This window comes from Mauremys reevesii, linkage group 7, assembly GCF_016161935.1.
Source record: "Mauremys reevesii isolate NIE-2019 linkage group 7, ASM1616193v1, whole genome shotgun sequence".
NCBI classification, from domain to species: Eukaryota; Metazoa; Chordata; order Testudines; family Geoemydidae; genus Mauremys; species Mauremys reevesii.
In genome coordinates, this window is record NC_052629.1 from 124,206,529 (window position 1) to 124,650,303 (window position 443,775).

At 44.5% G+C, this 443,775-nt stretch overlaps 9 protein-coding genes and 3 long non-coding RNA genes across 35 annotated transcripts; 7 read left to right on the forward strand and 5 right to left on the reverse strand.

Moving 5' to 3' along the window:
- Positions 1 to 623: 623 nt before the first annotated feature.
- On the forward strand, positions 624 to 25,850 carry FAM3D (FAM3 metabolism regulating signaling molecule D). Of its 5 annotated transcripts, none has more exons than XM_039546164.1 (11): positions 624 to 768; positions 1,440 to 1,579; positions 9,211 to 9,280; positions 10,781 to 10,888; positions 11,612 to 11,632; positions 12,677 to 12,800; positions 13,274 to 13,332; positions 17,848 to 17,898; positions 20,533 to 20,617; positions 22,597 to 22,723; positions 23,981 to 25,850. In XM_039546164.1, exons 3-11 carry the CDS (start codon positions 9,268 to 9,270, stop codon positions 24,068 to 24,070), a joined length of 678 nt encoding a protein of 225 aa, XP_039402098.1. In that variant the 5' UTR covers positions 624 to 768; positions 1,440 to 1,579; positions 9,211 to 9,267; the 3' UTR covers positions 24,071 to 25,850. The 5 variants fall into 5 exon arrangements, with proteins under 5 accessions (XP_039402098.1, XP_039402100.1, XP_039402103.1 ...); XM_039546166.1 differs by having other exon boundaries at positions 9,214 to 9,280; XM_039546169.1 differs by lacking the exon at positions 1,440 to 1,579.
- A 36,359-nt stretch (positions 25,851 to 62,209) lies between these two features.
- FAM107A (family with sequence similarity 107 member A) lies at positions 62,210 to 89,984 on the forward strand. Its single transcript, XM_039482802.1, has 4 exons — positions 62,210 to 62,537; positions 83,071 to 83,245; positions 86,660 to 86,816; positions 87,899 to 89,984. The coding sequence occupies exons 1-4, from the start codon at positions 62,459 to 62,461 to the stop codon at positions 88,004 to 88,006; spliced, it is 519 nt and encodes a 172-aa protein (XP_039338736.1). The 5' UTR covers positions 62,210 to 62,458; the 3' UTR covers positions 88,007 to 89,984.
- A 28,690-nt stretch (positions 89,985 to 118,674) lies between these two features.
- ACOX2 (acyl-CoA oxidase 2) lies at positions 118,675 to 151,779 on the forward strand. 5 transcript variants are annotated; one of them, XM_039480978.1, is made up of 16 exons: positions 118,680 to 118,931; positions 122,734 to 122,775; positions 123,614 to 123,791; positions 125,817 to 125,979; positions 128,226 to 128,377; positions 129,280 to 129,387; positions 132,494 to 132,613; positions 133,183 to 133,298; positions 134,127 to 134,299; positions 135,716 to 135,878; positions 136,949 to 137,139; positions 138,851 to 139,012; positions 140,074 to 140,179; positions 144,128 to 144,345; positions 148,113 to 148,245; positions 150,891 to 151,779. In XM_039480978.1, the coding sequence occupies exons 1-16, from the start codon at positions 118,896 to 118,898 to the stop codon at positions 150,951 to 150,953; spliced, it is 2,124 nt and encodes a 707-aa protein (XP_039336912.1). In that variant the 5' UTR covers positions 118,680 to 118,895; the 3' UTR covers positions 150,954 to 151,779. The 5 variants fall into 5 exon arrangements, with proteins under 5 accessions (XP_039336916.1, XP_039336912.1, XP_039336913.1 ...); XM_039480979.1 differs by lacking the exon at positions 122,734 to 122,775 and having other exon boundaries at positions 118,681 to 118,931; positions 150,891 to 151,778; XM_039480980.1 differs by lacking the exons at positions 118,680 to 118,931; positions 122,734 to 122,775 and adding an exon at positions 118,969 to 119,462 and having other exon boundaries at positions 150,891 to 151,778.
- Positions 151,780 to 152,924: 1,145 nt separating this feature from the next.
- KCTD6 (potassium channel tetramerization domain containing 6) lies at positions 152,925 to 165,949 on the reverse strand. 2 transcript variants are annotated; one of them, XM_039480983.1, is made up of 3 exons: positions 165,857 to 165,949; positions 155,496 to 155,604; positions 152,925 to 154,328 (listed from the first exon to the last, which is right to left on the reverse strand). In XM_039480983.1, the coding sequence occupies exons 2-3, from the start codon at positions 155,520 to 155,522 to the stop codon at positions 153,642 to 153,644; spliced, it is 714 nt and encodes a 237-aa protein (XP_039336917.1). In that variant the 5' UTR covers positions 155,523 to 155,604; positions 165,857 to 165,949; the 3' UTR covers positions 152,925 to 153,641. The 2 variants fall into 2 exon arrangements, with proteins under 2 accessions (XP_039336917.1, XP_039336919.1); XM_039480985.1 differs by having other exon boundaries at positions 155,496 to 155,594; positions 165,857 to 165,933.
- Positions 165,950 to 169,024: 3,075 nt separating this feature from the next.
- Positions 169,025 to 175,219, forward strand: PDHB (pyruvate dehydrogenase E1 subunit beta). Of its 2 annotated transcripts, XM_039483061.1 has the most exons (10): positions 169,025 to 169,181; positions 169,260 to 169,325; positions 169,709 to 169,816; positions 169,902 to 169,964; positions 170,064 to 170,099; positions 170,244 to 170,529; positions 172,076 to 172,186; positions 172,962 to 173,053; positions 174,148 to 174,289; positions 174,840 to 175,219. In XM_039483061.1, the coding sequence occupies exons 1-10, from the start codon at positions 169,128 to 169,130 to the stop codon at positions 174,983 to 174,985; spliced, it is 1,104 nt and encodes a 367-aa protein (XP_039338995.1). In that variant the 5' UTR covers positions 169,025 to 169,127; the 3' UTR covers positions 174,986 to 175,219. The 2 variants fall into 2 exon arrangements, with proteins under 2 accessions (XP_039338995.1, XP_039338994.1); XM_039483060.1 differs by having other exon boundaries at positions 169,113 to 169,325.
- A 1,896-nt stretch (positions 175,220 to 177,115) lies between these two features.
- On the reverse strand, positions 177,116 to 228,787 carry PXK (PX domain containing serine/threonine kinase like). Of its 3 annotated transcripts, none has more exons than XM_039483059.1 (18): positions 228,589 to 228,787; positions 219,655 to 219,705; positions 217,766 to 217,813; positions 210,260 to 210,446; positions 206,177 to 206,254; positions 205,660 to 205,733; positions 205,138 to 205,212; positions 202,496 to 202,600; positions 202,169 to 202,270; positions 199,999 to 200,160; positions 195,635 to 195,752; positions 195,107 to 195,185; positions 192,703 to 192,751; positions 191,617 to 191,694; positions 190,532 to 190,618; positions 189,699 to 189,768; positions 188,671 to 188,730; positions 177,116 to 178,357 (listed from the first exon to the last, which is right to left on the reverse strand). In XM_039483059.1, exons 1-18 carry the CDS (start codon positions 228,688 to 228,690, stop codon positions 178,158 to 178,160), a joined length of 1,725 nt encoding a protein of 574 aa, XP_039338993.1. In that variant the 5' UTR covers positions 228,691 to 228,787; the 3' UTR covers positions 177,116 to 178,157. The 3 variants fall into 3 exon arrangements, with proteins under 3 accessions (XP_039338993.1, XP_039338992.1, XP_039338991.1); XM_039483058.1 differs by having other exon boundaries at positions 188,671 to 188,733; positions 228,589 to 228,785; XM_039483057.1 differs by lacking the exon at positions 228,589 to 228,787 and adding an exon at positions 226,957 to 227,040.
- LOC120369561 lies at positions 228,763 to 236,060 on the forward strand. The gene is made up of 5 exons (XR_005583240.1): positions 228,763 to 228,913; positions 230,582 to 230,706; positions 232,417 to 232,558; positions 235,232 to 235,407; positions 235,509 to 236,060. It is a non-coding gene; the product is annotated as an uncharacterized LOC120369561 (long non-coding RNA).
- Positions 236,061 to 238,123: 2,063 nt separating this feature from the next.
- On the reverse strand, positions 238,124 to 239,536 carry HTD2 (hydroxyacyl-thioester dehydratase type 2). Its single transcript, XM_039546734.1, has one exon. It carries the CDS (start codon positions 239,503 to 239,505, stop codon positions 238,990 to 238,992), a length of 516 nt encoding a protein of 171 aa, XP_039402668.1. The 5' UTR covers positions 239,506 to 239,536; the 3' UTR covers positions 238,124 to 238,989.
- On the reverse strand, positions 239,474 to 246,994 carry RPP14 (ribonuclease P/MRP subunit p14). Its single transcript, XM_039546735.1, has 5 exons — positions 246,621 to 246,994; positions 246,436 to 246,520; positions 244,943 to 245,019; positions 240,389 to 240,467; positions 239,474 to 239,609 (listed from the first exon to the last, which is right to left on the reverse strand). Exons 1-5 carry the CDS (start codon positions 246,716 to 246,718, stop codon positions 239,553 to 239,555), a joined length of 396 nt encoding a protein of 131 aa, XP_039402669.1. The 5' UTR covers positions 246,719 to 246,994; the 3' UTR covers positions 239,474 to 239,552.
- Positions 246,995 to 267,615: 20,621 nt separating this feature from the next.
- PRKAR2A (protein kinase cAMP-dependent type II regulatory subunit alpha) lies at positions 267,616 to 399,061 on the reverse strand. Of its 4 annotated transcripts, XM_039546730.1 has the most exons (13): positions 398,295 to 399,061; positions 353,702 to 353,794; positions 347,713 to 347,748; positions 333,921 to 334,007; positions 317,888 to 317,940; positions 314,885 to 314,968; positions 305,374 to 305,480; positions 291,333 to 291,486; positions 282,856 to 282,957; positions 276,033 to 276,107; positions 274,009 to 274,074; positions 272,343 to 272,481; positions 267,616 to 271,631 (listed from the first exon to the last, which is right to left on the reverse strand). In XM_039546730.1, exons 1-13 carry the CDS (start codon positions 398,548 to 398,550, stop codon positions 271,498 to 271,500), a joined length of 1,386 nt encoding a protein of 461 aa, XP_039402664.1. In that variant the 5' UTR covers positions 398,551 to 399,061; the 3' UTR covers positions 267,616 to 271,497. The 4 variants fall into 4 exon arrangements, with proteins under 4 accessions (XP_039402664.1, XP_039402666.1, XP_039402665.1 ...); XM_039546732.1 differs by lacking the exon at positions 353,702 to 353,794 and having other exon boundaries at positions 398,295 to 399,054; XM_039546731.1 differs by lacking the exon at positions 333,921 to 334,007 and having other exon boundaries at positions 398,295 to 399,054.
- On the forward strand, positions 326,480 to 349,562 carry LOC120409163. 8 transcript variants are annotated; one of them, XR_005601166.1, is made up of 6 exons: positions 326,480 to 326,634; positions 329,073 to 329,112; positions 331,443 to 331,544; positions 334,339 to 334,555; positions 346,486 to 346,530; positions 348,778 to 349,562. It is a non-coding gene; the product is annotated as an uncharacterized LOC120409163 (long non-coding RNA). The 8 variants fall into 8 exon arrangements; XR_005601164.1 differs by having other exon boundaries at positions 334,372 to 334,555; XR_005601167.1 differs by lacking the exon at positions 346,486 to 346,530 and having other exon boundaries at positions 334,372 to 334,555; positions 348,775 to 349,562.
- A 1,246-nt stretch (positions 399,062 to 400,307) lies between the features above and the next one.
- On the forward strand, positions 400,308 to 440,325 carry LOC120409164. Of its 2 annotated transcripts, none has more exons than XR_005601172.1 (4): positions 400,308 to 401,113; positions 402,430 to 402,683; positions 404,222 to 404,308; positions 439,057 to 440,325. It is a non-coding gene; the product is annotated as an uncharacterized LOC120409164 (long non-coding RNA). The 2 variants fall into 2 exon arrangements; XR_005601171.1 differs by lacking the exon at positions 439,057 to 440,325 and adding an exon at positions 405,831 to 406,013.
- Positions 440,326 to 443,775: the final 3,450 nt, after the last annotated feature.

A 443,775-nucleotide genomic window follows, 5' to 3' on the forward strand; every position in this document is an offset into this window, starting at 1 on the left:
GGCCAAGCTCAGGGGGTGGACAATGGTGTAAATTAGATCACCCCCTCACACTAACTGAGCCCCCGCGTGAACAGTGGTTCAACTACATTATAAAGTCACTGAGCGTCTTGCAGAGAAAATGTTGCTTTATTTCTCTGCCATAATTTGGGGCCTGACCCTGCAAAGTTTTACTTAGGCAAGTAGCCCAATGACCTCAGTAGTAGTAATTATGTACCGGCAGGTACGTGCTCATATCTCTCATCTGTTGCAATTGCTATGTGAACTACTTTAAAACTGAGCAGTAAAGAGGCACGTGAGATTCTGGGATAGGTCCTGCATCTTCCTGGGTTTATATGTTGAGAAAGAAATGGGCTGGAGGCCAGCCAAGTATGAATAAAAGGCCAAAAGGGGGAAATGAACTAAACAAAGAAATTAGCCACATTTGAGCAAGATCATTATGACTGATCCCTTCATGTGCACACACATATTTTTGTCAATGCAAAGCTGAGCTTCCATGCGAATAACCACACAGACTTCCTTGTTCTTGTGGTTTGTTCTGAACCGCTGAGCTGTGTGTAGTTGATTTAACATTTACTAGACCAGCAGCACAATGCACACGGAAGGTGTTTGTGGTGATTCACAGAGGGGCTGGGCTGTACCATGGACTCAGCCCAGTGGATCACTAGACTTACAAGCCTTAGTCAGAAGGTGTCCTGTCCTCTCTCTGACAATACCCCGTTTGGAACGCAGCCTTCAGAGAGTGGAGAGACCTGCCGGACGGTTTCCCTGGTATGTACATTTGACTTCAGTCCACAGAAGAGCTCTGATACCTTTGTGTTGCCGGGGCCTGGAAAGGGGGGTATTTTTTAAGTATAACTAAAATAATAGATTTTTGTCCTTTATTTTGGTTACCATTGTAGATGTTTTTTACAATTAAATCTGGCTCAAGCAAGGGTGATTTCAGTAGCTGGGTGTAGAATAAAACACAGCTAGCAGCAACCATTTGGGGCAGCATATTTATTTATTATCCCTTCTTATAACACGGGGAAGTTGAGAGAGAAATCGGATTAGCCGGTGTACTTTCTACAGTCTATAACCTGGGGACAGGTTTCCTTCTTTCTACTCCTCTCTGTTCTTACCCTTCTTTAGTTCTATGTATCTGCTTTTCCAAAGGAAAATTTTCCAGCCAGGGTTACTTGTACAACACTGTTTATGGCAAAAGTTAGTTTTAAAGCCCTGAGCGGTTTCAGTTTCTGCGTGTCCATTGACTAACTGGAGATAGAACCTGTTGTCTGATATGTGTTCTGTGCCAAACGTCTTTATCATTTACTGATATCAGACTATCGCTAGAAGTATTTCTGAAAGAAACAGGACTTTTTTAGTACCAGCGCCAAATGCTGCGGCTAGTAGTCTAAGGACCAGTTGTTATTGATGAGTATCGATCGGTTGCTTTTTGATAGCACCTGAAGAGCTCGTTCTCGGGTCAGGACCCCCCAGAACAGCATGCTGCTCCACGTGTAACAGGCAGCTTACAATCTCAGCACATGACAAGGAAACAGGCAAAGAGAAGCAGCCAACTGGAGAAGTCGAAGAAGACAAGGTACCCATGTAATGATCAGGTTTAGTGCAGATCATGTTTAGCGCTCACAGGCTGGATAATAATGAACTCTTCACTGCCTTACAAGCGAAATCTTTTAATATTCTTGTTCAAAAAACCCAGAGCTGAGCTGACCATAGCTGTAAATAAAGCAAATAGATCTGTAAACTGTAGATCAGTGCAAGGCTTCAGCGCAGACTCTTTAATGCTGATATGACTCCGATGTGCCGAAGGGGAGGCTTTGGGTCCAACGTAGCCACACATTTTATTAACTTCTTTAGCTGATTTTGAATTCATCCCCGGTGCATGCAGTTCTCAACGGGGACGTTATTAAAAACGAGGACTGCGAACGTCGGCTGTTGGGTTTGGTTCTCCTCCGCACCGGTGCACAGCAGGGCCAGGTTTGCAGGAACATCTGGGAGCCAGTTCCAGCTCCTGGTTAGCCCTGCTGAGAGTTAGGGCTCCTTGTGCCATTGACTCTGGGTCCTTAGTGGAACAAAGAATGCGTCCGTACTTACCCAGTGGGGGATTCTACCCGGGGAAGCAGTGACTGTGAAAAAGGTTTGGGGATAAGCAGCTGAACATGAGTCCATTTGCAATGCAGGGGCCAAATGGCTAGGTGATCCCTGGATGCATAAACACAGGACTCTTCAATAGGAGTAGAGAGGTTATTGTACCTCGGTATTTGGCACTGTTGGACTTCTCTGTCCAGTTCTGGTGTCCGCAACTGATGTTGAGAAATTGGGCAGGGTCCAAAGAAGAGCCATGAGAATGATGAACGGATTAGAAAACCTGCCTTATAATGATAGACACAAGGAGCTCAGTCTATTTAGTGAAGAGAAAGTTAAGAGGTGACTTATCACAGTCTATAAGTATCTACAACGGGCTCTTCAGGCTTGCAGAGAAAGGTCTCGCGTGATCCCAGGGCCAGAAGTTGAAGCTAGAGAAATTCAGACTGGAAATAAGGTGGACATTGTTAACAGTGACTGGAACAATTTCCCAAGAGTCGTGGTGGATTCTCCATCACTGGCAAAGTTTCAATCAGGACTGGGAATGTTTCAAACAGGTCAGCTCTAGGGCTTATGGGGGGAGGTCTCTGGCCTGTGCGATGCAGGAGGTCTGACGAGATGCTCACAGTGGTCCCTCCTGGTCTGGGAATCGATGAATCTCTGGACTCAGCACAGTGGAGCATAAACGTAGCACAGTCACCCTCTGACACACCCCTCCCCACGCATCCTCACTCCCTCCCATGGCCCTTATACAATAGGGGAGGAGAGCAGGTTGCAAAGACGCTGCTCTCTGGCTGGCCTGAGCCTGGAGGCCACAGGCAACCGGGCATGAATGAGAGGACCTCTGAGACTGCTCTAACTGATGCCAGGGAGGGGAAGGTCCCCGCACAACCCCCAGCAGTCTGGCCCTGCATCGTTGTAACCACCACCCTGTGGACTGCTGCTCTTTACTCGCAGTCTTCATGGCCATTCTAGACCATGCAGCTGTCCAGAGCGACCCTGGACCCTCGGCTGCCTGTCACATTGCTCCAAGTGCTCAGTGCGGTCACAGCAGCAGTGTAACTCATGGCCCAGACAAAGGGCAGGGTTATTAAGGTGTGAGAGCTGCCTGCAGTGTGCCGACACTGTGCGTCAGACTCCTTTATCTCACTGTTTGCCTTGGCTTCCTACCTCTTCATTTCCTCCTCTCGGCGTCCGGTTTGTTTTCTCAGCCTGCAGAAATTGGTGGCTGTGCTGAGGAATTGCAGTAGAACAGGTTCTTCCAGTTGACCTGCCTCTTGCTTTATGCCCAAGCCCGATAAACTTAGGGCAGATCTTGGGGGGTGGGCGCAGGGTGCCATGGGAACACAACAGCTGCCAGATTGGATCAGAGCCAAGGATCACCTGGGCCAGTAGCTGGTCTCTGATGGTGGCCAGCACTAACTGCTTCACAGGAGAAACCTGCTGCCAGGGAAAATTCCCTCCCAAGCCCCAGTAATTAGTGGCTGGCTTATGCCTGGGGGGTCAGGTTTCATGTCTGAGCCCTGACGCAGGAGGGTGTGTTAGCACGTACCATTCTAATTCTGGGTATTCTTAGTATCCATAGAACTGTCCAGTCCTTTTGTGACTCCCGCTGAGCTCTGGGCCAGTGCCAGAGGGACTGATGTAGCTTTAATTTACCTCCAGGCCCCGCTGCAGGGCTTGATGAAACTCACTGTGAGGCTGAGTTCGTGGTGGTTTGGGTATTGGCTCCATGATGGGCACTGAAACTGGACAAAGGCTGAAAATCAAGGATAAGAAGACAATAGGCCACATTCTCAGCCGCTGGGAATTGTGTAGCTCCAGCTGAAGTCAGTGGAAGTCAAGATCTAGCCCAGTGCATTGAGCTGGGGATAGTTGTCTAGTGGGACAGGGCAGATCTTCTGTTGAGTCCTGTCACCTGCAGGCGATCCTGCTAGGCCCTGCCTGCCGACCCCTTCTTCACGGAACCAGCTGACCAGTCACATCAGGGTAGGGAGGAACAGCAGGAAGGAGGAACTGGACCCAGCGCAGAGAGAACACAGCAGACTTGGTGGTATTGGAAGCCATGGCCGGTGCCCCATTTCCTCAATGGCCGCATCACCACCATAGGGAACAGTGGGTCCCAGATGCATTGTCCAACGTGAGTCTCCCTGTGAGCAGTTCTCCAGCACAGCGGGCACTAGGATGAGCAGGGTTCTAAGCCAGGTGAGACGGGGCATCCAAGCCCATCCAGGCGAGTTCCTGGGAAGAGGCGTATTTAGAATAGCTCTGGTTAACAGGGCTGCCCCACAGCAGGAGGGGTTCCTGCCACATTCGGGCCCCAAATTCACCAGAGGCACCTGCTTCTTCTGGGCCACGTTAGTACCCATGCCCTGCTCTAAAGGGGCAGGAATTCCCTCACTCACCAGCCTCACCCTTCAGGACCAGCTCCACTGTGCTGTGTGCAGGGACGGAGCCAGGCCATCATCGGTGTGGCATTGACCCTGGTGGCCTCTGAGCCTTCACCCTTGCCGCCTCCAGGAGCCTTCACACTGCCTGTCCCTTACTCCAGGCAAGCCACAGAGAGTACAGTGGGCCACCCTTGTTTGGCTTCCAGACCCTTCCCCAGCTCTGGGCCAGATGCTCAGCTGGGGCGGGCGGGCACTGCTCCACTGACTTCAGCTAGAGCTGTGCTGCTTTACACCAGCTGTGAATCTAGTGCTTGGCTCCAGCCTTGGCCTTCAACCCTCACACTGTTCACTGAGTAACTATTTACCTACCACAGCTGTAAATTTTTCAAATGACTCACACCTAGTAAGCCTTTGGCCAAACATTTTATGAGCTGAACAATATATATGTATATAAAAGCCATCTGGCAGGTAGCATTTGCATATGGACTAGCCCAGCTAATCACAGTAGCCCCTACTCTTATCACAGGTAGAAATACATTTGTTCCCTGTCATTCGGTTCCGTTTTGCTGTACAAATGTCAGCGTTTAACCTCCTCGGCGTTCTACAACTCAAAAGACCCTGGGATTGATTGGGCCAGGATGTCTCCTTAGAGACCCATTTGTCAGCCAGGGTTTTCCACACTTCTGCCAAGCAAGATTGCATCCCCCCTCTTTGGCTTGCAACAAGGAAAAAGGTTTAAACTGACCACCCTGAACATCCTCCCCGAGAACAGTGATGCTGATGCTGGAGGGGAGGCTGCTGGGGAAGATGCTACCTCCTCTTACATACACAGTTAAGGCATGAACACAGGCTCACTCATCTGCCTGCTTCTCTGAACTGCCAGGTATTTCTGAAGTGAAAAACAAATACATTTTGCAAACACTCTGAGCAGAACAATGATCGTTTCAAAGGAAATTGCATCTATCTGTTCAGCTACAAGGCCCTGTGTCGGATCCTCAGCAGGGGGAAGTTGGCACGGCTGCATTAAAATCAATGGAGCATTGCTGATTTGCACCAGTTGAGGAACTGGCCTAATTTTTTCCAAAGCTGCACAGTGAACGTGAGAGACAATTCAGGATTTGGGTGTGTCTTTTGTCTGTGCTACTTTTCTTTTGATTTCTTTGAAGGGAAAATCCTTGTCTTCCATGTTTCAGTCAGCTCAGTAGCTAGAAATGTCTATTGCCATGAGCGTGGGTGTGAGCATGTATCTAAAACCGGGTTGCTGAGCTGAGGTCATCAGCCTGCCAGGAGAGAGAGAAAAGTGCAGCAGTGAAATGAAAAGGAAAAAAGAGAGAGCGGTGTTTTCCTTGGGAAACTAACCTGAGATTTTCTCCACTATTGAGAGGAGAATGTGAACATTCATAAACTGGAAAGTGCCGACGCTCTGAACCCCTCTCGAAGAATATGCGCATTTCATGACATTTCTCTCCTAAGGACTGACTGCTGCAAACAATATCTTGGAACGAGCCAAGATCTAACAGGTATTTTCCTTTAACGTCAGTGTCTGACCAGAGTCCTGTAAAGGAGGAAAAGTGTTGCCTGGATAATGTTTATTGAGAAATCGATTTGTTCTGGGAAAGGTTTTTTATTGCTTAGCCAAACAATCTGTACATTTCACACACACCCCCACTGTCTTCCACAGCTTCTTCCTTTCTACTGGCTAGTTGCTTCTTCTTCCATTGCATTTCAGTGGATCGTCCAAAATCAATCCATACAATTGAAAGGGAACATCGTAGAAATAGTGGGATGAAATGGTCCCTGGGATACTGCAGTGAAGTGCCGGGGGTTTCACCAGGGGCAGATTCGATCCAGTGAGTTTCATTTGGGGATACATCAGAGACAAATGGCACAAACAAGTAAACGATTTGCTGAAAGATGTATATTTATTGGCTGATATGCCGTTTGTCTCTCTGCATGCCCTGCAGCACAATCCACGGGAGTATAGCTGGTGTGCGGGACAGCAGCTGGCCAAAGGGAGGAGGCAATTGGTTCCCTACATTATTTTCCTGGGAGTGGTTCTTTTCCTGTTAAGGTGGGATTTGGGGCCAGTTAGAATGGGGTTGTGTTGGGAGTGAAGCTGCTGCCAGTGCAAAGGGGAAATGCGGGGGGAAAAAGCCACCTTGGAAACACTCCTGCCCCTGGCCAAACTCCTAATTCGTTTGAAGATGGAGCTTGATGATTTTATGAAGAAGATGATAGGACAGGGTTGCCTGTGACAGCAGGGAATTGAACTTGGTGGCCCAAAAGGTCCCTTCCATCCTACATCCTTATATTTTCTGCACCTCCCTTTCCTGGTTTCTTTCATGGCTAAGGATATTGGTGTGAAAACAAGCACATGGATTTTCAAGGCTCCATCCCCTGTTTTATGTTAGTGGTGCCAGCAGCATCCTGGCTTCTGGCAATACTCACAGCAGGGAGAGGAAAACTCCACAGGATCCCCTCACGGAGATCCCCTTCCCCCACATTGTCCCAGAAAAGGCTGCATGGCCCCAAATCTGGCAGTGCCCTGGGAGGGTGGAGCCATCTCCCCGCAACCCCATCTGACTCCCTGGCTTCCTGCTCCTCCTCGTAGACACAGAGTTCTGGTGACTCAGTCGTGGCCTTACGCTCGGGGCTGGGCAGGGTGGGAGCCCCGAGCTCAGAAAGGCTGAGGGTGGAGGAAGCACGTGCTGTGTTCCCAGACACGTCTGGGGGAAGAGCGAGGAGACTGAAAGAGGCGTAGGCCCTGCAGAGCAGGTCTGACCATTCATGGTGCCCGTAGCAGTCTCCAGGCCTATGCGCTATTCCTGGGACACTCGACCAGTCGCGTTCTCCTGCGCTGTGCACGCTGGTGCCACAGGAAGGCAGAGGCTGTATGTCTCCTCCTTTCTCCTGCCTTTGCCCCAGGCACAGCAGGGGGAGGTGCAGCAGCTACAGCATGAGGATGTGCTTGCCAGGGACCTCATTTGGCTGGCTGATAAATAGCCTCTGCCCCGCCGGGCCTGAGACTGCCGTGCCGGGGCTGTGAGGAGGGGAGCACTCTGAGTCCACTGGCTCCCTCGGCAAAGAGCTGCAGAAAGCTGGGCCAAGTGCCAGAGCAATGGACTGAGTCTCCAAGACAGAAGAGAAGGAGCTGGACAGCTCGGGCTGACGCTTCTGCCCCATCACCCCCTTTCCTTCTTCCGGGCCTGGCCGTGGCTGGCAGCTGCGGTGCGGGCCTGGTTCTGATCTCGTGCGCCAGTTTATCGCCACTGGCAGACCGAGCAGGGGGGCTCCCACGAACGGAGCCATTCTGGAGAGGGGCCGCTCTGGCTGCCTGTACTGGTAACTCCCCGCCACATGTGGTGGTTGCCACGGAGACCCTTGGGGCTGTGCGTTGGCAAGTACCCTACGCTTCGCCGAAAGGGCTGGAGCCAGCCAGCTCCTGGGTGCGTTTGGAATCCGTGCGGCTCCCGGTGAAAAGCAGGACTACGCGTGAGGCCTTGGAGCTCGAGATCGCGGATAATTCGCTGGGTGAAAGTGCGCAGGCGTTAATAGCGGTGCGGAAGACAGGCTGAGACGTTTGTTTCAGGCTTTCAGCAATCTGACCAAACTGCCAGCCTTTATTTGCTTGTTACTGTTTTCAGTTATTCAAATATTGTGGTTTCTTTGACGGTATTGATTTGTGACAATAAATTTTCCCTAACATGTCAAGGCCAAATCTTGCCATGTCCCCACTGGTGGTTAGCACCAGGGCCAGCTCCAGGCACGTGCTTGGGGCGGCACCTTGGGGTGGGGCGGCGCTCGGTTGGTTTTTTTGGTTCAGCCGGGCGGTGCTGGAGGGTTTTTTTTATTTGTTTCAGCCGGGTGGCACTCGGGGGGAGGGGCTGATCAGTGGCACTCGGGGGGGCAGGGGCTTGGGCGGCGCGGTGCTTGAGGGGATGGGGGCTTGGGCGGTGTGGCACTTGGGGGTGGGGGTTTGGGCGGCATGGTGCTCGGGAGGGGGCGGGAGGCTTTGGCGGGGTGGGGACCTTGGGCAGCATGGCGCTTGGGGGGTGGGGGCTTGGGGGGTGCAGCATGGCGCTCGGGGGGGCTTGGGCGGGCGGCATGGAGCTCGGAGGGGGTTCAGCAGCGTGGCGTTCGCAGGAGGGTATTACAGCAGGGGCGGCGCTCTTTTTTTATTTTTTTGCTTTGTGCGGCAAAAAAGTTAGAGCCAGCCCTGGTTAGCACTCCTTAGGATTAGAAATGCACTTTGCATTATCCAGCTATGAAATGCAACAAAACTGTGATTTGAAATATTCTGTAATAAAGAATGTGCTATACAATTTTCAAGTAATTTTAAAACTCATTATTCTTATTATAATCATCAACATATAGAAAAAAATGGATCCATTTTGAAGTAGAACATAAAACATTACTGGCGGGTTCAAAGAATAAGTGGCAAGTAGCCAAGGGTGGTCTTAAAAATGAAGTAAGTTTAAAACAGTGGAAGCTGGTCTCATGTAATTGAGCCTAAAAATTCTGAAAATTATAAAAATGACTTGTAATAGCACTACAAAAGCCATCACAGCTGAATCAAGTCTGTGTGTAAATATATATAATGGGATGCTTCTTTGGTGTGACATCTTGTTGCAAAAATACTCTAGTAGTGTTACCGTAGCAATTAAGATCTTTAATCTAACACTCATCTATTACTTCTGGAGGACAGTTACATTTTAACATATTTTTTCTGTTTCAGCAGGTTGACCTGTGATCTTTGATTAGAGCCCAGTTTCCACTGTCCCTGAGCGCTACAATGAGGTTGACCGGTAAGAGGCGAGAGGATATTTGTCTTTTATAATGATTATAAAGAATGGTCTTTGTTCCTATTCACTGGGCCTGTTTCTCGTTCGAATGAAGATCTCTAAATTACCGTATTCAGCCGGAATGGGCTAAAAGGATCTCCATGTCAATAAGTGTGCAGCCCTGTTTTTACTAACTTTTATCCAGTTCAGCCTATTGTCCTTTTTCCAATGAAATCCCTCCAGACTGGGGAAGAGGTGACTGTGGAGAGGTTCTTGGTTCCAGAAGCACCATTCACATGCAGTATAAATGTTTTCTTCAATCATGTTTCCAAGGCAGAGAAAGAGCATTGTGCTCCACTAACCGTTGCTTTAAAACCAAACCCCAATCAGATTTATATGAATAGCTGTTCAGTGAGTTGGGGGGGTCAGGAGCCTCCCAGCTCTGGGAACTCAAGCTGGGCTTGGATTTACATGGCTTTCGAACGCCTCGGGTTTACTCTAAGACAGAGAAGAACATGAGTGATGCTTTGCAGTTATGTAACATCTTTCGCCCACGGACCTCAAAGCACTATAGAAACATGCATTCATAGAGCCAAAGACTTTTAAGGCCAGAAGAGACATTCTGATGATCTAGATTGACCTCCTGCATAGCACAGACCAGCAGCTCCTCCCAGTGCATCAAACCCAGCCCCAGTAACTTGGGCTAAGCCCCATGCGGTGCATATTATTTGTATGTAAGAATGGGGAAACTGAGGCACAGGGAGCCCAAGCGGCTTGCCCAGAGTCGCACAGTGAGCCAGTGCAGAACGTGACTCCCAGTCTCGTGCGCTCACCACTCGATCTCTTGCTACATGCAGGCCCCATTAAGCAAACCCACTTTGCTAGCGAGGGCCGTGCCCCGAGCTCTGAACACCCCTGAGCTTGGGAGAGGGTTGGGCCCATAGCTAAGTGGAACCCACATATCATGACATTGCTGTTGCCAGAGCACCCCACCTTTACAGCCCCCCCATCCTTTCACCTCAGGGGGGATGAGCAGAACTCCCTTCCCTGCCTTCCTGCCCCTCCGCCGTAGGGGATCTGGCAGTATCTGCTCTTCTCCCCACGCAGCTTCAGGGGTATTGCTTGTCTCTTCTCTTGCCTTCTCCCTCTGCGGCTGCATTGGGGCTGGCTGGTGAAGGCGGCTTGGCGCTGTGCTCTAGGGCCGGGGACGGAGGGCAGGCACAGCCAAACGTGGGTGCTGCTGGCCTGCCTAACACCCAGTGCTGGTAAGTGCTTGCGGCCCGGCCCCACGTGGGTGGATGTCTGCACCAGTGCAGCCACATCGAAGGGGGGCGAGGGTCTGCCCCGTGGCTCTGACTGCAGGGCGGGCTCTCGGGAAGCTAAAGAAAGAGAGTCACATTTTACTTCTCCTAAGGTCAGAGCAGAATTCCCCGGCCAGCGGCGGGAAATGAGCTCCCCCTGGCTGAGCTGCTCCCCTCTCCAGAGCACTGTGACATACGCGCTATTCTCTGCCTCCCATTGCAGGGCTGATCCGGATCGCGGCCGTGCTGTTCTCTCTGGGCACCGCCTGGCTCTTTGTACAGACGTACTTGAACACCGGCTGGAAGGCCGTCAGTCTGCGGAGCTGGCTGGGTAAGGCGATTTCCCAGGACAGCTGGGGCCAGTCTGGAAGACGTCCGAGGCTTCCATAGGTGGCTCCATGGGATGTGTAATTTGTAGCCGTCATGGTCCTGCCTCTGGCTGGACAGAGTATTCTGCCCCCGTCCCCTCCACGGAGCCCATTTACTTGGGGCGCATGAATTGCATTGTAAGATCTCGCCTCCATCTCTGCACTGGGTCTGCGTGGACGGCAGGCTCTCCGTTCTGCTTGCCCACCTAGATCACCTGCACCGAGTCCTCCAACTCTGCGTCATTTAATGCCCACGGTGGGGCCGTGGGGCCATGGGCCATGGGTGTGGCACGTAGGGTACATCCGCCCAGCAGAAAAAGACCTGTCACAGCAAGTCTCAGAGCCTGGGGCTTGCGGGGCTGGCACTGCAGGGCTATAAAGAGCAGTGTAGACACTCCGGCTTGGGGCACAGATGTTGGCTCCTGCCCTCACTGGCTCTGCGCCCAGGGCACCCGGTCAGTTATTCCGTGATTAATCATCTTTTCTCATTTACACTCATGGACGTATTTCTATGAAGTGGGTCTCCCCAGCCGGCCGCGTTAATCCCAAACTCTGGGTTGGGCTTTGTTTAGCCAGACACCTGCCTTCCTCCTCCAGTCGCTTCCTTTGCTGCCCAGTCTCTCTTTCAGCTCGGCAAAGGGGCGGGGGGGTTCAGAGGTGTGATGCTGCTGTTTGTGTCTCCCCAGGTTCTGACTCCAACCTGCCCAGTGAGTATACGAGTGCGCCGTTCTCATGTCACCCGTGTCACATCGGAGCCGCGCGGAGCTCTGAGAAGTGCTGGCAGAACGAGGGAGCAAAGCGGGGCTCGGTTTACAAGGCAAGGGGTGAAATCCTGCCCCGCTGAAGTGCCTGGGAGTTCCACTGTGACTCCAGTGGGGCCAGGAGTTCATCCCTGGGGCCTGACTTGTTGCCAAAGGTTCACACCGAGGCCCCAGTTCCGCCCCCATTATTGATGTCAAGTGGCCTCCTCCTAGGCGAGCCGTCCCAAGCACGCTAACCGAAGTGCTGGGCTGGACGCGGGAATCCCTGGGCGAGGTTCTCTGGCCCATGCGATGCCGGAAGTTAGACTAGAGATGCTCAGAATGGTCCCGGGTGCTGCTGCATGACAGCTCATGACAATCGCAGTGATAACAACAGCCGCCCCTCGACGGACATGCTGTGTCTGTGACTCGCCTGCCTGTTGAGACAGCCGCTAAGTCGGGGGGGAAGCAAATCCCTTCTGGACGCTGCCCTCTGCTAACGATTACAAACGATTCACTCGGAACAAGCATCACACAAGCCTGCGCCAGGCCCTGCCTGATTCACCCCCTCCGGATACACCAATCCCACGTTAAACCTTCGAACAGACTCAGCTAAACGAGCCTTTTCCTCAGCACCCTCCATTTCACTGGTACTGGAGCTTATCCCAGCCCGTCTCTTTCCTTAGAGATGCTGCAGTTATTCCAGACACCCTTTTCTGCCCAAAATAGTTGTGTGCCAATATCAGAACAATAAACTCGAGAGGTGCCCTGCCAAGGGGATGCCCCCATCCTACAACTGTGCAAGGATGAAGTTCACCCAGTGCCCCAAACATTGAACTCTCTGCTCAGGTTAGATGCAAACGCCCTCTGATGTCTAGAGAAACTGAGTCAGTCCCCTCAGGCTTTGGCCCATGTATTGAAAACCCGCACCAGATTACCTGTGTTAAGCAATGTCCAATGGCTGCCTGTGCAAGGCAGTACAATTCACAGTCTGCTCTTCATTCCCTTCAGAGACCCAGCCCCTGCGAAACAAGTGTGGTAATAAACGAAGTTGTCCTGAAAGCACTTTTGCATTTAAAGTCTCGAGTGGAGCAGCCAATGTTGTTGGGCCTTTTATGTGCTTTGAAAATACGATGTAAGTACTGAAGTAGCACCCCAAAAGGCCATATTACACTGCAGGTAGGAGGGACTCTTGGGAGAGGACTTGGGGGGTGGGCTGAGCAGCGTTGAGGGAGGAACCTTAGCAGCAGCCAAACCTGGGGAGAGGGATTCAGCCGCTCTTTGTTACGTTGTTAATGTCTTTGCTTGATAAAAGCAGACTCAGGCAAGGGACAAATTTGGACCCTACGCAGTATGTGGGCTGTGCTTGGGAACCAGCGGGGAAAAGCGCCTGCTCACACAACAGGGGAAGAAAAAACTGCTGGGTAACAATGGTGATGGGCATAGGCAGAAATGAGGTTGAAAATCCTTTGAAAATAGGCCTCCCTGCTGCAATGTTCATGACTATTGCAGCTGGCCTAAAACGAACCCTGCAGACGCCCTTTTCGAACAGCTGTGCTTTCAAATGTCCCTTTGAACTGACATTGATTTTCTGTGCTTTATTTCCAGTATCATGAGTGGTGTGAAGAATAATGTTGGCAGAGGGTTAAACATCGCGCTAGTAAACGGTGAGTTCTCAGAGTGGGACTCATTCTCCCTTGTACACAGGGTGCCTTGTCCCGCACTGACTGCAGTGGGAATATCACCTACAGCAGGGCTGCAAGCTCTGGCCATTTTGATGCATTTGAGCAGCTACTTATCAAGGAAATGATTGTATCAGTGAGCTCAGTAACGACTCCTTGGGCCCTAGGGTTATAGCTAGTTACCTGTTTAATTAACTAATGCTTGCCCAGCAAATCCAGGGCCAGATCCCAGCTAGCGGAGGTCAGCCCAGGTCCAATGACTTCAGCTCATCCCAGCTGAAGATCTGGCTCTTGCACTGCAGAGCGTTGAGTAACACTCTCTTGGGCCCACTTGGGAAGTCCTTAGTCAGGCAAACTCCTGTTGAGTTTTCATCTAGTCTTGCTGGGGCAGGGACCTTATTGGCTGCTGACCAAAAACATATTGATTCCTGGAGTGAGCCTCCCGGGTCACTTCACTTTTCTTTGTACTCTCCCTCTTAGTCCCAGCACCCCCCGCTGAGTTTCCCAGAGTGGGCAAAATCACTGGCCCGATGTCAAATTTGGCACGAGCCCCAGAAACACAGACCCACCCTGCTGGCTGGGCGCTGAACAGAGCCAACTCCCTCGTCCTGCCAGTCTCCAGAAAGATACGCTAGCAAGAGAAACCGGCGGGGAGAGTCAGAGCTCAGTGGGTGTCAACACAGCTCAGAGTTTAACTAACAACCCCCCCAAAAAGCACAGAGCTTTAACGCGGGGAGGAAAGCAGGCTACGCAAGCAGCGCCCTGGCAGAGTTAATGGAAGGCAGTCAGGTATCAGTAGGTTTGCCCTGAGTCTCTCCTACTGCTGGACATAACACGGCAGCCCTTTAGTAGGAACCCATTTAGCAGGAGCTGGGGCATAAGCCACTGGGGCAGACAATAAAAGGCACCGTAGCTTTGTCTCTGCACTAACTGTCTGTCCTTAACCCGAGAACTGAATTCTCTGGTCAGCATTTCCGGGAAAGGGCCCAGCTCCGGCATGAAGGAGCTGCCATCCCCCCCAATGGGAGCTCAGCTCGGCAACTTGAAGTCAATCTGACAAAAGGCCGATTATCGGAGAACATCTCAGGTAGAAAGAGAGACCCCAGGGGCACCACTGTTACTCTGCCAGGGTGGTTCTGTTGCAATCAATGGAGTTGTGCTGGCAGGAGATGAGGGTAATGCAGCAGTGAAAGGGGCCCAGGGTGAACGTAGGTGTATCCAATTGCAGGATCAGGATCCTGAGCGATGCATTTAGCTCCATGTGCCATTAATCTTAATTTCCATTGCTCCCACAAAACTCATGCTAATGAAATGGAATTCCACAGTAACTGAGCAAACATTAATGATAGATGCCGGCTTCCATTGGTTTTGCTGGTAAAGGCAGCTTTCCATGCCATGGGAGTGAACATAATGAACATAATTTGGTGGGAAAGAGTCAACATGGTTTTAGTAAAGGGAAATCATGCCTCACCAATCTACTAGAATTCTTTGAGGGGGGTCAATAAGCATGTGGACAAGGGGGATCCAGTGGATATAGTGTACTTAGATTTTCAGAAAGCCTTTGACCAGGTCCCTCACCAAAGGCTCTTAAGCAAAGTAAGCGGCCATGGGGTAAAAGGGAAGGTCCTCTCATGAATTGGTAACTGGTTAAAAGATAGGAAACAAAGGGTAGGAATAAATGGTCAATTTTCAGAATAGAGAGAGGTAAATAGTGGTGTCCCCCAGGGGTCGCTACTGGACCCAGTCCTATTCAACATATTCATAAATGATCTGGAGAAAGGGGTAAACAGTGAGGTGGCAAAATTTGCAGATGATACAAAACTACTCAAGATAGTTAAGTCCCAGGCAGATTGCGAAGAGCTACAAAAGGATCTCTCAAAACTGAGTGACTGGGCTACAAAATGGCAGATGAAATTCAGTGCTGATAAATGCAAAGTAATGCACATTGGAAAACACCCCAACTATACATATACAATGATGGGATCTAAATTAGCTGTTACCACTCAAGAAAGAGATCTTGGCGTCCTTGTGAATAGTTCTCTGGAAAGATCCATTCAATGTGCAACGGCGTCAAAAAAGCAAACAGAATGTTGGGAATCATTAAGGAAGGGCAAGATAATAAGACAGAAAATATCATGTTGCCGCTATATAAATCCATGGTACGCCCACATCGTGAATACTGTGTGCAGATGTGGTCGCCCCATCTCAAAAAAGATATACTGGAATTAGAAAACGTTCAGATAAGGGCAACAAAAATTATTAAGGGTATGGAACAGCTTCCATATGAGGAGAGATTAATAAGACTGGGACTTTTCAGCTTGGAAAAGAGACGACTAAGGGAGAATATGACAGAGATCTATAATATCATGACTGGTGTGGAGAAAGGAAATAAGGAAGTGTTATTTACTCCTTCTGCTAACACAAGAACTAGGGGTCACCAAATGAAATTAATAAGCAGCTGGTTTAAAACAAACAAAAGGAAATATTTCTTCACATAACCCACAGTCAACCTGTGGAACTCCTTGCCAGAGGATGTTGTGAAGGCCAAGACTATAACAGTGTTCAAAAAAAGAGCTAGATAAATTCATGGAGGGTAGGTCCATCAATGGCTATTAGCCAGGATGGGCAGGGATGGTGTCACTGGCCTCTGTTTGCCGGAAGCTGGGAATGGGCAACAGGGGATGGATCACTTGATGATTCCCTGATCTGTTCACTCCCTCTGGGGCACCTGGCATTGGTCACAGTCAGCAGACAGGATACTGGGCTAGATGGACCTTTGGTCTGACCCAGTCTGGCCGTTCTTATGTTCTTAAGGAAAGACCGTCTCCAGTACAGCCTCTATGTGGCTGCAGGCAGCTCACAACCGCCCCCCTTGTTCTGGTGGCTAGGCTGGGAGTTCAATGGGGCCAGAGGCAAGCAGGGCAAGGCATGGCCGCCGGCAGGAGACAGCGAGGTGGGGAGAGCTGGTCGGTTGTCTCAGCCCCAGCACAGGTCAGTAGGACAGAGTTACGTTACACTGTGAGGTTCGGGGCACTGGGTAGCATTCTGCTGTGCTGGAAACCAGTGCGGATTGTGTCTGAGGGAGCAGCAGGACTGACCTGCCATGGGGACCCCACACGGGATCCTGGCTAACACGTCTGACAGGCTGGCCTGGGATGCCAGGGGAGTTCCTGGGAGAGTGACAATTGCACCAGCCTTTGCCAGCCCACAGCCTGCCCTTCTTCCTCTCCTCCTCCCCCCCCCCCAGCCATGTGGATGGAGATGTGAGCTTATGGCCCTCCCCTCTCCCTCCCCCGCTGGGGAGGCTGGGGGTGCTGCTGGTGCACACCTGCTCCAGAGCATCTCGTCTCCACACAGACTGTGTCCAGCCCCCTGCTGAATCAGAAGTGGGGCAAGGAGACGCCCGGGCCCTTCCCAGGCAGAGAGATCTGTAGGGGCGTGATCTAGCAGTGAATGCACATTGCAATCAGCATGGGATGGGTATTACCAGTGATAGCACTGCCTGCCCCTGCATGTCAGACCTCGGCACTGCAATGCACTGAGCATTAGCCTGTCCAAGAGCCTTCAGCTCCCACCTGGTCTAGCTTGTTCCTGCCCGACTGGGAGAGTGGCCAGCTGTGTGATAAAGAAGGAGATGGAGACAGCACGGCTGCTCCTGAGCCTGGCTACAGACACCACAGATGGTCAAAATCTGCCCACACGTCCACCTAGCCCCACAGATGTCAGGAGGTCGCATGGGTGTCAGAGCAGAAGTGGGTTCAGTGAGGAGGCCAAGGGTTTAACGTAGGGGGTTGGTCTTAGGGAACCTTGCATTCCTCCAACGTACTCTGCTCTTTTTAGAATGAGAACCTTCCGTGTCATTTATTAGCGGCATCTCTGCAGATTGATGGACTCTGCAGGGTGTGAACTTTGCACTTAATAATTCCTAGGAATAGCTCAAGCAGGCCTGGGACAATCCACACTGAGCTTTTCACAACAGAATTGTGTGAGATCAGCACCCCCCTCTTTCCTTCTGCGGCTCTCATCTCTCTCCTTGGCAGCTCGGACCATCTCCCTCGGATCGGAGGGTTCTGCCATTGCCTGATTTAATGTTTTCATTCCACATTATGGTCCCAATCCTGCAATCGGCTCCACCAGCTCGGACCATTCTGGAGCCCCATTGAGCCTCCTCTGCTGGCGGCGCAAGGATCTGTTCTAGTTGGTCCCTTTTGCTGGACTGGGACCTAAAATGAACTGATGGCCATTCAGCCTGGTGTCACTTATTTTAGCAGCTCTGCTCACGCACCAGCGCTAGATCCTTTCCCGACTACTAGATGGTTGTGCTAATCCCATCGCTCCAGTCGTAGGCAGCGTGTCCTTTACAAAGTGCAGGATTGCGTCAAGGAGCAATTCTGCACAGATTCCACTGGATACATGAGCTGAACAGGACTAAACAATGCATTTCTGTCACAAAGCTTACATTATAGAAAGTAATTGCTCTGTTTCATTTGCCACCTTTAGGAACAAATGGCCAGATCATGAAAACAGACGTCTTCGACATGTATTCTGGAGGTAGGGCTTTGCTTTCACTAAACACTCAGTCTCTACCAGTGCTTCACATTTATAGTAAAATCCAGAGCATTGCAAGTAGGATTGATAACTAGCTCCTTCTCCTTCTCCTCTGTTTACTCACTAGTAAAATGAAGTGGACCTAAGCAGTGCCGCCAACTCTTGCTATTTCTATTTGGTGTTTTCCTTAAAGCCCCTACTCCTGGAATCATGTTATTATGTGAGACTCTCAGGTTTTATTTATTTTTTTAAAAAGGACATTTCTGGCCCTCATGGCTGTGGAGAAAAGCTTGAAAATGTGCCCCCAGATGTCTTGATAGACAAAGCACATAAAAAGATCCAAATTTATTATTTTTAAAGCCTTATGATTATTAAACCAAAGAGACCTGAGTCATGGTTTTTGAACACTAGGGTTTGGCAATCTTGTTTATGTCGCTTGTTTTCGTCCCCTCCTATCACAGAGTAAATTACAGAGTCAGTGTATAGATGCTAAGTAGCTTTCTGCATTAATCACATCTGTCTAAAAGCATGTTTTTAAAAAGAGTCTCTATCTTCCTATAGAAATCCCCCTCGCTCTGCTCACATGAATTATTCTGCTAGTTTTAATGGGATGACTCTTGTGAGTGAACGGGACAGTACTGGGCCCACGTTTTGTGTCGTGTAGACACTACAGTGCCCAGATGCCAGCCCTTCTGAAACACGTATCTAGCAGCTGGCCAGTCACAGAGTGTAGCGTACGTGTTGTTAGCTCTGTAAGAAAGCTCATCCGCAGGTTGTATGCTGAACTCCCAAAGGATCTGTTCTCTGTCAGGAACATCATTGCTCAGTGTCTTCCAGCCAGAGACCCCAACCTACAGTCTGATGGGGAGAAATCACTTAACTGTCGCCGCACTATTTGCTTTCAAACATGGTTAATCCACCTGTCAGTATCCGAGAGGCCAAATTCTGCATGCAGGTACACCGCCACTACCCTATTGCAGCCAGCAGAGGGCAGGCCTGGGCACTGCGGGGCCAGACCCTCAGCTGGTGTCAATCAGCATGTTAACAACAGTGGAGATGCACCAGCTTACACCAGCTGAGGATGTGGCCCGAGATGTTTAATTTTAAACCGATGTGGAAATAACAGAGGGACCCGTCACTTAGGGCTTGTTTCTGGCCTTCGGCACAGGATGACTATCGCTCTCAGGGGGGACGGGCTCGGCGTCCTGGACGGCTGGGTGCTCAGCAGTGTACAGGATTAGACCCGCTCTGCTCAAGAGCTATTTATGCCCTCCTGCCCTACTGGGGCTGTGCGCCGGCAGCACTTTTGCTGTGCAGGAGTCCATAGGCACTGTCCGTAAAGACGCTGCGGTTTTCAGCTAGGTCCCTAGACAGAGCCTTACACAGAGGAGGTACCAATCATGGCTGCAATGGAGTCACAGGGTGCTAGCTAATCTCACCAACTTTATGTAGCTAACTAGGGTCTCAGACATGCAATTGGATCAGACCATTGCACTTCAGTGTATCCAATTGCAGGATCAGGATCCTGAGCGATGCGTTTAGTTCCATGTGCCATTAATCTGAATTTCCATTGCTCCCACCAGACTCATGCGAGTGCAATGGAATTCCACAGTCCCTGAGTAAACATTAACCCTAGATGCCGGCTTCCATCGGTTCTGCTGGCAAAGACGGCTTCCATGCCATGGCAGTGGGAGCAAATAGCTCTGCAACATGGCGCAAAGGGCCCAGTCCTGCAAAGTGCAAGGGACCTCCTGCAAATTGCTGAGTGTCTTCGACCCCATTGAAGATAAAAGGTGCTGAGGGGGCGTTTGGCACCTGCTCCGATCCTACCCCAGAATGTGGAGAAATTAATTTTCAGCTGGTTTTCCCCAAGGCAGAACATTCTGTGCGCAGTCGTTGTGTGTCTGAGGCCCAGTCATTAACTCAGTCCATGGAACAGCCCAGGGGGCATGAGGGAGCAGGGGAATTGTCTTTGATCCTAAGGAGTTTAGCCCAATGGCTTTTAGCTGATTGATCAGCAAGGAGGTATTTCATTAATTAGCCGAAATGATGCTGTGTGATGAACTTTGATTTCAACCAGGTTGGATCAGAAAACTATAAATAATACTTGACGGAAATGGGCTGATTTGGCTCACAAGGGAAACCCAAAGGAGAATAATTGAAAAGGAAATTATTAGTGGAATTCAGATGCCATCTTTCAAAAACCGTAGCCTTTCCATACGGTCAGGGCCTCAGTGCTGAGTAGCTAGTCAAACAACGTAGGGTTCGTTGCGGTGAGATCTTTGTGCAATATTTTTCTAACATAAAGCATGATTAAATGAAACCAGTACGCATGTTATGCCGGGCAAGTGTAATTGTGTGAAAGTGACATTGCTGAAACAGGTCTGCTCTCTTAACGTCAATGTGCTGCAAATTCAGTCTGACTTGGAAAATGCTGTTGTACCCTATGGGTGACATTCTCCTCTGCAATTCACGCTGAGGGTTCTCCCAGGACCGTAGGGGTCAGAGTGCTTATGCTGGGCCTCTGCCAGGGGTGAATTTCACCCTATCCCTGTAAAATATCTGTTGGGAACTGGCTGTGGCTGGGTACCAGGTCTTTTAGCAGAACGTCTCTGTGGATTCTCTTTTCTCTGCCAGACACCAAGCTGTTACTGGACTTCCTGAAAGCAATCCAAAGTGGCACTATAGTGATAGTCGCCTCCTATGATGACCCAGCGACAAAGTAAGTACAATGCGAAGAGGGGACGTTGGATTCCCAAGGGCCCGTCCTTCACCCACAGTGTCAATGGCAAATCTCTCCTTCGGTTCCGGGGGAGCAGGGTCAGACCCCAGATCCATGCATTGCAATCAGAACTGGATTAGGGTCATGTGCTCTACAGGGAGCTACCCCTTCAGACCATTCAGAAGCATCAGACGATGCAGAATGCAGCTGTCTGCTTGCCAGTCACCATGTGTCAGGCGGAGAACACATTACGCCAGGGGTCGGCAACCTACGGCACGCGTGCCAAAGGTGGCACGCGAGCTGATTTTTGTTGGCACGTGGAGCGGGCTGAGCCGCTCAGCCCACCGCCACTCTGGGGTTCCCGCTGCTGGCCCCTGGCCAGCCGGGGTCCCCGCAGCAGCCCCACTCCCCTCGCTTCCAGTTGGAGTTCCAGCCCAGGCCCCCTGCCAGACAGGGTCCAGACCTCCGGCCCTGCTCAGCCCTACCAGCCACCAGCTCCACTCACCTCAGCTGCCAATCTGGGGTTCCAGCTGGTTAACAACTGATCACTCAGAAGCCTGTGTGCAGCTTAAAGTATCCAAATAAGTGCCACCAGACACTAGAAAACTCAGCAAGGAAAAGCAAGGGCAAGGATCACACTAGACTAATAAGATCTGCATTTTAATTTAATTTTAAATAAAGCTTCTGAAAGATTTTGAAAACCCTGTTTACTTTACATATAACAGTAGTTTGGTTATATATTATAGACGTATAGAGAGACCTTCTAAAAAACGTTAACATGTATTACCAGCACGCAAAGCCTTAAATTAGAGTGTATACATGAAGACTCGGCACAGCACTGCTGAAAGGTTGCCGACTGCTGCATTACACTATGTGTCAGGCGGAGAACACATTACACCATGTGTCAGGCGGAGAACACATTACGCCATGTGTCAGGCGGAGAACACATTACGCCATGTGTCAGGCGGAGAACACATTACACCATGTATCAGGCGGAGAACACATTACGCCATGTGTCAGGCGGAGAACACATTAGGCCATGTGTCAGGCAGAGAACACATTACACCATGTGTCAGGCGGAGAACACATTAGGCCATGTGTCAGGCAGAGAACACATTACACCATGTGTCAGGCGGAGAACACATTAGGCCATGTGTCAGGCAGAGAACACATTACACCATGTGTCAGGCGGAGAACACATTAGGCCATGTGTCAGGCGGAGAACACATTACGCCATGTGTCAGGCGGAGAACACATTACGCCATGTGTCAGGCAGAGAACACATTACGCCATGTGTCAGGCGGAGAACACATTAGGCCATGTGTCAGGCAGAGAACACATTACACCATGTGTCAGGCGGAGAACACATTAGGCCATGTGTCAGGCGGAGAACACATTAGGCCATGTGTCAGGCGGAGAACACATTACGCCATGTGTCAGGCGGAGAACACATTAGGCCATGTGTCAGGCGGAGAACACATTACGCCATGTGTCAGGCGGAGAACACATTAGGCCATGTGTCAGGCGGAGAACACATTACGCCATGTGTCAGGCGGAGAACACATTACGCCATGTGTCAGGCGGAGAACACATTACGCCAATGCTCAGGAAGCTGCACTGATTGTCCCAGGAAGTCCCCCAGGAGCTACGGACAGTCACAAACCTCCCCACCTTGTGCCCCAAGTGCAAGACACATTTCTTTGACCTGCCGGCTATAACAAACATATAACAGGTGTATTACCCAATTATTATAAAAATGATAACAATATGGTTTTAAAAACTCCAACCCCAGCACTCCCCTGCACACACGTCCCCCCGGAGGAGAAGATGAAGGAACAAGTAGGTGACAGATGTTGGCCATGTTGTGTAATGCCCAACGGGAAGGCTCCGCACTACGCACCGATCTCGAACGGCAGTGCGGGCGTCCCTTGGAGGATGCGGGAGCTGCGATCCAGCAATCCTGTTTCCCTTTTTCTTAGGCTGAACGATGAAGCCCGGACGTTATTCACCGACCTGGGAAGCAGCCATGCGAGCAATCTGGCCTTCCGAGACAACTGGATTTTCATAGGCGCAAAAGGGCTCAAGGATAAAAGCCCCTATGAACAGGTATTTTCCCCTCTCCCCCAAGAGGAAGCCTGTGGCCTTGGTCAGTATTCTGGCCACTTCTGCCTGAGCTGCTGCCATCCAGGCTGTCCTGTCTCCTGCTGGTATTCGTCTGACTTGGACAAATTCTTTCAAAAAAAAAAAAAAAACCTGGCAAGTGCCTGGCTCCGGATGTAGCTCAGTGAGAACGTGTGGCACACACGGGAGCGTGCACCAGGGCCACCCAGAGGATTCGGGGGCCTGGGGTCTTTGGCGGCGGGGGGCCCTCGCCACCAAATTGCCGCCAAAGACCCAGCACTTCAGAGGCGGGTCCCGGGGCAGAAGGACCCCCCGCCGCCGAATTGCCACCGAAGACCCGGAGCAGAAGAAGCTTCGGGGGCCCAGGCCCTGCGAGAGCTTTCTGGGGCCCCCAGGGCGAGTGAAGGACCCTGCTCCAGGGTCCCCGAAAAACTCTCATGGGGGCCCCTGTGGGGCCCGGGGCCTGGGGCAAATTGCCCCTCTTGCCCCCCCTCCCCCCGGACGGCCCTGGCGTGCACTCCCTTCCCTTGCACTGCTGCACAGCTGCATGGAACTGGAGGAACCTGCCAGGCCTTGCATGCAAACGGACAAATCAAACGTCCCCTTCTGCTGCCCAATTCCTGTGTCCCACACTGAGACAATGCACAGGGCTGAACTCCAGCGCGGCTCTGTTCACACACGTGCACTGGAGGAGCCAGGACCTTAGGGAAAGTGTGACGCAAAATGCTTCTATCCTAATTCCAGCTGTATCCAAAGCCACAGATTGGGAAGCCACTGCACAGGCCTTCCAGTGACCAGAGCTGTGACTGTCTCCTCTGTATTCCCCTCTCCACGCCGCTGTGTGCTGCTCCCGCACATACAGTCTGCACAGGCGGACGGGAGCCTGGAGCCACTGCTGCTCCTTCCAGCACACACTGGTGCTGCTTTCGCATGTGTGGGCAAAAATGTATACAGTCAGAACTGGGTTGATAATTCTGTAATGGAATAATCTTTATACCCTAAGTGGTCCACTAAAGGACAACAGCCTGCTACCGCTACTAGCTACTGGAGCTTCTCCTTTAGCTCAAGTGGTAGAGCTCTGTGCTGCAGGGCTGAACATCCATGTTCCAAGCCGTGCTGACAATGCATGCAGGGGAGATGACATTATACCCCCATTATACTGATTATCTGTCAACTTGTAAATCTGACGTTCCCTTCTGCCATGCCAACCCCTGGCTTTATTTCTTTTTTCCCCCTCCAAAGCACTTAAAAAATGAAGCGGCAAAAAACAAATATGATGGCTGGCCTGAAGTTCTGGAAATGGAGGGCTGCGTCCCAAAGAAGATGGATTAGCAGAAGTCAGAACAACGCCCTTATTTAACAATGTATTCCTGTTTGGCTGGAAGAAGCCATTTCCAGCTGAATCCGGCATATGAACTGATCCCGGCTCCATGACAGCACAAAGCAACTGGCTGTTTTCAATTCACCAGCCAACTTATAACGGTGCCTGAACACTGCTTTAAGAACCTGTAGGCTATGGTATACGACACGGGCTATGAAGTCATAGCAAATGTCTAATCTTTCAGTATGATGTTCTATTATATTAATAAGGCACATGTTGAGGTGAAGGCAGTAATGTCAATATCAGGCATTTAATTTTCCTGTCTGTCTCAAAACAATAAGTGCACAACACCACCAGGGAAGAAATTGCTTCAGCTTCTGCTTCTTGAGTTGTTAAAAGTGATTTTAACAGTTTAAATCCTCCCACGTTGTTTCCAAGAAAAGAGATCAGAGACCAGGGGGCTTTTCAGCCTTGCTGACAAAGGCAGAACAAAATCTAGTGGCTGGAAGTCGAAGTTAGATCAATTCAACCTTGAAATAAGATGCCATTTCATAGCAAGGAGGGGGATTAAACATTGAAACAATTTGCTGGGGAGGCGGTGCGCTCGCTGTCACTTGGAGTCTTTGAGACAAGTTTTGATATCTTTTTTAAGTATACACTTTAACCCAGCTTCTAGGAGAAATTCTAAAGCCTTTGTGGGTGGGGAGCTGGATGTCATGGTGACCTTGGAATGTGGGAATCCTATGACTCCCCCTGTTCGTTCCCTTCCTTCATGGGCCACAGGGAGGCCAGGAAGCTCTGCACTGCCCTCAACGTGCTCGTAACACTTGCAGTTCTGCATTATGAGAATAACTGTAATCAAATCTCATGCTTCAGGGCTACAGCCAGTCACCTGCAGCGGTCAGGAAGGGATCTTTGTGCCCAGTGAACAGTTGTTATATGTGCTGTAATATACCGTATATACGGCTTACTGTATTTTTCACTCCATGCATCCGATGAAATGGGTTATAGCCCACAAAAGCTTATGCCCAAATACATTTGTTAGTCTCTAAGGTGCCACAGGGATTCCTCGTTGTTTATGTTCAAATAGTTTTCTCAGGGCATGACGATGCCTTCCAGTCCTGTCACTCAGATCCCAGTCAGTGCGCGCGCTTGCACACCAGTGGGTGTTTCTGCAGAGAAGGTGAAGGAGCCATCATCCAGACAGCAGAATTCCCAGGGAAGTCAAGGGGCCAGTGATGACGTCAATGGCCCGTTGATTCCAATGGGACAGTTAGCACTATGTGCAAAGTTACCTTCATGTGCACGTCTTTGCAAGACCCAGGGCCTCAGACTGAAAGGTCTTTGTGGCAGGCAGGGGTCACCTTTTCCTCTGTGGACAGCATCCAGCACAGCGCGGGCCCGGAATTGGTGTCTCACAGGGAACATCGGCCTTGGGACAAAGGACCCCAGGGTTCACTGGAGCGCCTCTCCCCCCTCCCCCTGCCCCACAGGAAGGCTGGGGAAGTTGCTGTGTGTGACGGTTTTTGCTGGTGTGCTCTGGGTTTGATTCCCGCCTGCCGGAGAGGCTTTAGTGTGTGTCACTGGGGTTGTACCTGCTCTGGTGTCCCAGCAGCTCGCAGGGCTAGAGAGTGGGGAGCCCAGAGAGCCCAGAATGATTGACACGGAGGGGGTTGCTCGTCTACGTCACACACGCCGGGATGCAGGTTTCTTGCTTTCAGACATTTATCAGAAATAAATTGTCTATTTTATACGGGGGCTCTGGTTCTGGGAATATCAAAGAGCTGAACGATGGGGAGTTTGGGATTTTTTTGAGTCTCTAATAAAATTTCTAAGCAATGATGCTGCCCAGCTCATTTCTGGGGAGAGTCTCGCTGGGGAGCTGCAGGGGCAGATCGGGCAGTGCAAGGGCAGATGAACTGTAAGTGGGATAAAAGCACAGTAAAAATAACCTCGTTTTCTCATTTCAAATGACCGCAGCTGAGCTTGCAGAGTCCCCTGAGAATAAAGCCCTAAAGGTCCTTGTGGCATGTGCAGGGAACAGGTCAGCTGACCACCTGGCTGGGTCCTCAGCGTGATCACTTCCTCCCAGGGATGCTAACACCTCTCAGCACAGGAGCCCCCGGTGACGGTCCCAGGGACCTTTACAGCATGTGCAATGAGAGCTGACGGGCCAGGGAGGCAGAGGGGTCTAGTGGTTAAAGTCAGGGCTCTGTGCGCCGCTCTGCTGCTAACGTGCTGTGGAATCTGACTTCTAAGCGTGGGAAGCTACTTTTCCCTTCTGCCTCATCGAACAAAGCGGCGCTGCTGGGAAGGAAGAGCCTGAGCGTTTAAAACCACCCAAAACCGTTTCTTTACACAGCTCTGGAACTCACTGCCACCGGAGCTCCCTGAGCCAAACAGGGCTGGAAGGAGGAGAAGGGAGCCACTCCTGGCCCCTGGGGAAAGCTAGTCCTAACTCTGCAATGCCAGACCGCCAGGAGGAGAGCACCACTCTGCTGGGACAGAAAGCGTAGGGTTGCCTTTCAGAAGCTGGCAACCCCATATGGGCACCAGTTTGGGATCAAGAAGCCCATGGGGGTTTGCGTTGTATAGCATGCCTTGGCCATCCATGGCCAGAGGGGGGGTTCTGTGCAGGGATCTTCCCAGGTCTGCATGAAAAGGGGGAAGACATTGTGCTGTCAGGGACTGGACACCATACTAGATGATCCACTGGACTGAGCTCGTATTGAACTTCCTATGAGAAATCTGAGCAGGGCAGGGACTGGGCCATTCACCAAAATGAGCAGAGCAGAAGAGAGAGAAATCAGGATTGGATGTTTCTCTGAGCTATACTCAGCCAGAAGTTAGGAGCTTGATGCAGGAATTACTGGGTGGAATCATGTTGTATGGAAGGTCAGATCATAACAATCCCTTGTTATGCTTCATGCTTCTTTATGGCTGGAGCCACCAGACACCTGCAAAGAGCACATGTGGGGGTTGAACTCCATGGGCTGTGGGCGGCACAAGGATTGTTTCACTCAGTTCTCTTCTGGGCTGCAGAGTTTCTTGCCTACTCATACGTGTAAGCAAGAGCCAGCATGCAGCCTGGGATGTGAGTGACGGGGAGAACTTTGCCATTACAGATGCTGGACCCCATGGGTTTGATGCTCCTCTCACAGCAGTGGAAATCAAAGCGACTCCACGGAAGCAAAGTTCCAGTGGCGTTACAGGGGAAAAGCCAGTGGTTTTAAAAAAAGGAGGCGGGAGAGAATCCGGCACTGTTACCCTTCACTGAGAGACACACCTGTGAAATGAAGTTCTGAACAAGTGATAAACGTATTTAACAAGTTGTGATTCTAGGTTCGAACCAGTAGGTGGAAACCTTCCCGCAGGAGAGCTGGGAACACGGGCTGGATGTTTAAGATCTGTACTAGAAAATCAAAGCCTGCTGTCCCAGCACCCTAGTGATTATTCAGCTTGTGCTCTAGAGTCTCACTAGCCATCTGATGCTGACTACCCTTCACCAGGGCCCCCACTACGAGAGATTTCATGTAGCTACGTGACGCCCTGTGTTTGCATGGCAGAGCTGTACAGAATTTGGTAACATGTTGCCTCTATACAAATCCATGCTGTGCCCAGGCCTCAAATACTGTGTGCAGGTATAGTTGCCCCATCTCAAAAAAGATCTATTGGAACTGGAAAAGATTCAGAAAAGGGCAACAAAGATGATTAGGGGGATGGAACAGCTTCCGTATGAGGAGAGATTAATAATGCTGGGACTTTTCAGCTTGGAAAAGAGACGACTAAGGGAGAATATGACAGAGATCTATAAAATCATGACTGGTGTGGAGAAAGGAAATAAGGAAGTGTTATTTACTCCTTCTGCTAACACAAGAACTAGGGGTCACCAAATGAAATGAATAGGCAGCAGGTTTAAAACAAACAAAAGGAAGTATTTCTTCACACAACCCACAGTCAACCTGTGGAACTCCTTGCCAGAGGATGTTGTGAAGGCCAAGACTATAGCAAGGTTCAAAAAAGAACTAGATACTTTCATGGAGGTAACCATGCTCTGAAGTGTCCCCAGCCTCTGCCAGAATCTGGGAATGGGCGACAGGGGATGGATCACTTGATGATTCCCTGCTCTGTTCATTCCCTCTGGGGCACCTGGCACTGGCCACTGTCAGCAGACAGGACACTGGCTGTTCTTATGGCTGCAGGAAGGGAAAGGCTGGTCTAGCAGCTAAGAGAAGATAGTTGAGCGGGACCCATGAGAAGTGGGGTCTACCCCTGGCTCTGCCATATGTTCTTGTGAGAAATTGGGCAAGTCACTTAAACCAGCATTTTCACAGGTGGCCACTAGCTGTGTGTTCCTCATTGCCCAGTGAGAGACACCTGGGCTCTAATTGCCAGGAACGCTGAGCACTCAGATGTGTAACTGATGTCAGTAAGAGAGGGAAAAAATCAGGCTCCCTGTGGGCTTTTCGGAGCCTTCAGGGGAAGGACCTGCAGCATTTCTACAGCCTGGCGTGTGCGTTCCTGCAGGCTGCTCTGCCGCGTTTCTGGGCTCATGCACTCTGAGGAGCTGGATCACATAGAATTAAGGCAATTTGGTTACATTACAGAGAGGCTCTTTCTGTTGCCGGGAAAAGAGGCCTAAGCCAAGCTAAAGACTAAAGGTCCACAGATCAATGCAAACTACCTAATCCACTGCTGAATAACCTAGCGCAGCGGGTGCATGCCTGAGCCTGGGCCTTCGGCCTCCACTTCGAACCCTAGATCCTCTAACCTGAAAAACAACTAGGAAAAGGAAGCTGCAGTTTCTTTTCTTAAATACAAATAAAAGCAAAATTCCCCTTAATAACTTTCAAAGGTTATTGCAAAAAGCAGAGAGAGACTCATGAAAATATTTAAACTGTCAGGTGCCTGCCTGGCGTTTACCCTCGTACCAAGAGCCTTCTGTGCTTTTACACTACGTTTCATGACGTCTCATGTCTCACAAATAGGTCCTCAACTGTGCTGTAAAAACACTGTTGTTAAAGCCAAGTGCTCATGCACACCCCCCGGTCAGCACTGAGAAACACTGTCCGTAGAACCACTGCCGGAGCTTTTCAGCTAACGCGCGCCTCGGGCCTTGCCAGCGTCCATATGCCAGCTGGTTTGCTTCCCCTCAGAAAGCAGGGATCCCGCGCTAGGGCAGATTCAATTCCCCTGCCATCCACCCGGGGGCTGGGCTGGTTGGATGGGAAGGGTTTTCAAGGCGCACTCGTGTTCCAGGCACTGTGCGGAGACTCTACTTTTGATTCTGCGATTGAGCAGTTAGTAAGGCAGGTCAAAAAACTGGAGCTTTAAAGTCAGGCTCCTAAATCCATATTTCGGCAGCTTGATGAGCAGGCCGATTTTCAGCAGTGCTGCGGGCAGAGCAGCTCCCCCGGGAGGCACTGGACTCTAGTGATCACCCAGCACTTTGTAAAATCTACCCATTTCTTGAGGTGCCTACTCGTGGCCTTAGGAGCCTCACTCTAGTCACTGTTTTTACAAAAACGTTTGGCTGTGGTAGCTGCAAAAGGGGTGGGGGGTGCCCCATGGTCTCCCGTCACTAGCGGTTTGAATGGATTCTTTATGGCTGAGATCTTCCCTGGTGAGTTTATTAAAGATCATTGACAAGGCTCCTGAGTGGAACTGACCCTCCCCAGCTCACACTGACTTTAACAAAAACAGGGTGTTCAGCACCCCACCGGATTGGCCCTGGGGGCTGATTGAGCCGGGCAGAACTCCAGTGCAGCCGGAGCAGGCGTGGAGAACAAGGCCTTTACACGGTGCAGTTCGGCGGTGGTACCCACTGGGGCTAAGCCGCACACACAGTTCACGTTATGTAACATCTTTGTTTAAGATGCTTGTTTGTGAGCAGCCGCAAGAACTTGCCGAAGTTGAAGTGCTGCCTGCTTGGGATTGCAGACGCCGAGTGCAGGAGCCGCAGCCTAGCCGCTGAATAATAAGCCTGCATTCTTTCTCTGAGAAGTGGGGAAATGGGCTTATTTTTCAAGGCGTCTCCGCCAAGCCATCATGAAGTGCAAGACAAATGGCTAGAGAGGATGGCACAAATCCACTAGCAAACAAGCACCTCCTAGTGCTGGGCCCAGCCGAGCCCAGCAGGTCGAATTCTTTCACAGATCAGCTCTGCATTCGGTGACATCTTGGTCTGTCAAGTACAATTACGATAATCTTCCGCAGCCTTTCAGAATAAGGATCCCCAGCTTAGAAGCCAGGCAGCTACTGGATGAAAGCTGCCTTTGTGCCCGGGCAGCCCCCGTGTGCAAGTCGGACATTAGGTATCCAAAAGTGAGTTCTTTACGTGGCGGGAGAAGAAGTCAAAGGAAAACTTCGATGCTCATCTCCTTTAAGAGCCTGCTGATTTTTGCCTGCGTTGTTCTGTGGAATAAACTGGAGCTGTCAGAGAGCCAGGAGCCGTGTGTTTGCACATTCCCTAGTGTTTAATGCAGCCCATGCCTCTCCACAGATTGTGTGGACAACACCACAGAACGACACAGAGCCTGCGACTCCCCGCAAGCCAAGAGGACAATTTGGAGGGACTGCCGGAGATTTGGGGGAGGCTTCCTGGACACTGAACTTGTACTATGGGAGCTGCTCACGGGAAAAAGGTAATGGGATGCCTTTATTCTTTGATGCTTAAGCGTTGGTGGCTTTGAAGAGATGACACTTGTCTGCTCACAGGTAGCTCTGATTAACCCCTTGTGCACCTCCCAGTCCTTTCAGGAGTTCAGTGGTGGATTAGAGGCCAGGAGCGGCTGGTGTGGACACAGGTGTCAAACGCTGTCAGCTGGATGAAGTAATTCGAGCTGATCAGATTGATAAATTGGCCTTCCTTTAGGGAGCCCTCTAGAGCCAATGAGGAGCGTGGGGTGGGGCCGAACAGTGATATGCCTGGAAGCTGGAGAGCTGCGCGCCTGCACACACACACACACACACACACACACACACACACACACAGAGAGCTTAGTTTTTGCAGTCACTGCCAATGACAATGGTCACTCACATAGCTGATGTTTTTAATCTTGTCGGGCAAGGTCAGCAGAGTTTTACCGACTTAGCTTGTGACAGTTCTGAGCGACGTTAAAAGCAGAGCAGCATTTTGCTTTCTGGCGCATTGGGGAGATGTGTAGAGCGGGTGTGCAGGTCTGTACATTGCATTCTCTGTAGATCATCTACAGCATGATTCCAGGGGTCCCTCAGCAAGCCAGTGCCAGAAGTGAAGGAGACCTCTTGGGACTGTTCTACTTGCTAAACTCAGCAGCCTGGCGTCTTGCGTCACGAGTAGCTGCTCACTGCATTGTTTTTTCACTCGATTAGTGTAACTGAAGTGCGAAGTTATTCCCCTGCAGTAACAAGCACTCCTCTCTGGCCTGTTTGGCACGCCTGCCTTCACATTGCTGATCAGAAATGACCCTCCACCTTGAGAAAACATGTCAGAGGCTACAGCTGAGCAAATATTCATCGCAAAGCATTTCTTTAATGTAGCCTCTTGTCTGTTCAAGAATCACCTGCAAGCAGCTCAGAATTTCCCTGAATGTATTCACTAGGCAAAAGCATGACTGGTTCTCAGAAATATTTCTTGCCCTGTCAATTGTTCACAGCTCACTCACCACCAAGTATGCAAGGCCGGATTCCTCCGTCAGTGAAAGTCAGCGGAGGGCTCTCCCTCCACTCATCCGCCAGGAGGACTCGCTTGTTTTCCTCTCTTTCTCTTCTCCCATTAACTCCCCTTCCCATTAAGGGCACATTCAGCATCAAATGCCATTGGCAGAGAATAGAGGCAGCAGCAATTACAGATTCATAGATTCCAAGGCCAGGAGGGACCATTGTGAGCATCTAGCCTGACTCCCCGTATAACACCGGCCAGAGACCTGCCACCAGAACAATCCCTGCAGCGGAGCTTTTCGAAAAACATCCCAGCTCGATTTCAAAACTGTCAGTGATGGAGAATCCACCACACCCCTCGGGAAATTGTGCCAATGGTTCATGACCTTCACTGTCGAAAAATTACGCCTTATTTCCAGGCTGAATTTGTCTAGCTTCAGCTTCCAACCATTGGATCTGGCTAGACCTCCCTCTGCTAGACTGAATAGGGGGAGGGATAGCTCAGTGGTTTGAGCACTGGCATGCTAAACCCAGGGTTGTGAGTTCAATCCTTGAGGAGGCCACTTAAGGATCTGGGGCAAAAATGGGTCCTGCTAGTGAAGGCAGGGGCTGGACTCAATGACCTTCCAAGGTCCCTTCCAGTTCTAGGAGACTGGTATATCTCCAATTAATAATAAAATAAAGAGCCCCTTATTAAATATTTTATCCCTGCACAGGCACTTATAGACTGTGAGCAAGTCACCCCTTAACCTTCTCTTTCTTCAGTTACATAGATGGAGCTCAGTGAGTCTCTCACTATAAGGCAAATTTTCTAACCCTCTCCTCATTCTCATGGCTTTTCTCTGACCCCTCTCCGATTTATCAGCATCCTTCTTGAATTGTGGGCCCCAGAACTGGACACGGGATTCCAGCAGCCGTCACACCCATGCCAAACACAGAGGCAAAATAACCTCTCTGCTCCTACTCAAGATTCCCCTGTTTATTCATCCCAGGATCACATTAGCCCTTTTGGCCTCAGCATCATACCCACAGGTCATGGTCAGCTGATTATCCAGCACGATCCCCAGATCTGTTTCAGAGCTTTCCCCGGTAGAGTCCCCCATCGTGTAAGTACGGCCGACATTCTTTGTTCCCAGATGTTCACATTTAGCTGTATTAGAACACACATTGCCTGCTTGCACCCTGTTTACCAAGCGAGCTAGATCACTCTGAATCAGTGACCTGTCCTCTGCATTATTTACCACTCCCTCCATTTTTGTGTCATCTGCAGACTTCCATAAATTAGCCTTTTCCTAACCTACCCAGACCTGTGACACAGAGTATTGCTGCGTTCGAGCTGCCCAGTGGAACGTCCTGTGTTAGCTCTGACTGAGGGGAGGCCTGGGGCTGGGAGTGGCAGGAGGGGATAGCCACGCTGACCATGATACCATCGGAGCCTCTACGTCCATGCTCAGAGCAGCTAGTCCCGCCTGCTGCTCAGCCCCCGTGGCTGTAATTCTAGCTCCATCAGGGATGTCCCCTAGAGTGGGAGTTTGCACCTGGCTTGAATGATGAGGTACCCGAAGGCTGCGGGATGGAGGGCTGAATTTGTACCAAAGTAGCCCTGAGACGCGCTTCGATGCCTTCTAAGTTACACCAAGCCGTGCGCTAGGAGCTGAGCGGGGACAAGGTAACTGCGTTTTTTAATTTAACGATAAAACCCCCCTCATGAGTGCTGCCATGGAGCCAGTCCCCCCCAGTCGCCTCCAGAACCCCTGCCCTGTGGCTGGTGAATGCACTGTAGCTCCCACAAAAGACACGTGTTTCCAGTACAGCAGGCTTGGCTCCGACACGCTTCTGAAAGATGCTGCTCTGGAGATGACTTGACTTGGGTGGGTACAAACAAGGTCAGAGATTTCACTTGCATTTCAACAAACACAACGTTGCCTGGTTAGACAAAAGAATGTGGCCCTGGATTGCGGCCGTTAAGCAGGAAGAGCCGTTAAAGACTAATGACTTGTGGGTCCATTTTTTATTGTCTAGAATGAATCTGATGGTGGTGGGAGGGAAAGCCCCTTTTCTCCTGTTTCCTAGGTACGGTTAGGTTGTGCATAAACGGCGCGATCCTCTCTTTCCTCCAGCACTGAGTTACCGTCTATCTGCCTGAGCAGAAGCTGGCTCGGCTGAGGGGCTGGAATCAGGGGTTCCCGAATGCCGACCTCCTTCCTCTGGCGTCCTCGCAGGCATTTACAAACTCCCTGCGTGTGTCCAGATAAAGTTTCACCTGATGCATAAAAGTGAAGCAGCAAGAGCCGGATTTAACGCGGCTGCCGCAATGTCTAGTGAATAGCTCGGCCCAGGAAACAGAGGAGCAGAGGACAAGGGAGAGGCCTAGGCAGCTGTCGGAGGCCTGGCCCAGGGCCGGCATAGCAGCCCCTGTGTGACATGCCTCTCTGCAGACAGTATCGGGGCCATGGCCAGGATATAGCTACGCCCCACTGACAGCCCTTTGTGAGTCCTGCCAGCCAGCCCCAGTTGTTTGCTTTGTGGAGAAGTTTGGCCCTGGTTATGTAGGTAGGACTTTCATCCATCCCTGCAGTATCTGAGCCCCGCGCCCCGGCTGCCGGATTCAGCCTCCCAGCCGTCCTGTGAGGCAGGGACTCCAGCAGCCCCATCTTGTAGCTGGGGAAACTGTGCCAGAGAGGAGAAGTGACTTGCTCAGGGACACACAGGGTGTCTGTGGCAGAGGTGGGAATTGGGATTCTGGCTTGAGTCTCAGTCCAGTCTCTTAACCACCTCACCCTCCTCTCCGGCTCTGATTTACCCCGCTGGACCGGCCCTGTGCACAGGGCCCTCGTAAACAGGACTGTGTACTCCTCGCTGCAGCCACGGACTCGGTGCTCCTTGTCTCAGACCAGGAGACCCAGGGGATCTGTGACACTGGGGGTGGGTGGAAGTGTACCACACCAAGCGGTTAGCAGTGTTTGTGGACCCTAAGGAAAGGCCTCTGTCGCCACACACGGAAGGCAAAGGGGGGACTAGGCCCAGCACAAGCAGCGAGCTGATCGCCTGTGAGAGTCAGGGAGGAATTTTCCATCCTGCACGTTGGTGCTGTGTGGGAGGAGCATTACTGCCCGGCGAAGCGTTAGCACTGGTCCCTCTGGACCAGCTGGCTCTGCTCTGCCCCTGTGTGAGCTCCTCCGCCCCTAGCTGTACCTGCCGGTCCTGGCCAGGTTGTGCTAACAGACACTGCGCGGCGGCCTTCACAGGCGTCATTAAGAGCTGCATTAAACACGCTGCTCCAGAGGGCTGGGTTCCCTCCGCCAGGCCCTGGAAAGCTCCGTTGTAAAGAGCAGGAGCTGCACAAGGAAGTGCGCGAGGAGCCACACGCACACCACACCCAAGCTAGGGCTGAAGTCAGGAACTGTCCCGGCTTCACACCTGTCAGATATAGAACAGAACAGCAGCGCCGAGGGATTAAAATAAGTGGATTGTGATGTACAGGACATCAGCAGAACAATAGGGCTTAGCAAAGAGCGCCGGCATATCCGCAGGGAGCTTGCAGGGCGTTAGCTGCCAGCCCTAGCTCAGGGATCCGACAAAATTCCCCCTTCTAGGGCTGCAGCCGCTTCACCATCGCGGCCTTACGTGGGGATCCGCTGCACGGATCCACACCAGCACTAGCAACTGCAAGATCGGGGCTGAACCAGGACAAGAGGCAGCAGGAGGCGCAGAACACGGCCGAGGGCAGGAAGGGGGAGATCAGGGTGAAAAGGCCTCAGGGCCAGGTGCTCTGCCAGTGCTTTGCGAAGCACAGGCTCCGCAGTCATCAGTAAGCTAGAGGGGAGTAAAGGCAATGGGGGGTTATTAGATTTAGAGCAGATCAACAACCTAAGCTAATCTAGCTCACCAGCCCTCCTGGGAGTGACTCCAGAGACTGATGTGCAGTTCGGAGGAGAGACTGCAGGAAGAGCCGTGGGATGGACGTGGAATTGCTCTTTCGTGTCTTTGCTGTTGTGCCCGGGATTTCCTCGCACCTCTTGCTCACCAGCACGTTTAACACATTAGCAATGCTGGCCCCAAGCTTCGGCTGGCAGAGCCGGCCACCTTCTCAGTGACGGTTCTGGCCACACACATTCTCCGGAATGTCAGGTTTCCACAACACTGCAAAGACATACCCTGGTGTCGGCTCCTCTTCAGTTCCCCTTCCCTTGCAGCCGGGAGGGCGGCTTGTGGATATGAACGACTGAAGGTAGCAGTCCAATGGTTTAGGAAGAAGGCTTCAGACAATGACCGGGGGGGTGCGGAAGCAGATGAAGCATGCTGCACCAGCCTGATGAGCTGTTTTAAATTCTCCCTGTGCAGAGGTTTAGTTATAGGCACGAGGAAGGGGCTGGCGTCTCTGGGAACTGGAGCCTGAAGATAGGCCATAGGTCAAGAGTGTTAAACTGGAAACAGCAGCTGGAACTGAAAACTCCGCCGAAGCCGTGGTCCTCTCCTACTTGGCCTGTCAGGATTTCAAGTCTGTCACCTGCAGCGCCCTCCAGTGGCAGAACAGGCATGCTGGCCTCAAATTCCCTCCTTCAGAGTTCCCATGAACTTCACACAGGCTTTCTTGCCTCAATAATTCCCTCCTTTGGGACAGTTTATTACCAAACATAGTTCAAATATTCCATAACAAAAGCCCTAGACTAGGTCCACTTCTCCATAGTCGCCAATGTATATAGTCCTTAATACTTCGCATTGTCTAGTCCACTGACCTAGCACGTACCATGTGCCCGCGTCTTCCACCATACCCGGATTCTTGTTGGACCTTTCAGCAAGACAGCACCCAGCCCGCACAGCTAGACTGTAACCCTGCCCTTCCCAGCAGGAACCCCCAGATCCTCTCTGCTGGGAGTTCTGCCTCATCAGGGGAGCACCCATATCAGCCCCCTTTTCCAGCTCCCAGCACCCAGCTGCCACTGGGTAAGCCCCTCCACTGCTCACACACTCCCAGAACATCGGACATTCCCGCACTTCCGGGAACGGCATGGGCCTGAACCTGCCAGCATGACCTCACATGCCTGGCATGTGCAAGGTCCTGCCATATGGGGGACACCATTTTCTAGAGTGCCCTGGCCCCACCAGCCTGAGCTGCATGAAGCGGGCGAGGTTAGGTGAGAGGGATGGAGTGAGGCCCTCTTCAGAATGGTGCCACCCATCCGATACTGGATAAAACCACCTCTGGTTTTCTCCTACGACTGGACAGCGGACAAACCAGCCAGAGAGAGGCCAGGCTGGTATCAGGAGAGATGAGTGGCCTCCCTATCCACTGCCCCTTGCCTTCTGCCTTCTCTAGCCCTTTGCTCTGGCTCTCCAACTTGGATGCCAGGAGGCAACTCCCTCAGCTGCTCTCCTGCCTTCAGCCCTCTCATCTTCTGCCTTCCACCAGGAACCACCTACAGCTTCCTTCAGGGTTTGGTCCTGCTTTGAGCAGGGGGTTGGACTAGATGACCTCCTGAGGTCCCTTCCAACCCTGAGATTCTATGATTCTATGACCTCCTGCAATCTCCCAATCTCTGGCCTCCCAGGCAGCTCTCACTGCCCCTTCCTGACCAGCTCTTCTCTTTAGAGCCCAAGTGCCTTCTTTTAAGGCCAAATGGGGGTCAGCTGACCCATCACAGGTGCGTTGGCCTCTTCTCTTGCCACCACGTGAAACATGACAACACATTTAAGGATGCTACATAAAAATAAAATGTACCACACAGATGTTCCCAGGATCACTAGAATGCTCTGTACTCGGCTGTATTTCTGCCAATTTCCTGTATCCCCCGACTCTGACATTTCTGTATTACTTTTCTGACTGCTGCTGATCATCGAGCTATTTAAATACACACAAGAGCTTTCCACTCTTGTAATCAACTCATTCTGTCAGTTCCACTTATCCACAGATGATGACACAGTCCAGTGATGGTGACATCAGCCACTGGTATGGGAAACCGGTTGTCACCAGGCCCCAAGTCCGTTGGAAGTGAAAGCAAAGTAGCAGGTAACCTTTTTGTACTGAGTGATAGCCTGTAATCTCTGGAGAGATGTGCTACTCCCGATTTAGTGTAACTACTGTTACAGCAGTAAAAGTATAATACCATACGCTATGCCAGCCGTAGTATGACTGTACCTCTGTTCAACCTTATACTCCACCCATTTCAATTGACATGGTACGTCAGGCTATTGGTGAGATCATACTGCAGCTCTACAGAAGTTAAAGAAAGTTGCTCTTTTCTATTTAAGAAGCTTTGGATAAGAGTGAGTTCTTCCTACTAATTTCTTCAGAGTTTTACCTACCTTCCCCTCCCACGTACAAAGGAAGCTCCCCAAGAAATGAAACTGTGGCTTGAGTTTCCCTGCAGCTCCCATCCACGCAAACACAAGATAGATAAAAGATAAAATAAAGACAAGATAAAGTAGACCTGTTGTTTCAAAATGACCCTGCTTCCTGCAGTTTCAAATAAAATATGGTTAGTCATACATTCGTTGCAAGTACGATAATTTCATCAAACCAGATGATTCATGCTGCAAAGGTGACGAATGCTACAAAAGTCAATATTCCACTTGTAAAATACAAGCTACATCCTGGAATAAAATCCCTAGAAGGGAATGGGCTAATATTGCTTATACTGTACCTCACCTCTAACAGGAGGAGAACGGTGCATTGATACATGACAGGCCCTTTGCCCTTTTCATTGGCTTTGGTGCCGGAATAAAGTAAAGCCATTGGCTATATATTCATAAGAGGTGTCTCTTTCAGAGCTAGTCATTTTGTCCATTGTAAGGTTGTCCCAGATTATACGCATCTACCTGTTGATTCTGCCACTGGCACAGCAAGGGTAGCAAGTAAAGAACTAAGTAGAAGTTGTGTTTCTTTTGCTTCTTCTTCCTCCAGTTTTCAGCATAGCAGGAGGCTGTGATGCCATTTTTATCAATGTCACCAGACAGCTGAACAGGTGAATTCTCTTCCAAGCCTCACATGTGGGTCAGCATCTGAACACAAGCACAACCTCAAGCATTGTAGCCCAACCAACCCTAAAACGAAGGCGTCATTTTCTGAAGGGCATATTGTTAATGAGCATCAGTTAATGAGCATCTGTTTGCCACAGACTGGACATTGGGTCACAGCAGCACCTGGTATAATTCCATTTGTTCCAGTGGAGTTTACAGCAGGAAAGAGTCTGACCCTTTCTCGTGAATGGTGCCGGCTGTGAAAAGGCAAGAAGCTGGCACAGAGCAGAGCTCTTAAATGCTAAGAGGAAGTTTAAAGGGAAAATCTATGTTACTAAATGGAAAATTCATATTGACCAAAAGCCGCTTCTCTCCCTTGGAGCTTTCGGAAACTCTTGTCCTGGCCATTAGAATGCTGGGCCCTTCTTTTGGAAAGAGACGCGCAGAGTAAAGGCAAACAAGAGCAGCAGTGTTTGTGGCTGGCAGGACAGAGAAGAGCTTTATCAGGCGAGCCAGAAACGGGCTAGTTCGCTGACTACAAGGCAAAGAGCAAGGGAGAAAGAACTCCGATTTCCGGGGGATTAACACGTAATGCCAGCCAGCCGCGCCGAGAGCCTGATCATGATTCCACCAGAGCTATAGATCCTGGAACTTCCATCTAACGGGGCTGGGGGCCCAGATGTGATTACTCAGAGACTGCTCTGTTCATTCTCCAGCTCAGTTCCCATTTCCGTCCTTCTAAAGCTCATTAGCCTCCTCCGGCATCAGCTGGAAAGCAACAACCGGTAACAAAAAGAGCCTCAGGAATCAAACGGGAAAATGGAACAGAATGGGCCCGATCCTCAGCAGCTATAAATCAGGGTCGTTCCATTTAACTCAATGGAGCTTGTGCAAATTTGCAGCAGCTGAGGATATGCCCCAAATGTAATTATGTTACACACACAACTATCCCCAAGTTAGTTAATAATCCTAATTAAACTGGAACCGCCAATTCTGAAAGGCAGAGCAAAACTGACTGGCTGGAAGCTGATGTCTGTGCTCCAAGGAAGGGATGTCGGGGAAGGCAGGAGCATCTGCATGGGAGGAGGATAGAGCAAGGGGGAAAGAGCATTTGCTTAGATTCAGAGACCCCATGGCCAGAAGGGACCATTGTGATCATGTAGTCTGACCTCCTGCAGTGCACAGGTCAGAGACGGCCCCCAGTAACCCCTAGAGCAGATCTAGGAAAACAGCCCATCTGGATTTCAAAATGGTGAAATCACCACCCCTGAGCAATTGTTCCAGTGGTTAATGACCCTCACTGTTACAAACCAACACCTTATTTTCAGTGTGACTTTGTCTAGCTTCAACTTCCAGCCATTGGATCCAGTTAGACCTTTCACTGCTAGACTGAAGAGCTCATTAATTAAATATTTGTTCCCTGTGATCCCTTCTAGGCTGTGATCAAATCACCCCTTAACATTCTCTTTGTTAAACTACATAGATTGAGCTCCGTGAGTCTATCACCATAAGGCAGGTTTTCTAATCCTTTAATCATTCTCGTAGCTCTTCTCTGAGCCCTCTCCAACTTATCAGCATCCTTCTTGAACTGTGGGCACCAGAACTGGACACAGGATTCCAGTAGCAGGCACGCCACTGCCAAATACAGGAGTGAAATAACCTCTCTGCTCCTACTTGAGATTCCCCTCTCTATGTATCCAACGTTTGCATTAACCCTTTCGGCCACAGCATTGCACTGTGAGCTGATTATCCACCATGACTCCCAAATCTCTGTCAAAGTCGCTGCTTCCCAGGACAGAGTCCCCCATCCTGTAAGTGTGACCTACATTCTTTGTTCCTAGATGGATACATTTACATTTAGCCATATTAAAATGCATATTGTTGCTTGTACCCAGTTTGCCAAGAGCTCCAGAACACTCTGTACCAAGTGACCTGTCCTCTGCATTATTTATCACTCTCCCAATTTGTGTGTCATCTGCAAACTTTATCAGTGATGGTTTTATGTTTTCTTCCCGGTCATTGATAAAAAATGTGAAATAGCGTAGGGCTAAGAACAGCTTCCCACAGGCCTCCATTAGAAACACGGCTGCTCAGTGGTGACTCCCTGTTTTAACGCTGGTGGTGGCCGAAAATGCTGGTTGTGGGGGAGAGACACTGTAAGTCTATGAACAATTGCCCTCCGTGTGCTTTTCAAAGGCTGCTTACAGGCTGTATTGACGTTAAAGAATTCTACTCTTAGGGCCGGAAAAGCGCACAGGTGTGAGATGCTGTATGGCTGATGGAGGTGTGGTGTGGTGTGAAGGCTGGGTGCCCCCAGGCATTGCCGGGGACGCTGACATCCAGGCCAGAGTTCTCAGCAAGGACCCACACTTTTGGATTGTCCCTAGCTCTCTTTTATAGCTATTGTGCAAAACCCAGTGTGGACGTTGCCGACTCTACGAGTTCCTCTCAGCACAGGAACACGCCCACCCTGCTAGAACGGCGGCGGCCTTCGCATGGCAATCTGGGCATGACACACCCCCTTTAGCAATGGGACCATCGATGGTAAGGCCCAAAAGGCAGAGCAAGTGGGGCTGGTGGTCACTAAACACTACCAGGGGTTTCATGGCACTGGCGTTTTGAGAGCAGATCCAAAAATCCGCTGTGGCTGTGGGAGCAGGAGAGCGAGTGGGGGTTTCCCTTGCGTTGTCCATAATAAACGTGTCTGTTCAGGAGTCAGAAGAGTTTCGCTAGAACGACTGGCCTGGCCGGGGCTGAGGCGACACCTGTTTGTGTCTCCCAGCACTGGTGAGCTTGCTGAGGAGCGGGTGGCTCTGACGCAAAGGTTAGTGCGCACACTCTCTCCACGCAGTGCTGGTAGGGTGGGGGGGACTATGGCATGTGGCAAGGTTGGCGTGAGCTGGGGGATGAATCCAGTGGCTGTTTGTGGTCTGAATGTCCACACAGCTCTGTCCACAGGAATCCCTGCGGCCTGGTTCATGATGCCACATCCCCTCCCTTCTCCTCTTCCTCCTCTGGCCTCTTTCTGACCCCGGCAGCCTCTCCAAGCTGGGGTGTAGCCAAAGCTCTCTCCGGAGGAGCATGCCTTTCTTACAGCACTGGAGCCCGGCAGAGGGACAATTTCCTTCCCAAAGGCTTTCCCGCCTCATTTTATGCTTATCCCTATGGCTCATAAGATAGATAAAGAAAAGGCCACCCGGGTCAGACCCAAAGGTCCATCCCCAGTATCATCTCTGTACCGACAGTGGCCAATGCCAGGTGCCCCTGAGGTGAACGGGACACCATTCGACTCCATCCTGGCAAACCTGCTGCCTATTAATTTCATTTGGTGACCCCTAGTTCTTGTATTATGGGAATAAGTAAATAACTTTTCCTTATCCACTTTCTCAACATCACTCATGATTTTATATACCCCCCCCTCCTTCTCCTCTTCTCTTTTCCAAACTGAAGAGCCTCTTCTTTCTTTCCTCTCCTCTCATGGGACCCTCTAAAAACCCCTAATAATTTAGTTTGCTTTTCTGAACCTTCTCTAGTGCTAAAATATTTTTTTTTTGAGGAGGAGACCACATCATCTGTACATATTGATGATGAGTGCATGGTACCATATATATATAAGCAATAATATATTCTGTGTCTTATTCTCTATCCCATCCCTTTTAATGATTCCCAACATCCTGTTTGCTTTTTGACCTGCACACACACTGCGTGGACATCTTCAGAGAACTATCAACTATACCTCCAAGATTTTTTTCTTTTTCGTTGTAGCTAAATTAGCCCCCCATCATGTATGTATATATAGTTGGTTATTTTTCCAATGTGCATTACTTTACATTTATCCACATTAAATTTCATTTGTTTGTTTGTTGCCCAATCACTTAGTTTTGTAGAGATTTTTTGAAGTTTTCACAATCTGCTTGGTCTCTTAACTATCTTGAGTAGTTTGGTGTCTCTGCAAACTGCCACACCCACTGTTTACCCTTTTCTCCAGATCATTTATGAATAAATTGAATAGGATTGGTCCTAGGACTGACCTGGGGGGAACCACACTAGTTACCCTCTCCATTCTGAGAATTACCATTTTATTCCTACCCTTTGTGGACCTTTCCTATTATCCATGACAGCTAATTACGTAAGAGCCCTTTGGTGAGACCTTGTCAAAGGCTTACCGATCCCCTTGTCCACATGTTTGTTGACCCCTTCAAAGAACTCTAATAGATTAGTAAGACACGATTTCCCTTTACAGAAACCATGTTGATTATTGCTCAAGAGTTTATGTTTTTCTATGTGTCTGACAATTTTATTCTTTACTATTGTTTCAACTAATTTGCCGGTACCGACGTTAGACTTACCGGTCTGTAATGCCAGGATCACCCCTAGAGTCACTGGGTACGGTTGATTTAAAGGACAGGTTACAAACCTTGGTTAATAGTTCCAACTTCACATTTGAGTTCTTTCAGAACTTGACAGTTCCTCAGATTTGTCACCTCATTTCAGTCACAGTCAGCTAGGCACCACATTTGTGCCTTTGCACCGAAGACCCAAAGGCGTAGGCAGTACCCTGGCTTTGCAGATCTAACAGGTTGGATAATAGCAACCATGGTTTGCAGTGGCCAAAAGCTATGGTGGGAAGGGGTTCCCCAGCCTTGCCTTCCCTCCAGGCCCTCATCTGCAGCTTGCTCCCTCCCTTTGGCTGCCATCAGCAGCAGTACGTCAGCCAAAGGGATCAGTGCAGAGCGACAGGAGGGGCTCTCTGCCCAGGGGAGCTCTTTGTGGTACTTCAGCCCTGACAGGCAGCAAAACAGGCCAGTTCGGAGCTATATCCCGAACCACGGAGCTAGTGGGTTAGCCCCACACCCTGGGGTTTTGTGCCAGCTGCAGTGTCGACTGCCCTGCTAAGATGTACAGTCTGACACATTGGGACCTTCTGCCTTTTGTAATTAAAGATGTGCCCGAGCCAAGCCCTGTAGCCACAGCCCAGCAAATGTTGACATTCAGACTCCGAAACCAGAGCCGCACCCAAATGCCTGGCTGCTCCAGATCAGCTAGACCAAAACTCTATTCGGAACAACCCTGAATTTGGGGGGTGGGTGTCAAAATCTGGGCTTGACCAATGAGTCTTGGGCCCTTTGCTATTTTCCAGTTTTCTTGTGGGAACCGAGAGATTTGAACCTTGTTAGCAGGAGAAAAAAGAAAAGCAGCTCAGTGGTTTGTGAAACAAAGAAAGCCCAAGTGTAATTAAAGAGCCCAGCTTGCTGACAGGCCTCGAAGTCTGGGCTTTCTCTGCAGCCGCAGCTGAGGAAGGAGAACAAACTCATGTCACTCCGACATGCCCACAGAAAATGCCCTGACGTACAGCTGAACGCACTGGGCAGGAAGCAAGAGAGAGCTGCTGTCTTCCAGCCCTAAGAGACCATTTCAACAGAACTAAAGGGATTGAATTCTGCTGACACTTTGGCCAAATGCCACCTGCGGTGTTTGGGAGGCTGCAGAAAGCATTTCTAGACAGATCACTGGCCCAAGGAACAGAGGTCCTTTTAGGACTTTTTTGCACAATTATGCACACACATGTGCATGCACACGCACATGCACACGCACACATACACACACACTCATTCTAACTGATCTAGTTCTTTCAAGCAGACAATCCCAAATGTATTATTGCTGGGTGAAATTCACGCAGCAGGGTAAGGCACCAGGAGGGAGTCTGACATGCAAACAGAGCTGCTACAATTCCACTGTATAGCGCAGGAGCTGTGAGCGAGGGGAAATTTGGTGTGCACAAGAGCTGAGCTCAGCATCGCTGCCTCAGAAACCATTTACTTCCCCAGTGTGGAGTCAACAAAAAACAGAGCCGCTGAAAAATCTGGGTATTTTCTTTTGCTTTTTCTCCTAAAACGGTTTCCTTTGGGACTGACAACGCCCCGTAAAAGCTCAGCTAGGGAGCAGCCTGGTCTGCGGAGTAGGAGAGGCAGGTGGAGTCCTTAGTGGGAAAGTGACCAGAGCGATCACTGCCCAAGGAAAGCACCAGCTGACAGATCTGTGCCAGCTCGCTGACGACCAAATCAAAACTGCTTCAAGTCTTTGCTGGGCTGCTGCTGCGGCTTTGTTCCTTGGGGTTTGCATTTGGATTGAGCCACTCACATGTCAAGGAAAATTCAGGAAGTAGCAAAATAAGAAGAATCATTTGTGTGTTTGTGGGGCCTGTCAGCCCCACCGGATCCTTGAGCTCTTACTGCTGTGATCTCTCCATAGCCAACTACTGCTATGCAGCCACCTCTGGGGTGGGACTGTGGCTGTCCAGTGAACAATTTGCTCAGCTTCTACTGTATGGAAGTCTGGCCAGGGGAAATGTTGGCCAAGGATGCTGGGGCAAGCCGCTAAGCTAGCAATAAAAACACTGACACAAAGTTCACAAACAATCTCTAGTGCGTCTCCTCTGCTGAAAGCTGGGAGTGGACGACATGCGATGGCTCACTCGGCGATTGCCTGTTCTGTTCATTCCCTCTGGGGCACCTGGCATTGGCCACTGTCGGCAGACAGGATACTGGGCTAGATGGACCTTTGGTCTGACCCAGTATGGCCATTCTTATGTTCTTCTCCATGTTTTCCAGTGACTTTCTATCTATCACTTTTGCAACGTTAGTTCTACACGTACCGAGTCATGTAGGAGCTGCAGTGAGCATACTTCATTCTAAAATCAGTGTTAGCCAAACATGGGACTAGAGAGAGAGAGACTCGAGAGGGGCCTGGGTCGTGAAGCTCAGACAGTCGGCAGTAGCTAAACTTGCCCAAAGCCCAGATGATTCAGCTCCAGGTTTTTGATTTTCTCTGATTATAGAGAGATGGGCCAGCCACAAAGACAGACCTGCCACAGCCTTCAATTGTCCTTTGTAAAAGAGCAGCAGAGAATTATTCAGCATTAATGTCTCAGCGAGGAAAGCTTCCTTGACATCTAAAAATGTCTCCTTCAGTACAGGTGATGCTAAAACCCACTGGGCCCATTAAATTCCAGTGTAGATCATGATTCATTATTTTATGGCAACCACAAGTGTGCTAGGTGCTGCACAGAAAACATTCAGCGGGAGGTCCCTGCCCACAGACCGTACGGCCTGTAGGAGTGGCTTGCCAGGTGAGGGAGGGGCGTGTCACACACCAGGAAGGGGAGGGGCATGGGAGGACACGCCCACATGGCTGCCCATCTAGGAGCCATACGTCTTGGTAGTTCAGACATGAGAAGGTTTTTGTTTGTGCCCACATCAGTGCCTGGCCCGAGGAGCTGGGTTGGGCACTGAGCGGACGTGTGAGTGCCAGGGGAGAGGAACCCAGGCCACAATCCCATGCCGTACTCCTAGCTGGACAGGGTCCAGCTATGAAATCCTGCTCCCTCCATCTACACAGCACAGCCAGCTGGCGCCTGCTGCCTGGGGACCCAGCCCGGCCACGCCCACCTGGGGGCTGAGACAGGATCAGCCAGGAAGTGTCTGTCTGCACAATTCGCTCGAGCCGCGTTCCCCGCCGCAGGAAAACACAAGAGGGTGCAACATGCTGCTGCAGCCTGGGACGGCTCCCAGCAGCCGCTCGAGGGCTAAGCTACGCCAGCAGCAGAGCGCCAGCTCGCAGCCCGTTGGACAGGGTGGCGAGACGCGTGCAGGGAGGGCTGGGAAAGCAAAGCCGTTCAAGGCCTGGTACTTTGGGGCAGCTCTATGCCTCAGCCGGGACAGCAGTACCCCCGCCCCGCACCAGGCCTGACTCCTTGTAGGACGTGGCAGCGCAAGCCAACAGCAATGCACAGAAATCGCATCCAGGAGCCCTAGGGTCCCTGTGACAATCCTCCATTCGGTGTAAATCAGACCAGCTCCATGGGCTTCACTGGAGCTACACCAATTTACATCAGCTGAGGATCTGGCCCTCGGTTCCTCGCTGGTCCTTGCATGTTGAGCGAGTGCATATGGCAGAGATTCGTCTCCACCTTCCCGGGCTGCATGAGCCACACACACACACACACACACACACACACACACACACACACACACACACACACACACACACACACACACACACACACACACACACACACACACACACACACACACACACACACACACACACACACACTCTTTCAGTCTGAATAGCTCTTCCGGGGAGTTGCCCTCGGGATCCCGCTGCCATTTTTGCCCTTTCTTTACGCCTGCCGCCTGTGACATGCCCACCCCCGGAAAGCCCAGGCAGCACTCGAGCAGTGACGCTGACCAGCCCTGCTCTCCATTTCTAACGGCTGCAGGAACCAGGGGGCGACCCTGATTCCTTTTGCCAGGTGCGACGGTAAGTGGGTGTGTTTGCCTAGGGCACGCTTTGTCCCGGCTTGTAAAGAACTTTCCCCATTTTCATTCCCAGGCCAGTGGTGATGTGTCCAAGTCCTAGGCTGAAACCCCAACAACCCAGACGCTGGGGTTGGAAGCCAGACATCTAGGCCTGGATACAAATTCTGCGGTTACCACCTCTCCCTAATGGGCTGAACCAGAACCCAAAATCTGAACAGAGCCAACTTTGCGATTGGCCCAAACACAGGCCGGCTTTTTCTGCTAGGACCCAGCTCCTGTAGGCCTGAGGCAGTGAGGTCAAGTGGGAAGGGGGCCGTAGTGGGCATCAGGAGAGCTGGGTTCTGTTGGCAGCTCTGTCCTCTGACCATGAGCAAGTCAGGTAACGTTTAGCATCCTACTTCCCCTATCTGTAAAATAGAGATAGTGGGTGAGATTACCATGAACACCAGCTGCATGTCAGAGCCAGGTATTGTTACTCGTGAAGTTCCTGTGTGATGAGTGTTGCTTGTTTGGCCCCGTAGTGTTCCTTACCGTGTTCTCCTCCGCGTGACAGCAATTCAGCCTCGAATCTCTCTGGGCCCCCTTTCTATCTGCCATCAAGGTAAACGCTCAACACCCCTCGCAGTAGCCAGGAATATCATTTGCATCCTTCATTCAATGTCTCTGGTGCACCGCACAGAGTACACGAACTCGGGAGAGCAAGGAGCCTTGAATGGCCCGGCATTTCCATGGCTGGTACGAAACACTAATAGTGGTTAACAAGGTTCTGCTGAATGGTGTGAATGTAGCCAGCTGAGGGCAGTGCAAGAATTTGGCAGTGTGGGTGTGCACGTCACACACAGTGCACCACAAGGGGCTAGATGAAAAGTGACCCATTGCAGGTGAGGATTTGGCTACGGCCTAGAGCCAACAGAGGGGCCTCCGGCATAGTGAACTGCATGGCATAATGCCTGCTTTGTTTTGTGTTAGGTGGCACCCAGCCAAGACTTTCCTTGTGGGCTTTGTGTTGGAGTGTCAGATGTGACAGTCAGTGCTAATGCTTCCCCAATTGTCCTTGCACACTGATTGGCTGGGCTGGGGTAGTGTTTTACGCTGGGTCCGGCTATTCATTGCTTTGGTTAATTTGCAGGAAGCCTGCTGTTCAGACATTACGCTTGATCTCACTGGGCTCTGTAGTGTTTGTTTTTAGACTCAATACGCAGCATTGAGATTGGACATTTATTGGGGCCGAGTCTAGCTCCCATTGAATTCACTAGTGGGTTTTTCCACTTGGATTGAGCCCTGAGGCTGTCAGCTTCCCTTCTCTATCTTTGCAGTTGTACTTTGCCGGGGCAGTCGGCAAAATGGGCCTGATTCATCAGTGTTTTAAAGCTTGTGGCCCTCTCCATAAAACCATTGTTATTTCCTTAGTGCAGCACTTGCAGCCAGAGCAGTGCAAAGAGTAAAATCCAAATGAACCAGAGAGACAGGAGACCCTGCTTGGAACAGATCCCAGCCTAGAGACATAAGTGGGTACAGTTCAGATGGTCCCCGGGTTATGCAAGACCCGACTTATGCAAATCCACACTTATGGAAAAAGTTCTGTAAGCTAGAAATAGGAGGGGGGTTTTGTTTTGTTTTTTTTGCATAATGGTCGGAGATACGTTTCCGACTTACGCAAAATTTGAGTTACGCAAGGCATTCCGGAAGAGAACGCTTGTGTAAGTCAGGGAGCATCTGTACTGCAAAGAACACACACAGCAACTGGACTGGAGCTAAGCTGAATTAAATCCATACCCGCTGTCCACTACAACAGCATCATAATATGACAGTGGGCCAATCAGTCCAACAACACATCCTTTGCATAATGCAGAGACAATTCGCTAACGCACTAAGTCAAGGAAACGTGCTTTGCTTTTTTTTTATGTTGATGCATTTATTGTCCCTGAAAGTGAAGCATCACACTGGTTAGAAGCAGGTATCCTGCTTCCCCAGTGCATGTCCATCCTGACCTGCAACACTCTCTTCCAGCTGCTTGGACCTCTCTGGTGCAGTGGCAGCCGACTGCTCTGTGCAGAGCTGGTTTCCGGTGCTGGGATGTGAATGAGAGTCCGTGGGGAATGGGATGAGGTCGCCAAATCTGCTTCCATTTCAGACCTAATCCGAACTGAACCCCGGCCTCCCTCCAGAAATGAAAAGCTCACGCGGTGAGGCCACAGAAACCCTTAGGGAGGGAGGGAGGAAAGTGTGGTGCTTTTAATTCCTTCTAAGGTTGATGGACAAGTCTCCCGTCAATAGCTCAGTACAGGCAGCACTCACTAAGGACTTGCGCAGTGTCCTGCCACCCTGATCAAGGAGTAACTTGTACTCAATCCAGACTTTGGCCATGAATGAATAGGGTGGCTTCATGGTGTGATGGCCATGCCTGTCCTGTGAGCAATGAGCATGACCTCTTGGTATTTCAGGTCGGTGTGGGTATTTGCGTTAAAGGCCACAAGGGAAAAAAACCAAAGGGTGCTTGATTTCTGAATAAAATAACACGAAGTGCTATTTCAAGCTCTGGCAACGTTCTACTTGAATAGCTAGTAAAGTGGCCACCTGTCTGATTGTCTCTGAGCGCAGGCTGTGAGCTGCAGTAATGTGATAATAGTACAGTAACGAGATCTCGTGACTGTGTAAACTTGCCATTTTTCACTACAGTTGTTGACAAGTCATTAGGTCACTGTTCATTTTCCTGAGCTCAGCCAGAAATTAAATCTCACGGAAGTCCTATAACCCTGAGCCTACCTTTAGCCCCGGTGGAATAGGACAGATTTTTAAAGGTCGGAAGATCAGTGATGAAATGTTACACCAATAATTTGCTATACTGGAAAGCACTTTGCAATATGATAGTGAAATCTACTATGTTATGGGCAGGGAATAGAGGTAATATTATCTTTGTGCTTTGCTTAAAAAAACTAATCAGATGCTGTACAAAGCCAGCTATGCATATGAGTGCCAGCCAATGGGAACTGGCATAACACAGCAATGCTTCTGGTGTATTGAAACCAAAGCGAGATCAGGTAAACAAAATGAAACAACCCGGCTCTGTGCTCAGAGAACAGTGTGTGTATTTCCCATTAACTGGTTCCTTATGTACATTAAAGGATTCCCATTACTATAGAAACACAATATTCTGTCCTCCATGGGTTAATGCTCTTTTCTGGAAATAAAGAGGAGGCGCTATCCGAGAGGGAGGTGTTAGAAGAAGAGGTGTGGTGGCAAACTGGTCATTAAAAAAAGCATTAAGCCACTAAGCCCACATGGTCCATCCAAGAGTTCTGAAGGAACTTGAGTATTAGCCGGTGAGCTGCTGACGAAGATGTGCAATCGCTCATTAAAAACAGCTACTGTTCCACAGGACTGGATGGTAGCAAATGTTGAGCCTATATTTTAAAAAAGTCTTGAGGGTAGTCTGGAGAATTACACGGCAGTAAACCATACATCAGTACCTGGCAAACTGGTTGAAACAATGGTTAAAAATAGAATTATGAAACACCTGGAGATCATGATCTGACAGCGTCTATCCAGCCTGGTTTCTGTGAAGGAAAATCATGTCTCACTAATCCTTTAGAAGTCTTTGAATGTGTCAATGTAGTAATAGTTAAAGGAGAACAGGCTGACATTATTTAGACTGCCAATATGCCTTTTACAAGATCCCTCACAAAAGACCATAAAAGAAGCTAGGTCATCATGGGGTGAGAGCAGGGGCGGCTCTAGTAATTTCGCCGCCCCAAGCAGGGCAGCACGCTGCGGGGGGCGCTCTGGCGGTCGGTGGTCCCGCGGCTCCAGTGGACCTCCTGCAGACGTGCCTGCGGAGGGTCCGCTGGTCCCGCAGCTCCGGGAGGTTCACCGGAGCCACGGGACCAGTGGACCCTCCGCAGGCACACCTGCGGCAGGTCCACCGGAGCCGCGGACTTCCGGACCCTCCGCAGGCATGCCTGCGGGAGGTCCACCAGAGCCGCCTGCCGCCCTCCCGGCGACAGGCACAGCGCCCCCCACGGCATGCTGCCCCAAGCACGCGCTTGGCGCGCTGGGTCTGGAGCCGGCCCTAGGTGAGAGGCAAAGCATTGTCAGCTGCTAGGGGACTGAAACAGAGTGGCTTGCCCCTGGGCTGGAGAGCCTGGGGCTAAGCCAGCCCTGATTACAGGATGAGTCCACCTGAGGGGAATCAGGTATTTCAAATACAAAAGGCACCTGGAAGCTGCAGGAAGCAGGTTTGGTTGAGATGGCCAGAGGCAGGATCCTTGCCAATAAGCAGGGGAAAAGACCATGTGGATCCTGGAGCTGCGGAAAGATTGTGTGTTTGCCTCGGGACTTCTTTGAGTTCTGTTTTGCACAATTATGTTGCCAGATTGCTGATGAGTGAATTAAATCATCTGGGGCTGAGAAGGCAACTGGAACCATTGTGAGTTCTTAAAGGGGCCCTCGTGAAAGGGAAACAGAGGCAGGTGTCTGGCACGACAGAAACAAAAAGCAAAGAGTGGGATTCAATGGCAGCACAATTTGCAGATGACACAAAGACATGCAGGGTGCTCAGGACCAGAGAGGACTGTCAGGAACATCAGAGAGACCTGAACAAGCCAGGAGAATGGTCAACATCATGATAGATGAAGCTCATTGTCAACACATGCAAAGTAATGCACATTGGAAGAAAAAAAATTAATCTGCTTGTACCTCTCACAGGGTTCCACATTAACTGTATCACCCCAGGGAAGAGACCTGGTGATCACTGGGGACAGCTCAGTGCAGACCTCTGCTACACAATATTATGGAACATAAGGAACGATAGGGAGACTAATATGGAAAATAGTTTATGCCCTTGCACAGATCAGTAGGCAGCCTCGCTGGGATACTGTGTGCAGTACTGGTCAGCCCATCTGCCACAGGACATTGCCGACCTGGAGGGGGGTCAGAGAAGGGTGACCAGAATGAGCAAGAGAGTGGAAAAACTCCTCTGAAGAAAGAGTGAAAAGGTTGGAAATATTTACCTTAGAAAAGTATATAAAATACTGGCTGATGCAGTATTGACGTAGATCAGGAGTTTCTTTTCTCCTGGTCTCAGACCATAAGAACTAAGAGACATTTAATTGAATTAAAAGGTGACAAATTCAAAACCGATAGAAGGAAATACTTTTTCACACAATGCATAATTAGACGGTGGAACTCACTGCCACAGGAAGTCATTGAGGCCAAGAACATAGCAAGATTCCAAAAGAACCTAGAGATCTATGTGGATGTCAAGAATATCTGGAGTTATAATTAATGACAAGGCCTAAAATCATAGAATCATAGAATCCCAGGGTTGGAAGGGACCTCAGGATGTATCTAGTTCAACCGCCTGCTCAAAGCAGGACCAACACCAACTAAATCATCCCAGCCAGGGCTTTGTCAAGCCCGGCCTTAATAACCTCTAAGGAAGGAGATTCCACCACCTCCTTAGGTAACCTAGCTGCTGAAGCACCTGCCGTGCTCGCCTCCGAGTCGCAGGACAGTTGGCACACTACTGGCACCCAAGGGGTTTGGTGTACTGAGCAACCCCCCCCAAGAAATACTTCACTCACCATCAAAGGTCTGATTGCAGAGGGCTTTGGACCAGGAGAGGGAGCATAATAGACAAACTATTCAGAATTAAGATGTGAGAGCAGAGCAGCAGCTTCAGGTAACGTCTAAGAGCACCCAGCCACATGGTCTCATACAAGGCAACGGGAGCCAGCAATGGGAGGACGTCTCCGGTTTAAACTAACCAATGTTCACCTCGGATTTGGCTGGTGTGCTTCTAAGTCTCATACGATATGGTTTCACCAGATGGAATTGCTGTGTCTCTTGGATGTGCCTGTGGCTGATGTGTTGTTTCAAGGCATCAGACCTCCCTTTAAGGGTTATTTTTTAAGCACTAACATTGTTTTCATTAATCAATGTGTTCGTTCACTGACCATCCGTGTAAACAGTCTCTGTGTCAACTTACGGGAATGAATTACCTTTTTTCCGATCTCACTTACATTAGAATATCTTGAGCAAACTCCAGTCAAGTTAATGGAGTTATACTGGTATAAACCATGTGTGTGTGAGTTCAGAACCAGGCTGTAAATGTTCTTTCACTTGGTGACATTTTATACACCTTAATATTTCTTAGTTACCATGAGCTGCTTGCAGCAATTCCCCTCCTAGCTCATTTACTCAGATTTTGACTGGCAACATAATACTATGACTATAATGCTATAGGATAAGGGCTTTGATATGGACCTAAATCCATCTGATACCATACTTATAAAAGAGCAATTAAATGTGCATTATTGCTACTTGGATTGTGCCTGTGTTGACAGCTGGCTTATCTAGCAACTTTAATCAACACACGAACACAAGTAAAGATTCCCGAGAGGATTAATTTTGCTGAAAGCTAGCGTTATGTTAGACAGGTGTAGGACAAGTATCACTTGTTTGAAATGTTGTATAGGCGGGCTGGGTAGGGGCTTTGGCAGAGACGTGGGGTCCCTGGAGCAGACTCTCGCTCACCGGGTTAGAGATGGAAATTAACAAGTAGGAGGAAGAGGAAGAAGAAGAAAAGCTAATTGATGCTTGCTCTTACCAGCCAGTTCATGGAGGTCCCCTGGCTTTGGCTTCACCCAGTTTATGGTGAAGTTCCCCAGTCACAACTGTTCAGCACTGAAGTATCTCAGGAAATACAGTGGTTCAGGGGGAAAAGGGGGAAATCCTTGGGAGCTGGCTCCATGTGAGAGCAGGATCCAAACACACAGGAGCAGAGCTGGTACTGTATATGCTGACTATGAAACAAAACCATATCAATAAAAGAGCAAATTCCTGCTAGGAGATCACTTGAGCCAGTCTTTATCAAATAAGTTGTTTTCCCAGTTTTCTCTGCAACACGCAGTGCAGCAGCCTAGCAGAGGATATTCACTACCAGGAATATAGCCGGCCTACTGTGGTGTAATGATGGAGCACCACTTCTGGAAGTAACAAATGAAATTCCATGTCCTAGGGGAGGGCATTCGCGTTTTCAATAAATACACGTTATTATATTTTAACTAACTTTAAAAGGAGAGAACAACTCCAGGGTGTAAGCTAGGAAGGGGAGCTTAAAATGGAAGGCTCAGCGCATGTAAACTGAGGTCACTGGAGCTACGCCAGTCTATGCGAGCTGAGGCCCTGCCATGTAAACTGTAAGTGTGTGCTTGATGCCCCCTTCCACAGCCGTTGTGTTTGAGAACCTCTCTCCACCGATGGGGAAATTTTCTGGCCGGATTCATGCCTGGTGGATTTTTTCGTCTCCTGTGGATGTAGGGAGCTCGAGGGAATTCAGCCATCCTTGGAGCAGCTTCTTAGAACGGACTAGGAAGGCTAGTGACTCCTTATGCTCCTGCGCATGATGACTCCAGGCTGGTTGAGGTTCACTGGTTAGATCTCACACCTGAAGGCATGTGTGATGCTGACAGTGCTTCACCTGAAATGTCACAGCAAGCAGGCAGCTGCAAACTGACAAGAATATAGGGCTCTGCCTGGAAGATGCTAAGAGCCCTTAGATCCCATTTACTTCAATCAGGATTAAGAGCACTCAGCACTGTGCAGGAGGTGCTCAGAACGTCACAGAATGAGGCCCTCAGTCCCTTTCATTTAATCTGTTAAGCATATCATGGCCTTCCTGCCTCTGGATTAGCTAGTTCTGAACCTAACAAAGAAAACTCTTCCCATCGGGTTTTCCGTTTTGGGCCGTTTCCCTTTCTCTTGGTGTTCTCCTCCTGACACATTGCTGTTTTCCTCTGACATCATATCCCTGTAGGAAAGCAGCCATGATAAGGTTAACTAGGTAACCCAGGGTATTATGGGAAGGAGCCAGGTTCCAGCCAGTCCCTTGCTTCCTGTTTAGGCAGTGGTACTTTCCCCCCAACTCTGGAGAGATGCAGTGAAATAAAGCAGCAAGTTCCCAGCCTGCAGTGCTGTGAGTTGACTTAGTTTCGTTGCACTGAGCAGGCTCTGCAGAACTTCCGTGATTTAACTGTCTAATTCTCCTAAAGACTCAGAAACCAGAAAGCAAAAATCTCAGCAGAATTCAGCTATTGTTATGTCACAGTTATACAGCTCTACACAATAAGTAATGCATGTCCCAGCGAGAGTCCTTCCAGTAAAGACTCTGCAGCCTGACCTGTCTCGCACGGTTGCAGTTACTGACCTTATTAATGTGTGGCAACTCATTCCCTTGTCTTTCTCTCGCTAAAGAAAAGAAAGCAAAAGAAGTGGGTCTCCAAATCTGCAACCTGGCTTTAGGGGACTGCTCCCCGGAGTTACACACTGGAGCAAGCTGACACTTGTCTGCCTAAGGGCTTGTCCACCCCACAGAGCCTTGGCCCGAACAGCTGCGCAAGCAGAGCCCCCTACTGCAGATGCAGCGTAAGCCACACCACCGCCCGGAATGACACTCGCCGAGCTGACAGACGCGCTTGTCTCCCGGCACAGCTGCATCTAGAATGCGGTTTTGCCGGCATAGATACATCCGCGAGCGATTAGCGTGGTCGTGTAGACCAGCCCTGCAGGGTTTGCCTTGTGTTCTGTCAGGCGGCTTGCAGAGAAGAACAAGCCACGTAGGCAACGTCACCCACCCCAGCAGGGCTGCACCTCACCTGCAGAATATGGGCCGTGGAAGGTGCTCTGCTGCCTGAGCGTGAGGGGCTGCCACACAGTCGTGCAAGAAGATTCTGCTCCTCTTGTGTGCGGTGGAGCCGGGATGGGGCCAGGCCAAGGCCACAGGGTCTGTGATTATAACCCCCTGAGGGAAGGGGTGCACAGGGGCTGGCTTGATTCATGCCACGCTTGGGCTTAGTGTTGTACAAAGAGGGAAGAACAATAAACCATCATTCCAGCCCTGAAGGCAAAACAGCAGCAGTAAGAGACTGTCTCCCCCTGTACCCTACCCGCAGGGTGCGGATAAGCACCATACCCCCAATCCATGCGTATTGCTCCACCCAAAGCCTGTCATAAGCATAACGGGAACGTGTACTCCTGGTGTTAACCCATTGAAGCCAGTGGGTCTGGGCCTCCACTCCCCACCTTTTTACACCAATGTAGCTCCCTTCAATAGAGTGACTCCTGATTCACGCGAGGGTAGAAGAGAGATTTGTAGTCAAGGTTTGTATTCATCACGATCCCCCTGCCCCAACCCGCTGGAGGACTGAAAATCATGTGTCAGGACATGTTTTCCAAACAGTATAATAATCAGTCATGGTTTATTTCCCCTGGAGCAGCGTGGCATTGAGACTTTGTTACCGGGTGAGTCATGGGTGTCTTGGCATCGCCTGTCACACTGTTGCCCTCAGGCCAGGAAGTCGGATAGTGGTCACAGGTCAATTACATTTTAACAAAATAATACGTTTCCCCACCGTCTTTTATTAACCTTGACAAGATTCTGCTCTAGCTGCTTCTGGCAGGGATTTACCCAGGAGCGTCGCCAGTTTCTAGAAATGGCTGAAGCACATTTCTCAACCCATCGCCGCAATGTTTTCTCCGGGTCTATGATTTGATTTGAAAAGCAAATTCCTGTCCGTTCCCACAGCACCTGTCCATAGGCCCCACTGGGTCAGGCAGAGGCACCCATTCCCCACTTCCACCCATCTGGAGCAGAAGAAGATCGACTTGTGGGTAATTAACTGCATCCTGAGGGTTAGAAAGAAGCCACTGAGGAAAGCTGCAGACCTTGTAGTGACTCAAGCGGAACTCACCCGTATTGTTGGCACTATTCTTTCTCTGTCTTTGGTGGGGGAGGCAGTAATCTAAGGGAGATCTAGGCCCCCCTACTGAGCAAATGACTTCACTAGGCCCTTGACTTTGATACTGCTGACCAAGCCCCAGATCCTCAGCTGGTGAAAATCAGCGTAAGGCCTTGGACGTCCGTGGCGCTACACTGATTTATGCCTGGTGAGGATCTGTCTCCTGTTGTTTATCTGTTGAGGAGAGGAAATGTTTGACAGGTTTTGGAAGATGATCTTCCAGCATGTGGAGTGAAATCCAGGCTCAATTAAAGTCAAAGGCAAAATTACATTGACTTCAACAGGGTCACGATTTCACCTGTGGACTCTGAAAGACACAACTGTGCACAACATTGCCTCCACCGTCCTGCAATCTGTTTTCAGTGGGCTGAGTTTCAAATGAGCTTTAGTAAAGACACGTAAGGGCTAGAAGGCAAAGTCTTTTCACAGTGACCTGAGCCGTTCCCAGTTTAGTTTGGAGCTTGCATACACGGTGATGGTTCACTACTGTCACAGCCTGGATGAATAATAAATATATCCGGCCAGTCGGCTCATGCCCTTGCATGCACATGGGGAAGGATAGTTTCATGCCATACAGAGCTTTGGAAAACTGAGGGTCTGGCCTTGCTGATGACCTGTCTAATTCCTGTATTGATTATTTAGTTAGGTAGTTTTAAATAGCAATGAACAACTGCCACCAAAAAAGCTCTAGGTGCCCTAGCAATTAATTAGACAAATGACAACCACCCGGCAGCAACAAAGAATCCAATAATGAGTTAACTCCGCCAACTAATAAATCAACGCAGCAAATGGCCTCTGTAACTCCCACACCTAGGAACAGCCCCTATCCCTTCCCCCACGCCCCTGTCAAATTAATGGCTTTTGAGGGTTAATATTCATCATTTATTTTATAATAGTTCCTCATCTACTCCATAGGTGCAGTATTCAGTGCACTGACTGAGTCTCTGAAAACGTATTTAAGTAAAACCTAAGGCCAGATCCTCAGGAGGAGTGAGTCCGCTTGGTTCCCCAGAGGTCAGCTCACTGGGCGGGAAGACTGGTCCTGTGTTTAAAGAACTGGTCTAGGATACAGGAGATCTGCGTCAATCACTCAGTTTATGGCTCTGCGACAGACATCCCTGTGTATGCTGCAGTTCACCAGCTGTAAAAACAGAGATAAGAATCCTTTCTCCCACCCCACCCCCTGCCCCAGACTGTCTTGTCTATTAGTTGTAAGATCTCTGGGGGCAGGAATTGTCTGTACAGCACCTAGCACCATGCGGGCCCAATCTCAGTGGGGACATCTAGGCACAGCCATACCCCAAACAGTAAGTGATCATTCTCCTTTCAGCCTGAGAACGGCCCAGCTTCTCGTTGAGACACTTGTTTTCATTTTCCCATGAGTCACTCTGAAATTACAAGAGCCGAACAGCTCAGGGTCACAACATTAATTACAAAATCGCTACAGTAGGAAAAACAACATAAGGAACATGTCCTACTAGCTGCCTGCTTAGGACTATGGATAGAAGAAGTAAGAAAAATAACCAATAGTGCTGATAACATACTGGATGAGTTGTCATCAGATTTCATTGTCTCAGGGTATCAAGTAGAGGAATTTCAGCTTCGCCAGGAATATTGGGCGAATTTGCAAACCATGAAACGCATTGTCCGAAGGAGCCGCTCCAGATAAGTATCACCTAGCAACCAGCTGCACTGGCACAGTAACCTTCAGGGAGCCGTGGAGAAATACAAAGGCTTTTTGTTAGCCCCGAAAACTTAAGAGCACAGGTTGAAATTGTTTACTAATTTAGATGCCAAAATGAATCGTAGCTCAAGTAACTCTTAGGAAAGCAGGTTTGATGTGAAACTCCAAGGCCCTCTTTGGCTTCACTGAAGTTCTTTACTCTCAGAAAGACTCCTCCATCACAGTACAGAGCCTGTGCACCCCTACACAGGTACAGAAGAGAGTAATCAGGCTGCACAGCAGGGAGGAGTTTGAGAGTGGGAGCCTTACACATGGGCATGGGAGGCTGTGAGAGTGTATCAGACACAGAGCAGCATTTCAAGAGTTTTGAGCATTTCATTTCTTCTATTTTTAACCAGTTATCTAATGTTATCTGATGCTGAGCTGATACAGGCTTCCTCATGGGCCCACATCTCCCCTAGCAATAAGGCACTTGGAGCTGAAGGCAAGTTTAAATCCTGCTCTGTTCCCCTTAACATGGCCCCCGTGAACTTGCTGATGCAGAGATGCCCAAAAGCCACTCGCTAGTTCAAGAGCAATATGGAGAGAGCTGCCCCAATCCCTTCTTGGACAGAAAGCTAGTTGTGTGCATTAGGACCCTGAGTGTGGCCAGGGTAAAGGGACTGATAGGAGACTCCAAGAGAAACGTGAAGGCCCATTCTGAGGGCAAAGAATTCCATTTGGGCCGTCACTCTGTATGCAGTTTAACCAGAGAGCCAGAGATTTCTGTAAATAACCCTGAGCAAAGTGCTGCTGTATCATGGAGGTGACTAGCCTGAGGACAGCAACCTATGGCACGGGTGCCGAAGGCGGCACGCAAGCTGATTCTCAGTGGCACTCACACTGCCCGGGTCCTGGCCACCGGTCCTGGGGGCTCTGCATTTTAATTTAATTTTAAATGAAATTTCTTAAACATTTAAAAAAACCTTATTTACTTTACATATAACAATAGTTTAGTTAGATATTATAGACTTATAGAAAGAGACCTTCTAAAACGTTAAAATGTATGACTGGCACGCGGAACCTTACATCAGAGACTCGGCACAGCACTGCTGAAAGGCTGCCGGCCCCTGGCTTAGGAGAAAACTCATGCCCCTGCCCTCTGGGGCCCTACTGTCTTCAAAGTCCATTGACAAGTCCATTGCCAGACTCTTTCCACTGATGATGAATTGAGGGCCTAGGCCAGTGAAGCTAAGGCATACGGCAGAGGTGATGAATTGGACTCTAGGGTGGCTAATGGAGGTGATAGCTCCTTGCTACGTTAGTCTTCCTCCTTCCTAATGCCTGGGTTGGCTGAGAAGATGGCCAAGTCCCTCTCCGTCTCTGCTGGGGGGAGCAGCCTGAGGTGAGAGAGTGTGAGGTGCAAGCTGTGAGTGTGAGGTACTGGCGCTCGTCGCGTGCGTGAGGTGGCTCAGACTGACGCGATGGAGACAGGCCCCTCGAGCACACAGAAAGGTCACCTCTCGCATTTCTCTCTCTTCTCTTTCACAGAAAGAATATTCTCTTCAGCCCACGTTTCCTAACGGAAGTGGGAAGCATGTTGTCAACGGCTCAGGTGAGTGTCTGGGGTGAGCCACACCGGGGTGGGAATGGCACGTTCTGCTCAGCCAAGCAACGGGGTGCTTCCAACCACAAACAGGGCAACGTCCATTGTTCTGCACAATTGGTGTTCCTGGGGCTACCCCCCCCCCCCCGCTAGCAAACACTGCCAGGCTGGGGGGCCAGTGGAGGGAACTCAGAACGTGGGTTCCAGCCAGCCACAATCCTGGTCCTCACTCAGGCAGGAGGAGTGTTACTGAAACACAATATTTAATATAGGAACATCTGACTGGTTCTGTGCAGCAGCAGAAGTGGGGGAGAGGGTGCAGGAAACCCTCTCCTCTGCAGAGGAACCTGCCACAGCCTCAGTAGGGAGCCCAAGGAATATGCCAGTCTAATGCCATCGGTGCAGCTAGACTGTGGCCTGGTTCCCAGGGCCCATGGTCTTGTTCCTTATCTGCGCTAGCCAGTGTAGTTGAGTGGGTGAGGCAGGGCGTGTGCATGACACCTTGTAAAAGGTAGCAGAGCTCCCCCCGAATCCCTGGAGGAATTCGGGTTGAGCCAGCCAGCCCAGCCCTGAGAACCGCAGCTACAGCACGGCCCCTCTGCCGCTCCCCGTCCCGAGCAGGCTGCCGCGTCAGCTCGATCGTTAGTAAGTCAAGATTACAGCCAGCAGGAAATCCACATGCAGCTTCCCATTAGGCGCCCACACTGCCAGGGTCACACAGGGCAGCCAACAAAATGGCTGCCCACAGCAGGGTAACTCTGCCTGGCTCCCCTGTTTCGTTCCAGGTGGTAAAATCCCCTAAAGATGACAGCTCTGCTGCGATTGAAACACAGCGATCGTAGGGCGCCAGAGAGGAGCTCGGAGGGACAGCTGGGTGGGTTGTCTTGCAGAGGGCTAGCAGAGGGGCCCTCTCACCCCCCACAGCCTGAACTGTCATCCAAACCCCAAAAGGAACCCTTCTCAGGGCGGAAAGTTTCTCGCCCCCCACATCCCTCTCACCGATACGTGTTTGTGGCCCCTGCTGATACTGAGTCCAAAATCCCACTAAATCGTGGAGCTTGGGATATAGTGCCCCCCCCATGAATCTGCTGAAGAGGGTGAGGCCCTTTGGGGGATGGGGAGATGCCCCCTAAGAGCCCAGAGATGCGGGCACCAATGCAAGTTCCTTGCTGATAAGCAGTTTATCCAAACCTCCTCCTTCCCCACCCTCACAGTCCCACCCGTGGCAGCCTCAGTCCACCCCCCCCCCCACTCGTCATGCTACTCTCCCCTTCCTCCCTTCCCTTCTCTTCCCCCTCCATGATCCTGTTCCCTTCCTGTTCTGTACCCCCATGCTCCTGTGAACTCATCCCCTCGTGCCCTTGCCCCGCCCCCTCTCTGTTAACAGGCTGCATGCCTGGTATGACCCTGATCCTTTTGTCTGTGTGATACACTCATGTGGAGCATGTGAACATGCGTGTCTGGGCTAAGCGACCACACAGCCTCCTATTTTCTCCCAGTTCAGAGAGTTTTTATTTCCTGCAAGTTGGAGGAGCTTGTGGTTTAGGTGCCAACGGTCCCGGGTTCGATCCCTGCTCATAATCATGGGGTCGGTACCTCTATGTTGCTGCGGATTGTGACACTTGTACCTTTTTGTCTTGTAGACTGTAAGCTTGCAGGGGCAGGGACTGCCTTTTCCTACAGACTCACAATCTAGCACGATTTGGGCACCACCAGAGTAGGAGCAATAATCACTCGAACAGTAACACCGTTGCCCCAGATTCATGTTGCAGTGGATTATCCCGGGTGGTGGGGAGTGTGGGCCCATCTTTGGACAGTCTGGCTGTCTCTGTCTGCGTGTGCAATGCAGCTTTCAGGGCAGGAATCGCTGCTGGAACCTGGGCAGTGATTCTGACGCCTCTGTCAGCTCTGGGGGTTGCTGTGAATGTTCTTGCCTAAATGGTTGTTCCAATCATCTGTCACACGTGAAGCTGTTTTCCTCCCAAGGAAAGAATCAACTTGTTCCTGAGCATTGAGCTAGCACTTGCTTTGGGAAGAATGTCCCCCAAGCGGAGCAATTACCAGCAAATAAGTCATTTCTGAGTGGAGCTGCCACACTAGTGCAGAGGAGTTAATAATGCTCCCCTAAGGTGTGGGCGGCTCCCCTCACACAACAGTAATGTAATATCACAGGAGCCGAGCGGGATGGTTTTGTTAGTGCAGAATGTGCTTGTCAGCAGGGGAGGGCAGCAGCTATGCAGCAAGCGCAGATCACGTGACTGTTTATTCTCACTCCCTCTGAAAAGATCTTACAGAAGTGAGAGAGTTTAGCAGTACAGAGCCAAAAAGTCATGCACACTTAGACCTGCACAGCACTGAGGAGAAGCTAACTCAGACTACACAATCCTGAGAAGCTCAGAGACCTGGCTCTCATGTCTCAGAGCGTGGAGGACCAGGTGAGGATACCACCTGGAGCTACTGGACTGTACAGAGCAATGCTGGTCAAATCAGGTAAGCACAGGTGTCTCTGGCAAAAGTCTCCCAGGTGCCCTCCCAGGCAGAACCAGAAATTTGATGAACTTGAAATTTCCATTTGACCTTCTGCCTGCTCTTCCCCTGCGTTGGATTTGACAATAGCAAAGGTGAAGTATTTTATGAACCCTCCTGGATCTGTGCTGTCTCTGAGTTTCCCTAATAGGGATACTCTGCAGCACATCTGTGTTTATTTAAGGGACTATTTTACAGCTCGTTTTAAGTCCTGTAACTCTTTTGAGATCTCTTTCCTTTAAACCTTCTGTAGTTCATAGGCTTCTTCTGCCTCTCCGAACGGACCCATAGGCTGCTGGGTATACTGTGAGCAACCCTGTGCTGTAATTCAAATGTTCTGTTTGGAAGGGAATTATGCTGGAAAAATGTGTGCTAATGAAATCTCTGCTGTTTAACTTGGGAGATTTTTCTCTGTGTTCTCTTAAATATCTTTGGGCTACCTAAAAACGTTTTCTGGTGATTGGGACAATGGGATCTTTTTATCATGAGTATGCCAAAAGCAGAGAGCAAATATGTGATGATATATTAGTAGTGAATGTCGGATTTCTAGGCATCTGTCACTTCTTAACAAAAATAACTAAGCTGGCAGTAATTAGCAATATGTACGTTAGAGAGAGAATTCTTCTATGCCCATGAAAAATTTCAATAGTAATGACACAAAACCCTGCAGTCACATTATAGTTTTGACCACTGCCATAGAATACCATGGCATGTTTTTATAAGTGTGGAGCGAAAGGCATTTCACTGAGACAGCTTGTTAATTGTTAATCAAGGCAGGAATCCAAGAACTGTTATGTGCATTTAACTGTCACAATCTGAGAAATTTTAAACTCAATTGTTAACTAATTTACCAGATTTCACCTGCTGCCACCACAGCAGGGATTTGGCTGCCAGGATAACTTTATAAGCAGTTTCAAGCTTAGCTGAAACACAGTCAAATTTGCATGAATTGTAAACACCTTATAACTTGGTTTGTTGAAAAATAAGCCACTGTTTGTTTCACTTGGAAGATTTGGTGAGTCCCTGTTCTGTTCATTCCCTCTGGGACACCTGGCATTAGACACTGTCAGCAGCCAGGACACTGGGCTAAATGGACCTTTGGTTTGACCCAGTGTGGCCATTCTTATGTTCTTGAGAAATTAGCTAGTGAGCAGGATTGGAGCAGTCCCAGATGTCACGTCCAACCCTTTTGGATTTGAACACCTTTTGAAGGTATCTATACTGGCAGCTTATGTTCTCAGTAGACAATGCTAGCAGCTGGTTCTCAGTAGGCACTGGACCATGCTAAGTTACACCGGTGTAAATCTAGAGGGACTCCATTACTTTTGAGTTTCTTTGAACTTAATATGCAACAGTGTAGATGACAGCAGAATTTGTCCCCATATTTTCAAGAATGGCACTAAGAGTTGGGAGGGGTGGGTACATGGGAATATTAGTGAGTACCAGCACCTAGATGCCATGAGAGAGCGTGTTACTCCTTGCACAGCTGTTTGGGGACGTAGCACTGGTGTAAATCCAGAGTAATGCCACTGACTATTTACAGATCCAAAATGGCAGGCTGCAGGAGGGGCTGGATGGCTCAGGAGCTTGGTAATGTGCTGTAGAGTCTTTGCCCTTCACAACAGGTTGCTGGATCAATCTAGCTTAGATCAGTGGTAACCCAAAGATGTTACCAGCTGAGAGCTGTTGACCTACATGGAAGTGAAGGGTGTGGTGTCCTGCCCGTGGATGGGCACCCACCTCCCAAAGCTGACACTTCTGGAGACCCTCCGGAAAGCTCACGCTAATGCTGTCTGTGCTGCACTTGCTCTGTGGGTGAACAGAGATCTCCATTCCCCAGTGGTACCCTTCACCAGCACGAAATTCATAGAACATTATATCAGGTTAGAGAGATTTGGCAGAGCGCGGTACAAAATATGTTGCAGGAAACAGGCCTGCACTGGCACCAGGGAAGGACTAGGCAACCCAGCCCTCTTTTCAGTCTCTAATTTATGAATACATCGCCGTGGGGCCACCATGTCAGAGCTAATAAGTAAGACAGGGAAGCCACCAGCCCTGTGCTGAGCGGGACACTCTGAAATGTGCCCTGTATGTTCTTTATCCCTGAACCCGGCATCAGGTACACAGTTCAAAATCCAGGTGACAATAGGTACTGTGGCCGCTGTATAAAAACGTGAGCAGATACTGCTGTCAAGGTTTCTTTGCTTTCCCCCAGCAACAGTTTGTACCACAAAAGGCCATTTTCTTCCACCCTTATTCATGGTGAGAAGAACCTTATTCTGCGAGCAGTCCCTAGAGAGATTGCCTTTGCCAAGAGATGAGCTTAATAAACTAGTGGAGAACAGTTTCTTTCCACACCCAGAGTGACATATCGCACAGAGATTCACGCACTGCACCTGGTCTGAAATCACATGGATCTTAACTGTAAAAAAAACCAACCTTTCCTTCCCATAAAAACCAACTTATTGCATTAGTAATGCCATCCGTGTTTTCTTTCTCCTCCTGACATTGTGCCCTTTGTTCTTTGTTTTGTCCCTGAATTTTAGTCTTGATCAAGACTTAGAGAACCTGCAATGTGTGCATTTGCCGCTCTCATTCAGAGAGTTAGGAATCATTTCCCAGGGTGATCACATCAGGTTACAGTTCCCTATTGCATTATAATGACCAGAATTAGGCTTGGTTAATTATTTAAAACTATAGATTAAACATGGACAAAGGATTTTTGCCTTCCTTTTGGAGCATGCCCTGTTGCTCCTCAGAGATGTGACTGCCCAACCCAAGGGTGAGTGATGAGGAGGGGAATGTCTGCCAGGTCTGTAGTTATACCCTGGTACCCCTGCCTGGCATGCAGACATGCACAGCAAATTCCAGAAGCTGCCTAAGCACTAAGAACCCAGACAGTTCAGAAAATCATAATGATGATGCCAATGATGCTCTGACAGTTATGATAATTAGCATCTGCCAATCATAGGGCTTTCTGTTAGTCTAATTGCAATGTCCATCACCACGGCAGACACTAAGCTAATATAAGGTATCACTACAAAAGTTTTTTTTTCTCCTGCTGATAATAGCCGACCTTAATCGATTAGTATCATTATAGCTGGCATGGCAACACCCATTTGTACATGTTCTCTGTGTATATATATCTTCCTACTGTATTTTCCACTGCATGCATCTGATGAAGTGGGTTTTAGCCCATGAAAGTTTATGCCCAAATAAATTAGTCTCTTAGGTGCCATAAGCTAATGTAAGGGAATCAAGTTGTTTTGTCCCCAAAATGATCTTTGTTAATAAAGAGACTCAACATGGTTACTGCTCTGAATCATGTACTGTAGCTTTTGATCCTTTAAAAGCATCTGTCTAAGGGATTTCTAAACACCACTGAATCGCTGGTAGATTCTAGGATACATTCACTTTTGATCATATAAACAAGACAGCTCTGCATTGGGCTCTTTTCTTAATCTACTGAACAAAACTTTCCAAATCAGTTCATTTTCCTGGGGTTCGGAGAATTCAAGAGGATCAGGCCAGGTCAGCATTCAAAATGCTTCTGATTTGGAAGCTAGGTTCTTATTAATTTCATGCAAGACACATATTCCCACTGGCTAAAGAATACTAGCTGTGCTGCTCATAACTGTGACAAAACAGGGACCAGTATGTGGCGGCTTTATTGGTCTGTGTCTTCAGAGTAATGTCCAGGAGGAACTGTGTCTGGAGCAAGTAGATTGTGTCTCTCTGGTCAGGATCCTTTCGCAAATCTAACTCTGCTCTGTAAACATGTAAGGGCAGATCCTGGCATAGCATCACTGACTTCAGAGGAGCTGTGACAATTTCCTCTGTAGAACTGCCCAAAGACCTTACTATGGGAATTATAAAGCAAGGAGAACTCTAGCAAACAGAAACTCATGACAGATTAACGTTTCCTTTGTGTTTGTGGAACAAAAGTCAAAACAAATATCTGTCCCTTTCCCACAGCATCAGATTATACCAAAGTCATTGTGCGTGTCAGCAATGTTGGGAAACAGAACAACCGATCTCTGGATTCCCTTGATATGGTTGGAAACGTTACCTAAGGCTGCTCCAGAGATCTGAGACATGTGACCGTTACTTGTGCAGTGTGGGTCAAAGGGACTGTAGAAGGATTCAAAACTCCCTTGACTTCTCCAGTGTAACCTCAGGCTAAAAGCATAACAAAGAGGCTCCTGTTGATTTGTTACTGTAGCTTTTATGTCTTTGTATGACTTTCAGTACGGGATGTTGGGATACAGAACAGCCTGCACCTCAATATGTCCAATCTTCTCCCTTTTCAGTAAAGTAGCAAAAGAATCATCTAAATAACTGCAGGGTTATGATATAAATTCCCAAGAGGCAAGAAATTCAAACTGAAGGATAATCATAGAATCGTAGAGTCATAGAACTGGAAGGGACCTCGAGAAGTCATCTAGTCCAGTCCCCTGCCCTCATGGCAGGACTAAGTATTATCTAGACCATCCCTGACAGATGTTTGTCTAACCTGCTCCTAAAAATCTCCAAGGATAGAGATTCCACAACCTCCCTAGGCCATTTATTCCAGTGCTTAACCACCCTGACAGTTAGGAAGTTTTTCCTAATGTCCAACCTAAACTCCCTTGCTGCAATTTAAGCCCATTGCTTCTTGTCCTATCCTCAGAGGTTAAGAAGAACAATTTTTCTCCCTTCTTCTTGTAACAACCTTTTATGTACTTGGAAACTGCTATCATGTCCCCTCTCAGTCTTCTCTTTTCCAGACTAAACAAGCCCAATTTTTTCAATCTTCCCTCATAGGTCATGTTTTCTAGACCTTTAATCATTTTTGTTGCTCTTCTCTGGACTTTCTCCAATTTGTCCACATCTTTCTTGAAATGCGGTGCCCAGAACTGGACACAATACTCCAGCTGAGGTCTAATCAGCGCAGAGTAGAGCGGAAGAATTACTCCTCATGTCTTGCTTACAATTCATTTGCCTTAATTCATTCTTTAGGACATGCATATGGCATAATATATAGTGTCATCGCACCACATCTCGCACCATATATAGAGCCAGACTCAAAGTCCACTGCAGTCAGTGGAAATTCCCCCATTGATTACAATCACCTTCAGATCAGATCCAGAGATTGCCTTCCCGCACTGATCTGAGACCCCCTGCAAATTGCCTCAGTGGACTAGTGCCAGTTGCGTTGTCAAGGACCTGCAGGAAGCAGAAGTTCTGGGTCTTGCTGTTTGAAATGCACACAGTAAAACTTCTGGAAAATACGTCTTTTCTTCAGAAAATGTGCAGGGTTTTTAAAGTTCCTAATTCATCACAAAGGCTCTCTTGAAACTATAGTCTTATGCTTTGTCCTGGCATCTCCCTGGGAACCTTTATGTTATACAGTGATAAGGTGGAACTTCTAGCACTTAGTGTGTGGATTTTGAGATATCAGGTGGCTCCTTCAGTCAACAGGGACTCTTTCCATTAAGATTTAGGGATTTGTAATAGGTGGATACTGAAATACGAGCCTGTAACAGGGCCCTTGTGGTCCATGGTATTGTCAATGTGGATGCCATTTATTTTTATGTGATACTGAAGGCGCTCTAGGTTCATGCCTTAAATTTCCTTGTGGAATTCGGACTGACCAGCTGCAAGTGAGCATTTGCTGTTCCCATCCCCTGTTCCCATTCCCCCTTTAGCAAAACATGATCCCAATTCCCCCATCCCCTGTTCCCATTTCCCCCACCCCTTTCTGATTGACTGCAGACTCTATAGTAAAACCTGAGTTTTGCTTAGCTAGACCTTAACCAATCACTTTACTGAAATGTAACTAACCAACCCTAACATACTGTAACATGGTTATTTAACCAATTATATCCCACCACCTTCATTGGTTTACACCCAACAAAATTAATTAGACAGCAGACAGAAACAATCACAGAACCAGACAGAGACCATGCAAATAAACATACAAAACAATACAGAAGTGAGGATTTCACAACTATATCTATACAGACATAAGAGTTTTCCAGCTGTGTCTATTGATAAGTGAGTTCTTGCAGACAGGATGCTATCAAACTAAGTTTCCTTTTGCATCTTCTAGGCTCTTCTCTTTCTCTGGAGGTGATAGAATATCAGGACAGGATTGTATTCCTAACAGCCCAATAGCACCTTATTTCAATGGGACTAGTTTGGAATGTGAGGATGTGACCATACACTTCCCAGCTTATGGCTGCCTAACTACATCTTAGCTGACGGCCTTAGCCTGTCACAGTAAGAGAAGGCCATTCCACAGACAGTGATCTTTGATTCTTTCTTTTATACCTCTGTAACTAGCTAAGTGATAAGAATACACCTACATTCTTAAAGTATAAGCCTTTGCAGACAGGCCTGAATATCTATATCCTAACAGTGACATACCAAACCGGGTCCCTTCTGAAACGTGACCTTCTTCCTCCATCTCCACGCGTTGTAGTGCACCTTTGACTTCAGTGTTCAGGTCAGGTGTGTGCTTTGCTAAATTGGGGCCTCTGGAGGTGCAACTGTCAAATTCCAGCCTCCAGCACAAACGGTACAGCTATAGGTATATCACTAAGTTCTGATTCTTGTTTAAGCCGGGGTGAATTTTGGCAGCCAGGTTATAGACTCCTTAAAATCAGGGAGCACTGCTGACACAGCTGATGCAGCCCTAACTGTGGCAATGTGAATGATGACCTTGTTCCATTTCACCCAAATGCACAGTGTCATTTCTGTGGCACAGACATTTGCTGGGTGGTGCCCAGTCAAGGCCTGCCAGCACTACTGCAAACTGTGGTACTAGCTTGAAAGAAAGAGCTTCATTTGAGCAGCTCGCCAGGTTAGCCAGCGTCAGCCCTTTGGTGTATGAATACAGACTTAGCTGAGATTTCCCAAACTCTTTCCACGCTCTGGCCATGTTAGAGCCAGATTTCCACGGGTTGGGGAACTGTACATTTGTAGCCGTTTGGCAAAGCATCACACTTCAAACATCTTTGGGAGCAGAAGGCATTCAGAATGCTGCAGAATTTTCCATCCACCCAGTGAATTTTAAATGGCCTTTGCCAGATCCTTTTTTCCCTCTATGCAACAAAGGAGACTGAACTTCTAAATGAATTAGCAAGTGCAATGGTATCACAGTACAAGAAAAGGCCAAGTCGGCTATTTCTAATTGTAACGAAGGTGGGTTTTTTAAAGCTAACAGCAAGTTCTTTGTGTGTCTTTGAATATAGCCTTAAATATCTGCTTCATACTTAATTTCCTCCCTGCCTTAACCTATCTGTTATTCAAAAGATATTAAAGCTGTTGCTATTTTTTTAAACATCTCTCCCAGATCCCATCAAAAATTGCTCCATACAGATGTTTTTTTAATATAATTTCTGCAGGATGCAGCATTTGGGGGTTTGGGTTTTTTTGTTTGGTTGGTTGGCTGGTTTTTTTTAAGTTTAGCAGATCCAGAGTTATAAAAGGAGTTGGCTTGGGCACTGGAACCTTGGTGCAAGTTTGAGTTGCCATGGAGACCTGTTGTGTTTAATATTTGTGCTTTGGCAGATAAAACGCTGATTGAGTTTAGAACACCACTGTGATGGCAAATTCTTGAAAATGACGATAAACTCATCAGTGCTGCAGCTGAGCATATTGAATGCATAATATAGGTTATTTCATAGTGTCAGAGCAACAACAAAATCATTCCAACTAGCTGTGAAAAGCCACATTGCAATACAGTATACTGAGTTGTGGCTTTTAGATGACTCATGCAATGCATATTCTCCCACTACACTATAAAAGTGTTGATACTACACCAACCCAGTTCAGTAGCCACCATCACTCATTTGCTATTTTGCCATTACTGTACTGAGATTTGTTCTTTTTTATTACAATAAAATACAGATAGGATATGCAAATAAGCAATGGGTTACTTCCTAGAGCTGTATTCATAGATCACCATTCAGGAAAACACTCTCTTCAGCCAGTGATTTTAAGAGCCCTGAACAGCCACATTTATACCTAAGCTTCTGGAATCTTGGTCAAGTTTTGACTTTCTGGCCAATCTCCAGCAGGAACAGGGTTTCCTAGGATTATGGAAATTAATGCTCCCTCCATGTGCGTCCTGACCCCAACCCCAGAATCATGCTTCAGGCCTCTAGTTTTGCACTGGTGCCCTATGTCCCAATCACCTATAAACAGAGAGAAAGAGAAGGAGGAGGAGGAAAAGCGTTTTATTGATATAATTTGGCCTGAAGCAATCACATAACATATAGAAGTATGAACTAATGAACTACAACGCACATTCAGTCCTCCCTGAAAATCCAGCAGCAGTATTTCAAGAACCTGTAAGAGGGATAATAGACGTTTGTTTGCTTCCCTTGACTATTGTCTATACCAAGTATACATGTCTACAGCAGCACCCCCTGTAGTTAAGCTAGGACTATTGTATTTAACAGATACCACCTGTTGTAGATATTTTCTAACTTTCATCTAAGCCCCCTTTTTCAGTTGTTCCTAGTTTATTTTAAAAACTTCTTTTGGGGCTGAAATTTTCCATGCTTGGTCTCTGCTCAAAGGTGAACTTTTTTGGAAAGATTGAGTGAAATCATTTTGCAATTATTCAGTCATGAACAAAAACCTTTTCTTCAGATGTTCTAGCCAGAAAATTAGTACTCAGATAACTCAACCATCGGAAACTAGGAATTGCAAACTTGGCTTGTTTTGTAGATCTCACTGAAGCTTAAAAATCAAAGTGCTCTGAAGAGGAAAAGCTCAATAGCGTTAAAGTTATACCTTTCAAAAGTCAGCACTTTTTACATGTGTGCATTAGAATTTTTCCACACATTTTTATGAAAACATAGAAATTATTTATAATGGTATATTTCCAGGTTAAGGGGGCATTTGTTAAGGTCATCCCAGTTAAGGTTGCATTAGTCAAGGATGCCCCAGTTGGCAACACTAATCATTGAAACATCTGTGAAATTATTTTGTTCAAATAGTGATTGATATTTAAGTGTCAATGAGATCAACCAAACCAGCTAACTTTGACATTTCTAGCTTCAGCCCTTTTTAAATTTTCTAAGTTGGAATAAAAGCAGCAGACTAGCGGACACCCAGTTAATGGAATCCACTCGTTAGCGAAGCCAGCAGAGCTTGTGAGCGTCGCTGGTTGAGAGTTCTATATCAACAATATTGCAAGGTTGGCCAAGAAAGGATTTCTAAAGGGCTGCTGACTTCGGAAGGCCTCAGTGAAGGATAGTGCTGCTTCAGCCACAAAGCCCAAGAGCCTGTGGAGCTCATAAACACTGCCAGGGAATTGTTGGCCTATTATGTGTATTATGATAAGCAAGATGAGGGGAGGGGCTATTGTTCTATTTGTCAAACACAGAGCGAGAGGCAGTCTCTGCCCTGGAGAGCAACAATCAAAATAGAGAAGCCAAAGAAAGGGTGGAGGGAAGGGACCTACCATACAAGTAGAGTGAACAATGGGACAGCTTGTAAATCCTGTGCAGAGTGGGGGAAGGTTGTGCATGGGTTGGTTTCCTGTTTTCCTTTTTGGGGGGGTTGTTCAGAGGGAAGAGGATTATAGCTACGGGGAGGGGGCAATGTTAAAGGGGAATTGAGAAGGGAAGCACAAGTCAGGCGGAGTGATGCTGGCGAGGAGAGACTGTCAGGGAGGGAGCAGGCAGCCAAGCAGCAAAAGGGAAAGAATTTCAGAGTAAAATCTATAAAAAGCAGTTAGGCGCCGAGTCCTCAGGTCTCCCCAGTACAGCTCTGGTCCGGGAGTGCTGGGGCAGAGCCTCAGCCCAGAAATAAAGCTTCTGAAGCTTAATAGCCCTGGGTTTCTTTCTTTCTTTGCTTTTGTTTTTAGTAATTCCCCCCCCCCAATCCCTTTTGTCTTTAGAAACCTGCTGGACCCAGCCTCAAGCTGTAACCAGCCATGGCACCTGTCCACTGAGTGATGACTTTCACTTCCCTTTAGAGGGGAGCTAAGCCACTTAACATTCCTTGAGCTTATTCTCATGCACCCAGACCGGTAGACAAGGCAGCTAGAGCCCTTTAATAACAGCACCCCAAGTCTCTGCCAGCTATGGGGATATATGGTCCTGTGGTCATGGTGCAAGGCCATAAAATGATCCATTTTTCCAAGATGGGGCATTTCCAGAGTGAATCCTTTCTAGTTAGAGATAAGTAGAAGGACCCCAAATATATTCTCTGTGACGTGTATCTCCTGTCTCGTAGGGAAATGACATCAGTGTGACCCAAAGAGCAGAAGCAAATGAGATACAGGGATGGGCTTCACAGCTCGATTCACCCTCTGAGTTTGGGTTTCCACCCCAGTCCAGAAAATATAACTTAGCCCTGAAAGAGAGTGATGCTCGTGTCTGCGAGACCAGCCCCCAGGGGAAGAGAGAGCATCATGGCACTCCAGAAGCCATCACTCCTGCCTGGATAGTATTCAGAATAAGAACATAAGAATGGTCATACTGGGTCACACCAATGGTCCATCTAGCCCAGTATCCTGTTTTATGTTCTTATAGGCAGTAGGTTTAAAACAAACAAAAGGAATTATTTTTTCACACAACACACAGTCAGCCTGTGGAACTCTTTGTCAGAGGATGTTGTGAAGGCCAAGACTATAACAGAGTTAAAAAAAGAAATAGATAAGTTCATGGAGGACAGGTCCATTTATGGCTATTAGCCAGGATGGGCAGGGATGTGTCCCTAGCCTCTGTTTGCCAGAAGCTGGGAATGGGCGACAGGGGATGGATCACTGGATGATTCCCTGTTCTGTTCATTCCCTCTGGGGCACCTGGCATTAGCCACTGTTGGAGGACAGGATACTGGGCTAGATGGACCTTTGGTCTGACCCAATATGGTCGTTCTTATGTTCTTATGGTTATGTTCTTATGTTCTGTCTTCCGACAGTGGCGAATTCCAGGTGCTTCATGGGGAGTGTACAGAACAGGGCAGTTGGAATGATCCACTCTGTCTTCCTCTCCTGGCAGTCAGAGATTTAGGGTCAGCCTGAGCATAGGGTTGAATCCTTGACCAGCTTGGCTAATAGCCATTGATGGACCTATCCCCCATTAACTTATCTAGTTCTTTTTTTAACCCAGTTATACTTTGGCCATCACAACATCCCCTGGCAATAAGTTCCACAGGTTGACTGTGGGCTGTGTCAAAAAGTACTTCCTCTTGTTTGTATTAAACCTGATACCTATTAATTTCATTGGGTGACCCCTGTTTTTCGTATTGTGGGAAAGGTTAAATAACACGTCTCTATTCACTTTTCCACTCCATTCATGATTTCATAGACCGCTATCATATACTCCCCTAGCAGTCCAAGCTAAACAGCCCTAATCTTTTTAGTTTCTGCTCGTACATAAGCCATTCCATACCCTGGATCATCTTTGCTGCCCTTCTCTGAACCTTTTCCGGTTCTGTTATATCCTTTTCGAGATGGGACAACCAGAACAGGACATGGTATTCAAAGTTTGGTGCACCATGGATTTATATGGAGGCAATATGATATTTTCTGTCTTATTTTCTATCCTTTTCTTAATGGTTCCCAACATTCTGTTTGCTTTTTTGACGCCGCTGCACATGGAGTGGATGTTTCCAGAGAACCATCATCCACAATGACTCCAAAATCTCTTCCTTGAATGGTAACAGCTCATTTGGAACTCAGAATTTAAATCCCAGAATGGGACTGATAGAGGACGCTTAGATCCCTCCTCAGTCAGAGGGAGAGCCAGGTTCATATGGGGCCTGGCAGGAGGAGAGGATGAAAACAGAAGATTGGGAAGGTCTCCACAAAACTGCCTTCATTCCAAGCAGCGCTGCCATTGAGGAGTTGTAGTGAGGATCATTCCATCCAACTGTAGGTTTCTTCTTTTCTAAATCTAGTGTTTGAAAGCACATTCAGTGCCCCCAGCAAAAGGTGATTGACAGTGTGTTCCATAGCACACATCAGGCTGGGACTGAAAACAGCCTACGCTGGGAATGGCTTGGCTATTAAAGTGTGTCTGGAAGCCCTGGCTGAAAACAGACACACGCACGCAGAGCAGCAGGAAGAGCCTGGGCCTTTGCTTCTTTGCCCAGGCCAGGTGGGGGCCTCCCGCACTTTGGTGACCCTTGCAAACATGCAGTTCTGTCTCCAGAACACCGGGCCTCTGACGGGCCCCGAAACAGCCAGAAACAATTATCCACTGATGCTGTAATGTCAGTCAGAGACAGCAGCCTGGGGGGACTGCACGGCTGAAAGACCTCAGTCTGTGGTGGGTGCAGGGATATTAATTCAGTATAGATCTTGGCAATTAGATAGAGACCTGACATTGTAGCTACGTCTTGCTTCATGGGTCTCAAAGGCAGCGTCTATCAAACTAACAAGTATGCATGCAAGTCTGGGGAGCTACAATTTTCCTGATGTGGCAGAGTTTCAGAGGATGCATTTGCAGTTATCTAACACTCCAGAGAAGCCATGCTTTTCAAACACCAGCTAGTGCTTTTCCAAAGCATTCTACCCATCCATGTTGTAAGGGGAGGCAATCAGTGCTCCACATTGGGCTGGCCAGAATGGTCATTAACCCCCTCCTGTAAAATGCAGAGGTGGACCAAAAAGGAGACTAGCTTTGGGTCCTCAAGTCTGGTGGGGATTTTAGCTCTGGACAGGGCTGACTCTACCATTTTTGCTGCCCCAAGCAAAAAAAAAAAATCCGCCCAGACTGTGCCGCCCCAAGAATGGCCGGAATGCCACCCCTTCCTCCGCTGGGGCCTGGAGCCGGCCCTGGCTCTGGATTGCATTGTAACAACCCATGTCTGGGGCAGTACTTGGGCTCAGATAAAAGGTTCTGGTTTGGGCCCCTTGCTAATAAAATATGTGTAAAACTCGATAGGAATGAAAACCTAGATCTATACAAACAGACAAGATAAGGAGGGAGAAATGTCACCTAAGCTCCTCCCCTAAGTAGAAGAAAAGTCTGTGTCCTGTAACGTCTGGCCAGGCTGGGTATTCAGGGTCACACACAGGGTGACCAGACAGCAAATGTGAAACATTGGGATGGGGGTGGGGGGTAATAGGAGCCTATATAAGAAAAAGACCCAAAAATTGTGACTGTCCCTTTAAAATCAGGACATCTTGTCTCCCTAGTCACACACGACGGTGCAAATACTAGATATCTGTATATTGCTCATTAAGCAGATCTTCCCCGTTGCTTTTGAAACAGGTGATGTGATAAAGGCTCACTGTTTTTTTCTTGAACGAGGCATCCTGCGTGCTAGACACAGAACAAAACCTAAGCGAAGCAAGAAGTTGCTATAGAAACTTCCTTTATATTGATACCAGAGTAAATATTTGCTTAAAAGTTACCTAACTTGTTGGCATGCCTGTTTCAAGTTCTGCAGTGACTTTGACTGTCGTCTGAAATGCAAAATTTAAGGCAAGATTCTCCTTTAAGATCTGCTCAGCAGTGAGACCTGCTCAGGTCAGGCTGCAGAATATGCAGCGGCGGCTCCAGGCACCAGCGCTCCAAGCGCGTGCCTGGAGCGGCAAGCCATGGGGGGGGCACCCTGGCGGTCCCTGAGAGGGCGGCAGTCAGGCAGCCTTCAGCGGCTTGCCGGTCCCACGGATTCGGTGGCAATTCGTCAGCGGGTATGCCGAAGCCGCAGGACCAGCGGACCTCCCACAGGCAAGCCGCCAAATCCACGGGACCGGGAACCTCCCGCAGGCAAGCCGCCAAAGGCAGCCTGACTGCCATGCTTGGGGCGGCAAAAAAGCTAGAGGCGCCCCTGAGACTAGGCACTCTGTGCCGCTGAGAAGAGAATTTCTCCCTTACTCTTTGGGCCTAGGCATTACCTTGGACCAGTAAACATTTAACAAAGGGACCTCCTCCTTTCGCCACTCCTATCCCTAGGTGTGTTAACCCTGTTCCTTTAGAAGGAAATGGCTTTCCCCCTCTTATTCCCCACTTCCTCTTCAGTTTGAGGTCTTGGTTCCCATTTCACCCCAATTTCTCCCCTGTTTGACTTGCACGCTGCCGAGATACGCAGTGTAACAGCAGGAGGTGAGCCCGTGAATCTGCTGCAGAGAAAGCTGGCGTAGCCATTTCCTGGCATCCAGGGCTTTAGAAATCTCACGGTGCCTGACTCTAGAGCTTGATTATGCCCAGCTGGACTCTGCATTGGTATGAATGGAAACATTAGGGGCCCAGTCCCGCACCGGGGTAGGTCCGCACAGCTCCATGTTTGATGGGGCTTTGCAGATTAAACCAGCTGATGATTTGGGCCTAAACCAGGGCTGGTTTATGTGCTGCAAAACCAAAACTGGTGGTGGCTGGGAACCTGGCCCCCTGCTACCCAAACCTCACCCCACCGGGTAGGGCATGGCTGGAAGGGTTTGGGTTTGGCCCATTTCTAACTTACATGGTCAATGGTCATTTAGCCATCGAGGCAAGCAGGCGTAGGGCCCCGTATCTGCCATGCAGCCGCTCTCCCTGTACGTCTCATGGAGACAGCCCCAAGAGCCCCACGCCACTCTCTGGTCTGTCTGGCTCAGGTAGATGCACCGGCCACTTGACCGGCTCTGGGAGCTCTCCAGGCAGGCGGCCAATCCACCCCAGGGCTTTCCAGCCACAATACTCTGTTCCTTTCTCTGGAAAAACAAAGTGAAGGCAGCTCCTCTCAAGGACTGAAATGTTACATGAGGCTTCTCAGGCTAATAACAAAGGCTGTGCCTTCTCCCTCAGAGCCGCATGAATGCCAGGTGTCTCTGTGCCTCCAGTTTCACCCCGGAATACAAAAGGGAACTGCCACTCAGGCAGAAAGGCGAGAGAATTACGACAAGGCCAGGAAATGCAGGTGTCAGGTTGTCATCTGGGTTCGAAGCCTTTTGCTTTGGTCTTCTCTCTTGTGTTCTTTCCAAGCTAGACAGGAGGAGCACTTTCTATAGTGGCCGTCCAAGTCTGTTTGTAAATGATTCTGAGATTGGGTCCCATGAAAAACTTCCGTCCTCTGCTTGTCTGGCATAAAGACAAGGAGCTTCAGTCTGAGGTACGGACAAGGCACCCAGAGCTCCCCCCTGCTGCTCCATCAGCAGGCTTCAGCCTGACCTGTGGGAGCCCCTGTACCCAGGAGAGGCCGGTCAGGCTCCAGGGCTATCCTGTCTTCACCTCTCTCTGAAGCTGCCCTCTGGGGTGCCAAGTGGTACAGTGGCTTCTCTGAGTCTCCTGCCTGCTAGGAAATGGACTGAGGCCTCCACTCCTTTCACAGCTCTGCGTGGGTGGGGAGAAAACTGCCACACACGGAGCCCAAACCAAGCGCCCTCCAATGTCCATGGCCTGTCCCAGATCTACGCCCTCTGGCCTTTTTCCCCCTGAAAAGTGCCTTCCCTAGAAAGCCTCAAACATCTAGCCAGGAGGAAAGGGAACGTATGTGAACAGCAGCCAATGGCCTGTGCAGATGCTGGTATGGTACCAACTTTCTAATCGCAGAAAACCAAACACACTGGCCCCGCCCCTGCCCTGAGGCCCCACCCCCACTCACTACATCCCCCCTCCCTCAGTGGCTCGCTCTCCCCCACCCTCACTCACTTTCACTGGGCTGGGGCAGGGGCTTGGGGTACGGGAGGGGGTGAGGACTCTAACTGGGGGTGCCGGCTCTGAGGTGGGGCTGGGGATGAGGGATTTGGGGTGCAGGCGGGGGCTCCAGGCAGGGGGTGGGGGCTGAGGGATTTGGGGTGCAGGAGGGGGCTCCAGCCTGGGGGTGGGGGCTGAGGGATTTGGGGTGCAGGAGGGCTCCAGCCTGGGGTGGGGGCTGAGGGATTTGGGGTGCAGGAGGGCTCCAGCCTGGGGTGGGGGCTGAGGGGTTTGGGGTGCAGGAGGGGCTCCGGGCTGGGGGTGGGGCTGAGGGATTTGGGGTGCAGGAGGGCTCCAGCCTGGGGTGGTGGCTGAGGATTTGGGGTGCAGGAGGGCTCCAGGCTGGGGTGGGGCTGAGGAATTTGGGGTGCAGGAGGGGGCTCTGGGCTGGGGTGGGGCTGAGGGTTTTGGGGTGCCGGTGGGGGCTCCAGCCTGGGGGTGGGGGCTGAGGGTTTTGGGGGGCTGGTGGGGGCTCCAGCCTGGGGGTGGTGGCTGAGGGATTTGGGGTGCAGGAGGATCAGGACTCTAACTGAGGGTGCAGGCTCCGGGCTGGGGTGGGGGCTGAGGGATTTGGGGTGCAGGAGGGGTCAAGACTCTAACTGAGGTGCAGGCTCCGGGCTGGGGTGGGGGCTGAGGATTTGGGGTGCGGGAGGGTGAGGACTCTAACTGGGGTGCAGGCTCTGGGGTGGGGCTGGGGATGAGGGGTTTGGGATGCAGGAGGGGCTCCAGCCTGGGGTGGGGGCTGAGGGATTTGGGGTACAGGAGGAGGCTGCAGCCTGGGGGTGGGGGCTGAGGGATTTGGGGTGCAGGAGGGGGCTCCAGCCTGGGGGTGGGGGCTGAGGGATTTGGGGTACAGGAGGAGGCTGCAGCCTGGGGTGGGGCTGAGGGATTTGGGGTGCAGGAGGGCTCCAGCCTGGGGTGGGGCTGAGGGATTTGGGGTGCAGGAGGGCTCCAGCCTGGGGTGGGGCTGAGCGGTTTGGGGTGCAGGAGGGCTCCGGGCTGGGGTGGGGCTGCGGGATTTGGGGTCCAGGAGGTGGCTCCAGCCTGGGGGTGGGGGCTGAGGGATTTGGGGTGCAGGAGGGGGCTCCAGCCTGGGGGTGGGGCTGAGGAATTTGGGGTGCAGGAGGGGCTCTGGGCTGGGGTGGGGCTGAGGGTTTGGGGTGCAGGAGGGGCTCCAGCCTGGGGTGGGGGCTGAGGATTTGGGGTGCAGGAAGGGCTCCAGCCTGGGGGTGGTGGCTGAGGGATTTGGGGTGCAGGAGGGGATCAGGACTCTAACTGAGGGTGCAGGCTCCGGGCTGGGGGTGGGGGCTGAGGGATTTGGGGTGCAGGAGGGGGTCAGGACTCTAACTGAGGGTGCAGGCTCCGGGCTGGGGGTGGGGCTGAGGGATTTGGGGTGCGGGAGGGGTGAGGACTCTAACTGGGGTGCAGGCTCTGGGGTGGGGCTGGGGCTGAGGGATTTGGGGTACAGGAGGAGGCTGCAGCCTGGGGTGGGGCTGAGGGATTTGGGGTGCAGGAGGGGCTCCAGCCTGGGGTGGGGGCTGAGGGATTTGGGGTACAGGAGGCTGCAGCCTGGGGTGGGGCTGAGGGATTTGGGGTGCAGGAGGGCTCCAGCCTGGGGTGGGGGCTGAGGATTTGGGGTGCAGGAGGGGCTCCAGCCTGGGGGTGGGGGCTGAGCGGTTTGGGGTGCAGGAGGGGGCTCCGGGCTGGGGGGTGGGGGCTGAGGGATTTGGGGTGCAGGAGGGCTCCAGCCTGGGGTGGTGGCTGAGGGATTTGGGGTGCAGGAGGGGCTCCAGGCTGGGGGTGGGGCTGAGGAATTTGGAGTGCAGGAGGGGCTCTGGGCTGGGGGGCGGGGGCTGAGGGATTTGGGGTGCTGGAGGGGGCTCCAGCCTGGGGGTGGGGGCTGAGGGATTTGGGGTGCGGGAGGGCTCCAGCCTGGGGTGGGGCTGAGGGATTTGGGGTGCAGGAGGGGGCTCTGGGCTGGGGGGCGGGGGCTGAGGGATTTGGGGTGCAGGAGGGGGTTCTGGGTTTGGTGGGGCTCGGGGTTGGGCAGGTTTACCTCAGGCAGCTCCTGGTCAGTGGCACAGCGGGGCTAAGGCAGGCTCATGGCCTGTCCTGACTCTGCGCTGCACCCCGGAAGCTGCTCTCGCCCGCAGGCACCGCCCCCCCACCTCCCACTGGCTGCAGTTACAAGGGACCAGATCCCACTGACATATGACTGAACCTTGCAAAAACAGGCCCAGTGCTGCAGAGAGGGAGCTTGGGTTACAACACAAACCCTCTACATGATGAGACTAAGCGGGCGAATAGCCTTATGGCTTTGATATTAGTTACCTGCAGGCCTGAAAACATTGGCTGAGCTCCACTAGAGGCATTTCAGGTCATTTGGCCATAGGGTGCCCGGCTGGTAGAGTGCAATGGAAGAGATGCCTGGGTCCTGAACCCACAGGTAAGCCCTGAGTCGTGTTTTAGGGAACACGGGCACTTTTCTTTCTATTCTCCACCCTGAACTGTCAGGCAAAGGACGCATGAAGATTTACATAAGAATGGCCAGACTGAGTCAGACTAAAGGTCCATCTAGCCCAGTGTCCTGTCGTCTGTCCGGGAGGCTCCACCAGTGGCCTAGGTAGGAGTGGAAATTTGGGTGGGCCCTGACTTTCGGGTGGAGAGGCAATGATGGCCTGTGCTAGCTCACACCCTGTTCCTAGCCCCGGTTCACAACTCTTGGGGTTTTGGTATTTTCTCCCCTAGCTTTCTTGTCCTTCCCCTTGTTTCCTCTGGAAAAGGGAAGAAACAAAACAAATTAAACCCAAAAGTAGCCTGACCAATCCCCCGCACCCCCACTTCTGCAAATCACTGGGCTCCACTGATTTTCACCAGCTGAGGATCTGGCCCTAGAAGTATATGAATCAGCCAGGCATCTGTCACTGAACGGCTGCACCCAGCCATCTTTCACATCTGCCAATAGTAATGTATGATTCTAATGGAAAATAATTTGGTATAAGAAATCATTGGCCCAGGATTCCAGCAGCCTTTAAATGTGTACTGAACTTTTCACCCCAATTACGCTGATGTAATGGGTTGTGATTTGTTTTTCTTCATTCCCAGAGTGCTGAGGCTCTAGCCACATTAACATGCAATGGGAAACTGTTCAGAACTGAGTCATTTTCCTCAGCACTATTTGTTCTTACACTATTTTATTTGCTAGCAACCCACTTTAAGTGTGGTGAACACTTACTGACTGTGGAAGAAGCGCCCTAGCCGGCCTTGTTCCATTGATTGTGCTTTCAAATGGATTTTATAGCTGTTCCCCGGACCCAAATGTAAAAGAGAGACAGTTCCTGATGTGGTGCTGCCTGCATGCACCTGCTTCCTGAGGTTACGCTGCACTGATTTGTAAATATCCAAACTGTACAGGCATGTGGTTGTGAGTGAGTGATTAAGAGTGAATTCCTCTGTACAGGCCACTTCAGTCCCTGCATGCATGCAGCCTTTATGCAGCCTGGCACAACCGTCGTCAGCCTGGCTGTGCACCGCACTAAAAGACACTTGAAAGTTCGCGTACTTAATCTCTCAGTCTGTGGTTTTGGTCATTTTGTATAAATTTTAAAGAAAAAAACAGCATTACTGAACCTTGGACAACATCAGCAGGCTTGTTTGACATCCAAAATACTGTCAATTACAACATCACAAGCACATGTTTTGACATATTAACGTGTGCAAAAGTGTTATATGTGTGAACTGTAATATTGACGCTGTGGGGCACAGGGTTGGATACAAAGCAGTAGACCAATAGGAGATCACTGAAAGTTGAAGATTTCATACAATTTGTCACCATTTCTTTGGAGCAGTTTATGGAGTCATGTCCTGTCGTCATGGGGCCACCTGGATCTGAGCACGTTAGGGTCTGGATGCACTAGCAGTAATGTGCAAAGCACCTGCACCACACGGGAGTATCTGGGCCAGTGTTTGTCTTTTGTTTCATTATGACCTATTCATTGTCATAAACTATTACAGCATAGTGACTTTCATTAATCAATCAAGTATCAGTGGGTTAGCTGTGTTAGTCTGGATCTGTAAAAAGCAACAGAGAGTCCTGTGGCACCTTATAGACTAACAGACGTATTGGAGCATGAGCTTTCGTGGGTGAATACCCACTTCGTCAGACGCATATCAAAATAGATTTCCATTCCATACGGCTAAATGCAGTGCCTTGCATCATGTCATGTGTCTGACGAAGTGGGTATTCACCCACGAAAGCTCATGCTCCAATACGTCTGTTAGTCTATAAGGTGCCACAGGACTCTTTGTTGCATTAATCAATCAATTATCATTAAATGCTGTAGCCAGTGAACTGAGTGGCTGCCACTGTTTAACAAGTGGACTAATTCATTTGTATAAAATTCACACTATCATGGGGATTTTCCAAATAGCATGTTTTTTTGCATGGGTACATATATGCACACCCATGCACACCCACACATACCAAGCCACACGCGTGCCCACACACACACACACACACACTTAGATTATAGTATCAGAGGGGTAGCCGTGTTAGTCTGGATCTGTAAAAGCAGCAGAGAGTCCTGTGGCACCTTAAAGACTAACAGAAGTTTTGGAGCTACTCTTTGCTACTTAGATTATAAACTCTTTGGGGAAGGGACCCTCTTTTTGTTGTGTTTATACAGCACCAAGCGTCCTGGCCCTTCACTGGGGGCTACCGGGGGCTACTAAAACGCACATACATCAACTAAAACACACACACACACACACACACACGATGGGGTGGGGTGAAAGGAAAGTGTACCTGTTGGATTTTGACCTCAAATTCAATGTGTTCCTGTCGATACTGAGCCTTCTCTTTTCTCTTCCAGCGTCTATGTATTCAGAAATACAGAGGGAGCGACCTGAGGTTAGGAATTTCATGTCTCACCCAGACTACATAGATGGAAACCCGGATCTCATCAAACCTAAGAAGCTCCTAAATCCTGTAAAAGCCTCGAAAAGCCACCAAGAGCTCCACAGAGAGCTGCTTATGAACCACAAAAGGTGAGGCAAAGACGCAAACGCCTCTTTAGCTGCCTTTGCATGGGCTGGACGAGAGAGACTGGTTTCTGGTGTCACATCAGCTCAGGAGTGAATCCTCAGAAAGCCGCAGGCTGGGTTTTTGTGGTAAAGCCCTTTACTGTTATGCGCAAATAGCAAAAGGTGTGAAATAGGCTACGGTGGGAGGCAGCGTCTCTCTGCTATGCTATGACCCAGATTGTAAACGAATCGCTCGGTCATTCGGAAAAACTAGGGAGTTCCTAAACGCCGGGCCTGCTTTTCAGAGCTGCAGAGCGCGAACCAGCCACTCCAACGGAAGGCAGTGGGAGCTGCAGGTGCTAAGCACCTCTGAGAATCAGATCGCTCCGCTAGCCGAACCCTTCGAGTCTTGTCTTGTGTCCCACAAACATCTCCCCCTCCTGTCTTACTCCCCCTGCCCACCAGGCAATGCCATGATTTACAGCCCTTCTTGCTCTTGGAGTGTTTGGTGTGGATTTTGTGCTGGGGAGCAGTGCTGCTTTGAGAGCCCTGGAAGGTGGCCTGCTCTGTTTATTGACAGCACAGATCATATCAGTGCAAGATCCTGCACACTGGGAAAATGCTGACACCTGGTTCCCTACAAGCAGACTGCTGCTAGGTTAAAGCCTGAGCTAGCATTCATGGGCCTGATTCTCCAGTGTGTTACTTCAGTTTAACCATGTTGTAACCGATGGAGTTACAGCAGCGTAGAGCTGGAATGTGGCAATAGAGAATCAGGCCCAACAGTGCATCAGCCCTCCTGCACTAACATCGAACGTGATGATTTCAAAAGCAGCTGGGTAAAAGCACGTTCGCTACAGAGCCCTTTGAGCAAGGAGCGAATTCTACTGATTGTCAGTGGGATGTTTCCTAACCGTCTGAACTGTTTGCAAATCTGACGTAATCAAATAATAATAATATCCATTTGCTCGGCTAGTTATAAACAGCAGCGAGACTGATTGAAAGTGACGGCAGTAATCATAAGAGACAAATCAAGGTATTTAATCAGCTAACGATCAAGCCCTTCGAAAGCAAATTGGCGTCATTGATATTGACACAACCTGGACAGGGACTTGACTCTGACATTACAGGTGATAGTGTGGACTTGGACAGGTCACCAGCGCACACCGCGCTGGGAGCAGAGCAGAGAATGCACTTCGTTAAGCTAAACTTTTCACAGATCAATGCAAAGGTGAGCTGCAATTTGATGGTAGAGCTCTGGGCCTGCTGCCTTATGTTACTTCCACTTAGCCCACTAGATGTCACCAGAATGCAGCCTATACGACCACGAGCTCGCTCACTCTTTTGAGAACCTCAGACATCTTTTCTTTAAACTCCAATTAGGTTTCTCAAAACTTCAGTTGTCCCCCTTCCCGCCCTGCCACTGCTCCACCCACACCAGGTCTTGTGGAGTCTAAGGCCACGTCTACACTACCCGCCAGATCGGTGGGTAGTAATCGATCTATCGGGGATCAATTTATCACGTCTCGTCTAGACACGATAAATCGATCCCCAAATCGACGCCCGTACTCCACCTTGGCAGGAGGAGTAAGCGGAGTCAACGGGGGCGCCGTGGCAGTCGACTTGCTGCCATGAGGACGGCCAGGTAAGTCGAACTAAGATACTTCGACTTCAGCTACGCGAATAGTGTAGCTGAAGTTGTGTATCTTAGATCGACCCTCCCCCCCCAGTGTAGACCAGCCCTAAGAACTGAAAAGGGACCAAGAAAATCCTTGTTCCAGAAGAATGCATGACACCCTGTGTCTTACAAAATGTGCCTCAGACCTGCAGTTTAATAGGTACACAATGCATTAACACACAGGTGAAAGCTCTGGACATGTCTCATTTCCAGTGAGCCCATCAGGTCGCCTACCTCGGCTGCTCGGACCCGCACTGCTGTATTATCCCAAGGATGAAACTGCCTCAGTTATTGACAGAAACGTCTGCGTTCAGCAGAAGGGGCCTTTTATTTTGGCCAAAAGGCCCATACGCATCACTATGTTAGCTCCATCTCTAAAATCAGCAGAGCCATAAAGCGAGTGGCAGAGCAGCTAGACAGACACAGCGAGGAAAGAAACTGCAGGGCTAATTGCTGTCACTCACTCCCCCTGCTGGTAAAAACGAAAAAACTCAGGCACTTAAACAGCCCATAACGTTACACATGATTACGGCTACGTTTTAGTCACAGGTATTTTTCGTAAAAGTCATGGACAGGTCACAGGCAGTAAACAAAAATTCACGGCCCGTGACCTGTCCATGACTTGGACTATATACTCCTGACTAAATCTTGGGGGTTCTAAGGCAGGGGGCGGCCTGGGGGTGCCACCGGTGCTCTGGGGCAGGGAGTGGCTTGGGAGCACTATGGATGATCTAGGGGGGGACCGGGGACACCTCAGATGCTCTGGGGGGGCAGCGCTTGGCCCAGGACCCCTGCGGGTGCTGGGGGGGATGGGCGGCGGTGCCCGGCCCAGGACCCCCACAGGTGCTGGGGAGAGGGGGGGCCGCTGCTGCTGGGATGGGGGGGCACAGTGGCAGAGACCTCCGCTTGTGCTGCTGGGGGACGAAGGGGGCGGTGGCCCGAGACTGCCTCAGCAGCAGCCGGTGCAGCTGGCCCAGGGGCTGCCTGAGATATTTGGACAGGCCTGGAGCCAGCTGCACTGGCCACCACAGAAATCACGGAGGTCCCAGAAAGTCACAGAATCCGTAACCTTCATGACAGACTCACAGCCTTACACATGATCCTGTTTTAGAATTAGCTACAAATGAATGAGAAAGGACACTCCAGCCTGTCCCACTTCCCCCAACTCATATAACTTGACGGTGGCAATGGACCAGGGGCACCAGGTCTGGCGAGCGTTCTATGCCCAGGACTCCCAGCCACTCACTGTAAACAGCATACATTTCCCAGCATGCCCTGCACTCCAGTATGCACCGCTGCATGTTACACGTCCCCTATTAATGCATTAATGGGTTAACAGCAGATACAAATCCCAGCCAATAAACTTCATTAACCTATAGCTAAAGTGTAAAATCTTCATTATGTCATTTGAACATTGCTTGGGTTTTGCATGTAGTTTCGGGGAGTGGATAAGCTCCACCCCAGGAATAAGTGAGTTTCCATTTTATTTACCGTGATGTAGTTCAATTTTGGCACCAGGCCTTGCATCACTATTCAGCTGGGTGAGGAAGGGCCATTTAGAACCTCATCCAACGCCCACTGAAACGGTTGGGAGTCTCTCAATGGGCTTTGGCTCAGGTCTTTAATGTTCCTATTTGGATCTGAAGACTGGGCCCCAGCTCTCTGAACCAGCAGGCTCTGCACACATCGAACGGCAGTGAGATTCTGGGCTGAAGGCAGAAAGGGCTCCAGCTCAGAGATATTCTGCGTTCTGTTCACAGAGGCTTGAGCGTGGAGAGCAAGCCAGAGCTCCAGCGAGTGCTTGAGCACCGACGGCGAAATCAGCTGCTCAGGCAGAAAAAGGAAGAAGAAGAGGCAAAGAAATTGCAGTCTCCATTTGAACAAGAGCTCCTGAAGCGACAGCAGAGGCTGGATCAGGTAGAAACTGAATTTTAAATCATTCCCATTGTTATATGAAGTGCCCCACACAAGGGCTGGAAGGTGCTTAAAATGGAGCCAAGTCCAAAGAGAGGGTTTGCTGAGCCCTGGCCTTAGTCCTACCCCGAGTGCGAGGTGGTGCTGTGGAGCTACAGTGGCTGAGTAGTGGCCCTCCAAAGCATCCTGTCCCCAGTGGGCAGCCTCTGGCCAAACACCCCCCCAGAGACTGCTGGAAATTGTTGACATCACATTTTTTCACCAGAAAATGCCAATCACTCAAAACCCAAACCTTCCCCGGGAAAGTATTGGGATGGGCAAAGCTTTTGCTGGGAAGGTTTCTCGGGTCCAGGATGGAATTTCTGGCCAAACTCAGAGAGAGGGAGACCCACCCAGGAATATCCAGTAATCCAGCGGTTAGGTTATTACCTAGGCCATGTGGAGCCAGGTTCCGGTCCTTGCTCTGCCTGATGCAGCCTCTCACATCCCAGGTGCAGGCCCTAACCACTGGGGTATTGGCTAGGCTCTGTCTCTCTCACTCTCAATTTCTGGGTGTAAAACTTTGAAAAGTCTCAGTCTGTTCTGCTGTAGAACGAAACCTAATGGCAACACTGTGACATTTGTCACAAAACAGTATGTTTGTTTGCCAGCCAGGCCTGCTCTGCAGCGTTCCATACACCTGTGCCTGGCAGGAACCGGGTCCTCCCTTCAGACCTGCTGCCAGCCCGGGCGACTGAGTGAAATTCATTCTGATTTTGCTGTCTAGCTTCTCAAACTACATACAATTGAAATCTTCAGCTGCTCCAGATCTAATAACTAAATTAAAATAATAGTTTATAATTATCCATTGTTTATTTATGTAGGGACAGATGTGCTACCCTTACTCACATTAAGTAGGACCTTACTCTGTAAATAGCTCCACTGAAACCAACAGGACTAATAGCAGAACAAGATGCTACTCAGTGTGAGTAAGAGCTACAGAATCCGGCCAATAGTAATTAAGTATGAAACCTGCAGCAGTGTAGTGAATGGATTGCACTTCTGTTCTCTAGCATACAAATAACATTCACTGTTCTTTCATCTAGCTGGAGAGAGGACAAGAGAAGCATGAAGAACATGCACCAGAATTTATTAAAGTAAAAGAGAACTTAAGAAGAACATCAACGCTAACCGGGGAAGAGAAAGTAGTGTAGCATCTGCCAAACCTAAATGGAGGAACATGTCAAGCTGGCGCTAATACCTACACACTGACATCGTTGTATGTGGTGGACATTTACAGCCATGTCCTTGGGGCTACTTACTGTTACTAATGCTTGCTCCAGTAGAAATGCATAAAAGGCCTTTCCCGTCCAGGACAGGGTATTTAAATGGTAACGCTGCGGTATTTACCAGTAGAAGTACACACATGAGGAGATGTGAGGCAGATGATGTCATTCTCCCCTCAACTTGGGGGTTCATGCTAACATCCATCCCTATTAACTCTTGGTTAACCCCTTGAGATACAGCATATGCTCAAGACAGAGGCATTTATGGAGTGACAGCTCTCCAACAGGTTTGGGAGACCCTCCTAAGTAATCATACCAGATGCTCTCAGACCGTGTGGCTGCTGATACTGAACTCTACAAGACAGCAGCTGTAGCTTGGGAGGGCTTCCTAGAAACCTGCAGGTGACACCTTAAAGGGATGATCCTGCATATTGCTGGGAATGGCCTCGGTGACGCGCAGGGGCCAGCTGGGAGAGCCTTAGAGAAGCTATGTGTCCTCGCAGTACTCCCCTGTTTAGCTACTGTGAGAAACTCAAGTCCTGTATCTGCATGTTACTGAGTCAGCCTTGCCAAACAGGATGGGACAGCTCTTTCCTGGTGTCGATCCTGCACTTACACTGAAAATCTGGTAACGAACTAGGATGTAGCTACATAGCAGGTAGCACATTGGGCTGCACCACAGAGGCCACCCGGGGTTTAAGGCTAATGTTAGACACTTAAACCAAAGACTGGGAGTTCTGAGCATTAGTGGTAACCAAACTGCACCCTGCGCAGCCAGCCGGTCCCTTTGGACCAGAGACGCTCAGACCGAGAGAGTCAGAGCAGCAGACTCATTGACTCTTCTCTCCAGATTGTTGGGCTTTGGGTCCCCGCCCACCTGCTAGGCACCTGTTATTTTAACAGCTCTGAAAAGCGCGTTCCTGGTGCATTGCTTGAGAGCTGGTGTAGGCAGGGTGGGGGTCAGTATAAAGCCCCTCAGACCTAGCAGCTGCTCGACTTAGTGCTACAGCATAGCCGGGACCTGCACCAGTTTTTGTGACTGAGGAGCAGATGTGGATCACTGCACAATACTTGGTCATGCTCTATTGTTAGCCTTCTCCCCTGGAGGCCTGCTAAGGGCGGGCGGCCACGCTCATTTGCCATGAATGCAGAGTGTCTTCTAGTGTTCATGGTGGCAGAGGCCAGCGTGTGTAGCCATGGAAGGTGGCGCCTTTGCTGTCAGAACTCCTGCACTCCTAACAAACTTCAGGTCCCCCCATGCCTGAACTTTGGGGACATTCCGATCTGGAGCAAAATTCTCTGGCTCGGGCCCATCTTGGCTTCTTACCGTTAAAATGTAAGAGTAAAATAACCTGTTGGCTGCCTTTGGATGCCGACTGTCTGATTGCAGCAGTCAGCAGATATGGCCTGTGACAAAGGCATCAGATGATTAAACAATATCCACTGTGTGAGCCTCAGCAGATTCACATGCAAAGTCAATGAGCTCTGGGGATTCATCACATCTTTCTTAAAAAGTTAAAGCAGCCCCACAAACACATTGTCTGGTCTCCCCACGCTCTGTTAGTTCAAGAGACTGTTGCTTATTCTGGCAGCAAGTGTTTGTTTCCAAAATCTGTTGCCTCTGGTCAGCATAGAGCCAATTCAATAGCTACTCCATCCTGTCTGCTAAATGCAGCTTTTCAGTTAGCTTGTTGGGCAATCAGTGTGTTCTGGTTTTTTAAAGAGAAATTTCTCACCAACACAAAAGGGGAGCAGTTGGGACCATTTTACACATGGCTGTGAAGAACACTGTGTTACACCTGCTAAGTAGCATCAACTTAACTAACATTGAGTCCTGTGGCACCTTATAGACTAACAGACGTATTGGAGCATGAGCTTTCGGGGGTGAATACCCACTTCGTCAGATGCAGGTAGGTGCAGTACATGCATCTGACGAAGTGGGTATTCACCCCCGAAAGCTCATGCTCCAATACATCTGTTAGTCTATAAGGTGCCACAGGACTCTTTGTTGCTTTTTACAGATGCAGACTAACACTGCTACCCCTCTGATACTTAACTAACATTGTTATTAGCCAAACCTAACTGAGCCGGGTTTCTGATGGCTACATTGCTTTCCTCCCAGGGGTTACAGCACTGGTTAAGGTGTCTCAATTAAATATGGCCAAGAAATGAAACAAACTAACATCACTCCTCTAAGGGTGAAATTCACCCCAGTGCAGACAGCCTGCACCAGTTACGCTCCAGGCTAATCACTCACCATAAGCAGAGCACAGGACCATATGTCAGCTCCCTGCACTGCAGTGAATTCCACCAAAAAGAGCTAAGCGCTTGCATAAAGGAAAACCTGCAGTACTGGCAACAACCGAGTCCTTTTAATCCATAGCATGAAAAAAATCTAGCCAGGCCTGGCTAAGCTGAGGGCCAAGATCAACATGGGCGCATCTATAACTCCCTGTCAGTGGCTCGTGTTGGCTGAGGCGTGTGGTGTGTCACATTTTGACCAGGTTATGGGTGACAGTAAAGCATGAAAGCACCCTGGGATTCATTGAGGCTGTAGGGCGGGAAAAGGTTGGGTGTATTCTAAAGGAAGGGCGAGTTCTGACTCGGGGTAAGTTCCCCAGTGACGCCAGAAGAAATGTGCCTGCCCGTGGAGAGATAAGGCCCAAACTCCAGCCGAGCCGAACAGCACAGTGAGTACAACCACACAAGGGAGACCCCACATGCCCCTGTGCACTGTGCAATGAGGCTCCATCGCATCACGCTCCGTGGGGGAGACTGGGCGAGGCGGCGGGATGGCCAGCAGGTCCACACACTGCCCAGAGCCACCGATCTCGCCACAATCCATGAGAGCCCAACTGCTAGAGTAACACTCGCGGAGCAGTTGCCTGGTTCCATACGGTGGAAGAGGGTTCCCGCCTCTCTAGTCCCTGCATTGGTCCCCCAACACAGGATGGGAGAGAGGCAGATGTTCACCCTGAGCAAGGACTGCAGGCTCTGGCTCTAAGGGGTTGTACATTTGAAATGATGCTGTGAGTATTTACGGGTTTACTGGCAGGTTGTAAAGTGCATCATTTTCAAACACAAATATCCTCACCTGTGTTACCTGGCAACCGGTTAAGGTGTTAAAACCGATGCTCCTTTCACCACAGATACCGTTTGTAGTTCACCCGCCACTCTGCTCGGCCTTGAAAAACGTGGGAGACAAGTTTCTAGTCAGGTTCCGGCCCTGACCCTGGCGTCGGGCCGCACTGTTCGGGTTGTAAACACTGCGGGGAACGTTTAAATCCAAAGAAATTAAAAACAGTTGTCACTGAATTAAAAAATACTGATCAGTGACGACAGTTCTAGCATTATTACGTTACTAGGTTTTGTAAAACCTTTTTTTTTTCCTTCTTTTAAATAAAAACCTAAATGATGGGACTAAACTTCCTGTTAGTAGCCCTTTCAAATGCTTCCGTAAATAACTGTGATTTACCCAAATGATGCACATTCCCAATACTACTGAAAAGACAACCTTCTGCATTGCGTATGCTAGCTAATGCTCTACACAGTATACATACTGTATGTGTGTATGTATATGCACTTATATATTATGCAGTTTTATTCAAATTAACTGTTGTTGCTCACATTATTTAATGCACACATTTCTGAAGAAAGATGATCAGCAAATAAATCAAGTGATGATTGTATATTTTGTTCTTTTCCACAAGGAACTGAAAAAGCTCCATGGATGAAGGCAGACACCAGCCAAATAAAATGATTTCAAATTAAATCACTGAAGTCCGACAGTTGATTGGTCCATTAGTGCTGCAGTGTCAGGCTCTTCAAGAAATGTTTTCCTCTCCATGGGCCCAGTCTTGCATTCCTTGCTCACCCAGAACTCACACTGAATTTGCTGAAAGTAACTATGCAGGAGTAGGCCCCATATCTGTAAGGCCTTCCTTACCCACCCTCTAAAAAAATAAAGGTTTCTGATTTCAAATTTCCAAACTGCAAAGTCTAGGCCCAATCCTTTAAAACAACCAGGTGAGGAACTGTAGCAAAGCGATTCTACTGGTAAGGGTCTCAAGTGGCTGTGACGCTTTGGGGTTCACCCAGGCCAGGAAGGGGTGGTGTCACCTCCTGCTCTGTAGCCCTGGGTGCTTCTGTGCTGTGCAGCGTTGGTTCAGAGCTCTGATGCGAGCAGGTTGCGCACAGCACAATGCCCTGCCCCTGGCTTCCACCAGCCTGTGTATGCCTGGCAGGGTGACCCCACCAGCCCCTCTAGCCCTGACAGAGTGGGGGTAATAGGTGCCTAAGTCTCCGCAAAGTCTCCGCAAAGCTGTCTTCTCTGCAGGGCTCAGCCCCCGGCCCTGCAGCATTCACAAACATTGTCACGTTTGCTGCTCCTCTAAAGAGCCAGCACCAGCCTCTGAGCTTGGCTGGGGTTTGTACTCTCCAGTTTGAAGCGCTGCACCGAGCTGGCTGTGTAATAGAACAAGATGAGGTTTAGTAACACAGACCAGCGATTGAAGAGACACGAGGTAGGAGGAATTGGGATACAATGGCTACAAACAAACAAAACTAAAATACTCTTCTAAGAAAGACTAAAGCCTAACGTCACAAACCAGTCGCTTGCACACAGTAGATTCCTCCCCACAGGTAGGGTGACCAGATGTCCCATTTTTAAAGGGACAGTCCCATTTTGGGGGACTTTTTCTTAGATAGGCACCTATTACCCCCACTCTGTGCCATTTTTTTCACAGTTGCTATCTGGTCACCCTCCCCACAAGTGTTCTTCTGGCATGGCTGGCCACTCCTTAGCCAGGATGCGACACACACAGCACAAAGCACTGGGCTTCTTCGTCTCCTCGGGCCATGGATGCCAAAACGGCTTTTTCTCTCTGCAGAGAGCCTCAAAGTTTTCTCTTTGTTGTCCAAGTCAGGCAGCGCTCCTGCGGCTCAGCTTGCTATGGCCACCAGGTTGCTGACACCAAGTTAATTGGAGCAGTCTCCCGCCGCCATGCTGGCTAAGTGGCTATCGCCCCCACTCACTGTTTGCTGCCCTGCCTGTCGTCACACTTCCATTATCTCTCATGGGAGACACATCCAAGTAGGCTGGGCCATATTCCTTTGTCTAGGGCAGGATGACTTAAGCTCTACCTGCCAAACACGTCTGAAGAGCATCTTTCCAGCATATATTTATAATGTTTCACATATCACCCATACATATGCCACGGAAGCGTGTTGCCACTTTGCATACAACACCCTCCATGACACCTTTTAGCCACAGACGATGACAACAGCGTGTTGGACTACACCAAGCTAGTCAGGCCCACTGACACACACTGCTACATGCCAGGGAGCCCCCTGGCCTTCCAGCACCGGGGTGTTCCTAGGGGTCACAGCTGCCCCTTCATACAAGTCCAGGGAGACAGGCCATTGAGACTGATTTCACTGGGCTGGGCCATAGTCACTGAGTATCTTTATGTGCAGGTTGTCTAGAGCATCCATAATGTAAAGGACATGCTGTTGCAGCTGATAACCCCCAGTCACTGCCGAGCTCTGTTCCCAGCGGAGATGGGCAGGAAACAGATTTCCTATCCCATGAAAACGTTCAAGACTTTGACATTGGCTCCCGGTCTGCACTGGGACAAACCCTGAGATCTTCCAAAGTTTTCCATGGAAATTGAGAGAGGAGAGACCCACCCCAGGACAGCCAGTAGCTGCGAGGGAGCGAGGAACGATCTAGGATGGGGAAAACCAGGTTCCAGTCCCTAGTGTGAATCAAGCAGATAAGAGACTTTGGCCTGGGTCTTCTTTAGCCCCAGCCCTCACTCCCTAGTCTCTCCCCCGCCTTCTTCCTCCTCTCTCCCAAAACTCATCCTGGACCCGAGAAACCTTCCCAAGGAGAGTGTCAGCGAAACCGACCCATTCCCGGGAAGTTTCGCTTTCGACGAATCAGCGTTTTCCAACGAAAAGACGTTTAATGGAGAAAGTCTCAACCAGCTCTAATTACCAGCATGCTAATTCCAGAGAAGAGGCGCTCTCGTGGCAGAAAAGGCTAGCGTGGCCCCTGTGCAGGAGAAGGCCGGGTGCTCTGACTGCAGCCTGTCAATGCAATCAGTCACGTCATTACCGGCACTGTTCCCTGGTATTCCTGGAAACCCTGGGGGAGTGACAGCAGAAGCCTCACTCTGCTGCGCTCACTGTGTGATAACCCAGGCAATGCCATCCAGCTCAGATAACTCATACAACAAAGAGCCCTCCCATGGCGCTGTACCATACCCAACGGGGGCAGACGCCACATTCGCTTGGCGTCTAATACTAACAATTGACATGGAAAACGAAGTGAAAGCACCTCCACCTGTTCATTTCAGAGAAGGAGGAGCAAGACCCCTCCACGGCTGGCATTTGTTTTCAGAGGAAATAGGTTTTCCCGTCTGGGCACATTTCCCATTTTCTGTGCGTGCATCTGGATGCACGATATAAATAAACCAACATGCACACAAGATCCCAGGCCTTTGGCCAGAGACAGCCACATCCCAAAATCACATAGGCTGAGTTTTCACCGTCACCGTCAGCTGTTAACAGATAGTGGCTTATCGCTGACTAGCTGAACATGGACATCAGGGTCCAATTTCCTCTCTACAGAGAATAATTAACATTTTATCACCAACTGCTTTTGCCTTTCTTTCCATTCCATAAGATGCACACGTTTATAGACCAATAACTAGTACAAGTTACTCCTCTAACCTGGTCAGGCTGCAATGTGAATTACCACAGTGAGCAGCAGAAGCCTCGCATAGCCTGGGTTGGATGCCTGCATATGAGTGTTAGCAAGAACAGGTCTCGTTCTTAGCTCCAGCATGGGACTGAGATCTTGCTTTGGATTAAAGTAACTGGACAAAGTCTGTGACAGAGAAACATAAGGGGAAGGTGCGGAAATAAGAGCTGTGGCAAGACGAAAAAACTTTTACTGTGAAGCCATTTTGCTTTGGATGCTGCAAACAAATATTTAAGGAGTCTATTGAAAAGAGTTAATTTAGAAGGAAAAATTGGCTAAAACAATAGATAATAATTCTTTGCCCTTCTAGGGCCTCATGTACTGCAGTTAAGTCCTTACATTAATTAATTATCAGCGGGGTAGCCATGTTAGTCTGGATCTGTAAAAAGCGACAAAGAGTCCCGTGGCACCTATAGACTAACAGACGTATTGGAGCATGAGCTTTCGTGGGTGAATACCCACTTCGTCAGATGCATGTAGTGGAAATTTCAGAGGCAGGTATAAATATGCAGGCAAGAATCAGTCTGGAGATAACGAGGTTAGTTCAATCAGGGACGGTGAAGCCCTCTTCTAGCAGTTGAGGTGTGAACACCAAGGGAGGAGAAACAGCTTTTGTAGTTGGCTAGCCATTCACAGTCTTTGTTTAATCCTGAGCTGATGGTGTCTAATTTGCAGATGAACTGAAGCTCAGAGGTTTCTCTTTGGAGTCTGGTCCTGAAGTTTTTTTGCTGCAGGATGGCCACCTTAAGATCTGCTATTGTGTGGCCAGGGAGGCTGAAGTGTTCTCCTACAGGTTTTTGTATATTGCCATTCCTAATATCTGATTTGTGTCCATTTATCCTTTTCCGTAGAGACTGTCCAGTTTGGCCGATGTACATAGCAGAGGGGCATTGCTGGCATATGATGGCGTATATTACATTGGTGGACGTGCAGGAAAATGAACCGGTGATGGTGTGGCTGATCTGGTTAGGTCCTGTGATGGTGTCGCTGGTGTAGATATGTGGGCAGAGTTGGCATCGAGGTTTGTTGCATGGATTGGCTCCTGAGTTAGAGTTACTATGGTGCAGTGTGTGGTTGCTGGTGAGAATATGCTTAAGGGTGGCAGGTTGTCTGTGGGCGAGGACTGGCCTGCCACCCAAGGCCTGTGAAAGTGTGGGATCATTGTCCAGGATGGGTTGTAGATCACTGATGATGCGTTGGAGAGGTTTTAGCTGAGGACTGTAGGTGATGGCCAGTGGAGTTCTGTTGGTTTCTTTCTTGGTCTTGTCTTGCATCAGAAGGCTTCTGGGTACATGTCTGACAACCCGCCAACCTTAAGCATATTCTCACCAGGTGGGGAAACTGAGGAACAGAGCAGTTGAGTGAGGAATACTGAAACCTGGGGATGTGCTGAGCTCCTCTGAAAAACCGCTCTTGGGCGTGTGTATAAACTGTGTGTATAAACTGGGATTACATAGACAGCCCCCTTTGTGCCCTGGTAAAATGCAATTATACCTGTGCACCAATAATGAAATGACTAACATGCTGCATCCTATTGGCAGGATGGAAATAAACCACCCACAAAGCTTCACTGACATTCTGCGTTTCTACAATGTGTTCTATTGTAAAGCGCTACACAGTGGGGTTGTAGCCGGGTAGGTCCCAGGATATTAGAGACAAGAAGGGTGAGGTAACAGCTTCTGAAGTTGGTCCAATAAAAAAAATTGGACTTCACCCACCTTGTCTCTCTCTTGTAAAGCAGCACATGGGATTTTAGGATTTTACAGATGTTCCTCTACATTAGACCCCTCTGAGCTCCAATTGTCTATTAGTCACATCCATCAAAAACACATTGGTTTAGTTCTATGAAACTGCTACGTTAAGAGAGAAGGTCTGGATCTGTGTTCAGCTTGAGGTCATTATCAGTCCCACGTTAAACAGATGGCAAACGTTCTGTAGCAACCACAATAAAGCATTCTGTGGTGTAAACAGCAGCAGCTAATGCCCAAACGAGAAACGGTAACGCTGGGACACTGCAATCCAGTACAAAGCGAACTGATCGAATTCCGTGAGCCAGAAAGCGTGAGTCACCCGCTGCTCAATGTGTGGCGTGCATCCTCCTCTCTGCCCCATCCACAAAGCTTGTCAGTCTGTTACAGGGCTTCTCTAGACAGACTGTCTCTTCAGCCCAAGTTGCAAAGACTCATGCTTGTACCTGTGGAGGTCACTGATTAATCCTTGGTGCTGGCCATAATGCCAGCACTCACGTTCGCACTACTGAGGGCATCCAAAACATGTGGAAGGAAGAGCTCTCTCGTCCCCCAACCTTCATAGCAAACAGGAATCTCCCAGCATATGGAAGTCCATTGGCATAATGGAAGGTTTGGAAAAAATGCAAAATCCCAGCTCCTCCCTTCTGGCACGAGAGGAATTATTAAAGGTAAAATACGAGGAATTGTTCCATTTGGCCCACGCTCCTTAAGAGAGAGGTCACAAGACGGCTGTTTAGAGCAAGCTTACCTTTGACTTTCCAAACTGGTCACTGCATTAATTGTTGGCCTCTTGCAATGGCTGTAGCAAGATGGCTGCAGCTGACACAGACAGCAAGGACAAAAAGACATAGGCCTATTTGCGCTGTCGACTGTAGTTACAAATTCCAACCAGGTTTGGAATTGCTGTTATAAGGCTCTTGGCCTGATTTGTAGAGCTCCTTAGAACAAGGGACCAAGGTATTTCTCAGAACTTCACCTTTGTTCTCTTGCTCCCCTGAGGTGGATTTCCTAGAATCGTTAGTACTGATACGTGTCATTTTAGATGGTCTCTCTTTTTAACCCTCATGACCTTACTTTGTGGAGCTCATAAATTGTTGAAATGAGTAATATTCTCTCCCTGCTTAAGCCCATACTTATGGTGCACTCGTTTTCACTCACCGCCAAGTAATTTGGTAACTGTGAACAAAGAGATTTTTTTTCATTGTGCTGTGAAATGGGACGTTCTACCGCAGCTTAAGCTTTCCCCTTTCTGCAGCATGAACACGTTGAACATTAAACTACCTTGCAAACGGTGCCCCTAACAGAGATGGCTTGAACTGAGAGCTCAGTGCTGCAATGTGCTGAGTGCCCTCCACGGCCTTATAAATCTTAATGCCTACACGACACAGAGAAAATTAAACAAAATAGTTAAACCTACAGTGAATGCTTTTGTGCATTGTTCTGACCTGAGCTGGATGAAATGCAACGAAACCCAAAACTCTCCTGGCTTTAGATTTTGCAGCTGAGCCTCATCCCAGATACGGTGAAGAAATTCACTAAGACTACGGCTACACTACAGCTTAAGTCAACCCAGGGGCAGTGCTTAATTTGTGCCAGGGCTTGCCAGGACTGGGCCCTGGCACCTCTCGTCTCAGCAGTTCATAGCCCTGGCATCTCTTTCATTACAAATTAAGCACTGCACACGGGGTGAATTAGCCACCGCCCTGAGCGACATAATTTATGCCAATTTAAGCGCCGGTGTGGACAGCACTATGTCAGCAGGAGAGCATCTCCCACCTACATAGCTACCGCCGCTCGCAGGGGCTGGAGTCATTAAGCCGGTGGGAGCAGCTGTACCGCTGGAAGCTCTGTGGCATAGCCACAGCCCAGGATTCACGCACCTTCTCAGTGACCCTACGGCTGATCTTTGATCACACAGAGAGAGCATGTGAAGCTCATGGTTTTAACATGAAACTAGTAGAAATTCTGAGTGGACCAAAATGTTTGTATGAACTCTGTAAGCCACAGGTGTTGAGTTTCACACAGCTCTAGTTCTAATACTACGCAATCTATTCTCAAGGGTTCTGTTGACTCGAGCATTAAAACAAATCCATGAACTCTATGTCTGGAATTATGCTCCATACCACGGCAATATAGAATTTCCCATTATGAGAGTGACGAGGACAGAACTACTTGAGCTGTAGGAAGGTCACTGTTAGCAATAGCGAATATATTACACCCACTGCTGAGCCCTTCTGATTCCAGCTAACAGAAAGCAGTAGAACAAATGCACGTTTAACAGCCAGCTCTTTGTTGAATATACATAGGGCTTTCAGTAAAGTGAAAAGACATCTCTGAGTGAGAACTTGAGATCCTAGCTGCATTAAACCCTATTGAACTCAGTCTCATCTGTCATCAGAAGACACTTGCCTCCTGAAAGGCATTTTTAATAAGTGGAGTGAAACCTGAAATCACAGGCTTACTGCCAGTCATGGCTTGCCTTCCTCTGAAGATGCTGGAGGGTGTGTCTTACGGCAGGTAGAGTATTATAAGGGCCTTAAAGTTCGAGGGGAAGAAAGGACACACATTTGAGAATAAGGAGAAATGAAGTTAGTATTTGTTATCTCCTTATTTGCAACATTACTTACTCTCTTTGGTGCAACAGATTCAGGTAAGAAGTTTCTTTTGGAACTTTTCCTTGGAATGTCTTAGCTAGGACAATTCAAGTGCAGCTCGACTCTTGAAAAGTGACTATGTAAAAATGATCAATTTCTTGCTCAATAGATCTAGTCCTTGAGTGTTTTCCTAGTCATAATTACTTATAGATTTAATGCTTCTTAGCCATGCAGATAAGAGAGAGTGCTGGATTCTTTTCGCTTTTTTTGTGCATCATCAACAGAAGTGTTCACTAAGGTTTGAACTATAGAGTCATTCAGTTTATAATATTCTGAACAGGATGGGCATTCTGAGCTATGTATACAGACTAGGGTGAGGAATTTATGTATTGGCATATATAGAAAACTGTGCTCAGAATTTGTGCTTGAACATTCAACTCCGTGGAACTCCCTCCTCAATCAGAGGAGCAAGAGATTGTGGTGCACAGCCCAGGAAAAGACAAACGGTGGGCCTTTGAAACAGTCGGAAAGCTCAGACAGCATTTCCCCACCCTGAATAACCATGAGTCACCATGCTAGAGACAAAAAGAAAAGAAAAAAATCTCTTTTTAAAAAGGAGTTTTGAGGCTGACATCAAACTGAGGGGCAGTCACTTGGTGGGTACTGTCTGTGAAATGCTGGAGCCCCTCCATGGGCGGAGGGGTGGGGGGGCACAGTGGGAACTTGTCCAATGGCAATAGATAACGTGTATTAGAAGAGGGAATTTATCTAATAGAGAAGTGGGACCCCTGACATTGCACCTTTCTGTTGATTTTCTAGGTCCCTTGGCTGTGTGGCGTTCCCTTGCTAGTTCCTCTCTGACTCAGTGATTTTTTCCTATTAAATAAACTTTTTCTTTATTTTGCCCCCAGGCCGGTCTCTGTTGTGCAGGCTGTGTGGAGTGTGTGTGCCAAGTGACCGGATATCTGGGGAGCTGGTTTGATTCTCCTGGGGGTGATGAACCAGAGGGGAGAAACCCAAGTGTCTGGCAGTTCAGAGCTCAGGAAGGGCAGATTTGGGGAGACGCGGGACCAGAAGGGCTGTTGGGGTCACTGGAGTACCTCATGCGGGTGGGCTGGTTACCGGTGGGAGGGCTTTGAGCCATCACAGCCAGCATTGAGGCTCCGCAAGATGACAGAGCGGGCACGGCTAGAACCCCTTACTGGGCTGGGTGATCCCCAAAACATCACAATTGCTTTTCCCATTGGTGCAGACAGAGAGGTATAGAAGTCTTTGCGTTTACTGTCCCCCCGCAGACCAATCGCACCTTCATCGCTTTCCACATGTACTGAACTCAGCTGTTTGGAATGAAAATGGAAGCTACATGCTTAATGTCGCCAGACATTGTGCACCAAATGTGTCTTGGCACCTTTATGGCAGGCCTGCAGTTAGATAGGTATCAGCAACCCCGTTACAGTATTTATGGTGTGTTGTTTCCGTAGGATATACGTACACTGCACACATCACAACAGCCACCAGCGCTTTCTGGGAAGGTGCAGCAGCATTCCTAGTGTTGGCCAAGCTGCAGAAAAGCCAGTAACCAGATAGAGCAGATTGCTGGAAGGAAGCTGTCTGCTAGACATATGTCATCTTTAAAAAAATATTCTTCAGGATCTTATAGTTAGAGTGAAAGCAAACTCAAGGCAAGCACAATAGTAGTGTGCTGTTATACCTGAGAATAAACTTGCTCTCACCTTCAGCAGTGGGTGCTACATTGGAAGCAGAAAGCAATGGTAGGCATCACTTTTAAGCATGATAAGCACTCTGAACATCATGTTATGAACGTTATTTTAAACTGTTGATACAACAGTTTCAAATGGTTTTTCAATGGGATCTTGACCCCCTGTAGCTGTAGGCTGATGGGTCTTTGTAGTAAACAGGAGATTCCCTGCATGATGCTGCATGCTCCTAACTTCTCTGACTCTCCATTAACGTGCTACAATGATTTGTCCCTTTGTAGCCTTCTTGAAGAAATCAGATGCTCTTGAGTTCTTGGGCAAAATCCGCAAGCGCCGTGATGTGGACGGAGGCTGTGCTGGTGGGAGATGCACCTTTGAAGAAGACAATGATGTTTTTGATGATAGAAGCTTTGGGGTTAGTAGATGGCATGCTGCATGGGATGGCTTGAATCATAGAATCATAGAACTTAAGATCAGAAGGGACCATTATGATCATCTAGTCTGACCTCCCGCAAGATGCAGGCCACAAAAGCTGACCCACCCACTCCTGAAATAATTCTCTCCCTTGACTCAGCTGTTGAAGTCCCCAAATCCTGATTTAAAGACTTCAAGTAGCAGATAATCCTCCAGCAAGCGACCCCTGCCCCATGCTGCGGAGGAAGGCGAAAAACCTCCAGGGCCACTGCCAATCTACCCTGGAGGAAAATTCCTTCCCGACCCCAAATATGGCGATCAGCTGAACCCCGAGCATGCGGGCAAGACTCTCCAGCCAGACACTCAGGAAAAAGACTTTCAATATCCCAACATTGACCCTCGGTACTAATTACCAGTGGTCGCACGTTATTGACCTATTGACTAAATCACGTTATCCTATCAAACCATTCCCTCCATAAACTTATCAAGCTTAATCTTAAAGCCAGAGAGGTCCTTCGCCCCCACTGTTTCCCTCGGTAGGCTGTTCCAGAATTTCACTCCCCTGATGGTTAGAAACCTTCATCTAATTTCAAGCCTAAACTTCCCGACTGCCAATTTATATCCATTTGTTCTCGTGTCCACATTAGTACTGAGCTGAAATAATTCCTCTCCCTCCCTGGTATTTATCCCTCTGATATATTTAAAGAGAGCAATCATATCTCCTCTCAACCTTCTTTTGGTTAAGGAAAACAAACCGAGCTCCTCAAGTCTCCTTTCATACGACAGGCTTTCCATTCCTCGGATCATTCTAGTGGCCCTTCTTTGTACCCGTTCAGTTTGAATTCATCCTTCTTAAACAAGGGAGACCAAAACTGCACACAGTACTCCAAATGAGATCTCACCAACGCCTTGTATAACGGGACTAGCACCTCCTTATCTCTACTAGAAATACCTCGCCTAATGCATCCCAAGACCGCATTAGCTTTTTTAACGGCCACATCACATTGCCGACTCATAGTCATCCCGCGATCAACCAGGACTCCGAGGTCCTTCTCCTATTCCGTTACTTCCAGCTGGTGCGTCCCCAGCTTATAACTAAAATTCCTGTTAGTCATCCCTAAATGCATAACCTTACACTTCTCACTATTGAACGTCATCCTATTACTAATACTCCAGTTTACAAGGTCATCTAAATCTCCCTGGAGGATATCCCGATCCTTCTCCGAATTGGCAATACCTCCCAACTTCGTGTCATCCGCAAACTTTATCAGCCCACTCCTACTTTTGGTTCCAAGGTCAGTGATAAATAGAGTGAATAAGATCGGACCCAAAACCGAACCTTGAGGAACTCCACTGGTAACCTCCCTCCAACCCGACAGATCACCTTTCAATACGACCCGCTGCAGTCTCCCCTTTAACCAGTTCCTTATCTTCCGCCTTTAGATCCCTAAATATGTTAGTCCAATCCACTTCCCTAACTAGTCGCCTTAATTTAGTAAAGTTAGCCCTTTTGAAATCGTAAACCTTAGTCTCAGATGCAATTTTGTTTATCCTTCCATTTATTTTGAACCGAATTAGCTCATGATCACTCGAGCCAAGGTTGTCCCCTACAACCATTTCCTCAACAAGGTCCTCACTACTCACCAAAACCAAATCTAAAATGGCATCCCCCCTCATCGGTTCAGCTACTACTTGATGAAGGAATTCATCAGCTATCACATCTAGGAAAAGCTGAGCCCTATTATTATTACTAGCATTTGTTCCCCAATCTATATCCGGGAAGTTAAAGTCTCCCATGATCATACAGTTCCTATTAGTATTTACCTCCTTAAAAACATTAAAGAGTTCTCTATCCATATCCAGGCTAGATCCCGGCGGTCTATAGCACACCCCAATCACTATCCCAGGGGAGGCTCTAGTAGTTTTCTTCCCTAATGTGACCATTGCCCAAACAGACTCCGTATTATCCATTCCATTACTAGTTATTTCATTACAGTTTACCTCATTATTGACATACAATGCTACTCCCCAACCTTTACCTTTGTTTCGGTCTTTCCTAAACAGCACATACCCTTCCATACCTGTACTCAGTCATGGCTACCGTTCCACCACGTTTCGGTTATTCCTACAATATCCGGTTTCAATTCTCGGACCAGGAGCTCCAATTCCTCCATTTTGTTACCTAGGCTTCTCGCATTGGTGAACAAACATCCTAATTTTTGCTGTTTGGCTTCTCTCACCTTTGTTACCCAATTTGGTAGGGACACAGTACCACCAGTATGACCTATTGGTCTAGTATTCATCCCCCCCCTCTTCCTTATGTCCAAACCCCTCCCTCTGGCTATATCCGTTCTTATCCTGTTGTCCTCCCTCTCAATGTTTAAATTTGGCGTGGAGAGTGCCTGGACATCTCCCAACCGTCTCCCCCCAATACCTAGTTTAGAGCTCTTTTGATCAGATGAGCCAGCCTCCCTCCTAGAAGTCTATTTCCTTCCCTACTCAGGTGGAGCCCATCCCATGAGAACAGTTCTCTGTCCCCGAAAGCCTCCCAGTGCCCATACATCCCAAAGCCCTCCTTATAGCACCATTCCCTGAGCCAACTATTTATCATCACAATCCTGTCACCCCTTTGTCGCCCTTCCTTAGGGACAGGTAGAATCCCACTGAAGATCACCTGAGCCTCAATTTCCTTGAGCGTCTTACCCAGCCTGGCATAGTCTCCCTTGATTCTCTCCAGCGAGAATCTAGCCGTGTCATTCGTTCCTACATGAAGGATGATCAACGGGTTCTTACCTGCTCCTTTTCGGATCCTTTTCAACTGCAGGTCCACTTCCCATATTTTAGCGCCCGGTAGACAGCACACCCTTCTGTTCTCTGGATCGGCCCTGGTCACAGGCCTGTCCAACCTTCTCAGTATGGAATCCCTAATCACGTAGATCTGCCTTTGCCTGGTGACAGTGCGATCTGCTAACCTATCCCCCGTTCCCCCTGGTTGCAAGTTCCTTCCATTCCTATCATCCCTTGTAGTCCCCTTTAAGCCATCCTGCATCCTCCTGGGGCCCAAAGTTGGTGCTGTCTCCATCGACTCCTCCCCTCTTTCTATCGGATTAGCCGCTATTCTCTTCTTCCTTGCCCTCCCACCGTCAGCTACCACCTGCTGTACCCCTTCCTCATTCTCCAAACCTTCAAACCTGTTCCTTAGCTCTATTTCTCCTTCACTGGCTCTCCTTTTCCTCGGCCTGCTTCTCACGGACACATGCTTCCACTGCCCATGTTCCCCATCCAGCATTCCCCCCTCACAGGCCTTAGCCCCTGCTTCCCCCTGTACCTCTGAGCATTCCCCTTCAGCCACAGCTTGCCTTTGCTCCATCAGCTGCTCAAGCCCCCTTCTAATCTCTACCAGGGTTTCTACCTGCATCGCTAGACCTAGGATCTTTTCTTCCATCAGCTCTATTAGGCGGCACTTCATGCATACATACCTCTGTTCCGGTGCCCCCACTAGGACCATGTACATACCGCAGCTGCTGCATGCAATCATCCTCATTGTATCCGCTGCTGCTTGGCTCATGGCTGCTGTTGTCTCTGCCTCTATCAGCCTTCTCACCTGGGGAACACAGCACACACAGCACCACGCCCCCTGCCCCTTCCGACTCCCCCTGTAAACTCCCACTCAAACTCCCCTCTTAGCAGCCCTGTTTGCCGGCTCCTGTGCCGCTGCCTGGCTGGGCGGCCGCTTTTATAGGCCCCTCCTCAGCCTAGCTCCGCCCCCTACTCAGGGCTCGGCTGCCCACTCAGCAGTCTGCCCCGACGGGCCTCTACAGATAGATACAAGCACTACAAAGACAGATGCAAATACAAATACCTGCTCCTCCAATGGGAACTCCCACTCAAACTCCCCTGTTAGCAGCCCTGTTCGCCGGCTCCCATGCCGCTGCTCGCATAGTAATATGGGACTACTTCATTTGTTCCACGAAGGGTCACTATGGTCCTTCATTTGCCTTAATTCATGTCGGGCTAGAAAAATGTCATCATAGAAATGGCGGGCTGGAAGAGACCTCAAGAGAACATCTAGTCCAGCCCTCTGTGCTGAGGCAGGACCAAGTAGACCTAGACCATCCCTGACAGTTGTTTGTCCAGCCTGTTTTTTTGCTGTGCAGACACACCCTAGGACGAGTTTAGATTTAGACCTTGTATCATCCTGGTACATTGCATAATCTGCAGTGATGAAATTCACCCTTGTGCAGAGGGTCTGCACAAAGATATAGGCAAAACATGAGCCTCCAGGGTGACAGCAGTGTTCAAGTCCTTGTACGAGCTCTCTAAGCTTCACCGGTGAATGATGTTCTTGCTCTGCTCCAATGATCACCACTGCACCACACTCCGATTGGGATTCAATAGCACTAACAAGGGAAAGGCACAACATGTTATTTCTATTGGAGCAAAGTGCCTAGTTTATGAGGAAGGACAAGTGATGTGGCAACCGACCCCTTGGAAAAATATTTTTTGGGGAAAAGCAACCAAAGCAATGCAAAGTCGGCTAGATTTTTGTTTGTTTGCCCAGTGTCACCCAGGTTGACATATGTACTAGAGCAACCTAAAAAAAGTCTCTCTTTTTGTCTCCCAAGGAAGAGTTCTTGAATTTTTATCTCTTTAGGAGTTTGTTACAGCGCCTTCGCTACTCTGGGAAATATCAGGTATCTAGTTATTTATACCTAGATCTACATTTTAAAGAATGAAATAGGTTATTTTGCATTTCTTCTACCAAGTCTGACCTATTAACTTATGTAGGCAGTGACGCTGTGGCATGTTGGTCCCAGGCTATCAGCGACACGAAGTGGGTGAAGTGATATCTTCTATTGGAGCAACTTCTGCTGGTGAGAGAGACGAGCTTTCGAGCCACACAGAGCTCTTCTTCAGCTCAGAAGCTTGTCTCTCTCGCCAACAGCAGTTGGCCCAATAAAAGCTATTACCTCCCCCATCTTGTCACTCTATTAACTATCAGCCATTTTCCTGGTTTTGAGGCCAAAATAGACCATCCATAATGGTCATCTACTCTGATCTCCTGCATAGCACTGGCTGTAAAATTTCATCCAACAATTCCTGTATCGAGCCCAGTGACTCGTATTTGAACCACAGTCCTCAGTGCCAGTTTTCCAGGCTGATATTCAAATTAATTAAAGTCCCCAGTTCAGATCATCCCCAATAATGTATTTATTTGCATTCTTCTACAGCCCCCATTTCCAGGCCATTTGGGTATCACACATTCAACTGACAAATGGACCAACTCATCTTCAGCCCAATGTTTGACCCAGGCCCTAACTAGGACTAGTATTTACATTGTGATAGAACCAAGAGGCCCCCGTCAGGCCGTGAGGTCTTATTGTGATAGGTGTGGTACTGAGAGAAAGGAAGACAGAGATCACACCCCTAAGAGCCTACAATGTAGAGATAAACACCAGAAGGGATGCAACCAACAGGCAGAAGGATGGGGTGAGGGTGGGAACGTCATATTAATCCCAGGACTTCTTGTCTTTACTGTATTTGTTTTATATCTCTTACAAGAACTGAAGAGTCAAGGGGACTGTGGGGCAGTCAGGGCTGCGGCAGGGGAGAGGGAGGAATTATGGGAGGAAATGGAAATGGAAGAGCAAAGACGAGAAGGGTGGTGGGAAACAGGAATGAATAGTGAGGTTGGGCAGTTGAATGGCTGCGGTGTGAGAGGGGCAGGGCGAAGCCATTCCTGGGGATGCAGCAGGTGAGGGGTGGGGAAAGGCGGCATTGCTAATTTTCTTTCTTCCCTGCTCAACACTTTCAGACTCAGTTCCACCGAGTGACAGAGTCTCCACCGGAGCCCGCCATGACACCGCAGGTACTTTGCTGTTTGGCAGGCTGTATGGCTCGCTGGATTGCTTTGTCAGAAGTAATATAATCTGTGTACCTAAGGCAAAGTTAGCAAGTTTTAAGGGTGATCATCTCTCTCTCTCATTAATTACAATCTCCAGCAAACACCAGAACATGAGACGTGTCAACAGTACTGCTTACGATCGCCGCCTCTGGTGGGCTCTATTTCTTTGCTTCTCTATCACCCCACTCCAGCCCCAGCCCACTTCTTTGTCTTGTCCACCTGTTACATCTTGTCTTTAAGACGGTAAACGCTTTCAGGGTGGGGACAGACATTTATACCCTTATACAATGCCTAGCACTATAAAGCCCACCCTGGTTGTGGCTTTAAGATCTTACTGCAGTGTAATTAGGCTTGGAAGGACCTAGTACAATACCCAGCTCCTGCAGACAGGTCAGATACACAGCCTTACCACAAAGAATAAATGTAACTCTGCTCAGGTTAACTCTCTGGCCAAATATATTACTAGTCAAGTGCAAAGTGAAGGTCTGACTCTTCAAAGCCTGTAGGTTTCCATTCATTTCATTAATTTGCAGGAGCCTTCACCATCATCTGTTCCACCTGAAACTCATCTCTTTGATTGATGCCCAGCTGGAGCGAGTGGATGGATTCACTGGTGAATGCCCAGTTGTGGTCAGAAGAAACCCAAGGAACATTCAGTCATCGCTCTTCCACAAATAGAAGAAAAAGTAGCAGAAATTGGCTACTTGGAAGTTGTCTTGTCTGTATTAACTCTGATTAATAAAAGCATGCAACTAACGATGAAACGCATCCCTCCCTGACTCAGATAATACAGACAAAAAGACATCAGGCTCCTCCCTCCTCCCAGACCCCCAGCTACTTGCATTCTAGCTACATATGTATAAACACAAGTTAAACCTGGTAAATGCATTTCTGGGTAACTATCAGTGGTGATGTACAAAACAAGTAAGACAGAACCTAGACCTAAAGGTTCAGAAACAATAAAACTGAATATTGATTAGAATTTAAACACCCTTTATTTCAGAACTAAAGATAAAAGTGCAACGTGAGGAACAGCTGTTTAAAGATACCACAAATTACCATTTATTTACTTTGCTTTTAAGACTCTGTATTTTAATGTAAAATATTTTGCTTTGCTCTGTATTTAAAAAATAACAACAGTGTTTTCTTACATATACTGGAGTCCTAGAGTTACATTGGTCAGAAATAATAAGGCTGTTAAAGAAAATATATTATTTCCAAGCTACTAAAAAGCACGGTAAAACTCTGAGCAGAAAGCAGCGTCCAGCCTGGTTTATAGATTAAGATGCTTGCGCACTGCATAAACCAGCCAGAATCAAACTTAAAAGAAATAAAACGGTTGTGTCTAATGTGGACACACAATAGCAGGCAGATCTGGTTAACATGGCTCCCTGCTCTAAACGCAGTGATGGCCATAAGTACATTTTAAAGGTGAGAAACATCCTGTCTAAATACACCTGGGTGGAAGCCCTAAAGGATAGGGCCGAGAAAGAGGTGATGAGGACATTTAAAACTATTTTCAATCAAGTCAAAAATTACAGATGGACTGTGGAAAAGAATTTGTAAACACAAATACTGTTTTGTTATCAATAATGAAGTTCAAACATGGGGGTCATAGAGAGGTTTAACAGCACTTTAAAATGAAAGATGTGGAAGTACTTTACATCCCGCAGCACCTATTGATGCAGCGACATGATGCAGGCTTTTATACAGAAGTTACCACAGAACCATCAGCAGGCGACCGATCAATGTTAACAATTCTAACGCGCTGGCTGTGTGGAAAACGGCCTAGGCGGGCAGTTTTAAAATAAAGTTAACACAATCTCTTTTTAAAATCACGTATGTACCTAAATCAAAAAGGGCATCAGTTAATGGGGGAGTTCTATGTACTGCTGTTGTGCTGCGTTCACATCTGCGGCAACAACAATGAATTTATCACTATCACGCATGGCAAACTGCATTATGTTCCTGAGAGTAAACAGCACATCAGAACCATCACTATGGAAATAAAGACAGACCTGAATAAAAACGTTTCATTTCATTCAGAAAGGTGAACATTAAGGCCTGGTCTACACTGGGGTGGGAGTGGGGGGGGCGCGATCTAAAATACGCAACTTCAGCTACGAGAATAGCATAGCTGAAGTCAACGTATCTTAGATCGACTTAGAATCAGTTACTTCACGTCCTTGCGGCGCGGGATCAACGGCCGCCGCTCCCCCATCAACTTTGCTTCCGCCTCTCGCACTGCTGGAGTTCCGGAGTCGACAGCAGAGCAATCGGGGATCAATTTATCTGCATCGACACTAGATGTGATAAATCGATCTCTGATAGATTGATCGCTACCCGCCGATCCAGCCGGTAGTGTAGACGTACCCTTAATGTCATCTGCCCTTTGGGAAAGTTGAAGGATGGTGACTCTAAAAATTTACGGGGACCCCTTTTTGTTTAAGAACTACTAAATGGCCCAGGCTGGTTATGCCCTACCAGGATAATCGGGGATTACCTGTTCTGTAGGGGGCTGAGTTAGACTGGATATTCCACAGTCTTTTTAGAAAACCGGGCTGATTTTGAGAAGGGAGCTAGAAATTATTAAGCCTCCCATGAAAATGGCTGTGAAACATATAACCAAAGATGTAGTGACCCACGTACCTAGTGCCATTATGCACAACAAAGGCACGTACATGCAACAGGAAGGCTCTGGTATAGTAGTGATTAGGGAAAAAAGAACAGTATCATGCCGTCCATTTACAGGTGCTCCCTCCCATGCCCTTTAAAATGAAAGCTGCCTGAAGCCATCGCAGACAAATGTGAAAGCCATCCGAGGAAGAGGACCGTAGATCACGGTGAAGGGGATATAGACTCCCTGGGGGGCCACGAGCAGGTTTCAGGGGGGCCGCCAAGCAGGGCAGCATTAGACTCGCTGGAACCCAGGGTAGAAAGCTGAAGCCCCACCACCTGGGGCTGAAGCTGAAGCCTGAGCAATGTAGCCCCCTGGGGGCCCCAGGCAATTGCCCTGCTTGCTACCCCCTAACGCCGGCCCAGTTGTGGTGGCACAGAAGGGCTGTGGAGTTTTTCTAGCGTGTTGGGGGGGGCTTAGAAAGTAAAAGCTTGAGAACCCCTGTTTTAAAACACAACACGGCTTTCATTCCTGGCGGTCCTGAAGAATGTGCTGAATCCCAGCTGGATTTATTTCAAATAGCCCCATATCTAACCAGTATTGAGAATCGCTTTTCTGGTGAGGTGCCACTTGGCTGCTTTAAGGGTGAATGCCCCTCAAGAATGTTTTGTTTCAGGACACAGGGATCATTACTTAGACTTCAGCAGCACTTTGCAGTGTATGCACTGCAAGACAGCGAAAGAAGACGGTTCCGACATTGATGACAATGCCAGGATCACCCCATTTTCACCCTTTTTACCAGCTGGCTGTCACTCTGGGTGACTGACTTATCAGCCAGACAACAACGCTTACCCTTACAAAGCCTTTATAGAATTGATTTTAAACTACCACAATGAAATCTTCTCTACGCAGGTGTCCCCCAGAGGGGTGCAGGATGACACAGAGGGAACTCACGAGAACACCACCTGGCTGCTGTGGGTAGCAGGGGTTTTACATGCAATTTCATTTTTCAAGAAAAAATGCTGCTGAACGGTGTGGATGTGAAAATTAAACTCACATGTAGCAAAGACACTTTTTGCCTCATGAGTGGGAATGCCAGTCAGAATTATAAAGTGCATATTTAATGCTGCGACTCTCTTTCTGAATCATCTGAAAGCGGCTCCGAGGGTCCTTTTGGGATGGGCAAGGTCCCCTGGGAGAATAACATGATGGGGAAAGGAGTTGAGGAAAGCTGGCTGCATTTTAAAGAATCCTTATTGAGGTTGCAGGAACAAACCATCTCGAGGTGTAGGAAGAATAGTAAATATGGCAGGTGACCAGCTTGACTTAACAGTGAAATCCTTGCTCGTCTTAAACACAAAAAAACAGCTTACGAGAAGTGGAAGATTGGACAAATAACCAGGGAGGAGTATAAAAGTATTGCTCAGGCATGCAGGAGTGAAATTAGGAAGGCCAAATCACACTTGGAGTTGCAGCTAGCCGGAGATGTTAGGAGTAACAAGAAGGGTTTCTTCAGGTATGTTAGCAACAAGAAGAAAGTCAAGGAAAGTGTGGGCCCCTTGCTGAATGAGGGAGGGAACCTAGTGACAGAGGATGTGGAGAAAGCTAGTGTACTCAATGCTTTTTTTGCCTCTGTCTTCACAGACAAGGTCAGCTCCCAGACAGCTGCACTCTGCAGCACGGTATGGGGAGGAGGTGACCAGCTCTCTGTGGAGAAAGAAGTAGTTCGGGACTATTTAGAAAAGCTGAACGAGCACAAGTCCATGGGGCCGGATGCACTGCATCCGAGGGTGCTAAAGGAGTTGGCCGATGAGATTGCAGAGCCATTGGCCATTATCTTTGAAAAATCATGGCGATCGGGGGAGGTCCCGGACGACTGGAAAAAAGCTAATGTAGTGCCCATCTTTAAAAAAGGGAAGAAGGAAGATCCAGGGAACTACAGGCCAGTCAGTCTCACCTCAGTCCCTGGAAAAATCATGAAGCAGGTCCTCAAGGAATCAATTCTGAACCACTTAAAGGAGGGGAAAGTGATCAGGAACAGTCAGCATGGATTCACCAAGGGCAAGTCATGCCTGACTAACTTAAATTGCCTTCTATGATGAGATAACCGGCTCTGTGGATGAGGGGAAAGCAGTGGATGTCCTATTTCTGGACTTTAGCAAAGCTTTTGATACAGTCTCCCACAGTATTCTTGCCAGCAAGTTAAAGAAGTCTGGGCTGGATGAATGGACAGTAAGGTGGATAGAAAACTGGCTAGATGGTCGGGCTCAACGGGTAGTGATCAATGGTTCCATGTCTACTTGGCAGCCAGTATCAAGTGGAGTGCCCCAAGGGTTGGTGCTGGGGCCGGTTTTGTTCAATATCTTCATTAACGATCTAGAGGATGGTGTGGACTGCACCCTTAGCAAGTTTGCAGATGACACTAAACTGGGAGGAGTGGTTGATACGCTGGAGGGTAGGGATAGGATACAGAGGGACCTAGACAAATTAGAGGATTGGGCCAAAAGAAATCTGATGAGGTTCAACAAGGACAAGTGCAGAGTCCTGCACTTAGGACGGAAGAATCCCATGCACTGCTACAGACTAGGGACCGAATGGCTGGGGAGCAGTTCTGCAGAAAAGGACCTAGGGGTTACAGTGGACGAAAAGCTGAACATGAGTCAACAGTGTGCCCTTGTTGCCAAGAAGGCTAATGGCATTTTGGGCTGTATAGGTAGGGGCATTTCCAGCAGATCGAGGGATGTGATCATTCCCCTCTATTCAGTACCGGTGAGGCCTCATTTGGATACTGTGTCCAGTTTTGGGCCCCACACTACAAGAAGGATGTGGATAAATTGGAGAGAGTCCAGCAGAGGGCAACTAAAATGATTAGGGGGCTGGAGCACATGACTTACGAGGAGAGGCTGAGGGAACTGGGCTTGTTTAGCCTGCAGAAGAGAAGAATGAGGGGGGATTTGATAGCTGCTTTCAACTACCTGAAAGGGGGTTCCAAAGAGGATGGATCTAGACTGTTCTCAGTGGTGGCAGATGACAGAACAAGGAGTAATGGTCTCAAGTTGCAGAGGGGGAGGTTTAGGCTGGACATTAGGAAACACTTTTTCACTAGGAGGGTGGTGAAGAACTGGAATGGGTTCCCTAGGGAGGTGGTGGAATCTCCTTCCTTAGAGGTTTTTAAGGTCAGGCTTGACAAAGCCCTGGCTGGGATGATTTAGTTGGGTTTGGTCCTGCTTGAGCAGGGGGTTGGACTAGATGACCTCCTGAGGTCCCTTCCAACCCTAAGATTCTATGACATGCAGAGGCTCTAATCACAGCCAACGCAAAGCGCCCTGTAGACTGGTTGGGGATGAAAGTGTTTAATATTCCAGCCAGCAGTCACATCAGTAACCAGGAAAATCTCGTTCTGGGGCAGTCACCCAAGCAGCTCGTTATTGGATTTGCAGATATTTATGTCTTCGGTGGATATTATGCTAAAAACCCTTTCAACTTTAACCATTACAATGCTGCCACAAAAATTGTTGCTCTTTTCAGCCTCCACTTACAGACAGTTTGTAGTGTGGCTATCACTTAACCATGGCCTGGTTACCCCCAAAAACAGCTGTTCTTGGTCAATTTTTCTAAAGCCGCAGTTCTCTTTGCTTTTTTGAAGCTGGTTCCCAAGAGCTTTCTTCTTCTGGCTGTTGCTGGGTATCTTGGTAGATAGCATATGATGCCTCTGCTAAACGACACACATAAAACCCAGTTTTAGGATCCAGTAACAAATATTTTTAAAAGTTTTAAACAAAATCCTAGATTTTTAATGAAAAATTATTGATGACAATAGATTTCTGGATGAGGGATTTGAACTTCTGCAGAGACACAAGCTACAGGGTCTTAAGCAAAGTGTATTAACCACTCTTGCTCTAATCATGTTAGGATACAGCTTGGCAAATTACTGTACAAATGTTTCTTCAGTATGTAAATGCATAGCAGAACTGTCAAAACTAACCCCTTCTTTACACTAAAAGGGATGATAAGCATCTTTGAAAAACTTTACCTATGCTCTGTCATGTTTATTTCCAATTACTTTTGAGTGAGACCAAAATCTTCTGGTTGTGTATGGAAGGCGGGGGGAAGAGCAGGGATTCTGCACGGTTTATCTCTCCTGAAAACTGCTCTCTGATTACTTAACCAAACAGCCAAGTTATCAGTGTTTCACATTTCACAAACCTCCACATATATAATGTCAAAATAGCAGTCATTTGTAATGGCAGCAATTTTTAATTTACTTTAAGTCTTGAATATATTTAAGTTAAAAGCAAATTTTAAAAATACAGTCATTTCAAAACCTTGCCACACTTACAGCTTCTCAAAACTGTTGTGTAAACAGAATCAGGAACCCTTAACCTTCGCAATTCTACTAATAATCACAAAGAACAACTATACCTATGCTCTTGGGTATTATTAGGAATAAGGCCACTTAGAATTTGAATGCTGACTTGGTCTAAATTCCACCATATTTGGGCAAAAATAAAACAAGCAAACAAACAAAAAATAGAATAAGAACCTGATCTTTAGGCATCTGTTTTGGGTGTTTTTTGTTTTGTTTGTTTGTTTGTGGGGGGCAGTCATTTCTGTAGCTATGCTCAGTTTGTCTTTTTTGGCACCAACATACACATCTACAATCTCTCTTGTAATTGTTACAATCAGAACAATATGCAGAGAACTAAACTTCAGTGTTACCTCCAGCCTGTCTGTAGGCATCCATGTAACAGATTCCTGGAGCTGTTTGTAACTCGCAGTTTTCAAATAAAGAAACAGATTTTCCCATGAATTTAGCAAACTATGTCAAGGGCACCATTGCTTTCAGGAAACCAATAGTTCAGTTTTCAGACTCCATCAGATACCAAGGCAGAGATAGAGAAAGAAAAGGAAGGACCCAGGCAAAATGTCGCTGTTTCTGCAGAGAAACTTTTTACATTTTTATCATGGAAATGGCAAGTTTTAATTTTCACTGAAAAGACTGAAACATTTTAAATGAAATTAGCAAAAGCCCCCGCACAGCTCCTGGCCTGCACCCATTTTTAAAGAGGTATCCGAAGAAGCATTGCCTTTAGGATCTGTCTGAGGGGGACTGAACAAAGATCTCATAGAATCATAGAATCATAGAATTCAAGATCAGAAGGGACCATTATGATCATCTAGTCTGACCTCCTGCAAGATGCAGGCCACATAAGCCGATCCACCCACTCCTTAGCAAGCGACCCCTGCCCCATGCTTCGGAGGAAGGCGAAAAACCTCCAGGGCCATTGCCAATCTTCCCTGGAGGAAAATTCCTTCCCGACCCCAAATATGGCGGTCAGCTGAACCCCGAGCATGCGGGAAAGACTCTCCAGCCAAACCCTCTGGAAAAGGTTATATCATACCATTGACCCATTGTACTATTTACCAGTGTGGCACTTAATTGACCTATTGACTAAGCCCGTTATCCTATCATACCATCTCCTCCATAAACTTATCTAGCTTAATCTTAAAGTCATGGAGGTCCTTCGCCCCCACTGTTTCCCTCGGTAGGCTGTTCCAGTATTGCACTCCCCTGATGGTTAGAAACCTTCATCTAATTTCAAGCCTGAATTTCCTGACTGACAGTTTATATCCGTTTGTCCTCGTGTCCACATTAGCACTGAGCTGAAATAATTCTTCTCCTTCCTGGTATTTATCCTCTGATATATTTAAAGAGTGTAATCATATCTCCTCTTATCCTTCTTTTGGTTAAGGAAAACAAACCGAGCTCCTCAAGTCTCCTTTCATACGAAAGGCCTTCCATTCCTCGGATCATTCTAGTGGCCCTTCTTTGTACCCGTTCTAGTTTGAATTCATCCTTCTTAAACATGGGAGACCAAAACTGCACACAATACTCCAAATGAGGTCTCACCAACGCCTTATATAACGGGACTAGCACCTCCTTATCCCTACTAGAAATACCTCGCCTAATGCAACCCAAGACCGCATTAGCTTTTAACGGCCACATCACATTGCCTACTCATAGTCATCCTGCGATCAACCAGGACTCCTAGGTCCTTCTCCTCCTCCGTTACTTCCAACTGGTGCGTCCCCAGCTTATAACTAAAGTTCTTGTTAGACATCCCTAAATGCATAACCTTACACTTCTCACTATTGAATTTCATCCTGTTACTAATACTCCAGTTTACAAGGTCATCTAAATCTCCCTGGAGAATATCCCGATCCTCTTCCGAATTTGCAATACCCCCCAACTTGGTGTCATCCGCAAACTTTATCAGCTCACTCCTACTCTTGGTTCCCAGGTCAGCAATAAATAGATTGAATAAAATCGGACCCAAAACCGAGCCTTGAGGAACTCCACTGGTAACCCCCCTCCAACCGGACAGTTCCCCCTTCAATACTACCCTCTGCAGTCTCGCCTTTAACCAGCTCCTTATCCACCTCTGGATTTTCATTTTGATCCCCATCTTTTCCAATTTAACCAGTAATTCTTCATGCGGTACCGTATCAAACGCCTTACTGAAATCCAGATATATTAGATCCACCGCATTTCCCTTGTCTAAAAAATCTGTTACTTTCTCAAAGAAGGAGATCAAGTTGGTTTGGCACGATCTACCTTTCGTAAATCCATGCTGTAATCTATCCCAGTTGCCATCGGCCTCATGCTCCGGAACCACTCTCTCTTTTAAGATTTTTTCCATGACTTTGCATACTACAGATGTTAGACTAACAGGCCTATAATTCCCCGGGTCACTTTTTTTCCCCTTCTTGAATATAGGAACTACATTAGCTAATCTCCAGTCAGTCGGTACAATCCCCGAATTTAGAGATTTATTAAAGATTATCGCTAACGGGCTAGCAATATCCCTCGCCAATTCCCTTAATATTCTAGGATGAAGATTATCCGGGCCCCCCGATTTACTTCCGTTAAGCTGTTCAAGTTTGGCTTCTACCTCAGATACCGTAATGTCTACCCCCATATCTTCATTCCCATCGGTCCCTCTATCACTATTCCTTAGCCCTTCATTAGCCTCATTAAAGACCGAGGCAAAGTATTTGTTCAGATATTGTGCCATTCCAAGATTATCCCTAATCTCCACTCCGTTTAAAGTTTTGGGAGAAGACTCAGCCACCTAGCACAGTAGGGAGTGTGACATCTCCTTTGAGTGTCTTCCCAAATGCACTCTTCATGCGTAAGGGAATTTTCACAAGTGCATACTATAAAAGTATCAAAACCAGGGGTTCTCAAACTGGGTGCCGGGACCCCTCGGGGGTCACAAGGTTATTACATGGGGGGGGTCACAAGCTGTCAGCCTCCAACCCAAATCCCGCTTTGCCTCCAGCATTTATAATGGCGTTAAATATATAAAAAAGAGTTTTTAATTCATGTGGTGGGGGTGGGGTCGCACTCAGAGGCTTGCTATGTGAAAGGGGTCACCAGTACAAAAGTCTGAGAATCACTGATCAAAACCTTTGGTGCTAAACTGTTTTGCTTCAGTTAGGATTTGCCTTAACCTAAAGTGAATTATTGACAGCGAGGGATAAAGCAAATATTAACTATTATCAGAGTAAATCTGCATTCCAGTGACCTTCAGTCACACACAGATCTTCACCCTCAGACAGCCTCCTGTTGCATTAAATAATGGTTCACTGCTGAATCTCCACGTCAGCCGGGCAGTTCAAACCAAAGCTTTACACTTTTGCTTTTGTGAAACAAATACCGACCCCACAATATTTCCTGTCGCCTCCTTTCCTGACTAGCCCCTTCTGGGCCGGGTAATGGAGATTGGGAGCGGGGACAACTCGCTGGAAAGAAGCTCTTTGATGAAGCTCTGTTGCCCAGCTTTAATCCAGACTTTGCCTTTGCTGCACACATAATGGGGGGGACTTTGAAACAGTGTCAGGCCTTCCTGCTCTCACTAATAACGCTGCTAATTTCCGAGCCCCAGCAGCCCACGATGGAGGTGGCTGCGACATGGAGCCTGTGTGGGGAGAAGACTCAGCCACCTAGCACAGTAGGGAGTGTGACACCGTTTCAAAGATGGCTCCCTTTCCCTCACCGGCTCCATGCTGCCACTGCCTGCAGCATGCTCCGGCCCCCAGAGCTGTCACATGCCAGGGTGTCAGAGAGACCCCAAGGGCAACATATGCCAACCAAAGTAGGTGGGTTGGGAGAGCGTGTATCTGCCGGCCCTCAGCAAACGTGGCTGCCCCTATGCTGCCGGGAGGCAGGGCGGCCCTGTGAGGTGATACAAAGGGAAAATGTGGTGGGGAAGGGGCAAGGACAGAGTGCCTGGGGGAAGCACCCTGGGGTGCAGGCCTGTGTTCTGCTGCAGCTCAGAGCAGGCGATCGTAATGGTCCTGCCTGGCCTTACAATCTGTGAACCGTGGAAGGTGGAAGAATTGAGCGGGACAGGGAGGAATACTGGGGGGCAGAGAGGGAGAGGGAGGGAGATGGTGATGTGGCAGAAGCCTGAGGGAAAAGGGAATATGAGTGGGAGGGCCAGGGAGCAGGCAAGGGTCTGAGATGGAGGAAGCCAGAAGGGGGTGATGGGGCAGGAGCTTGAGGCTGGAAGGAGAGAGTGATGGGAGGGGACAGAGAGCCAGCTCTGCCACACCCAGGCTGGGACGGGGACGCGAGCCCCCACCAAGCGGCTAAGGAGCAGGCCTGTGTTTGTGTGTGCACATTTACGTTGAATTTCCACCCCAAATGATCTCACACCCACACACGTTGCAGGGCTGGCGTGTCCCCAGAAGCGTGAACACTCAGCAGCCCGACCAAAAACAAAACCATTTTTTAAAATCAACAGCCTGGTGTTTTGGGGGGGGAGACGCCTGGGTTGTGAGCTCTTGGGATCAGCCCTTCTGTTCACTGCAGTCGTGTTCTGACACCACTGGAGCAGCTGCGAGGGGCCACCCACTAGAGGTCAGTGGTGGTGCACAGCAGCCAGTGTGCACTGCACAACCAGGAGTTAAAGACAAAGCCTGACACGGAGAGTCCTGGGAATGGAGTTTGCAGGCAGCTGCTGAGGAAGTTGGGACTGGACTGGAGATGCCACTTTCTCTTCTAATGGCTGCCAAGGGGAAGGTAGGTGAGCATGTGTGTGTTTGCCCGGGTAAATGAAGTGCAGCTAAACCAAAGTAGGAGCATGAAGCTGAAGGTTACTGGGTACCTCTGAGCTGCCACGTTTGCTTTTCACTGTACAGCAAGAGCAGTCGATTACATTTGTTTTATTGGGCTGAGCAATGTTTCTATGCCTAGACGATAACAGGCAGACCCTGAATTCAATGCCTTAAGATCATGCCAGGTGTTAGGATCCGTCTTGCAAAGGGCTTCCAAACTAGAAATAACTAGGAATGACAGATAGCTTTATGAAGCCAGACAACCTCTTTCATCAACTCCGGCTGAACTGGACGTCCTTTACTCAGCGATAGAATTGTACGTTTGTGTAGGATTACGGTTAAGGTCAGACAGATTTTAAAGCCAGAAGGGACCATTAGGATCATGTAGTCAGACCTCCTGACAGCACAGGATATAGAATTTCACCAAGTGATTCCTGCATCAGTAACATGTGGCTGAACTAGAGAGTGTCTGGGGGAAGGAGACCAAAGCCCCGAGGTAAGTGGGGAAGTGGGATACCGGGAGGAAGCACAAGCAGGAGATTACAAGAGGGGAGGACTCCTGTCTCAGACCGAGAAAGCGGGACAATCAGCGAGTTATCTTAAGTGCCTATACACTAATGCAAGAAGCCTGGGGAACAAGCAGGGAGAACTAGAAGTCCTGGCACAGTCAGGGAATTATGATGTAATTGGAATAACAGAGACTTGGTGGGATAAGTCACATGATTGGAGCACTGTCATGGATGGATATAAACTGTTCAGGAAGGACAGGCACTCCTTTTCTGTGGGGGAGTTGCGTTGTACGTAAGAGAGCAGTATGACTGCTCAGAGCTCCAGTATGAAACTGCAGAAAAACCTGAGTGTCTCTGGATTAAATTTAGAGGTATGAACAACAAGGGTAATGTCGTCGTGGGAGTCTGCTATAGACCACCAGACCAGGGGGATGAGGTGGACGAGGTTTCTTCCGGCACCTAACAGAAGTTACTAGATCACAGCCCTGGTTCTCATGGGAGACTTTAATCACCCCGATATCTGCTGGGAGAGCAATACAGCAGTGCACAGACAATCTAGGAAGTTTCTGGAAAGTGTAGGGGACAATTTCCTGGTGCAAGTGCTGGAGGAACCAACTAGGGGAAAAGCTCCTCTTGACCTGCTGCTCACAAACAGGGAAGAAATAGTAGAGGAAGCAATAGTGGATGGGAACCTGGGAGGCAGTGACCATGAGATGGTCGAGTTCAGGATCCTGACACAAGGAAAAAGGGAAAGGAGTAGAACAGAGACCCTGGACTTCAGAAAAGCAGACTTCGACTCCCTCAGGGAACTGATGGGCAAGGTCCCCTGGGAGAATAACATGATGGGGAAAGGAGTCGAGGAAAGCTGGCTGTATTTCAAAGAAACCTTGTTGAGGTTGCAGGAACAAACCATCCCGATGTGTAGGAAGAAAAGTAAATATGGCAGGCGACCAGCTTGGCTTAACAGTGAAATCCTTGCTCATCTTAAACACAAAAAAACAGCTTACAAGAAGTGGAAGATTGGACAAATAACCAGGGAGGAGTATAAAAGTATTGTTCAGGCATGCAGGTGTGAAATCAGGAAGGCCAAATCACACTTGGAGTTGCAGCTAGCCGGAGATGTTAGGAGTAACAAGAAGGGTTTCTTCAGGTGTGTTAGCAACAGGAAGAAAGTCAAGGAAAGTGTGGGCCCCTTGCTGAATGAGGGAGGGAATCTAGTGACAGAGGATGTGGAGAAAGCTAGTGTACTCAATGCTTTTTTTGCCTCTGTCTTCACAGACAAGGTCAGCTCCCAGACAGCTGCACTCTGCAGCATGGTATGGGGAGGAGGTGACCAGCTCTCTGTGGGGAAAGAAGTAGTTCGGGGCTATTTAGAAAAGCTGGACGAGCACAAGTCCATGGGGCCGGATGCGCTGCATCCGAGGGTGCTAAAGGGGTTGGCCGATGAGATTGCAGAGCCATTGGCCATTATCTTTGAAAAATCATGGCGATCGGGGGAGGTCCCGGATGACTGGAAAAAAGCTAATGTAGTGCCCATCTTTAAAAAAGGGAAGAAGGAAGTTCCAGGGAACTACAGGCCAGTCAGTCTCACCTCAGTCCCTGGAAAAATCATGGAACAGGTCCTCAAGGAATCAATTCTGAACCACTTAAAGGAGGGGAAAGTGATCAGGAACAGTCAGCATGGATTCACCAAGGGCAAGTCATGCCTGACTAACCTAATTGCCTTCTATGACGAGATAACCGGCTCTGTGGATGAGGGAAAGCAGTGGATGTACTATTTCTGGACTTTAGCAAAGCTTTTGATACAGTCTCCCACAGTATTCTTGCCAGCAAGTTAAAGAAGTCTGGGCTGGATGAATGGATGGTAAGGTGGATAGAAAACTGGCTAGATGGTCGGGCTCAACGAGTAGTGATCAATGGTTCCATGTCTAGTTGGCAGCCGGTATCAAGTGGAGTGCCCCAAGGGTCGGTGCTGGGGCCGTTTTTATTCAATATCTTCATTAACAATCTGGAGGATGGTGTGGACTGCACCCTTAGCAAGTTTGCAGATGACACTAAACTGGGAGGAGTGGTTGATACGCTGGAGGGTAGGGATAGGATACAGAGGGACCTTAGAGGATTGGGCCAAAAGAAATATGATGAGGTTCAACAAGGACAAGTGCAGAGTCCTGCACTTAGGACGGAAGAATCCCATGCACTGTTACAGACTAGGGACCGAATGGCTGGGTAGCAGTTCTTCAGAAAAGGACCTAGGGGTTACGGTGGACGAAAAGCTGAATATGAGTCAACAGTGTGCCCTTGTTGCCAAGAAGGCTAATGGCATTTTGGGTTGTATAAGTAGGGGCATTTCCAGCAGATCGAGGGATGTGATCATTCCCCTCTACTCAGCACTGGTGAGGCCTCATTTGGAGTACTGTGTCCAATTTTGGGCCCCACACTACAAGAAGGATGTGGATAAATTGGAGAGAGTCCAGCGGAGGGCAACAAAAATGATTAGGGGGCTGGAGCACATGACTTATGAGGAGAGGCTGAGGGAACTGGGATTGTTTAGTCTGCAGAAGAGAAGAATGAGGGGGGATTTGATAGCTGCTTTCAACTACCTGAAAGGGGGTTCCAAAGAGGATGGATCTAGACTGTTCTCAGTGGTAGAAGATGACAGAACAAGGAGTAATGGTCTCAAGTTGCAGAGGGGGAGGTTTAGGTTGGATATTAGGAAAAACTTTTTCACTAGTAGGGTGGTGAAGCACTGGAATGGGTTACCTAGGGAGGTAGTGGAATCTCCTTCCTTAGAGGTTTTTAAGGTCAGGCTTGACAAAGCCCTGGCTGGGATGATTTAGTTGGGTTTGGTCCTGCTTTGAGCAGGGGGGTGGACTAGATGACCTCCTGAGGTCCCTTCCAACCCTGAGATTCTATGATTCTATTATTCTAATAACTGCAATTAATTGAAAGAGCGTATTCTATTTTCCTCTCCTTTCCCTTGAGTTAAATGATTCTGCAGTCATGAAATCCTTATTTTTCAGCAACTCTGCTAAACAGCTTAATCTCAATCCAAAATTAAAGTACTATCAACACATGCATCTTGTTAAAAAAAAAAAAGTATCTCAGCTACAACTGTGCTTAATTGTCTTAAGTAGTCAGGAAGCCTACTTCTCGCTTAGTCATTACTTGTCAGGGTTAATAAGCAACATGTTGGATATGGGGCATTAACCAGGTAAAAAGCAAAACCTAACGACCTTTTCTCCCCCTGACTTTAACCAGAAAGAGAAGTGGGATAGCTTTAAGGGAAGAACTTGTTTTAAGGTAAGAGACTGTTTGTGGCCTTTTTTTTACGTTCAACATGTAAAGGCGGAATTGTGAGTATGCTTCGGATATGCTGTGGTCGTGTAGAGGGAACTTTTCAAATTGCTATACAGTGTATGCACTATAGCCTCAGTCCTGCAACTGGATCTGTGGGAGCAGTCGAAGTCAGGTCACTTGCTTGTGTTCACACAGGCCTATGCATTCCCCTGCAGTGTTGCAATGTTTGGGGTGCAAACACTACCAGGCACATTTAGAATGAGGGATGGGGAAGGAAGGGTAGTTTTGATAGGAAATTTTAAAGTAAAACATAACAAGAATCACTTTCCTTAAACACTTACATTTTGAGTCCTAATCCAAGATGACCACGTGCCATAAAGTGCCCTAAACATCCTCACTCTATGCTTCCATATGGTGGGGTTTGAACAGTCATGCAGATCCACATATTCTATTAAATTGTCATGGGGACAATATGTACTCCCGCACCTTTTGGGTTGATGATGGGTGCCGGTGACAGAAAACGTACAGTATTCTATTTGCTAATTCATAGGGGAGGAAAAGAAAGTGTTTGCCCTGCACACGTAGGGTTTTGCCAGGCTGAGTTAGTGTCTTCTCAGTGGAAGCCAATCAGCTGGTGCTTTTACAGTTCTTTTGGTTGCACAAAACACCACATTATCAGAAAAATCCAGCAAAATAGCATCAGTCCTCTGGACTAAGCATAATTCATCCTCCTTGTAAGACCAGCTCTAGACATGCAAGTAGTTAATGAAAATCCTGCCATAGGGGATGCTCACCTGGGTTTTCGAGGGCTGACATACTAATTTGTACCATCTGTTCTCAGGGCTTCCAGCAATCTCAGATGGCCCAGTGGAACAGGAGTGGCTATTTCAGGAGCTCTGGTAGCAGAGATGTGAATCCCGACCTTGAAGCTGAAAGGCAGACTGCCTCCTTCAGTGTGGAGAGGCTCACTGCCATATTGGATGGAGGTGCTGACAACACCAGGACACGGAGGGCAGTGGGTGAGTGGGCTTTAAAAGACTTGATGCTTCCTGGATGAGAGAGACACTTCCATGTCCCTGTTATGTCTGTAAGAGCAGCAAAGAGTCCCATGGCACCTTATAGACTAACAGACGTATTGGAGTGTGAGCTTTCGGGGGTGAATCCCCACTTCGTCGGACGTTATGTCTGCTTCTTCTCTGCAGTGGTGACTCTTATACCCAGTGAGGAACCTTCTCCTCAGATCAAACAATAAAAAATGTAAGCAAAGAAAATGTCATAAGGGGCTTTTAGAAAGAGAGAAGCTTGAGGCCAGGACTCTCAGCTGATGTAAGTCAGTCTAACACCACTGGAGCTACACAAATTTACACCAAACTTTTTGCCCCACTTTTCCTCCTCCAGATCTCTGAGTGACTTCGTAGGGTGCAACAAATTAGGCAAAACATTTAATTAAGGCTCAGATTTTGTCATGGATATTTTTAGTAAAGTCAGGGACAGGTCACAGGCAATAAAGAAAAATTGACAGAAGCCTGTGACCTGTCCCGACTTTTACTAAAAATACCCATGACAAAATGGGAAGGGGCTGGGCAGCTGCGGGGTAGCTGGGAGCTCTGGAGCCCCCACCACTGTGGGAGCTCAGAGTTCCAGGGTCCCCCTGACACACACCCCAACAGCAGGGAGCTCCAGGGAGCTCCCTGCCCCCTCCCTGGTGGCCAGGGAGCAGGGTTGCTCCATGATTTTGGGGAGAAGAGTGGTGGCTAAAAGGGGCAGCAGTGGAGGGAAAGCTGAGATGCAGCAACCACGTCGGAGAGGGTTGGAGCAAACAGCCAGTGAGCCAGAGCAGAGACAGCCCAGTGCAAACGGCTGATAGTTCTCTGAATGTCCAAAGGTCCCTGCTTTAGCTGCTTCAAGTCTCTGGCTGGGCTCCTCTCTGCAGTTTTATCAGCTGGGAGGTGCATTTGAAGTTGTACTAAAGGTCACAGATTCATCACCCCAGTCTGTGTACAAAGACCATCAAGTCCAGAACATTGCAAGCTTTCATAAAAGACTGTACTCAACATATTGTGCAACCAGTTGATTCAACTGCCCATTCTTTGGGGTTCAGACCCCTGTTCTCCCCCTGACTGTCACAATCCCTAACAACAAGTGTGTAACTGATTTGGCTGGTCCTTTCTCCTGGGCCAGCCCTCTATGCAGCAGGGAATCCCAGAGTGCATTGCTCCACATGATGCACATGTCCCCTGGGCACTGTTCCCCTGCGGAGTCAGTATGGGACAACGGCCAGGAGAGTCCCAGGATGCACTGCTACAAAGACAGTGAAGTAGCATGGTTCGGGTGGGCAGGCAAACACAGCTGGATACATGGTTGTGTTGTGAAACACCTGCTGTGTGAGCACAACGCAATGCTGTGACAAACAGCATGTCATGACCTGGTTACCATAGCGCTCACCATACTCCGGAGGTAGCCCAGCTACAAACAAAGCCTGCAGCTGTGCCAGTCATAGAATCACAGACTATCAGGGTTGGAAGGGACCTCAGGAGGTATCTAATTCCAACCCCCTGCTCAAAGCAGGACCAATCCCCAGACAGATTTTTGCCCCAAATCCCTAAATGGCCCCCTCAAGGATTGAACTCACAACCCTGGGTTTAGCAGGCCAATGCTCAAACCACTGAGCGATCCCTCCCACCCCCAATGCCATGGAGGGGGCCAGAGCAGGAGCACGTGTGGTCTGGAGGAGGTTTCTGGCCTTGTCATGCTAAGGAGGGCTGGAAAACCGATCACTACAATTAAGCTGTGAAGGGAAAAGGGGGATTCTGTGAGTCTGATCAGGTTGAATCCTTGCCTGTGTAGCTCACATAGCCTCTGTCTCACCTGAAACAGAGGCTGGGACCAGGGTTGTCTGCAGAGACCTCTGCAAGGTGAGGCTTTCCGTGGCTGCAGCTTGCTTTCAAACACAGCTCAGGGTTTGCTGAGAGACTGATCATACTGGGGCAGAGGCACCCCAAGCTGTACTACCACACAGTGAGCCATCCTGTTCTGTTTTACAGAGGCAGTTATCCACAGTGAACCTGGCTTTAGCAGAGAAAACCAATACTTCCAGAGCCAGAATGAGAGGTATGAAGCAGCAGTCAGAAGGTCTGTTTACCTCAAGGAGAAGATGCATCAAATGGGATGGACTGAAGACGGGCCTGAAATTATGTATTGCTACAGGTAATGGCTTTAGTATTGTTAATATTATTTTTCATTTAAAAAAATCTGTTTAAACCACACACACCCCAATTAAGAGGCTGGAAGCTGCAACTGTTCATGGACTGATTAACAGGGGTTCCCCCACAAGCATGCTACAGATTCTTACTTTAGCACTGTGCCTGGGAGAAAAGAAAAACATTTGTATAAAACTGCAAGGGAACCACTCAAGAAGTAGCATACAGCTGCTCCTGCAGAGTAATAAACGTGACTCAACACGCTGGAAATGAGAGTTGATCCAGCTTCCTCCCACTGTCCTTTCTCACGCACACCCTTCCCACGGGTGCTGCTTGTGAAGACAGATGTGGCCTGGATGAACTCAGGCTGGGCTCCCAACTCACGTAGTCCTTTTAAACAACCACAAGGACAACCAGATACAAATTCTGAGTTAAAATGTGAGAATGGAAAGTAAGCATTTACCAGCGCGGTGGTGGCATGAGTCCCGGAACGGTAACTCCAATTCCCTATGAAAGGGTCTCATCCCCGCAGCTGAAGACAGAGAATGCCACCCCAACTGAATTTTTAAGTCTCTTCCATATGATAAAATGCTTCTCAAATGAAAGGCCACTAGTATGACAATCTGACAATGTGGTTTGCAAACAGGCACTGCAGCTCAGCTTTTGAATTCATGAACAAGGCAGGGAATTTACAAAGTTGTTGGATAAGTTCCATTTTTTAATTTAAAAAAGTTTGGTTTGTGCATTTATTTAGTTATATGCATAAAGGGGGAAAGCTGCTATCCTGGGCTCTAGGCACCTTTGATATAATTTTTAAATGCAACAACAAAATAACCAGCGGCTTTGCTCGAACCAGAAAGTAAGAAAATAGCCAATCAGCACCCTAATGATACCCATCACACCTGCTTTCATCAGGCCCCTCTCCCCACTCACATCAATGGGACTAGTCATGTGCTTCCAGTTCAGCATGTGCATAAGTGCTTTGTTGAAACAGGCCTGGAATGCAGAGTACCTTGCAGGAGGACCGAGTCGCTGGCCTGCATCTCAGATAAAATCACTTGGCAAGTTCTTCAAAGAGCCAAGCGCCTCACAGTGTTGGAGATAGTGGAACAGTCGCAAGTATCTCTAAAAACTGTTTTGAAAATTCATTTTTAATAATGTATATTCCTAGCTAGCTAAAGAGTGTATCACTGCTGTGCAGTGTAATCTTTCTTCAAGCATTCCCTTACACACGTTTCTTCCCCCCACCTCACCTCCCACCCTAGGTGATCTTGAAGCTCTCTGAAGTCCTGTATAGCAGGAAGGGGATGATCATTTATTAAAGAGAACAGGTGTCCATCAGTTTTTAACAGAGGTGCCTCTGGTGGCACTGCAGTAAAACAAGGGGATGCAAATAATCTAAGGAGATTGCTCAGTGGAGCTGACTGATCAGAACTAAGATTTCCACATCTGACAAAAGGTGAGCTACCTTCTGTGCAGAAGGAGAAACTCCAGAAGGAAGGTACTTCAGATTCCTTCTACCTCTTCTCACTGTTTCTATTTTATAAAAACAAAATTAAATATTTTACAAGAGAGACATTTTCACTGTGTCCTACTGAAATGACATTATCTAAGTTCCTATGGGCTGCAGAACTTCAGAATGTGCCATTTTGGGATGGCACCATGCAGTTGAGCCGGCTAGCATGTCATCAGAGGAACTGAGTAGACATTTAAAAAAAAAATTAGGTAAGTTCAAGGTTGTCTAAGTCCTAAGTGACAGTGGATGCAGTTCAGTCCATTCCAGCTGAAATCAGTGATATTCAGTATTTTTGGTTGTGATTTAAATAGAAGGAAGAGGAAAGATGAAAGGGGGGAAGAGAAAAAAGGGTTAATAAAAATCAAAGGAAGTTTAGGGGTTGGATGGTGTTTTTTAGAATCTCAATTCAATACTACTAAGCTGATCCAAAGAGAAAGAGACACCTTTCCACGCTGCCAATTAAAAGACAAGGGAGGTGTAATCATCAAACAAATGACTCTCAAGAAAGGTATGCTATTAAAGACAAAAGGGAAGCAGCTTTGAAGCATTATTTTTCTCGTACTTCCTGTGTAGATACGTTATGTTACAAAATTAATTCAAAAGATCATTAACAATGGGAACTCAGAACTGGCATGTGCTGAAGATTGTTTAAAATGCCTTATGCATTTGCACTGTTGCATTAACAACATTCTTGGAACGAGCACTCATGCAGAACACTGTCCACACGTTCCTTCCAGGGCCCTTGGAGGAGACCTAGCATTTAACATCCACAGAGTCTTTAAGAACAGTATCTTGGCCCTGGGAACAGATGAACAAATTGCCAAGTGGATCCCACTTGCTGACAAATACCACATTATAGGAACCTATGCTCAAACTGAATTGGGACATGGTAAGTCTACAGAGAAAATGTAGCATTTCCTTAGGAAGAAAAACTGGCCCAGATGTTACAGTTGGTGCAAATTGGCTCAGCCTCATGGACTTCATCTTAGGATATGTCCGAAGATTGTTTACAACATGAGGCACCTTTTGGGGAAATGAGCTGCTCCCACCCAAAAAATTTCAGAGACTTGAGTTTAGAGGTTGTGGAGCTGTTCATCTGTGGATTGCATAAGAGTCCCAAAGGAAGAGGAAAAGCCTCTCTTGCTTTATAGAGATGGCAGGGGAAAAAATGAGTGTCAGAGAAAGTCTGCTGGAAGCTGAGTTTTGCTTTTTGATTCTGAAAAGTTCAGGTGGTGGAAGGGGAAGACTTGGAGTTGGATGCCAGAAGACTGGGATCCAAGAGGGGCACCCTCATCCCGGGAGTTGGTTGGGGGGATATGTTTGGTTCTACATTTTCTATTCTTGGGAGAGGGATTTGCCAGGTTGCATCAAGGGTAGATGCACCTGGAAGATGGGTTTTAGGGTAGCACTCACCAGGTTGGGTTCCAAGCCAGAGAGTAAACCACAAACCTTTGGGGAATGTCCGTACTAGCTTCCAGAAAGGTGTAACTACTGCAAGTTAAGTGGCAAACTTAACTCAAGGAAAAACTGTAGTGTAAAAAAACTCCAGAAGCCTACAGGTTGGGCCCAGCCTTAAATATCCTATAGAGAGAGCTGCAAGAGCCTGCACTGAATGCACAGTCTCTGGCAGATCCTTCTCTGAGAGGAAGGGGCCTGGTAGGAAGGGGGAGCTAACGATCTACCAGAGGTCCAGTGTCGCTTTTCTGCAGTGAGGCCTCGAGGATGGGGTGTCTGTCTCTCAGGTGACCCTTCTGACATACTGAGGGATTATGTCCATTTATCTTTGTGCAGGGACATTTCTTCGGGGTTTGGAGACAACAGCGATTTTTGACATTTCCACTCAGGAATTTACACTGAATACACCAAAGATCTCGGCAATGAAGTGGTGGCCTGGAGACTGTAAGTACCAAACTCAGAATTACACTCTAGTGTTCCTAGTCTGCACCGTTCGGTCACCATCCTGACTTAACTCGTCATGTGGGTGTCAAGGCTGCCTTTGCTTGCCCACTAAAACATACTGGGATTACTTTTTAAAGCTGTAGCCTGATTTGGGGTGTGTTAGTAGTGTGGATTTAATTTATCAACTTAATGTAATTTAATTATTTTTAATTAATATTAATAATTATTATTATGGATATTAAATCATATGAGTTTAGGCTCGCCAATTTGTTTGATCAGAAGATAAAGTTCGTCCTCAATCAGGCTTCACAGAGTTTATAAAAGGACCTTCAGGAGTATGACACGAAGCTCACACTGAGACAGATATAGTCATAAAGACCTTTGATTAAAATCAATGAAATAGTAAGTAAATGGTAAAACAGAATTACAGAGTTGCAATTGTATTTCTGTTATTTAAGAGATACATATGATAATACAATATTATGTGCTGCAAACTTGGGTTAATACTCACACTCTGTTTTAATAACCCGGTGTTGGAAGATACAGGTCCACACCTCTGGCGGTTCCGGTTTCACACCTCTAGCAGAGGAAGCTAATGCAGAGCTGTTAAAGTTGTTTACTCTCTAACTTAACTCAGTAAACCTTAAACTGAAATAAAGTGTAGGGAGACCAAGCTTAGCCTAGTCCCCTTAAAACTTAAAGTTTGAAAAGAAACAAGGTCCTGCCTGTTAATAGTTAATAGCCATCGTAGATGGGTAGCATCGATACGTTGTTGAAGATGGAGACAATGAAGAGTAGATAGGTGGATAGATTGCCTCTAAAATGGTGAAATGAATCGCCCTTTTATAGGGCATTGGTCGGAAACCCTTCCTCTTATGCCCAAATTTCATCCTTCCCCCACAGAAGTGTTAGGGTACACTTACCCCATAGGCTAGTATGTATGTGCGGATGGATGACAGGTATGTACACACTTGTGGTGTACTTGTTAAGTCTGTGGCTACAACTTTGAAAAATCCCCTTTGCCATCCTTCATTGTCTATTGGTTTAGGTAAAGATCTCTAGACATCTGTGTAGGTGTTTTATCTATTTGAGTAACAAATCGAGGTCATCTTACTTTCCTAGGAAAAGGGTCCCAAAATGTGCTAACTTTGCCTTAGCTTAACATACAGGGTTTGGGCCTGTAGGTCTCTTGCATTACAGCCAAACTTATTTTTAATATAAATCTATAAACCTATTACATCAAACACTCAAATTTCTAAGAAAAGATATATCTATGCAAGCGAGCAGATTAAACCTTAGGGCTACAGTGACTGGGTGAGCAATCTGTTTTAAATATATGAATAAATAATTACAAGTCAAAATGGACATTATGATCATCTAGACTGACCTCCTGCACAACACAGGCTAGAGAGATCCACCCAGTGACTCCTGCATTCTTCTCTGCTCCAAGTGACACTACAAGCCCAGTGACTTGTGGTTGAACTAAAGCAGATCTTGGAGTTACTTCCAGTCTCAGTTTAAAGACTCAAGGGATAGTGAATTTATCACCCCCGTTGAGAAGTTGTTCCACAGGTTAATTATCCCCCACTGTTAAACATTTCACCCTATCTCCAATTACAAATTTCTAGCTTCAACTTCCAGTGACTGGATCTTGTTAAGCCTTTGGGTCAGTCTACACTGCAACTGGAGATGTGATTGCAGCATGTGCAGACACAGCTCAAAGTAGCTTTAACCTAGCACACCTGGGTAGCAGAGCAGTGAAGCTGCAGTAACATGGGCTGCAGCATGGACAGTTCTATCCTGCCTGGGATCCTGGGTACTCACTTGGTTGGCTACTCCACTGTGCCATGGTTTCACTGCTGTTGATACTCTCACTAGCTCGAGTAAAGCTAGCTCAGGTCAGGGGCGGCTCTAGACATTTCGCTGCCCCAAGCAGGGCGGCATGCCGTGGGGGGTCGCTCTGCCGGTCCCGCGGGACCAGCGGCCCCTCCACAGGCATGCCGCCGAAGGCTGCCTGCCTGCCGCCCTCCTGGCGACCGGCAGAGCGCCCCCTGCGGCATGCCGCCCCAAGCACGCGCTTGGTGTGCTGGGGCCTGGAGCCGCCACTGGCTCAGGTACATCTACACATGCTGCAAGCCCACCTCCAAATGCAGTGTGGAAATGCAGACTCTTTGCCTGCTCCCTCCTGTGGTGTGCAGTGATCACTCAATGTTAAGGTGCTTGCAAGAGCTCTGCTTTATTCTGTATCCAGTTCCAACTGACAGTGTTTAACAAGAGCTTCACCACACCCCAAGCAGCTTCTGTCTGAGACGCTCAGCCCTTAAAGCCACAGTCCCCAATACCACAAGTGGCAGATGTCTTCTCCCTGCGGGTACTCATGGATCACAATGAACCCTGCGATCAGTTTGTACCAGAAGATGGCAGGCTTTCCCAAAGTACCTTTAGAAACTAGACACCAGCAAAAGGACTGGGCTTTGTTTCCTTAGTCCGCACGTGGAAGGAAGGAATAGTCTTCTGGTTACAGAGAAGGATGGAACCAGGAGCCATGGGATAAGGGCATTCATTTCTTGTGCTTGCTTCCTTACCTGCAACACTGGGATAACACACACAGTACCCGCTCTGCAGGGGGTGGAGAGGCCAAATTCGCTAATGTCTGGAAAGCTACAGAAGTGCAGAGAATCAGCACCTGTACTCACAAGCCAGTGTCTCGGGTTCCCCTTGGTTTGAGGATGGCACATTCCACACACAACTGCAGAACCCAAGGCAATTACTACAAAATACTTAGCACATCAATTGCATCTTAAATATTCTAGGACCTGTATGAGCATTAACTATTTACGTAGCATTTCAAAGGGAAACTGAGGCAGGAGGATTACATGATTTGCACAAGAAAATCCAGAAAGTGAACAGTGCTAGGAGAACTACTCAGGGACTTCCTGGCTCCCAAGGTCTCTGCTCAATATACTACATCATCTTCCTTGAGGAACCATTCACTATCGACTACTCCATGTGTTACGTCAAACAGAACCAATGTCTGCTGCATTTAACTGTAAAAGCATTTATTGTATCTAATCTTAGAGCAACCTGGTATTCTTTCCCCTTCTAGTGGGCAGGTCAGCAACCCACGCTGTGGTTTTTGCCCAGTTGTATATTAAAGGAAAGTGCTACGGTTTGCATGCCTTCATCCTGCAGATCCGCAGCCTTCATGACCATTCACCTGCACCAGGTAATTTACTCCAGATCCTACAGTGATGCTTCAGTTTCCTTGTCTAATTCACTCTCAACATATTTTCTAAACACTGGGCCTCAATTTTGAATCGTCCTACATGGACACCTGACAACTGTCCCAATGTAGGACCAAGTACTTATAAAGATCTTCCTGAATTTTCAGGGGAGTCACAAGCAATGCTTACAATTGTCAAACATTGGCTCAGCATAGCTATAAATATCCCAAGCCCTTTAACTGAAGAATCATTGGTAATGCCCTTTGGCAGCTTCAGCATAAATCTACTTTCAATTGTGAAATGTCAAGGCTTCTAGGTGTGCTGCTGTATCCAGTTTTGGTATTAACATTCGAACCCTATTCCCCAGGCAGCACCTATAAATCGGTCGGTAGGTAAGGTGGGCAGACAGCCCTTTGGGACTCATTTACCTCCCTCACACCATGGGGAAAGTTTTCTTCAAGGGAAGGGTCAGGGAGTTGAATACCCTGTGCTAGATCTACAAATTTATTGACGTGTTAAGAAAAATAAAGTTCCAGTGGAAGTAAACAGGATCCATTTTCCCATTCCTTAGGGGTTATTGTGGGAGACATTGGTCCCAAAATGAATTTTGAACACATTGACAATGGCTATCTCATGCTGCAGAACATTAATATTCCTAGAGAAAACATGCTGAGCAGATTCTCCCAGGTACGTGACGCATTAAATTACAAACACCTCAAGCAGATCCTATAACATCTAGATTTATGGCAACATTTTATCCTCAGCTGTGCATGCAACTTCACTTGAAATCACTGGGAACTGTAGATGAGGGTGGAATTTACCTATATCTTAAGTGTACTCTGTACATCAGGAGTCACACGTGAGCGGTTAAGGCAGCGGCTCCCAAACATTTTCCCTCCATGATCCCATTTTCAGATGTATTGCCTCCCGCAGCCCCAGACAGGATGGAGGACGCCTCCATGCAGCGTGATCTTGCACACACCGTACATGCAAGGTCATGCTGCGTGGAGGATGCCATGTTGCTTTACAAAATGGCATTTTGCTCTACAAAATGGCATCCTCTGCACAGCGTGACCTCCCACACGCACAGTTTGTGTGAAGTCATGCTGCATGGAAAGTGCCATTTTGTAGAGCAAAATAGCCTCTTCCATGCAGCATGACCTCACACGTACGGTGTGCGAGAGGTTGTGCCATTCAGAGAATACCATTTTGTAAAACAGTACCCTCCACACATGCAGCATTGCTATGACCTCATCCGCTGATGGAGGGACCCCGCTTGGGACCCAGTTTAGGAACCGCTGGGATAAGGATTATGATGCAGGCAAAATATATTGTTGTCAGCAGAAGAAAGAGCATGTGTATCTTAAAATGGGCACTTTATCCCTTATATACTGGAATATTGAGCTCCATGTTCATTTTGCTCAACACAAAATGACCACGGAACCATCCGTTTTACTGAAGCCAACTACTGCCCTCCGTGGCTGCTGTTTTATTTCTCTGTATTTCAAAGTCTAGGTTCTACCAGATGGCACCTACGTGAAACGAGGGTCCGATAAGATTAACTACTTGACCATGATCATGACACGTGTTCATATGCTTTGGATTGAAGTTATACCCATGCTGTTGAAGGCCTGCACCATCGCCACCAGATATTCGGTGGTTCGCCGGCAGTCCAAGTTGAACCCGGGGTAATGGCATATGGATAAACAAGGGGACAGGTGCAGTGTCCCAGTGTGCCCCCCTTCTCTCTCTTCTGCTTTTATTCCTGTCTCCTTTCACGTGTGATCTCATCACCATGTCATCAGTTTATTCACCTTTCTATTTGAGGAAGGAAATCAACATCTTCCATCGCTATTTACACTAACAGCTTTTCAGCCAAATCCTAGGAGACCCCATTCACAATTATTGTCTGAGATAAGACCCAAGCTTTACATTTATATAATCCAACAGCCAGGAAAGATCACTTATTTTCTCCCTGATTGGCTGCCCTTCATGATTACATAATCCAGCAGACTCTTGAAAAAAAACACTGATGGGGTAGAGAATTCTTCTTCAGGACGAGACATTAAACTGATTCCCTAGTGAACACAGTGTTGGTGTCACCATGTCATTCCCAGACCTGAAGAAGAGCTCTGTGTAGCTCGAAAGGGTCTCTCTTTCACCAACAGTTGGTCCAATAAAAGATATTACCTCACCCACTTGGTCCCTAGTGAATAGCTACATTGTACAGTGCAGAATTTTTATTAGCATTATAAGTCTCTGTGTAATGACTGCGTTTGATGGTTATTGTCCAATTGACTTCGACCCAAAACTTTAAACACTTTCATGATTTATTTATTTCAGAATTCCAGTGAAAACAAAGTCTCCTTCAAATGTGCAACCCAAACACTGCACCACTTTGCTAATAGGAAGCTGACTAGTTTAGTTTCATTGACAAGCTCAATTTTGGGAAAAAACTAAATACAGAAAAAAGTGAAGAATAAATTAGACTATTTTTAAAAAGCTGTAAGGTCCAAATAGTTTCATAAGAAATGCAGGGTTTGACCCACAGGACAGATTAAAGATTATAAAAGTATATGATACCTAACAGTGCACATTAAAAAAAAATACATATTCTGTATTCAAGAGAGCTTTTGAAGTTTGACCATTTGGATTGGACTGTTAATACTGATAACACAAGACAATCTTTAAGTGTGTGTCTCTGTGTAAGGAAGTTGTGGCTGTTGCTTGGGTTTTTCCACTTCTATTTTCGAATTTTCTTTCTCCCAGTTGAAGAAGAAATTTTGCTAAAGCACCTTTAACCTTCTGTGCCTTTATTACAGAAACATCGTCGAGAGTTGGTCAGTTTGTGAGCTGCTTTCAGACCAAGGTTCCTGCCTTAGGGTGACCAGATGTCCCAATTTTTGGGTCTTTTTCTTATATAGGCTCCTATCACCTCCCACCCCCATCCCAATTTTTCACATTTGCTGTCTGGTCACCCTATCCTGCCTGCAAAGCAAAAATACATTGGGGCTCCTTAGTCTACAAAGACATTTCACACTAAACTAATATTATTGCTGTCCACAGCTTTCCATACTTTATAATCATAAATCATCTTCCTACAGTGACCCAGAGGCAAAAATCCTAGACTACCAGACTCAGCAACAGAAGCTACTACCTCTGCTAGCAACAGCCTATGCCTTTCATTTCATGAACGCCTATGTGAACGAGTTCTACAACAAAGGATACACAGAGATCAAACAGGAGAATTTCGATTCACTACCTGAGGTAATTTGCAACAAAAATAATCGTTACTATTATTTGCGCACACTGTGCATTTTAATCCCTAGATCTCACAAATAATTTACAAAGCACCCCACTAGACAGATGGGAAAATGAAGGACTAGGATGTTAAATGATTTGCCCAAGGCCCACAGAGAGATTACAACTCAGATCTGGACATCCAGAGTTATCTGCATGCAAAAGACAACATCTGAAAGGTTTTTTAGCTTGAGAAAACATTGTTTCAATGATCCAATAGTTCAACATGGCTCAGATTTACTTCAGTCTTTCCACACTCACAAAAAATTAACTTCTGGGGTAGGGTTGCTAATTTTGGTGGCACGTATTCCTGGAGGTTTCATTACATGACAGTCTTTAATTAAAGATTAATCTTTAATTCCTGGAGGGTTGGCAACCCTATTCTGGGCTGAGAATCAATATGTAGCTTTTGGGGCAAAGCAGTGAGTGCCTGTGAACTGGGGCGAGGGGCACACTCAGGGTAGGTGGAACAAGGCGTGAAGAGGAGAGGCAGGGGCAGAGCAGGAGCAGAAAGAGGCAGACCAGGTCTGGGCCCTTGGGGAAGGGGATGGGGGTTGAGCACCCCCAGGGAAATGAGGAAGCCAGAGCCTGGGACTCCTCCATGTGAATGCTGCGGCATGAACTAAAAGGTATCTAGTTCGCATTAACACACTCCTCTTCAAACAGGACTAAGTTAATGCAAACTAGCTACCTTTTGTTCCACACGGGAGAGTTACAGTGTAGGAATGCTGCAAGTCACGTGCCCATAGTCCAAACTGCAGGGGCACGTAGACACAGCCTATGAATCACCTGGCAGCACGGTTTAGAAAAAGTGCACATGGTCTGAGCATGTGCAAATTCGCAAGGACACACATGGACAAAAATCGGGCCCTTGAGTTTGCACATCCATGCAGCCAGAGGACCTACACTAAAGAAGTCAGACTTACCAGAGAATACCGTAATTTAGCTTTTTGTAAACTTTTAATGGCCTTAATGACATAAATTGTGTGGCCAAAGCCAAACTCCTTCACTGTTAACAATGTATCTGCTTTATACAGCTTCATGCGCTTACTGCAGGCATTAAAGCCATAATTACAGAGCACTGCACTGCGGGAGCGGAGATCTGTCTCAGGGCCTGTGGAGGCCATGGTTACTCTGCGCTGAGTGGACTCCCTCTTCTGTATACTAAACTAGCCGCTTCTTGTACTTACGAAGGGGAAAACACAGTTCTGTTCCTGCAGACTGCCAGGTAACTCTTCAGCCCTGCTTGTGTAATAACCTGCCTCCTAGTCCTCGCACTCCTTACAGCATCTTCTCCAAAGCAGTCAAGGACCTCGACAGCTTTCCTATACTGCATGCCCAAAGCAAACCCATTTCACAGACGATTCAATTTTCACTCCAACAGGCAGGGAAGGAGGGGGGGGAACAGTCGCTGCCCGTCCCTAGTGCTTGGGGTCTTGAGAGTCCATGGGGGGGCGGGGGGGATTGTAAACAGATTGGATACGTTGTACCTACCTCAAGATCCTGTCATTGGGAGGTGAAGTGAAAATACCCCTCCACATGATAAGTTAGGGAAAAGAGTTTTCAATGGAATTTGTTGCCTTTTAAGGTAATTTTAAATTAAGCTTCAATTTTGAGAAATTAAACTTGTTCCACTTAAACCAGGCTGTGACATGATGTTGTTTTCCCTTGGATACATAGACTACTAATTATCTGCAGTGAATAAAACACAGTAAAGGTGTTTTACTAATTGGAGTAATAAAACATGCACCTAGCTAAAATGGGAAAAATCTAGTCCACATCCCGAGAGAGAGAGAGATCCACACCACACCACCACCACTGCCCACCCACTGCGTTTGCTGGCAGTACCAGCAGCAACGCCACAGAGAGGACGGACTCAGAAATGACCTCTGTACTGTATTACTCCTGGAGATGGTCCATCCAGGTCAGCCACATCAATGGGACTTGGTGGTAAAGCTCACACTGCTTCTGTCTGTCTACCTGTCCGCGGAAAAAGAGATTCAGTATTTGGGGCTCTCATGCCAGCATCTTTCGTGCTCATGCAGTTTTTTTTTTTTAAGGGGATAAATACACCAAACACAAATTGGTTTTAACTTTCTCTTTAAAACTACATAAGCCACAAAAAAGGAATTATCTAATTATCACACAGATGGAATCATGTTAACAGCAATAGCAATTCTAAGCATTCATCAGGACTCACACATTAGCCAGGCCCACACATCAGGTTACTGCAAACAGCACGCAGAAAACAAAATTCCCCTTAACGGGTGGGTTTTAGACTTTTGACAGGACACAGTAACTCACTGCTCCTCCCTCACCACACAGAGAGGCTCATGACACCTTCCAGTAGTTTGCACAGAACAAACAGGTTCAGTGCAGCCTATTGCATCTGCAAAGAACAGATTCTTCAAGGATGCGTGTCCGAAAATGAAAACTAAATTAAAATTCGACCCAGGTTTGAAGTCCGCTAGTTAAGCCAGACTCACAAAGCCATGTTCTTTCCCCAAGCTCTGTGCACCACTGAGGCGGAGTGCTTGGCTCCCGTAGAGGAGTGGGGAGCAGCTTGGGTTACTAAGCAGCCGAAAGGAGTCCTTGCTTAACAAGTGGTGTAGGGCCTGTCCAGCCCTGCTTGGTTAGCTGGATGTCAAATGAGATGTAGTCTGGGTGGGGATGCACAGGAGGAGACAGGAGCTTGTGACAAGGAAACGAGGAACCTCTTTCCCCACCTCATACCAGAGGAGAAAGGGTCCTACATTTTGACAGTAAGTCCCCAGGTTTCCAAACCATGACCTGGTGTGTATTCAAATACACTTCCCAGGGTTTGCATCTGGCTTCAGCTGAAGAAGCCTCAGGTCTCCGCAAGAGGGGTCTCTTTCAGGACATGGTGCAATTTTGGAAACATCCTGAGATGTGGACCCATTCTGTTACCCTGTTGTCAGGTTTCTGGTAAAGTGCCTTGCAGCAGTTCACTCTGGCCAGCCCATCCCTCCATCAGCCGCCTATTTGTCTTCAGTGGACTCTGGAAAGTGTCAGGCACGGACCAAGATGGACTTTCTCAAACCAGACATTTATGCAGAGGCCTATCGGCAGAGAGCAACCAGGTCAGTAAAGAGCGGCTGGAGGAGAAACTTTTCCAAGTTTAACATTGAAGTAGTCCTTGAATTCAAATCCTTCATCACAAATAAGGAAGCCACCAAAATCGGCTTCTTAGCTTAAAAAAGGAGACGGTTGTTTAAATGTAGCAAAAACCTGTGTCATGCCGTTCTCGCAGAAATGAAGATTCCGCCCTTTCCTCATGGTTCCCTTGCAAGTGAGTCAGTTTTCCCTGCTCCAGATCCCACTAATATTAAATTTCTAATGCAGAATAGGAGGATTTTTAAAGCCATGCATAATTAAAGCTAGCAAATTCTGAGCAGCACTGGGTTCTAAAATAAAAATAAAAATCACTAGAAATACAAGTCACCAAATGGAATCTCTGTCATCCAGAGAGATTGCTGGGCAATTTAACTCTGGGCCATTCTAAACGTTGCCAAGAAAAATAAAACATCAGATGCTTAAGAAACTAATTCCTTCTCCAAATGGTCTGTCTAGCACACTGGAGCTCCAACTCGGAGTCTAGCCATCGAGTCCTACAACAAATTAATAGTAATGGTACAAGTCCACACATATATAGGTTATACACATTTACAGATCAAGTGATGTTGCAGGTCTCTGGAACCCAGGACAGCACAGCAAGCCAAATCCTCCTCCTGTTTACACCAACGTAAATGCAGAGTACCTCCCCTGAAGTCACTGTAGATTCATACTGTAGTACATTAGAACAGTATCTGGCCCTGTGTACTGAAGGCAGCAGTGTCGGAGACCAGTTATAAATACTGTCACCATTTCTTTAAATTCATTGCTCTCTCTCACATGGATCCCAGCTAAACAGAGCTGTTAGCTGCTGTGGGTGGAGTTGATGAGTTGCCTGAGTACTTTTCTCTGACTTGTGGTTAGATGGTTTCAGTTTCCATGGCCAAAGCTCTTTGCCTTCTGGGTACCTGAAATGAAATTCATTTAAAATACTCACTTCAGACATGTCTTTTTGACATGGTGGGTACGTAGAGTGGTGAATAGAGTGTGTGTTTATAGACACGTACAATAGAAATAATTTTCTTCCCAGGCTCCTCGGAAATGCAGCAACCAAACTACAGGGTTTGGTTCAGTCAGGAGCTGAACAGCATGAGGCATGGAACCAGTGCACAGTACAGCTTATGCAGGCTGCAAAGGTTAGTACAAATCCAGTATTCATTAGCCCTACTAGGTATGGCTGACAATAGACAACAGGAACCCAGGGTCAGCTTCAACAGATTTAGTAACATTCCCAATTATTTACTCTTTGTATGACAGAAGCACCTATTCTATTCCATACAGCTTATACCTAGAGCTCCCAGCTGAGATCAGAGCCCCACTGTGCTAGGCACAGAACAAACAGAGTGAGAGACATTTCCTGTCCCAAAGAGGTTACAGTCAAGAAAACAAGAGGCACGAGGGGAGACAGAATCCAGAGAGGTTAAGTGACTCACCCATCGTCACACATCAGCCAGTAGCAGAGGAACTGGCTCTCAGTCCTGTTCTCTCTTCACTGAAACACATCACAAATCACCCTTTAACTCAATTGCCATTGAAAATGTTCATTCATTTCCTTTTGAATTCAGTGCTAGAATCAGAAAAAGTTGTAGGGTCATTGGGCGAAATTTGCCCCAACGTAAGTTTATTGAAGTCTCTTAGAGTAACGCCCAGGGTGAATTAGGCCTATTATTTCCTTTTTTAGTTTTAAAAGGTATTTCTACTACCAAAAAACAGGAATAGTGATAAGTCTGAGACTGTAACTTCCACCTTAAAAGGAGGAAATGGAATAAATAAGATCAATTTAGCAAGACCCGAAAATGACAGTGTATCCTGATGAAACTGACGTGGGAACTAAGGCAGGCAAAATATACATTCCTCAAACTGAAATTTGCCAAGACAGAGTTAACCCCTCTACACTTCAGCTCTTTAATGGAGCACACCAGGGGAACCATTAGAGAAACCTCATTCCAGGGGGAAATGAAAAGACTTGGCATTCCATTACAGCTCTAGTAGGCAACAGATAAAAATAAGTTATCTGCAAAGTTTCAAACTTTGCTGCAACCGTGTTAAAAATAAAGTTATCCTCTTGTTCCCTTTTTATCTGAAGGAGAATGTTTTCGGAAACAAAGATCTATAGCTCATTTGTTTTACTAAAATTAAAAAGTTTAAAATCTAATTTCTTCTGAAATGTGCATTTATAAGCTCAGCTTCAGCCTGAGACTGTCCAAATTAAACTGGAGGAAGTATAGCTCCCTCACAGGGGTTGTGTATAAAGGAAACTGACCACTCAACTGCAGCCACATTGCTTAGATGTCCCCTAAAACTGGAAACTGCACCCAGTGTGTTTAATCCAGCAGCCAAAGTTCACAACAGTGCAAGTGCTTTCCATCAGGAAAATACGGACGAGTGCCTTCGAAAACATTAGAGAGGTTTTTCCTCTCCGACTAATTGCACTTTCAAAAGAAACAATGCACTATGATCTTCCAGGTCCACGTAATCTTTCAAAAGCAGAAGTAAGTAAATCCACTCTGAGCAATACTGGCTCTCTCTAATGGCATTACAGTCCAGCCAGCTGCCCAGCGCATGTGTTTTCACCCTTTCTGGTAGATGGAAGAGCTGCAGGCAGCCTCAGTGGAGCAGGGTATTCAGCATGGCTAAGTAAAAAAGTGCAGCATTTATTATTAGGGATGGTTGAAAAATTGGAATTCTTTTCTGTGAAACAGTCTGAATGGAACAAAGTTTTTTTAGTTAGAAGTTTTCCAAAAAATTGTCCAATGAATCAATCTGATACATTTCAAATGGAAAGAAATTGAAATAAAAGCTTCCATTTTGGAGCCTGCCCTCTCCTCTCCCGACCCCCAGAGAAAGGGATCAGGGACAATAAACAAAACATTTTCATTCAGCCTTTTCTGTGCACAAATCCAGATTGCAGGCTTGATCCTGCACTCATTCAAATAAACGACTGAACACCCCCCACCCATTGACTTCCCTAGTCCATGATCTGGGAAGCAGGCAGGCGGGCGGGGATGGGAGAAATGGCCCATGCGTCATAATAAGGGCCAGGAATGCCCTACCAACTGTGGAATAGAAGTTCCGTAAGCTGAGAGACAGACAGAATTTGACCAGGATTTGTAAATAAACAAAACACTGATTAAAGAATGAGGAGCACTTGTGACACCTTAGAGACTAACAAATGTATTTGAGCATAAGCTTTCGTGAGCTACAGCCCACTTCATCGGATGCACGCAGTGGAAAATACAGCAGGAAGATATATATACACAGAGAACATGAAATGTATATCTTCTTCATGTTCTTTTTCATGTTCTCTGTGTATATATATATATATCTTCCTATTGTATTTTCCACTGTGTGCATCCGATGAAGTGGGTTTTAACCCACGAAAGCTTATGCCCAAATAAATTTGTCAGTCCAAAAGGTGCCACAAGAATGCCTCATTCCTTTTGCTGGTACAGACTAACATGGCTACCACTCTGAAAACACTGATTGTATCAGGTATTTATCAAAGGAAAATACAGTACTGAGTAAAGAGAATGGCAGAGCAGGAGTGAAAATGAAGTGAAGCTCGAGTTCCATGCTGAATTTCCCAGGCCTGTGCGAGTGACCCAACCCAGGAATGGAATTAGAACCCAAAGCATGGTCATTTGTAACTTTTCCCACCACACTTCCTGCTTCACTGAAGACAGCCCTGAACACACATCATTCTGTGACATCTTTAGCACACTAGAAAATATCAAGAGGATTTCAGAGGGAGAAAAAGATATTATTCGTATTATTTCCGGGCAGAATTCACCCTCTCCACTACTCCCACGTAGACTTCTGTGCTTAATGATTCACCCGAGCAGCCTAATATTAACTCAGTTTGCATATTTCACTTTGGAGTTCAGCTGTACAGCTAATTATGCTCATTAGCAGGGATCATTTCTTTTGCTTTAGATCAGCAGCCCAAAGGCTTTCCATCAATTACCTAAAACAACAAAAGCATTGTAAGCTCCTTGGGGCAGGGACATCTTTTGTTCTGTTTGTACAGCACCGAGCGCAACAGGGTCCTGGCCCAGGACTAGGGCTCCTAGGCACTATAGTAATATGAATAATCAATAATTATTAATTGGAAAGATGCAGATTCATTTGTCGCTCCCTGAAGAAAGACTGAAGTCTCCTTAGTTCTGAGCTCCTGGGAAGGTTGAGTGCTGCATGCTGCTCCAGTGCGACATCTGCAGTTGAATGGATTTGTTTTCCCCTCTCAGTCCACACTGACAATATTTTGAATAAGAGTAAGCCAAGTCTGGAAGCACTTTTCTAATCCTTATCACAGTGGTTCTCAAAGGGTGGGTTGTGACCCCGTTTTAATGGGGTCGCCAGGGCTGGCGTTAGACTCGCTGGGGCCAAAGCCAGAGCCCCATCACCCAGGGCTGGGGCCAAAGACGAAGCCCAAAGGCATTAGCCCTGGGCAGTGGGGCTCAGGTTACAGGCCCCCCTGCCGGGGGCTGAAACTTTTGGGCTTCGGCTTTGCCCCCTCCTGCCCAGGACAGTGAGGCTAAGGCAGGCTCAGGCTTCAGTCCCCGCTCCTGGGGTCATGTAGCAATTTTCATTGTCAGAAGGGGGTGGCGGTGCAATGAAGTTTGAGAACCCTGCTTATCACGATCAGAGTGGTGTCCCCCCTTCTCTTCCATACAGGGCCGGCTTTAGGCCAATTCCCCCAATTCCCCGGAATCAGGCCCCGCGCCTTAGGCGCCTTTTTAATTTTTAATTTTTTTTTTTTACATACCTGTCTTCGGCGGCACTTTGGCGGCGGGGGGTCCGGAGCGAGTGAAGGACCCCTCACCACCGAAGTGCCGCCAAAGACCCGGACCGCCGCCAGGTATTCAAATCAGGCCCCGCAGTTCCTAAAGCCAACTCTGCTTCCATACTGTAGAAGTCAAACATGAATGTGAACGGCCTAACCAGAATAAAAACTGGTAGAAAGTGGCCAGTGAAAATGAAAGGTTTTATACCCTTTGCTGGAAGGCTTAGGTCACTCAGAATAGCCCTTATCACTGGAGACATTTATGAGGATGCATTCATAGTTGCATGTAACTCTTTTCTAGGCTCACTGCCACTACATTGTTGTGAAAAACTTCATAGACACAGTGGAGAAACTTAGAAATGAGGCTGAAATCCAGAAGATTGTGAAACACCTTTGTGACCTTTTTGCATTACATGGTATCTTCTCAAACATGGGAGATTTCCTGCATGCTGGGTACATATCTGGGGACCAAATGGACATGGTGACTGCATCCTACTTGGACCTACTCGCTGTCATTCGGTGAGCTATGATAGCATAAGAAAGCTAGACAGCAGCTTTCCCTCCACGCCCCACAAGAGGGGGGAATGATGTTAAATAACTTAAGGATAGTTAAGTGTGTCACCATCACCAAGCCTGATGGGATGTCAGGTTTACATTTGTATACAAGGCCTATGTGCAAGCTTTATTTTTACAGTTAAACAGATTTAAACCCTTAGAGGTCTGAAAAAACAACACGTCTCAGGATTTCATAAATTGCCTGCTTTCAAATAGCTTCGTTTTTAATCATTAAAATGTTACTACCAATTAAAGGTAATGTCTCAGGTACTTTAAATTCAGCATTTCAGTTTAAAAAGAGTTGCATGCACATAAGACTTTTCTCACACAGACAACAGTCAACTAATTCTTCCTTGGCTTGAGATATTTCTCTGCAGTGACTGGATTGCAAACAACGTGGCATTGGCTACTGCATGAGAAGCACAAAATAAAACAAACATTAAACCGACCACATGTGACAGTGCAAAATGTAATTCGTTGCCTTAATGGTGAAAAGTTAGATTTTAGAAATGGTTGTAATTGTAATAATCTAAGAGGTTATTAGCAACACAAGCAAGAAATTTTTAAGTACAATTTTACCCTGACTGGCTTTAAATTATACTATTTAGAGAAAAACGATCTACTTAAACTAGGAAGTTAAATAGCAACCATGCAGAGTGTCTTGTAGCTTTTAAACATCCAGTAGTACATGCTAACCTTATAAATAAAATAATCCTTGACCCATTGAATACTTTCTGCTATTTTACAAGATTTCTTAGTTTGTTTCAAAGTCATGTTTGGTTATAATCAGAAAAGATGAGAAGTTTTTCAGCCATGACTTTTAAACAAAAACAAAATTAACCACTGAGTCATTTCTCAGATAGCACAGTAAATTAATCCCTTACAACATTTAAAAAGCTGTTTTCATATAGGTTTTACTTTTCATAATAGAGCACTGCAATTTAAATATTCAATTTCATTGGGACTTTAGACTAAATTGTGAGTTAATTGGGATTTTGCACACAATAGTAAGAATACACCCTACAGAATGGACTAGAAAATAGCAATTGAGGTAGCACGCATTTTTACTAGACTTTCTCAACCAGGATTCAAAAGGTAGCAAACCTAAACTGAATTTTCAAAAGACCTTAGCCGATGGAACGAATAGTCAAAGATACTTCTGAGGTCAAGAATTTAACAGGACTCAAGAAAGGAGTGCCCATTTCTATGGGATAATGAAAACATGCATGGAGTCAATATTTAGGATTAAAATGAAAACAACCAAGAGTTTTAAAGGGATACAAACACTTCAGCTTTGGGACATGAGACCATCTCATTGACAGGGGCTCGGAAGAAACTTCCCATATGAGCAGGTTCTGACAGGTTTCCCTCAGGGTGCCACTTGGAACTGGGGTACCACTGAGCCCGCCTGACCCACCAGACTGGGCTCCCTTTAACTGGACTGCTGTGACAAGCTGCAGACCTGCTCCTGGTCTCCCTCTTTCACCAGCATACATACAGGTAGGGACACATCCAGCTGTTGTAACATGCAAACAGGCTTTCTGACTAGCCCCTGCATGGGAAGGCTCCACCTAAGGAACTGTCTAGATACGGAAGTGCACAGCCCCCTCTGGAGCGCAAACCCAAGATACACCGGCCTGTGCTGTACAGAGCTGTACACCATAAGCTCATGAAATTCACCCCCTCCCTCAATGTGGAGAGAGCTATGCAACAGGTTTTTGCCCCCTATTTATGAATTCCACACACTGGGTTAAGACAAAACAAAAACAAGTTTTTTAAACTACAAAAGGTAGATTTTAAGTGATTATAAAGAATAGCAAACAGAGCAAAGTAGATTAACTAGCAAATGAAACAAACATGCAAGCTAAGCTTAATGTACTAAAGAAACTGGTTATAACTAGCAAATTCTCACCCTAAATGTTGTTTTAGGCAGATGGCAGAGGTTCTTGAAGGCCAGCTGCTCTTGCTTGCAGCTTAAAACTCCATGTATTTCTTTCAAAGGCCAGACATCTTCTAGCCTGGGTTCAGTCCTTTCTTCCCCAGTTCAGTCTGAGGTGTTTATAGCAGTCATCTTGGGTGGGGAGACAGTGAAGAATGAACCACGTTGAGGTCACTCCCTTTCCTTAAATAGGTTTTGCATATAGCAAAACTTAGTTTCCAAACTTAGTTCCCACTCCAGTCAGTGAAAACACACTGGTATTCCAAGATGGATTCCAGTACCAGGTGACTTGATCACATGACCCTGCAGCCGTAACTCAAAGGCTGGTTGTAACATCCTCAGGAAGACTTCCCAGGAAGGTGAGAAATTAGCATCTTCTAAGACCTATTGTTCTTCCTAATGGCCCTTTCCAGCCAGCAATCTAGACTGATTGCATTCTGTCTAGTGCACGTTCCCCAGGTGTACACACATTTGTAATGGCTGCACAGACAATATTCCGAACTTCAGATACAGAAATGATACATGCATACAAATAGGATAATCAATCATAACCTTTCCAATGATCTCACATGACCCATCTTGCATAAAATACATCTTAGTTATGTCATAATCACTTCATAATATCTCTATGAAAAATATGGGGACGTAGCGTCACAGGTTATTTCAGAACTACCCACTACAGCGTTTCATGCAGCTGGTACTGGCTATGGTCAGAGGCCAAGATTCAGCCAAGTATTTAAACACCTCATCACTGGTGACTACTCAGGTGCTTAAAGTCAAGCATATGCTTAAATGCATTTCTGAATCAGGGCCAGAGATAGGATACTGGACTAGATGAGCCATTGGCCTGTAATTAATTATGTTTATCTCAATATACTGCAAGCTCTGTTGTCCTGAGGAAGCCTTAACACGTGTAGATTTATGGACATTTTGAAACCAACATGGTATTTCACCCATTGCTTAGTTCTTTGTTTATATGATGACATTATCCAGTGCTTGTTGAGACCCTGGTTTTTTAAGGAGCTTTTCTAACAAGGAAATATAATTTGGAGGCATATTATTGTAATTCCACTTTAAATTTCCTCCATTTATTTTTCAAAGGCACTAAAACCAGATCATTTTGTGAATGAAATAAACATTGTCATTTATTTAGTTATTTTAAAAAATAAATCCTCTATCAAACTTTATTTTTTTTTAAATTAGTAATGCTCTTTAAAGGCTTTCTAAGATTAAATCTCTTAGATAACTATTTTACCAGTGGCAGCAGCATGAAGCAGTGAATTTCTAATGCAATGATTAAGATTTGCATTTCATTAAAATGACGAGTGTCACTGCTTTTGATTGTGTGGTGGCATGATGCGACCGCTGTGTGAAATACCATCTCAATGTGAAAAAATACCCCTGTACCGAGGGCCGGCACAAACCTAGGAACCACTTAAGCCCACTCTAAGACACAAGCTGCAGGGCCTGCTGATTAAGTGCACCACATAAGATTCAATCCTGAGTCAGGGACAAATCCACGGAGGTGCCAAGCGCTTTCAACTGCCATTGACCCCAACGGGAGAAGAGAAGGCTCAGCACATTGGACGATCTGCCTGTCACCAAGTAAGATATATTGGACAATAATATCTCTCAAAAACCAGGAACATTAGTTCCTAAATCACCAGGTTTCTTCACACTGCAGTAAATACCCAATGGCAAATATGAAATTATGTTTTCCCCCATTCGGCCCCAGCAAAGTGGTAAGGATTTCATTAACCCTGCAGTGAGTGCGGTCCATTTGCTTCTCTAGGAATGATGCAGTGCCACTAGTGGATGCTTTCGACTTCACCGATGAAAGTTTAAATTCTGCGCTTGGCAGTTACGATGGACACGTCTACCAACGCCTTTACGAGTGGGCTCAAAAGTCACCAACCAACAAACAGGTAAGGACCGTGGGCTACTGTCATGGAGTGAGGAGAGTCAGGGCCCTGCACCCTCACTTCCTGCGATTCACCGTGACTCTCAGCCAGCCAGTAGACCAGAAGGTTTATTAGAAGACAGGAACACAGTCCCAAGCAGGGCTTGTAGGTACAACCAGGACCCCTCAGCCAGGTCCCTCGGGGGGGGGGGGGGGCCAAGGAACTTAGACCCCAGACTTGGGGTTCCCTGCATCTTCCCTGCCAGCCCAAAACTGAAAGAAACCCCTCCAGCCGACTCCCTCCTCTCCCCCCGGCTCCTCCTCTCACCTTTGTCCAATTTCCCGGGCAGAGATGTCACCTGGCCCAACCCCTCTCCTGGCTCAGGTTACACGCTCAGGTATCATCCCTCAAATAAAGTCATCCCCTGCTCTCCCACCCCCCATGCAGACAGTCCCAGTAAAACTAGACGAGATTCCCAGGTCAATCCACCCCACTCCCTACTGCATCACAGCTACAAACTACCGGCAGCTACGCATTTGCCTAAGCCAGTGGTCCCCGCCATGGTTCCCGCCGGGGCATTTGTGTGTGCCCGCCTAGTGCCCAGCAGGGGATCTGCCGGGGACAGAGAACTCAGGCTGCGGACACGATGTTCTCTGTTTCCGGCAGGTTCCCAGCAGGGGAGAGAAGCCGTGGCCCCGCGCCTGCCGGGGACAGAGAACTCTGGGGCTGCAGGCACCGGTGTTCTAGGTCCCTGGCAGGGACAGAGAACTCTGGGGCTGCAGGCACCGGTGTTCTAGGTCCCTGGCAGGTGCGGGGCCGTGGCTTAAGCCGGAGAGAAGCCGCGTCCCCGCGCCTGCCGGGGACAGAGAACTCTGGGGCTGCAGGCACTGGTGTTCTCGGTCCCCGGCAGGTGCGGGGCCCACCTAGTGCCCAGCAGAGAAGAGAATCTGGGGCCCCGCACCGGCTGGGGACAGAGTACTCCAGGGCTGCGGGCACCGGTGTTCTCTGTCCTCGTGGCTTTTCTCCGGCTTCTCTCTGGATTCAGATATTATGTGATATTAAATTTTTTTTTTGTATTATTTAATGTACAAATACAAAATAAGCCTTGAAAAATTGTTGGCGCCCACCACACTCTTCTGAAAACATGAATGTGCTACTGGCCACAAAAAGGTTGGGGACCACTGGCCTAGGCACACATTATTTTGACATATAACATTCAAGGCTGAAGAATGGAAAACAGCCAGGAGAAAGCAAGTGGACTGACAGGTTGGAATTTTGAGGCCAGAAGGTAAAAATCACAGTGTGTTCCTTGGAATGGAGTATTGAATTGTGCCAATTACATGCATGGCTCAGAATCTGAGAGTAATGACTGAGGCCCTGCTCGAGCAATCAACTCTCTGTGGATGGATCTCTACTGACATCAGTGGGGCACTGCACAGCCACACGGCCATCCATAGAGAGCTGCTCGGTCAGGACATCAGAACCATGTCTGCCCTTGTTCCATGCGCAGAACAACCAGTAAGAACCATGGTTTGGTGCTGGTGCAGTAATGGGAACCTTAGAAGTTTAGACCTGTTTGTTCAGTGAATTCAATGTTCATAGAAGGCACTGGCCTGACACTGCTGAAGCCTGAAATCCAGTTTAACCACATAACAGGTACAGCATAGTGGCGCCACTGCATGATTCTCCATACTACTGTGCCAGTCTGCCACTGCCCTTTTCTGAAGGGAATGCCCTGTAAGTGGGGACAAGGTTTGCTCAGGCCTATTCATTCCTTGGCCGGTTCAGCAGAGGCCTACTAGTACCATTTAAAATGGTGTCTTGTCATGAGCCCTGCTGCAACAAGACCACCCTGAAACCCGTCAGATGGTCTTTCAGTCATTAGTGACCAGGACCGGATCTGAACAGACAGTCTAGAGGCCGGGGCTCTATCGCCTATTACAGTAGCCAGAGCTGTCCAGCCCTCTGGCTGGAACATTTTTTTTTAATTTATTTATCGCTCTGAACTACCACCGTGAAAAGGCAAACAACATGCACAAAACCTATATATGTACAATTTAACACCATGGAAAGATACGATAGTTACACACTCTGAATTAACAGGCTGCATATTCACAGGTACTTTTATCACTACTTATCAATAAGTATGTTCTTCTTATAGTATGCTTAAGCAGTAGAGGGTATAAGTTTTAAACAAGGTAACCTCCCCTTTCCCCCACCCACACACTGTATTCTCAGCACACTGACTTCATTTTTAACATCACATTAAAGGTGAATTAACATCACTGTTCACGTTACATTGGGTTTTCTTGCTTAATTTAAAAACACAGCTCACCTACTTAAACAAGATTTTACCTTAGTACTTTTCCCAGCAAACCAAGCACCACTAGCAAATTTTACAAACAAATGCACAATTTGAAGTTTGCTTTCGGTGAATATTCAAGTTTAAAAAGTGCTTTCCGAAGTTAAATGCTTTGCATCCTCATGTGGATGAGCAGCGCTGCATATTAACAACGTAGGGGGACCCAGGTACTGGGTTGGGGAGCATTACACACTACTGTAGCATATTTTTTAAAAATTACACTTCAAAGAGCATTCTGAGTTATTTAGAAATCGTTGTTCCCCCTTAGTCACTGCTGATACCTTCCTATACTCTCCCTCTTCCACAGATGAGCCAGGCCTATGCACGATACCTGAAGCCACTTTTTCAGAGTGCTCTGTCAAAACTATAAAGATGAACAGCTGCTTGGGACACAGACATCATCTTCTTTGGTTCCATGTATGGTGCACTAGCTAGCACACCGCCAGTGTTTTATAAATAATCAAAGAGTAACACAGAACAGTTGACTGTACTGTCTGCAAACATCAACTGGAATTCTTAGTCATTTACATTTAAGAATGGAAGGAAGCCAATCAGTTTTCATCTATGTCCATGGTTATGCAGAGTTCCATTAGGAACTTACCTAATTTTTTTTTTTTTTAAATATGTTCACGGTAGCTGCCGAAGCCGCCGTATTTAGCAGTCCGATTCTCAATGTTTTATTACATTCAGGTTAAAAATAATTACTTTCTTGCTGCCTGGGACATAAGTTTGCTGAGCTCATAAAATGCCTTGCCCAGAATCAAGGAACTTAAGTTAACAAAAGTAATGTAAAGTCACAGCCAGAGGTTCTAAAACCAGCTGCTTAGATTAAAGACTATCTGCACTTAAATTTAACCAGTCAAAACTCACACAGTATGTGCCAGCTTCAATTTGTGAAAATGATCTGTTATGATGAAAGCTTCTGATACCCTTTCTGTAAACTTCAGCCTTCAACAGGGGTGTGTGATTTAGGGTTTGCTTATTAAATGGATCTGTGGTTCTCAAGTAGAAAGGACACCTATCTTCTATTCGGTGATTAAACCAAGCATTACATTGCAAATAAATTAAGAAATGTTGTGAAGTACTTATTTTAGGATTTTCTTGTACTGTTGCAAACAAACTATTTTACAGGGGTCATATATTGGGTCTCGCTTGGCAAGAAACAGAAGCAGCTTGCTGGAGCTTCCTCAGTTCGACCTAATAGCAGCCTTTTCCTATTTGAATAAAATAAAAATCACTTAGTGCTCACAAACAAAACAAAAAAACCCATCCCCTTAGCACCAATAAAAAGGGGGGTGAAGATATGACCAAAGAAAAACATAGCGCTGAGAAAGGTCTCCATGGTCAGAGAATTGTGAATGAGCCAACCTGAATAAGCAGTGCATACCCACTGCCAATTCCATGAACTCTAAGGGTATATTTACACTACAATAACACACCTGTGACTGCCCCATGTCAGCTGACCCGGGTTTGCGGGAGCGTAGACGTTCCGGCTGAGCCTGCAGCCTGGACTCGTGGACTCCTCCCTTTGCAGAGTCCCAGAGCCCAAGCATGGACATCTACACTGCAATTTTGTAGCCCAATAGCACGATCGCGGTGAGTCAGCTGACATGGACCAGGTGTGGGTATTTTATTGCAGTGTAGACATACTCCAAGCCCGACCAAAAGCTGCTCAAGTGGTTGCCCAGGCTCTCTCTGACCATACCCGGGATGCTGGCGTCCATACTGGCCAGCTCAGCCAAACCAGGTGAATAGGAAGTTTCTATACCTAGAGATGATTGTGAATTATTGAAGGAGGACAGAAACATTACGACCTAGAAAGAGAAGTAAGCAGAATGGCACTGGCCTAGTCACTCAAAGCAGATACCAAGTTTATTTATTTCAGTGTCTTCTAACTTTGATTCCTGCTTGTTAGTATCTTTTATGAATAATTCTACAGAATGCATAAAAGAGGCAGGAGAAGTGTCTAGGGAATTGGCAGATAAGAATGCGGAGCCAGAGTCCCATTGACTTCAACAAAAGCAGCACTGCGCAGGGTGATGAGAGCTCTGAGATGTGCTGGCAATTGATTTGATGAATATTTTGAAACCGGATAATGTTTCCCACCAGGTTATAGTTATTCAGACTCTAGATGTACCCTGGATTAGCATCTTTTAACTGGCGTTAGTCCTTTCCAACTTCCCCTCTGAATTTTCAATATGGAAATTATCCCTATGGAAATACGATGCTACAAAGTCCATTAAGTTGAATGTTAAGAGTGAGCTAAGGAGCCTGGCCAGTTTCACTTTCCTGTATTGATATACCTTACTCCCCACTTTTTCCTAGAATAAATTAGGAGAAGACAAAAAATACAAGACTTATTTCCATATTTGACATTTTATTAGCTTCTTGCTGACAGGCATTACATTTGGGAATAATATTGCACCAGGCATTAAAAGTATGAATTCTACCACAGGGATATTTTGCATTCAGAATCCCGTATAAATATTTCTACTCACATTTTCATGGCTACAGATAATATTTGGTTGCTTGATTTATATGCATAGAAAAACAGTTGTCATAACTGTAAAAAGCCGTACTTAACAAGTACTTTAAAAGGGTAGGATTTGTTTTCCTAAAATATTACGATACTGTTTAATGATTTAGAAACTGGGTTAGTTTACATGACGCTAGCATTTCCCCCATCTGCATCTTAAATCCTGTTTGTTCTTTACTCCCAGTGTTTTAGCATTAAATGGATTAGAGACCATTTAAATAAGTGAATTTAGCACTTTAGGTCGAAAGAGCTGACATAAAATTTCCTACCATACTGATTTTTAAGACTCCCTCTTTAAAAAAAGGTGTCAACAGTGTGAACAGGCACATGCATATCTTTTTCTGGACAAGACAAAAAACAGATCTGCTAGAGCATGTAACTTCTCCAGTCCTTAATAGTTATTAATAAATAGTCTCATAAAAAAAGCCCATGCTGTTGCTTTAGTCAAAACCAGATTCTCTCAGGTATGCTGTTCCCGGAAGTTGCATGTAACCACTGAAATGGCATCTGTGGCGTCATACATCAGTCATCCGTTTTCCGTGCCAGTCTACAGAAAGTCCAGTTGTGCTCCACTGTATTTTCATTGGCCCGCTCGCTCATATGGTGAACTCTTGTATTTCTGATAGTGAAACCTTGTTTTGTAATGTACTCCATCAGATGGACTCTGAGGGAAACTTCCTGGTGGTAATCACATGGCCCAAAAGTAAAGGAAACTTGGCAGTCTCTTGTGTCCATCATGTGCTTATTCCACTTGGTAAAGTGGTTTGAAATGCCTTCCAGTAACGAATGGACCTTAGTTGTAATGGTTAACTGTGTTATGATTACTGCCACTGGATTGGAATATTTGGAAAGTTTCCGTGTGCTGGACAACTCCACTACTTCCTCAAAGGTATCCACAGGATACAAAGGCTTGGGGTCATTAAGACACTGGATTAGGGGTTCAATTTGATAAAAATCTGCTTCTTTTCGAAGCAAGTCAAATTCCTTGAAGTCCAGGGGCAAAGTCAACTCTGAAGTCCGTAAAAAGTTAAGAACATACCGGAAAAGTGGTCCATCTCGGTCAATGAAGTAATTGCCCTGAGAGTCCCGGGCAGTGGGGAAGTCTCCACCGAACATGGCCCCAAGCATTGAATCGGGATATCTTGTTAGAGTGGTGAGGGATGTTGTATACAAGTGTCCACCCACATTTATTGTGACTGGATCAGTCATCTAGAAAAAGAAATTCCAGAGTTTATCAAACTACCATGAGAGATTTCTTATCGCCAACACGTGGCAGTTGCTGTCAGAAAGCTTCCAGCCCTAGAAAGAATTGCAACTGTTCAGTTTGAAACCTTCCAATGGGGTTATACAGGAATAAATTCAAGAAACCAAGCCATAATCCACACCTGGCAACTTAGAAAGCATATCTTCAAAGTGCTTTACAATTAACTAAAGCCCAGAGCTCAATGTCAAATAACTATTTCATCCTCTGCAAAGTAAATATTTTCTCCATTTTATAGATGAAGAGACTGATGCACAGCGTAAGTGATTTCCCCAAGGTACGAATCAGAATTTCACCTCTGGCTCCTTGCCTTCACAATATCCCTCTTACTCGAGAAGGAGCTAGCTGAGCAGGTACAAAACCTCTTCCGAGAAAAAATGAAAGGACATAACGTAATTTTAGATCTAGGACCAAGAGCTTCCATTCAAAGGTACAGGTAGGGGACATCATAAAGAAAACTCTATCAGGCAAACAGTATGCTGCGTAGAGGAGGGTCCAGAGTAGTAGAGCTAGCCTGCAGCTACAGCATCCAGATCACACCCTAAAAAGGCAGGGAGAAAAAGGACAGGGCACCATCCTGGGCACTGATTCTGACAATCAGGGCAGAGGGCCAGCCGGATAGGCAGACAGACAAAAGGGAACAGGATGTTTAGAGAAAGAGGTGAGAAGGAAAAATAAGAGGTGCGTGTCTAGTTTTGTTATGAAAGATGAAGTTTAAGAAGAATATTTTTCCAAATAAAATGACAGCAAAGTAATTAAAGGAGCAGGAAGGGAGAACATATTTTTTTCAACTTTGTATACCAGAAAGGTGGCTTTCCAGCCCATCATCAAATTGTATCTTTTTAGGAAAAATGTAGCCCTTTTCTTGCTGTTGTTTTAAATAATTACTACTATTTGGCTGAAGATTAAGAACATGAACTGTCCCAACACACAATATAAAATGAAACACTTATTAAAAACAAACCTATTTGCTTATATTATTTTTAGTACGTTCATTGTCTTCACTCAACATTAAACCCTGGGTATATACACAAGGCCAAGAGATTCGACATAAAAATCTGGAAAGCCCAATTCTATTTTTCAGCATGCACTCACCTTTATATTGGATCACTTACCATATATCCCCAGTCTCCATTATCCATCTGTTCTGTTGTTTGATCTATGGCAGTCTGAGTTTAATTGAAGGCTGCTAGGAGGACACACAATTCACCTTCCTATTCCCCCCTGCAGGTTGGGGGGGGAGGGGAAAACACAACACGTGGCAGACTGTAAGTACTTACAAGAACAAGAACAGAATATTTCTAATCAAAGACAGACTTGTGCCATAAACCGGTCTCTTGCATTCAACTACAAAGCCCCTACAGTACAGGCATTTAACAAAGGAGAACTTCCCTATACAACCTTCCAACATATCCTTCACTTTTACTCAGTCTGCTGTCTCTAGAAGCAACTGGTAATCACTTTGTAGGCTGTCCTAAGCATTCCAGTTTTGTTAAACAATGAGTCTGTCTTTGAAGATGATTTATACTCAGAAGACAACCACATATTTCACTTGGGAAAAGGAGATATGGTTTAATAAGTAGCACCAGTTACATAAATCAGAAACTTTATTAACCCACCTATTGAGATGGACTTTCAGCCACATGAGGTGGGGTGTGTATGTATCTATAGATACACACAGATATGTAATTATAATTTTAATGGTATTAATCAGCAATTCTACATAAAATTGTACAGAAACCCATGAGGCGTCACTGTGTTTAAAAAAACAGTGAGATTCTCACTGGAGTTAACGCTTCATTAGAGGGGACTGCAACTTGGCTGCAAGAGTGTGAACCACAAAGTGTGAAACCAGAGCCCAAGCTGATTTCACAGCTGCCACAGAAACTTGCAAAGCAGTTTACTTTTCAGTGCATTTTTATAAAGGAAACAGAATACATTTTCAACAATATTCCAACAAGAATGGTTTGAAATAAAAGTTGTGACCACAACTTTCTAAGAGATATCCTCCACAGCGTTCACTCACACAGCCAGGGAAATGACTCCCTCCACTCCAGGAATGATGGGTGAAAGCCTAGGACCTGGATTATACAGGAGATCCCTTCTGGCCTTAAAAATCTATAAGAAGTTTGCTACAAAAATAATCCTATGACAGCTTTTTTTAAAACAAATACATACAGACATGTTTTACAAGCCCCGTTGTTGGCAAATAAGATCAGCTGTAGTATTCAGTCTCCTTACAGCACTCCAATCCATGATCACCCAGCAAATGAAATCACAAAGCTTTGGCTGAGACAAAGTCCTACATTCTTCTGTACCTCTTCAAACTCAGACCCAAAAAGAATCTGCTCTTCTTTTCAGTCCCTAGCAAACAGGGAGTCCATATCACCCACTTCAGAAGAATGTGGAATAGTTCAATGCCTTCTGCTCAAAATAGGCCCAGTAGCAGAGCACAATGGCTCTCTCTCAAAAGGTCAGCCAGGCACTTGGAGAACAGTGATATAGCCACAGCACGCACTGCATCTCAGAATGAAAGAACTTCAGGTGTCCAATCCGGCGCTGTGACAGGGCGGATTGGCCCCAAACTGGTACAGCGGGGGTTAATCCATCCCTCCTAACAGAGGAAGCCACACCCTGGCATGCTCCACCTGGAAGTCAGGTATAAAAACCTGCAGAGCTGCTCAGTCAGTGGGGAAGGAGGCTTGTTGCTCTCTCCAGCAGAAAAGAGGCTCGCACCCTGAGATGCGGAGGCCAGACACGCCCAGCTGCACTGCAGAGGGGAAGTCAAGGACACCACGGACCTGAAAGAATCTGAGAATATGGTAGGAAGTGACCCAGGGAGTTCTTAAAGGGGAATGGTGCTGAGACTGGTGTATTTTGAGAAGATCCCTGCCAAACAACTGGTGAGGAGAGCTTGCCACTAGCAGGGCCCTGGGTCAGGACCCAGTGGAGTGGGTGGGCCTGGGTCCCCCTACCTGGGCCACCCTCCTTTGTTTGAGAGGAGCTGGCCCCACACAGTGAGTTATATGAACTCTGGCTGCTAGGCCACATTACCCCACTAGGGGAGAGGAATTAGGTGGACTCTGACCATTGGGCTGCACTGCCCTAGGGGCACATTGTATGGACCCCAGCTGCTAGGCGGCACAACCCCAATCAGCAAGGGGAAGTAGATGGACTCAGGCCATTGGGCCACCCCCTGTGCAAACTACAGAAGGGTTTAGAACATGGACTTGGGCATAGAGAGTCTGTGCTATCTCCCGCCCCCCTGACCTAAGGGGGCGATGAGCTACTAGCTCTGACACAGGCCCTTTTTGCAAATTATGAAAAGCAACCCAGTTAAATACCACTAATCACATTGGAGTCCCATACTTATGAAGTGCAGGTGGAGAGCACCTCAGAGCAGTGTAGCAGCAAATGAATGCTGACCTAAAAGGTGGAAACAACCTTACAACACCTGCTCAAAATGAATTCTAGTGTATGGCAGTTATCACAGTAAAGGAATTGGTGGTCAAGAAAACAAGACTTCACAGCTTGTATTTGCTTTTAAGAATCTTCAACCTGAGCACAAAGTGCAACACACAGTTGCATTACAACAGGGAGAAAGAGCAGGGAGGGTGTCTGATTAATTCCCCATAACAACACTGGAGAGGAACAGCACTCAGACTTGTGGTAACAAGCAGCAGGCTGGCTAGCCTAGTGAGGAGGGCGTTAAACTAAGTTCACTGGGGGAAGGAGACCAAAGCCCCGAGGTAAATAGGGAAGTGGGATACCGGGAGGAAGCACAAGCAGGAGAGCGCAAGAGGGGAGGACTCCTGCCTCATACTGAGAAAGCGGGACAATCAGCGAGTTATCTTAAGTGCCTAGACACAAATGCAAGAAGCCTGGGAAACAAGCAGGGAGAACTGGAAGGCCTGGCACAGTCAAGGAACTATGATGTGATTGGAATAACAGACTTGGTGGGATAAGTCACATGACTGGAGCACTGTCATGGATGGATATAAACTGTTCAGGAAGGACAGGCAGGGCAGGAAAGGTGGGGGAGTTGCATTGCATGTAAGAGAGCAGTATGACTGCTCAGAGCTCCGGTATGAAACTGCAGAAAAACCTGACAGTCTCTGGATTAAGTTTAGAAGTGTGAGCAACAAGGGTGATGTTGTGGTGGGAGTCTGCTATAGACCACCAGACCAGGGGGATGAGGTGGACGAGGTTTCTTCCGGCAACTAACAGAAGTTACTAGATCACAGCCCTGGTTCTCATGGGAGACTTTAATCACCCCGATATCTGCTGGGAGAGCAATACAGCAGTACACAGACAATCCAGGCAGTTTTTGGAAAGTGTAGGGGACAATTTCCTGGTTCAAGTGCTGGAGGAACCAACTAGGGGCAGAGCTCTTCTTGACCTGCTGCTCACAAACAGAGAAGAGTTAGTAGGGGAAGCAAAAGTGGATGGGAACCTGGGAGGCAGTGACCATGAGATGGTCGAGTTCAGGATCCTGACACAAGGAAGAAAGGAGAGCAGCAGAATACGGCCCCTGGACTTCAGAAAATTAGACTTTCATTCCCTCAGGGAGCTGATGGGCAGGATCCCCTGGGAGACTAACATGAGGGGGAAAGGAGTCCAGGAGAGCTGGCTGTATTTTAAAGAATTCTTATTGAGGTTGCAGGAACAAACCATCCTGATGTGTAGAAAGAATAGTAAATATGGCAGGTGACCAGCTTGGCTTAACAGTGAAATCCTTGCTGATCTTAAACACAAAAAAGAAGCTTACAAGAAGTGGAAGATTGGACAAATGACCAGGGAGGAGTATAAACATATTACTCAGGCATGCAGGAGTGAAATCAGGAAGGCCAAATCACACTTGGAGTTGCAGCTAGCAAGAGATGTTAAAAGTAACAAGAAGGGTTATTCAGGTATGTTCGCAATAAGAAGAAAGTCAAGGAAAGTGTGGGCCCCTTACTGAATGAGGGAGGCAACCTAGTGACAGAGGATGTGGAAAAAGCTAATGTACTCAATGATTTTTTTGCCTCTGTCTTCACAAACAAGGTCAGCTCCCAGACTACTGCACTGGGCAGCACAGTATGGGGAGAAGGTGACCAGCCCTCTGTGGAGAAAGAAGTGGTTCGGGACTATTTAGAAAAGCTGGACGAACACAAGTCCATGGGGCCAGATGCACTGCATCCGAGGGTGCTAAAGGAATTGGTGGATGTGACTGAAGAGCCATTGGCCATTATCTTTGAAAACTCATGGTGATCGGGGGAGGTCCTGGATGACTAGAAAAAGGCTAATGTGCCCATCTTTAAAAAAGGGAAGGAGGAGGATCTGTGGAACTACAGGCCAGTCAGCCTCACCTCAGTCCCTGGAAAAATCATGGAGCAGGTCCTCAAGGAATCAATTCTGATGCACTTAGAGGAGAGGACAGTGATCAGGAACAGTCAGCATGAATTCACCAAGGGAAAGTCATGCCTGACTAACCTAATTGCCTTCTATGATGAGATAATTGTCTCTGTGGATGAGGGGAAAAGCAGTGGACGTGTTATTCCTTGACTTTAGCAAAGCTTTTGATACGGTCTCCCACAGTATTCTTGCCAGCAAGTTAAAGAAGTATGGGCTGGATGAATGGACTATAAGGTGGATAGAAAGCTGGCTAGATCATCAGGCTCAACGGGTACTGATCAATGGCTCCATGTCTAGTTGGCAGCTGGTATCAAGCAGAGTGCCCCAAGGGTCTGTCCTGGAGCCGGTTTTGTTCAATATCTTCATTAATGATCTGGAGGATGGTGTGGACTGCACCCTCAGCAAGTTTGCAGGTGACACTAAACTGGGAGGAGTGGTAGATACGCTGGAGGGTAGGGATAGGATACAGAGGGACCTAGACAAATTAGAGGATTGGGCCAAAAGAAATCTGATGAGGTTCACCAAGGACAAGTGCAGAGTCCTGCACTTAGGACGGAAGAATCCCTTGCACTGCTACAGACTAGGGACCAAATGGCTAGGCAGCAGTTCTGCAGAAAAGGACCTAGGGCTTACAGTGGACGAGAAGCTGGATATGAGTCAACAGTGTGCCCTTGTTGCCGAGAAGGCTAATGGCATTTGGGGCTGTATAAGTAGGGGCATTGCCAGCAGATCGAGGGACGTGATCATCCCCTCTATTCGGCATTGGTGAGGCCTCATCTGGAGTACTGTGTCCAGTTTTGGGCCCCCCACTAAAAGGAGGATGTGGAAAAATTGGCAAAAGTCCAGCGGAGGGCAACAGAAATGATTAGGGGGCTGGAGCACATGACTTATGAGGAGAGGCTGAGGGAACTGGGATTGTTTAGTCTGCAGAAGAGAAGAATGGGTAACTAGTGGTGTTCCCCAAGGGTCAGTCCTAGGACCAATCCTATTCAATTTATTCATAAATGATCTGGAGAAAGGGGTAAACAGTGAGGTGGCAAAGTTTGCAGATGACACTAAACTACTCAGATATATTTAAGAGAAAGCAGCAGATGAAGAACTTCAAAAAGATCTCACAAAACCAAGTGAATGGGCAACAAAATGGCAAAATGAAATTTAATGGATATAAATAAAAAATAATGCATTGAAAAAAAAACCCAAAACTACATACAACATGATGGGGGGGCTAATTTAGCTACAACGAGTCAGGAAAAGATCTTGGAGTTATCGGTGGATAGTTCTCTGAAAGATGTCACGCCAGTGCAGAGGCGGTCAAAAAAGCAAACAGGATGTTAGGAATAATTAAAAGGGATAGAGAATAAGACTGAGAATATATTATTGCTATATATATAAATCCCAGTACGCCCACATCTCGAATACTGTGTACAGATGTGGTCTCCTCACCAAAAAAGATATTCTAGCACTAGAAAAGGGTCAGAAAAGAGCAACTAAAATGATTAGGGGTTTAGAGAGGTCCCATATGAGGAAAGATTAAAGAGGCTAGGACTCTTCAGTTTGAAAAAAGAGAGACTAAGGGGGACATGATAGAGGTATATAAAATCATGAGTGATGTTGAGAAAGTGGATAAGGAAAAGTTATTTACTTATTCCCATAATACAAGAACTAGGGGTCACCAAATGAAATTAATAGGCAGCAGGTTTAAAACAAATAAAAGGAAGTTCTTCTTCACGCAGCGACAGTCAACTTGTGGAACTCTTACCCTGAGAGGTTGTGAAGGCTAGGACTATAACAATGTTTAAAAGGGGACTGGATAAATTCATGGTGGCTAAGTCCATAAATGGCTATTAGCCAGGATGGGTAAGAATGGTGTCCCTAGCCTCTGTTCGTCAGAGGATGGAGATGGATGGCAGGAGAGAGATCACTTGATCATTGCCTGTTAGGTTCACTCCCTCAGGGGCACCTGGCATTGGCCACTGTCGGTAGACAGATACTGGGCTAGATGGACCTTTGGTCTTACCCGGTACGGCCTTTCTTATGTTCTTATGTAATGAAGGAGGATTTGATAGCTGCTTTCAATTACCTGAAAGGAGGTTCCAAAAAGGATAGATCTAGACTGTTCTCAGTGGTACCAGATGACAGAACAAGGAGTAATGGTCTCAAGTTGCAGTGGGGGAGGTTTAGGTTGGATATTAGGAAAAACTTTTTCACTAGGCGAGTGGTGAAGCACTGGAATGGATTACCTAGGGAGGTGGTGGAATCTCCTTCCTTAATGGTTTTTAAGGTCAGGCTTGACAAAGCCCTGGCTGGGATGATTTAGTTGAGGATTGATCCTACTTTGAGCAGGGGGTTGGACTAGATGACCTCCTAAGGTCCCTTCCAACCCTGATATTCTGTAAGCAGTGAGCATCAAGGACAGCTGGCTACTTAAACTGCACAGCAACCAATGGGAAAAGAGATCCTCCTGTCTGCAAAGTAGGTGTGAAGCAGCAGTAACATTTTAAAAAGGAAGAAGAAGACAACAGTACTTGCTCACCAACATAAGAGATTTTCTTTTTCAAATTTCCATTATGTAGCCGATGGCAGTCAACTGCAACCTTCCAACCCTTGGCACTGATAACTCAAGCCAAAGCTACCCTTTTGGGTGATCATAAAGGGAAAGAAATAGATTACATCTTCCTGTCTGTACCATAGCAAAAGGCCTCACTTGATCACAGCACTGCTATGTAACACCAGGGTGAATAATTTATGAAAGCACTTAGCTCAGACAAGCCCACGTGTCAATAAATAAATAATTAAATAAAGGGCATTCAATAAGCTGCATTGATTTTGTGTGGGATTTGAAAGTCGCTAGACATACAGAAATCTGCTTAGGCAAAGATAATATTAAAGTGAGGTGCACATAGAAATACTCAATAGCAGCATTAAAACTGCATCACATCATAAGTTAAAATGCCACGTGCTTCAGAAACAATTAACTTTCCTCATCAGCATTAGCCTCGAAGTTTCTAGGTTGCTCTTTTAGGCAACTCCATGTATAGTGATTATTTATTCTGTTCAGGTACGACTCAAGCATAATGAATATCTAGAGGCAGACTAGAATGGTGAGGGAAGCCTTTGACAGCTCTGCCTTTCAACCAATGCATTATCTTAGTTAAAGGGATTTAACCACAGAATCTTTTAAGATACGTTATCTGCAACTAAAGAGAATGAATGCTCTCTCGGGGTTAAAATCAGCAAGCTAGCATAAGACTCCACTTAAGCCCTATTTAGCCCACAGCAATTTCCCCCACTCTATGCAGAATGTTGACCACATCATAAAAGGTTAATTGAGCACCATCATTTTGAGGCTGATTTTAGAGCATCTAAAGAAAACTGTCCTCAATAAGCTTTTTGGGGCAAGATACACAGCACTAGAACAGTTAAGCACGCTTGCCATTTTACCTCAGCGACGGAGGAAACAAACCCAAACGAATAGTAGAAAGCAAGTGACTGTTTAATGATGAATGATCAATGATCCCAGTATATCAAATCAGTGTGATCCCATTTATATCAGTGCAGCTTCTGTAAATGTTGTTTAATATTTCATGACTAGAGTTCTACTATGCTACCTTACTATCAGGCATAGTGCTTATTACAGTCATTAGTCCGATTACTTCAGTGGAGCTTTTTTTTGGGGTGGGGGAGGGGAGAGAGAGAGAGCGCAGGCTCAGAGTACAAATTATAATCAGAGCCATCTGAGCATTCTCATCTGCACCATCCACACTGTGGACGAAGGTTCAAGCCAGACTGGAAGAGATTTAACCCAGTGGGGCTCTTCAGCTTTTCACTGTGTGGACCCCATTTTAGAAGAGAGTGTGCCATGCTCCAACCTCACCCCAATAATACAATGTTAGGAAACCACTTCCTATTTTTAGCTCTCTTTTCCTGCAATTTAGCAGCTAGACTAGAGGACAGCCAGCACCATGCAACCTGCCAGCTGTTTGCAGACCAACTGTCTGCAGACAACTGCTTTAGAGCCTACAGCTTAATCATTTCTCTCCAATAACTCAACTAAAAGTCACTCCTAGTTCCAGTCTTTAATGGTTACTCCAGCATCAAAATACTAACCCTGGCTGTGGGCCTTCAGTGGGTACCTTGGCTTTCTAGATTACTCAAGAATTTATAGACGGTTGCAGAGCTCATCTCAAAGGTTGCAAAACTAACACTCCCACTACACAGTTACATACATTTCGCTATTCAAGCTGCTCCCAGAGAGCCACTTAAGATAGGTCACTGTCTCTGGCATTCAGACATATATAGATGAAACAAATGTCCTAGCTTCAAGTATAGATAGTTACATTTGTACTCAATCTCTCTGCTCCTCAGCTGTGCACAGAGTTTGAAAGATAATATTTTCATAGAAAATGGATGGAAGAAATTTAAGGCAGTCACTTGAGTTAAAAGAAACCAAGCTGGCACAACAAGCAGCTACATTTGCAAATACAATGGAAATGTAATCACAAAACAGCATTATTCTTAACTAAAATATTTATGACTTGACTTTTTCCTTAATACAACCCTGTTCAAGGGTTGTAACTCAGCTGTTTTGCTTTACTCCACAATTAATCATGGTTCATACATTTCCAGAACCAATTTTTTTTTCTGAAATAGGTTACAGACAATAAATATTACTCTTTATTACTATTTAACTTTAAACAAGAATACAAATGTCACACACAATAGGTGGTCTTAATGTTGTCATCTCTGCATGCTTAGTTACTTTATTATAATTTACAGCATCCTCAACTCTTAGGGGGGAGAGCTTTATCAAACAATTTGTCAAAAAAAAAAAAGCCGCATAGTTCAGACCTTTTCTTTTCGCTATAAAATTTTCCATTTTAAAAGGTGTCAGGGGATGTTTTGGAACAAACTGATAAACTGAACAGTAATAAGTCACCAGAACAGCCGGTATTCACCCACGATTTCTGAAGGAACTCAATTGTGAAATTGCAGCACTACTAATTGTGGTTTGTAACCTATCATTTAAATCAGCTTCTGTACCAAATGACTGGAGGATAGATAATGTGAGGCCAATTTTTAGAAAAAGCAGCAAAGAATCCTGTGGCACCTTATAGACTAACAGACGTTTTGCAGCATGAGCTTTCGTGGGTGAATGCCCACTTCGTCGGCTGCAAGAGTGGAAATTTTGCAATTTTTAGAAGAGGCTCCAGAGGCAATCGTGACAATTACAGGCCAGTAATCCTGAATCAGTACCGGGCAGACTGACTGAAACCATAGTAAAAAACAGAAGGATCAGACACATGGATGAAGCGGATTTGCTGGGGAGGAGTCAGCGTGTAAAGGGGAATCGTGCCTGGCCACTCTACTAGAATTGTGCGAGGGGCTCGCGAGCACGTGAGGAGAGGTTCACGCCAGGGTTTCCCCTGGGTCCCCACGGAGACCAGGACTGCCCAGGGACCTAGGCGGGAGCTTTTCCTCCCGCGGGTCGCAGGATGAGCCCCACCAGGGAGACCCCAGGGTAGAACCGACACCCGGCCCGGGGATTGTACCAGCCCCACGCTCTGGGAGCTGCGTGAGAACCCGGCCCCTGCATCTAGCTGGCGGGTCCCCACACGGACCCATTAACACCCCTCCGCCCTGGGGCTCCCGCCTGCACCCCACGGCCCCGGGGAGGGGCCCGGCACAGCACACTCGCCGCTGCGGGGGCGCGGGCTGAGAAACGGGGAGGGGAACGAGCAGGACCCCGGCGTCCACCCCCCCCAGGGACGGGACCCCCGGCGTCCGGCCCCTCCCTCACGTCCCACCCCGGGGGACGGGACCCCGGCGTCCAGCCCCCCCCCGCCCCAATGACGGGACCCCGGCGTCCGGCCCTCCTCGCGTCCCACCCGGGGACGGGACCCAGGCGTCCGCCCCAGCCCCAGGGACGGGACCCCCGGCGTCCGGCCCCTCCCTCACGTCCCACCCCGGGGGACGGGACCCCGGCGTCCAGCCCCCCCCCGCCCCAATGACGGGACCCCGGCGTCCGGCCCCTCCCTCGCGTCCCACCCCAGGAATGGGACCCCGGCGTCCGGCCGCCACTCACCGGCTGCGCTCGCGGCTCCCGGGCTGTGGAGAGGCCGGCGACAGCAGCGGGGACAACGGAGCGCGAGCCCGGCGTTCCTGCCGCGCGGCCCTGACTCCGCCCCCGGCCCCGCCCCGGGCTCCTCCCCCCGACACCCAGCCGCCAAGCGCCGGGCAGCCCAGGGCGGGTCCGCACGCGCGTGTCTCTGCTGCGCGCGCGAGAGAGGGGCGGGGGCTGCGGAAAGCCCGCGCGGCAGAAATCCCTCCTCCCCCAGAGGGTGGGCAGCGGCCGCAGGCTGCGCAATGGGGGGGGGGGGGTGCTGAGCGCCATTGAACCAAACTGGGAACCCTGGGTCTGATGGAGACCCCGTCAGGCCGGGGGCACAGCCCCCCTGCCCCCATACCCTAGTGCCAGCACCTGTCATTACATGCAGGTGTACATCCGGGGTGCAGTAAGTCACATAACACCACTGGGTTTCTGCTAAACATCCTCTGGCAAGGAGTTCCACAGGTTGACTGTGCGCTGTGTGAAGAAATAGTTCCCTTTGTTGGTTTTAAAGCTGCTGCCTAATGATTTCATGTGGTGATTTCATTTCTATCAGAACAAGTAAAGAACACTTATTTACTAGCTCCACACCAGTCATGATTTTATAGATTTCAGTCATATCCCCCCTTAGTCATCTTTTTTCCAAGTTGAAAAGGCCCAGTTTTATTCATCTCGCCTCATATAGAACCTGTTCCATACCTCTAATCAGTTTTGCTGCCCTTTTCTGAACCTTTTCCAATTCCAATATATCTGTTTTGAGACAGAGTGACTCATCTGCATGCAGTATTCAAGATATGCATGGATTTATATAGAGGCAATATTATACACTCTGTCTTATTATCTAGCCCTTTCTTAAGCATCCGACGAAGTGGGTATTCACCCACAAAAGCTCATGCTCCAATATGTCTGTTAGTCTATAAGGTGCCATAGGACTCTTTGCTGCTCTTTCTTAATGACTCCCAACATTCTGTTCGCTTTTTTGACGCCACTGCACATTGAGTGGATGTTTTCAGAGAACCACCCACAATGACTCCAAGATCTCTTTCTTGAGTGGTAACAGCTAATTTAGACCCCATCATTTTATATGTATAGTTGGGATTATATTTTCCAATGTGCATTACTTTGTATTTATTAACACTGAATTTTCATCTGCAATTTTGTTGCCTAGTCACCCAGTTTGTGAGATCCTTTTGTAGCTCCTTTTCCAATCTGCCGGGGTCTTAACTATCTTTAGTAATTTTGTATTGTCTGAAAATTTTGCCACCTCACTATTTACCCCTTTTTTCAGATAATTTATGAATATGTTGAACAGGACTGGGCCCAGTATAGAGCCCTGGGGGACACCACTATTTACCTCTCTCCATTCTGAAAATGGATCATTTATTCCTATGCTTTGTTTCCTATCTTTTAACCAGTTACCAGTCCAGGAGAGGACCCTCTTATCCCATGACAGCTTACTTTGCTTAAGAGCCTTTGGTGAGGGACCTTGTTAAAGGCTTTCTGAATATCTAAGTACACTATATCCACTGGATCCCCCTTGTCCACATGCTTATTGACCTCCCTCAAAGAATTCTAGTAGATTGGTGAGGCATGATTTCCCTTTATAAAAACTATGTTGACTCTTCCCCAACAAATTATGTTCATCTATGTGTCTGCCAGCCATTAGTTTAAAAACTGCTCTATGACCTTTTTAAGTGCCAGCAATCTGGTTCCATTTTGGTTTAGGTGAAGCCCATCCTTCCTGTATAGGCTCCACCTAAAGAGTGCTGCCAGCACTGATTTTTCCAGTCTGACCCCTGCTTCGGATACACAGATCCAGCCCCATTTTCATGGATCTGTCCCATCTCATTAACTTAACTTTCGGAGCTCTGGGGCCAGCATGGCTACATCACATGGAGACAGTATCCCAGTGGAGCAGCACAGGCACTGTGTGACACAGAAGACACACCCTGGCTGTGCAGAGCCCAGTCCCAGGGGAGCCACTTTAGGCTCCAGGGTGGTGTCTGGAAACCCCATTAGTGTGTGTTGGTGCAAGTATTGTGGTCTTGTGACTTCACTGACACCACAACCAAACACTATGACACAGCACAACAGCCAGAACCGTGCAAGGCAACTACCAGAGTCTCCCCAGTACCAGCTAAACCTTGGGCAGTGGGATGCAAGTGCCTTGTGACGCACTCATCTTCTGGGGTGAGACCTGTGGGCTGCAGCTCAGCTCCTTTAGGCTAATGGAACATTCTACTACAAGAACAAAGCCCATGTGCAGGAGTCAGCACTTTCTCAAGAGCCAGCAGAGTGTGGAACGAGCTCCCAAAGACAGTAAGGACCATCGCAAACCTCAGTCACTTCCACTCCAAGTGTCAAGTTTACCTTTTCAACCTGCAGCCCCTATCATAACCACAGAGGCTTAGGGTATGTCTACACTACCCGCCGGATAACTAAATCGATTCCCAAGTGCTCTTCTGTTGACTCCTGTACTCCACCATTGCGAGAGACGCAGGTGGAATCGACAGGGGAGCGGCAGCAGTCGACTCACCGCAGTGAAGACACCGCCGTGAGTAGGTCGAATTACGTCAAACGTAGCTGAAGTTGTGTAACTTAGATCGATATCTCCCCCGCCCCAGTGTAGACCAGGCCTTGTAACCCGGCCAGATTTGGGCAGATTTTCACAGGCACATCCCTGATGCTACACCAACCGCCCTGCTAAGTTTCACAGGTGCATGACACCTCTGAACGAAAAACATTGACTCAAGAATTTTTTTATGTGGTCAAGAATAACAACTTTTCCCCAGCTTCATTTTCAGAAGCGCCTGCACCCACCAGTCTGAAATCCCCCTTCGCCCCTCCCAACATAAGCACAACCAGCTGGAAGCAGCACTCAGCGTGGCCAAACAAGTGAAGTCTGACAACATCAGCAGCTGGAGACAAGTCTTCCATGGGCTCCTGCCCTCCAGGGAAGGCAAAGCTGTAAAGGATGGCGCCTCCGTACTAGTTTTGGTCCAAGCGGCTCACCATATTCGCAGGGCAAGGGGACGTTCGGCCCGGGGATTTGCTGAACCCGCTCAATGCACTGACGGGCGGAAGCGAGGCAGAGACAACCCCTAGGGCCGCTTCAGTCTCTTCTCGCGATAACAGTGGGTAGCTCCGCCCCCTGCGCCCGGCCGTGAGGGGGCGGTCCCAGCTTTGATTGGACAGACAAGGTGGCACGCAGTGACGTCGCGGGCGACCGGCCGAGGGCAGGGGCGAGATGGCGGCTGCCGTAGGGGCTCTGAGGAGGCTGGTGCGATGCGGGCCCCAGCAGGTAGGGCCGGGCCGGCTGCCCCCGCCCGCCCCGCTCTCCGCCGGCTCCGCGTTAACGCCTGTCCCCGTCTCTCCGCAGGGCCTGGGGCGGCTGCTGCTGCAGCTGCGCCGCGGGATTCACGGCTCCGCGCCGGCCGCCGTCCAGGTACCGGGGTCACGGCGCGCGCCGGGGGGGGGCAGCCCAGCCCCCCCCCCAACATACCCCCCCTCCCGCGCGGGCGGGAGGACAGAGCCTGGGGGCCGGGGGGCGCCGCCCATCCCCCCCGCCCCGTGTGCTCTGGGTGCTGCCCGCCCCGCGTCCCCTGAGGTCAGGACAGGGCGGGCGCTTGGCTGAGGCGCTGTGACACCGGCTGAATCCTGCATCCCGTGGCCAGGTGGCACCGTCCGTTTCCATGTTCTCCCCGGTGGCGGCTTTGCTGTAACGGCTGCCAGCCGCCCTAGCCGGGACTGCGGCCGGAGCTTCTCCCCGGAGACTTATTTCTTAGGCTGTAAAATACTTGCCCTGAACAGTGACTCTGCCTTCCTCAGGTGACCGTCCGTGACGCATTGAACCAGGCATTAGACGAGGAGCTGGAGAGGGATGAGCGAGTGTTTTTGCTGGGAGAGGAAGTTGCCCAGTATGATGGTGCATACAAGGTGAGTAGACTCCCTTAAGTTAATAAACGTAACTAACATTTGGAAATACAGTTTTAGCAACCCAGTTTTTCTTTGCTAATTGCAGATTAGCAGAGGTCTCTGGAAGAAATATGGAGACAAGAGAATAATAGATACTCCTATATCAGAGGTATGAATAAATTAGAATTTTTTTAATCTCTCCCCACCCACCCACCCACCCCCATCTTTTGGAAGTCATGCTCATCCTTAGTTTCTTTTTCTTTTTAAGATGGGCTTTACAGGAATCGCTGTAGGTGCTGCTATGGTAAGTAACTTCTGACTTTTTGAAGTCTGATCAGCTTTCGCTTGGTTTGTTTAATTTAACAGAAAAATGTTAAATGCAAAATATCTTGCTATTATGATAGCTATATTAGTAGTTAACACTAGTTTAACCATCTTAATTTAAAAGGCTGGACTGAGGCCCATTTGTGAATTCATGACCTTCAACTTCTCCATGCAAGCAATTGATCAAGTTATAAATTCTGCTAGCAAGACACTTTACATGTCTGCAGGCATGATGCCTGTCCCAGTTGTCTTCAGAGGTCCCAATGGTGCCTCAGCTGGAGTAGGAGCACAACATTCACAGTGCTTTGCTGCTTGGTATGGGCATTGTCCTGGACTGAAAGTAGTCAGCCCTTGGAGTTCAGAGGATGCTAAAGGTCTGCTTAAAGCATCAGTTCGGGATGACAATCCAGGTGACTAACTTTTTATAAATACCATGGTCTAATGATTAAGTGCCAGATGCTTAACTTACTCTCCAATTAGTCTCTGAAATGTTTTTTAAAAGCAAATTTAACTATTACATTAACGCCTAGGCTGTTCAAAATCAGCTTTATTGCAAAGATTCTCCATGCCCTTATAAGAGCAATTAGGGTCTTTCTGCACACTTTTCCTAGTGTGGTATCTGCAGCTGACTTCATGGCAAGTTATATGATCAGTTTGTGCCTTTCCCAGCTCAGCTTCAATAGTCTGGTTTTTTTTTTTTTTTTTTTTTTGGTGAAGTTCTTAACCACGTACTGAAGTTGACCTGTCCCAGAAAAACAAACTTCATACACAGGTTTCTAACTCGTCTAGTTATAAATGATTAGTTATTAACTCAGTAGTGCTGTCTTGTTGAGTCTACATTTATAGAGTAGAAAAGTCAAAGTTACTCTATCCGTTAACCATCCCACACAAATCACTGTAGTATTGGGCACCTTTGATGCATTGATTATTTTTATTTTTTTTAAAGACTGACACCATAACAATGAACTTGGGAATTTTAAGGGGGCATGCTGCTCCATACAGTGTCTTTAATGCTAGCAGGCACACATGACTATGCACCTGTCACTTGGTGGTGATTCTCCTCCTCTTCCCAGAGGGAGAAGCATGTGCAGTGGAGTGTCTTGTTTTGGTACCAAGTCTTTAATATATAAATACCTATTACTATGTGTTTTAGATTAGAAAAAGCAAAGTCAAAGAAATGTGCCTGGCACTTGAAGCAGAAAGTGGTAAGGCTTGTGATAGATTTTAGTTCCTGGGGGAGTTCATTCCACAGTGTTGAACAGAACTTTCTCAGGAGGTCAGTCTCCTATACCAATGTGCTTATTAACTACTATTGTTGAGAGTTCCATTATGCCAAAGTTCTCTTTTTAAAATCTTCCTAAAGCATGATGTGACTCTTTTTTGCAGACTTCCAGGAACTTAAAGGGAGAAATCTTAAACTCCTGGCCCTCGTTCCTCTTGTTTGAATTCAGTTTAGAGTGAGAATAGGGAGATCCAGATGTTTAATTTCTGTAGTGACCAAGTAGGAAAAGGAGAATTGATACAGTATTGCCCTATTAAGGAACCGGCCTCGTGCATCCTTCCCCACATGGATAATGGGACTGCTCATGGGAAAGGTGGTTGGATCAGGTCTTAAGGCTTCTGCCTACCACTGAATATCTCAAATCACCAAACTTAAATGCTCATGGTTAATTTTTTTTACCATGTTAACAAACAGGATCATTTAGTCAAACTTACTAGCTGCTCAAGTTAACTGAGTAATTGTTCATACTGATACAAACGTGCTACCTAAACTATGGTTTTATTGCATTTGTTTGCCCTCTTGTAACGAAGAGTTAAGCATAATGGAGCCCCCTAACACGTTTGGAATCTGGGGGAAGGGTAGAGTAGGGAGGAGATGCAGGAGGATACCGGATAATACTTTCATCTGGAGAAGTGCATCAGACTAACCAAAGTAAGCACTTGATGTGTTTTCAGTTGTGATGCTGGAAAATGAGTTGATATACGGAGTCCCCTTTGAAATGTCAGAAGAAGCTCAGTCAAAGGACTTTCTTGTTCCTATTGGAAAAGCCAAAATAGAAAGGCAAGGTAAGTTTGGAATACTCTTAACACTTCACATAATCTGCTCCTCAAATTCTCCTCCTCTCTTAGGTCACTTGAATTGAATAATGTATTTCATATACAAAACACTCCCTTCTTGTGGAATAGGAAAATATTTGAAGGGACAGAACTCTGGAAGTTGAGTTTGTTTGGACTTTAACATACTATACTAACCTTCTGTAAACAAAACATCACTTGATTCCATCCTTTTGGCCACAAAGTATCTCGGTCATTAGAAACAAGGTGCATTTCTGGATCAAGACTGGAATGAGCCAGGTAATAGGCCTATGTGCTGAGTGAAATCTGTCACATTTCACTTCCTTCCTTGTATTCAGACGACTGCTCTTGTTTAGATTCTTAGTGATCTTTGATGTGCTGAACAAACCTGCAGTGGTTCAAATTTCTTATTATACATAAATTTGTTGGCAATGAAAACTTCATAGCCATATCTTGGCAAGTTAATGCTACTCATTCTGCTTGTAGGGTACAAGTGTCGGACACCTCAAATACGCAAACTCAGGATGAGTTCAGTTGTTGAATTTCAGGCTATTCCTAATGTATAAATCTGTTACTTTTGAATAGACTAAAAAAGTCCAGTTAAATCAATGTTCAGTCCTTTATGTACTTACTATTTCAAAGCTGGACTATGTTCTCTCGAGCTCTCTTTAAGGCTACTTGTAGCTACTGAGGGTGTGGGAGGAAGATCTGACTTCTGTAGTTAACTCTTATGTAACTTGATCCATCACCAGCTTCTGTGTTTCAGGAACCCATGTTACTTTAGTGTCACACTCCAGATCTGTTGGACACTGTCTGGAAGCAGCTGCTGTACTTGTCAAAGAAGGTGTGGAGTGCGAGGTGTGTTATGGGAGGATTCTAGTCCCTGGTGAAGAAATTCCTTGCTCTTTAAAAGCAAATTAAGGCCCTGCAAAACTAAGCCCAGTAAACTGTTTGCACTTTAAAGTCCTCTCTCATCGCTGATTTAAACAACAATGGAGACAAATGTTCCTTTCATGTATCTGCCATCCCCTGGCTTCCCATCATAGAGCTGGGCAAAATTTAATGCCATGGATGCAAGTCAAAACCACAAGCACAAGGGAAGCTTGTGTGTGAGAGAGACGTTTACGCATAGCAGTGCTGCAGCTAGGCAGGATGATGTTTAGTGGGATTCCTAAGGGGTGACCAGGGATTTGTGTGGGGTTTATTTTTAATTGATTCAGTTAAATTAAAGGCTGTGTAGACACTCAAATCAGTATAAGCCTGGCTTATATTGACCTAGCTTGTCAGGAACAGGCTATAAGTCATAAGTGATATGGGTCAAGTCTATATTGAGTCTAATGTCCAGCCTTTTCACTCATTTAAATTTGGTTTTAAAATCAATTAGTTAAGGTAAACTGATGTGCTCTTTGTATGTTGACAAGGCCTGACTCAGGCCTTCACATTTTAAACTACGTAGAGGCAGTGAAAGGTCTAGTGTTTGCCTTGATCCAAGGAGGCTTAATGCAGAAAAACAAGTGAATGTGTGTGCAATGCTAATTGCATACACCTATATATTGAGGGAGGGGTGACTAGAAAGTCAGACTTCTGCCATGCTGGAGGGTGAGATGGGAGTCTGTAGCATGATATGGCTAAAATTAGTCATCTACATGCAGGTAGAAGCATCCTGTCCCAGGACAAAGTGAGTAGTTTCTCTTTGGACTGGGGGTGTGACTACAGCTGAAATACAGAATTTAGGTACCTCTGCAGAGGAAAGATGGCTAAAATAACAGATGCAGAATACACCCAGTTGGAGGAGATGCTCTAGATCTCTTGAAGTGTTGATTTTCTTTAGTCACTTATCCTCTCAAGGACTAAACCAAGAAAAGTACTAAGGTGAAGTTAACCACTTATGCAATTATAGATAGGCTTAAAGGACCTCTTGCAAAAACAAAACACTTAATACTCTCTCTAAGGTGATAAACCTCCGTACCATTAGACCAATGGATGTGGAAAGTATAGAAGCCAGTGTTGTGAAGACAAACCATCTTATAACAGTGGAAGGAGGCTGGCCCCAATTTGGAGTAGGAGCTGAAATTTGTGCTAGGATCATGGAAGGTATGTCAGAATAGCTTCTGTAGCTTATTTAACTGTCTGTTTCCAAAGTTAGCTCACTAACTTTAAACATAGGGCTTCCATGGTACAGTAGCTGTCAAGACAACTTTTTTTTGAGGGGGGGGGGGGGAAGAGAAGGAGATTTTTAACAGGTTTTAATCAAAACCTGAAACTTGATTTGACTAAACTTTAACCATTTAACTTAACATGGTAGTGGAAAACCTTTGCCCCTTTATTCTACTGTGGCCAGTCCCTGTAGAGCCAGAGTGGCAGCACTTGCAGGGGCTGTGTAGGTGGCAGGGAGTTAGGCAACCTGGGAATGGGCCTCAGAAGAGCATGGGACACATCTCCCTGCCTCTTGTAAACTTTAATTGAATGTGTGATGATAGTGAGAATTAAGCAAGAATGTCTACAGGTTTAGGGTTAATATGTCAAAGGACAGATGCAGGAATAAAGGGATTGGCCCCTGGATCACTGAGACCCTAATTCCTTTGAAAAAAGTTGTAGCTAAATCTGCATGAGCCTTTCCTAAGACCTTTTTATTCTATTCCAGGACCTGCCTTTAACTATTTGGATGCTCCAGCTGTGCGTCTCACAGGTGCAGATGTTCCTATGCCTTATGCAAAGATTTTGGAAGAGAACTGCTTACCTCAAGTGAAAGATATCATATTTGCAGTGAAGAAAATATTAAATATCTAGGTTGTGTATGTACAGGGTGCTCTTCCAAAGTGTGTCTTAAGAGGAGAATTAATGGAATGGACTACAAACTTGTATTCATAACAATGTTATATAGCTCTATTGACCTCTTGTACTGAGGGAAAGGTTTAGGTGACCTTTTAAATGTATTTAATCTGTGTTTAGTAGGTTATCCTCTCAGCTGCTTTCTTCTACCTAGCTAAGCAGTAAAGCACACTTACATTTGTGGGTGCCAGACTCATTTTGTAAAAAGTGTGACTCTGTATTAAGAGCATTAGGTATTATAGAAGGTGAGAAGAAAACATTACTGTATTAAGGGAGCTAAAACCTCCCTCTATGCCATTTACAAATGGTAAAAGAAATAACCCTTGACCCAACTGCACCTGAAAACAGCACTAAGCACTTAAGTGGTGGTGTCTAGGACTGGAATGCAGCATCATAGCATGCTTGAGGAGAGCATTTGCTGAATAAGTGAATGTTAAAGGTTTTAACCAACTGTGTTTACCTAGATATAACTGGTAGTGATGGAATTCTACAGAGCTGGCAGCTCATCTTTACAGTGTGGCTGTAATAATTACTGCTGGAAAACTCACAAGTTCAGTGGGGGAAGGGAGGTGGCTGCCACTGGGATGTTCTTCCCTTCCCAGGAGGAGAGGAGGTTGGGCCTGTATTTACAAAGTCAAAGAGGTCCATGCTAGCAAAGGGTCACCTATGCTATAACACAGGGGTCCCCAACCTTTTTAGGTCTAGGGACCGGTTTCGTTTGCCGGACCCTCCGCAGTCGTGCCTGCGGGAGGTCCGCTGCTCCTGGGGCTCAGCTGGAGCTTCCGCAGGCACGCCTGCGGGAGGTCCACCGGCTCCAGTGGAGCTTCCGCAGGTGTGCCTGCGGAAGCTCCAGCTGAGCCCTGGGAGCAGTGGACCTCCTGCAGGCATGCCTGCAGAAGCTCCACGGGGTCAGTTCACGGCCCAGTTTCTAAGAGGCCGCGGACCAGAGGTTCGGGGGACCCCTGCTATAACAAGTTGTTTCTGTGCAACTCAGGGATAAGAGAGGTAAATTGCAGGGGGCAATGAGAGATGCTGGCTGCAGTACAGTGGTGGAGGAAAGTGTTTAGCATTTCAGCCCAGCCTGCACTGTTTTGTTTTGTTTTTTAAAAAAACCGTGCTCATCTGCAGCTCATTAGATACAGCTACTTGACTCAAGGTGCAATTTCTTTTAAAATGCTAACATGAATGTGGGGCTGCCAACTCTTTGGGTGCAAAATCAGTCTCAAGAAAATACTTGTGCTATTCATAGTGTCCAGTACTATAGCTTCCCCTTTGTCAGATAAAAAATAAGTCAGTCTGGACTAGTTTTGTTCAATCTTAAGTAGGCTGCTAGGTCTAAACTTAGAGGAAGATCTGCTAAAAAGAGTTAAGAATTTAAATGTTTAAATACTTTGACCATGTGATCAACAGGAGCACCTGTCCAAAAAACTCAGTATTCCTCAGTTTCACCACAAGGGTAATCTATGATCAAGTCCTGGTAAAATAAAGGATCATTTGAAAATATTTCACCGCTTTAAAAAAAAAAAAGCCACTACTGAAGTTACAGCTTGATTCAGTAGTCTTAACTTTAGAAAGAATGGAACTCTCCTGTGGATGTTTTAAGTATAGGTTTAAGACCAATACTAACCCAAATAAGGAAATAGTAGATAGTGAAGGTGCTGTGTTTAAAAAAGGCCACAGTGAAGTCATTCTAGAGAAACTAGACAAGTGCTGGTATTTTACTTTAAAAGTGCTTCCCTCTAGAACAGTAAGTAAAACTGAACAATGGTTTCAGGAGCAGCTAGTGATTAGTTACCACAGCCTGTCACAGTTGTTGCCATGTATCAGTCACTGTTAGATGCAGCACCAAAATCTCTTCATGGAGGGAACTGAGTAAGCCTCACTCACATACCCAAGGAGCTGAATTCCTTCCCTTTGTGTGGACAGTCAGGAAGCTGATGCAGCACTAGCTGATTATGTCAGTACTTCTGACCATAGCAAAATGGCCGTCTATCACTTCAGTGCAGGGTGTAGAAGCTTCTGCTGTGTTAGATTTTCTATTTTACAGCCCCACTATCTTATTTTAAAGCAGGGACCCTCATTCTCTGATTGGAGGAATTCCAATGACATTTATTTTAATAAAAATATGACTGAATATATCACAGGTTACAGGAAACTTTATACACAACATTCTCTGCATAGTAAACACTGATGTGTACTTGAATTTAAAATGGATTATCTATAATCCTTTAAAGTGCAATTTGTTTAAGGTTTTAAGCAAATCATAGAATAAAAAGAATATTTTCAAGCAGTCAGCATTTTAAAACAAAATGTGTTCTGCAACTTCCCCAAGAACAAGATTAATTTCATATGGATGCAAAATTTGCCTGTGTTGAAAACTCCCCAATCAGAACTTGTGTTGAATAATCCGTGCCAAATTAACTCCCATTTTATTGCCTGAACAAACAGGTTGTTTGTTTCCCCTGCACATGTAACTGGAAACAGCTACATGTTTAGGGGCTCATTCCAACAGTGCATTACATACAAGCATGAGCAGCATTCATGCTACATTGCTGAATTCTGGAGTACCCTCCAATGGCAAATAAGCCATAGAGACAAAGTTAAAAATCTACAGTTCCCTCACCAGTGTAGTACACTTTTGGATTAAGTGCTTTTAAAAAAAAATGATTATCTAAAGCAAATGGCTGATTTTTCATGGAGCAAAAATGTAATGTGCCAACTACAAGGAATTATAGGAAAATAGGGCTGACTAACATTAGATTTTCAAGTGTGTTTGAAACAAGGGGTAGGGTGGAATCAGATGTATGGAGTCAGTATCCTCATGCGTGTTATTTTCAGATCGTAGAAATATTGCTTTACCTACCTCCCTCCCCAAAAATCACTTAACTAAAAGTTGTTCATTTTAACTGGAATAACTGAAGTCAATAGTTATCACCACAATATGGCAATGTAGGTCAAACGATGTAGTGCTGCTACTCAACGACAAGGAGAAATAATTTCTCCAGAAAAAAGCTGAAATGGTTCAGAACAAACAGCTGCAAAATAATAGACCAACATGAAGTGGCTGATCATGCCTCAACTGAGGACAGTTCATGGGAAAAATATCCGATCCTGCTGTGAAGAGTTAACTTCAGCTGATCCTGGGAACACTGTAGTCACATGTGTCTGCTTTCTTCAAAGCTCCTTTCTGAAAGTTTTGAATGGAGCTAAGTAAGGCTTCTCGGCTGGCACTGTCAGCAGGCGAAGGGTTAGGATACACTGCCCCATCCATTTGAGGAGGAAGTGGAGGAGCTGCTGGTGGTGGAGGTGGTGGGGGTATAGTTGACACTCCTGTTAAGATGAGACAACAATTACACAAGAACACACCACCACAAGATTAGCTGACCAAGCAAGGCAGCTGCAATTATTAGAATAGTAATAAATCAACTGGAGAAGTCATTTACCCAAGTAAGTGTGCAACTTCTTGAGTATTGCAAATAGGTACCAGATTGTGGAGAAGGACGACATAAGAAATTAGATGTGAGAAAGACCTAGGAGATCACATCCGTCCACCTGTAAGTGCAGATTAGACAGTCCCCTGATAAGAGCATCCAAGGCACCTTTGACGGGAAGCCCTGGATGCCCCAGTACTTGGAGAATCAAGGGGCAATACAACTGCAAACTATAAGAATCTTACATTGGCTGAGAGGGATGAAATAAGGGATTTCCAGGACTTTTCCCTCATCTGATTCCTATGGTTTGTTTCTTAGTACTAACACCAAGTGAAGCACTCTGCCCCCTCCCCCCAATCTCACAAAGCCAGACCCAATAAATAAAGTAGTTGGACTGTGGCAGTAAGTCTTACTGTTTCCCAGGTGTAGCTACACAGAAGTGGGTTTTTTTTTCCCCCCCTCTAGTCAGATTATTTTCTATTCCAGGAGTTCTGTTTTTAGGTTGTTAGCTATACAGGAAAGTATTGATAAGTGTTATAAATAGACCCATTTTCTAAGAAATAGAAGAAGGCAAGTTCCTAGTAAAATTAATTATTGAGCGGTGATATCCTTTTATAGATTACACTGCATCACAAATTCTTACCAGGGCCGTGAGCATAAATCTCAAAGACCACGGTGCTGGCCAGCAGCACCTTTAGCACTGAAAAATCTTGTTTTGATACATTCTGTGTTCTAGATCAATTCTCAACCTTTTTCTTTCTGAACCCCCCCAACATGCTATAAAAACTCCCCAGCCCAGCTGTGCCACAACAACGGAGGTTTTTTTGCATATAAAAGCCAGGGCTGGTTTTAGGGGGTAGCAAGCAGGGCTGTTACCTGGGGCCCACACCACAGGGGGCACCACAAAGCTAAGTTGCTCAGACTTTGACTTTAGCCCTGGGTGGGGGGGCTCGGGGCCGCAGGCTGCAGTCCCACGTGGCGGGGCTTCAGCTTTCTGCCCTGGGCCCTAGCAAGTCTAATGCTGCCATGCTTGGCCGCCCCTCTGAAAGTGGCTCGTGGCCCCCCAGGGGGCCCCAGACCTATGGTTGAGAACCGTTGGTCTAGATCACACATATGCTTCACTTTCTGTAACTCGGTGTGTCAACTTTACACTCTTACATCAAAAATACACGGACACATGCTCCTTTGCAACTCCACATCACATGGCCATACAGAGTCAGATCTGGGGAATTTAGTTAAGCCTGGAAGGATCTGATTTTTTAAATAACCAAGATTTGCTGAACATCAGTTTCACTGTTCAAACAGATGAACAAATATTTCTATGGATAATCAACATTTGCAGATAGGCCAAAAAAAGCTGCTTGAGAACTTAAAGCATTTGGCTTAAGGTATTTATATTTTGACACGTGATGTTGACAATTTGCATTTTAACGGTTTAAAGCTTTAACTTTTTGAATGTGAACATCTACTTAAATAATTACTGTCTGACCTCCACCACTGTCTGCCACCCCCATATTTTCCTGCCACTGAAAATTTAAATCAAAAATAAAATTAAAAACCATAAATTCAGTTGTGCAAAATTAACTAAGAATTTAAAAAATGCTTAAAAATTAACATTGATATCAGTTGAAATTAAAAAAAAATATTATATAGATATAGATTGAATTCTGCCAAGCCTATTTATAGAGTCCCCTATTCTGTCAGGTAATAGGATGATTATTTCCAATACACACATCGCATATGCTGCAAGGGGTGGAGGAGGTATGATTACATCCATCACCCAGGTACTTTTTTGGTTATATGAGCTACTCAATAGACAAACTGGAAAGAGGGGAATGTGAAAGATACAGCATTGCACTTAGTCATGCCAGGTTTCGTGTATGTGGAGAACAGAGGTGAAAACTGCCATTATCTGACAAGAGGCTAAGGGAAGCAATAGTTACCAAAGCAGAACCACATGCTGCCATACTTCCATTAACAACACTCCCAATGAATATGTAAGAAGTTAAGTCACACAGAATGACATTCAAAAGTTATTCAATGCTCAGCCACAAACAGAAAGCAAGTCAAGCGATCGCTTCTTTCTCAGCTTGTTCCATTCTTCCTTGCTGCTGCCGAGTCTCAGAGTAGGAAGTGGTGGTGAAAAAAAAGTGCTGTAATAAAACAAGCTGAGTTCTAGAAGGGAAGAACCTTAGTTTGAAACATTTTCAATTTGTGTCAGTTTTAAAGATTGTTCCTATGTGGAAAAATCTACATCGAAAAAGGAGAATGTTTCTACAAAAACCATTTTATTTGGCCAGTGATTAACTGCATTCCTATGGTTACTGTACTTCAGCCACTTGCACATGGACAAGAGAGTTTCCGTTCCTCGCAAACCAGCACCTCCTGCAATGGGGGGATGGGAGAGAGAATCCTCTGATGGGAAAACAGCCTGTTCCCATGGGAATGTGGCTGTTTCAAGTCTTTGTTTTACTCTACTCTTCGGTAGAAACGTCAGTGTTCAAAGGAGGACTCCTACACCGGGCAAAGTCGGACCATTTCTGTTGCAGAGATTTTTTAAAATCCATCCCTTTTTGGTAACTGAGCTGGAAGCAAAGTTAATACACATTTCAAAAGTAGAGATGACCCAAATTCATCACTGTGTAATTCACTGACCTACCTGATTTGTCCTTATGCCAGCACAGATAACTGGACCTGAAACTAAGTTCATTAATATATGTATTGGAAAGTTATCCCCAGCATTAGAGCCTCACTAACTAATGTGCTCACTTATGATCAGCACAGTGTGGGAAAATACTATGACGAGATCCAGACTAACAACATAGCTACCCCCTGATACTATGAAGAGTGATACTTGAAATTCAGGGCAGAAGGAAGAACAAATGGTGATCCACAGCAACGGCTGAGGCAGGATGGTAAGCATTAAGGTTGAAGTGGTCAGAGTAGAACAACAGGGTAGGTGAAGTCATCCCAAATCCTTATTGTTTAACTTGTGATCAAATGAATTGGCCATTAATATATGCCATGCCACAAAAGAGTCAAGAGCATCTGAGTAAGGAACAAGATTGCATGAGAGAGACAAAGCAGAAAAACTGATAGGATAGGACAAAGAATCAGAACGAAATAGACAACGAACAGAGAAGATAGACTAAAGAGGCTAAAAGGATGAGTTGTCCAATACCAAATATGAATGATTATGAACAAAAAAGGCAGGACTTCTGTAAGGGGATAATAGTAACACAGAAGGAAAAAAGGTGTAAACTTGATGAGAACGGTGGAAAAAAGTCGTCATACATCTAATGATGGATCACTGTTTATTAGTCAGTCCAGGGCACTATGTTATCTAGTTTCTAGACTGGTTACTGTTTTGGAGGGAGGAGATCAGTTTACTTTTTGTGCTTTTTGAGAAAGCGTTTAGAGCTACATACTATGTAACGACTGAGCTGGAAACAGAACTGCCAGCACCAATGTGCAGTAAGGGGAAAACAGCTTTCCTCTATTGCAGAGGCACTTTGGTTGACCTGACAATTTAAATCTGAATTTAGCCGTAACACAGCTGCAGCTATTGAAACTGTGTTTAAGTCAGGCGGGAGACCTACCTACAAACATCACATTTGTTCTATTGGGACCCATTCCGTCATACACTTACATGAGTGTCTTTACTGACAGGTGTCTACGGGTTTCCAGGACCTGGACTCTAGTTTATAAAATGTAACAGTTATTTTATTTCAATCAGCACATCTTATAAAAAGTGTCAGGCAACAAGTCATCTGTCTGTCCTTCCTCCCTGCAACTTGAGTCATTCTGAGAAGGGAGACCCTATGGTTATGTCTACACTGCAGTGTAAGTCCAGGGTTTGAACTCTGGCTCAGGCCTAACCCCCTTCCATCGATATACAAATTGCACTGAACTTTGGTCCCACTGTCCCCTGGGGGTGGAGGGTCTCAGCTCTATTGCTTTGCAGTGCAGATGCAGCCCCACTGGACTAGTGCTCTGGGAGTCCACAATCACTTTGCCAACTTTCTTTGTCCTCTGCACAGTCAAGTTTGATGAACAGTCAGTTTTCCCCTCACTGCACCACAAACAAGGGCAGGAGTGGCCACATTTTGGGGAGGATGCCAAGAATTCTGGTTGGACTTGGGTCCACGTAACGCAGCGTAGACGCTGGAGCCCCAGGTTGGGACCCAAGGTTCAACGATCCCTAACCTGCGGTTATAATTGAGGGTAGAGACTCAAACCCTAGGTTAACAAACCCGGGGCTGCTAACTCAAGTTCTACTAATGCTAGGCTTACACTGCAGTGGAAAACTTACCCTTAGAGTAGGTCTCCACCGCAATTAAAACACCTGTGTTGGTCACACAGGCTTGCAGGGCTGTAAAATTGCTGTGCAGATGGGACCCTCTCTGCATTGCAGGCAGGGATGGCTCCAGGCCCCAGCACGCCAAGCGTGTGCTTGGGGCGGCAAGCCGCGGGGGGGCGCTCTGCCGGCGCTGCGAGGGCGGCAGGCAGGTCCGCCAAAGCCGTGGGACCCAGCGGACCCTCCGCAGGCAAGCCGCCGAGGGCAGCCTGCCTGCCATGCTTGGGGCGGCAAAATGCCAAGAGCCGTCCCAGAGCCTGGGCTCCAGCCCAAGCCCAAACATCTACATGGCAAATTTTACAGCCCCACAAGTGAGAGTCAGCTGACATGGGCCAGCCATCGGAGTCTAACTGCAGCGTAGACAGACCCTCACTCACCTAAATATACTTTGGTGCAGATGCAGCTACTGTCCAGCAGGAAAATACTTTACAATATTTACAGGGAGAAAGTGACTTGATGCAAGAGCTTGGTTAGCAGGAGGCCTTCCCTACAGATATGTTGGAGGAGGCTGCTCAGGGCCAATGAATCATTTGTTTATCCCTAGGACTTCATGAATGAACACCTATGAAGGGTTTTTAGAGTGCCATTTTGGTTAAGAGTTTGTTACAAGGAACTGAAAGTTTATCAGATACTGTCAAGCTGAAGCCTGACTTGAAACAAAACTCAATAATGGATTTAAAGCGACAGCAATTGTGAAAATTACGTGTTTAAAAGGTTGGTAAGAGAATGGGATGCAAACAAAATTATTTTAGTAATAGTTTTTAAAGGTGCTATATTTAATTACAATAATTAGTGAAGTAGCTTATGATCTACTACTTCTTTGTTCCTTTTTTAATACCATGAGAAGCTCAAGGTCTGTGTTCAGCTTTCCCATACAGAAACAGAACATCTTTAAAGAGAGAAATCAGCATTAGCTTACGTTACCGATAAATTCATGTTCAAAATGATGTAAGCTCTATTGAAGACAGCAGAGAGAGAGAGAGAGAGAGGACAAGTCATTATTCTGGTTCTAGTGTCAGTCATACTGTTAGCTGTACAGTTAATTAGGTTACTCAATGGTTATACTCATACATTTTTCTATGAATTAGAATGTATTGGTTTTGAACTGTTTTAAAACGCCCATTATATAAAAATCAGCCAAATAATTGTGAACGTAATATCGACTAGTGAAACATGATGTTTGTAATTTCACAGACACACATCCATCCATCTAAAAATGCCAAATGTCAAGCTCTGGGGCGGGGTCTTGAAAGCACTTTTAGTTACACTAAGGTACATCTTAGAATGATTCAATAATAAAAAACTGTATGAGAAGCAGCCATAGGAAATTAAATCCATTCATTTTGTATGAAACATTCCAATCATTTATTTTTACCCTGAAACATTTAGATTGTGTATCTGATCTGCACACTCAAAAAAGGAAGAACAATTAATGCAATTAAGTTGGCTCATAGTGATGTAAAAGGCAGATCACCAGCACACTATGACCGTCAGCAGGACATCTTTCTCCTTGAAGGATTTAAAGCTAAAAGAAAAAAACACCCATAATCAAGTCCAAATCCTGCTCCTGGGGTCAACTCCAGTTACAAGATTAAGGCCAAAAGGGAACATTATGATCAACTCTGACATCCTGCATAACACAGGCCAGAGAACTTCCCCAAAACAATCCCTACAGCAGAGCTTTTGGCAAAACATCCAATCCTGATTTTAAAATGGTCAGTGACGGAGAATCCACCAGGACCCTTGGGAAATTGTTCTAATGGCTAATTACTCCAACTGTCTAAAGTTTATGCCCAACTTCCAGTCTGAATTTGTCTTATCCTCAACTTCCAGCCATTGGATTGTTAGAACTTTCTCCGCTAGACTGAAAAGCCCATTATTAAATATTTGCTCCCCATGTAGGTATATAGACTGATCAAGTCACCCCTTAACCTTCTCATTGTTAAACTAAATAGACTCAAGGAGCCCAATCTATCACTATAAGGTAGGTTTTCTAATCTTTTAAATCATTCTCATCGCTCTTCTCTGAGCCTTCTCAGGAGCCATGCAATGAAGAGCGAGTTATACTTCCCCTTTTATAGCGTCCTCCATCCCATCGACTTTACGTACAACTCCCAATCACAAAAAATGAATGGATTTTTAAGTGAGAGCAGAATTAATGCAGTCGGGGAAAAAAAATGAACATGCAAGAGGAGGTGACAATCACTCTATCCAAAAGCTCAGAGCCATAGGAACCTGTATTAGAATCAGCATTTGCCACCACCTAAATAAGGTATCTCAAAAAGGTTTAGTAGTAAAGCTGAGAGAATAATTTACAAGAAGTTTAGCCTCCTCCTCTTAGCAGCATGTCTGTTAGCCAGCCATGTTTTCTGTACACATTATTCAGATTTAATTGATTAATCTTTTGGAACTTTTTGCTCTATGAACAGACATTTGAGTTATGTTGCTTCGTTGTAATTCATTAAAGTCACATAGTATTGTTTCTGCTCCGTGAGTGGATATGCACACAAGCATTACCAAAACACATTTATGGGTCCAAATTTCTCTGTGAATACTCACGTATGAGTCTTTGAAATTCACTTTCTGCACTAAAAGCGTTGGAAAGCAAACACAAAAGGGTCATGAACGTAGCCAAAGTGAAATCACTGAGAATTTCAGAAGAATATTCATGGATATTTGTTTGCATTGCTCATTATTGTTTGCTAGGAGTGGCAATATTAAAACTAGGAAACAGAGCCCAGCCTGACCTTCCATATTTGAGGACGGATTTGCCTTAACCCTGAATGAAGAGAAGGGAGATGAAGGCACGTGGCTTTTTGCAGGATCAGGCCCCTCAGTAAGCAATACATTAAAAGTTATTCAAATCCTGCTAGTTGAGAGGCTGCACATTAGGCACCACTGTAAGGGCCTTCACTCCGCTTAGATTAGGCCATTAGGTTTCCATTCCACTAGCTGCTAAGTGCTACATGTTCCAATTGCTAATGGAAGGTACCACAGAAGGCAATCTACCCTTACTTCCTTTAATTTAGAGCTGTGAGGTGGCTAATTCCCCAAGCACAGCGCTGAATGTCACTTACCAACTTCTACCCCCCGAGGGTTCAGTACAGCACTCCAGCTACAATATATGAAGATGTCTACATACAGTTTGCTATTTAGACTCTTAATCCTAGTGCTCAACCAGATCATTTCCCCCCCCCCAAAGTTAATCAATGAAGTGGCAAAGAAATTGGGCTTCGTGGCATTTCAAAGGTGCTGAAGGTCTCACAGCTCTTGAAGGCAACAATATTAAATGGTACAAATCTAAATTATGTACTGAGCAACCCAAGTTGAAAGCAACTAAGACCGGCACCATTATACAACTCTCATTCACCAGTAAGCTCTCTAAATGAGCAGTTTAATCTGCTGAAAATACGCTCAAGGACTGATCTCTGTATTTTGCCCATGAGGGAGTCCAAGTCCAACTCCACGGCAGGTGATGGGACCAGCAGCTGCAGCGTGGGTTTGTTCTTGTAACATTTTATGCAGCTTTTGCAAAGATGTGCAAGAGAACACTCCTTATTTACAATAAATGAATTGTATCCTCCATGTGTGGAATTGTACATTTGTTATACAAAATATAAAAAATAGATGCTAAAAATAAATAAATTGCGCACATAGTACAGCTCTTAATTCACTAGAACTTGCATAACAAGAAGTGGTCTAATAAATGCCTGACTTAAGGATGCCTTAAAGAACTGCTGGAGTCTCAGGAAAGCTTTGAAAGAAGGGCAGTATTCTGAAAGGTTCTGGGGAGTGTTGGTTTCCTGTACTCCTCCTCTCATTCCTTCTCAAGGCCTGATCCAAAACGCACTGAAGTCAGCAGAAAGACTCCCACTGATTTCAACGGGCTTTGGATCAGGCCCTCACCCAGGTCATACACCTAGGGATCCATCTCCCTCTGCTCTCCCTTCCCAGCTCCACATACAGTACTTTTGTTTGGCGGGCAAGGGGCCTGTTGGGGATAGGAGTTCATGTTCAACACATTTCCCCTCTCATTCCCATTCACTTCCTGATGGGATATGCCATCATCACAACATGCCACGTTATCACACAACTGCACTGACACGAACAGGATCCAGACCAGAAATCTAGAGGAGAAAAGCTTGACACCTCTGCCAGTCACCTCACCAATTAGTGCCCCCAAGAAACTTTTGTCCTTAGTCAAAATCATGGAATGGGGAATACAGAATGCTGCTTTGGTAGCCTGTATCTTCTTTCTAAACAATGTTCTTCAGTTGTGTCAGGTTCCCCCTCCCCCCCAGGTCATTTAATGGTTTGATTGCACACAGAAGTGGAAAAGGAATATTCCTGTAGAAAATCAGAGACCCAATCCCCCTAACTCTATTTTATAGCTAATATTTGAAGTGCTAAAATTATCTTTAACCACTCCAATTAATGCAAAACAAGATCGTCTTTTTATACCATCCTGTATATTTTTTATAAACTGAATACACATTCTTAAATGGTGGCAGTACTAAGAATGCCTGAAACAAATCAGAAGCATCATCACAATTTGCATGCCACAGCACTTTTTGATTAGCACACATGCAGGGACAATTTGCATAGAATCAAATGTGTTATGGACTAGATCAAGCAGCCAAGAGCACAATGTCAGAAGGACGAGTGACATATGATAGGGTGTTCATAATGGAGATGACACAGAGGCCTAACACATGCTGAAACTGACAGAGCACATTTCAGTTTAAATCCACATCAATGTCAAGACATGAATCTAAGTAAAAAAAAAACCCTAACTTCATTTCACAAAATAAAGAACTATTTTCTAAGCATCTATCCGTTTGGGAAAGGTAGAACTGTTTCTTGCATTTCCATCTAATTCCTCTTTTTAAAAAACACATTCAAATCTTGGGGGGGGGGGGAGAACCCCCCGAACAAAATGTAAAATAAAAGTTGGCACACCTGGAGGATAACACTTGAATACAGGGCATATAGTGGCATCCTAGTATCCTAAATCCAATGGAACTGGAAAACTGAATCCTATGTCCTCACTAAGAAGTTCATAATTCTCAACATATTCTGAACTCAACACAGAAAAAACTCTTTGCTGAAATCTGTGGACTATGGTGTCTTTTAGAAGGTCAATTAGAACAACCAACCACCCCAACACACTGACATTTCCCTAACCAACTAATGTAACCTAGATGGAGGAGCTGACGCCGTTCAGTGCAGCAGGTTCCTTGGACCAGAAATCCAGTGAGCTAGTCACTACTGCATAGGTAGTTGGTATCAATGTTTCTTTCTGATAACGGATAGTATTAGCACCCTCTAATAATGCTGCTCCTCAGCGATCCTTACACTTACATTTCAAATGTCAATGATGTATTGTGGGTTAATACTCGGATCTGCAACACTCAGGAGGTACAAAGATGATACAAAATTGCTAAATCACAAAACAGCATTCTGGAGCCAGCAGTCTGGATCACCAAAAAGCAAAGCATGTTTGCGAAATAATGCAAGGTCCAGAGGATGTCTGGAAAGTACCAACGACGGTAGGATTAGGGTAGTGCAGATTTAGACAAGCATTTGTATTGTGTGGACAGATTATCTACAGGAGTAGTACATGGAAATTTGTTAAACAAGAAGGCTTTGTATGTTACAAGCTATCTAGGATGCTCAGAAGAATGCAACTGTCTGAACTTTTGTCACTAGAAGGTAAATAAATGTCATCTGTATATTTTTATGGCCAGTCCTTGTCCCCTAAAACTCTGTCACCCTTAAGGATATGATAGATCATCTCCCGCCCTAGAAAAACTCAATGGAAGACAGACCAACATTGCAGTGTCTCTTTCACTTACCTGCTGTAGAGGGTGGAGTGGGGGACGATGGAGAGGTCATAGGGGAACTCGCCCCAGAGCCTGCTAAACAAAATAAAAAAGACACAGTAACTACAGTTGTAATTTCAGGATTCAACACAGTAACATGGGCCTTCGGAAAAACAGTCTGATTTTACTGACTGCTTCCACTGAAGTCAATGGCATAAATTTCCACGGACTGGAACGGGTACAGAATCAGAACTGGTCTGAGCTGCACAGTGTGGGTGAACAGATTAGGCTTGACAAACATCTCACTCAGAATTCTCCAACGGGGAACGTTTCTTTTCAATAGCAGGCAGGCTGCTTTGAAATCCAACAGCATTTAGTCTGAGACTAAATTTTGCCCTCCTTTAGGTGCATGCCACCCACTACCTGCAGACTGACCCCATCTCTCTTTCTAGGAGAGAATTTTCTAGCCAGTTGCTATAGCTTCACCAGTTACTTCGATAGACTGTATTTCACAATGAATTTCTTTCTGAATAGTTACACCCTTTAAGATGGGCACTTCTTCCCCTTGCAAGTCATTTGAGTTAACAGAAACTGGCTGCACTACTAGACAACGGAGCAAGGTGATGGCTTACCACACAGAGCCATCTTCAGGACTGGACACAGATGCAGTAACCCCTCATAGCTCACTGATTCATTTTAATAACTTCTTATCAAGAAATACAAATTGCAACAGTGTTTCCACGTGAAGGATGAAGTATTCAATGGACGGACTGACCAATGCTATTGTAAGTAACACCACACCTTCCGTCCAACACTCAGAGCACTAAGTTAAGAGGTTTTCACCTATTAATAAAACTATAACTACCAGTGACAATGTTTTTAAACCCACAATTTGACCATGATGAAATAACCAATACTAGGATCAGCTTCTAATAGTCTGTTAGTATACAATAGAAAACTCAACGTGATTTTAGGTTTTCTAACTAGCATGTAATTTGATTTTTTTTTTAAATCCAAAAGAGACAGAGCTGTAAACCTGTTGAAATGGCTCTGCTAGTTACCTGAATTGTTTGAGTTGCTGTATTTTGCCAAGTGTTCTTCCCCACTTTCAAAGGCAGTGAGCTTTGACTTCTTTAAGAATTAAGGAGAGAGAGAGAGAGAGAGAGAGAGAGAGGAGAAAAAAAAAAAGAGAGACACAGGAATAAACAGCATTTCCCATTATTTCACTGCGGGCCCTTACCAAGATGCCTTTGACACATGAGGATTTACATCAGCCCCCAAGGGGTCATTACAGCATGCGGGGATCACCAGTGCTCTGACCACACTCTTCCCTTGAGCATATTCCTGGTGTCACAGCCCTATGGGCCAACTCTGCACCCGCTAGGGAATCGCCCATTGCTGGGGAATATCCCCAGCTGCCCACTTTGGGCAGCGATATGGCCCTACTGCCAACCACAACGAGAGCCAGGAACTGGTCCTCAAAAGAGGACCAGAGATGCAGGAAATGTGCTGCAGATGCAGGAGACTGCACATTCTGCCGGGGAGGGGGGGTGGGGGTGGGAAGCTAAGGGACAGGCTGTTCTAAGTACTTTAGGCATTCATATAGCCACTCCTCACATATTCATATAGCCACTCCGTTTTTCTTTTTTAGCTCATTTAAAAGTTACTGCAAATCAACTGCTGTCAGCATTTAAACATTGCTGCACAGCGCATTACCTGGTCGCATATGTGAAAACAATCAGAACAGATGTTCTTTCTCTCTCTGAAGAGTTCCTATAGGTCTTGGGGGTGGGAGCATATCCACACTATTCTCTCATTTCTTCAGCACATACCACACTTGGAATGTACATACTTCTCTGCATGCCAGAAACTCATGTTAAACAATCCCATTTACCTTTCGTGCCAAGATTTTTCTTTTCTTTTTCTCTTCCTCAGAACCATGGTGAGACTGAGCTCTTGTCAGTCTTCTATGCTGGTGAATCTTTAGAATATGAGAGAGACAGAGACACCAAAACAGCCCACATGAAATGTACAAAGCTTTTATCTGGCAACCTCGGAGAAGGGGAAACACTTGGAGAATACTCAAGTGGATTTGAATTTTTAAAAAAATATTTAGATCTTTGCCACTGGTTTGGGGCCCAAAGACCAGATAGTCTTCCTCTAAAAAGCCTTCTGAGATCATACATCTCATACTGATCTCTTCCTCAGCTAGAGGTGGGCCTGTAACAAAACTTAAGAGAAAAACACTCCCAAAATTTGAGAAAGCTTGGATCTGATCCTCAGCTTTAAATCTGGTTTCCTTCCCTATAAAAGACTGAGGAAAAACCCTGATTCAGACACCCCAAACTTCAGGAAACTTTAGATCTGGACTTTCTGACTCAAACTTATCTATAAATTTCAACAGCCCTTTGAAGACTACTAAATTAATATTCAAGTATCCAACATAATATAGTCCATTAAGGGCACCAATTGCACTTTTATTTTTTAAATGTAAGCCAATAAGAAAACAATATACGGCCAGATTTCCAAACTGTCCTCCAGTTTGTTCATGTATTTATCTGCACGTGCAAAAGCCAATACTGTGCACAAAAATCGCTCATTTGTGTGTCTATCATGCAAAAGTGTCAGAAGCCAGGAAGTTTGGCTTCATGATGTCAATTGGCCATTTTAGCTCATGTAGTTTTTAAATATGATAAAGTTAACTAGAAAACAAACAAGCTTGTGTTTTCTATTTTAATACTACCTTACATTGTGCAGCATACCTTTAAGACACCCAAATATAATTCAATTGAAAGAATCTGTTCTAAAATGTTTCTTACATCTACTGCAATAGTCTCGCAGGCATACTTCACCTCAGTAAGATCTATTAAACCTACTGATGAAAATTTAACATTTCACCATTTGTCATAAAATCTTTGGTTTAAAAGATCAGGGGAAAAGAATGTCTGTGGGAAAACCATAAAGAAATGCAGAAATTACCAGTTTCTGTTCTTCAGTGAGTCTCTTTTCTATGCATTCCTTGGCTGTTTTCAATGCCTCTTTTAACTTTGTGGGAATCTGGTAAAGAAAAGAAAATAATCATGGCATGGAATGTGCCAAGCAGAATTAACACAGCTTCACTGCCAAACATCCACTTTTAATCTGAGGTATTTCTGGATCTATGACAAGGCTCCAGGTTCTAACACTGATTGTTTAATGAAGATAACTGTATCCACCTAGACCACATGGGATTTCTGCAAGCACTGCTCCCTCCAAACCTGGCTGCAAGTCTCAACAGGAAAAGAACATGGTGTATGATGGAGGAGTTAAAGCCAATGTTCATCAAGCAGCTGTTCAGATATAAGGTGCTTCAGATCGGACTGGGGACTAACTGATGGTTTAGAGTGGTTCTGTTGATTTCTTATGGGAAGGTTCCGATCAGTGGCAAGGAGATCGCTCTCCCATGCAATCCTGCAGGAGTCTGTTCTCACCACTGCTGTTGGAACGCACATGGCAAGTAGTTGGTAAACAGACATGGCGCTGGATCTATATTAGGTTACTCGTGCTTTGAAGAGATTGTTTGTCCTGAATCTCCTACAGAACTTTATGAAGTTCACATTTGTTCGTCTTATAACAAAGAACCACCAAAGAAAATCTTGCTGTTTACTTCTCTTGTCCACTATGTACAAGTAACTTCTTTTCTGAGGGACAGTTTGAAGCATCTGCAGCATTTGGTGCTGAGTAGCCTCCCCCACTATCCCTAAACCCTGAGTTTGCTTTACGTTTGTATCAGTGTTCACAGTAAGGAACAGCAACTGCCATCATCCTTAAGAAAATCTAATGAGTAAAAAATACAAGTGCTCCCAGGGACATTTTAATGAAGGAATCCAACGAACAAGCTCCCTTGCTAAGTGCTGCTGAAAGAAACAGCAGCACTGGTGCCTTGGCAGCCCTGAACATAGCCAAGTGTCCATCTCATTCACACACACACCCCCATTTTGGATGGATAGCACCAAGGCCCAAAGCCAGCCACATAACTACACAGTCAGCAGCAATTCATGATATGCCAGTGTCGTTCACTCTTACCTTAAACTGCGGTTTCTCGGAATTCGTTATTAGAATATCACTGAATAATCTGAAAGGAAAGAAAAGTTCAAGCTGGTGTGTTATTTCCAAGAGACAGATAGGATCAAGAAGAGACTGCAGTATGACCACCATCCCCTCCACTGCTGCTTATTCTTTGCACTAAGACAAAGTGGATTGGACCAACTTCTGCTGGTGAGACAGACAAGCTTCCGCGCTCACACAGAGCTCTTCTTCAGGTCTTTGCACTGGCATTTATATGGTGCTTTTCATCCAGAGGGTCATAATGTACAAACAGCAATCCTCCCTGACACATAGCCACCTCTGATGTGGAACATAGCAAGACTAGCTAACAGCGTTAGGAGACCAAGAGAAACACTGGCAGCTGAAACAAGGTAATTTTAGTTAGGCAGACTAGAATCTCCCAAAATCAACTCTCCCTTTGCTTAAAATGCCATAACAACTACAGGGATCAGGTGGGTTTTTGGGTTTTTTTTTTGGTACATTGCATCTAAAAGATCACTCCTCTTTCTGAGGAGAAGCTCTCTTTGCACAGTCATTATATATTATTATTCAAAATAATAAAGAGCATGGAAGACATCTGAGTAAAGCTTCACATTTACATTTAACTGGATTTTAACACTCCAGTTAAAGTAATTGAACAAGGAAAAAACATTTCATTCAATCCCACTAGACAGCAGCAACAATACAAATGATTAATCCTCTCTTCAGAGCACAGGTGTAGTACACTAGAGGGCAATGTTGTTATAGTATTTCTATTTTCAGACTTTTTCAAAAACACAGTAGAAGGTTGTCCAGTGAAATGTCAGAGTTAAATCCCCCATGACCAATAGTTTAGAATGTTGACATTATTGCAGATCACCACATGTTTACGCAAGTGATGAACTTATCCAACATCCCAGATCCAGACACTCAAGAACAATAGTAGGTAGAAAATTCAGAGAAAGATGTGATAAAGTTGTCGGAGTCCCTTTAAAACCTACTTGTGGATGTCTCTCTCTCCCTCCCCCCCCCCCCCGCTTTTTAATTATGTGCCCTTGCCAAAACTAAACAGACTTTCTACAGAATAGTATTTTATTCAAGGAGAGAAAAGGTTTATTTTTAATGTATTGGCATGTACATGAACCCAGAACCTACACATTCCAAATCATGCTGCATGTACATATCAGGTCAGACTGGACATGGATTATCTTCTCTAACTCATGACCTTTATAAATTCTTACACCAATACCATTTCCCTGTTGTCAGATTTCGGTTTATTTCCTCTCCTCCTCAAATAAAAAAAGAAGAAAGACGACAAGACTGCACTGACCCTTTCCCACCAGAGAATATGGAACTCTGCAACATGCCCCAAAATGTGTGGCAAGCTACACACCGTGGGACTAGGCCACAATTCTAAAGGACAGAATATTACACTTCTGCCCACTCCCTATTTTGAGCACAAACATTGAACAAAGTAATAAAATCTACTTTGTTAATCACATTGCAGGCTCACTGCCAATCAAATCTATTAAGGATCACTTCTGCATCTTCGATGTTTTCTTATCATCCCTCCATGTACTTTTGCATGTGTTCATAACTGATGGCGGGCCCATTTAAATAATCACAGCAATATGCTCTATAAATCGGGCTTACGTTTTTCAGGGTTAATTACTTCCCTTTTTGGGGATTTATTTTTAGCAATTTGAATTTTATGTAGAGGTCCAAAATCAGAGTTTTTCAGGGCTCTCTTTGTATACCCTATAATAAGTATGTATATAATGTAATATTATATATTTACTCAATACAGGAATATACTCGGTAATGAATAATCTCTTGTAATGTTCCCTGGCATACTTTAATGTAGAACCATTTTAAACAGCACTATGCTAAAGTGCACTAGGGAACATTTAGTGTACATAAGTAGGATCTACATGGACCAATTAACATGCAGCACATTAGTGCACTTTAGAAATCTCAACCCAGCACTCCACATTACTGCTCTATATAGACAAACCCTTAGATACAAGAAACCATTTCCAGTGGGTTTTTTTGATAAATGCTAATTTTTTTTTAATAAAATAAGGAGTGTTTTCTGGATGTTTATTAAAGTTGAAAAATCAGAAGTCCTTCATTAAAATGCAACCACCACCTGTGTGGGTGAATGTATTATATGCTACAATGTAGCAAGGGTCAGAATAGTTTAAGGAACATCATTCATATTTCACAAGTGACCTACATCAAATAAAGTTAGACCATTAATGCTCTCATTTAGGAGAGCTTATTTCTCGCCCCCAAAAAAACCCCTTATTATGAATTATGAGAGCACAGAGAAAGCTTTGCTCATATTAATATATACAACAACAACACTACAAAGTCTACAAAAAACAAGGCAACGAGAACTTACGACATCTGTAAGATCTTGGAGACAGTTGGCATACCATTCTTTAGGGCTTCACAGGAGAGTAAGCATTCCAGAACAGCCACTTTAAAAAGGCAGGAAGGAAGGAAGAGAAAGAATGGGCAGATTTTTATACTGCAGGAACACATTTGCTAACATTGCTTTCCTTGTTTTGGGATAAAAGATTAGGCACTTTTGTGTAACACTCCCTAACTAACCTTTCAATTAAGACAGTTCAGGAGCAGTAGATATTACTTTTATCAGATGATCAGAAATGGTGTAATAAAGAAAGAATGAAAAAGCTACTCAGTATCTATGTGCCGTATATATTTTTTCAGGGAAAAGGCATCTCACAATACAGAAACGTACAGGTATGGTACATTTTCTATTGTAATTTAGTAAATAAATTATCCAGCCTCAGAACTCTCCTTCTAAAGCCACAAGACATATTAAGTAGGTTTCTAATGTAGTCGAAAGGCAGACAATTGAAGTTACTTTAAACAGAGACTAATACCTCCCCAATAGTATACTGACCAACTGACGCTGATGGAGCAGGAGGGAAGCCGTCCACTGGGATTGAATCTGGAGGTCTCCCATACGTCATTTCATACAGTAAGTGACCAAAGCAATGTACATCAACACCTTCTAAAGTCTAGGAAGACAAAAGCCCAGCTTGCTAGAATCAAGCAATTTTGCACATTTCAGTTTCAAGACTTACAATGCTCCATTAAAGAAGGATGGGCTTGTGGTTAGGGCACAAGACGGGGACTCAGGAGATATGGGTTCAATTCCTAGTTTTGCCACCGAACTGTGTGACCTGGAGCAAGTCCCTTAGTCTCCCTGTGCCTCATTTCCCCACTGATAAACATAATCCCAGTCCTCTCATGGTTTGCCCGTCTTTTCTATTTAGATGCTAAATTTGGAGGGGAAGAACAGTCTTACTATGTACACAAACTGCACCTAGCCCAAACGGCTCCTCTAATAAAATAGCCACTTCACAAGTGATCAATTTGGCATCTTCAGTTGCAGATGACAATTCAGCTAATTAACCTAATAACTGACCTAACTATTTTCTGTTCACACAAACCTTATTCCTACAAAATATAGATTTTTTGAAAACCATAATACTGAAAGGAAATCTTGAGCTAGCGCATTTTTCTATTATTCAAACAGCAAACACCAAGATTTAATATACTATATATAAAGGTATTACTAGTAATAGTACACATGCCCACACCGCATAGATGCTGAGGTGAAGTAGAAATAGAAATTATTCATTACTCACAAAGAATTAATACTACGACTAGCATTTTTTAAAAAAAAATCCCTCTTTTGCCCCCCAAATTTGTCTCCCCCATGGAAAGGTGAGGGTACCTGTTTTCATAGGCTGACTGACAACTACTATATTTTTTTGTAGACTACTTATATTTTTTTGTGGGCAGAAATACCCTTTTTTTACACCTAACTAGGTGAAGGGTTGTAGATATTCAGAAGTCCCTAGACAATTTTTTGAGTAGAGTCTTAAAAAAGGTTGCTTTGCATCACAGAGGAAAAAGGCCCCAGGATGTGGGTTTAGAAGCTTCTAGGTATCTTGGTTTAGAAAAGAAACCCCTAGGACAGGACTTAATATCTGGGGGGGCCTTTAGTTTCATACCTGGGGCAAATTTTGGTATGTATCAGGAATGGAAAGTAGGTGTACTTTGAATAGTTAAATTCTGGTAATCAGGGTTAAATCTTTTTTTTTTTTTGAAAAAAACAATACCACAACACCAATTAGTCAGTATTATCATAATTAAGTAACTTCTTCCAATTTTAATTGGATCGCAATGCATCAGTAAATGTGCTTACAACATATTCCCCATATGCAGAACATATAATTTCTTTCCCCAAATGCACCACTTTGAAAGGGATCGTAAATCAGATTGGGTTTTTTCCTCACCTTTGCAAAGTCAATACAAAAACAATCAAGTCAATCATCAAAGCCATCCCATGGACTTCACTAACCTGGGATCTCTTTCTTGGAGTTTTGGATGGAGTAGCACATGCCAGACAATTTGGCAATATGCCAGACATGCATCCACATCCATCCAACCCCACACCCCCACCATGCAAAAGCGTTGGACAGTTTTGTCCACTCCCCTCCTGTCCTCTGTAGGAGTGTCATGGACATGGTACATCATTTCCCATTTCGTGTGAGCTGTGACTACCCACACAGGAAAGGACCTCCTGTATACAGGACCTCCCCACTCTCGATTTGTAACTGCTGTTCATGTCGTTTTGTAAAAAGTCTGTATCTAGTCTATTGTTAGTCTATTATTTTGATTTTCTTTCTCTAGAATTTACTTTAGTATGTCCTTATCCAATTTTTGCATGTCTTTTAGATCTGGTATATTGGGTTTTATTTAATTGCAGCTATAGGACATTTAGGATAGATATAACACAGAACACAACAGAATCCCTTTCCTTCCCAAAATTCTCTCCCTGCTCCTTCATGGGCCAATTTATTATATCTTTTTTTTTTTCCATAGCATAGGTTCCTATTTTTTCCAGTTACTTTTTTTTTTTATTTTGATTGGCTCTGAGACAGTAACTATTACTGTTAAAACCAATGGATATATCATCAGTTGATGCATATACCTAAGGTGTGCCATCAGAGATGTAAAAACCATGTTTCCCAATATGGTAGGGGAACTCTGTGAGAAATTGCATACCCATGCAAGCAAGGCCATCATCTTTTACCTGCCCAGTACAGTAAAACTGAGAAGGAAAGTGGAGTGCGAGTAGATCGAGCTGAGGCTGATTAGAAAGAAAAAGAAAAGAAAATGTATGGCCCAACTGCCAACCATACAATTATACAATTACACAATTGTCTGTTGAGTTTCAATTGATGACATGGCACGTGAGGATAGGGCATAGGCCACATGCCTTTCTTGTCTTGCTCTTGTGAGGCCACAGCCGCCAACGCATTAACACTCAGATGATAGGGAGATTATAGAGGATTTCAGTGATGTGTGATCTGAGCCTTGATAATGGCCTGTTTTAGTTGGGACTGCCTGCCTCGTGTTGCTCAGACACCATCCCACTGCTACCTTTCTTTAGAAGTTGGGTACAAGGACTGCAATGCAGAAAAAAATTGTGGATGAAATCCTGGTACCCCAGTTAAACTAGGGAAGCTCTTAAAGCCGTGAGTTCCTGTAGTAAAGGTAATGTTTGGATGGGCCACTGCTGGGTTTGTCTGTCTGTCTGTATGAGTGAGGCATGCATGAACCATCGGGGTTTCTTAACAGGCCAAATAGGTGATTTTGCAGAAGTACATTTTTCGTAGTACCTCCTGTGTCAACAAGGATTAATAGTTTTTCTATGTATGGCATGTTTATTTTTGTCCAAATTATACCTTTCAGGTTCAAAGTCCCTCATGCCATACCATGCCATGCCAGTATGACTACTGGAGAGTCATCCTTTTTCCTGTTCTACTGAAAGACACAATAATTAATACACATCAAAGAACACACATCCCTGTTATAAAAAATCAGTTCCAATAAAGGAATTCTTTGGGTCTGCTAACTTCATTCAAGTTCCTCTCCTATCTCCTCAGAGGCAGCCAATTCTGAGGAGGTGGCTGTCAGAGGAGGGGGGGGAGATCGACGGGCCACTGGGGTTCAAGGTTGCTGAGCCTTGGCGGCTCCATCATCATCAGCTCATTCACACGGGCATGAAGTTCCGGATAGCCCCGTCGTTGAGCCCTCAGCGTCTGTTTTAAATCATAAAAGTCCCAAATAAATAGAGGGGGGGGGACTCTCTTCTCTTCTCTCTCGATGGCTTATAGCAGATCGAGAGGTCTTTCCCCCCTCTGGACCTGCCTGCAAAATATCGGGAATACTGAGAGGCGGATCAGAGAGGTGCAGTCGAAGAGTTAATGGGACTAAGATAAGGTATCTTTAAACTAAAGTGAATTTCACACCTCTGCTAGAGGAAGTATAGTTATAAATTGAGACGACCCAGGAAAGAGAGATGTATCGCCTGCCCTAATGGTGGATTATCACACTTTTATAGTAAAAAATCCTTCCTTTATGCCCAAATTTGTCTTTCTATGCAGCCTACACACTTTATCAAAAAGACATTTCACCCCCACTGATTTCCAACTAGCCAATAAGTAGATAAAAGGAAAGTATCCAAAGAAAGAACTACAGTATTTGTACAAAATACCAGAGAGTTTAGTGCATTTGGCTTAATTTAGCATAGTAAACTAAGTGTTAATAGAGGATGTTCACTGGCTTTTAGATTTGTGTTTAGTAGCAGACATATGTGGCTGCACTTATTGGCTAAGGCTTTAGTAAGTTTTGATGGCACTGAGTTAATATAACCATAAACGTTTGAAAGTTTCCTTGGCAGCTCAGCACAACTGTTGAACAAGGTCAGCAGCTGTCCCATGTGATACCTTATGTAATTTATTACAATGAGTACTTGAGGGCAAGGCAACATACCAGTTAAAAGTTTGCAAGTTCTACATCAGGGCAGATTTCCCAACAGAGGGGGAAGTTAGGTCTAGCTTCTCTGTAGACACAGAGTCAACTGTTGATGTGCAAATCTGCAGCTAAGAAATAACCTGCACCAACCCGCCCCCCTTATGAGTTTTGAAGAGCCAGACATCTACATAATGCCTCTAGCCCATTCATCTTAGAGAAAACATTCTCTATTTCATTCCAGAGATATAGTCTAACTTGAGCAGATGCCTACAGATGTTGTACTTTCTACAACAGCATTAAGGTCACTTTTCAGGGTTGATAAACTAATGTAATATTTTATTGTCAAGAACAAATTGTTTTACTATCACATCTACGATGAATTTTCACGTAGGAAATATATATTTATCACTTTATATATTTTAAGTTACTTACATTAATTTTCCGAAATTGTGAAAAATACGATCGATAAAAGGATGGGAGTCCCAGCAAGGAATTCTCTAGATCCAGCAACCTGCATGTATCACCGTCCAACACCACATTGGAGGAATGTAGATGCCCATAAGGAAATCCTTTTTCATGCAAGAATTTTAATACCTGAAAGATCAGAGAAAAGTGTCACTGCGAGGACATCGGTTAGGATGATTGTCAGACAACGTTTGAAGTGTACTTAAAAGAACGCACAGTGGATGGATCAGCTCCCCAGACTCTGGATCTTTCATTTTTCCCCATTCAGCTCCCACCTTCTAGCCACACTGTCACAGAGTCAAGCCATCTTCTACAGCTCTTCATTCACAGATTGGGACTGGCACCACCTGTATGATCACACTCCTCCCTATACCTCACCTGGTGGTTTCCCCCACCCATCAGGCTCTAAAGCATGTTCTGACATTCCTCTCTAACAACTGTTTCCTCTAGCCACTTCAATCAGAATCTGCTGCATTTGGTTTCTTTTCAGTAGCTGGAATCTGAACCATTCAGTCTTCCCCATCCAGTCTTCCCCATAAAGGAACTATCCTGTGAGATGGACACCTTTATTGCTCTTCTCCCATGGACTTATGGGAGTTTCCCAGCAGACTGTGGGAGTTTGACCTCTTCTCCCACAATTCTACAGAGCTCCCAAAATGGCTTCTGAAAACTCCCAGAAGCCTCTGTTTCACAGCATCATGTCAGAAACAGTGGGATACATGGGTCAGGGCAGCAAGGATCAAGAATGGAGTATTTTTGGATAAAAGGATCTCTGGCTCAGGGCAAGGACTAGTCACAAGTGAAGTGAAAGGTCTGTATCTACTCTCTCTAAAAATCTCATCCCTGCAAATAGACATCTGATGAAGGTAATGGTCATGTTTTTCCTTCCATGGCCAACTCCCGTCTGCAGTACCCTGTATAATCACATAGATACTTATGTGGTGCAAGTTTGCCTGAGTCTCACATGTGTAAGGGAGCGTATCTAGTCGAGTTACAAGTAGCTTGTTCAATGAAACAAGCATACGAAAGAAATCTTAAGACTTTAATCCCCTAAGGCTCCTATTGATGCCAAGATTCAGGATTTCTCACCACCAAGTGCTAAAGAGGGATAAAATAGACTGGACCAAGGAAGCATCAGAAGAGCAGATATTGTACTATAATCTTATCAGCACATATAATATGATCTTAATCAAGAAGTCTTGAAAGTTGACACTGATCAAACACTCACAATAAACCTGGAAGTCATTTTCATGTAAACAGCACCAATACACATATTGAAAGGTTCTTGGAGCAGAATAAGAGGCTGATAAAAGGGGTTTATCTACTGTCTGTTAAAAATAAGAAAAGCGTCAAACTGAACCAAAGTCTACAATATGGTTTTAAAACTTTTTTTGGAAGATTAATACATTTAGTGATGTAAACTGCAGCAAGTAGAGATTTAAAAGGATGCTACTGACTTGAATTTTTTCTTTAAAATTTACTAATTTGGAAAAAATTCCAGTTTCTGATGGCAAACCCTTTTAAGTACTAGTGCCTGATTTTTTCAAAAAAGTTACCCTTATCAGTGCTTTTATGGTATCCCTACTCCTATTTATGGGTCTTTCCAGCAAGGAAAGAAGGTAGTTACTTAGTCCCCAGCGCAGCAAATTGATCCACATGGGCAGACCCTGGCATATGCGCAGAGCTCCAGTTACATCACAATGGGAGCTCCATGCAAGGATAAGGTTCTGCACGCAAGGATCCAATTGCAGGATGGAGGCTTAACTATCAGGGCCGGCTCTAGCTTTTCTGCCACTCTCACTTCCTCTTCAGCAGCAGCTCAAGGAGGAAGAGGGGGAATGAGGGACCCGCCACCGAATTCCTGCTGAGGACCCAGACGTGCCCCCCCAAGCACCTGCTTCCTACTCTGGTGCCTGGAGCCGGCCCTGCTAACTATATAGGGGACTACACTGAACTGACTATACACAAAGTGTGGCTAAATGTACAAAATAAACTAACTGCAAAAGGGTACAACATTCTTAACTCCCTTCCATTATAATAATCCCAGCTGTTAATTATGAGGAGATTTTCAAACTGTTAATTATGAGGATATTATCCCTTTAGTCACAGATGCATTTTAGACAGTAAAAGGAGTTACCTCTAGTATTTGTCTCCCAAATGTTTTTATTTGCTGAAGTTCAAGACCTTGAATTTTTTTGGGATTGCAGTACTTCTTCAGGAATGGGTCTTTTGGTTTTGCCTTTAAAAAAAGAAAAAGAAAAAGAAAAAAGTACACAGCTATTAATGAACATATAAAATGCCATGCTCGTAATAAGTTTTCTTTATAATTGCTTAAGTACTCTTGATTTACTCAACAGTAAAACATAAAAAGCACTTTATACTATTATTAACATATGCTCTAAAGACTATAAGTAACAAAACATGGCAGAGCATTTTGCTAAAAATCAGTGCCATTGTACAGTACCTTATAGATAAGGTCCTTTAGTGTTCCCTTCTCATTGAACGGTCTAATTACCAGTGCTGAGGATTCATTGGCTGTGGCAAAAGTGACTTTGTAAATGTACGGATGCTGCCAAAAGAAGAAGCTATTAAGAAGATTCATACATTTTAATGTGGATTACAGTAAATTCATGCTAGATTCATTTAATAGAGAACAGATATCCTGAAGTAATATCAAGCATTTGAATTATTTGTTTATCAAAATGACAAACCAGAGTCTGTAGTCACATCTGCTTAATGGACCATTATTTTAGTCTTAACCAAGAGCAAACATAGCAAGGATTTTATTCAGCTTCCACTGAAGTAGACAGGAATCTTACTACCAATTTCAGTAAGAGGTGGATTAGGCCCTAACCTAGTAAGTCACACACAGGGACGTGCACAGGAATTTAAATTTAACTGCATTTGAAGAAGCATGTTCTGTGCCCCTGCCGCAGCCCTGGGGCTGGAGGAGCTTGTTCTGCCCCCACTAATTATTGCGTGGGGGAGTGCCCATGCCCCTGCTTGCCCCCCCTTGTGCACACCCCTGCCCACACATGATAAAACAGATGTACTTAAACGGAGGTGACCAAGCACAGGGTTCAGAGGAATCTGGTGGGCATCAGGGGAAGTTAGGAGGCTGCAAATCTATTACCTGTGCTCTTCCTCATGATCTCTTACACTGCAGTCAGTCACTAGCTTGTAAGAGTCCGGTCCTGTAAACACTCATGCACTTTAAGGTGAGTTTAATAGGGACTATGCTGCATAAAGCATTGTTGTAGCTGTGTCGGTCCCAAGAGATTAGATAGACAAGGTGGCTGAGGTAATCTTTTATATTTGGACCCACTTATGTTGGTTAGAGAAACAAGCTTCTGAGCTTACACAGAGCTCTTCAGGTCTGGGAAAACTTACTCACACTTGGTCGACACCATACACACACACACACACACACACTTACTTTGGTATAACTATGTCGCTCTGGGGTATGAAAAATCCACACCCTTGAGCAATGTAGTTATACCAACCTTAACCTCCCATGTAAACAGCGCTGTTACGGCGGGACAGCTTCTTCCACTGACATAGCTACTGCCTCTTGCAGAGTCATTAAACTGACAGGAGAGCTCTGTCCCAGTGGCTTAGATTGTTTTCACCAAAACAAGCTACAGCAGTGCAGCTGCACTGATGTAAATTTGTACCATAGACCTGCCCTTAGTGTCTCACAGCTAACTACAAGATGGAACAGATTGTTTAGTGAAAGTAGTTGAATGGTCCCTTGAAATACATGTTAAAATGAAGTGGCCTGTTATGTTCCCTATGACTGAAGGAGTATTAAATGGGTCATGTCACCTTGAGTGGTCCCTTGAAATATGTATTAACTATTTATGCTAAACAATCTGTTCCATCTTGTGTTTAACTGTGAGACACCGAATGTGGTTATATCTACATTAGAACACATACAGCCTGCACCACTGTGGTGATTCTGGTGAAGACACTCTCAGCCAATGGGAGAGAGCTCTGTTGGCTTAATGGACTCCTGCCTCCATGAGAAGCAGTAGCGATGTCAGTGGGAGAAGCTCTCCAGCCAACATAGCGCTGTCTACACTGGTTCTTAGGTCAGTATAACTCACATTGTCCAGGGGTGTTGGTGAGTCATCTGTTATACTGAAGTAATTTGTATTAGAGACAAGGTCTAAGTTTCCCAGACCTGAAGAAGAGCTCTGTGTAAGGTCAGAAGCTGGTCTCTCTAACCAATAGAAGTTGGTCCATTACCTCACCCATTTTGTCTCATTTATGCTGGATAAAGTTGCTCATGGGTTTGTGGGCTCAGGCCCTAGATTTGCATATGAGGCAGTTCAAGACTAAGAATTCACAGCACTAGTTTCATAACCTTTTCAGAAATCAATATCACTCACTAGAGTAACTCAGTGCAAATACTTTCTGCTGACAACTTTGCTTGCAGAATTGCGGGAAAAAACAACCATACCCATTTAAAACTTGGCTGTAAGAATTAGCCCCAAGGTGACACACCAAAAAGCAAGAGAGTCTCAAAGCGGAGACAGACCGCACAGGACTCCCTTTGGGGTCAGCAAATACCCTTTCTTATTCAGATAGAGTTACTACGATTGGATCCTGCCATGTGGTGTTCCCTGGAACATAGGAAATAAGAGCACTGCCTCTGCCTCCAGGCTACTGACAGATTGAAGACAGAGCACAGAGAATCAAAACACATTTCACTGATATCCATTAGATCCTCAGGACATCTGAGGAGTTGTTAAACAATTAAATTTATAGACAGCACTATTGTGAGAGCCTGAAAATCTTGGACATTTACAATCAAAGCTGATGCTAACTCAAAGTATTATTGAAAGATAGGAAGAGAAAAAGCACAGCAGCCAGGACTTTGACATTTCTGGCACTGCTACTTTCTTGGGCGATTACATATTACCTCACCATGGTGTAGGAGGCTTAACTAGTGTTTTCAAAGGCTTTGAGCTCTTCAGATGAAAGCTGTTTTATAAAAGTACACAATATTTTTATATTAGACTGCATACACTTTTTCAGGATTAGTCCTCATAAAAGGTTAGTTTTGGGTTGGCTCAGTTTAAGAGTCATCAAGGTAACACTCACAGAACAAGAAGGAAGAAGTTTCACAGCGCACTGGAAGTCTTTATCAGACAAGTATTTATCAGGGCCAAAGTCAGCCTAGAAATGAATACAAACAGTAAGACATCAGCTGACTAATATACAGAAAAAGATGGAAGGATTTTCACTTAGTTTTCTCACAAGTTACTAAAACAGCTACTTCTGCAAAGTTTACCTCTAGAGTAAAAGAGGGCAAATTCTAATGCAAGGTAGTGCTTTACACATTATGAAGCTAAACTAGCTCACAATTGGTTCACATTGCCACTTAGAGCTGGATCCCAAGCACCCAAGTTTACGTTTCTGTTATTCACATGCAATATCTGATAAAACACTATGAAGCTAGGCTTCACTAAAATAAGATCTTGAGGATGAACTCAAAACATTTATTCCTTTTGTTGGGGATGAAGGCAACCACACAGAGGGGTTTTATAATGCTGTTTTGACCAGTTCATTTATAGTTATCTTGAAGATCCTGAAAGTGGGATGAAATTTAAGATGCAAGCATACCCAGCTTAACATGAGTCGCTCCTTTGGTTGATTCTTACTCTTCATTAAGAAGTACCTCTTACGTATTCGCCAACCTAGAAGGAAAAAAAAAGTTTTCATTTTTGTTTTTAAAAAAAGCTACTGAATCATAGTAGGGTTTACGTGCTCACTCTTTATTATGCTTCTCCAATAAGAAAATTCTTGTAGATTTAAAAAGATCTCTATCCGAAGGGCATTATACCAACACATACCAAAATTATGTCAATGTGGAAAGATACATACATAATTTAAGGCTTCAATGCTTAGTATTATCAGTGGTAAGACTTTAAATCCTTCATCAAATTCAGTTACATATACATAATGATAGTGCTCTTCTAACTTGGCTCAAATTGTCACCATTATTCTCCATTTTAATTAAGTCTCCTTCACAAAGAGACATTTAAGGAGAGAGAACTGACCAGTACACTTCCCCCTAAGGAACAGTAACATGGCAGCCATGTCTCTCCTTGACCAGAGACCCAAACTGCCCATTTCTTACCTATATCTTTTAGTGGCTCTACCACCTCCCACTTTGGCTCCGACCGGAAGAACATCGAAACATGCTGCAAGGCAATTTCTGCAAAGAGATTTTTAAAAGTCTGTTAATTATACACATATTGCTGAATGTTCAGAGTCAGGAGCAAACGGCAGGGATTCAGGCTTTGCTTCCCACGTAACAAGGCAGCAAAATTATTTTTTCTATTAAATTAAGTCACAAAATATGGCTAAAAAGTGTTTGAGCTTTTAACCTGAAGTAGTTTAGATCTTCCAAGACAACAGTGTAAATCAGCTGGCTTAGGGAACGCAAACTTCATGAGCTAACATTTCCTCTGTACTAGAAATGGGCCTAAGCCACAAGATCCAAGACACCCCCAGAGACCGTTCAGATCCAGATCCAAAGCTCATGGTTTGGATTACCCCATGTCTGGTCTGCCTCACAACAGGACATTTCTTTGTTATGCATCTTTAATACCAAATTTTAAAACCTTAATTTACATTTAATTCTGCCATTATTATGTATAAACTATTCATTTATTTATTTTACTCCTTGGCTGCTCTGCTCCTGCAGAGTAACAGGGCTGACTAGTGCAAAGGCGCTTACTGCCCTGCAGACATTCTGCTGGCAGCATCCAGCGTGCAATTCTGAAAAAATTAAACCATTCCAGATTACTGGAGACAGACAGCACACCCCCGCAGCTGGAAAGGCAACTCTTAGGAGTTCACAAGGTGATTTAAGAGAAACTATCACTAGGGAAAGCAGGCAAACAATGAAACTTCTCTAATGTCACTGATCTTGACAGGGACCAATAGTGCAAGTGAAGAAGAATGCAGGGTTTTAGATTTTATTTGACTCATTGTGTATTATTTGCCTGTGACCATTTGTGGAAACATGCTTAGAGAAGGGGAAAATTGTTTATTGGTACAACCGTAACTTAAAGTAATGCCACACTAATGGGGTCTGCCAAGATCATAGGCAGTGACTTAATCATTATTAATTCCCCTGGTACTTGCTGTAACAGTAATCTTGATGAACTTGCTCTGAATTAATATGGATGTCAGAATACTTCTTACAGGATCACCGTTTGTTCAGTGGTAACTAGATGAGCTGATATTTTAATGTATTATTTGTATTTTAGGTCTCCTCCATAGCTTAAATGTCAGAGAATGTTTAGGGAAAGGCAGTTCACTGTATGCAGAGCCAGCAGACACTAGGACAGGGCTGGCCAAACTTACTGACCCGCAGAGCTGTATATGACAATCTTCAGAAGTTCGAAAGCTGGGGCATGCCTGTGGGGGCTTGGGGTTTCAGCCCCACTCCTGCTGTGAAGTGCTGAGCCCTGGCAGGTGTGCCCTGCAGGGCTGAAGCCCCAAAATTCCTCTCCTCGCTGGGCAGATGCCCCTACCCTGCCCCCCTGCTGCAAGGCAGGTATCCTGAGCTCCTCCCACCCCTCCAAGTCAAGTAGATGGAGGAGGGGATAGCAAGTGGGGGGGCTCCATGAACCACGCTTTAACTGTAAAAATTGCATACAGCCTGCAAGCCACAGTTTGGCCACACTTGCACTAGGATATTTCAGGGACAGCGTGGACACAAATGGAAAGTAAACAGTATAAATCTGCTTTGCTAGGTTGTGTTTTTACGAAAATAAAGGTTTGCATTTCGCAGTTTATAGGGGAGTTGACACTATACGTTGTCTCTGGTATGGTTTTCCCTTGGTTAGTGCTACAGAAATAAATTGTAGAATGGCTGCCTTTGTTTAAAAGCAGCTTTTTGGGGTGGATTAGGCTATCATTTTACATCAACCTGGCTCATCTTATAAAAGTCTGGGGTTCACCAACAGAGGGGGTGCCTCTTGGTCATCTCCCCTTCCAGCTGCAATCACATAAGCCATTTCTCCTCCTAGTTGCAATCCTGAAGATCTCCCTCATTGCCCTTCAAAGCTACCTAACTATTATGGGGCTAAATATACCAACTAGTTACAAGGGGAAGCAATATTGAGCATATTTAATATATTTTCAGCTTTCTTTACTGAAACGTAAGTTAGGCTGTGGCTACACTTAGCGCTTCAAAGCGCTGCCGCGGCAGCGCTACCGCGGCAGCGCTTTGAAGTGCTAAGTGTAGTCAAAGCACCAGCGCTGGGAGAAAGCTCTCCCAGCGCTGTCCGTACTCCACCTCCCTGTGGGGAATAACGGACAGCGCTGGGAGCTTTGCAGCGCCGCAATTTGCAGCGCTGGAGAGGGTGTGTTTTCACACCCTGCTGCAGCGCTGCAAATTTGTAAGTGTAGCCAAGCCCTTAGAATCAAGGAGAGAAGCCAGAACCATTTGGCTAGCAAGCTTCCTCCACAGGTGATCAGCAAGAGCTCTGTGAACAAGTTTGAGAGCTGCTGTCATTGTTTTTTTAGAATCTTCTGCAAGAACAGAGTTTTCAGTCAACAAGATCCGAAGAACATTCCTAGTCTCCCACAAAAGGATTTATTGCCAGCAGCTTTAGTATGGACAATGTTTAGAAAACCCAACAGGAAAATCTTGTTTGGACAGGCACCATAAAATTCTTCCTCCTCTCATACCTGCCTTCTACATGCTGGACTACGGAGAAGGGGAAAAAACATACAAGTCCAGAAGCAGCAGTACATGTTGAAGAAGGATTGGTTCCTAACAAGCTGGGTGAGCTCCCAGAATGTCAGTCAGTGTGGTCAATTATTTATTATTAGAATTAAAAAATACACATGCACACTTTAATTTTTCCACCTTCCCAATTTATATTATGCACCTATCAACATTTCTCAAGGTGCATGATCAAAGCATGTCATCTGCATATTTATATATTGCCACAAATTTTACACAGATCAGGACATATTCCCTGTTCTGAAGAATTTAAAATCAAAGTAGAACCATAATACAATAATACACAAGTCTCTGACGGTGCTTTTCATCAGTAGATCTCACAGTGCTTTACCAAGAAGCAAACATCATTATCCCCATTTTACAGATAAGAAAGTTGAGGCACAGAGAGGTAAAGTGATTTGCCCAAGACCATCCAGCAGGCCAGTGGTCAAACCAAGAATAGACTCCACATCTCCCAAATGCCAGTCCATGGCTGTATGTGTAAAGTCAAACTGTACACATGGGACAAGACATTGGACAGCAGCCCAGGAAAAGACCGTGTCGCAGTTACTACTAATGTGAAGAAGACAGGAGGGATTACTGGCAGAGGTGGGTTTCAAGGAGGAATTTGGAAGAGGAAAGCAAGGGAAGTTGACACCCTAGGTAAATTCACTCACCCTTATTGGTTAAATGGGAAGAGTTTTACAGAGGGGTAAGCGTCTCACCCACGTGTTACTGTAAGGATGAGACAGTCTACACAGCACTCTAGAAAAGGACTACCTTAAAGGAAAGCGAATTAGACATGGGGCTGGATGTCAGGACTTCAAGATTCTATTCCCAGTGGCCAATGGCTCACTGTGTGCCCTTGGACAAATCACACCTCTGCCTTAGTATCTCCATTACAGATGCACCACCTCTGTATAACACTGAGAGCTGGGCATGAAGAATGCAAACTGTGAAAATGCCAGCTACCCATGATGCAGTGGGCAGGAATTTGTGAGCTATAACAGCAGTACACAGTAATATATGGGGTCTCTATAGAAACCACGAGGAATTTGCACCATGGGCTTCACAAAGTACTCAGCAAAACTGGAACAGTTCCCTGTGTGTCTTGGCTCCCTGCCCTAGCTCAGGTACACTAATTTAAACTGCCCCTAGGTAGAATCTTACGTCTCCCCTTGTTACTTTTCCTCATACGGATTCTCTCGGTCCTGACCACTCTTTGTGGTAATTGCAAACTTGATAACAACAGTACAGTTAATGCACAGATCTGCTTCATGACAGAGAGCATGTGGGAACTTCAGAGTAAATTCACTCCTATATGCCACAGTATCACTCCTTAATAGTATTAATGCACAATTTATAAGGTGAGACTGGTCCTCTGTATCGGGAAGAAGGAGTAAATTTCTCCTGTACCCTTCACTCAGCAACTATTAGGCAAGTAAATTTATTAATGCAGTTTTACAATCCTTCACTTACCTGTATAGTTTACAGAATAGTTGTTTGGATCCAAGAATTTCTTTACCAATTCACAATTGGACAGTATGTGATTGGCAGTGAGGATGTTGAGATAGTTCTGGAGTCCCTTCTGTCTTTCAGCTATGAATTCACGATCCATATTCCCAATCAACTTTTTGGGAGGTAGAGGTAGACTTAGAGCCGAGATCTTGATTTTAAAAAAAAGAGAGAGAGAATATCAAAAGCTTCCTCTTCTAATGTCTCATGGTGGTAAATAATTGAGCCATAAAACACTAGTTTTGCACTGTTCTAAAACCCAGGTAATTTTAAAAGAGTGAATATACAGAAAGTCTATATTGTTATTTTGCTTTAAGTTCTGTGCTTGTACAGCGCTGAAAGAGAGTCTGCTATGAACTCATCTCAGAACGTAGAGATTTGTATATGTACCACCACCAAAAGTGCCAGGAGATTTAAGTGCAAGAGCCACACTAACAAAATGAGAATAAAGCACTGTGTTTTCTCAGCATATCTATGTCTTAGCACAAACCAACACTGCATCCTACTGTCTGCTCTTGACAAACTTTCTTCTCTCCGATTTAACTTGTGCACAGATTGATAATAGTTTCTAGTTCACCCACTACCATTATTAGGACTTAAAGAAGCTGGCAGTAAGGGCTTTTAACTTGCAGTTTCAATAACGAGATATTCTTCACATCCCATTCTAAAATTTTTGCTGTGTGACATTATACAGGTAGAGCTGTTATTCTAGTGGTGGATCACTATATACTCCTCACCCTAAAGGTTGTGAGGCTTTAGTTAATGTTCATGAAGCACTTACAGCTCATCAGATGAAAGATGCTGCAGAAATGCAAGGTATTTTAAAGAAATCAAAAGATTGTGTTTGAAAAACAAAAATGTAGGTTGAACACAGTATTTATATCTACTTACATCATATGAATTGATACAAAATAAATTATTCATCTTTCCAACACATCCCTGTTCAGCAAATCAAAGCAGATGCCTCACAGTTACTGAGCCCTCATGGGAGAAATCCTTAAGAAACCAGGTGTCTGTCACAGAGGCCCATGGCGCCAGCTGGCAGAGTTCCCTGTTCTGTAACAGCAACTCTTAATAGGCCTGACAAACTCACTACACCTATCTGAAGGGTAGCCGTGTTAGTCTGTATCAGCAAAAACAACGAGAAGTCCTTGTGGCACCTTAGAGACTAACAAACTTATTTGGGCATAAGCTTTCGTGGCCTATAACCCTAGCCCATGAAAGTTTATGCCCAAATAAATTTGTTAGTCTTTAAGGTGCCACAAGGACTCCTCACTGTTTTCGCTACTCCTAGCACACCACCACCATTTATCCATAAAGAATATCACGCAAGATCTTAAATGAAAGCCAGGATCACACTGATCATCCATATCATTGTGAAATGTATGTACAAACACCATGTCAGAAGTTGCAGGCACACATGCATGCACACATAAAATATATCCCTGAAATGTCTCAATCAAGGCAGGGTTGACAAACAGGTTTCTATCAGACAAAAGGATGTATATTCATTCATCTGTCTGCCTCAGTTCACATGCAAATAAAACAATGGAAGCTCTATCTGCATACGCAGTCAACAGGAACTCAGCATACCAGAGAACAAGGGGGGAGTGGGGAGGAAGAGGGTCATGCTGACTTTAGGAACACCACAATGAATTTTGGGGACTATATAAGAAGAAGGAAAGCCTAAGGACACCTCTATCCTTCTCTGAAGGAGGACAGTGCTTGGGGATAGTAAACCTGGTATTTCTGTGCGTAGCCAGTGACAGGCTGGATGTTACAGACGAAGACTTCAAGGGGGTTCTGAGACTGGGGTGCACCTATTAACCTGCAAAGCAAAGTGAGGGCTAGCTTTGGCTTGAGGAGACTGTATGAGAGTTGCAGAAAAAGAAAGTTTGAAAACATCCACTCAATGTGCAGCAGAGTCAAAAAAGCAAACAGAATCTTGGGAATCGTTAAGAAAGGGATAGATACAAGACAGAAAATATCATATTGTCTCTATATAAATCCATTGTATGCCCACATCTTGAATACTGCATGCAGATCTGGTCGTTATCTGGTTAAAATATGCCCATATGGATCATTGTTGCAACCACTGTTATATATTTGCAACAAATTTTGTACAAAATGTGGCATGTAAGATGTCTATGGAAAGGTTATGATTACGCTATCTGTATCATTTTTGTATTTCAAGTTATGAATATTGGCTCCAAACCTGGATTTCAAATGTTTGCTGTTGGGGTAACGCCCACAAGGTAGCACCCAGCACATCTTGGGAGGCACTATTCAAATTAAGTGGCTCATCAAGAAACACTTAACTGACAATGGACCATGGGAGATGCCCATCTACACTGAATGGACTGTCTTGCAAGTGCTGTTTGGGGTATAGTTAATGGCTTCTACTGTGTCCAAATCTTCATGCGTGGACATGCGACCTGCCCATACGACTGCAAACACTATCTTGTCAGTTGTAATTTTCCACTAGCCGTGCTGAGGGCTTTGTTTGAAACAATGGGTTTCCCTCCAGATGGCAGAAGATATAAAAGGCTCTGGAAACCCCTCCATTTTGCCTCTTTTCTGCTCCAACCTCTGGACTATGAACTTATATTAACGGAAGCATTCTAACCAAGGAACTGAGAACCTTCCAATGATTTGGAAGCAGTCAGAGATTTGACTTAGGTCAGCAGTTTATTCCATCATTGCTACAAGCCTGAACCAAGAACTCTGCAATTATTATATATATTTGATTCCTTTAACCAATTTTAACTCTTCTTTCTTTTTATGAATAAACCTTTAGATTTTAAATATTAAAGGATTGGCATCAGCATGATTTTTGGGTAAGATCTAAGTTGAATATTGACCTGGGTGTGTGGCTGGTCCTTTGGGCTCAGAAGAACCTTTTATTTGAAGAGATTGGTTTTAAAGAACTGCTCATCTCTAAGTCTTGTGTTTTCAATGGTAATACAAGGACTGGAATGCCTGGGGAAAACACTTTTCTGACTCGTTAGCCAATGTGGTGAAGCAGAAGTTTATTTTTGTTGCTTGTTTGGTATCTTATGAGTGATTAGCCACCAGTCCTGGGGTCTATCAGCCCTATTTTTCAGTAGTTTGTCCTGAATTTGGCATCCTCAGTTGCGATGCTCTGAGGCACAGTTACAACATCTCAAAAAAAGATCTATTAGAATTGGAAAAGGTTCAGAAAGGGGCAACAAAAATGGTTAGGGGTATGGAACAGCTTCCACATGAGGAGAGATTAATAAGATTGGGACTTTTCAGCTTGGAAAAAGAGATGACTAAGGGGCGTGGGGGAGAAGATATGATAGAGGTCTATAAAATCATGACTGGTGTGAAGAAAGTAAGTGTTTACTCCTTCTCAAACACAAGAACTAGGGGGGTCACCAAATGAAATTAATAGGCAGCTGGTTTAAAACAAACCAAGGAAGTCTTTCTTCACACAACACACAGTCAACCTGTGAAACTCTTTGCCAGAGGATATTATGAAGGCCAAGACTATAGCAGGGTTCAAAAAAGAACTAGATAAATTCATGGAGGATAGGTCCATCAATGGCTATTAGCCAGGATGGACAGGGATGGTGTCCCTAGCCTCAGTTTGCCAGAAGCTGGGAATGGGCGACAGGGGATGGATCACTTGATGATTACCTGATCTGTTCATTCCCTCTGGGGAACCTGGCATTGGCCACTGTCAGAAGACAGGATACTGGGCTAGATGGACCTTTGGTCTGACCCAGTATGGATGTTCTTATGAATCAGTAGCTGATAAAATGTTGGTAGGAAAAATAAGGTTAATGTGACTGTCTTAAGTTACTGGAACACATACAAAGCATCCTAACCACTGTGAATTTCCCCACATGCTCACCCTCCTACTTTGAGGGGGAAAAAAAAACCATCTCACTTGCAGGCTAAGCAAACACACACAGTCAGTCTGAGAACCTGCACCAAGATTCCACCAAGATTAAAGAATTACAGCAAAGCTTCTAAACAGAAAATGCATCTGATTTCTGATCAATCAATCAATCAATAGAAAAAACATGTCAGATCACAGTCATAAGGCTCTTCCCCTGAGAGTTAGCCACTGCTTTACAGAGAAGGAGTTCTAGTTTAGGTGACCATTTTCAAGCTCTCTCCAAATGCTTCTGGGGCAGATTTAGTTCCTTGTTTCAGAAAAACAAAATTTGAATATTTAAGACAAGCCCTGTATTTTCACTTTGGACTTCTGCAACCCCACCTGCCAAATTACAAGGGGGACTGGGATCATATTTACGGAAAGGCACCTCAGTGAGGCCCTGACCCTAGGAAGACTTAAATAAGTGCTTTAGGGCCTGAGGGAATACTTACTCCGGGCCCTAATTCAGCACTCAGAAGTAAAGCACCCACTGCAGCCAATGGGATTTTTGCCAAAGGGGGGGCAGTGCTTTAACACTTATCTTCAAACCAGAGCTTTCCTCTTAGAGATCTCTGTTGATAATTTAGAGTGCCTTGTTACACTACAGCAAGTCATTTGCTCCCTTGGTAGAGAATGGTCTGGGACGTTCTCTCAACAAAATGGAGATCACATGATATACAATTTCCACACTTTTACACTAAATCTTAAAGTAAAAAGAAGATATATAGGATGGATTGCGAGAAGCTTTTCAATCCAGTATACTCAGGGAGACTCAGGTTGAGATTTTCAAATGCAGTTTGGAGATTTAGCCACAAGTTTCCCATTAATTTCAATGGGAGCAGTGTAGCTAAATCTCCTAGTCCAGTCGGTTTTGAAAATCTCAGCTATTATTTTTAAGAAGTGTCCGGTAACAGAGCAGTACAGACAACAAAAATCCACAACAGTTCCAAGCTCAAGAAAATATCCAAGCACACATCCTGAAGCAACAGGCAATAAACAGGTCAAGAATTGAGTCAGAAAAGAACCTGAGTGGCTTATGGCTTAAAATCCAAGAGAAGTTTAATTTCTCTCTTCCAGAAATAGGTCAAAGTTTCATAGGCAATTTTACTCTGAATTAGCTTCCATCTTTACAGGAGGGGTTTAAGCTTGTTTTTTTCAAATTCCCAAGATCAGTCACAGGGCCTAAACATTTCTATACAAGATGGTGCTGTTGGGAGTTTTGGAAGGAACTAGAGACTGTGCGTCTTAAAGAATTAGAAAGTGTTCACATGTGTATGCAATGCTGGAGTTATGTTACATAACTCAGTGGAGCAGGAGGAAGAAAAGATAACCTTAATATGCCCCATTTCCCCGAGTGTTGCCCCACAAACCTAGCTCCACCCTCTGTGCCAAGAAGGGATGTGTCAGGCTAGTGATTCCTGGCAACACTGCAGCCAATATAGAGTTTAAAGCAGTGGTTCTAACCTGTGGTCCGCAGACCCCTGAAGGTCTGCTGACAATGTCTAAGGGGTCTGGCAAAGGTTGTCGTTACCATAGAACAGTGGTTCTCAACTTGTGGTCCATGGACTCCTGGAGGTCCACAGACTACATCTAAAATATCCAAAGGGGTCCGCACCTCCATTCAAAATTTGTAGGGGTCTGCAAATGAAAAAAAGATTAAGAACCACTGGCTTAAGGTCACTTTAGGGACCCCTCCTTCCCGCTGTGCTTCAAGTTCTGTGCTGTGCCTCCTAGAGGCTATGTTCTCAATCCTCCCAGCTTACAGATCGTGGGAAGGTCTGTTACTAAGCATCTTTTATAACTTTGACCCTTCTCAATCTTCTGTTATTTACTAAAATCACTTCTGAGGAAAGTGGAGTTGAACATAATGTGAGCATTTGGGCTTAACTAGGACTGCCCTGGCTGGGGCATCTGCCCACCACCTCATAATAATAATTCCAGATGTTTCCGCCAACACAAAAAATAGTTACAATTCCCCAACAGCCTTGTTCCTTCCCCACAAGCAATCTCTTTTTACCTCAGGTGTCCCCTTGATGCAATTATTCAGTTAGAGTTTTGTAGAATACATTACACCAGCTTTTTACCAGTCAGAGGTGTTGTAGATAGCGATTTTGTCACAAGCATGCTCCATTTCTCTCCCCTAGGAAGTGGTATGCGTTTTAAAGAATGGTGATTATCAGCCTACACACAGGACCAGGAGGGAAAGTCACAGGGTTTGTCCATTCAGAAGGATTTTCTTTTCCTGCTACATGGGGGTTGTTTTTAAAACTGCTCCGTTCCCACATGTGCGCTCTCTTCTGAACAACTGCTGGAATCCAGTCGTCTCCTGCTGAAGTCATGTTTGGGCTGAACACAGCTAATACATGCCAAGATATACACAGGCTAACAGAGTAGTCTTGAACATTGTATGCTGTATCAGTATGTTAAGGGCCCAAATTTGGATTCCATACTCAGGCAAAATTCCCAGTTAGATCAAATGAAGACAGTGGGAGCTTTTCCTGATTAAGGAGTACAGGATTGGACTGTAGAAGACAAAGAAGTAAAGTAAAGTTGGTCAATTGATAGTGGTCATACAAAATCTTGAGTGCAAATTCAGACCTGATGGATAACTCCATAGAACTCAACTAAGTTACACCTGCTTAAATTGAGTCTGAATTTCGTCCCAAGTCTCTCTCTGCTTCCATATTTAATGTTGCTCATACTGTGAGCACAATTCAATATTCTTGCCCATTCTTGTTCACTAGACTTCACCAAGTAGTCAGGTTTTTAAAACCAACAAGGAAATGAAAATCAGAAACAGCCTTAAGGTCCTGCAGTCACACTACATGTGACTGGGGGAAAAAAATAAAAGAGAAGAAAGTGACAGATAAAAATCTATTCTTAAAATACCAATAGTGCTCAATTCATATGTTATTTGTCTGGTGTTAAACTAAGAAATCCTGGAACCACAAGCATCCTTCCTGTAAATGTTAGTTTCTGCTTGCCCCTCATCCCACACACACTTTGCCTTTTCCTACGCAAACTAAAAGAAACTACTGTCCTAAAAAAGAAAAAACACAGTCAATTCAGTGTTTAACTGAGGAACCCTTTGCAATGATACAGAAATCCATCACATGATAAGCAGCATCTGGAAGTGCTTTTAGAGGAAGACAAATAATGAGATACATAGCACTTCTGTGCTGAATTAAGAAGGTCAGTATGTGCCTCTGTTTTGTGCGAGTCAAAGGAAGAAGGGGTAATAATAGTACACCAAACCAGAACAAGTCACATTACTGAAGGGAAAGATTCAATATCTGCCAATCTCCTGTCTTTAGATTTAAATTAGTCACACAGAAGTTACAACCAACATTTCCCATGGTAAAACCTAAAATAGCTCAGCATTTCTCCATGTTCAAAAAGGTCAGTTTATAATTTTAAAATTTAAGTCATTTCATTTCCAGCCATGTAAGTTTGATGCTGTCTCTGTTCTCTTCATTGTTGTATACAAAGAAAGCAAATATATTTAAAATACAATATAATATATAAATTAGAATTATAGTTATATATTGGGGGGGGGGGAATCTTACCTGTAAACTACTATTAAGCAAATCAAAGTCACTGTATCTTCTCACAATCTGCAAAACATAAAGGCAGTACTGAGGCAACACACTAGATTTTATATTGCAGGATTTTTTTGATAACTAAACTGCATGAGGGAAACAAATTCCTACTGCAATCTTGGTTTCAACTAAGCTTCTCTGTATAAATGCAAGACTGCTGGGTTTACACTGCTGTCTATGAGTCTATGTCAGCAAGTGGCGAGAAAGAGAGAAAGAAGAGTTGCTCACTGTGATGTCTAATCTTGCAAGATTCATAGATCCCCAGGCCAGAAGGGACCATTGATCATCTAGCCTGTCGTCCTGTATAACTCAGGCCACAGAACTTTCCCCAAAAAACTCCTAGACCAGAGCTTTTAGAAAGTCATCCAATCTCAATTTAAAAACTGTCAACAATAAAGAATGCGTCACGACGCTTAGTAAATTATTCCAGTGATTAACTACTCTCACAATTAAAAAAGTACACCTTATTTCTGAATTTGTCTTGCTTCAACTTCCATCGATACAGCTTCCTAGCTGTAATATTATATTGGAGCAGCTTCATTATAGGTGTTTGCAGACACCTTCTGATTTTCTAGAAGCAACATTTTTTCTATATTTTGAATCTATGATTTTGAAGTACTTAACTTGACCTTCTCCAGAAAGTCTCTATCTGGTACCAGTGGATGCTCACCAGCTCTTCACAGGATATCATCATCATCATCACCACCACCACTTATTTTTATTACAGCATAGCCTGGACAAGACAATGGTTCCACTACTAGCTGGAAGGCAGGTTCTGGCAGACTATTCAGACCCCATAATTTAGATTTAAAAACAAATACCATCTATAAACACTTGCATATATATGTAATAGGAACACACTGCACAGATTATTCTTTGTTTGGCCTAGAATATCCACAATGGCAGAAGACAATGAGGCCTTCTGTAACTACCACAGCCACATCGTTCTTCTAAGATGAAGAGGTCAGACAAAAGTGTTCCTCTAACAATCACAACTTTCAGAAGTTTTGGTTAAACATGGAAATAGAAAGTTTATTCCAGAAGAAAAACAAAACAAAACAAAACAAACCACACTTGCTTCCAAAACTAGAGCAAACAGTGTACAGCATCCTAGATTATCATCATCCTACTGACAACATAACTGAATAAATTAATAGGAAATCATGCTAGTGCAAAGTGTGTATGAGATCAACATGAGGACTTTAGTTTCTGTGACAATCCTACCAGTGGACACAGAACAAAAGGACAGATTCACCAAACTTTACTCATGGACGTTGCCCACTGTTGTTGGGACAAGTAGTCCCACTGACAATGGGTAACAGTTGGCACAAAATGGGCCTTGGTGTTGTATCTTAGGTCATATAGATATAAGAAAGCAGGTCACATGCACTGGTTATCTGGAAGACCTAAACACTGAAATGAAGCCTTCATGCCAATTAATACCGATACTAGAAACAGTTTGTGACCAAACACATTCAAGCATTTCACATTCCTGACTCATTCTCAAATAGTATTTGGTCTCTAGCTAGAATCAGACTAGCCAGGATGAATCCATATATCTTTTCCTAGGAACAGTGGTGGATTAGCCACTGGGGCTGTGCCCAGGGACCCCAGAAAAATGGGCACCCCAACCGCACTCCCCTAGCCCACCCAGCAGTCCTGCCGGGGAATGGGGGAAGCCCTTGTGCCCAACCCCACTCCTTGGCAGGAGTGCTGGGTGTGGGGAGGGACAACTGCAGGAGGAAGGGGTAGAGAGGGGCCCCTATTCGTTGTGGCCCAGTCCTCACAAAACTGTAATCCGCCTCTGCCTAGGAAGACCTTCTGTTTAAGTGAACCAAAATTTCAAGAGAGATTACCTGCCAACTGTTTTCCATGGAAATTCCTCTCTGCACACGAATTATGTATTCCTAGAAATGAGAGGGAAAACAACGGAGAAAGTTATTAAAAACAGGAACTAGTGACTCAAAGTGTGAATGCATAGTCAGTCTTCTCTTTATAATGGATTTAAACTGACCACTATGAAGTTTGGAAAAGCTCAGAAATGGTGAAAATTCTGATTTAGATTTAAAACTTCCCAGCTGGGAAGTGTTCTGATCAGGGGTCTCGTTCAAATCCATCTCTAGAACACACACTGAAAGATTAAATTGAATTTTAAGAGCATACAAGTTTCTGAAGCATTTAAGCACTTTAATTTACGTAATGAGAGACAATATTGAGTACATACCCTCCTGTTAACTCAGCCAGTAAAAGCTGGAGAAAAGTCTGTTCCCCAAAGATCTAACTTGTAAGATATGTCCTGGAATTACAGCCACCTTCATAGCTGAACAAACTCCAGCTCCTCACTCCCAACTTTACTACCACTCATTGCTGCTGAATGCAAAAATTACTATGGAAAGCCTAGGTGAGTGGATGAAGGTGGTAATAAGCTTGAATAACTAGCACACTTCTATTACTCCTGATGCAATGTTTCATTTCCAATGCATAGCTCACGTTCATTGCTTACAGACAAAATATATAGTTAATCTAAAATCTGTTGAACCACATGTATATTTTAATTACTGTTTTTTACCCACCCATCTTTACATTCCTAGGACTTAATTCTTTTCAGGCTTTCCCTTCATTTCCATATTCATCTTTACACCGTGCCTCTTTAAATAGGGCCTTCGAAATTTTTTTTTTTGTAGGAATCTTTTGAAGTGTATTTATTTCTTTGTGCATACCCATCTCCTGATTTTGCTCATCCCTTCTCAGAACTAAAGAAACCCAAATCTCCCACACAGCAAAGCATATGGGTGAATTCTATTCAAGCAAAAAGAACAAGAGTACTTGTGGCACCTTAGAGACTAACAAATTTATTTGAGCATAAGCTTTCGTGGGCTACAGCCCACTTCATCAGATGCATGGAATGGAACATAAGTGAGGAGACACACACACACACACACAGAGAAAAGGTGGGCGTTCCCCTACCAACCCTAAGAGGCTAATTAATTAAGATGAGCTATTGTCAGTAGGAGAAAAAAAAATTTGTAGTGATAATCAAGATGGCCCATTTCAGACAGTTTGACAAGAAGGTGTGAGGATACTTAACATGGGGAAATAGAGTCAATGTGTGTAATGGCTCAGCCATTCCCAGTCTCTATTTAAGCCTAAATTGATAGTATCTAGTTTGCATATTAATTCAAGTTCAGCAGTTTCTCATTGGCAGGGCCAGCTCCAGGGTTTTTGCCACCCCAAGCGGCAAAGAAAAAAAGAAAAGAAAAGAAAAGAAAAAAAAAGCCATGATCGCGATCGGCGGCAGCTCCACCGTGCCGCTTTCTTCTTCGGCGGCAGGTCCTTCCCTCCGAGAGAGACCGAGGGACCCGCCGCCGAATTGCTGCCGAAGAGCCCGACGTGCTGCCCCTTCCCCTTGGCCGCCCCAAGCACCTGCTTGCTGAGCTGGTGCCTGGAGCCAGCCCTGCTCATTGGAGTCTGTTTTTGAAGCTTTTCTGTTGCAAAATTGCCACCTTTAAATCTGTTACTGAGTGGCCAGAGAGGCTGAAGTGTTCTCCTACTGGTTTTTTGAATGTTACGATTCCTGATGTCAGATTTGTGTCCATTTATTCTTTTGCATAGAGACTGTCCGGTTTGGCCAATGTTTGGCCTATTCAAGCAATCTCTCTCCACATAAAATCAGCATAGGATGGTTTCCATACCATTCATTCCTCTTATTAATATACCCAATTATATTAGTTATCTTTCCCCAAAGCCAAAGAAGAGCCCTGATCCCCAACCCAGGTACAATGAAAGGCAACAAAGTTAACCCTGATTTACACCAGTCTAACAAAGATTAATTAAGCAGACACTTTAAATGCCTAATTCGCAGCTAACAGTTGGGTTTTTCCATTTCCTGGTTTCTAATCTGTATTTTAGGAAGTGGGAAGAGACTGCTTTATATATACACAGACAGGAAAAGCAGTAACCACTTATTCAGCAAGTCTCTAAGGAACATTAGCTGTTTCTCTGAAAGAATGTAAGGGAAAGATGATTCATGAGGTTTGGTCATTCATCGTTACTAGTATTTTAAAGGAAACAGAGTTATTGCCCAATCTCCCCTACTGCTCACTGTTTACACAGGGACTGACCTCACTGTGCTACTAAGGAATGCTCTCAGGCAGGCAGAATGGAGGCACAGCTTCCATTCGATTACTGCTTGGGAAAATATAAAATTGCTTTCAATACAATACTGTTCTTTCCTGAATAAAATACCAACAACACAGCTTCATCCCACTGCTTCCCTTATCTCCCTTCCAATACACTATCCCCATCACCACTGTAAAATTCCTTAGAAGACAGATTCGGATAACAACAACAACTCACTCACCCACCCCCTTGTCCCATCCAGCTACTTTTTTGTCATCAGTCCTCCTCTTACACTGCAATCAGCTCTCCCACAATCCACTGACTCCACTGGGTCAGACTGAGAAATAGCTTTCATTTCCACAATCAATTCACTATTAAGTAACTTCTGACGCAAAAAAATTAGGCTGCTCCACGGGTTCCTTGCTCCTCATCTGTTTTATACCAAGGAGGTTTGAAAAGCTGACAGAAGTACAGAAATCCAGGTCATCTTCAGTTCATACCAAAAGCCTATCAGAGGCCAAAAAAAGCTTTTCAAGCTTCCAGCTTTTTAATGCTCGAAACTGGAAACCTAATTAAGCAAGAACCATCAACAAAATACTAGTTTAAACATTGGATTGAGGGGTTGTTTTTTTTTGTTTTTTGGTTTTTTTTTTTAAAGAAGGGGTTCTAAAAAGCCCCTTTTAAATGATTATTTTAGAAGTCTTCTAGTATGGAAAGTAGCAGTGTGATCATGAAAGCCGCTTAGACCTGTGGGTCCCTTTTATAAGGGGCAAAGTATGTTTACTATTACACAATTCATCATTAAACCACCTCATCTAAGATACTGCTGGCACAAAGTGATGCCTACATGCAGTATAAACAATGCAGCTCATGTCAGCTGTACTTTATTATAATGTACACACCATTTCATAAATAATTTATAAAAGATAGGACAACAGCAGAAGAAAATGAGAGACACTTTGAAATTCACTGATATTTACAGAACAAGGAAACCACTTTGGAGAGAGCAGAGAAAAGGTGCTGTCCCTCCTCCCAAAGAAGGAAGAGCTGGCTAGTTCTCTTGTCTTAACGCAAAGTGTTTTGAATTTTATTAGAGGTCATCTGTAATGGATGTGCTTAGAACAGGATCATACAGAATCCAGCAAGATGCCATGCACCTTGGACTCCTACAGACTTCAGTGGCATAGGGACAAACTCAGCACTTGGCAGAATTGATCCCCGAGACTGTATACAACAGATACAGTCTAAGTACGCTGTAGCTTTCAGGTCAGGGACTCTTCCTTTGATTGTACAGCAGCCAACATAATTTGGCTGCCATCCTCACTGGGACCTCTGGGTGCTATAGTAATACCAATAATAATTAGCAGTGCTATTAGAAACCTTCATGCTGATATCACTAAAATAAGCTGTGTGTTCAACAGTCAGGTATCTTGTCTTTTAAGCTATGACTGTACTTTACAAAACTACATTGGGCTGTGTTGGAGGTTTTCTTCAAGACACACACAACTCAGTTTTTTTAGTTAATGGTCACCTTTAATGCTGATTCCATTGTGTGTTTCAAAGCAAAGGAAAATGCTAGACAAGAGGCTGAATTCATTGCAAATTAATGGCACAAGGATCTACAACAGTTTCTAACAACCGAGATTCTCTCCTTTCCTAAAGTTATAGCTTTAGAAAAATGTAGTCTGATTTTGTACTACATAACAATCTAGAGAGACAGATTAAAAAATCTGAATCATTAAAATGAACTAAAGGGATGATTACATGGCTAAAAATAGTGTCCCTATTAATTGTTCCTCAAAGGAGAGAAGCTTTCAATATATTTTGAGGAATTATTTCAGCTTTTAACCTCTGGGCTACCTTAAAGCAGCAGACTAATGGAATGGCAAATTCCATTTCACTGTTGTAATTTCAACGTACAATACACCAAGCAGGGAAAGAATTGATTCCAGAGAGGACATGCATGCACACCCCCTAATGGTTTTACTACTTTAAATAGTTCTGCAGCTCGCAGGTCCAGGCATGCAACTCCTGCAGCAGGGATCTGCAGAGAACATCATGAAAGACTAGTTTCCCATTTAAGGCTTAAAAAGCAAAAGTACATACATGGTATATATTGAGACATGAAATGAGCTATGTCCAATTATACATGCTAAGAAATCTTAGAATTTTTACATTGTGTTTAATCAGAAAAAGAGCTCTCTAAAAGCTAGATCATGGTGTTCCATATATATATATTTCAGTGTAGAAACTTGAAAAAAAAGAAAATCAAGTTCTTTTTTGGTTTGTTTTTGTTTGAGAGACAGGGGCTGTCTCCTCAGTCTTCACTAGCAATAAAGAGTCAAAAATCAAAAGTCAGATGACAATTTTGTTGCTGCAGCATGAAGCTGAAGAGAACCCTATAGATGTACAGGCTCCACAGTGCTAACTGACATTGAACTGTATCTACTCAAAAGATCCTATGACACATGGGGAGCCAGTCTGCTGAGTGAGTAATTTTTATAGTGATTTTATAGCCATTTTTCTGACAGACAACAACACTTGGTACAAGTTTAAGATGTTTGTGTGTGCTCTCTTTCAAGTGAGAGAGTTACATTGATTACCATGAAGTGCAAACTTTTGTCCAAACATTTCAAATACCAATTTCATTCCCTCTTCGGTTTCTGACTAATTCAAACATACATAGTGGGATAGTCATGATGAAGTTTCCTCCTCATCTACAAGAAATAGGAATCAGTCTGGTGCCAAATGTAGAATTCTATTCAATGCCATTGAATTTACATTTCCCCAATATTTTAATGTCATACTAGCCAAACTGTTGTACTTGACCTAATTTAACAGAAGCAGGCTAATCCACTACAAGAGTCCATTTTAAGTTTCTCCATCACTAGTTTTTGTCTTGCACTTTGTATCTTACCATGTTTAGAGATTTTTTTTCCCCTGCAATTCATCACCTTTATCTTATAAGTCACTGGTTTATTCAAAACTCTGACCATTTCTGGAGCCTATAACAACTTCACAGAGTATTCCTAGCCTGGATGTCATATGAAACCAACAACACTAAATCAAATCTGGACCCAGGTCTTGGTTTCTAAGAGCTCTGGAAGAGGGTGTTTCATTTTTGATAAATCCAATGGAACGTTTTTAAGCAATCAGCACAGCATTTTCAGCCTAACTATTACAACATAGCACTAGGTGACTTAGCAGTTTCAGACTCAAAAGAGGAAACTATCTATTTTCATTGTTCAAACCAACACAGATGTAAGATTTTTTTAAAAATAACTGGATCTTTCACATTTTCTGCTTTAATAATCTTAGATGCCATCAGTATCACAGATAAGGATTTTAATTGTTGTTTAATATTATTTTTAACATGGCCACATCCCCTTAAATTACAGATAGAATGTATCACTGGAATATGAACAGCAGGTTTATTTATAACCCCCTTTTCGTATCTGCTATAAGGCAATGCTAATTTATGAAAATTCTGCTCTCCATGTGTTCGTAGAGGATAAACACATTTATAGCCAGTATTTCTTCCTTTTGGGGGCCTTTTCTTTGAAAGCCTGAAAGGGTTTTCATTTAGTCTTCCTATTTCATTCAGTATTTTCATTCAGTTTCATTTAGTCTTCCTGTTAATAAAACATAACCACCACCCTGTGGCTCCATTACGTCATGAATACAGTAAAATGCAACTATTCCTCCCCCAAGATGTCTTGACAAGTGCCTCCTCTTGGAGAGAATCTTGCCGCTACACTTGGGATCTGTTACTGTAATTTAATTTCCCCATAAAAGTTCAAATCAGATGCAATAGATATCAATTCCTTCTTGCTCTCACCCAGTTTCCCAGCTCAGAAACAAGGCGATAAGGTCAGATATCCAAGATGACAGGGTAGTAGCTTCATGTCAAATAGGAAATCCAGACTGCTGTGGCAGTCGCTATTTTGTTTTAGTTTACATAGAGGCAGCGTGGGGTAATGGCTATCTGTACTATGCACACCTCAAGACCATTTTATTTTAATTCTTAACGATAGTGCTTCTACTGTAAAAGCTATTAGAAATATACGCACCCCAAACAGCTTTTAAATCAAAAGCACAGTGCTACTGCATTCTGATCTTTTGTGCATTTCTGGTGAAGAGCAGAATTACTATTAGAATCTTCCCCAATGTGAATTAACACAGAGGTACAGAGACAAATGATCAAAGGGTCACAATCCTTGCTACTGAAATCCCACACATGGAAGTCACATCACACAGAGTATTTGGGATAGAAAACTGCTTTTGAGCGCTTTCTGTACAACAGAACTCTTGGTGTGGTTTTTTTTTTTTTTAAGTTAAATTCCTGCTAGAGAATCAACCAAAAAAAAAAAAAAACACCCCACAAACCAACCAAAAGGAAAGACACAAAAAGCTATTGTTATCTTTGTACTTGTAAGGGATTGTAATAAATGGTGTTGAAAACAGTTAAATGGGGGGAGGGCGGGGGACCCACAATGAAACTGGGATCTGGCTTGGTAGCACAGGGAAACAGATTACGTAATCTCTCATGCAACTAAACACGCTTACACATCTCAGTTTACAGAGACAAGTAAAAGGTTTGTCAGAAAGTATACCTAAAATAGCTTTGGTTATAATTCAAGTTTGAACACAGCTCAGAATTTAGAGCCTTGGCCTTGTAAACCACTAGTCATGCCTTCTAAACTCACTGATGCCTTCTAATAGATTCCTCCTAGTTAGAAGAGGGAAATTGTGTTCAGAGGGAGATTGCTTTACAAAAGTCACTTCATTAAACTACCAATTTGAGATCTTCAGACAGAAAGCATTGCAGAAGTGCAGATTATTTGTATGCTTACAATTTTGATCATACAGAATGCTTATTAACTATAAATATAGCACTATCTACCTCTACGGTTATTCATGTTACAACATTCACCAGACACAAGGAATAAGACAGAAGCCTGCTGCCATGATATGCATGCATCTAAACAATGAATAAGGCTGAAGGACACACCCCTTAATGTTCAAAACAAGTCTCTTACCAATGCACCTGCTGCTGTGGAAGTACACCTGGTCTCATCTCTTACATCTCCATTCCCTGCTAAGTGAGTAAAGCTCTGAAACATGTGATACCATACAGGTCTCCTTTTCTGATTCTGTACCACGGCACTGCTTGATAATACGATGGTAAACATAGTTTTTAAATGTGCAGTTATACGCCAAGAACAGGCCAATAAAAATAGCATTATGGAATTCCATTGTTGTTGGTTATCAGTGACCCCAGACCAAGTGTGCTCAGTTTTTAAGAAAATGGTGTCAGGTGTAAAGACATCACAGGAAAATGAGCTTGGCAGCTGAAAGTCAAACTGGGTTCTTTTTGGCTAAGCATCATAAATTGGAGTACTACATTCTGCCCTCAGTTACACCTGCGCAGCCTTGTCTTCACTGGAGTTGCACAGATGGAACTGGTGGCAGAACTTAACCGTATGTTGTCACTAACATTAGACCTCAGCTCCACTCCCATCATTGTGATGGATCAGCAAGGCGAACAAAAGCAAAGAAATGTTAAAATCTTACTTTGGCACTAAAGTAAGCAGCCATAACTGTGCAGATGCAGTGGGAGATGGCCTGGGTAAAGGCTAGTCTACACTAGAAGTGCTTTGGTGCCGCTGTAGTGCATCTGGTGAAGACGTGCCAATGGGACAGAGCTCGCTCTCATCGCCATAATAAAACCACCTCAGTGAGCGGCGGTGGGCGTAGCTATGTCAGCAGGAGTACTGTCCACACCGGTGCTTAAGTCGATGTAACATACGTTGCTCAGGGGGGTGGCTTATTCACACCAGAGTGACACCAGTTGTACCGACACAACTGGTAGTGTGTACAAGCCTGAAGAAGGTGGTGTTTTTACACTGTGACTTTATTGACCAGCACAATACAAATAAACAAGGACAGGTATGCCACATGGCATAGAGCAAATCCATTGAGGAAAGAGGAAGCGAAGGGGCTGCACAGCACTGGGCTTACTGTAGAAAGCCAGGAGACAAAACCCTACTACAGAGCCACCAGATCCACACAGTGAGCTGCCCTGGGGCTTGTTCCCACCCAACGCCAATACTCCAGGTCTCACTCCTCACCTCCTCTGGGGCTCCCCCCCCATACACACTCAGCTCCCCACCTCCCCTGGGGCTCCCCCTCCCTGCACACACAGCACCCCACCTCCTGAGGCTACACACACACACGGCACCCCACCTCCCCTGGGGCACCCCCACACACACCCCTGGCTTCCCACCTCCCCTGGGGCTCCCCCACACACATACACACTCAGCTCCCCACCTCCCCTGGGGCTCCCCCTCCCTGCACACACAGCACCCCACCTCCTGAGGCTACACACACACACACGGCGCCCCCCCCACACAGCTCTCACCCACCCACACACACCCCCGGCTCTCTCACACACACACCTGGCTTCTCCTCCCCACACCCCTCTCCCTCTGGGGCTCCCCACACACACCCCGGCTCCCCCACCCACACACCCGGCTCCCCCCCCCACCCCCGGCTCCCCTCTCCTCTGGGGCTCCCCCCCTTCCCTGGGGCTCCCCCCCCCCCGGCTCCTCGCTTCCCCCCCGGCCCCGGCCATTGCCGCCCCACCCGGCCCGGCCCGGCGCGGCGCTCACCGTGTGCGAGTGCAGGCTCTGGCTCGCCTCGATCACGGCTGTCAGCGGCACCGTGTCGTCCAGCAGCACCTTGCCAGCCGGCGGCTTCTCCATGAAGGCCATGCCGGGCCGGGAGCGCAGCGCGGAGCCCGCGCGCCAACCTGCCTCCCGCAGCAGCGCCCCGCGCCGCGGCCGCCGCTGTCAACAGCGGGGAGGCGCCAGGCACCGCCGGGTCTTAAAGCCCGAGCGCGCCCTGCCCGCGCCGGCCCCGCTCGCAGCCTGGGGCGGGACAGGGCCCGGCCCGCCTCCCGGAACTTCAGTCAGGCCCCGGGACCCAGCACAGCCGGTACAGCCAGCCAGGAGACTGACACCCCGGGGGGGAGCTCGCCTCAGGGGCCCCGCTACACCCAGCCAGGAGACTGACAGCCGGGGGGGGAGCTCACCCTGGGCCCCCCCGCTACAGCCAGCCAGGAGACTGACACCCCGGGGGGGCGGCTCACCCTGGGCCCCCCCGCTACAGCCAGCCAGGAGACTGACTGACACCCCGGGGGCTCACCTGCCCCCGGTACCGCCTGCCAGGTGTCGGACTGACACCCCGGGGGGGGGGGCTCACCCTGGGCCCCCGGTACAGCCAGCCAGGAGACTGACTGACACCCCGGGGGGGGGGCTCACCCTGGGCCCCCCCCGGTACAGCCAGCCAGGAGACTGACTGACACCCCGGGGGGGTGCTCACCCTGGGGCCCCCGCTACACCCAGCCAGGAGACTGACTGACACCCCGGGGGGGTGCTCACCCTGGGGCCCCCCCCCGGTACAGCCAGCCAGGAGACTGACTGACACCCCGGGGGGGGGTGCTCACCCTGGGCCCCCCGCTACACCCAGCCAGGAGACTGACACCCTGGGGGGGGGCTCACCCTGGGCCCCCCCGCTACAGCCAGCCAGGAGACTGACTGACACCCCGGGGGGGGTGCTCACCCTGGGGCCCCCGCTACACCCAGCCAGGAGACTGACACCCTGGGGGGGGAGGAGCTCGCCTCAGGGGCCCCGCTACACCTAGCCAGGAGACTGACACCCTGGGGGGGGAGGCTCAGCCAGGGCCCCCCCCCACAGCCAGCCAGGAGACTGACACCCTGGGGGGGGAGGCTCACCCTGGGCCCCCCGGTACAGCCAGCCAGGAGACTGACACCCTGTGGGGGGAGGCTCACCCTGGGCCCCCCGGTACAGCCAGCCAGGAGACTGACTGACACCCCGGGGAGGGTGCTCACCCTGGGCCCCCCCGCTACACCTAGCCAGGAGACTGACAGCTGGGGGGGCTCACCTCAGGGCCCCCCGCTACACCCAGCCAGGAGGTTGACAGCTGGGGGGGCTCACCCCCACTCCACACAACCAGGGGAGTCACAGCTCTGGGGATTGGGGGTGCTCACCTCAGGCAGCCAGGGGCCATCCTTCAGGGGCCCCACCACACCCAGCCAGGACACCCACCACAACCCAGGGTGGGCCGCTCACCCCGGCCTCCCGCTACACCCAGACAGGAGACTGACAGCCTGGGGGGGGGTTCACCTTGGGGCCCCTGACACACACAGCCAGGGGATTCACAGCTTGGGGGATTGGGGATGCTCACCTCAGGCAGCCAGGGGCCATCCCTCAGGGGCCCCACCACACCCAGCCAGGAGACCCACATCCACAGACCTGGGCAGGCCCCCCCACCCTGCTGGAAGCCCTGTTTCTGCACACTTGGACCCCCATCCAGGGGCTGCAGCTCCACACCGGGCCCTGTGGACTGGGTCCCCAGAAGCCTCAGGCCTGGACCCCGCTCCGCACTGAGGGGCTCCACAGCCTCACTCACATTATAGCAATACAAAAACTCTGCTGACTGGCAGGCAAGGTTGTGACAGGCCATGCTCTAGCCACCCAAAACTGTGATAACATGGAACTAAGTTAAGGGGATAGACTCACTCCTTTCTACCTTCACCTTGGTTACAACTCACTCCACACTGCTTCCACTTCCATCTCCAGCATGTACCCCAGTATGTACCCGATTGCATACAACTTGCACTCTACCCTGGGTCCTGAGCAGTGATCGCATGTGCTAGGAGAGCAACAGATCAGCACACCTAGCTGGCACCGATTCCATGCATTTCGTAAGTTATTCTGCCTTAACACTATTGAGGTCATTTGCTTTTGTAGGAATCCGCACATGAGGAGCAACTCTGTGAAGAAAAGACAGGTCCCAAAATGTTGCAGATTTTTTGCAAAAGGGGTACAAAGAAAAGTTACACAATCCAGGGAAAAGTTGCTAGAAGGGGTGGTGGTGGGTTTTTTTTTGTTTTGTTTTATTATTATTTTTAATTCTATTTATTCTTTCTGTAACAAATTATTTTTAATCAAACTACCACAAAAAAATCCAAATTGCACTCAGAGTTTATATTCTGAGTTTTGTTTTTTTGCCATCGCAGTGAGATTTCTTACAAAGGTTTAAAGCTCCAAACTGAACTACCCCACCTTAAGTAGGGTGCTGCATCAAACTTATTTATGATTTGATTTCTGTAGCACTAAAAAGTTCCACTTAGGATTTGGACCCCATTCTGCCAGGCACTGTACAAACACAGTGAGGGACATGATCCGTCCCTCTTCCCAAGCATTTACAGTCTCATTTAAAACCAAATGAATAGGTGTGGCTGCAGAGTTATTGCTTTCTTCATAGTCTTAGAATAATCACCACCTGCTATTACTTGAAGCATCACTGTTCCCTTCCCTACTCTCTCCCATTGTCCAACTTGACCCCAGCAATGATCCCCTCTCCTCCTGCTATTTATAACCCCAGATCAACAGGGAACAAGACCACTTCATCCCATGCCCAGCAGGGCCCTCCATTACCCTTGCTTCAGAGATGCCTATTTTGCTCCCTGACTCCCTACAGTTTATGGCTATCAGCATCTGGATTTAGATTTGGTAACTGCTCCAAACTGATACCCACTGTCTCTTACCCAGGGGTGCTGGAACTAGGAATGCTGGGCCTGCAGTGGCACTTCCTAGCTTGAAGTGGTTTCCAACATATCCAGGGTTTACAGTTTTGTTCAATGGCTTTCAGCACCCCCATTATAAAAATCGTTCCAGTGCCACTGCTCTTACCCAACAACCCCCTCAAACTTGACCCATTATATCAAATGGACACAGAACTACACACCAAGGGAGGCAGAAGAAAAAGGAATTAAAGTCAAAATGAGAATTGGAGTTGGGTGCCTTTGAAAATCTTCCCAGAGGTTATTCAGGGAAGGCCTGATCCTGAGAGGTCCTGAGTGTACTTGACTCCTCACTGGGAATCAAGAGGCTCAGCAACTGACTGTGTTAGGCCCAATGTAATAACAGAAAAGAAACCAAGTGAAGCACCTCAAACTGAGAAAAAGAAACTGAAAGTCATGTGCAGTCAGTGCTGGTTCTGTGCCAGGAGTCGCCAGGGTAAACCCAGTGCCTCAGAGATGAAGCAGCTTCAACATTTTTCCTGAGATGAGATCACACTGAATACAAAAAAAGGCCTTGTCCACTCCCACCTGGCCCCAGCCGACCTCCTCCAGTTTCAAGGAGCCAGATTACAGCCCTTGCTCCTTTGTTAAACTCCTTTTGTTTACCTTTGCATTACAATGCGGCTTTGTAAGGACAAAACACCATTCACTTCACAATATACACAAACATCTCCGGACAATTTATACTTTAGAATATTTTACCATCATGGGGGGTTTGCTAAACTGCCTGGGGAGAAGCATTTATACAGTGGAAAATAAAAAACTTTCTGAGGTTGGTGATAGTTCCCAAAATGAATTATATTAATTGTGAATAAATGTATTTCCAAGGAGGTGAGAGATACTCTGGAAGGCATCGATAGCGTAATGGGCAGGGATGGAGGACTTTTGGCCAGCAAACGATACAAGATTCATCAGCTGAGGAGAAGAGCCGGTAGTTCTGCTCCTGACACTCTCCCTTGCTCCAGGGCTGGTAGGTCATTTTTAAAGGTTCGTGACAGCATCTCTAATCATGCTGGCAAAGAAGCAGTTGAGGCTAGAATGATTCAGGCTCAGTTCTTCTTTACTCCCCAAAAGCCTAATCTGTTTGAAACATTGCTTAGCACCACTAGTAACCAACCAAAGGCCTGGTGGGTCTGGACCCAAGGCACATTTCAATCAACTCAGGATAAGCAAACAACATTTAGCAATATCAATGAATCTAGGATAGACAAAACCTTATGGCTCTGATTCTCTACTGCTTTGCACCTTGCCTAGTCATTTATACCTGCATGACATGGGTGTAAGAGGCTACCTAAACACTATGGACAATAGGCAAGAAACAAGGATGAAGACAAACGGGCCCTCTATTGATACCTTCCCTAACCCACCTCCCTCCAGTTCTAATAGACAAATTCCACCATTGAGTGTAATTTGTTTACAATTAGATTTTGTAAGACAATATGCATTTTACTTCTTAATACCTTCAAACCTCATCTCTAGACCAATAATTTACTCTCCCCAGCTTAGCATAGAGGCTGATTGTGATCAGCACTATATACAAAGGTACAAAGGGCAAAGGTAATGAGGACATTTGGGAAATAGCCTATTGCAGCAATACCAACTGGAAGTGATGAAGTCGATCATGTGAGGAAATCCTGCTAATTAATCACGCAGTGTGTATCAGCATCCTTCCCCTCAGCACGGCTGCGGGTTAAACTTACAGCAGTTGTCCTTTGCCATTAGTATCTACTACAATCTAGTGTCACTGAAATAGGTTAAATAATCATGGCTTGAGGATAATAGTAATGTTTACACACAAGGCAGGGACGGGGGGAGCAGTCCAGCTCTCATGAATCCACTATCAAAACAGCTCCTCCACTACTTTGGGATGTGTTTTTTTTGTTTGTTTGTTTGTTTTTGTTTTTTTGCGTGGGTGAACACGGTAGGGGGACAAAGAGCCAGAAGCAGGAAAGAATAAAATTATTGAACATCTCTAATATTCTCAGAGGAAGTTCTCTTTATGCATATACAGTAAATTCAGTCCTATGCAGCTGGTCAGGCCAAGACCTATGCACCACTTAAGTCCCATATAAGACCTTAAAAACAAGGCTTAGATGTGCACAGGTCTTTTTCTGTCCCTCTGCACTGAGATGAATTTCACTGTTATAGAATGAGTGTAATGAGCTTTAGAGTAAAACAGTAGTAGATGCGGACCTCAAAAAAAGTGAACATCCTTCTGGGATGTATTAGCAGAAGTGTTGTAAGTAAGACACAAAAAGTAATTCTTCCACTCTACTCTGCGCTGATTAGGCCTCAACTGGAGTGTTGTGTCCAGTTCTGGGCGCCACATTTCAGGAAGGATGTGGACAAATTGGAGAGTCCAGAGAAAAGCAGCAAAAATTATTAAAGGTCTAGAAAACATGACTTATGAGGAAAGACTGAAAAAACTGGGCTTGTTTAGTCTGGAAAAGAGAAGACGGGGGGACATGATAACAGTTTTCAAGTATGTAAAAGGTTGTTACAAGGAGGAGGAAGAAAATTTGTTTTTCTTAACCTTTGAGGATAGGACAAGAAGCAATGGGCTTAAATTGCAGCAAGGGAGGCTTAGGTTGGACATTAGGAAAAACTTCCTGTCAGGGTGGTTAAGCACTGGAATAAATTGCCTAGGGAGGTTGTGGAATCTCCATCATTGTAGGTTTTTAAGAACAGGTTAGACAAACACTTGTCAGGGATGGTCTAGATAATACTTAGTCCTGCCTTGAGTGCAGGGGACTGGACTAGATAACCTCTCGAGGTCCCTTCCAGTTCTATGATTCTATGATTTCTATGATCCTGATATACATCATTACCCACCTACCTGAGAAATAAGATGATAAATCAGTATTTGTCTGATATAAATCACTTTGCTAAAGTACAAACACTGATTAAGGGAACGCAAACTGTCTGGCACTACGTTGGATTATTTGGAAGTTTAATAATGATTCACTTACAGTGCCATAAGAAAATTAGAGCATATGCATATTGAGCTATCACAGAAGTTATGGTCTCAATGACAGAGAAAAACAGGAAACTTTTTTTTTAAACACAAGACTTCATACAGCTACTCCACAGAGAATGAAATAGTCATTTTGAACTCAACTTTGCTATCAGTTGTTTAGTTTGATTTTCCCCAGGAGTTTGTTTGCGAGAAGAACATCCTTGAAATAACACAGGACCCTCAATTGTATAAATCTTCCACTTTTGCAGAACATAGCCTTATGTGTGAAGTCTGAATTACTGTAAATTATTTCCATTGCAACAGTATTGCCTAGTGGAGGTCTGGGACTATCAAAATCCTTTGTAGATCAGATTTCTGTCTGAAGCTACCACCAGAATTCTTTCAGCATCTCTGGTGTCAGATAATCCAGCAATGAAAGTAGTGTTTTCTCTGTATTCTCCTGTTGGGAGTTCTTTAAGGCCTCCCCATATGTACTGTAATTAATCTGGATTTTCATTTACTTTCAAAGGCCTGGGAGCTCTGGTAGTATTTCCTCCCAGCAACCCCATAATATGAATGATTTTTAGTCTGCACTGGTTTTCCAGAGCATAGTCTGTATCTATACTACAGAGACTACATTGGCTTAGCTATGTCCATGTAGCTAAGGGTTTTTTCCATGTTTTTTAGGAACATCACCTCTCTGAACAAAGTCAGCTACATCAGCAAAAGTGTTCTTCCATCAACATAGCTGCATTTACACTGAGGGTTTGGTTGGCATAGCTCTCAGTCAAGGGTATGTATTTTTCATACACCCGGACTGCTGAAGCTATGTTGAACTAACATCTAAGTACAGACCAACCCTAGTAAGTACAGCTTATTTATATGACTGAAATAAGCAACTCTTAAAAGTTAGGTTTTCAAGGTCATTATTGTTGAAAGCCTAATTTTAAGCTCTTCTCCCCAGCAGAGAGGGTGAGTTGTAATTGTTGTCAGTGCCCACAGACTCCCTTAAGCTCTGAAGCAAGACCCCATGACAAAAGGAGTTGGAGGAGTTGAATGTGATGGTATCAGGAGCTACACTGTCAGTTACAAGCTTCAGCGTCAACATTATCAGCTACCAATTTTATTTTAAGCATTCTCCGAATATGCTAATGTATATGAGCTATACACAGAAGCTGAAAGGGCTATTAAAAAGATCTGATGCAAATCAATGCTGACATAGAGTACTAATTATTGCTTGAATGGAGCGCACAGGAAGAACTACCAGCTGGTTGATGAGCCCTCTTCTCTTTTTAACTTAATTGTCTCTTGTTTTCAAACAGATCACCAGAGATGACAATCTGTCACAAGACAAAAATAAAACTGTGTTATAGAGAAGTTTTAAAAAGTCTGAGCTATCACAGGAGAATAATCAGCAGAGTTTGAGGTTTGAAAGTTGACTTCATTTCTTCTCATAACACAAGAACTAGGGATCACCGAATGAATAGGCAGCAGGTTTAAAACAAATACAAGGAAGTATTTCATCACACAATGCACAGTCAACCTGTGGAACTCCTTGCCAGAGGATGTTGTGAAGGCCAAGACCATAATAGGATTCAAAAAAGAACTAGATAAATTCATGGAGGATAAGTCCCTCAATGGCTATTAGCCAGGATGGGCAGGAATGATGTCCCTAGCCTCTGTTTGCCAGAAGATGGGAATGGGCAACAGGGGATGGATCACTTGATGATTCCCTGTTCTGTTCATTCCCTCTGGGGCACCTGGCACTGGCCACTGTCGGAAGACAAGATACTGGGCTAGATGGACCTTTGGGCCATTTTTATGTACGCTATTAACTCAGCTGCAAGTTTCACAGCCAAGAAGAGATCTACTTTTTCTCTAGCTCCTGAACAGTGAAAAAGTCTTCGTTCTGGGGACCCTGCTTCCTGCCATTTTCTTTTTAGTTGCATCAACAGCAGTTGAAACTGAGATCTGCTTGAAAGTCATGAAATTAAACGGACTACACTTGCCTTCAAATAAACAAACTCTTATTTTACTCTGTTTCATCTTATAAAGTCACTGATTGTGCAGCTACCTCTTACTTTTACCTTGTTCACAATATTGTCTCTAGGGTGCAGTTTAAAATGTCTTGGATACCTTTAAAAACTTTTTAAAGAACCAGATGTACATTACGGGTTCTTGCTGTCCTTAAACTACCACTACATTTTGCTGTCACCAATTTTTTAGTCAATTGCCATTTGAACAGAGAATTGTGCTGTTTAAACATGACCATTCTTGTGTAGATCAAAGATTTGCTTCAGCTTGAAAGGCTAGATTGACTTATTGTGTGTTTAAAAAAATCAACTGTAATATTGATCTATAAAGCCCTGTATGGGACAAGTCTAAAGGCTACCACACCCTCACAGAAGACAGCTGCTACGCTCAAGCTGACAGACCCCAGATTTGTACAGTGGGACACAGGCTTGGTCAGTAGAAAGCTCTTGATTCTGGCAATGGTTCCAACAAGCTCCCACAGAGTCCAAAGCCTAAGGTCTAAGAATGGATGTTTGCTTTGTCTGTCTCTCCTCCTAATTCTGGCTGGCAGTTCTGTTATTCACAACGTATCATTCTTAATGTAAGCATGCCTAGAGATTTAGTATATATAGATATCATAAACAGACCTGGAATGAGACTAACTTTAAGAGAGAAAAGGAACTACAGCTGCTAAAGCAGAAGTCAGCCTAGTGTACTCTGACTATCCATTGTATCCACAGAGTAAGTTATGAGCCAAACTGCCATCAGATGCACAGCACGTTGCTCTAGCTTACATTGTATAGATAATACTTAGTCCTGCCTTGAGTGCAGGGGACTGGACTAGATGACTTCTTGAGGTCCCCTCCAGTTCTATGATTCCTGCAGCTCTGAGAATGGTGTCAGACTTCGCTATTTAGTACAGCCCAGGGTTTGGGGTGTTAGCATGGGACTTTGGAAACCCCAGGTTTAATTCCCTGTAAATGCCCCATATGACCTTTTGCAGTCAGTATTTTTAAAGGTATTACGCATCAAAATATGATGATAGCTGACTAGGTACTATGGGAAACCCCACTAGGTGCTTAGCTGCAGCTTTAGATGTCTAAATACCTTCAAAAATCAGTCCCCTAGTCTCTTTGGGCCTTACTTCCCCATCTGAAAAATAGGGATCATAGCACTTCCCGACCTCACAGGTCTGTTGAGAGGAGAAATACATTAAAGTTTAAGAGTCTGCTCAAACACTATGGTACCAGGGGGCAGATAACTACCTTGTCAGGTAAATTTAAGGTTACAGCAGCCACCTCATTTATTCTGATCTGATCAAACTCTGCCTGTCTCTCTCATGCACATTTGGCTCCATGTGTTGTCTGAAATAACAGACCTATTAAAAACACTTCCTTCTATCTACCCTCTTTCCAAAGCAGATCAAGGCCCAATTTTGATCACCCAATAAGCAATTCTGGAGTATAAAGGGTTTAGCTCATAAAGCTACCATGTGTAGCCAGATGTCTGTAAAGTTCCCTTATAATTTAGTTTTAAGAGTTCCTTCATTTGTGACAGGTTGCCACATGACATTTAGTTTGTAGTTTAGCAGTGGTAGGAGGTTATCCAAGACCTTTACACAGACCATTTTTGTTTGGCCTAATGATAGCCTTAAATCAAATGACTTTCGCTTGAAAATGAAGTGGAACAATGCATTAATTTGTGAAAGAAACATCAGAGCTACCCTAATAAAGGCAGCGTTTGAATAAAAAGCTTTTTATTCTTGTAAGTCAGGGGAGAGGATGACACGCATGTGTTAATATGAACCCGATGCTGCTCGCTTTATTCACCCACGTAGGCCCTTGGACTTCATTGAATTCATAGAAGGGGGGAGGGGCCTGTCTGAGAGAGAGATTTGGCCCTTTGCCATATCTAGAACCTCAAACCAAACAAGAGTTCAAAACTCAATATATCAGACATATAAAATGTGGCACATATTGTGCAATAGTAACAAGGAACCAAGAGAATACTATATTTATCTACCTGAGATACTTATCTTGGCTCCATGTTTACTAGTCAGGGGACAGGAATCTCTTGACCAACACCAGAACACTACATGAAGTAAACATTTCTTTGTAAAAGCTTCCAGTAAAGAATGGTGTTTATTTTGGTGAAAGACAGTTGAGCTAGGAAACAGAATAGGCTTGGTGGCACACAATGGTAATAGATGTAAGGTAAGTATGGATCATACTGATCTTCGTGTGTCCTTACAGGCCATCAAAAGTGATATTTTACATCTCTCACCTACAAGGCACAGTAGCTCTCAAAATGGACAGCAAGCTGTGTCCTTCAAAGTGTTTCTGCAGGCTTCCTCCTACCAAGGTTTGAGGTACCATACATGTGAGCCCCCCCACGTACTTCTGAATTTTACTAAAGAATAAAGCGCCGTGCAGTCAGGAGCGCTGACCTTCTGACACCATGACTTTCACTATCCCTTCCATGACAATCTTTTCACTTTCCCTAACAGTACATGATACTGAAATGTATGCAACAGATCTTTTCAGTCTCGTCACTTCTGCTGCAGCTAAGACTTCTTCTCCAATGTACAAGGGAGCTGGGAAGTGAATTTCCTGAGAAAGAAACACACAACCATAGCCAGGCATTTTAGTACCTATAACTGCAGAAATAAGTCCGTTGATCAAAACTCCATGTACAATTGTTCTCCCAAACCTAGTTCTCTTTGCATAGTCTTCATTCAGATGCAGTGGGTTTGTGTCCCCAGTTAAGTCAGCAAAACTAACAACATCCTTCTGTGTGAAGGCTTTAGTAAGCGCAGCCTTGTCTCCAACCTGTATATGTAAACACTGAAGAGAGGGAGATCTAAGCAATGAGCTGGCAATATCTGGTTTTGTCAGGATGGTTCTTTTGAAATCCCCACCAAAAATTCTAGGTCTGAGTAGTGCCAACATCTTGAGCAACGTCTGCTTCTTACAGTCCAACCATGTCTCCTGTGTATTCAATCCAGGATGAGTTCTCTACTGTTCCCAGATAATGCAAGGAGAAATGGAGAGGTCTGGTGGGGGAAAAAATGACATATTATGAAAACATCACACATACCAAACACTTTCCAGCAGGCAAGATAAAAAAAAACACACCACAACAAATTCCTCCCCTATAACGCAAAATTAGAGCAACTTAAGTCAACCATGTTATTCAACTATCCCCTTGGAGACCAACTCCAGCTCCCAGACTCAGGTTACTGAACGTTACGTGGCAGAAGGAAGTGAGCATTTCAAAAGGAACAAGCATTGGGCTCTGGAGTTCGAGTGCACTGGGGTTTGAAGTGGGTGAGTCACAGTGGGGGGAAAATAGGCCAGATAGGGGCCAAGGACAAACTGTCATGGAAATTAGTTTCCTCAAAAATCTGTTAACAAGATCAGACCTGACCTCACTGTAGTAGATATGTAAAGTGATGAAACTCAGACACAAGAGTCTAGTTTTACAACATCGCATCTATGTGGGCCCCCAAAATGAAAGATGATTCCCAGCATCTACTTCCTCTCAGACAACCCCAGATATGACAACAGGTGATTGTTAGGGTACAATATAAAGAGAGACCTGGACATGACAATGCAAGTCGACTGAATGTCAGCAATTATAAGACAGACTGATTCAATCTCTCACCAATCTGTTTCACACCCATCCTTAAGGGTATTTAACTCTAAAACCGGATCAGTTTTTACACAAGTAAGCCATGTCACTATTAAGAGGTTTTGTGTACTTGAGTAGGCTGAGTAACCCTAAAGAGGACTAAAATTCAGGGGCAGGTCCCAGAGTTCCCTAGGGCTTTACCTGTATCACTCTGAAAGCACACTTCCTGTTCTGGTAGGAGCCCAGCAGTGTTAGAGCACTCCACAGCTTGACAAGGCCACTAAATAATGACAACATTAATTATATTATTAGGATTCACATGCCTCAAAGGTTTTGCTGCTGGGTATACAGCTTAAACAGAGATACCCTAAACAGAAGGAATAATGAACTCCCAACTGCATTTTACAGCTGGTAATTTCATCAGTGGGCTCTGGTGACAAGTTTGTGACACAATTACCTTTCAGTGTAGTTTGTCTTATCTATGGTTTGAAGTATTTAATACAATCAATGCTCATGGGTTTTGCCCTTGTCAAACCCTTTTTTCCTGGACCTGTTTCCTGAACCGCTCTTTCTGTGCTTTTAGTCTCCTTCCCTTCCCCATCCCCAATAGCTTCCATTCATCTTTAGTGCCCTAATCTCCCAACTGCTCCTGACCTCTTCCCACAGCAAGGGATAACAGACACAGATTTCAGTACTACATCATCCACTCCTGGTCATTTTATGTTTTAAGATAGGAACACTGTATGGATCCATGTTTATTGTCTCACTGAGTACGTATCAAGTTTGCTCAATTTAAGTAAAAAGATGTTTGAGTCTTTAACTTCCAGCCCTGCATACTCAGCCTAGCAAAATCAAGCTGGGTTCTTTCTAGGTCATGCTTCATCATCAGTAATAGATTCTGTGGGCCCAATTGTCCTTTCAGTGCCACCTGAGCAACCCTACTGCCATCAACTGATTAACCTCAGGTGTAACTGACTGGCCGTGGAACCAAGGCTTTGGAGCAGAGCCAGAGTGCGGAGCAGCTCCGGAGCAGTGGAGCTGCAGGTTTTTGCTTGGAGCTGGAGCGGAGCTCCAAAGCCTTGCCTGGAATGCAGGAACCAATTCTGTTGATGCACAAGGAACACTATCCAGTTCACTCTAACCTGCATTGGGTCTGCAGGTGTAACTAGTACTGAACACTTACTTTTGTAAGTGAATGCAGTGGATAGGACTACACACAGGAGGCAGATCTGTCAAGACGTTGTGAGGTTTACACAACTTAGCCACTTTTTAGACCACAGTGTTCATTTTAACTATTCTGGACCAGTCACATTTCTGTGGTCTCTGAGTCAAAAATAGTTGAAACCCACAAATGCCAATGGAAATTTGTTGCGTTTGAGGTGGTTTCTTAGTCTGCCTTTTTACTGCTCTTTTGATTCCTGGTGCTTTACCATTTTTCTTAGGGTTTGTCTACTCTAGCAATTTACAGCACTGCAACTTTCTCACTCGGGCTGTGAAAAAACTCCCCCTGAGCTCAGCAAATTTCAGCACTGTAAAGCACCAGTGTAGACACTGCACCAGCGCTGGAAGCTACGCTCCTCGTGGAGGTGGATTTTTTAGAACGCCGGGAGAGCTCTCTCTCAACGCTGTGCCGCGACCACACAAGGCACATTAAAGTGCTGCCGCTAGAGCCGCCAGTGTAGACTAGCCCTTAGTAGTAAATGATTACCCCCAAGTTATTTAGTGCTTTACATCAAAAAGTCTTAATGTGCCTTATAAAGCTGCTCACTTATCCTCATTTTACAGATAGGGACACCATTACAGAGATGCTAAGTAACTTACTCATGGTCACAGAGCAAGTCAGTGGCAGAGTCAGGATCAGAGACGAACTTTCAATGCCCTTGCTCTAACTTCTAGAATCTAAATCAGGCAGACCTCACAGTATTAACGTTGAAAGATAATAAGGATGTAAAGACTGCTCTAAAAGGCCAGGTACTGGATTTCACACCTTAAAAAGGCGTTTCACAGAGCTTTCTAAAATGGAGAGGAATCATTTACAGTTTTGCTCCACAACTGATCCTCCTCTACTCCAGGTGCCAGGCACATTCTTCACCCTGCCTTCTCTAACACGTAGCAGTGTGTACATGCAAAAATCCAAAACAAAAAAGACACTACGCTATACATGTAATTCTCCCCGAGCAGAGGATGAGAATAGAATAAACCATGTCATTTAATGCACTGCTGGAAGGCACTCAGCTACCATGGTGATGAGGGCAGTATAAGAATACAGTACAGACTATCTAGAGGCCAATAAGGCTATAAGTGTCCTCCTCCAGACTTTTAAGCAGCCACTTGATAATTGAGTGTGAAAAAGCTCCCTTTTTCAGCAATGGATTGTCTCATATCAGTGAAGGATGAAGCATCTACCAATTCTGGGCCAGGTGCCCCCCCATAGGTATCTCTTGAAATTCACGTGCAGTTAGGGAAAAACAAAACAAAAACAAAACACTCCTGAGCGATCACTAAGCAGCATTCACACACATCCCAGAAACACACAAGAATCATAGAATCGCAGGACTGGAAGGGACCTCGAGAGGCCACCTAGTCTAGCCCCCTGCACTCTCTTTTTTTTTGGCACTTCCTTTTTGGTCACTACTTCCCTTACCCGAAATAAGCAAACAGAAAACAACAAACCAATAACCACTTTGTCTCTTCTCCAACCACCACACGTAAAATTAACTTAAAATCACTACCAGTGTCTCAAAGCAATCAGCTGTGCACAGATCCTGCTCGACTACGCCACTGTGACGGGTTGGATCACAGAATCCCCTCTGGGAGCTGCCACCAGATTGCTAAGCCTACTTGGCAGGACTAAGCATTATCTAAGACAGCAGTTCTCAAACTTCATTGCATCATGACCCCCTTCGGACAACAAAAATCACTACACGACCCCAGGAAGGGGGACTGAAGACTGAGCCCGTCCAAGCCCTGCCGCCCTGGGCTGGGGGGGCCAAGGCTGAAGCCCAAGGGCTTCTGCCCTGGGCAGGGGGCATGTAACTTTAGCCCTGGGTGGTGGGGCTTGGGCTTCAGACATGCTGGGGCCCAGGGACAACACCAGCCTTGGTGACCTCATTAAAATGGGGTCCCAACCCACAGTTTGAGAATCCCTGACCTAAGACCATCCCTGACAGGTGTTTGTCTAAGCTGCTCTTAAAAATCTCCAATGATGGAGATTCCACAACCTCCCTAGGCAATTTATTCCAGTGCTTAACCACCCTGACAGGACGTTTTTCTTAATGTCCAACCTAAACCGCCCTAGCTGCAATTTAAGGCCATTGCTTCCTGTCCTATCCTCAGAGGTTAATGAGAACCATTTTTCTCCCTCCTCCTTGTAACAACCTTCTATGTACTTGAAAACTGTTATGCCCTTCCGCCAAGTCTTCTCTTCTCCAGATTAAACAAACCCAATTTTTTCAATCTTCCCTCACAGATCATGTTTTTCTACACTTATTTTTGTTGCTTTTCTCTGGACTTCGTCCAATTTGTCCACATCTTTCCTGAAATGTGGCACCCAGAACAGGACAATACACCAGCTAAGGCCTAATCGGCACGGAGTACAGTGGAAGAATTACTTCTTGTGTCTTGCTTACCATACTCCTGCTAATACATCCCAGAATGATGGTTGCTTTTTTGCAACAGCGTTACACTGCTGACTCTTATTTAGCTTGTGATCCACTAGGACCTCCAGATCCCGTTCCGCAGTACTTCTTCCTAGGCAGTCATTTCCCATTTTGTATCTGCACTACTGATTGTTCTTCCTAAGTGGAGTAATTTGCATTTGTCCTTACTGAATTTCATCCTATTTACTTCAGACTGTTTCTCCAGATCATTCTGAATTTTAATGCTATCCCCCAAAGCACTTGCAACTCCTCCCAACTTGGTGTTATCTACAAACTTTATAAGTGAACTCTCTATGCCATCATCTAAATCACTGATGAAGATGTTGAACAGAACTGGACCCAGAACTGATCCCTACAAGACCCCACTCAATATGCTCTTCCATCTAGGTTGTATTTCCCTTGTTTGTTTATGAGAAGGTCATGCAAGACAGTATCAAAAGCCTTACTGAAGTCGAGATATACCAAATCTACCCCTTCCCCCCTATCTACAAGGCTTATTACCTTGTCAAAGAATGCAACACACAAACAGCTTTAGAAAATCTGACCCATGAGGAAACATTTAAAAAATCCAGGCATGTTTAGTCTTGGGAAAAGAAGACTGAAGGGCGACCTAATAACAATCAATTATGTTAAGGGCTATTATAAAGAGGACAGTGAGCAATTGTTCTCCCTGTCTACTGAAGGTAGAAGTAGTTGTGATGAGCTTAATCTGCTGCAAGAAAGATTTGCCGGTAGGTTAGATATTAGAAATAACTTTCTAACTAGAAGGGGAGTTAAGCACTGGAATAGACTTCCAAGTGAGGTTGTGGAATCTCCATCACTGGAGATTTTTAAGAACAAGCTGGACAAACACCTGTCAGGGATGGTCTAGGTTTACTTGGTCTAGCCCCAGTGCAGGGGCTGGATTTGAAAAATTCCCAAGGTTCTTTCCAGCCCTGCATTTCTATGAAATCACAGCTATTATTTTCTCCCTTATTTTGATAGGAAACTATCAGAAGTTGTAAGCTAGTTATTTTGAAATTAAAGGTTATTTATACATCTTACACAACTCCATGTTGGTACTTGCAAGGTACTATATATGCAGTCAGTGTCTTACCTGCTAGGAACTCTTAGTATTGCAGATAAGGTTTTTTCCTCATATGTTAAGACATCAACGGGCAAGGCTGCACCAACCTATGCACAAATAGGGCACTACTGTTAAATTAATATTATTCACTGCTTTAACACCAGTTTATGAACATATGATTTCCAAGTTCTCCAACTGAAAATATTATTATTAGAGCAACTTTGTAATACCCAGCTCTTATATAGCCCTTTTCATTCACAGATCTCAAAGCACTTTGCATTCTTATCACCATTTTACAGTTGGCAAAACTCAAAGAGGTGATATGACTTGTCCCACCTCACTCAGTAAATCAGTGGCAGAGCCAGGAATAAAACCTAGGACCTCTTTAGTTCCAGTCCAGTAGGCCATATTCCCTTCTGCTGTTTTCCCTTTGAAGCTCCACTACAGTAGGAGCACTGATACTGGGACTTAAAGGAAAATGGCTCTTTTCACACCCAGCTCAGTGAGTGTCAAATAGCACTGAAGCAGCATCCAGGCTGATAGGAGGTACATTAAGGCTCCTAGTTCAGTTTCTTGAACTTAAAAGCCAAAGTCTATGAAATAGCAGAAAGCAGGGAGAGAAGGGCTCTGAGGGAGCAGGAGGGAAATAATTTTAAATTGTTTCTTCCTTTCCCTTCATTCCTTTCTGCTTACTTTCAGCTCTAACTTTCTATTAATAATTCTAATTCGGGTAAAACTATTCACTCCATTAGAACATAATTTAAAAGACGAGCTGGAATCCCTCATTAGGCCACGAGCCTAGAGAATCACCAACATCTTGGTTATCTTTTGAGGGACCCCATCCACATACTGACCCAGCCTGACCACTTCCAGAATCGCTAGTTTGCAATTTTGAGTGAAACAGCTTCCACACTGAGAAGTCAATTAGTCAAAATTCTTTGCCCTGCTAAAATTAATGTTAGGTCTGATGAATCGTGTATGCAGCACAAGAAACTTCAGGGTTCAGAAGACTTTGAATACACATCAGAACTGCAGTGAAGATGGGATTTTCATACATTTGCCTACTTAAACAAAAGAATTGTAACATTTACTACCATTGTTAAAAGCAGCCTGACGTTTACAGATTTAAAAAAAACAAAACCCAAAACATAATCATAGTGTGGTAAATAAAGAACAAGGTGCAGAAAGATCAGGCTCATTCAGCAGCACACTCGCCTAGACTTTCCATTTGAAATAATGGTTTTTAAAAAAAGTCAGCACTATTTATTTAAGGATGTGGTGATTCTCCATCATGTGCAATCTTCAAGTTGAGAGAGAGGCTCAACTCAACCCAGAGTTATGGGCTTGATGCATAAATTATTAGATGAAGTTCTTTGGCCATTATAATGCAAGAACTTACACTAGAAACTAGATCATCATAATGGTTGCTTCTGGACCATACTACAAAAAAAAGTCAATGGAATTATATTTACAAGGAATTCAGAAAAGTACAATAGTCCATCACAGGGTCAATGATCTCATACCTCCCCATGCAATTCCTTCAGTGCTGAAATAATAAGTTGCTTGAAATGAGCAGCGTTCAATCTAATTCCACCTCCTTGAAATTCTCTGAAAAGAACAATGTTTACATCAAGTCTCATTAGTCACGTCTATTGAGCTGAAACTGGATTTTGTATTTAAAAATAGGGCGGGGGGGGGCTGAACTTACAAACAGATCTTCATGTAGTGGTGCTCAGAAGCGTTCCTGAGAACTAGTCTTTCGAAGGCAGCAGGCTCGGGCCGCTTCCCTTCGCCCCGTTCCACCATGCTAGGCCTACACGGGAGCCGGGCGTGGCGCTGGGGCGCCGCGGAAATGCCAGGCCCGCCCGCCCGCCGGCAGCAGGTTGTACCCCCGGCAGCGGGGTGGGGGCCCGGAGCCGGGCTCAGTTACCGGGGCTCCCCCTGCAGTGCCGGGCCGAGCTCTGCGCACGCGCCGGGCCGGCCTGGGAGCGCTACAGCGGCGCGGCGTCACAGGCACTGGCCGCCCAGCGCGCGGGGTTGAACCGAACCGGCCCCGCGCTCCTCGGCCGCTCTCCTAGCTCACCTGGGGGGGGGAGAAGCGGCTCTGTCCGCCCCACCGACCAATCAGCGAGCAGCTCCTCCTCGTGGCCAATGGGGGACATCGACACGGCCCGCCCCCTACGGCGTCCCAGTGGGGCTGATGAGAAGTAGGAGAGGGGGTTGGGCGCTATGTTGGAGCCTGCGGGACGGCACCTTGGTTGCTGTCGCAGCTCCGGCAGCGCCCGTCGGGCTCGACTCTGCTCTGCGCGTGCGCGATGCTCCCCAGTGACCGGGCTACGGCGCGTGCGCGATGCTCCGCTGACTTAACGATTTCTCCGCGCGCCGCTGTGGCCTGGTCACAGTTGCTGGGCTCCCTCCCCCTCAGGCCGCCGCGTTGCCATGGGGATCTGGCCGCGCGGCCCGGCCTAGGGCGGCAGGTGCCAATCAGCGTGGCTGCGAAGGGACTAGCGAAGGCGGGAGGGAAGGGCCAAACGTGGCGCCCCGAGGGCGGGAAAAGGCTGGTGGAGGCGGGCCGAGGCCGGCCAGGCTCAGAGCAGCGGGGACAGGTCGCAGACAGAACCCCGGGAGGAACAGGAGCGGGGTGAGAGACAATCAACCCCGCTCGTACCTCAGCAGCCCGGCCTCGGGCGGCGGGTGCAGCCGCTCCCTCAGCCAGGTACCGTGGCCAGGGGCAGCACCGTTACCGTAACTCTGGGCCCTGGTCGGCGGGGGGGGGGCGGGGGGGAGCGTTGGGCACCTGAAGGGGGCGGGATTTTTCTCGCCTCTGGTCTGCTGCTGCCGGGGCCCTTCTGTGCACACAGCTCAGGCCGAGCCAGGGGCTGACAAGCTGGGCGTGCTCCCCGCATCCACCCTGCCTCAGCGGCCACCTTCACTCGCCCCCTGGTAGCCCCGGGGCTGTGCCCTGAGGTCCTAAAGCACTTTCTGGGTAGAGAGGTTTCAGAGTAGCAGCCGTGTTAGTCTGTATGTGAAAAAGAACAGGAGTCCTTGTGGCACCTTAGAGACTAACACATTTATTGTAGCATGAGCTTTCGTGAGCTGCAGCTCACTTCTTCGGATGCATAGACTGGAACACACAGACAGGAGATATTTATACATACAGAGAACATGAAAAGGTGGAAGCACCCATACCAACAGGCAGAGTCTAATCAATTGAGATGAGCTATCGTTAGCAGGAGGAAAAAAACTTTTTGAAGTGATAATTAAGATGGCCCATAGAAGGTGGGAGGAGAACTTAACATAGGGAAATAGATTCAATTAGTGTAATGACCTAACCATTCCCAATCTCTGTTTAGTTTTTTTGTTGCAAAATTGCCACCTTCAAGTCTGTCACTGAGTGGTTAGAGAGATTGAAGTGTTCTCCCACTGGTTTTTGAATGTTATGATTCCTAATGTCAGATGTGTCCATTTATTCTTTTGCGTAGAGACTGTCCGGTTTGGCCAATGTACATGGCAGAAGGGCATTGCTGGCACATGATGGCATATATCACGTTGGTAGATGTGCAGGTGTACGAGCCCCTGATGGCGTGTCTGATGTGATTAGGTCCTATGATGGTGTCACTTGAATGGATATGTGGACAGAGCTGACTAACCTGGTGGCTGAACTTTGTGACTTTGTCCTCTCCCACAACTATTTCACATTTGGGGACAATATATATCTTCAAGTCAGTGGCACTGCTATGGGTACCCGTATGGCCCCTCAGTATGCCAACATCTTTATGGCTGGCTTAGAACAACGCTTCCTTAGCTCTCGTTCCCTAATGCCCCTACTCTACTTGCGCTACATTGATGACATCTTCATCATCTGGACTCATGGAAAAGAAGCCCTCGAGGAATTCCACCGTGATTTTAACAATTTCCATCCCACCATCAACCTCAGCCTAGACCAATCCACACAAGCGGTCCATTTCCTAGACACTACTGTGCTAATAAACGATGGTCACATAAATACCACCCTATACCGGAAACCCACTGACCACTATACTTACTTACATGCCTTCAGCTTCCATCCCGGACATACCACACGATCCATTGTCTACAGCCAAGCTCTAAGATACAACCGTATTTGCTCCAATCCCTCAGACAGAGATAAACACCTACAAGATCTCTATCAAGCATTCTTAAAACTACAATACCAACCTGCTGAAGTGAAAAAACAGATTGACAGAGCCAGAAGAGTACCCAGAAGCCACCTACTACAGGACAGGCCTAAAAAAGAAAATAACAGAACACCACTAGCCATCACCTGCAGCCCCCAACTAAAACCTCTCCAGCGCATCAAAGATTTACAACCTATCCTTAAAGATGATCCCTCACTCTCACAGATCTTGGGAGACAGGCCAGTCCTCACTTATAGACAGCCTCCCAACCTGAAGCAAATACTCACCAGCAACCGCACACCATACAACATAAACACTAACCCAGGAACCTATCCTTGCAACAAAGCCCGATGCCAGCTCTGTCCACATATCCATTCAAGTGACACCATCATAGGACCTAATCACATCAGACACGCCATCAGGGGCTCGTACACCTGCACATCTACCAACATGATATATGCCATCATGTGCCAGCAATGCCCCTCTGCCATGTACATTGGCCAAACCGGACAGTCTCTACGCAAAAGAATAAATGGACACAAATCTGACATCAGGAATCATAACATTCAAAAACCAGTGGGAGAACACTTCAACCTCTCTAACCACTCAGTGACAGACTTGAATGTGGCAATTTTGCAACAAAAAAACTTCAAAAACAGACTCCAAAGAGAAACTGCTGAACTCGAATTAATATGCAAACTAGATACAATTAACTGTGGCCTAAACAGAGACTGGGAATGGTTGGGTCATTACACTAATTGAATCTATTTCCCTATGTTAAGTCCTCCTCACACTTTCTATGGGCCATCTTAATTATCACTTCAAAAAGTTTTTTTTCCTCCTGCTGATGATAGCTCATCTCAATTGATTAGACTCTTCCTGTTGGTATGCATACTTCCACCTTTTCATGTTCTCTGTATGTATAAATATCTCCTGTCTGTGTGTTCCATTCTATGCATCCGAAGAAGTGAGCTGCAGCTCACGAAAGCTCATGCTAAAATAAATTTGTTAGTCTTTAAGGTGCCACAAGTACTCCTGTTCTTTCTGGGTAGAGAGCAGCTCAGACCCTTAGTTCTGCCGTCAGTTTCAGCGCTCTGGCTGGTACAGAGAGACCAAAACATGTGTAAGCAGAACTGAGTTGCTTAAATGCTTATTGGTTAGTGATTTTTAAAACAGATACTCAGACCAGCCTCAGTGAGGACTAGGTACCCATAACATCTCCAATTTAAAGTGCATCCATGAGTCAGGTGCACAAAGAAAGTATCTTTAGTTGCACTCTGTGAAAATGCTGTGTATTTTTTCACCTTAAAGTAAAAACAAGTGAAAAGATATTCTAAAATATTCACTCTTTGGGCTGAGATAGAGTGTGGAAAATGCCAGACTCAAAGGAGAATTCCCTGGAATGCTGTGAACTTAAGAATCGGCGTTTTATCCTGGTGAAAGTCACAACAACCTTAACTACAATGCGCTCTACTCAGCAAATGCTGTATCTAACAACACTTCGTTTTATATGCTATAATGAGCTTCCCTCCCTGCCCAAGTTCCACAGGGAAAGACCTGTGCATTGCATGGGTATGGACACTATTAGTAATTAAAATTCCATGCACAGACTTGCCATGTTCATTAACATGATACAGGATCTAGACTGCATTTTTTGGAGCTGCTGCTGCCTTTTTTTTTTTTTTTTTTAAGTTTCCCATAACTGGGTTGTTTTTTAAAAATAAAAAAAAGGGCAAAAGCTACTGGTACTGCCTAGAAGCTGCACCATGGCTTCTATCTGCCCTCTAATCTACTACATTACAAACTTCCTGGGGCGCCTCTACTGCTGGCTTGTCCCATGACTTTGCTGCTGTCACTCCTCCATTGCAGCCCTCTCTATAACAAGTGCTGCTGTTGCTATCAGGACCTGTGCTCTAAGCCAGTGGTCTCCAAACTTTTTGATCGCACACCCCTATCAGTAAAAAAAATTTTGAGCACGCACCCTCAATATATGTATATTTATTTATGTATAAATTATATACATGTACTACTATACTAATATTATGTACATTATAAAACAAAAAATAGAAATTAAAAGGATGATATAAAGATGAAATAATATTTAAAAATATATTAACGGTACAAAAAACTTTTTGCTTTCACAAAAAAAATTAATGTGATTGATTATGCTTCATTATTTCTGAACATCTTGGTTTAACACTGTGATACAGCTATTTGAAGGTCTGGATTAGGGTTAGGGTGCGGGGTCTGGAAGGGAGTTAGGATGCAGGAGGGTGCTCAGGGCGGGGGCAGGCAGGAGGTGCAGAGCACTTACCTGGGGCAGCTCCTGTTTGGTGCAGGGGGTGTGCAGGTGGCTCTGCGCAGCATGGCACCGCCCCCATGGCTGCGATTCTGGGAGCTCCCCCCGGCCAGGCAGGGCCACCTGGAACGCAGGGGCGTTAAGGGCTGCAGGGCCCTGGGCTAAGGGGGCCCCAGCCTGCAGCTCTAAAGCCCCCTTCAGAATGCAGCCCTGTGAACATGGGCCAGAGGACTCAGGAGGAGCAGAGGCAGCCGCGCAGCCAGCGGCTGGAGAGAAGCGGCGCTTTCCCCTTCAAAGCACCACTTCTCTCCAGTAGGCTTTGAAGGGGAAGGGGTTCTTTCTGGCCGCTGGCTGTGCGGCTGCCCCTGCTCCTCCATGGGCCGGAGGACTCAGGGCCACATTCCGAAAAGGGCTTTAGAGCTGCAGGCCAGGGTCCCAGGGCCCCCTTAGCCCAGGGCCCTGCAGCCCCTAAAGCCCCTGCATTCTGGGTGGCCCTGCCCGGGGAGGGGGGCGGGTAGCTTCCCCACTCGCTCACGCCCTCCCTTCTCCGGCTGCCCTTTTTCCTCCCCCCCCCCCCCAGCAGTGCTCCTCCTGCTGTGCCACCAGGGCCGCCGAGAGGATTCAGGGGGCCTGGGGTCACCCTGCCACCAAATTCCTGGCACTTGGGCAGAAGAACCCCCTGCTGCAGGTCTTCGGGGCACTTAGGTGGCGGGTCCTGGAGCGGAAGGACCCCCTGCCGCTGAATTGCCGGCAGAAGCAGCTCCAGGGCCCCCAAAAAACTCTCGTGAGGGCCCCTGCGGGGCCTGGGGCAAATTGCCCCGCTTGGCCCCACCCCCGGGCGGCCCTGCGTGCCGCTCCTTTGCTCTGGTTGCGCTCCTCTCGCCGTGCCCCCCAATGGATCATCTTGCGCACCCCACTTTGGAGACCACTGCTCTAAGCTACTCAAATGCCTGTCACACCTGAGGGATCCTTTAAAACTAGCTCCCTCAGAGACAGGAGGTGTCACTGCATCCATTGCAGGTGCTCTTTTAAACTTTGATATGGGAGAAGGCCTCTAAGCCTGGCTTTCCTGGGATTGATTTGTTGGTGGTGGGTTTTGTTTTGTTTTGTCTTTCCAAGATTGGAAAGGACATGTGGCCCAGTCCTGCAAACCCTGACCAATATGAGTACTCATTGACTCTCCAGGTGAGCGTAGGTTTGCAGGACATAAAGAGTAGATCTGGCCCATTTCTGGACCTCCCCTCACATGGGTAGATGAACACACACCGGACTTAATCGTTAGTCTAGCACTAGTTATCAAGAATACGGAAACTGTTCTTTAGTTCACATCCCACGCTGTTGTCTTTTATATACACTTCATGATGGTGATCAGCACCAATGACAATTTAATGCATTCATTGATCTGTCATTCAAAAAATTCCTAGGGCTAAAGTTTTTGGCTATTCCATCTGTAAACACCAGATGGCAATGCGGAATTGAACTTGGGCTTGCACAATGAAAGGGTGACCCCCTCACATGGCTCAATGTTATCTAGGCTTGGAAGGAGTAGCTTTTTATCAGTAAATGTTTATGGACGTCGATTTCACCGCACACACACAAAACTGATGAAAAAATACTTACATTGATAATAATCAAAATTGACAGCTAGGTAAAGTAGGAAAAATGCTGCTTGATTAGATCACAATCCAGTGATTTTGTCTTTTGAATTAGGCTTGTGACAAATGGCCTAGCAAATGAACAGTAAAAACAGGTGTGATTTGTTGATATAGGACAGTGTTTCCCAAACTGTGTTCCACGGAACACTGGTGTTCTGCACGATGTGAATAGGTGTTCCATGAAAGAATCGTAATTAAAAAAAGTGTCTTTAAATTTTTTAAAATTTGGCTTATTTGAAGTGTAGTTTACAACTCTTTTTGAATTACTATAATTTAACATAAAACTTTTTCCAGTTATTGATCTTGTATTGAATATCATGGTGTAAAGAGAACGTGGCACGCCAGCATGTTGATGTCTACCCATTTCAGGCACGTTTCAGTTGGTGACGTTGTACCCCTTCCGCTCGAGGCTGCGTGAACTGCAGCGGTATGCACACACCATTCTCTTTACGCCATGGTGAATATAACATTCACTCAACACGTTCAAACCTTTGGGTCTTTACCATGTGTGCGATAAGCACAACTAAACTAGCTTCGCTTGAAACAATATAAATATTTGTGACAAAAAAATTGACAATCAGTATTTCTAAAAATTGTTACTAAACCTAATCACCATGGATTTATGGCTAAAAGAAGAAACTTTGAAACGAAAAGCAAGTTCTTCTGGTACTCCAACTGTGGCCGAAATAAACGAGCAAAAATATTGTGACACTTCAAAGTGAGGATGACTTTTGTTGCCAAAAATCTGTTAGTACTAGTGAGTTATCCAAGATGAAAGAACTTCCACCGAAGTATATCAAAAAACAAGAAGCAGCAGGTATTAAAAGACCAAAACTAAAGTATGTTGAAAGTTATTTGTCTTTTGGTTTTACGTGTGTTGGAAATAAAGATGTTCCTGATGCGCAGTGTGTCATGTGCAACAAAATACTAGCAAACAGTTCATTGGCTCCTGCTAAACTTTGTAGGCATTTGGAAACCAAGCATGCTGAATACAAAGACAAAGATACAATTTTTTTCAAGAGGCAGCGTGACTCACTTGGAAATTGTAAACTTGACCTTGTGACTGAAACAGGACTGCTGGAGGCAGCACTAGCTTTACCGTGCTGCCCCAGGTGCGCTGCTTGGAGCTTCACTTGGAGGGGCTGAGCAGTCTGAACTCTCTCAAGTCGTGTCTCCTGCTGCAAGTGCCAAGATTATCAATTATGAATGTGGTCTGCAGGCTAGGAACTAGACCTGAGATCAGCCTCATTTCCCATAGATCAGCCACCATTGATACCGAGCACAGTGAAAGAATGCAGTGTGACCTAGAGCAGAAATGTTGCTGGTCTTGTCACTAACCCGATCAGCCATCCTGGCCACAGATGGAATTATATGTTGAACTGGCTGATGTCTCTCTAAGCGTGAAAGCACAGCATTGATCCCTATGGATAGAAACTCCTATCTGAAAAACAGAGAGCGATTCAATAAAGTAGCTTAATAGTGGGGAAATGTTGGTCCTGCCCTTACTAGGAGCAGAACTCCGCTAGCTACAATCCCATTTAAACACAAGGGATGTTAAAATAGCAGGGTTCTTGCATTATTACCCTGATCTGAGTGTTCAAAGTGTTATAGAACTGTGTTGTAGGCCTGGTCTACACTACGCGTTTAAACCAACTTTAGCAGCGTTAAACCGATTTAACCCTGCACCCGTCCACACAATGAGGCCCTTTATATCGATATAAAGGGCTCTTTAAACTGGTTTCTGTACTCCTCCCCGATGAGAGGAGTAGTGCTGAAATCAGTATTGCCATGTCGGATTAGGGTTAGTGTGGCCGCAAATCGACGGTATTGGCCTCCGGGCGGTATCCCACAGTGCACCATTGTGACTGCTCTGGAAAGCGATCTGAACTCAGATGCACTGGCCAGGTAGACAGGAAAAGCCCTGCAAACTTTTGAATTTCATTTCCTGTTTGCCCAGTGTGGAGCTCTGATCAGCACGGGTGGCAATGCAGTCCCAAATCCAAAAAGAGCTCCAGCATGGACCGTACGGGAGATAGAATAGAATAAGAATAATTGGAGATATACCAGTCTCCTGGAACTGGAAGGGACCTTGAAAGGTCATCTAGTCCAGCCCCCTGCCTTCACTAGCAGGACCAATTTTTGCCCCAGATCCCTAAGTGGCCTCCTCAAGGATTGAACTCACAACCCTGGGTTTAGCAGGCCAATGCTCAAACCACTGAGCTATCCCTCCCCCCATACTGGATCCTGGATCTGATCGCTGTATGGGGAGACAAATCTGTTGTATCAGAGCTCCGTTACAGAAGACGAAATGACAAAGCATTTGAAAAAATCTCCAGGCTATGATAGACAGAGGCCACAGCAGGGACTCAGCACAGTGCTGCGTGAGAAGCATAACGGAAAGCCAAAGAATCAAATGGACACTCATGGAGGGAGGGAGGGGGTACTGAGGACTCCAGCTATCCCACAGTCCCCGCAGTCTCCAAAAAGCATCTGCATTCTTGGCTGGGCTCCAAATGCCTGAAGGGTCAAAAACATTTTCCCAGGTGTTTCAGGGTGTATGTCATCAATTTACACCCTTCCCCCACCCCCCGAAAGAAAAAGGAAAAAAATCGTTTCTCGCCTTTTTTCAATGTCACCCTATGTCTACTGCATGCTGCTGGTAGACGGGGTGCTGCAGCGCTAAACAGCAGCATCCTCTCCCCTCCCCTCCCCTCTCCGGTGGCAGATGGTATGGTACAAAAGGACTTGGTATCTGTCCATGTCATCATCCTGTGAGTGCTCCTGGCTGGCCTCGGTGAGGTCTGCTGGGGGCGCCTGGGTAAAAATAGGAATGACTCCTGGTCATTCCCAGCAGATGGTACAGAACGGCTGGTAACCATCCTCATCATAGCAACTGGGGGCTGAGCTCCATCAGCCCCCCCCCCCCCGTCATGTCTAAAGAAAAGATTCTGTACTGCCTGGACTATCATAGCAGTGGAAGGCTGGTCTCCTCTCCCGCCCTACCCTTTAATGTCCTGCCTGGACTATCATAGCAGCTGGAGGCTTCCTCCCCCTCATTTTATCTCACTAAAAAGTCTGTGTTTCTTATTCCTGCATTCTTTATTACTTCATCACACAAATGGGGGGACACTGCCACAGTAGCCCAGGAGGGGTGTGGGAGGAGGGAAGCAACAGGTGGGGGTGTTGCAGGGGCACCCCCTAGAATGGCATGCAGCTCATCATTTCTGCGGGATCTCTGGGGCTCTGACACGGAGCAGCTGTGCTCTCTGGTTCTCTAGTACACTTGCCTCATATTCTAGGCTGGACTATTTTTAGACAAAACATAGGAAGGGAATGACCCGGGGAGTCATTCCCATTTTTGTCTATGCGCCCCCGGCCGACCTCAGGGAGGCCAGCCAGGAGCACCCATGATAGCAGCAGACAGTACAGAACGACTGATAACCATCATCTCATCGCCAATTTACAACGGCAGACGGTGCAATATGACTGGTAACCGTCTCTGCTATCTTGCAAAGGCAAATGAATGCTGCTGTGTAGCAGTGCAGTACCGCGTCTGTCAGCAGCATCCAGTACACGTACGGTGACAGTGACAAAAGGCAAAACGGGCTCTATGATTGCCATGCTATGGCGTCTGCCAGGGCAATCCAGGGAAAGAGGGCACAAAATGATTGTCTGCTGTTGCTTTCCCGGAGGAAGGATTGAGTGACGACATTTACCCAGAATCACCCGCGACACTGTTTTTGCATTGGGATCTCAACCCAGAATTCCAATGGGCAGGGGAGACTGCGGGAACTATGGTATAGCTACAGGATAGCTACCCACAGTGCAACGCTCTAGAAATCGACGCTAGCCTCGGTACATGGACGCACACCACCGAATTAATGTGCTTAGTGTGGCCGCGTGCACTCGACTTTATACAATCTGTTTTACAAAACCGGTTTATGTAAAATCGGAATAATCCCATAGCGTAGACATAACCATAGCCTGCCGAAGGGGGTAGGTATCAGAAGGGGGAAAATAGGGTCTGTTTTTCAGAAGTGCTGAACATCTCCAACTCCAGTTTAAATTTATGCTTAGGACTTCTGAAAATCAGGCCTAAAAGAACCCAGCCTGCAGAGGGAAAAACACCATTTTTAACGGGAGAAAAATCTTGTCTAGGGTCAGCACACAGTGTTAGAGCACTGCTAGTATCAGCCATTCTGATCAGGGTTGCAGCTAGCATTGTTCTGAACACTGTGGGGATAAGGACTAAATGTTCTTATTGCTTAACTATTATGACTTCGTTTGGGTAGATAAAGGAAATAAATGAGTAGCTAGCTGAAGAATCTGATGTGGGGAACAAATGCTTGTCATAGTATCCTACTCTTGTACCCAAATGTATACGATAAATGCAGAGATTTTTTGCCCAAAAAGGGTCATGGTCACAGAGTCACAAATAACTTTGTACCCTGAGGCAGAGACTTCCTATAGTACTTAACCCTGTTTCTGTCATGCAAGTGCTGGCTGTTTGTGGAGTGGCTATTTCAACAAACTCCATTCCTGTCACATCTACATTCCAGACAAAAGCGCATCTTGGAGTTTGTGGATCTGGTGCATAATACACAGGACATTATAAACTAGCATGAACTTCAGGAGTGTTGGAAGAAGTACAGTCTGAGTCTGCTCTGAAAAGAACTATGTAAATAGCATGCGGTGCTCTATTTGTCTCCAAATTTCTGAACAGATGTGCTCTATTTACAGGCAGAGATATTTACTTTTCAGAGATTCAATCTGGTATCTGAGAACCCAGCTGCTCTCTTTGCTTCTCATACATCACCTATAATAAAGGTCCCAAATTAGGCCCTGTACAAACCCACATCATGTCTTTGCATGATGCAATCTGAATCACCTGTGCTAACTCAGAGCTTTCAGTGGAGTCACACAGGTAGGGCTGACTAAATATTAGTAAACTCTTCTGCTGAAGATGCATAAGAGGAATACAGATTGCTCCCTCTGAGCATGTTTGGCTTTGCAGGGCTGACCCAGAGTAAAAAAAGAGCAGCAAAATGTTAGTTTAGTTCTTAAAGTCAGCAGCTTTGTCTGAATATGTACCTGGAGCAAATCAGCTGAGCAAACATGGAACCTTCTTGCAGCCACTTCTCAAACTAGGACCACACATTAATTTACAAAATTCTGCTGTTTGTGGGAGTTCTTCTACAAAACGTGACAGTGCCAGAGTTTATGCAGCTAATGTTATTTCATCCCCTGTAACAAAATGTTATCAACATTTGTAAGTGTATAGCAGACCCAGGCAGATTTAAGATTATCTTAATTTTTATAATAATCTAGGCAATGTGATAGACCTGAAGGAATAAAAGTACCTAAAGTCTCAATCTAGAAAAGTTGAGAATATGTAAGAAATGTGGTAAGAGGAAAACCTTCCTGGATTTAGACTTTAGGAATTTTTATTCCTTTGGGTTTATCACATTGCCTAGATGGTTATAAAATTGTTGAGAATCTTAAATGTCTGGAACATCAGAAAAGTACTGTTTATATCAGGGGTAGGCAACCTGTGGCACGCAAGCTGATTTTCAGTGGCACTCACACTGCCCGGGTCCTGGCCATCAGTCTGGGGGGCTCTGCATTTTAATTTAATTTTAAATGAAGCTTCTTAAACATTTAAAAAACGTATTTACTTTACATACAACAATAGTTCAATTATATATTATAGACTTATAGAAGAGACCTTCTAAAAAATGTTAAAATGTATTACTGGCACATGAAACCTTAAGTTAGAGTGAATAAATGAAGACTTGGCACACCACTTCTGAAAGGTTGCCGACCCCTGGTTTATATCATTGTCATATGGAGAGAACTGTGCATGAAAGGAAGACTTGCAAGGTAATACTAACTCCATATTTGTGGTGAATGAAATGGATGCCCATAGTAAAGAAACTGTGTACTGCATCTTTAAATTTGTTGAGAACCATTTTGTTCTCAGTGGCTCCTGCTGGTTCAGTGGAGAGAGGGAGAGACACTCTCTCTCTCACCCCCCCCCCCCAATGGAGCCTTGATTCTCTAACTTTTCTTGTTTGTATTAATCTAACAAAAGTCTTTGAGCCAAGGTCATGGTTGTTCTTTGTGTATGGAAGAACCTAACAGCATACTGGCAGTGTTGGAGGACTGCGGGGGGAGTTCACCACTGAATTCCTCTGCTGTTTATATCTCTGCCTTGAGTCTAAAGCAGTGGTTGCCAAAGCGTGGCGTATGTGGTGGCTGTCTGGGGAGAGCTGGTTGGTCACAGGGGGCTAGAGTCTCATTCCCAGCTACTACATTACATTAAAAACAGCTAAAAAGACATGCATGCTTTCCTGAAATTACCTTTCCATTTACGCTATTGCTGTAGTCCCCACTAAACCTCTGTGTATAACACCTCTGAACAGACAGTGGCTAAAGACCCAAATGTGCCCTCCCGCTCAGTGGAGCAGACAGGGCTGGTAATAGTCTGAGGATATCCAGATTGGCATGGAAACTGGAAAGACAAGGGGCCCCACTGCTGGCCAGCACCACTGCTCTTGCCAGCTGTAGGTAAGGTTTTTAAAGACTTTGAGGGCTGTTTAAAACACGGTTCTATTCTGATGCAACCACCATCACTACTAAAACGTCAGAATACCTAGGAGCAATCAGCTTTTGGATTAAGAGCAGTCTTCATGCTCAAGCCAGGCAAGACTGAACAGATGCTGGTTGGAAAGGAGAAACCCTTTAACAAAATGACTGAGATATTGTCTCCACCTTCCACTGAAGGGGTCAGGCCCCATTCACCAGAGTGGGATGAAGCTTTGGGGTCCTGACTCCTCACTGATGCTTGAATGGCCAGAAAGCATCAACATCTGAAAATGCCTCCTTTTACCTGCAGCTCATTAGGCAACTTCCTCCCTTCCTCCCAGATGAGGACTGGCTACCGTGTTCCGTGCATTTCTTTTCAAGTCCCTCCATTATCTCTCAGATAACTCTTGATGCCAGTTTAAGACCTTCATCCTAATTTTCAAGCAATTAATGGATCATGCTCCAACTACATCAAAGACCAGATTTTGATCTATGAACCTCCATGACAGCTGCGTTCCACTGGGACAGAGTCCTGCCTCCTGACTGCATTGCCTAGATGAAGATGTTGCTCCTTTTTGCCTCCTGTTGTTTTTGCAGAGCCAACGTAACTACGGAGATGAGTTTGGATTCAAAGTCTGGCTCACACATCAGCACTAGCATTGTTAACTAAGGATACTTACGGCTGGTTATATTTTAGTTGTAATCTGAACAGATCGGATATGATGCCTCTGAGATAATAAACACAGAACCCTGCAATCCCTTTCTTATGGTCACGTAAGGTTATTTTGAAGGCATAGGGCTGTATTCTGCGTACACCTCCAAATAGCCATGGTCAAAGAGGATTAGACAGCCCAAGCTTTTTTGCCCTGATCCTGGCTCCAGTGAGACCTAAGGAGGCTATTACACCAGTCCTGCAAGTGGAGCCACAGAGTTGTGTTCTGAGACATGGGTTTAAGAACTGGCACACAGACCATTTAGAGCATTTCAATGCATGTGTACCCTGAACCAGATCTAAATAATTCCTCCCCCAACAACCGCAGCCATTCCCATCCTGCTTGTTAAAGGAATAACATGGGGATGAGGGCTCTAGCTACCTAGAACCCAAGCTCCAATAGTAGGAGGTTTATAGCATTAAAATGCATCCTTTTTCTGGGAAACCTGAAGATGTCTCAGAACCTGGCCCATAATTCTCACTAATTGCTGTGATTGCTATTCTCTTGGACTGCTGGATATTAATGCCAGGTCATTCTGTTGGCCTTTATTAAACTAAATTAATTCTGCTAAAACTGTATTTAAAATGTGAATTATTTTGGCAAGTGGGCAGAAAAATATGATTTTGATGATATAATTGTTGCCCAATAGAACACTCGCCCAACAGAAGAGGCAACACGCTTATGGTACATGAGCTGTCATCCCTGCATATAAGACTGAAACAGAAGCCTGTTAGCACAGTTTTTGGGCCAAGTACTGTTCTTATTCACCCCTGCCAGTGCAGCCCAAGAGAGCAGAATGAAGCTCTTCATGCAGGCAAATGTTTGAACATAAGAAAGTATCTAATGTGGGAAGGACACAACAAAAGTCATTGATTCCATACTTGGCAGTGCAGAACGGGCTGCTGGCCTCACAGCCTGACTTACTTGGAGTTTCTCCAGAGAACAGAGTGCATTCTTCCTGCGACTAAACAGATTGTCTTAATTTCCTGGGGCAAAGATACGTATTACATGATGATGCAAATCCCTGAATTCACCAGTGTTACAAGATTCGATTAATGAGGATTCTCACTGCAATACAAATGGTAATCTAGTTTAGGAGTAGCATTAAATCCCATGGGAAAGCCTGAGCACTTTGGAATGATCAAAGCATGTAATATGAAATTTTTCTCATTGTCATTTACTTGGATGCTTCGAGTTGACAACAGTTGGTTTCTTGACATTAACATAAAGCTTTAAAATGATAGGATAACAAAACAAAAACTCAATCTGAACCCCATGACACGTGGGAACTGCAGCAAACAGGTATGAATTGTAACCAATGACGGGTGTGTGGCTCACCCCAGGCAAGAAGGGTAATCATTTTGAATGTGTTCTTTCTTTTTGTTGGACACTACTCTCCCACTCCCTTGGTTATAAATGATAATTCCCAAGGACTAAATACTCCATTCTTCAACCCTGCCTCTGGTCTCCTAACTCCAGCAATAGCAGTAGAAGAAAATCCTTTGAGATGACAGAGAAAGCAGCTGAGCTGAGAGCTTTGGAGTGGACTTTAGATTTGAACGTGAAATTCTTAAGACGACCATGGATTGTGGAGCTTCAGCTAATGCAGGTGAGTTGGAGCAAACTGGAAAGTTGTAATAAGGAATGGAGTCTTTTTAAGAGTTTTTCCGAAGCCTTTGCAATAATAGATGTTCAGCCACGGACGAATTAAATATGCTCATCCCACCAATTTCTGCTTGAAAAATAAAGTAAAACATTTGTAAGTTGACATAAAAATAGCAGCCTGCTTTCAGTTACTGACCACACTGGCTCTGAAATGAGAGGCTGGCAGCTTGTTTTTACGCATCAGATTTTCTCTCAAATACAGATGTTTATTGTCAAGTTAAGTGATCCCCTGCCTACAGACCATTCCCATGCCGAGGACACAGTACTGTAAAACTTGGTAACAAATGGCAGCTCTCCGTATTATATATATGCTTTAATCCTGCCTTAGTGCCAGCAACAGTAACTGGACTGAGAATGCCCTGCTGTTAGTTTCAGAGAGAGACTGCATCAAAGCTAAGCCCATTTAAAAGAAAAAAAGCATCTCTGCCTGTGTTGCCCACAGTGTATTTACCCTGGAGCATTCAATATTTGTCTTTGTGAAGCTGAAAGAGCAGCTTAACTCCAGGAAAAGCCATCTGTACTCAGCTATGTCTGAGGGGATTTATTCCAGAACCAGTATTTCTTGTCTTCAACAGCCTGAAACGAAACTGAAGATAAGACTGCAGCACCCTACACCTTAATTGCCCAGTGAATTTCTTGAAACTGCCTCAAGCCATGTTATGTATCAAGTATTCGCATGGAGGTTTCCATGTTAAAAAGGGCACATTACATCATTCAAATGGCTGTGTCAACTTGGGAGGAAATGTAATTTTCATAACATGCAGATTTGGCCAAAACAGTTGATTTTAACCCCACAGACTTAAGGGACAGTAGTTCTGATAACCACTCATTTGTCTACTGTATCAGTATACTGTAGATGTTAACAATTCTGCAGCTGTGGCAGAAGAGATTGTTTAGAAAACTAAGTATTGGTTGTGCTTGACTGTAATCTCAATTTACAAGAAGTGCAAGGTGACTAACATGATACATTTCCTACCTGGAGTAATCTTGGGCAGCATGAACTCATTTGGGGATGGGGTGGAGTTGGGACAACAACAGAACAGGGACATAATCAGAAAAGTGATGAACAGTTCTAGTCCCTCATGCTGGGATTAAAAAAACAACCCCTGTTCTACATTTTGTAGTGGATCCTTTCTCACTTTGTAATGATAAAGCATAAAAGTTTCTCTGTACAGGGCCATGCACCATTCACAAGTGATCTTCAGTACACACTGCTCTGCACCAAAGCACTGATCCACGTAAGGGAGATGAAACTTTAACAGGAGGGGAAGAAAATGGGTCACTTTAGCCTTAACTAAGTTTATGATTTAGGCCTGGTGTGCACACAATTCTTGTACTGATTGAGCTATTGCAGTTACAGGGGGTGATTTTTCTACCGAGAACTTAATTGGTGCAACCCCCAGCATGGATGTAGTTGCAGCAGTATAGAGGTGCCTTATGGTGCAAAAGTGAATAGCTAGACTGCTGTGAGGCACCCTTTGTACCACTATATCTACACTGGGGGGTTGCACGGCTTTAACAGCACTGGGAGAAAACGAGGAGTCCTTGTGGCACCTGAGAGACTAACAGTCCAGTCCACACAAGAGGCCCACTTCCTAGACACTACAGTGCTAAGAAGTGATGGTCACATAAACACCACCCTATACTGGAAACCTACTGACCGCTATACTTACCTACGTGCCTCCAGCTTTCATCCAGACCACGTCACACGATCCATTGTCTACAGCCAAGCTCTAAGATACAACCGCACCACTCTGAGTGTAATAAGAAAAGCCAAAGAGGAGTTTGAAGAACAGCTAGCCAAAAACTCCAAAGGTAATAACAAAATGTTTTTTAAGTACATCAGAAGCAGGAAGCCTGCTAAACAACCAGTGGGGCCCCTTGATGATCAAAATTCAAAAGGAGCGCTTAAAGACGATAAAGTAATTGCGGGGAAACTAAATGGATTCTTTGCTTCAGTCTTCACGGCTGAGGATGTTAGGGAGATTCCCAAACCTGAGCTGGCTTTTGTAGGTGACAAATCTGAGGAACTGTCACAGATTGAAGTGTCACTAGAGGAGGTTTTGGAATTAATTGATAAACTCAACATTAACAAGTCACCGGGACCAGATGGCATTCACCCAAGAGTTCTGAAAGAACTCAAATGTGAAGTTGCGGAACTATTAACTAAGGTTTGTAACCTGTCCTTTAAATCGCTTCGTACCCAATGACTGGAAGTTAGCTAATGTAACGCCAATATTTAAAAAGGGCTCTAGGGGTGATCCCAGCAATTACAGACCGGTAAGTCTAACGTCGGTACCGGGCAAATTAGTTGAAACAATAGTAAAGAATAAAATTGTCAGACACATAGAAAAACAAACTCTTGAGCAATAGTCAACATGGTTTCTGTAAAGGGAAATCGTGTCTTACTAATCTATTAGAGTTCTTTGAAGGGGTCAACAAACATGTGGACAAGGGGGATCCGGTGGACATAGTGTACTTAGATTTCCAGAAAGCCTTTGACAAGGTCCCTCACCAAAGGCTCTTACGTAAATTAAGCTATCATGGGATAAAAGGAAAGGTCCTTTCATGGATTGAGAACTGGTTAATGGACAGGGAACAAAGGGTAGGAATTAATGGTAAATTCTCAGAATGGAGAGGGGTAACTAGTGGTGTTCCCCAAGGGTCAGTCCTAGGACCAATCCTATTCAATTTATTCATAAATGATCTGGAGAAAGGGGTAAACAGTGAGGTGGCAAAGTTTGCAGATGATACTAAACTACTCAAGATAGTTAAGACCAAAGCAGATTGTGAAGAACTTCAAAAAGATCTCACAAAACTAAGTGATTGGGCAACAAAATGGCAAATGAAATTTAATGTGGATAAATGTAAAGTAATGCACATTGGAAAAAATAACCCCAACTATACATACAACATGATGGGGGCTAATTTAGCTACAACGAGTCAGGAAAAAGATCTTGGAGTTATCGTGGATAGTTCTCTGAAGATGTCCACGCAGTGTGCAGAGGCAGTCAAAAAAGCAAACAGGATGTTAGGAATCATTAAAAAGGGTATAGAGAATAAGACTGAGAATATATTATTGCCATTATATAAATCCATGGTACGCCCACATCTCGAATACTGTGTACAGATGTGGTCTCCTCACCTCAAAAAAGATATTCTAGCACTAGAAAAGGTTCAGAAAAGAGCAACTAAAATGATTAGGGGTTTAGAGAGGGTCCCATATGAGGAAAGATTAAAGAGGCTAGGACTCTTCAGTCTGGAAAAGAGAAGACTAAGGGGGGGACATGATAGAGGTATATAAAATCATGAGTGATGTTGAGAAAGTGGATAAGGAAAAGTTATTTACTTATTCCCATAATACAAGAACTAGGGGTCACCAAATGAAATTAATAGGCAGCAGGTTTAAAACAAATAAAAGGAAGTTCTTCTTCACGCAGCGCACAGTCAACTTGTGGAACTCCTTACCTGAGGAGGTTGTGAAGGCTAGGACTATAACAATGTTTAAAAGGGGACTGGATAAATTCATGGTGGCTAAGTCCATAAATGGCTATTAGCCAGGATGGGTAAGAATGGTGTCCCTAGCCTCTGTTCGTCAGAGGATGGAGATGGATGGCAGGAGAGAGATCATTTGATCATTGCCTGTTAGGTTCACTCCCTCAGGGGCACCTGGCATTGGCCACTGTCGGTAGACAGATACTGGGCTAGATGGACCTTTGGTCTGACCGGGTACGGCCTTTCTTATGTTCTTATGAACACTGGGATAGTTAATGTGATATAGTTTGTGTGTAGACAAGGCCCGTGTGCATTAAAGTTTCATTGTGGACACTGTAGGAGCTGTGCTTGAAAGGATCGGTGCATGCTGAGGCTACTGCTGCTCCTCATGGCGTGCGTCCGTCTGTCGTTTTGCTAGGGATAACAACCTGAGCACAAAACTACTTCAATTGGTCTTATTTTTAAAACCTGCTTTTAAAAAACTCAATCCAACAATTCCCAAAGGATTCTCACTTTTTTAATCACAGCAACCATCCCCTACCCCTTTCCTGACTGTTGGTTTGATGGCCTTAAGCAGAAGGTTTACTGACCAGTAAGTAGGGGTTTTCACGGTTGTTTGCAGAGATCCACACTCTTGGGCTGCATGTTTCTTTGGCACACAAATTCAGCCTTCTGGATGGCTGTATCCATAGAGACTGCACACGTATCTATGTGGATCCAACTGCTTGGCCCAGGAGATGTGACTTACTGTCCTGTAGCGCCTTTCCACATGACCTATGTGCCAGGATTCTGTTGTTGGGGAATTTCCTGCAAAACTTTTGCCTTGCTGTGGTCTCTCTACTTTCATTAAAGAACAGTTCTTTGTGTATGCCTCTTCCTGCCAAAGAGAGCCTTCAAAAACACAAACCAAAACTAACTGCTGCAGTGCTGTCTTCCTTGAGTCTGCAGCCAGCCTGAAACAATGGCAGAGATCTGTCCCCATTCACCACAGTGGTGTAATAGCTCAAATCTATCATTGTGCTGATCCCAGATTCAGAGCCCAGATGACAAGTGTCTGTGCATGTGATGCTTAGACATCAGTAAACTCTGTTGACCTGCTTGGTGCCAAGGGAGACCCAGCTCCATGCCGCTTGTTTTCTTGGGCTGGGAGGTTTCTCTCCCCTCTCAGTCAATGGAGAGGGATTCGAGTGCCCAGATGGTGTGGGGTTCTTCCAAATGCCTAGTGCTCTTGGCAAGCTTTGGATCCAATCTTTAGCTCATGCTTGATTGGGGAGACAGAGTCCCTAGTGGAGGCACTTCATACCTTTTAGTGACACGGATCTGAACAATTCCCAGCCTCCCAATGCTGACATGGGAAGCAAAGTCCAGACACATGACACATTTATGTCATCCAAAGCCCCTAGCGAATTTGCTAAGACACTTTCCATTTTGAAAGTTGATCAGTGTCCCATGGATACCCCAGAGTTCTTCTCCCAGATCTATACATTTAAAGCTGTATGTACATTTTAAGAGGGTTAAAATCAAACCAGCTCAGCAAAAGCAAATATGGCGTCATGCTGGGTGTTCAGATAGTAAACTCTCCAGGTCACACAGCACGTCTCTTGTACTGGATGTTTACGTGTTTCCTTTACAGGTTTTGTGTTAGTTTTGTTAAAGAAATAGACAGCCACAGCTCAGCACACATTATGCGTCAGCCACAGATGCAGGAAGCTTATCTCACCTTAAAACTAGTTTTGTTCTCCTTCAGAATTTGTTTTAGGACAATCTATGTTTTGCACAGTGCTCAACACACCAACAGTGCTCAAATAATAAATCAGAATGCCAATCGCACCATTTTACCATGTTCTGTGGCAACAATAGCAATAGGAACTGGTTTTATCCATAGCAATAATATCCACATACAGGTATAATCTAAATGCATCAATAGGGTCCTCTCACCAAACAGAGAAATTCAGTGGTTGGGGAATTCTGTAACTGGTTTTGTTGCGTCAGGGAGAGAATACTATTTTCAGCCGGCCACTGAGAGTACTAAGTATAGTGCCTCCTGCAGTCCTCCAAGTAATTTAGCTTTCGCCTTATTACATAATGCTGTGGGGGGCTGTGTCAGCTGGAATAAGTTAACACACACACAGGATTGTACCAGGAAGGCTGGACACGACATGTCAGCATTTTATTAATCAAAAGTGAAGCTGAACCCCAGAATGTTTTTAAACCATAAGCTTATATGGCAGGAATTTTTTTCCCCCACTGTCAACATGATAGTGCAAGAATCACTCTCTCTGCAATCACTCATCCTTTGAGAATCAAATACTAGTAGTAAAATGAGTTAATAAAATATGGGTCTCCCAATGAATCAATAAAAAACATTTAACTCAATGCAACAGACCAATTTGCATTGACTGACTTATGGAATTCTCCCAGGTGAAAGACCTTTAAAGCACTTGGAGCCTTGAGGTAGCATCTTTATGCAGAATTCATTTTTTTTCTGAGTGGAGAAAAATATTGGTAGCACATCTTTAGCTCCAGCCAGGCTAAGTGGATTTCAGTAATTCTCTTATGAGGCTAGTGGCTTTCTTTTGCATCTTTAAATACTGATATAACACTACCGCCTGTAAAGAGAGAAATCACAAGGAAGGCCTCTTGAAATAAAGCATATGGTTGAAGTGACTGAAAACAGAAGTAACTGTAATAACAACAAAAGGTAGCTGGAGTGAAAAAACCCAACACATTTGTATTTTGGCAAGACTGGTTTACAAATACATGTGAAGAACCAAAGTCCCAACATCAGCTAACTGAAAAGGAAAGAGAATGGAAAGTGACATTCAAAGGGGTTTTTCTTTTTTCCTCTGTGCAAAACTGCACTTTGTTTTTGTTTTTTTTAAAAAAGAGACAGCTTTTTTTTGTACATCGTGAAACCTGTACTGTGACGTTAACCAGAAATACCATATGCCAGGACACTTGACCACTGAAAACTCCTCTCACTGACTTCACAACAATCACAAGCAGAGAATCAGAAATAAGACAGATATTTCTCCAAATCTCAAGGTCACCATCCTCTTACCCACTTTGCTGCTGAGTTCTCTTATGAAACTAGAGCTCTCTCCACTACCGATTGCTGAGAATTCATGGCAGATTTACTGACCACAGAGCCATACCACCTGAGAAACTCACACATCCATTAGAAACATTAAAACAAAAGTGGCTGGAGTAAGACAGGGATGTGGTGATGCAGCTGAATCACTATTGGCCAATGTCTCTCAGTCAGTTTTTTCTCTCTACTTTCAAGCACTCTGACTTTGGCTAGCCAGAGTATGAATAAAGGACAAAGGTGCTACTGAGTAACATTCTATAGGTCACCTCTCCCTATCTTCCTGTCCCCACTCCCCAAAAGTCTACAAAGCAAATTGGTTAAAACAAACCAGACCAGACAGGCAAATCCCAAATGATGGACTTTAAACTGATACCCCGCCCCCCGGCCCTTACAGGTTCATTCTCTCTGCTCAAAGTTCAATTGCTCACTTGCATCATACCACAGTGTCCCATCTGACACTGGGTGACACACGGCTCTATGTGATAATGCAACTCTACTGCGTTCAAGGAGCATAGAGATGGGTAGAGGTTTGTAAATCTGTTCTCCCTCATCTGGGACCTCTAGCTTTCTGAGTCCATGGCCTCATGTTCCCTCCCTCTGCAGAAGTTCTTAAGGCCCTAACAAGGGTACCCAGTAGACTTTGCTTCCTTTTGGCCAGGCTTCGTACCGTTTACAAGGCTTGCATATTCTGAGGCACCGAGACCTATAATGCAGAGAACTGAAAGTTGTAATGTAGTCAAACGTGCTCCACTCCAGTGGATACAAGGGAGGGGCATCCGAGGAAGTGTTCGTATGGAAGGACCAAAGCTGGTTGAGGATATTTATTCAGAGAGATCCTCTTTGGTTCATGTGACAGTTTAAGCTGTACAGAAACTCAGACGGGTTTGGAGACCAGCCTGTGTCTGGATTGCCTGGACAATCCACAGCTGGCCTGGCTTGGGAGCCCGAGTCTACTTTTGAATCCTAATCTCTCAGTTATCAGCGTGAGGACCTGCCAACTGTTCTTTTTTTAAAATTCTACAATTACAAAGAAAGACTATGAGTGTTTTTAGTGTTAAACCTCAGAAGCATGAATGACATTCCAGTTCCTGCTGCTTTTTTAGCTTTGCAGAACTGAACCTGTACAGTAAAGCAGAGAAAACGCACTGTGCTAAGAATGGAGGCAACTAGGTACCAGTGTGGCACACCTTGTTCAGTGGTATTCATTACAAACCAGTCCATCATCTGAAAGCGTAATGCAATCTATTGTAACTAGACAACATCAGTACAGCCTCAACCTGATTATGGATCCGACTTTACAGAACAGTGCAGGAGCTGGGAGGAGTGAGGAAAATATTACAGGCTAGAAGCCAACTCCATGTTGTAGCTCTTCACCTTCCACTTGTTAAAAAGAGCAGATTTCTAGTGTGCTAACAAGCAGGAATTCAGAGTTGTAGTATTCTCTCCCCTTGCTCAGGTGATCATAAAAACTAAACAGTGGGTTCAGTTCTACCCATCAGAGTCTGCAATTAAAATTTCACTATCCCAGAAACGTGGGTAAGTTTCACATAAATTTAGAAGACTGAAAATGGAAAGGGGACCACTAGACTTATTACCTACAAATTCAATGCTTTTTCTTTATATAAATATTTTATTTTATACCATAATACTCTGATAAAATCTCATCAAGATGTGCCTTAAGGTCAATGATCTATAGAAACAGAAATCTCCCTAATAAATGCTGCAAATTTGACAGATAAATATCTTTAACTGAATTGTTACCTAAATCAAAAGACCACTCCAAATACACCAACTGCCTAGTTAGCAAAGGCATTTGCTTCATGAAGTCAAATGTTGCTAATTTCTGAAAGGTTTAACAAACAGACTTGGCATCTGAAAGTATCTAAGTGTCCAATCAAGTTAAAGACTATTACAAAATATTAGAATTGGGGGGAGCTGCTTAAGTACATAAATATTGTTCCTTTAAATTACAAAAAATTAACCTCCTTAAAAAGAGAGTTTTAAAACTGATCCAGACAACAGCAACGCCCTGTGAAATCTAGCAGTATAAAGGATATCTCTAAAAGCAGGAGAGGGTCATGTGCTGCAACATCTCAGCAGTAAAATCTGCCCACTTTAAGAAATGGAGATGGGGATGATACAGCTATGGTACCTTCAGGCCACTGGAGCTGTTGGACCACTATCAAACTCTCTGCATATGTTTGGTAGCATGAAGGACTAAACCAATTCTCTTTACTGCTCAGAAAATGTTCAGAAGTCAATCATTCTTCATTTTCTGCATTTCAGTATCGAGCAGTTATTTCTTGTGCCCCCAGGTGTGTGTATCGTTTTATTACAGAACTGCAGTACCTGAAGCTTTCAGCAGATGGCAGGAACACCTCAATGCCGACTTATTCAATGGCTCTGATAATTTCAAGTCCCCTTGATATATTCGACGTCAAACCCAAATGCTACAATTAAATTTTTGACATTATGTAAAGGAAGTGTCAAAGGAAGATATTAAGAGACTGTAAAGAGAAGGCTGCTCCCTGGGGGACGATAAGCAGCCTGCCATTACAGATCTGCTCTGAAGATTTACCACAACAATAAAATGAGAAAGAAAAAGAAGGTTCTGTATCTTTTACACTTTGGGTTTTGCATCAGGCACTTAAATGGTTGGAGAGACATGCCATTCTGAGCCAAACAAGTGAGAGAAGGGTTAGAATCATCTTTAAACTAAGCCTAATAATGAAATTTCAGCAGCAAAGTGGAGGCATGGAGTGAGCCTCTCCCCATCCATCTGTGCTGAGACTTATTTATTTCTAAAATGCCCAAGAAGACAGCAGCAGTAACTGTTCTGTAGTGTCCATTTTTCCTTATGTGTTGTGTTGCTGATAGGAGGCTTTTCTGTGTCTTGAACTGAGAAGGCACTAAAGTACCCTGTGCCTAATTCCCTGGATCCAACAGGTCCATGCTTGAACCAAACATTGCCACCAGCTGCTCCTCATAATGTGTTATATTCCTCTTCATAATGTCCATGCAGGGGCCAAGCAGCCTCTCGAATGCTTGCACATCCATGACTACACAGAAACAAATAGAAGAGTGAAAACAAATAAAGAGCTGTCCTCCAAAATAACGCAATAACCTAATCCCAAATACTTTCTAAAACTCATGCAACTTGAATCCAGCCAACATGGTTCTAATGTTTCAGTTGAAGCCACTCCCACTGAAGTCAAACGTCTAGTTTTACAAAGCTGTCATGCTGATCCAGGAGACTAAAAAATAAATGTCTGATCCTGGGATAAATCTGGAGGCCAAATGCAAAAATACACAGCTCCAATACAAGCAATACTGAAAAATCTCAAAGTCATGTGTAACAAACATCTTTAAAGGGAAGGAAATCAAGCTGAATGGAGGTTGTGCTTTTATGCTACTATGCTGCAGATACACACTCGACTCTATGACTTCTCTTTTCTGGAATGGTGGAGGCCAGGCACATAAAGGAAGTAACATACTTAATCTCCACTGGGCACTTCTGCCATCCCCAGTCAAAACAGAGATGGTACAAAGAAAGGCAAGATGAAAGAAACAAGCGTTCCCAGACTGAAGTGCTGAAGGTCCCTTGCAGGCCCAAACTCCTGGCCTTGACTGAAGAACAAGCAATCCAGATTGGATGCCAGTTAGAATCTACATAGCTGTACAACTTAATGGAACAGCATAGACAACATGAAGCGACATTGCTTGAAGGCACCTACTGCAGAGAGGCACCTAGCAGCACAAAGTACCCTTACCTAAACACTTGACATCCCCAACAGCATAGGCAGAGGCTGCTCTGGGTTTGTTGGTAACAAGTGCAAGCTCTCCAAAATACTGTCCTTTGTGACACCGGGCAATCTCCACTTCCTGGTTAGCATCCTTACTTGTCATAGTCTGTGCCAGAAACAGAACAATATGTGAAGTGAGTATATTAGTTACTACAGCTCTCCCTGAACAGAAGGTCACAGCTGGCAGAGAAATGCTTCAGTAATGGCTCAGCATCCTGTGCACAGGGTCTCCAGAATATTCCCTAACAAAGATTTTAAGTATAACATTCACAAGGCTCTGCCTTGTAAAGATTGCCTCAAACTGGGAGAAGTATTCGTTTGAAAGCAAGTCTCCAATTAAAAGAAGTCACAGGAAGGGGAAAGGGTTAAAAGATGCTGTACTTTGAGTATCTGTTGACTGTCGCCTACTACAACCCCTACTTTGGGGGGGTTGGACTAGATGACCTCCTGAGGTCCCTTCCAACCCTGAGATTCTATGATCCCCCCTAGGGAAGACTCTATCCATGTTTGAAGTTTGGAAGGGAACATCACGGCAATTTGCACATGTGCAGATGGAAGCAAAGCATGTTTCTCAAACAGACATGCGTCATCTTCAGAATCGTTTTTTGAAATAGCTTGAAGCCACTTTAGGGAGATGTACAGCCTTGCCCGACTGGAAACAATAACTATCAGATCTTAAAAGAATCTGAGAGTTAGTCTGTTGTACAGCACAGCACTTTTATTAAGAACATAGATCAGGCTGAGAATCCATCTAGCCCACTGTCCTGTCTAACCCTATCCAGTACCACATCCTTCAGAGGAAGGTGTAAGAAACCTCCATGAACCAGTTTTAAACTAACATGTCTTCAGTTTCAGTCAATGTCCCCTTGATCTCCTATTATGAGAGGGTATTTTTCTTTTTAGCCTCCCCTGCCCCCCCAGATGTATATTGAGCAGGGCTGTCTACAATCATGCCCAGGACTTTTTTTTAAAATGTAGAACACAGCAATAGCATGAAATGGTTCAATTTTTTTCCTTTCAGTGTTAATTTGCATGTGTCAAACACTGAATTTAACCTGCCATCGTGCTGCCCATTCACTTTGTTAGGTCCCTCTGCAACTTTTCACTCTTCTGTAGTCCTTATTCACCTACATTAGTGTGTCATCTGCTGGTTTTGCCAACTCACTGTTCACTCATTTTCCCAGTGCATTGATAAATATATTAACCACCACTGACCAGGGGCGGCTCTAGGTATTTTGCCACCCCAAGCACAGCAGGCAGGCTGCTTTTGGGGGCATGCCTGCGGGAGGTCCTCTGGTTCCGCGGCTTCGGCATACCTGCCACCGAATTGCCGCCGAAACCGCAAGACTGGTGGACCTCCTGTAGGCAAGCCACCGAAGGTAGCCTGCCTGCCCCCCTCACAGCGACTGGCAGGGCGCCCCCTGCAGCTTGCCACTCCAGGCACATGCTTGGCGTGTTGGTTCCTGGAGCCGCCCCTCTGCAACTGACTATTATGGAACCATGCTACACCTCCTCTCTATTAACCTTTGGCTATAGTGAAAATTGACCATTTCTCTCTTTTTGTTTCCTGTCACTTAGTTTCTAAGGCACAATAGCTCTTGACTTCTCACCCCATAACTGTATTTGAACTCACCTTGCTTTTAATCAAGATTTTTACTTCACCAGACTCTACAATGTAAAAGCTGTCTGCTTTATCACCCTATAAAGAGAAAAGGTAAGAATAAATTAGCCATCCTATTTTAAGATGCAGAAATTATATTCCAATGTTCACACTATACAGGGTTTAGTGTTAAATTGTGCACAAGTTGAAAATTTGCTGCAGTGAGTAATACAGGAAGTGGCCTAAATTGGGCTAAAGCTGTAGCTGAAAATGGGGACAAGGAATCTGAGGAGAGTTTACCTGCTGACATCCAAAAGGCTAACAATGCCAATATCAACAAGGAAGGTCTTAAAAATGCTGGTGAAATACAAGGGAAAAAATTGACAGGAAGTTGACGAGGTAAACAGTCCTCAAGGAATGCACATGTAATATTAAGAAAACAAAAACAAAGTGATAACTAGAGGAGTCAAAAGAAATAAGAAAGGGTTCTAGAAGTGCGTTCAGTAAAAGAGAAAGGAAAGGAATATACAGAATCACTGTAACATCAGAAAGGAGAGCAAGTATGAGAAAATATCAGAAGAGCCAACACTGCAATGAGCTGCTTCTGCTCAACTTGTAGTAAAAACCTCGTGCAGGAAGCAGACCAGTTATTTGAGATAGCAAATGGAGAGGCCAACAGCAAAAGGGCAAACAAAGATGGGGAAAAGATTCGGCAAAACTACTGCAGATCCTGATGAAACGCATCATATAGTTTTTAACAAAACTAACCAAGAAAGGCCTGGAACCTCTGAAAACAAGTTTCAGTGAGTCATTGGAGAGACACTAGCTGTCTGGAAAATACCAAACATGGTAGCAACTATTCCTTTAAAGGCCAATAGGAGGAAAGAACCAGAAAATTACCAGCTAATTAACCCAACACTTTCTGGGCAAAACAGCTGAGACTAATAGGAGTCTAATACATCAACTTCTGTGGGAAAGGTGTCCAAAAACTAATAGAAGATATTGTATTGCTAAAACTAAGCTATGCCAACAAATCAAATGGCCATCTATAGGATTAATGGTATATCTGACAATGAGGGGATGGAGTATATTGGGATGTCAATAAGGCATTCAATATAGAGCCAAAAATATAATATTAAAGAAACAAAGTTACTCATTCAAGGTAAAAAAGATACAAATTGGTGGACAGCTACCTGAAGAGCAAACAAGTCCAAGAAAGATATTATAGGGTGGCTTCAGGAAATCAACTAAATATGACCTTAAAGTGCAAAATGGCTGGGGAAAATGTGTGTGTAGCGCCACAAATGCACCCTTGGAAACACTGTGTGTTCCCCTTAGGACTAACAGGGTAACCTCCATTACCTGTCTAGCTTTACTGTGATCCCATTTCTATGCAAGTACAGAGACAAGTGTATTGTAGACAGGGCAGAAGCTTCGCCTAACAAGAACAGTGACCAGCACTTCCCATTATAAGATTGAATTTTCAGTTGCTTATAACTTTGCAAAAGTAACCATTTGGGCTGAAACTTTCCATGCCAGGCCTCTGCTGCAGGAGGGTTTTTTGGGAAAATTCCAGCCAAAATGGTTCAGCTGTATCCAAGAATTAGCCTAGGGAAAAATATGTTTTGCCCATGTTAAAAAATGCAGGCAATCTTTTCTTTGAGAAGCTCTAGCACGTCAGTGCTTTGGAGCAGGAAGTTGAAATTTGTTAGGAGACTGCCCTTTGGGTCAGGGATGTGCCTTTTGTCTTCCCCATGCACACTTTTTTTCTTAATGACCCAAACAAGAGTAATTTTATTGTACTTCCTGTATAACTTTTGAAAAAAGGCTTTTTAAAAATATTCACAAGCAAAAAGTAAATAAGAGTAAGAAAAATGGATAATGGAACAAAAACCTAGGGGAACTAGGTACCAACCCATCCCTGAAAATAATAATAAAACCTTTAAATAAGATGTTAGTAGGAATAATGACATTAACAAGGTCAAACTGGACAACCAAACTGGTATCTATGATTCTACGTAATATAAAAAAGAGGGAGGAATTCAAAGTCCAAATACCTGAGAAATGATGCGCTCCCCATCTCGATACACCTTCTCCCCTATTACATCAACTATCTTCATTCGCTCTGAAATCTGGAACAGAGAGAAAATTTCCATTCAGCCTACAACTGCCCCTGAGGTTCATAACTCTCTCAATTTGCTATGAAGTAACAGGAATGTATAGTTAAATACATTTAAGATGTGCCTTTGGGTACTGAAAAACATGCATGCCACAGTGCAAGTTTTTGCTACATTCCATCACAGCTTTCAAGAACAGAATACAATATAGGTACGGTAAATTCCAATGTCCACTCTGAGCTTCTTTCAGTCCTCGTTTTAATTTCCTATTCTTAAGGAGATTTTTAAGTTTGCATAGAATTGGTTCAGATGTCCGAGTATTGAAAAAAATTAACTAATTTCCCTATGTTTCCATTGAAATGAGTTCACTCTCTCTCTCGCACACACACAAGTTACAAACTTCCAACCTGGTTTGTTTCATAATCTTCACTGAGGAAAGGTGGAAAAATAACTGAGAAGAATACAGATACAGTATCTTTTGGAATTATTACATTTAATGTCAGCATGCTCTTGCCAACACACTATTTTTTTTCTGGAACCTATTTCCTACAGTGACTTTGAGCACTAGACGTGCTCAATTTAGTGCCTCAGTTTCTTTCTTCTTCTAAAACCACATGGCAATCAGACTGAAAAACTAACAATGAAAGTTTAGGGAAGAGTAGATAAGCACACACAAAAAAAGAAAAATATTTTGAAAGTGAAATATTTCCAATGAAACATCTTCCCACATTATACATACGCGCAATGGTATTTCCTATTTCTGTTTTCCTTATTAAGGAATGATACACTAAATTCCACTTGTATGTTACACATATATTATAATATACAACAGGCATCTGTTGTTATTGTTAAGGGCCCGCAAACATGCTCATCTCCCTGCCCAGAAGAGCATAAAGTCTAAATGCAAACATGGCAGACAAGCTAGAGTTAAAAAACAAAACTAAACTAAAAACAGCTGAGAGGCACAGGAGGAAAGACAATAATCCACATAGTTAGTCAGGCATATACACATCTTGAAGGTTTGGGGCAAAATGGCAGAAGTGAATCTTTAGGTCCCCCCGCCCCATCTCTCCTTTCCACTCCCTCCATATATCAACTACTGACGTTCTTTTATATGCTATTTATCCAGGAACCTTCTCTGCAACCTTCTTGTACATGGTCACTTCAAACGCCAACTAACTTCAAATCCCATAGGGCAGCATTTCCCAAACTTGGGACGCCGCTTGTGTAGGGAAAGCCCCTGGTGGGCCGGTCTGTTTACCTGCCGTGTCTGCAGGTCTGGCCGATCACAGCTCCCACTGGCCGCGGGTCACTGCTCCAGGCCAATGGGAGCTGCTGGAAGCGGTGCGGGCCGAGGGACATACTGGCCGCCGCTTCCAGCGGCTCCCATTGGCCTGGAGCAGTGAACCGCGGCCAGTGGGAGCCGCGATCGGCCGAACCTGTGGACGCGGCAGGTAAACAAAACGGCCCGGCCCATCAGGGGCTTTCCCTACACAAGCGGTGTCCATAGGCGGCAGGTTTGTATAATTTTTGGTGGGGCCCAAAATGGTGGTGCCCCCCCGCTCCCGCCCTGTAAGCCGATATAAAATGAAGCTACAACGCGTCAGCGCCACAAGATGACAAGGGTCAATTAAAAGTGGAAAGTCAGAAGCAGCACTTGCCTACTTCAATATACAGTATTATATTTTGTTGTACCTGTTGTGATGAAGTGGGAATGTTCTTAATATTTTCTCTGAATACTGTGTGGGTGCCTCAGTTTCCCCTGCAAGATGCCAACTGAAGGTGTTGGGGACAAAGAGATCAGGTGGCCTCCTTGTCCGGAAGAGACACAGAGGCCAGAGGAGGGAGTGTCAGTTTGGAGCTGGCTGGGGAAATGGGGAGAGACTCAGAACTTGGTTCTGGGCTCCCCACCCCGCAAGATGGACCTGACCGAGGGGTTCTCTTTTCTGTACCAACAAGCTCTGTTTAAACTGTGTTCCCATCATCTAATAAACCTTCTGTTTTACAGTCTGGCTGAGAATCACATCTGACTGCCGAGTTGGGGTGCAGGGACCTCTGGCTGCCCCAGGACCCCGCCTGGGCGGACTCACTGCGGAAAGAGCATGGTGTGGAAGGGCATGCTGAATGCTCTGAGGTCAGACCCAGGAAGGTGTAAGCTTCTTGCCCTGGAGACAGTCTGCTCAGAGAGGAGGCTCCCCCAGAGTCCTGACTGGCTTTGAAGGAGTGGTTCCAGAGCATCCCAGCATCTCCTTCCACCCCATGCACTTCTCAGAAGTCCACACAGGCACTAACACTCCCTCCTCTGGCCTTTGTCAAGAAGGCTAACATCATTTTGGGCTGTATAAGTAGGGGCATTGCCAGCAGATCGAGGGACATGATCATTCTCCTCTATTCAACATTGGTGAGGCCTCATCTAGAGTACTACGTGCAGTTTTGGGCCCCACATTGCAAGAAGGATGTGGAAAAATTGGAAAATCCAGTGGAGGGCAACAAAAATGATTAGGGGGCTGGAGCACATGACTTCTGAGGAGAGGCTGAGGGAACTGGGATGGTTTAGTCTGCAGAAGAGAAGAATAAGGGAGGATTTGATAGCTGCTTTCAACTACCTGATAGGGGGTTACAAAGAGGATGGATCTAGACTGTTCTCAGTGGTGGCAGATGACAGAACAAGGAGTAATGGTCTCAAGTTGCAGTGGGGGAGGTTTAGGTTGGATATTAAGAGAAACTTTTTCACTAGGAGGGTGGTGAAGCACTGGAATGGGTTACCTAGGGAGGTGGCGGAATCTCCTTCCTTAGAGGTTTTTAAGGCCCGGCTTGACAAAGCCCTGGCTGGGATGATTTAGTTGGGAATTGGTCCTGCTTTGAGCATGAGGTTGGACCTTATGACCTCCTGAGGCCCCTTCCAACCCTGATATTCTATGATACTCTAAACTGACCACCAAATTTAAGTTGCGTGTTTTTCCGGTCAGGTGAGGACTCTGGGGCAGGGCTAGGGATAAGGAACTTGGGGTGCAGACAGGCTGCCCCAGGGCTAGGGCCAAAGAGGACTCCCCTCCACCCTCCCTGGCAGCAGCAAGCTCCAGGGGAGGGACCTCTCCTCTCCCCCACAGTTCACTGCACATGCTCCTAGGGTCCCTCTCAGGTCCAGAAGGCCCACTCAGCTCCCCTATGGTGGGTACCGAGGGGGGAGGTTGCCATCACGTATGGCCTCCCCTGCTGCCACCCCTCACCATAGCCTCACTGGGGATGGGGCTGCCCCTTGCCCAGCATGGTGCAGGAGTGGGGACTGCAGGGTGGTAGCTGGGAAGGGGCACAGTATCACAAAATTCACCTAAGCCCCAGCTGCACAGGTCTAGGAAGCTCCCCTCCCCAGTGGTGTAGCCAGGTTCTAACATCAGGGGGAGCAAACATATCCAATTACTAAAAAAGATGCCAGCCAACATATCCAATTACTAATCAGGTAGTTCTATAACAGGCTATAACAGGCTGCCCTGGACCCCATCACCCCCTGAAGCACAAGGTAGGGGTAGGCACCACCATGTTGTGCAACAAACACTTGACAAAATTACTGGACTTAGTGACGGACAATGCGGGCAGGTGGGTATTATGTCATTCAATCATTCAACCCATAAAATTGCACACATTTTGCCTCAGTGAAATTAAATATCCAGAGAATTACTGGGCTTGTGATGATGATGATGATGACCAGGGCTTGCTCACCTGTGGCTCCCCCTCCCTGTGATGTGGAGGCACAGCCAGGCAGGTCTGCATCTGCAGGCAGGCACCCTGCCTCAGGTGCAGTTCCCATGGGCCCTGCTAGCTACTAGACTGGGAGCCTCCCGGCCAATGGAATGGGCTGGGCTGGGCTGAGGGGCGGAAGGCGAAGGGGGAGATTGTAGGGAGCTTTGGAGGAGGGGAGGCAGTGGGGGAGGGGAGTGGGCTGGCACAAAGGGGAGGGCTCTTTGGAGAGGAGTGACGGGCACAGGGGTCATTGGGAGTCTCTCGAGGGGGCAGAGGGTTGTGTGGGTCTCTGTGGGGCAGGGGGCTGTGATGGGCAGAGCCAGCTGCAACCTGGGTCTGCTCTGCGGGGGGTGTTGCTATAGTCCCCTCAGGAAGCCCCCCCCCATCCTGTGTATTTTATACCAGCCCCGGGGTGCCCATTGCTGCTCCTTTCCCCACCCACGACTCCATCTGTCTGTCCCCACATCTCCCCCGGCTGTGTCCATCTGTCTGTCCCACAACCCCCTGGCTGTGTCCTTGTGTCGGTCTGTCCCACAACCCCCGGCTGTGTCTGTCTGTCTGGCTGCACCCCACTGTGTGTGTCTGTCCCACAACCCCCTGGCTGTGTGTGTTTGTCCCCGCCAACCCCCCCTCCCCAGCTGTGTGTGTGTGTCTGGCTGCCCCCACAGCTCACAGGCTGTCTCTCTGTCTGTCCGTTCCCCCCCCCGGTGTGTGTCTGTCCCACAACCCCCTGATTGTGTGTGTTTGTCCTCACCAACCCCCCCTCCCCGGCTGTGTGTGTGTGTCTGGCTGCCCCCACAGCTCACCGTCTGTGTCTGGCTGCTGCTCACAATGGCTGCCCAGGGCTCAGCCGCTGCCTGTGGCTCGCTCCCCCTCCCTGCTGTGGAGGCGCGGCCAGGCAGCTCCGGCACCGCCCCCGGCAGCTCCCATTGGCTGGGGTTCCCGGCCAATGGGCTGTGAGCCCAGTCGCTGCTGGAGCCTCTCCCGGGAGCTGCCGCTGCGGTGAGTGAGAGCGCCGGGTGTAGCAACGGGGGGACCCCCAGCACAGGGCCTGGGGCCCAAACATTGGTGGGGCTGAGCCCAGCTCCTGGATTATTGGTGGGGCCTAGGCCCCACGGGCCCATATAACTCGCCGCCCCTGGCGGTGTCCCAATTTGGGAAACACTGCCATAGGGAAATATCTCCTCTGGTTAATATCTAGCCAACACATCTAGTTGCAGTTCAAAGTGTTGCCACATGATGGATTTGAGTTTGTAACTAACTCCCAGGACATCAGCTATGTCATCTTCCAGCTAAGTGATCAGAAGAAATCCCATGGTTCTAGATTCTCTTTGACAGCTCTGTCTCTGAACCTTGAAATGTCTTCATGATGGTGCAAGTCTTGTCATTTGGGATGAAAATCTAAGCTATATGTAATTTTAATTGCTGTAAGGGTGCCCAGAAACTAGGTGATGGCCTTTTTTACAAATGTAAATACAACATCACAGACACAACCCTCACATTTAGGATAAATCAACTTGACACTGGATATTTTCTAGGGGAAAAGCTTTGGGAGGGTTAACCGGTGCAGAAAGAAGTTTATGACCTGCGAAGATACAATCTGCAGTAACTGGATCTGATCATTCTGGTGGGGTAGAAGTAGATGGCATGGGAAGGATGAGAGAGAGCTGATGGCACTCCTGAGCAATTAGGACCTGAAACCATGTGAAGCTTTTCCTATTCTTGTGTACTACACCAAAAAGAATGCTTGCTATGCCTTTGAGATCAGCATGCCATACAATTGACAGTGAGCGCCTGGGAGTTATTGCTTTTTCTAGTGTCATAGACAGAGAACCAAATTCAACAGTGGAGTAAATGGAGATTGACTCTATTGACTTTAGTGGCGTTTACTCATTTATTCCAGAGCTGAATTTGACCCTATGTATGTATGACTAATTTGCAAGGGGAAAAAGTCAAACGTGTTAACTTGGCTGCAGTTTAAAGGCTTGTTGTTTTAATGATGGTAAATTAGAAATTAAAAATTAGAAAGCAGTTATACGTATTTCATATGCCTGAGTCTTCATGTACAGGGAAGAGACAATAGTTTAAAGAGATTAATCTTACACTAAAGCTCACATTTCTTCTTGTCCACTTAGCCTCTCAAGAGAGAACTGATGGGTCAAGCGTGGCAGCAAAAACAGTTCAGAAAGTTCTAATTCTACACCAAGGATGATACATCAGTAATGCATTTAAATCTTACTCAACTAATCTTGTGCATGCGTCCCTCAAATGTAATGAAATGAGTTATTCTACATACAATATAAACAAAGTTCGCCATGCAATAAGCCACCAAAAATGCTAATGAGATTTTTTTCTATTTCCCTAAATATTTATGAGACACTTAGTGCTCAGGAAGGTCCCAGTGATGGAGCTGGTTTAACCCAGGTACAGAGGGCAGGGGCTGTGGACGTTTCCTCCCATAGATTTGCCAATACACCTCTGTCCTGACCTGTACCACCATGTTTTTTCCACCCCTTGAGCAAAGACTGCCAGTCACAGCTAACCATAATACTTTGCTTTTCTCTAGCACCTTCCATCTAAGGATCTGAAAGTGCTTTGCAAACATTAATTAAGCCTTAGAGAGCACCCCTGATGGGGAAACCGAGGCAAAGAGAGGTTAAGTCCCTGTGTAAATTAACACCACATCAGTACCATAATCTGAAAGAGAACCCTGACCCCCTAACTCCCATTCCTTGCTTTAAACAATGTTGTTTTCCGAATGCATGGCGACTTTGAAGAAGGGTACATATAGTATTTAAGATTAAATCAGCAACCTTTCATTCCACTTGTGACTGAAGGAAGGATTTGAACAAAATTTTTGCGTAACTGCTGTAAAAGAAATTAAGTTGTTCTACTAAGGTGGTGTTACTGTAACTTCTATTTCAAACTGTGCTCTAGTAAGGATCCAACAAGAATCCTATCTACTTGAAAAGCATCAATAACAGCAGACTCTCGAAAGCGAATGCTAATAAAACAGCTTTACCTCCAGCGATTTAAGAAGGGGCACAGACTCAATAAATAATTCAAAAGTCTTCCTCTTCTTCGCATTGTTTTTCAATATAATTCTTCTGAACGTCACTCGATCCTGTAAGAGAAAGGATAGAAAAGTAGATTATTTCCTTTGGACAAAATGGCAAGTGCTTAAGAGATATGCAGACTGATGCTCTCTCCCCACAAAGCAGGAATGCTGCTGTGACGGTACCTCCCATAAGGCTCTATGGAAATATGCTTAGAATGTGTTTTATGCTACATATGCCATGTAACATATCTCCGTAAAGGTTATGATCTACTGAATTAATTAATCCTATTTGCATGCATGTATCATTTTTGTATTCGATGTTATGAATGTTGGCTGTGTACTGGCTTGATTTCTACATAACCTTAGTAGAGCATTTGGTCAGTTCCTGGAGAAAGGAATGTTGAAATTAAGTACCTAATCAAGAAACACTGAAAGGACAATGGATCTTGGAATGCTCCAATCCACATAAGAAGTCTACTTGAGGACATTCAAGGCAGCATGTAAACAATGGATGCTACCTGTAAAAACTGTGAGTCATGCATGGACATGTGACTTGCCCAGGTGACTCCTAAACTCCATCTTGGAGCTGGACTTTGCATAGGAGTGAGGAGGGGGTCTCCACCCACAAGAGAAAGTCTATTTAAACCCCTGGGAGACCCCTCCATTTTGTCTTCAGCTGGCTAAAGAGAGAGCATCTCCACCCCCCAGGATACTTGGAAGAAACTGGAACAAAGGGCAGTGACTGCAAGGGGTGTGAGTGATTGCTGGACCCAGCCTAAAAGGAGATTAGTCTGTAAAAGGGAGCATTCTGGAACTGGTGAGGATTTTATCTGTATTCAGTTTGATTAGACATAGATTTGCACATTTTATTTTATTTTGCTTGGTGACTTACTTTGTTCTGTCTGTTACTACTTGGAACCACTTAACTCCTACTTTCTGTATGTAATAAAATCACTTTTTACTTATTAACTCAGAGTATGTAATAATACCTGGGGGAGCAAACAACTGTGCATATCTCTCTTTCAGTGTTATAGAGGGTGAACAATTTATGAGTTTACCTTGCATAAGCTTTATACAGGGTAAAATGGATTTATTTGGATTTAGACCCCATTGGGAGTTGGGCATCTGAGTGTTAAAGGCAGGAACACTTCTATTAGCTGCTTTCAGGTAAACCTGCAGCTTTGGGGCAAGTAATTCAGACCCTGGGTCTGTGTTGGAGCAGACGGGTGTGTCTGGCTCAGCAAGACAGGGTGCTGGGGTCCTGAGCTGGCAGGGAAAGCAGGGGTAGAAGCAGTCTGGGCACATCAGGTGGCAGCTTCCAGGAGTTTCTGTGATCCAACCCGTCACAGCTGCAAATGCTAGTTTATAAATATTGCATTTAAAAAGTCTATTAAAATTGTGCTGTATTAATCAAATAATTGGCATTGCTGATGGCTGCTGTAAAAAGGATCTACTGTAATAGAAATCAGAAGTTAGGAATTGTTGAAAACTGATAAGGGAAGCAAAGGGACACAAGGAGAAATCTATAGCCAACAGAGTTAAGGACAAGAAGAAGGAGACTTTTAAAAATATATTAGGAACAAAAAGAATCCTGACTCTGATTATTGGTCCATTGCTAGATGGAAATGGTAGAATTGTCAGTAATGCAGAAAAACGTAAGTGTTCAGTAAATATTTCTGTTCTGTATTTGGGGGAAAAACAGAGGATATACTCTCATATGGTGACAGCACTCTCCATTCCACTAGTATCTCTGGAGGATGTTAAACAGACGCTGCTAGAATTAGACTTTTTAAATCAGCAGGTCCAGATAACTTGCATCCAAGTGTTTGAAAAGAGCTGGCTGATGAGCTTGCTGGACAGTTAATGCTGATTTTCTGTAAGTCCTGGAGCACTGGGGAAGTTCCAGATCATTGGAAGAAAGCTAATGGTGTAACAATTTTTAAAAAGAGTAAATGGGATGACCTGGGTAATTATAGGCCTGTCAGCCTGACATCGATCCCAGGAAAGATAGTGGAGAGGCTGATACGGGACTTAATTAATAAAGTATTAAAGGAGGGTAGTAATTAATGCAAAACGACATGGGTTTATGGAAAATAGATCCTGTCAAACTAACCTGATTTTTTGATGAGATTACAAGTTTGGCAGATAAAGGTAATAGTGTTGGTGTAACATACTTAGACTTCTGTACAGCGTTTGACTTGATACTGCGCAACATTTTGATTAAAAAACAGAACGATATTAAAATTAACATGACACATTAAATGGATTAAAAACTGGATAACCGATAGGTCTCAAAATGTAACTGTAAACAGGAAATTGTCATTAAGCATGTGTTTCCAGTGGGGTCCTGAAGGGACCAGTTCTTGCCCCTATACTATTTAACATTTTTATCAATGACCTGGAATATAAAATCATAACTGATTAATTTTGCAGATGACAGAAATATTGGGGGAGTGGTAAATAATGATGAGGACAAATCAGCAATTCAGCACAATCTGGATTACTTGGTAAACTGGGCACAAGCAAACAATATGTGTTTTAATATGGCTAAATATATACATCTAGGAACAAAGAATGTAGGTCACACTTACAGAAGGGGGACTCTATCCTTTGAGGCAGTGACTCTGAAAAAGGTTGGGGGGGGGGTCATGATGGATTCTCGTGGTGGAACGTGAGCTCCCAAAGTGACACTGTGGCCAAAACAGCATAAGCAGTCCTGGGATGCATAAAGAAGGGAATGTCAAATAGGAGTTGAGAGGTTATTTTACCTCTCTTTTTGGCATTAGTGTGACTGGTCATGGAATAGTGTGTCCAGTTCCGGTGCCCACAATTCAAGAAGGAAGTTGATAAATTGGACAGGGTTCAGAGAAGAGCCACAAGAATGATTAAAGGATTAGAACACATACCTTATAGTGCTAGACTCTAAGAACTCAATATATTTAACTAAAAGAGAAGGTTAAGGGGTGACTTGATCAACTAGGTAGTAGCGTTTGACCAAATGAGATTAAGCTTGCCCAATATCTGCAGGGGTTGTTCACCTCATATTTTTGTATCAGAAATATTTAGCTTTCTTGAGAACTTCTTCTCAGCAGGCTAAGGGACGAATAGTACAAACATGTAGGGACAAAATCAGAAAAGCTAAGGCACAGAATGAGTTCCACCTAGCAAGGGCCATAAAAGACAATAAAAGATGTTTTTAAAATATATAGAATATGAACGAATGATGATGTCTCCTACTTGGTGGGGAAGCAGAGCCAATCAATGATCACATCAAGAGAGCTCAGGTGTTTAATACCTATTTTGCTTCACTCTTCACTTTAAAGGTTAATGGTGACCAGGTACTCAGCACAGTTATATTAACAAGGGGAAAGGAACACAAACCAAGATAGGGACAGAACACATTAAAGACTATTTACATAAGTTAGATGTATATTTAAGATGGCAGGGCCTGATTAAATTCATCCTAGAGTATTTAAGGAACTACTGAAGGAGTCACAGTTAGGGAGTCACTTTGAGAACTCATGGAGGGTGGGTGAGGTCCCAGAGGACTAGAGAAAGGAAAACAGCACCTATCTTTGAGAAGGGGGACAAAGGAGCATAGACCAAGGAGCATAGACCAGTCAGCCTAACTTTGATACCTCGAAAGATACTGGAACAAATAATGAAGCAGTCAGTTTGTAAGCACTTAAAGCATAAAAGGGTTATAAGAAATAGCCAACATGAATTTGTCAAGAACAAATCATGCCAAACCAACCTAATTTCCTTCTTGGACAGGGTTACTGGCCTAGCGGGGGACACAGCAGCAATGATATACCTTGATTTTACTAAGTGTTTTGACACAGTCCTGCATGATATTCTCATGAGCAAACTAGGGAAATTTGGTCTAGATGAAATTATTATAAGGTGGGTGCATAATTGGTTGAAAACTCATACTCCTGTAAGAGTAGTTATCAATGGCTTACTGTCAAAGTGAGAAGGCATATCTTGTGGAGTCCCACTGGGGTCTGATACTATCTTCATTAATGACTTGGATAATGGAGTGGAGAGTATGCTTATAACATTTGAAGATGACATTAGACTGGGAGGGGTTGCAAGCACTTTGGAGAACAGGGTTAGAATTTAAAAAAATCTTGAAAATTAGAGAATTGGTCTAAAATCAACAAGATGAAATTCAGTAAAGACAAATGCAAAGCACTACACATAGGAAGAAATAACTACAACATGGGGAATAATTGACTAGGTGGTAGTACTGCTAAAGAGGATCTGGGGGTTATAGTGGATCACAAACTGATTGAGTCAACAATGTGATGCAGTTGTGAAAAAGGCTGATATCATTCTGGGGTATATTAACAGGAATGTCATATATAAATATGGGAGAGAGTTATCCCACTCTACTCGGCACTGGTGAGGCCTCAGCTGGAGAAGTAAATATTGTATCCAGTTGTAGGTGCCATGCTGTAGGAAAGATGTGGATACATTTGAGAGAGCCCAGAAAAGAGCAACAAAAATAATAAAAGGTTTAGAAAACCTGACCTATGAGGAATAGTTAAAAAACTGGATGTTTAGTCTGGAGAAAAGATGACAGAGGGGGGACCTGATAATCTTCAAATATGTTAAGAGCTGTTATAAAGAGGACAGTGTTCATTTGGTCCTTCATGTCCACTGAAGGTCGGACAAGAAGTAATGGGGTTTGTGACCATACATCCCATATTAGTCAGAGAGATGCTTATGGTATGAATATGGCACAACTAAGATACGTTTTATGCAAGATGGGTCATGTGAGGTATCTTTGGAAAGATTATGATTTACTGAATGTGATTATCCAATTTGTATGCATGTATCATTTCTGCATCTGAAGTTTAAAATATTGACTATGTAATAATTACAACTGTGTTTTCACCTGGGGAACGCCCACCAGACAATATGCAAACAGCCTGGATGGGCCATTAGGAAGGACAATAGGACTTTGAAGATGCTAATCTCCCTCTGACTGAGAAGTTTCCTGGGATGCTGCTTTAACACTGCAGGGTCAGGTGATCATGTCACCTGGTACTGGACATCATTTTGGACTTCTGGTATTTTTCTACTGGAAGGGGGTGGGGGACAAACTAGGAAACAAAGAATTCCTGCCATACGTAAATCCTATTTAAGGCTGGGAAGGGGGTTCTTCTTGGTTCTTCTCCACTGTCTCCCTGCCCAAGAAGGAATACTGCTGAAAACACCTGAAGAAACAAAGAAACTAAGCTGGGGGCAAGGCCTGAGCCCTGGCGATAAAGGGCAGCCAGTGAAACAAATACCTGGAGATTCAAGCTGCAAGCAGCGCAGTTTACCTTCAAGAAACTCTGCAACCTGCATAAAACAACACTTAGGGTAAGAATTTGCTAATATTAACCAGTTAATTTAGTGTAATAAGCTTAGTTTGTGTGTTTTGTTTTAGTTGCTCAGCGATCTGCTTTGTTCTGTTTGCTATCCCTTATAATCACTTAACATCTACCTTTTATAGTTAATAAACTTATTTTTTGTTTATTCTAAAACCCAGTTTGTTTTAGATTCAATTCAGGATGGGGGAGGGGGGGAGTAGCTGTGCATATCTTCCTCCACATTGAGGGAGGGAGTGAATTTCATGAGCTTACACTGTATAGATCTCTATATAGCACAAGACCATATAATTTTGGGTTTACACTCTGGAAGGTGTGTGCACCTCTGTGCTGGGCAGTTCCCCAAGCTGAGTCCTCCCACACAGACTCTGTGCGATTCTATAGCTGGGTGAGTCCCTACCTGTGTGTATGTGTGTGCAGCAGGACAGGATGAGGGAGCCCAGGCTGGTGGAACGGGCAGGCTCAGTGGGACCCCAATACATCAGGTGGCATCCCGGAAGGGGGTCCAACCCATCACAGGGTTAATTTACAGCAAGGGAGATTTAGGTTAGATATTGGGAAAATCCTTCTAACTATAAGGGTAGTTAAACCCGGAATATGTTGTGGAATCCCTGTCATTGGAGATTTTTTGAACAGGTTAGACAAACACCTGTCATGGATGGTCTAGGTTTACTTGGTCCTGCCTCTGTGCAGGGGGCTGTGCTTGATGACTTCTCAAGGTCTCAAGAGGGCCTAGCTGAGCATTTTAGGTATGCTGGCAGAGCAAGAGCCAGATCTTAGAGAGGTGATGATGGAAACAGTGGTAAGATCTGGGCACAGCTCAGAGCAGGGGTTCTCAATCTTTCTTTCTGAGCGCCCTTCCCCCCCGCCCCCAACATGCTATAAAAACTCCACAGCCCACCTGTGCCACAATAACTGGTTTTCTGCATATAAAAGTCTGGGCCGGCGTTAGGGGGTAGCAAGCAGGGCAATTGCCTGGGGCCCCCATGAAGTTACATTGCTCAGGCTTCAGCTCCGGGTGGCAGAGTTCAGGGCCCCAGGCTTCAGCCCCATGTGGTGGGGCTTCGGCTTTCTGCCCTGGGCCCCAGCGAGTGTAATGCTGCCCTGCTTGGCGGCTCCCCTGAAACCTGCTCGCTGCCCCTCAGAGGTCCCCAGACTCCTGGTTGAGAGCCACTGGCTTTGAGTATTGGTGTAGGCAGATGGCTGAGTCAGGGATGACACTCAATCTGTGGCCCTGAGTGACAGAAAGGACGGTGATGTTAGCAGTGAGAGAAGACTAGAAGTTCAGTCTTGGCCAAAGGAAAGAGAAAATGGGGTCATTGGAGGAGAAGAGCGAGTGAGAAACACCTAATGAAAAGCACGAGGAAAACAGAGTTTTGGGGGACAAGGGGAAAATGAAGTCACAGCAAAATCTTGCTGATCTTTTCTTTGTAATAGCTGGTTACATCCTGTGTGGAGAGGCAGAAGACACAGGAGCAAAGGATGATTTCAGGAAGGCATCAGAGATTAGGAATGAGTGTGGGAATGTGGGTTTGAGAGTCAGTGAGGGAGGAGAAGGGCTTCTGTTTGACCAGGAGGAAGGCAGAATTGAAAGAGGGGAGTATGCATGTTAATGAGTCTCTCTCCAGAAGTATTCAGTGGCACAGGAGCAAGATAAATCAGATGTTGGGAGTAAGTACTCTTCACTGCTTTGCAAGAGACCTAGATTTGATTACTGATCTTAGTCTCTGACTCTTGCTGAGATGGGCTTGCAGTGCTGTGGAGGTAGCTAAAGGCTCCTGAGTGGAAGAGAGTGAGAGTCATTCCTGTGGTTTAGTAAGTAGCTGAGAGCTGAAGTGAGGTGCTTGAGACAGTGCTATTTCAGAGTGATGAAGATATGGTAAAGAGAAAAGCATAGAGCAGGCAAAGGGATCGTGGGAAAATAACCATAATTATGGCTAGGCAAATCAACTTCATTTCAGCTAAAAGGTAACTGGAATAAAAAGTCATTTTATTCACGTTTTCTAATTAGCTCCATGTGCAGGTGGTTCATTTTACATTTTTTAGCCTGTTTTGTTACGGAAATTAACTAGATCCCCACACTACTCCCAGGTTAGCTTATCAGAATCTTTCCTTTCCTTTATGAACTGCAAACAAAAAGAGAAGTCAATCTTCTCAGTGTGCACTGAGATTTCACAAACACGCTGGTGCGTAATAGCTTATCAATCATATAATCAAGGTCATAATGCACAGTCAACCTTTACTGATAGTTGCTGAGGAGCCCTGTGTACTATACTACAAACTTCAAAGGCTTCTGTGGTATTACAGTCATTTTATGACGTGAAGCACAGCAGATGAGTAACGCAGAGCGCTATGAAGGTAGACCTTACACAAATACTGTAGAGAAAAGGACAATATAGGAAGCTCTGATTTCTAAAAGTCACATTTAACAAGCTAACCCAGAAACAAAAGCAGCAGTATTGTCTATCAGCCCAAAAGGTGGGAACAACTCTCTAAGTTGTGCCTACCCTAGGACCTCTTCCACAGTAATGCGAAGCAGGGAACATGAACATCATGAAAGCCAGAGTTTGTCCTTGGCAAGGTGAACAAATCTTTTGGTGTCTTTTCCTACAACCTCAGAGTGAGCACTTCAGATTACTTGACAGGCTAACGAGAAAGAGAACGACAACTGTTCCCCTGAGAGAGAGGAAGATGCTAAGAAGTTAACATTCTTGCCTCCCCAGTCCTAGATGGGTGGGGCTGCTCTCCTAATATAAAATACCTGCATTCGTTACCTTCTCTTTATCCCTCGGCAGTATGAAAAAAACAGACTAACTAGCAAAAGCTTTACATTGTAGCCCCTCTGAAGTGATCGAATGACCCTCCCTAATCGATCTGGAGTTATGATTTATTGACAGATTGTTTTAGGGAAGTGCACAATGAACTCTGGGTTGAAATAATCAATCATGATAAAATAGCTATTTGCATACAGACACGCAATGGGAAAAAGTTACGGCTGACGGACGTGGTGCATTAATTAGTGTTTAACACTTGATGCACCTGAGAATAATGTTCCACACTTACCAGTCCCCAAAGGGCTCCTTCTGTTGTGGCAACAATGGTAGCGGCTCTAGGAGTGTTGTACATCAACGCCAGTTCCCCAAAACTGCCGTGATTGTCGTAACGGCCGACACAACGAGGCTGGCTGTCTCGTGTTACAAAGATATCGTACAATCCCCTGGGAAAAAGGAAAAAATACTGTTCATTAGACCAAATTACAGCACTGCTAATAAAACAGTGCTTTCAACAGTTGGCTCAAATACAAATTATGCAAACGTTTTCCCAGTACAGAAATTAGTTCTCCTATCTCTGATCTGTGTACAAAGAGCACATGCTCTGCCCAGTTTGCCATTATCTGATTGTAGGCTATTTCTATGTAAGATGCCTTCAAAGCACCTCCCCCTTCACAATGCATTTTAACTCCTTGAAGCTTCCCTTTGACAGTCTTGATCAGGGCTCCCTGCTTTCTTCTGAAATTATTACTTGGGCTTCCTGACTTTGCTATTGTAGAACTGATGAATAAAATTGTTTTTCATTGTTCACTTTATTAATGTAACTTCATAAGTAAAGTTTTATGAATGAAACAACATTCATTCATAAAATCGGTTACCCCAATAAGTGGCTAATTGACAATTAAGATGCTTGTTAAGAGCCATAGCTGTTCAGCCAGTTGCCCTTGTAAGTTTCACGTCAATCCACTTCCTGCTTAAATCACTGAGACTTGCACTGTTTCAGTATTGTAACTTCTGTTCACTGTTTGCCATTCACTACACTTGTCTACTTCTGTTCACTGTTTGCCATATTGTAAATTCAAACTCCATTTTACAAACGCTTACTCCATTTTGTAAGCTTGCTGCAACCTTCACTTTTGCAAAACCCTGCTGTAATCTTATTAGTTGAGAAGTGTGAATGAGGTATGTATGGATGATGGAATCAACCTCCAGCACCAGCCTGTCTTGATGAAATAGAGTTCAAACACCAAGGGCTGAAGATGCGGACAAGAGCCCTAACAAAGTAAGAAGAGTCCACCCTAAAAAGTAAAGAACAAAGGTACAATAGAAGGAAGATCAAAGCCAGGTCCGAGGCTGAAAGTCACGTCTGCAATTGACGGGTGCTCAATCACACCGAACCCAGAGGCAACGTGACACAGCAAGACCTATAGACTCCGGATTCAAACTAAAGCCTACGAAAAGGATGGGTGAGATGGAAGACTTTGGAGGGTAATGTTCTGCTGCCAACATGGGAGCGCAGACCCAGCCCTTCCTTGTGCTCGGCTTTCCAGGCCAGTTAGCCACCACAAGCTATGAACCCAAGCTGCAGACTCAAGCCACAGACTCAAGCTATGTTCAGGACTGGTAACTATACAGCAGCTGCAGAACATCTGATGGATGTGTGTGTGTGGATATGTGTATATACATAGGTATTAGATATTACTTATTAATCATAAATCAAATTGTGTTATCATAATAAATGTGGCATCTTTGTCTTGCCCCCTAAAACGATCCTGTGTAGTTTTGTCTGCATAACACTATGCCTAGCAGATGTCACTGGGTTTAGGAGCTTTTTCAGTTAGGTTAACTGCTGATAGTTCTGATGTTTGAGGTGCCTGGCTCTTTAAAAGACATTTGGTCAAACTATATTTGGGAGTGGGGGAAAGAAGGGGTATGAATGTGTCTCCTTCAGTTAAGCTGAGAAGATGCACCAAGAGGGCTTTTGCTGCATTGGACAGGTATTCCAAGTACTAGGGCAGTCCAAATGAGTTTCTCTGGTTATTCCATTTACAATAAGAGAATCACAGAAATGTAGAGCTGGAAAAGACCATAAGAAGTTGTCATGGTTTTCAAAGGTGTAATCCAGACCAGTGAGGGATTTATCACCTCTTACCCTGTAACCTTGAGTGGCTCACAATGACTTGCTACTGGGACACTCACAGCAACAAATATGCAGGTCACACCCTGAATGCCTATGCACTATGCAACCAGCCCTGGGTCAGCAATTTTGACCCAGCAGCCTATCTACAGACCCCCAGCCCCACTCTGATTTCCACCAGCCTTGATTACAACTAGCAAGGTGACCCCAACACACTCCCCATCCTGAATTTTCCCCAAACCCTGTGCTCTGCAATCACCAGCCTTCTCCTGGACAGTTCAGAGAAATAATAAGGTTTATCTGTTCCTTTAAAGAGGCAAAAGCACATTACAGCTTATTAACTTAACTGGAGTATATAAACTCTTCCATGCAAACTCAGCACTGAGTTGGTTTATAGTAAAAATAAACAAATTTATTAACAATAGGACAAAGTGATGTGCTGCAAAGTAAAAGGAATACAGTTAGAAACGGCTACAGGCAAATAAAAGTGAAAATGCATCTAAACGTCTAAAACTTTATCTAGGAAGCTACAGGCTTTGGTTCAAGATGGTTTCTCTTACCAGTCTCCCTAACCATGGCTGACTTTCCCTCAGTGAGAACCTTCCACAGAAGTACAAGATGCTGGCTTCCCTTGTTTTCATAAGTGAAAGATCTTTGCCTTTGCGGGTTTCTTACCTATAGCCAGTTTCCAGAGACTTCATCCCCTCCTGGGTTGAAGGATCCATCTTTCTCAGCTGCAAGAGCTCTAGCCTCTTGTGCCTGTTTAGTGATGGATAACTTAGGGATGTTCTCTGCCCTCCCTTTATAGTCTAATAAACCTTTTGTCATAAACAGATAGTTAAGGGTTAATGTCTCTTTTACCTGAAAAGGGTTAAGAAGCTCAGTAAACCTGGCTGACACCTGACCAGAGGATCAATAAGGGGACAAGATACTTTCAAATCTTGGTGGAGGGAAGTATTTGTTTTGTGTTCTTTGTTTTGGGGGTTGTTCGTTCTCGGGGACTGAGAGGGACCAGATGTAAATCCAGGCTCTCCAAATCTTTCTGAATCAGTCTCATGTTTCAAATTTGTAAGTACCTAGTCAGGAAGGCGTGTTAGTCTTCTGTTTGTTTTCTCAACCCGTAAATGTTTCTTTTGCTGGAAGGATTTTTAGCTCTGTTTGCTGTAACTTTGAACCTGAGGCTAGAGGGGGTTTCTCTGGCTATATAAATCTAAGTACCCTGTAATGCATTTTCCATCCTGATTTTACAGAGATAATTTTTACCTTTTCTTTTTCTTTAATTAAAAGCTCTCTTTTTAAGAACCTGCTTGATTTTTCTTTGTTTTAAGATCCAGGGAATTGGGTCTGAACTCACCAGGGATTGGTGGGGGGAAAAAGGAGGGGGGATGGTTAATTCCTCTTTGTTTTAAGATCCAAGGAGTTTTGGATCTGTGTGAAGCCTCTCAAGGCAACCCAGGGAGGGGAAAGTCTGGGGGAAAGGAGGGGGGAATGGTTAATTTCTCCGTGTGTTAAGATCTAAGGGATTTGGATCTGTGTTCCCCAGGGAAGGTTTTGGGGGGACAGGGAGTGTGCCAGACACTAACTTCTGGCTGGTGGCAGTGTTACCAGGTCTAAGCTGGGAATTAAGCTTAGAAGGGTCCATGCAGGTCCCCACATCTGTACCCTAAAGTGCAGAGTGGGGGAGGAAACCTTGACACCTTTGAAAAGCATCTCTCTCAAAGTTCATAGACCCTGCTGTTCCTCCCTTCCTGTGGGCTTCTCATTCCCCATCTGATTTCTATGTAAATGGGGCTTCCGTTGTTTTAGTCACACCTTGCTTAATTACTTTGGAGACAGGGAGATAGCTATAACGTTCCCTCCTGTCTGGGAGAGACCTGTTTCTCCCTTTGTTTGGGTCACAGATTGTAAAGCATAATATTAAGGAGTATTCATAATTCCCTATGTAGTGTTAATAAATACAATTCACAACTATACTGATCACCAGTGTGTGTCATAGGCTTTCATAAAAGACCTCGCTCAACACACTTATCATACAGTAATATTGTATACAATCAGTAGATTCTCTCTCTTCCTGGGTATAGACCATGCTGTCTCCTCCCCCAGTTGTTAGCTTGCTAGTTTAGGTTACCTAATATGTAAACAGACCTTCATTCTCGCTGCCTGATGACCAGACTGGTCAGAGAAGCAAACATTTCTTTGTCTAGGGCAGACCAATTTTCACTGACATTCCTGATTTAAACCAATGTTTACCAATTTTCACTGACATTCCTGATTTAAACACATTTTAGTCATAATTCTAGCATATATCCATAATGTTTAATACACACCACATACATATATCATGCAAGAATATTGAGTTGGGGTACACTGAATTTGTCAGGCCAGCTGAAACTCATTACATGATACCCAGGAGCCCCCTACCCTCTGGCCCTGGGATGCTCTTAGGGTCACACCTCCCCCATTATAATGCTGCAGGAGGGTTAGCCACTGGCTGACCCAGAGGCAGAAGGTTAGAGCCCTCTTTCCTGGACAATGCATCTGCCACCGCATTTTCCTTCCCTGTGGAAGAAACCTGTTTTCTCACCCTTTGTCTGTTTACAGTCTCCAGGACATAATATCAGAGTATCCATAATTTCACATACAGAGTTGTTACAAAAACATTTCAGTGACATTAATGACCAGTGTGTTATTAGATTTCAAATGATATATTACCTGTCACCTTTTAAAGAAATATCATGACACAGTGTGTATGCCAGGCCTGACAAGAGTTTCTAACAGAGTAGTGAACCTCAAATGGGCCTCTGATACAGAGGTCATCTACTCCATCCCGCTGTGCTGAGGCGGGACCAAGTATACCTAGAGTCCCATATGCATTAGCAGACGCTGCACTGCCACCAAGCCAACCGTCAGGGATGGTCGATGGCAGTACCTCTGAATCATACCTACCTTCATGAAAAGACGAAGATTTCCTACATTTTAAGGTTATAAGGGAAGTGTCTGAGCAGGAACGATGCATCTGAGGAATACCCTAATAGAGTCATTCCTTGGAACAGACATTAGTCAAGGAGAATTTATGAAAGATGTAATCTCTAGAGGAAAAACAGCCAATTAATCTGTTCATGAAAGAGAACCCCAGAAAAACCACCACATCAAGGTTTTTATATAGACTTAATGTTGGGTGCAAAGCTATAATCTTCAACAGCAAACTGGAGAGAATATTATTTACCTCCCATAGGGTGTCAACTGCCACCTAGAAATAAGAGAATTGTCAGAAATAGCAGCAAGTGGAACTCTTTAATAAATATATTTAGGAACAAATAGAGTCCACTAAGTTAAGTCCTAGCTGGCAGCATCAGTCAAGCAGCAGTTAGGAGTGATGACTGCATACCCTGGCATTGGATATGAGTTATCTTTGAACTCTGCTATTTCTAAAACAAGCACTGGGTGCAGCTCTGTGCCAACAACACTTGCAGATAGCTCCACCATATTGATGCTTCCTGCACAGACACCGCAACTCAGGCCTGGGCTACACTAGCGGGGGGGGAGGGGGAGTTCCAACTAAGATATGCAACTTCAGCTATGCTATTCGTGCAGCTGAAGTCGAAGTATCTTAGTTCGACTTACCTGGCCGTCCTCACGGCGGCGAGTCGCCTGCCATGGCGCCCCTGTTGACTCCACTTACTCCTCCTGCTGAGGTGGAGTACAGGTGTCTATTAGCAGATCGATTTATTGTGTCCAGACGAGACACGATAAATCGATCCCTGACACATCGAACACTACCCGCCGATCCGGCAGGTAATATAGAATCATAGAATCTCAGGGTTGGAAGGGACCTCAGGAGGTCATCTAGTCCAACCCCCTGCTCAAAGCAGGACCAAACCCAACTAAATCATCCCTATAGACATACCCTCAGAAACTATAGTGTATCAGGTGTGGGAAAGCTTTGCAACAAACCCACAAGTTGGCATTCCTGCCTCAAAGCCTTTCAGACCGAAAGATTAAATTTAGTTTGCTGGGTCAATTCCAACTATGTCTGAGTCAGGCTTGTGAACATTTCAGGAGATACCCCAAAGCAATCCAAGAGTTACCAGTCTCAGTTGAGGCCTAAAGAGAAGATAATATAAGTCAGGTCAGAAGGTCCATCTAGCCCCATCATCTGTCTACCACAGGCCAATGCCCCCAGGCCCCTGGAGTGCCAGGTGCCCTGAGGAGTGATCCAAACATCAAATGATCTGCCATCTCTCATCCTCCATCCATCTCATCCTCAGGGACACCATTCTTACATATCCACTAATAGCCATTTATATGGACTTAGCCCAGCATTTTATCCCTTCCCCCTTTTTATTAATTAGTCATTGTTATATCCTAGCCTCCCCCTCCCCTCAAGGGAGTCTAACAAGTTGGTGTCACAAGAAGAGAAGAAGAACTTTTATTTGTTTTAAACCTGCTGCCTATTAATTTAATTGCCCTATTAATTTCATTTGTATTATGTGAATAATATAATATATATATTCCTCTTCAACTTTTTCTTCTCTCTTTTTCACTCATTATATTGATTTTATTCTTCTTCTCATGTCCTTAGTCTTCTCTTTCAAACTGAAAGAGTCTAGCCTCTTTCCTCTTTCCTCACCTTCTCTAAACTCTATTTAATTTTAGTTTTTTTTTTTTCTTTTCTAGTGCTAGAATATCTTATCTTTTTGAGGAGGAGAGGACACCACATCACAGTATTCGAGAGATGATGCGGGATTGGATTATATATATATATAAATATAATAATAGTCTTCTTCTTCCCTATCCTTTTTTTATTTCCTAACATCCTGTTTTTTTTTTTTTCTCTGCTGCACACTGCGGACATCTTTCAGAGACTATCCACTTATAACTCCAAGATCTACTTTACATTTATCAGCTGAGGCACTCTCCTTTCATCCAGAAAGCTAAGGTTGAAGCCAGAAGAACAGGGAAATAGCCTACTATGTCTACAAAGGACTTTGACCCTTGGAACCATATTACTTAATTATATATGGAATACAGACAAGAGAAAACACAATTTCAGTAAGCTAACAGAAGGCCACTCTAGCAGTGAACAGTGAACTACCAATGCCACATGCAGTTAACAGAGACACTATGAACAATAAGCCTATAAGGGAAGCATAAGGGCCATCAACAGAGGATAGGTGTAAGGACTCCCAAAAGAAAGCAAACACCAATATTGATAGGCGCAATAGTCAGATGGGTGATACAGTTAGTGCAAGGACTATACCTAATCCAGCTAGGAAATTGGGCAAGGTCAGACAAATAACAAATGTTTGTACACTAATGCCTATAAAGGGGGAGGGATAGCTCAGTGGTTTGAGCATTGGCCTGCTAAACCCAGGGTTGTGAGTTCAGTCCTTGAGGAGGCCACTTAGGGATCTGGGGCAAAAATTGGTCCTGCTAGTGAAGGCGGGGGCTGGACTCAATGACCTTTTGAGGTCCCTTCCAGTTCTAGGAGATTGGTATATCTCCAATTATTACCTTTTTACCTTTATTACCTAATGCAAGGGCCTGGGCAATAAAATGGAGGAGCTAGAACTGCCAGTATACGACATGAAACTGAATATTATAGGAATAGCAGCAATCAGATGAATAGCAGCTCCATAGCAGGAGAGGATGCAGCCTGAAACCCACTTAAGTTTCTGGGTAGACACTGATGTTCACTTGGCTATGTCTGCAATAGATACAGATAGTCTCTGAGAGACTCTAAAAGGTTTAGTTCTGTCCAAATAATGTGCTAATGCTCTCCTAACATCCAACGTGTGATGGGCAGCATCCTCTGTAGTCTGATGGGGTTTAGTGTGGAAAACTGGCAGATGAATAGCCTGACTGATATGGAAGCTGAAGATGACTTTGGGTAGGAACCCAGGTATGGTTGGAGGGATAATTTATCTTTGAAGAAGATAGCGTAAGAGACAGGATTCACCATCAAATCACCTAACTCACCAAGTCTTCAAGCATAGTTAACTGCACCGCTAGAAAGGCAGTTTTCAAACCCAACAAATATTATTATTAAGGATACAAGAGCAAACTATCCCAATGCACAGGAAAGATAAGAAGTATAGTAACAAAGCACCCTAGCTTAACCAATAGATCTTCAATAACCAGAAATTCAAAAAGCAGAAACTAGATCAAATTATAAATGATGAATATATATTAAAAAAACAACACAAGCATGTCGGGACAAAATTAGAAAGGCCAAGGCACAAAATGAGATTAAACTAGCTAGGGACATAAAGGATAACCAGAAAACACAAATACATTAGAAGCAAGAGGAAGATTAATGACAGAGTAGGCCCATTACTGAATAAGGACGAAAAGACAATAACAGAAAACGCAGCTGTGGCTGAAGTGTTAAATAAATTTGTTTCAGTTTTCACCAAAAGGTTAGCAGTGATTGGACCACTAACATAGTGAACACCAGTGCAAATGAGGTAGAATCTGAGGCTAAAATAGGGAAAGAACAAGTTAAGAATTACTTAGACAAGTCAGATGTCTTCAAGTCAGCAGAGCCTGATGAAATACATCAAGAATACTTAAGGAACAGAAGATGAATCTCTGAGCCATTAGTGATTATCTTTCGGCATTCATGGAGGACAGGAGAGATCCCAGAGGGCAAGAAAAAGGTAAATATAGTACCTATTTATAAAAAGGGGAATATGGTCTATAATTCCCTGGGTTGTTCAATCAGCTTAATTTTGGTACTTGGAAAGATAATGGAGCAAATAATCAAACAATCAATTTGTAAGTATCTAGAAGACAATAAGGTGATAAATAACAGTCAACATGGATTTGTCAAGAATAAATCATGTCAGACCAAACTAAAATCCTTCTTTGTGAATGGGAGGGAAGAATTAAATGTGATATATCTCAAATTTAGAAAGGCTTTTGATACTGTCTTACATGTCATTCTCATAAGCAAACTAGGGAAAAGGTACCCTAGATGAACCTACCATATACAGTGGGTGCACAATTGCACCTCAGTGGTTCACAGAGTCAAACTGGAAGGACATATCAACTGGGGTCCTGCAGAGCTCTGTCTTGGGCTCAGTGCAAGTCAATATCTTCACAAATAATTAAGATAATGGCACAGAGAGTATTCTTGTAAAGTTTGCAGAAGACACCAAACTGGGAGGGGCTGTAGGAGCTTTGGAGGACAGGATTAGAATTCAAAATGATCTTGACAAACTGAAGAAATGGTGTGAAATAAATAGGATGAAATTCAATAGGGGCAAATGCAAAGTACTACACATAGGAAGGAATAATCAACTGCACAAATATAAAATAGGAAATGACTGCCTAGGAAGGAGTACCGCAGAAAGGATCTGGGGGTTATAATGGATCACAAACTAAATATGAGTCAACAATGTAATACTATTGCAAAAAAAGTGAATATCATTCTGGGATTTGTTGGCAGGAGTTTTGTAAACAAGACAAGAAAAGTAATTCTTCCACTCTACCCAAAAACTGATAAGGCCTCAGATGGAGTACTGTGTCCAGTTCTGGGCACCCTACTTTGGGAATGATGTGGACAGCAACAAAAATGATTAAAGATCTAGAAAACATGACCTATGAGAAAAAATTGGGTTTGTTTAGTCTGGAGAGGAGAAGACTGAGGGGGTGGGAAACATGATAACAGTCTTCAAGTACATAAAAGGTTGTTTTAAGGAGGAGGATGATAAATTGTTCTCCTTATCCATTGAGGACAGGACAAGGACAAAAAATAATGGGCTTAAATTGCAGCAAGAGAGATTTAGATTAGACATTAGGAACTGTATGGGTAGTGAAGCACAGGAAGAAATTACCAAGGAAGGTTGTGGAATCTGCGTCATTCAAGATTTTTAAGAACAGGTTAGACAAACACCTGTCAGAGACAGTCTAGATAATATTTAGTCTTGCTTCAGTGCAGTGAACTGGACTAGATGACCTACTAAGGTCCCTTCCAGTCCTATATTTCTGTAATTCTAAGCAGTTAGTGGTTCAAAGGGAGGTTTCATCAGAGAATTAAGAACTAAATTCAAATCCCAAGCTGTGGTGGGTTCTTGGCCATTTGGGAAGAGATTTGATAAACTTTGATGAATCTGGAAGTTGCAGGATGAGCAAATGCCAAGAAATCTTCCACAGGAGAATGAAATCCTGTAATGGCCACCATGTGGACTTTAATGGAGCTCAAAGACAGACCTCCTTTCTTCAGAATAAAAAAGTCTTCTAGAACCTCCGAAATGGGAGAGCTGACAGGAAACAGAGGAAAGTAAGTGCACAGACTTTCTGAAGGTAAATTTTCTGTGTGGATTCCCTTCTGCTGTTGATTAGGACTTCTTTAACCTTTCTGGAACAGGAGAGTTCTAACTGAGAGCTGCCTAGGTACCAAGCCTTGAACCACAGAGTGTTCAGGTGGAGGTGACAAATGTTCCCCAAGTCCTGAGTGAGAAGACTGGCCATCAGAAGGAGATTGATGGCCAGCCAGGAGGAGAGGTGAAGCAGATGAGCTCCCCCTCCAAGGAGGAACGCGGCCAAAACTACTGTGACAGTGGGAGGAAGATGGTTGAAGGGAACCCTGAGCAAACCTTCTCCGGACTCTTCAGTCAGTTGAGGGATACTACTACACAGCTGGGAATAGCGAGCTACTTGTTCAGACTGTGTATAAACTGTCCTGGGCAGGCTTGTAAGCAGTGCAGATAAGCCTATTTGGAAGGAGCATGAGGAGCTGCAGGCATGATCTCACAGCGACCTGTGGTCTCAACTGGACTTGTGCAATTAAGTATGTCAGACTGAGAAATCTGTTCTCAGGTAGGTTTTGGATGTCGAGGCATCAAAAGTGGCCCCTTTGAACATTATCAACTGTCAAGGTAAGAGGGAGGACTTTGCAGTATTGAGCTGATGGAGTGCTTGAGGAAGAGAAACTCAGCCTTCTTTACTATGGTTTGTACTTCAATGTAGGAACGCACCTGGGGAAGTCAAATTTGAGATAAGGAAAGACTACTACTCCCCCTGGTGAAGCTGTGAGGTCACTACCACTATAATTTTTGTAAACACTCAGAGAGTGGCAGAGAGTCTGAAAGGGAGGACTCCCTGACCTACATGAATCGTTGGAATCTCTTATGAGAGAGGCGTATCACAACATGAAAATATGCATCTTGATGGTCAAGGGCTGTGAAACAGTTTCCCAGATCCACACATGGAATAATAGCTGCGATTGTGACCATCTTGAATTTTTGTACCTTGATGAAGGTATTCAGCATCCTGAAATTAGAATTGACCTCTACCCGCCCTTCTTTTTTGGGAATCAGGAAGAATTTGGAATAAAATCCCCTTCCTCTGTATTGAGTGGGAACTAGTGTCACGGCTCCTGTGCAAAGGAGGGAGAGACTCTCTTACACAAGTATTGCAAGGCAGTTAGGGAACTGGCTAAAAGGGAGAGGACAATGGGCTGTGCTGAAAGAAAAACTTTCAGGTTTGAGGGAGATTGTAACAGAGTTCACCAAGGATTGGTCCTGGGACCAATCTTATTTAATATTTTAATTAATGACCTTGATACAAAACGTAGAAGTGTGATAATGGAATCTGCTGATGATACAAATTTGGGAGACACTGTCAATACAAAGGAGGATAGGATTATTATGCAGAAAGAATTGGATGACCCTGAGAACTGGCGTAACAGAAATGGGATGAAATTTATTAGCATGTAGTGCAAGATCATGCATTTAGAGACTAAAAAGAAAAATTTCTGCTATAAGCTGGGGGGAGGGAGGCTCATCAGTTGGAAATGACAGAGGAGAAAAACCTGGATTGATTAATTGATCGCTGGAGGACTAGGAGCCACCAATGTAATGTCACTGGGAAAAAGACAAATGTGATCCTACGATACATCGGGTGAAGTATTTCCAGTAGAGAAAAGGAAGTACTAATGACATTATGCAAGCACTGCTAAAACCTAATCTGAAATATTGTGTATAATTCTAGTCATCCACATTTAGGAAAGATGAACTCAAACTGGAACAGGTGCAGAGAAGGGTTATTTACATAGAACATAAGAAATGCCGTACCGGGTCAGACCGAAGGTCCATCTAACCCAGTATCCTGTCTACCGACAGAGGCCAATACCAGGTGCCCCAGAGGGAGTGAACCTAACAGGTAATGATCAAGTGATCTCTCTCCTGCCATCCATCTCCACCCTCTGACAAACAGAGGCTAGGGACACCATTCCTTACCCATCCTGGCTAATAGCCATTAATGGACAGCCTCCATAAATTTATCCAGTTCTTTTTTAAACGCTGTTATAGTCCTAGCCTTCACAACCTCCTCAGGCAAGGAGTTCCACTGGATGATCAGGGGAACGGAGAGCCTATCTTCCAAGAGGAAAGGCAAAGACTGTGGCTTGTTTGGCCTAACAAAATGAAAGCTGAGAGAGGAAAGGATCTGATTGCGCTCTATAAATACATCGGGGAGAAGAGCTATTTAAGCTAAAGTACAATGCTGGCACAAGAACAAATGGGCAAAACTGGCCATGAATAAATTTAAGATGGAAATTAGAAGAAAGATTCTAACCATCAGAGGAATGAGGATCTGGAACAGCCTTCCAATAGGAGTAGTAGGGGCAAATACTCAAACTAGTTTTAAGAAGGAGCTTGATAAATCTGTGAATGGGAGAATATGCCAGGGTTGCCTGCAATAGCAGGGGGCTAGACTCGATGACCCAGACAGTCTCTTCCAGTCCCAGTCCTATATTCCTAATTCACCCTGCATCCAGGGAACCTCAAAGAGTCATCTTAGTGCCTCTGAAGCAAAGTGGACTCAAAAACCCAAGCCTCAAAGGCATTGATGGTGGAATTTACTGCTCTACACCAGAGCCAGAAGGCTTTCAGAAACGCCTGTGCCTAACATCTCCAAGCAGGTGGAGAGCTGAAATCTGCCACAACAGTTACAGTTCAAATAAGGAGCTGCTTTGTTGACCATGATCAGAAAGGAACTGTAAGGAAAGGTTCTCAAGAACATTAGGGCACCAGCAATTGCTCTGTGTACAAGACACACCTACTGATGGCTTAAAGAGCTAAAATCTTTAGAAAACAAAGGAATTTCCACCTAACTCAAACCAGAAGTGCGTGACCCAAGAGTAGAAATCCAGTCAATGTGGTATCTTTAGGGAAATACGCTTTTGGACATGGAAAATAGATACAATAAAAGAATATAGATAATGTTAGACGTTCAAAGATGATGATTTGTGGAACAAACAGTACAGCAGACACTGCTGAGCCTGCATTTCCAAGTCAGGTCTCAACTGTCATACAATACTACCCTAGCAGGCTTGATTCACTTATTCTCAATATATTGTCTTTTTGACCTGCATAGTTTTGCCCACAGTTGTGACAGCAGTAAAGTACCAACTACCGTCATACCATCTGGGGGGGAAAAAAAAATAGGAATTTGGCTGAATTAACTAGGTTACCAGAAGCTAACATAAAAGTGCTTTGTAAACTCCCTAAAAATACCATAAATGACAATCCAAAGGAAATGCACTGTCTTAAGGAATTGCTTTGAAATCTTTAGTGCCATTATTTGAAAGCGGAGCATCTGATAATTACATGAATCAACATCTGTGGCTGAATCAAGATCCTGTTCCCACAACCACTTATCCTTACATTATTCATGATTATTCTTATTAACATCACAGTTTATAGGAGCCACAAATGTATATTCTTCATATCTACAGAAGAATGAAGTAGGTGTTCATCAACAGAACTGTCACTAGGAGATGCTTATAAGAAGAAACACTGATAAAGGTATTCAGAGAAACTCTGGTGTATTATAAAAAGGTAAAATATATATAGCTATTTTATACATATGAAAGGGAGAATCTCTTAATTACACAGATATATAGAACCCATTGATCTGCAAGAGAATAGATAGACTGAGTGACTAACAACTGGGTACCTTAAAATAGCTACCTAGTACAGAAGATTAGGCCAAATAATAGAGGAAAGATGTTTATAAAAATCCCTAATGCCAGTGAATGAAAAAACTAAGAAAAACAAAAGCTGTACGAGGTACTAAGTCTATAGGAATTCCCTACTATTTCCAGAATGATTGAAATGAAACAGAAATTATGAGTTCTAGATTTTTAATCTCCATAGAACTCATATAAGTCAATGGCTCATTTTCCTACCTCTCAACGACATAAAAGTTGTCTCCGTCATCTCCTTGGTCAATGACGTGTTCCTGAGGTTTCACTTTCCTCTCAAACATGGCGTCGAGAACCTGAGACAGCTGCTCCTGGAAGGTTAAAAAACCCGCATTAACATTATTCATTGGAAAAAGACTGGTTCATTCAACTTTTGTTCTGGCAGTGAGTAGTAAGGCACATGGATTTTCATATCCTGAATAGGAATATTTGGGTTATTTTAATATTTGGACATTAAACAGCTTTCAATTTTATTTTAATATTTAGTATCTCAAGGGTTTGCTTGCATTGCATTTTCTGACAAAAATGCTGATTTGTAGTTCAAGCCTGAACAGCTTAATCCACTGCTATGGGTTCAATGCCAAAGATTCTCAGCAAGTGTAAACATATAATGCTCCTTTGATAGAGACATGCTGATCTACATCAGCTGAAGATATGGTTCACTAAATCTATGTCTACATAACAGCGCCATATTTAACCATCACAGTCTCTATCACTGTGCCATTTAATGGCCTTATATGAATGCTGAACTTCTTTCCTATATTTGCAAAAACAGTAGTAGTACTTGTGGCACCTTAGAGACTAACTATATTTGTTATCCTTAAAACCACTGATAATTGACTTTCACTGTAATTGCCGTCCACTATCAGATACGCTAACTTTAACATTTAAACCACAACAGATTCCCAAAATGCAACTCATGAACACCCCTAATCCAGTGTTTATGCTGCTTAATGCATTTTAAAATTTACTACACTAGTTTTACAATATGACTCATTACAGCAGTATCTGTAAGCACCACTATATTAGAAGTGCTGTCTAACTTTTCACCAGAAATCTTATTTTCTCATCTTAAACTCGCCTAGTATTTAAACTGAGAAGACAGTCTCAGCTTGAAAGCTGTTTGTTTTAACCACGTATTTAAAGTATGTGTGTAAAAAAGAGAGAATAGACATTGTAAGCAATAACTTATACTTTACTATAGCTCTCAAGTGCCTTATTTTGGGGGGGTGGGAAGAAGCAGAAAAAAAAAAAAAATTCAAAGTTTGTTGTGATGTGAACGTGTGATCCTGAAATCTCAAAAAAAAAAAAAACATAGGAGGTTAAAATACTGTGCATGCTCACCAACTCCTTTTTAATAAGAATTACTAGCATAGCTGATGCACATGCCCAATACATTACAGCATTTTAAGATTCTACAAAGAATCCTGTGGCACCTTATAGACTAACAGATGCAAGAGTCAGAAAAATAAGGGGCAGCAAAATAAGCAAGCAAAAATAAGCAAGCGAGAGAGAGATCGAGGTTAGATCAATCAGGAGGATGAGGCCCTGTGAGTGCAGTTGAGGAGAGGAAAAGAGGAGGAGAAACTAGTTCTTTGTTTAGTCAGTGTTTTCTGAGTCTTTCTTTAATCCTGAGCTGATGGTGTCTGATTTGCAAGCAGACAGAAAGCTCTGTCTCTTCCTGAAGTCTTTTTTTTTTTTTTGGATTTTTTTGCTGCAGGATGGGCACTGTGTATCCCAGGGAGGCTTCAGTCTTTTCAGGTTTCTGTATTCTTATATATATTATATGTATCCATTTATTTTTTTCCTTTCTTTAGAGACTGTCCAGTTTTGTGGCATATGTACATAGCAGGGGCATATGGGCATTGATATTATATATATTATATATGTATATGTGTGAATGTGATGTGTGTGGGTGTGTGTGATGGGATGTGGTCCTTGTCCTGTGGTGGGTGTGGTGTAGTATGTAGATGACAGAGTTGGCAGTTGTTTTTTGTTTTGGTTGGTGAGCTGAGCTAACTATTGGTGTGGTGTGTGTGGTTTCACACCTCTGCTGCTAGAACAGGGCCTCCTCTCCTGATTGACCTAACCTCGTTATCTCTAGCTTGCTTCTTGCTTGCTTATATTTACCTGCCCTTGCATCTGACGAAGTGGGTATTCACCCACGAAAGCTCATGCTGCAAAACGTCTGTTAGTCTATAAGGTGCCACAGGATTCTTTGCTGCTTTTACAGAACTAGACTAACACGGTTACCTCTCTGATACATAAGATTCTACAAACTCACTCACAAGATATTGTGTAACACAACTGCATTAGTGAAACTATCACTTTTTTTTGCAGGATTCTCTCCCATGACAGAACTCATATTTTGTTCCCCCATGGCTTTAGATGTGGAGACATAATGCAATTAGTTTTCCACAGGCAAGAGTGTTCAGATCTGCAGCATATTAAGGACTTTTGCTAGAAACCTGGATTGGTTTTACTCCAAAATTTACTCTGATTCTTGCAAGAAGTGATCCAAAGGACACTGGCTTCTTAGTCTGATTATGAGTGTTCTGGTAGCGAATTTATGCCTTTTAGAAGATATATTTAAACAGAACAATTGATGTACTGGGCCTACCTTTACTTTGGTTCAACTCAACTGAAATCACTGGCGTTAAACAAGAGATGAATTTGGCCAATTATGTGTACTCCAGTCATGCAAAGTTATATTTGCCTAAAGAATATTTTTTTGACAGGTTAGTAAAACAGATGTCTTAGTGGGTCCCTTGAGAGGTTTCTTCAACACTATTCTGTTAAGGGAAAAACTTCTACAGCCTATGAAAGACGCTGTTATGGTTGTTTTCCCTCAGGACACAAAAGACCGTACCTTATATGGGCCTATAGGAGCTGCATCACTGTTGAATCACAACAAACATTATAGCAAAAATACCAGCTAGCTGACTTCAGTCTATGCTCCCAGCTTATATAAATCCAGATGAAACTGGATTCATTAAGGATAGACAAAGGTAAGACAATATTTGGAGAGTACTTGGAATCACCCATAATGCTAGACCAAAAAAAAATCATTTTTTTGGTTTGTTTCTTTTTTGTTATCACCAGACTCACAGAAAGCCTTTGACAGAATAGAGTGAAGCTTTCTCTTTCAAGTCTCATCCCGTATGAACTTTGGCCTCCAGTTCCTTAAATGGATAACTGCTCTTTACACCAACCCAAAAGCAATTGTGCAAATTAACAGGGTGAAATCTCCCCTATCAGAACTACAAAGAGGGACCAGGCAGAGATGACCCATGTCTCCTTTACTTTTTGCACTGCCCCTGGAGGCTTTTGCACAGAGGATAAGGAACAATGAATCCATCACCGGAATAAAACTTGCAAGAGTATATCACAAAATATCATTATATGCAAATTATGTAATTTTGATATAAATCAAATATTTACCTAAAAGGAGTTGCTAAAGAAATCCAGGAATTTGGGAAGATGTCTGGATTTAAAGAAAATTATGCAAAATCTGAAATGCTAGGTATAAATTTGCTAGACTCTGAAAAGTCACTCCTCCAGAAACATTTGAGTACCATGTAGGAGGTGAGGGATAGCTCAGTGGTTTGAGCATTGGCCTGCTAAACCCAGGGTTGTGAGTTCAATCCTTGAGGGGGCCACTTAGGGATCTAGGGCAAAAATCAGTACTTGGTCCTGCTAGTGAAAGCAGGGGGCTGGACTCAATGACCTTTCAAGGTCCCTTCCAGTTCCAGGAGAGAGGTACATCTCCATTTTGGGGGAGGAAGGGGGGAGAAATAGCTCAGTGGTTTGAGCATTGGCCTGCTAAACCCAGGGTTGTGAGTTCAATCCTTTAGGGGGCCATTTGGGGAACTGGGGTAAAAATCTGGTGATTGGTCCTGCTTTGAGCAGGGTGTTGGACTAGATGACCTCCTGAGGTCCCTTCCAATCCTAATATTCTATGATTCTATGAAATCGGCAACAAATTATATAAATTACCTGGGAATTCAAATTTCAAACAACCTAGAAGAGCTCTATGATTTAAATGTCAAACTACTACTTCAGCAAATAAACAAAGATCTGGAAGGCTGAGGAAAGCATGCAATGTCTTGGTTGAGTCAAAATGAACACTCTGCCAAGCACTTCTTTATTGTTTCAAAATTCTTATGTGATTCTGTGAAGTTTTAGGAAAAAACTAACACCAGTAGGACAATGGAACAGACAATAGCAGGGGATTAGACTACATGACCCTTGTGGTCCTTTCTAATCCTATGTTTCTATGATTCTACCCCAGATAAAACCCTAGCAGGAATACAAAGGATGTTAGAATTATGTGGAATAAGAAGAGACCAAGAGTGAGCACAGATACTTTGTAGAGACCCATTTAACAGAATAGATTTGCTGTTCCAAATATTCTATAGTGCCAGTCAGCTCAAAGCAGTAGTGACGTGAGGGTACTCTTACCCAGGCAAACACTGGCCCTTATGGAACAAGAAAATTGTGGCAGTGAAAATGTCACAAGGCTACAACAGATTAATAAAAAAAATTATGCCCTCCAGAAATTTACACACATTCTTTATCAAAGGCTACTCTATGAGGTTGGGATAGAACTAGAGAAAAATTCTTTTCTGTCGCCAATAGCACCCACTGCTAATAAGCCAGATCTTAACGCAAATTGTGAACTCCAGAGCTTCAAAGATTAGGGGAGTGATGGAATACACATGGTTGGCCAGTTATTCAATAAAGAAACTTTTCTAACTTATTTAAAGATCAAAACTAACTTTAGCTGGGTCCACTCTGCCCTGGTACCAGTACTTTCAAGTCAGGCATTATGTTTCTTGATTTTCCAGAAAACCTGTTTTATATAAAAAACAAACTTTAATAAAGCGATGGTGTCTACTCAATTAGAACACAAACAAAAAATATAACTAACTGATATCAATCTTTGCACACAGCTTTCCTAACCAAAAAGTCTCTATTTATGACATGCTGGGGACAAGGATGCTGATAGACAAATTACCCCAAGAGGGTCTGATCTAGAAAAGACCACTGATCTTAGTTTGTAGCACAATACAAGAAAATTTCTTGAAGATACTGTTTCAATGCTACCTCACATCAGTCACGTTAAAAAATAGAGATTGAATGGGGATAAATGTTGGAAAAGTTGCGATGAAAGAAGAGATTTTATGCATAGATGGTGGACATGTCCAGTCATAAGAGAGTATTGGGATGCCATCTGTAATCCAATATCACAAATTGTTGGAAATGTATTACCAAATGATCCTTTGGTAATCCTCCTATGGCTTCCAAGAGGAAATGAAGAATTAATCCCTTATCTGTTAGTCGCTGCTTGGCTATTAGTAGCCTCTCACTAGAAGAAGGAAAAATAGTCCAACCACAGAAGAATGGTTCAAAAAATATGAGAGGTTGTAGTTCTGGAAAAATGAACATACCAATAATAGACAGGACAGATAGCTACTTAGATATTTGTTTACATTTTATTAAAAGTACATCCATCAGCGCCCTTCCCCAGCCCCATGTTTCTGAATATTAACATTTGATAGATATGCCTGGTCTGTTAAACACATACACTGAGATTTCACTCAACTTAATAAAATCACTAGAAACAACATATTATAGGTGTTGTAATGATGTTCACTCTGTAATATGGTAATACCCTGTTAAACAGATTACTATCTTCTGTAAAATGTCTCTTTAAAAAAAAGGTAACTGTTGTAATGATAGTTTTGTTTCTGATATTTACATGGCAAGAATTTGTAAACTTGTTAAAACTTCCTAAATAAATAGTGTAAAAATAGTTTTACGCTCCCTCAGTCATCACAACAAAGGGCAGAAGAGCAGATTTTTGCCTGACTGTTTTGCAAGATTGGCTTACTTATATTAGACCATTCATTATGTTGAGACCACATACAGAACTGGATACAAGCAGATGCTGCACACACTTTGTAGCCTGGTGCGTATTCTGTAATCATTCTTCCCAGGCTGTTCATATTTTTCAAGGGGATTGAGAAAAAGATGGCAAATGCTATCCACCATTCATATTGCTATTGGAAAGAAGCTTGACTCCTTTTGTAAGGTGCCCTCAGAGGTAATGATGTCCTGTACCATCAGCCTACACATCATGATCATTTTCTTTAGTGTAAACATTGTTCTAGTGTTGGAGCCCTAACAACTGCCATAATTAAGGTTGCTCAGTTAAGAACAGCCATACTGGGCCAGACCAATGATCCATCTAGCCCAGTATCCTGTCTTCCTGCAGTGGCCAAGGCCAGATGCTTCAGAATGAATGAACAGAACAGGAAATCATTGAGTGATCCATCCCGTTGTCCACTCCTAGCTTCTGGCAAACAGAGGCTAGCGCCCCTCAGGGCATGTGGTTGCATCTCTGACCATCTTGGCTAATAACCATTGATGGACCTATCCTCCAGGAACTTACCTAGTACTTTTTTTAACCCTGTTATAGTTTTGCCCTTCACAACATCCCCTGGCAACGAGTTCCACAGGTTGACTGTGCACTGTGTGAAGAAGTACTTCCTTTTGTTTTAAACCTGCTGCCTATTAATTTCATTGGGTGACCCCTAGTTCTTATGTTATCTGAAGGAGTAAATAAGATTTCCTTATTCACTTTCTCCATATCAGTCAAGATTTTATAGACCTCTATCATAACCCTCTTAGTCGTTTCTTTTCGAAGCTGAAAAGTCCCATCTTTTTAATCTCTCCTCATACAGAAGTTGTTCCATAACCCTAATCATTTCTGTAGCCCTTCTGTGTACCTTTTCCAATTCTAATACATCTTTTTTAAGATGGGATGACCAGAACTACATGCAGTATTCAAGGTGTGCGAGTACCATGGTTTTATATAGAGGCACTATGATATTTTCTGTCTTATTATCTACCTCTTTCCTCATGGTTCCTAACATTGTTAGATTTTTTTGACGGCTGCTGCACATTGAGCGCATGTTTTCAGATAACTATCCACAATGGCACCAAGATCTCTTTTTACACCCGATCATTTTGTATGTATAGTTGGGATTATGTTTTCCAATGTGCATTAGTTTGCGTTTATCAACATTGTATTTCACCTGCCATTTTGCTGCCCCGTCAACCAGTTTTGTGATAACCCTTTGTAATTTTTCACAGTCTGCTTTGGACTTAACTATCTTGTATTTTCTGAAAATGTTGCCACCTCACTGTTTATCCTTTTTCCAGATAATTTATGAATATATTGAACAGCACTAGTCCTAGTACAGGCCCTTGGGAGAATACCACTACTTACCTCTCTCCATTCTGAAAACTATTTATTACTACCCTTTGTTTTTTGTCTTAACCAGTTACTGATCCATGAGAGGACCTTCCCTCTTATCCTATGACAACTTACTTCAAGAGCCTTTAGTGAGGGCCCTTGTCAAAGGCTTTTTGAAACTTTAAGTATACTATATCCACTGGTCACCCTTGTCCATGTTTGCTGACCCCTTCAAAGAACAGGAAGGCATGATTCCCCTATACAAAAACCATGTTGACTTTTCCCCAACAATCTGTTCATCTATGTGTCTGATCAATCTATTTTCCTCAGATTCAACTTCCAAGTTCTGAACCATTTTTAGGGAAAAGAGAATCAAGTACACTGGTACAAAGCAGCACTTATTGGCATAAGAACAGCAGCATTAGCAAAATGGGTTTGTCGTTAGTGAAAATAGAAAGGGATGCAATTTTCCTGGGGAGAGTGTCTAAAAAAATCATGTTAATCAGAATCTTGAAATATGTAATTGAATTAAAACAGATTTATTGGTGTTTGATCTTTATGTACATGCTCAAAAACAGACTGCAAACCATTCATATTTCAGAAACTGGCACTGTGAAAGTGATGGGCAGGAGTGTTCGAGTCAGTGACAAAAACCGTGTGAGCATCATCAGCTGTGTAACTGGAGAATTCTGTCAAAATACTGGCATATTAGTATGCAAATATCAATGGGGTAAATTTTAGTGAGTGAAGGAAATCATCACTTGAATGATCTGACATAATGGACAAGGTCATCACAAAGTAACATAGCAGTGGTGAGCAAAGCCACAATAAGCCATGTTCTGCACTGGTGCAGCTTACCACAGCTTCAAAGCAGAATGAGCTGCACCAGTGCAAGTCACTGCTTATAATGATTTTTGCCTGTCTGCACTAGGGATTTGCACTCATGCAGCTACAAGAGCTAACTATTAATGCTGAATCCCCAAAGCACAAGAAGTCTCAGAAAAAGGCAGTTCCTACTGATATGAAGAAAGTTATACCAGTGCAACTTGTGTATATAAACAAGAGCTGAGGAAGGTCAGACCACAGATCTACAATGCCTAACTATTCAGTTATAAAATTCTTGTTAAGACAGCAGAGTATCATATATCAGTTGCTTCTACTTTGGATACTGCAACAGTGTTTCTGGGCAATCCACAACCATGCTATGGAATGATACTTTAGATTCTTATTTTTCTGCATCAGATGGTGGTGGCTCACTTCACACTTCAGTGTACTGTTTCCTTCTCAAGAGTCATAACCTAAAAGCTACAAGAGTTTAGAAATTTTCGTACTGCTTTTTTTAACAGCTCTTTGTGATTCTCAAGTTAGCAGCAGCAATAAGGCTGTCAGGCCTTTGACTGTTCGGCTACCTTGGTTTCACAGTATATTACGAAAAGCCTTCTGGCTTCCAAGGCTTGTCTAACCAACCTGCTACGTAAGGTAACAGGGGAAGATTAAGACTGAACTCTCTAAACTAGATATTCTGATGAACATCTTAATTATCACTTCTCATCTCAATTGATTTCTGCCTGTTGGTATGCATGCATCCACCTTTTTTTGTTCTCTTCTGTATGTATAAATATTCCTGTCTGTGTGTTCCATTCTATGCATCCAATCACAGCTCATGCTTAAATAAATTTGTTAGTCTTTCGTAAGACAGTGCTGCTCTTTTGTGAGGGGCAAAAAGCGACTCTGTTCAAGTTCTACCTGACTAAATCATGTTTTTTACCCTCTGGTTTCCAACAGCCAAAAAGATGATTGAAATCCTGTGATGGTTCAGGGCAAAACATTCGCAATGGTTACAAAGGAGAGCTCAGGATTCTGAGCTCAAGACTTGACTGGAGAATACCTATGCCATATAGCCAGTTTTATTTTAAAATGTATTCAACTGTAATTTAAATATTCTCATATTCTGTTACTAGTTTGGGGGTTTAGATTTTTGAAATAGAAATTCTTCATAGTCATCTTTTCATAGAATCTCAGGGTTGGAAGGGACCTCAGGAGGTCATCTAGTCCAACCCCCTACTCAAAGCAGGGCCAATCCCCAACTATTTATTTTGTCCCAGATCCCTAAATGCCCCCCTCAAGGACTGAACTCACAACCCTGGGTTTAGCAGGCTAGTGCGCTAACCACTGGGCTATTCCTCCTCCCATTCAATCAGGAGAAGATGACTATAATGGAGAATACTGAAGCTATTACCTGGATCTATTTCTACTTTAACCTTTTACAAGTTTGATATTTGCTTCTTAGTTGAATCCTCTTTTGTAAGGAGGCTATTACAGGATACAAATTCAGTTTGTCCTTATATTCCTACAATACTCCTTTTGCAATATTCCACTACTGAGAACAATATAAATGGCTAGTAATTTTACACACGGTAAGTGACTGTAGTTCAAACATTAAAACAGTACTACCTGATCTAGGTTTTTGAAGAGGAGTATATCTTTGCATGCTTCCTGCAGTCTACATCTCTGCTCATCTGTTTTTGGATGAACTACCTGCAAGGAAAAATAAAACAAAACCTGTCATGGCAGTGAAGAGATCTGATCACAATCTGAAGCATACTTAACCTCACAAAGTGAATCACAACATTAAGTAAAAACCTTGCTGTAGCTGGAACCTCAAAAGAATGAAAAGTGAAATAATGTATAAAAGAAAAGTGAAAGAAAAAATATCTGAATAGTGGCAATAAATGTTCAGGAACTCATACTTAAAAAAATTGATATTCTGACACAGCATATTTTTAAAGAACATCCAGACAAAAATACTCAAATATTTAGAAAATTTAACGGAGTGAGCAAAAGCTGTTTTACTATTGCTCTTCAATGAACTATTTTATTGTTTTAATATTCCTCATCATAACAGCTCCACTAATATTTAACATAACTAGAGCATTTGAGATATTTATATGTCTTAAAAGTAGTTATTTGAAAAAAAGAATTTATTTTTAAATTCTGGAATTCTTTCCACTCTTTCCCACTTCTGAATTGTTTAGTGATCTTCAGGCAGGTGAAACACAAAGCCTGCCTAAGAGACTAGATCAGAGTACGGCGTGGAAGGATGGAAAAGAACCTCCCCCCCCCCCCACACACACACACACAAGAACTTGGAAGAAAAGGAACAAGAAAACAATTCCAAGTAAAAAAACAAAGTCAGACCTCTCTTTTCTTCTAAACTGTTCTGTTTTCTCTTTCCTCCTAGTTCAGAACTTAGGCGAGCAAAAAGGGACCAGGCACCAGTTCAACTGCTGTGACCATGTCTGATCCAGAGACCTCTGTGCCTTTTATGAGCAAGAACTGGAGGAGACCCATGACCTTTATGAGAATGGGAGAGGTGAAACTAGTGCAGAAGGAGCTTCTCCCTGACAAATTACCCTTCCCAGGCACTTTCAGACACTAGACATGGGAGGTCAGCAACTAAAATCTTTCCCTTGCACCAGGTGAAAATTAGTCATTCATTCAATCCTAAAAGATGGGCTTATAAAAAGAAAACTGAGATCTCAGATGACAACAGCTTGTCCAGTAGAGCCACACAGCTTACTAACAACAAAAGTTATTTACTTTTTTCTAAACTCAATATTAATTAAATTAAATGTATAGAAGTAGACTGTACACCATGTATCTAGAGAAAAATAGCCAAGAAAGAAATGAACAAGAAGGAGGAGGAACAGAGAGTATCCCAGCAATAGCAACGTATGTAGCCTCACAGTAAGTGTTGGTTCCACAAGCAAGTGTATTTGCAGCCCCAATGGCTACAACTTTCTAGAAGGTTCAGATTTTGGTGCAGACGCACATGAGAGTGGGGTCTATGTGGACAATAACTGAATTTGAAATTTTATTTTTTGTAAGCTTCCACTGAAAGTACCTGTAGTACTGAAAATCTTGATGAGATCCAAAATACATGGTATACTACCCAGATACCTTTGTGAGGATCATAGTAGAAATACCTAGACAGTACAAAAATCTTATGATACATGTTTCTAGTGGCCATAACCACCAGTAAATCATCTAAAGAACTTGATACCAGAATTTCATCTGTCACTACAAAAAACAAGAAAAACTGAAGTTTTTAGTTTTGTTTTCTTCAGATGATGTCTTCCCAGATAAAGAGAACAAATGTTCATTTCTTCACTAAAATAATTCCTTATTATAATGAAAACAAAGTCCAAGTAAATTCACTGGGGGTTAAAATTGGATAGTAAGCAGATAAGAGGATGAATTGATTCAAATTAACCACATAGATAGCCAGGATTCTGAAAGAAAGTTGCACCATTAAGTACTTAGCCATTAAATAAAAAATAATGAGAACACACTGAAAAACTTGATGTAAAAACAATACAAGTCAAAATACTACTCAGGACTCAAAACTTCTAACATGGTGGTTCTCAAACTTTTGTATTTGTGACCCCGTTTCACAAAGCAAGCGTCTGAGTGCGACCCCCCCTTATAAATTAAAAACACATTTTTAATATTTAATACCATGATAAATGCTGGAGGCAAAGCAGTATATGGGATAGAGGCTGACAGCTCACGACCCCACGTAAAAACCTTGTGACCCCGAGTGGTCATGACCCCCAGTTTGAGAACCCCTGCTCTAACACTAATAATCCATTTTTCAAAAACATAGCTGCAGTTACTAGACACACCTATCATCTATTTTTCAGTATTTTGCAATAAAATATTTTAAAAGAATCTCCTCCTTTAGAATAAATTAAAATGGCTTTAGATTTTCACAATATTGAAAAACTGACATATCCTTAAGACTGACGGGGCAACTGAGCTTCCTTCCAGAAGTACAAGTCCCTAAAGGGAATATCAATCCCTATCAACCAGGATTTTGTTATATACAGTAGCTCTCGAGAAATACAATTACAATATCTGAACTGTAATAATCCCTATAAATTGCCTGCATTTAAAAAGATACAACCATCGGTGATTATAGGCTCAAGCACATTTCAACAAAGCATTTCCAATATAAGCAGCAGGTAAGCTCTCCCAGAACAGAACTGTTTTGATAAGGAAGGCAGTGAAAAACATGAGAGGTATTCTAGGCATCCAGACGGAGAGCTGTGCTAAACCTTCACTAATTCGTCACACTAGCACCAGTGCTCCAGGAATTGTCTGAACAAGTGTTATTTAAGCAGATAATTAAGAAAGGAAAAATTTAAGTTCATATAGATGGTAGGCCTCTAGGTACAATTTTAAAATCATTTTGGACAACAAATTTGTAAATTAAAGCCCATAATGCTCAAAGGAATGCCCAGAACAAAGAGACTTGACATTTCAGAATAATTCTGCTTTGTCAGTAATCATGTCATTTTGCAGAATTAAATGTAGAACTGACAAGGGGATGATGTGCTTCACATGTACGTTAATGTATGCAAAAGACTATGCCAGATGTGATTTGCCCATTCTTACCCTTGGTTCTGTATCTTCCTCTTCCTCATCTGGGTTGAAGGCTTCAGCACAAACTTAATAGGAAGAAGAAGAAGAAAGGTTACACAAAAGCTCTATTTCAGAGGAGCATAAGACAAATAAAATTTCAATTCCTTCCCTAAATTTGCCTTTCTACATTTCACTTTTGTTTTTAAAGTGATTTTTTGTGTGAATAATGTCACAGTGTCAAAGGATGAAACCCTATTTATTATCAGAATAGCTACATTAAGGTCATATCCAGACACCAAAGTGAGGGGCATGTAAAAGACTGAGTAAGCTTCCTCCACATTGGCCAAAACTACCTTTTAAAACTCTACCTCTAACCAGCAAGCTTACCTTCACATTATAAATACCGTGCTCTTATGCACACATACAGATTTCAATTCTGCAATTTCTTATAACCACATTTATAATGATCATGAACATAGATCCATTCACAAAACTTTCCCTAAACAGAGGAAAAACCATCTTGTAGCCACGACCCCTCATTCACATACAACATTTCAAAACTATATACACCACCTATAGATTCACACAAACTCTTTATTAATAAACAAAACACAAAATGTAACCAATAAATATGGTCTCCGTTAAGGCTATAAGATGGTGGCTTAGGATGAGAGAGTGAAGATGTGGGCTGAGAGTCATGGAAAGCAGGTAGGCAGGATTGAAAAGGGGAACTGATTAGTGGAGTATAGATGGGTTGCTGAATGACTAATTTGCTTTTTATGGTCTGTCTTGGAGAGGAAGGGGAGAATATGGAATCTATCCATCTTAAAGTTCAGGAATTTTTTGAGGAGGGTGGTAGAGAATCTCCCAATTTTTAAGCATTTAACACCACTAATAACTACTCAGATGGGTAAGTATCAACTCTTGGTATCTACTATCACCTGCACTCCCCCCTCTCAGAGTCCAACGTTTCATACATTCAGTTACAGCCTGCCCCCCAGAGCTGCAGGCCTTCCCAATGTCTCCTGTAGAACCTCATTTCTCCTTGTGCACAGACTATTTCTGTGTCTCATGCACTTATCACAGTATGCGGTCATTGTCCCATAATGTATCTTCCGAGCTAAAGCCAGCAGTTCTCAACTGGGGCTCCACGGCTCCCTGGGGTCTGCAAGCCCTTTCAGGAGGGCCGCAGAGCCCCGCCACTGAAACCCGGTGCCCCAAGCAGGGAGCGGTGTGGGGCTGAAGTCCCAAGCCTGGTGCCCCCCACCCCCATGGGACTCAAGTGGGGAGAGGGCTGAAGCCCTGAACTCCCCCAGCCCCCCTGCTGAAGCCAGGAGCAAGGGGGGCCTGAAGCTGGGAGCAGGAGGGGACTGAAGCCCCAAGCTCCCCCTTCCCCCCGCTGCAGCCAGGAGTGGTAGGGCTGAAACCTGGAGCTCCTCCCCCACCTTCTTGGAGCAGCAGGGCTGAATCCCCAAGCTACCCCCACACACTGCAGCCAGGATGGAGGCAGGGCTGAAACCTTTAGCCCATGGGCAGAGTTGAGGGAGCACGAGGATGTTGCCCCCCACCCCCAACTGCAGTACCTTACCTAGAGTGAGGAAGTCCTGGGGACAGCACCACCCCCAACCTCCTCCTCTCCCCCAGCCCCCCCTCAGGACCTGCTCTCTGGCCGGGTCCTAGGCCAGAAGCCAGAGCCAGGCAGTGAGGGGAAGCTGCTCCTCTGGCTGGTGGTGCCATGGCATTCCCCCATCTGCTACTGGTGCCCGAGGTTGCAGCTGCTCTTCAGCTCCCGCAGGCTGTCAGAGGTGCCTGGACGGCTCCGGGGCCAGCAGAGCCCTCGGGGAGCAGCCACCAGCACACAGCCCCAGACAGATGGGTGGCCTGCGGAGGTGAGTCGGGGGTGGAAGTGATGCTCCCTCCCTGCACCCTGCTGTGCAGAACTGGCCAGAGCCCGCCAGCCCGTAGCGCCCCTCCGCCCAAAACAGAAGTCAAACTAGGCCTATGCCCAAGAGTTCCCACCCCGGCCCAGAGTCCCGAGTCTCCTCTACCCCTGCTTGGCCCTGGAGTTTTTATAGCATGTTGAAGGGGGCCTCAGAAAGAAAACATTGAGAACCCCCCTGAGCTAAGCAGAGGCAATGCGTGGGAGGAGCATGTGAGGTCATGTGCCCCTCCCCCTAATTTGCTGCTTGGCTTGTACTGAGCATGCTCACACAGACTAAGCAGGTTCAGTAACATCTTTTGACACTGCTGCCCTACCTCTATTCCCGACTATCGGCAGCTATGGGTTGTTTCTGGAGCTGAGCAGGACTTCCCTCTTGTAAGTCTTTGCAATACATTCCAGAAACACTAAATTTAATATATCACACACAAAATATATATTATATAATTTCATACACCCTCCCCACATTATATGAACCACCTGAAAGGGGGTTCCAAAGAGGATGGATCTAGACTGTTCTCAGTGGTACCAGATGACAGAACAAGGTGCAATGGTCTCAAGTTGCAGTGAGGGAGGTTTAGGTTGGATATTAGGAAACACTTTTTCACTAGGAGGGTGGTGAAGCACTGGAATGGGTTACCTAGGGAGGTGGTGGAATCTCCTTCCTTAGAGGTTTTTAAGGTCAGGCTTGACAAAGCCCTGGCTGGGATGATTTAGTTGGGAATTGGTCCTGCTTTGAGCAGGGGATGGGACTAGATACTCCCTGAGGTCCCTTCCAACCCTGAGATTCTGTGATTCTATGATATACAGAGAGATAAAAGACTTGGGAGCCACTGATCAGAATAGTCCAATTCTGTTGTATAGCCAGAAATATATAATCAACACCCAATAATACATATTTAAATCAGTACACACTAGATTTTAATCACCTATATCTGCATTAACAAAGTGAAAGCCCATCATTAAAATAACATTAAATAATCTTTTTGCACACTATTTAAAAGAGGACACAATAGGCAGTGAACACTTATTGCATGCATACAATGAAGTTATGAAGAAGATGATTCCCGGCCAAATGACTTTAACCTTTAGTTATTACTGACACAATCATGATGTTAGAGAGTCAAGGTGGGGGAGGTAATATCTTTTATTGAACCAACTTCTGTTAGTGAGAGAGACAAGCTTTTGAGCTTACATAGACCTGAAAAAGAGCTCCGTGTGAGCTCGAAAGTTCTCACCAACAGAAGTCGGTCCAATAAAAGATATTGCCTCCCCCATTTTGCCTCTAACATCCTGGGACCAGCACAGCTACTGTCACCATGTAAGAGAGGCAATTATAATGGTCGGTTCCAAGAATTTTGATGTCATTTTAGTTCAGTTTCTGAGTGTTTCAGGACCGACTTTTCTTCTACTGCAGTTTCATAACTAGTAAAATCTGGTACATAATGACCTTTTTTGGAATATTAAGAGCCAAATATTCTCCAAGTTCTAGAAAGATAAGTCTTTAAAAGAAAATGTTTCTATTAATTTGAGAGCTTTGACAGTTCTTACGTATCTAGGTGGACTTCAGTTACATTCATATGAGATGCACCTATGTGCAGACACAAGGTGAAAAGTCATTCTTGTTTTTACCTACTTCTGCTCTTGCTTTAATAAGGGTAGTCTTGCGGCTAAGCCTGTAACCACTTAAAATTTTAAAAGAAAATAGACAGGCATGTTCTTTTGTACTTTATTCATTAGCTTGACAATACTGAAAACTTGGCAAAATGCCCAGCTCATTACAATGACATCTAACAAATTAATGGATTTAGGAAGAAATTAAAAAAAATAGCAGGTTTTAAAAATCTAGAACCAACTCTATTTGGAAGTTGCTGAATACTAATTTAGAGAAGCATACAGTACTGACCACCAATAATCTAGTCATTAATCTTTCACAGGGGTTACAAAAATCCATCATTTTAGCAACACTTAAGGTGTTTGTATATGTTCCATAAGCAGAAAGGCATAAATACAGTCACTATGTTAGCTAATTAAGTTTAAGTCCATTTTTTTCTGGGTTATGTGATACAGCATGGCCAGAGGGCAGCAGGAGAGGGTTAGAAGGGAGCCTTATTCTCTGTAGAGGGAAGAAAGTTTGCTATAGATTAATTAGAGTACCTGAAGCCACTTAGAGCACCTGAAGCCAGTCACCTGATATAAACCCCCTGCTTCAATCAGACAGGGAAAGGTGTTGGAGCAGAGAACAGTTTGAAGGAGTAGAAACAGAGTGGATTGGAGTTGGAGCAGAGAGCAGTTTGGAGGGAAGCAGAGGAAAGTTTGGAGAAGTGCTGCGATGGGCTAAGACCACCAAGACCCTAGGTAAAGGGACACCTGGCTTGTGCAGAGGAAGGACAGGAAGCCCCCACAAGCTGAAGGGCAGGAGAGGGAAGTAGCCCAGGGGAAGGAACCGCTAGTTCAAGTGATTTACCGCTATCCCTAGGGCCCCTGGGCTGAGACCCATAGAGGGCGAGCCCGGGTCCCTCCCTCTCCACTCCCCTCCTCTAGGACACTAGTGGGGCAGTTAATATTCCAGTTCAGGGGCAAGAAATGGCTCCCTGAACCCCTCTCCCCCAAGAAGAAAAAGCGCGAGACCCATCATAGTACCAGCAATTTGCCACAGTATGAATACTAAAACATAATGCAAACCATTCATTCACATCACAACAATGAAGCCAAATGCTGAAGTAATTAACTGTATGAACAATGACAAAGAGTCCTGTGGCACCTTATAGACTAACAGACGTATTGGAGCTTAGGTTTCGTGGGTGAATACCCACTTCATCATATGCCATACGCACTATTCACCCATGAAAGCTTATGCTCCAATACATGTTAGTCTATAAGGTGCCACAGGACTCTGTCACTTTTTACAGATCCAGATTAACACGGCTACCCCGCTGATGTATGAACAATATCTATTGTTCATTGTCTAGTACATCAGTAGGTAAACAGTTTATTCTCCCTCTATTAGTTTGGAGTAATTTGAATATGTCTTGATGGTCCATCTTCACCATTTGATGACCATTTGATACTAGTTTGCTGACAAGCAATCAACATCTTAGAAGGGCTTGTTCAAAGACACATCATTGTGTTCTGATGGGGAAAGATTAAGCCCTGCATGTTCCAAAGAAAGGTAGTATTATGAGTAGATAAGCAACCTAAAAAGCTACAAACCCCAGAAGCGTAAGTATACACTCATTCTGTATGACAAAGGTACACAAAAGGGAAAATTATTTATTAGCAGTTCTGTTTATAAGTCTTCCTCTTCCTTTCATCTTACAATAGGGATCATAATCTACTGTGAGAGAGCTCTGAAGATTCCATAAGTAACATCTTACAAGACAGATGCTCCCGGCTGTAGATTGTGTGGTATCCTATTCACTCAGTAATGTCAGCAAATCAGTCTAATTATCTTACCAGTAACTGGAGTTCATTCCTCCTCCATGCAATAAGGAATCTTAAATAATTTATATCTGAACATGCTAAAAGTCAGGTACCTTCTTATGTGTAGTTAAGAATTTAAGAGGCCACAATACAGGTCAAAGTTTTCTCCAGCGATGTTTACTACCCAATATCCAGAGTTTGGGCTTAGACTTTGCCCCCCTCAATTGTGTTGAGACTATTGCTAAGAAGCTCTCTTTGGAATTAAGGAATATCCTTTCAAGATTTCCCCCAGACAGGGAGAGTTTGATTACCATGGCTTAGACTACCATGGCTTAGACTAGCAAACACAGTGGTTCTTAACCTTTACTGCAGCCTGTACCCCTTTGGTTCTGCTCTTCTAGGACAAAACAGCTAACTAAGCCCACAATGCAATGCATGAGAGCCATAGATAAAGGGTTCTTGATTAGGGGATCTGGGTGTGGAATGAGCTTCCAAAGGGATTTCAGACTGTTCCATAATCTGTTTATCGTTAAGGCACATCACAAGATCTTCCTCTATGATAAAGCCTTCCCAAAAAACTCTATTTTATAAATACAGCCACACCACTAGATATGCATATCAAGGTTCTCAGTTGACCTACAAGGCTATCAGCAGAACCCAATGTGGAGCTATGCGGTTGAGGGAGGCTTTGAAAGAACACTTTAAAGTCAGCCACAGTAGTGTTCTGTGCTGGAGAGTTCTCTGGACCTGGAGCTTTGGGTGCTGCTAAGAATTGCATAGTGCTTGCTGTGCATTTATAAATAGGACTGGGTATTTTCCTGATGGTTATGAATTCTGTGGTGCTTGGTATGCATTTACAAGTACTGTTTGCTTTGACTACCACTCTGCAATATTTGTTGTGAACTAATAAAGGTAATTTGATTATCCAAAAACAGAACTTTATTGGGTGGGAAAAAACAGTGCAGAAAAGTAATGTGCAAATAAGCCACACAGGCAATGCTATACCAATTTTTAACATGTTTCTATGGCTGTGCTTGCATAGTCTCTTCTCCCCACAGGCCCAGGAGATCCAATATTTCCTGTCTACTCCAGGCAGGAATCAGTTGGGCAGTTGCACACAAGGGTGAGCAGCTAGGTATGCTCACCATGATGGGCAATCAGGAAATGGCATTCCAACTCTGTGACCCTTGAGTAGTGGAGTTTAACACAGTACCAGAGCTGTCACTCTTGCAGGGAATGGGGCACTGGGGGACAGCTGCTGGAGGACTGTTACGGTCAACACCGCTCACGCAGTATCTAAACTCTCCTGATGTCAATCTCAGTAAGTTGACAAACGCTTTATGCCATTTGGGGAGCTAGTTTTATTGTGTTGCTATAATGGCATGCATGTCAGCTGGAGACAAATCTGAGTGTAGCTATATGCATAAATAGGTTGACGCAAGGCATCTTACAACAACCTAATTTTTTAGTGTAGACCAGACTTAAGATAAATATGACAAAGAAAAGTAACTTAATAGATAGTTCTGTTTGTCATATAGTCTGTCTCCCATACTACTTCCCTCCCACACCTGCTCAGGGATTGCAGAGATTGCTTTTAAATAGTGAGCCCTTTTCCATTATATTTCTGTCTTTGCTTCACTCTGGAAGTTTCATTGTGGAAGTGGGTAGGCTGGTGCCTTTATTCTGATTTTGACAGCTCTTGCTTCCTGGTAGCTAGAACAGTAATACAATATCTGTTGAGAGATGAGGAAGAGAGGAGATATAGGACAATTAGGAACTCTGAACTACAGATTAAATACTGTGGAGTACTACAAACTCACAAACTAGCAACAAGGCTGACATGCTAACAAATGGCAATCAAATGCCCTGTCCATCCCAGTATTTTACAAAATTAGTAATGCAAGAAAAATATTGTATATTAGCATCTTCTAGTGCATCTCCCTGCGTATTCAGTTTTATCGCCATTTATTTTAATTTGTAAGCTGCTTGGGGAAACAGACTATCTGGGTCTTTTACAGCATGTTATCTATTTAGATTTTTATATCAAGTTAATCACCATGGTGCCTTAACTTACTGTCTGTGCTTGAATAATAATGCTGTGCATCTGTTCTTTTTGCTGCCATTAACCATATACAAAACCCTTTAGCATATTCACGAAGTTAACATAAGGACAACGAAAGGTTACCCATTTGTAGGTTAAATTATAAACACTGATCACACCAAGCTGATCCTTACTTTTTCCATGAAGAAAAAAAGGTAAAATGCTCCACTATCTTATATGACTGAATTAGCACTATTGGCTATTTCAATGTCTAACAAACAGATATTTGTGGGAAGCCTACGTATACAGACTATCTTAAAGATAAGTTTTGTTAGCATTGTCTTCTTGAATCCATCTCTGATAACAAGACAGTGGAATCAGACTTTGCCTACATGGAATTTTTGTAACAACTGTAGCTACACTACAGCAAGACATGGCACACCAGTGTAAACTATGCCTTGCACCAGTGCAGCACATACACATCAGGCATTTGCATCACCACAGCTACACATTTACCCTAATTGTGAGCGCCACTGTAAAAAGAGCGAGTACGTTCATAAAATGTCACAATAACCTCGAACAAGTGTTAATGGGAAAAAGGTGCAAAAACAAGATGCGCAGACTGAATTAGTTTAAACAAAAAGGCCTACTGATATCACTCAAGGACTGTGTTAAGATCATGCTTGGCTAGCAAGAAAAGTGTGGAAATGAAAAATCAGTGAAACAAAATCGGAGTGTCGGAAACTAGACCTAACTGATGGGCAGAATAATGAGAGGATGTGGTATTCTGCCCAACACTCCCTCTTGGAGGGATAGAAGTTGGTGGGTGGGTGGGGGTGTGTGTGTGTGTGTGTGTGTGTGTGTGTGTGTGTGTGTGTGTGTGTGTGTGTGTGTGTGTGTGTGTGTGTGTGTGTGTGTGTGTGTGTGTGTGTGTGTGTGTGTGTGTCCCTTGTCTTGTCTGAAACAGGATCGGACTTTAAAAGCAGCAATAACAGCTCCAGCCCATTCCAGCTAATTTCTCCCGCTCTCCAAAAGGACTGTTATCACCATCTTTAATAACATCCATAAAAACCTGTCAAACGAGTTCTTTTTCCTTTTAAAAACTCTCTCCAGCTAAAGGGTCTTTGCTTTCTCCATCATCACTGTCTCATCCCTGTATAGTCCTTTGTTCTGTAACATGCATGATATGTCATAATCAAAGTCCTTGTGGCTCAGAGCAAATTTCAAAATACATATGGTAGCTAGGATGCACAGGTGAACACTCTCAGAACTCTCAAGAAGATTGTATCTGGGCCATAAGTTGGGGCATCAATTCTGCTTTTTCAAATCACCAACCACAAGGCTCAGATTGTGGAAGATTTTTGAACTTCCAGAAACGTGAGTTAGAATTATGTTAAGTGGGACACTCAGAGTGCAAACAGCATGCCAAAAACCACAAACACCAACAGTGAAGTTTACATTAGAGATGTTCTCATATTTTTCATTTTATATTTTTCTTATCTTAGCAAATAAAGACCTCCTTTGTCACACTTTCTCTGCACTCTTGGAGATGGCATTTTCTGTAATTTGAACATAGCCATGAATCAATATTAATGTATTTTTACCTGTATAAATGCTTAATTTCTCTTTTCTTTTTTTGCATCCAATAATGGACTTATGAGTGGAGTATATCCAGGGCAAGGTGCTTTGCAATCATTCCTTTAAAGTGTCCACTTTGTGCTACATTTAAGGCAACATTCTTTGCATAACAGAAGACTGCAACTTTAGCAAGCTCACATCTTTGCCTTTTTAGTTGTTTATAGATGAGTGGCTGCCATTTTGCGAATATCAAAGAAGAACAGACATTGCTCCTGAATGACAGTGACACTGAGAGCTGTTATAAGACCTGGAACAGTTTATAGTTCTGGGTATGTTTCAAAGACAATGATGCGATCAAAAAATTCTCATTTGTATGATGAAGCTCAGTGTTCTGCTTCTCAGTAATGAAATCCCTGCTCAATGGCACGTTTGGTCCTGATGAATCCAAAGAAACTGATTTCCTGCAATTTGAGATGAGCACAAACCCTGTTTCTCTAGTTACCCTGGGTGAGGGTCAGCAGCAGCAGGGAAGAACCCAGAATTTCTGGATCTAAAACCATGAGTCTCTGTTGCCTGAGCTGAGGCACTCAGGTCAGTTAACTCAAAGCCAGTAGCAGATTCAAACCACTATGTGGGTCCAAGCTTGGGTTACATTAGCATTTACATTGGAAGAATCCTATTTTACGCTATCTTCAGTTCATTTGATTACTTGTTTTCAACTCTGGGCATGTTAACCCTGATGCATTTATAAGTTGATACTGGTAATCACTAACCACTAATTACTCATTTGCACTACTGAACAACAATTTTCACATTTACCACACTCCGATTCCCTATTCTCATTCTAACACTGAAGACTACGAAATAAGATGAACTAACCAGCTTTGTCGAGAAACAGTTTATCAGATGTCCTGCCCGTTTTCCAAAAGTTTCTAGATTCTAGAAAGCCAGTAACACCCAACAGTTAGCCATCAGCTCCCTTCTCTCCAACATTCAATGACAGTTGATTCCACCACCATGCCCCCCCCTTTCTCCATTCAGCAATGACTCCAATCATTCCCTTTCTCCTCTGATTCTAAACAGGTTTATAATTTTTATAACCTTCCTAAGTAATAGGCATAACAAGAACCTCGATGTTCTTATCTCTTCTTTTAAATTTTCAGAGTAGCTACAGCTTTCATTTATAGATTAAAATTAGGGACTAGTGTTTTTAGTGTAAGTAATTTTTTCAAACACTTCAGTGACACAAATTGAAAACATAAAAAACCCCAAAAAAGCAGAAAACACCGTCTTTCAGAAAGCTCTCTCTCTCTCAAATAAATAAAGCCCAAGAAAAAAATCTAGAAGTTAGAGGTATTTGAGGGGGTGAGTATTTAAGTGGCAAAGGAGAAAATGTGTTGATTTTTAATTCTGGAAATCCTGGTTCAAATTCAACTTACAGTAGAAAACAAGTAAAAATAGATATCAGAAGAACTATTGCTTAGCCTAATTTGGAAAAGTCAGTCTCTGCTCAGGACAAAAAGGGCTGCATTGTAAATCTTATGAAGTGCCCATGTGTTTGGTACCTCTAGCTCTCATTACTGTCTTTCAGAATATTGTAAAATATTGTAAAATATCGGGGAAATGAATAACTGGACTACTCCTCATAACATTATCTTGCCTGTGTCAAAATTCCCATTACAGCATATCAGTAAAATACTGCAATGGTTCGACTCATGCTGGCACCATAGGCTAAATTTTATTACCATAATCTCTGTCACACACTCCCTCTTCTTTTAATATAATCTTTTCAGTGATGTGATGAGTGCAACTTGAAGGGCCAAGCCTGGGCCCTGCTTTTCAAACAGTCTAGGATAATGATCATTTCTCCATAAGAAACATTCACAGAATTATACAAGTATCTTTTCCTCCAATTGCAATTTCAGGTATACAATAAGCCAAAATGTTTATATGGTGCTTTATAACATGACTATCTTATATTGTCTTTTAAAATAAGCCAGTAAAATACAACAAACAGCCATAAAAATAGGTTAACCTAGCCACGGGTTAAATTAAATAGACTTGTTAAATATAGTACAGTATTAAAAATACTGAGATTAAGTTCCCCTAGGGACCAAACAGGGAATTTCCTGAGCGAAGGCATAATATGATAAAAGTAATTTATGAACAGCAAATCTAAACTGAAATCTGGCACCTCTACACTGAATAAATCACTTAAACAACAATTCTTTTGATAGAGCTATGAAGCAGACGACTCACCGCAGTGAAGACACCACGGTAAGTAGATCTAAGTTATTCACGTAGCTGAAGTTGCATAACTTAGATCGATCCCTCCCCCAGTGTAGACCAGGCCCAAGAATAGTTACTTTTAAATCTGTTATAGAATGTCCAGGGAGATGGAAATGTTCACCTACTGGCTTTTGTATGTTACCATTCCTCATGTCCGATTTGTGTCCATTTATTCTTTTACGTAGGGACTGTCCGGTTTGGCCAATGTACATGGCAGAGGGGCATTGCTGGCACATGATGTTACATTAAAAAAAACCTGCATAAAGGGAGGCTTGATTTTTACCTCCTCGTCAGAGAAGCCATGTGCCAAAGAATGAATAAATCCACAGAGTCACTCCTTCCTTTTGCAGTGAAGGATCTCTTTGAATAAAAGTGTATAGATCCTTGTGGCGATAGAATGGTATAATGTATACCTCACACACACAGAATTTGGTATTATAGACAAACTAATTTTGGTTAATTTGAAAGCAACTGCCTAGCATTTACATAGCACTCCATCTTCAAAGCACTTTGTAACAATCAATAAACCTCAGAACACTGTGAAGGATTTCTCCATTTTACAGATGAAGGCTGAGGCACAGAGAGGTGAAATAATTTCCCCAAGGTCATCTTGCGACTGAACCAGGATTACAACTCCTAAGCTTCTGGCTCCCAGTTCCGTACTCCAGTAAATCTGGGCATCCCATTAGATCCTGAACTGCTCTGGATGTTAAAGTAACACAGAAGCAGAGTACTTTGTACAAAATAAGTTACATCATGCTACGGAATTAATTAAAAACAATGTAACTTTATGTGGAAGCAGTGTAGAAGGAGCTCACATTCTGACATGGGTAATGCCTTGATTTTGACTATCATAATTAATGTTTGATCAGTAATTCAAATTTGCTACTTGAAGTAAAAATTAATTTTCCGAATGGATATTTAAACAGAATCTTAAAAAACAACAGCTTGTTAGTCATTTGCATTATACATGTTGCATGTGACCTGACAGATTAAAACAAGGCTTGTATATACCGGTAGGTTTGCTTTCCCAGCTTCAGAAAAAACAGGAAAGAAAAACAGAATGTAAACACACTGTTGATCCTATTCCACACACTCCACTGTGGGGCAGCTTTCTAAGAGAGCCTCCCTGATGACGCAGCTGTGCATAAAAAAAGGTCTACTGGAAAACATGATGCTACTGCTATTTCAGCATACCCCGCTTTACAACACGAGGCAGAAGGCTCATTTTTAATTATTTGCATGTTTTATCCAATTTCATAATCACAAGATGTGTGTCACTGATTCAGATTAAACCAGCAACTGAGCATACACAAAAAAGTAATACTTTATCGTGGTCACAAACAGCAGGGAGAAATGTTTAATTTTACATTTAGCCTTTTCTGTAGAGTACTCAAGACTCTAAGATTCCAAGAAATGAATCAGTAAATCTGTGCTTCCAAGATCAGCATGTGTCGCTTACACGTAGATTTTTAAATGCAAGCAGATAAAAGAAATGATTTAGCTGATGAACACAAAGCAGTCAGAGTATTTTCCCTCCTGGAAACAGGAAACCCTCCCTCTCAATGCCCAAACAGAGAAATCCTTGCACCTTTATACCTTCATCTGAAAGATGTGAATTGCAAAGACAAAGGCATGTATTACATGAAAGGAGAACCAGCACCCTAGAAGTAGTGCATAAAAAGGCCTTTGAATTAAGATGCAAAGAGAAAGCAGCAGTACATTTAGTGTTGAAAATTACCTACACCTTTTCTGTCATCTATCATGACAGCAGCTTGACGGATGTCTAAGTCAGAGGTTCCCAAGCTTTTTACTAAGTCGACTCACCAACTGCATTTGACTTTTGTGGAGACACACACAATAACTAGTATTTTTAAATGTTTTTGATTCAAACACAAACACAAAATTATGTGCTTTTCACACTGCTAGCACCTTTCCCCAGCCTCCTATTCCCTTCTGTCCATCTACCTCAGCCTAGCCGCCAAGCCCCCCTCACTCTTGCTCTCCTACCCTGCCCCCCACCCCCACAGCCTCAGCCAGCCCCCCACTCTGGATCTTGCAACCTGGTGCACGGGGTCACAATGCCACTCACTCAAATTTGTCCTGGCCACCCCTCTACCATGACAAGACAAACCTGCATGGCGCTGTGACCTGGTGCACCAGGTTGCAATGGGAGCCTTCACAAACAGGAGACCTGGCTCAAACCACCCCTTTTCCCCTACACTGTGGGTGGCCCTATCGGGGGAGTGCTTTCAGGACATGTGGAGGTGATGGTATGGGGAAGGAGATAGTGACAAACCACCACAAATTCTTCCCAGAATCAACCACTTGGGAAATGCTGGTCCAAGTCCTAGACGGCCTTCGTGAACTAATAATCGTTTTAGAAAATTATTTTCAAGAACTTTGAGTCAGCATTGCCTGTAAGTAAAGATGGCTTCATACCTTTGTCAAAATAGACCTAAAACTGGGTTTACATAAGAACATAAGAAGGGCCATACTAGGTCAGACCAAAGGTCCATCTAGCCTAGTATCCTGTCTGTCGACAGCGGCCAATCCCAGGTGCCCCAGAGGGAATGAACAGAACAGGTAATCATCAAGTGATCCATCCCCTGTCGCCCATTCCCAACTTCTGGCAAACAAAGGCTAGGGACACCATCTCTGCCCATCCTGGCTAACAACTCCATGAACTTCTCTAGTTCTTTTTTGAACCCTGTTAGTGTCTTGGCCTTCAGAACATCCTCTGGTTCCACAGGCTGACTGTGCGTTGTGTGATGAAATATTTCCTTTTGTTTGTTTTAAACCTACTGCCTATTAATTTCATTTGGTGACCCCTAGTTCTTGTGTTATGAGAAGGAGTAAATAACACTTCCTTATTTACCTTCTCCACACCTGTCATGATTTTATCCCTGTCTATCATATCCCCTCTTAGTTGTCTCTTTTCCAACCTGAAAAGTCCCAGTCTTACTAATCACTCCTCATACGGAAGCCGTTCCATACCCCTAATAATTTCTGTCACCCTTTTCTGAACGTTTTTCAATTCCAATATATCTTTTTTGAGATGGGGCAACTACATCTACACACAGGATTCAAGACGTGGGCATACCATGGATTTATATAGAGGCAATATGATATTTTCTGTCTTATTATCTATCCCTTTCGTAATTATTCCCAACGTTGTTTGTTTTTTCGGCTGCCGCTGCACATTGAGTGGATGTGTTCAGAGAACTACCCACAATGACTCCAAGATCTCTTTCTTGAGTGGTAACAGCTAATTTAGACCCCATCATTTTATATGTATAGTTGGGATTATGTTTTCCAATGTGCATTACTTGAAATTCATCATTGAATTTTATCTGCCATTTTGTGGCCCAGTCACCCAGCTTTGAGAGATCCTTTTGTAGCTCTTCGCAGTCTGCCTGGGACTTAACTATCTTGAGTAAAAAGCGACAAAGAGTCTTGTGGCACCTTATAGCCGAGGGGTAGGCAACCTATGGCACAGGTGCCGAAGGCGGCACATGAGCTGATTTTCAGTGGCACTCGCACTGCTTGGGTCCTGGCCATCCGTCCGGGGGGCTCTGCATTTTATTTAATTTTAAATGACGCTTCTTAAACATTTTAAAAACCTTATTTACTTTACATACAACAATAGTTTAGTTATATATTATAGACTTATAGAAGGAGACCTTCTAAAAATGTTAAAATGTATTACTGGCACGCAAAACCTTAAATTAGAATGAATAAGTGAAGACTCGGCACACCACTTCTGAAAGGTTGACGACCCCTGCACTATATCATCATCATGGTAAATCCCAAAATGACAGTCTTCTTGAAGACTGAGCACCACCTAGATCAATCCCTAGCTAGGTCCTTAAGTCTGTCCTTAAGAGTGAATAAATGAAGGCTCGGCACAGCAGGGGGAGGGATAGCTCAGTGGTTTGAGCATTGGCCTGCTAAACCCAGGGTTGTAAGTTCAATCCTTGAGGGGGCCATTTGGGGAACTGGGGTAAAAATCTGGGGATTGGTCCTGCTTTGAGCAGGGGGTTGGACTAGATGACCTCCTGAGGTCCCTTCCAACCCTAATATTCTATGATTCTGAAAGGTTGCCGACCCCTGTTGTAGACTAACAGACATATTGGAGCATGAGCTTTCGTGGGTAAATACCCACTTCGTCAGACGCATGTAGACATCATCATCATCATCATCATGACTACATGCAACTGACGAAGTGGCTATTTACACACGAAAGCTTATGCTCCAATATGTCTGTTAGTCTATAACGTGCCACAGGACTCTGTGTCGCTTTTTACAGATCCAGACTAACATGGCTACCCTGCTGATATCTTGAGTAGTTTTGCATCACCTGCAAATTTTGCCACCTCACTGTTTACCCAGATCATTTATGAATATGTTCTTTTGCGTTTTTCTGCAAGGGGGGGGACAAAAATATGTGGGCCATATGAATTCTGTGCTCCTGCACAGGCGCAGAATTCTGTCAGGAGCATAGAAGGTTCCTAATATGATTAACCACATACCCTGCAATATCTACAGGAAACATTTTGTATAGATTCTAGTCCTCTTAAATTAAAATCACTTTTCTGTTACATGCATTATCCACAGAAAGACTGGAAAGAAAAGTTCAAGTTACCACAGAAATGGAAGCATACAGAGATCTCAAAACAGTTATTATGAGAGACTGTTTCAAGGGGAATATTTTTTTTTCCTATATCCAGCCTTAAAATGGGGATCTAATAACTGAAGTCCTAGATGGCTTGGGATCTTCTTGAGGCCTCTCTCACCGTGTAATATTCCCATAATTGTAATCAGCAGATACACTTGTGCTTTCATCGGTTTTCTTTGCTTTTGCGAAAGGCTGGTTGAAGTTTCTGTAGGGGCACAGAGTACTTTTCAGGGTGGATAAAATAAATCAGTTTAAAATTAAACTTGAAATTATGACTACCTATGTTCAAGACTAAAATTACTATTAGCTATTCAAATTATTTAAATAAAAAATGCTGCATCAATGAGTCCTCAAATTTTAATGAGTTAAACAGAGCTGCTTTTTTAATTACATACATAAACGGGGGGGGCATCTAATTTTGAGGTCTAGTCAAATGTTTATGAATATGTCACAATGTAATGCAGTATGTATATTATTTTCATGCTTTATAATGAAGCAAATTTTCCACATGTAAATATTTTCAATTTGTTATGCAGAAAAGCTTTTCCCTTCATCACTTTTGGTTTCAGTTAGCAGCAGGTGCAGAGAGAATATTTGTTTTCATTTGGATAAACTCATTCAAAATTAAGAAACTGGGAGCTGAAAGAGCAGGAAAGCTTGTTTTCCTTTTATAATCTATGAATGGAAACCAGATGGGAGAGGATGAGATCTAATAATTCTAAATCTGAAGACCATGAGGCTGAATTTTCAAAGGTATTTATAGGCACCTGAAGGCCCAGTGTGACCAGAAACAGTCCATCAATTCACCAACTACAATTAATACTAGCTTTGTCTAATAAATCAGTTTTAAATTAAACATATTTCTTGATAAACTTGTTTTTCCCCTCTTATGTACTAAGTACATTTAAGGTAGTTTTATTTAATAAACAAATTTAAAATGCTATTTTGTACATTTTTATTGAATCTAACTACCATCATAATGCAGCTCAAAACAAATCCTGAGGGGGAAAAACTAGAATTTTTAAACACAACTTTACCACATTTTACATATGTTACATAAAAAAGTAAAATTTAAGAATCTGCATAAATGGATGTTAAGATATATAATTGCTTAATAAATGCGTATAGTTAGAGTCTATCCTCCTGGTTGGTTAAAAGGAGTAAAAAATTTTGTATAAAGCCTGCTATAATTGGTTGCAAATTAATACAGTTTAATGCTTATTAGCAACCAACCAATGTGAATAAATCTTTCTTTAGGACAAGAATTAAAAAATCAGTAATTTAAATCCTTCCACGTTAGTACTTTTTGTCCTTCTGGTGATTGATTTGTATTGTGTGGGGGAGGGTAGATCCTAGTTGGGTCAGGTATTATAAATAGTAGCTTTTATATTATGCATTTTATATTAAGGATCAGCACCTACGGCTTTAGGCTAGACCAGGGGTAGGCAACCTATGGCACGTGTGCCAAAGGCGGCACGCAAGCTGATTTTCAGTGGCATTCACACTGCCCGGGTCCTGGCCACCAGTCCAGGGGGCTCTGCATTTTAATTTTAAATAAAGCTTCTTTAACATTTTAAAAACCTTATTTACTTTACATACAACAATAGTTTAGTTATATATTATAGACTTATAGAAAGAGACCTTCTAAAAATGTTAAAATGTATGACTGGCACGCAAAACCTTAAATTAGAGTGAATAAACAAAGACTCGGCACCCCACTTCTGAAAGGCTGGTGACCCCTAGACTAGACCTTTTTCGGTATGATCAGAAATATAAGCATCACTAGCTGTTATCACGGAATCATTAAATATAACTTCAAGGTGAAATCTAATGTATCTACACAATATGAATCAACTAACTGAAGTTACATTTGCTAATTTCTAAAAGTAAATTCTTTTCATTATTTATTAAGCAGCAATTACGCATGAAATTTTTTAAAGAAACCTCTGTATTCTAAAGAGAGGAAAAGGGCTTCTTTCCATTAATGTAATGAATAATGACTCATATTTCTTACATGAAAGCACCCACACAATGCCATCACTATTTTCATCTGCCCTCCCACACACTTAGTCCCTGCACTCATATCAGCATTTTTAAAGAATTTATTGTCACTTGTAGTTATGTCAGTTCTGCAATGAAGACCAGCAAAAAATGACAAGCACGTCAGACTTTTGTAACAGAGAAGCCATTAGTAACAATCTGCATTTCTAACATAAATCTCTTACAGATTATAGTTTGCCTGTAAACACTCACCAGGAGTCACCATACCAGTAGCAGTTCTATTAAAATTGCAAATAGTGAAACATGAGAACTCACTAAATATCAGAAGAAGCCAAACCTCCATTTCCAGTTAATCTTTTCAGTCCCACAATCCAGTACGTTAAAAGTATGGAAAGTACATCATTTATACTGAATTAGTTACCCAATTTTCCTCCATGAATGACTTAAGGTTAAAAGATGTTGGCAGAGAAGAGAAGAGGCAGGTGGCACCCAGAGAGGAGGAAAACACTTTATACTATGGCTAGATCTGCATCTCAGATCATAGAGTGCAGGCTTTGGCTACTGTCATTATGGGGGTGTCCAGAAGGAGCATGGATTAATTCAACAGAACCCCAAAATGTTGTTTTATATTGCCCACAAGAGGTTAGACCTGAGTGAAGTTATAAAGTATATCGGGAGACTAATATAGTTCACAAGCTCTTCATCCACCTAAAGAAGAGTTTTGCCTACTCCGCTAACAGAGCTACTGGTAGTTTGATTCATTTTTCAGAACATACAAAGGCAAAAGACAGAAGTTGTACTTCAGTTACCTTGACATTTAAAAACAACACTGATGAATATGTTTTTTTACAAGGGTTCCATAGTTACTTGCGGCTAACTCTTTGTAGTATGTACCGATGAAGCATAAACTATGATTACCAGTCAAACAATAAACTTGTGCGGGTCTAAGTCTTACAGACTGAAAGTTAAATGATTCATCAAACGTCTTGTTGGAATGGAAGGTCATAATCTTATCATGACTATAGTACTCTTAAAGCAATGCAAATGCATCCAGATTTATATATTTTATCTTGGCCTTAAGAATACAAAGATTTTCTCTTTTCACCTACATCAAACTGGAGGAATTTTAGTTTCAGTATCAAACAAAATTGTGTTAAGTTAAAATAAATCCAAAAACAGTTTTTCAGCTAGTTTTTCAATTTGACCAGAGATAATTAGTTCATATAATCAAGGCTACCAATATGCTCAGCAACAAGCTGGACCTAAATTCTATATTAAGGCCCTTAATACATTTCTGCAGCACTCCATTCAAACTAGAATTTCTGAAGCAGATTCAGGTATATTCCAAAATGGAAAATTTTGCTTGATTAAATACAAAAATGAATTAAGCATGAATAGACATTCAGTGAGTACAGCTCTGCTTGTGTAGACTGATATTAAATTCAGTTTATTTCACACTGCTGCCAAGTTTTCAATATGCCATATTTGTGTATTAACATGACCATATTGTAGAAGTTGTTTGGGGAAGGGGGAAACTGAAATGTTGGCATCCCGGACACAGCTGAGACTTTCAGCAATGGAAAGAAGATACAACCCTTTTAGCTTTCCTTGTGATATGGTCTTAAGTAGCTGTTCTTGGATGGGGGAGGGGATGGGGAAGGTGGACAAGCTAAGTTTCCCACCACAGAAACCCTTGACATCAGTGGATCCGATGACAATGGATAAGCAAATTATCTGGATATTACTGCTAAGGGGATCAGCAATGAACATAGTGAACTTTATTATTGTATTGATTTAGTTTGGTTTATAGCAGCAGTTCTCAAACAGGGGCCTGGAGCCCCCTGGGGAGCCGCAAGCAGGTTTCAGCGGGTCCACCAAGCAGGGCCAGTGTTAGACTCACTGGAGCCCAGGGCAGGACACCAACGCCTCGCTGTGCAGAGCTGAAGCCTGGGGCCCTGAGTTCTCCCACCTGGGGTTGAAGTTGAAGCCTGAGCAACTTAAGCTTTGCGGGGCCCGCTGTGGTGTGGGGCCCCAGGCAATTGCCCTGCTTTCTACCCCTTAATGCCAGCCCTGGCTTTTATATGCAGAAAACCAGTTGTGGTGGCACAGGTGGGCTATGGAGTTTTTATAGCATATTGGGAGGGCCTCAGAAAGAGAAAGATTGAAAACCCCTGGTTTATAGTAAATATTTTAACATTATCTTAAATGCTCTGGGTGTCCTAAGCTTCTAATTGCCAGAAACTGGGAGTGGATGACACAAGATGGATCAATCAATAATTGCCCTTTTCTGTTCATTGGCCATTGTTCAGGGACAGGCTAGATAGACCATTGATCTAACCCAGTACAGCCATTCTTAAGTTCTTAGCTATCACCCACCTAGCACAGTCTCCATTATCCTGTCTAGTTCAGTGCATCTCTGTCCCCTGCTAGTGACTGCTCCACATAAAATAAGAACCTACTAAAGCTTCTAGCTGGAGGAGTCACTCTTTTAATTCAAGCTGTAGAGGCTTGTGTTTTCAGCTTTGACAGACCCAAGTTTGAATCCTGCTGTCAACCCAAGTGAAAGGGGTCGGTGTTGGCAATTTTGTTATAGTAAACCTATATGAATTTTTATTAAAATATTGGAAATAATCACAACAAAAGGTCCCCAAATACACTGATTTTTAATGTTTTATCCTTCAAAAAATCCAAGAGCTTCCAAGGGCCTAAGCGGCCTCTGGCCTCTCACTGAAATGGAGCCCCTGATAATCACCCCTTTATTTCCATCACTGCTGCTTCCACCCACTGTGGCCAGGTGGCATTTATACTGTTATGGTAATAGTGCAGATGGCACAGTTACAATAATTTAAATTCTAATGAACACCGTTTGAAAGAAATGCTGCAGTGTTTTTAGTTTTATGATGCAGTTTTTCTGGGGGGAGCTTTCCGAACAGCAAGAGAGTTGGCTCTCTGCCTTACTCTAACTGGAGCGGATTCTTGGGGCAGAGTTCACCCGTGGAACAGAGCACTGGTGTTCTAGCCAAGATTACTGAGAGAGGATTGCCTGAGGGCTGTTTGACCACCTCTGTTCAAGAAATGTTGTGTTTAAGGCTATTAAAATTAGTTATAGTAAAAATATAGACTGTCACTCGTTTCTCCTTCAACAGAAAACAGACCAACAAGGGCCTGAAATTTTGCCACCTTGCAGCAGCGGGGTGATAATATACAAATCCATAATGTGCAAAAGCTACTTTTAATCAATAAATAATTCCATCAAATATATTCCAAAATTAGTCAATGACATTAATCTTTGCAAAGATCAGTAGCTCCTCTGGTTGCAGGTAATGTAACAAACAAAAGTCATGTACCAGTGACAAAGGTTGTATCTAACCTAGGATTCTGTACTAGTATCCAGCATTTAAGTGCTCATTGAAAATATTAACAAAAATATTGAACAACAACGAAGTGGGTATTCACCCACGAAAGCTCATGCTCCCAAACGTCTGTTAGTGTATAAGGTGCCACAAGACTCTTTGCTGCTTTTCCAAATTTTAGAGAGACTTTTTTAGCTGAAAATATTACCTGTGTGACCTACACAAGAATGTAGGACAAGGATATATTTCTAGCAAATTGATATACTCAATAATTATCATCAATTCAGAAAAAAACCCACTAACCAGCCCTCCTTACCTTCCATCCAAAGCACAAGTCTATGAGAGAACAAATCTATTACCTACTTAAATTTTCCTGGGAGATTAAATGTCCTAGTAATGCTGAATTTAAAGGGCAGAAAGGAAAATATTTTTGTGCCTCTCTAGCACCTTACATCCATGGATCTCAAAGAATTTCGTAAGTTCTCTGCATCCCTGGCATTTAAAGTTTTATTATAGATATGAAGCCAATAGTAGACCAATTACAAGTCATTTGCAGTCTTATTACTTAAACTACAAAAGGCTGCAAATAATCAGCACAAGTACACATAACAAGTGGGGGAGGGAGAATGTATTTAGAAAACCGGAATACGGTCCTTCTAGCAATATTCAAGTGGGATCATGGTCTTTCAAGTGCTTAAATTTATTGAAGTAAGCGCTCATATAAAATAAACGTACTCAAATCCTTGAGATATAAAATTGTAATTACATCTTTGAGCTCTGATAAGAAAGTGCTTATCAAAACCAATTATAAACTCCCCAAAATTAATCACTACACAAGTCTCCCCCAGTTCCACCACCACCTCCAGCTAGTCTGACTTCCTAAAGACAATGTTTCTGCCTGGTTTTGAAACCAAAACCTCATGCAAGGCAAACACAATATCCACTACACTGCAGAAATGCAGTTCAAAGACTCCGATTAAGTCAGTCAGATTTACTGGGAATCAGTAAAGGGTCACAGATTCCAGAACTAACTTCCCATCTTGGTCTGAGAACCCAAAGTTAGCTGACCTTCAGATCACACTTCAAAACTTCTCTTTTTACCTAGGACCTTTTATATATAGTATTATTATTGTTAATGTCACTGTTAAGACCCTGGAATTTTTTTTATACATAAATAAACCAAAATAATTAGAGAACCTCTTGATGGAACTGCAACTTTATTTACAACTGAAGGTGTGTAATTAATCTGAGGCAGTGGTTCTCAATTTATGTATTTAACACCCTGCAGTACAGAGGACTGCTTTGTTTACACCAAACAAAATCCACTGATGGTATTCATATAACAAGTACAAAATAAACATCTCTTACATAATATACTACAGATTAAGCATAATCTATGACAGAAGTGAAAGTCGGGGGATAGAGAGAGGGGGACATCTATCTATATAGGCTACCTAAATTTTCAATAGAGAAATGTGACAGTGAATCTAATTTACCTTGTAAATTGCACCTAAGAAGGAACTATGTTCAGAGGGGTAGCCGTGTTAGTCTGGATCTGTAAAAGCAGCAGAGAGTCCTGTGGCACCTTATAGACTAACAGACGTATTGGAGCATGAGCTTTCGTGCATCCGACGAAGTGGGTATTTACCCACGAAAGCTCATGCTCCAATATGTCTGTTAGTCTATAACAGGGGTTGGCAACCTTTCAGAAGTGCTGTGCCAAGTCTTCATTTATTCACTCTAATTTAAGGTTTTGTGCGCCAGTAACACATTTTAACGATCTTAGAAGGGCTCTTTCTATAAGTCTATAATATATAACTAAACTATTGTTGTATGTAAAGTAAATAAGGTTTTTAAAATGTTTAAGAAGCTTCATTTAAAATTAAATAAAATGCAGAGCCCCCCGGACCGGTGAGCCACTGAAAATCAGCTCACGTGCCGCCTTCACCCGTGCCATAGGTTGCCTACCCCTGGTCTATAAGATGCCACAGGACTCTTTGCTGCTTTTATGTATAAATTACATTCCCTGCACCTGCATAGAGCCCAAATTACATAAAAGGTTTTGGTACAAAACAACTTGCAGGATCAAGGCTCTCTATTAAAAAGCAGACCTTACAGATGGAAATTTACATTGAATGATTGCAAATGCAGAAATTTGGATGACCTAAATATACAAGAACCAAAGTTTGCTAGAGGATGCTACAAATGTTAAATTGAGGCCTTAAGTAAAAAGCTGAATGATATATGATCCACTCTCACATAATACAAAGTAAGTAACGACTATCAAAATGCATATGCACAGAGGGATGCTGCTGCAGTTATGCATGGAAACTTCTTGTTGTTTCTTGAATTTTTAAGCACTTAGCCATGCAACTGTACCATTTGCTCAATATAGTTTCCGGGTTTAATTTCCTAGAGGTTGTTGGTTATACAGAAAAGGTTCCATAATCTAAAACTGTTCATGTTGTTCTCTCTCTCTAGATATGAAGAGAAAGGATTTAGGGTGAAATTTCTCTCAAAAATAGCTGAAGTGTTTGGGCTGAAACATTTAAAAAAAATCACCCCAAAAGACTGGGAAACCTGAAAAGAACAGAGCCCCAAACAATAAAATTACTTTGGGAAAAGCCAGACTATCTTCAATTTAAATCATTTTAAACTACATTTTGAACAATCTTGAAACTCAGTATTCCCTCCACCAGTTCCTTTCTGCAGTCAATATCTTTCATTTGTGAGCATTCTTCAGACTCCAGCATTCCAACCTAAAAACCAGTATCACCACCACATGTGTCTCATATACACTAATATTCATTTTTATCTAAATGAGCCTTCCACATCTTGTAGAGTTTTCCAAATGCAGTAGTGGCTAGTCCAATTCATTTTATGTCATCTTCACAATTCCCATTCTTTGATATTAATCCTCCAAGGTACACAAATTTTTCCCACTTGTTCTAATTCATTTCTATCTTCAATCTTTACCTCTTTTTCTTGTCTTCCAGTTGCCATAGTTTTTGTCTTCTCCATGCTGATCTTCAATCCAAGTTTCCTGCTTTCCCGGTCTACCTCGTTTGTTATTCTCTGTAAATACTCCTCCTTTGTCAAAGGGGGAGGGATAGCTCAGTGGTTTGAGCATTGGCCTGCTAAACCCAGGGTTGTGAGTTCAATCCTTGAGGAGGCCACTTAGGGATCTGGGGCAAAAATTGGTCCTGCTAGTGAAGGCAGGGGGCTGGACTCTATGACCTTTCAAGGTCCCTTCCAGCTCTAGGAGATTGGTATATCTCCAATTATTACCTTATTACCTATTACCATGAGGTCAATATAGTCTGCAACTTTAAGGTTATTCACGGTCTTCCTATGTAACATGACTTCTTGTTCTATCTGTCAGTGCTACAGCCACTGCTGCTTCCAGTACCAAGTTGAGCAGATCTGGCAATAGCATGCATCCTTATCTCACTCCTACGGTTGTCCTGAACCATGCAGTCGGCTTCCTCTCTACTCTCACTGCACTCCTCAACTTGCTGTAGATGTTTTCTATCAGATTGATCAATTACTCAGGAATGACATGCATTCTCAAGACTTGCCATAACCCTTTCTGCAAAATGCTATCAGAAGCCTGTTTGAAATTTATAAAGTTGTTGCAACAGGTTCGGTTGTGTTCTAGGTGTCACACTGTCTGGAGTGGCTCATAACTGTGAGTGCCAATCTTAGGTCAGAATGTCAGAAATTAGATTTCACCAAGCCAGTAACAAATTTGAACTCCTGGATCACTGTACCAGTCTTACTGTGGAGTCACAGACAGTTCCCTTGGGTACTCCAGGCTTATCCTGCCACCCAGACAAACTGGACTTAGTGATAATGGTCACATAAACAAAAAAATCCAAAAACAAAACAATCACACCACATCTGGTTATTTGCAATCCCAAAGGATCAGTAACTTACCCCAGATCAGTTGGTACTTTGGAGCTCACACCAAAGAAAACACTGACAGCCAATTCTATAGTAAACTAACTATAGGTTTATTAGCTAAGAAAAAATGAGAGTTATTGAGAGGTTAAAGCAGGTAAAATATAACGAGTTAAACTTTGTAATTCCAAAATGATAGCAGTTGATGTAATACACTGCTAGTTTCCCAAAAATCTTTTCATGGAACCCTGATGTTCTGGGGATCTCCACTTTGCATTTCATATCCTCTCTTTAAGAGTCCAAGCAGTCAGAGGTAAGGATTATTCCTTTGAATCAGTATTTATAGTGTCTCCTTAAAAATGACAATCTGAACAATGTCTTCCTGTGTGGGGCAATGAATTTCCATTGTCAAACACAATGGCCCTTGCTTTGAAGTTAGCACTCTTCTTCATTTATATTTCCAAGGCTCCAATCGCATTTGATGGGTAATTTAATTACAGGGATATACACAATGTAAAAGGTAAAGTAATAGCAAACAACAATCCATTAATTTTCATGAAGTTTACACATCAAGTATATTATCTTAACACTAACACACACGTTTGATCTAGGGTTAACTAGTTACAGGAATATACATAATGTAATGCAATAGCAATCAACATAGATAAATGAAGACAATATCTTTAACATTTCTTTTAACTAAACTAATACACAAGTGAATTGGCCTGATTATACTACAATACTTTTTGTTGCTCCTTTGATTGCTATTAGCTTATGAGTGAATTAGCCTACAGCCCAGTCCTGAGCGGGCACCAGGGTAGACAACATCACACTCGGTATTTCTCCAATACCTGTCTTATCACAAATGGCTGATCTATTGTACTTCATCTCTAAATCCAACATGCTCTTCTGCAAGCACTGCTTCATTCAGGTCCCTCTTCATTCTCCTCTACAATGTCTCGATGAATGTTTCGTCGGCATGCTCAATACGATGATTCTTCTAGTTCTTTCACTTACTCTTAACTCCTTTTTTATAGATTGGTACTCTTATTTTCTCACATTCACTTGGCACTTGGTCTTGCATGTAATTTTTGTTAAATAGCTTGTGCAACACCTTTATCACATGTTCCTTGGCTGCTTGCAACAGCTCTGCAATTATGTTGTCACTTCCTGGTACTTTTTTCTTTTTCAAAATTTCTGTAGAGATCTTTACTTTGTCTTCTAAGAATTCAAACATCTTCTCCCCCGCATTTGTACTGGGAAGCTTCTCCAGGAGCTTTTCATTGTACATGTCTTCAAAATACTCTTTCCATCGCTTATTCTTTATTTGTTCATCCTCAATTAATTTGCCCATGCTTATCTTACACCTCTGCTCATGACCTGCTATGTAAGCCAAGAGTGGAGGAAGCTTACCTTATAGAATCATAGGAACAGAAGGTACCTCAAGAGGTCATCTAGTCCAGTCCCCTGCACTCACGGCAGGACCAAGTATTATCTAGACCATCCCTGACAGATGTTTGTCTAACCTGCTCTTAAAAATCTCCAATGACAGAGATTCCACAACCTCCCTACGCAATAACCATCCTAACAGTTAGGAAGTTTTTCCTAATGTTCAACCTAAACCCTCCCTTACTGCAATTTAAGCCCATTGCTTCTTGTCCTAGGGCCAGAGGTTAAGAAGAACAATTTTTCTCCCTCCTCCCTGTAACAACCTTTTACATACTTGAAAACTTATGTCTCCTCTCAGTCTTCTTTCCTCCAGACTAAACAAACCCAATTTTTTCAATCTTCCCTCACAAGTCATGTTTTCTAGACCTTTAATCATTTTTGTTGCTCTTCTCTGGACTTTCTCCAATTTGTCCACATCTTTCCTGAAATGTGGCACCCAGACCTTGACACAATACTCCAGCTGAGGCCTAATCAGCACGGAGTAGAGCGGAAGAATTACTTCTCACGTCTTGCTTACAACACTCCTGCTAATACATCCCAGAAGGATGGTCGCTTTTTTTGCAACAGCGTTACACCGACTCATATTTAGCTTGTGGTCCACTAGGACCCTCAGATCCCTTTCCGGAGTACTCCTTCCAAGGCAGTCATTTTCTATTTTGTATGTGTGCAGCTGATTGTTCCTTCCTAAGTTGAGTTCTTTGCATTTGTCCTTATTGAATTTCATCCTCTTTACTTCAGACCATTCCTCCAGTTTGTTCAGATCATTTTGAATTATAATCCTATCCTCCAAAGCACTTGCAACCCCTCCCAGCTTGGTATCGTCCGCAAACTTTATAAGTCTACTCTCTATGCCATTATCTAAATCATTGATGAAGATATTGATCAGAACCAGACCCAGAACTGATCCCTGTGGGACCCCACTCGTTATGCCCTTCCAGCATGACTGTGAAACACTGAACTATTCTCTGGGAACGGTTTTCCAACCAGTTTTGCAGCCACCTTATAGTAGCTCCATCAAGGTTGCACTTCCTTAGTTTGTTTATGAGAAGGTCATGCAAGACAGTATCAAAAGCTTTACTAAAGTCAAGATATACCATGTCTACTGCTTCCCCCCATCCACATCAAAAAAAGCTATCATGAAGAGGTTTTAAAAACATAAGACTAATAAAAACTAGTATAAGACTATAAGACGTACAGCTTTAATTACACATTTGTATGATAGCTCCATGTAACTAATATAATAAGGTTCAGTCATTGCTATTACAACTCCTATAAATTTATCAACAATGTACAATGTAAAAGCTGAAGTTGCAACCATATTACCTAACATAATTTTAGCCCAGTTGCATTAGTTAGTAATCTGGTTTTACATTCGCTGCCAGTTCACGCTAACCTACAGAGGCCTTCATAAACAAGTACCCTGTTTCTCAGTAAAGACTGCACTGGTCACCAATGAGACCACTGATACAGGCATTTCATTGCATCTTCAGTGCTGAAGTACGTCCCCTTTCAATGGTCACTTAGCCATTCTGCCCCTTCACTATGGAGCTCACATTCTTTGGACATCTGGAATAGCTCCATTTTCTCATTTACAATTTTTATTTAATTGCTTTTAACCAATTATTAGTTCTCAGGATGGATTACTTTAATATTTACGTTAATGTAAAATGCCTTGAGACCACACCAATAAGGTGCTTTAACAAGTTGTCAATGTCCCTCCAAATTCACCAATGCAATAGTCAAATATGCTAGTGTCAAAATAATTTACATGAATTAAAAAGCTCTGATTATGGCCCACTTCCTTATGTGCAGCAACACCCTTGTCTCCAAATCATCCCCTTAATTGAACCTGAGGAATTGCACTGAAGGCTAATAGGGCTGGCCTAGGTGTAAATGAGGACACAATTTGGTCACAAGGGGACTTTACATGTGAAAATACAAAAGTCCTAAAAGAGCTTTCCTTCTCATTCACTATCACAGGAAAGGACCATCTCAACTGTCTAACCTCAGGCTGAATTTGCACAGGTGAATTAGAAAAAATATCTTTTTATTTAAAAATGGAGAATATTTGAACTGGAAATAATTGACAGATAATGAACATGGAACTCACAATGCCATTTTCACAAAAGTACTTTTAAAAGTAGAACTACATTAACTAATTTCCTGGACAACTATCCAAGTTTAGTTACATGAAAATCAAAGAGAATTTAAGATGATTTGTGCTGTACTCTGGCGGAATAACAGTGGAGTTCCTTTTTTTATGTTTAACCTTCTGATGGTTCAATATCACTCATTTTCAATGTCAACTTAAAAAACAGGCTGGTAAAATCAAATGAGAAAGTTGCAAAATATTTAACCATGTGGAAGAACTATGCCTGGGAACAAATGCATCAATTATGTTTCCTGAACAAATGGACATTTGCAGATCTGCCATAGCTAAAAATGTCAGTGTAGCTGTAGCCGTGTTGGTCCTAGAATATTAGAGACACAAGGTGGGTGAGATAATATCTTTTATTGAATCAATTTTTGTTGGTGAGAGAGAGACAAGCTTTCGAGCTACAGAGAACTCTTCTTCAGGCTCCTCTGTGTGGCTCGAAAGCTTCTCTCTCTCACACCAACAAAAGATGGCCCAATAAAAGATACTACCTCGTCCACTTGTCTAATTTTTAGCTATTATCAGTCTCCGCAGGCATGGCGCAGGCCTCTGCTGCTCTTAAGATAACCATCTCTTCAGGTTAGACCAAGTGACAAAAATGGTCTATTGGAGAAGGCCTAACTTTCTGCGTTCTGGCCAAAGATAAAACTGACAGCAATCTGGAAGATTAGCAAGAAGAAATAGCAGCAGATTCAAATGAAAGAAGCTGAAACATTCCCAGAGTTACTTAGATGAGTCTTTTCTGTGGCTTCTGTGATATAGGTCTTCACAAATGTATCTGGACTGAATGGGTATTAATGTTGAAGTTGCCTTAAAGCCTGAAATTGTCATTAATAGGAAAAAGGTTTTTGCACTAACCTATAATTTGCAATCTATTGATTTATAAAATAAATAAATGGAGAGAATTACACTTAAATAGAATAACTACTATGTAATGTGCTAAATACAAAAGACAAGTGTTAACAGGCCACAAATTGGAAAGTTATTGCTTTCAATAAGTACACATTTAAAATATTTTCAGAAGTGTATTAAAATAATAAGGGGGACTTTACCTGATACTCTTCTGTTAAATCTGTTAATAACTGGAGCTGCAAAATAAAGAAAAAAAATCAGTTAAAGGTGAAATTACTGTTTGCTAAAATAAGTCATTAAGAATCAAAAACTATCACATTGGTAATGCCACTATATTCTTTCTATTTTATATCCCACCCTATTAAAATCTTACATACACTCTTCATCCACTTCCTTATGTACCAGGAGGAGTTTGGATATTTAGAGCTACGCTAGATTTTCCAAGAATGTAATAGGATAAAAAAAATAAAACAGCCCTTTAGTACCTGGTATTTTCTTCCCATTACACTAATCAGGTTACCATCTCAACCTTTTTGATAAACAGATTGAGCTCCTTAAATCTCTCACTGTAAAGCATTTCTTCAGCCTCTCAAGTCATTTTTATGGCTCTTTCTGCACCATCTCCAAAATTTCAACATCCTTTTTAGAATGTGGACATGAGAACTAGATGCAGTATTCCAGTATCAATCTCACCATGTCTGGACACAGAGATAAAATCACTTTCCTACTCCCCTGTTCATCCATCCAAAGACTGAGTTAGCCTTTTTGCCACAGCATCGCACTGGGGACTTATGTTCAGTTGTTTGTCAACTCTGACCGAGAGATCTTTTTCAGTCTCCGCTTTCCAGGATACAGTCCCCCATTTTGTAGGTATGGCATGCATTCTTTAATCCTAGATTATAACCTTGCATTTGGCTATATTCAGACACATTCTGTTTGAATGGGCCCAGATGAAATAGTGATCCAGATTGTTCTGTATAACTGTCCTGCCCTCATTTGCCACTATGTGTTCTCCACAATTTACCATCAATGGCTTTATATTTACTGCAGATCATTGATGAAATATTGAATAGCATCACATATGGAATCAGTCCCTGCAGAATCCCACTCAAAATACCCCCATTTCATGATTCCTTATTGACAACCACTTTTTGAGAAGTAATAACTTTATTAGCAGGCCAGAGATCTCCTCAGCCAACTTTTAGGAATCAGGTGTAAGTTATCTTGGTCTGCTGTTTTTTCATTTTTTGTTTTATCCCTAGCAGATGCTGTTCAATACTCCCTTCATTACTAACCGACTGGAAAGTAACTCCTCTTCATGTGATATGAATATATCATCCTGCTTCTTTCCAAATACAGAGCAAAAATATTTATTGAAAAACTTCCGTCTTTTCTGCATCTGCACAGATAACTTTCTTTAAATCAAGAGTGGAGCAAGCAAAAGCAGAAAGATAAAGCTGAGTGGTGCTGTTGAAGAGAAATAATGGCACTAAGGCCACTCTTTCTGCCTATGTGGAAGAAAGAATGGCAGTACAGAAAGAATCAAACCAAAACCTCAGAGTCTCCTTCCAAGGAAAGAAAAGTGAAACTATGCAATCAAAACTACAGACAAGCCCAAACAGCCAGAACAGCTACATTGGCAGACTACCATAAAGAACAATGTGCAATGCTGACTCAAGAGACAGAGAATCACAGCCCCATATGGAAAAAAAATCTTTCAAGTGGAAGAAGGAACGGACAACAACAACTAGGGATGAATGAAAAATATTAGAGACTGAGGTGTGGGATGGACCAGAGAAGTGCAGGGGCCTGAGAATTATTATGTATTTTGCTGAAGGGAAAGAAGAAATAAAGCAAGAAGCCTGGGTTTTGGATCAGATTTATCTCTGTTTCCACATTTACAGAAAAGTGTCTCAAAATATGGAGTCTCTCCAAGAACACTCTATTACATCAAGCATACATGAACCATACATAAGAGTGTTATAGTGGCTATGTGAAATAGAGTTTTCCACTCAATTTTTATTAAAAATTTCATTTGTTTTTAATCTTTCATAAGAACGTTGCCATGGTAATTTGATCATAGAACTTTAGAGGGGAGTGTACCAACACACACAATTTGTATGCCATATATCAAGGTTGATAGAGCAAAGCATAAAAGCACTTTCTGATATTTCCTTGCAGAGATATCCACTATATTAGGAGCACAATTTGTGCCCCACTCATGTAAAGTGCACTGGCTGTAAATACCAGGGCATCATCTAACACCTGCACAGTTACTTTGCCTTATATTTTGGAACACTGTAGATCTGGGACTTTTAAATGCTACCTGTTGGAAATGCTGATTTGTACACACAAATGCAACTCAGGAGTTTATGGCACTCCTCAAGACAATCAATCAATCTTCACATATGAGTGTAAGAGCAAATGAAAAAACTGCCCCTTCACTTCCAGGGATGCAGAGTCTGAAGTGTGAAATTTGCTGAACATTTTTCAAAAGCTATCATATTTAGGCATGTTAACATTCCAGAATTGCACCACAAATGAAATATCTACAATATTACATAGCTACTATTATTACCAGAACAAGTCAGTAACATCATAAAATGACAAAGATAGAGACTATTACTAGAAGTCATAACATGAAAGTGCTGGTACGTTAAAAACCCACCATGTTTTACTACACACTAACTTTCCGAATCACCATAGGATAACAGAATTTTCTGCTGAAGTACAATTTCATCTCATGACTGAGAAATTCAATTTTTTTCTTCTAATATAGCTGGGATTGATATGGGATTGATAGTTTTTTGCCTTTCAGGCTTCTGTAAGCAGTAAATACAACATCTGAAGAGGCTCTTAGAAGGAAGACAATATGGATATTGAGCGAGCAGCTGTTGTGACCTGCACAGGATGTGCCATGTTTATCTTTCTCCCAGAGGATAGAAGCGAAGGTTAAAGGACTAGCGAAATACGTATCAATCCTGCGTTGCATCAGAGAAAAGGAAGGCTTCCTGGATAGAAGTCAGTGTTTGGTACTGTAGGCACAGCATGCTGAAGAACCAGAGAGGGCAGTGCAGAACAGGGAAGAAAATTAGCAGCAGGTGACCTCCAGAAGAAGAAAGAGGAGAACCTGTGTACCTCCAGTGCAAATAAGAAGCTGTTTTCAGGTTCTCTGCACAGGTACTACGGCGGAGAACTGTTTGGAAGAGTCATCTGAGGGAAGAGATCAGAAGGAGACCCCATTGACCGGAAGGTATGGGATGCATTGTCCTAGGGATGGGGGTTCCACCACCACCACCACTCCCAAGAGGAGGAGACAGGTGGTGGTCGGGGACTCCTCCCTAAGGAGGACTGAGTCATCCATCTGCCATCCAGACTGGGAAACTTGAGAAGTGTCTGCTGCTTGCCTGGAGCTAGAATTCAGGATGTGATGGAGTGTCTGCCAAGACTGATAAAGCCCTCGAACCACTATCCCGTCCTACTTTTCCATGTGGGCACCAATGATACTGCCAAGAATGACCTTGAGCGGGTAACTGCAGACTATGTGGCTCTGGGAAAAGGATAAAGGAATTTGATGCACAAGTCATGTTCTCATCCATCCTCCCTGTTGAAGGAAAAGGCCCAGATAGGGACCACTGAATTGTGGAAGTAAATGCATGGTTATGCAGGTGGTGTCAGAGAGAGGGATTTGGACTGTTGGACCACTGGATGTTGTTCCAGGAAGAAGAATTGCTATGAAGAGATGGATCCAACTAACAAAGAGAGAGAAGAGCATCTTCGCAGGTAGGCATGCTAAGCTAGTGAGGAGGGCTTTAAACTAGGTTTGTCAGGGGATGGAGACCTAAGCTCTGAGGTAAGTGGAATACCGGGAGAAAACACAAGGAGGAGGGTGCAACAGGGGAGGACTCCTGATTCACACTGAGAAAGTAGGGCAATTGGCTAGTTATCTTAGGTGCCTGTACACAAACGCAAAAAGTCTGGGAAAGAAGCAGGAAGAACTGAAAGTCCTGGAACAATCAAGGACCTATGATGTGATTGGAATAACAGACTCAGTGGGGTAACTCACATGACTGGATCACTGTCATGGATGGGTATAAACTGTTCAGGAAGGACAGGAGGGAGAGAAAAGGTAGAGGAGTTTCACTGTAAGTAAGAAAGCGGTATGACTGCTCAGAGCTCCAGTATGAAACTGGAGAAAAGCCTGTTGAGAGTCTTTGGGTTAAGTTTAGAGGTGAGAGCCACCAGGATGATGTCATGTTGGGCGTCTGCTATAGACCACTGGACCAGAAGGATGAGGTAGACGAGGCTCTCTTTGGACAACTAACAGAAGTTTCCAAATCACAGATTCTGGTTCTCATGGGGAACTTCAATCACCCTGACATCTCCTGGGAGAGCAATACAGCAGTGCACAGACAATCAAGGAAGTTTTTGGAGAGTGTTTGGGACAACTTCCTGGTACAAGTGCTGGAGGAACCAACTAGGGGCTGTGCTCCTCTTGACCTGCTGCTCACAAATAGGAAGAACTGGTAGGGGAAGTAGAAGTGGGTGGCAACCTGGGCAGCAGTGACCATGAGATGGTCAAGTTCAGGATCCTGACAAAGGGAAGAAGGAGGGCAGCAGAATATAGATCCTGAACTTCAGAAAAGCAGACTTGGACTCCCTCAGGGAACTGATGGGCAGGATCCCCTGGGAGGCTAATATGAGGGGGAAAGGAGTCCAGGAGCGCTGGCTGTATTTTAAAGAAGGCTTATTAAGGGCACAGGAACAAACCATCCTGATGTGCAGAAATAATAGCAAATGTGTCAGGCGACCAGCTTGGCTTAACAGAGAAATCTTCGGTGAGCTTAACAAAAAAAAGGAAGCTTATAAGAAGTGGACACTTGGACTAGGGAGGAGTATAAAAATATTGCTCAGCATGCAGGGGTGTAATCAGGAAGGCCAAAGCACAATTGGAGTTGTAGCTAGCAAGGGATGTGAAGGGTAACAAGAAGGATTTCTACAGATATGTTAGCAACAAGAAGGTGGTCGGAGAAAGTGTGTGACTCTTACTGAATAAGGGAGACAACCTAGTGACAGATGATGTGGAAAAAGCTGAAGTACTCAATGCTTTTTTTGCCTCAGTCTTCACAGTCAGCTCCCAGACTGTTCCACTGGGCAGCAGAGTATGGGGAGGAGGTGAGCAGCACTCAGTGGTGAAAGAACAGGACTATTTAGAAAAGCTGGACATGAACAAGTCCATGGGACCAGGTGCGATGCATCTGAGGATGCTGAGGGAGTTGGCTGATGTGATTGCAGAGCCATTGACCATTATCTTTGAAAACTCATGGCAATCGGGGGAGGGCACAGATGATTAGAATAAGGCAAATATAGTGCCCATCTTTTAAAAAGGGAAGAAGGAGAACTATGATATGATTGGAACAACAGAGACTTGGTAGGGTAACTCACATGTTTGGAGCACTATCATGGATGGGTATAAATTGTTCAGGAAGGACAGGTGGGGGAGAAAAGATGGTGGAGTTGCACTGTATGTAAGAGAGCAATATGACTGCATTGGTTGGATCTCATGGTTCTGGATCTTGATATTCAGTACCAGGCTCGGTACCAGAACTAGGGTCCTGCTCCGAGAGGAGAAATGGAGGTGCTCTAGATTCCGATACAACGGAATAAGACCTTCTGGAATGCATCCCTTGATTGGAGAAAAAGCCCAAGGGTTCTAGAACAGCCACTGTGCTGGCACCTGCCACAGTGCAGGTGGCCAAGCCTTGCAGGTGGGATGCCCTGGCCTGGGTCTGTCATCGGGGGATGTCAGCTAGAGTGTTGTATGTCTCCTGCAGGAGCCAGCATCAACTCTGCCTCTGAGGATTCCCTTTTAGAAGACCAAGGAGGAGTGGTGCTAGCAAACAGTGCCGGGAGGTGGGGAGGAGACCGGGGCTGTGCCATCATGACCAGTTTCCCTTTCGACGACTCTTATGGTGGAGAGTCCATCGGCGCCAGACTAAATGGTGCCGATTCCGGGGTTGGAGTCAATGGCACCAGACAATTTGCAGGAGCCTCAGAGTGACGCAACATGGGTTGCACTCTGCTACCATCTCTTTGCCTCACAGACCTCAGAGTTGGAGATTGCTTTCTGTCCATCTTCTTCTACTTCTTTCTAGGCACCAGTGGAGAACGGTGCTGAGAGTCCCTTACCATAGTCATCTTCTTCTGCACCAGGGATGATGAACGGTGCCAGGAGCCCTGAGAAGCAGAAGGAGCATCCTCTTCCGGTGCCGGTTGACTCTCCTAAGAGAAGACAGAGTGACTTGGCACCAAGGGATAATGAAGTGCTGCCTCCATGAAGAGAAACTTAAGCCTAACGTGTCTGTCATTTTTTTGGTGTGGGGCCTGAAGCTTTTGCAGATCTTGCAGCGCTTCCACATGTGAGATTCCCCAAGCACTTAGGCAGCTGGAATGGGAGTCACTGACAGACAGACTTGTGGCATGAAGCACAAGACTTAAACTCTGGAGACCGAGTCATCCCTGGTGCCCAGAGGGACTTACCCTGCTGAGCGGGGTTTGCTATCCTAACTGTCTTAACAACTGAAACTTAACAACTACAAATAGAGATGACTATACAAAATAAAAGAATCCAAGTCCACTGAAGGAGTATATGTGAAACACAAGGACAAACTGTAGTTCCAGCAACCATCACTGGCAGTAAGAAGGAACAGAGGGGGTGGCGGGGTTGTCAGGACCCTTTCTAGCATCACCATGACCATGCGACTCCAGAGTGCACCAGAGTCAATGTGATACCACTGAGGGGAAAACTTTCTGGTGGCAGTGCTTAGGGCAAGCACACACCTACATTGGAATGGACATGGGCAAGCACTTGAAGAAGAACAAGAATGTTCTTTGCTTCAGAAGAGCAAGGTCCATCCGCAGAGACCAAAAACGGATCATGAACAAATAAAAGCAAATTTTAAAAAATTTTAAAAATTTTCAATCAGATCGTTTAGGAACTTTTGCATTGTTTTCATCGAGGTTTCATCTGTAACACCACCACTCAATGTGGGAAAGTGCAACATCTTTCCTGTTAAGTCTGAAAGACTGCAAGATTCCTCTGATAGGCACACACTTTTTCAAACAGATCCCCAACACAGCTTGCACGGCCTTGGAGCTGCAAACTGAGGGAATTCAAGTGATCAGTAGTACTGCACTGAAACGATACCTGTGACATAGAGGGGACATCATTAATAAATTCTAGGAACTCACAAGCCTTATTGGTCTTGTGGTTTGAAATAAATTTTATTATTTCTTTTTAAAGTGCACAAAATATCTTTAACACGTACCCCCTACTTAGCCAGCAAATATCGTTGTGCTGCAACAGGTCACTATATTTGGCTGAAACATTTTATAAAAGAGCTTTAAAAAGACCATCATAAAATTTAACAAACAGATAGCTGGCCAGTGTCACTTAAATCTCTTTATTTTTCCACTACAAGAGACATGTATTTGGTGTTTTTTAAATCAGAAAGCAGTGCTGACAGACAATCCCATAAATTACCTCCCATCTTTGGACTGCCGTGGAATCAGACAGGAGAACTTGCTTCACATGGTTCACAATGTCATTTTTGTTTTTATCTCTGGCAAAAAGCTCCTCCAGCATTTCCAACATGCACTCTTTCACAAGCTCGGCATCTAGAAAAGGCTGTTTCTTTTTAGCTAGTACTCACATTATCCGAAGAGAGGCAGCTGTTCCTTTTTCCTGTACTGTTCCTGATGCTGTGAGAATGACATTTGAAGTGTGATATGGAGACTTCAAGATTTTCAATTTTGTCACATCTTGCAACACTGCCAGAAGGATAGGCAGTGTTGAAATTTGTTTACTTTGATTCGAAGTGGTACCCGCCTGTAAGGTTGTCACCATGAGGCGCAATAGTCTGGCATATCAAACACAAAGGTTTTGTGTTTAAATGAGGCTGTATAATAAAAAGAAAATCCTCTGTCCAGTTTGGGTTAAAAGCTTAGTCTTTGCTGTCGACTTTGGATGTGTACTCCCACTCATTCATTTTTTGCTCCATTTCCATCACTAACAAAAAGGTGGGTGGCATCCTCGCTCAATCGTAGCTGATGCCATTGTGAGAACTTAAGAGCCAGTCAGTTACTTACTAAAGACACCACAGGCAAATGATAGGCAGCACATCACTGTTTGTTAATTTAATTATAAACATTATTTACATTTGTACGCAAGCTGGCGAGCCACACAGGATGACGTGGCGGGCCACATTTGGCCCCCAGGCCGCCTTTTGCGCATCGCTGATGTAGACCCTGCTGGAGTGCTTGTTTGTTTGAAATAGTACTATTGTTAAAAATGCACTAGGGAACCTATAGAAGACACCAGCAGGATCTACATGGACCAATTAATGTGCAACACAGTGATTTCAGAAATCACAACCCTGCACAGGGCATTACCCCTCCCTGTAGAAAAGCCCTAAAATTCTAGAACCTAACTTCAGTGGACTATTGCTCAGTCACACTGCACTGTCAGATCTATTGGGTTCAGAGTTAATTATAAACTCTCAGGAAAAAGATGATATGCATGACTATGAAATGGCGCGTTCTTTACCACAGTGGTGGTAAAGAAAATAGCCAAGATGTTAGCGTAGATGTAATCACTTTGAATATTGAGTTCAGTTTTTGTCATGCTCTCAAAAGGGATACAGTAGAGAAATCAAGAACAATACAAGGAGATATTAAAATCTTACTCTTCCTTTCCAAAACTATCAATGGTAAAATGAGAGATAAAATTAATACATGGCATAAAGAAGGAATCTGGTCAAAGATGCATGGATCACTGTTCCCCAACAGAAGGACTTACAGGAGCAACTCTACTGTAATGTTCTTCAAGGCAAAGGAGAGGTTACAGATAGCAGTCACATTAGTAAGAAAAGGCATGATGCCAAAAATATTGTTTGATGTTACTGCCAGTTAGCTGAGCAATAATATTAATCGCTTATAAATTAACTAACTAAGGTTGGAATATCCTTCCCCTACTACATAATAAGATCTACTTGACTGTAAACAAAGTTTTTAAGATTATATGACAGAGTCAGATGTTTAAATAAAAGAAGTGCTTGCATATTCTGACTACTGAGGTTCACAAAAACATGGTTTAAATCAGACACAATAACAAACACTACTGGCCAAAAGCCGTACCACTTTAGGCTACGAGCTTGTGAGATCTCACAAGCTGACTCACAGAAATGGGCAGACAATTCAGCAGGTGGCACTTTCCCCTCACTCAGTAACTAACAAGATCTTCCTCCACTTCCTCTTCTCTAATCAGGTCTATCACAAACACAGACCTTTGGACCCTTTTACTGACTTCCTGTTTCATGTTAAGTTCAAGCTCACTCTGCTTTCAAGATTCTTCAAAACCCACCCCCACTTAATCTTATTATTTCATCACATTGACTCCCTTTTTGCGGCAGGTAGTAGCCTGTCGTAGCCCATCAACACAGGGAATTTCATAATTGAGGACACTGTGCAGCATCCTGCTCTGATTATCTCAGTTCCACTTCAGTTCTATAGTAAACACACTGTAATAAATTTTGTAAAATGAATTAAGTCAGTCATATGAGACCTCCCTACAATACTAGACTATTGCAGTCTTTGCTGAGAAGCAGAGAAGGACCACCATTTTGCGTGGCAAAATAAAACATTTGTGGAGAAGCAAAGTGTAAATAAGCAATATACTGACTATATAAAACAACAAATGGCAACATAATTGCTCTGGTGCACAATGTGAGCAGGATCCCATTGTTCCAAACCCTTAAAACCCACCAAAGTATAATGTGGCATCTTTAGAGCTACTGAAAATCAGATAAATATTCAGCTTCAGTGTCCATCTTTAACTTCAACAAGCTTATCTAGCCAAGGCCAAAATCCTCAACCCTGCACCATCTGGATTCAGGCCAGAAGGCACAACAGAAACAGCACGAGGGCTGTTGAAGGATTATCTTTTGAGGGCAGATATCCATTCTCATTCTCCTGGAACCTCCAGACAGGTGATTATGAGTTTCTGTCCCATCTCTGGGAGGTGGCAGGTTCCAGGGAACAAGATCAAATGGCGTGAGTACTTTCTGGAGACATTCAAAAAGTAGTGCTGGGAAAACTATACTTCCACCCCCACATGCCTCACTTGCAGAGTCCCACAGGCTAAATTCCCTGTAAACTGTGCGGCCGCGCAGCAGCCATCTTAGCACCACGCAGGCGCTCAGAGAACCCGCGCGGGGACCTGCCATGGCAGGGGTGCCCCTCTCCTGGCCAAAACCTAGCCCGTCCCCAACTCTGCCGCAGCTGGGGCAGCCCTCCCCCGGCCCAAACCCAACCCCAGCCTGGACCTTCTGGGGAAGGAGCGCCTGTCCTGCGGCCCCGGCCCCAGCCCCAGCCCCACAGCTGCCGTGGCTTTCCCCGCCAGCCCAGGTGCTGCTACAGAGGGAGAGAGCTGGGGGGGAAGTCCTCTCTCCCCACTGTAGCCCAAAGCACCCTCCTGAACCCTAAACCTCTAATCCCCAGCCCCACCCGCAGAGCCCACACCCAACCCTCAGCCCCAACCCTGAGCCCCTCAGCCCTGGCCCCGACCCCAGAGCCTGCACCCCTACCGGAACCCTCACACCCCTGCATCAGCCCTAAGCCCCCTCGCACACACCAAACCCCTCGGCCCCACCCCCACCACATGAATTTTGGTATGTGCACTAATATGAAGGTGATGTGTCACACATCACCTCCATATTGGTGCACATACCAAAATTCATTCTGCACATGGGTGGGAAAAATTAGAAGGAACACAATTCTCTCTTTAGTCTTATTCAACATTTGCAGGCAGCCATCAGGAGAACTGAGGAGGCATCACTGATTCAAATGCCTTATCACCACATCACTTTCATCGAGCTAGCTATGTGCTTGTCTTACATTAGAAGGCTGAAGCTAAACCCAAGTAAAACAGAAGTTATGCTGATTGTCAGAGGAAAACACTTCAAAAAGATTGATAGCCACGGTTTAGTCTCCCTCTGCCTGAAGATATGTATTCACAATTGGTCATGTCAGTCCACAGCTTAGGAAAGCTCCTGGATTCCTTCCTCATGTTAAGCTTACACACAGCAGTGTCCACAAATAACATATCCTACCTTCTACAGCTGGAAAGGAAAGAATGTCCCCATCCTGGCAGATGATGACCTAGCCTCAGCAGGTAATACTCACCTTCATTATCCTCCTAACTGAACTATAGCAATGCAACTTACTTGGGCACGAAATGATCAGCCCTCAGCAAGCTCTAACTTGAGCACAATGCAGCAGCATGCCTCCTCAGCACCAGCCATATTAAAACCTGTCCTCCACTTGCTACACTGGCTTCCCATACAATAATGTGCCAAATTCAGAGTTTTGGACTTATCTTCGAGGAGTTCAGTCATCTGGGTCTGGCAGGGCTGAAACCGGGAAAAAACAGGTGCTGTTGTGATGTTACCAGACCAGGTGCCAGCTCATGCCAAGGCCCGTAGGCCTCACTGAACACTGACAAATGCATAGCTGGAAACCAGTCTGACTTACCTGCGTGTTAGCATTGTTAAAACAGATGTTAAATTAGTAAGAATGTGTTTAGTCTTGATGAAATGCTTGTAGGATGCTGAATGTTACTTACATTGGTAGCCCATGGTATACAGTTATGTTGAGTGTTTGCATTGTAATTGTACATTGTTTCTGTACGCTTTAGCTCAGCAAACAGGAAAGAAGCATTAATGTAAAGAAGCCCCATTGAAACCAAATGAGCTACTGTGAAACATCAAAGAACAAAGACTTTGTTGACTGCCCTCCCAAACACACACCCATGAAGAGGAGACACTTGTTCCATTAGTTTGAACTCTGGGGGAAGGGAACCAGAAGGTACTGTATCACTGGGCTGCTTGAAATTTTAAGAGGTCAACATTTCTAAGCTGAAACAAGAGATCCTCAACCTGCTTAGCTTGGGTTAGCCTTATTCTATTACAATGGGGGACCTTGGTGTAAATGGCTGCGCTGAGTTTGTGCATTATTAATCAAACTGTTACATATCTGATCCATAGAATCATAGAATAACAGGGTTGGAAGGGACCTCAGGAGGTATCTAGTCCAACCCCCTGCTCAAACTGTTTGGTACTCAAAGCAGGACCAATCCCCAGGCACATCTTTCCCGCAGATTCCTAAGTGGCCCCCTCAAGGACTGAACTCACAACCCGGGGTTTAGCAGGCCAATGCTCAAACCACTGAGCTATCCACTGACTACTATTAATAGAACACTTGACCATAGAGTGGAATAAACATACTGTTTGGTGTCAGGTCCTTTTATTTGCTGCCTCTTTAAGCACAAGTGTATTTCACTAACTTGATAGCCTAAGCATGCTTGGCTGCAAATATTAGCCTTACTTCATCACATTCATTCAACTAAAATAAATACGTATGAATGCAACCCCTTTCCTTCCTAATAGGATTGCCTAAGTGGTAAACCATAGCATTAAAATTTTCCCAAAGCTGTATAACTTCCCTTTTATACATGTAACTTCATTACAGTTACAATATTAGATTCCATCAAGTTCCCTAATTTTCATTACTGTAATCTGACAATATCTGATATTAATTTAAATTTTAATTCATTCACAAATAGAGAAAAAAAGAGGAAGTCTCTGTCTGCACCAGTGGTGTACTCTTAAGAAAGGCTGCAGCAAGTTTTAGTTCCACAGAGTACTGAAGAAATCTAGCCATTAGACTTTGCATTTTTATTCTCTCAGCCTTCTGTTCTATCTTTCTCTAAAATAGCCTTGATGCCTCCGCAATTCTCAAATAGTAATAACTCATAACTTTGGGCCCTTAGTTACAATGACAGAATTTGATTTTATGATGGCATTTGTGGTTGTTTCTAATTCTTGCAATAGGAAACACTTTGGCAAATTTTTTTTAAATCTTGCATGATATTTATACTAATGGGCAGATGTTTTACAGTCTACCACGCACTCAAAATAGTCTTAATTTTCTTGTGCTTGGCTGTCCACAACACTTTGATTGTTCTAACTTGGACTGGACAACCAAGTTTATTCCTTACAGTGTATTAGAAGAAAAGCCCTGGTGAATAAAGGAACAAAGTTTACAACATACTGCTTAAATTCACATGCACAGTACCCAGCTTAAACAAAAATAAATTGAAAAATATGAAATAGGTTTGGATAAAAAACAAAACACCAGCAAGTGACTACTTCAAAAAGCATCAGATTATTGTACAAAATTATCCCGTGTGAATGAGACGAAGACAGAAAACAGAATGTAAACTGTTCCTACTTAATAAGTCAATTAACAATTACCCAAATCATAATTAGGCTCATACTATAAACTCTTCACAGTGTAAATATTAGGATCAGAGTCAAATATCTGTTGAGATGACTGGCTGTGTGGAATGCAATGTCAAGTGCTGATAAGGAGGTGTGAGACTCTGGCTGTCAAGCCATTTTTCCTCTCACCAAGATGTCAACAGGCTCATACCAATACAAACAATTATGAAAGTTGAACAGACTCAAGTTTCAACACTACAGGATTTTCAGTAATGAAAATGTTTAAAGTGCTACTACAGAAACAACACTTCTACCAACAGATGAACAATCCTTTACAGTAGATACCCTATGAAAAGCAGTGTTGACTATCAAATATTATATTTTAAGAGAAAGCCATAATACATAAGTTTCTTAGAGAAAATGGAACTTCTTCACAGTAGGTCAGTAATACCTGCTGCACCTACATGTCATTAGAATGTCATGCAAAGGTTCAAAACTTATTTTTGAAATGTTAACATGGAAAATTTAATTAACATTTAAACTATGTTCTCTCTGCTAGTGCTAACATGAATGCTAAGGACCAACTCAGTTTTGGACAGTAGCCACAGGACTTTGAAATCCCACACACCACAGCAAGCAGAAATTTGAAGAGGGCAAACAGGCTGAGGGGAAAACCTGGAATCTTGTTGAGGTTGCAGAGAAGTAGGAGATATTTAGATGATACATCAGAAGGCAAAAAGTAGGGGATTAGAAAGAGAGAGACAAAGGAGGAAAGGGAAAAAAGAGGAAGTGATGAAAGGAGCTGAAGGGAGAGAACAGATGAGGGAAAACCAGTTATTGAAAACACTGCAAGGAAAGAGATCCAGGATAGGAAAGACAAGGGAAAAAATGTATTGATGGAAAAAGTACAACAAAAATGAGATACAAAGTTGCATCTTTTTAAAAAACTAACATTGATTGACAGTTATAGTTGAATTCAATGCACAAACAATAAACCCATATTTTGTCCCTCGTACTACAAGGGGAGTGATGGTGCAGTTATTTTTCACCCTGGGTATTAAAGCTTAGTCTTCTGCCTAACTAGGAGACAGTAAAGTTTGCAAGTTCAGTGTAGCCTCACATCCTTGGATCCAGATCTATTCAATCTATTTTTATTTGGAGTTTGACATTGCAGCAGCAAAAGATTTTTTTTTTTAAAAAAAAGTACAGCGTTGAAGCCTGATCTCAAACATGAAAGCAGCTCTTGGGTATATGTTTTCTTCTGTTTTGTTTGCTTTCAAATCACTATATGGAGAATTAAAAAACTATTTTAAGGTAAAAGTTGAGTCAACAGGCAAACAAAATGAAATGTCTAAAGAAACAAAATTTGGACTAAATTCACATAGCAAACACTGTATTATGTTCTTTTACTCAGGCAGCTCTCTAATGAATTATTAAAAGCCTTTGCACTGCAATACTGATAGATTTTAGGAATCTGGCGGGTTTCAAAGGGAGTAAACCAGATCTGGATAAACTTTAAAACTTAGAAAGCCGAGTAAAAGGAAAACTCCATTGATTAGCCAGAACACTTTTGCCAAATATTTACTAAAGAATATTTTTTTAAATTGAATAGTTTTTAAAAACCCACTGCAATTTTACTATTTCCAGGCAATAACTGAATTTGCATCTCAGTGAAGATGGGGGTGGGAGGATCCTATCCTATTTTAACAATACTTTTCAGCAGATGACAAGCACAATGCCAATAGGGAAGAAAGAACTGGCTTTCCACTGGACAGTGGAAAGTTTCATAGTTGTATAATTTTATAAAAATTCTTGGGTTTTTACTTTTCACCTCAGAAACTTTAAAATTTCTAATTCTTTCTAATGGAAAGCAGATTCTCTTTTTCTATTTTGCCCTGTTAAATTGCCAATATGGTGGCTTCTGTTTGATTGTTAACTGTTCTTTTAATTTAACAGTGATTTTCTGTGGTTTACTCTTTGTAATTAGATACAGCGATAATGATCTCTTATATTATGCTGTAGTTTTCCTTTAGTTGTAGCCCCAAGTAGAGCAAGCTGATATTAAGAAATATCTTAGAGAGATTTCTATTATAATGGTGCATCAAAAAAAAAAAAAAACCACCAACCCTGAGCAAAAGGGAACTGTGGAGAGAGAGATCACAGACCTAGAAAAATGAACAAGGACTTTTGACAGATATTGATAATGACCCAATAGATTATAAAGATAATGACGCAATAGATCTTTTCCATCACTAGCTTCTATCATGAATTATTTTACCTGAAATGTAAATATGAACAGAAAAATTTATATCGAAAAATTAAAAATCATTGTTGTGACAGTAAGCTATGATTATAAAAGCTGCTTTCCATGATTATAGCATATCTAAGATGTATTTTATGCAAGATGGGTCATGAGAGATCATTGGAAAGGTTATGGTTTACTGAATATGATTATCATTTGTATACATGTATCATTTGTGTATTTGAAGTTAGGAATATTGTCTATGCACCTATTATAAAAATGTGTTTATACCTGGAAAACGCCCACTAGACAGAAAACAATAGGTCTTTGAAGATGTTAATTTCCCACTTTTCTGGAGAGCCTTCCTGTGCACACTGCAAATAAACTTTGAGTTATGACTGCAAGGTCATGTGATCAAGTCACCTAATACTGGACTCCATGATAAAATTAGTACTTTTCCACTGACCGGGGTGGGAATCACACTAGAAGACAAAGGATTCCTGCCACATGTAAAACCTATTTAAGGCAGAGGAGTGACATAATGGTGGTTCATTCGTCACTGAATCCCCACCCAGGATGGCTGCTGTAAACATCTAAGAAACAAAAGACAAGGGGGGGCGGGGGGAGAAGTACTGAGCCCAGGTTGGAAGGATGTCTAGCCTGTGAATGAAACAGCTGGAGTTTTAAGCTGCAAGCAAGACCAGCTTGCCTTCAAGAATCTCTGCAATCTGCCTAAAACAACATTTAGGGCGAGAATGTGCTACTTGTAACGAGTTTCTTTAGTATCTTAAAGCTCAGCTTGCGTGTTTGTTTTATTTGCTCAGTAATCGCCTTTGATCTGTTTGCTATCCCTTATAACCACTTAAAATCTATCTTTTGTACTTAATAAACTTGTTTTTCTTTTCTCTAAAATCGGTTTGTGGAATTCATAATGGGGAGGCATAAAGCTGTGCACATCTCTCTCCACATTGAGGGAGGATGCGAATTTCAATGAGCTTATGCTGTATAGTTCTCTGTGCAGCGCCAGACGATACAATTTCGGATTTACACTCCAGAGGGGGTGTGCACTTGAGTGCTGGGCAATTCCTTAGCTAAGCTGAGACGATGGTGTAGAGAGGAGGGGTTCACGTTCATTAGGAACTGGGGAAACTTCTGGGATGGGAGGAGCCTATACAGGAGAGATGGGCTCCACCTAAACCAAAGTGGAACCAGACTGCTGGCACTAAACATTAAAAAGGTTGTAGAGCAGTTTTTAAACTAGGAGATGGGGGAAAGCCGACTGCTGCAGAGGAGCGTGTGGATCGGACACAGACTTCTCTTAGGGGAGAGTCTGATGATAGAGAATCTCCAGGTTATAGTCAGGAGCAGAGGAATGAGAAGTATAATGTAAGGGCCGGATCAGATGATAAACAGTTACATAAAAAAGAATCTGGCACATCAGAAAAAGGCAGGCTAATAAACAGGGACAAGTTTTTAAAGTGCTTGTACACAAATGCCAGAAGTCTAAATAATAAGATGGGTGAACTAGAGTGCCTTGTGATAAAGGAGGATATAGATATAATAGACATCACAGAAACCTGGTGGACTGAGACCAATCAATGGGACACAATCATTCCGGGGTACAAAATATATCGGAAGGACAGAACAGGCCGTGCAGGGGGAGGAGTGGCACTATATGTTAAAGAAAGTGTAGATTCAAATGAAGTAAAAATCTTAAGCGAATCCACAGGTTCCATAGAGTCTCTATGGATAGAAATTTCATGCTCTAGTAAAAATATAACAGTAGGGATCTATTATCGACCACCTGACCAGGACAGTAATAGTGATGATGAAATGCTAAGGGAAATTAGAGAGGCTATCAAAATTAAGAACCCAATAATAGTGGGGGATTTCAATTATCCCCATATTGACTGGGAACATTTCACTTCAGGACGAAATGCAGAGATAAAATTTCTCGATACTTTAAATGCCTGCTTCATGGAGCAGCTGGTACGGGAACCCACAAGGGGAGAGGCGACTCTAGATTTAATCCTGAGTGGAGCGCAGGAGCTGGTCCAAGAGGTAACTATAGAAGGACCGCTTGGAAATAGTGACCATAATACAATAGCATTCAACATCCCTGTGGTGGGAAGAACATCTCAACTGCCCAACACTGTGGCCTTTAATTTCAAAAGGGGGAGCTATACAAAAATGAGGGGGTTAGTTAGACAAAAGTTAAAAGGTACAGTGACTAAAGTGAAATCCCTGCGAGTTGCATGGGCCCTTTTTAAAGACACCATAATAGAGGCCCAACTTCAATGTATACCCCAAATTAAGAAAAACAGTAAAAGAACTAAAAAAGAGCCACCGTGGCTTAACAACCATGTAAAAGAAGCAGTGAGAGATAAAAAGACTTCCTTTAAAAAGTGGAAGTCAAATCCCAGTGAGGCAAATAGAAAGGAGCACAAATGCTGCCAACTTAAGTGCAAGAGTGTAATAAGAAAAGCCAAAGAGGAGTTTGAAGAACGGCTAGCCAAAAACTCCAAAGGTGGTAATAAAATGCTTTTTAAGTACATCAGAAGCAGGAAGCCTGCTAAACAACCAGTGGGGCCCCTTGACGATGAAAATACAAAAGGAGCGCTTAAAGATGATAAAGTCATTGCGGAGAAACTAAATGGATTCTTTGCTTCAGTCTTCACGGCTGAGGATGTTAGGGAGATTCCCAAACCTGAGCTGGCTTTTGTAGGTGACAAATCTGAGGAACTGTCACAGATTGAAGTGTCACTAGAGGAGGTTTTGGAATTAATTGATAAACTCAACATTAACAAGTCACCGGGACCAGATGGCATTCACCCAAGAGTTCTGAAAGAACTCAAATGTGAAGTTGCGGAACTATTAACCAAGGTTAATATACAAAAACCTGTAGGAGAACACTTCAACCTCCCTGGCCACACAATAGCAGATCTTAAGGTGGCCATCCTGCAGCAAAAAAACTTCAGGACCAGACTTCAAAGAGAAACTGCTGAGCTCCAGTTCATCTGCAAATTTGACACCATCAGCTCAGGATTAAACAAAGACTGTGAATGGCTTGCCAATTACAGAACCAGTTTCTCCTCCCTTGGTTTTCACACCTCAACTGCTAGAACAGGGCCTCATCCTCCCTGATTGAACTAACCTCGTTATCTCTAGCTTGCTTCTTGCTTGCATATATAAACCTGCCCCTGGAAATTTCCACCACTTGCATCCGAAGAAGTGGGTATTCACCCACAAAAGCTCATGCTGCAAAACGTCTGTTAGTCTATAAGGTGCCACAGGATTCTTTGTTGCTTTTACAGATCCAGACTAACACGGCTACCCCTCTGATACTTAACCAAGGTTTGTAACCTGTCCTTTAAATCGGCTTCGGTACCCCATGACTGGAAGTTAGCTAATGTAACGCCAATATTTAAAAAGGGCTCTAGGGGTGATCCTGGCAATTACAGACCGGTAAGTCTAACGTCGGTACCGGGCAAATTAGTTGAAACAATAGTTAAGAATAAAATTGTCAGACACATAGAAAAACAAACTCTTGAGCAATAGTCAACATGGTTTCTGTAAAGGGAAATCGTGTCTTACTAATCTATTAGAGTTCTTTGAAGGGGTCAACAAACATATGGACAAGGGGGATCCGGTGGACATAATGTACTTAGATTTCCAGAAAGCCTTTGACAAGGTCCCTCACCAAAGGCTCTTACGTAAATTAAGCTGTCATGGGATAAAAGGAAAGGTCCTTTCATGGATTGAGAACTGGTTAAAGGACAGGGAACAAAGGGTAGGAATTAATGGTAAATTCTCAGAATGGAGAGGGGTAACTAGTGGTGTGCCCCAAGGGTCAGTCCTAGGACCAATCCTATTCAATTTATTCATAAATGATCTGGAGAAAGGGGTAAACAGTGAGGTGGCTAAGTTTGCAGATGACACTAAACTACTCAAGATAGTTAAGACCAAAGCAGATTGTGAAGAACTTCAAAAAGATCTCACAAAACTAAGTGATTGGGCAACAAAATGGCAAATGAAATTTAATGTGGATAAATGTAAAGTAATGCACATTGGAAAAAATAACCCCAACTATACATACAACATGATGGGGGCTAATTTAGCTACAACGAGTCAGGAAAAAGATCTTGGAGTTATCGTGGATAGTTCTCCGAAGATGTCCACGCAGTGTGCAGAGGCCGTCAAAAAAGCAAACAGGATGTTAGGAATCATTAAAAAGGGGATAGAGAATAAGACTGAGACTATATTATTGCCCTTATATAAATCCATGGTACGCCCACATCTCGAATACTGTATACAGATGTGGTCTCCTCACCTCAAAAAAGATATTCTAGCACTAGAAAAGGTTCAGAAAAGAGCAACTAAAATGATTAGGGGTTTAGAGAGGGTCCCATATGAGGAAAGATTAAAGAGGCTAGGACTCTTCAGTTTGGAAAAGAGGAGACTAAGGGGGGACATGATAGAGGTATATAAAATCATGAGTGATGTTGAGAAAGTGGATAAGGAAAAGTTATTTACTTATTCCCATAATACAAGAACTAGGGGTTTAAAACAAATAAAAGGAAGTTCTTCTTCACGCAGCGCACAGTCAACTTGTGGAACTCCTTACCTGAGGAGGTTGTGAAGGCTAGGACTATAACAATGTTTAAAGAGGGACTGGATACATTCATGGTGGCTAAGTCCATAAATGGACTATTAGCCAGGATGGGTAAGAATGGTGTCCCTAGCCTCTGTTTGTCAGAGGATGGAGATGGATGGCAGGAGAGAGATCACTTGATCATTGCCTGTTAGGTTCACTCCCTCAGGGGCACCTGGCATTGGCCACTGTCGGTAGACAGATACTGGGCTAGATGGACCTTTGGTCTGACCCGGTACGGCCTCTCTTATGTTCTTATGTTCTTAAGCTTCCCCACGCAGAGCTGATCTCAGCATGTGTGTGAAAACTGCAGCTGGGCATATCCCTACCTGTGCGTGCGCTGGTAAAGTGCAGTTTGAAGTCTGAGGGAGTGCTTGGCTTGCTTGCCTCAGCAGTAGTGTAAAGGGAACCCAGATTAGTGAGACAAGTGGGCTCAGTGGTACCCCAGTTTCAAGTGGTACCCCGGGAAGAACCCATCACAATTGTCAATACATATTTTGGCTACCATCTACGATTATTTTCAATGTGCTAATTAGAGATTATGAATTAAGACTATAAAATATTTAGGTTGCTTTCAGTGACTAAATAGTGCTGTCAGTTTATTCACTAATCTTTTACTTTTGAAGATATGAATTCCAATCCTGTTTAGATCCCAGGTTAAACGGAACAATATAAAAAAATGGCACTGTCAAAAAGCTGTGCACTTCTTAATGGCTTTCAAATTAAATAAAACATTGTTGAGCCACTATTTATATACGACCATAAATAATTACATATAAAAATGCCAGACGTATGGTTGCCCATGCAACCTTAATCCTGCCTCTTACATGTCCAACCTGTGCATTGAATAAAGCTGGGGTCCTGTAGAAAAAGTAACATGATCATGCAATTAAAGATTGTAGCGTAATGCACACGCACAAGCGGGCGGAATTAAGGCTGCACAGGCAATCATAATCCTATCATTTCCCAGCTTTTGAGTGCTTGACTTTACAACCTAAATAACTCTTAACATAGTTTTTTTTTTTAATATAATTTCCTAGGAAATGAGGTAAAAACAAATTCTAGTATATTCATCTGGAACAACTGCTCGCTCCATCATGCATCTTCATCAGAGTTTGAATTCTGAATCTTGAGCTACAGAACTACCTGCATTGTTTGACAGCAGAAAGCAGCTGTTATTTGCGGAATCAGGGATGGAAGAAATGGGCTACATCCAAGGGATAAGCAAAGGAATCCCTCGCTAGTTTCCTCTCTCCCAATTGCAGAGTGGTGGTTGGGCTCCTACCCCTGATGCCAGGAGAAGGGTTTCATGGAACAAATAATAGGAACTTCTCTCAGTCACGAATCTTCAAGGTCTGCTGCAAACAATGGAGGGATCCAAACTTCTTTAAAATGTATGTAAATTTTTTTACAGTGGAAAATATTAGTCAACCTAAATAAACGCTTGCTCTCAGCTCTCCCTATAACACCCAGCTCCTAGATCAAAACTGGTCAACTGAAAGAACATGAGAAGATTCCTTTCACCATCCTTGAAAAATTCTACTTATCCAAAAAGAGTAATACTTTTGGTTGGCAAGTAATATAATTATGGTTACATTAAAAACTGATGATTTAACAGATAGGCTTGTAGAAATTTTGCCTGGACTGGTACATTTTTATGATTGGTTTGAACAGTTTTTATTTAAATGTACCCCTTTGTAGCTCAGCTGAAGTCATTAGAGGCAACATGTCAAGGTTTCATACCAAAATTGTGTGATGCAAGCCTCAGCACTAAGGAGTTAATGCAGCCTGACTGAAGCACTTCTTCATTCTCTTGTGACTTGCACTATCAAAACAGCATTCAATATTATCTACCATTGCAATGACATGGTCCACACAGACCTCTTTATTTCTTGCTGACATGTTTCAGAGTTCTTGGCAAATGCTGAAAACTTTTTTAAAGGAGTTCATTTTTAGGAGGGTTATAAAGATTATCTATATAGTAGCACAGGTGTACAAGGTTCCTTACAAACACGGTCCCAGTCCTAAGGTATAATCTAAATTAGAATGATACAACACATATAACGATTAAGGATCTGGCTGAATGAGAACTGCATAACAGAGGAGATTAGGAACTGAAGTCCATGAAGGATTTGAAAGAGGAATTTTTATAGTACACAGAAGAGGAAGGATGTTCATAGTATAGGCAAAGTCACGAAAAGAGGCACAAAGTAACGAGTGGGAGGAGACTATAAAGCGAGCATAGAGCAAGAGACAGGGTATAGGAGGAAAACACAAGCTGAGATGTAGGTGAGACTGTCATGAAGAGTGTTGCAAGTGAGGAAGAGCAACTTAAGCTTGATTCTGAAATAATAAGCCAGGAAAATTATTTGAAAAAGAGTGCAGTAATATGGTCAGAGAAGCAGCACTACAGACATTTCAGTAGTCACAGTGAGATAAGGCATGTACCAAGGGTTTTAGAAGTTGGTATGGAAAGTTGTTTTGTTTTGAAATATTGAAGAACACAAAAACATTGAGAAGAGCCTAGACAGGGAAGTTTTGAGGGGAGAAGTCTAACAAGGAATTGAAGATGGCAGTGTAATTGGGGGAACCAAAATAACGGAGTCTTCAGAAATTAAGAAAGTGTATACAAAACATTTTAAGACTTGTAAAAAATTTAAAAACTGTCAGCTATAAAAACAGAAGGTGTATCCTGCCTAGGGAATCCAGAAGCATTTCCCAGTTGGTCAGAATCATAGGTAATTTTATACATATTTTCCCACACTGTTTCCAACACTTAGAACAGTGTCCTTCCTCCAGTGCACCAAGCAATCTCTTTCGAGTCGGTCCTAAACGCTCACTTTTGGCTTCCTTCCCACAATTACCTACTCAACTCTGCTCTCATGCCTCACCCTGAACGAGCAGTGGTAGCTTTATCACCGATAAAGCGCTGCCTATACTGGCGCTTTTCAGTGCTAAAACTTTTTCATTCAGGGGTTGTTTATTCACACCTCTGAACAACTAAAGTTTTCCCATTGAAAGTGGCAGTGTAGACACAGCCTTAGTTTTGCTTTGCTTGAGGTATAACAGACTTTTTTTGGGGGTGGGGGGAGTGTAATTTCTACATTATACTGTTATCAAAACAATGTTCATTGCTCCCTACACTCCCTCACAAAAACTAATACGAGTATGGAGAAATGCATATATAAAACCATAACAAATGTAATCCCCCACATCTTCTACAGCACATAAAGGCAGTAAATGCTAGTAATTACTGCCCTATCAATATCAATTCACTGCTCCATAAACTGTAACTATATAAATCAAGCAATTCAGATAATTAACAAGTTACATGCAACGCACAAGAAACCCAACATATCTGTATATATTGCCTAATGAAAAATAAAATATTTAGTTCTGATTCCCCACAATTTTTCTTTCCTTATTTCCCACTACCATTTACAAAGCGCTTCTAAATTAGGGAAGTATATCAACTGCAAGCTGTCCTAATATGAGAAGAGCTTCAGGTGTAAGCTGGTCTGTCCAGCTGTCCACTGATTTGCAAGCAGGAGTGAGACTCCCAAACCATGATCCTGCCCCACTATGCTGCCCCGCGCCATCCTTTATTCCTGAGCCCCCTTCCTACCAAGTCCCCGCCCCTTGCACTGCCCCTTCTCCATGAGCCCCCACCATCGTGCTGCCTCTTCTCTTCACAAGACCCTGCCCCCAGTCACTCCTCTCCACCTCCTCCTCCATGTCGCCTGGTAAAAAGTGCAGGGGGGCCAAGGGCCCCCTGTTTCAGTGCCCATGGTTGCAAGTACCATTGCATCCTTACTCCAGAAACATCACCTTTGCTTTACATACGTTATACAAAATGCAGCAGGCATATATTATACTATAATCTCTGTATCAGTCATTGAAATTTCATCACCATGCAACACAAATTGAACGCACAGCTTAATCAGCATTTGTCTGGGTTTGTGCAAATGAGACTGGTTCGTTAGTCTATAGTAAGAGTGAGCATTGCAGTATCACTCATAATTAAGGTGGGAATGGAAATCTTTATGTCTGAGTGTTGTTGGGTTTTTTGTGTGCATTTGATTTTTGGAAATAAAGTCCCTCTCTGCCCAATCTCGAAAACTCCAATTTTTGAAAATTCTGGAAATCATGCTCTCTGACCACTCTACCTACACATCCAAGAACTTATACTGCATCACCATGGAGAAGTAGCCCTTTCTGTTAATATGCTCCTTGACTTCCTGGAGGTGGTATCACAGAATATGGGGAGATGGGTTTCCTGAACAGCTTCTGCACAATTCAGAAGCCCAGTTGTTTAAACCCCTCCTTTATCTCTGGCGCACTGATCACCTTGATTACAATCCCTTGCAATATGCTATGTATCATTATGCAAACCTCCACAATAGTAGCTCCCACCATGGGCTTCCTGATCCCAACTAACTGACTATATGGGGTAGCCATAAATGCAACACTGCTCTCTCTCTCTCAGCCCAACAGAGAGGTGCTCTCATGGTGGAGGTCTGGCTAGCTCACCACAGAGGGACAGAAGTGTCTCCTTCCTCACTGTGAAGTTATACAGTCACTGTTGCTTATCCCAGGTCTCAAGGACAATTCAGTCCCACCAGTCTGATTATGGTCCGGATCCAAAAACAGCATTCCATCTAGTGAACAAGTTATTCTCAAATACACACTGCCAGCTTTTCTGGAGGCCCCAGAGGATTAGTGATTATTGCAGCAAATTTTATATTTTATGTTTTTGTTGTGTGGTTGCTGGTGAGTATTTGCTTCAGGTTTGGTGGCTGAACTTTGTAACTATTTCACATTGGGGACAATGTGTACCTTCAAAACAGCGGCACTGCTATGGGTACCCGGATGGCCCCACAGTATGCCAACATTTTTATGGCTGACTTAGAACAACACTTCTTCAGCTCTCGTCCTCTAACGCCCCTACTCTACTTGCGCTACACTGATGACATCTGGACCCATGGAAAAGATGCCCTTGAGGAATTCCTCCATGATTTCAACAATTTCCACCCCACCATCAACCTCAGCCTGGACCAGTCCACACAAGAGATCCACTTCCTGGACACTACAGTACTAATAAGCGATGGTCACATAACCACCACCCTATACTGGAAACCTACTGATCGCTATACTTACCTACGTGCCTCCAGCTTTCATCCAGACCACACCACACGATCCATTGTCTACAGCCAAGCTCTAAGATACAATCACATTTGCTCCAACCCCTCAGACAGAGACAAACACCTACAAGAGCTCTATCAATCGTTCTTACAACTACAATACCCACCTGATGAAGTGAAGAAACAGACTGACAGAGCCAGAAGAGTACCCGGAAGTCACCTACTACAGGACAGGCCCAACAAAGAAAGTAACAGAACGCCACTAGCCATCACCTTCAGCCCCCAACTAAAACCTCTCCAGCGCATCATCAAGGATCTACAACCTATCCTGAAGGACGATTCATCACTCCCCCAGATCTTGGGAGACAGGCCAGTCCTTGCTTACAGACAGCCGCCAAACCTGAAGCAAATACTCACCAGCAACCACACAACAAAAACACTAACCCAGGAATCTATCCTTGCAACAAAGCCCGTTGCCAACTCTGTCCACGTATCTATTCAGGGGATACCATCATAGGACCTAATCCCATCAGCCACACTATCAGAGGCTCGTTCACCTGCACATCTACCAATGTGATATATGCCATCATGTGCCAGCAATGCCCCTCTGCCATGTACATTGGCTAAACGGGACAGTCTCTACATAAAAGAATAAATGGACACAAATCAGATGTCAAGAATTATAACATTCAAAAACCAGTTGGAGAACACTTCAACCTCCCTGGTCACTTGATTACAGACCTAAAAGTCACAATATTACAACAAAAAAACTTCAAAAACAGACTCCAACAAGAGACTGCTGAATTGGAATTAATTTGCAAATTGGACACCATTAAATTAGGCTTGAATAAAGACTGGGAGTGGATGGGTCATTACACAAAGTAAAACTATTTCTCCATGTTTATTTTCCCCCCCCCGCGGTTCCTCACAACTTCTTGTCAACTGCTGGAAATGGGCCATTTTGATTACCACTACAAAACGGTTTTTTTTTCCTCTCCTGCTGGTAATAGCTCACCTTAACTGATCACTCTTGTTATAGTGTGTATGGTAACACCCAGTGATGAGCTGCCAAAATATTAACAACCGGTTCCCTCCTCCTCACCCCATGAGGGTGACCCCCTCACCCCCCGGGACTCCTGCCCTGCCCCCCAGGGACCCCTGCCCTATCCACCCCCTTCCCTGTCCCTTAACTGCCCCCTGCCACCCCTCCAACCCCTCCTCTTATTCCTGATCGCCCCCCGGGACCCCTCCCCATCCTACCACCCCTTCTGTCTTTCCCGACTGCCCCTGGAACCCCTGCCCCTGACTGCCTCCCACCCCATCCAACCCCTGGTCCTTCCTGACTGCCCCCCCAGGACCCTTCCCCCATTCAATTCCCCTGTTCCCTGCCCTCTGACCACCCACAGTCCCGACCCTAATCCACCCGGGGTCCGAGCCGCGCCGCCCGCCCGGCCAGAGTCAGGTCCAGGGTCCGGGTTGGCGTCCGCCCGAGCCGAGCGCCGCCCGCCGGGTCAGAGCCGGGCCGCCCGCCGCCCGGCCAGAGTCGGGCCGGGTCGGGGTCAGGGTCAGAGCCGGGGGCCGGCCCGGAGCTGCGCTGCCTGGCCAGGGACGCACGGCGCCTCCCTCCACCCCACCCAGCTTACCTGCAGGAAGCTGCTGCTGCTTCCTTCTCAGCCCTCCCAGGCTTCCTGCCAATCAGCTGATTGGCGGGAAGCCTGGAGGGAGAGCCTTCAGAGGAGGAGACAAAGCTGGAGCCAGGTGAGCTGGGACTGGGGGCAGGACAGGGAAGGGAGCTGCTGGAACCTTTGTTAAATTTAGAAGCCCTTTACAACCGGTTCTAAAGGGGGCTTCTAAATTTAACAACCGGTTCGCGCAATCCGGTGCGAACAGGCTACAGCTCACCACTGCTAACACCCATTGTTTCATGTTCTCTGTGTACATATATCTTACTACTGTATTTTCCACTGCATGCATCCGATGAAGTGGGTTTTAGCCCACGAAAGCTTATGCTCAAATAAATGCGTTAGTCTCTAAGGTGCCACAAGTACTCCTGTTCTTTTTGCTGATACAGACTAACGCGGCTGCTAATCTGAATTCTGTCTATATAGTTAATCCATCTCTCTGAGAGGCGACAGCTAGGTTGACGGAAGAATTCTTTCATTGACCTAGCTGCATGCATTCCAGGGGTTAGGTAAACCTAACCACGGTGCTCAGGTTAAAAAAATCTACACACATGTAAACCCCATAGCTAGAGCAATCTAATTTTTAAGTGTAGACCAGGTCTTCGAGTTGGGTTACTGTAAACTGAACTACGAGAGGGTATGAGAGAAAGTGAAAATATATTGAGGCAACATAATTACACTAGCCAGTATAAACTACGTACTGGATTATTCTCATCTTGCCACGTGTCATTCTGTGCCTTATCACAGTCATGGTCCTCCACAATTATTCCTGGTTTCACGCTACCTTTTATGTTTGGAATAGACTTAACTCTTAGTGTTCCAATGGCACCTTCCAACCCAATTTAAAAAACACTTACATAATCTTCTTTACTGAACGACTCAGCAAATGAGGTATGTGCATCTTGCATTTCAAGTTATCCAGTGCTTCATATCTGTCCTAGTTACAACATAGAGTCCTCGAGCCAGGGACCATGTCTTTCATCTGTTTTGGTAAACATTATGTATATTCCTAGCATCCTGTGTCAATCATACTGAAGTTTTAAACATCAAAAAATGTGTTGTCTTCCCTCAACCACTAACAGTGCATTTTGTTTTGGTGGAGTAGTAACTAGTTAATTAAAAACTGTCCAAAGTTACTTTATGATTAGTCTGACAATGCAATGTAGGGTAGCACAAACTACTGAAGAAATTACTCCCTGTATTACTGCCATTTAATGGCACATATACATACATCTTGTGATTTAATGAGTTTATACAACTTTGAAGAAAAACATGAAACTGCATTATTGATTACTATTCAACTTTTACCAGAAACCAAATATTATGGCAGAAAATACTACTTTCATTAAGTGGTCTGTATTCAGGGGGAATTCAGAGTTTGTTCTGCAGTAGCACACATTAATATTTGGAAGATGCCTGCAATGTGCAGTCCTTAATTGGAATCATGTCACAGCTACCATCAAGTCGCACACTGAATGTAAATGCTGAATATCTGCACTTGGCAGCTGCTTGGCAGGCTTTATAATAAGAAATCTTATTGAAAACTGATAGTGTCTTTAAATAACGTAATACGAGGGTATAGACAGTATTTTGAAAATCAAATACTTAATATCCTGCAGCAGTCTTCCAATCCATCCACATCTGATATACTGTTTACCATCAATTTGAGCTACTTTAACAGCTGGTAACAGCATTTATATTCAGCCACCATTTTCAAAGAGAGCAGCCAAATAGGCTAATGTAACATGACAACATAGCTTCCACTGCGGAAAACATCTAATATATAACTTTTATTACCTAACTACTAATCAAAGTTTTGGGGACCAGGCTAGATGGACAAATACAGTGTGATTGAAATTACATTGTCAGGCTTGAGACAGTAAAATTGAATATACTGCATATCAAAACACATAAAAGCAGTGAACAATAGAAAAGGTCAGTCTCAATGAACAAACATGCATGGTGGATAGAACAGACCCGGTCTCATGTGTCAGGCAAGTCATTCTAAACATGAATAATGATACATCTAGTCATCCTTAAAACAATGAGTTAGAAGTAGTGTCAAGTACCCAAGTCCCTCTGCCAACTCATAGTTTTACATAATTGCATTTTCCTAGGGTTTAAAGCATTGTTCCCTCCTTTTACTATATGGAAGGCTCTCACAAACAGGGCAAAGTGACTAACCATCGGGGGGGGGGGGGGGAGAAGAGAGAGAGACGACGTCGACAGTGAAACTGACTGTACATAAAGTGCTGTCAAATAAGCACTAAATAAGCTAAAAACAAAAATCTTTATAAATATATATTACAATCTTAGGTAAAAAATGCATTTACACACGTATATTCTTAAAAAGACACTGATTTCACAAATATATTGTTTTTGCATGATTCATTTGCTCTATTGTTATTTCATAGTAGCAGAACACTACACAAACCCTCTCACACAAAAGTTAACAGAGAACGGCAAAACAGCTGCTCATTGGGAGGTAAAAGTGGCATTAAAAGAATAAGTACCAAGCAGTGTTGTTTAAAACAGGAGACGGAGTCAGGATCCAACTCTATTCTCAACTCTGTAGCTGTCAGACAGTGAAGTTAGGAAAGTTCCAGATTCTGTACCTTCAGTTTTTCCATAAAGAAGTAGTATACAATAATTAGGGCCCTACCAAATTCACGGTCCATTTTGGTCAATTTCATGGTCATAGTATTTTTAAAATCATAAATGTCATGATTTCAGTCATTTAAATCTGAAATTTCATGGTGCTGTAATTTTAGGGGTCCTGACCCATAAAGGGGTTGGGGGGGGGGCACGTGCAAGGTTATTGTAGTGGGGGTGGGGGGAGTTGTGGTACTGCTACCCTTACGTCTGTGCTGTGCTTCTGAAGGTAGAATGCACTTTGGGTAAAAGTGATCATGGTTTTAAGGAAAGGAAGGAGTGAGAGCAGCAGAATTATGACAATGCACTTCAAAAAGAGCAGACTTTAACAAAAAGTCAAAGTACTAGCAGATAAGGTCCCATGGGAAGAAAATCTAAGGAGGTCAAGAGAGCTGGCAGTTTCTCAAGAAGACAGTATTAAAGGCACAACAGCAAACTATCCTGATGCAAAGGAAAGATAGCAAGAATAGTAAGAGGTGAATATGGATTCATCAGAAGTTCTTTAATGATCTGAAAATCAGAAAGGAATACTACAAAATGTGGAAACATGGGCAAATTGCTAAGGAGTACGTAAGAACAGTGCAAGCACATAAAGACAAAATCAGAAAGTCTAAAGCACAAAATGAGTTACACCAAGCAGAGGACATAAAAGGTAGTAAGAGGAGGGTTTACGAATACATCAGGAGCAAGAGATAGGATAAAGGAAACCACAGGTTACCTTAGCAGAGAAGGAGAGCTAATAACGGACAGCTTCAAGAAACCTAAGGTGTTAAGTACTTATTTTTCATCAGTCTTCACCTTAAAGGTTAATGGTTACCAGAGAGTCAACACAATTAATATTAATAATGGGGAAGAAACAAGCCAAAATAGGGAAAGAGCAAGGTTAAAGAATATGTAGACAAATTAGATGTATTCAAATTAGCATGGCCCGATGAAAGGATACCTAAGGAACTAGCTGAAGCAACCTCAGAACTGTCAGGGTTATCTTTGAGAATTCATGGAGACAGACAAGGACCCAGAGGACTGGAAAAGGTCAAACATAGTACCTATCTTCCAAAAGGGGAACAAAGAGGACCTGAGCAATTATCGTCCAGTCAGCCTAAATTCAATATCTGGAAAGACACTGGAACAAATTAAACAATCACTATATAAGCACCTAAAGGATAATAGGGTTATAAGGAATAGCCAACATTGATTTGGCATGATTTGTTCCCGACAAATCCATCTAATTTCCTTCTTTGACAAGGTTACTGGCCTAGTGGATGGGGGGGGGGGGGCGGGACGGGACACGACAATGGATGTGATATATCTTGATTTTAGTAAGTCTTTTAACAATCCCGCATGTCATTCTCATAAACAAACTAAGGAATGTGGTCTAGATTAAATTACTGTAAGGTGGGTGAGTACGGGTTGAAAGACCCAACTCTAAGACTAGTTATCAATGGTTCGCTGTCAAACTGGGAGGACGTATCTAGTGGGGTTTCACAGGGGTCTGTCCTGGTCTGATATTCAATATCTTCATTAATTACTTGGACAATGGAGTGGAGAGTATGCTTATAAAATTTTCAGATGACACCAAGTCAGGAGGAAGTGCTAGAACTTCGGAGGACAGGATTAGCATTCAAAACAACCTTGACAAATTAGAGAATTGGTCTGAAATCCATAAAATGAAATTCAATAAAGACAAGTGCAAAGTACTACATTTAAGAAGGGAAAATCAAATACACAACTACAAAATGGGGAATAACTGAATAGGCAATAATGTTTCTGAAAAGGCTATAGGAATTATAGTGGATGAAAAACTGAATGAGTCAACAATGTGATGTAGTTGCAAAAAACGGTTAATATTCGGGGGTATATGAACAGGAGCATCAAGTGTAAGATACAGGAGGTAATTGTCTTGCTCTACTTGGCACTGGAGAGGCCTCAGCTGGAGCGCCGTGTCCGCACCACAATTTAAGAAAAATATAGACAAATTGGCAAGCGTCCAGAAGAGACCAACAAAGCAATAAAATAAGCTATTAGAGCCCCTTTTTTAAAAAAAATGCATAAACCTACTTCTATGACTATTTATAGCTGGGTCTTATTGAATCCAGATATAAATTTGTTTTGGCAAATACTTAATATAAATAAATCTCTAAGTATCTCTTAATATGGCTGATTTAAAACTTACAGACTCTAAAAATCCTTATTTGGGAAGTACTAAAGCTGTAATCTATAATGAAAGACTGTACCAGAAAAAAATTTAAAAAATTATGAGAAAGTATCCAAAGAAAATGGATTCAACTGAAAAACAATTCAAGTTTATCATAAGCATTCCACTGAGATTATTTAAAAAATACATTTTGAGAAATTACCTTTTACATTTTTACTGCTAAGAATACACATGAACTCAAAAATTCAATACTTAATAAAATGTATACAAAGAGATACAGGGGTCAGGGATAGCTCAGTGGTTTGAGCATTGGCCTGCTAAACCCAGGGTTGTGAGTTCAATCCTTGAGGGAGCCATCTGGGGCAAAAATCAGTACTTGGTCCTGCTAGTGAAGGCAGGGGGCTGGACTCAATGACCTTTCAGTTCCAGTTCTAGGAGATATCCTATGAAAATTAAGCATAATATTTTGATCTTCATGTGAAAGTGCCCAGCTGAAAACAGAGAAGCCTCATTATGAAAATATGTAACAACTGGAACTTTCACAGAAACTTTGTACTGTACATTTTCATAGGAATAGGAAGAAATACCTCCACTCCTATAAAGTTACCATTGTATAAGCTGGTGGACTAACTCACCAGCTGAGGAATGAACCAGTGCCATGCCAGAATCTGTTTCAGGCCCTGGCCTCAGGGTACAATTTATTCATACACAAAAAATTAATGAAGTAACTTAAAACAAGACAGGTTGCAGTACCCAGAAGCCTTTCTCCTTGTTTCTCTCAGCCCCTGAAAGAAGACACACCTCTTCCTTCAATCCCTTGAGTCATATTATTTTCATTTATTATTTGTATTACCATAGCACCTACCAGGAAGCCCTTAATCCCTTCAGAGCAGTTTCACCCTGTCACTGTCTGTAACAGATCACTTGTATACATCTGTCACTCTGCTGGGAAATGGCCATGCCATTTCTTCAGTGTTGCTGCAAATGGCACCATTATATTTCTTTGATAATTCAGCGAATGTATTTTTCCATTAAAACTCAATTTCATAGCTTCTAATGACTGATCCAATATTGCAATCTATTAAAAGACTTTCATGATGGTAACTGTCTTCACCCTTTTAATTTGCACCAGTATGATAGACATTTTACATATGTACAAATACACAGTCTCTGCTCTGAACAGTTTACAATGCAGGAGATGGATGAAGCATGGTAAAGGGATTTATCAAGCCAAGCAAAATGGCAGGGGTGAATTTTGCAGACGCTTTGTTAGTTCCAAGGAACCTTTGTGGAGCAAGGGGTTAGTTTTTCCTCCATCCAATCTTGTTCACATTACTTAGAGGGAAGAACTTTTTCTGTAAGTCCCATTTTTTTATAGGTGGACCACACACCTTTGTCTCATGGATATGTCTCTCTCATCTGTTATCACATGGACCACTGCCTCTCTCAATTGCAATAGTATAACATCCATGGGAGAGCTAAAGCAGTTGCTTACCAGGAAAAAATATTAAGAAAATGTATACTATTAGCTGTTCTAGCATTTTGTCCCTTAAAAAAAAAAAAGTGAACCACAGCAACTCTCCCTCCCATTTGAGAAAAGAACGGACCAAATGGAAGTGGGGAGAGCCAGCAACAAGTGACTTGCCACAAACCACAGTATGGGAACCTCTGATTTACACACCAGTAATACAGTATCTAGAGCATATGGCACTGGATTAATCAACCATTTACCTTACTAATTTACATGAATGACAGAAAACCATTGCAAATTAGCAAAATCGGAAACATAATAAAAAAGCAAGGATAATACAATACCAGGCTAACCTTGTTCATTTTGACAATTAAAACTGAATTATAATTTATAATAAGTTATAATGCAGTAAAATGTTCTATCATACAGTTGTAAAAATAATTTCATAGAATATCGGGGCTAGAAGGGACCTCAGGAGATCATCTAGTCCAACCTCCTGCTCAAAGCAGGACCAATCCCCAACTAATTTTTTTGCCCCAGATCCCTAAATGGCCCCCTCAACCCTGGGTTTAGCAGACTAATGCTCAAACCAATTACGAAGTCTTAGAAATAAAATAGTTCACTACAGACTATTAAATATTTGATAATTGGGGAGAAATACAGAGGTGATGTATTAAGAGTTCACTGCAAAAGACCATGTTTAAGAACAAAGGTGAGAATAAAGGATCTGATATTCTGTGAGAGGAAACTTCTGAAATAGATTAAAGTCTTTACACACAATGTGACTTGAAACCATATATACTGAATTACTGATAAATTTGTAAGTGGCTGTACTGATACCATGCTCATTTCAGTACAAGACAGAAATAGTTCTAAAAGGAACCAAACTATTTCCCCAATTTTGTGAAAATACAGAAGTTTAAATTTGTCTAATAGAAAGTATAGGTAAATTATAAACCTCATGCGAAAAACTAAGCTGTCATGGGATAAGAGGGAAGGTCCTCTCATGGATCAGTAGCTGGTTAAAAGATAGGAAACAAAGGGTAGGAATAAATGGTCAGTTTTCAGAATCATCATCATGTTCCCATTACATCTCTGGCATTTAGGGCAGCGACGAAGCTCCTCCACTCCTATCCGTTTCTTGCAAATCTTTCAATGGTTCCCCAGCTGTGCCCTACGTTTTTCCAGCTGGGTTTCCACAGCTCTTTGCCATGCTGTTTTCGGGTGGCCTCATTTCCGTTTGCCTTCAGGTGTCCATCTTATTGCTACTCTAGTGATGGAATCAGTCTCCATCCGAAGCACACGGCCAATGCATCTCCAACGCCTCCTGGCAACGATGGTGCTCATATCCTCTTGGCTGCACTGTGTCAATAGATCTTGGTTTGAGATTGTTCTGGGCCAAAAGATACGGAGGATTTTTCTGAGACAGGTTGTATGGAATGAAGACAGTTTGAATGTGTCATACGTTCTCATTCCCCAGCATTCTGCACTATAAAGTAATGTTGAAAGTCCGCAGCTCTGATAAATCTTGAATTTGGTTTTGGTGTTGTATTTTGATGATTTCCAGACAGTATTTAAGCTCCGGAAGGTGCCCCTGGCTTTACTGATTTTGTTCTAGATGTCCTGGCTTGTTCCACCACCCTGGCTGATGGTGCTGCCCAAGTATGTGAATGTTTCTACATGGTAAGAACATGATCCTGTATTCATATTGGTGAGGGTAAGGCAATATTAAAAGTCATGATATCTGTCTTATTGCGATTGATTTTCAGTCCAATTTGCTGGCTGAATGTGTTGAGTCAAGTTGTTTTTTTCTTGTAATAGGAGAGCGACATCATCTGCAAAGTCCAGGTCTTCCAGGGATGAGAAGGGTGTCCATTTAATGCCTCAAAGAGTCTTGTGGCACCTTATAGACTAACAGACGTTTTGGAGCATGAGCTTTCGTGGGTGAAAGTTCATGCTCCAAAACGTCTGTTAGTCTATAAGGTGCCACAAGACTCTTTGCTGCTTTTACAGATCCAGACTAACACGGCTACCCCTCTGACATTTAATGCCTCTTGGCATGTCTCCTGTTGTACGCTGCATTACGCAGTCAATGGCAATGTTGAAGAGGATTGCAGACGTGATACACCCCGATGTACTCCTGTTTTGACTTCAAAACGGAGCTCACTGTAATCAACACTGCATGTAAAGTTGAAATAAAAGCTTTTGATGATGTTCATTATACAGAGAGGCATTCCATATGCCCGCAGAATGTGCCATAGGCTGGTCCTGTGAATGCTATCAAAAGCCTTCTGAAAGTCTATGAAGTTTATGTAGAGCTGCTGTTGCCATTCTAAGCACTGTTCTATTATGTTTCGTAGAGTGAAGATCTGGTCTGTGCATCCACGCCCTTTCTGAAAACCGGCTTGCTCTTTTCTGAGAACGCTATCAACTGCCTCTGATATACGCTGGACTATGATCTTACACAATACTTTGCTTGGCACAGATAAAAGTGTGATACCACGCCAGTTATTCCAATCACAGAGAGTTCCTTTCTTTGGTATCTTCACTATAACCCCATTGGTCCACTCATCTGGCACTTTTTCCCTTTCCCAGACTGATGTAAACAGAGGGGCCAGGACTGATGCTGCTAATTCAGAATTTACTTTGAACAATTCTGCATTTAAGTTATCATTGCCAAGAGCTTTCCCATTTTTTAAGGATTTGATGGCTTGAATGATCTCTTCCTTAGTTGGGGTGTCTGTGTTGATATCAAGATCTTCTTCCGCCTCTGAATGTTTGGAATCATTAAGAAAGGGCTAGATAATAAGACAGAAAATATCATATTGCCTCTATATAAATTCATGGTATGCCCACATCTTGAATACTGCATGCAGATGTGGTCGCCCCATCTCAAACAAGATATACTGGACTTGGAAAAAGTTCAGAAAAGGCAACAAAAATTATTAGGGGTATGGAATGGCTTCCATATGAGGAGAGATTAACAAGACTGGGACTTTTCAGCTTAGAAAAGAGATGGCTAAGGGGAGATATGATTGAGGTCTATAAAATCATGACTGGTGTAGAGAAAGTAGACAAGGAAGTGTTGTTTACTACTTCTCATAACACAAGAACTAGGGGGTCACCAAATGAAATTAATAGACAGAAGGTTTAAAACAAAGAAAAGGAAGTATTTATTCACACAACGCACAGTCAACCTGTGAAACTCTTTGTCAGAGGATGTTGTGAAGGCTAAGACTACAACAGGGTTCAAAAAAGAACTACATAAATTCATGGATTATAGGTCCATCAATAGCTATAGCCAGGATGGGCAGGGATGGTGTCCCTAGCCTCTATTTGCTTGAAGCTGGGAACGGGCAACAGGGGATGGATCACTTGATGATTACCTGATCTGTTCATTCCCTCTGGGGCACCTGGCATTGGTCACAGTCAGCAGACATGATACTGGGCTAGATGGACCTTTGGTCTGACCTAGCATGGCCGTTCTTATGTTCATTTGGCAATTATTTTCTATCATTCTCATTGAATGGTAGGAGTGAACTGCTTCTAAAAAATCTGATTTAGTCCAAACTTCCACATCATTAGATGAATTTAAAGGCAAACATTCTTCATAATGACAAAAACTGAATATTTTTAGCGTTTAGACAGGAACAGTTATGGGAAATAAACTGTATAAAAATTATAAATTTAAAGATCTATGTTGTCCATTGTCATGGAAAATTAAAATAAATTTAGAAACTAATTCCAGCTTCTTTTTTTTTATTATAAGCTTGAGGCTGTGTGTTATTCCTTACATAGTCACATTGCATATGTTTCTCAAATGCTGCAACTAGTTTCCATTCTCAGTATTAATTGTAGTGGAAGAACTGACCATACTCAGGCTTTTGTACATTGTGTCTGTACCCATTTTGCTTCTTCCTTACAGCTAAAAAGGCCTGAAAGATATTAAATATGCTTTGTTTTCTGTTGTTGTATTTACACTATAAATATCAGGTTTTGACTTCTCCATGTTTGCTGGAGGACTAGTAGAATTATTACTCTTATTATTACTTATTATTTCGAAGGGTCCTATCATAAGAGACAAATTTGAGCAATTTAGAGATAAAGGTGTTTTAAACAGACTCTTTAGAGCTTGTTATCAATACTTATTTAACCCAAATATTTGGTGAACATGTGGGGGAAAAAAAGCTCTCGGTGAAAGCTGAAAGAGCCCTCACCCATTCAAACTGAGGATTCACAAAGCTGCACTCTAGTTCTCAGTTCCCAGGAATTCCCCAGTAAAGACACAGGAGACAAGACTTGGTATTACTAATATTTCTAAGAGAAAAAACAGTTTTTCTGTTGCTGTTGAAGTCCTTTTTATAAACTGAGAAGAGGCAGAAAGGGCAGAATGACTGATTTCTCCTTTACAAGTCACCTTCAAAGCAGGCTCAGACACCTTTGTTTCAGAGTAAAGAAAAATGCTGATCAAGACACTTTTATACTCTCAAGTGGAAAAAAAGAAAAGAAAAATGCTCTGTATTAGGGTTTATTGCTTTTAATTATACTCAGTAAAACACTTCAGAGAAACTTTGCCTTGGTGTTCTACATGTCTCAGCAACCATTTATTGCTTTATACCGAGTACTACAAATCAATGGGGATTTATCCCTGAATAACTGATTTTATGCAGAAAGATCAAAGCAGTCGCTGAAATCTTCACCTTTGGAGGTGCACTATAAAAGTTATCAGAAATGTATGTCATACTATTTTAATGGCAGCAGGTGCAATCTACTGTAAGGTACAAATTCCAGATTAGCTCATTGTTACTAAAAACATCATAATTGCCATTTACAAATCTTGCCCACAAGAAAAATATATATTTTCCCTAGTAAATGCAACATCAAGCCACTGTTACAGAGCAACTTGCAGCACACACTACACATTACAAGTCTGTTTTAAGGCTAAGATAAATGTTAACTCCTCACAGATTTTACATACAAGACCTTATACAGGTCATGAGAAAAAAGAATTAAGTGTACAGAAGTAAACACGTATCCCAGGAATCGCACCCTTACATTACTATCCACAATTAAACCACAAAGTACTATATCCATAGTAATCAAAAACTTCCAACAGTGAGAAAAAAGGCTGACTTCAGTGGGACTTCACATGGGTACAAGGGTCTACTCATGTGGAGCAAAATACAAGATTGGAGCCCTATGTAATTAGGGAATGTTGGCCCGCATTTGAACAATAGTCTAATTATCCTATATCAGAGAAAAGCTATATTTAAATCCAATTCAAAAAAATGTTATATACATGAAATTGCAGAAGTATTTAATCAAAATATTACTCAAACATTCAGAAACTGATCTAATCAAAATCCACATGTTCAGAGATAAGATGGACTTACAAAGATTTTGCCCCTTAAAACAGGGATTTAGGAATCTGTCATTTTTTGCAAAAATAAATGACAAACTAAAACCATGAGTGTGATTTAAAAAAAAAAAAAAAAAAAAGAGGCATCACTACAGCCTCTACTACTGTAGGATCCAAGAGTCTTACAAACATTGATGAATTGACACAAATAGGCTGATCAAAGCATCGGACTGGAGAGAGGTTACCAGTGGAGTCCATCAAGGATCAGTCCTGGGACCAATCTTATTGAATATTTTTATTAAACACCCTGGCACAAAGAGGAGGAGTGTGCTAATTAAATTTGCTGCTGATATAAAGTTGGGAGGCATCATCCCTACAGAGAAGGACCAGAATATTATACAGGAACATCTGGGTGACCTTGAAGATGAGAGTAACAGAAAAACTGGATGAGCTTCAACAGTACAAAGTATAAGGTCATGAACTTAGGGTCTAAAAAGAATTTCTGCAATAAGCTGGGGGCTCATCAGCTGGAAGCAACAGAAAAGGAGATAGACTTGAGTGTGCTGGTCAATCACAGGATGATTATGTGATGAGGCTGTGAAAAAAGCAAATGTAGGATGCATTACACAAGACATTTCCAGCAGAGATAGAGAAGTAATAATGGCATTGCACAAGGTACTGGTAAGATCTCCTTTGGAATGCTGTATACAATTCTGGTCACCCATGTTTCAATTAGAATTAATCCTTCTTGAACAGGTGCACAAAAGAGCAATTAGGATGGTCAGGATAACTGAGTGCTTATGTTATGAGAGGAGACTGGAAGAGCTTGGCTTGTTTGGCCTAGCAAAAAGCAGGCTGAAGAGATATATAATTGTTCTCTATAAATACACCAAGCACCAGAAAGGGTAAAGAGCTATTTAAGCTAAAGAACAATGCTGGCACAAGAACACATGGGTATAAACTGTCCATGAACAAATTCAGGTTGGAAATTAAATGAAGGTTTCTAAACATCAGAAGGTGTGGGTCTGAAAGAGCCTCTCAATAGGAGTTGTGAGAGCCAAAAACTTAATTAGTTTGAAGAGCTGGTAAATTTGAGTGCAATAGTAAGACAAAGTTGCTTCTGATTGTGGGGGACAGGATCCACAGCCTTGAGGCTCACTTCTGGTTTGTGTTTTACATTCCTTAAAATTCATGTTTCAGGACTTTAGCCAGCCACCCACAGGAGTTAGAAAAGGAATTTTATTTTCCTCCTGCTCCCCCAATTTTTTTTTGGGGGGGGGCAGGGGAGAGAGAGATGGGTTGGTCTCTTTCCATTGAAGCATCAGAGATAGTCATGGCTAGAGATGGAACACTGGATGGGGTGGGGTGGTGCTCTGAAGTGGCACCAACCATTCTCTCTCAGGTGCTTGGATGACTGGTTCTTGCCCACATTTCCAGAGTCTAACGCATCACCATATGTGGAGTTGAGAAAGAATTTCCCCCCAGATCAGATGGGCAGTGACTTGGGGGAGAGGGGTCATTTTCCTCTGATGCAAGTCACTTGCCAGGATTCTCTGGGTATCTCAATCATTTTCATGCCATTTCAGGGGCCGGGGTATTAGTGCACTTCAGTCCCTCCTATTTTATCCCTGTGGCACATAACAGCCAAGTCTTTAGTGGGCTGTGATGTTTTGGTCTGATTTTGATTGTTGGGTTCAGGGTGCCAACTGATCACTGGATCCATCTGGTGGTTCCTTCTGGCCTTAAACTCTAAATCATATTAGTTCCAGAATTATCCCTTTGGGAGAAAAAAAGGAAAAGTTGTCTTACCTGTGACTTTTCATTCTTGGAACCTCCACATCAGAGAGTTTCACAGTGGGGCATTCCATGTCATAGCCAACTGGAGGCAGACTAGATCTTTGCTCTGAGTCTAGTCTTAGGATTCTCCAGAATGGTAAATTCCAAAGCTGGAAAAAACCCTGCAAAGCTTAAAAGTGCTATTCAGCTCCAATAATTTGCAGCAGAGCCTTGACATGAAGTTTAGGGATGGAACACCCTCTTCTCTTTCAAACTACTCAACAAATGAGCATTAGCCAGAAAAACACCCTGGCCATAGTGCCATCCTTTGAGGGAGCGCCAAACTGTCTGACACACAGGTCTAAGAATTAAAAATAAGACAAAATTTTCCCTCTCAGTCCCCTCCATCTGCTAATCTTCACAGTAGGATGCAGAAGTTAGTAAGTCATCCCTAGAGAGGGAAGAATGATTCAGTTTACCCATGTAGAATTGCACGCTGACCGTAACATCTGTAACAACCTTCCACCAAACACTGCATCAGCTGAGGGAAGGATGTCAGCTTAACAAAATGACTAAGTTTATACATGATATTTTCTTTCTTTTAGGCCTCTCTCTTGCAAGACTTCACAAGGACTCAGTATGCACAGATCTTTATGTAGAATTGACACTTTGGTATTAGTGTCTCCTTACTGCCCTTTTGTGATGCCCGCTGGATGAATCTTGTATAGTATTCCTCAGAAATACTCACTACCTACCTCCCTAAACTATGTCCTTGCCTCCTTCGTAAGTCATCTGTTACAGTGCTACATCAGAGCATTCTAAGAAGACATATGGTGCTTCGCACCTTGCCATTTTTTGTAGAATTGGTGGCACTTGTGAACATTTAAGAAAATAAACTAGAAGAGAAGCCAAAATAGCATAATTCTACAAACCTCATGTCTATTTGATTAATAAATATGAATATCAATTTAGTCACTGGAAGCAATCAAAACTCTTATAATATAATTACGGGGGTGCATTTGTGTAGCTATAAAGTTAAGTTACAGTTCCCACCAAAAAATTTTTTCAAGGGATTATCATTCAGATGTAAATACTAGCTCTTTATATAAACAAGTCTGTTGTAAAGAGCACTGCAGTAATCCTTCATGTAAACCCATTTAGCTTTCAGATAGATCCCAGTAGATTTTTATCTACTGTATTAATCCCACTGCAGCACTAAATGTACATGTTAAAATTCTTTATAAAACTTGATAAATACTAGTAAGCAAATGCAGGACACTGCACTTTTAATGGATGAAACTGAGTTAGGAATTTTTTATTCTAAAATGTTCAGCATTAATAAATAATATATATTTAGCATGTTTGTTCCTGAAGAATTCCAAAGCATTTCACAAACTATATACAAAATTACTTCACCTCATCTGTAGCCACTTTCTTAGCAGCACAAAGCAACAATTTACAATAGCTTAATAAAGAATACTTTATCCCTCTGAAAATACAGGGGGGGTTGAAAAGAGAGAACATGGTTACCAAACTGGGGAAGACTAGGTTAACACCCCAACTGGTGTCCCTAGCCTCTGTTTCCCAGAAGCTGGGAATGGGGAACAGGGTATGGATCACTTGACTATTACCTGTTCTGTTCATTTCCTCTGGGGTACCTGGCATGGGCCACTGTCGGAAGACCCTTGGACTGACCCAGGGTCATTCTTCTAGTATATGCTAGATTTTTGTCTTTTCTCTCTTCCATTTCCCATGTCTCTATTCTGTAATACTCCCCTCTCCCTGGAGATTTTTTTCATTCTTTCTTTTTTTATGATGCGTACAGACCTTAACTACTTGTTCTTGCTGTTTTACAAGAAGGGTAAAAGGTCTAGGAAAGGTTTTTTTACACATTAGAAATTGACAGTTTTTCTACCCTAGAAGACCTGTGGTGATTGTACTACATGTTGAACCTCTCTGGTCCGGCATGATTTTATTTTTTGTTTTTATGCTTTATCTACTTATTTCTTTGTGCCAATACAGTAACACTGTGTAACAATACTAACACTTTGTTATGAAGAGAGCCGGTAAGCCTTGGCTAGGGGGCACTGCAAGTGTTGTTCCATTTATTCACTTCAGTGAGATAAAAATAAAGAGAGACCCGCTCACTACAATATTGACCTTCCATGGTTCGGCAAATTCTCTGGTTCAGCACTGGTCAAGTCCCAAGGGTGCAGGACTAGAGAGGTTCAACCTGTACTAGTGAAATGGTACTAAGTCATGAGTGAAAAATGAGCAATTGTAAGGGGAGACTTTTTAGTCAAACTATTTGAAATTCTGTTTTTTGTTTTGTTAACACCTATTAAATTCAATTACTAAAACTCTGAAGAAAAGACATCCTTCTTAAAGATTCAACATCCCTGTCCATCTGATTAAGGTCTAATATACACCCTCCATGACATCCAGAAGGTTCTCCCACATAGGGAAGACCGGAGCTCACATTCTTGAGGTTAAAAAATAAATGCCACCTTTTTTGTTTTTAACAAATACTCTTTAGGGTGTCTTTATAAATCACAAAGCAGCAAAAGAGGAAACAATCCCACTTTCTAAAAATCTTTTGCAAGAACCTTTGGCCTGCACTGGTTAATCAGCTCACTATCAAAACACTTTTATAGGTGGAACATTAGAATTCCTACCTCTGCTGAAAAACCTTTGAGCTTCTCCTACAATAATAGTATGATTAAAAACAATTTCTCTCTCTTTATATTAGTGTTCTAGCTTACTCTATAAAATTGCCAATTGATGTCTTGCTAAAGAGCTGATTAGTAGTTTATCTTTTCCCAGTATGGTTGATATTGAAGACTCTTGAGCTAACCTTAAAAATTATTTCTTAGAGATTAAGAGACTTTGTAGTTTAGTAAAACAAATGTGCTGCCTCTTACAAGCCACTGTTGTCAGCTGTTCTTATTAATAGGATTAATGGTTAAGGCAGATTTATGGACGTGCAAAACAAACAATGTGGCATTTTAGCCTTTCATGCTCAGCAACTCTACTGTTTATTAAAGCAAGCCAATGCTGAATGAAATCAAGTGGTTTTGGACATCAGGTTAACTCTGTGAAGGCATCAGTGTCTGCCACATGTCACTTGTGTTGGGCTCATCTGATACTGCTAATCTTTACTCACTCTTGTTTTAATCTTGCCAATTCTCAGCTCCACAGGCTTTTAAATAATCTTTTTATTAAGTACCGGTATGTTCACAATAATGTAAAAAAATACATCACATAAACTTTAGTCCAGCCTCATAAAACTGCCATGAATTACTAGCCCATATTCAAGATCTAGAAGATTATTCACCACAGGCAACCAAGTCTTTTACAAAGTTGCTTTAGGACAATTCTGCAACCGTTCCAGTTGACAGGACTTTTGACAAAACTGATGATTTAAAAAAAATGCACTGCTTGCATTCATGTCACTGACAGCATTAGTTTATTTGCTCAAGGGGTCCTGGACACATTTCCTAATGCACAAGGTTCCAAAAAGAGCTCTGAGTAACTCAAAAGCTTGTCTCTTTCACCAGCAGAAGCTGGGCCAATAAAAGATATTACCTCACCCACCTTGTCTCTCTAATATCCTGGGACCAACTACAAGCAGAAATGAAAGAATGATGGCTGAGGAGCTGATTAAAGATTTCACCACTATTGCTTGGGACCAGCAGGCAGATTGTTCTTTATGTAAAGAAAGCTAAATATTCATTTTTTTTAAAATGATCTCTTTTAAATGTTCCCTAACAAATATCCTAGCCAGGGAGAAAAGAGGAAAATAAAATATTAGCTTGCAAAACCTACATGGCAACAGTTGAGCAAAGAAAACTAAAATATCCATTATACTCTAAAAATGCATGGGGTTGCGCTGTGGAAAATGACACTTTTCTTGGGCATAAATAATCTTTCATTTGGTAGAACTAGAGTATCTACATAGGCAATCTACTACTGACGTAGAGCCAATGCACTACAGGGCAATAATTATAACACTAGGGCTGAAAAAGGTAAAATATGAAGATAGATAAAGGGGGATGGGATTATTCTCACTGGAAAAGAGAGAATATAGTTGAAGCTTCCAAAGCTACCAAACATGCTAGTGTAGAAGAGATATCAATATATTAAACTAAAAAAGTTCAGAAGCTTCAAAAATTAGGTTTCAATTAAAAAATTAGGAAACAAAGTAAATAGAGAATACAAGAGAAGTAATTTTACACAAACAATGTTAAACAAAATAAGTTCCCAGGAACAGATGAGTCATCAAAAGAGACTAGTAAGTTAATATAAATAACAGCAAGGGTTGTATTTGACCGAGATGACTGAGATATGGTGAACAAAAATGAACATGGGCTTAAAATAAAGCCAAACCAGTAGGCACTTGTGATGGGGTCTGCCAGGCCTTCTCTGGCCGCTACTAGAGGTGTTGGAGCCCTGACATCCCCCTGCTCAAGGAAAACCCACTCAAGCCCAGGCTACCAAGACTTGGTCCTCCACAGGACTGGAAGGGCCAGGAGGAGACACTAACAAATCAGGAGCCAGCAGGCTAATTAAGAAGGCTTGGCTGCTTCTTCTCAAGGACAGTGCTGGCACAGAGGAAGAGCTCGTCAGTGCTAACTCAGAATCCCAGGACTAGGTCAGGGTCTTGCCTTCAAGCGTTGCAATTAAGCACTTGCCTTTTAAGTTGTGTTTATTTAAAGGCACAAACAGCCAAATTCTGAGTTTGTTATTTTTACTTAACTGCTAAGACTGATGCCAAACTTTTGGCATGGGCTATCCTGCTCCAGGCACGCACCCATAGCTTTCGGAGAGAGGTAGGGAGCACCTGCAGTACCATAGTTGGCCCTGCAAAAAGGGGGCACTACAGAGCTGCCCCTGTGACAGCACTGTTAATAAAATATCTTACTGTAGGAGAGGTTAGCATCTACTATGCACTGCATATTGCTTAGATTTGTATCAGAAGTCTCAGTTGCCCTATTAAGGTATCAACATTTTGTAACTGAAGTTTGACTTAGTTTACAAGAGAGATTTTTTTCCCCCAGCAGAAGGCTAAAGTAAATGTGAGGTCTCCCAATAGTGTAAAATTAGAACTGTATTGAAAATCTGATGAAATTTAAACTTTGTATTAATTCATCAAGCCATTTATCCAGATGTAGAAAAAAATAACCAGCACTAACTCACAACAATAAAGATGGTTCTTTGCTCTTTTGTGAGTAGAGCAATTGCAGAATAAGGCAGGCTTATTGGGTTTTAGTTTGGTCATTTTGGGTGGTTTTTTGTTGCTGTTGTTTAAAGTTTTTAATATTAGGTATATTCCAGCACATTACTGACTTATATTCAATTTGAGTCCATTATAACCCCTGGATCCTTTTCAACAGTACTACCACCTAGACAATTATTCCCCATTTTGTAACTGTGTATTTGATTGTTCCTTCTGAAGTGTAGTACTTTGTACTTATCTTTATTGAATTTCATATTGTTGATTTCAAACTAAATTTCTCATGGTCATTTTGAATTCCAATCCCATCATCCAAAGTGCTTGCAACTCCTCCCAGTTTGCTGTTACCCACAGATCTTATCAGCATACTCTCCACTCCATTATCCAAGTAATTAACAAAGAGAATGAATAATACGACCCAAAAATGATCCCCGGTGGGACCACAATAGATATTCCCTCTCAGTGTGACAGCAAACCATTGATAACTACACTTGGAGTATGATCTTTCAACCCATTGTGCACCAACCTTAGAGTAATTTCATCTCGATCACATTTCCCTACTTTGCGTATTAAAACGTCACAGGGGATTTTGCCAAAAGCCATACTAAAAATCAAGATATATCAAGTCTATAGCTTCCCTCCTCTCCACTAGGCCAGTAATCTTATCAAAAAAAGAAATTATGTTCGTTTGACATGACTTGTTCTTGACAAGTCCATGCTGGCTTTTATCCTCTAAGTGCTTACAAAGTGATTGTTTAATAATTTGTTCCAGTATCTTTTTAAGTATCAAAGTTCAGTTGATTGGTCTGTAATTCCCTGGGTCCTCTTTGTTCCCCTTTTTAAAGACAAGCACTATGTTTGCCTTTCTCCAGTCTTGTGGGACTTAACCTGCCCTCCATGAACTCTCAAAGATAAGTGCTAGCAGTTCTGATGTCACTTCAGCTAGTTCCTTAAGTACCCTTAGATTAATTTTATCTGACCCTACCGACTTAAATACATTTAAGATATGTAAATATTCTAACCTGTTTCTCTCTCTTTTGGCTTGTATTCCTTCCCTCTTTTTGTTAACATTTTAATTAAACATTCATTTTGCGTTGCTAAAGATTCTTCATACACCTTTTCTAGACCTTCATTAACATGTAAATGAAGATTCCCTAACTGTTGCATTGTTCATATGAAGCATAATTCAATTGTGTAACAAAGGAAATATGGTACTAAGAATCAAATACAGATATGAAAAGAATAAAAGCTGGATAACACGTCACACCTGACAGACACACAGCCAAAGCTTTCATGTTACGTCCAAGAACCTGATTAGAACAGAAAGGAAATACATGGTTTATTACTATTTTCTTCATAGCCTAAACACAGGGCAAGCCAGCCCATAACAATCACTAATCAAAAGTAAAGAGAATGAAACCCTCTATCTATTAGCATATTAGCATACATAATTAGCCACATGTTCAAGCAGCAGAGTCCCCTTTCATCAGATTTGGGTTTTTTGTATTTGCTCTGATTGTATTCAAGAGTTTACCTATCAAAATTTCTTCTTGTACTAGATGCATAATTTAACTAAATTCAACAGTACTGTATCTATCTATACTTATTTTTAATAGTTTACATCCCCTAAGCTTGTCTCATCAATGCAAGGAAAATTTGACCGTAACTCCATTAACACTAACAGGAGTTACCTTTAGTTAATCCTTCAAACTTAAAACTGTAGGAACTGGTTCTTGGATGCAAAGATGTTGTCTCATGTATAACCATTACACTTTTACATATACATTATTATTCTTGTTCAAGACCTGTTCGATCTTAAACACTTTCAAAATATATCCTGTTATGCTAAAATATGTCTATAACAAAGTTTGCTGTGGTCTCAGACACTCTCGGCATTTATACATAAATATATATTGCATACAACTCTACAGTTTATAGAGTTTTATATAAGACAGGGTGACCTGTTGTTTTTTAAACCACACTTTCCCTTCTAAAACCAAGGGCCTAATTTAATTTGGTTAAAGTTTGCTAGGGCTTCCCTTCAAGATCTAGCATAGTAACCTAAAAACTTTAAAAGACACTGAAATCCTATTTCTTTTTGGACTCTGAAAGCCAAAGCAGGGCATAAAATAATATTGTGATTACAAAAAGTTAAGGCACCCACTGTTAGCTGCAACAACGTCAAAGTAAAAGAAGTAGTTCTCACCCTAATGATTATTATTTATTGTGGTAGTGCCCATACATAATGTGCTTTACAAATAGGACATTCATCTCTTTGACTGTTTTAGCATTACAACATGCAATAGCACAAATAAGTTGCAAAATATGTGTAAAGAGCATGCTGTAAAAAGAGTTATTTTACTTTTAATCCCCCCCGCCAAAAAAAAGGCAAATTGGGGCTAAGAGTACTATGCTTTGTGGCCTTCCTTATGTCCAAAGATTTATCAAATATGGAGGTACTTGTTCATTTGGTGAATATGCTGCTAAATGTTAAAGCACTTTAATGTTAGAGGCTGTTATGTCACCAAAGAGAGCTCTGAAACAAACCCGAACTGAACTGCATTTGACAGCTTGAAGAGAACACATTAACAAGCACCAATACCCATTGTTCTCCTCCTCCAAAATATTAAAATAATTACACTGATGAAGCATTGCACAAACTGAGTTGTTCAAGTGAGTTGATTCAGTGTACCAAACTCCATAATCATAGAACATCAGGGTTGGAAGGGACCTCAAGAGGTCATCTAGTCCAACCCCCTGCTCAAAGCAGGACTAATTCCCAGACAGATCTTTATCCCGGTTCCCTAAATGGCCCCCTCAAGAACTGAACTCACAACCCGGGGTTTAGCAGGCCAATGCTCAAACCACTGAGCTATCCCTCCCTCTCTCCCAAAACAGAGAAAACAGATCTAGCCTACCTAGCTAGTACAGTACAGGAAAATATAAGGCAACTCATATTTTAAATGTGAACAGTATTAACTGATCTAACTATGTCAATGTTTGTAAAGTAATTATTACTGACCATTAAAAGGACTACAAAGGCTTCAATTTATCCTTCATAGGTGGACTGGATGCTTCCTCTATTACCTGATATCACTTTATAGAAGATAACACTTTAAAAGGACTTGAAACTCTTGATTGCTTTTTTCCCCAAAATGTGCTATGGTGCTTTAAAAATGACATTTTGCAAACTTCTGATATTAAGCCAGGAAGCACTCTGTACAAGACCTAAAGCAGGTACATTTTTACCTGCTCTTCCAATACATAATTACTGTGTTTTCCACTGCAACAGCAAAGCAGAGCAGAGGATTCTTTCAGGGGGTAAACACTTAAAAAGTGTTCCCTTTTGCCCTATACCTGCTCAGGACAGGAACCAAAAAAAAAGCATATAAGCCTTCCCACCTCCACCAGGTGCACAGAGAAGAAAAGTTCCCCAGGGAAGAAAAAAGCATTAGATGCCCTAAACTAATTATGATTATTTAGGAAACTGAATTGCCCACACAGTTAGGATACATCCACATCAGCATCCCATTATGTACACTGAGATCAGCACCCACCACTACCACCCAAAAAAAAAACCCCACATAAATGGAGAAAAGGATATTAGATGTTTAGAATTTTCAGGTTTTAATAATCCAGGTAATAAAGTTAGCAACAGATTTCAATTCTTCATAATAGTGTGCAATCTTAAATAAACAGAGAAAAACATCAAGCACCAAATTCATACTCAAAGTCAAGGGAAAACAGTTACGGTTGCAACTCTATCGTTAAATAACCATATTGTGGTAAGTATTGTAAAGGCCACACAAAAGCACATGATCTTACATATTGCATACTCAGCAGTAGGGACATTTCAATCTTTGATAGTTCAAGTCAGACCCTACAGTACCATTTGGGCAGTTACTGGGTAGCTGCTTACATTTGATTACGTCCTCCAGGATAAAAAAAAATGAGGAGTCCTTGTGGCATCTTGGAGACTAACAAATTTATTTGGGATGTCTCTCTCGCAGTGGAATAAAGGCCTAACTTTGTACAGCAAACTGCCTTTTCAACTGCATATCTACTTGTTATGGGGAAGAACACTTCAGAACCCAAATACATAACTTCTTAATAGTATCGATAACAAAAAGCAAAGGAACACAGATAGAAAAGCCCAGCAAAGGAAGCTAAGAAACAATTACTAGCAGACTCCACACCAATGCAAGCTCATGTCCGAAGGACATATGTGGGTTACAGCAGCCCTAGATTCCCTTCCCCCATTCAAACCACCGTGTCTTGTATTAATCTGCAGCTAAAATGACCCAGGACATTAGGGAGGGATGAGGATTGTTGAGGTTTTTGCTGTGGAATTCATCAAAGAGATCTCTCAATAACAAAGGATTGCAGGAGGGTGAGCGGAGAGAACACAGCCTGGGAAGAATGCTGACAGGAGAATTACCTTCTGACAGCCCCTTGACCAGGAATTCTCAAACTGGGGGTCGTGAGGTTATTACATGGGGGGTCGTGAGCTGTCAGCTTCCACCCCAAACCCGACTTTGCCGCCAGCATTCATAACGGTGTTAAATATGTAAAGAAGTGTTTTCAATTTAAAAGGGGGTGGCACACAGAGGCTTGCTATGTAAAAGGGGTAACCAGTACAAAAGTTTGAGAGCCGCTGCCCTAGCCCGTTCCCCTCCCGCTAGGAAAAGGGGGACCCGGACAGTTCCCTGCCATCGTTCCTCTCAATTGTGCCTCATTTCCCGAGGGACGCACTCCCGGTCACAGGACGACCAGCATTACCGCTACCAGTCGCTATTTTGCTCTCTCCATCACTTTGACCGCAAAACGTGGGAAACAAGGAACCGCGCACCCGAGGAGACAGTTGACACCGAGGGATCCAAGCCCAGACCACCTGCCTCTCCCCTCCCCCCACCTGCCTCTCGTTACGGCTCTTAGTGGCCCCTGGGCCTGGCAGGTGGAGCCGCATCCCTGTAGGGGGCGTCCCTGTCCTGCTGCCCACATCCCCCGCGGGACGGCTCCCCGTCGCCTGCCGACAGCTGCCCCGGGAGCCGGACTCCGCCCGCCCAGCCCGCCCGGTCCTTACGCTCGAAGTCGGAGTCGGAGTCCTCGTCGTCCCGCCCGGGCTCCTCCTCGCCGTTGGACTCGGTCTGCATGGGCTCCCCGTCGAAGTTGACCCCCTTGCGGGCCCCGGCGGCGGCGGCCTCCTGGTCGCGGGCATCCCGCAGGCGGGTGAAGTAGTCGGCAGCGAAGCCCAGCAGGTCGGGCGGCCGGTGCCGCAGCACCTCCACCGTGTAGCCCTGCAGCAGCTCGGTCAGGCCCGGCGGGATCTCGATACTCATCGTGCCGGAGACTGGGGCCGCCTCCCCCGGCTGGCTCCGGCTCCCTGGGCTCCGGCGGGCTCGGGGCCTCCCTCCTCAGGGCGCTCGCTGACTCCCGCCGCCGCCGCCGTCACACAAGCCGCTCCGAACGGGAGCTACGCAACTGCGCATGCTCTGCGGGAGGCGCGGGGCGGAGCCCGATGGAGGAGCAGAGCTGCGCATGCGCTGCGGGTAAGACAGGCCGACCTGTCCCGAGGCGATGGGGGAGAGGATGCGCATGCGTCACAGTAGGAACACGCGCACAAGTGCGTCCTCGGATCATAGAGCACTAAACCAGCCTTGTGGGAGGAAGGGGGAATACTGCGCATGCGCATAGTGTGGGTTCAATTGGCAAAAGAAAGCACCACGCGTGCGCAGTAGACGAACGCGGGAATCTGATGTGATGAGAGCGACGTTGAGCGGTGCTCTACTTCTAGTCAGCTCGAGAGCGGCCTGATTGTCGAGCCTCCCACTCCTGCCCCCGGCTGTGCCCCCTCTGCTGGGCTACCGCGCTCTCCAGAGCGGCCCCTCGCCCGCGGCGGGGCGCGATTCCTCGGCAGGGGCAGCCCACGTCCCTCCGCGTCCTTCCTCGACGTGTGCGGGGGGAGGAGAAACCCCCTTCTCAGCCCAGCACCCCTCCTGCCGTGGGGGCGGGGCCGAGTCCCTCCTCTGCACCCACCCCCCCCAACTGCCTTGGGGGCGGGGCCGAGTCCCTCCTCTGCACCCACCCCCCAACTGCTGTGGGGGCGGGGCCGAGTCCCTCCTCTGCACCCACCCCCAACTGCCGTGGGGGCGGGGCCGAGTCCCTCCTCTGCACCCACCCCCCAACTGCCTTGGGGGCGGGGCAGAGTCCCTCCTCTGCACCCACCCCCCAACTGCTGTGGGGGCGGGGCCGAGTCCCTCCTCTGCAACCACCCCCCAACTGCTGTGGGGGCGGGGCCGAGTCCCTCCTCTGCACCCTCCCCCAACTGCCGTGGGGGCGGGGCCGAGTCCCTCCTCCGCACCCGCCCCCAACTGCTGTGGGGGCGGGGCCGAGTCCCTCCTCTGCACCCACCCCCCAACTGCTGTGGGGGCGGGGCCGAGTCCCTCCTCTGCACCCACCCCCCAACTGCCTTGGGGGCGGGGCCGAGTCCCTCCTCTGCACCCTCCCCCAACTGCCTTGGGGGCGGGGCCGAGTCCCTCCTCTGCACCCACCCCCCCAACTGCCTTGGGGGCGGGGCCGAGTCCCTCCTCTGCACCCACCCGCCAACTGCTGTGGGGGCGGGGCCGAGCCCCTCCTCCGCACCCACCCGCCAACTGCTGTGGGGGCGGGGCCGAGCCCCTCCTCCGCACCCACCCCCAACTGCTGTGGGGGCGGGGCCGAGTCCCTCCTCTGCACCCTCCCCAACTGCCGTGGGGCGGGGCCGAGTCCCTCCTCTGCACCCACCGCACCCACCCCCAACTGCTGTGGGGCGGGGCCGAGTCCCACCTCTGCACCCACCCCAACTGCCTTGGGGCGGGGCCGAGCCCCTCCTCCGCACCCACCCCCAACTGCTGTGGGGGCGGGGCCGAGTCCCTCCTCTGCACCCACCCCCCAACTGCCTTGGGGGCGGGGCCGAGTCCCTCCTCTGCACCCACCCCCCAACTGCTGTGGGGGCGGGGCCGAGTCCCTCCTCTGCACCCACCCGCCAACTGCTGTGGGGGCGGGGCCGAGTCCCTCCTCTGCACCCACCCGCCAACTGCTGTGGGGGCGGGGCCGAGTCCCTCCTCTGCACCCACCCCCCAACTGCCGTGGAGGAGGATCTGGGCTTGTCCTCTGGCCACTACTCATGGAGTTGAATTCATATACTGCCCATACCCATTTTTCCCCACTGTCAAGAAGTCCCTATTCTGGCTCCTCCTAGACCTTTTATTACATTTTTGGCTCTACTTCTCTCCCCGTCTTCTCATTTATGCACACCCACTCTTTGGCCCCACAAAGTTGCAGGGTCTCCTTGTCAGCCTCCCCCCGGCGATGGCCAAAGTGACCATCTATGGCACCAGAGAGAGGATGTTGGCTGAGGGGGTTCTTTGCAACTGTGAGGCCTATTTCCGGTCCTCCTGTTCACGTATCCGTCCAGAGTTCCTCTGGGTGGCATCCGCTGGCTCCCTTGACACCTTTGAGCAGCAGTGGGCGCTGTCCAGGGTTCTTTGCTTGGTCTCCCCTTTAGGTTCTCTCTTTTTGATCCTTTGACCTTCAAACCCATCCTTGTTTTCCCCCATAGTCAATTGAGTTCCTGGGCTTAGTGGAGCCTCCCCAGAGGCTAGGGGAGAGGTCCTTAGGGTCCTTCCCCTGGAATTTTCAATAAGACCAGTGGCCAGGATTCCCAGGAAGCATGATTAGCCTGCTATCAGTTCATAGGCAATTTGCACTTCCCTGTTCCTCATGGCCATCCTGCAGACAACTGAGGGGATGAGCGCTGCCCTTCAGTATCCCCATCTGTTAAATGGCAATTGCAACATTCACCTACATCAGTGGGGCTCAGAAGATTAATTCTTCAAGACTTTTGAACATGCAAAACATCCTGTAAGTGTTACTTATGTTATTATAAACATCAGGGGTTGGACGGAGCTGGAATAGGTCAGTACCCACTGTCACTGTTAGGATGGACCTATCTGTTTATTCAGAATTAAAGCTTTCATTCTGAGGGGTCGGTGGGGTATGAAATAGTTTCTAGCCCTGAGAAAGCTGGGAAGAAAAGTTTGGGAACTTGAGACTGTAAACTGCTGTTTCAATGAACCTGGACTAACATAATGTGCTTATGAGTAAGGCTAAGTTTTTGTCACAGATATTTTTAGTAAAAATTGGGCAATAATGAAAAATTCACAGAAGCCCGTGACCTGTCCTTGACCTTTACTAAAAATACCCATGACAAAATGGGTAGCCTGGGCAGCTGGGACAGGGAGGAGGCTGGGAGCTACAGGGTTCCCCTGTGCTTGTGGCTCCAAGCTGTGAGCGTCCCCCTGCCTCCTGCAGTGGCCTGGAGCTCTGGGGATTCTCCCTTGTGCCTGCCATGGCTGGGAGCTGCAGGGGTCCCCCCGCCAGCTGCAGCAGCCAGGAACTCTGGGGTTCCTCTTACTGCCTGTGGTGGCAGGGATCCCCGCTGCCATGGCTGGGAACTCTGGGGATCCCCCCTGCAGTGGCTGGGAGCAGCATGGGCCCCCCTGCTGCCTGTGGCAGCCAAGAGTAGCGGATTCCCCCCTACCACCTGTGGTGTCTGGGAGCAGTAGCAGGGAGCTGCGGGGCTCCCCCCTGCCATCTGCGGTGGCTAGGAGCTGCGGGCATACCTCCCAGCTCTCTGCTTCCACAAGCGGCAGGGGACCCTGCAGCTCCCAGCCAGTGCTGGCTGAAGTCATGGAGGTCTTTGGAAATCACGGATTCCGTAACCTCTGTGACTATCTCACAGCCTTACTTATGAGTAATATGTACCGCATTCATCTTAATTTGTGTTAACCCTGAAGCCTAATAAGCGCAATTTAAATATGTAGTCTGTTTCAGCCCTCCATGATTGGCATATTAATTTCATGAAGCTGACCACCTGGGACAATCTGGTTGATTGCTCTTGAAGCTGAAGCAGCCAAGAGTTTGGACTAAACATGAGTGTGCTTGTTCTGAACAGAAGCTGTGATGAACTTGTGACCACAAAAGAAACCCGTTGGCTGGGGTTTGGGACAGCTCCAGCCAGAGCTCATGTTAGGGTTGGGGTGACCTCTGGTAGGCTTATTAGCATGTGTGTAGGTTCTTTTATTGTTTTCTCTGTAGTGCTTTAACCTTAAAAATAAAATAGACTTGTATAGAAAGAACTGTGGTAACATAACTGTTGACAATCCCTCTATTACCAGCCTCTGAAGAGAAAGCAAACCTCTGTGCTTAGGCAGGCTGCCTCTGCTGGGAATAACACAATAAAGGCAGGGAACTGTGCACCCTGGAAACACACTGGTCAGAAGGGAATGAGGACTAAGTGTCCACTCAAGAAGGGCAATGGCTGGGGAGTTGGCAACCTGAGAATGTATGACACTGCTGGACCACTGAGGGGAATTATAGGTGCAGTTGCCCTGAATTTACCAAGGAATACTACTATCTGGTCAGTGATCAGGTGAGCACCAAAAGCTTTGGTGGCACAATAAGTTTGCCCATGATGGATGTAGATTGAACATCCAGACAGACTTAAGGACCTAGCTAGAGATTGATCTTCAAGAAGACTGTCATTTTGGGATTTACCATGATGATGATATAGTGCAGGGGTCGGCAACCTTTCAGAAGTGGTGTGCCGCGTCTTCACTTATTCACTCTAATTTAAGGTTTTACGTGCCAGTAATACATTTTAACATTTTTAGGTCTCCTTCTATAAGTCTATAATATATAACTAAACTACTGTTGTATGTAAAGTAAATAAGATTTTTTAAATGTTTAAGAATCTTAATTTAAAATTAAATTAAAATGCAGAGCCCCCTGGACTGGTGGTCAGGACCCGAGCAATGTGTGTGCCACTGAAAATCAGCTCACGTGCTGCCTTTGGCACATGTGCCATAGGTAGCCTAGCCCTGATATAGTGTATTTCATTTCTCATATGTTTTACCAGAAACATCCAGGTGTTCTGGGATTGTGGATGAATGTTGGGATTATGGATAGATTAAATTTGAATAGAGTGCCACCACTTTTTTCCAATTTGACTCCTGTGTATGTGCTGAAAAGCCAATGTGATGTTTTATATGAGAGTAAACGCTAGTCTGAGATCAAGAATTTGGTCAACGGTGCTTTTGAAAGTAAATCCTCCAGAAGTAGTGGTATGAAATTGAAAACAGAATAAAAAATAGAAACCTCTATGTTGTTGGTGCACTGGTGACTGCAGATTAGATTTTAATTTGTTTTAAACATCCACCAAGATAAATTAGAAGAATTAGGATTAAAATCTCATTTAATGTGTTAGGAGGCTACCTGGGATCTGTCTTCAAGAGATGTTCTAAGGAGGATATGACCTGAAATTTTATTGTGCCAGATTAATCCCTGATATATCTCTACTGAAGTCAGTGGAATTACATCAGGGATATATTTGGCCAAATAATTCAGAACACTCAAAAACTGAATTATCCCTATTTTTTTATTCTAATTAAAAAGTTTAAAACAGTTCCAAACATCAGCGACTGAATTTGGAAATTCATTCTGCAAAACCTTACCCAGGGAGATTTCAGGTGATAAGTGAGAATCTGACTTTTTTTTTAAATGTTGGCACAAAGAAGCAGTTGACCCCTTTATACAGCAGCAGTCAGACAGTAAATGATATAGAACCTGGTGGTAATTCACAAGATTCAAAATTAGTGATACTGTCGGATGACTAGAGGCCAAGATGCAATATATATATAATCTAAAACAGCAATTTCAAATTGGCAGCTTCTTATCTGAAGTCAAATTCATGGCACCCTACATTTATTGTAAAAGTAAATAAAAAGTATATCATTGATATGCTTATCTAATATGTGTGTGTGTGTGTTTTGAGCGAATACTTGGACTTAAAGGATAAGGGTGGATGATGAGTAGGGGAGCAAGATTTTCTTTGCTTTAGTTTGTAATGTTTTCAAGGCTTCATGACCCATGGATGGTTTTTTTGTGACACTCCTCGTCCCTTCCCCCAAGAATCAGTGATCTAAAGAAACAAGCACGGGACTGGGAGTCAGCAAGTCTTGATGTCTAGTCCTGCTTCTACCAATGATGTGGCCTATGGTAAGTCCCTACTCTGCCTTCAATTTCCCCATCTGTGACATGGATTATAATATATTGAACTACCTTAGACTGATGAGGTGAAGGTTATTTGCTTAAAATGTGAAGCATTTTGTAAATTCAGTATAAAATTATTGTGTGCGCACATTAGAGCGAGCGAAAACAGTGTACTGCATTATGGAGCTCTCACTTATATTCTTTGTACAAGGCATGCACATGGAGCACGGTATCTATTTATGTGCACCCTGAAGGCCTGCCAGACATACAAGTGCTGTCTACCCTCTTCATGGCTTGGGACACACCTAAGACTTGAGACCAATGGGAACTATAATGTTGGAGAAAAAATAGGCTTGTCCAGCCTTGAGGGGAATAAGGATGTTGGTTTGGTGACACCACTCTATGGTGTCAGTGTTAATATTTTTCTTTTCTTCTTTTTCAACAATAGAAAGGGTCAGAAATCAACATGTATTTTAATTATGAGCTTCATTCTCACATTCAGAATGGCTGAGACTATTTATGACATGTTGGTTTGCTCATGTGCCAAGAGGGCCTGTGGCTTATCCATGTGTCTCTCAGTCCACTCCCCCATACAGACAGATACATTTTATTCATGGTTGTTGAACCAGGGGCACAACTGAGGACACCCAAGTCTCCTTATTCAGTACTCTTGCTGAATGTTTTTTTTGTGTGTGTACCATGAGGGAGGCCAATTAGAAATCTTCTGGCATTTATTACAGTACTCAGTGTCTCTGTTACAAGATGTTCATTGTAGTGCTGCTTTCATAATTTGGTTTGGGGTAATCTTGTTTTTATATCAATATAAAATTAAATAAAAATACAAGACAGAGCCTTTTGATGAGATATAGCAAATCTCTCTGAGGACACAGACTTAAACTCTTTCCTTACACTCTATGGTAGACACACCTACCAGAAGCAATGTACTTTTCTTGGAAGATACTTTATTACAGTTACACATCTCACCCCAACTCCACCACCTTATCTGTGGTCTGTTACCAGAACACATTGCACCAGCCCAGTATCTGTCTGTGCCTAGACTGGTAATGAAAAGCTTAATGGAAAATGGCCTTGATTGATAAGAGAAGACACAACTTTGCTGCCATACTGCGCAGGTGTAAATGAGGCTTCTGGCAAGTTCTTATCTCCTTTGGCCCTTGGGCGCTAGGAGTGTTACTGTTGGTAAGGAGGTCTCTGTAAAGGCCGTGTGCACTTTTAAAAAGAATCCTTGGCAAGTAGGGAGAGGAAAAAGGGGAGTCTGCAGCTCCAAGGGAGTAAAATTATTTCTCTTTCCAAGTCTCTTGCACGCAAGCCAGCCGCCTGGCTATCCCTTGCTTTTGGCACTAGTCGGCACTTGTACCAGTTTTGACTGTTTGTTGATAATTTTCTCATTTGTCCCTGTACGTGTAAATCTGGCTATTTATATAAAAATGTGTTACCAGTAAATATTATTAAGGCTCTAAGGAGCTATGCTGTACTAGTCTTCTGATGTTTATATGTCCATACACAGCAACCAAACTCAGATGGAGGAGGAAGACACACTATAAAGGAGACTAGCACATAAACACTGGGGCTCTGTTTAGTTTCTGTCTGAAGGTCAGTGGACAAAGAGAGGAGCCTCCAAGGACACATGAAGCACATTTCAAAGTTATTTTATTCCATGGTTCATTTAATATCTTCGTACTTTTTTATTTTGTGGGTGTGGGAACTGATAGCAAGTTTGTACAAGAGACTTGTCCCTGTCAAGTGAACTTGAAATGTAATATCCCCCACTCTGTGAATATTTATAGCTGATAATAATCTATGCCATCTCTCTAGCTGTACATTATATTTCTTCATTAGAAAAATCCCTTTATCAAAAGAATGCTAAGGTTGAAAAGTCAAGAACTCAGAGGATACGGTGGATGAAAAGCTGAATATGAGTCAACAGTGTGCCCTTGTTGCCAAGAAGGCTAATGGCATTTTGGGTTGTATAAGTAGGGGCATTTCCTGCAGATCGAGGGATGTGATCATTCCCCTCTATTCAGCACTGGTGAGGCCTCATCTGGATACTGTGTCCAGTTTTGGGCCCCACACTACAAGAAGGATGTGGATAAATTGGAGAGAGTCCAGCGGAGAGCAACAAAAATGCTTAGGGGGCTGGAGCACATGACTTATGAGGAGAGGCTGAGGGAACTGGGATTGTTTAGTCTGCAGAAGAGAAGAATGAGGGGGGGGTTTGATAGCTGCTTTCAACTACCTGAAAGGGGGTTCCAAAGAGGATGGAGCTAGACTGTTCTCAGTGGTAGCAGATGACAGAACAAGGAGCAATGGTCTCAAGTGGCAGAGGGGGAGGTTTAGGTTGGATATTAGGAAACACTATTTCACTAGGAGGGTGGTGAAGCACTGGAATGGGTTACCTAGGGAAGTGGTGGAATCTCCTTCCTTAGAGGTTTTTAAGGTCAGGCTTGACAAAGCCCTGGCTGGGATGATTTAGTTGGGTTTGGTCCTGCTTTGAGCAGGGGGTGGGACTAGACACCTCCTGAGGTCCCTTCCAACCCTGAGATTCTATGATTCTAAGTTAGAAAATGACTGACTGACCAACTTAATTCTGTCCCTACTATAATTGCATAATCACATTCTACTTTTTTCCACAAGATCCCTGCCTTATTCCGCAGGGATGGAATAAGACAGAGTTGTATAGTTAATGAAGCTGTTGTCCATAGGGCCCCTCGGTCAAACGTTTTTCTAGAGTAATATTTTTCTAATCCCTCTTCCCGCCTGATAACTTTTTATCGTTTCTGTGTTACTCCTACTCCTACTCTCAAGCCCCCAGATTTTGACTTCTCCCCCCGCCCCTTATCCTTACCAAACTCTTGTGCTTTGTGTGCAGGTTCACAGTTAGAGTAATAAGAGTTGCATACCAAAACAGCATTGCTCATGCTTGTAGCAGGAGCAGCAAGGTTGCAAGGAAAGTGGCAAAATAATCCATGTTACCATCTACTTGGAAAAATAATCAGATTAGTGTTCCAGATTGTCTCTTTAGAGGTGAAATAAATAAATCTCTTTATGTAACTACTTCCAATAATTAGTTATTTTTGATAGTGCTATCAGCATTTATCTGAGCACAGCAACATAGATGTTATACATAATACCTAACTTCTATTGTGCTTGACTTGGTGCCTTTAATCTCAGTTGAGGTCTGGTCTACACTAGGGGGCTGGATTGATCTAAGTTACGCAACTTCAGCTACATGAATAACGTAGCTGAAGTCGACATACTTAGATCTACTTGCTGTGATGTCTTCACTGCAGTGAGTCGACTGCTGACACTCACCCGTCGACTCCGCCTGTGCCTCTCGCTTCGGTGGAGTACCGGAGTTGACCAGAGAGTGCTCGGCGGTCAACTTATCGCATCTAGACTAGACACAATAAATTGACCCCTGCTGGATCGATCGCTGCCCGTCGATCCTGTGGGTAATGTAGACAAGCCCTAAGTGTCTGCAACCCAATGTAGAATGAGGATAATAGGGGAACACACTAGGTGTTCTGCTAGTTGATATTACAAAATACAATTTCTGGTTGTTTAAGGGAAGCTGGATTTGCAACTAAGTGAACACAGTTCTTCCAAGCTATCTTTAAAGGACCACTTGTCAGTGATCTGCTAAAAAACACAAAACAAAAAATTATCCCAGAACGGCTCAGAAAAAATAAAGATCAGGAGAGAGCCTTCTAACAAAGAGCCAAATGCTGCCCTTGCCTACAGACCTTCTCCTCTCTCCGTTATCCAGTCAGGACCCAGATCACTTTAACTGTGTGGATACTAACATTTGTGGGGTGTGTGTGTGAAAAAACACACCTCTGAATGCTGCAAGTTTCAGCGCTGTAAAGTGCCAGTCAGTGTGGACAGTACACCAGCCTTGGAAGCTGCTCCCAGCACTGGTAGCTATTCCCCTCTCTCCCAGTGCTGTACTGTGACTACACAGCCACGTTAAAGTGCTGCCGCGGCCAGCGCTTAAACATTGCTAGTGAAGACATGCCCTAAGACTGATCTGGGGAAGAAAGGACTGGACCCAGGCTAGAAGGTGTCTGACCTGTGAAAGAAATATCTGGAGTTCTAAGCTGCAAGGAAGAGCAGTTTATCTTCAAGAATCTCTGCAACCTGCTTAAAACATTTAGGGTGAGAAATGGCTACTTGCAGCCAGTTTCTTTAGTGTATTAAGTTTAGTTTGCGTGTTTCCTTTATTTGCTCAGTAATCTGCTTTGAGCTGTTTGATATCCCTTATAATCACTTAATCTACCTTTTATAGTTAATGAACTTGTTTTTGTTTATTCGAAAACCCATACTATTTTGGGTTTACGCCCCAGAGGGGGTGTGCACTTGAGTGCTGGGAAATCCCCTAGCTGCTTCTTCCCATGCAGAGCTGATCTCAGTGTCTGTCTTTCTGCAGCTTGGTGTGTCCCTGCCTCTGTGTGTGCGTGTGCGCGTGCGTGCGCCAGAGGAGGCTTGAGGGCCTGGAACAGCAGGACAGGGTGAGGGAGCCCAGGCTGGTGGAACAGGTGGGCTCAGTGGGACTTCAGTACATCATGTGGCACCCTGGAGTGGGTGGGAAACCTGTCACAGGATGTTTTCCCTATCACAGTATTGTTATAATTAATATTAACGCAAAATAAACAGCATAAAGACTAGATCAATAAGTTTGTAAAATATGTTGACAGAACAAATCAGAATTCTCAAAACATTGTGACCATGAGCCTACATAAGACTCTCTTGGTGCCAGTTCCCTGTGACTAGATGTCTGCTGGTCCTTTCTGGCTATGGCTGCAGCATGTACCTTCAGTTTACTGCATGTCTGCAGTCTCTCCAATCCAACTTCTGCTTTGTTACATCACTGGAGATGTGTTTATACCCTATAACATTGTAGATACTGAAGACAAAACCTTCTGTACTCTTTCTGGCAGAGTGAATAATGTTAACAAAAGCGAGAATGAGCCTGGGCTTAGCAACCAGGATGCAGAGATCCTTCAGTGTGATATACAGGATAAAACTGCTTTTGTTTGGTTCTCTTCTTAGTAGGAGTGCTAAGAAAAGAAAGTCAAAGTGACTGAGGCTTTGATGCCCCCTAACAGAATGAATCAGTTTTCACTTGGCAGAAAATAAAATTCTTTCAAAGCATACCTCTTTCCATGAAGCTTTTATTAAAATTATCTCAAAGAATGAATATTGCACATCTGTTTTAAAGCTAAATGAAATTGATACAGAATTCTATATCACCAGTACCTCACCCCAGACAGGCTCAGAGTATGTCTACACTGCTGTTAGATACCTGGGGATGGCCCATACCAACTGATTCGGGCTCCAGTCTGAGCCTGAACGTCTATACCACAATTAAACAGCCCCTTAGCCCGAGTCAGCTGGCATGGTCCAGCTGTGGGTTTTTAATTGCAGTGCAGACATGTCCTGTATAGTATTTTAGGGTAAAATTCAGCCCTGGGCATAAGTCAGTGTAATTTCATTGAAAATCAATAGTTACATCACTTACACCAAGGCTGAATTAATCAAGTCTCTATATGAATCTGGCTTGGATAAATGCTGGCAAGACATTCTTCTGCATTCAGTGATAATCTTGAACTATCGACAAATTGGGGGGGGGGAAATCTGTTCTACTGATTGACCCAACTGATTATTTATACAGCCAACACTGACTCTATTGGTTACACTTATCATTCTTTGAACGGAGAACCTAAATCTCAAAACCTGTGATCTTGTAACATGCCACGTTCAACTAGGAGCATGCTGGCTGCTGCACTGGTCTAAAAATAAACATCTTTGGAGTTTAAGTGTTAGGGCCTCATGTGACCCACACATCTTATCATAGCAAAAACAAACAAACATTCAAATAGCCAAAAAGGTGAAAAACCCTTAGGGGATCCTGCACTGTAATATGCCATCTGATCTATCAGAAACCATGTTGTCACAAATTATATTGAGCATGGTTTCAATAACCTGTTGAACAGAGATAAAACCTACTTGGTATGACTGCACTGCAATAAACTAAACCTGTGGCACCAAGTATTAGAGCCCAGGTCACAGGAGGCAACTTTCCCCACTTTCCCCTGGGTGCTCGACCTCCTCCCCCCTGTCTCCGCCCCCACTCCACCCCTTCTATGTGGCCCCACCCCTGCCCCGCCCCCATTCCAACCCCTTCCCCAAAGTCCTGCCCCCTCCCTGCCCCTATTCCGACTCCTTCCCCAAATCCCGGCCCTGCCTCCTCCCCTGAGTGCACAACGTTTCCGTTCCTCCCCCTCCCTCCCAGCATGCCACCAAATAGCTGTTTGGTGGCGGCCGGGGAGAAGCGCTGGGAGGGAGGCAGGGGAACGGGGCCGCAGCACACTCAGGGGGGAGAAGGAGGAGGTGGGGCAGGTGATGAGGAGAGCTTGGCTGCCACTAATTTTTCCCCATGGATGCTCCAGCCCCAGAGCACCCACAGAGTCTGCGCCTATGGCCCAGGTCATCTGACTCAGGCTCACGGTGCTTGGTCAGGAGCGTGGCTCTCAGACTCTCAGATCAAGCCCAAACATCAACACTGCAACTTTATAGCTCTGCAGTCTGAGCCTGCTAACCCGGCCATGCCATGCTCTTTATTGCAGTGTAGACATAACCATAGGCTCCACATCAGAGAAGCTTTGTGGAGTTTCTGAGGAAGGAGTTCAGGATTTAGATCATAGAAATTACTAGACATTTTAGATACCCTTTCCAGATTTCTCATCTGGTCTTCTTTTCAGTGCTCAGCTGCAAATCTGGAGCTGTCTTTAACTCCACACTCCCTTTTTCACCTCACAACATAGCCTGTGTCTGCCACTACTTGCACATTCATCCTGTGGAGTAATGTAGACAAGCATCTGTGCTATTATTACAGCTCCTTTCTTCATGGCTTCTCAGAATCACTCCAGTCTGTTCAGAATGTTACTATCACCTTCTCACCTGTATATGCAAACACTGTCACATCTTCTCTGGTCTTGTATTCCCATTTGGCTTCCTATTTACAATCATATCCATAACCAAAATCTCACCTGCAGGGAACTTAATGACCAAGATGCTATTTAAATCCATAATCTCATCACCCTATGCCCTACTACTTGCTCCCTCCGTTCCACCAGTTCTGGCCTTCTTTCAGTCTTTTATTCCTCTTTCTCCTCTGTCAAAGCTCAGTCCATTAATGACGCTGCACCAACTGTCAGTAACAATCTTGCCTTCTTTTCTCTGTTTATGCTGATAATCAAAGCTGTTAACAGCTTGATTGTTACAATTTCCAGCAATTCATGCCTCTCCCCTCCTGTTCTTGTACGTGCTCCATAACTGTTGCTTTATGAACATATAATATTAAATTGTACTGTATGTGGAGCGTACATTACTGATCCTCCCATTTTTTATTCTTCTGGGTGCTGGCTTACTACTTCTAAGAACTAGACATAAAAGTATGATAAGTGAGTTTTATCCACCATCTCCCTAGCTTCTTTTAATTTTACTTCAACCCTTTTATGAGTTGTATACATCCATTAGCACTGGCTTTAATTAATTTAATTAAGCTCGTAGCACAGCATGCAGTTCAATTTACCAATAATTTAAAGCTCAATTTGGTGTCATAACCGTTTCTTTTCAGAGAACACTAGCAAGAGCTCCCAGCTGTTTTTTCCTGCCATCCATCAGACGCTGTGCTTTAGCATATATTATAAAAATGTTAGCAGAGCATTGACTAGATCAGGAGAGTGGGAATGTGAATGGAACCTTTTACCTCTAGGTTATTTCTTCCAATTCAGCTCAGGCCCATAATGAATAAAAGTCATTTGTCTCTGACTGCTGTTCGGTAGCCAATATGAAATAAGCTGATGGTCACATTTCAGTTGCAAGTGAGGCAGGTTGAGGGAGGGATAGTTCAGTGGTTTGAACATTAGCCTGCTAAACCCAAGGTTGTAAGTTTAGCCCTTCAGGGGGCCACTTAGGGATCTGGGGCAAAATCAGTCCTTGGTCCTGCTAGTGAAGGCAGGGGGCTGGACTCAGTGACCTTTCAGAGTCCCTTCCAGTTCTATGAGACAGGCAAATCATAACTTTTGGACTCCTCATTGTCTCAGCAAAGAGACAAAAGATTGAATGACTGAAATAGCTTTGCATATCACTGAGTGGTCCCACCAGATAAGAGTTAAATCAGTTTGGTATCAAGATATTGTGTTGCAGATCTTCTCCTAAGAATTATTAAGAGACGTCCATCTTCAGGGCTATCAGCCCAGCACCCTCTAGCAGTATTAAATTCACATTAGAAAAGGGGGAAACAATGTATTTTTAAACAATGCAATTGCACAACCTTCTGTACAGCTTGCTTAGACATGCCTCCCCATTGACATCTAGTGTCCATGCAGACAGAGCTTCAGACACCTGATATTTGTTTCTAAAACTTTCCTTTAATGCTTTTCCCATATATAGTTACTATGAACTCTTATTAGGAACAATACAACAACATACTAATGAGATGGGGACACATTATTAATCAAATTTCACCCTGAGCATCAAACTGCACCAAATCCATAGGTGCCGACTCCGTGGGTGCTCCGGGGCTGGAGCACCCACAGGGAAAAATTAGCAGGTGCTCCACACCCACCGGCAGCCAACCTCCCCCCACCCCCGCCGCCACCTTGCCTCCTCCTCCCCCAAGTGAGCCGCATCACTGATCCTCCCCTCCCCAGTGCTTCCCACCCACCACATAACAGCTATTTGGCAGCACTTAGGACTTTCCGTGAGGGAGAGGGAGGAGCAAGGACACGGTGCACTCAGGGGAGGAGGCGGAGAAGAGACAAGGCAGAGGACTTGGGGAAGGGGGTGGAATGGGGGTGGGGCAAGGGCGGTGCAGAGGTTGGGGGGGGGTCAGCACCTATGACCAAATTCCAGTTCTGAAAGTTTGGTTTAGTTTTTAGAAGAGTACCTTACTTGGCCTGGAGTTTGTTCTGACCCAACAACCTTCTGTCTTTGAGTCTAGAAAACAGCTACACTTGATCCTGGGATTTCTTATGCCACCCAAATCTGCTGCCAACTCCATTTTCTTGGTGTAGAACATCTTCTTAAATGCTACCAGGGCCTTCTTGTGGTGTAACCTTTTTTCCTCCTTCCTTCAAAAGTAGTCCTGCATGTAAGGCTTTAAGTACCTGACCTTTATCTTCCTCAACTGCTTTTTGCCAGCTTGTATTCCTCATGACTATCCTCAGTTCTTACTTTCTGCCATCGCTTAAACTTTTCCTTCAGCTTCTCTACTGCCTCCAGTATATCATTTGACCACCACCACATTGCTTTGCCATGAAAATTTCCTTCCTTTTGTTTGGCCACAGACAACTTTTACACTTTCTGTAATATGGTTGGATGTTTTCTCAAGCCTCATTCGCATCATGGTGTTGGTTTAATCATTGTCCAAACTCCACACACAGAACCTCATTCTTAAATCTCAGACTAACTTCCCTATCCACAAGCCTCCACCATTTTATCCTTTATTCCACAACTTGGAAGTCCATTACAGCCAGCCTATATGGCACTGCAATCCGCTTTCCTAGAATCACTTTACAGTCTCACACATTTTTTTAGATCTTTTGCTTGTCAGGAACTAGTCAATCTGGGACCTGGTGGCACTGTTCTTATAAGTAATGAAGTGTTCCTTCCTCTTTACAAAGTGTGTACAATAAGACCATGGGCTCTGGCTGACTCCAAGATAGCCTCACCAGCTTCATTTCTAGTTCCAGAGTCTCATTCTCCATGACAGTTGTCATAGCCCTCACTGTGCTTTCCCATATGTCTGAGATCTGCTCTGACAATCTAGTACTCAGCTTGTGGTACTTCACTCATAAATGGTCCAGCAGTATCTGGAATTCCCCCTTTGCCTCAGTTGTACAACCAGCCTGCAGCACTTATCTGCATAAAACATTCAATATTTGTTCTCTGATCAGTGCACTTCTACTTTTATCAATTGGTCACTCTTCATTTGGATGTCCACTGCTGCAATTATTCCTACTCCATTCCTCCTTGCTACTGAGTCATGACGTATCTTGTAACCCTCCCTGATGTTCAAAGATTTTGACCCCTTTCATTTTCTCTCATATACAGGCAGTGTTCACTCTTCTTCTCTTCAGCATCTGTTACTTCTCTTAATTTCAGTAATTAATTGTCCCCACATTCAAGGAAGCCAGCGTTAGTTCTTGGTCTTGCTTCTTTACCTGCAGGCAACCAGCATACAGCAGCCTTTGCTAATTTTCCACAGCAGTCAGGCAAAGCAGTTGTGCGCTGTTTCCAGGGAACACTACTGATGTACACCCTGAAGATGATAATGACCCATAGAGCATGTGTGCACATCTTTTAGAAAACTGCAGGCCAGGCCTGACATTCTTGGCCTATGATCGGAGTTTCTTTTCCTAGGTGGACTGTCTGGCATAGCCGATGAGTCCCAGCTACCATGCACAATCTGGTTCTAAGGCCATCCATCCACATTTCACCTCCTCCCTTCCAATTAAGAATACCTCTGCCACAAAAAGGCAAAAGGTAGAAGTTTAGTTGTCAGAGGCTATATATTTTGCATGGGCCTCATGAGGCATTTTCTAGGAAGTGAGAATTTATTGTCAAACCCACCTCAGCCATGACACCTCTTTGCCCTTATCTCATTTATATTTTTTATTTATATAAAATTTTACAAACAAAAGTGAGACAGAGGCCCTGCCATGAAGAACTTGCAGTCTAAATTTTTACGTCTATTAATATGTTAACTTTCATAACCGTGAGTTATACAAGTTTGACAGGTACATTCAGTTTGTGGCTTAGTTAAATGCCACTGGCTTTCAAAGCCTTTAGGATCCTAAAGTACCTGGTCTGTGGTTTGTTTTGTTTTGTTTTTTTTTAACTTTAATATGTATACTTCTAATTTGATGTTTGTAATTAATAAGATAATGATTTCAGCATTCTAATTTCTCATTCCCCTTAAATAGGGTACTTAGCTTCTGTGGAAGGGAATGGCTTGAATTATCCAATGACGAGCCCTCTGGGCAGCTAAGGGTGGCACTAAGGCTATGATGGGAGCGCCATGCAGTTTTCATCACCCAAAAAGGTGTTACGATTTATGATCTCTGAGAAGATAACACCATCCCACTCCCCTTCAGCACTAAGATCCATGGGGGGTATCCCCCCTCCCCATAACCACATGGACTTGGAGAGGAAAAAAATTCAACAGAGAAGTGATCCCTATAGAAATTCTAGCTGGCAGTCGCAAATGCAAGGAGCAGCTTCAGCAGGTATTGCAGCTTTGAGGGAAGGGGGTAACATAGGGCACAGATGGGACATAGTTGGGGCCACCACTGCTCTCCCGATGACCCGTGTACAGGGGTGACATCCGTGGCTGCTCTGCAGGGGAACTAGGAACCATCACTAAGACTAAGATTTTGTCACAATTATTTTTAGTAAAAGTCATGGACAGGTCACGGGTAACAAACAAAAATCCATGGAGCCCGTGACTTTTACTAAAAATAACCGTACAAGCTGGGGCAGACGCACAGTCCCAGCTGCAGCCCCCACTGCAGGGCAGGGGCGCACGTCCCCGGTGGTGGCCCCCAGCACAAGCCACAGGGCTACATGGGGTGCGTGGCCATGGTGGTGACCCCCCCGGCATGGGGCACACGCCCCCTGCCATGGCTCCAGCTGCTGACAGCTGAAGCTGAAGAAATCTTGGAGGTCCGGTAAAGTCACGGAATTTGTGACTGCTGTGACCTCTGTGGCTAAATCGTAGCCTTACCCATCATTCTGACTCTGCTTTTACGTCCTCTCCCTTTCCCCATCCTTTGGCTGTGTTAGCCAATACATATGTTAGGGATTGTACCTTCTGTGTGGTGCACACACTGAGAATTTGCTCTGTTTCCTTTCCATATTGTACTGTTTTGGTTTTAAATAAGTTCAGCTAAATTCAGTTATTTGGTCTTGAACAATTTTAAAAATAAACTGGCGAGCATAGTCAAATGGTTGACTATGCCTTTTTGCTCAATTGGTGAGCCAGCCCAGAGCCATCAGCCAAGTATTAAGTCAAACCGATTTGGCACGGGGTCGCAACCTAGCCATCTGGATTTTGGATAGTAAATCTGATAGCGCAAGTGCGGCCAAACCGGGGCTCTTTTTCAGTTAAGGTGCCGCTCGCAGAGCTCCCCCCTCATTATCTGACTACCAGACTTGGGGGAGGGGCTTGGGCTTCTGTCTTGTGGCAGGGTGCTAGGGCTAGGAGCTCTCAAACTTCTGAAGATTATTGTATGTGGCCCACAGGGTCAGTAAGTTTGGCCACCTCTGTAATAGAGGTTGGACTTTAGGGGCTCTGGATCCTAAGTACACTTGTAGCAGGCTAGCCTGGGCACTAGGGAAATCTATAATAAGTGCTGCTTTAGTGAAATGCCTTAAGTAGCTGGTTAACAGAAAATAATAAAAGCAAACTGCTTTTCTGGGCATAGAGACATATTTTAAGACTATATTGCAGTGAACATTTTCTCGGCAAAATGCCCAGATACAGCAAAGGTTAAAACTGTGAAACACCAAAGCCCACAAATTAAGAGTAATGATGGCCAAAAAATAATAATAAATTATTTCACACATCTTTTGTAAGAAAATATGTACCTAAATTTGGGAGCAGGACATGAAGCACAAAAACAACCCTGGGATTCATTATGTGAAGTAAAAGTTAAACAAATAAGGAAACAAATCAAGGAACTAAAAGACTCAAAATAAGAAATGTAAAAAGCCAATGGAAGGTATAGGCATCTGTAAATACCCGTTTTGCTTACAGTTCACAAGAAATGAAGGGAAGGCTAGGAGACTGACAGTGTGCAGCCAGCAAGACAGACGAGTTGGTTGGCAAAGACAAGCTACAAATATTAAACGTGTGGAGTGGCCCAGAAGCAGTTAACTCTAGTGAGGAAGGGCACTCCTGTAATCCATTTGGAGTGCAGACAAAAGCAAAAGGCACTTGGGGAACAAAGTCAGGTTCTGTGGGAACAGATAGAAACCTCCATTTTCCTTCCAGAGCTGGGATAAAAACCAGATGTCATGGTTCTCAGTCTTCTCTTCCCTCCCCCTTCTACTAAACCCCACTCCCCTCTCAGAGCTAATAATATAACCTTCCTTCTCTAATATTTTTACATAAGGGTCAAGTTTTTCCTTTGTCCTTTCTCCTTCAAGCCATCCCCTTTCCATTTTTCTCTTGTATTCCTCACTTGGCTCAGATTACTAAACTCAAACTCACTGGGGCTGCCTGTACTTTAAAATCTCTCACAATCTTAATTAATCTCCCTTCGCTCCTGTCTCCCTCCATTCCTACATTGTTTCCTGCGTAAGTTATAGTTACAGAGACAGAGCAAGTGGGAAAGAAAACAAAATTAATCAAAATGCTTAGGGTAAAAATTTTACTTTAAATAAACCCAGTAAGATTAATAATTAATGCTTCAGCAATGCAATAGCTAAAGAGACTTGTGACTTTCTGGAAGATAGTTAGCATTTTTGTTGCTTGGCAACCTGCACTAACCAATATATGAAACATGGGTTGTTCTTATTTCTATTTAGTAGTGTTCTTAGTTTATTTACTTTATCTTAAGTTAATTAAATTAATACAATGAAGTGGGCAAATAATTTAAGTGATTTGTATTCATTCTTATTAAGTTTTAAATAAAAGGTAACAATCCTGCTAATTAAATGTTAAATAAATGTTTTGTAAAATGCATTGTCTTAATAACTTAATGCCTTATCTTGTAGAGTTATAAATACAATAGGCACCATTCATCTTCAATTGTAAGCTTATGTATGTTGTCCTGTTTGTGAGTCCTGTGAATATTTTGTTTTTACTTTTTTGTTGCAACAAAAATCAATTTTTCACTCGTTTTTTTAAACATTAGTTCTACCATACTGTTAATATTATGGTTGGGTCATAACCACCATAATACCAGTTGTGGAATTTTTTGCTAAACTCAAAGGCCTCAGTTATAAATATGCATGCATATATTTCTCCCTCAGTAAATAATTCAGTTGCACATTAATGCAAAGGTAATAAAATCTTAACTTTTTTAGGTTTTTATAAACTTGTTTCCACCTTTAAATATTAAAATAGCTATTTTTAAACATTTTGGATATAATGTATTTTATATATGATGTCTGGTTATGTTACAGAATGTTAAAGCTAATCAAACAGATTTAAACAGGTTACTTTTGTCTCCCAAACACAAGCAAGGCCTTGTCTCGCTACACAGTTTTGCTGGCAAAACCACCTCAACGGGAGACATAGAGCTTTTTGTGGCCAAATTAAAGCGAGAGAGTGTCAGTGTACACACTGCTGCTCCTTATGGTGCCATAACTGGCCTTCCCCAGTATCCCACAATGCCCACCGTGACCACTCTGCTCACTGTTTTGAACTCTGCTCCCCTGCATCTAGCTATGCAGGCATGCTCCCCTCCCCCTTGAAAGCTCCGGGAAGCTTTGATATTCCTCAGCATGAAGAGCTCACACAGCTGCTCAGGATGCTGCTCTTGGTAGCTGAGGAGGCTGTGGGAGAACTTGGAGGGAATCACAGAACAATTAATGTGGAATCCTGCTCTCCGCAGCCACTGCGGGAGTGGGGGGACTGCTGTGCTGTGCAGAGCTGGAGCTGATGTGGGGGAGTGTCCCCATTCCCCTGCCTCAGGTTTGATTGCTCAGGCTGCTGTCTGAACGTAGAGACAGCAAGCTGACACACTTCTCCAACACACACTCTTTCTGTCTCATACCCACAGAGTCTCTCCCCACCCCTCACCACACTTCAGTTGAAAAGTGGCTGGCAATCTAGTAGGATGCCCCTGGAACGATTGAGACACCGGCATCATGTGACGCTGTTCTTGCCCCATGAGGCATTGCAAACCCTTCCCAAAGCACCTTGCAGCCAGTTGCACAGTGAGATAGCTACCCACAGCGAACTGCTCTCTATATCGATACAAGAGCTGCTATTGTGGATGCACTCTGCCAACACAAGGAGCATAGTGTGGACATGAAAAATGGTTTAATGAAAGCACTTTGATTAAAATGGCATACGTTTTGTTGACAAAACTCTATAGTGTAGACATAGCCCAAATGTCGTGAAAGTTTATTACCCTCAGTGTTTGCATAAACATCCATTTAAACTTACTTTTGCTTTAATTATAATGCTATTTTCTTTGGTGTTGGGTTCAAAAAAATTAGTTGTTAAAGTTTGTGCTTTCAAATATTTAATAAGTTTAATTGCTATAGCAAGCAAATTAACTCTTAAAAAGCTCGGGTAAAAGTTCTGTTGCTAAACAGAGTGGTCAGAAGATAGAGCTATTCCTCTTCTCACAGAAGATTGCTCAGACGTACTCACAGCCAACACGGCACGGCTGGAGCGGCAAAGCGCCGGGGGGGGGGGGGACAAAACAAAAACGGCGCGGCTGGCAAAGCGGGGTGGGGGGGACGACAATGGTGCGTCCAGCAAAGCAGGGGGAAAAAACAAAACAAAAAACCCGACAGGACGGACGGAGACAGGGTGAAGGAGAACTCCCTGTGCTGCAGAGTGCGTGCCCAGTCTAGTGGAGGTGGGGGGAGGGAGAGGGAGTGGGGGCAAGAGAGAGAAGGGGGCGGCCAGCGCTTCAGCGGGGCGCTCACCACGCAGCCCCAACCGCCGCACCACCTGCTGGGAGGGCTCCGCTCCGCTCCAGTCGGCGGGAAGGGAAGGACACGGGCTGCCCTGCCGAGTTTGCTGCAGGGTGCTCCCCTCCTCCGCGCCGCTGCCCTCTACAGGGTGGCCGGAGCAGCAAACAAACAAACAAAAAAGCAGCCATGCCGCCCTAGGATCGGGCGGAATGCCGTCCCGTAGAATCTGCCGCCCCAAGCACGAGCTTGCTCGGCTGGTGCCTGGAGCCGGCCCTGCTACTGAGTCTGTGTCTGGGGGGTTGGGGCTGCAGGGTGATCTCCCACCTCTGTACAGTGAGTGGCCTGTCCTCCCTGATACCATGCTGGAGCCTCCACATTTATTTACTGACAGAACTTGCAGAATTTTAAATGTGTGCAGGAGTTTTATTATTCCCTCAGGAGTATATATTGAGACAGGAACGTTAGCATCTACTATCTCCTGCCCTGTAAAACTTACCAAGTGGCATTGATCAGCAGTAAGAGTGACCTATAACATGAATGGATAGTATTGTGTGGTAAAAAAATTTCTTCTCATGTACATATTATAGTTCAACCCACAGTGTTAATCCCTATTCCACTTTATGTGGTAATAGTTTTAAATTACCTTCATTATTGTATTACCACTAAGACAGTTTGATAAAACAGGATAAGTCTCAAAGTCTTTTCCTCTGCTTCATGTTAATTTGGCAAAGGTGTCACCCTGATGTTATCATCAAATGACACGTGGGTGACTTAGCCCATACCTATGATAGGTGTAGTATACACCACTTTAATGGGTATTAGGTGTACACGGTTATAAACTTCAATACTTTATATAGAGTTGAAGTTAATGTTAATATATTATGCTCTTCCCACAATTCTGTTCACCCGTCAAGTATGCCACAACACTTGGCAAAACTGAAGTCAGCTTTGGCGTTAGAAAATAGGAACCTGTTAATTAATGGTGGGGTATGCCACTATGCCCAAAGAGCTTGGAGTGTGGTATCCAACACAGAAAGAAGAAAAGTACAGAACAAAACAACAACACGTTACAAACGTATGGGGTGGATTTTAATGATGTGTAAAGTCATCATATAAATGGTATTAGCTTAAATGCATATCTTTGAAGCACACTTTCTGTGTAAGGTATTTGCTTTCCAGAAGGAGTGGATGTATGTCTCTTTTTATATTGTACTGTTTAGTCTTTAGACAGTAAGTTTGGTTATTTGATCTCTTAACAAATTTTGAGAACAAACCTTAAGTTGTAGTCAAACAATTGGCTACATCTTTTAATCTATATCTGGTTTTTTTTCTCTTAGAGCAGGGGTGGGCAAACTTTTTGGCCTGAGGGCCATATCGGGTTTTGGAAATTGTATGGAGGGCCGGTTAGGGGAGGCTGTGCCTCCCCAAACAGCCAGGTGTGGCCTGGCCCCCACTCCCTATTCCCCCCCCGACGGCCCCTCCCCCGGGACTCCTGCCTCATCCAACCCCCCGTTCCCTGACAGTCGCCCCCAGGACTCCCGCCCCATCCACCCCCCTGCTCCCTTTTCCCTGACCACCCCCAGAGCTCCCGCCCCTTACTGCCCCCCATCACCTCATCCAACCTCTCCCCTAATTCTTGACTGCCCCCCAGGACTCCTTCCCCATACGACCACCCCTTCTCCCTGTTCCCTGACTGCCCCTGGAACACCTGCCCCTGACTGCCCCCTGCTGCTCTATCCAACACCCCCCCGACGGCCCCCATTCCCCGCCCTCTGACCAACCTGACCCCTATCCACACACCCACCCCCTGACCACCACCCCAAACTCTCCTGCTCTCTATCCAACCTCCCCCTTACCGCACTGCCTGGAGCACTGGTGGCGCTACAGTCGTGCTGCCCAGAGCACCGGACAGGCAGCCGCACCGCCCGGCTGGAGCCATCCACGCCACCGCACAGCACAGAGACTGGGTCAGGCCCCGGCTCTGCAGCTGTGCTGCCCCAGGAGCTTGCAGCCCCGCTGCCCAGAGCATTGCGCTAGCGGCGGGGTGAGCTGAGGCTGCGGGGGCGGGGGAACAGCAGAGGAGGGGCTGGGGGTGAGCCCTCAGGGGCCGGCAGGAGGGTCCTGCGGGCTGTAGTTTGCCCACCTCTGCTTTAGAGGGTAAGTTGTGTAGGGACGGTTTATTACTCTAGCCCAGTGGTTCCCAAACTTTAATAACCTGTGAACCCCTTTCACTAAAATGTCGTGTCTTGCGAACCCCCTCCTAAAAATGAATATTTCCAGAGATTTTCTCCTTTACCTGAGGATAAATTATAAAAGCAGTGATCTTGGAAATATAACATTTGTTTTTATGACATGTTTATTACACACTATTTATTATTTATCATTACAGTATTTTTATTACATTATGAAAATGGCAAGATCTCACTTTCGTGGCTCGTATCACTTTGAATAAGCCTATTATAAGACAAGGCTCCTATGTTTCATCAAGGAGTATCAGATGTGAAACAGGAGGAAGGTATTTAAGGGCTTGTCTACACTACAGGACTATTTCGAATCTACTTAAGTCGAATTTGTGGATTCGACCTTAATAAGTCGAATTTGTGTATCCATACTAAATACACAAATTCGAACTTCTGAGTCCACATTCACGGGGCCAGCTTCGACTTTGGAAGCGGTGCACTGTGGGAAGCTATCCCACAGTTCCCGCACTCCCCGCTGCCCATTGGAATTGTGGGATTTCCCCCCAATGCATGCTGGGGGGAAAAATGTGTCGTCATTGAACCGTCAATCCCGCCTCCCTCTCTTCCTTGAAAGCGCGCGGAAATCTGTTCGCGCCCTTCTCTGGTCGGTTACAGCGCGGACGCCACAGCACTGCGAGCATGGAGCCGCTGCGATCATCGCTGCACTTATGGCCGTTGTCAACTCCTCGCGCGTTATCGTCCACCTCTTCCACAGTCAGATGCTGAGAAACCGGGCGAGGAGGCTCCGGCAGCACGGTGAGGAGAGTGGCGCAGACCTCTCACAAAGCAGGGTACGCCGGGCAGTGGAGATCATGGTGGCAATGGGTCAAGTTCATGGTGTGGGCAGCGATTCTGGGCCGGGAAACCAGCACAGACTGGTGGGACCGCATAGTGCTGCAGGTCTGGGATGACACAGAGTGGCTGCGAAACTTCAGGATGCGTAAGGACACTTTCCTTGAACTGTGTGACTTGCTGTCCCCTGCCCTGAAGCGCCAGGACACAAGGATGCGAGCAGCCCTGACTGTGCAGAAGCGAGTGGCCATAGCCCTCTGGAAACTTGCCACGCCAGACAGCTACCGGTCAGTAGCGAACCACTTTGGCGTGGGCAAATCTACCGTGGGGATTGCTGTCATTCAAGTAGCCACGCAATCGTTGAGCAACTGCTCTCAAAGGTAGTGACTGTCGGAAATGTCCAGGTCATCATAGATGGCTTCGCGCGATGGGATTCCCAAACTGCGGTGGGGCTATAGATGGGACTCACATCCCTATCCTGGCACCAGCCCACCAGGCCAGCGAGTACATTAACCGAAAGGGCTACTTTTCAATGGTGCTGCAAGCTGTGGTGGACCATAGGGGACGTTTTACCAACATCAACGTCGGGTGGGCGGGCAAGGTTCATGGCGCGTGTGTTCAGGAACTCTGGTCTGTTTAGACGCCTCCAGGCAGGCACTTTCTTCCCGGACCACAAAATAACGGTTGGGGATGTGCAGATGCCTACAGTGATCCTCGGGGACCCGGCCTACCCGCTAATGCCCTGGCTCATGAAGCCCTATACAGGCGCCTTGGACACTGAAAAGGAACTCTTCAACTACCGGCTGAGCAAGTGCAGAATGGTGGTGGAGTGTGCTCGGACGTCTCAAGGGAGATGGCGGACCTTACTGACTCGCTCGGACATCAGCGAAAAGAATATCCCGTAGTTATTGCTGCTTGCTGTGTGCTCCACAATCTCTGTGAGAGCAAGGCGAGACCTTTGGCCGCTTGGGAGGTTGAGGCAAATCGCCTGGCTGCTGTTTATGATCAGCCAGACACCCGTGCTGAGAGAATATCCCAGCGGGAAGCGATATGCATCAGGAGGCTTTGAAAGCGAGTTTCCTCGCAGAGCAGGGTAACCTGTGACTGTCCACTTGATTTTAAGAGAGCCTGATCATAAACCAAGTTTTCCCCACTTCCCAAGGACGTTTTAAAACTAAGGACATGTTTTAGTAATTAATAATAAATCTTTCGTTGACTTTGCATTTCTGTTTCTTCGTTGAAACATGGAAGCATTCTGTGCTGGTTAAGGTGTGCACTGATGTGTGGGTTTGCAGGAAGGCGAGGGTGCCGTCCTTGGATAGGGGTTACCATGACGGCTGTGGGTTTGGGCGTTGGAAGGTGAGGGTGTGGGGAAGGGTGAGTATCTGCCCCTGGATGAGGTCTCTTTTTGGGGCTCGGGGCACCGGGGAGGATCGTGACTACGGTCCAAATGCATGTGAAGGGAAGCCTGCCTTTACATTCGGGGATGTCAGGCACCAGGACCCTACACATCAAGGAAAGACCCGGGGCAGCATACACCACACAGACTGTCCCTGGTGCCTAGTGACTGCAGTCTGTGTGTGCCCTGCAGTTGACCCTGCCCCCAAGTCTGTACCCTGGTAATGTGGGCTATGCACTGTAATTAAAAATCCCCCCCCCCCACAAAGTCTTCTGACACGAGAAACGTGACGGAAACAGAGAGTAACAGCAAACCGCTTTTAATAATGTTATACACAGTGGGGGGTTGAAACTTGGATTTGGGACTGGGTGATCCTGTAAGGGAAGAACTTCTACAAATTTACAGCGAGAGGTGTCTTGTACATTAGCGCTCTGCTGCGGTGCAGTGACAGTTCTCACAGCCCCTACCGCCCCTCCTTCTTGTCACTTTGGGTGAGGGGGGGACAGGACTTCTTGGCGTTGGAGGGCGGTTGCAGATGCACTGCAGGGGCTCTCTCCTCCTGCCTGTGGTCTTGCAGAACATCTACAAGGCGCCGGAGCGTGTCCGTTTGCTCCTCATTAGACCAAGCAGCGTTTGAGTCGCCTGCTGGTCTTCCTGCCGCCACCTATCCTCCCGTTCCAGGTGGGTGCGATGCTGCTGACACAGGCTCTCCCTCGACTGTCTCTGCTCTGCCGCCTCCGCTCTGGAGCTGGCCATCAGTTCCTGGAACATGTCGTCCCTTGTCTTTTCTTTGGCGTCTAATCTGAGCCAGCCTCTGCGAGGGGATGGCGGGGCAGTCCGTGAAGGAGCCGAAGCTGTGTGATGCGAAAAGTAGGTGATTTCCTTGAACAAATACATGTTTGCCAACAGTAAACACAGTCTAGTCATTTTCAGTTAAGAAGACCAAACAGGGAACCAAGTCTCAGGAGATCTCGGAACTAGTCCGAGATTTCGGAATACGCTCTCATTGGCGGCGCGATTGCACTGGATAGCGCTGGCGAGGAGACAGCTGCATCCCTCTTGCACAAAGTCCTGGTAAGCCTTACAGTACAGACTGCTTATCAGATAGTGCTTAGCTGTGCTCTCCTGCTGGAGGCAATGTGCAAAGCAGAAAAGATGAGCGTTATGCGGCATCTCCCGCCAGTGACCGCCAAAGACCCCTGTATGCTTTTCCTCTGAGGCCTGCAACACGTGGCTGTTAAGCGAGGGTCATTCTTATGCAAAGTAAAACTCTGTTAAGCGAGGGTCATTCTTATGCAAAGTAAAACTCTGTTAAGCGAGGGTCATTCTTATGCAAAGTAAAAGTCTACCATGCACAATAGTAACAGTACACTAATTCCACTAATTAGATGCAGCACTTCCACAACGACATCACCCTGAGGCGTGTCAGGCGCACACAGAGAGAGCGGATGTTAATAGAAGCCCTGCACAGACCAGGACCCTACGCTGCCATGCTCGTAGAGGCGATGGTCCCCCTCTACCTGAGGATGGCATGGCGCGGAAGAGTGTGCTTCAACGGAGCACCCAATAAAGCACCTCTCCCAAGAAACCTCTTGCTGAGGCTTTTCCAGCTGCTCTCTGAGAGCTTTTTGAAATATCCCCAGAGGACTATTGCTCCATTGCTGTTTGTGTAGACCTGCTGTTTGTTTAGTTTCATATTTAAAAATGTTTATATAGTATTTCTATTTTTATATAAATCCCTGTTTCTTAAAAAATAAATGTTTCCCTGTTTGTAGCACTTACCGCCTGATCCTTCCCTGATTCCGAGTCCTGGTTAAGGCGGGGGCGGTTGGTAGGGGATCTCTGTGAGGGTGATGAAGAGATCCTGGCTGTCAGGAAAGCGGGAGTGGGTTCGATGTCGCCTGCGCCGTCCTCTAAAGACCCTTCCTCATCTTCCCCATCGGCGAACAGGGAGGGGGAACTGTCCCGGTACACTATTCCGTCCTCGGAGTCCACCGTCACTGGTGGGGCACTGGTGGCAGACCCACCTAGAATGGCATGCAGTGCCTCGTAGAAGCGGCATGTCTGGGGCTGGGCTCCGGGCGTCCGTTTGCGCTCTGACTTTTTGATACCCTTGTCTTAGGTCCTTCACTTTCACGCGCACTGCATCGCATCCCGGCTGTATCCTTTGTCTTTCATGGCTTTAGAGACCTTCTCGAAGGTCTTCGCGTTCGCTTGTTGGAGCGCAGCTCCGAGCACAGACTCCTCGCCCCACACAGCGATCAGATCCTGGACTTCCCGGTCACTCCATGCTGGGGACCTCTTTCTATTCTGGGATTGCCCGGACTCCTCTGCTGGAGAGCTCTGCATCGTTGCAGGTGCTGCGGAGCTCGCCCCGATGTGCAACCAGAACGTCAGATTCAAACCGCCCAGACAGGAAAATGAATTCAAATTTTCGCGGGTCATTTCCTGTGTGGCTGGCCAGAGAATCCAAGCTCGGAATGCTGTCCAGAGCGTCAACAGAGTGGTGAACTGTGGGATAGCTCCCGGAGCTGCTAAGTTCGATTAGCATCCACACCAAGCCTAATTCGAGCTAGCAAGTGCGAATTTAGCGTTACTCCACCTGCCGGGGTGGAGTACCAAATTCGAACTAAAGAGCCCTCTAGTTCGAATTAAATGGCTTCCTGGTGTGGACGGTTGAGCGGTTAGTTCGAATTAACGCTGATAAATTCGAATTAAAGTCCTAGTGTAGACCAGGCCTAAGATACCAACTCAAAGAGTTCCTCCTACACAAGCATTCAGGTCTTGAGCAGTCCAGGCAAACAACGCACATTACAACAAAGCTTAAACTTATTCTTCATAATAATGTTAAAAACAATCCTAGCTTCCTATTTAGTTTTAAAAACAGCAAAAAAATATCCACCTCCCTTTCCATTTCTTATAAGAAGTCTTGAAGTTTAAATCTCCTCAGCGTGATAGATATGCTTGCTTTGATCTGCTTAGCTCTTGGAAGTCCAGGGTCTGCTGGCCCCAGGCTGTCTGGGGTTCCTAGGGACAGCTCTGTCTGCCATTAGGGATTTTTTTCCCAAGAACCCCCTGTAACATTTCGCGAACCCCAGTTTGGGAACCACTGCTCTAGCCCAGTGGTTGGATGCAGGCATTAACAATACAAAACATAAATCTAAATTAGAGGGCTTTTCAGGCTCTGCCAAGGAGATGGAGGGCAACCCCCTTCTGCTGGGGAAAAATAAAAAAGAGTTAAAACAGCCATGCCCGGTTTCAGTAAAAGTCAGGAGAAGCTTGCACTACCTCCTTATATTCTCCCCCAGATCTCCAGTACTGTACTGGTTGTGTGGATAAGCTGTTTTCACTCTCGAGCTGTCAAATCAGCCCCTCCACCAGCTCCAAGTTAATTTAAAATGCTTCTGAAAAGTAGCCAACTACAAGTGAATCTGTATTGAAAGAGGGTGCTGCATCAATAGGCCCAGAGCAAGAGTGAAAGCCTGGAAGTAAAAACATTGATTACATACCTCCAGACTGGAGTATTTATGTATTCAGCTAACCGGTAAGAGTAAAACAAAGGCATATGAATAAGGGGGGAAATGTGATGTGGTGTCTCATTCAGAGTAGTGCCTTGGTGTGGATGCTGGCAAAGCTGAGGTAGTAGCCAAATGGAGTCCTTCATTCCAAACATTTTATGCTAGTTATATGTCTATAAATCTACGTTTCTCTCCATTCCTGCCCTGCTCGCACTTGTCTGTCTCCATTCATCCCTGACTTTTCATCCCCCAGGTAAAAACTCAGATTCCAACAAGTCCCAATTCTCCCATCATTTCAATGGAATATAGCAACAGCTGCAGTCAAGAGCCTGTTGCCAAGCAACACATTTCAGCTTCCCCATGGATTTGGGTTACCATAGTGACAGCTGGGAGTGCAGATGCACTAGGCTGAGTTGCATAAAAGCAGCTGCCCCTTGAAAAGCAGGGCAGCTCTGTCCTGAAAGAGAGACTCCTAAATGAGCAAAGGCAGCTCCAATAATGAGCACAGGACTTTGTGTTCGCAACCTGTACTTGCTATTTATATAGTGCTGAGGGAGAAAATGAGACAAGGTCCCTGGCCAATTTATGCAGATGACACAGCAAGTAAAGATAATGTCAGCACAAAGGTGTGGGGGATAAGTGGAGTGAAACAGGTGCTGGGGCCATCAATCTTGTGGTTTACATCATCAGAACCTACTACATCTTCATAAATAATCTGTGTGCACATTATTTTGTTACAAAATGTAGCTTCCAAAGGAAGCAGTCTTGTACTGATTAAGTTAGTTCAGTTTTGTGTAATTGTGGATAGACATCACATTCCATTTAGCCTGCAGGGGATTACAGCCTTGTCTTATATAGACAGATTTTCCTGCAAATGCTTCAGCAGGATGCAGCAACCAGCTCCTGCAGCTATAAGCAATCCAGTCACCAGACCCAAGTTGTCTGCAGGAGCTCCATGGGAAAATGCTGATGAGCTTTCAGAGGGCTATAGAGCAGTAGACCAATATCCACAATGGTGATCAGTTACTAACATAGTATAGTCTGGGGAATGAAAAGTTTGAGATGAATGGAGACAAGGCTGCGTTCAAGTGGCACTAGTCACTGATAACAGGTTATTTTGGCTACATAAATATATTATTAAGAAGGGAAGTGGTGAGACATATAGAAACATGAGAGTTTTGGAACTATTTGGATATTAAGAAAGCAGAGAAACTGAGGGTTGGTACATTTTGTGTTGACTGACATACAACCTCACAGAGACTGTTGGAAACAAAAATACAAGAAACACTGGAGAATATCATAAGTGGGCTGTGATGGTCCAGGCTTCCACCATCCCATCACCTTGATGTGCCTACTAGAGATTGAACATACACCTTACTTCATACCCCTTAGCCCGTACGCTCACATGTCTGGTGACCATATGTAGATTGCCTCCTGGCCCAGGTCCATGAGTGGTATTCTGGGGAATCATAACTGAGGTCCTGACTGTTGACATAAGCTACTTGCATCAAAATATATTTCCCAATATTTAAAATTGCATTCATGCATGGACCTCAGGGTTACATGTACCCCAAAATCCCCTAGAAATCCATTATTTCAAGATTGTCTTTGTTCTATTGTGGGTTGTTTATCACAGACTACGTATTGTAAAAAGCCCCTGTAACTTTAAAACCTAGATCAAACACTTATGCTAACATGTCTATTTATGCTAATTACCAGATGGCCTTTTAGTGATACCAAAAGGTATCAACAATATTTTAAATCATGTTTTCCCTCATTTCCATGATACTGTTTCCTTAAGCAGCTCATCCTAGCATATAATTTATAATACCAACAGCTTGATATAAGGAGTTCCCAGATCAGGACAGATGTCAGTGGTCAAGAACAAATAACCCATGGACTTAAATGGGAATAATCATGTGAGTAACTGCTCACTAAGGAACATAAGGGGCTCATAATTTGGTTCATAGGCAGCAAGTATCCAGATCGCTTGGGGAGAATTTTTAGAAGCAGAGAAGGCACTCAAAGCGTGAAGAATTTAGGCAATCAGATGGCTGCTCTTGCTCTAGGAAACTTTTCTTCCTTAGGACTTGTGCAGTAGGAGGCCTCTGTTGTAATTAGTTCTTGAATAAATGGCATCTCCAGAACTCAAGTCTCTGCATCCAGCTTCCTCTTCTTTAGCTGCCCCATCACAGCTCCAAAGTCTTTTCTAAATAGTGTTTTCTGAATAGTGTTTACTTTTCTAATAGTAAAATTATCACTGCTCTTCAGGAAACAAACTAAACCTGGGTAGTGCTACACACAGAGCTTCTTACCTTGATTCCTTCAGAAAAAGATAGCCTGCTTTAAGGGGACTAGCACAGATTGTAATCTTCAAAGGCATAACCACATGCTATAAATCACATGCTGGTGACAGTGTTATGCCTCAGTGAGTGTATTGTCTGACACACAAACATTTAAAAGTAAAGCACTGCCTCCACTTATAAACTAGCATGAGTCCTGCGGATCTAACACTAATTTTGGATTCCATCTCCCTCCATTTGCTTCCCCAAGCTATTGCACCTTCCAGAAAGCTATTGGCAGTTAGCAGCCTCAGAATCCAAGACACCGTTGACTGTGTATTTGTACAAGGTATCTAGACTGTGGGAAGTATTTCTCAACCGTGAAATTTTGCACTGTTGCCCTAAGCATGCGTGCAGCTTTCCCTGAACTTATGCTCCCTGTGATCTAAAAACTTCTTTGTGTCAAATGGCAGAGGGCACAGGTGGGCATAGAGTTTTACAGGAATCCCCTGGGTCATATCTATGCACAATAATTCACCAAAGGGTGGCATGTACGGTCTCTACTGAGAGCCAATATCCCAGTGTTTATCATAATCATTGCAAACTGTATGTATAGATAATATTTAAGAAGTTATGTACCTACACTGGAAATTATGTTCTTAAAGCCTTGAAATTAAAAGAAGGTGAGAGACCTCAGGTTCTGTTCAGGCAGGGGACTGTAGATGTAGTCTCTTTGTCTTGTCTTTGCCTCTCACAATGTAAGCCTATTTGCATATGCAGCCACCAACTAATCAACATTGCAAAATCTCCAGGAAGAAGCACACAGCAAGAGGTGCCTGGGTTATGAATAAAGATCAAGGGTCTGTTTGGATGTATTTGGGGTTGCAAGAGACACAGTATCCTTTCACTAAGGAGACAAGCTGACAGTAAGCTGACAGTGAGTTATGTTTCATGAAAGAGGGATCACAGCCAGGCACTGGCCTGGTGATCACAGTGCTGGTGAGCTATCCCGTATTAGGAGAATATCTTGTTAATTAAGTCTAGATTCTAAAATGCATAACATTAATCTTATGGTTTTATTTTACATTGAACCATTTCTTTCCATTATTTTTGCTTGCTTCTTCTCAAATCTCTATACTTTGTTAAATAAACTCATACAAGTTTTCACTATCAATATATCTAAGTGCTGTGTGATAAGCAGAGCAGTAATCTTAAGTGAAAAAAATCCGAGAGGGTAATTTTATTGTAGTTATTTCTGTACTTTCCCTTCTAATTCCCTGCTGGGAGCAAAGGCACCATTAAAGAATTTCTGCTCCTTGGGCACAGTTGGAAGGAGAAAAAAATGCGGAATAACTGCAAATAACTGAAGCTGCTAGTTTTGGAATTGGAAGCTTTGTGGGAGGTCAAAGCAACATTAATGTGTAAGTGTAAGATTTATTATTGATGTTGCAGTATTTCTTAGAGACCCCAGTCATGGGCCAGGACCCCATTGTGCTAGATGCTGTACAAACGGAATAAAAGAAACTCCCTGCTCCAAGGCACTTACCATGTAAGCATGAGACAAGAGACGAGATCGGATGGGATGGTTCCTGGGGTACCCAGAGTTATGAGGTACCTCACTACAACTTGCCCTTAGTGTGAGGAAGCCTTGTCCCTATATTCTGTGGGCCAGGCCCCGACTCCTTCGGGCATGGGCAACACAAGCGCTCCCCTCTCAGATTACGCAGGCTCTGCTGTCCCTCTGCAGGTTAGCGATTGGCATGCTTCAATCCTCACTCCCTCTAAGCATCCCCGTGGAGTGTCCAGCTCATTTCACTGGACACTCTCTGCAGCCACAGATTTGTTGCTTTCAAAGGAATAGTACACCCTAGTTTACCCTGATGCCTGTCTTCTCTGCCCCTATTAGAGATGACCATGTTTTCCAGCTGACAGCTGATTCAGACTTTGTCAAAGGAGATGCAGTTTAAGCACAGTCCTAGCTACTGGGGCTGGAAGGGACATGGTAGGTCACTTAATGATCCCTCAGGGATGTGGACTATGAATAATAAAAGAACCACTCCACTGGGCTTCAGCCAACCAGCTCCCTTCTCACATTATGTCCAATTGATTTTCCCCGGTCCCAAGAGCAGCATTTAATGCATTGAACACAACTAGGTCAATAAAATGGAGAGCTGGTCAGTAAAGTTCTGTCCCTCCCACATGCATGTTGTGTGATCCCTGGTCTAGAGGATATGCATTTCAGTGTCGTTGTTTTATTTACCGGGTATGTATTCTTCCAGAGAGAATGCTGTGATTCTGCCTTTTTTCACATCATTCCATCTCTGTCCTGCATGCAGGTGTTAAGCTATTTGGGCCCTATCAAGAAAATAAAGGGGGTTAGTAGCTTGTTATGACAATTTGGAAGCTCTGTTGTGGCTGCAGAATGTTAACAAATATGGAATGGTTCTGCCAAATCTGGTCCTCCTGTGTTCTGCAGTTTCCATGTGCTAAGAGCTGCATCCAGATAACTGAGCCATTTAAAGGGAGACAGACTTTTCTAGCTACAAGCAGCACTTCAGCTTACTAGAACTGAAGTTACAGACCTATTATTTCCAGTCTGTTTACTTTGTGCATTTGACAGCACGTTGGGGACATTGTGTTCCATACTCCTCCCTATGTATAGCAAGTTTTTAAAACCTTGTTTTAAATGTGAGGATGTGATCTCAAAATGGAACTGTGTCAGGAATGGGACAGGGTGATGGGAGCAGCAGGGGACCAGACTAAGATGGCTGGCTGAAGCCTGATCTCAGAGAATGTCAATTTGCCTCCATCAACATTCTACACCAAATAACCCTGATCAAGAAAGTGGAGCACAGGGTTCCAGAGGATGGATTCCTCAAAACAAATCCAAACATTAAAAATAAACCCCCTCACTGAGAAAGGAGGCTGCTCTGACTGCAAGTGAGGGCATGTCCTCACAAAACAAGCAGGAATAATAAGGCCAAAGAGACAAATGGTCACACCAAGGTGGACCTCAGAAGTGAATCTCTGAGTTTAAGGTTCTGAGAAATGATGTTCAAGAGTCTAGCAAAAAGAAGGAAGTTACTGACTTTGAAGGTTGAGTCCCTGTGTTAGAAACTGACTTAGGAGAAACAACTAAGGGGGGGAGGGATAGCTCAGTGGTTCGAGCATTGGCCTGCTAAACCCACGGGTGTGAGTTCAATCCTTGAGGGGGCCACTTAGGGATCTGGGGCAAAAAATTGGTCCTGCTAGTGAAGGCAGGGGGCTGGACTTGATGACCTTTCAAGGTCCCTTCCAGTTCTAGGAGATTGGTATATCTCCAATTATTAAAATTTAAAAAAACTGCAAGCAAGCATGCACACGCTGCAGAATCACATGGCACTACTGGAGTAGAGAGAGACAAAGATGTAACTTATGTTAGATGATATAGAAGACAGTGAGGAGAAGAGGTTAGAAATTAAGGTTCTGCTTGAAAATGCTGAAGGAGGAAACCCAATCAGGTATGTCAAGTTGTTAAATCTGAGCTCTCTGGAGGTGGTGAAAGTGGACAGAGCACATAGAATCTTATTCCATCAGCTTGTGCCTCATAACAGATCCAGAGATCTGATTGGGAAGTTTAATCATTATCAACAAAGATTTAATTATGAAAAACATCAGAAAGTTTCCAGAGCTTACCCTCAAAGGCCACAATCTGCAATTCCCCCAAGACCTTACTGCCCTAACTTTACAAGAGACAAGACTAGAGATAGGGGAAATTACAGCGGCAGTCACATGGGCAGAAATCCACAGTAGATCAGGATTCCCGTTTATATACCAATTCTAGAAGCAAAGGAGTATTACACAGTCGGCAGTTTTAAACAAGGGGGGGATATAGACTCAGGTTGCTTGGGATAGAAATCCAAATCTCAGACACACACGAGGATACTCCAGAGGTTGCCAGGGGAAAAATTATATATATATGGCTGACAGCACAACTCCAGCAAAAACAGGCAGGAAAATAAAAGGTGAAAGACTAGAGAACATATTCGCAATGGCAGAAGTAAAGCTGAACAAGAGGACTCAGATGCCTGAGAAGTAACCAGAAAAGACTTCTTGGAAGTCATCAAGAACAAATAGCTGATCGGCACGTTAATGTTGTAAAGAAAGTTGTATTAAGTTTAAGTGGAGTGATCGTAACTGTGATCGCTGTGTTCTGTATCTTAAAATATAGAGAAAATAAAAGATAATGAGGCGCAAGTGGGTGGTTGGGTAGCGGCCTCGGGGATGGAGGAGAGTGGAGGGGATGGAAAGGGGCCCTTAGCTGTTTTGTATACCCATGAGTAACTCAAAAGATCTGATGGTAATCTGTCTCTAAGGGTGAGGGTTGATGTACCCTAGGTGGAGAGAGAGTACCTGTACATTGCAAGAGGAGAAGCAGCCCACATATTCATGGGGAGAGTATAGCTGTTTATGGTTCAACACATCACGGTAGTTTGAGAACTGATTTATATGCTGGTTTTGGTATTTTATTTTTTGATTTAAAGTGAGTCTGGGAAAGATCTAACCTCATTGAGCTGTGCTGAATCATGTAACAAAGATTTTAATTGGTTGTATTCCTAATGCCAGATGAAAATGAAATCCATTTCCTTTGTTATTACTTGCTGGAGAGAAAGCTTTTGATAGCATAGAGTGGAACTCCATGTTTAACGTCACGTCCCACAAGGACATTTGGCCCCCAGTTCCTTGAAGAGATGGTTGCTCTTTATACTAGCTTGTCACAGGGTGCTCTGCTCAATGGTAGCTGGTGCCTCCTTCAGGCGATTCTGGGGATTAGCTCCGCCCAGTCCCATGCTCCCTTTCTTCTCTTCCACCATTGAAGGTCTCCTGCTCGTGGAGTTGCAGTATGGCTGCTTTGTGACCTCCAGAGGAATCTTTCCAAGTCTCTCTGCACAAGCAGCGTCAGGCAGTCCTCACACCCACTGCCCTGATTAGGTTACTCCCACAGTGACTCAGGCAGTCTTCCTGTTTGTTGCCCTTAACAGTACCACTCTGCAATGGTTGGTAGGGGAACCCAGGCCCACCCTCTACGCAGGGTTCCAGTCCAGGGCCCTATAGTGAGCAGTTATGGTCTGCAGCTACATCTAAGGTCTGGACTACTTCCTATCATGCTTCTCCAAGCTTTTCATTCTCCAGCTTTCCTAGTCAGACCCCTCTCTCCTAGGTAAACCTTCTCTCCTAGGTTCCTATCTCTTTTCTCAAGGGTTTCTCTCTCGCCTCGTAGAGGGGGACTGCAGGCTCTCTCTCTCCTGCGTTTATAGAAGCACTGCCCGTTCCCTCACAGGTGAGCTTCCTCCTCATTAGTGCCCTCCACACAGATTACATCTTCCTCACCTGCAGCTTAATGGGCTGATTGGGCTTGTGGGGGGAGTACACCATATCACACAGCCTAACAGATGCCGGTGTCCCCTGTAATTGTTTGAATCCTGGGTCCAGTACCTCCTCCCCTTATACTGCAGGAGGAGCCTTAGGATGTGGTTGGGCTTCAATAGGTTCAGAAGCCAGTGAAGTTAAATCTCCCTCTTTTGAATTGCACAGGAGAGATGTCATTGTTGCCTTGCTTTTTGCATTGACCATGGAGTGTTTTGCAGAGGATAAGGAATAATTACTCTATCAAAGGAATAAAGCTTGCAGGAACACATAAGAAAATCGTTTTGTTTGGCAATTATATGATTTTTTTTTACCTGACCTGAGCATTTCTCTGAAATTAGTATCAAAGAAATCTGTGACTTCAGGAGAGCATCTGTCTTTCAAGTAAATTATGCTAAATCTTAAATACTAGCTATGAATTTGCCACACTTGGAAGAATCATCCCTCCAGAAAACATTTGGATATAAATGGGCAACAGGTTCTGTAAGATACCTGGGAATTAAAATCTCAAGCTCGGGCTCTATGATTTAGATGTCAAACCTCTATTTAGCAAATAAAAAAATATTTTGGGTGGTGGGAGAAGTATGCAATTTCTTGGGTATGAAGAAAATAAAAATATCCACAGACAAAATCAATACTTTGCAAAGGATATCTTCCTTGTTTCAAAATCTTCCTATAGTCGGCTGAGATAGAACACTAGCAGGAGTACAGAGAATGTTGTTAGAATTTATAAAAGCAACAAAGAATCCTGTGGCACCTTATAGACTAACAGACGTTTTGCAGCATGAGCTTTCGTGGGTGAATACCCACTGAACTTGTATGCATCAGAAGAAGTGGCGTGTTCTGCATGCTCTCTGTCTAAATGTAATCTATAGGATCAAATTTTGTTCTTTACAGATCCAGACTAACACGGCTACCTCTCTGTTAGAATTTATGTGGAATAAGAAAAGACCCAGTGTCATAGTTCATGGCATCTGCACATGTATTCCCCCTCTATGGTCCAGCAAGCAACACCTACTCCTAAGCTTCTGGCTCCCCAGCTGTTGCCTCTATTGGGTGGAGACATACATCTCTCTTCCTCCTGAGCAGGTATCTCCAGCCTGCACAGTTCCCTGCCTATACTGTGAATTCCCTAGCAAAATCGGAGTGCCTAAGGGGGCTTGCTTTACATTTCTCCTCAGAGATGATAAACAGTAATTGACACAGTGTAGTTACCACACAGCTCTTTCTAGGCAAGTACATTTATTCTTCAGGGAAAAGCACTACAAAGAATACATATTAAAAACGATAAAAGACTCTACATACCTGCTAGAGATCACCCCGACTCCAACAAGGGCGCTGGCCTGTGAACAGTCCTTCAAACCCTACCAAGAGGTTTTTGTGTGGTTGCACGTTCATAACCCCTTTTCCTCAGAACAAGAGCACAGACTGGGCCAAGTCCTTCCAGCCCTTCCCAGGAAGGATTAGGGGCCCACCTGGGACAGAAAACCTTTTTGATTAAAAAACAGACAAGAAGGCCCTGGGTCAGTTTTAACACAAGCTATTTAACCAAAAGTCCTTTCTTTGTCGGTTGGTCCCTGAAGAATCCAGTTTCCGCCAGTACATGTGATCCTCTCTCCGGGTAGGGGGAGCTCTCTGGAGGTGTTACAACCTAAGTGAATTTGCCTAAATCACCCCCACTGTTATAAATTCCTGGAGGGCTGATATCCCCCTCTCTCTGTAATTACATGCAATCTCTGCCCTACAAAGATACATAAACTTAATTCGGTGCGGTTTGCTCAGGATGTTGCCCTATCTGTCACACTAATGCTGAATTCGGATGCTTTGTACAGACCTATTAAAAAGGGTGGACTAGTTCTTCCAAATACTACACAGTATTGTCAAGCCAGCCAGCTCAAAGCAGTTAGTGACTTGGGGGTGCACTAACTCAGCCAAAACTGTGTCTTTATTGAATAAGAAAATTGTGGCCATGTAAATATTGCTACATTACCATAGATTAATTTTAAAAAATCACACCCTCCAAAAATGTATACATATCCTTTGGCAAAGGGTACTCTCTAGGTTTGGAACAGAACTCGGGATAGGATACATTATTGTCCCCATTGCAAATCATTCAGATTTTAACTCAAATTACAAACCAGAGAGATTTAAAAATTGGGAGAGCCCTGGAATACATACAGTCAGCAGCTGTTCATCAAATAAACTTTTCTAACTTATTTAGCAATCAAAACCAGCTTTAACTGGCTAACTCTCTCATGGTACCAGTACCTTAAAGTTAAACATCTCTCAACTTTTCTATAAGGTTATTTTATACAGAAAGCTAACTTTAGTAAACGCAATGACTTCTGGTCAATTAGGAAACCAAAAATAACACATCAATCTTTGTAGGCAACTTTCCTAACAAGGAAAATGTCCATATATGACACGGTGGGAAAAGGATTTGGATAGACAAATTACCCCAGAGGACTTGATCTGGAAAAGAAGACCAACAACATCAGTTTGTACGATGATAAAAGAAAAATTTTGTATTGTTTCACTTAGCACCCGTCTAGTTAAAATATATAGAGAGATTGAATAGTGATAAATATAGGAGAAATTGTGGTGAAAGCAGAGATTTTATGCATATGTGGTGCAGATGTTCAGTCAGAGAGTACTGGGGTGCAGTTTGTAACCACACATTACAAAGTGTTGGCTATCTGTTACCAAATGATCCTTTGGTAATCCTCCTGGGGCTTCCCAGTGGAAGTGGTCACACTCAAAGAAATTAAGAATTAATCTCTTATCTGGGATGAGCTCATTTTCGTAATGATTAATGCTTTCTTGCTGATGTTTACATGGAAGTGATTTGTAAACATGTTCAAACATCTGAAATAGTTCTACAAAATTTCAAGTTGACATGGATTTAAAAATTAAATAAAAAAGAACTAAACAGAGTACTTGAAAATGTTTCTGCAGGAGCTGTCCTGGACTTACATCCCACAGGTCTCTCCCTATCTCCCGTGTGTATGGCCACTCTCCTGATCTTGGTCCTCCCATAGAAACCCCCACTGACTTAGTCCCTCATTAGTAGTTCTGTGATTTGAACAAGTTTGGATTCCTAACTCAGTCTGCTTTGATTTTTAACATTAGAGACCACAGTTAATGCACAACACAACCTGGCCTCTTTGTGCAGTTCATAAAGACACAGCATCATTTTTACTATTGGGGGTACAATTGTGTTACACACTCTACAGAAAGAAAGGTAAATATGGTCTCTGATCAATCCTAGCTTACTAACATTTTGTATTATATTGCATGTGTAATTCTCCTTTGTATCACTACTGTAAGTCAAATAGGCTCAGAGAAGTAGAGTTTACTTCTCCATGATCCTCTCTCTAGATTGCAAGTATCATGTGGTAGAGCCTTTTGGTTATTTCCATTTATTCTTTTTCAGCACACGTTGGGGCACAAATCCACTGAATTTCTGATTGCTCTTTTCAGCGTCACTCAGAAGATTGACTTCACTGAGTCAGACTGCTACAATGGTGAGTCAAACGCCCAAAGTGTTACAAGGAAAAGTAATGATTGAACAGGGGGAGGGGGCTGCCCTCTCTGGACCAATGGAAGAGAAGGAGCGCTCAGACATTAAATTCAGCTCTCGTGTCCGCAAGAGAGAAATCTTTCGAAACTAAATGGATCTTTGGAATTGAAGGAAACAACTGCTAGAATCCAACATGGGAGCATTTTAAAGGAGGGAGGGAACTAAGATTGGTGATCAAGCACTTTAACCAATCCCCTCCTCCATGTTTGCTGAGAACAAGAATGAGTCTTTAGTGACTAATTGCATGGAGTTTTCCAATGGAAGCAGGAGTCCTGCCCTCTAACAACCATGTGACTCTTTGCCACTGTGGCCAGTTGGGCAGCACAGTACAGTAACTCCTCACTTAACATCGTCCTGGTAAACGTCGTCTCGTTATGTCACTGATTAGAGAACATGCTCGTTTAAAGTTGCACAATGCTCCCTTACAATGTTGTGTGGCAGCCATCTGCTTTGTCCACTGCTTGCAGGAAGAGCAGCCCATTGGAGCTAGCCGGTGGGGGCTTGGAACCAGGGTGGGCTGGCAGCCCCCCATCAGCTCCCTTAAGATCCCTGTGCGGCAGCCGCCCAGCAGGCTATCAAGTGCCGGGCAGTTCAGGTGTCCATCCCCACACTGCCGATGCTGCTCCTGCCCTCTGCCTTGAAGCTGCTCCCAGGAGCCTCCTGCTTGCTGTGCAGGGGGTGAGGGGGAAAGAGGGGTGCTGATGTCAGGGTGTCCCCCTCCCCCACTTCTGTACCCCATCTTCACAGAACGGAGGGGGGACATGACAGGGCTCAGCACGGAGGGAGCTTGCTGGCAGTAGCAGTTGTCTCAACTTGCTGATCTACTTAAAAAGGCAGTGTACTTAAGAGTGGGGTCCTCATACTTAAAGGGGCAATGTGCATCTGTCTCTGTCTCTCGCACACGCACACAGTGTGTCTCTGTCACACACATGCACCCCTTGGCACTTTGGAAAGTGGAGGGAGTGGTGCGCTCCAGTGGGATAGCCTGGGTTCATTGTCACGTTCAGTTTCCGCAGGGAATGTTTGCAGTCAATGCTGTGTCTATTGTGTCTCCTCCCTCCATTTTTGCTGCCTTGTAGAGTGTGAGGCTACATTAACAACCTGTTAACCCTTGAGGACTCAGCCGAGTGCTAGTTGTTCATTTAGCAGCAAGGCATTTCCTGGGAAATATCCCACCCTCCCACTCCACCACCTCAACCAAGCCCCACAGTCATCATTGCTGTGTTCAGTATTAAATTGTTTAAAACATATACTTGTCTGGCAAAAAAAAAAAAATCCCTGGAACCCAATCCCCCTTCTTTACATTAATTCTTATGGGGAAATTGGATTCGCTTAACATTGTTTTTCTTAAAGTAGCATTTTTCAGGAACGTAACTACAACATTAAGTGAGGAGTTAATGTAATGTCATGATGAACTGGTAAGAGGCCACCCACTTATCTGTTATATCCCACTCAGTACGTATGGCCTAATGGACAGACACAATTTATCATTTGTTGCCGTGAACTCTTTCCACAGAGGGAGAAATGAAAAGAGAATTCAGGAAACACTTTGAAAATTAGGAAGTTACAAATTTTACAGCAGCAATGAAGAGTTAACATAAATCAGGAAGAACCATATATTCTGTGCCTCAGCCCAAGGGCAGGAGTGCCCTGTAAGGGCAGTGAAGCAGACAAAGCAAATCAGCAGGCTAGTAGCATGGTCAGAGGGCTGACAAAGCAGAAAGGTACAGTGCCTTGAGAATCCAGGGGGAGAACTGGATGGGCCACACTTTCTTCCTTAGATTTTACTTTCTCTCTGCATATACATGATCTCCTCACCCCCTTAGAGAGATTGCTGCATCGAGTAGGCATGGGTAGTGGGTCAGTCTCCTTTACTAATAAATATCTATGGCATTTGTAAAGATGCCTGAACTTCAGAATGTGTGCTGCATCCCCTCTGACATGCAGGTTTTCTTTGCTACACAGTCCACAGGCAGCACCCTGTTATTAAACTGCACGTGCCCTGTTCAGAACTGCTCTCCTTTGCTTCAAGACCACAGTTACTGGGGAATACTGCTTTACCCGTCTCTCTGGCCAGTAGAACCCCTTGACCTTTTCCTTTCAGTGGTAGTTGACCTCAGTTCAGTGCTTGTCAGGCATAACCAGCCAGGTTGTTCATGTCAGGCTTTTGCTTTAGCCATTGTTCCCCCATTTCTAACTGAGGGGGAAATGCTCAGAATCCCTCTCGGAATCCTAAACACCTAGGTTAAAACGACACTAGCAGACAGGTTCCTTTTGCAGAAGTTAATGAGAAACTTCAAGAGCGACTCCTACTCTTAATTGCCTTGTGCCCTGTTCCTTTCACAAATATTTCAAACAGGCAGTTTCTGTCACAAAGGAAGGGGCCCTATCTCTGGCTGGCTACACACTCAGGAAAGCAGCTTTCATCAGCAAAGAGCCAGTCCTTGTATTAAGGAATTAGCAGACAATATTATTGTCCATCTGAGGAAACATTTCAAACCAGCCTTGTCCAAAATGCTATTGAAGAATTGCACAAGACTGTACATTGCCACACTAGCTAATGCCCAGGAGTAGGGTTTACCCAGGCCACTAAATGCTGCTGTAGCAAGGAGTGGGACAGGTCTCTGCCTGCTAGTAAGTGGGGCAGATGGGGAATCTGGGAAGCAGGGGCGGCTCTATCAATTACGGCGCCCCAAGCAGGGCGGCGCGCTTCGCCGCCCTTCCCCGGTCCCGCGGCCGGGGCAGAAGTGTCTGCGGGGGGTGCGCTGGTTCGCGGCTCCGGTGGAGCATCCGCAGGCAGTCATACCTGCGAGAGCTCAAGCGGAGCCGCGGGAAGAGGGGACCCTCCGCAGTCATGCCTGCGGCAGGTCCGCTCGTCCCGGGGCTCCAGTGGACCACCTGCAGGCATGACTGCGGAAGGTCCGCCGGAGCGAAATGCCGCCCTGCCAGGACAATGCTGCCCCACGCGCCTGCTTGGCGCGCTGGGGTCTGGAGCCGGCCCTGCTGGGAAGAGCCAGTTCTCAGCCATACTTCCTCCCTCAGCATGGGAGGAAGCATCTCAAACATTGCCTCAGGCCAGGAACTGGCAGGCAATTGTCTGGAAGCAATTGGCATAGAGCCAGAAGCCTAAGTGGGGGTTAGGCCTGAGGAAACTCTAAGGCCTGGTCTATGCTGGTGGAGGGGGAAATCGATCCAAGACACACAACTTCAGCTATGAGAATAGCATAGCTGAAGTCAACGTATCTTAGATCAAGTTAAAATTTCTTACTTCGTGTCCTCGCGGCGGTGGATCAACGGCCGTGGCTCCCCCATCAACTTTGCTTCCGCCTCTTGCACTGCTGGAGTTCAGCAGTTGACGAGAGAGCGATCGGGGGTCAATTGATTGTGTCTACACTACATGCGATAAATCGATCCCCAATAGATCGATCGCTACCTGCTGATCTGGCGGGTAGTGTAGACGTAGCCAAAGGCTTGTCGGGCATAACCAGCCTGTGGAACTCCTTGCCAGAGGATGTTGTGAAGGCCACAGCTATAACGGGGTTCAAAAAAGAACTAGATAAATTCATGGAGGACAGGTCCATCAATGGCTATTAGCCAGGATGGGCAGGAATTGTGTCCCTAGCCTGTTTGCCAGAAGCTGGGACTGGGCACCAGGGGATGGATCACTTGATGATTCCCTGTTCTGTTCATTCCCTCTGGGGCACCTGGCACTGGCCACTGTTGGAAGACAGGATAAGGGGGTGGATGGACCTTTGGTCTGACCCAGTGTGGCCATTCATTAGCTTAACCTAATTGCAAGGGACCTTAACTAGACCCAGCTGAACCCCCTTTTCAATAATTTTAGCTGGTTGTGGTGTAGCTCAAGCAAGGAGTTAGGGGCAGGTAAGGGATTGAAAATTAATTCACTTGTCTCCAGTCTCCCAGGGGAGAGGGAACATATTTAAAGGATTAATCCAACTTCAGAATTCCTTAAACGTATAAAAGGCTGGAGAGAGAGAGGAGGAGGGAAGCTTCCAGCAAATAAATATTAGGGAAGTAAAGGCAGGATCTGAACTGCTCTAGGACAGGCTCCCAGCACAGGGAACCAAGAACCAGCAGTTTGGTCAATAAATATTTACTGAAACATTCACAGTTGGTTCTTCTTGCTCACACCCAGGGAAGCAGCACAGACAGTATAAACCTGAACAGAGCCTTGTGCAAGGAGTGAGTCTGCCATTCTGCATATGCAAATGTTTTTAATCATTAATCAGTGGTACCTGGTGTTAGTATCTACATGATGATCCTTAGCAAATCTAGGTTCAAAGGGTCATCGGCAACAATGCAAAGTGAACCTGATCTACAGCCTTTTGTGGTAAGAGTTCCAGTGAGCATATAGGGCTTAGCTAGCAACGTCAGTTAGAACTTAGCTAAACCCACATCACTCACAGGAGAGCATGAAAGTTACTGATTTTACTGATCTGAGCTGTCTCAGAAGCAGCTGGGTTAACCAGATCTCAAGTGTATGAAACTGAACGTGTCACAGTCACGCTCACAGGCAGCGTATGGCAGGACAGGGAGCAGCAGCGCCATATT

Excerpts from the sequence above, each read along its gene's own strand:
- FAM3D (XM_039546164.1), top strand. Across the intron at positions 11,633-12,676 it reads TTCTGACTCCAACCTGCCCA|AGACCCAGCCCCTGCGAAAC; the intron begins GTGAGTATACGA and ends CATTCCCTTCAG. Across the intron at positions 22,724-23,980 it reads ATAAAAGCCCCTATGAACAG|CACTTAAAAAATGAAGCGGC; the intron begins GTATTTTCCCCT and ends CCCCCTCCAAAG.
- FAM107A (XM_039482802.1), top strand. The coding sequence starts at position 62,459 with ATGTCTCAGAGCGTGGAGGACCAGGTGAGGATACCACCTGGAGCTACT. Across the intron at positions 83,246-86,659 it reads CTGCTTATGAACCACAAAAG|AGGCTTGAGCGTGGAGAGCA; the intron begins GTGAGGCAAAGA and ends TTCTGTTCACAG. Across the intron at positions 86,817-87,898 it reads GACAGCAGAGGCTGGATCAG|CTGGAGAGAGGACAAGAGAA; the intron begins GTAGAAACTGAA and ends TCTTTCATCTAG.
- ACOX2 (XM_039480978.1), top strand. The coding sequence starts at position 118,896 with ATGCCACTTTCTCTTCTAATGGCTGCCAAGGGGAAG. Across the intron at positions 125,980-128,225 it reads GAAATTATGTATTGCTACAG|GGCCCTTGGAGGAGACCTAG; the intron begins GTAATGGCTTTA and ends CGTTCCTTCCAG. Across the intron at positions 132,614-133,182 it reads TGACCATTCACCTGCACCAG|GGGTTATTGTGGGAGACATT; the intron begins GTAATTTACTCC and ends CCCATTCCTTAG.
- KCTD6 (XM_039480983.1), bottom strand. The coding sequence starts at position 155,522 with ATGGATAATGGAGACTGGGGATATATG. Across the intron at positions 154,329-155,495 it reads ATGGAGACTGGGGATATATG|ATGACTGATCCAGTCACAAT; the intron begins GTAAGTGATCCA and ends TTCTTTTTCTAG.
- PDHB (XM_039483060.1), top strand. The coding sequence starts at position 169,128 with ATGGCGGCTGCCGTAGGGGCTCTGAGGAGGCTGGTGCGATGCGGGCCC. Across the intron at positions 170,530-172,075 it reads AGTTCGGGATGACAATCCAG|TTGTGATGCTGGAAAATGAG; the intron begins GTGACTAACTTT and ends ATGTGTTTTCAG. Across the intron at positions 174,290-174,839 it reads TTGTGCTAGGATCATGGAAG|GACCTGCCTTTAACTATTTG; the intron begins GTATGTCAGAAT and ends ATTCTATTCCAG.
- PXK (XM_039483058.1), bottom strand. The coding sequence starts at position 228,690 with ATGGCCTTCATGGAGAAGCCGCCGGCTGGCAAGGTGCTGCTGGACGAC. Across the intron at positions 189,769-190,531 it reads GAAAAATCTTGGCACGAAAG|AAGTCAAAGCTCACTGCCTT; the intron begins GTAAATGGGATT and ends TAATTCTTAAAG. Across the intron at positions 188,734-189,698 it reads CAGCAACTCAAACAATTCAG|CAGGCTCTGGGGCGAGTTCC; the intron begins GTAACTAGCAGA and ends TATTTTGTTTAG.
- HTD2 (XM_039546734.1), bottom strand. The coding sequence starts at position 239,505 with ATGTTGGCACTACTCAGACCTAGAATTTTTGGTGGGGATTTCAAAAGA.
- RPP14 (XM_039546735.1), bottom strand. The coding sequence starts at position 246,718 with ATGGTGGAACGGGGCGAAGGGAAGCGGCCCGAGCCTGCTGCCTTCGAA. Across the intron at positions 240,468-244,942 it reads ATACTAAGAGTTCCTAGCAG|TGGCCTTGTCAAGCTGTGGA; the intron begins GTAAGACACTGA and ends GTCATTATTTAG. Across the intron at positions 239,610-240,388 it reads GTGCTTTCAGAGTGATACAG|ACCTCTCCATTTCTCCTTGC; the intron begins GTAAAGCCCTAG and ends TTCCCCCACCAG.
- PRKAR2A (XM_039546730.1), bottom strand. The coding sequence starts at position 398,550 with ATGAGTATCGAGATCCCGCCGGGCCTGACCGAGCTGCTGCAGGGCTAC. Across the intron at positions 317,941-333,920 it reads AATTATGGGAATATTACACG|TTTGTGCTGAAGCCTTCAAC; the intron begins GTGAGAGAGGCC and ends CTTCCTATTAAG. Across the intron at positions 291,487-305,373 it reads AACTTTTATGTCGTTGAGAG|GGGATTGTACGATATCTTTG; the intron begins GTAGGAAAATGA and ends CCTTTTTCCCAG.